The 521,875-nt window shown below is 38.3% G+C and overlaps 3 protein-coding genes and 1 non-coding gene across 10 annotated transcripts; 2 read left to right on the forward strand and 2 right to left on the reverse strand.

Annotated features, from left to right (window-relative positions):
* Window positions 1-7,302: 7,302 nt before the first annotated feature.
* Window positions 7,303-156,441, reverse strand: BARD1 (BRCA1 associated RING domain 1). Of its 5 annotated transcripts, XM_045806669.2 has the most exons (12): window positions 156,338-156,441; window positions 80,228-80,476; window positions 67,863-67,919; window positions 62,851-62,999; window positions 49,304-50,256; window positions 42,449-42,529; window positions 40,101-40,273; window positions 24,163-24,271; window positions 18,292-18,427; window positions 17,654-17,746; window positions 10,775-10,872; window positions 7,303-9,725 (listed from the first exon to the last, which is right to left on the reverse strand). In XM_045806669.2, exons 4-12 carry the CDS (start codon window positions 62,903-62,905, stop codon window positions 9,393-9,395), a joined length of 2,031 nt encoding a protein of 676 aa, XP_045662625.2. In that variant the 5' UTR covers window positions 62,906-62,999; window positions 67,863-67,919; window positions 80,228-80,476; window positions 156,338-156,441; the 3' UTR covers window positions 7,303-9,392. The 5 variants fall into 5 exon arrangements, with proteins under 5 accessions (XP_045662625.2, XP_045662622.2, XP_045662621.2 ...); XM_045806666.2 differs by lacking the exons at window positions 80,228-80,476; window positions 156,338-156,441 and adding an exon at window positions 78,805-79,300 and having other exon boundaries at window positions 18,292-18,424; XM_045806665.2 differs by lacking the exons at window positions 80,228-80,476; window positions 156,338-156,441 and adding an exon at window positions 78,805-79,299.
* On the forward strand, window positions 8,764-8,903 carry LOC123798326 (U4 spliceosomal RNA). Its single transcript, XR_006781249.1, has one exon. It is a non-coding gene; the product is annotated as a U4 spliceosomal RNA (small nuclear RNA).
* A 37,685-nt stretch (window positions 156,442-194,126) lies between the features above and the next one.
* On the reverse strand, window positions 194,127-412,788 carry ABCA12 (ATP binding cassette subfamily A member 12). Of its 3 annotated transcripts, XM_087866525.1 has the most exons (54): window positions 412,685-412,788; window positions 404,349-404,352; window positions 352,667-352,760; window positions 312,219-312,372; window positions 300,565-300,656; window positions 297,524-297,621; window positions 293,194-293,379; window positions 291,529-291,707; window positions 285,080-285,192; window positions 280,614-280,689; window positions 277,171-277,286; window positions 276,009-276,115; window positions 269,700-269,956; window positions 269,490-269,602; window positions 268,147-268,271; window positions 265,864-266,037; window positions 262,720-262,884; window positions 262,184-262,394; window positions 261,090-261,229; window positions 259,194-259,313; window positions 256,100-256,190; window positions 253,758-253,937; window positions 252,877-253,192; window positions 249,557-249,671; window positions 243,513-243,842; window positions 242,357-242,426; window positions 242,134-242,268; window positions 240,565-240,720; window positions 239,461-239,647; window positions 236,946-237,164; window positions 235,555-235,751; window positions 234,629-234,789; window positions 233,002-233,238; window positions 232,329-232,476; window positions 229,716-229,968; window positions 229,037-229,123; window positions 228,125-228,218; window positions 225,294-225,421; window positions 222,642-222,729; window positions 220,814-220,919; window positions 216,951-217,005; window positions 216,188-216,365; window positions 213,565-213,680; window positions 212,398-212,557; window positions 211,028-211,281; window positions 208,782-208,986; window positions 207,594-207,703; window positions 207,156-207,297; window positions 206,031-206,165; window positions 203,880-203,983; window positions 202,378-202,470; window positions 201,000-201,105; window positions 197,979-198,116; window positions 194,127-194,730 (listed from the first exon to the last, which is right to left on the reverse strand). In XM_087866525.1, the coding sequence occupies exons 1-54, from the start codon at window positions 412,786-412,788 to the stop codon at window positions 194,623-194,625; spliced, it is 7,830 nt and encodes a 2,609-aa protein (XP_087722651.1). In that variant the 3' UTR covers window positions 194,127-194,622. The 3 variants fall into 3 exon arrangements, with proteins under 3 accessions (XP_087722651.1, XP_045662098.2, XP_087722680.1); XM_045806142.2 differs by lacking the exons at window positions 404,349-404,352; window positions 412,685-412,788 and adding an exon at window positions 365,990-366,174 and having other exon boundaries at window positions 240,574-240,720; XM_087866554.1 differs by lacking the exons at window positions 404,349-404,352; window positions 412,685-412,788 and adding an exon at window positions 365,990-366,174.
* Window positions 412,789-487,691: 74,903 nt separating this feature from the next.
* On the forward strand, window positions 487,692-515,707 carry ATIC (5-aminoimidazole-4-carboxamide ribonucleotide formyltransferase/IMP cyclohydrolase). The gene is made up of 16 exons (XM_045806670.2): window positions 487,692-487,848; window positions 488,151-488,277; window positions 491,402-491,478; window positions 492,638-492,704; window positions 495,978-496,066; window positions 496,593-496,744; window positions 497,045-497,201; window positions 501,763-501,888; window positions 502,665-502,772; window positions 503,604-503,689; window positions 504,851-504,940; window positions 507,504-507,632; window positions 511,976-512,068; window positions 513,275-513,457; window positions 514,789-514,944; window positions 515,478-515,707. The coding sequence occupies exons 1-16, from the start codon at window positions 487,830-487,832 to the stop codon at window positions 515,595-515,597; spliced, it is 1,779 nt and encodes a 592-aa protein (XP_045662626.2). The 5' UTR covers window positions 487,692-487,829; the 3' UTR covers window positions 515,598-515,707.
* The last annotated feature ends 6,168 nt before the right edge of the window (window positions 515,708-521,875 follow it).

The following is a 521,875-nucleotide window of genomic DNA, read 5'->3' on the forward strand; positions in this document are numbered from 1 at the left end:
TGAAAGTGACTTCCTAGATGGGAGGAAGCTCAAACAAAGTGCCTGCAGATGGGCACAGACAAGAAGGGAGATGCTGATTCACTCTTTGAAACCCCACTCTGAGGGAAAACAACTGCCATCTAAGAATTATTTATCAAAGCAAAGTCACAGGTGATAGGATGAAAACATTTTTCAGCCAAAATACATACAAACTGTATTCTTTCTCATGAAGCTGCTAGAGAATATGCTTAATCACGACACAGGGGTAAAGCAGTAAATAGGGACTCCCCCTGCCCCCAATAGGGAAGAAAAGCAAAGGAGTTTCCTAAGATCTGAAAAAGCAGGAACTCAAAAGATAAAAGCTCTGCAGATTTCATTAGCAAGCAGACCACAATGGAAGAGAAGACAGAAGCCTTTAGGAGGAATGTCTCCAGGAAAAACAAACTAGTCTGTTACCTAGTTTTGTCTCAGACAAAAATAATATTGTGAGACTTTTTTCAAAGATGTCAGAAAGTATCTGAAGATATAGACACAGGTTCAAACCTTTAGACAGAGATTTTAAAACTAATAAAAATTTAAGGAAAACAGGGGCGCCTGGGTGGCACAGCGGTTAAGCGTCTGCCTTCGGCTCAGGGCGTGATCCCGGCGTTATGGGATTGAGCCCCACATCAGGCTCCTCTGCTATGAGCCTGCTTCTTCCTCTCCCACTCCCCCCTGCTTGTGTTCCCTCTCTCGCTGGCTGTCTCTATCTCTGTTGAATAAATAAATAAAATCTTTAAAAAAAAAAATTTAAGGAAAACAAAAAGGTCTATAAAAAGGAAATACAATCACTACGAAAAAAAAAAAGAACATGGAAGACCAGAGATATGTCCATACTCATCATTGTGAAAGCCCTGAGAAAAAATTTATCTGCTTGGAATAATTTAGAAAGGAAAGAAGGAATCTTGGAGTGGGGAAAAAAAAAAAAAAAAAAAAAAACCAGCTACCATAACAGGAAATCACAGATATCTAAAATAGGTTAATCAAAAGAACGCAGTACACCCATACTTACATATGTAGGAGGCAAATACCAATGTAAACTACTAAAAGAGTACAAAGCGATTGTTTCTGAACAGAAAGCGATTGTTTCTGAACAGAAACTGAGAAAGAGGTATAGGGGACTGATATCTTTTAGTCTAAATCTCTTAGCACTTTTTCACTTTTTAAACTATGCACACAAATTACTTTGCTATAAAATAGAAAATTTCAAAATGTCAACAATTCATTTAAAAAACATTTTTTACATTAAAAAAAGAAAACCTTCCTTCTAATGACTACATCTGAATTCATAGAAAACGAGCATGAATACTAAAATGATGCATTTTTTGAAAAAGGTAGATGAGATAAATCTGGATAGCTTTAACTACTGTTTAAATTATCTCGAGATTAAACTTGCTAACTTAGCAAATTAAACACTGATAGCAAAAACTCATTTCCTATTCATGGCTTCAGCAAGCTGCATTTCCTATTTCTGACTTGTCTTCCTAATTAAAAGAAAAAATTTAAAAAAAATAAAACTCTCTAATAAAATATTGATAAAATATCATTCTCTTCTGCAAAAGACAAGAAGTATCACTCAAGGGGAATCAAAAAATGCTTAGTGAATATCATGGTGAATATTAAGTCATCTGATCCTAAGAAGGAGTCCTAAGTATCCTTCCAAAAAATACTTGATTATGTCCAGAGCAAACACTGTTGCTTCTTCTGCCAAGCAGGCAAGGTAGACTTCTAGAAGTATGTCCTGACATGGAAAAGCCCATTAGCGTGCAGCTCGCCACCAACACATCCCTTCTGCACAGGTCACAGGGGTGTGCCTCACCAAGAACACTGTCTGTGCAAGCTTCACCTTCTACTTTACTTCTTCACTTGTTTGGCTCCCCTGGTAGAGAGCAAGCCCCTCGAGGGCTGTAGCCATGTCTTATTCACCTTAGTTGTTCCAAGTAAGCAACACAGCCTGATATCCAGTAGTTTCCCATAAAAATCCAACGAATCAATGTACAAATTTGTGAATGAATACACCAGTCTAGACTCTTTTTCAACCTCTTTTGAAAACGTAAAACCAGATACATTTTTAAAAAGACAAAACTCATCTGTGTAACTGCTAGTGAATCTTTGCATAGCACTTTCAAAAGAGGATACTTACTGGAAGTCCACTGCCTGCTCTTTGAGCTTCTGTCACGTATCTGCAAAAGAAAGGCCAATAGGCAAAAAAATCTTTAGATCTCGTTTACTTTTCAGAATGTAATAATTCCCTTTTAAAATAAACATCGCACTTGCTAATTGTTACTTCTACTGCCCAGAAAAATAATCTGAACTTACTACCAGGTATCAGAACTTTCGTGCTCACTGGATAAGGAAATGATGATTACAACGGGAATGGTGATGTTACGGCCCATGCATCACCATGGTCTACCTCAAATTCCACATGCCTCAGCTTCAAAAATGTAGGTCTTGGGGAATCAGACACATTACATACGTAATATATGTGAAATACAATTTCACAAGGAAATTTCCAACACTAAAGCAGTGCCAAGCAATGCCTTGCAACTGTGTTAAGTGCAGGCATAAAAATCACCTGGAAAGCTTTTTTAAATATATTTCTCCTTCCTACACTCTCCCTGTCTTGGAGGTTTTGCTTTTTGTTATTTTTGTTTTTGCTGTTGTTGTTTGGCCCCTTTAACTCCCAACTAGGAGGACCTGGCCTGCCAGCTGAGAATCATTTCCGAACTGAGCCACAGTTATTGACTAGAATATGTCCTATACTCCAGGCAGGCTGGGGGGACAGCAACAAATCTATAAAGATCACTTAAGTTTTTAAGATGTGGTTCAGTTTGGTGATGGTGAATACATTCTAGCTGATAAAACAACTCCACCAATTGGTGTGGTTGCCTGAGACAAAAGTCGAAAAAGATTTTAAGTCCCTTTTTGGTCTCAGAAACAGATGCAGGAATTAGGAATGTCTGCTGAGGTAGAAGTAGAGGCTACAGCACATTTGGGATGCCCCTTCTAGATGGCATAGGCCAGCCTAATAAGTTCATTCAAGTAAAAGATCAGAGGCTCCTGTAATAGCAAACACTTTGATTTACTTAAAGAAGTAATGTAGCTTGGGAGGCAGTATGGCAGGAAGAAAGGAACACACGTGCTTCATCTGGGCCCTGCCAACGAGATGTGTGATCTAGAGTTCTCTGGGCCTGTTTCCTCATCTTAACACAGGCAAGCTGATCTCTGAGGCCTCTACCAGAAGGCCTAAGATTCTTTTTTTTTCCCTTCCCTTTTCTGGTTAGTTTCTAACCCATAAGAGCTAGAGTGTTTGAACCTTACAAGCAAAGTCTCATCAATTCATGAAAATCATAGCAATCAATTAAGGCTCATTTTCTAATTTTTGTATTTTAAGCATAACTAGAGGTCTTAATTTAAATGTGTAGGGCATGCACTGCATTTTGCAGAGATGGTAATGACAAACGGTGACTTAGTTTGACACTTTAAAGAAAACCTCCTTCCCACAGGACCAAAATTTATCGTAACAATATTTATACAGATTTATCTATGACTGAAACAATCCAAATACAAAATAGCAGGGATTTAGTTTTTAAATTATCATACATCTTGTTGATAGGCTACCATACAAGTATTGGAAATTATGTACAAGAATATTTAATTACATGGGAAGATATGGGAAGTAAAAGTATATTCGGGGTTTAATCCCTTAATTATAAAAGCTACATGTGTGTGTGCTTGAAGAGAAAAAAAAAGAATGTTTTTCTGGGTTGTAGATCAGCTCTGTATGTCCAAAGCCCAAGGAAATGAATAAAGGGGTGTGTATCTCAAGTGTGGAGGCCTAAGCAGTCCTGGGATCCAAAATAAATGTATGCATGGGAATGAAGGCTAAACAAAATGTTAGCTGAATGGATAGGACAGGCCACACAAATGGAGACAATTCACTCAGAGATGGGGAGAGAAATCAGAGGTAAGAAATTAGTCAGACAGGCTGGGTCCTAGTTGTTGTTAAGACTAAACCCATCAGTAGAAGAGAAATAATAAAGATTAGAGCAGAAATCAAAGAAACAGAAATGAGAAGAACAGAACAGATCAAGGAAACCAGGAGCTGGTTCTTTGAAAGAATTAACAAGATGGATAACCCCCTGGCCAGACTTATCAAAAAGAAAAGAGAAAGGACCCAAATAAAATCATGAATGAAAGAGGAGAAATCACAACCAACACCAAAGAAATACAAACAATTATAAGAACATATTATGAGCACTACATGCAAACAAATTAGGCAATCTGAAGAAATGGATGCATTCCTAGAGATGTATAAACTACCAAAACTGAAACAAGAAGAAAGAGAAAACCTGAAAGACCCATAACCAGCAAGGAAATTATAGCAGAAATCAAAAATCTCCCAACAAGAGCCCAGGGCCGGATGGCTTCCCAGGGGAATTCTACCAAACATTTAAAGAAGAATTAATACCTATTCTTCTGAAGCTTTATCAAAAAATTGAAATGGAAGGAAAACTTCCCAACTTTTTCTATGGGAGAAGATATTTGCAAATATCGTATCACATAAAGGGCTAGTATCCAAAATTTATAAAGAACTTATCAAACTCAACATCCAAAGAAAGAAAATGCTCAACATCACTCAGCATCAGGGAAATACAAATCAAAACCACAGTGAGATACCATCTCACACCAGTCAGAACGGCTAAAATTAACAAGTCAGGAAATGACATGTTGGCGAGGATGGGGAGAAAGGGGAACCCTCCTACACTGTTGGTGGGAATGCAAACTGGTGCAGCCACTCTGGAAAACAGTATGGAGGTTCCTCAAAAAGTTGAAAATAGAGCTACCCTACAAGCCAGCAACTGCACTACTGGGTATTTACTACTTCGGATACAAATATAGTGATCCGAAGGGGCACCTGCACCCCAATGCTTATAGCAGCAATGTCCACAATTAGCCAAACTATGGAAAGAGCCCAGATGTCTATTGACAGGTAAAAGAAGATGCAGTGTGTATGTGTGTGTGTGTGTGTGTGTGTGTGTGCGTGTGTGTGTATAAAATGGAATATTACACAGCCATCAAAAAAATATGAAATCTTGCCATTTGCAATGACGTAGAGGGAACTAGAGTGTATTACACTAAGCGAAATAAGACAGAGAAAGGCAATTATCACATGATCTCACTGATATGTGGATTTAAGAAACAAAACAGAAGATCATAGCAGGAGAGAGGAAAAAAAACAAGACAAAACCAGAGAGGGAGACAAACCACAAGAGACTCTTAATCATAGGAAACAAACTGAGGGTTGCTGGAGAGGAGGGAGGTGGAGGGATGAGTTAACTGGGTGATGGACCTTTAGGAGGGGATGTGATGTAATGAGCACTGGGTATTGTATGAGGCTGGTGAATCAGACCTGTACCTCTAAAACCAGTAATACATTATAGGTTAAATGAATTTTTTAAAAAAGGAAAAAAAAAAAAAAAACTAAGCCAACAAAGTAAAGACAGGACAGCCCGTAGCTGAGCAGGGGTTGGGGACAACAGCCAGGACGATTCAGGACAGAAATGAGCTCACTACCACAAGTCACCTTTTAATGAGCTGCTTTTAGAAAGGTCTCTGATCCATATTGCTCACCAAGGTTTTGGAAGATAATCCTGTAAATGCCCAAACGAGGCTGTCAAAGCTTTTGTCCATCTTTATGCCCATGTTAGATGAAGAGTATTTCGACTCCCACTTTATAACTGCAGACACAGGTTAGCAAAACTAGTAGAGATGATAAACCCAGGTCCAACTGATCCAAAGCCTGCACAGAAGTCATGCCCCAGCCCCACCCCCATATCTATAATCCAATCTCCAAGCCTGACAGTAGACTTACTGACCTTCTGGAAGTGACCTACACAGGCCCACAGGAGCACTGGAGCCAAAGTCCTCTTCGGGTCTGGGGAGTTAGTCTTCAACCTTTTAAGCCAAGTCAGGGTCCAAAAGGTCTACTGCCTTCAACTTCCCCCACATTGCTCTTCTAGTAACAAAATGGTGTAGTATGCCTTAGAAAGCTACATAATCAACAGTCCTGAATTCATAAGATAGTATGTATTAGTTACATACATAATCGTATTAATTGACTGAAAAAAATTAGAACTGCTTAGTTTTCAATTATTAGGTGATCATACATTAAGTCCACAATTTGTAGTTCCAACAAAATAGTGGCTTACAGTTATTAAAATAAGCACAATTTCCTGCCATTTTGTGTTCTGGTTAGAGAACAGAATACACATTTGTGGCTGTGGTAAGGTCCACGAACCTTCAGATCACAACGGACTCTTTTTCTGCCCCAACCCAAGGAGGTAATTACAGCTAATGTGTAATGTGACTGCCCCTCCCTGCATCTTATTCCCACAAAAACATCAAACCTCCCAAAAGATAATCTTCACCTATACAGAGGTCACTTAACCACCAAATTCACAAAACAGGCTCAAAAGAAATCAAGACAGGTAGAATAAATGGTAAATCTTTTCTACAAAAATCTAAGTATCTGCTAGGTGAATCACCAAAATCCTCACACATTGCTTACTTATCCTCATTTCACTCATAATTCTAATATGGTTCCTGCCTGGTTTTCATTCCTTAGCAAGTCAAAAGAAAAATAATTGGATAGGGTAAAATATAAATGGAGATAGGTAAGTAGGGGGGTGCCTAGGTGGCTCAGTCAGTTAAGCGCCTGCCTTTGGCTCAGGTCATGATTTCAGGGTCCTGGGATCGAGCCCCACATCAGGCTTTCTGCTCAGCGGGGAGTCTGCTTCTCCCTCTCCCTCTGCTGCTTCCCCTGCTCATGCTCTCTCTCTCTCTCAAATAAATAAATAAAATCTTTAAAAAAAAAATTCTTTTTAAAAGGAAATAGAAAAGTAGCCACAAAGTAGTGGCTTCCAAGGGAAGAAGCTGCAAAATGCAGGCAGAAGCAGAAAGCAGCCGCGCGTGATACTGCGGACAAGCTGCCGATCCTCTGGCTTTAATGGAACCATGAAGGAATCACTGTGTGATCACTGACCCTCTTAATGATGATTCCAAAATATCAAGGTTACACCGTATTTTAACAGACAGAGGTATTTAAGGTAATAAGGTATCTAATACAGTTTAGAAATATTTCTATCCAAAATTAACCACAATGTGTTAAGTGTTCCAAAAGGTCAGCTTTTGTTAGCTAAAAGGTTTCCTCCCAGGACTTACTGAGTCTTACTCTTCAACAGCCCAGAATAAGTAAACTACTTCTATAGGAAGATACAGAAATACAGAAACACAAATAACTTTAATGATTTATAGTCAAGAAAAAGGAAGCATGACTCTGTGATTAAAAAATGAAAACAGTTACAAGTGTATCTACACAGAAATTACAAAGTTCAAGAGCTTAACATCAACCAACTGCCGTCAAAATAAATATTTAAAGGAACCAAAAATAAAACCGCTTAACAGTGGGGAACAAAATATGACAAAGAGGGAGGGGGGATAAACCAAGAAATGAATGAAGTTGAGTGGGCAGCAACCTCCGAAGTTGTTTTACAAACAGGGATTCAAATCAGAGGAACAGACACAAACCTGTCTAGGAATGTGACCGATGAGGCAATAGAAAGTGACCATAAGTCAGTTATAAATCAAAAATGACAACCAAAATCCCAGAGAGTCCTAAATTATTTAATCCAGACATTATCTAACCCCTCAGATTTGCTTGGTGCTATGGTGTTCATCATTCTCCATTAGAATGAAATGTGGGACAAACACATTACTGGTCGGAGAGGGCTGCAGAACTAATGCATCTGTGAAGGTCAGGGTTCGCAGGTTATCACTGCGTTTACACAATGTGTTTTTTGATACGGAAGTGACATGTCAAGGAAGGAATTACATTAAGATTCATTTTGAAATAATCAGCAGAATCTCAAACTTACAAATAAATTAATCTTACTATGTTCATTCACTTCAGACTCCCAGTATTCTCATCCAGTGCTTAACAAATCTCCACCCCATGAGGGACCAAACCTGGCAGGTCCCACAGTGTCTCCCTTCCCATGTCTTTCATATTAGGAGTATATTCAGTTTCTAGGAAGACTTATTAAAGAATTCTTCTTACAAATATTTTAAAATGATCTAATCTACCTTGTCGATTCATTCACAAACAGGAACACTCCCATCAGAGTAACCTCCCCAGGACTCCCAGGCTCAGGAGTCCTGTGTCCGACTCTGCAGCCTTGACTGTCGTGGTATGAGGAGTGAGCCCTTTCCACTCCTGCCTTTATAGACTTATTGTGATGGCCTTTTGTACCACCTGCACAAAATCTGTTCTAATCAGATAATCCCCAACTTCTGCCTCCACAGCCATCTAAAAATGGAATATTAAAAACTTGGCAAAAGAAGACCTTCAAAAACAATTATTTTAGCAATATGTAGCGAGGTCTACCGAAAAAAGGACTGGCCTCTAATTCAACCAACATCTGATTGACAACTTACTAATCTGGTGAGACCTTCTAAGGAATATTGATACTAAAATGTGTTAGAGAAAACGCTCTACGTATACATGCATATACTGCAGATAAACACGGTCACAAATTGATGGTTAACAATAAGCAAGTATATACAATAAAAATATGTACCATAAGTCCAATGCTGATTTTCACCACCAAAGAATAATGCTATGGTTTAAATCATGATTTCTTGATGAATACCTAAGATAAAAGAAGGGATAAAAACGAAGCAACCAGCTTTGCGCACTGGCAGTATCGTAGCCAATGAGTTTATCCGAGGTGCGATTATTGCTAATTGAAAAAACGAAGGAACTGACATTCACGTAAATTGTAAGAAACTAAATGCAACGTAAGATGAAGACAACTGTAGACAGAAGAATTTAACACCCCTGGTGGTACACTCAGACCAGGTACTCTATGACACTAAAGCCAGACTCACTTATTTGACAATATTCTGTTTACCAAGGATGGGAAGTACTTCTGCTGGTGCCCAGTGTGCATTGTCTTCATCAAAGAACATTAAAAGGCTGAGACAGAAACAACACGGCTTGTATATTTAGCCAATGGTTCTAGTACTCTCTCATTGATCTTTGGTAGCTGATAAATGAATAAAAAGACATGATGAATCCAAATATACACCAGTTTAAAAAGAAAAATCCTTCAAAGAATTTCAGCATCTAAATGGTAAACACAGAATGAATTCCAACTCTGGCATAAGTTTTGTTTTGTTTTGTTTTGAATTCAAGGAAAAAATATGTATGAACGAGTATACCTAGTCATAAAAATGTGAATGATCAAAACAGTGCAATGGCTGGGTTCTCACACCATGTGAGTTCAATCTGAAACGTTCATCTGTTGCAATATTCAGCTGTCAAGAGGGAGCAACTCAAAGGACATCACACAATCGATAAACCAGCTGGAAGGAGCCATCCAGACTTTGCCCTGCCGAACCCTCTCTGAGCGATGATTAGACAAATCTTCGTAGATGATATACTGTGTGCAGAAGCGCTGATCGGAATCGGGTCTTGCGTGGTACGCGACCGTATTGATGGTCTGAGTCACGTCACTGTCTGGCTTGGGCTTTCTACTGAGGACCTGGCCCCCAGCTGCAGCAACAAGCTTAATAAGGTTGTCCTTTGGATGGTGTTTGAAGGTTCCCCCAAGATAGAAGTAGCACCCATCAAACAGCTTTGGCAACTGAAATAACAAGAAAAGGCTCGTTAAAAGCAGATCAAAATATTTAAAAACACTGCATATGAATGAGGAAAATAAAGATAAATAGTCATGAGCTGTTAAGAAGCTGCTTAAATGAAGTGCTGGGCTAAGCTGTATTTCAAGTACATTATTTGGGTCAAGAAAAGTACTTATGTATTTATAGGTTTCCTAGTTATAATTTTTCTCCTAAAACTCAGTCACCATCTCAGGAACTTCACTCTCCTCAGATTTTAAGTGTTAGGTGTGCTGTGTGTGTTATGTTTCTGATATACTGCACATTTTAAAAAGCAAACAGAAATCAAACTTCCTTTATCAGATGCTATTCACATTTGGTGGGACATGAAGCCCCACGAACTCCTAGGGTATCTGAAATGTGGTTCAGGGATACCTGGCTACACTTAGTAAGATTGTATGAGGAACACCGTTTCTGTGGATCCTTACTCAGGTCCCTGTATGCGACCAACCTCCGGTCTCGAGGATAGCCCTGGTGGGAGTGTGGCCTCCAGGGTTCAAGATACATATTCCTTGCGGTACAATACATTATGAAGCCAGGGCTAGGTATCCAATTAGCTATGAAACACACCTCTTTGTGCTCTATGAAAAAAAAAATTCCACAATTGCCTTCTATGAAAATTTTTCTTCATCATTTCTAATATATATGTACACACAGGATGATGGAATATTAGCCATTAAAACTGCAATATGTGGCAATAAAGACATATGGGAACTAAATCCGAGCAGCAGCCATAAGTCTTCTTTCAAGTTACTCTTGTATCTGAGACTTACCGCAGATTCTGAAAGGTTTATGGGAATGTTCAAGATGCCAACAATCCATTAACAGTATGAAATCATCACCTTCTGGATTTTACTGCTCATTGTGATCATCTCTCAGAATCAAGTGGTTGAAACAAGCACAATTAAAATTTTAATCAGTCACCTGTACTTGTTGAAAGGGCAAGAGAAGTTTTTCCTGATGGTGATACTATTAAGTTATAATAAGACCAATGAAAGCAGTATCAAAAGACAAATACCAGCTGTTCCTTGTTGAGCCTGCTTCGCTGTGGTCCTTCAGGAATCTCGTACTTTTCCTCCTGTTCACATGCTTTTCTCTGTAGACATGCTTTCACCCCTAACAAAAAACAAGGGTAAAATGAGTACTTGTTTCTCACTGAAACAAGTAATTTACCTAGGTGGTTTTTCTTCTCCATGGTTGTTTTAACTATTGTTCTGAAACAGAAATAGAAACCTTACTCATGTTAAAACAAAATGTAATAAAAATGGTTTTCCATATAAAGAAAACGTAAGAAATCGTTCCTTCAGAGAACTGAGCACTGAAGTGTACTGAATACGAATTTTAGTTTCTTTTCTGAAAAACCTAAATCAATATGCTATTTCACATGCAATTACAAAAATCTAAATTTTTATTTGTAGCAATTACCAAAAGGAAGGTGGATAAAAAGTCCGTCATTTAGTTCAGCCCACAGTGATTTGAACTTGAGGGCTGATCTCCTGCACTGCTCGTTTCCACAGTCCTGTGTCTAACCTCCTGTGAGACTCTGACGTAGGAAAGGTGCTTCCGCCCACAGCACCTAGCTCAGATGGCCACCCAGCAGAGGCACGACAGCACCTGTTGAACAGTAAGCAGATCTGGGGACATGTCTGCAATCTGACAGGTACACAACTGAAGTCTCTAGTCTAGAGATGACTTGACGAATATTTCAAATGCTTTAGAGATGCTTCAATAGACACGTTCCAAGATACTGCTTAATATAGAAAAGTCAGAAGATCTGAACAACTGAATCCTCCATCTCTCCAAAAGCAGAGCTTGGTCAAGGGATTGAATTTTTTCTTAATGCATATACAAATTCAACGTTCAACCTTGGGATGGCTATAATTCCCTATCATGTGATTCTTAATTTTGCTTATGTTTTGGTGTCCCTTTCCTCCAATGTTTTTAATTCAAAAATCCTATTTAGCCAAGTTTGTTATGCTGAATTTCTGAATCTTACTATTCTCACCAACTTATCATAAATACAATTGTTCTATAAAAACTGTTGGGTTTCTACATGTAACAAAAACTGCATTTTAAAAATATAATTTTTAGTAATTGCCCACTGAATAAAAAACAGTCTAATGGAGCTAATATTAAAATATGTGTTATATATGGAAAATGAGTCTCAATATTTTTGAGTAGGTCAAAGTATCATACATACCAGAAACAATGCCTGTGTGCTTACATTGCATCATACACTGTATCTAATATTAAAAACCAACCTAAAAAACATTAGCAATCTAGCTCAATCATGGACTTACCTTAAACTCATTATTTTACATGTAAATTATTATTTTTACTCTATCACTTAAGCATGTAGTCCCCTTCCTAAATCTCCTTTCCTGATGACACTTGTAGAGCATTCATACCAGTATCTTTAGATGAATGAACAGGACAGCATATAAAGCCAAGGACCGAATACTCCTATGGTAACTACTGTAACAAGAAGAGCAAATGTCTTCATTACAGAAATACAGAAATGGGCTGTGCTTATGCTTGCTGCATATCCATTTTACAAATTCATTTGGTTGATTATATTTAAACTGTCAAAAAAGCATATTACGATGTATCTATTGACTGAGCCACCCAGGCGCTCCCAAATAATCCCCTTTTTAGAGCCGTGATTAAAGACTAAACTTTTTTTTTTTTTCAAACATCCAAAACTTTTTCTTAATAAAATAATCAAAAAAACTCATACTTGGTGTTCTTTAGTCATATATTTAAAGTTTAAATAAGTATGGAAGAATTTCTGTTTTGACTGGTAGGACAATCACACCACATCAGACTGCACTTGCTAGGTCTACAGAACTGGTATAAAAGATCTGGTGTATCTGACTGCAGCAACATACACACACACACAGGTGCTAATTTCCCTGATTAAGACTGAAGCCCTTACGTATCCAATTAATCTTCGGAAAGTTGAAAAAGAAAATGAACTTTCTAATTGTCATGAGAACTTGAGAAGCTGAATTTCTTCCTACAGCCTTGGATTTCATTTAAAAGATACACATTGGGTTTTTTTGTTTGTTTTTTGTTTTTCGGTGGGGGGGGGGAGCAGAAGGAGGGACAGAAAAAGAGAGCCAGAGAGAGAGAATCTCAAGCAGCCTCCACACTGGGCACAAAGCCTGAGGCATGAGCCGGGGCTCAACAGAAATCAACAGTCAGATGTTTAACAGACTGGAGACGTCCAGGTGCCCCAGACACACATTGTTTTTTAATACATCACAAACAGGTCTCTGCCTATCAATCCACCAATGTTTTCTCTTGACTGTCCTTCGCCTGTATGCATTCACATATTTACATGTTTTTTTGTTTTTGTTTTTAAGATTTTATTTATTTATCTGACAGAGATAGAGAGGGAACACAGGCAGGGGGAGTGCGAGAGGAAGAAGCAGGCTCATGGCAGAGGAGCCTGATGTGGGGCTCGATCCCATAACGCCGGGATCACGCCCTGAGCCGAAGGCAGACGCTTAACGACCGCGCCACCCAGGCGCCCCACACACATTTATATGTTAAAAGTAAATATATAATTGTTTTATGCTTTTTAAAAATTTCAACAATCCTGTTTTTTATAATACTTTTAGTCTTAATATTTGTCACATAAAAATATGAGTTTTTTCAGAGACTATATTTAAACTTTTCTTAATTATTTCCGATTTAAGGTTATTCCCCCTATGTCCTACTACTGGAAATAACAATGAAAGTAACTCTTTTCTTTCTTCTGTATTTCTTGCTTAGGACAAATCCTCAGAAGTGGGACTATTAGATCAAAAGATGTTATTTTTTTTTAAATAATTCTTACAGAATCTTTGAAGGATTTCAGTAAACATGAAGTTGCCTATCAATTTTAGTTGATAGAAATGCTTTGGTATATATTTTTTTAAATTAGCAAAGTTAAAATAGAACTGAATAGACTCTATTCTATTTTACTGAATAGAATAAATTCGAAGAAACGAATTTTAATAGAAAAGTGTAAGTCTGTTAACCTGATTGTGAGGTTATTTATAATATGATGGTATAATGATTGTCTTTTAGATTCCATCTTCCTCAACTAAAACAGAAACAAAAAAACACCCTACTTGGTGCTTCCTCACCTCACAGACACCAGTCCAGTGTAAAATGTCTGGCACATTCCCATGGCAATGACCTCAGGTGCTAAGGACTTTCAAAACTTCTCCAGCAGCTAAACTTAGAGGAGAATGGGGAAGAGGGAGAGATTATTAAAGAAAAGATGACAGCCATCTGCTCTCCTCTTCACATTGAGATGAGAAGTGAAGAGGCAGAATTAATTCTTTTTAAAAAAGGTCAGGCTAGAGGAAATTTTGAAAGCAGTGTACTAAAAGGATAGGTCAATGAAAGATATTTCCTCTTTTTGAAGGCGAGTTTACATCTTTAGGATGTAGCTCCACCATATTCACAGTGTAGAAAGTGAATAAAAATCACTTATTTATGCATCTTCTGTTTTTTCATTCTAGTCATGTCTTCAATTATCCAAATTCACCCTTGTACGATGATGGTTCTAAGTTGCATGTGAGGAATTAGCACCAGAACCAGGACTTAAGCAGGAGCTCAGCCATAAATTTAATCTTAAAGGAATCTTCCTATCTGTATCTCCCGTTTCTGTAAAATAGCTATAAAATAAATATGATGAACAAATGGCTGGCACAACAGTACAACTAAGCCTATTCTCAGAATCTCCACTGTGACGCTGTAATATACTCTACATATATAATGTGGGAAAATAAGAGGTGGTCACCAATTAAGACAAACGTGGTTAAACAGAAAATTTCCAATAGCTAAATTTAGACAGTTATAATTCTTTTTTGTTAATTTGTTTAAATTCGTTTAATTTGTTATATTATTTTGGTAATTATCTACAGAGAAAAGTTTAGATAGAATGTCTTCTTGAATCTACTTGGTTTATGGAAAATCCCATGAAAAGATAATATTGAAGTTTCCATATAGTTAAACAAGTAAAGATTTTGTCTACCAGCAAACCAATGGGTATCTTCAACCACACGACCCACTTTTAATAAGTCATAAATCTTTACAATTAATTTTGAAAGCTTTGTTCCATGTCATGTTTCTTCAATATACATGTTTGTTTCAGAGTTTTGATTAGATTTGAACATTTTAAAAAATAAAAATGACGTGTCTGACACAAAAAACAATGTAGTGAGAAATATGTACTCAGACAGAAGGTATTTGCAGTTTCTTGCCTTCTCTTGATAAACCCAGGGACTATTTACAGTAATTATCCCAAACCCTGACCCTATTTCTCTTTGGACTCTTTGTTAGAAAGTACAAGAATATGAACTTCAGTAAGAGACTCCATGCAACGAGGGCACTGGGTGGCTCAGTTGGTTAAGCATCTGCCTTTGGCTCAGGTCATGATCCCCACGGTCCTGGGATCAAGCCTATGTCAGGCTCCTGCTCAGCAGGGACCCTGCTTCTCCCTCCCTCTCCCCCTCCACTGTGCTCTCTCTCTCTCAAATAAATAAAATCCTAAATAAGGGATTCCATGCGGGGTGCCTGGGTGGCTCAGTCGGTTAAGCAGCTGCCTTCGGCTCAGGTCATGATCCCAGGGTCCTGGGATGGAGTCCCGCATCGGGCTCCCTGCTCCACGGGGAGCCTGCTTCTCCCTCTCCCTCTCTGCCGCTCCCCCTGCCTGTGCTCTCTCTCTCTAATAAATAAATAAATCTTTTAAAAAATTAAAAATTTACAAAGAGAGAGAGAGACATTCCACACATCCATTATCCTGCAGAACTACTGACACTGGAGAGTGTTACTCACCACTGTAAGAATCACCAAACTGCACACTACTGAGTCAGCCTGAGTCCTTCGTGATTCTATAAAAATGACATGGCCAAGCCATTAAGATGACAAAACTTCCATTTCTTAAAGAAGGCAGATTTTATGGAAATGAATCATGTAGCCTGTATATTTAACCAGATGCAAGTTGAACATATTCACAAGAACAAGACTTAAACTGGCAATGCCTTAACATTCAAAATCTCACATGGCTTCTTTACTGTTAAGGCCTTGTTATTACGGAAATCTGTTCCTTCCTATAACCACTGGCAAAGCTTCGGAGCAGCTTCAGTGAAACAGCATCTACAATCATGAAACCAATTGTTTTAAACACTGAGGCCCAATGAGACTTGCCACGGACTTAAAAGGGAAAAGAAGTTCAAAAATAAAAGTGAGGCAGAAAGGGAAACTTTTTTTTCTCTGTACATATTCAGTCAGTCCAACTGCTTATCATACTTCTTAAACTGGCCATAACCAAGACAGACTAATCACAGATATGGATGAGCAGAGACGAGTGATAGTGCTGGTCACAGCCTTAGCTGGATCTGACCCATCAGTGGAGACTGGCAACACAAGGACAGTGGTAGCCGCATTTGAAAAGGACATGAATACCAACTGCTAAAGGGAAACTGTTCTACAAACCAAATTAATTTCACAATTAATAACACAATTAAGATCTTGATAAATCAAGCATTTCTACCATAAAACCTTCAAAGCACAAAGCCATAAAGTTTTTTAAAACTAACTCGAGTCCATCCTCTGCTTCTTAAAAAGAAAGTTTCATTAAAAATACCTGCTATCCTTTTTTAACTTTTTAATCTGAAATAATTATAGATTCATAGGAGGATATGCAGAAATGTACAGGGAAGTCCCATGCGCCCTTCCTCCAGTGTCCAATCGAACGCCCTACACACATTTAGAGCTCAATATCAAAACCAAGAATTTGACATATGGATACAATCCATAGAGCTTATTCAGATTTCATCAGTTATACATGCACTCAGGTCTGTGTGTGTGCATATGCATGCAGATCTACAGAATTTAATCATGTGTGCAGCCCTGTGTAACGTAACCACCGCTAGGATCAAGGTAATCAGCCCCATCATCACGGGACCCCTGTGGACCCCTTTACAGCCATTATTCTCTTCTAAAAAAATTAGTTCACAAAACAGGTATACCCACTGTCCTATTTTAACTATCGTATGCAAAGCAGATAGTTTAGCTATTGAAGAATAGAAATAACCCTGTATGAGCTTTCTTTTTGTTTGAAGTCCTAAGTGAAGCCAAGGGTAAGAAAAGCAAACAAGTGAGAGCAGGGAGGGTGAAAGGCAGTTCTGAGAGTGGTGGTGCTTGACCACCAACAAGAAGCAGATAAGGACGAAACATCTTCAGCAGAGGTGTGGATAACAGCTGGTGTAATCACTCCAAATCAGGCAGTACCAAGGGAGTCTAAACTTCCAGCAGTTTCCTTAATTACACTGGATCAGCTAAGAAAGCATACACAGTTTTTAGAAATCATCAAGTGAGGGGTGCCTGGGTGGCTCAGTCAGTTAAGCGAAACTCTTGGTTTCGGTTCAGGTCATGATCTTAGGGTGGTGAGATTGAGCCCCAGGTTGGGCTCCGTGCTAGGCGTGGAGCGTGCTTAAGATTCTGTCTCTCCTTCTCTTCCTTCCCCACCCCTAAAAAAATGATAAATGAAAGCTATAAACTATTTCACATCATGGTAGTATATTTAAAACATGTGTTTATTAAGTTAAATATATCATAACACTCAAAGTCTACTATATAATCTATTCACTCTTTATTAAAATAGTTCATAGTGTAGAAAAAAAACTCTAAAAAAGACTAAAAAGCACTTCTATGGACACATCAAGAACATCTAATTGATAACATTAACATAAGCTTTTTCAAAATGCAGTGACTAACCAGAGGTTTAAAAAAAAATTAACATTAGGTTCCTTAAATAATTATTGGCAGTAGAGCAGCATAAAAAATGAAATTAGTCAACTTAAATTCATTTTGTAGTTCTCCCAAGTCCAGTACTTACATTCAAATTTTAAGATCCAGCATCCATTGAGAATCCCAAGCATACATTTTAGGGTACTTTGAACTGTATCCCCAGGAACAATGACATGAGTTACTGGAATACAAAAAAAGAAGAGAAACAGAGATACAAAACAAAATAATTCTTTAACTGTTATAACCAGTTGGTCTGAGCTTCATAATCTGAATTTTCTTCAAAAGCAACAATCTTTATACTTAGATATAAGACTTTTTAAATTTAGTATTATTCTCCATCCTGGCCAAGAACATGAAAAATAAGATCATAAACCATGTATCTTAAAGCCACATTAGGAAGTATATATTTTTCTTTTATTGTCAAATTATAACTAAAGAAATAAAGCATTACACTGTACACAATTTGTCACCAGTGAACTCGTAAGTTTGCCCTTTTGACACTGTTCTGTCCTAAAATCTGTGCAAAACTTTAAACTTCGTATTTCATAACTAAATTAGGCCTGTATGTGGTTTATAACTATAAACACATTTTCAATGTATTACAAGATTCAAAGTATACTGCCAATCCCCAATGGTTAAAACATATAAATTATTAAGGGAGGTCTACAAAGGGATTACCTATTTGAAAACTTTTTGACCCAACAATAAGTATATAAAACTCCTCACCTGTATTGTCAAATTCGGCACATTTTTTAGCCTTAAGAATTGCTGCCAGCTCACTGAGCATTTTTTGTTGTTCTGAAGAAAGCCCACTGCCTATAAGCACAAGAGGTCCATCCCTACGCTGACCAGTGCTCATCTGCTAAGAAAGGGGAGATACCACAGTGTTAAAATCATTTAAAGACTAGAGAAAGATATTAACTGACTTGCACTTGATAGAAGCTTGAGTCTCAGTACTTATCTTCCTCTATCTGGTAATTTCCCACAATTTCCACCAAATCGTCACTCAGAGCCTTAATGGTCAATACATTTTATTAGTCCTTTATTTTTCCCCAATAAAATGCTATTTGGAATAGCAATCTCAAACCAGGGCATCTTGTTTCCTTGATTCTAAATTGGATCTCCGCAGGATTTTACAACTTCATTTGGTCTCCAAGAAGCCTTTTTTTTCCTTAAGTAACCCAAAACACCACTTAAAATGATCAATTCCCTATCTCCCCTCCGCTAACTTAGTCCCCTAAAGTTAAAACTCAGTTCGGTGTTTTTATTTTAAACTGAGATTATGTGAAAAATCAAAGAACACTAAAGCTTCTAACAGCACTGAACTCAAAAATTGAAAACAAACTCTTAACATCAAAACAGCTACCTATCGAAACTGAGAAAATTAAAACAGACAAGAGAATACAAAAGTTAGATCAGATCCACCAACAGTAATAACTCAACGTAGCTCATGGAAAGGAAAGAATTGCTTTTATAACGACCAATATTTTCACTTGAAGAGAAAGACATAGAACTTACAGGAGACAAAAACAACAAAAATAAAGAGAAGACACCAATGGATAGCATTTGAGATTAGAAGTGAAAGATTCAAAGAAACAATGAGATAATGCCTCGAACAGCAGCCAACAGAACTTAACAAATGCAACTGGAATGAGAGTTAGCCACAAGCCACCCGATAAAAGACAATCAATGACCCAGCAAAGAAGAAAAGAAAAAGCAAATCAACACCACTGTATTAGAAGACAAAAAGCCAAACACAGTACTATAAAATTTTCAAATACAAGACATAGGGCCCTCTGACATGTGTGACTTTATATGCAGAGGATTTTTCTGGGTTCTCAAAAGCTCTGAAGAACACAAGTGAAACACTGAAGGACGATCACCAGTCCAGTCCAGCAACTAGATTCGAGGAAGTTAGTATTTAAATATTCACTTCACATATCAGAGTAGTGATAATCCAGTCTGATGCCCTACAATGCAACACCTAAGCCATTTAGCTACACCGAGCTCATTCATTCAAATCTATTGAATGGATTCCGCTACTAAACAAGCAAGTATGTACACAAGATTTTTTAAAAGATTTCTATAAAAGGTCTTTTTAATGGCAATATTTAGCACTTAAAGTTCAGTTTCCTGAATTACTTATTCATCTAAGGTTCAAGGGGCAAAGGTTTTACTGGACAAGTTCACATATATTTACATCCCATTTCTCTATACGTATCTTCCCCATTCACTAAGTTATAAGGTGGTGTAACCATGTCTAACCTAAACACTGTAAATATTCCTTAAGATGAAAACAGTGCAGTACACTTTATGGATCATTCAATTACTAAGTAGTAAAAAATAGTAACTCAAAAATTGTCAGTTATACAAATAAGTGCCACAAAAATAGCTCTAAATGCAACACATTACTTTCCAATTTATATAACTCCACTTCAGCTAAATGAGTTCTCTGCACAAAATACAAGAGTGAAAAGATATCAATTCTAAATATAGCATATGATACTATTTCCATCAACCCCAGAAAAGCACCAAAGTGGGTCAAGCGTTTTCCTATCATAGTTTCTACATTTGAATAAAAAAAAGAAACTGGCACTAATTTCTCATAGTTAAGGAATACTATTAAGAAAAAAAATAATGAAACAGCCACCAAAGCCACACATTTGATTTGGAACAGGAGGTGAGGGGTGGGCAAGGAATTTAGTTTGAAATAAACAGAGATCTTAGAACCATGAGGTTCAAAAGATGTTCAGAAAACACTCCAAGGGTTCAATACCCTGATTCTATAGATAATAGTTACTATGTACAATGACATTAAGCAAACTCTTTTTAAAAAAGATTTTATCTGAGAGAGAGCGAGTAAGAGAGCACAAGCAGGGAGAGGAGAAGAGGGAGAGGGAGAAGCAGACTCCCCACTAAGCAGGGAGCCCACCAAGGGAGAAGCAGACTCCCCACTAAGCAGGGATCCCACCTGGGATCATGACCTGAGCTGAAGGCAGACACTTAACTGACTGAGCCACCCAGGTGCCCCCTGTGTCTCCACCTTCACTCTCAAACTGAAGTGCCAACCTAGCAGAGATCACAGTAACCCCAAGTGCCTGGAACACTGACTGATATATGCAGACACCCAATAAATATTTGTCAGATATGTGAACACATTCGTCATCTTGCCTGTATTGCTGTTTCGCATAAAACAGATAAATATGTCTCAATACCCATGCCATTACCTTAAGGCCCTGAGATAAGGAGATACAATCTAAGAAATAAAAATTCAGAGTCTTGGGTCTGTTGGTATCTGGGTACTTGGCTATGGGCATGTAAGAACAACGGGGGTAAATCCAATAAAATAAAAATGTATTTTGCCAGATGATTAGTGGTACAGGAAAATGACGCCGGGTTGGGAGGATAGGAAGCGCTGGGAGGTTGCTGTGTGAGATACAGCAGTACAGAGCCCTCCCTGACAGGACTACACCAGAGTCGGCTGCCCTGTGTACATCCAGGTCCCCACAACCGTTCCTGGCAGAGGGGACAGCTAGTGCAGAGGACCGGAAATCGAGTGTGTTTGGTGGATTCAAGAAACAGTGAGGCAGCCCAACATGGCTGAAAAAGAGTGAGTGAAAGGGAGTCTGACAGCAGTTGGGGGAAGACACATTCCAGAAAAGACACAACCCTTTCAACTTAGGACTTCTACACATTAGCTTTTCCTTAGCCAAAAATTTACCAGTAAGATAGTAAATAATGATACTCTCGGGCCATGTCCATGTGACATGAGGAAAGTATAGGTTTCTTGCATTTAATAAAAACACAACAGTAACTGGACAGTAGAATTGAGAGGAGGATAACCAATTTCCTCTTCTTTGAAGGACAGTACCATTTTCACACCTCAAGAATACCATGACGACACCCTTATTTTTGACACATTTAAAACAATCCTCCAGCTTTTCATAAAAGCAACATTGGCAAATGACAACTTAGTTCTCAGTTCTATGTTCTGCGGGGAGAGTTCAAGTCCAAATGAATAAAATAAATGCTCATTTATTTTACCATATTAAGTATGGTGGCACTGAATGAGTACTGACCTAAGATAAAGAAATTCAAGTTCTAACTGATCCATTAAAAAAAAAAACAACCTTTTTTTTTTCTTTTTTTGTAATGGCTCCTTAACCATGAGCAAACCAGACTAGGTTTCAGCTTTCTCATTTGTAAACTAAGAAAATGAAACTGCTGGTTTCTACTTTCTCTCAGTTCATTATCAAAATTCCAGCTTGGTGCCCATTTGCACAGCTGATGTCCAGGAGAAGGCAGGAGATAGTTCTCAGAGTACAAAGCTAACTAGCCTGTGACAGCACCTATGATCTCCTCAAGTACCTTAGGTCACTTCCTCATCAACAATGGGATCAACCACTGTGCCACTGCCCTCACTAGACAAGCTCAGGACCTCTGGTCACAGACATCAACTCATCCCTTCCTCTCATCTCCCCCTATCTGGGCAGTTGCAATGTGCCCACCACACCCCTCTCCTTCCCTCCCTGCCCACATCACACCACCTTTTCTCATCAGAGCTCTGTCCACCACACAGCTTCCTGACCCGTCTTTGGTCTCAGCCCACTCCGAGCTGTCCCCTGCAGTAAAACGCACTGAGAGTGCCCCACTGAGTAGGGCAGTAATGTCTAAACTCCTCCTCAGGGGATCCAAGGCCTTTCACAATCTGATCCCAACCTCACTCTTGACCTCCGGTTCCTCTCTAATAATACACCTTGTGCTCCTCTCACACTAAATCTAGTTTCTCAGATTTCGAAGGTCCTTTACGCCTCCTTGTCTTCGAGCTGTTGTTCCTTAGATTTGGACTGCCATCCCCACTTTGAACGCCTGATCACAGAGGGGCGATGCCTCACTGGATCCATGCCTCACTTCCTCCACACTAACAGAACCCCAATTTTTACAGATGTCCACTCTTCAAGGACTGACCCTGTCTTCAACCACAAGGTATGTCAACACCAACTGTGTGGCCAGTTATGACCAATAAGACATTAAGGGGAAGTCCAGTGGAAGGCTTCTGGGAAAGGTTTTCGTCCTTCTTTTAACAATGGACACTGTCACATCTACAATTGTGGCAATCATCCTGTAACCACCGAGGGGAGATTAGTGAGGACAAAGCCATCAAGCTGAGGATGGCAATGCAGAAAGACAGAAAGAAGTTGGGTCTCTGGTGCAGCCATTTAACGGCTGAACTCACCAAGGAAAGCTCTCTTATACTGAGATTATCTTTATGTAAAGATAAGACACTGCCTTTAGGCATTTGGGTAAATGTTTTGTTATTTGCCGCCAAGCACATTCTATCAGACGCCTTGCTAAAGCTTTTACCTTTACGAGTTTACATGCCTTCTTTGTCACCTTCTCTGTGAAGTGCTTCTGATCCCTCCTGAAGTCAGCTTCTTCCTTCTCTATGAATCTACTATACATTTTTATGGCTTCTATTACAAATTTATTACAGTATGTAATGAACTTTTCTAACATCTCTATTCCCCCACTATATCATAAATTCCTAAGGAATAAGCATTCTTTCCACTTTCTCTAGCTTATAGCTCTTTCCCAAGCTACAGACTTACCTGCCTGTTCAACCTGACAGACACAAAATTGGCAGAGAATTACTGATTTCCTTCTCCACAGCAGGGAACAGCACCACCATCTACCACCCCACTGCTAAAGTCACACTAGGTCTATTTATTCACACTTCATATAAAATCCATCAGAAAGTTTGTTGCCAGTAACTCAAAAATATACACTAAACCTCATTACTTCTCACAGTCTCCACTGTCACTCCCTTAATCCAAGTGACCACACCCCTTCTTGTCACAGTGAAACAGTCCTCAGTAATCGCCCCGCTTCTGCCCTGTCTCTTTACTACGAAGCAGCCAGCGCGAACTTTCTAAAACATAAATCGAATCATGTCATTCCCTTGCTCTAAATCCTCCCAGTGGTTTCCATTACTCTTAGACACTGACTAGTCACCAGCAAGTATGACCTGCTCTCTAACCTTCAAACACGCCAAGCTCATCCACTGAGGGACCCTATACAACATTTGCTATAGGGAACACTTGTCGTCCAGACAGCTGTTCGCCTGGATAACTCCTCCTCCTCCTCATTCAGGGTTCAATTCAAACATCAGCCCTCTGGAGGACCTCCTCAATGACCCCAGCTAAAGCAGTGCCTTTTCTGGGGCCCTCAACCTCCATTCAGTTATACTCTACACACATTCACAAGTTCCTGAATTTATTTTATTTTTATTAGCTTACATATTTACAGTCTCTTTCCTATCTCTCATTACAATGTCAGCTCCTTGAGAATAAGAGCTCCATCTGTCACATTGGTTGCAGTATGACTGTCCCTAAAATATACAGGAGGGTCAAAAAAATAGTTGCTGTTAGACTTATTCTGATTCTAATAGTCTTTGAACTCACAATTCCTAATACAAAGGAAGTGTTCGATAATTGGTGATTGAAAGCAATTTACTAACTGAAAATTTTCCTACTACGTTCCTTTCACAACCAATTCCAATAAAAGACATAAATTTCCCAAAGCCTAATCCATACTTACTACTGAGCAATGGCGAGTTGATGATGATTCATTCTTCTCTGGTAGCAGCAATAGTGATTTCATATTTTCACCGTCTGCATAATCCACAGGCCGCAAACCAAATATGTTACTGGTAAAATAAGTGCAGATGGGTTTAAGTAAATAGAATGTGTGACTTGATTTTTAACTAAATGGATACACCAGGGGAAGAATTTTTTCAACTTCCTTAATAATATACAACTTTTACTAAAATAAATGACTCGGAATTCATATAAAGCATAAGGATCAAGTATCAAAAGCTGCTGAATTCAATGGAAAAAAGATGTGAAATTTCAATTTGACATCAGACCATTCTAGAGAGTATTTTTAATTGAATATGTTGTTACTTACACATGAATTTTTTCACAACTCTGTATTCTTCTGTATTCATATTCATATTTTTAATATAGCTTCATAATCATTAATCACCAAGGGCAAGATGCTTTCAAATGCAAATAAAAATAATTTACCATAGCTATTATAAGCTCTATATTCTATATAAACAAATACAGAAATTAGATAAATACACAGGACAGGCATGCAGATCTGCAGAAAGAAAACCACGCCACATGACAAACCAATGAATACAGCAGTGAGCAGGGCACTTCTAAAATTAACTTTAATATGTATGTACATTGTATAGTCATCACAGCCATCAAGAGAATCAACTGGTGGTTTAGGGAACAAGTTGACGCAGACTTTTCAGCACGTACTAATTCACAAGTCATAGAATATGCTAAGAACGATTTCACATTTGCAGCAACATGGACGGGACTGGAGGAGATAATGCTAAGTGAAATAAGTCAAGCAGAGAAAGACAATTATCATATGGTTTCACTCATTTATGGAACATAAGAAGTAGGAAGATCGGTAGGAGAAGAAAGGGAAGAAGGAAGAGGGGGTAAACAGAAGGGGGAATGAACCATGAGAGACTATGGACTCTGGAAAACAAACTGAGGGCTTCAGAGGGGAGGGGGGTGGGGGAATGGGATAGGCCGGTGATGGGTATTAAGGAGGGCACGTATTGCATGGTGCACTGGGTGTTATATGCAAGTAATGAATCATGGAACTTTACATCAAAAACTAGGGATGTACTGTATGGTGACTAACATAATAAAAAATTATTACAAAAAAAAAGAATATGTTACACTGAAAGAGAACTCAGAAATAGAAGAAATCTGCTATTTCATAGACAAGAAAACAGAAAGAACAAGGTTCCAGTGACTTGACTCAGGTTGTGTTTTTCTTGTTTATTCCAAATAATAGTCAATATTGTCCATCATTAGTTTTTTAATTATAAGTAAATTGTTAAAAATATACAACTTTTGTCTACTCTTCCACTCCCTTACATATGGTTTCAGAATAATTTTAATATATTTTATTATGACAAAAAAGTTTCCTAAAATGAGCATTTCTTTTAGATGCTTTTATGGTTTTTAAGATTATGGTATATCCATGTAATGGCCACTAAAGTGCATGTGAACATGCAACGTGTTCAATAGGACACAAAACGATAAACATGGTACAATACCAGTTTTTCAAATTGTACTGTACTGAATGTATAGAAAAAGATCTGGAAGGAAACAGTGGGAGGAAGGGGAGGGAGGAAGGTGTCAACTCTGATGCTATGTGAGGCGCACATAGATGAGGGATAGAAGAACCAATCTGGTTTGGAGGCAAGGTCATTAATGACCTTGGAGAAAGTGGTTCTGATGGCATAGTAGGAAGAGCTAGCTAGTGCATGAAGAAATGAACCACAGTAGCCGTTTCTCTAATGACTGCTACTCATGACTATCAGTTCACTCAATCTTCTTGGGATGTGTCCATAAACATTGATAAATTAGTACTCTCAGATTTCCCTTTAGGCCTAGGTTCAATAATTTGGAACCTTTCCCTGGCAACAGTCTTTCTCCAGCCAAGAACTATACTGTGTTTCTGCTTTCTGGTTTACAACGAAGTGACAAGCCACTGTGCTGGGTTTGGGGTCTTTCCAAATTCCCATACATTAGAGCAGACAATCTCAGTTTATTTCAAAAGGCAGCTGATTTCATCCACTATAGCTGATACTTCTTAATTTCATTCTCTTACATTACTGTGCTCACATGCCAAATAAACAATCCCCTCACACATATATTCTGTGAGTATGACAATCAAAATCAAAATCTGAGATAATGAACCAAAATTCTAGGTCTTAAACCACCAAGTACAAAAATGAACAAACAACAAAAAAAGATGTCACACTATATGTCATCAAAAAAAAAAAAAAAATCACCGTATACCAAAGGACTTTTTAAAATAGACAACAGTAAATTTCACACTTCAAAGAAAGAAAATGTAAGAGCCTAAGCAAGTATACTTTAATAAACAGTAACTGCAGTATACTTGTGTTACACAGATATGAATAACCACTATGATAACATAAAACAATGTTAATGAAAGTATTTCCTGAAAGTACCACCAGCAGCCAGTGGGCTTCAAACAAAAAGTACCCAGTAAAACAATGGTCTGAACAAGTGAGATGCTTGTACTGTCTAAAGTTCTCCTCCATAAAATGACTGGCAGGATTCTAACTTACATTTCAAGTCCTTACTACACAAAGCTCACTACCTCATATGATCTTAAACATGCACTTGGATTATGGACGCTTCTGCTTATACACAGCCCACTAAATCCTTAGCCCTCCTGTATCGCTAACGAACTGGAGAACAGCACATACAAATGCTACAGATTGAAAGACAATCGGTTAAACCTCAGTCCTGCATCACAGGAGACGGAGCCTATTAAATCCTGTCATGTTTCTGCTTTGTTGTGGACCACTGAAATTTGAAATTAGAATCAAGTTTTTCTGCGGCACCTTCAAAAACCCACACCAGGAGGAGACAGGGCACGTAAAATTTCTTCTTTATCGCATGGACACAAAAAAGTCATACAACTTTTTTCCCCAAAATGATATATTTGAATGAATGGACTAATAACACTTTCTTTAGACTTAGTGTAAAAAATAACTGGTTTTAAATGTACATAATTAGGGGTGCCTGGGTGGCTCAGTGAGTTAAGGGACTGCTTCGTGGTTTTGGCTCAGGTCATGAGCTCATGGGTCATGAGATCAAGCCCCATGTCTGGCTCCGTGCTTGGTGGAGAGTCTCTTTGGGATTCTCTACCTCCTCCCACTTGCGCTCGCTCTCCCCCCCACAATAAATAAATAAACTTTAAATAAATACATAAATAAATGTACATAATTAATTTATCTTATTTTTTGAAAAAAGGTAACACTTGGAAAGTCACATGCATAGAAGACTATCAATGTGACTGATAATTAATTGAAGACAGTGAGAATAACTTTCCTCACTAGGATTCTTTTTGATTACTAAGACTAATGAGAAGGAAGTTCTTATTAAAGAGCTGAACTGTTGTGTTTAACATTGCCCAAAGGCAAGAGTTCAGAATACAGTATAACCCTTTAGTGTCCTTTCCACTCAAGAAGATGGTAGAACCTGCCCATAGGTAGGCCCCAGAGAAGGCTCGCCACCCAAAAAAAAGGGAGGAGGAGATGGACAAATTCTAATATGCACTTACACATACAGATCATTCAGTCCCAAATGCTCATGCAAAAAGGCATTTTTACTCATACTAAACCTATCACTCATGACAGGCTGCCAAGAGAGTCCATGAATGAAATCCTTTATGAATCCTATAAAATTGCAAACACATAGATTTCAATTTTTCAAGTCACTTGGCTTGCTGTGAAGCAGGAAAGGCACAGAAAGAGCAACATTTCTTTTTCTTAAGCTACAAAACATAAATTATCTTTCTAGAAGATTAATTTTTTAAAAATTAACTAGGGCAGTGGGACAATTAATAGATCCAATGGTCCATGTAATATTTTCTAATTACGAATTCTACACCCTTGCAAAAAACACTGTTAGTGGCAGACCAAGTACCAAATCCTAAACTTTAAACATCTCTTAAAAAAAAAAAAAAGGCACATGTTATTCTCCATACACTCAAAGTGGTTCTGATGGGACGAAGAGCTTTTGTTTTAGGTTCACAGTGGATGATGCACTGAAGGCAGTGGGGAAGAAGAGCCACTGAGGTTTTGACCAATCATCAATATAAATATTCTCAGGCAACAATGAAGCAAAGAAGATATGAACCTTTTCATCTGAGGTTCAAACAGAAGTAATTTTCCCTCTTGGGTAACGGACTCTTATTTTAGTGCATAAGAGGTAAATTTCTCAGGTAAAACATAAGTAAAATCAAAGTTAAGTGAATTAATATACTGCATTTAAATGCAAAATGTATTTTAAAAAGTGGCAAAGTTTGCATAGCAAAAGCCCAAAAGCACATAAGAAAGTATTCTAAATGAAATGTGATTTAAAAAGCAGTAAGGTGTTAGATTAACATTAAATCTAAACAAAATATAAAGTCTGAAGTAGATATATATAACTTTCTACTATATACATATCCCTCCATAATCATAAAGACTTAGGATCCCAAAACTTTGTAGTAGGAAATTCATAGTTAAGGATCATAGCCTCCACAAGGAAATTCAGGACTGTGAGACTTCACTGGTGAACTTACCAAAATCCTTGTATTTTTTTAATTAAACTATGAACATGGAAGATAAAGAGTAAAAATGATAGTACTGTATGTAGTTAATTCTTAGTTACCTTTGTCTTGCCTTACTTACAAGGTTTCAAGATTTCCCTCCACCAGTATTCAATAAGATGCTTTTAAATTCATTTAGCTTTGCAATAAATCATATTCCATTCTTTCTTTTCCTATAACTGGTCTTCCATAGACATTCAAGGCCTAGTTATATTTCTGAATTGTTGACTCTCTCCACCTCTTAGACTACAAAAAGATTCTGTTATTTTCAAATTTTAAAAATATTACTAAAAAAATAGCTCTTGAGTCTTCTCTCCAAAATCTAAAGTCACATGGTCTTAGCACCATTTATGACAACCTAATACAAGAACGTATCAGAATACATAACTTTCTAACCTGGATCCCTCAGCCCTCATATACAAGCTTTGCTCCCTTCTAAGACATCCAAAAATAATTCTAAGGCTGGATTTTGTCTCTGGTTTTCTTCTCCCTACCAGGGCTAAGTTACAAAAATTTTTACTCCTCTCTACAAGTTTGCTTTACACACAACTGAAATAATTCAAGTTGAATTCTTATAGTAGCAGAAAAGGTATAAAGTCAATCCAAAAATATTAAACGTTGGGGCGCCTGACTGGCTCGGTCAGTAGTGCATGGGACTCTTGATCTGAGGTCTTGATCGTAAACCCCACGCTGGGTGCAGAGATTACTTTAAAATACACATATACCTCAAATGTTGAGTAAGAAGAACCTATATTTGGTGTAAGGACATATGTCTTCCATCAAACATGCTTTCTTTCTTTTTTTTTTTTTTTAAGATTTTATTTTTATTTATTTGAGAGACAGATAGAGACAGATAGTGACAAAGATAGCAAGAGAGAGCACAAGCGGGGAGAAAAGGCAGAAGCAGGCTTCCCGCTGAGCAGCAGGGAGACCAACGTGGGGCTCAATCCCAGGACCCCGGGATCATGACCTGAGCCAAAGGCAGACATTTAACCGACTAAGCCACCCAGGCGCCCCTCAAACATGCTTTCAATAGAAACTACATTAGCCATGACTTCCTTGCGTCTATAGTGCAATGAAAACCAATGGACTCGAGACAGGCTTATATGCCTCCTTCAGCTTACAGGGCCCTGAAGTATGTGGAAACAAAGACAGTATTTTTTGGCATTCAGTACTCAAGAACTATCACAACATTTAACTAAAATATATAAAGGCAGACCCAAAGCTTTATAGGTTTGAGATACTCTGCTATCCATACGAGAAATACAATAAGGACAGTATTTCCTCACAGACCCTGGCTCACTGGAGTGCCCTGTGCTAAGCATCAGTAAGATGATCTTCGTGGGCATCCTCTTACAAATCACAGCCTTAGATAAAAGTGCAAAATAGGTAAACTACAGGGACTACTTAAAGATAAATTTAATGAAATAACAAAAAGTCCATCTTCTCTTTAGTACCTGTATTCTACTATTAATATATTACTATTTGAGAGTGATAATTACTAGTAACATAATTAGAGAAATCTTCAAATATTATATACTATGCAAATTATAAAACTGACAATGATGTGCCAAATGGAGGCAGAGTTTATTTCTGTAAGATACTCCATTCATGTTCCAGTAACCAGAGAAGGTCAAAAGCATCCTTGATTATCTTTAAGAAGCTGAGTAGGAGAGGCTGGGAAGATGGTGGAGTAAGAGGACCCTAAGATCACCCTGTCTCATGGATACAACTAGATAACACTCCTGTCAGTGTAAATAACCCAGAAAACAACCCAAAGACTGGCAGAACAAACCCCACAATGAAAGACAGAAAAGAGGCCACACTGAAGAGGGTAGGAAGGGCAGAGACGTGGTGGGAAGCTAATCAGACCATGGCATCCCCAATAGGGAGGGAGCCGTGGGCACAGAGAAGGGAGAAAAAAACAGACTGTCACCAGGGAGCTCTCACAGGGAAGACAATTCCCCATAACATTTGGCTTTGAAAGTGAGAGGAGCCGAATTTCGTGAGTTCTTATAACCAGAGGGAGTTAAAGCCTTAAATTCTAAAAATCACCCAGCTGGGTTCTGGGAGAGCCCAGAGGGCATCAGGAAGCAGAGTTCCCACCCTTAAAGAAAGTTCAGCAAACAGCCAGGGGAGATGCAGCACAGAAAGAGCAGTTTAAAAAACGCTGAGTCATCTCAGAGTGAGGGGGAGGTTTCACAGGGAGACTCCACCAGGAACAAAGGAGCTGGCAGGTGCCATATCCCTCCCCCTGCGGCCAGGCACAAACAAACAGCCACGTTGGGGAAACAGCACAGCACCAACATTCACTAACTTGCTTATACCAAGCCCTGCTCCCTGCAGCCCATCTAGTCTCAGTCCCAGCCCCCGCCCCCGCCCCAGAAGACCTGTGTAAGCCTTGCCAACACCGGGTCTCCCTACCTGCACACACTGCAGGGCCTTGGTCTCAGCGGTGGCGGAGAGCCCCCATGGAATACCCTGTTAAAATTATGCACCTCACCCTAGCTAGGGACCCAACACTGCCCACAACTGGCAAAGGGAGTCACTGCAGATGACTAGATTGAGGGGGAAAAGTAGCCAGGACACAACAGCAGGGTTCATGCTACACACACAGGAGACACTCCTGACGTGCCAGGTTCTGGTGAACAGGGGACACTGCACTGCAGGGCACCACAGGACCTCTTCTTCATAAGGCCATTACTTTCAAGAGCAGGAGCTGTAGCTGACTTTCCGAACACACAAAAACAGACACAGAGAGTTAGACAAAATGAGGACACACAGAAATACGTCCCAAATGAAAAACAGGACAAAATCACAGCAAGAGACATAAGCAAAACTGATATAATATGCCCGATAGAGAATTTCAAGTAATGACCATAAAGATACTCACTGGACTTGAGAAAAGAGTGGAGGACCTCAGTGAGACCCTTAATAAAAAGGTAAAGAATCAATCAGAGAAGACTACAATAAATGAAATTAAAAATACACTAGGTGGAATAAGTAGCAAGCTAGAGGAAGCAGAAGAATGAATTAGCAACTGGGAGGACAGAGTAAAAGAAGTAATCAAGCTGAGCAGGTGAGAGAAAAAAATACAAATGATCTTAAGAGAATATTATAAAAAATTATATGCCAATAAATTGGACAACCTAGAAGAAATGAACAAATTCCTAGAAACATGTAACGTATAAAACTGAAGCAGGAGGAAATATAAAATCTGAACTTGGGGCACCTGGGTGGCTCAGTTGGTTAAGTGTCCCTGCCTTCAGCTCAGGTCATGATCCCAGGATCAAGCCCTGTGTCAGGCTCCCTGCTCAGTGGGGAGTCTGCTTCTCCCTCTTCTTCTACCCCTCCCCCAACCTCACTTGTGTGCTCTCTCAAATAAATTCTTAAAGGAAAAAAAATATAGATAGATTATATATATAAAATATAGATAGATATATATATATCCGAACAGACCAATTTCCCAGCAATGCAACTGAATCAGTAATCAAAAAACTCCCAGCAAACAAAAGTCCAGGACCAGTCAGTCAGCTTCACAGATGAATTCTACCAAACATTTAAAGAAGAGTTAATACCTATTCTTTTCAAACTTTTCCAAAAAATAAAACAGAAAGAAAAACTTCCATTTACATTCTATGAGGCCAGCATTACCTTGGTACCAAAACCAGATAAAAACACCACAAAAAGAAGAGAACTACATGCCAGTATCTCTTATGAACACAGATGCAAAAATCCTCAAACAAAATATTAGCAAACTGAATCCAACAATACATTAAAAAAATCATTTACCACAATCAAGTAGGATTATTGCCGGGATGCAAGGGTGGTTCAATATTCACCAATCAATCAATGTGATACATCACATCAAAAGAGAAAGGATAAAAACTAGATGATCATTTCAATAGACTCAGAAAAATCATGTGAAAAAGTATAACATCCGTTTATGATGAAAACCCTCAACGAAGTATAGTTAGAGGAAGCATACCTCAACATAATAAAGGCCTTATATGAAAAACCCACAGTGAACACCATATTCAATAGAGGAGAAACTGAGAGCTTTTCTCTGAAGGTCAGGAACGAGTCAAGGATGCCTACTCTCACCACTTCATTTGTATCCAACATAGTAATAGAAGTCCTAGCCACAGCAATCAGACAACAAAAAGAAATAAAAGGCATCCAAATTGGTAAGAAGGAGATGAAACTTTCACTCTTTGCAAACAACATGAGGTTATATATAGAAAACCCCAAAGACTCCACTGAAAAACTACTAGAACTGATAAATGAATTAAGATCACAGGATATAAAATCAATGTGCAGAAATCTGTTCCATTTCTATACACTAATAATGAAGCAGCAGAAAGAGAAATTAAGAAAACAATCCCATTTACAATTGCACCAAAAAAATAAGATACCTAAGAATAAACCTAACCAAAGAGGTGAACACATGTATGTACTCTGAAAACTATAAAATACTGATGAAAGAAAGTGAAGACGACACAAACGAAGAGAAAAGACATTCCACGCTCATGGATTGGAAGAACAAATATTCTTAAATTAAGATGTCTACACTAGCTACCCAAAGCAATCTACAGATTTAATGCAATCCCTATCAAAATACCAACAGCATTTTTCACAGAACTAGAACAAACAATCCTAAAATTTGTATGGGACCATAAAAGACCTAAATAGCCACAGCAAACTTGACAAGAAAAAACAAAGCAGGAGGCATCACAATTCCAGACTTCAAGTTATATTACAAAGCTGTAGTGATCAAAAGAGTATGGTACTGGCACAAAACAGACACATGGATCAATGGAACAAAACATACACCTCAGAAATAAACCTACCATCATATGGTCAATTACTCTTCAACAAAGAGAATGAGACAGTCTCTCTTACAATGAGAAAAAGACAGTCTCTTCAACAAATGGAATTGGGAAATCTGGACAGCAGCATGCAAAAGAAAGAAACTGGACCACTTTCTTACACCATACACAAAAATAAACTCAAAATGGATTAAAGACTTAATGTGAGATCTGAAACAATTAAAGTCCTCTAAGAGAGCACAGGCAGTAATGTCTGACATTGGCCATAGCAACATTTTTCTAGATAGGTCTCCTGAGGCAAGGGAAACAAAAGCAAAACTAAACTATTGGGACTACAGCAAAATAAAAAGTTTCTAACACAGTAACGGAAACAACCAATACAACTAAAAAACAACCTACTGAATGGGAGAAGATAATTTGCAAATAATATAGCCGATAAAGGGTTAGTATCCAAACTATATAAAGAACTTAATACAATTTAACACCAAACCCCCACCCCCAAATAATCCAATTAAAAATAGGTACAAGAATGGAGCGCTTAGGTGGCTCAGTCGTTAAGCGTCTGCCTTCAGCTCAGGGCGTGATACCGGTGTTCTGGGATCAAGCCCCACATCACGCTCTTCCGCTATGAGCCTGCTTCTTCCTCTCCCACTCCCCCTGCCTGTGTTCCCTCTCTCGCTGGCTGTCTCTGTCAAATAAATAAATAAAATCTTTAAAAAAAAAAAAATAGGTAGAAGACATGAACAGACATTCCTCCAAAGAAGACATCCAGATGGCCAACAGACACAGGAAGAGATGCTCAACATCACTCAGCATCAGAGAAATGCAAAGCAAAACCACAATGAGATACCACCTCGCACCTGTCAGAATGGCTAAAATCAAAAACACAAGAAACAAGTGCAGGAGAATGTGGAGAAAAAGGACCCCTCCTGCACTGTTGGGAATGCAAACTGGTGCAGCCACTATGGAAAACAGTATGGGGGTTCCTCAAAAAATTAAACATAGACAAAAAATTAAACCCTACAATCTAGTAATTGCACTCCTGGGTATTTACCCAAATTTACCCAAACAATACGAAAACACTAATTTGCAGGGAGACACGCACCCTTATGTTTACTGCAGCGGGACCTACAACAGCCAAACTATGGAAGCAGCCCAAGCGTGCACCAATAAATGAATGAAGAAAGAAGATGTGATGTGATATATATTTATACACACACATACATACAATAAAATATTCTTCAGTCCTAAAAAAAAGAATAAAATCTTACCATTTGCAAAGGACATGGATGGATCTAGAGTATCAAGTTATGCAAAAATAAGCCAGTCAGAGAAAGAAAAATACCATATGATTTTACTCATATGTAAAATTTAAGAAACAAAGCAAATGAACAAAGGAAAAAAGTAGAGAGAGACACAAACCAAAAAAATGTCTCTTAACTATAGGGAACAAACAGATGACCAGAGGGGAGGTGGGTGGGAGGATGCATGAAACAGGTTAAGGGGATTAAGAATATATTTACCTTGATGAGCACTGGGTAGTACATGGAATCGCTGAATCACTATATTGCACACGTGTACTCTATTGTACACCTGATACTATAACACTGTGTGCTAACTACACTGAAATTTTTAAAACGCCGCAAGTATAATTTTATTATCAAACTCTGAGGAAAAAAATTAAAAATAAAAACAGATCATTTCAACTTATAACTATAAAAGCAAAAATACTAAATAAAATACTAGCAAACTGATGTAAAGTATTTGTTTAAAGAATAGCACACTATATTAAATCAAGTTTACCACAGGAATACAACATGGTTTAATATTTTAAATGTATTAATGACATCAACAAGCAAAAGGTCCAGGATCATCTCAGTTTAAGCTAAAATTCATTTAATAAGGTACAGTCTTACTAAAAAATAGTAAAATAACTAGAAGATATTTATTTTTCATATTGATTTTAATACTGACTGAAACCTACAGTCAATATTTTTTAAAAATGAGAATAAAACATATATGCCCAACTATCACATTATTTTATAGGATTGTCCTAGAAACTCAGACAAATGTGGTAAGAATAAATGGTAATCCGATCCTTAGAATTAGGTGTTAGCTAGATGTAAGAGAAATGTACTAAAATGAACAGCTTTCCTATATACCGGAAATAACAAGTTCTATTTATTAACAGAACATCCAGTTCACCCGAGCAACACAAGAATCAAATACCTAGAAAATCTCAATCAATACTAAGTGCACCCATAAACATGCATATATATAAAATCATACATATATAAAATAGATGAAAAACTTTACTAAGAAGTGTAACAAAAGGCTTAAATAAATGGAAAAACATGCTATGTTCCTGAGTGAAAAATCAAGTTTATTAAATCTACTATAATCCATACCCTTACTCAATTTCAATTACAACCCTAATAAGATATTTCTTAACACAGTGTATCAGACTTCATGTGAAGGAAGAAGGAGATAAAAAGAGTGAACTCCTTCCCTCTGCCATAACTGTCCGTCCGCTTCACTACTTTAGCTCAGACTCACCCCCCTGGATTACCGGACACACCTCTCCACTGGGCGCCCAGCCCGTGTGCAGGAGGAAGTTTTCAATGTAAAATTTGAACCTCTGGCACACAAGCCTCTCTGCCTCTGTCACCTTCTCCAGCCTTTTAAGTGGTCATCCTCTTCCCTTTCATACGTCTTACCATCACTAACCAAAGCTGTTAGAACTGAATGAACAAGTGGCCCTGGCTACCGTGTAACTTAACACCCACCAACTCCTTCTGTAAAGCCCATCCTCCTATTCCTCTTCTTCAAAATTCAGTGGAAGTGCTCCTTCCTCTAGAAAGCCTTTTATGACTTCCTCTAGTCACATTTATAGCTCCTAATCTAGATTTTCACCATCTTGTGCACCGACCCACGAAAGCACTTGTCACACGGCTCTGTAATCAGTGTAATCTCTGTTGGTCCGCTCCACTAGAACACAAGGAGCAGATAAAACAACAGGGGATGAGGAAGTAATGGAGCAGCAGCAAAAGCATGAGAATACCCAACAGGATGTCACTGAAGACCCTGGAAATGAAGGCATCCAAGTAAGAACACTACTTCAACCTCAAAAGAATGAAGACGACTATCAAAATGTCTGTTATACAGCTGAAGATTGCCCTTCGGAAACTCAGAAAAAGCAGATAGACTCTACCCACCTACAGCTTCGATTAGTCAAAGTACCAAGCCATCAAGAGGAAAGGACAGAAAAACAGCCTTCACCCTTTCTGGTTCCAACCCTTCTTCCTTCTTCCAGGGATAGAAAGAGTCTAGTCCTGGTTATTGAAAGAAGAGTTCCATTAAGAGTAAAAAAGACATAAACAGAAATAAAAATATAAGAGAAATAAAAATATAAGCAGAGAAAATAAAAGTAATAAGCTTGCCAACTCAGATTCTAGAGTCAGAGATATGAATGGCTTGAAAGGAACAAGAGCTAGCTTCAGGCAAAAAAAAAAAAAGAGAGAGTAGTAAGAAGTTCATACAGCCCCCAGGTCTCCCTCGCCATGTTCTACTCTTAAACAGAGAAAGTCAAGGAATGAACTCCATCTATTGTCACTTGTCAGTACTTAAGTCAAAAGACAATATACAGAACACTGGCAGAAAGAAAAACAGATCTTAAAAATGTCAAGGCTATAGGAATGGAAGCCATGAACCCACAAAAGGTAACATACTATGGATGCCCAATGGACAAGAGACAAAGGATTCTGCCCAAGGAGCCCGCCATCATTTATTCTAACATCTACCAGGAACCAGTGCTACCACCCTAGAAAAGGTGCAACTTATGGAAACTTGGTTAGACTTTCACTCCACACTTACAGTGAATTGGGGAGCAGGGGGAGGCAATTCCTATTGTCATCAGATCTGACCCTTTTTCAAAAGAGAGGAAAAAATGTACCATGTTTTTATGCATTCAAATACTCACGAATTTCCACTACCAATGAATGTGGGTACAGACTATGTTAGGCACTTGGCAGGACCAGGAGAGCAGGCATGATCTGGAAAGGCTGGTATAAAAATGCTGAAGGGAAGGCGGCTGTGAGGGAGAGCAGCAAGATGAGGCTGGAGAAGGTAGTGGTGCCACACCATCCACGGCCTTATGAAACATGTTTTGAAGTTTATTTTAAAAACATTAAGAGGTGCCAGTGAAGGGTTTTAAGCAAGTAAGTGATTTAGCCACACTTCTACTTTTTAAGTTCTTGGGCTGCAGTGTGGAGAATGAACAAAGAAAAGTAATCTGAAAAGGAGGAGACCAGTTAGGAAACTGGTAAAGCCAATCAGGTGAACAACAACTACTATGAAATAAAACAGTGAAAAACACAGCAAATACCACAGTATGATGACCACCAGTCTGGAAAAGAAGGAATAACAATATTTAGAAACAGCCACCACACAGTCTTACCCCCTAGAGTAAATCTACCACTGTATTTGCACCCTACCTGCCCTACCAACATCTACCCAATACTATCCCCAACCTCTCACCAAATAAATGCTCTTTCCACACTATCCCAACTATATCAACCAGCTGTCCAATTCAGTAACCACTTGGCCCATACGGCTATTTAAATTAATTAAAATACATTTTCAAATTTAGTTCCTCAGTAGCAACAGCCACATTTCAAGTCTTCAACAGCAGCAGATGGCTAGTGGCTACTGAGTGCCCAGCGTTTCCATCACTGCAGAAAGATCTATTGGATGGTGCTGGGCTACAGATATACCTAAATCTGCCACTTTACTAGGTAAGCCTATTTAAAAACAACACATTTATCTGAAAGGCACCTGTGAAGGCAGACTCGGCTCACTGTCTCATGCCCAACACCTTGTATATTAATAAGCTTCACAGTGTAGTGAAGAATCATGGTGTACAAACCACCAGACAGGCCCTGCGTTTTGGCTCATTAATCCTCACTATGCTCTGAAGAAATAGAAAAGCAGCAGGCATCACCCATGTTTTATAGGTGAGGACACCAAGGCACAGAAATTAACCTGCCTGAGGCTATAAAGTCAATAATGGAGTCACAAATAAAAGCTGAATTCCCTAACGCCCTGACCAGTGCTCCATTCATTAAAGTAGTCATGGCTGATTTAAGAACCCAAGGACGGAAACTATTCAGTTTCACCTGACCCAAGCAACCATTTGCTTTATCAAATGGCTGGCTGTACCCACAGGAGGGTCATATCTGTTGGTCCACATGTACATATATGTCATGTGTGTGTGCACACACATGCACGCGCAAGCCAGGAAAATAAAAACACAGAAAAACAGGTACCCCTTGAGTTTGTCCCAGCTATCTCATCACATGTGAGAGAAAATAAAGATATTAGACACACTTACTGAAACTAACAGCACCAAGGTATGGTACACTCCTGCATTATTAGTTTTTCAATTATGCTATAAAAAATTACAACCTAGAAGCTCTGCATTTTGTAACTCTTGTCTGCCTCTGTAGTCAAAGTAAGCATGACTTTCGTGTGCTCTTTCCAAACCCATATAAGCAACGGGGACATGAAGAGACAGTTCTTCTATTTCCATTTCAACTCCCTCATTAACTGAAAAGAGTAAAATAATATATAGGGAGACATGCACAAAGTTCTAGATTAAAGATGTAAAATCCACATACGGCAACTGCTTGTGACGCTCCTGACAACACGACTCTAAACTGCAGCCGCCCGCGTTCACTAATGCATCTCCGTGCCTGACACCGCAAAACAATTTACCCCGAGTTTCATATGAATGGTGTGAAAAGTGTAAGAAATAACTCGATAGCACTCGCCCAACATCTGAATTCTTAACAGATTTTAACTAAATATGCAGAAAAAGCATAAAAGTAGGATTTTTAAAACAAATTCTGAAGTACTGGGAAGCATACAAAATAGTTATTTCTATGCTTCTAATTCTTTTCTTATTAATAAGTATGACTCGATCTACAGAATATAACGAAGTGAATTTATGCAGAAAAATCAAAGCTTCCAAAATTAATTTGACAATCTTTTCTAAAGTAAAGGAGCAAATCTCCCTCAAAAATGTAAGTATCCCAAAGGAAAAGGGCACAAATGCTGATTTATTTTTTTTTTTTAAGATTTTATTTATTTATTTGACAGAGATAGAGACAGCCAGCGAGAGAGGGAACACAAGCAGGGGGAGTGGGAGAGGAAGAAGCAGACTCATAGCGGAGGAGCCTGATGTGGGGCTCGATCCCATAACGGCGGGATCACGCCCTGAGCCGAAGGCAGACGCTCAACCGCTGTGCCACCCAGGTGCTGCCAAATGCTGATTTTAAATATAGAACATAATGGTCACATCTCATCTCAGTTGTGAAAGACAGGAAAGAGAGCCATCCACCTGGCTCATACAGGGTTTGTTCTGTCGGAGACCTGACTCAGGACTACAAGTCAACTAAACAACAGTGTTTAAGCTGAACGACTTACACGGCGTTCCTGGAGGCTCCGTAGGAAAGTAAGAGCTTGACTATATCCAAGTGCCCATTCTTGGCGGCATCATGAAGCGGCGAGTCGTTCTGATAGCCAGTGGTGTTCACCAACGCCTTGTGCTGCAGCAACAACTCCACCACCTTCACATGCCCATGATTGCAGGCTTCGTGCTAATTAAATAATAAGAAAAGAAGGGAGAAAAGTGATGAGGAAGAACGATGCATCGTATCATAATAAAATTGCACTTTTTTTTTAAAGATTTTATTTATTTATTTGACAGAGATAGAGACAGCCAGTGAGAAAGGGAACACAAGCAGGGGGAGTGGGAGAGGAAGAAGCAGGCCCATAGCGGAGGAGCCTGATGTGGGGCTCGATCCCATAACGCCGGGATCACGCCCTGAGCCGAAGGCAGACGCTTAACGACTGCGCCACCCAGGCGCCCCTAAAATTGCACTTTAGAAAAATAAATGTGAACTCAGTCAGTAAATTGGTTCTTACCTAAATACTTATACAGACTGTAAGTGTTGGCTCAGAGTAAGCCCTGTTAATAATCTTAATGATAAGATACACGATGATCAAGATCTGTGCAACTGATGGGAAAGGGGGTTATTTATCTGAGCCTTTGGTCAACAACTCTTTTTTTTTTTTAAAGAAGAAAACGCAGTTGACCAACTCTATATATGTATAAACCAACTCTAGTTCCTAAACTGCTCCATAGTAAAAAATTACAAACAACAAAAAACTTAGAAAGTATTTAACAACTAGATCATGAATAAAAAGTAAAATTCTCCATGGCTGAATAGAATTCACTGAATCAGGTACTTAGCCATATGCTGAGTGGTGCACCCACACATATACATAACCACCCCACAAAGTGAATATCCTGGAGAGAGTATTTACAAGACAACCTCTCCATTTGCTGAAGCTACAGATTACTGTATGGCTGGTGTCGATGGTAACAGAAATAACAGAGTAAGTGCTTAAAAAAGAATGAATGATGAAAAGGGTAACAATGCAATGTTCAAAGATGCCTCACGTGCAAATCTTTCCTTATGTCTAATGAACTGTAAATGATGCTACTATGTTGTCCTCCAATAAATTTCAGGCATTCTGTGTTTTTTTAAGTCCATCTATTCGATTCATAATAAGCACTACCACACAAAATGTCTGTACGTCTATTTCTAGGAGAAAGGAAGCCAAATTAGACATCAGGTCCTCTAATAAATCACTCACCAAACTTTACTACAATTTACCTTACTGGCTTAAAACAAAAACAAAAACAAAACAGACGGGAAAAAACAACAACAACAAAAAAAAACCTGACCTTTCTTTGAAAAGGTTAGCTAACCTGTGGAGTCAAAACAGCAGAGGGACTCCGACCCAGACTAAACCCTCCCAGCTTAGAAATCTGCTGGGAAGTTCCTATTCAAAACTGTAAAGCTTGTTTATACCTGGCCTCATGAAAATCTCCCAATTTCTGTGATAAATTTCCAGATCACAGGGTAAGGGCTTCCACCTCCTGTGTTGACAGCTCTACGGCCAGCTGTCTTCAAATTGCCCGCAATGAGCCCAGGTAGCACTTGTCCCCATGTACTGGTGCCATTCCTTTTCCAGACTGTACTTCACATTGCATTTTTAGTAATAATAAAGATTTTTTTAAATGTTTAATCCAAGCCAAGATGTTCTACTACTTCTATATGTTTGCAATTAGCTAGGATATCAATGAGGCTACAACGGATCCTCAGTAAGAATCACTGCCTTGTGATACCCTGTTCTGACCTCTCTTTGTTCCAAGAAATCTGGTTCTTTTTTTTTTTTTTTTAAAGATTTTATTTATTTATTTAGCGGAGAGAGAGACAGCCATCGAGAGAGGGAACACAGGCAGGGGGAGTGGGAGAGGAAGAAGCAGGCTCATAGCGGAGGAGCCTGATGTGGGGCTCGATCCCAGGACCCTGGGATCACGCCCTGAGCCGAAGGCAGACGCTTAATGACTGAGCCGCCCAAGCACCCCCCAAGAAATCTGCTTCTAATGACATGCAATGTGGCAAAAGGGAGTCTGCTGTCAGTTCTAGTAGTTACCTCCACATGTTAGCTGCATTCAGCATATAGTATAACCAGATTCCTAAATCTAAAGGTAGTCGGTGAAAAGGGAGCCGATTTCTTGCCTGTCACAACTGAAAAGCTCAATGAAAAATCATCATTTTCCATTAGTTGGTGAAAATATAAGTCCTTCAGATTAAAAAGAGGGTGAATACTGCAGAGGATAATATATAGACAACTACATAACTATAAAGTATAATAACTATAAAACATAAAATGAGAATAAAAAACAAATGGAAAACTACCAATGGTGTCCATCCAGCATGGTCTTTAACATTTGGGTCGCTTCCGTTTTGTAAGAGGTACTCAACAGAAGGTATGTCGCCCTAGTAGAAAAATGAAAAAATAAAAAGAAATTAAAATCATCAAGAAAAGAAGATATTGAGATTTGGGTTTGGTTTGGTTTGGTTTGAAGCTTCTGTCTTCTTAAAGATAGTATCAAACTTAAATCTTTTCTCTAATGCCTATTGCTCATGAATAATAAATAAGAGGTCATGTATGGACGAACTGTTCTGAGGTATCAAATCATGAAGTCATATAGTCCATCCTTGAATATCAAGTACAAAATCCCTGCGATTAGCAACCCTTATCAAAAGTCATTTCAAAATACCAAATAAAGGGCACTAGCCAAAAATCAACTGATGATAATGAAGTATTTAGTCATCACTTCATTTGTGAAAAACATCCTTTTTGAGCTTGCATTAAAATGATTCCCAAGTACTGTTTAAAGCAAAATTAAGACTGAGAAGGTTACTCAGTTACAACTGCCAGAAGTTGTTATCTTATTGACAGTTACAACATTTATCCCTAATACATCAATTTAGTTTACATTCACCTGATTTGCTCTAAGGTATTTTTCTAGGCAAAAGCCAGGCTTATTTTCTCCAAATACTACTGACACAGCTTACCCTGAAAAAGCCTGAATAAATAAAAGTTACATATGGCAAAAGTTACCTATGACAACGCTGTGTTAACTGGTTTTATAAAGAGCTTCTTTAGGGAGAAGGAAATCTCTCCCATTCCCACTCCCAGCCCCAATATTCTTCTGAAATGAGCTTCTCCCCTATTAGATTGATTATCTAGAAGTCATTAAGTCTCCTAAAAACAGTAACTTTTATTTGCTTGTTTTGGGATACCTCTCAAACACAGCAAATCTTAAATGATAGCTTACTTAGTTTTCTAAAAAAAAAATCCATTTGCAACATACATCTTTATGTTTCTAAATTAACAAAATGACCCTAAATACTCAATGGATCTAAAAACTAAACATTATATATGTTTCAAATCAACTGCTTCAATTTCAGTTAAAAAAACCGTTTTCCCATAGTTTCTTAGGGGTGCAAATTCTATACCTCTAGTACAAGTTAACATTTATTTAGCAACATTTGCTCTGTCTTCAATTCCCAATAAAACCAGGAACATCTGTCAAGATACAAATTTGAATTTTTTTAAACAATCCCATGAATATTGAGGCAGATGAACTGCCAGAACCACATACATTCATACATTCCCAACCTTCAACATGAAAGTACACACACACACACACACACACAAAGCCTTCTGAAAGATTTTCTCATTCTAATTCTACACAGTAGCCACAAAAACATATTAACCTAAAGAAGCCCATCAAATAATATAAACACAACTGTGGGATGAAGAATCACAGGGAACAGTCACACAGAAACAGACAATCGAAAGACTAAAAGCAGACTCTCTTGTAAGGTTGCTGGACAGTGGTGTTTTTCTTTCATGTCACCTCGTCATACTATCCAAGTGTCTTCTGTTAACGAACCATCCCTAGACTTCCCCAAACACATACCCAATTTGCAAACTGCTTGTTATTTATACCCAATCTGCTTTCTCCTCCCTAGTACTTAAAAGTTTGTCATAATTCATTGGTCTACTTTATGTAAATTTAATGTCATGCACATAAATAAAATTACAAAAATTAGGTAAGAGTCCACAGCAACTGAGTAAGCTTGAACCAGTATGAAGTTTCTGGGAAATAAATTAATTTCTGCTTCTGATTTCTTTAAATTACTGTCTTTGCTAACAGTATTTTCTGAGTAATAAGTAATCACTTTTAGACTCCCCACAACTTAAAAGAATAATTGAGATTTTCTTAAACCACAGCAAGAAAAAAAAATCATCTAAGAAAAGTTTTTGCCAATGCTTGTAAGAAATTTTAAATGGATTTGGTATTTTCAAGTAATACCTAAGAGGCTGAAAATAAAGGGAGATGTGTACCACAATCACTTTTCTTATTGCTAACCTTTAGTTCAAAAAGATTCTTCACACATCCATACATGTTACAGCAGTATAAATTAACTTTCCAAACACACACACTCGCACATTTTTCTTTATTATAAAGATTAGCTCTTCTAAAATACAATTAAGAATAAATATCTTGATAAAAATGGTACAGGACATTACAATAATGATGACTTACCCCAAATGGTTAAGCTTTTCCACATAAATGAACTAACCAGCTACATAAAACTTCTTCCTTTGGCAACTAGGTATTGTTAAAAAAAATTTTTTAGTCATCCAGAATGAAGCTCTAAAATATATTAAACAAATTTCTGGCTTCTCAGACTTTACTAAATAAAATATTTTCACAGATGATTCTGACAACCTAGCCCATGATGCTAAGTTCCTGATATTAAGGAGGTTCAGTTTTTAAAAGGGGTGGGTGACAGAGGGAAAAATGGATACTGAGTCTAAGAGATGTTCTAGAAATTAAAATCTTGAAAAGATCATAGATGCGAGTTTGCTTCTGAGTCCTTTGCTACTTTCTCAGGAAGGTAGCAGGAAGGACACGTAGGAACATGACTTTACGCACAACATGACTGCCTTAAAATGAATTACAAAGTCAAACCCTGAAGGAGACTCCTCACAAGGGATGTTCTCTCTACCCAGGAGATTCCCATCACCTTTATTATGTTAAGTATATCATGCCTTGTAAGTTGCCTTCAAAATATGATTCATTGTGTCCGCATTTAAAGTGTATCATGACATGCCAAGGTCAAGCCTTTCTTCTATTCCATGATACATTCAATGCTGTGGCATGAATTATGAGTGATCATTACCATTTTAAGAATCTGCTAGAAATTTGAGGATGTTTATTCCAGAAACTACAAATCTTCAAGCAAAGGTGACATAATAAGATAACAAATCAAAATTTTCTCTATGTCTGAAGAAATGTCAAATACTAAGTCTTTAAAAATTAAACCAGAAGAATAAATAATGAGTGCTTGTCTGAGTTTCTACTTAGGTGTAACACTTTCTCATAAAATCTCACATTTATAACATAATGTTCTCAGGAGCATTTTAGCCATAGGTAACATTCACATTCAAATACAAATAGAAACACGGGCAATAAAGAGAACCGACTGGATCCCAACGTTTGTCTGGTTAAATGAGAACATGCACAACATCCCAGACATCATATTAATGAATACTCTGCTTGAAATTCCACAGTGTAATAAAACAAAAGTATAAATAAGGAATTCAAGAATAATTCTGTGTGGGGTTTGCATTCAAATAGTGCTGAATGTCCAAAACCTAGATGGCTCACCTGTAAATCCATGATTCTGAGGGAAAAAGGATTTGAGAACTAATAATACAAACAGAATTTGCCAGCAGTGCAGTAGATGTCTAGGATCAGGCAGCCCGAACTTCAGCAGTCTGGGTATTTACTAAGACCCTTCTACTGCCAAGTAAGGAAGTTAGCAAGACAAATAAGGTAACAGATGCCTTAAGGTAACTCAGGAGTCCACTTCTAGGAATTTAACCTAAAGATACACCCACTTAAAAAATAAAAAAATTTTTTTTAAAGATTTTATTTATTTATTTGACAGAGAGAGAGACAGCCAGCGAGAGAGGGAACACAAGCAGGGGGAGTGGGAGAGGAAGAAGCAGGCTCCCAGCAGAGGAGCCTGACGTGGAGCTCGATCCCAGAATGCCGGGATCATGCCCTGAGCCGAAGGCGGATGCTCAACGACTGAGCCACCCAGGCACCCCAAAAAAATAAAATTTAAATTAAAAAAAAAGAAGAAGAAAAAGAAAAAACACGAGAATGGCCCTCAGCAGAAAGTCAGTAAGAAAACAGGATCTCAGTTCTCCAACCACAAGAAACTATCCAGTTCTGTGCAACATCCCAAATAACCAAGGAGCCTCTAGAATGTAACACCACTGACAAACTGATTTTAGCCCAGTGAGACCCATGCTGGCCTTCTAACCCTGTATACAGAACTGTAAATAAATAAATAAATAAATAAATAAATAAATAAATAAATAAATAAATTGCCTTGTTTTAAGTCACTCAGTTGTGTTAACTTGCTGTGACAGCAACAGGAAACTAACATGCAACGGTCAGGGCAAGAAAAAGTAAGTAACTCCCGCTAGGGTAGTAGCTGTGGAAAGGTTATGGCCAAGAAGGATCCAAGGGGTGGGTCCGTGGCAAGGTATTAAAGAACTTTATTAATAATGTTGCCAAGGTCACAGATGATCTGTAAAGGCATAACTGCAGCAAGAGAAGCTAACTAGCCCTACAGAACTTCAGGGGGGAGGGAGGTCTCGGTCTCTACCCTCAGTGCACACACACCAAGCATGTACCCTGCAACCGTGCACTTTTAAAAGCTGACCGGAACAACAGAAATGGCAAGTCTACGAAGACACTTTGAGGAAAAACAACAGGCACAACAACAACAACAAAAATCTACCTTTGACAGCCAAAAACCTGGTACTGCCCCTTATCTGCCTTGGCTGCCTGAACTGTTCTCAGGTCTACATTCCGTTCAACCACCGTAGCTCTTTCCTCTCTCCCTGCTCCTTGTTCCATTTTTAGTATGTGAACTTCAGAGTCACCTCAAATCTTTTTCTGAAGTAGGTGGGCACAAAACATAAAAGCAGAATCACAATATGTGGTTTTCTAGTACACACAGATCATTCATTCTTGGCAGCAAGTGAGAAAATTAGGGCAGAAAATGAAATGAATACTATTTATAAGAGAAAAAGCCTGATAAATCCACTGCTTTTTTTCCCCCCAAGTATTTGTTCTATAAAATCAGCCTGGGTGGGGCATTTACACTCAACTCACTAACAAATTTTTAAGAGTGTGTTTTTGTTAAACAGTGATTTAAAAAACAACCGAAATCAATTAGCTTTTCTTAAATGTACTGTATCAGTACAAATGTACTGTATCAACTAATGACAATAACAGTATTTGTTAAGTTCAAGAGAATCAAATGGGTAATTTTAATACTCGCAAGACTTCCTACGTAAACTAACAATCCGATAAAACTTGTATGAAGCAATCTTCAATGGAGAAAATTCACAAGATAGCATCATATTTTTTTCCTGGTCTTAAGAGTCTGTGTCTTTTTTCCATTGCTGAGGCCAAGGTTGGCAAACTATGGCCTACAGGCCAGACACATGATTTTATATGTCAAGTTTTACTGGCTTACATATTGTCTGTCTATGGCTGCTTTTGAACTGCGGGCAGACATGAATAGTTGGAGAGACTACAGGGCCTGCGAAGCTGAAAATATTTATTCTGCCCCTTTAAGAAAGAGTTTGTCAAACCACGGCCTAGCTCCTGGAGATCTTCATTAGTAAAGATAAATTATTACTATAGTTAAAAGAAAAATTTCTCTACCAATGTAAACAGAGGCTTGCCTGGTGGTCTGAAAATAATTACCAGAAAGTAAAATGTAGAAACTAAAGCAGTCTACATTCTTACGTATTAGTCAGAAAAATGAAAAAATTATTATTATGCTAGCAACTTATGTCTAATGAAGCATTTATAACATTATAAAGATCATAATAGCTTTATGTGCATATATATTAAATATATAACAAGTAGGACAAAAAATATAGTCTGATTTTTTAAATCAAGCTTTGCAAAAAATAAAATATAATCAGGACAAACTGAAAATTCAAGTTGTTCGAAGGATATGTACATAGAGACGAGCACGTAGTCATGCTGCAGTTTTCCTCCTCCCAGTATCAGAGACAGAGTATTCTACATTCATCATTTATTAGAAGATAAAGCAAGGGAAAAAAAGAAAAAGAAAACCCTAACAGATGGGGAAACTCCTTTTTGTGCTTTTCCCTTTCTCCATACAAAGTAGAGGAATGCCTGGACTCAATGTCTACTCCATGTTCTTCCCAGATGTTTCATGTTGCTGACCAGCCCTATGTTTGAGGGTCTCCAATGGCTTCCAGATCTCCCAAAGTTCTCTACCCATGCAAAAGGCCCAAGGATTTCCTGGTGAATTTACTAAAAGATCATAAAAGCTATCCTAATTCAGTACTAAGCTCTCCCATATTTTATTTTGATAACACTTGCATGAAATCACAAAGTCTATGAAGCTATGGTGCTAACTCTCCCCATATGTGCAGTTCTGGAGTCGGTTGCAAAGATGAACCCTTGCAAGTGTATCTCATGCCCGAAGAACAGGCTAGGTTCCCAAAAACTCACACGGCCACAGCTCCAGTGTTGAGGCAGTAAATAAAGAGAGGTAACTTTAATGAACAGGCTAGGAAAAGAAATGGCTGGCTGTGGGATACAGACAAACTCATTCACGGCCAACCATGGGAGCCATTTCTGAGAGTCACATATCCAGGTCATTGGAAAAATGTACAAACCACATCCTTCAACCTTGCAAATTCTGGCAGTGCCCACTATAAGCATCTGACATACAGAAGTTTGTCACTTGCCACACAGTCCCTAGTTCTTTGGCTAGGTAAAGACATGCTGCCAGCAGGAACCTGGCAATTATCTACATTCATACAGCAGGAGAACGTGGTAAAAACTGAACAAAACCATTATGGAATAGACCAATGAAAGCCCTTGGCAAAATAGAAGCTGAAATACTGAAATATTAGTTTTCTAATCATGCTCCTCAGGCCCAGGGGCCACTGCTCTAACAGGTGGGGATGCAGACCCTGTGAATTTTCTTCTCTGGTTCAAAGGAAGTGTCACGTGTGGTAGGCTAAGTATCCCAGTCATCTCACGTCATTGTTCATAGGCCCCACAGAAACTGTTTTATGGCTGGTCTCATTTCAAAATTGTTATTTCGGGGTAAGCATCCTACCTTAATTGAAGCAATATGAAGCAGAGTCTCTCCTCTATGATTTCTTTTCACAGCCATAAGGCTACTGGGTGACAGCTTCACGGCTGCGGGGCTAGACATCATCCGTCTGTAACTCGGGCTGTTCAGCGCAGAAGGCGGTGTACCTGGTGAGAGGCTCAGGGACTCGTCTGATACATTACTGTTTTTCCTCCTTAATGTGTCACCAACTTTGAGTTTGCCTGAGGGTGGTGAGGAGTGGCCAGGCAACTGTTTGTTTTCTGAAAGCACTATGTGCTGCCTACTGGTGCCAGGAAGGCTGCTTCTGCACCTCTTAGCAACGGGACTGGACCGTCTGCTGCGAAGCCCACGTCGCCCGTTGGGACCTGATGGCAAGGACGGCTCAGGTGGAAGAGGATTCCTGCGGACATTCTTCTGGGGAGTCACGTCTTCATTCCTGCCCTCCATTTCTGGAGACTCTATTTGCTCAGCTAATGGTAAAGAGACTTCAGCGAAGCTGCTAAAACACTGTGATTCCGTGACAGAGCCACTTGCTAGTAAGTCTATTTCACCATTTGTCTGAGGACCAGCAATAACAGACGGTTGGCTACAGAAAGACACCAGCTTTTCCTTAAATTCCTCTTTGGAGTCAAGTTCACCATCTTCTTTATCTGCCTCTAAGTTCCATTCTTGGTTGATTTCAGCTAAAGTTTTCTTTTTTTGTTTTTTTCCAGATTTTGTAGAAGCCTTTTTAGCCCTCTCAGAAACACCTGTTGGAGGACTTGTAGAAACAAATTCGTACATGGAAGCCTGCCGAGCATTCTCATCATTTATCACTTGAGGCTGAGTTTGCACTGAAATTTTACTCACAACATATCTGACCTTCTTACTTCGAGGACTAAACCACATTTTTATTGAATTCTTCTTACTTTCTGCGTCATTAAATAAATTTTCCCTAGATGCATCTTTTTTCAAATCTGATGATAAAAAAAAAAAGAAAAAGAAATCTGTTAAATGAACTTAACCTCCCCCATCCTGAGCTCACAAAGAATTGTGTTTCTAGTCCTCCTAAGTTGTATCACATTTCTGTACCTCTTTCTCCCCTCCTAGACTATGAACTCCTTGAAAGCGGATATTCACTTACTGAACAAATATTTACAGAACCTATTTTAATTCCAGACAACATTCTAGGGATTGGCGATACAACAGAACAAAACATGGAACTTAAATTCCACTGGGGATGGGCAGAATATACAAATAAATAAATGGAGCATACAGCATGCTGGCGGTAGTAAGAGCCATGGAGAAAAGATATACTAGATAGGTAGGCAGGCAGATATGGGATTTAATAAGCAGTAGTCAAAAAAATTAAGACTTGTTAAATGATGCTTAATTTTTTTAAAAGACTTATGGAAAACAATCAATACACTACAATAATCAATAATTCACTACAACAATCAATAATTCACTACATGGCCAAATTAAAGGAAAACCATATGATTTTTCTCAACAGATACGAGGGGGAAAAAAGGCAAAATCCAATATCCATTTATGATTTTAAAAAAGAATCAGCAAGTTAGGAATAGAAAGGAACTTCTTCAACCTGATGAAGGACATCTACAAAAATACACAGAGCTACTATCCTCCTTAACAGTAAAGGACTGAAACTACCATTTTGTTCCTACTATCAAGGAAAAGGCAAAGATGTCTGTTCTCATCACTTCTATTCAGCAACATACTGAAAGGTCTAGATAGCACATCAAAGTAAGAAAAAGATATAAAAGGCACATAGACTATACAGGAAGATACAAAATTTTATCTATTTACAACTGACTTGCATCACTACATAGAATATCCCAAAGAAAAAATTTTTTAAATTAATGAAACTAACAAGTAACTTTAACTTACCAAGGTCAGAGAATACAAAGTAAATATACCAAGTTCAACTATATTTCTATATAATAACAATGAACAATGATATTTTTTTTAAATGGTAGCATTTACAATAGTATGAAAAGAACAAAGTACTTAAGGTAAATCTAACAAAGTATGTACAAGTTATGAAAATTATAAAACACTGTTCATGAATAGTTAAGACTCAAAACTGCTAAGATGTCAATTCTCCCCAATAGATCTATAGACTATAATATAATCCAATGAAAATTCCAGGCTTTTTTTGTACGAATAGGCAAGCTGATTCTAGAATTTACATGAGAAAGCAAAGGAACTATAATACGGAAGGGCAAAGGCCTAGAATAGCCAAATCAACACTGAAGAACAAAATGGAGGACTCACACTGCCTGACTTCAGACAAAATGAATCTAGGGGATTAAAGACAACAGTCACAACTCTTTAGGTCCATCTAATATAACCTCAAGCTATGTAAACCAGAAACTCAAGGGAATGAATGAATACAACTACATACTCAAATATATTCTTGAGCAAAAGAAGCCAGATACAAAATACATAAAAACAGCTAAAATCAATCTGATATGTTAAGTCAAAATAGTGATTATCCAATAACTATGGGGAAAGGAGTTAGTGACTGAAAAGGGGCAACAAGAGAGGCTTCTGGAATACTGTTGATTCTTCTGGGTAAGTTCAGTTTGTGAAAATTCATGAAACTACACGGTTATAACGTGTATACTGTAAGAATTTTTTTAACTTTTTATTAATAATCAGATACTAAAACACAAAGATTCAGTAGAGTTTAAAAAAGAAAAGAATCACTGCCCCTAGTGCCCCAGGTGCCACATTTTGTGGGTGAGTATTCTTTTTTTTAATAAACTTTTTTTTTAAGATGTTATTTATTTATTTGACAGAGAGGGAGCACAAGCAGGGGGAGCAACAGGCAGAGGGAGGAGCATGTTCCCTACTGAGCAAGGAGCCTGATGTGGGGCTTGATCCCAGGACCCCGGGATCATGACCTGGGCCGAAGGCAGACACTTAACCGACTGAGCCACCCAGGCACCCCGCGGGCGAGTATTCTTGTACAAACACCTTGCTGTGTTAGCTAAGGTCGTCAAGGAAGGCCTCTCTATGAAGCTCACTTCCAAGCTAAGACCTCACGACAAATGACAAAAGGGAAGCAGCCACATAAGGATCTAGGAAAAGTGGTTCCCAAGTAGAAGGAAGAGCAAGTGCCAAGATCCTAAGTTGGAAAGGAGTTTAGCACATTCAGTGGACAGAAAGCCACTGTGGCTGGAGCTTGGAGAAGGAGCAGAAAATTGAGTCTGACAGGTAAGCAGAAGCATTCTATAAAGAGCTCAGCCTCAAGTTTTTCTGCTGGTGTTCTTCATTCCATCAACCTCTGAAGTGGGAGGGCTTGGGGCTTCTTCATCTGCAGTCACTCCCTTGGTAACCTTACATCTATCTACATCCATGAACAACTTCAAATGTGTACGTACAGCCCAGAGCTCTTCCATGAACTCCAGACTAGTATCGGACTGCCTACTAAACAGCTCTTACATGCAAGTCTACTCCTAATAAGTCGCTCACACTGAACGTGACCAAAACTGAGCTCCTGATCCAAGTCCTCCCAAACATGCTCTTCCTATAGTTGTCCCCATCTCAGGAAATGACATATCATCGATCCAGTAGCTCAGGACAAACACCTTAGAATCAAACTTGGCTCAATCTCTGTCATATCCTATATGCAAAATGCAAGTTCTATAGTTCTACCAAAATGCATTCAAAACATGACCACTTCTTACTGCCTCCATTCCTGCCAGCATGGTATAAGACACCATCACCTTGCACTAGATTATTCTAATAACCTCCTAAATAATTTCCCTGGTTATGTACTTGCTTCCCCCCTCACAAGTGTATTTCTTTCTTTTTTTTTTTTTTAAGATTTTATTTATTTATTTGACAGAGAGAGAGGCAGCGAGACAGGGAACACAAGCAGGGGGAGTGGGAGAGGGAAAAGCAGGCTCCCAGCGGAGTAGGGAGCCCGATGCAGGGCTCAGTTCCAGGACGCTGGGATCCTGACCTGAGCCAAAGGCAGACGCTTAACAACTTAGCCACCCAAGTGCCCTCCCCAAGTGTATTCTCAACACAGCAGTCAGTGATCCTCTTATAACTTGGTCATATCACGTCACTAAAACCCTCCAGACTTCCGCTCTGACTCTGAATAAAAGCCAAAATGTTCGTAGCCATCTAACAGGTCAGAAACAACCTGATCTTCCACTATCTTCCTGATCTCATCTCCTGTTCTCTCCTTACTCTATTCTAGCCACTGGACCTCCTTGCTGTTTCTCAAACCAATAAAATGTTTTATGTATGTCAGATAGCATGACTACATCTGTGTTTTACAAGCTCAGTCTTGACTGGCGAGAAAACAAATTGGAAGAAGGCAATGGGTAAGAGGCCAAAGTAGGAGTATAAGCAGAAGATAACAAACTGGGGAGGTGGTAGAAGGGGGGGGGGAGAACTCTTTGGAAAGTGTTTAGGAGATAAAATTTACAGAATTTGGTGATGAAGTGAATACAAGAAGGCGGCAGTGACAAAGATGATTCACGTTTCTGGCTTACACTACTGAAGGCCCCTACAAACACTGATGTGGGGGGCACAAGCTGCCAGGGATCCTGAGAAACCTGTATGTTTCTGCAGGATACGCCAAGAAGGCAAGGCCCTGGCTGCACTTTACCCAGACCACTTCTCAAGACTGTGCTCGCAGCAAGCCTCTCTGAGGGATGTGATAGCGTCTCCCTGTGGGGGAAAAAAAGCAGGCCTGTTTCTGTTTACTATGAAAAGTCAATTCCCCAAGGTTAGAGTTCATTTTCTGTATTGCAACCCACTGTGTGTGCAGGAATCGTGATGAGGCCTTTGCCAATTGTGATCAAAGATGCAAAATTCCTAAATAAAACATCAGCAAATCAAATCCAGGAATTTCAAAGGCAATATGGTAAGATATTTGCAAATTTTAAATCTATATACCTTTCCACAAAGCAATTTCACTTCTAGTCATCTTTCTTACCAAATATAGAAAACATCCATCTATGTACCTGCAAACATAAATGTGTTAACAATGTTAACTGCAGCAGTATTTGGAATAGCATAAATTAGGGAAAAAAATCAGTATTCATCAATCCCCAATCAGTTAACTATGGAGCATTCAGACTACAAAATCTTATGTGGTCACTATATATGTCAACGGACAACCCAAAGATCTTCAAGACACTTTTAAGTGTAGCGCAATCCCATTTATGTTCTAAAAGTTCTATTGCATTTATGTCCAAATATCTTCATAAATTTATAAAAGGGAAAGTAGAAAGTTAAACAATGAAAACAGTACTTCTGTAAAAGAAAGGGATTTTCTACTTTTCAGCTGAGGGAAAAGGGTAGAGGAGGACTTCCACACTTTATACACTTTCATATAGCTTGATGGGTTGTAAAAAAGAATGCTCTCTTATTTCTTATGTAAATTAAACAGAAAACTTGTTTAAGATTATAAAGTGGGTTGCTGACAGCTGGAATTTGAACTCTTACCTATTTTTACTAAATAAACATTAAAACTTTTCACTAAGTACACACTAAATGTGATACTGTAATTTATCGCAAGAAAATATATTTGGTCTTGGGGCGCCTGGGTGGCTCAGTCGTTAAGCATCTGCCTTTGGCTCAGGACATGATCCCAGGGTCCCGGAATGGAGCCCCGCAACGGGCTCCCTGCTCAGCGGGAAGCCTGCTTCTCCCTCTCCCACTCCCCCTGCTTGTGTTCCCTCTCTCACTGTCTCTCTCTCTCTGTCAAATAAATAAATAAAATGGAAGAAGAAGAAAGAAGAAGAAAGAAGAAAGAAGAAGAACGGCAAATATATTTGGTCTTCACCTATGGTTCCCAGTACAGAGGTCCAAAAAGCCATGTAATTTCCTAGAGAAACCACAAGGGCATCTGTTGTTCTAAGTATTTAGTCAGGTTTCCAGAATGATAAAGAGGAAATGGGTGTCTTCTGTTATTCATCGCATCTTCTTTCAACCACACCTAAGTTTATGTTAATGAAGTGACTTCTGGAGTCCCTCTAAGAATGGGGGGTGGATGCCAGGGAAACCAATCAAGATGAGAGTTACAACTTTCAGTCTCACCCCCCACCCCCGACCTTCAAGAGGGGAGAGGAGCTACCCATTGAATCAATCACCAATGGCCACAGATTTAATCAATTGTGTCTATGTAATGAAGCCTTTAAAAGAAAAGGCTTCCAAAAGGAAGGGTTTGGAGAACTTCCAAGTTGGTGAACAGGCGGAGATGCTGGGCGAGTGGCACACCCAGAGAGGGCACATAAGCTTCACACCCCTTCCCACACTCTTTGCCCCACTCAAATCTTCTCGCTTGCTGCTCCTGAGTTATACCCATTTATAATGAGCAGTAATCTAGTAAATAAAACATTTTCTTGAGTTCTGTGAGCCACTCTAGCAAATTAATCAAACCCAAGGAGGTCATGGGAACCTCCAACACGTAGTCAGCATCTAAAGGGGGGGGGAGCGGTCTTGTGCAACTAAGCTCTTAACCTGTGGCTCTGACATTATCTGCAGGCAGGCAGTGTCAGAATTGAGTGAAAGAAACTGTAGGACACCCAGTCAGTGTCACAGAATGGCTTAATGTGCAGAAAACCCACACATCTGGTGTCAGAGTGAAATAGGGGAAACACAGAGGCAAAGTGAGTTTTTTCCTCACACTATATATATTATAATCTCTATATGTATTGTATTTTTTTATACCTACCAATCTTGCCCATTAACAGATGCTTAAGAAATAGTCAGTGAATGAGTTGAATAGTGATCTACTTTCTGATTCTGCCAGTGACCCCCTTCAAGTTGTCTTATTTTGTTTTTGCCTTTAAGCCCATTCATTTTTCTTCAAAAAACATTCCCTAAACATTCCTTCCTCCCACCCCACACAGACAGGTAAAACCAACCCAGGTCAGCCTAGCACAGTGGTGAGCACAATCAACAATGCTCAAAAAATACTGATGAATAAATGATTTGATACCTGCTCTTAAACCCTGACAAGTATTTGTATGAGAGGATAGACTTAAAGGGCCAGAAGAAAACTTGAGAGTCATACATCCAATTCTCTCATGTACAGATGAGAAGTTAAAAAGAAAGGAGAGGGAGGTCAGTCACCCAATCCAGCACTCCCTCTGCCACACAGGAACTGAATTACCAAGAGACTGTTACAGGTAGAAGAGCGAGCACAGGAAAGGCAGGGGAACTGGAAAACCACCACCACCACCACCTGACAGGATTAACAATGCCTAACAAATAATTTCTTACTGCCTGAAACTCATTCTCCAAATTCACACAGACTTAATCTCCTTTGACCAAGGAGAGTACTTGGAATATGTTTTATTCCTCCTACCTAAAAAAAGAAGAAAAACGAAGCTATCTGATTCTGTTTTCCTCCTGAGAAATCACTCCTCATTCAAGATAAAGTGAACTCTTTATAAGCCTTCTCTTACAGTACAGAATCCAAAGCAAAGTTTTAACAAACTTAGTTCTAGAACTAAGTTACTTGAAGAAAACCAATGGCATCTTACTCCTAAGAACTGGTAACATCTGCTGTGTAGGAAATAAATGTGTCTGGTACTACTAAGGTGTTATATAGAATTGTCAAGTGTGCTTACTCCCGAAAAGTTTTAATACTTAAGAGATAAAATATAATTTTAGTTTCATTTTTGTTTCTGGGAACACATTTCTTCTCAACATCCTCATGTCTTAAAATATCAGCAAGAGAAAATTATGAAATATTATTTTTGAACTCCTTTTAGGTATTTTTTATTCACACAGAATGCTATTATTTTATCAGCTTAAAACTATCAATACACCAGAGGATTAGTAAACTACAATCTCTCAAATCTCTGAAGTTCAAAATTGATTCTTCTATTCCTGTCACCCCATATTGCTTGAGCATAAAACTCTTATCTTTATAATATAAACAGATCTGCCAAGTAAAAATAGCATTTTAGGGGCGCCTGGGTGGCACAGTGGTTAAGCGTCTGCCTTCGGCCCAGGGCGTGATCCCGGCGTTGTGGGATCGAGCCCCACGTCAGGCTCCTCTGCTATGAGCCTGCTTCCTCCTCTCCCACTCCCCCTGCTTGTGTTCCCTCTCTCGCTGGCTGTCTCTATCTCTGTCGAATAAATAAATAAAATCTTTTAAAAAAAAAATAGCATTTTAAACAGGTAAGAAAAATGAAAAATAGTGGATTATAAAAAACAAATAATTCATATTTAACTCTGTAGAAATTTCATAGAGTGGTTTTCTCAGAAATATTTACATTCAATACTCTGCCTTATACTTATACTCTGCCTCACAAAGGAATTCAGTCAAACTCCATTCTACTCCAAAGAAGCAAACGGAAGCATTACTGGGTAGACGGCGAGCCAACAAACCCAGCTGATAGCAGGAGTGTGTATTTGAGTAACGTCAGGCTCTGGGGCACCCTTCTTATGTCCTGGCTGAACATCGGGCGATCCGCAGTGTTATTAGGTCAAGATGATCTTGGAAATAAAAACAATTGGAATGAGGTATCCATTCATACGAAGACTTCATGTCTAATTTCTAACAAGGTCTTTTCTCTGCAGTGATTGGTCGATTTCAAAAGACAGTCATTTGTGATACAATCTCAAATCTAGAGGGAAGGTCAACATGAAATGAAACCAGGACTCGTTTTTTTAAGACTCGGGATTATAAAGACTGAAAGGTTAATCCCCTGGTAGTCTGTAAAAACATGTATTTGATGTTCTAAAACTTATTTTAAAGATAGATGATGACATTTGCAGTTAAACACAAGTCAAATGTTGAAGTCCTTAATACTTATAAAATTTACAAAATGTAGAATTAGGTACTTAAGGGAAAATTAAGGCTTGTAAGTAGCAGCAACATACTCGACTGACTAAAAAATCTAAATCCAAAATTTAGAACAACAATTTCATACTCAGGTGTACCTACCCCTTAACTTATAAAGAAGTGAATGAAAAGAGCATATGTTCATGTGAATTATATGTACACAATGATTTACTAATCACCCAGTAACAATGCATACACTCACGAAGATTTCATGTTGACCTCTCTAGATTTGAGAGTCTATCACAAATGACTTGCTTTTGAAATTATGCATCTTGTCCTAACTAAGCAAGGACCACAACAGCAAATGTGATTGTAAATCCTGGATTTTACACAGCAGATCTAAGTTAGGACTGTAAAAAGCAAAACCACCACCTCTGCTGGAACATAAATCATATTACTAACAGCTACAACAATTTTTATGAGTGAATGCTTTGAAGCACGATAAACTGTCATATTCATTTCATGAGGAAAAATACTGGTCCTTCCTCCACATAGTAAATTTCTTAATGATGACATTTTAAAATTCTATTCTCTGAATATAAATATTTCTGAGAAAACCACAAAATACCGAGGAGTAGAGACGCACAGGTTGCTAAGGAGCAGCTTAGCCAAGTTTTTTCTTAAAATTTAATAATAAACTACAGAAGAAGGAGGCAATTAGAAAATGTGATTTAGCTATCATTAATCTACATCAAAGGATTATAATGATGTACATTGTGTGCCTTTCAAATTATTCTCTATTATAGGTTTCACAACAGAAGTTGAGAAATCTCTTTGACAAACTAGTCCCTTATTAAAAATCAAAGGAAAGTACTTTGCTACCATCTGTGCAACATTAGCGCCTTCACTGAAGAATGATTATTTTGTAAGTTAAGAAGTATTCAGTTCCATTTAAAAAAAAACAACAGCAACACAGCTATTCAAATGTTCATCTTCATCTATTATAAAAAAGTCATAACATATATGAAACACTATGTAATTCACTCCAGAAAGACAAGCATCTCTCCGGAAACCAGAAAACAGAAAGGGAAATTGTGATCCAATGAAAGCAAAATCAAAGTGTTGGTTTTTGGGTTTTTTTTTTTTAACTGCTCCACCACCAACACATTCTTCACAGAGCCTGACCAGCACCTGCAAGGTCTGATTTAATATGATGGGAAGCAATATAAAATACAAACTTTTAAATTTAACTCCATTGGTAGAAAGCAGATTACATTATAAAGAATAAGGTAAAATTATCCATAAATGGTTGTCAGAAAAATTTGTGACAGACAATCTTTGCTCTTTACACTGAACTAAGGAAAATCTGTTCGAGTATTTAGAAGCTCTTTTTAAAGAGTATTACTATAAATCAGGCTTCTTTATCTCCAGTATACCATATACCATGTCCATGATTTGACAAGTTCTTCCTAATTACCCACCTTAATTATGGTAATTATATATTTTATAGTAAATGCAAGTAACAAGGTTCCTTTGAAAGATAAATTGTGAACTACAGGGTTTAAGAAAAAAATAGAGATATCCAACCATCCTGCTTAATTTATCATCCTCAACCCCCATTAACAGAACCATATGATTTTCAAGCTAGACCTTAGGGATCACTTAATTCAATACCCTTATTTTATGAGATCCATTTCCAATTTCCTTATTATAAAAAGGATAAACCATTATTTGTCCCCTACTGTTTGCTGCCTGTACCTATTCACCTGGTACACCTTATACTGCGTTAGTTTTAGAAGTACTTGCTACATAAACCAACATGAATTTCTACAGAAAATATTGAATACACTATAAAGAAACAAAGAGCAATAAATACTCTCATACTCAAATGCCCTTTGAGGCTAGTTTGTTTTGGGGCCCTCAGGAGGAAAAGTTGATGACAATGCAACTGATAAGTAGAAAAGGCTCTGCACCATGTAATTTACAGATCTGGACAATATGCTTATTCTCTAGATGTGTCATCTTCTATAAAAGGAGCAAAGGAGGAAGTTACCGTTATAAAATGAACTGATGAAACCAAAACCTAAGAATTTGTTTTAAAATTGCTTTAATTAAGTTTAGTCTTTGGGATATGAATTAAGCCTTAGCACTCCAATTCAACAAATATAATGAACACCTACACTCCTCACGAAAGCCTTGAGCTAAATGATAAAACTGTAAACAAGAAACTTACAGTGTCACCTCCCTGCATAACCTAAGTCCTCAATTTCCTCACCCACAGAATAAGGGATTCAAGATGACCTTACTGCTCCTAAAATTCTGATTATATGTTATCCAAACTGAAATTTCAATTCATCTTAAAATGAGTAATGTTGAAGCCAACACTGCTAAAGTCTGGTAAGGACAAAAATAGTTATTACTCACTATAATAAGGAAAATGAACACAAAATGGCTTTCGAAAAATTAATCACAATAATTCCCTCCCCAGACTCCACATCCATTTTTAGATGAGAAAGACTGCATGCTAAAAGGCCTCAGGCCCCATACAAAAACTGGTTCTAAACTCAATGATCTTCCTAAATTATCTTTAGCAATGATGAAATGTGGAGGCATTTCACAGAGTCCACAACATATGAAAACCATACTGAAGACTCAAACATCACCAACCACAGTAAAATTTCTGGAGACGTTCCCTAGCTTATTCTTCTCTGCACTCCAAAGTACCATACTACTACTCCATTATGCCGTAATTCACTACCCATCAAGAGTTACCCTACTCCCTTTTTATCAACATTAAAAATGTCACATTAAAAAAAAAAAGTCACATTACTTGTCACAGGTTAAAACCGTGTTCCTCACAAATTCATATATCCAAGTCCTACTCCCGGTACCTCAGGATGTGACCTTATTTTTGGAAACAGGGTCATTACAACGTAATCAGTAAAAATGAGTAGAGTGGGGCTCAACAATACAGTATGACTGATATCCTTATAAAAAGGGGAAATTTGACGCAAACACGCATACAGGCAGAATACCACATGGACATGAAGGCAAATCAAGCAGAGAGGCCCTTCCCTCACAGACAACTTTCCCTTACAGACCTTGAAAGCACCAATGGTACCAACACCTCCATGTAAAACTCCTAGGCTCCAGAACTGTGAGATAATAAATTCATATTTTTTAAGCAACGCAGTTCGTTACCGAAGCCGGAGCAAGCAGCTATATTACTATATAGCAACTGGAGAAGAATCAAATCAAAACATCCTGACAGACAGAATTCTCAGAGTAGCACCCCAAATGTCAATGCATGGTCAACATTCCTAATAGACCACACCTCTTTAAGAATCTGATGAAAGCCACTTTCATGCAGACATGAACATTTTTCCTATTGTACTTAAAGCAAGAGTTTAGGGACACCTCGCTGGCTCAGTTTGTGGAACATGTGACTCTTGATCTTGGGGTTGTAAGTTTGAACCCCACACTGGGTGTGAAAATTACCTAAAACTAAAAAGTCTTAAAAAAAAGAAAAAGAGTTTAATTCTACCCCCCTCTACCCCAAGCATGGCCAAAGATGCATGGACTCTCTTTAATCAATGCTATCTGTACCATTGTGGGGGGGGGGGCAGATGATATACTAACCTTTTTAATTAGAAAATAAACACTATCAGCCCTACCCCTGAGTAAGAAAGAAAAACAGATGAACTGATAATAAACCTTTTCCTCACTGTGCTCTTAAAAAGATTTACAACAGGTATTATTTTTTCAAAAAGGTAAGTACTTTTTGAACTGTGTATATGTGTATAATTACATTGGAAAATAAGTAAAACTTTATCACTATAGTACATTTTATCCTAAAAGAACAGAGTCTAATACAATGATCAGATGAAAAAAACTTTTCATAAGTAGACTATAATTTAAATTCTTCTTAAAAATATGGACCTGGTCAATAAGACTCAAAGTTTTGCCATGTTTCTTTCTTTTGTCTAATCAACTTCACCTTTAGCAGCTGACAATAATACATCACGTCAGAAATCTAAGATAAAAAGTTTTAAAAACAGAAATTCAAACATTTTACATAAACATTATCAATCATTCACAGCAACCTGCCAGTCAAGAAAAGGTTATCCTATAAACATAAGCAAATGACACGATCTGGTCAATAAAAAGATAATTCTAATATCTAATTATGAAGATTCAAAACCCTTTACTTTCTTTCCCCAGCTAATTAGTTCTCAGCAGAAAGCACAATGGGAAGATATATAATTAATACACACAGTCTAAGAACAATTTGAAAAACATTAACCCCCATTCAAATAGAAAAGAAAATGAGTATTAGATTTTTGCTCTTTCAAAATGTGCTCATCTAATTAATTCGGTCAGGAAAAGTGATGCGCAGAAGGTTGTATTCTCTCTTATAAAAGTGTATTTAAGTGAATTTAAGGACAAAACCTCTTTTCCATATATATTATACAGAAATTATTGTAACTGTAAAGCAGGCAGTGTAGGTGGTGAAGTGTCTGGACTGACACTCTGAAGAAATGGGCTCTATTTCTCCTGCTTCTGGTACTAACTACACATGTGACATTAGGCGAGATCATTTAACCTCTGTGGACCTTGGTTTCTCTAAGTTGTCTTAAGTCACCTCTCACTTCTCAAAATAATTGCAAACTGTAAATCTTAAAATCTGAAACAGGTCATCAGAATTCCTGATAGATGTTTACATATTTTATGTGATCAATATGACTTCATCAGGTTTTTAATGAAGAGAGTCAGCGATATTTCTCACCTGAAAGCTTATCACCATGTACCAAATTCCGAAGCTTACTACAAAGCTGGATCATGCTGTCCAACTGTCTATTTATCTTCACATCTTGTATCCAGGCTGGAGTATAACACACTGGACATCCGGTTCCAATGCAGTCACTTACACAATTACTTAAAAAAAGATTAAAAGAAAAAAATATATATATATATATCAATGTATTCAGCAGAATCTTAATTCCAAAATATAAATAGAGGTTGAACAGAAGTAAATGAAGTAAAGGTTATCTTAACAAGCAATGAGCAAACATAAAATATTTGTTAAAATAATGTTTCTGAAAGAGTATAATACACACACATAAAAATCTAAATCTAAAGTTGCTTAGGTAATTTGATATGAAGAGACTTTACTTAGCCAGACATTAGTCTGCATAACTTTTAATGCAAATAAATCTATAGCTTCTAAAGGGTAAGAGCACAGAGAGGGACATAAATAAACATATTTAGTACGAATGCATAACAGCCATGCATCTCAAACTTCTGTATCCTAAATCTTAAAATTGTGCTTCATGGAAAATTACTGCAAAGAGACTGGGAAAGGTATTTTTTGCTTTGTTGCCGACAAGTGTCTAAAGACTTTAATGTAGTTTCTGAGTAAAGACACTTGGTTCTTTCAGACACTTTTATAACCTATAGACTCAATTAAATAACCTCAAGTTATCTGTCTAGGAGTTAAAGTCTCATAGTTGGGGGGGAAGGGGTTCTTAATTTTAGCAGTTACAAATCCTTTGCAAATCTGATGAAGATATACATAAACTGTTGTAAAAAAAAGGGGGAGGGTTCATAATCCCCCCTCCAAAGCTTATCTGTGGATTCAGAAATAAGAAACCTAAAAATCCACTCCTTCCTTAGCCTCAGCGGAGGAACTCCAGCAAGACTGGTAACCCAATAGCAATGAAAGCCACATCTCCCCCAAACACCACATTCCTTTCCATGGGACCTACTCACTTGTAGGCACAGAGGATTCTTATAACAGTCTCCTTCCAAAAAAAGTCTGTGGCATTTCTATGCTATGCATCTTAGACTCTGGCATGATTCTGATGCAAAGTAACTCAATACATGTTATAAAACGAATCTGTAAACCATTGTAGAGCCAGGAGAGACTACTCAATAAATGTCAAATTTCTTTCTTCCTTTCTTTTTTTTTGGGGGGGGGGGGGGCTTGGGCAGAGGGAGAGAGAGAATCTTAAGCAGACTCCACGCTCAGCAAGGAGCCCAACATGGAGCTCAATCTCATGACCCTGATATCATGAAATGTCAAATTTCTGTAGCAAAGAAAGGAACTTCTTAGAGTTTCTTTGCTTGTAGTTACGAACTCTTAACTTAAAACCGCAAAACATAAAAAGGGGAAACTGATTCCACAAGGAATTTAAATCATCAATTATTGGGGGCGCCTGGGTAGCGCAGTCGTTAAGCATCTGCCTTCGGCTCAGGGCATGATCCCGGCATTCTGGGATCGAGCCCCACATCGGGCTCCTCTGCTGGGAGCCTGCTTCTTCCTCTCCCACTCCCCCTGCTTGTGTTCCCTCTCTGCTGGCTGTCTCTCTGTCAAACAAATAAATAAAATCTTAAAAAAAAAAATCATCAATTATTGTGTAATACTTAAGTAGTTGAGGAACACTAGTGACAGCAGTCAGAATCCACTCATCAAGATCATTACCTTATTTTCAGATGAAGAAAATGAGACTCAGCTGGGTAAAGACACTTACCTAGCACCACACTGTACCCAGATCAGTCTATTTTATACATTCTATAATGTTCATCTTGTAACTGTTCTCAAATTATTTTGTAAACATAAATCTAGATTACTGGGGACAGATGTCGTTTCTCAACAGATCTATGTAACTCAGTAAGTATTTCCCAAATGACCAAAGCATGACGTCAGAAAATCATGCTGGGAAAAAGATCCATTCAAAGCACAGGATAAACCAGAGAAATTTAATGTAACAGAATACCAAAAATTCATTGTTATCCTTTTAGATTCCACACCGTAACAGATCTAAAGAAACTAGCACTTGCCAAATAATGGTGTAATACCAAAGAATATCCACAATTACCTAAAAAGGCTATTTAAAAAGCCTTCCTTTTTCCAATTATACACATGTATAATACAAGATTTTCCTCACATGCCTCAATCAAAACAATATATCACAACAGACTGATTACATAAGCAGCTAGGAGAATCTACTGTCTTCTATTCAGTAAAACAACAGAGAGACTTGCATAAATATAACAGTGCACTCTTCTCACTAGTTTTTCTTTGGTTTATGGTTTTTTTTCCTTAAAAAAGTGTTAATGTTACTATGTAAAGAGTTTATTATTGTTATTTTTAACTGAAGAGTATTTTTTAAATGTCTAGGTTTTACATGGCAAATACACACACAAAACTGCTTTGGGGTCCTCAATTTTTAAGGGTGTAAAATGATCCAAAGCCAAAAAGTTTGCATATGTCTGCCATATGTTTTAAACGATTTCTATCTTAAAAAGAATACATGACTATTTTTATCAGGGATTGGCAAGAAAGTACCTGGAAATTACTACAACACTGTCAATGACATAAAAATCTGTCCCCTCCAACCCTCCCCCCCCCGCCCCACTTCTATGCTTCAGCTAGACTGGTATATATCAAACCGTCTTCTGAAACTGCATGATATTTACAGCACTGCTCAACAGTTTTACACAGCTTCAAATCTGCAAAGACTACAGTTACCCTAATTCTTGGCATCACATAATCAAAATGAACCAAAATTGCACTGAATCTATTCTTTCCTGTGTTCATGTCATATACAGATGACCACTTTCTCTTTAAAATGTTCTCATGCCCATCTTAATCTTTCATTGGCCATTTTAAGTCACAGACCCCTTTAGAACCCAATTAAAGGTATAGATCTCTCTCACTGACACTCAACACACTCACACATAAACACACAGACACACACTTTACCTACAATTTCATGGAGTTTGTTATGCTCCAGCAGATTTGTCACTGATATGTTATATACAGTGAGTCCATCAGCTGAAACAAAATAAATCTGCTTACTACCAAGAGAGGACAGGAAGTGGGCATCATTTTGTAAGGGGATCATGGGAGGCCTTTTGGAGGAGGTGACATGTGAGCTGAAATGTAACTGATGAAAAAGTCAGGCTCTCAAAAATTTGGCAGTACATTCTAGATGGAAGAAACAGCAAGTGCAAAAGTCCTGGGGCAGTACTAAATTTGGTGTGTTTAATGAACTAAAAGGAGGTGGTGGCTAGAACAAGGTGAGCTAGTGGGAAGTGTGGTTGGAGAGGCAGGTAGAAACTGGGTCCTGTACAAAGTCTTCTGAACCTTAGAGTGAAGAGTTTGGATTTTATTCTAACTGTAATAGAAGCTGCTAGAGGATTTAAAGGAAGGTAATAATATGGATGTGATTTACATTTTTAAAATATCTGGTAAGAATGCTGAAAATAGGGAAGGGGATCAGTTATGAACTTATGACAACAAACTGAGGAAAGATAACAGGAGAGTGGCCTGGACCAAAGTGTAAACAGTAGTAAATATAGAGAAAAGTAGGAAAATTCAAGATTCAAGGCACATTTTGAGGTGGAACTGACAGAACTTAATAATGTGGTAAGGAAGAACAGAGCAATCAGGTATTACTTGTGGTTTTTGCCTTGAGCAACTCTGCAGTCAGTGGTACCTTTTATGGCCGCAAAGATCATGGAGACAGGCACGGTGGAAGGGGAGAATGACCAACAGACATGCTCTGCACATGTCAAGTCTGAAATCCCCTGTCATCATCCAAATGGACTTATCACGTAGGCAACAGGTACTATTTCCTATCCCAACCTCCAACTGGGTATGTCCCATATATCAGTTCCATGTTTCCAGAAAGCAAACTGGGACCCCAAGCATAATTGCTTCCCACACACCCCCAGCCCGAAGCAGTCACACAGTACGTTATTTTCCGATGTGCTTAAACTTCACCCTGCAGTTGCTCATGCCAGTCACATGGTCGTAACTGAAACCTTGAAAAAACTACTCAAAGGAAGCTATATTAACCCTGTCTCACAGACAATTAAACAAAGACATTCAGTCCTTGAATTTATTTCTCCAAAATAAGAAATAGAATGAAATGAAAATCTAGTATTTGAATCTATAAGCCAGGGCTTTCCTACTATAAAAAGGATATAAATTCACAGTAACTGTTACGGCTTAAATTGTGACCCCCAAAAAGATGAAGTCTTAAAGCCCCGCACCTAAGAATGTGATCTTATTTGGAAATAGGATCTTTCTAGATGATCAAATTAACATGAAATCATTGAGGTGAGGCTTAATCCAATAAAACTAGTATTCTTACCAAAAGGGGAAGTTTGGACACAGAGACAAGTATGCACACAAGAGAGAATGTCACGTGAACATGAAAGTTAAAATCAGAGTGATATATCTACAAGCCAAAGACTGCCAAAGACTGCCAAAAGACAGATTCTCCACCAGAAGGTAGACGAAAATCACGGAACAGAGTCTTCCCTACAGCCCTGCTTGTCGCCTTGCTCTCAGACTTCTAGCTTCCCAAACTGTGAGAAAACGAATTTCTGTCATTCTCAAGCACCCAGTCTTTGGTACTTCATTACAGTAACCCTAGAAAACCAAACCAATAACTATAAGAACTAGACTTTCATAATTTGGAAAGTCTAGACTCAAAACTAACTGGAAGGAAAAAAAAGAGAGATATACTTCAAATACACAATAGATTTTTCTCCCCAAGCTTAGCCAAGCTACTCAGTAAGCTTTGCAATTTTGGAGAAGTCATCCCCTTTGAGCTTTGATGCTCCTATTTGTCAGTTAAGACAGTTACAAGAATCGAAATGAGAGAATGTACAGTTATCTGTAGTCTATGAGAGCTACACAAACATAACGTTATTATTAATATGATTACATGATGATGACCTAGTAAAAAATATAGTTACACTAAGTATCAAGCCATAATTACTTACCTACAGAAGATGTGCTCACACCCCCCTAAACACACAGGCTCCCTCAGAATATGAGTGCTGTTTGAAGAAAGGAAAACAATCAAGACTTAGGTCATTGTTAGATAAACATTTTACACCCAACATTTCATAAGTCCAATGACTTAGGTCATTGTTAGATAAACATTTTTTTTTTTAAAGATTTTATTTATTTACTCGACAGAGAGACAGCCAGCGAGAGAGGGAACACAAGCAAGGGGAGTGGGAGAGGAAGAAGCAGGCTCATAGCGGAGGAGCCTGATGTGGGGCTCGATCCCATAACGCCAGGATCACGCCCTGAGCCGAAGGCAGATGCCCAACTGCTATGCCACCCAGGCGCCCCTAGATAAACATTTTACACCCAACATTTTAAAAATCTGAGGCCTAACACTACCCTATTTCTCTTTCTCAAAGCAGAAGATACTAAGGATGCATTTATTTGAAAGGCTGTTACTACCTGATTAAATACTGTATCATCACACATCTGCTGTACTCAAACAGCTACTACCGAACTCAGTACAAACTGTAACGTTTTTTTATGGTGCAGGTACTGGGAAATCATAGAGGCAACTTTGTGCAAGCATCTCTATACCTCTTACAGGCAAAACCAACCACTGGCTGCTTCTTTCAACTACAAAGATACCTCTTCACCTAATGATTCAAAGTACAGACCATAAATTTCAAAATAAGAAATATTTTGAAATAAATCTAAAAATAGAATGACCACGTATGATCCATATGAGAACATTCCTGAGAGTGAAGGGTGTGATAACTGAATAGGACACTGGGACAGCAGGTATAAACCAGGGCTGACCCAGGAAAATCAGGACATCTGATCACTTTGACCCTAAGAATTCACGGTTTCCCATAGGAATACACTGGTTTCTGGCTATTGTTAAGGGGCCATTTACATTTCGCCAAAAATACAGCCATTCTTTCAGTTCACAATTAGTTGACTGGTCTGTACTTTAAGCAACTGCAAATAGGAATCATCAGGCTGACATTCTGCAGACTGAATGAGCTTCATGGCATTGGGGGAAGAGAGACAGAAACACAATTAGTGTCCATCAAAATACCTGAGACACTTGATAATCCTCAGACAGTAACAGTACTTATTATTAATAAACACATCAAGTCATTATTTTCAGAGGGTATAACGCAGTGAGAGCAAACAGGAGAACTAAAGCTTTCAAAGGATGAACATTTTTTGTGCTTGGTTTGTTACACTAACCTTAGGACCTTTAGGTATTTACACCATTATTATCCAATCACCTCTGTACACATTACCACATATCAATAAAAACAGTTTTCCACATTTCGTGAAAGATCAAAAGTATCACACTGCACATTTTAATAGATACAAACATTAAAGTGAAATTGAGCTTTCAGAAAGAATGCTAAAAACAGAGTATATACCTACAATGTTATCCTCAAGATACCAAAAATGGTGCTCACTGACATTATAAAACCCATTACTTTTTTAAAACTCACAATATCTGATTTTTCTATCACACTACACAGATCACAGAGATAAAAATATGACTCGTGACGTGCCAGCCACGTCTGCGATTCCAGCAATTAAGATCATCTCCGCTCCGGCGATCACGTTCCGCCTGCAATTTTTGTTCACGATTTCATCTACCAGACCTCCTCTCTTACCTCCTAATCGAGTGTGTTGAATTCTACTTCATTACAAGCTCTGCTCTAAGATCTCAGAAGTGGTGGTATTTCACCTCCCCCATCAGAATAATTCCCTATTCCATCACTCCGGCCAGACCTCCACCTTCAGGTCGCTCTTCACCTTGAGAGAACACCACTCCGTTCCTTAGCTCCTTGGATTCGCTAGGCACAGTTACTTCACAGCCACCTTCACCACCACCCTATTTCCACTGACCTCTTAGACACTCACGGAGGCCAACCCATAATGCAGATAGGCCCCGCAGTCCACTCCTTCCCCGCCTACTCTCAGGATGTGAATAACAATGACAAGAAGACAGAACGAGGATTTTCTAGATGGCTCAGTCAGTTAAGCGCTGGACTCGATCTCAGCTCAAGTCAAGATCTCAGGGTCATGAGAGGAGCTCTGCAGGTTGGGTTCAGTGCATAGTGGGCTTGGGATTCTCTCTTCCTCTGCCCCTCCCCCTGCTCTCTCTCTCTCTCTCTAAAAGAAAAAAAAAAGAGAGATATATAAAGGTGTCTCTATAAATTTAGGTGGTAGTTTCTTCACCTTTGTATCTCTACCAAAGTGGTGCATTATATTTTCGGTGAGTAAACAAATGAATTCACGCTATTTGAAACAATCTCCAGGCTCTGAAATCCCATTAACCTGACGAGATGAACAGTGTGAGCTTTTCACCACCTGAACCCATTCCGACCTCTTCCTCCATAATCCTATCCTTCCCTTAAGGCTCAGAGGAAAAGATCTCCAGCCGTCACTCCTCGTCCCTAAAATGTGCTGCTCTCTCTCTCCCCAGACCCCTTGTCCTCTCTGTCTCCTAAAGCGGTCTATTCTCATCATTATAGTCACCTTTCTTCTTCCACCTGCCTAAACATGCACAGGTAGGTAGGTACTCACTCCTCCAGCCTAAAAAAAAAGCACTTTCTTTAGATCCTGCCTCTCTGTTCAACCCTAGCGTTCACCCCATCTCCTTACCTCCCTAGCTTTAACTCCCACCACTGCTGAAACTGTTCCCCAAAAGCACTTTTAGGCCTCATTCTCCCTCCAATGATCTATGTCAAAGCCAGGCTTTCTGACAATGCCTAGAGCTTGGCTGAAAAGATACTGTGGAATGAAACAATTTCTATTACAACCAGACAACATCAAAATTTTAAATGCACCCACTTTTAATTCAACTATTCCCCTGCCAGGAATTTATCCTTTAGAGATACTCAGATGCCTGCAAAACCGAAACTTCAAAACACCAAATAATCTTAGATAGGATACCAAGAGATTCCAGAGATTAAGAAATAATTAAAATGTCATAAATATCTATATGTTTTTTAAAAGGATTGAGAATAGTATAAGACATCTCAAGGGTAACAAGGGAGGCCCGGTCTTCAAAATAATGATTGAAAATTATTGTGTACTTCAAATTCTATACCTAGTCATCTTCCATGGTAGAAAGTTAATAAATAATAAAGAAAACTCATCGTTTAGAGTAGGAAGTTAGAAAGTGAATAAATAAATGTCTAAAATGGAAAAATTCAAGAAATAGCAATAAAAACCTATCATTCGGAAATATAGACGTAAATCTTGAAGAGCTGAAAGAGATGAGAGAGGTTGTTATCTGGAGTATAGATGAAGCAAAAGAATGTTTTCATTATGTCTCTGCCTTCCTGACTTTGTTGACTATGCTCATGTATAATTTTAATAAAAAATTTTAAAACGTAAAGGCCAATGGACAAGAGGATATTCACTCCAGCACAGACTACAGCAAAAGACCAGAAACAATCTAAATTTTAACCAACAAGGAAATGGTTACATATATCATGATACATCTCCTGATGATGTATGGCATCTTCCCATCTGAGGCATATAAGGCTTACATAAATACAACCTCTTATTAAAAGATACACAAAAAACTGATCACAGTGGGTCTTTAAAGAAAAGGATTCAGGGGCGCCTGGGTGGCGCAGTCGTTAAGCGGCTGCCTTCGGCTCAGGGCGTGATCCCAGCGTTCTGGGATGGAGCCCCACATCAGGCTCCTACACTGGGAGCCTGCTTCTTCCTCTCCCACTCCCCCTGCTTGTATTCCCTCTCTCGCTGGCTGTCTCTCTCTGTCAAATAAATAAATAAAATCTTGAAAGAAAGAGAAAAGAAAAGAAAAGAAAAGAAAAGAAAAGAAAAGAAAAGAAAAGAAAAAGAAAAGGATTCAGGGGGCGCCTGGGTGGCGCGGGGGCGCCTGGGTGCCGCAGTCGTTAAGCATCTGCCTTCAGCCCAAGGCATGATCCCAGGGTCCTGGGATCCAGCCCTACATTGGGCTCCCTCCTCCACTAGGAGCCTGCTTCTTCCTCTCCCACTCCCCCTGCTTGTGTTCTCTCTCTCGCTGGCTGTCTCTCTGTCAAATAAATAAATAAACTCTTTAAAAAAAAAAAAAAAAGGATTCAGGCTCACCTGTCATTCACTTATAAAGGCCACATACCTTGATATTTGAATGCATGTATTACTTTCAATTTTTAAAAACTTAATATGCAGTTCTTCACAATCCGATAACTGCAAAGCAAGCAACCTCTTCTGATACTGCTCCTCCACAAAACTCTGCTCTCAACAGTCTGTAACATTTCTCCAATAATACCCAATGTCCAAAACCAAGCCCAGGACTGCTCAGACTGTTCTCCCCAGCCTAGAATGCCCTTCCTCCCTCCCACCCCCAAAACTATTCAAGCCCAACACATCCAAATACTATCCAGGATGATGTAAGAAAAACAACACTAAACAAAGCAGCACAGAAATTCTTGGATTTTAGTTTCCATACCATCACTTATGCAAAAATCTGTACCTTGTGCCAGAGACAGTAAGGACACAAGGTTGCCTGCAACGTAATCTATATACTAAGGGGCTTATAATTGAATGAGGTAATTTTATAAGCAAAATTAGTATATGACTTAAGAGAAGTACGAAACATTCTCAAGCTCCAGAGAGATGGCATCTAGTTGGAACTCTGGAAAGCACTGCTGAAGGCGAAATATTTTTTATTTTATCTGCTTGATTCCCTATTTTTCCCCCTGGTCTCCAAATAGATTGTAGCTCTACAAACAAGAGATCTTGACTTTTATTTTTCCTAAGCTCCCCAACACACTATTACTTCCCTAGCATGGTGCTATATGAACAGCAGATTTTCAATTAATCCTTAGTGAATGAAGCGAATGGAAAACTACATGCAAAAATGAATTTATATTAACAATTCTATTCTATCCTTACTCTATTCTTTGTTTGATATACATATATATTAGAAAGAAAAAAAATCCAGAAGAATAAGAAAAGACATTTGCATGGTAACAGGATTTCTGTACCTTGAAAATTCAGCTACTCTTTTTCCCATCTGCAGTCATATTTCTGTTACTTTACATGTAGCTGATTTGGAAAGATCGGCACAGCCAGAGGATTATAACTTAGGGAAGAACTAAATAGTGAGAACAAACAATTTTTTTTAAAAAAAAAGATCCTATTGAAATAAAAATTTCTTTGCAAAGAAGAAAAGGAAAGTAAATTCAGCTGAGATTACAATACTGAGGCAGGCCTATTTCTTAACAGAATGGCTCCCTAAGCTTCTATGAGATAAACTGCTATTTAACATTAGGCAAGATAGCTAGCTACCACAGTGCTCTTACATTTTAGAAAACCGCCAAGTTATTTTTAAGTGTGGACCAACACATTTGGTTAACAGGCTCTCCAAGCCAATTAAACAATTTCTTGCATTTATCTTTAGAATAAACAAAATTGTTGACAAGGGATATGAAAAGCATCTTATTCTGTGACTCTGTATAACAGAGTCAAGTAAATCACATGGGAAAAATTTTTTAAAAATCAAGTCTGTTTAGTGTTGATACTGAATAAATCAGTGACCCAATATAGCAAAAGCCAAATGGGCAATAGACTTCTATCTATTAATGATTAATTATAATAGGATCTACTGTTATGAGACAGATAAGCCACAGAGAGTATCAGGTCTATCTGACTCCTATAGTACTGGTTTACTCTGTCCTCTATTCCCTTTCTTCCAAAGCAAAATAGTACCTAAGTAACTGTCCTCAAAGCCTCACCTCTTCCACCAAATGTTCAAGGGCTGAGTTTCAAGGCTCAGACACAGCCGTTCATCTTTATATATTCACTTCCCTGCTCACTTCTAGGAGTATGCCTTAAATTACCATCTACACGCAGATACTGTCAAAAGCACACTCCCAGCCTGAAATCTCTCCTCTAAGTTCCACACCCATATAACAATAACTCCACTTTAAGACGATCCCCTATACTCTAGGAAACAGGTGCTCAAAGTCTCTGGTAAGTTTCTCTGGCAATCGCAAGCCCTATATAATGCCAGGTATGTGAAGGCCTGTAATGGGTCTGTGCAAGTCATGGTTCTGAGGCAAGTGAAATTAACCAGGTCCTTCTAGTATTTCTACCTGCAAAGGCTCCTCAAATATGATCCCAACTTAACCTAAATTCTTTTATGTATTCATTAATTTAACAAACACTAAGAAACTATGTGCTCAGCACTGCGGCTACAAATGTGAACCTGTCTTTATGAAATGTGTAGTATAACTGAAAGCAACAGGTATCAAAGAATCAAAATACCACATAAGCAAATAAATACCACAAGTAGAAGGGATATATGATACGCGTTGAACACCAATGATTTGTGCCCTTTTCTGGATGTATGTTAAACTTTAATAGAAAGTTTTAAACAACAACTTACATCCAATGGAAACTAATAATTATAGAATCTGCAAACTGGAGGGAGCCTTAGAAAGCATTTAGTCCATTTTCCTCGTTTTATAGATGAGTTACAGGAAAGTTACAGGAACTGCCTAGCCTTAGGAACTATGTGAACCAACTGAATAGTCTGTTGCTAAGCCACTGATCACCCTCCGCTCTGACCCTTTCTTAACTCTTCGTCCACCTGACTCACTTCCCCTTTACTCTATAGTACCTTTTAGCATATTGCGATTAGCGCATTCCACCTGTCTCCATCTATGAAAATCTTTCCAAGGCCCAACTCCAAAGCCATGAAGCTTTCCTCTACTGGCATCATCCAAGTACTCGTCTCTGCATCTCCTTGGCCCTCATCATAATTTTCCCTGAACTTTGTGCACATTTCATCCCTTACAGTTAAGCATTTGCTCCTTAAGGGTAGAAAAAGTCTCACCACAGCATCCCTAATGTAGTGCCTCACTGATCGCTTATGGTCCTAATGAAGAATCAGCACCACAGCAAGCCAAAGGAGTAATTATCCTGTTTAAGGATCATTGGCCTATTAAATGCTTCTGAACATTCAAAACTAATGAAGGCAAAAGCTTAACACTGGGGTCAGGAAATCTATCCTGTATTTTACAAACATTCATACAGCATTTAGAACATAACAGGCATTGCTCTAAGTATCTTATAAATATTAACTCATTTAATTCCCATAACAACCTTATAAGATACAAACCACTACTATTTCATTTTGCAAATGAGAAAAGCACACAAAGATAAAATAATTTACCCAAAATCGCTGAGCCATGATTTGAAGTCAGTGTTCAAAATCAATGCTCTTAACAACTAAGCTATGCAATAAGCGAAAACAATCCTGATCGCCTTTAAAATGACAAAAGATAATTTAGAGAAATAAAATCACCTACCCTAAAAAAATCACAAGATTACTCTTTTACTTTTTACTAAAAGTTGATTTAAAACATGCTAGAAATCCAAATTACATTGTAGTAGAGGTCAAAGCCCCCCCCCCCCCCGCCCCAAATGGCAAGAGGTACCTAATTATTTTTAATTCACAAAATAGTGTCATAGGACACCTGGGCTTTCATACTACAGCTCCTATCATTTTTTCCTACTTCCTTTAGGAACACATTATTACTATGCTTTCTGCCAGCTTCTCAAAGGATATGGTCTTCCTGTCTCATTTTTCCAAATCTTTAAATAGCTTCTATCTGGTTGTGAGGCTTGGACCTAAAACAAATGTCACATCTGGCCTCTTGAAAAATTTCATCCGCTTCACCTTGGAGCCACACTTATGTTAAAGGTCAAGAAAGGATGCCCTGTAATGTAGCCAATCCACCCTCACCCGCAAGTAATGCTTCCTGCAAAATAGATCCAATATGCTACACGAGACAGGTGACACCTGGGAACACAATATAGATGACAGCTGCAAGCTGAATGTGAGGGTAATCGGGGTAATCACTAGCCCACTGGGTAGAACTTTGAAACTCTGTAAAAGGGCATACTGACACACAATTTCAAATAATATGACACTGCTATGAATGGTGGGTAGCAAAAGCAAGAAGCAGACCATCCAGAGTTCTCCTTTCAAGCAATGATGTCAGGCAACTACTAGGAAAAGGCAGAGGTGGAAAGAATGGATTTGGTTCCCCAACCCCAAGAGTAAGGAGCAACCGGCCATGCTTTATTCATTACAGACAGTGCCAAAACATAAGGAGACACCGAGAAGAATGCAAAATCATTTCTAAAAATTAAACCTCATGTAAGATAAAATTTTACACTGAGAATGATCTTTAAACTTAAAGACAGTCTACTCATTAAAACAGTTTGGCAAACTATAGCCTATGCACCAAATCAAGTCAGTAGACTGTCTTTGTACATACAGCCTTGAGCTAAGAATGCTTTTTGGGTTTTGTTATTTTTGTTTAAAGATTTTATTTGAGAGAGAGGGAGAGGGAGAGAGTGCGAGCGCACCCTCGTGAAAGAACATGAGCAGGGGAGAGGGGCAGAGGGAGAGGGAGAAGCAGACTCTCCGTTGAGCAGGGAGCCCTATGGGGGGGCTTGATCCCAGGATGCTGGGATCACTACCTGAGCCGAAGGGTCTGAAGGCAGACCCTTAACCTACAGAGCCACCCCACCCAGGCACCCCTGCTTTGTAAAAAACAAAGAGATAAAGGGTTGTAAAAAAACAGAGAGATAAGAACAGAGACAGTGGTCGGCAAAGCCTAAAATAGTTACTATATAACTCTACAGAAAAAGTTTGCAGAGCCCTACGTTAAAAAATACAAAGAAACAGGTGCGTTTAGTTATTCCATCAGTGGTTCATACATAAATTTTTTAAGAAAAATCACTGGAGTTCACTATTATTCTCCAGCCAACAGAATGAACTGTATTAAAAGTCTGGACCTAGTTACTGATGTCCACTTTCAGTCCTTTGGCTCTTACCGTCTGCTCACTTCAGTGAGAAACTGGAAAAATATTTGGTAGGGGATAAAAAGTGAAATTGGCTGCATTAGATTTTAGGACAACCTATAGATTATTCTTATAAATCACCTACTTTGTCTTCCCCAAACCATTCAGCAAGCAGGCTATGCTTCTTTGTATTTTTATAAGACAGCTATTATTTATCACTTATCCTATGACAACCACCATACTCAACACTTTGCACGTATAATTTCATTTAGTTTCTTACCTCCCACAGAATCTTAGCATCAAAGGATTGAGGTTTTTGTCTGCTTTGTTCACTAACAAATCCCCAATGCCAAAAGAGCACTTTGCAGGTGCTCGATAATAATTTTCATTATTAATGAATCCTCACAGGGGGATGAGCTGAGCACTATTATCACTCAGATGGGGAAACCGAGGCAGAGAATCTGAATGGCCTGGGCCATAGCGTCAAAGCAGGAACCTGAACTCAGGCAGCCTGACTCTCCAAGTCTAAGTGAAGCACTATGCTGCTGCCGGCCCTAGCGCCTTCCATGCAGAAATGTCCCATCTGAACGTCTAACTTTTGTTGACCTATGAAGGTGTGATTATAATTGCTTCTATAATAGCAACTAGCAGAGCCAGTTTTAAATTTATTCTCAGATGGATGACCCCAGTGTTATGAAAAAACACACACAACTCAGAATGTCTTCATGTGTTCCAGCAAAAGTGCCACTTTTCTAAGGGATGCAATGATTTTTTAAAGTTTTTATAAAACAAATTCTAAGTGCAAAAGTCTGTGACAGGTAAGTCCATTTATTTTATTTTTTTTTTTTTGAGAATTTATTTGAGAGAAAGAAGAGAGAGAAAGAAAGGGAGAGCAGGGGGAGAGGCAGAAGGAAAGGGAAGGGAACTTCAAGCAGACTCCCCACCAGGGCTAGATCTCAGGACCCTGAGATCATTGATTCCAGCGGAAATCAAGAGTCCCATGCTTACCCTACTGAGCCACCCAGGCGCCCTACAGTTAAGTCCATTTCATTTTTAAAGAAAAAGCTGCGGTGTTACTTGTACTCCACGTACATCTAAGTTCTGCAGGTTGGAAATCAGAGGGAAAAAAACCAAATCAAAACAAAGTCCAAAAAGAAATACAGTCAGGACAGCTACAAGCAGAAAACCTGAGTGATACTGATGCAGAAATACTGAGCTGTACACACAGCAGGTGCTCAATCAATGCTTTTGGAAGAAATGAAAAGGGTGACAAGTCCTTCTTGCGTTTTATAAACCTCCTTGGTTTGTACAGTACAAAAAGCTACAGGAAAAGCAGCATGGAGTACCAGTCATGAAAATGATGTCTTCAAATATAATGAAAACCTGGAAGTGAGAAGACTCCCATGGTGCAATAGCATGAAAGAAAGCAAGGAACAAAAAATGATAATAAACAGCATCCTAAGAGCTGGAACCCCGAGTCGTACAGGTATTTACCTAAACCAAGGAAATGAGAAACTGAATGAGAAAAAGAATGGCGGCGTCCATCACACTGCTATCTTCAATCTACCTCCAACAAGGGCACCCAAAACTCTCCCCAGAAAGAGCGACTACGGAGAAACGGTCAAAGGGCCAGCTCAGCAATGAGTGACAGCTGCTTCTAACTTTACAGCTCTCTGTGATTACTTCAGCGACTAGGGATCGCGGCCCCGTTAAAAAGTGCAGAAGTCTTAGCCCCACCCCAGCCCTCCAAATTCAAAGTCTGGAGGCGGGGCCTGGGATCTGCATTTTTAACCACACCTCCAGCGGAGTCTTCGGCCCGCTAAAGTTCGAAAACAACCATCTTAGTTGGGTTTAGTGAAGAAATGGCAAGAAAGCCGCGCAGAAAGGCTGTGATTGGGGACCAGGGAGGGGAAAACTAACACCGGATCCCCGGGCAGGTACTAACTCTGCTCGCCGGCCCGACTGCAGGACGGCAATGGGAAGAGGGATCCGGGGGTGTGAAAAGATCCCCGCCCCCCCCCGAGATTGGGGCGACCCCTGCCCCCCTCCCTCGAGGCAACCCGCCCAAGGGTCCGTCTTTACCAACGTGAGCAGCGCAGCAGCTTCTCCAGCCGGTCGAGCGCGGCGCGGCTGTGGGCCCAGGCCCCGCGCCCCTCCGGCTCCATGGTGGGCGCGGGACGAGGCTCGTTTCCGGAGCGGACCCTCGGCTGCCGGTTGCCCGGCATCGCCCAGCCTTCCCGGGAGGGGCTCCTCCCAGAGCTGGAGCCGCGGCGGGCTCGGGCAACGACCGAGACGCCGCAGGCCTGAGACCCGACCCCGGCCCGAGCGGTCTCCGAGTCTGGCCCGGCGGGACGCTGGGGGGCGGGGCTGGAGGGGCGGGGCCGCGGAAACGCGCCAAAAGTCCGAGCGCGCGGGACCGGGAGGGTTGGGGCCTGCGGTTGGCTGGGAAAGGGGGCGGGGTCCAGACCGCCTGGAGGGGTGAAAACGAGAAAAAAGGCAAATCCTTGACTTTCCTGAACCGAGGCTCTAGGGTCCTTCGGCAGGGCTTAACGGCAGGAAAGTCACAGACCGAGGAACTTTTAGTTGAGAGTGATCTCTAAGGAGTGCTGTGTCGACTACCGTAAAGCTTGGAAAAGTTTTGATCATGACACTGAATGTGCCACCTTCTTTACTCCTAAAAAAGTATCTCTCTCCTCTCCTTCACCTTTTCCGGGTTTTTGTTTTGTTAAAGATGTGTCTGCCCTCCACATAAGAATCCTTTATTGATTACCATATTATATGGATAACAGCTACTGAGCCCGCTTCACCCTCCCTATCCAATCCACTGACGAATCTTTGCATTCCTCTCCCCCTCCCCCGACTTACTCTCAAATCTACCCACTTCTGTCTTCACTCCACTACAGGCCCTTCATCTCATTCTCAACTAGATTGTTCCCATAGCCTTCTGGTTGATAGCCCTGTGTCCACCCACGTCCCCTCCAATGCTTAGGCTACACTGTAGCCATCTAAAACATTTCCAAATAAATATACTTGGTTAGTAGAAGCAGAATGGGTAAAACTAAGATCTTATAGGGTATTTTAACTGACCTGTAATATAGTAAACTAACCAAATTTTTTTCTTAACTCACAGGTAATCAAGAAATTGATTATTAATCCTGTTAAGCCATTGCTTACTCTGCAGAGCCTCAGAAATCAAACTCTAGAAGACTTGAAATGTTAAACTTAAAGAGATGCTATGGTGTGTGTAATGGAGTAAATTGGGGATTTCAGGAGCCAGACAGTCCTACTTCTAATCCCACTTCCTCCACTAAATAATTATGTGATTTAAATCAAGTCTTAAGTCGTCTGAACATTAGTTTCCTATAAGGTGGGAATAATATTTATTCTGTAGCTCTGGAGGATTATTAAAGGAGATAAATGTGGAATCACCTGCATCATAAGTACTCAATCAATGGTAGCTAATATGAAGATGATTTATAACCAGTTCTGTTAATGCTTTACTTACCACAGAATAGCACTGAATATTTTTATCAGATGCTTTTTTAATTAGTCCATAATGTGGGACGCCTGGGTGACTCAGTCGGTTAAGCAGCTGCTTTCAGCTCAGGTCATGATCCCAGGGTCCCGGGATTGAGTCCCACACTGGGCTCCTTGTTCAGTAGGGATCCTGCTTCTCCCTCTGTCTGCCGCTTCCCCTGCTTGTACTCTGGCGTGCGCGCTCTCTCTCCTGTGCGCTCTCTCTGGCAAATAAAATCTTTTAAAAAAAAAAATTAAAAATAATTAGAACATATGTAACAGATGAGAGTAAATGCAAATTTAACATTTTGTTAAAATGCTGTAAGGACCAAACAGTTGTCACTGGCCTATTTGTAACAGTGCTGCTAAATGAATTGTGATACACGGGCAGTGAGATCTTCCTCCCATTAGTTTCCTTTTCCTTCCCTCTGCCATTGCCCCATTACCTTTTGCCAAATCTCATGAAATTCCCAGCAGCTGTTTGATGGTGGCCATAATAAACTCATCAAAAGAATAAGCAAGGTTACTCTCCCATCTGTAATTTTCCCTTCCACTTCCTTCCTTCCAGCCCTGCCTGTTACAGTGCAAGTGGCTGACACTTTACTTTTACTTGCTAAATTCCAGTATAATTAGCACAGTGTTATATTAGTTCCAGGTGTATAATATAGTGATCAGCAATTCTATACATTACTCGGTGCTCATCACAATTAGTGTACTCTTGGGGCACCTGGGTGGCTCAGTTAGTTAGTGTCTGCCTTCAGCTTAGGTCATGATCTCGGGGCCCTAGGATCGATCCCCATGATGGGCTCTCTGCTCAAGGAGTCTGCTTCTCGCTCTTCCTCTGCCTGCCTCCCTTACTCCCTCTCTGTCAAATGAATAAATAAAATTTTAAAAAATAAATTAGTGTACTCTTAATCTCCCTCATTTATTTCACCTATCTCCCCACCCATGTGCCCTCTAGTAACCACCAGTTCTCTGTATGTAAGAGTCTGTTCTTGGTTTGTCTTTTTTTTTTTCTGTGTTCATTTGTTTTCTTAAATTCCACGTAGGAGTGAAATCATACGGTATTTGTGTTTCTCTGACACGCTTATTTCACTTAGCATAATACCCTCTGGATCTATCCATGTTGCTGCAAATGGCAAGATTTCATTATTTTTATGGCTGAGTAATATTCCATTGTGTGTCTATGCGTGTGTGTGTGTGTGTGTGTGTGTATCTTTATACATTCATCTATGGATGGACACTTGGGTTGCTTCCATATTTGGCTATTGCAAACAATGCAGTAATCAACATAGGGTGCATGTATCTTTTCTAATTAGTGATTTTGTATTCCTTGGGTTAAATAGCCAGTTGTGGAATTACTGGATCATATGATAATTCTATTTTTAACATTGTGAGGAATCTTCATTCTGTTTTCCACAGTGGCTGCATTGCAGGACTGCAGGGTTCTTGTCTCACAGAGTCAAAGAATGAACCTCACACACACAAAAGGATGAAGCGAAGTAAAAGTTTATTAAGTGAAGGTCAGAGCCGAAAGGAAAGAAAAAAGCTCTCTAGAGTGAGAGGGGTCCCAAATGGGTTGCCACGTAGGGCTTTTAGTGGCAGACTCCTATTGAGAACTGACCGGGAAGCTTGTGGCCTTGAGATTCTCGTTCTGTCTTGGTCTGTTCCCTTACCTCTCATTCCGCTGTGTCTCAGCGTCTCCACCTGCCAGGAAGTTTCTGAGCCAAGGCAGGGGCCTCCTAAATCTCTCCCGCCTAGACCTTAACCACTTCCCTCCTCAAGGGACAGGACCTGTGGGCAGAAGAGCTATACTGGGATGCTTTCTAATTAGCGGGGGTTACGGATAGGGCCAGACTCCAAGGAATCCGGAAGCAAGGCTTTCAGGACCTTGAGGGGCCAGCTGCCGCCAAGGTAAGGTTACTTTTAAATATGAAGACACTGAGGCAGCCACGAACTCCTTGAGGAAGGTCACGCTCTGCATGTCTCAGGTATCTGTCAGTGGGCTGCCAGTTGTAAGGAGATTTTCATTTAAGCTACATTTCTTTTGCCTTTGTTTCCCACATCAGCTGCAACAGTTTGCATTCCCGCCAAAAGTGCATGAGTTTTTCTCCACATCCTTGCCAAATTTTGCTGTTTCTTGTGTTTCTGATTTTAGCCATTCTGACAGGTGTGAGGTGGTATGAGATTTGTGTTTTTGAATCAACCCTTACTCTCAGCCCTGGATCCTGAATTTCAAGAACAAGTTCTTTCTCCCATGTGCACTTATGAGTGTGCATAAAAGATGGGCAACCGATCCAGGATGAGGTACACCCAGAATGCTTCAGATCCTGAAACTCTGCTTCCAGACAGAAACTTCCCAGGAAAATCCAGTCCATCTATAGGGTGTTGGTAAAGCCTTAGCTTAGGGCATTCGCAACAGCTTGTCTTCTCTTTAAAAGGGACTAAATGTCTTAATTCCCTTTCTGTGCCACCACAAGGACCTCCCAACGACATCGGAGTTTAGATTTGTTGTTCCATTTTGCTCCTAGTCTGCTCTCTTCTAGCTCAGCAGTATTCCCCAGTACCTTCGGCTCTTCCAAAATTATTCGGCCTACCCAGTGTAAAACGGGTCCTACAGGCATTCTGAGGCAGATAAATTGGCTTGCTTGAGCCTGTTTACCGATCCTTCTCTCTCCATGCCCTTCCTCACTGCACTGGTTACCATCTGTGGTGCTACTGTACTCCAAAGGCATCTCGATCTGGTCTCTTTCCTGATCTGCAGGTTCAATATAACAGTTTGTTGAAAACAGTCTAAATGCTAATTTTTTTTCTTCTGTTGTGTTGTGAAGGATTTCACAAAGTAGTAAATCTTCCTCATATTCACTTGGATAAACATATTTAACGAGCAAAATGGGACAAACATAATACCAAGGCTCTCCAGTCACAGCATGGGAAGCTATCTCCCGAATTCAGCATGTACACAAATTCTTCTCTGGCTCTTAATTATGGTGTCAGGCAGTGGAATCAACCATTTTGACTCTTTTACATACATTCCGTGTGTCAGATATAAATATGGTTTGCAAGGACCTCTATGAAACCTAGACTCCCCCGAAAAACTGCAGTTTGAGAACAATTAATAAAGAACAATTGAATGTGACCCTTGAAGGCCTAGAACAAACCTCCAGGGCATCGAGGAGCATGTTCTGTGCTCTCTACATTTGCCTGAGCTAGCCTTCCTACGTGAAAATGCTCTTAACCTAAGTTGAAGTCATAAGGTGCATGCTATTTTTTTCTGGAACCCAGTGTGGCATAATGATGAAGTGCATAGAGCTCTGGGGTGCGGCAGAACTGGGTTACAGACCACGCCCTGCCATTTCCTAGGACGGTCCCCAGGGGCCCACTGTTTTAACCTATTTTGGAACTTAGTTTCATCTTTTGTAAATTTAGAATGAATGTATACCAACCTCGCACTCGTAGGGTTGCTGTGAGAAAGGAATTACAAATTGTGAAAAATGTTCTAAACCAGTAGCGCAGCACGACCAATGGACATCCCTTCACAATGGACTTGTACGGTGCTTTAATACCTATATTCGCAATAAGCTTAATTCACAACAAGCGCTCAGTACATTTTACCAATTTTAGGACTAGTTCTAGCATTTTTGAGCAGCACTAAGCCAGTTATCCTTGCTTGAAAATTCTCTTAAGAAAGAGTACATATTCTGAGTAAGAAAGAGCCACTCATTTCATGACTATCGGAGCAGAGACACTTGCCGTGGCAATTCCTTTGCAAATATGACACAGTAAATCTGAAAGGTGGCTTGAATTTTGTGTAATGACCATAATGTTTTTTTTAGTACCCTCTCAAAGGAATATCCACTGGATTCCTAACACCATCCATGGCATGGTGTTAGGACCAGGTGACAAAAAAATCTTTATGGTTTTTTTTCAATTAACTTGGAGATCTTTTATTGACAACATTCTGTTCACCCTTTAAGAGCAAAAAATCCTTGGCAATGAAAAGCAATGATTTTGTTCTGTGTACTATAGACAGCTTGTATGAACAAAAACAAACAAACTATGGCCCAAACTCATCAGTACCCACCACTCCAGACCAATGTGGATCTCTTCTTGATTGGTACAGTTGTGCATGTATCTAGTGGTCAAGGTATGGGCTGCAGTGGAGTATACGGAACTGTTTTGACATGCTGCTGTCTCTGACTTGCACATAAGGACACAGTCTCAATGTCACGTAGACCTTGCCATTTACTGAAAAATTACCCAAGTCCCCAGAAGCATCTAGATCTTTTGAAATGGTGTTTAAAAGAATGTTAGCTTCATTCTTGCAGGCATCTGCCACATTTCTGTCACAGGATCAAAAGTAACTAGTCTAAGGACACAGTTACATTAATACGTCCCTACTGCAGTGGTTTTAAAGGTTTGGGTGTCTTCGGTATTTCCCAATCATTTATCAAATACAGTCTGACACAGATATGTCACTGGTCATTGTTTTTGTTCAATAGACTTGAGAGTTCAGCCCATTCCACTGCCTTTTATTGCTTGCTATTTTTAAGGAGACACCTCAGTAGAAACCCCCTTTTTCTGTACAGTGTAATTACTGAAGCACATAAAGCGGTTATAGCAGGAATTTATCACTTTCAGGTGGAAATACTCCCAGCCAAATAAAAGATAGAGTAGGAATGCCAGAAGCAATTTATAACAGGCTCACTGACATTTTGTGTTGAGAAGCTCTACCACTGAATAAGCATCGAGTCATAAATCTCGGTAAACGTGATTAAAGCAAGCAAGTTTTTCTTTGAGGGGACACTATAATAAAAAAACGCTGTGATGCAAAGCAGGAAAATTCTGTTGACAAAAATCACCAAAAACAGCTGTCAGTAAAATTTACAAACAGCTTGTTTTAAATTCTGTTGAATTCCAGCAGCTGTTTGTTTGCACATAAAATGTTCATTTAGGAAATGAGCATTGGCCCTCATTTGGGTTCCATTGTGTTTCAAAATTTTGTAATCAGCTTAATCAAAATTCATACAATAACTTAAGTTCCTTTCAATGGACAAGTAAGAAGTTACTAGTAGATTTAAGTATGCCTTGTATACAGTATGTGTTCAATAAAAAGAAGAAGAAATGAGTGAATGACTATATACCATCATCCCTGAAAGCAGTGGTCATTACAAAACTTTTTTTTTCCATCTATATATACTGCTTTAGAAATTATGCCTTGTTCATACGGGATTCACTTTACTAGTATTGGTAATAACCCTTCATACCCCTTCAGCAATACATTCTAGAGTTTTAGAAAGCTGAATTAAAATTTAGTTACTGTTGTAAATTCACTTCGTTAAATCTCTCCTCGTATTTTTGCAAATGCCGTCATTTAGTTACTTTTTTCACTATCTCAAAAAATAGATGACATATTTTTTTCATTTGTGAAATGGGAATAATAGAAAATACTTCGTTGCTGTTGTCTGAATACAATAAGCAAATACACTCAGCAAAGTCCTTAGAACACAGGAAGTTCTTCATAAATGCTAGCACTTATTACCGTACCAAAAAAACCCCTCTAGGTTCAGGAATGATAAAATGACAAGAATTTTATTCTTAGGTAGTAAGAACCACAACATCCTAATGTACACTCGACTAGACAGGAATCCCAGGGTGTTTCAACTTTTAAACGTATCTGTGCCCCCCACCAACATCTATCTGTCTGTCTATTTATCCATTTATCTGTGCCATTTTTAGGTATCAGTTTGGAAGACTGGTAAGTTGAGTCAAACCAAAAAGCATTACCTAAAAAATAACTATAACAATACTTTTCATTCTTAAGCCAGACATAATACAATGATAATCTTACCTTTCCATGAATTATTCAAAACATTTTAAGTAGATTACATTCGCTTTAAATTTCCAGAGAAGAATCTATATAATCCAGATTTATCATACAACCCTAACATCACCCAAGGTGTTGACATCATTATCTCTCCATTTGACAGAGGGGGAAAAGGGGCTTCATGTTGTTAACTTCTCGTTTCTCCCTTCAGAGAATTGACTGTCTAGTTACAGAGAAGACTAATGCGAGAAACAATACAAATAATATGAGACAGATTATAATTGTGCTCAATTATGTGGTGTACATATAAGTATCACAAAAGGTCAGGAGAGACAACGCTTAAAATTGTTTAATGAAGATTCGAGTGATCAGGGCTACATTTGTGGGAGAGGTGAAAGTAGGAGTTAAGTCTTCGAAGATGAGAGGTTTGAAGTAGCAGAAGGGAGGAGAAAGATTATTTCAGATGCGAAAAATTGCATGAACACAGAGACACAAATGACAGAGGAACATCAGCACCAGTTTGACTAGAGCAAAGATAATTTGATTGAAGCATACGAAATTACTGTTTTTCTAGGTCAAAAATGTTGGATAACAGTGATTCTGTCTGGCTCAATCTAATACATATTAGATAGTAGTGATTATAGGTAATACATAGCTGAATGCAATAAAGAAATAGAATTTAGGGAGTCATCAGTGAATAGTCACCTTCTTGAGAGGAAAGCTAGCAGGAATCAACAACTAATGGCTGATACTATTATCTGCTCATTTATGTACCTAAGAGATTTGGATATCTGTTACTTAGATATTCAAAGAAAAGCCCCAGTCCAATCAAAGCAAACAGTAAAATTAAAGGACTAAAGCATTTTGTTTTTAAACTTGCCTTTTTGGGGCAATTTGGGTCTGAGAATAAAAATGAAGTCACATTACTAATAATAACCTATATTTATATAGCGCTGGTACTCACCAGTGGTGTGTGATAGCATACTTGTACTGACTCACAAGAGCCAGCATTAAATTTGCAGAAGTTTTACTAGCTGTTTGTTAAACATAGCCGGTATTAAAAACCATAATGTGTAAACTTAGAATTAAATACATTACTTCTTAAAGCAGAGGTAGTAAATATTAAAAATTCATCACTTCCTAAATATTTTACTACCTTTCTTATTATCTATCCTCTTGATGTGACTTGCATTATGGCGGAAATGCTGTAGTATATATGGGGGGGGGCACTCTTGCACATTTCTTGCCAACTCCGTCTTCCTTGGTGGCTGGAAGTCAACCACACTGAGAGTTTTGACAAGTATTTACACCATGGATATTGGCCAATGCTTCACATTAGGGTTCGATATATTGTTTCGCTGGTTGTTTCTTCTGTACTTAGATGAAGAAGAGGCTAAAAATGCAGATTAATAGGTCATGTCCGTAGCTCCTGCGCTGTGAAGAGGCCCACGAACTTGGATTCTTGCAATACTCAAAACTTACTCGGCAAACAGTCCACTCCCATCATTGACAAACCGGTTTCACTTCCATCTAACTCATGCATTTAACATGACTGTCAACCAACACGTGTGTCAGAACTACACTCAGAAAGCCAGCCGCTCCACAGACACCACAAGATCAGGGCATCGACCCACTGTGTCCGGGCTGCTGTCTCTCCGGCCCGCTCCCCTGTGGAGGTCTGCAGGCTGCGATTCCCATGTTGCTGACAAACCCAGTGCCATTGCCTCTGATGCGGCGTCCAGGCTCCGAGGCTGAGCCCACCGCGATTCCTGCTGCCTCGGCTCAGAAGCCTGGCATGCTCCCAAGTCTTAAGATCTTCGTGCCTTTGGGCCCCACAACCCTTCCAAGCCCCAACTGCTGCCTCTGGAAGGAACTCCATGTCAACACTGTTCTACTCAAACAGAATTCCTATTCCCCTATTTTGTTGTACTTATGCTGAGCTAATCGAGCGTTGCCTGGTGCCCTCAGCATCTCTCAGAATTAGTGTATGAAATTGGCTCTTTTTGTTTTGTTGTGCGTTTTACACCGACATCACTTTTTTACACTTTTTACGCTTTGTTGTGCGTTTTACAGTTACATCACAAACCCAGGAGGGGCTGATTTGGAAGAACACTTGCTACCCTGCTTTACCTCCTTTACGTCTTTCTAGCAGGTATCACTAGCTAACACATCATATATTTAACTGATTTAGCCAATTTATTATCTGTATTTCCTTATGGAATGCATGCTCCAAGAGATTATTTTCTATTTGTTGCTCTATTCCTAGTACCCAGAACAGCTCCTGGGCCATAGTCAGTACTCATAGGAAGGAATGAATGAATAAATGGGGACAAAATGAATGACTAGTGCTGTAGTCAGAATCAGCTTGGCCCTTTAATGAGGGGGGGCATTATTTCTGGACCAAACTTGCTCTACTTTCTCTGTGCTTAAGATAAGTTGTTTTCCCAGAGATCTCTAAATCAGTTGTGCCTCACAATTTGTCTATGACTGAATTCTTCTCTCCCCAGGGGGCCGAGATGTAGGGGGCAGTGCTGCTAGCTTAGATTCCCCTCCCCCACCATCCACCAACCACGACTACTGGTATGTCACTGGAACATTATAATAGAACTGTCTGAAGAAAAACAAAACCTCTGAGTGTGTAAAATCAGAGTATAAAAAATGCATTTTCAGACTAGATTTCGTCTGTGGAATGATTTGGGAAAATTCTTGATGAGATGCTTGGCTGAGGGGGTAGTAGCAGAAGCTAAAGTAGAAATGAACAATGTTTAAACTACTTTCCAGGGGACAAGGAAAGAAGAATTAGGTTTGAGGCCTGGGAAGGAGGAAGGGAGAAGAAAAGGTGAAGGAGTAGGGAGAGGAGCCAAGAACATTGTCACGAGATTAAACTTACAACAAGAAAAGGCAGCGGTGGGCGCCTGGGTGGCTCAGTCAGTTAAGCTTCTGCCAGAGGCTCAGGTCATGATCTTGGGGTCCTGGATGAGCCCAGCATTGTCAGGCTCCCTGCTCAATGGGGAGTCTGCTTCTCCCTCTCCTTCTGCCCACCCCCCCCCCAAATAAATAAATAAAGTCTTTAATAAAGAAAAGACAGCCAGTGGAAAGCCCAGGGGTTGGGTGTCTGAAAACTTTTAAAAAGAAGTATTTAACTCAGGAATGCTTTTAGCTGGGCATAGGATTGCCATGGAAACAAATCTGAAATCTATGGATTTATGGGGACTGGCTCCCTCGAAAATGCCATATAAGCAATGTAATTGAGTGTAAACGTGAAGATACTTCATGTCTAAACACGTAGGTCTCTTTTGTACGTGTGAAGTACCTATACACGTTATTGTTTACAGATCAGAGCCAGAGCACATCATTATGGGGCCCAAAAAAGAAAAGGTGTGTATGGGAGTGGGGGTTAGCAAACTCAGATCTTAAAACGATTGAGAAAGTATGAAATTATTAGCAACAATTTGTGAGAGTCTGGTATGAAATCTAATCTTTTGTTTTATTTTATTTCAGTAGGACTAGGTAAGAAAAGCTTCTGGGTTATTTGTTTGTCTTGTTTTGTTTTTTTTTTACATATGAGATAGTTCCTCCCCTCCAAGGGAAATATTTTTCTACAAGAGCAGAATGGGCAAAGGCTGTGGGGCTAGAAGGTGTTTCAGGTTTCTACTGTCTCAGTCTCAAAACTGTCCCAACAGCCCACAAAATGGAGGCTTTTCCTTCCAGAGTAAGAAATGACAGTTTTTGTGGGTAAAATATATTACCTGAAATTTTTTCTGATCATATTATCTTCTCAATAGAGTTCTATTTTCACACTCAGTGACTTGATGTCAAAGATTTTCACATCTTTCAGGCTTATTGCTTTCGGTGAACATGGATGCTGTGATAGCAGTAATTATCAAAACTGAGAAAGAACAGAAAAATAAAAAAATACCCTTTGTTTTCCAGCTATTTTTATTGGCTAAGAGTATTTAAAACTAAAGGAAGAAATGTGTGTGTGTGTGTGTGTGTGTGTGTGTGTGTACTTTGAAGATTTATTTATTATTTGAGAGAGAGAGCACACACGCACGCACAGTAGGGACGAACAGAGGGGGAGAGAAAAGCTCAAGCAGACTCCCCTCCGAGCGCAGAGCCCCATGTAGGGCTCCATCCCATCACCCCAAGATCATGACCTGAGCTGAAATCAAGAGTCAGACACTTAACCGACTGAGCCACCCAGGCGCCCTGAGAAGAAATATTTTTTTAATGTATACAGAATTTGAAAGAATTCACAAACATTATTTGGGAGGTGGGGAGCAGGAAGGAGAAAACAGGAGGGATGGGATAACTACTAATGAATAGCCAAACAAAAACAAAAACAAGAAAACAGGGCAGTGTTTTTGGAACTATAAGATATATATTCATGCCCTGGCCTCCCATTTACTAATTTTTTTTTTAACCTTAGTGAAGCCATTTAATGCATCCTTCCCATTCGTCTCATGCATCAAATAGTTCTTGAGAGCTTACTGTATGCCAGTCCCTATTTCAGGTGCTGGAAATACAGGGGCGAATGAGACCAACTGTCCTTGTCCTCATAGAGTTTACAATCTGTGCTTCCCTTTCATCAACCCTAAAATCAGGAAAATAATAATTGCCTTCTCTTTGTGTTGCTGTGAGGATCAAATGAGAATAGCTTATATTAAAGCAGTTTGTAAACCATCCATGTGAGAGCTTATTATTATACCTCTCTTTGTCCAAACTCAAATTAAGAGGTACTCAGCCAACCCCACATTTGTTAAAATTAAAACAAAACCATTAACTTCAATTGTCAGTGCATAATTGCCTCTGTAGAAGAAAATACCTTCTTTAAAAAAACCCATCAAGGTTTTGTCCAACTCCCATTATAATCGACAATGAAGCTTGCATTGGAATTTTCCTCTATATTTCATTTCCAAGTAGGAGTTAAATTTCGTTTCTTGAATTATAGGGTGCCAGAATAAATGGTTGAAACATTGGGTGAGAATCACAAAAAATCTAACTCATTCTGAATCTGAACCACAGACCAAAGAGAAAAAAAAACACAAAACCCAGCAATTCGAATAGAGATATTCTCAGACGACAGGTTATTTTTTATTATGCAGTACCAGTATAACATGGATAAAAAAAAAAAAAAACAACTAAAGATAATTTTTAAAATACTGGATTAACTAATCTGTTCACTCAGAGAATCAATTTAACATCAAATCAAACATAACGATAGCCCTATGTTCCCTTTTGTTCTCATTTCTATCTCTTTAAATAAAATTATAGCACTAACATGTTCACAGATCAAGCAATCTTGACAAGCTCAGCTTTGCTAAGTGTTTTATAATCATTCAAAAATCATTAAGTATTACTTGAAGTGAGTGTTTCTTGTATTTCAAGTATTATTTGTTGATGAGCATACCAGTTTTGAAGTTGTGGCTGCACCAATTTTAAACAGTGTTTGATCCATTAGTTTTCTAAATAAAGTCTCCATTAACTTTTGAAAACAAAGGATAGCAATATAGACCTCGTAAGACAATAAAATAGAAAAATTCATCATCTTCCCTTCCATAAACTGAAATATGTTTGCAGTCCTTGTCAATAAATCAGCATGTGTATGCATTTCTCTGTTGTGTTGTACTTAAATTTACAACCAAGTAAGCACAGAACAAACCTCTATACATTACAACTAAGAGCAAATGTATATGAATATGATAGCACATCCATACAAATATATTATTGTAGTAAGTTATAAGATTAAACTGGCTCATTCTTAAATTCATAAGGTAAAAGAGTTACAGATTCTAGAAATAGGGGAAAGAGTTTTTTCTGCAGTAAATTATTGCAGACAATTGGACATTGCGAAGTGCAAACAACTTGGTCCATGCAAGCGTGAAGAATAAACAGATCACTAAATTTGGTTTATGCTGTGCGTAAGCCCAGGCAAAGCAGTCTTTGTCTTTATAAGGCAAATGTATTTTAAAATCAATTTGTAATGTGACAGAAAGCCAGCAAAATAGTTTCAGTAGTAGTATGATATACTGTGATAGTTTAGTTCTATGCAAACATGAATCAAGACCTCCATATCCTGCCAAGGCAACAAAGAACCTAACCTTGCTAGGGGAGTACGATGAATTCCAAACAATGTGCTTCTTAAAGGAAAAACTTAAGGTGAAAAATGGCACCAAGCTTTTTGGAAGAGAAGTGCGATCATATTCCAAGTAGATGGTGTTGCACCCCCTAGATTTTAAAGTAACTTAACATAGCATCTCCTTCTTCGGGGACTACGTAGTACAGATGGTTTATTTATCAAGATGCCAAGAAGAAATTTCCAATCAAAATTTCCAATCATTATTTTGCAGGGTTTGGTATGTTTTTTTTTTTTTAATATAGTGAAAGTTAAAAATGTTCACGTTCGTGAAAATCAGTATTTTTACTCCCTGAAATAGAAGTACAGGAAGAACAACTTTAAAATCATGAATTTGCTTTTAGAATAATACAATTTTTTGTACTGGTTTCCAAAACAACTTTGGAGGAGATAACACCTCCTTGCTGCAATATATTACTCATAGTCTGTGTAAATGAAACAAAGAACATCATGAAACAATTTATAAAGTTTATAATCACAATCGATGAACCACATTTTACCTAATACCTACTTTTTAAGTGAAATATAATAAAATCCTGGATAAAGCATGTTCTTGTAAAGAATCATCATTTCACAATTTATATTGCAGCTTATCACTAAAGAGATTTTCTTTAAATAATCTATGGAGATCAATTGTAAGGTATCTGAAGGATATAATTTGCAACTATGGATAGCCTCTTAAAATTGGAACTCAACCTATAATGGATGCCTAATATTTCTATTACGCATCCATGCTAGGACTAGGGGTGACCAAAAGATCCCGTACTAATTACTTATGGTTCATTAGAATGCTCCAGGGGGGTAGGCACCAATATTTCTTATTCCTCACGGGTATGGATGGTCTCGGCTGAATCATAATGAGCAAGGCAGTCCAGTCCTATTTCCTTTTTCAATTACTGAAGCAGGGAAGAAGCTGAAATTTTATTCTGGTAATGGTATTCTCTGATACTTGCAATTAACGCAAAGAATATATTAAATAGGAAGAGTTTCGGTTTCAAATCCGGACCGAAGGGGAAGAACGTGAGAGGTTTGCTTCCGCACGCGGCAGGGTAGTGATACAAGGCCATCTCCTGGGAGACTGTACAGTATCCCTGTTCTGCTTGTTGAGGCCTGACTTTCGTGTAGAAAAAAAAATTATTTAGTTTTGGTCAGAAAGGTATTTGGAAAGATCCCTAAAACATTCCTGTTTACCAGGCGATAAACGAAGCAATTTAAAAACACAATCTCCTAATTTCCAAGACATTCAAGGGAAAGCACCGAGGAAAAGAGGGGCAAGCACCTTAAGGGAAGCAAGCCTACACTTAAGAGGCAGGACTAGCAAGAGGATTAAAAGAAAAAGAAAAAAAATAAGCCCTAAAGGGAACATAATCTGAGTTTGAAAAACCTTATCTCGAAGAGGTGTTTGGGAATCTAAGTGAATAAGGTGAGTACGAGGGGAAGACACTACAAACTGTAACTGATGACACTCTGCTTTTGGAAAGACTCCTCCAGCGCTGAGAGGTTAAGGCCTGAGAACCGGGGAAGGTCGCAGAATTAGAATATCTGCCCCCAAAAGATGATGGCTTTGCAGAACAAGTGTCATTACCGTATTCCTGTCTTTTTCAGTTGATTGAGATTTGAAATGGCCCAGGTCATTCCTTTCTCTGTTTCTGCCCAAAAGGTTCTCAACGATGTGATGCTATTTGATAGGAGGAAAAACCCGTAGACGGTGTATCGTCTTAACTCCGGGGCCAAAATTTCATAATAAATACTGAAGGAGGAGAAAGAAAAAAAGAGAAGAAAGAGGAGGAAGAGAAGGAAAAAGAGGAAGTGAAAGAGATTTGATGGATCTTTAGCTTGAAAAATGAAATAGAAATTGTGAAAATAATCATATTTAACAACATTTAGATTACAAGTCGTAATTGTGTCTTGATTTTTTAAATGAACAGAGAATGAGGCAAAAATTCATTGCTTTGAGGCGTGACATTGCAAACAAATGTTTTCCATAGAAAGACCTGACATCTTCAATTCAATCCACATTTCCCCACAAGTCTCCCTTAACCCCTACTGTTCAAACAATTTTCTTCTAAAGCTTCTATTCTGTCATCACTCCTGCTCCTTTTGCCTTCTCTGGTGGTTGAACGGTTACACTGGCATTTGCCTGTCATTCTAGCACCTCTCCGTTATCACTCTCAGTAACTTTATGAAAGTTTGAATCTTGTGGAATATTTGCATTTTCACTTTGCCTTGCGTTGTATTTTACATCAGACTGTCCAGATACTGATGCTTTAAGCCGTGGGGAGTATAAAAGCTAATGTTATGCATAGAAAATGCTGTGTTCTTTGGGGAAAATTTTATAAATGACCAGTTTTGTATTATGTATTTGTAAGTATTTTGTATTTTGCTTTCCTATACGATCTAACATAAATCCAGAAATTTGATTATGAAAACTCAGAAGAAAGACCTCTCTGATCTCTGAATAATCAAGAATGTCCTTTCTTTCCAAACATCCATAAATGACTAGATTTTTATACAAGGGAAACATACCCATTGAGAAACATGATTTTATTTCACCTTCAGAAATCTTGTTATGCTATCCCTAAGCCATAACAATATATTTTGGGAATATATCACTAGTCTTTAGCAAGTCAGTTGTTCATCTTAAAATTTAACTTAAAAAAAAAAAAAAATCAGTGCACCTGCCTGGCTCAGTTGGTAGAGCATGCAACTCTTGATCTCAGGAGCATGAGTTCGAGTCCCATGTTGGGTGTAGAGATTACCTAAAAAAAAACTTTAACTTAAAAAAAAGCAGGAAAAACAATTGCTTACCCACTGTCTGACTGGTGATCTGTTAACAAACAAAGAAAAGAGTCTCTATTTTAATTGCTTTTCTCTATGGCATTTTAAATTGGTAAAAATTATTAGTCAGTTTGTTAGTTTGACTTTAATTTTGTTAAGTTGTTTGAATATGTAGGAAAAAATACCTATACATTATGACAATTTGAAATGCAATTATAATCTTATGATACATGCATATGCACAGTCGGAAAAATATAAAATTACTATGAGACTTGCTGCTAGGAAATGAAGCTGTCTCTATCAATTTGTATTTCTGGAAATTTCTTATTGAAGGGATGTATTGATTCCCTTTGAAATGACCGTTTCTTCAGATTAATTTGAATTTTCAAATCAGGTTTACACAACGAATTAAGATGATAAAGAATATAAATCAAACTTCAGTCTATTCAATGCTTTAACAAAAAATAATTAAGGATGGATAATTTGGCAAAATCCCATTTATATTTTCAAATCTCCACATTCAATTTTTACTACTGGTATAGGGGTAAAACCATTATAATGTATTGTAAAATTCATTTGTTTGGCTTTGCAGAAAAGATTTGCTTTTGGAAGAATGATCTTCACTGCCTAAATTGCTTTGCACTTGGTTGCATTAGAAGCCAAGTCAATGTTGGCCAAAAGGCAATCAGTAAATGAAACGTTATAGATAGATATGCACCACCTTTGTGCTATCTTTAATGCTTTTCTATTCTAGTAATTTGGTCCATATTGTGCCCTTCCTGAAACATCCATTTTAATCATTTCTTTGTTTAGAATTCTATGAACCTTCTCATTGCTTTAAAGTAAGGGCCACTTCTGAAAACAGACGTTTTGACTTCACTTTCCCCTTATTGTTGGCCACAAACATGCTCTAGCAATTATGAGAAGGGGCTGACCAATTTCCCTAGGACAGTGGCCATAGAACTGTTTTAGATCTTGGTCTAAAGCAGGGACAAAAAACTCTATGTCTCATACACACTACTCTCACTTTCTAATTAATGAGTAATAAAGAAGTGTCATTGTATAAGGATACGTCAGGGAAATAATATAAACAATAATGTTGTCTTAAAATGATTCTCAACTATTGTCCATCTTGTTTTGAATTAAATTTTTCAATGAATCCTATTACATAGTAATTTTACTTCATGTCAATCAAAATTTGGCAAGTTTCTAGAAACTTAATAGTATGTAAAAATTATCAAATGATTTGTAATTTCCCAAGGAGGTTTTAAAAATTATATACTTCTGGGGCGCCTGGGTGGCTCAGTCCTTAAGCATCTGCCTTCGGCTCAGGGCGTGATCCCGGCGTTCTGGGATCGAGCCCCACGTTAGGCTCCTCCGCTGGGAGCCTGCTTCTTCCTCTCCCACTCCCCCTGCTTGTGTTCCCTCTCTCACTGGCTGTCTCTCTCTGTCAAATAAATAAATAAAATCTTTAAAAAAAATTATATACTTCTATAAGAAGTCCATGGGAGAAAAAAAAAGATTACAAAAAGGTTGGGCCATGGTAACTGCTGTTATCTTTCCTGCAAACAATCTGTGAAAACTGCAAACATTATCTGTCATTGTACCTATCTGAAGTTTTCAAACTCATGACAATATAAATGACAGAAATCAAAATATGGTAGAAAAACCTTGAATTATGAGCCTGGATGCCAGAGTTTTAGACTGGGCTCCTGCTCACTAAAAAATTCACAATACTCATAAATTTAACTTCCGATTGAATCCCCTCATCTACTTTTCTCCAACTTAATTTGTCTGCTTAAGGCAGACAAATTACTGCTTGGTCTTGCATATGTGATTCTCTCACTTTGACTTGCTTACGTGTTTACTTTTACCCCCAAAAGTGTTTTTCTGTTCCTTTCTTCCAAAGAGAAGAACCTTTTCTCATGCAAGAAATCAATAAAGATGTAAGAACTCATGGGCAATTTCCTCAAATTCAACCCACCTTTCTCTTTACCCTAAGCACTTAGCAATCCTTTTAGCTTTGTATACAGCTGTAACTGTTAGTGAAAAAGACTTAATGAATTTGAATAGTTCCCCTTGAATGTATCCTATCTCCACAATTATAGCTAGTTAGTGATTTTCATTATTCCATAGTTCATAGAATCATGGAATCTGTTCTCCTTTTACTAAAGAAATGATGCAGTTAAACCTGCAATTAGACTGCCCACCTTTGAGGAACTGCCTACCATGCCAAGATCCTCTTTTTGAGAGGAAGTTTCTATAGGAAGTGCCTTACGCATCATTGGACCTGCTGACGTTCATCTCATAACTGATTGACAAGGGCTGGGGAGCCTGCCATGAAAGCTCTGTCCAAAGGAGATGACCTCTAAGAATGCTTCAGGGTTGACCAATCAGATCCTTTCTGTGAGGGAAGCCAAAACTCAGGCTGGAAGGAGCTAAATCGCCATGATGATGGGACAAGTAGACCAGAGAGATACTGTGTGTTGAAAAATGTGATAGTCTGAGACAATCAACTGATACTTGCATGAATCACTGGGATGGCCTTCTAATAGCTGAACGCCATCATGCAATTTCATGCTTACATCTATACTGCATTCACATTTCACGTACTGAGTAAAGGCCTATTAAAGTAAATACCATTTTCTCAGTAATGGAACTTGAGAACAGTGTTGGGAATATTGAGTGATAACACAACGTACTGAAGTCAAGAAAAATCTTTGCACAGCAGTCAGTGCCAACATACTTGGTAGGCTACACTGGCCCCCAAGGATAGGCAGATCCTCATCCCCAGAACCTGTGAAAATTGTGCTACATAGCAAATGAGACTTTGCAGGTGTCATTAAGGTAAAGACTGTAAGATTGGGAGATTATCTGGATTACCTAAATGTAATCACAAGTGTCATGAGATGGAGACAAAAGAGAAGAAGGTGGTACATGATGATGAAGCAAAAAGAGATTTGAAAATGTAACATTGCTTGCTGGGGCACCTGGGTGGCTCAGATGGTTGAACATTCGACTCTTGAACTCAGCTCAGGTCTTCATCTCAGAATTGTGAGTTCAAGTCCCATGTGGGTCTCCACAGTGGGTGTGGAGCCAACTTAAAAAAAAAAAGTAACACTGCTGACCTTGAAGTTGGAGGAAGGGACCAAGAGCTGAGGAATGCATCTCTAGAAGCTGGAAAAGGCGAGGAAATAAATTTTCACCTAGAGCCTCTTGAGGGCCCTGCCAACACCTTTGTTTCAGTCCAATAAAACTGATTTTGGACTCTTGACTCCAAGAACTAACTGTAAGAGAATAAGTATGAATTGTTTTATGCCACCGAGTGTGTGATAAATTGGGCAGTAGGAAACTAACATCGAGGTTAATGTGTATATTCTATCTCCAAATGTAATAAATAGGAGATACACATTAAAGATTTTTTTCTTCTCCTCATCAGTGACTACATTTATGTACCTGTTTAATATAAAATTCAATAAATTGACAATCAAGCATTGTTCCTGGCCAAATTTTGATTAAGTATGACATCTGATTATTTTTACCTAGAAGATAAATTCTTGAAATTATTATTACTAATGTGAATTGGCACACTCTGCATTAGTATTGAGGTCAAAAAATGTATACAAAAATATAAAATCTGACTTGATACCTTTGAAATCTTTTTATTATTTAGTTTTACCAAAACTACCAAAGTAGTAGTACATATTATATTAAGTTAATGTTTTAATTTAAATTGCGTTAGTTTTATACTGTGATTTATGGTTAATTTGAAAAGTTGTTCATTTTCTATGTATATATTTATCTAAGTTTATAGGAGCTGTTAACCTGAGGAGGGTAAGTTTAGTCTTATCTTTGTATGTGTTTAAGTCAACATCAGAGTCTGAAACGTTTTTTAAGCTCCTATTTTAAAAGCTACTAGATTGTGAAACATTGTTCAAAATCTTTGTGAAGCTTAGTAGGCAACGGCTTTCTATTCTGCCACACCATTAAAAGGTAAACTGAGGGGCGCCTGGTTGGCTCAGTTGTTAAGGTCGTGTTCCAGGGTCCTGGAATCGAGCCCCACATGGGGCCCCTCTGCTGGGAGCCTGCCTCTTTCTCTCCCACTCCCCCTGATTGTGTTCCCTCTCTCACTGGCTGTCTCTCTCTCTCTCTGTCAAATAAATAAATAAAATCTTTAAAAATAAATAAATAAATAAATAAAAGGTAAACTGAGGCATATGAAAAATTTCTAGAGTTTATTTGAGCAAAAAGCGATTCCTTTCAATCAGGCAGAGCCAAACTGGAAGTGGTTAAGAGCCCTCTACATCCAGGAACCAGGAGAAAGACTTATATAAAGAAGGTGTGAAAGAAAAGAAAGGGAACTATTTGATTGGCTAGAACTCAATGCCTAGTTGTCTGCTTATGACTGGTTGTCCTTAGTGTTTTGATTTAATAATCTCGAGGCATTTATAGGCTTAGATTTTGGTTTGCTTGCATAGGCAATCCTGGCGTTAGAGCCACCTCAGTCTAATGCCTCCCTGTTTAATTAATTTAACAATACTTTCCAAATAAACTTCCAGTAATAGAATATGTCTCTTGAAGCCCAAGAAATCTCATAATGCCCCTACTTATGTACACCTTATTGTTAAAGGTATTCCCAGAGACCTCTGCTCTGGGATGTAATTTGACAAATGCAGTCTACAATAAATTCACCAGTTGGGTGAGTGAAGCATAGTTTTTAAAATAACCAATACCCACTCTGGTTAGAACACTTGTAGTTTGAAGGCACCTGGGTGGCTCAGTCAGTTAAGCATAGGACTATTGGTTTCAGCTCAGTCATGATCTCCAGGTGTGAGATAGAGCCCCAAGTTGGGCTCCCCTCTCAGTAGGGAGTCTGCTGAAGATTCTCTCTCCCTTTCCATCCCCCAACTCACACACACACTCTCTGTCTAAAATAAATAAATCGTAAAAAATTAAAAATAAAAAGGAACTCTTATAGTTTGAATACACAAAGTTTCAGTTAAGATGATATTAATCCTTGGGGCACCTGGGTGGCTCAGTTGGTTGGGCAACAGACTCTTGATTTCAGTTTAGGTCATGATCTCCGGGCTGTGGGATAGAGCCCCAAACCGGCCTCCACACTCAGTGTGGAGTATGCTTGAGATTCTCTCTCTCCCTCTCTCTCTGCCCCTCCCCCTGCACACACTCTCTTTCTCTCTCAAAATAAATAAATCTTTTTTAAAAAGACAATATTAATCCTCAGATCACAGTTTACACAATATAAATTCAATAAGTAAGAGACAATAGACAGTGAATGGATGGTGACTGAGGTTCCAAAGGTAAACCCCTTAAATCTTCCTCGGGATCTCTGAAAACTGCTTTCTCATTTCTTCCAGGAAGGCTTACTGGGCCCCCAGGGTCCATTAGTATGCATGATGCTCTTCCTTCATACTTTCAAGGTACCTATCCTTGCTGTGCTGTTCCCCCATTCAACAGTGGGGAAAAGGCAGGGGCAAGTGTTTGTTTTATTAATCACCATATCCCTACTGTGTCAAAGGCAGGAACTCCTTTTCCCTCATACCAGCTTACCTACTATATAGTGAACACCCAATTAATGTTTGTTCAATGAGCCTAGTTTCTACACGTGCTATGTTCTGGGAGGAGGAGCACTTTCTAAGGGCTACCCAGCAAATGTCAAGCCTTTTAAACTGTCGCCTAAAAAAATCTGACATTGGCAACATTAACCTTTAGAAGCCATCTTAGCATTTACTTAAAGGCTATGTTTTGCAATGACTAACAGCCTACATCTAAAGTCTGGTAATGTACTCCAATAACACAGATTTAATAAAAATGTAAAATGGATTGAGAAATTATTGAAAACCATAAACTCACAGCTTATTACTCTATAGCAAAGAACATATTCTCTGGTTAATCTTCCTCTATGTCCTAAAGATCTATGACCCCTTAATCAGCCTTCAAATCCAGTCAAATCAATTACCACATTAGTTCTTACAGCTTCCAAACAGGAATATCCTTCATCTGCCCAAATCCTCATGTTCCCTTGTGGATCTAGGTTTCATTGCATCACCAGGTGAAAGCTTATTTTAAAAATGACATGTGCTTTGAGAGATCTGCCCTGTTTGAAAAAAAGAAATGGAAAAATAGGGAGCTTTGAAATCATGAGCAGTACAGTTGAACTTAATCTGTGTCTACTAAGGCCTTATCTATGTTCACTACTCCGTTTAGTGCTGTGGGGTGTATAAAAGAGGCACAAACCATCAGACTTTATGCAGCCCTATGGCACAGTTGTGCGAAATATTTAATAATGTTAAAAAGCAAGAGTGTGATTAAGTATCAAAACGAGGTGTGCAGTCAGTAAGTGCCTTTGAAGTTCTGCTGAAAGACATCCATAGGGATGTCTAAGGGAGTTGGCCCAAGGCAGATTCAAGACAGAACCCTATGGAGGACCACAGAGTTGGGTAAGGGCAGCTGTAGAGCTCGCTGAGCAACCGTGATAGCATGAGCACAATCACAAGGAGAGGGAGGGAATAACCAACAAAGGAAAAACGAGAGGAGAAATGAAACAGAAGAAATTTAATATGGTCAAGACCAAGGAGAAAAATCAAACTGAAAAGTAGACATTATACAATTTTACAGTTAGATCTGGGTCTGAGTTGACAGTTGAAGAAGAGACGCCATTAAAACATTTTAATTTTTGCATTTGTTTAAGCCAGGGATTCTTTTTTTAAAAAATTTTTATTTAAATTCAGTTTAATTAACATATATGTACAGAATTACTAGTTTCGGAGGTAAAATTTAGTGACTCATCAGTTGCATACAACACCCAGTGCTCATTACTTCAAGTGCCCTCCTTAATACCCATCACCCAATTGCCCCATCCCCCCACTGACCTCCCCTCCAGCAACCCAGTTTGTTTCCTATATTAGAGGAGTCTCTTCTGATTTGCTTCCCTCTCTGTTTTCATCTTATTTTTTTTCCTTCCCTCCCCCTATGGTCATCTGTTTTGTTTCTTATATTCCACATATGAGTGAAATCATATGGTCTTTGTCTTTCTCTGACTGACTTATTTCACTTAGCCTAATACCCTCTAATTTCATCCACATAGTTGCAAATGGCAAGATTTCGTTCTTTTTGATGGATGAGTATTATTTCCATTATATACATATACCACCTCTTTTTTATCCATTCATCTGTCAGTGGACATCTGGGCTCTTTCCATAGTTTGGATATTGTGGACATGGCTGCTACAAACATTGGGGTGCAGGTGCCCCTTCGGATCACTACGTTTGTATCTTTGGGGTAAATACTCAGTAGTGCAATTTCTGGACCATAGGGTAGCTCTATTTTCAACTTTTTGAGGAACCTCCATACTGTTTTCCAGAGTGGCTGCACCAGTTTGCATTCCCACCAGCAGTGTAGGAGGGTTCCCCTTTCTCTGCATCCTTGCCAACATCTATTGTTTCCTGAGTTGTCCATTTTAGCCGTTCTGACCAGTGTGAGGTGGTATCTCACAGTGCTTTGATTAGTGTTTCCCTGATGCCAAGTGATGTGGAGCAGTTTTCATGTGTCTGTTGGCCATTTGGATGTCTTCTTTGGAGAAATGTCTGTTCATGTCTTCTGCCCATTTCTTGACTGGATTTTTTGTATTTTGGGTGTTGAGTTTGATAAGTTCTTTATAGATTTTGGATACTAGCCCTTTATCTGATAAGACATTTGCAAATATCTTCTCCCATTCTGTTGGTTTGGTTTTGTTGACCGTTTCCTTTGCTGTGCAGAAGCTTTTTATCTTGATGAAGATGCAATAGTTCCTTTTTGCTTTTGTTTCGCTTGCTTTTGAGACGTGTCTAGCCAGAAGTTGCTGCAGCCAAGGTTGAACAGGTTGCTACCTGTGTTCTCCCCTAGGATTTTGATGGATTCCTGTTTCACATTTACGTCTTTCATCCATTTTGAGTTTATTTTTGGATACGGTATAAGAAAGTTGTTCGGCTTCATTCTTCTGCACGTGCCTGTCCAATTTTCCCAGCACCATTTGTTGAAGAGACTATCTCTCTTCATTAGATATTCTTTCCTGCTTCGTCAAAGATTAGTTGACCGTATAATTGAGGGTCCATTTCTGGGTTCTCTATTCTGTTCCATTGATCTATGTGTCTGTTTTTGTACCAGTACCATACTGTCTAGATGATTATAGGTTTGTAATATAGCTTGACATCTGAAATTGGGATGTCTTCAGCTTTGGTTTTCTTTTTCAACATTCCTTTGGCTATTCGGGGTCTTTTACAGTTCCATACAGATTTTAGGATTATTTGTTCCAGCTCTGCAAAAAAAGTTGATGGTATTTTGATAGGGGTTGCATTGAATGTTAAGCCAGGGATTCTTAAACTGCATCTATGGAATCCTTAATAGTTTATGAACAACTTCCAGAGAGTCCACGAACATACTGACATTTTATGCAAAATATTATTCATACAGAGATTTTTCTGAGGAAAATATCCACAATTTCATCAGATTCTTTTTTTTTTAAGATTTTATTTACCTATTTGTCAGAGAGAGAGAGCGCTCACACAAGCAGGGGGAGCAACAGAAGGTGAGGTAGAAGCAAGCTCCCCACAGAGCAAGGAGCCTGATGCAGGGCTCGATCCCAGGACCCTGGGATCATGACCTGAGTTGAAGGCAGATGCTTAACTGACTGAGCCACCCACGCAACCCACTTTTTTTTTTTTAATTTCATCAGATTCATAAAGGAGTTTGTGACTAAAAATATTAAGAACCACTGAGAAAATTATATTAAGCTTACATGTCACTGTCACATAATTACATTATCTAAAGCCCACAATGATTAAGTCCAAGGTCAAAATTAAGATCCGAAGAGCTAAATTTGGCCTATTGATATGTTTTGTTTGGCTCCCATAGCATTTTCTTAAAAAAATGGAATTGCCAACATTTAGAAGTGTTGAAAAAGTGAAAAATCTGGCAAGATGAGACTCTCATTCCAGCACAGTATTAACCATCAGAGCTGAGAAAGGACTGTCTCTGGGAACCAAGCAAACACCCTCAAGTTTATCCTCTGGCCACCACTACTGATAGTTCTAGACCCCTTTTTGCTGCCTAGCTATTGTTGAAGTTTGTGTTTGAGAGTCCCAAATTAAATAATGTGTGCAGAAGCTGATAACTAGATCTAGTTTGGGCTGCAATTCAAAATGGAGTCTACTGTGCCAGTGGTTCTCAAACTAGATGCCTGTTGGAATCCTGCTGTGATGTGTTCACTTTGCTTTTTGCCAGTATTTGTCTAACAAGCAAGTGTCAACAAACACGTCTTGTTTATGATGCTTAGTTAGTGGCTTTTTTCATAAATACATGTACTTGTAATTCTTTTATATTGTTATATTTACATTCATCCAGCACATATTTCTTGAGCATATAATAATATATTATAGCATAGTATATTATTAAACTGTAGTAATAGTATAGTAGCATACCAAGCACTTTCAAGTTCTATTATATATATTATATATAATATATATATGTCTGCCAGTAAAGTGTTTCCTGACTTCTACAATGAAATTGAATATATCAATATTTTATAATGTTCTGTAAAAAGTGCAGTAAATCCGTGTGTTCTGCACCTCAACATGGTCACTGCCCTCCCCAAGTTACAGTGCATTAAACTGTTTGTGCATATTTTTTAGTCTTCTTCCATGAACAAAAAGGATAACTCTAGAAGAACGTGTTTCTTTCCTCCTTAACTGCAGTTTGGTAACACTGATTGACATAACCTGGTAAATACATTATTCTAGTATGTTACTTTCTCCTACCTGGATTTCATGCTCCTCATGGAACACTGCCAACAACAGAATGCATCATTTCAAAAATTTGGGAGACATTCTTGATTCCTCTCTTTCCCTCATTGCCTCCTCAGTATCTAATCTAATCAGCATTTCGCTAACTGTACCACTAATGTACACCTTCAAATGTGCCACAAACCCATTAACTCATCTCCGTCTTCTCTGCTCTTACCCTGGTCCTCACCATCTCTCACTTGGATCAGTGCCATGATCTCACTATACGTTTTTCCACTTCTATTTTTGTAATTTTATAATTCGGTCCCTGCATAGTAGCCAGGGCAGTGCTTTAAATGTAAAATAGACCCTGTCACTCCACTGCTTAAAACTCCCGTATGGCTTCTCCTTCCACTTGGAATAAAACTCAGCTCCCTTACTTTGGTCATCATGAGATTCATGATGTCGCCCCTACTTCCATCTCTAAGTTCACGTCCTACCATTCTGCCCTCTGCTCACTAAACTGCAGCCACACTGACTTCTTGCAGAAATACCGAGAAAGCCAAGTTTGTTCCTTCTTTAGGGACTTTGCATTTCTGCTCCCTGGGCCAGGAACATTCTCCCCCTAGTTCTTTGTAAGATTACTTCCCTCTTACTCTTCAGATCTTCAAACAAAGCTCATGTCCTCAGAAAGGGCTTCCTAGCCAGCCAATCTAAATGAGTTGCCCTCCCTTCCTATGCCAATCAGTCTCATTCATTAATCTGCTTCATGATATCATTTTACCTGCTTGCTTATTACCTGCTTCTACACACCTGATCATAATCTCCATGAAAGCAGGGGATCCTGTCTCTTTTATTCATCTGAATGCCTGGATTAGGCACTTGTTCACCGAAATGGGTACCTGACACATAGGTAGCCAAAAATATCTGTTGGATGAATGAGTGAATGAAGAGATGAGTGAAAATGGAGGAAAAAATGGCCAACACCCTCCGAGTGTAAAAGCACTCATGTGGGACACTGCAGTCCACTTTTCTGACATTCAGAACAATGTCCTTTATAAGTTGTCCCATGATGTAGGTAGATGGATGGATGGATGGATGGATGGATGGATGGATGGATGGATGGATTTATCCGTTTGGTTGGGTATTGTGTTTGAGTGCATTGGTGTGAGCAAAGCACAGTGACTCATTTGATTTTGGTTGAAAGGGCCTTCCCTCTCACCTAGGCACATAAACAGCCAAACTCTTACCTAGTACATATCACTTTAACAGAAAATAAGCAGACTCTTTTGTTTCTTTTTTCAAACTAGCATAATTCACTGCCTGCTTTCTGAAACCATTTATCTTCTGGCTTCAGAGAAAAACAGATTCACAGAGACCTCTTTAAACGAAGACCAATCTTTAAAAAAACGATTTTGATATGTGTAGACAAAAATCATTTTTAATCATGCAAATTCATAATATTTGATAAAATGAAAAATATAGTGCCTTAGTGATATGCAATAAATGTGAAATATGGGCGAATGTTCCAACTGCACACATTTGGTTTGGCAGAAAAAAGTAGCTTTATAAAAGATAAGCCTCAGGGTGCCTGGGTGTCTCCGTCGGTTAGACCTCTGACTCTTGATTTCAGCTCTGGTCCTGATCTCAGGGTCACGGGATCTAGCCCTGCCCCTGGCTCTGCACTCAGCAGGGAGTCTGCTTGGGATTCTCTTTCTCCCTCTCCCTCTCCCCCTCCGCCACATGTGGGAGCAAGCTCTCTCTCTCAAATAAATCAATCTTTATAAATAAATTAAATAGACAAAAAATAAACCTCTATAGACCTGTGTAATTCATTTATAAAACATAGTAAATAATTTCTTAAAAATTAATTAGGAGGTAAGGGAGGATCTAATCAATTTTTACTGAAAATGAAATGAGTTATTTTAATAAATATCAAAGTTCAGCTCTTGGGTCAGGCAGGAAAAAAAAATATTTCAAGTCACATAGGAAAATAAAATGTTCTTCTGGGACAAAAGTAAGGAAGGCTCAAAAGGTTCCCAATGAGGCAAAAGAGAAAATCAAAAAATATTTTTAAAAGATCATTACAAAACACATGCATCATTTTATTCTTAAAGAAAAATGCTTCCTTGCTTTATGAAAATATTCAGATCCTGTCCCTAAATCTACCTGGAACTCCAAGCTCTACTGAATGCAGAACAGAGTTTAGCAACTTTGAGAGATCTGGGACCTATGAATAAGGAATCTCCAGTTTTGCCTTGAATGCCAATGCATACTTAATTCGTAAAACTTACTAATAATGGCACTAACATTTGTGTAATACTTTATAGTTTATGGATACTTTGAGATACATTATCTCAGTTGGTTTTCAAAATAACCCTAGGGAAAACTGAAATACATTTAGTGTTATTTTACTGATAGAAGTTAGGGCAGGCCCAATGTCACTAGTTCTGTACTGAAATAAGGAAAATCTTCTCTGCTACTTAACACCACTCTCCTTGGGAACAAAGCCTCTCCTGGTGCGAGAGTACCTAGGTTTAATCAGCAAACGCCCTGGGAGATTGAACACATCAACTTACATTTCCACTTGTATGTAAAGGAGGGATTTCCAGATCCTTGGGAAGGGATGAAGGAAAGCTCCTTGGCGAGGGGGCTGTCCTTCAGTGGGGGAGGTCGCCGGTAGGAAGATGGGGCCCTTGAAGAGAAACCTGGCCTTATTCACAGGTCATCTGAGGCCACGCTGTCCTCACATTAAGCTATGCTAGTGAGCATCACGTATGAAAGTAGATGTATGGTCTGGAAATTTTCAATGTGTTGATTTTTAAAAATAACCAAGGCATAGTTTAAATTTGCTAAGTGTTGTTTTAACTAAGCAGCAAAGAGTGAGTAGGAGTTAGCCAGGTAAGGAGGAAGGGAAAACACACATATTCCAGGCAGAGAAAGCAACATGTATGAAGGCCAGGGGCAGGAGATGCTAGGCCCATTTTATGATGTGCTGGAATAATTCATTGAGATAAAAATTTGAGTTTTGTTTGTACAGTTGTAGATGGACCAGAAGCCTAAGAGCTATTTTCCTCCTTCCCAAACCTTTCTCAGTCACAGTTGGGTTTTTGGCGGAATGGGGACCTGGGGCTTGCCTTGCAGAGTTAAGAACATTTTGTTCTGTAAAGTCCAAGAAAGGGGATGGGGTCTGAAGCTCTGCAATCAGGAACCGGATGTGATAAAAACTGAAAGATGCTCTAAAGGTTGGTGGTCAGGGGTTCTGGAAGTAGAAGACTTGCTTTCCACCTCCTCATTGCACCCCAGGGCGGCATTAGGAACTCGAAGAAGAATGGCTGGACCCAATCACCAAAGCTCTCAGCCTCTGCAAGGATCTCAGTGCTCATGTTACATGCAAAGCCTCCTTAGAAAGAGACTTCAGCCTTAGATAGTAGCTGACCCATGTGAACCCAAGACAATCTGCTGAATCTGCGGGGTGGGGATGGCAGAAGGATGTGCATCTTACTTGTCTTAGAAGTATGCACTTGATGTAAATCCTCGTTTAGCATACGTCAATTGCTTCTCTTAGGCTCAGAGATCTTAAGATTCCAAGCTCTGATTCAGGCTTCTGGAACGGGAGTGGCTCATACTCATCTTTGTCTTCAGAACTTGTAGGGTTTCTGAAAGTTGCAGGATCATCATTTCCTGTACATTCATGCATTTTAGAATTAGAGGTATTCGTTCTCACAATGATTTGATAAGTTCTATCTTTTATAATCGGTCATGGTCACCTGTCCCAGAAATCCAAGTACCGGCAGGCAATGCAGAGATGGAAGCATTGCTCTATAGAGGTAAATATAAGAGGTAGCTCTCACACTTACAGCACAGGCTCTTTCCCAAGTACTGTTCTACGAGATTTACAGGTGCTATATGTAAGTTTCTACCCTATAGGTAGAAACTGTTTTTATCTCGAGTGCAACTACTGCTAAGAGAAGGATAGTGGATGGAGAAATGGAAACACGGTAGGCAGCATTTTCCATCAGGAGAGATGACACTGCACGCTGGTAACGTAAGCTACAGGTCATTCCTGGACCAAATTCAAATGCTATCACCAGAGAAAGAAAAATCCATCATTTGTACCAGAGTATAACTAGACACAGAACAACTTCTTGCCATGTAGAGAACGGATGAAATGATTACGTAGACTTATTTTGCCCCCTACTTTCTGAGAGTCGGTTGCTTTTTGTGTGTAAGTCTTTTAGCATTGTCCCTCCTGGATTCTCATTGAACAATTGAGGCTTACTGTCGGATGACTTCCAGCATTATTATCAGGGGGCTGTACTATCCTGAGTCAAGCCATCATTTCCAGGATATCTAGGGGCCTCCCACTGATTATAATAAGCTGAAAACACTCTGCAATTGGAAATTGTAGCTACTATTGTTCAGTAGAATCTACTACCCAATTTATTTTACAGCAAAATCTATCACGAAAGCATTCAGTAAATTAATCTAGCTTGACCGCCAGGAAATTCTAGTGTTATTGTATTTTCCCCACCCCCACCCCCCAGGGCACCCAGGGAATTTTGTTCATTTGCCATTCATATTATTCCCAATGTTTTATTGTCAATGACATGGCTGACCCTCAGCAAAATTGCAAAGTAGCCAAAATTCATTTTAAAAGTCCTTCCTTCTTTTCATAAATATCCTCCCCATTTTCTTGAGGAGGGCTGGATTGTATTCAGCCCCAGGAATGCTCCGATATCCACTGAAACTCATTTAATTCTTGAAAGGTTTTAGGTATCAAGACTTGTCGTCAGGCTCACTGATCTTCCTACCGCTAAACACTCGTAAATACTCGGTCCTTATTTGACCTGACTTACCAGCAGCATTTAATACAACTGGTCACTCCCTCCTCCTTAATATACTAATTTTTTTTTGTCTCATTGGCCTCCCGGACATCTCCTTTCCTGAGTTTTCTTTCTATGCCACTGGCAGCTTCTTTTCAATCTCCTTTGCCTATTTCTTCTCTTTTCTCTATAGCACAGCGGGGATCAGGGGCTTACACCTTGTTTCTCTACTCCTCTCTTTTGGTGATCCCACAGCTTGAAATAACATCCCTATACTAATGACTCTCATCATCTCTCTTCTGTGGGCCTTCCCCCTGACTTCTAGACTCATGTATCCAACCGCCTATTTGAAAGCGTCTCTTGAATATTTACTAGGTATCTCAATGTTAAGCTGACCAAAATTGAGTTCTGTAACTTCTCTAGAAAATCTGCTCCTCCTGAAGTCTTTTCTGTCTCACTTCAAAGAAACTCAATCATTCTAGTTAATCCAGGCAAAATCTCTGCAGACATCCTGGGCTCCTTCTTTACCTTGTAGCATACATCCAGCTTCACACATTGAACTTCAAAATACATCCAGAATTCAACCACTCCTGATCATATCCAATTACTTGCATGGCTATCTCTCTGATTGAACCATCATTATCTTCTGTCTGGATTACAATAACTTTGTAACTACTTTCCTCATTTCTACCCTTGTCTTGGTTTAGGTCCTTTCAATAGCACGTCCTACTACTGGGTGTAATTTATTGAGGAGGTAATGTTAGAAAGCGTTGTAGGGTAGGGTGCAGAGAGAAACGTAAAAAGCCAATAACAGATTGACTCTTGGGATGGCTGGGGCTCAACCCTGCTTGGGACCCTCCAAGAGACAGTGGAAAGTGGCTGAATTTTGCTACCAGGGAGCAAGGAATCTGAGCTAGTTAACCCAACTGATAGGATTATCTCCTAAATCCAAAGAAAGCTAAATGTTGTGCCTTTTTCTTCATTATAGAACAATGCTCTCGTATCCTTTAGCGCTGGAGGAATGTCCTGGCATTCCTCAAAACACTGGACCATAAAAATATCATTGATATGCCATGAATTTTTCTAAGGTTTATCTAATTTCCAATTCACATATGACTTCCCAGAGCAACCAGAGCGTTTGCCACTTCATGCTCCCTAGTTTGATTAATATGCTGCCCTTCGCCAGTGGACCAGCAGATGTTCTGTGGAGTGTCCCTTTAGAATCTATGGCATCGGAGACAGGAAGATTAACGAAGACCTAGGGCGAGACTTGGAATGTGCACTGCTCTCCATCCAGGCGAATGCAAAGTGTTTTTGGTCCTCTTTTCTGATATGATCTTAAAAAATCATTTTCCAGGTCAATAGCAGCTGTGTTGATTTGTTCTCGTAGCAACACCACATACAACATGGCAGCTATGAGTAAAGCTACCACCTTGGTCTCTGTTTTATGGTGGTCCACTGTCACTCGTTGGGATCAACCTGATTTTTGTAGGGGCCATGCCAGTGAATTAAATGAGAATATAATGGGGTCCCTCTTTTAAGACTCTGAGGATGGCACAAATTTCTGCCATTCCATCTGAGGTATGGACTGCTTTCAACTTGCTCTCTGGGGTTGTGTTACTGGACTCAGGTCCGTGGGCCCAGCAATAGTAGAAACAAGGATGGACCCCAAATTTAAAGGTGTAGCAAGGCTTCATTCAGGCAACACCTGCAGCTGAAGGGAGACATGGTCAGGACAAAGATGACAGACTAGTTCCCAGAACAACAGCCAGGGGAGGTTTAAAGGACCCAAGGTGGGAAAGGAGTGCTGGCTCAGGTAGGGGTGTGGAAATACAGGGAATTGGGCTCGGAGTGCAGTTGAGGAACCTTTTTTTCTTACATCCTATGTTTCATTTGCATAGTAAGTCTCCACCTCTGGGTGAAATTTTTAGCATAATAATGAGGGGGAAAGGTAGTAGAAGGTTAAACTTGGGGGCCGTAATTGTCTCAGCCTAGTTTGAATCCATCTCAGTCTAGTTTGCTCCCCGGTCTGTGCTCCACGCTGCCAGAAAAGCGCTAAGAGCCAGCAGGCAGTGCCCCGGGTACACAGGGGCTCCTTCCCAAGGTGTCCGTTGAATGCAGGGATAGTTTCCAAAACTTAAACTTGGCTTTTCCAGCCGCCATGGCTTAGGAGGTTCCAAAAGGCTCTTCCTAGAGATTTGTCACCACGGCTGTGATAAAGGTTGTAGAACTTAGAAAAGAGAAACAGTCTGTTCGTTCTTCTTGCCGCATGATCCTGACCTGTATTTTCCTAGGTGGCCGCCCTTGATGGCCAATCACTGGGTGAAGGAGGAGAGCATAGTTTCCTCCTCTGCATTCCAAGAACAGCAGCAACTTGTCCTACTCAGTCTCTATACAGAGAGAAATACCATAGCAAATGACTCTGCACAGGACTTCTTTTTTTGTTTTGGATGCTGAAAGTCATACGTTAGCAAGATAAACTTGCCAGAGGCATGATTAAGATCAGTGAATCTGTCCAAAGCAAAGCAAAAAAGGGTACAAGATTCCTCATCAAACGCTTTAAAAGAAGTCCTAGCTATAATTTGTTGCTCATCCTTGGATGTCCCTGAGACCTGCCTATTGTGTCCTTACTATAAAAGGCCCAGTGGGATGTGAGAGCCAACGTGAGCCCTGCTCTTGCTGATGGGGTGCACCTTTTCCCAGCTCTACACTCAGTGACGTCACCACCGGTAGTTTGAAATCAACCACAGGTGAAAAGTATTTACTATGTAGCCATAAAGCCTGGTCTTTTTTTCTCTCTTAGAGACCTAATTGTTAACATTCCCCAGCACACTACTGATACCTTTTGTTTAACAAGTACGAGGTTTTGACTCCTTGTAACCAAAAATTAATTGACAAGAATCCAAGTCCAAAGCCATGAAAAGACATGGGAGAATCTTAAATACTTATTACTACATAAAAGAAGCCAATCTGAAAAGGCTACATACTGTATGATTCTGATTATATGACATTCTGGAAAAGCCAAAACTACAGAGACAGTCAAAGCATCAGTGGTTGCTGGGTGTGGAGTGATTAGACGTGAGCAGGAGGGCACAGAGAATCTGTAGGGCAGTGAAAATACTCCGTATGATATATAACGATGGATACATGTCATTATACATTTGTCCAAACTCAGAATGTGCAACACCAGGCGTGAACCCTCATGTGAGCTATGGATTTTAAGCGATCCTGACTGTCAATGTACATTCATCGATTATTGAAAGAGGATTTCAACTACCTCCATTTTGACCTCAGTCTAATAGACTTCCTAACTGATTAAATTCTTCTTTCCAGTTTATCTCCTAACTCAGGCAAAAGACCCTGGGGCAGGTGGGCGAACAAAGCATTCCTAGATGGGAACCGAAACTGTCCCCTCCAGCAATAAGGACTACCCTGCGTCAGCAAGATCCTACCTGTGATTGACTCCAAGAGGATGATCGATACAACCTTCACTGCCTACCTGCTCTTACCCACCCACCTTTGCCCCACATTTTCCTTGCATAAACCTAAAGTATTTTTGGCATTTTGGAGAGACTTTTTAAGACACCTGCTGTCTTCCTGGTGCTGGCCTTAACGGAAATACATTCCTTTCTTGTTTCATGATCGCTGGTTTCTCTGCCTTTGGATTTCATCAGCAGTGAGTGGTGGAACCTGGTCTGTTTGCCCCCATAACAACCCCCCTCCCCACCGGCCTCCCCGGGAGCCAAGTGCTCTGCCTGCACCCAGGCTCTGTTGTGACAAATGTACCACTCTGGCAAGAGCTGTTGGTAATGGGAGAGATGTGCATATGTGGGGACAAGGGGTATATGGGAAATCTCTGTACCTTCCACTCAAGTCTGCCAGGAACCTACAACAATTCTAAAAAATAAAGTCGGTAAAAAAAATTCAGCAGATGCCTTCACTAAGAAAAAAAGAATCAAAGCTCCAGTTACTTTTCACTTGGCCGAGTTACTATCTCTGAAGCCCAGTTCCTCATCTGCAAAATGGAAAGTATGATACTGTCCTATTTACAGAAAATAATGATTTTTAGAGACCATTTTTATTTTTATTTTTTTTAATATTTTATTTATTTATTTGACAGAGACAGCCAGCGAGAGAGGGAACACAAGCAGGGGAAGTGGGAGAGGAAGAAGCAGGCTCCTAGCGGAGGAGCCTGATGTGGGGCTCGATCCCAGATCACCGGGATCACGCCCTGAGCCTGAGGCAGACGCCTAACCGCTGTGCCACCCAGGCGCCCCTAGAGAACATTTTTAAACTACAAGGTACTTTATAAGCACTTCAAGACAGGGATCGACAGCTGTATTCCTGGAGCATATTATTTTTCCTGGGGTAACTCCAGTGCCTGGCAGACAACTTATCCCTCTGAACTCCTCCCACAAAAACCCAAACCAAACCTCTGCAAAGGCATTAGCAAGAAATGTTAAGATTTACAAGTAATTTCACAGCAGAGGTGGAGGAATTTTACTTCGTATGTTACTTAGCCAAGGATTTGGTAATATTGCCCCCAAACCAATGTGTCGTCTTTTTTCTGGAAACATGCTGCTCCCAGGACCTATGCCTGCCCCTTTCCTCCTTTCCTATTATGTAAATTACTTCCCACTTCCTGCGTCTTGGGAGACAAACAGGAAGCTTTTTAGGACCCTGATGCTGGCATCTCTTTAACAGATCTGTCTTTTCCTACAAAGGAATTCTCCTGCAAGCTGCAAAGAAAAGAGCATTTTTTTTTCCAGGTACTATATATTCCCCCAAGAAAATATTTCTATCCTGACATTTATATAAACTCTGTCCCTTTAGGTTGAATGAATGAAAGAAAAACACAAGATTTATATGCGCTTCTCAAGCCTCAGGGCTCAGCCACTCCTGCTATAACTGGTGAGGGTGTGGGTACTGAAAATGTTTTCACCCCTTTCCTGAGGGCATCTTCCCCACCCTAGCCCACCTCCCAGGCTGGAGATTCTGTAGTTCTTGCAGAAGTGGGTAATTATAGGAGCCCAGGGACAAACAGGTGCCTGGGAGAGCAGGTGTAAAGCCCGGTCTGGATTCTCAACGACGTCAAGCCTGGACACTTAACTCTGTGCTCGGTTCCCTTAGCCCCACACTGTTGTCTCTGAGGGCTCTCTGGGCTTCTGTCAGCGCCTCCCTGAGGCTCCCTGCCTCCAGTGAGGGGACAGGGGGCTGCGGCGGCAGGTTACCTAACCCGCTGGAATACCCATGAGTACCTAACAAACCAGAGGAGCTTCCCGCCTTAGCTCTTGGTCTCAGTTTCCGAAAGACCAGGGCAGAATTTGCCTCGTTGACACACTCTATTTTGAGATACCTATCCTGCCCACGATAGGAAAAAAATGCTGATTGTTTCTCTCACCGGAGTCCTGGCATTCCTCGTTTTTTGGTCCTGTCCTCAGTGGGTGGAGTCTAACCGGGGCCTGAAGCTTTTTCTCTGCATCCTTCTGGAGGGCACTGGGTTTTCCTGTCTTGGGGAATTCTTCTTGTGGGGGAATGGGCCTGGAGCTGGGGGGCTGGACCATAAAACTGTAGTTCCCCAAGTCTGAAGCGGAATTTCTCTATGCAAACTCCCTTTTTGGTTTATTGGTAACCTCAAAGCAGCCAAATCTCTCCCGTCCTTCCTCATTCTAAATTATCTTTGCCAATCATAAAATGTTGGCAAATGTCTTATCCATCTCGCTTCCGTCTTTTAGCTATCTGAGCTTCTTCCAGAAAAATCTTACTGTAAATTGCTCCTGTAACTCTCCACCACAATTGGGATTATCTTCCTGACTTTGTCCCAGAACGTCATCTTGTTTGAATCCTTCTTGGCACAGTCTCTCCAGTTCTGGAACCTGGGCTGAGGCCTTGTCTCCCCTGTACCTATATGCTCAGAACGGATATGCTACCCCTGACAAATCCCTGTCTTTCTGGGTATCCATATTCCCAGGACTCGGTTGATGTCACAGGAGACATTTGAGGCCTGGAAACCTGGAATAATTCTGAATGCCAGGCCCTGAAATTTGTATTTTCAACCCAAAATCTTCCCCTCCAATCCTTACCACTGTGTGCCTTAAAAATGTTTATATTTTCTCAGGACGCCTGGCTGACTCAGTTGGTGGAATGTGCGACTCTTGATCTCGGGGTTATAAGTTTGAGACCCGTGTTGGGTGTGGGGATTACTTAAAAATAAAAAAAAAATTTTTTTTAATCTTTTAAAAAATGCTTCTATTTTCTAGTAATATGTAGCTTTCAGTTGGTAGGACTCTACTTCAGCTGCTGAGGGACAGAAAATGCCCTGATTTAACCTGTTCTTCTCTACCTTAGAACTCTGATCCTTCTTGAGGTACATGCCCCCCTTCCTAAAAAACATCCATGTGATGAGGGAGCAGAAGGCTGGCTGAAGACAAAGCATAAGCTGACACCTGGTGGCCTCTCCCCCCCTCCTGGGTGGGACACGTGTGATATTCTTCAGGAATCTCCAAACTACCTTAATGCTAATAATGCCTTGCTAGAGGGAAAAACAACCTTAACTTGACAATGGCAAGGCCTCCGGTATCCTGTGAGTCTTCTTCAACCTACTGAAGTACTTTCTCAACCTCCCTTTTTCCTTACCTCCCCCAACCCCATAGTATATAACCAGCCACCCCTCACAACCCCGGGGCAGCAGCTCTTTCTGCCAACAGGTCCTGTCCCCCTGCGTTAATAAGCCACCATTTTGCACCAAAGACGTCTCAATTCTCAAGAATTCTTTCTTGGTCGTCGGCTCCAGACTCCACCCCACTGAACCTCACCTGTGTTCCAAAACCACATCACACGAACACTGGGTTAAACATCAATTCTAGCCGCCTACTCCCTGAAGTGATTTCTTGGATTTAAGCTTGATCCATTCACCAGATGCTAAATTTATCTCATTCCCAGTGGAACAGGTATAAACGTGAACCTTCGTTCTTCCGCCTGAAGACTAGATTGTCCATCTCAATATAGTTTCCACATTCTCTTGTGGAATTTGGAAGGTTGTTCCAAGAACTGACAATCTCCTTGAACTCTGCATTGAAGAGCTCAGGGTTCAGCCCCGGGGGGGGGGGGGGGGGGAGGCATGCTTCTAGCTCAGTTCCTTGAAAATACCCAGACTCACGAAACAGAAAAGCAAAGAAATCCACGAGAGACACAAACACACTTAGTGCCAGGCTTTGCTTTATCACTAATTAAATGAGGTAACTAAAAACAAGTCACTTAACCTTTTGGTGCTTCATTTTCCTTATATATCAAAAGGGAAATAATAATAACTAGATTTGTTGTGAGACAAAATTCAATAATGGGAAAGTGCTTTGAAAAATATGAAACTGTACCGGGGTAAGGTAATTTTATTATTATATAGCCTAAGATGCTTTGGTCTTCCAATTTCAGTTGAAATTAAACAATTGAACATGAAACATCAATTTCATAAAGGGAATATAGCAGAATGAACAGTAGTAAAAAGATCAATTTAATCTAGACTTCATATTTTTATTATGTGAAATCATTTAAAAAGAAATGGTATTTTTACTCATAATTTTGGTTTAAGAAAGAAAATATATTGGAACAATTGCAAAGAATTGGCCCATTAATTTTATTAGATTTGACATTATTTAAATATGCTTCAAGTAAAGGTTATGTTTGTTTCATGCTACAGAAATGGTAAACTCAAATGATAACACCACACAAGCACAATCAAAAGGGCCTTTATCTTATGCATAAAAAAAGAGGGGGCCGTTTCATGGAAAATACTAGTAGAGTAAATAGATCTTAATAATTTTTGCCTGAGGGGCACCTGGGTGGCTCACTGGGGTAAGCATCTGCCTTCGGCTCGGGTCGTGATCTCAGGGTCCTGCCATCGAGTCCCACCTCCGGCTCCGTGCTCAGCGGGGAGTCTGCTTCTCCCCCTCTCCCTCTCCTCTGCTCATGCTCTCTCTCTCAAATAAATAAAATCTTTAAAAACAAATAATTTTTGCCTGAGGATTATTATAAGTCACAAGAACAGCAAGTGATTTCTTTCACCTAAAATTCATTATGATTCAAGATTTTAAATTCAACTTAAAATTTTTATCTTTAGAAATTTCGACAGCTTGTAACCTGTTGGCCCTCCTGCTTGTTGCTGCAGATGTGCAAGGTAGCACTCAAGGTGACTGCGCAAGTCCTCTGCTGGCTTCAAATGATTTGAATTCCATTCACAATCACGAGGGTGAACAATCACGGTACAAAGAAATCCCCAAACAATCTCATTTTCAGGCAGCCTTCCCATCTTAATGCCTCGTATCGCTGAATCAGAACACTGCCTTGGAGCAGACTGGGCATACTGTGTTCCACCTGGGCTTTTCTATCAGGCAGGTCTGCTGTTCCAAGGGGAATTTCAAGTTATTTCCAAATCTGGTGTCACGAGCACTTGTCGAAAACAAAAATTAACAAACAAAAGCACTGGTCTTTAGAGTGAGGTGAATAAAAAATATATGTGTATATATATATATATATATATATATATATATATATATATATATATACACACACACACACACACACATATTGTATGCATATCTATGGATGTTTCTATTTATATCTTAAAAATAAAAAAGAAATTAAGCTTTATTAGTAATAAAACACCATTTGACATTAGTGTCCTTATGTAATGCCCAGTATTAATAGTTCACATATACAGTTATAAACTAAAAACCTGACCCCCATACATGGGGGGCACCCAGGTGGCTTAGGCGGTTAAGCATCTAACTCTTGATTTCGGCTCAGGTCATGATCTCAGGGTCATGAGATTAAGCCCCACATCGGGCTCCACGCTTAGCCTGGAGTCTGCTTGACATTCTCTCTCTTCCTCTCCCTCTGCCCCTCCCCCTGCTCCCATACTCTCTCTCTCTCTCTAAAATAAATAAATAAAATATTTAAACACAGACACACATTATTGGAGTTCACTTGCTTAAAGCACCAGAAAACATTTCTGGGAGTAGATGGTGAAAGTACTTAAAAGTCTGCGGTATTTCTAATTTCTCCTCTTTTTCCTTCTTTGTCCTCCTGGTTCTCAAAATTCTGAACAATTCAACTCTGTGACATTCAGCAAAACAAAAACAAAAACAAAACAAAACTCCTGTAGCTAACTTAGTCTACCCACGTGAGGAAATAATACAGGGACCATCTCAGTCTTGCACCTTTGGAGTCTCATACTCAGCTCCAAATGGAGGGGCAAATTACATAGTCCCCTCTCGGGGTGATAGTAGGTAGGCATTTGGCACCCTATTGCTAATAAGATTTTTCCCCCCAGATGTTTACATTTGTAGTTATCCTGATTTATACACATGTGTTTAAATTTATACTCTTCTATTGTTAGGGAGGAAAAACTTTTCCTCTATATACTTAGATTCAGTACTGGGGGCCTGTGAATTTTACTGACCAAAGGTTAATAGGAGAAAAACAAATTTATTACTATTTTTACATGTGTGGGTGTTCACAGAAAAAAACAGTTAGACTGTTCAAAGAAGTAGTTCGACTTGGGAGCTTATATATTCTTCTCAACAAAAGAAGGAAGGCTTGGAAACAAAAAACAAAAAGGGCACCTGGCTGGCTCAGCCGGTAAAGCATGTGTGCAACTCTGGATCTCGGGGCTGTAAATTTGAGGCCCACGTTGGGTGTAGACATTACTTAAAAATCTTTTAAAAAAATTAATAAAAGGAGGAGGATTCGGGATTCCAGGATGATGAACTGTGGGGAAGTGAGTAGGAAATACAGGGTGAACCAGTGGAAGATAAGGGCTATTTTCAGAAGCTCCATTTGTGCAGACTCCTCTCCATGCTGGCTCTCCATCTCCGGTGATGAGTGTCCCTCTCCTCTCCTGGTCCAGGTCAGGGGGGAAATTTATGGCCTGCGTTCAGGCAAATAGGGAGAGGGCAGAAAACTCTTCCTATATCGATCCTTAATGGCCTTCCTTTTGAAATAATCCTTGCTCTAAGACTGCTTATTTTGGGGCGACATATCTGGATCCCGTTCACTGCCAACATCCATAGTGAATCAGCACCTTTAGCCTCTGTAGTGATGAGGGATAGTTGGAAGGCAGGCAGGCAGGGACAAGCCCCCACGCCCCCCAAGAGGAAACCACCCTTAAAAGGATTTCACACCACCCTGGAAGGGACCCTCCACCCTTTCCCATGTGACAAAAACCTGATTGGATGACAGGTTCAGGGAGGGTTAATCAGATTAAAACAGCCCACCAACAAGCCCATAAAAACCCTTGACTTAGAAACTCCAGTGGCAACCCTCTCAGGTCCCCTCCCTTCTCGGGAGCTTTGTACTATCACTTTGCAATTGCTCAATAAACCTTGCTTTGCTGCCCACCACTCTGTCTGGTCTACCTCTTCGTTCTTCAAAGCTGTGTGACCAAGAACCGTGGGCACCAACGAGAAAAAAGTCCTATAACAGTAGCAGACACACTGGTCAGATGACCCCTTGTGGTTCCCAAACCACTTCTCCCTTGCCTTCTTCTGTATGGGGTGGTAAAAGCTAAATACTCCAGGTTCCCTTCCAGCTGGGAGTGGTCACATGACACGATTCGTGGCCAACAAAGTTAACTAGAAATCATCTGACTTTCTTAAGAGGGACAGAAATAACTTGTCATGCGCCCTGCTTGTTGTTACCGCCAGTGTGGCTGTACCATTAGGAGCTACAGTAGGAATCTCGGCAGCCATGAGATGCTCAGCGTGAGAGAAAGGCTGAGAGAATCGTTGAGGCAACTCTCCTGATATATCATCAAACTTCTGGACCAATATTTAGCAGCTTCTTTTCTCCAGAATTGTTATGAGAAAAATATATTTCTGTAAGTTGGATTTCTCTATTACTTGAAGTCGAATGAATTTCTTTTTTTAAGATTTTATTTATTTGAGACAGATGCACATGCATGAGTGGGGGTGGAGGGGCAGAGGCAGAGGGAGAAGCAGACTCCCCACTGAGTAGGGAGCCCGATGTGGGCCTTGATCTCATGACTCTGAACGCATGCCCTGAGCCTGAGGCAGACGCTTACCTGACTGAGCCACCCAGGCAACGTGAGGCAAGGGCATTTCTTACTACCCAGCCCTTCCTTTGAGCAAGACAACAATTGTTTGCAGTTACACCCTACGGTCCTTTCTCAACATTTCCTCTGGTCAGATTAGCTTTAGTTAAATGTTGTACAACAAATCAGATGTCTTTGCTTCCTTCTGCTCATTGGATTTTTTCTCTTATTGGAGTTTATCTCTAGAAATTCTTCCAAAAAGGAATTATAGACCATAGTCATTGTAAGCCTCTTGTATGTCTGAAAAAATGTAATTATTTTGTTCTCACGCTAAATTGACTGGATCTACAATTTTTGAATTGAGCTAATTTTCTCTCAGGACTTGGAAATGGTTGCCCCACCATTTTCTAGCTTTATCATTAGCAGTGACAAGTCTGGCCAGGGCACGATGTGCCATCTATTTTTCAGTCTCATAGGATTGGCCCCTCAGGAGCACAGTGTGAGCTGGGTCTCCGGGGGATAGAAAACGTGGAGCCTTGAGTCCCACACCATTTTGATTTTCATTACTTCATGGTTACATGTTTGTTTTTTCCTTTCTGAAAGTCTTTAGACATTTGCTCTTTATTTTTCGGGCTCTGAACTATCTGTAGGATGTGTCTGTATGTGGGTCTTTTTACATCAGACCTCAGGCGGTGGTGGGCCTTTCAGCTCTGGTAAATGATCTTCTCCTGGACTCCTTCCCTCCCCCTCCTTACTTTTCTTCTTCTTTCCCTCTTCTTCCTCCTTCTCCCCTCTCCTTTTAACTATAATTTCCTCTGCTCTCTCTTTCTGGAATGTTGTGGGAACATGTGAATGTATTCTCTGGTGTTAACTTTTCTGTTGTACTTTCTTCCTCATTCTTCTCTTGAGCTACATTCTCAGAGAACCTCCTTAGCTCAGGGCCCCCTCACAAAGTCAGCCGTCAGTTGCTCCCAGACTGCCCATCTACTGAATCGCAGGGCTCAGAGTTTTCATTTCTGGAATTTCTACTCATTCCTCACATAGTCACCGACTCTTTTTTTTCCATTAACTGATTTCTTTGATGTGAGTTTTCTGTTGAGTTTGGTGCCTCTGTTTCATAGTTTTTCTGTGTTTGGCAATTTTGTTTTTTATGTTAATGTTTGAAAATCCTTACTTCTGTCCTGGTGACTCTAAGTTCTGTTTACAGCAGCTTACCCCCGGTGATGGTCAGAGGGGGTAGTGCATAAAGTCAGTCAGGGTGCGTGGGGACGGTTTGGGTCCTCCTTCCTCCTGGAGATACTAAGTTACCAGGCATTGGCCTCCCTCTCCACCTCCAGCTCCCTCTCCATGTGCCTCCTATAGGAGCATTTCTTTAGAAATACTTTAGAGAATAGTATTTATGGTCAGATTCTCTTGCCTTCTCTGTAGACTTGCTGTTCTTATGGAGGTCTGTACAGAACCCCAGAGCCTGCTCTGTTTCTCTCTCCCACCCTAGTGGTCGTACCAGGAGAACTTCTAGGCAGGCAGTGCCTCGGGATTTAGAAAGCAGTTATCAAAGTGTTACCAGGAGAGCCATATCCACTGTTTCCACTGCTATTCCAAACAATTAATTCATATCCTGATGATATTTCAATACCTGGCCGGCTCTTTGCATTTGTTCACGTTGAGTGTGTAACATCTCTGGACTTCCCTTACCCTTCCAGTCACTTCCTCGTGTGCATATTTTCTTTCAATTTTATTTTCTGTCTGTATGATCTCATCTGTTTTCTACTACTGGGGACTTTCTGTTCCACAGATGGCACCCTTGTTTTCTAGCATATGATGGAAATACTCTTTTAAAGATATATTTCCAGTTACCTAAAATAATTCTGGACAGGAAGGTGGGTTGATGCTATGATTGCTCTTTATTTTCATAGTAATGTTTTCTGGTTATTACTTACAAATTGGAAAATGCAATTTAAACCAAATGTAAAAATCACATAAGCACTCTATCCAGAGATAATCAGTATTAATATCTTGACATTTATCTTTTTTGGGTTTCCTTTTGATATTGGAGCAAAAATGGGATCATTGAAAATGGATTTATCTATATGTATAATGAACACCTAATAAGTAGCCAGGGCCACTATCTAAGGGCCACTATTTACATAGTGTTTGTTCCATTCATGTGGCATCCTACATTCATCATGTAAGACTAAGGAATCGGGGCACCTGGGTGGCTCTGCCGTTAGGCATCTGCCTTCGGCTCAGGTCATAATCCCAGAGTCCTGGGATCGAGCCCTGCATCGGGCTCCCTGCTCCACTGGGAGCCTGCTTCTTCCTCTCCCATTCCCCCTGCTTGTGTTCCCTCTCTTGCTGGCTGTCTCTTCGTCAAATAAATAAACAAAATTAAAAAAAAAAAAAAGACTAAGGAACCCATTTGATAACAAAGGAAACGTGGAAGTAAGTGCATGACCAAGGGACCCACTGAGCACATCATATTCTGTACCTCGCAGAAAGCTAACAACACAGCTAGAAAGCCAGCTCAGAGGCAATGTCTTGCGATGATGGAATATCATCTTCCAGTAAATACCCCCAGTATATACTTCAATCAGTGCTTCACAAGCAGGGGCGCTTTTGACCCTCTAGACATCTGGCAAAGAGACACTTTTGGTTGTCACAACTAGGGGGTTGCTGTTAGCATTTGTTAATGGAGGCCTGGGATACTGCTAAACATCTCATGTTACCCAGGACAGCCCCCACAACGAAGAATTATCCAGCCCAAAATGTCAATAGTACTAAGGTAAAGAAATCTTGCTTTAATTGATGACCTTTATTGATGGGTGCTATTTATCCATAGTTGAAATACAATGGCTTGGGACCCATCAGTTAGGAGCAGAACTGACCTACTACTGTCACTACCAGTTACCTACTTGGGGAGGATCTTCCATTTCCACAACTCTAGGCTTTATCATTTTAGGGGTCCTGGTTCCCAGGGAAAACTCTACTGTGAAGATATGCAAGAGTCCTATTAGACCAGAAGCTACAGCTGTTGCCTCTAGGCATTTTAGGCTCCTTCTACTAAGGAGGCAGCAGGCACAAAAAGGAGTCATTCTCTTGGCAGGGGTAACTGGCCCCAATAAAGAGAATGCAGGGCTGTTCTTACCTTACAGGGAAGAGTAGATTTGGCACCTAGTTATCCGCTTGAGCACCCTTGGGAACCCCTTCCCAGTTTTGATGTTGAAAGAGCAGTGCAACACTTGGGGCCTGAGAAAAACATGGTTGCCATAGTCTCACGTCTCTGAGAAGGAGGGTCTGGGTCACCCCAGCAGGAAAGACATGGAGGCTAACAGAAGTGCAGCTCAAGGTATGCATAATAGAGAAGAAAGGCATGGAGTGTCAGTTGTGCCTGGAGACCAGCTGCAGAGGTGAAGATTATGTTTTGTGCTACTAACTTTCCTCTTAAATGTTCCTTCAGGAAAATAGTCCCCATGGAATCCTGGAAGAAATGCTGCTAGAACTTATGTGAATAAGTGGATCAGAGCACCGCAAAGGATGGACTTTAGTGGATGCTGTGACATACCCCCCAAATCTCCCTTTAGAACTGAAAATTTTATTCTCCCACCGGGGAATGCTGCCAGCAGACAATCCTTAGACGCCAGACATCTTAGAAATTATTAAGCTGAAGAGTGGCCTCTCCCATGGCTACATTCTGTGTCCAGGCCATGTTCAATGACTGGTGCAGACGTCTGAAGGGCTCATGCTCTTCTCCCAACTTACTGTAACTGCAAATGGCCATCTCAGCTTTAAACTCCTCGTGGGTCTGCTGGAGCTTTTCCTGAGGACAACACAGCCCAGCTTTTCCCTCTGCTTAGTCTTGCTTTCTTTTTTTCTCTTAGACGTTGCAATGTCAAGACCACTCCCTACTCCATCTTTTGCGTGTCCCATCTATCTCAGACAGCTTCCTGGGGAGCCCTATCTGTAACAGTTTACAAACTGAGGTAAAGCAGTAACGATGGCAGTGGAGACTGCCTAGAAATTGTAGGATGTTTTAAGGAAAAATAGAGTTCATTATCATTTGGATGTAAAAGGAGAGGAAGATGGAAGACTTAATTATAACTTCCAGGTTTACTTGGACAACTGGCTAGTCAATGGTGCATTCATCAAGATGAGGAATATAGAAATAGGAGCAGAGTTTGAAGGAGAAAATGACCAATTTCTTCTTGTACATGTTCATCATGTGTATAAAAGAAAATGCAATAATGTAATATATAGAAAGTTATTAGGCTGAATCATATGAAATTGCCATTTTTATAGGTCAAAAACTGTCAAATGCTGGCAATTTCAAATGGATTAACCTAATTACATATTAGCTGCTACCCAAGAAAATTTACTATTTTTATTAAAACTTATGTAAGCCATGTAAGATTTTATAAAGGTAATATCTGTCAGATTCAAAAGATAATCTTTGGGATAATGATATATAATTTACATTTAAGCTTCCAAAGCAAGAATATAAGTCACATGTTATTGCTTTAAGGCACATTAGAGCATCTCAGTGAGATTGGGAACTCTGTTTTATATCACTTTCCTTGCAGAAGTTGAGATAAAATTGCCATAAATAGACCCAGGAAAGGTCACAGATAACTTAATTTCTATCTCGACGCTTTCACAAACATACTATCATCTGTCATGAGAAAAAAAAAAAAGAATCTACGACACACGTGGCCCACGTGGTAGTTCTTATCCATCAACAGGCTCACTTTCAGCACACAAATGCTGACAGTGCAGTTTTAGGTGAGGCCACAACTGTGAACTCACAGACAAGCCTCACAGCACCTTTATGGGTTGAAAAGTACACTCTTAATGTATCACGATCTACCAAGGCTCTAACAGGCAATACCAATGGAATATGGGTACCCAAATATTGTAGATATCACTGATTCAGAGTGGTCGTTGAGGGTATGCAGCCTGAGAATTTCATCTCCATTCTTTTAAATAGAGAAGCAATCCACTGAATCTGTACTAATCTGATCAAAGAAAGACAAATAATCATAACTGATATTACGTTAAACCACCGACCTGGAGAAAGAGAAAATTAGAATATGTACATGCAGATAGAAAAACAGCAACAAATTTCTTCTAAAATATAAGGTATAGATAGGTTCAAGGACAGAGGCAGACATCATTCCGACAGGTAGGTGAGAGAATGTAAGTGGGAGGTGTGGTAAGAACTCTCAATACCCATATCAATCTGCATGGGCTAAGTTATTCTGAAGTCAACAAAAACCCAAAACAAGCAAGCAAACAAAACACCCCGAAAATCTCAATGACTTGAAACCACTAAGTTTATTTCTGGCTCACATTATCCGTCCACGGCAAGTTGGCTCTGGGCTCTGCTGCCCGTTGCTCCTGACAGCAGGACTCAAGTTGGGACAGAAACCACTACCTGAACATTGCAAGTCACTCCAAGTGAACAGAGTGATGAATTGCATGCTGATTTTTAAAGCTTACGCCCAGTGTCACATACACCCCTTTTGTTTACTTTCCACTCCTACTTTATTGTCCGAAGCAAGTCCAAAGCCACAAATAACTTCAAGGGGGTTGAGAAAGAACAATAATGTAACATACCTGGGAGGGAAAAATGAAAATATTTGGTGAACAGTACTAATGACACGCTAAGATTGCCACTTTCCTAGACGGTTGTTCAGACCAAAGTCCTGCCATGTTGGGAGATGAAGCAGCGGACGTGCTAGGAGTCTTGGATAGGGCAGAGCTGGATAGGGCAGAGCGAGGGGACAGAGTAATCATAGAGGCCCGAGGCCAGAACACAGTGCACCCCACAGCCTTTGAAGTTTCCGATGCATGACCGCCTTCTCTGGAGACATGGGAGGAACTATTTCTCCCTTACAAGGGCTTAATTCCTAGATTTTGTTATCATCAGAGAGAAGAGAACATAATATAGGGCAATTAGAGGGTTAAAAGGAAAGCTGTGACCTGAAAACTGTGACTTATGGAATCCATTTCTCTGTTAATGACCTACAGCAGCTTACAGTAAGCCTGTTTCCATCCGTCTCCTACACCATGTGTTCAACTTCAAATCATTGCTCAAGGGCCACCTTATTAATTAAGACAGAAATTTTAAATAGTAAAAAAATTTTTTGCAAGTTTTAATTACCTACTAAAAGTGTTATTTCTGTATTAATTCCACATTTCTATTGGTTTTTCTAGAATTTCTACATTTGATATGATTTATTAAAATAATTATTCATTCAGCCAATTATCAGCCACTACATTAATTTTTATGGTTTTAATTTATAGGGGTAGTAACTGTAACTAAGAAACATGCATGGAAGCATTCAAGTGAGTATAGACAGATTTTGTGTGCAGTAGTTTCTTTTCATCCATGAGGGAAATATTCCAAGACCCCCAGTGGAAGCCTGAAGCTGCAGATGGTATTGAACCCTATATGTACTATTTTTCCCCCATACATACGTATCATGAAGTTTAATTTACAAATTAGGCATAGTAAGAGATTAATAATAGCTAATAATAAAATAGAACAATTATAACAATATACTGTAATAAAAAATTTCTCAAAGTGGTCTCTCTCAAAATATACTGTACTCACCCTTCTTGTGATGATGTGAGATGATAAAAAGCCTATGTGATGAGATGAAGTGAGGTCAATGATGTAGGCATTGTGACATGGCGTGGGGCTACTGTGACCTTCTGACAGTAAGTCAGAAGGAAGGTCGGGGCGCCTGGGTGGCACGGCGGTTAAGCGTCTGCCTTCGGCTCAGGGCATGATCCCGGCGTTCTGGGATCGAGCCCCACATCAGGCTCCTCCGCTATGAGCCTGCTTCTCCCTCTCCCACTCCCCCTGCTTGTGTTCCCTCTCTCACTGGCTGTCTCTATCGCTGTCGAATAAATAAAAATAAAATCTTTTAAAAAAAAAAAAAAAAGAAGGAAGGTCATCTGCATGTGGACCCCAGTTGACCGTGGACAACTGAAACCATGGAAAGTAAAACCACAGGTAAGGGTAACCACTGTAGAGTAAATAATTCTGAGCAAATGGCATCATTCTGCAGTTTATCAGCTGCTTCTCAGAAATGTTCACCAAAGAGTAGAAGAGTACTTTCTTTTTTTTTTTAGTTTTATTTTGGTTTTAGGAGGGGAATTTTTCCAAAAGCAAAATGATACGGTTATTAAATCTTACGCTATGAGGTTTAAGTATATCTGTAAGACAGAGTGTTAAAAATGTGGTTACTGATTATGTTGACCAAGACCCTGTCATAAAACTATAGTGAGAAAGTGAACGATGCGGTTCTTAAATTTTTAAATTGTATGGACCACTGTAATGCCTCCTTCAGAACTCAAACAGAATATCAACTCATCCATTTTATCATGCAGTTACAAAATCAAATAATGTCCATGAAGCAGATGGACAATAAAGCCATATTTTAACGTGAGTGGTTGCTTTCATTTTCACAGCTAGTATGGAGAATTTTCTTAATAAAAACAGGAAGGGCATGTGTGAGCGAGCAAGTGAGCAACGGTGGTGGGGGGGAGAGAGTGAGAGAGTAGCCTTATAGAGACTTTTAATTATTCCAGTATTTACAATAATGTTTTGTACAGATATTTTATTTATTTATTTGAGGGGCACCTGGGTGGCTCGTTGGTTGAGCATCTGCCTTCGGCTCAGGTCGTGATCCCAGGGTCCTGGGATTAAGCCCCATATCAAGCTCCCTGTTTAACAAGGAGTCTGCTTCTCCCTCTCTGTTCCTCCCCCACACGTGCTCTCTCTCACTCTCAAAATAAATAAATAAAATCTTAAAGAAAGAGAAATATATAATTCATTCGTTCATTATACGTTACAAGTATTCCCATTTTTCTGCAATTAAGAATAACGCTACTATAAACATTCATATCCATGTACCTTGGTGCAGCCACGCATACATTTCTGAAAGATATATACCTATCAGTGAACTTGTGAGTCATAAGTATGACTATGTTCAACTTCAGTAAATACTGATGAAAACTTTTCCAAGGTGATTGTATTAATTTTTGCCCCCATCAGTAGTATCTTAGAATTCCAGTTGCTCCAGGTTCTTGCCAGAACTTGGTATTGTCAGAATTTTAAATGTAGGCCTATAAATCCAATATCCATCTTTGAAAAAATAACTGTAGCCTCTAGTTTACACAATTCACCAAAACTTATTACAGATGGATTTTAGGCTGACGCACGCTTCAACAACCTTTACTGAGAAGGGACTTAAGGTCCACACCAGAATAAGTTATGCTTTCCCTTGTAATTCAGTAAATTATCTATCTATCTATTCAAATTTACAGCCACATTTATATGATTCTTACTTCTATCTATGTCTGAACATGAACTAGTGTCATTTTATGCTTTTTATTTGCTCCAAATTCCTTGTGATTGCAGGACTGAGGCTCTCAGCTCTTAGAGGACACCATTGGTTCTCTGTTATGTGGCCCTCTCCATGGGCAGTTCACATCATAACAGTTTCCTTGTCCAGGACCAGCAGAAGAGTCTCTTTTTTCAGTCTGCTAAGACGGAATCATATAAAGTAACATAATCATGGGAGTAAAATCCCATTACTTTTTCCATAAAATAAAACCAAATCACAGGAGTAACATCTATCATGTTTGCCGTATTTGATCGGAAGCAAGTCACAAGTTCCATTTGCACTCAAGGGGAGGGGATTATTCAAGTACATGATTCACTGAAGAATGTCCACGACAGTACAAATGTGCAATGTGTATATGACATGTCTGAAGGCCGTGGGGGATGAGCAGCCAAGGGCATTGCTAAGCTATAAAATTAATATAAATCAAGGATGGATGATCAGAGAATGAAGACAGCAACTTAGTAAAAAGTTTCAAATTCACATCCACTTTCTGTACCTGAGTCAGTTTCTGACCCTAAACTTATCAACTGAAGAAGGAGGGATCCTGTAACAGAATAACAAGTCATCCCTCAACAGGAATGATAGCCACTTACTTGCATAACAAAATTCTGGGGAGAGGGAAATACACAAACGTTTTGAGGAGTGTTAAATGTCAGGTCTGAGTTGATGTGGACAACCAGAGACACAGACCATCGTCATTAAGCCTACATTAAACTGAAGGCATATGGAGGCCAGATAGTTAATGGGATTCCAGCATAGGTCCAGTTCATAGTAGTTGGTTCACTGGGTTCACTGTTTCACAAAGTGATTGTTTTCTTGGTCCCAGGATATATCATTGGAAAGGAGATACATGGTTGTTAATGGTTCATTAGATTTCAGAATAAGAGTTATTCTGGGAAGGCCAAGTGGAAATTTCCAAAAATCTTCCCCCCCAACCCACCCACCTATGAAATATAGTAAGTTAAAAAAAAAATCACAGGGGAAGTGGTGGCAGTGGAAGACCTAAAAGGTGCAGAGGCCATGGTCCCATCATATCTCAATTTAATTCACTATTTTGGCTCCCTGAAAAACCCAGATGGATCCTGGAAGATGAAAGTAGACTACTATAGACCACACCAAGGGGTAGCACTAACTGCAGTTGCTATCCAGGAGAGCCATCTTTGTTAGAGCAGATTAACGTAGCTACAGGTACATGGCGTGTAGTCATTAATTTGGCTAATTTATCCTTTTATTCCCTTTTCTCTGTCAGAAGGGAGCGTCAGAAACAGTTTGTACTTATGTGGGACAAACACTTATGATCTTGCCCCATTACTAGGTTAATTTTCACACCCTCTGTCATGATACTGTCTGGAGGACCTGGACATGTCAGATATCTACATAACATCAGTTTGGTCCATTATATTGATGACATCATATTAATCGGCCAGATGAGCAAAAAGTGGCAAGGCAAGTACACTGGAAACCTAGGTGAGACATGTGCCCCGTAGGAGACAAGCACTATGGAGGTTCAGGGACCCGTCACATCAGTTACACGTTAGAAGTTCATTGGTTGGAGGCATCCTAAGACACCCTCTCCAAAAGGGATAAATTATTGTGTCTTCACATTTTCCATTACTAGAAGAAACACATGCCTGGTGGCTTTTGGGGACTCCTAAGTCAGTTTGTTGCAACTTGGGGATATTGCTCTGCCGGCTTAGAGGGGAAGCACAGCAGGTAAAGTCTGTGCAGTAGGTCCAGAAGCAGCAGCCCTGGGGTTCAGGGGCACCTGTGGTAGGGTGGTTGGAAGTTAATGACAATAGGAGAATCACAACTCATAAACTTGTGGTTTCACAAGTTCACAGGTATAAAGAAACTGTACTCCCGGAACTGGACTTAAGGAGTTACATTCAAGGAAACTCATCCACACTTGAACATGAGTTAGAGGAGGTGATACTAGATATTGATCTGGTGCTGCAGTACGTTGAGTTTTACAGGGACCTGAGAAATTATAAGTATAGTTTTGACATGGAAGGGATGAGAATAAATGGGGGCCAGAGGGACTATAGTGGCATAGTGAAAGGCCATTTGTAAAATGGCTCCTTGTCACCCCACCTTCTGGTATTCTGTCTCTTGTGTAATCCCTTCCCCTGGAGTATGGAATGGACCTAATCACTCACTTCTACAGAACAGGATATAGCAAAAATGTCACTTCTGAGATGACATTATAAAGACCATGACTTCCATCTTGCTTGTACTTTCTCTTTCCCTGCCTCTTATTGCTTGTACGCTCTGATAAAGCAAGTTGCCATGTCACGAGATGTCTTATCCAGAAGCTTACGTGAAAAGGGCCAAAAGCAGCCTTCAACCCATGGCCAGCAAGGATTCACTTGGCCCATGAAAACTTGAGTAGTGCCAATACTCATGTGAGTGAACTTGGAGAAAAACTCCCCAGATGACCTTGGGATAACTGCAAAACAGACACCTTTATTGTTGCCTCTGAGACATCAACAAAAAGTGCCTAGATTCTTGACTAATAGGAACTATGAAATAATAATTATTGTCTTAAGTCAGTAAATTTTGGAGTAATTTGTTACACAACAATAGATAACTAATACAATAGCATATCATTATGTAGCTGGAGAGTCATCTGTTCAAGACCCTCCTCATTTTACAGCAAAGAAAAATGACCACTGATCACATAAAATAGTTCTTTTTACATACCTTTTTTTAAAAATGGTTTTTATTTATTTATTCACGAGAGACAGAGAGAGAGAGAAAGGAAGAGGAAGAGGAGAAGCAGGCTCCCCGCAGAGAAGGTAGGCCAATGTGGGACTTGATCCCAGGACCCTGGGATCACGACCAGAGCTAAAGTTTGACACTCAACCGACTGAGCCACCCAGGTGCCGCCCTTAACATATCTTTTTAAAGGGGGCGCCTGGGTGGCTCAGCCATTAAGCGTTTGTGTTAGGCTCAAGTCATGATCCCAGGGTCCTGGGTTCGAGCCCCGCATCGAGCCCCTCATCGGGCTCCCTGCTCGGCAGGGAGCCTGCTTCTCCCTCTCCCACTCCCCCTGCTTGTGTTCCCTCTCTGGCTGTCTCTCTCTGTCAAATAAATAAATAAAATCTTTATAAAAAAATCTTTTTAAAGATAAAACTGTTTTGATCACAATGATATTTGCTTTATTTTTCTTTAAAATAGTGCCAAATCTTTCAAGGTGTTTAAGTAAACGAATTACTGAATTGCAGGATCATAAAGCTGGAAGGGAATTTAGAAATCAGCTAGTGGTATCCACTCATTTTACAAAGGAGGAGACTAAAAATCTACTTTAGAAAATTCCCTTTTGTAATTGCCTTCTTCAGTGGTTTATGAGCTATATGAGAAAACTAGGCTCATAACTTTAGCTCACCTTATTTTTGAAACCCCAAATACCATAATCCAATTTAACCAACTACTTTATTCACTAGTCTTGACTTTTGGCAATCTCTAAAAAATCAAATCCCCCGTCAAAGGATGAAGATTTGCCACTATTGAAGACAGTCAAGGAAATTAGCTTCAGGCTCTGAAAGCAATTTCAAGAGGAGCTCTAAAACTGTTCGAAGCAATGTTAGTTCCGCTGGACTAAGTGTACATCCTGTCAGGGTGGCCTCTTTGAATGGGCTAGAGTAATTTGGATCTGTAATTTCGGCTGTTTCTTGAAGAGCAGAAACATATATCAAGAGTGTGGAAAATAGTAGCCATCCATCCCATAACAACTACAATAACTGAGATTTGAGTAAGAGATTTAAAATCGTGCTTCAATCTTTGCTCAACAACGTATGCCTGAATGTGACCTCTTTGCATTTTGTAGTTCTCAGCTATTTGGGTTGATGGTAGCCTACCATGAGTTCTGTCATTAACTCTTGATTCCTTTAACATGTTCCTTCCATATCATATCTAATAGCAGGACTGGATTTACAACGATCTAGATTATCATCTCAGTTCCAATGTTTTCATCCTTCTGTTCAGCTCATACTTTCTCCATATTCACACATCTCGACTGCCACTTAAAACGTAACCATAGGAGTTTTATGACATAGTTCCTGATTATAAATAAGTTTTTATGTTGCTTGTTCACTTTATTGAGTTGTTTGTGGCCGCATGGAACACCAGTGTTGGGAAAGATTCTGTGGCTTCATTTGGTCTCGGTGGGAAGGAATTCCACATTTTGTTAAGGCTGCCATGATCAAAGAAACAAAGTAGCCACAAGTACATTGATGACCCTTCTTTGGATTACTGCTTTGATTCTCACTGCAAAAGAGAATATCTCTAGGGTAGATAGTGCTTTAATAGATTGTTAGCCAATTATACCATAGAAGGAATGGAAGGTTTCCATTGTATAGAATTAGACAGCCCACACAACTAGTAAGTCTCGGGAACACAGGATGTCACTACGAAGGAGAATGAAACAGAACTAGTGCAAAGACTCCCAGACCTCACAGTTTTATCCTGGTTCAGTTTTAATTGCTTTTAAGTGTTTCTTCCAATTTGGTGTAATTGCCTCCTTTCACCATTCAGAAATATTGCAGAAACCTGAAATATTCATATTATCACTTACGTTTCCAGGACATTGATTTAATCTCAGCTGCATTGTTCTAAGACAGGTTGACTTCCCAAGCTATCACTTGCCTGGAGGGAGGTCAGAATTTATCAAGGTCATAGCATATGCTGGACAGAACCTCGGTGGAGGTATTTGTGGTATTACTGGATGTTGAATCCGGAAGCAACTGTGTCATCTTCTACCTGACTCACATCTATGGTCAAAGCCCACAGTGTTAGATGCCCTGTCAATGCCAGCTGTTTGGACGCTACTCTCCTGTCACCTATGTCTGGGGTTCAGAGATCGTGAATTTGATAAGTCAAAATTCTTTTTTTTTTTTTTTTGGCCTACACTAATAACTAGGTACAAGAAGGTAAGCAATCAGTAAAGTTTGAGATCAGCTCTCACGGGTACACACTGACCCTAAAAACCTGAATCAGTTCACAATCCATGAGTGGTACCTGCTGTATAACCCTCAGAGCTTCTGCTGTTCCATATTTCACTCTGCTCTCCTCTCTCTGATCTTTCTCTCCCCAACCCCGCTGTTGATGTTTGCTTGCTTTTTCCTATTTTCTACCTCACTTTGCTGTAGTCATTCAGAACTAAATAGAGTGCCAACCTCTGAACCAATCTATAGTACATTGCTGTGACCTGAATCCCATTTTCTCAGTTACCGATAAATTGCAATTCATTCTTCACAGCTTCCTGACATAACCTCTGACTGGTTCACACTAAATCTTTACTATATCCCAGATATCTAACCTGATCTAGACTCTAGTTCACGTCTATGGTAACTCGATATGTCTTTCGAGGAAGAGAGTTATCCTAGTTAGCATGACCTAATATTTTCTTAAAGTTTGAGACAATATTCAAAAATTTGAGAGAAATTATATTAATTACGGACAAAGACTTAAAACAAATCTTCAATTTCTAATGTTATTCCAGCTTGAAAAAACATGACCCTTCATTACAGAATGCCTGAACTTTACTTTTTCTTTCCTTTTATTATGAAAAAAGTTGAAAAACACCAAAGTATGCATATTTTCTCAAGTCAAGACTTTCCTTTGGTAGGTTGGGAACTTTTCTGAACCCCTGCTATTAGAAGTAATTGGACATGTGCATAAGAGGAATTACACTTCAAGCCAGTCACCGCCGGCATACCAATTGGCTTCCATGAATATAGCAAACTCACTACTGGTAAATTCTCAAAACTCAGTTTGGCAAAGTGAGGTAGAAAAATACAACTTCTCACACCATCAGTTATTCAACATATACATTAATTTGTGTAACTAGGTATTTGTCAGTGACACAACTCTTATTTATGCTTTAACAGACTGAAGATCTCACACCATGGAAACACTACTGTTCTGCACCCCAACTGATGTGGTTTTGGAATATAGGTGAGGTTCAGTGGGGTGGAGTCCGGAGCCGATGACGAAGAAAGAATTCTTGAGATGTCTTTGGCGCAAAATGGTGGTTTATTAATGCATGGGGACAGGACCCGTGGGCAGAAAGAGCTGCTGCCCTGGGTTGTGAGGGGTCACTGATTATATACTATGGGGTTGGGGGAGGAAAGGAAAAAGGGAGGTTGAGAAAATACTATCACATGTTAAGGAAGACTCACAGGATACCAGAGGCCTTGCCATTGTCAAGTTCAGGTTGTTTTTCCCTCTAGTAAGGCATTCACATGAAGGTAGTTGGGAACTTCCTGGAGGAACAGAACACTGCCTGCTTCAAGTATCTGTCTATGGGCTGCAGGTTACAAAGACATTCAATTGTATTTACATTCCCTTCCGGAAGCTAGGTTATGGACAGAAATGCTTTGTTCTTGTAGATTGCTAAGACATTTGTAAACTGAGGGAGACTCAAGTCTTGCGGGATTGTGATCTCTATAGGTTAACTATTTCTTTTTCCTTTAGGGCAGCCAGGAGTGCCTGAGAAATCTCACGTACATCCCATGGGGGGGGGGGAAGTTGCGGGGTGTGAGTTTCTGCTTTGTCTTCAGCTTGCCTTCTGTTCCCGCATCGACTACCACAGCCCTGCCACTGCCATTACAAACAGACTACCGCGATATTCCTCTAAAATCCTTTCCAAACAGAGAGCTTACTCTTCATTTTATATAACAATCTCATCTCCGGTGTCTGATATGGATACCAGATCGAAGATATGCTGTGAATTATCTGAGTGGAGAAAGAAGAGAAAAACACACTGTGAACGGTTTACTCCTATAACATTGAAGGAGAATCTTTATCCCCTTATTAGAAGGAACGATGCTGGGGTATAGAGAAGTGGAACTGGTAGCTTTGCATCCCTATGCCACCGGCAAGAGGGTCTAAATGAGTTTACCTAACTCCCTGTTAGCCAGCTCTTTGTTTCTGCGGAGTCTCAATTAATACGCATTTCAAAATCATCTCATGGTCAATTTTAGGAAAAACTTTCAAAGACCTCTAAAATGGCTTTTTTGTTTGTTTAAAAGTAGAACTTCATTAATTTTTATGACTAAATAATATTTTATTTTATGGTTATACCATGTTTTGTTTATCTGTTCATTCATTGATGGACATTTGGGTTGTTTCTACATTTTGGCTCTTTTGAATAATGCTGGTATAAACACTGTGTACAGGTTTCTACGTGGACATATGTTTTCATTCCACAGGAGTGGAATTGCTGAGCCATATGGTAATTCTATATTTAAATTGTTTGAGGAACTGCAAGACTGTTTTCCAAAGCATCGGCACCATTTTACATTTCTTTGAGCAGTGTATGAGGGTTCCAGTATCTCTACATCCTTGCCAACGGTTGTTGTCATCTGACTTTGATACTAGCCATCCTAGTTGGTATGAAAGTGGTATCTCATTGTGGTTTTCATTTGCATTTCCCAGATGACTAATGATGTTGAGCATCTTTTCATGTGTTTATTGGCCATTTGCAAATCTCTGGAAAAAGATGTGTTCAGCCTGTTTTTAGCTGGGTTGTCTTTTTGTTTTGTTTTGTTTTTTAATTGTGTCATTAATTAATGAAGTACTACTGATACATCCCATAACATGAATGAAACTTGAAAATATCCAAACAGGAGGCACCTGGGTGGCCTAGTCAGTAAAGCATCTGACTCTTAGCTCAGCTTAGGTCTTGATCTCAGGATCATGAGTTCAAACCCCATTGTGGGGAAGACAGGAGAGAAAATATCCAAACAGAAAGAAGCCAGTACAGTGGCGCCTGGGTGGCTCAGTCGTTAAGCGTCTGCCTTCGGTTCAGGGCATGATCCCAGGGTCCTGAGATAGAGCCCTGCATCGGGCTCCCTGCTCCACTGGGAGCCTGCTTCTTCCTCTCCCACTCCCCCTGCTTGTGTTCCCTCTCTCACTGGCTGTTTCTCCGTCAAATAAATAAATAAAATCTTGAAAGGAAGGAAGAGAGGGAGGGAGGGAGGGAGGGAGGGAGGGAGGAAGGAAGGAAGGAAGGAAGGAAGGAAGGAAGGAAGGAAGAAGCCAGTACAAAAAAACTCATACTGTAGGATTTTATTCAGGTGAAAATCCAAAATGTAAAATCTATACAAACAAAAAGTACATTAATGGTTGCTTAGAGCAGTGGGAGAAGGAATAGGGAAATTCTAACTAAAGGGTACTGGCTTCTTTGTGAAGTGCTGAAAATGCTCTAAAATTGACTATGTTGATGGTTTGCACCTGTGAATATACTATAAAACCATAATTGTACACATTTCATGAGTGAATTGTACGGTATGTGACGTATCCTTCATAAAACTTTTTAAAAAGAAAAAAAAAAGTAGAATGTCATTGGCCAAAAGGATACTTTATTTTTTTTTTTAAGATTTTATTTATTTATTTGACAGAGACAGAGACAGCCAGCGAGAGAGGGAACACAAGCAGGGGGAGTGGGAGAGGAAGAAGCAGGCTCATAGCGGAGGAGCCTGATGTGGGGCTCGATCCCATAACGCCGGGATCACGCCCTGAGCCGAAGGCAGACGCTTAACCGCTGTGCCACCCAGGTGCCCCAAAAGGATACTTTAAAATGAATGACAAATAACACCGGGAAAAGGCAGGGCGAGGTGGAGAGAAAACAAGGTGTCTTTGAGCAAGTCTGCCTAGGACTGCCTCAGTGATCACATTTCCTATAGGGCATGTGAATAGCTCTTCCCATAATATCAAGAATTAGAACTATTGGAAGAAAACACGAAAGGTATAGCCTGAGGGCAAATGTCAGTGTAGAGGCCAAGGACAGACTGCTCCAAGCCTGCCACGTTAGCACACTGATTATTTTACGTCAAAGTTACTTAACAGAGCCTGTGCACCAAGGACACTCAGACCCTCCTCTATCCCCCTGAAAACAGGAAATAAACCGCCCATTTGAAAGGTACTCTCCCTGTACGAGAGGTAAAGAGACATCCATATAGCCAGAGAGGGGGATTTCATGCCCGGGGACTTTATAAACAACCCTTGTTACTTTGTACTAATTTACTACCCTGGCCCAAATTATGCGTAGAATTCCTTACTAATTGAAGCTCCCAGAGTTACATTTACTCTGTCCTGTTAATTTCTCACAGATGTATTGTCTCTTTGTCTAAAAAGTACAAACTCTGGCACCTTGCTCATTTCGTTGGGTCTCAATTTTATTTTTTAAAATCTTTTTAAAAGATTTCATTTATTTATTTGAGAGAGGAGAGGGCACGCTCATGCGCGCACGTGCAACAGTGAGGGGCGGGGGGCGGGGGCAGAAGAGAAGGGAGAGGGGCAAGCGGACTCTACTGAGCATGGTGCCCTACGTGGGTCTCAGTCTCCTGACCCTGAGATCATGACCTTGGCTGAATCAAGAGTCGAGGGTATAACTGACTGAGCCACCCGGGCACCCCTGGGGCTCAATTTTATTATTGGTTCTCCATGTACACATAACAAAACTTTGGGCTTTTTTCCCCCCTTCCTGTTACTCTGTCTCCTATCAGTTTAATTCCTAAACCAGCTAGAAGAACCCCAAGGGAGGGAGAGGAAAGAAATGTCTCCCTCCCCAGCCTCAGTAATAGGAGGGAAAGTCTCCAGGGAGAATCGGAAACACATGGAGGGTACGGATTACAGGAAAAAATAAAATAAAAACAAGCTTGAGTCACAGAAGTAAAAGGATTAAGGCCATAAATAGCATAAAAATTTAAAACAAGGATGGGAAACTGAAAGGTGAAGCAAACTTGTAAGGATTTTCACTAAAGGTAGCAAAGTTCTAGTAAAAATGGTTGTATCTAGAGATGCCTGGATGGAGCAGCTAGTTAAGGGTCCAACTCTTGGTTTCAGCTTGGGGCGCGATCTCAGGGTGGTGGGACCGAGCCCTGCCTCCAGGTCTGCCCTCAGCGCGGAGTCTGCTCGGGTTTCTCTCTCCCCTCTCCCTCTGCCCGCCGCCCCGCCCCCTCCCCCTCCCTGTGCGCGTGCACACACTCTCTAAAATAAATAAATCTTTAAAAAATGGTTATATCTAGACATTGAAATAGATATTCTGTCTTAATCACAATGGGAATACAAATACAGATAGAAGTTCTCCTGGAGATGACGGACGGCTCATGTGGTGGAATAAATTAGGATTTTGTGAGAGAAACAAAGAGAAAAGTTGATCCGGAAGACAGAAGAAAAAGACTTAACTGAGATCCTTGTGAAAATCTCCAACTGGAGTCTGAGAATCTTGTCACCAACATACGACACAAATTTTTTTCTTAAGAGAACAGATAAAGCAAACAGATATTCAACTGTGCTTACACGAGGAATGGCCTTTTGAAATGCGTGCTGAATCTTTGCCCCAAGGGAGCATGAGTAACACCCAGGACTCTCCTGCCTAACGGCTTTGCTGAGGGAGCCTCCGTGCTTATTCTCTTGATACGCAAGTCTCACCAGTGAAGAAGCAACATGTACCTTTTTATTCCCAAATAAGACAAAAGGCAGTTGCAAGTGGATCTTCTTAAACCCACATATTCTGTGTGGGGGAAAGTAGTAAATACGGGCCCCAACCCTCTTTGTGCTGGAAGCATCTCAGGAAATCTTGTGTAGAGGAGTGGCTGGAGCTCCTAGGAGATGCAGATTCGTTGTGAGAACAGGGATGTTCAAGCTTTGTGCCAGCTCACTGGTATGGGCCTCAAAGCAGAAGTTAGTGCTGTGGGTACGTGCAGATGTTTTTGCTACTGGTTTTTTTTTAAAATGTGAATAATGTCTGTTAATTTTAGCATTGTTCATCCCTTTGTTTCCTTTCCCATTATTTTTATCTGAAATTCTTTTAGTTCTTTAATATATAAATTTATGTATGACAAAGACAGTACCATTTATATTGTCCAAGTCAGTGTCAGTAATGTCTCTTTTGTTCCACTGAAACATTTAAAAAATGATTACAGGATGGGTCCCTGAACAACTGTCTCTCATAATTATTTTTATGTGTGGACTTTATTAAGTCCTAATGTAACCAGTCAGTACTTCCGGGGGCCCAGCCACCAACAACTTCCTGGCTCCCATTTCCTGCTTTTACCACTTGAGAGGGATTGAGAGATGGTTCCTCTTACCTTAGTTCTGGTTTTAAAGAAAATCTCAGGTGGGTGTAATGTCTGTTTTTTTACAGCATTTTGGATATAAGTTTATTTTGGTAATTTTGTGTTCTTTTTCTTAAGGAGAACTCTCAAACTGTATAAAGCTTCGGGACCATGAAGCCTGTTCGGCGTCTGACTGGGTCGAAGCTGTCACTGACCACTCTGAGGTGGTACGCAGCACTAGACTGGAGAGTTAGAGCAGTTCAAATGATTCAAAGGCCTGACTGATGTGGCAGTTCATAGGAAACATACATCGTTGTTGACTCACCCTTCCCATAAAGTTGTAATAAAAAGATTCGAAGTGCTATTTAGACTAGGATAGGAAATTTTCTCAAATATTGGCAGATCTTAGAACATTATGTCATCCCAGTGTAAAGAACTATTGCCCAGATAGTTTGGGGGAGGGTGGTGGGCACATGGGAAGAGATGGTAGAGATTCAGTGCATGATTTATTAACTTACAGAATAAAAATATAAGTTTTAATGTTTATTTTAATTCAATTAAGTAACATTTCCCATGAAAAATGCTCAAGTTTTTTTTTTCAAATAAATTAAAATTTTTAAACAGTTTTATTTATTTTAGAGAGAGTGAGCGAGAGAGTGAGAGAGAGAGAGCACAAGCACAGGAAGAGCAGAGGGGGAGGGAGAAGCTGACTCCCTGCTGAGCAGGGAGCCTGATGAAGGGCTCCATCCTGGATGCTGGGATCACAGCCTGAGCCAAAGGCAGACACTCAACCAACTGAGCCACCCAAGTGCCCCAATCATTTTTTCAAAAGTCTAATTTATTTAAGTAATCTCTACATCCAACATGGGGTTTGAGCTCACAATCCCAAGGTCAAGAGTTAGATGCTCTTGCAACTGAGCCAGCCAGATACTCCTATTTTGTTTAAAATCCCAATTTTAAGAGCCTTAACCAGGCATTGTTTGTAGCAGAAACACCTAATACAGGGACTAAGGACAACCTGGTTAATATAATATTACTTAAGAGAAAATGAAAGGAGGTAGAGTTTCAGAATTAACCTATCAATCGTGAAGGTCTCCTCGCTAAGCCTTTAAAACTGTTGTAGAGAAAAGAACTGGCAAACACTTCACTCCCCACACTAGAGAGAAATGGCTAAAGTTTAGGGATTAATCATACTTGGGAGACACACTGAAAAAAAACGAGTCAATATTAAAGGGTAATGTATGCCCAGAGTGCCTGGGTGGCGCAGGGAGTTGAGTATCCGACTCTTGATTTAGGCTCAGGGTGGTGAGATGGAGCTCCACGTCAGGCTCCGTCGTGCTCAGAGGGAGTCTGCTTGAGATTCTCTCGCTCCCTCTGCCTCTGCCTCTCCCCCCACTCACACTATCTCTAAAAATAAATAAATAAAATCTTTTAAAAAATTGGACATTTCACATGTAAATTCAGATCTCTGAAGAGAGAGATGACAAGACTGTATTCCTGCAAAACAGTTACTGTGCCCTTTGCAAAGGCATGCAAGCTCGTTCTACTTCACTATAATCTCCATTTTTAAAAAAGATATTATTTTTTTAAGTAACCTCTACACCCAACACGGGGCTGGAATTCACAACCCCGAGATTAAGAGTCCCACACTCCACTGACTGAGCCCGCCAGGTGCCCCTATAATCTCCATTTTTGTCCATTTGCATCACGCCCACTTCACTCATTCATATTACCTGCTTGCAGTCCAAACGCATCAATTCATGATCCTTGCTCCTCCGCAGCACAGACTGATAAAAATACTGGGGGAAATGCGACAAGGAGGCTCCAGCTTCAGCATGACCAACAGATCAGAGCCACTTCTCCCTCTTCTGTCCTTGAGACGTGGGTATCCACCTGCGTTGCTGATTATTTTGCAGAATGCTGGGGCTGCTACTGCATTTCAAGCATCAGCTGGAGGGTGTTTCTTTCAGGGGAGGCGGGGAATGGGATCAGGAGGAGGTGAGTAGGCATTCAGGCTGGTGCCTGGCAACTGGAGGTGTGTGCAGGAGGGGATGCTCCCTGGGGCCATGGGAGCTAAATGAGGTGTGGAGAAACCCATGAGGGGAACTCCTCGGCAGGATACAATGCTTGGGTGTGTTCCCTTTTAGTACTCAGGTATCCTCTTTCGTCATCCATATTATACTTCTCTTCTGAGACTGTGTTAGTCTTTTAGCAAAGAAATTTGCATTTGGCTAACCATCCAGTGTCTTAGTCTTTAAGAGATTAAGGTGATGAGTTAATAAAAGGAAAGGAGGCTTCCCTGTTCCACGAATCTCTGGTGCCAGGGAAGGGGTAGTTCTGATTACCGAGGGCTATGCAACAAGCCCCTTCAAAACTTAAGACATGAAGTAACCATATTATTTTACTTGCACATCTGCCAGTTGCGGCAGGATCTCCGTGGGGATATGCATGGGGCTGAGGGCTGGGGCAGCCGCCCACGTAGGTCCCTCTCCCCGTGCAGTGTCAGGGTCTCTCCACCTGGCCTTCCCAGGAAGTTTCTCTAGCTAGGCGGCCTCAGGGACGTCGGAGTCTTTATACACCCGCTGAGCACTTGAACGTGAATGTGATGCTTCTTATGTCCTCACCTTGGAAATTTTTAAATGTCACTTCTACAACATCCCTTGCATAGATAAATCTCTAGGACCAGCACAGACTTAAGAGCTGAGGAATTAGACTATTCCCCTCAATGGGAGAAGCGGCAAAGACTCTGTGAACATATTCGACCTGCCACCGCGGCTGTCTGAGCTGACTGGCTGCGCCACGACACAGATCTCAGCGGTCATTAGCGCCGCAGATGGGAAACTCCATGGCGGAGCTGGATCCCAACGGGGATGATCCTGTTCAACACAGGGGACTCTTCAGGGGGACCCACTCCAGCGGAGACCGCCGGGTCACACCCTTGGATTGCTCCTCAACAAAGACAGAACGCTGCCATTGCGAAGGCGAAGGGAGCGAGGCGGAGTGGGTTTTTGTGAGATTGTTGAATAGAAAGCAGTAAGTCGGCTGAAATAATGTCAACATCTCATGTATTTTGATGACACTTAACTCGTTATCTCAACATATGATGTAATGCTGAAGAAAACGGAAAAAGATTTCAGAGCAACCCAAGTCTAGATGTTAAAGTGTATTTACTTATTCATAAGAGGGCCATTCCAGGCTTGACTCAGAGAGCTCACTCTCTGTTACTTCACATGCAATCAGAATAAATGCAGTTTGTGGTATTTTAGCTGATAACACCTTCTAAGTGCTGGTAGATTGGTGGGGGGGGGGCGGGGATGGGAAATGCCGCTAGAGGTAAATTCACTGACAACAAGAGATAAGTCAGCTGTTAAGCCCGAATAGCTTCCAAACCCTGGCATCTTTCTCCTCTTTTCCACACTTTCTTCCTTACCTGGGGCCAGCTGGTCTTTCCCTACAGACTCACCTTCATTCCCACTTCCCAAGGTCAATAGAAACTTAAACTCCTGAATACGACTTTCTGAGGCTCAGCATTGAGTTATCTTTGTTGCGGAACTGATCCTGCAGTTTTGTCTCTGTTCTAATAACTGGGACCCCCTCCTTCCTGAGCCCCACACTTCTAATTCTCCTCCTGGGCTTTAGTCTAGACCCTGGTTTTCAGGGTGTTCTGTTGATATGTGATCTCCAAATCCCTCCTGGATTGGGGGTCCTGCCCTCCTAGAGCTACGCACAGTCCATGCGTCCCTGTTTAGTGGGTAGGACTTTTGCCCTCTGAAGACCACTTCCAATGCCAACATCCTGTCAGCTGGGCTACTAAGCATTCCCAGTCCAAGCCCAGAGTCAAGTCTTCCTCATGTTAGGATGCCCTGATGCTTCACTGTGAAACTCTGTTGCTGCCTGTACAGGCCACAGCTGAAGAATGGAGAGGAGGGGGGCACCTGGGTGGCACAGTCATTAAGCGTCTGCCTTCGGCTCAGGGCGTGATCCTGGCGTTATGGGATCGAGCCCCACATCAGGCTCCTCCGCTATGAGCCTGCTTCTTCCTCTCCCACTCCCCCTGCTTGTGTTCCCTCTCTCACTGGCTGTGTCTATCTCTGTCGAATAAATAAATAAAATCTTAAAAAAAAAAAAAAAAAGAATGGAGAGGAGGACCAAATCTTGACGCTCTGTTTGCCACTCTGTCTTGTCAGCACTGTCTACTGTCCGAGTGCACTCATCCCTCTCTAGCGGCAGGTCCAGGGCCAGATGGTGTAGATGATATTTGTCTCCCTACCTGCCCCCCCTGCTCTAAATGCTTGGCCGCTGGCCCCGCCCTCTTGATGCGCTAGATATGAGCTCCACACCCCCAAAATAAAGGGGCCAAAATAAAATAAATGTCTATAAAACAAATGCAAAATCAAAAAGAGTATGGACTTATTTTGTTAACAAACACCCCAAGAATGAGAAGACTAACTCACATTTATTGGGTCCTTCCTACGTGTCAGCCACTCTTCTAAGCCCTTTACATGTATGAACTCCTTTCCTCCTCACAACAACTTGGTCAAGTGGTGCTATTATTATTCTCCTTTTGTGGATGAGGACACTAAGGCACTAGCGTGTAAGTAACTACAGATGGTCTCTCATTTATGACGGTTGGACTTACAATTTTCCAACTGTATGGTACTGTAAAGGCTGTATGCATTCAGTAAAAGCTGTGCTTCAAATTTTGAATTGGGATCTTTTCTTGGACTAGTGATAAGCAGCACGATCCTCTTTTGTGATGCCGGGCAGGAGCCTTGAGCCGCAGCTCATAGGGTAAACAACCGATACACTTGCAACTCTATGTACCCACGCAGCTAGTTTGGTTTCCCCTTTCAGCACAGTATTCAATAAATTACATGAGATATTCAGCACTATATTATCAAACAGGCTTTGCATGAGATAATTTTGTCCAACTGTAGGCTAATATAGTCTTCTGAGCACACTGAAGGTAGGCTAGGCTAAGCTATGATGTTCTGTACGTTAAGTGTTTTAAATGCACTTTGACTTATGGCATTTTCAATTTACCGTGGTTTATCAGGATGTAACCCCAACGGAAATTGGGGAAGATCTGTAGTCCGGGTTGTATGGTTGGGTAAGTGGGAGGACTAAGTTTCAAACCTGATCAAACCTGATCTTGCCCCAGAATCCTCACTTTTACTCATTTTCGTAAGGTTTCAAAAGATGTAGTGTGTCCTAGCCGAATATGATAACCCAAACCCATAATAATTGTCCTGAGTCATCAAAAATATTCACTTCTACTCTAGAGAGTAGAAAATTGTGTAAGAGACTTCAAAGAATTATCTCAAAATTGATTTAAAAATGATGGTGCCCTACAAGGCGTCAGCTTCTTCTATCAGGAAAACTAAGTTATGGAGAACCATAACAATGAGTTGTTACTGTTTTATATCTATTCCTTTTTTCATCCGATTTATTTATTTATTTATTTTAAAGATGTAAAAAAATTTTTTTTTATTTATTAGAGAGAGAGAGAGAGAGTGCGAGAACACAAAGCAGGGGGGAGGGGTTAGAGGGAGGAAGGGCAGAGGGAAAGGGAGAAGCAGTTCTTCCTGCTGAGCAGGGAGCCTAACGCAGGGCTGGATCCCAGGACCCTGGGATCATGACCTGAGCTAAAGGCAGATGCTTAACTGATTAAGCCAGGCGCCCCTCCTTTCTCATCAGATTTATTTAATACTTGAAATATACCTCATCTTTAATTTAGACCTAAATCTTTACAGGATGTAGGTGCATATATTAATGTATTTCTGGAGTTACACCAGAAATGATTTTATTTATGGTGTAACATATTTTGATGCTAAGTAATTTTTGGATCGTATAGCTCTTTCCAGAGTTAAGATGGACAATAATCAAAAGTGGTGCATTAGAATCCCATTTGAAAGACAACAGACTTCAAACTGAAAATAATTGATCCTTTTCCCCTCTGTAATACATCCGTAGAACTTAGATAATAGCTATCAATTCCATTTTTCTAAAACTTTGGCCAGGTGACTAAATATACTTTACTCTTGACACTATATTTCTTTAAAAATGAATTCCAATTACGTCAAATTAAGGCACAGTTAGTTACAGGTCATGATTTAATTGCATCAATCTAAGTTTATTGCCAAATTATCTTGTTAGCATCCAGAGCCTTTAGGCCACTGAGAGTCTAAACAAAACATGCTGTCATAAATCTTTCCTGAGAAAGGGCAGATAGGGGTATTAAAAACACATAAAAATTAAAAAAAAAAAAAAAGAAGAAAGAAACTGTCTAGACTTTAACTTCTTCTTCTTAAGAAATACCCAACATTGGTCATGGTAGAAAGGCAAGGCATCGTATCCTGGCATCACTGGAGAATTGTAGTGAGACCTTTTTTTTTTCTCCCCGTTTTTTGTTTTTATTTTTTAAATTATGTTCAGTTAACCAACATATAATACATCATTAGCTTTTGATGTAGTGTTCAACGATTCATATTTTTTTAAAGATTTTTTTTATTTATTCATTTGAGAGAGAGAGAGAGCACAAGCAAGGGGACAGGCAGAGAGAAAGGGAAAAGTAGACTCCGCACTGAGCTGGGAGCCTGACATGGGGCTTGATCCCAGGACCTGGAGATCATGACCTGAGCCGAAGGCAGACACTGAACCATCTGAGCCACCCAGATGCCCCTGTAGTGTGACCTTCACCTGACAATGATTGTCAGGAGTTCAGGAAGTAGGTCCCAGATATTGATGTATTTAAAACTTCCCCAGTTAATTTTTTTTTTTTTGAGAGAGCGAGCAAGCGTGGGGATGCATAAGCCAGGTTGGGGGGCGGTGGGGATGGACAGAGTGAGGGGGAGAGAGAGAGAATCTTTTTTTTTTTTTTTTAAAGATTTTATTTATTTATTCGACAGAGATAGAGACAGCCAGCGAGAGAGGGAACACAAGCAGGGGGAGTGGGAGAGGAAGAAGCAGGCTCATAGCGGAGGAGCCTGATGTGGGGCTCGATCCCATAACGCTGGGATCACGCCCTGAGCCGAAGGCAGACGCCTAACCGCTGTGCCACCCAGGCACCCCAAGAGAGAGAGAATCTTAAGCAGGTTCCATGCCCAGTGCAGAGCCCCACACAGGGCTCAATCTCATAATCCTGAGATCATGACCAGAGCCAAAATCAAGAGTCAGACACTTAACTGACTGAGTCACCCAGGCAGGGTCTCCAGTTAATTCTAATGTGCAGCAAGCTCGAGAACACGGATCTAGGCTAAGGGCTGGTAAAGTGTGGCTGCTGGCCTGGCCAATTGTAAATACAGTTTTACTGGAACATAACTGCACCCATTCATAAATATATTGTCTATGACTGCTTTGGGCTACGAAGGCAGAAACGAGTAGTTGAGACAGACTATATACCCTTAAAAGCCTAAGATACTTACTATTTGGCTCTTTAAGAAAAATGTTGCCAACCTGTGCTGTATGTTAATGAAATACCATGGTATTTGTGAGATCCATTACAAAATGAAAATGTAAAACCCCTAATTCAAAAAGCAGGGACAGTAGCGCCATTAGATGTAATGAAATATAAAATTTTTTCCTTTATTCTGTGTCTTTCAACCTTTCAAGGTGTTTTTATTTGCTATTATTTTTTTTAAGATTTTATTTTTAAGTAATCTCTACACCCAATGCAGCGCTCGACCTCATAGCCCCAAGATCAAGAGTCGCATGTTCTGCTGGCTGAGCCGGCCAGGTGCCCCTGCTATTTAATGTTCTAAATAAAGAAAAGCCTAAATCACAAATTACTAGAAGAAATTTTACTGTTCACATTTCTATACTGCTATGACAGCTTTAAATGTAAAAATAAGAGTGAACTCAAACATAGAATTATCAAAATTACACAATTTGTATTTTATCGCTTGTCCATGCATAAGGAGAAATGTTGCACAGAATCAACTCAACTGTTTGTATTTCACTTCTTGACCTTTACCTGTCTCACCTTCAGTCTTGGCAAGACGCTCCTCCAACCTGCCGCAGAGCACCTTCCTCGTGGCACCTGTCACACAATGCTCTCGATGTTAACATGCTTTGTTTCTCCTTGCGCCTACACTGCAAGTTCTTTCAAGTCAATGAACCTGTTCTGCAGCTTGGTTTCACTAGTGCCTAGCAAATAGTAAATGTTCAATTCCTGTTTAGTGAGCGAGTATGTAAATGACTAAAATTAATGAATGTCAAACTGCATTTCTCAGTGACTAATTCCCAAATTCATCAGAATTATCAGTTATGTTTTTCGAAGATTCTCGAGGAGAGACAGTCTACAGCCATCTTCTGTAAATCCATTTCTTGTGCTTTCTCAACTTGACAGTTTTCTCTTACTGTCCAATGGTAAGGTTTTTTGTTTTTTTGTTTTTTTGTTTATTTGCTTATGACTCTTTCATGGGCACTGAACAGGACTTGTGTTGGCCGTGGTGGAGGGCAAAGATTCAGACAGACTTGGGGTCAAGCTTGTTTCTAGCAGTTACTTTTGTAAGAATGTTCTGGTGAGTGACTTAGTCTTGGATGAGCCACCTTCCTCAAAGAGTTATGGCAAGGATTATGTCAGACACATAATAACTAGGACAGTAGACTTTCAAAAAATGGTAGTCCATTCCTCTACCCTCCCCATTTAAATATCTTCTACTTATTCAGTAGAGCAATTGCCTTGTCTCTGAGATAAATAACTTTGTCATTATATCCTAACTCAAGAAAAGATCATTAATGGTCCAATTTAATTTGACCTATATCAAAGATCTTTTTTTCACTTTGTGTGTGGTCTTGCTTACATGGTTTAATATATTCCCCCATGACACCTAAATTATACACTTAAATATGTTGAATTTTATTTAACATAAATTTTACCTCAATGTTCCTGACAATAAAAATAATAAAGATATTCTAACGTCATGTCTGTTTCACTTCTGTTATCTACGTTTTTCTTCAGAGTCCCACACTTCTCCTCCCTCCTGGATCGCTTCATGTCAATCTCTGAAGTTCATATTCTCTGTATTAGTGTGCTAGGGCCACCATCACAAAATACCACAGATTAGGTGGTTTAAACAATAGAAATTTGTTTTCTCACAGTTCTGACGGCTTGAACTGTGAGATAAAGGCTAGGTTCCTCCCAAGGCCTCACTCCTTGGCTTGCAGATGGCCTCCTTGCGGTGTCCTGCATGGCCTTTTCTCTGTTCAGGCATCCCTGGTGGCTCTCCTCTTATAAGAACAACAGTCATATTGGATGTGGGCTGCACCTTCCTGTCCTCTAACTGAATCACTTCTTGGAACATGCTATCTCTAACGACAGTCACACGGATGAGGGACTACCCATATGACCTCATTTAAACTTATTACCTCTTTAAAGACCATATCTCCAAATATCTTCACATTCTGAAAAACTGGGGATTGAGACTTCCACATATGCACCTTTGGGGAAAACACAAGATAACCCATAACACTCTCCTCTTCACCAACTCCCCTAGTTAAAACTTCCTCCAGCAAAATACTTAGCATATTCTTTTCTTCCAAATGGGAAATATTTTATTATTTTCATTTAGTGAATTCTTATTTATCCTTTAGTCTCAACCTAAATATCCTAAATGTCATTTCCCTAGGGAGGCCACTCCTTAAACTCATGTTAGGTCTCCTCTTTCATGTTCACAATAGCATCCTATAATTCTTTTATCATGTGGAGGATTTTTTGATCAGCTTTACTGATGTATAGTTTATATACAATAAAGATCACTGATTTTAAGTGTACAATTCAATAAGTTTTGACAAACTATACAATAATATAACCACAATAATCTGAAATAAAATATTTGTATTATCCTAAAAACGTCCCTTAGGGCCATTTGTAATCAACTTCCCCTACCCACAAGCAATCACTCCTCTATTTTCCATCACTATAGTTTCTTTTTTCTAGAATTTCATATAGACAGAATCATATGGTAAGCAGTCTTTTAGGACTATTTTCTTTCATTCATAATGATTTTGAGATTAATGTATTAGGTACGTGTCACTAGTTCATTCCTTTTTGTTGATGAGTAGATTCTATCGTATGGACATACCACAACTGGTTTAATTCATTCAAGATTTGATGAACATTTGGGTTGTTTCCAGGTGTCAGCTATTGTAAACAAATATTATGAACATCCACATACAAGTCTTTATATGTTGACATGTTTTCATTTCCTTGGTTAATTATAACCAAGGTCAAGTTCATTCTGCTTGATGGACTAAGTCAAGAGGCAAGATGTTGGGGTAAAGAAAGCTATTTCATTTGAAAAGTCAGCAAACTGAGGACATGGAGGACTATTGTCCCAAAGAAACATCTCCCCTCAGCATGAAATTCAAGCTTCTTTTATGTTAGCAAAAGGGGGAAATATGAGGTGGTTGGAATCAGAAGGTGAATGATATCTGTAGACATCCAAGGAAGGTTGTATAATTCTTTTACTCTTGGTCAGTTGGTCTTTGCATACAGGAAGGTGGTCATGCTGTTACTGTAAATCTGAAATATAGCAGGTATTTCTGCACATGCTTCCTTCTCTCCTTGGGTCAGGTAGGTTTCAGGTAAAGAGCAGTTTTTTGCAAATCTTGGCTGTGACATGCTACGTGCAGGGTTAAGCAGCGGTTTCTAAACTATGGGTCACAGCAGCAAGGGCAATAGGAGCGATATGGAGTCAAACATGCTAAGTTTCCCTGTTACAATTCCCCACTGTCAAAGGTTCACTCCACAATCTTGTGAGATCAGGGACAATGAGACATCATCTATCATCAGACTACTTTCTGCTGGATGGGGTCAACAAGGGGCAACTTTGGAATGAAACAAGTTGACTTATGAAATATTCCTTAGTGCCTCTTTTTGGAATTGGGGTCTTAGAAGTAACCATAGGCATTTCTAAAACAAAAGAAAAACAGATTAATGGTTGGAACAAATTATAAATCCAGTGTCTGAGTCCCAAGTGCTGCCCATGAGAGAATTTTTTGATGTCAGGCTCGAAGCATCCTCAGATGGAGTGGGGACCGGCAGTGACAAGCTGATAGATTTCTCTGGTTTGTAGTTCAAATGTCTCTGGTGATCCTTTTGAGTGGCCCAAAGTGCAACAGGCACAGAGACCATCGTGATATGAGCTATCGTGGCAATTTCTCTAAAGTTTACCTCAAATTGTCTAGCTTCAGTTTGCAGAGCTTTAGGTAAGAGGGTGGTTGTAGTTCTCAATGATTTCAAGTCAAGAGAATGAGAGAAAACTGAAAACCTTAAATTGGAGAATTATAGCCAGATATTTGAGGAAACCACAAGAATTCAGGATTCAGCCAGTTTTATAGGCAAACAACAAACACTCAAAGACAATTAATCAGAACTAGAATCTAACATCCACAAGGATGTGTTTTTTTTAATTTATTTGAGAGATAGAGTGAAAGAGAGAGGGAGGGAGAGGGAGAGAGAGAGAACGCCCGCGAGCATGAGTGGGGGGAGGGGCAGAAGGAGAAGCAGACTCCCTGATGAGCAAGGAGCCTGATGTGGGGTTTGATCCTGGGATTTCAAGATCATAACCTGAGCCAAAGGCAGACGCTTAACCAACTGAGCCACCCAGTTGCCCCATAGGTGTGTTTTTGAAACATAATTTTTCTGTCTAAAATCACCCTCATTTTTATCAAATGTAGCCAAATTAAGACTAATTGTAAAGTAAGTCCAGTTTTAACAAACTTGGCCTAATTATTTACATAAGCACATCAGACTGGCAATTGACCATATAGGTTCTTTAAAATCTGCTTTGCTAGAACTTTTTATAAGAAATTTTAGATTGAACTTTTAATAGCCTCTCAAGTTCAAAGGCCAAGCCAAATACTTGCTATCATATTTGTCCGCAATACTTGTAGATTTGGGTGAATTCCTCCCTTATCAAGGTCCCCAAAATAACCTGAAGTTCCTGCACCTGCCAGGAAGTGACATTCTTGACTCACCTGATAAGGCTGCTGGGAATTTTGTAAGCAAGGTACCAGCCCAGCATTTCCAAGGGGCTCTACTAGCTCCAGAAAATCAACGTTAGCTCCTTAAAGCTGTCTGGTCATATCTGAGTCTATGCATGTCTCTCTCAAATATGACATTCCAGTCAAAGCCGTGGTAATACAACCAATGTCTCCAATGGTGTTCTGTTCTAAGGAGAACAGATTCCCATTGAACTTATCCCAATAACTATAACTGTCATGAAAAAAAGAAAATTCACGGAGAGTGTCTGAGTTTTGGAGGGTTCACACAGGGAGAAAAGAGAAATGTTTCAAACTGTTTACAAAGGAATATTTTATCAAATTTCTGCAATTCATAGATAACATTTAAAAAAAAAGATTTTATTTATTTATTTGAGAGAGAGCACACACAAGCAGGGGGAGGAGCAGAGGGAGAGGGAGAGAGAGAATCCCAAGCACACTCTGCACTGAACCCAACACAAAGCTCCATCTCATGACCCTGAGATCATGACCTGAGCCAAAATCAAAAGTCGGACGCTTAACTACCCAGACACTTCCTGTAAGTCATAAATATCTTAAGAGAGAACGTTTCCTTAAATCTGGAAGAATAAACAATAGAGAAACAGCCCTGTTTCAAAAAAGAGTCATAAAAACTATAATCATCTTTCTCAATTCATTTAGTCCCATGTTACTAATTTTTATCCTGTTTGAATGTACTTTTTCCATTTGTTCTGGAAATTCTTAGTTTAGTTTTATGATTTTAAAGATATCAGAAACCTATAATTGTCAAAAGTCCTTTCCATGAATCTCCTTGAAGCCAAAACACACTTGCAAGAGCATGGGAGTGAAAAAAAAAGCGTAAATGACAAGACTCAAAAGTGCCTGTGGTCAAAAATCTGATGAGAGTTCACTATGAGGCAGTTGTCAAGGAAATTTGGTTCTTTTTGTGACACACAACATTTCAACGATGAGAATCACACGTGATGACATTCCACCGGGACATATGAAAACTTTAGGAATTTTCCTATTTCTGGACAGTTATAGCATTTACTCACACAATATAACATAAGAAGGTTTATCATCATCTGTTTGGCAATGATTCCATGAAATTAACATACCAAATAAACAAGCCTAAATCATCAAAAAGACTTCGTTTAGAATGTGCATTTTGGGGAAGTTTCTAAAAACCTCAGACGGTTCTAAAGCACGTGACTAAATAGGATTACAATTATTATAAAACTGAATGTGTAATCAACTAACCACGGTGGCAATAAGAGTTTCTACAGAAGATTATACAGTTATTAGCAAAACTTAGCTCCTCTAATATTGAGAAGATTTAACTTTCTTAAGTAATCAAAGACCTGACAAAGACAAAACATAGAAGCTTTGTTTTTCTGGACAGATAAAAAAAAAAAAATCCTTTGTTTACAATTTCTTATCAAGAGCAGAACAACAATCCAAGAAAACTTTGTCTTTTTAACAAAGAGAAAACCCAAATTCCAATGTTATACCAATGTTTTTTTAAAACTCAGTCATTTCAGTCTTGGTCCTGACCATGCATAAAATTCTTTTCTAAAGATTCCTCTTCACAAACCTTCTAGAACTTTCTTTTTCACTTCTATTTTGTCCTAAGTTTTCCCTCTCTAAACAATCGGTCTCATTTAAGGACAAAATTACTTTCTTTTCCCCTCAACAAAAATATATTCCCATTCCTTATACCTCTCTTACACATCTCCTGCTTTCCCTACAGAGGCACTTTCCTTATTTCCAGCAGTCTCAATTACATTTACCAGACTGTAACTTTTAGAAACCTTAGTCTCCAGTGAAAACTAAGTGAACTATTACACCAGATTTCTTTAGATTGACCAATATATGAACTACTTCATAATTTCTAGAAACATGTTTTTTCAAAGTACAACTTTCAGTAAAGCATAAAACAGGTTTACTAGCAGACCCAAATTTATCTTTAGAATTGGAAGCCCAAAGCAGAAAAACCTATATTTAGTAATTAATGTTTCAGTATTTTATCTTATTTGGAAAAGACTTAGATATCCAGCGAATTCAACACAATTTATCATTTAACCTAGTTAAACTTCAGTTTTAGGTTACCAAACATTTTGCAAGCTACTTAAAAGTTTACCTATAAACCTTTTTTATTAAACTACTTGCTCTTAATGGTTATCCATGATAACTTCACAAGACAGACAAAATTAGCTATCATTTTAAGTCATCTTTGCTGACAAATTGCAATAGAGATAACATGAACTTATCTGACCTTCAGTAAACCTTGGTTGAATTAAAGTTTTACATGTAATGCTGATAACTTTAAAGATATGTCTACTTTGATTAAAACAACAACCTTGAATTAGCTTTAATATCGAGTATTTTTTCAGATCACGTTAGCTTGAAAAACATCTGGGTTAGTTTTCATCTCTCTGAGTTTCAGAATGCCCGGATTTTACAAGTTCTTGCCTTTAAACCAATTAAGCAGATACTCCTTTCCTGTAGAGCTATTTGCAGGCTTAAGGCTAGTTTCAGTGGGACCCTACTGTCCAATTGCCCTGGTGAAGAAGTCACTTGAGCATTTAATTTACAAAGGAGATCTTGGCTCAAAAGAGGGATGGGCATTCGGCCACATACAGGAAGGTATGTTTTAGCGTGAGTTCCCCAAATGACATTCCAAGGGCTGCAGGAATGAGGGATTAGTGCTTTTCCAGATACCCTGGTGACTGACGTAGCCTGAGAAGTTTTCTTTTTTCTTTCTTTTTTTTTTTAAAGATTTTATTTATTTATTCGACAGAGAGAGAGACAGTCAGCGAGAGAGGGAACACAAGCAGGGGGAGTGGGAGAGGAAGAAGCAGGCCCATAGCGGAGGAGCCTGATGTGGGGCTCGATCCCATAACGCTGGGATCACGCCCTGAGCCGAAGGCAGACGCTTAACCGCTGTGCCACCCAGGCGCCCCTATTTTATTTCCTTAAACTATCCTTTTTTTGAGAGAGAGAGAGAGAGAGAGAGAGAGAGAGAGAGAGAGAGAGAGAGAGCGCACATGCGCAGAGGCAGAGAGGGGGAGAGAGAAAATCTTAAGCAGGCTTCATGCTCAGAGTGGAGTCCAAGGCGGAGCTCAATCTCGCGACCTGAGCTGAAATCACAGGTCAGGTGCTTACCCAGCGGAGCCCCGCAGGTGCCTCACCTGGGGAGTCTGTTACGCCAGCTCAGCGTCTCCTACAAAATATGTTGCACCTGCGTCCACTAACAAGTCAATCAACCTGTTCCACTCCGTCAGTTTTATCTGGGGTTCCTGTGGGAATCTGAAGTGGGCCGTTTAAGTAAAGGGGGGGGGCTGGGCCCCTTCGTGTTGCCTTGGGAGGTGCTCTGGTTTGAACCTCCTAAGGAGGTGGCCCAGCAGCTTGGGGGGATTTCTTTTCCTAGAGAGTGAGGGTAGGAGCAGCAGGAGCCCATGGCCTTGGAGGCACTGAGGATGGGAGGGCCCAGAGCGGCCCGGCGGTGGCCGTGCAGGAGTGGCAGGGGGCGTGCAGGAGTGGCAGGGGGCGTGCAGGAGTGGCAGGGGGCGGGGGAGGCAGAGGCGCGGGAGCGCTGCCCGCAAGGCCAGAGGCAGGTTCAAAATTTGGACTAACACTCCTTTCTCTCCCTCTCCAATCTCTCCCTTCTGCGAAACAGTCATTTTCTCCGGTTGCCTTTCAGCCTTCCGCACCTTGTGTTCCAAAAATGTCCTAACGGGCCCTCTTGGGGAACAGAAGGAGTGTTCCCCACCTGCCGAGGCAACAACGCAGAAAGAACGCCAAAGAAACCATAGCAAAATGAAGTTCCGAGTACCTCCGTTAGCATGCCTTCCTCCCCAAGTCAGAGATTCACGGACTGACCAAACAGCTTCCAAGACAAACTAAGAACTAAACCCCAACCCCCCGTTTAGAGTCAACTGAATGGGAGGCAGAAAGCTGAGTCGCTAATACTTGTGGAGACAAATTAAAGGCCTACTTTTCAATGATCTTTTTGTTATAAAACAAATCCAACATAACCAGTTTTGTCCAAAGGTTGACTGAAAGCTGTAGCAACAAACCAACCAAAGGCGGACGAACCAGTTCACAAACAAATCGGGTAAAGTCCAACAAGTATTCCCTCTCCAACAGGGTACTGCAGACAAAGGGAAGCGAAGCGGCTTCCCCTCCCCCAAGGAAAAGCCCAAACGGAGGGAGTGGGAGTCCCGACCGCACACGCCGAAGCGCCTTACCCTACTTTGGAGTCCACAGAGCGGCAGAAGTTTGTCCAAGACTTGGCCCAACAGCCAGGGAAGCCCGTGGAACGCAGGTCCCGGTGAGTGCCGGGAACTCACCCGCAGAGTCCCGGGGGCAAGGGGGCTGGCCCGGAGCCCTTTCTCCCAAGCTCCTCTGCTCCCAGAACAATAGGCCAATGATTCAAGAGGCAAGATGTTAAAGAAAGCCACTTTATCTGGAAAGTCAGCAAACCAAGAACCTGGCAGACTATCGCCCCAAAGAAACATCCCCCCCCCTCCCCAGCATGAAATTCAAGCTGCTTTTAAGTTAGCAAAAGTGGGAAATGGGGCGGGGGGAGGGGGGGCAGCTTGAAGTCAAAAGGTTGACTGACCTCTGTATGACCTCTGTAGACATCCGAGGAAGGTCGTTTCACTTCTTTGTCTTCGCTCAGTAGGTCTTTGCGTATAGGAAGGTGGTCATGTCGTGCCTGTAAACCTGAAACATCATGGTCCTTTCTGTACATGCTTCCTTACCTCCTCAGGTGAGGTAGGTTTTGGGTAAAGATCAGTTTTTGCAAATCTTAGCTGTCACATGCCTACATGCAGGGCTAAGCAGAGGTTTCCAAGCTGTAGGTCACAGCAGCAAAGACAATAAAAGCAATATGGGGTCAGAAGTGCCAAGTTTTGTTCCTTGTTACCAGTTACCTAGGAATGGAATTCTGGGTCAGCAGAAGGTGTATGTTGAACTGCTTAATCAACTGCTGAATGATTTTCCAGTGTCCAATTTCTCAGTTCTACTTGAGATGTTTAAGAGTTAACATTTGTTGCCTCTTATCAATATTTAGTAGTTTCAGGTGTTGACTTAAGCCATTCTCATGGGTATTTCAGGTGTTGGCTTTAGCCATTCTTGTGGGTATTTAGTGGAATCCATTGTGATTTTAGTGTTTTTTTCTTAATGACTAATGATATTGAGTTTAGTTCTTTCTTAATACATTTAAGTACCTGCAGAGTGTTTATCTTCCCTCCCTGCTACATTGTCAACCCCATGACAACAGAAATGATAGTTTTTCTTATGTCTTCTTTTGGAAATTTTATGTTCTTTATTCCTTAAAAGGGTTTTAATGGAACATTTCAAAAAATACAGAAAAATAAGAAACTCTTGTGGATTCACCACGCATGTGTAAGAATCTTCAAGCCAAGTCCCTTGTGTGTCATCTTTTAACAGCAATGTATCCCCACGCCTCACATATGTGGCTGTATTTTAAGGCATCCCTGCGACTGTATCTTTCTTGTTCACAGATGTATCGCTAGTGTTTAGGACAATGCTCAAACATGGAAGGGGCTCAGTGTTTATTTGACTGACTAGATGTTATTTTTATACATAGCTTATTTTATCGCACGGTCTAACCTCAAAGACCGATCGTGCCTTCGAGTCAGCTAATTACTGGAGTTGAGTTTTTTTGGTAAACTTAAACAGAAGCATCTTCAGCCTCTTTTGAAAACTGCATCTACTCTCTGACTATTGTCAGAGGGATGGTGGAAGCTCAGAAATATTAACATTTTCTTTAAGCTCATCAACATCACTTGATCACTTGCCAGGATTTTTTTGGGTGTGACGCAGTGTCTCTGGATAAATCAGCCATGAAAATGAGCTGCAGCGATGGTAGATTTCGAGCTGTTTACTGAAGTCTGTATTAGGTTGAATACTGAATAGTTCATCATACCAATAATGGGGCTAGAAGAGAATAGCTTGACTCTGGTTCAATGCTGCTTTAATACATACATCGTAAAACTGGCTGTCAGGATGGAATAAACAATCATAATAGCCTGTAGCAGAAAGCCATTCCTAGGCTGATGATTGGGCCAAAGTAAAACAGATGTAAGTCAAATTTCTGGAGCCCACTTCTTTCTAAGGCATAATTCACAATGGAAAAGTCCTCCAGGAAACCTGGTTAAGAGATAAATAGGACTGCCTGAGAGGTAAGACAGGTAAATACATTTCCCATATTCCTCATTGGGTCTGACAATTAATCCTGAACTAAAATGCTTCCAAGTCCTCCAGTAGGTTTTGAAAAAAGCAGATGCCTAAAAGGAAGGATGGACTCTCAAAACCATGAGTTATGTGTGATCGCCGCAGCTTTGTTTTCCCAGAGAATAGCAATTGGATGACTCAAAAAGCTTAATTAAGAGGTGCTATTGCTTCGTGACTTCCAGTGTGTCTCTGTTTTTGCCTCTCTGCGGTGACTCAGCCAAGGTAGGGTGTGCGCATTAGTTGAACCAATCCTTTTCCACAGTTGGCTTTTCATGCCATGGGCTGTGGAATATGTGACACAAAAATATCACATTTTTAAAGCAGCAGTTTAACAATTTCTGTTAATCCTCATGTTGTGGTTAGATGCCAATAGCTCCATGAAGGCTACAGTTGAAAATAGCAATTATTTTAAAGTATGTCTCTTTTGTACACCACTAGTAAATTGGATTATGTTTTCTGAGCCTCCCGGGGGCATTAGCCAAAGCATATCTAAAGCTTTTCCAGTATTATAAATCATCTTTATAGGCTCACAGATATTTTATAATAAAGGTTGGGATTTCCCTAATCTTTTTAATGTGAAATTCATGTTTCCTTCTCTCCATTAATCCTTATCCCATTTCTGTGACTCCACTCACACATTACATTTATCTAGGCTATCGGCCAAAGTGGAGTGCTTGTTTACTTTCTTCCTGAAGCCCGTCTTCTCATCCAAATTACCCACGGTACATTAGAACTCTATTCTGACCTTGCTGCAAGAAATCCGGTAACTCCGCTATTCTGAACTATGAGTAGGTGGGAGGCTTATAAATTACCCACTTGTTCTGTTGGTATTAACTTAAAAGAGGCAGCTTTTCTTTTGAGAAGTGTGTTTAAGGTTGCAGGACAAATAGGAGAAGACCCCCTTTTGTGTACCCGAAAGGGATTCAGCCTTGTAACATTACGGCACATTTAAAACTGCTGATCATCGGCAACTTTCAGTTTGTGTTTGGATGTCTGTCTACACAATCACACGATACTTTAATTTAAAAAGCTGTCAGTCGACTTTAGTTCTGAGCTTTATTTGCCGTTGTAGAGATTCTCCTCCAACCCCATCCCGAAGTAAAGAACAGAATCAAAATCAAACAAATAAATAAAAGCCACTCGACAGCTCCAGCGAAATGATCAATAACAATATTTAAGGGGAGAAATGCCACTAGAATCTGAATCTATTTAGGTGCGGTTTTTCATACAGACTCAGAAAAGGAAGTATCATTGGAGAGGTTTGCTTTCGCTTCAGGAAGAGGATGTAGTAGACACTATTAAATCAATGGGATTCAGAATTTTAGGTAAATATTTCATATAGATATAGCTCTGCATTGCATAATAGAAATAAAATTTCCTATCAGTTAATGGGATTTTTTTTGTGTGTGTGTTCTTTTGACTTCAAGTAATAGAATATCCACCTTCCATGGCTTAGCAAAAGTAATATAATGATCTCATCAAAAAAGAATGCTGGGTGGATTCCGGATTGGTTCAACAGCTTAGCGCTATTATGAAGGAGTCAGGTCTTTCTGTGTGTGGTCTCTCCGTCCTCAGAGCTTTGTTTTGGAGCTTAGGTGTACTCACACCTCCTGGATGTAAGAGTATACCTATAGTTTAGGTATCACATATAGAGATGACAACATCTGCCCCCCCCCCAAATGTAGTTTCTTTCCACATACCTTTTTTAAAAAGAAGGAAAACCTTTTCCAGAAGCTTCTGAGAAAACTTCCCTTTGGATCCATTCTGCTGGGACTGGGTCTCATATCCATGACCTAGCTGCAAGGAAATTTAAGAAAACTGTGTGTGACATTTTGAGACCCTGTAGTTGAACGTCATCTGGGCCACTAAGGAAGAAGTGGGGCGAGGGGGGAATCTGCCAGCTGGGAAGACAAGAGTTGTCTATCTGGAAGTTTATATCACTTTTTGTTTTTAAGTAAAGTTACTAAGAATTAAGTGTAATTTTATTTAAAGTACATTTTTGTTTGTTTTGCTAAGGAATTTGTATCAATACGTTACAGATATTTCTGGAGAGATTCACAGGTTAATTCTAATTGAACTTCTTGGATTTCTTTCAAGTAAATTTTAGAAATCCCCCTTAAACATAGTCAGAAAAGGAAAAGAAACTTTATTATGATATTTCTGTTCCAAGTAATAAACAACAATAGGATGTGATGAGCTAAACCAAGTCACACTCTTTCAATGGAATGGGCAAAGACAAACTGACTAGTAAAACAATGAGGAAACAAGGCCCTCAACATGGACAAAGGCACACGGAAAATCAATCAGATTAAATAGACATCGATGCTATAATTATATGCCACAGCTGATGAAGAACCGAAAACACCAGGGCACCTGTTTTGTTCAAATCGAAGCTAGATTTTATAGACACAGTGTGAGAGGCAGAGGGCAACATTAAATCATCTCTCTTCATTTGGCTTGATTCACTGAGGAGACATCTAGATTTTCCAGGGGTGGGAAAATTCCATTTGGGGAAAAAAAGAGACAACTAAAAAGAATCAAACAACAAAACAAAGATGTTACCTTCTTCTGAATGTTCCAGAATAGAAATACTTTGAAAGCATATTTTTCTTTTCATAGTTCTCTACTTTAATCTAAAATGCATACGGGTCCTCTCCACAAAACAAACACACTTTAATGCAAAATATTGCTCAACAACACTGTGTAAGCAAGGATTTAGAAATCCTCACAATAACTTCCTTTATTGTTTTCTTCTTTTGGTAGAAAAGAAAACATCTCTGACAGTCACAAAGGGGACTTAGGAGGGCTTGTTTAGTAAGTTCCCAACTGAAGGAGCAGAGGCCTGCTCTGTTTCAACCAAAGACAAAGAAGACCTTCCAAGTTTCCACTAAGCACCAAAATAAATGCAATTGTGGCTGCATTTAATTGAGGATTAATAGAGAATACAGACATTACAGCACATTATTAAGGAGTTACTCCACCTTCTGAAAGATAACGTGCTTTTCTGGCAAAAACAAACACAGTACATTGAAATTTTCTTAAAAAAAAAACACAACAAAAAACCTCATCCTAATGAAATTAGAGAAATACCATTTTATTAATCTATTAATTTTTCAGGAATAAAGGCTTTTTATGTTCTTCATTATCCTAAAAGTCAAAATCTCCATTTCAATAGAGTGTTTTTAAGGGAAGGTGGAGGAAAGTTCTAATGAATATTTATGTCTAATTCTATCTGGATTTGCTTGGTGACAGGACGCAGAACCTTTTTATATTTTAAAAATGTGTATGGAACCTAACATGAAAAACAAGATTGACATCACATTCAAACTGCTAGAGCTGGAGGTACTGCAACGGGCCATTGCAAAGGTCTTAAAACAATCGTTATCTTTCATGGTAACAAATGGCTTTCCCTCCAAGACACAATACGGCAAAACCAGTAGTCATCTCATTGAAGCCTAATTGAGCTAAGACATTAGGTTTAAGGCCTGGAGTATTTCAACCAGCAGAAGCCATTAAGAACCCAGAATCTGATTATTTCTATCAGTTCACTAAGTCAGTAAATATTTATTGAACACCTAGTAGTATTCACTCTGATGGATTCTGGGGACAGTCAGTGAACAAATCATGGGTTCTGCCCTCAATTTCAGTCTTCTTTCTCATTTTTTGTTTTTTTCTTCAGGGTCTAAGAATTCTGAAGCCTGTTTTTGAGAGATTCTCCGGTAATGCTAATGGACCCAGAAACAGATAGACACCCATGTAGATGATACACTTACCCTTCAGAATCTAGTTGAAACATAGCTTTACACGCAGACATTTTCCACAAACCTCCTGCCTCCAAATAACACGTACCTTAATCAGTTAGGTTGGACTTTTATGAACACTATTATGTAAAAAAAAAAAATTTCCTTCCATTTATTTAAATTTAAACCAGAGGAGAGACAATGACTGCAAAATTAATATAGTTGGAAATACACCTGTAGTGATCCGTGACAAAATCTCGGAATGATCTTAATTGGCATGCTCATTACCATTGGTTTAGTGCCCATCGTTCTTACATGCACATAGCCAAGTGCCCAGACACCAACAGATATCAGCAGTCCCAAGACTCTGATTGCATTTTTATTTCTTAGACTGTATCTCCTTATCTCAGGGCCTTAAGATAATGGCATGGGTATTGAGAAATACTTATCTGCTCCATGAGAAACAGCAATGCAGGCATGATGATAAATGTGTTTGTTCACTTATCTGACAAATATTTATTGGGTGTCTGCATATATCAGTCAGTGTTCCAGGCACTTGGGGATAATGTGATATCTGCTAGGATGGCACTTCAATTCGAAAGTGAAGATGGAGACACATGGGGCACCTGGGTGGCTCAGTCAGTTAAGTGTCTGCCTTTAGCTCAGGTCATGATCCCAGGGTCCTGGGATTAAGCCCTGCGTTGGGCTCCCTGTTCAATGGGGAGTCTGCTTGTATCTTTCCCTCTGTCCCCCCTTCAGATCGTGCTCTCTAGCTCCTTCTCTCAAATGAATAAATAAAATCTTAAAAAAAAAAAAGATGGAGACACAGATAAGAAAGTAGGCAAGTGGGCAAGTAAGATTACGGCTGACACATGAACAACATGGGTTTGACCTGCAAAGGTCCACTTAGATGAGGAATTTTTCCATAAATACAGTACGGTACTATTAATATATTTTCCTTATGATTTCCTTAATAACATTCTTCTCTAGCTTACTCTATTATAAGAATACAGTATGTAATATATATGACATGCAAAATATGTGTTAATTGCCTATATTATCAGTAAGGCTTCAGGTCAATAGTTGGCTATTACTAGTAGTTAAGTTTTGGGGAAGTCAAAAGTTAGGTGCAGATTTTTGATTGCACGGGGTCAGCACCCCTAATCTTCACATTGTTCAAGGGTCAACTGCATTTCAGGAAACGGTTAAGTATAATCAAAAATAAAAGAGAAAAAGGGGAATAGAGAGTCACCAGGTTTAGTTCTTCAGTTAGAATGGTCAGAAGAGGCTTCTTGAAGGTATGGAACACCAGCCTCTGGGTTAGGAGAGACTCCAAGGTGAAAGCAACTGTGACAGACTGGAGATGTGCAGATCTCACCTGAAAGCAGCAGTGCCATTAAATTTCTGTAGACGATTTACACCTGGCAATAGGGGTCTGGGGCAGGTGGGGGAGACCATGGTGTGAGACACAGATTTTCAAGAGAAATTTAGATTTCAAAAGGAAATTGCCTTTTTAAATGTTGGCAAATAATTGCAACTTAAAATACGTTGCCTACCAACACTATGCCATTGGGAACCAAGTAGGTGGGAAGGCTGGATCAGGGTAGAGGGCTGCTGGTGCTCTGAATCTCCGCTCTAGGTCTTTCTTCTGCACTAGATGATCTAGGGCTAATCTAGTAAAATAATCTGACTAAAATGTTAATGACAGATGGTGACTTAATGTGTATATCGTCTAGAGATGATATTTACAGTTTAACGGGACTTGCTATGGAATGTTAATGATAATGCATCTTGGAAGGAGGGACTGCTCAGCCAGATCACGTGATCTGGCTCACTCTCCCTCAAGTCACAGCTATAGGTTTCCACCCAGTCTCCCCCCACTCATGGACACAAAGACAATGAGAACTGAACTGATGGTGATTGGCATAATGATTAAGATCTTTCAGAGATTTTATTATGGACTGCTATGGGTGTATTTCCAACTGTATGAATTTCCAAGTCATCTCCTCTCCCCTGGTAAATTAAAATAAATGGAAGGAAAGAAAATGAAAATTGGACACATAGGTTCTTTCATTTAATAAGGGAATAGCATGCAGATATTGTCAGTAATGCTTTATAAAATTAAATTAAAACATATGGGGCGCCTGGGTAGCGCAGTCAATAAAGCGTCTGCCTTTGGCTCAGGGCGTGATCCCGGCATACCCGGATCGAGTCCCACATCGGGCTTCTCCGCTATGAGCCTGCTTCTTCCTCCCCCACTCCCCCTGCTGTGTTCCCTCTCTCGCTGGCTGTCTCTCTGTCACATAAAAAAAAAAAAAATCTATATTAAAACATATGCTTTACAGTAAGAAGTGAATCCTATTTCACCATTGCATTTTGTTTTGCTTGTTTTTAGGTTTACTTGGAATGATTTTCCATTGCGTCTTCATCTAACTCCTTCATCATATCTCAGCAAAAATGTCAAACCTTGGCTATGATTCTTGGAAAAATCACACCACGTAGTGTTCATGCCTCACCATTTCTAAGTAGAGCCTTCTCCCCACCTCGAGGCACAAAAAGTATTGTAAGCAATTCTTTATTAGTTTTTTTTTTTAACTTTATCTTTTTAAAGCAGTTTTGGGCTTACAACAAAATCAAGAGGAACGTACAGAGATTTCTCATATATTCCTTTGTGTGCCATATGCATAGCCTCCCTTCTTATCAACATCACTGATTATAGTGTTATATTTTTTACTCGGGATGAACCTACATTGACAGTCATAATCACCCAAAGACCACACTTTAGCTTAAGGTTCACTGTTGGTACTGTACATCCTGTGGGTTTAGACAAAAGTATAATGACATGTGCCCATCACTATAATATCCAAAGAGTATTTTCCCTTTGCTAAAAATCCTCCGTGCTCTGCCTGTTCACCCTCCCCCCCGACCACTAACAACCACTGATCTTTGTACCATCTCCATACTTTTGCCTTTTCCAGAATGTCATATAAGCTGGAATCGTATAATATGTAACACTTTCAAACTGGCTTCTTTCACATCGTAATATGCTCTTAAATTTCCTTTGTGTCTTTTCATGGCTTGTTAACTCATTTCTTTTTAGTGCTAATATTCCATTGTCTGGCTATACCATGGTTTATTTATCAATTCACCTACAGAAGAAATCTTGGTTGATTGTATATTTTTGCAATTATGAATAAAGTTGCTATAAATATTCATGGGCAGGTTTTCGTGTGGACATAAGTTTTCAACTCCTTTGGGTAAATACCAAGGAGTATAGGTGCCTGGGTGGCTCAGTTGGTTAAGCTTCTGCCTTTGGCTCAGGTCATGATCCTGGAGTCCTGGGATCAAGTCCTGCATTGGGAACCTGCCACTCCCCCTGCTTGTGCTCTCTCTCTCTCTCTCTGTCAGATAAATAAATAAAATCTTAAAAAAAAAAATACCAAGGAGTATGATTGCTGGATCTTATGATGAGTATGTTTAGTTTTATATCTATTAGTTCTATAAGGAAAAGAATATCACAGTCCTCCATCTGTTTATATAATTAAGTGCAGATTTTCTTCCATCAGGTCTGTTTTACAGTCAGTTGATGATTTCTGAGACACTTGACCAAGTTTTATTTTTCTTTTAATTCTGAAAGATTTTGCACCTGCAAAAATGGATGAAAATTGGACCTTAGGAGACTGAAAACCGGTGCTTTGGAGCACGTGCATACCACACTGAAACAGGGAGCTCGGGAGCACGTGTGGGAACTGGAGACGGCTGGCGGTGTTAGAAGCACTAAGGACAGAGACATGCCAGCCCTGGAAGCGAGGGCTGGGAGAGTGGCTGTGGGCGCACAACCGAGGGTGCTGCAGGGTTTTTAGCAGCACCGACAGAAACAGAGTTAAAGAGGCCAAGAGAGCTCAGTGGAGAGCGGATTGCGATCTCTCTGTTCTGAGACAGAGGCTAGGATACGGCCACTGCTGCTCTGACTCTCAGAAGAGGCACAGAAAGCCGCCAGGGAAAGCTGCCAGAGAACAAAAGCCCAGAAATACCGGCTCTCATTGTGCCCATCCCCATCCCCCCTTGCAGGGGATGGGACAACTCTACCCAAACAGGGTTGCCTGAGTATCAGCACAGCAGGCCCCTCCCCCAGAAGGCAGGCTGAAAAATCAAGACGCCCACATCCTTAAGTTCCCTATAAAACAAGTGCACACTGCCTGGGTCCTGGTCAATAATTTGGGCTCTGGGCAACCCCGCAACCTCTCCTCATCAGAATGACGAGGAGAAGATCCCTCAGCAAAGAAAGGAGACAGAAACTGTGGCCTCTGCCACAGAAATGATGGATATGGATATAACCAAATTGTCAGAAATGGAGTTCAGAGTAACAACGGTCAAGATGATGTGTAGGCTTGAAAATTATATTTTCAAAAAATATTAACGAAAATATTAACGAGAATATAGAATCTCTAAGGGAAGAAATGAGAGCGAACCTGGCAGAAATTAAAAATACTATGAATCAATTGCAGTCTAAACTAGACGCTCTGACAGCCAGGGTAAATGAGGCAGAAGAACAAATTAGAGAATTAGAGGATGGGATGGTAGAAGAGAAAGTTAAAACAGAAACTGGGCTCAAAAAAATCCAATCTCAAGAATGTAGAATATGGGAGATTACTGACTTAATGAAACATTCCAATGTCAGAATCATTGGCATCCCCAAGGGGGTGGAGAAAGAAAAAGGTCTAGAAGAGATATTTGAACAAATTGTAGCTGAGAACTTCCCTAATCTGGCAAAGGAAACAAGCATTCTTGTCCAAGAGGCAGAGAGGACCCCTCCCAAAGTCAATGAGAGCAGACCTACACCACGTCACGTCATAGTGCAATTCGCAAATGTTAGGTCCAAGGATACAATATTGAAAGCGGCCAGGGGGAAGAGAATCCTTATGTACAGACATAAAATATCAGAATTATGTCAGACCTGTCTACAGAGAACTGGCAGGCTAGGAAGGGTTCGCAGGGTATTTTCAAAGCTCTCTCTGAGAAGAACATGCAGACAAGGATCCTTTATTCAGCAAGGCTGTCATTCAGAATTGATGGAGAGATAAGGACCTTCCAGGAACGGCAGAAACTGACTGAATTTGTAACCACCAAACCAGCCCTACAGGAGATATTAAGGGGGGTTCTATAAAAGTAAAAAGGTCCCAAGAGTGATACAGAACAGAAATTTACAATCTATAGAAACAAAGACTTTACAGGCAACATGACATCATTAAAATCATATCTCTCAAAAATCACTGTCAATGTGAGTGGCCTAAATGCTCCTATAAAATCCCACAGGGTTGCAGTTTGGATAAAAAGGCATGACCCATCTATTTGCTGTCTACAAGACACTCATCTTGAACCTAAAGATACATCCATACTGAAAGTGAAGGGATGGAAAACCACTTTTCATGCCAGTGGACCTCAAAAGAAAGCTGGGGGAGCAATTCTCATATCAGACAGATTAGATTTTAAACTAAAGACTGTAGTTAGAGATACAGAAGGACACGATATTATTCTTAAAGGATGTATCCAACAAGACTATCTAACAATTATAAATATCTATGCCCCCAACAGGGTAGCAGCTAGATACACAAGCCAACTCTTAACCAGAATAAAGAGACATATAGATAATAATACGTTAATAGTAGGGGACCTCACTACTCCACTCTTAGCAATAGACAGATCACCTAAGCAGAAAATCGACAAAGAAACAAGAGCTTTGAATGACATACTGGACCAGATGGACCTCACAGATACATACAGAACACTACACCCCAGAACAACAGAATACTCATTCTTTTCTAATGCACATGGAACTTTCTCCAGAATAGACCATATACTGGGTCACAAAACAGGTCTCAACCGATACCAAAACACTGAAATTATTCCCTGCATATTCTCAGACACAATGGTTTGAAATTGGAACTCAATCACAAGGAAAAATTTGGAAGAAACGCAAACACTTCGAAACTAAGAACCATCCTGCTCAAGAATGATTGGGTAAACCAGGAAATTAAAAATCAATTTAAACAATTTATGAAAACCAACAGCAAAGGCAGTCCTAACGGGAAAATACATAGCCATCCAAGCCTCACTCAAAAGAATAGAAAAATCTAAAATGCAGTTTTTATATTCTCACCTCAAGAAGCTAGAGCTGGAACAGAAGAACAGGCCTAACCCATGCATGAGAAAGCAGTTGATCAAGATCAGAGCAGAGATCAATGAATTAGAAACCAGGAGCACAGTAGAGAAGATGAACAGAACTAGAAGCTGGTTCTTTGAAAGAATAAATAAGATCAATAAGCCACTGGCCAGACTTATTCAAAAGATTAGAGAAAGGACAAAAATTAATAAAATTATGAATGAAAGGGGAGAGGTCACAACTGACACCAATGAAATAGGAAGGATCATTAGAAACTTTTATCAACAGCTTTATGCCAATAAATTAAACAACTTGGAAGAGATGGAGGCCTTCCTGGAAACCTATAAACTACCAAGACTGAAACAGGAAGAAATTGATTATTTAAACAGACTGATTAATTATGAAGAGATTGAAGCAGTGATGAAAAACCTCCCAAAAAATGAGAGTCCAGGGCCTGACGGATTCCCTGGGGAATTCTACCAAACATTCAAAGAAGAAATAATACCTATTCTCCAGAAGCTGTTTCAAAAAATAGAAACAGAAGGAAAACTACCAAATTCATTCTATGAGGCCAGTATTACCTTGATCCCCAAACCAGGCAAAGACCCCATCCAAAAGGAGAATTACAGAACGATATCCCTGATGAATATGGATGCCAAAATTCTCAACAAGATCCTAGCTAATAGGATCAGTACATTAAAAGGATTATACATCACGACCAAGTGGGATTCATCCCTGGGATGCAAGGGTTGTTTAACATTCACAAATCGATCCGTGTGATAGATCACATTAATAAGAGAAGAGACAAGAACCGTATGATCCTCTCACCTGATGAAAAAAAGCATTTGACAAAATACAGCATCCCTTCCTGATTAAAACCCTTCAGAGTGTAGGGATAGAGGGTACATTCCTCAATTTCATAAAAACCATCTATGAAAAGCCTACAGCGAATATCATTCTCAAAGGGGAAAAGCTGAAAGCCCTTCCCTTAAGATCAGGAACATGACAAGGATGCCCACTCTAGCCATTATTATTCAACATAGTACTAGAAGTCCTTGCAACAGCAATCAGACAACAAAAAGGGATAAAATGTGTCCAAATCGGCAAAGAAGAAGTCAAAATGTCTCTCTTCGCAGATGACATGATACTCTATATGGAAAATCCAAAAGATTCCACCCCTGAACTACTAGAAGTTATAAAATTCAGTAATGTGGCGGGATACAAAATCAATGCTCAGAAATCAGTTGCATTTCTATACATGAACAATGAGACTGAAGAAAGAGAAATTAGGGAATCCATTCCATTTACAATAGCACCAAAAATCATACGTTATCTCGAAATTAACCAGAGACGTAAAGGATCTATATTCTAGAAACTACATATCACTTTGAAAAACATTGAAGAAGATACAAAAAGATGGAAAAATATTCCATGCTCATGGATCAGAAGAATAAACATAGTTAAAATGTCTATGCTACCCAGAGCAATCTACACTTTCAATGCCATCGTGATCAAAATACCAATGATATTTTTCAAAGAACTGGAACAAATAGCCCTTAAATTTGTGTGGGACCAGAAAAGGCCCCGAATCGCCAAGGAATTGTTGAAAAGGAAAAACAAACCTGGGGGCATCATGTTGCCAGATTTCAGGCTATACCACAAAGCTGTGATCACAAAGACAGCATGGTACTGGCACAAAAACAGACACATTAGACCAATGGAACAGAATAGAGAACCCAGAAATGGACCCTCGGCTCTTTGGGCAACTAATCTTTGACAAAGCAGGAAAAAACATCCAGTGGAAAAAAGTCTCTTCAATAAATGGTGCTGGGAAAATTGGACAGCTATATGCAAAAGAATGAAACTTGACCACTCTCTCACACCATACACAAAGAAAACTCCAAATGGATGAAAGACCTCGATGTGAGACAGGAATCCATCAAAATCCTAGAGGAGAACATAGGCAGCAACGTCTCTGACATCAGCCACAGCAACGTTTTTCATGACACATCTCCAAAGGCAAGAGAAACAAAAGAAAAAATGAACTTGTGGGACTTCGTCAAGATAAAAAGCTTCTGCACAGCCAAGGAAACAGTCAAAAAAACTAAGAGGCAGCCCACGGAATGGGAGAAAATATTTGCAAATGACACTACAGATAAAAGATTAGTATCCAAGATCTACAAAGAACTTCTCAAACTCAATACAAGAGAAACAAATAATCAAATCAAAAAATGGGCAGAAGATACGAACAGATACTTTTCCAATGAAGACATACAAATGGCTAACAGACACATGAAAAAATGTTCAAAATCATTAGTCATCAGGAAAATTCAAATCAAAACCACATTGAGATATCACCTTACGCCAGTTAGAATAGCAATAATTGACAAGGCAAGAAACAACAAATGTTGGAGAGGATGTGGAGAAAGGGGATCCCTCTTACACTGTTGGTGGGAATGCAAGTTGGTACAGCCACTTTGGAAAACAGTGTGGAGGTCCCTTAAAAAGTTAAAAATTGAGCTACCCTATGATCCAGCCATTGCACTACTGGGTATTTACCCCAAAGATACAGACGTAGTGAAGAGAAGGGCCATATGCACCCCAACGTCCATAGCAGCATTGTCTGCAATAGCTAAATTGTGGAAGGAGCCAAGATGCCCTTCAACAGATGACTGGATTAAGACGATGTGTTCCATATATACAATGGAATATTACTCAGCCATCAAAAAGAACGATTTCACAACATTTGCAGCAACATGGACGGGATTGGGGGAGATAATGCTAAGTGAAATAAGTCAAGCAGAGAAAGACAATTATCATATGGTTTCACTCATTTTTGGAGCATAAGAAATAGGAAGATCGATAGGAGAAGAAAGGGAAGAATGAAGGGGGGGTAAACAGAAGGGGGAATGAACCATGAGAAACTATGGATTCTGGGAAACAAACTGAAGGCTTCAGAGTGGAGGGGGTGTGGGGGATTGGGATAGGCTGGTGATCGGTATTAAGGAGGGCACGTATTGCATGGTGCACTGGGTATTACATGCAAGTAATGAATCATGGGACATTACATCAAAAACTAGGGATGTACTGTATGGTGACTAACATAACATAATAAAAAATTATTATAAAAAAAGGAAAATTGGACCCTAGAATATATTAAATAATGAAAACTTTCTTTGAAAATAATTATTAAAGTAATTGAGTCAAAACTGTCTGAATAAACTCTTTTGGAAAACCAAGTATTTCCATTAGAAATATATTTTAGGGGAACCTGGGTGGCTCAGCTGTTAAGCATCTGCCTTCAGCTTAGGTCATGATCCCAGGGTCCTGGGATCGAGCCCTGTGTCGGGCTCCCTGCTCAGCCCTCTGCTTGTGTTTCCTCTCTCGCTGTGTCTCTCTCTGTCAAAAAAAATCTTAAAAAAAAAAAAAGAAATATATTTTAAAATTAAAATAACTACCCTATTCAGATTTTTATGGCAAAGAAGAAGAAGAAGAAGAAGAAGAAGAAGAAGAAGAAGAAGAAGAAAATGAAATGAAATAAAATAAGGTAAACCATTTTTTGAAGGAATCTTTCTTTACTTTTCAACAAGGACAGATGGTATCAGGAAGGGGCAGTGAGATCTTCCATCATGCTAATGACAGCAACAATTCTGAGGCTAAACTAAGGATAAAAATCTCCCATGTGGTTAGAAAGCTAACATTGGAACCAGTTCATTTTGAATAAAAACTAGGACCATGAACGGTGAGACAAACACTGTTATGAAAATCACACCTGACTCAAAGGCCTTCATTGTTTTTAGTTGTTTTTTTTTTCTAGTTCATTGTTTTTTATTTTTCTGTATGTTCATGGTCCTTCTTATGATCACTGGAGGAGCAGGCTGTTTCAGTTAGCAAATTTGCATGCAGCCACTTAGAAATTACCTGCAGTATATTTCTTTTTCTTTTGAAAGTCTTAGTGAATGTTATGTACTTTGAAGAGGATAAAACACATAATATCGATCCAGAGGAAAAGTATCCTCTGCATAGACTTTCCTTTCCAAGAAAATGAAGAAAACTGTTTGTTCTTAAAGAATGCCATTTGACCTCTCTGTTATGTTGTCTATTTGGGGGATATAATAGGCTACAAGCTGTTCTTTCTGAAAAATGAGCTTGTTTTGAAGTTGGATGGTGGTTCAAAAAGGGATTTTTGAACCTACGTTAATGCAGTTTATTAGTGCAATTACACACTACAAATTATAACATACATATAAAGTTGGGTTTTGATATCAATTTCAAATTTTAATTTGCTAAGGAACTGAGGGGGGGCTTCAGTTAAGGGTAAACAGGATAAAAGAAACCATTACATTTTTTGCATAACAATGATGCAACAACTCAGGGTTCATATTGATTCATTTATGGTTGTTTCTCTAATATTAGAAGTAGCATGGAGTCTACCTTCCAATTCCATTCAAATTTCATTACTGATTTGCCATGTAAATTTTTTCTTTACACATCTTAAAATTTTGTAATATAGAAATAACAACAGTACTAATTGTACCTTACATCTGAACAGTACTTAAGAATTTACGCTTTAAATAAAATATCTCATAAGACATCATAAAAGGAGGGCGAGATATTTGTTGACAATTTATTAATAACTACGTATATTGAACTGTGACCAGAAAATATGGCCTTCAATTACACTCAAAAAGGAATTTTGTGCAGACTCTTTAGAGAAGCTGGTATCCGGGTGAGGAGCCGTGAGTGTGGACTAGGCTGTGGGAAGACCTTGCCGGGCAGGTTTGGATCTTGTCTCTCAAAGCAGCTCTTTGAGAATCTGTTTTCTTTAGTTTGGCTGCTGAGGACGTAGTTTGATTATTATTAAGTTCCTTAAAGAAAGTAAGCAAATAGCTGAGTGAATAGCTCCCAGTTCCTATAAGCTCTCAGAACCCTCCGTTCAAATCCCCATCTTCAAACTACTTATCATTCCATCGGCAAAGAACTACTTACTCCATCTCCAGACCACATCCTCCAGCATAAAATAAAACCTGCCCTATAACCACAGCTGACGTGATGCACTCAATGATTAAAACACCCCCTGGAAGGAAATCCTGCTTCCTTCTTTATCCATACGTTCTAGTGTTAATAACCTTTTCTCTAGCAGCAAGTCCTTTATTCACAAACCTCATGCCTTCTGCCTAGTAGCTCTCAAAGGAAATAAACAATGATGTAATAACGAGCACAAAACCAACAGTCCTCAGCTACTGGGAAGTATGTAATTCCTGAAAGTATTTTGTTCATTCAAAATTAGGATGCATTTGATGAATGGTATTTGACAGAATTAATATTTAAATTATATGATATTTTATTGCCCTCTAAATAGTATAACCATTTTTAAATGTTTGATATAATTTATTTATTTATTTATTTATTTATTTATTTATTTATTTATTTAAAAGATCTTATTTATTTATTTATTTGACAGAGAGAGAGACAGCCAGCGAGAGAGAGAACACAAGCAGGGGGAGTGGGAGAGGAAGAAGCAGGCTCCTAGCGGAGGAGCCTGATGTGGGGCTCGATCCCAGAACGCCGGGATCATGCCCTGAGCCGAAGGCAGACGCTTAACCGCTGTGCCACCCAGGTGCCCCTGATATAATTTATTTATTATGTTATACAGTCCTCCCAATAAATGACTGATCATATAATAACACTTCGGAGCAGGTAAGGGAGCATTACGAGTATCTAAGCTTGGGCTACAGCTATAAAGCAGGACTGCCCTCTGCAACCAGGGTGCCCGTTCTCCCGACCTCTGATCATGTTCTCAAGCTGAGGGAGAGTTAAGGTTCCTCAGCCAAGCAGGCAACTTTCTCCCATTTATATTTAGAGTTCATATTTGTAAGCAAATGAAACCATCAATTCCCCTTTCCTATAAATAGGGAAACCTTGTCTGTTCAAATTTTCAACATCAATAACTTCTCCGATGCGCATGACACTATACACTACACCAGTCACCCACCAAAATTGGGGGATAATGTAGTGAGAATTTCTTGTTCCACTCTCTCAGCCACTCTTTACACTGTCCAAAAATATATCATTACACGTTTGTTTTCTGTCCCACGTCCCTCCTCAAGCACCATGTAAGCTCCACAGGGGTAAATACTATTATTGCTGTACCTTTGCTGCCCAGAACATAGTAGGTGCTCAATAAATGTTTGTTAAATGAATGAATGAATGAATGAATGTCGTTCATGTCCAATGAGCATTATTTGGTTAAAAACTAAAACGAAGCAGGCAGGAGGAGGGTAAACTTGGTGGGGAAGTTCTGTAGGGCCTCTTAGGGCAGGTACAGAATGGAATGGACATAGCCAGGGGCAATCCTAAGGTCTACATGGTGGGAGGGGTGGGCATTGTGCTCCACCAAAACCCGTATCTCTAGCTAATTGCTGTCACGCAAAGGTAGAGGGTCTTGTGATGTCAGACCTTGCAATTTTTCAAGACTAGATGCTTGAATTTCAAACCCAAACTTAGAATGTAACACGTTGGCTCTTTCTTCTTTTCCATAACGTGTAGTTTAAGTAAAACACGTCTTTGCACAGGATCTGGTTTTTGGATGGCCCATTTGTGACCTCTAGTCTTAAATCTTCTACCATTTGTAAATGATTTAGGATAAATTAACTCTTCTTTTTCTGATATAAATAATACCGAGACTATTAACCTTCTCCCTCATTCTCAATTTCAAAACTGTGTTTTTGTTACATCAACGCCTGGGAGCCATCAGCTTCAGAAAGTGGGAGATTTCGCTGTGGGTGAGCGGTGCTTGCCTAGCATATTTGACTTTGAGAGTGGACTTTCCTTTTAATATCTCCCTCCTCTATCTGACACAATTATTTTTAATAATTATCATGAAAAAAACTAATAGTCACCAGAAAAATAATCAAAACAGTGACGATTTCTTCTATTCACACACAGTCATGCCATTAAAAAAATACTAACATATTTAGAGAATAAAATAAACACTTTGTTCAACAAAGGAAAAATATGATGGATTGATTCCTTTTAATGATCTTAATTTTTTTGCTGTAAAAAGGGAAAAACAACATATCTACACAGTGATCTGTTGCTAAATGAATAATTACATTATGGTTTCATGTTCAAGCCTCACCTGCTGCAAATTTGTCAGTGGCTCCCGTAGAATACACTTTAGCATACTTGAGTTCACTAACAAGTGTGGCCAGATGGTTTCATCTATCTTTGCCCATCATCAATCCAAGAACGCTTTTAATTAATTTCAATTTTGAATATTACTCTCAAACCAACAATTGTACAAATAGGGTGAGTCTTAAGGAAAAGCTTGTCAAAAATTTATAAAACTCATTTCACAATAAATTCCAGCAATCCCAATACTCACCACATCTTTCTTTCTTTGGAATTGATTCTAGCAGCTTTCAAATGCCTGTGCAGTCAAAAATGTTTGAACATAAATAAAACTCAAAGTGGCTATATAAAAAAGCAGAATGCAAGTAACAAGTGCTGTTTCATCATTTTTACAATTACAGTACTATCATTGTTTATTTAAAACCTGTTTACATGCAGGAATACAAAGTTCCAGAGGGCTTGGGGGCAGAAATTCTACCCGCACAAGCTTGAAGTTTTCTGAATTGTTCTGGACTCATAACCAAGAATTCTCCAAATTTTCCTCCATAAAGAATACAATGGTTATCAAAGGATAAATCACCTCTCTCTCTCTTTTTTTTAAAAGATTTTATTTATTTATTTGACAGAGAGAGAGGCAGAGAGAGAGGGAACACAAGCAGGGGGAGCTGGAGAGGGAGAAGCAGGCTTCCCGCTGGGCAGGGAGCCCAATGGGGGCTCGATTCCAGAATGCTGGGATCATGACCTGAGCCGAAGGCAGCCGCTTAATGACTGCGCCACCTAGGTGACCCTCTCTCTCTTTTTTTTAAAGGATTTTATTTATTTATTTGAGAGAGAGAGAGAGAGAGCACAAACACAGAGGGAGAGGGAGAAACAGACTCCCTGCTGAGCAGAGACCTCAGGACCCTGAGATCAAGACCTGAGCCGAAGGCAGACGCTTAACCGCTGTGCCACCCAGGCGCCCCTACATATATATTTATTATTAAAGCTCAGTAGTAACCACCTCAGGTTTTAGCATTCATATCAACAGAAGATGTTTTCAGGCAGGAGTATTTTATTACTGACCTTCTTTGGAATTGCTGGAGCTAAGCGAAAATAAAAAACAATGTCTTATAGTTGGTTCTATTATTATTTTTAAATTCTCTACACACATAATACCCCAGTTTTGTCCGCACTGGCATGTACAGATCCCACAGCCACCCTTGAAAGGCTGTAGGAAAACAGTAGTAAATAGAAGGAGGAAAAGAAATGATGAGGAAGAATGTAACAGATGCGTGTGACCTTTCTCCACTTTCATGAAGATATTTGCAAATTGTCTTGTGTTTACCCTCGGAATCTGATTTTCTATATACGCTAAGGTAATCCATTGTTTGTCTTTGAGGATGAGGGATTACTGAGGGTGCTTAAGTAACTGAGCTATGGTACTCCTCAGCTCACCTGGGGTAACTTTAGTCCCCTTTATTCCCCTGGGGCTGAATGTGGGGCCATGATGACTGCCTGCTATTGGCTCTTATTTCAGCTGTTTATGGTCCATGGGTCTGTTTATCTTATTGTTGAGTCCAGTTAAGGTTTTGTGTTATCTATTACATTTCATCTACCATTATTCTGTTTTTACAGTAAAGGTGGGTCCAGAGCTTGGACTTAGAGCCAGCATCTCTATTTTCTATTGGCATGTACATATGCATCCTCATTTGTAAGTTTATTTAAAAGTCTAAAAAGTTCAGGAGTGCAACACAGTGGTGGTTATCTCTGGGGAGATAAAGATGGAGCCTAAATTGGGAGTGGTGTCAAATTATATGTAATTTTTTAAGTTTTGAGGGAGATTGTAGAAATATATTAAGTAATTTAAAATTCACATAAACATCTTAATGAAATAAAATAATGAAAATGAGGAATGAAAGTATTTTATAAATGCCTACTGCTTTATTTTTTTTAGTTTTTAACTGAGAAGCAAAATTTTACCTCTATTAAATCTTAATCTGTCTACTTATGTGATGTTACTTTAACGGAATTTTAAAAATATTAAAAAAATATATTACGTTGTTGCACTTCTTGTTTTTATTAAAAGATGTTTAAATTTTAAAAATTGACAAATTATTCACAATGTATAAAAAATGTAATTCACTAAAGTATTGTAATGAACCCTTTACTTTTCCAGTCTAAAATCTAGAGATAGAAGTATACTTCTGTCCCCATTTTTGTGAAAGTAATCAATTTACTAAGAAGACTCCACTTTCTGTGGTGGTTCTTACTCACTGACACGTAACATCATGCCTCAATACCTTAATTGGATTGTTAGGTAAGATTTAAATGATTCACATATGATGCTGAGACAAAGCCTTCTCTTTAAGAACAGCTCAACGTGATTCATATCCTGCACTATATTTTAAGAAAATGAGAAAGAATAGAGCAACAATTATAAAAGCAGATGGGACAAATACTTCAGAAGCTGTTTTGGTACCTGTAAGGTTTGTAGAACCACCTGGCTAAAGAAGCAAACGCGTGCTCATCGTGGTGATCTTACATAGCATAGCTGTTGGGAAGAGCTTCCTGGGGGGATATAATGACCCCAAAGAGATTCAGCTGTGTCTTTCTCTCGCATGTGGCAGTTGGTGCATATCCATTTTTTTAAAAGCCACATTAGTTTTTAAATATAAGTTTAAGAGGAAAAAGGCTACGGCATAAATTAATTTTCACATCATTTTATTTTATTTTTTAAAATATTTTTTTAAAAAGATTTTATTTATTTATTCATTTATTTATTTAGAGCATGAGTGAGCAGGGGGAGGGGCAGAGGGAGAGAGAGACTCTCTAGTCGACTCTGCGTTGAGTGTGAAGCCCTCTGGGGGCCCGATCCCACAACCCGGAGATCATGACCTGAGGTGAAATCAAGAGTTGGCTGCTCAACCAACTGAGCCACCCAGGCACCCCTTATGACTTTTATTTTTAAGTAATCTCTACACCCAACGTGGGGATCAAACTCGTGACCCCAAGATCAAGAGTCTCATGCTCTTCCAACTGAGCCAGACGGGCGCCCCCACATCATTTTAAACCAGTATCTGATGTCTCAAAAGGCTCTTCTTTCCAATTATAATTTTAATGGCATGACTATAATACAAGTTTTCAAGGGACATTAGTACCTGGGATTTATATTGAGGTAATACAATGTATAATTCTATCTATGGAACCAAAGACTAATATAAACTTGATAAGAGTATAAGGAGTTATATATTGTTTTTGAACTTTTTCAGTGAGGTATCAATTATCCACAGAAGATAGAACCATTGATCTCAACCATGACTGTACATTAGAAACACTTGGAGACCTCTTAAGACTCCCATTGGCCACACCATACCCTGATCAGTTATATTAGATTTTCCAGGGAAGGTGGAACTCTGGAATCGGTGTAATTTCCCCATGTAATTTCAATGGGCAGCTCAAATTGAGCATCACTGAGTTAGAAGCTACCATAATAAAGTATGCCAAAAGTAATTTTCTCTTAAAATGTTATTTTCTGAAGCTCACTCTTAGATTTTGTTGAGAAGAAAGTTGAAACAGGATTTTTAGGATTTATCACATTTATTCTTTCATTTATCCGTCCATGCATCCATTTATTCAACAAGCACTTATTGAATTCCAATATGTGCCAAACTGAGCTGAGTTTATCATCTTAAATTAGGGAAATTCTCTTTTTGAAGATAAAAAGATATACTTTTGATCCTTTCTTGTGAAAATGTAACCTGAAAAAAATGAAGCAAAGGAATAGTTTCGTAACAACTGCAGTTCAGACTAAGATGGAAATTATTTTGTCAACTAGAGGTCTTCTGTTGTAACTCTCTTCTGCATGAAAAGATACCTTAAGCAGAATGGGCTTAATGAAATTCAGTTAAGGGGATTCCTGGAATCAACAAATTGCATAGAGGTCATTATAGAACAGTTATGTTAAGCGTAAAGGGTCATCAGGTCAGCCATAGAAAATTTTGCTTTTATGATTTTTTCCTTTAGAAGACACACTATAAACAAAAAAATGTCTTTAAAGCTGCATTCATTACTGGTCTTGATAGCTGAAAACAAGCCGTGGAACCAAGATATTAATGAAAGTTATCATTTATGCCGAACTTACCATAGGGCCTCTCTTCTAAGCACTTTTGACATCCATGCAATCCTCATAACAATCCTGGGAGGTAGATACTAGCATTATCTTCACTCTTAAAACAAGGAAACTGAGTTACAGAAGGGCTAAGTAAAACGTCCAAGGTCACCCAGCTAGGGCAACTTGAAGTGAACCTCCAAACTGGGCAATGAACTTCAAAACCGGGAGTTGAACCAAGACAACTGGTTCTGAGGTCAACCTCTAGTCTCAAAGTGTGTCTGAGGAGCAGCACCAGTGGCATCCCTGTGATGCAGAAACCTGGGCTTCATACCTGCCCTGCCCATCAATATCTGTGTTTTAATAAGATTCCTGGGTAATTCATATATATACTTAAGTGTGGGAAGTAATTCTCTAATCCTTGTTTTAAGCTGTCTGTTAGATCCGATATGGTCAATTTTATGAGCTGCTTATGAAAGTGTAGACATATGGTGTTGTTGGTATAGGCTGGTATAATGAGGAGCCCAGTCAAGAACACAGAAATAAGGTGCGTTAGATTGTCTTGTATAACAATGGTTCTCCAGTTTCCCTGTGGATAAAAATCACATGGGTGTTTGTTAATAATACAGATTGTTCCCTGATGACTGACCTACTGAATCAGAATCTCCAGGGGAAGGCCTGAAAATCTATCTATCTATCTATCTATCTATCTATCTATCTATCTATCTATCTAGTCTATTTTATATATTTGTATATATATATTTTGTTAAAGATTTTATTTATTTGACAGAGAGAAAGAGCACAAGCAGGGGGAGTGGCAGACAGAGGGAGAGGGAGAAGCAGGCTCCCTGCTGAGCAGAGAGCCTGATGCGATGCGGGGCTCTATCCCAGACCCTGGGACCATGACCTCAGCCTTAGGCAGATGCTTAACCTACTGAGCCACCCAGGCACCTCTCTCTAAATATTTTTTAATGAAGGGCCCTAAGTGATTCTAATTATGAGGGAAGTTTGGGCACATTGCTCTGAGTTAAGCTTTACAATCAATAAATATTGAAGACATAAAATCACTACCTTTGAAGAACTATATCTAGATTGAAAGTGCTGTATTATCATGTCTAAAGAAATAAGTGTTCTTCAAAAAGGAACCTTGTTGGCCACAGAAGCACTGAAAGGAGCTTCTCAGAGACAAAAGATGGCAGGGCTCAGGGCTCACTTAGCTCTGACAAGGGCAGACATTTTCCAGAATGAAGGATGGGTCTTTGAAGGTATATCACACCATGGAGATGGAGGCTCCAGGCTTGAGGCCTGATGACATTAAATGTTGGAATCATATAATTAACTCAACTTGCCCTGAGTCTATTCTCAGCAAGCAACCTTCTGATGAAAGTCTGACTTCCCAGGCAGCATGCTTGCGGGGAGAGAAAATGCATCGGCTGGGTGGTAGGAATGTTCAGTTCAAGTTCTCATTGTAAATCAATAACCAGGCACTCGTGCTTTATCCATCAGTGTTCTGGACTATAATGTGAGTCCACCCATGGGAGATATGTCTCCTTAATGCTGTAAAGGTATGATTCTGAGCCTGCAGAGCTGAAGTGTAGTGACAGGTAACACAAGTCAGCTGGTGTGGAAAGATCTGTCTGGATAGACCTGCTCTAGCCCTTTCCTTTGGAGATTTTTCTCATTTGTCTTTCTGATTATCAAGCCGTTCCAAGGCATGTATCTGCTAGGGATGGGAGGATTATAGGGAAGGAAATTAGGGAATGGAAAAGTTCTAGGGAAAAAAATGTGGAGGAAAAAGCCAAGATACTCTTCAGTTTATAACAAACACAATAGGCATATGAGGCAGGACAGTGACTCTGAAGGACAGGGCAGTATTTTAAGAATGGACTTGCTATATTTCTTTGACTTTCCTTCCTCTGACCCATTTAAATTAATAAGCTAGCCTGGAAAACTAGAGAATGAGTTCAAGATCACAGGGTTTTCTTATGATGAAAAAATATGTTTTCTGTCTTAGGATTTGCTGTTCCTTTAAAAGGGGGATCAGACGTAGAGAAAGCTTGCCTGCTTTCTCTTTCGGGGAATTAAGTGCAAAAGGAAGAAAGAGAAGTTAAGAGGAGAGAAGAGTGACAATTTTCTACTCTCCCTTGACATGGGAGCGTGGGTGTCCTTGGGTGTTAAATATTCATTAAATGAACAATGTGGAAGGCGAGCTGCTGTCTATCACTCTGGGACAGGCCACATCAAAGTAAACTAGACTATGCAGGACAGTATGATAAAGGAGCATTGGGTCTCAGTGTAGCCACCTTCATTAGAGCGTGGCGTGGTCCCTGTCTTGAGAGCCATGTTCCTATCATAGTGTCCGTTCTGGAAGGACCAGTGACCTCTGAGCTAAGGGTGAACTGCACAGCCCAGGGGGAGGAAGGAGTCAGCCAGGAAGCACTACCAGACTCTGACCAAGCCAAGAAAGACCAGATTACATGTTATGTCAGCCCAAGCTTTACCCATTAGTCCTACGGGGAAAATAGTACCCAAGAAGCAGGTGGCATTGCCTACTCCAAAGACCATCAGAGGCAGAGGGCGCTACCACTGGCAAACTTGACCCTTTCCTGCCCCAATAAGAACATGTGAGATCCCTCTTCTGATGTAACTGGTAATTTCTCTCCCACTACCACTTATTTCTCTGTTCCCTTTCCTTTACTCTCTTGAAAAAGTTAACTAAATACTTCATGTCCAATTTCGCTATTTTTTATTGCACTCATTCCTGAGGCTTTCCTACTTATCATTTCACAGAAACTTCTCTTGTCAAGGTCACATATGAATATGATAGATCAAATGGCCAATTTTCAGTTCTTATTTTAATCTACTTAGCAGCTGCCTTGACAAGGTCAGTCCCTACTTTTTTATTTTTTTTTTTAAAGATTTATTTATTTATTTGGGGGAGAGAGAGAGAAAACAGGGGAGGGGCAGAAGAAGAGATAGAGGGAAGGTGAGGGAGAGAGAATTTCAAGCAGACTCCACACTGAGCCCTCAGCCCAAAGCAGGGCTTGATCTCAAGACCCTGAGATCATGAACTGAGCTGAAACCAAGCATCAGATGTTTAACCTGCTGAACCACCCAGGCACCCGAGTCACTCCCTACTTTTAAGAAACACTTTCTTGACTTACATGTTACAAATTATTTCTGGATGTTCCTTCTCTCCCTCAAAAATAGTGTAATGCCCCAGGATGCTCTCTTTAGATTGTCTTTCTGCTTTAGGCACACTCATCTCCCTGAATAATCCCATCCACAATTGTGCCTTGAATTTCCATCTATATACCAATGACTCACCCCCTTTTGTCCAGTACGGACCTTTACCTGAGCTGCAGATATACAGATCTATCAGCTCACTCAACATTTCCTCTAGAATGTCTAATAAGCATAACTTAATGTACCTTAACCCAGTTCTTGATTTTCCCTCCTAAACCTGCCTTTGCCTTTCCAGCTTCACTATTCTACAACAAATGACAATTTCATTTACACAGTTGCTCAGGTCAAACCCCTTGAATTAATCTTTGACTCCCTTTCTTCTGACACATTCCTCACTAATTTGGCAGCAAGTTATAACTTTGCCTTCAAAGTATATCCAGAATCTGACCATTTCTTATCATCTCTGCAACTACTGCCTAATTTTGCTGCACTAGTTTCCCAGATTGGCCTGACTTCTGCTTTGCCTCCCTACAGTGTGTCCTCCACAGATGCCAGAGTAGTCCTTCAGGCTTGGCTGGATTCTGTGGCTAAATAAATGTCAGCAGGACTTTGTCCACTATCCCTTTTGTCAGTTCTGCTTGTCTCTGCTTGATTTCATTAAGGATGAAAGCTCTTTCTATGTTACGGATAAGATGGGAACTGGGAGCCCTAGACTCATCTCTACCCAGTTTAGCAATCCCAGGAAAAGGAAACATCTCTCCCTCCCAAATTAAGTATTAATTTGAGAATGATTGACTAACTTCACTGGGTCATGTGTTAATATCTAAACTAATCAAAACAGTCAAGAGAAATCAGGTACTCCGGCCAACCTGGGTCAGGTGCCCACAGTAACCTGGGATGGTATGGGGCCACCATCATTGGCAGCCTCATGGAGATAACCTTGTATAGGAGCAAGAAAATCACAGAAATCAGAAGAGGGAAACTGGGAAAGAATTTAAGGCAGACACAAAATATAACTAGCACTGTAATTTAATACATGTGTTTGTTGCTTTACGTGAGTTATTAAATCAGTTTGATCCTGTTTATTTCATCTGGGGCAATAACACTTCGTGGGGTTGCTGTGAGGTCAGGTGATTTCATACATATAAAGTTGCTTTATAAAAAATGAAATTACATACCTTGTAATGTAACTGTTAGCTCTCATTGAGATTGGTCCATCAGTAGCTGATAAAATATGGCTAGGTCCAAAGGATGACCTTCTGTAACTTATAACAATGGTTTAGGTATGGACAAAAGTTATGCAAAGAGTTAATATCTTAAGCAGAGAGAGAGGAAGAAAAATCATCCTGAAGACCAGGGTGAATAGGATCGTTAATAGCATACTTAATGAGTAATGAGTAACTTTGAGAAGGATTATTTGAGGGAAGAATGTTATCAACAAGGCTGCAACCGAAGTGTTGACCAGCTGACCAGCGCTATTTTTCATCTGCATGCTTAATTGGAGAACAATCTGTCTCCAAACTCAGGTAATTGTTAGCAGCCTTTGCATCCTTGCAGTTCAAGGAACTGAGGGTCTCAGTTTCTTGCTAGCTGTCAGCTGGAGTCTGTCTTCAGTTCCTTATCAGTTGTGGGCCATAGGCTGCCTGCAATATCTTGCCAAGTGGGCCACAATCTGGCCTCTTACTTCATCAAAGCCGGGAAGAGAGAGAGGCTCCTAGCAAGGCAGTGTCATAGTCTGGTGTGACATAATCACCTTTGCCATATTCTGTTGGTTGGAAGCAAGTCACAGGTCTTATGCACACTCAAGAAAGAACTGATGGCCCATGCACATGAGAACGGTAGGTGAGGATGAATGGGGCCATCTCACAAGGTCCACTATGCTATGACAGCCTATTTTCTCTCCTTAGATTTGCAAAAGAATACTACTATTAATTAAAAAGTGCTTAACTCTCTGTACTCAATAGATAATATACTTTATACATGTAGGTCATATTATAGATCGTCTGTTCACAGAGGAATCTTGATATGCCTCACAGGTCATACTTGTTAAGAAAGGTTATAAGCTCCCTTTACGAAGATAAATTATTTAATAAGATGAGCCATACTTTAGTTTCATTATCAAGAAAGGGTTTTGGAAGACCTCTATGATGGGAGAACACTTCCGAAGTACCTAAAACGGGATCAGATAAGTTCTTAAAGCAGGTTAGTGTAAAAAGGAAAATTTTTAGCTTAGTTAAGGTGTGTTTGTGCTCTCACTAAAGAATCTGACAGAAATTTGTAGGATTTAAATCTGAAGTTATAGTGGAGGTTTTCCTTTGGTAGGACCTTCCGTTTATTTCATTCTTGAACTACCATGTGCGTTGGTTGGGGCACCTTGCTTCCAATTGTTTAGTCCTATGACATTTAATTAACAAATATCTTCATTTGCTGGCTGAATTGTTTCAGACAAAGGAAAGGAAAATGTCTCTGGTAGGACTAAATATTTCTTTTGGGCTGGTTATTGGAGCTTTTGTCTTTGAGGATTCTGAGTTGCCAAGAGTAGTAGTTTAAATGAGAGGTTTTCCTCTCTTCCTAGAGACTTCTCAATGGGCCTCAGGTAACAAGAATTGAAAATCTGTTTTATGGTGTCAAAAGAGACACTCTGGACATAAATTGTTTAGGGCATATACCATTTCATAGTGCTGGATTTCTTACACTGGGAGATTGTTCCCCTTTGAATGGAATAAGAAAACAGAAAAATGAAAAAGATATAAGATGGAGAAATAAATCAAATAACAAAATTATCTACTATATTGAAAACAACAGCAAAATCTCAGTAAGTACGAAGCAAACTCTTTTAAAATAAACGTAAATGATTAGTAAATCTTTGTATGTCTAGTTGACATGGTTGGATTTCTTCATGAGGAATTTCAGAGGAGGCAGAATTGAAGGGTAGGGTTTTTCCGGAGGGTTCCTGGGGGGAGAGGATAGTCAGGGACAGAGTCTTTTCATTCATGCCAGAGATCTGTGTTGCAGTAGTCAAGGGAGCAGTAACTAGGGCCCCCGGGACCAGCTCACTCACCAGGTCAACACAGACATAAATATAGCATACCTAAATTATCGGTGACCTTATGTATCTAAGTCAGCACACTCAATCTTTTTTCTTTTTTTTCCTTTGCTTTTTCCCCTCCCTCCCTCCCTCCCTTTTTCTTTTTCTTTCTTTCTTTCTTTCTTTCTTTCTTTCTTTCTTTCTTTCTTTCTTTCTTTCTCTCTTTCTTCTTTTTCTTTCTTTCTTTCCTTTTCTTTTTTTTCTTTTCTTGTCAGAATGTAGTCCCTGGAATCAAATTTACCTTGTTGCTGTATCATTCTGGAATAGATAATGACCTTTTCCCAATCTCCAGTGTCCTTGTCAATAGAAAGGGGCTAGTAAGTTGAAACTATGCTGTCAGAATTAACAAATACGGCACACTTGACCCAGTGTTTCACACATAACAATTGTTAGTAGTAGCTGCTGTTATTTTCATTGTATAATTTAGCTTGATTTTTTTAAAAAAGATTTTATTTATTTATTTGACAGAGATAGAGACAGCTAGCGAGAGAGGGAACACAAGCAGGGGGAGTGGGAGAGGAAGAAGCAGGCTCATAGCAGAGGAGCCTGATGTGGGGCTCAATCCCATAACGCCGGGATCACGCCCTAAGCCGAAGGCGGACGCCCAACCGCTGTGCCACCCAGGTGCCCCTAATTTAGCTTGATGTTAACACTTTGCAATGAGGGTGATTAAGCATCACTCTATCTGGGTGAAAGTATTTGATTTCATACAGTATTTTTATTTTAATATTATTGGGCAAATGCTGTATTAGGCAATACTGTTAATAAAATAATATGTCTAATGCTTGGCATTTTATTGAGATGTGTTTTATGTGGGATCAACATTTTAATTTAAAATATTAGCCATCTGCATAGTTTTCCCCAGCAGTTAATTTTAAATTTTCATGGCTACTCTTCTGAAGTTAAAAACAAACATAATTGCAAAAAAATTAGAACAAAAATTATGAAAATATTTGTAAATTGACATGGACTCCCTTGGTCTCTCAGATTTATTGACAACAGTATGTGGATATTATGCTGGATGTGGGCGATACAAGGATGAAGGAAAGGAGTTCACCATTCGAAGGAACATAGGGAGTAGTGGGAAGAGGAAGGCAACACAGGATTGCTTCCTGCAGAGCCCTGCACAAAATGCTTTTGTAACAGAAGATGGAACAACTAACTCTGCCTGAGGCTTTCTGGGCAGGTCTCCTTAAAAAGAAAACCCAGGAGAAGAGTGGTAACTAAGATGAAGAGAAGTGTCTCGATAAAAACTAAGTGGGGGCAGGGAAGAGGTCTTCCAAGAAGAAAGTAGTATGAGCAAAGCGCCATAGAACTGAGGAAAGGTCTAACATGATAGAAACGGCAAGAAATGCGTTGAAGTGGGAGCACAGACTACATGGAGAAGAGAAGTGGAAGCACTGGGAGCTGGATGATGAAATACTTTGAGGATTATTGGTTAGAGTCTGCATTTCATTTTACAGATTACAGAAAACCAGTCTGGCTTTATAAGCAAGGGAGGGATGGGATTAATTTCATAACAAATGATTTCAAAGGAAATAATATTCACTTTTAGCTTGCTATTATTGTATTTAAAAACTTCATTGAGAAGCTTACATTAATGAAGGCAGCAAGCTCCCAAGGCCCTGTGGGGGTAAGAGAACGCAAACCTGCTCTGTCCCCCCAACCCTCGCCCAGGAGGACACCTGCTGTTCGAGTATGGGATTATCTCCTAGGAGAATGGATCCATCATTCAGGCAGAGAGCATTGTTGGAGAAAGTAGTTGTACATATCATCTTTCTATTCTTCTGAGTTTGCACCAAATGTTTTAATATTATAAGAATCAGGTTTTATAGGTGAATTGAAGACTGCCACAATCCTCAGAAGTAATTCATATAACTCATATAAAAAAGTAGATGCTGTTCATGTTATCCAGAGTGGAGGCGGTCCTCCGAGAACTGGGAATTCTCAAAACATTTTCTCTATTGCAGAGCAATCCAAAGGTATGTGGGTTCAAATACTTTTTCATGTATGTTCCTTACTTATATGTAAAAATGTCATGAAACTCTTATGCGGTGCATCCTTACAGACAAAAAGACAAAGAAATAATGGGCAGAAATGTACAAAAGCAAAGCATTAGAATTCTGATTCCCAAGAAGATACCGAAATCCTCCCACGCTAGTGGATTCACTGTAATACCTAATCTGGAAGACAGCATACTTCCTTTTTCTTCTCCATGAATAAACTACCCCTTGGGAAACTTCACTGCATTTCAGAGATTTATACTGAAAAAGATGCTTCTTTTTCATACCAATCATGCCAGCTTCTTGTTTCTCATTCATTTATTCATTCATCCATTTAACCAACAAATACTTGTTGATTAACTTAACCAGAGACGTAAAGGACCTTTATTCTAGAAACTATAAATCACTCTTAAAAGACATTGAGGAAGACATAAAAAGATGGAAAGATATTCCATGCTCATGGATCGGAAGAATTAACATAGTTAAAATGTCCATGCTACCCAGAGCAATCTACACTTTCAATGCTATCCCGATCAAAATACCGAGAACGTTTTTCAAAGAACTGGAACAAATAGTCCTTAAATTTGTATGGAACCAGAAAAGACCCCGAATCTCCAAGGAACTGTTGAAAAGGAAAAACAAAGCTGGGGGCATCACAATGCCGGATTTCGAGCTGTACTACAAAGCTGTGATCACAAAGACAGCATGGTACTGGCACAAAAACAGACACATAGACCAATGGAACAGAATAGAGAGCCCAGAAATGGACCCTCAGCTCTTTGGGCAACTAATATTTGATAAAGCAGGAAAAAACATCCGGTGGGAAAAAGACAGTCTCTTCAATAAATGGTGCTGGGAAAATTGGACAGCTACATGCAAAAGAATGAAACTTGACCACTATCTCACACCATACACAAAAATAAACTCCAAATGGATGAAAGACCTCGATGTGAGACAGGAATCCATCAAAATTCTAGAGGAGAACATAGGCAGCAACCTCTATGACATCGGCCAAAGCAACCTTTTTCATGACACATCCCCAAAGGCAAGAGAAACAAAAGATAAAATGAATTTATGGGACTTCATCAAGATTAAAAGTTTCTGCACATCCAAGGAAACAGTCAGAAAAACTAAGAGGCAGCCCACGGAATGGGAGAATATATTTGCAAATGACACTACAGATAAAGGACTGGTATCCAAGATCTACAAAGAACTTCTCAAACTCAATACACGAGAAACAAATAAACAAATCAAAAAATGGGCAGAAGATATGAACAGACACTTTTCCAATGAAGACATACAAATGGCTAACAGACACATGAAAAAATGTTCAAAATCATTAGCCATCAAGGAAATTCAAATCAAAACCACACTGAGATACCACCTTACGCCAGTTAGAATGGCAAAAATAGACAAGGCAAGAAACAACAATTGTTGGAGAGGATGTGGAGAAAGGGGATCCCTCCTACATTGTTGGTGGGAATGCAAGTTGGTACAGCCACTCTGGAAAACCGTGTGGAGGTCCCTTAAAAAGTTAAAAATTGAGCTACCCTATGATCCAGCCATTGCACTACTGGGTGTTTACCCCAAAGATACAGACGTAGTGAAGAGAAGGGCCATATGCACCCCAATGTTCATAGCAGCAATGTCCACAATAGCTAAATCGTGGAAGGAGCCGAGATGCCCTTCAACAGATGACTGGATTAAGAAGTTGTGGTCCATATATACAATGGAATATTACTCAGCAATCAGAAAGAATGAGTTCTCAACATTTGCTACAACATGGACGGCACTGGAGGAGATAATGCTTAGTGAAATAAGTCAAGCAGAGAAAGACAACTATCATATGATTTCTCTCATCTATGGAACATAGGAACTAGAATGATCAGTAGGGGAAGAAAGGGATAAAGAAAGGGGGGGTGGTCAGAAGGGGGAATGAAACATGAGAGACTATGGACTATGAGAAACAAACTGAGGGCTACAGAGGGGAGGGGGGTGGGGGAATGGGATAGACTGGTGATGGGTAGTAAGGAGGGCACATATTGCATGGTGCACTGGGTGTTATACACAACTAATGAATCATCGAGCCTTGCATCGAAAACCGGGGATGTACTGTATGGTGACTAACATAATATAATAAAAAAAATCATTATTAAAAAAAAACCAAAAAAAGCCACAAATACTTGTTGAGTGCTACAAATACACATTGTGTGTGTAGGTGGGAAAATTAGGAAGATCAAAATAGATTTTCTGTCCTCACAGAGCTTCATGTCTAGTGAGGGAGAGAAATACTACACGAACATTCAAATAAGAGTGCAACGACTACAGTGCAGAGGCCAGCTTGGGCTTCCCTGTCTATGGAGGGATAGATAAAACTGGCCGGGACCCCCCAGATCCATCACTGGTGGGGTCAGAAGCTCCACTCTGCATATCCAGGCCTCTTGTTTCAGGGTCTCCTCTGCCTTTAGGCTTCTCTGTGGTGAAGCCGTCACTGTTTTGCACTTTTTAAAAAAAATTTAATTCCAATATAGTTAACATTCAGTGTTTTATTAGTTTCAGGAGGACAATATAGCGATTCAACACTTCCATACATCACCCAGTGCTCATCACAACCCGTGTGCTCTTTAATCCCCATCACCTATTTCACCCATCCCCCCACCCACCTCCCCTCTGGTAACCAGCAGCTTGTTCTCTATAGTTAAGGTTCTATTTCTTAGTTTGTCTTGCTTTTTTCCCCCTTTGCTCATTTGTTTCTTAAATTCCAGATGATTGAAATCATATGGTATTTGTCTTTCTCTACTTTTTTCACTTAACATTATACTCTCCAGATCTATCCATGTCATAGCAAATGGCAAGTTTCTTCTTTTTTATGGATGACTATTATTCCATTGCACATATGGAATATATATACCACAACTTCTTTTATCTATTCATCTATTGACGGACACTTGGGCTGCTTCCATAATTTGGCCATTGTAAATAATGCTGCTATACACCTAGGGGTGCATGTATCCTTTTGAATTAGTGTTTTTGTATTTTTTTTGGTAAATACCCACTAGTGTGTTTATTGGATTGTAGGGTAGTTCTATTTTTAACATTTGGAGGGATCTCCATACTGTTTTCCACAGTGGCTACACCAGCTTTCCACAGTGGTTCAACGGTTGTTTCTTGAGCTTTTGATTTTAGACATTCCGACAGGTGTGAGGTGATAGTTCAGTGTGGTTTTGATTTGAATTTCCTTGATGATCACTGATGTTGAGAATCTTTTCATGTATCTGTTGGCCATCTGGATGTCTTTTTGGAGAAATGTCTATTCATGTCTTCTGCCCATTTTTAAATTAGATTTTGTGTGTGTGTGTTGAGTTCTGTAAGTTCTTTATATATATTTTGGATACTCCCTTTATAGGATATGTCATTTGCAAGTATCTTTGCCCATTTAGTAGGCTGCCTTTTAATTTTATTGTTTCCTTTGCTGTGTAGAAGCTTTTTATTTTGATACAGTCCCAATAGTCTATTTTTGCTTTTATTTCCCTTGCCTCAGGAGACATATTTAGAGAAATGTTGCTATGGCCAATGTCAGAGACATTACTGCCTCTGCTCTCTTTTAGGACTTTTATGGTTTCAGGTCTCATATGAGTCTTTAATCCATTTTGGTTTATTTTTGTGTATGGTGTAAGGAAAATGGTCCAGTTTCATTCTTTTGCATGTAGCTGACTGGTTTTTCCAACACCATTTGCTGAAGAGACTATCTTTTTTCCACTGAATATTCTTTCCTGCTCTGTCAAAGATTGACCATGTAATTGTGGGCTTATTTCTGGGTTTTTGATTCCGTTCTATTGATCTGTGTGTCTATTTTTGTGACAAGACCACATTTTTGTGTCTGTTTTGATTACCACAAAACTTGAATTCTGAAATTATGATCCCTCCAGCTTCGCTTTTCTTTTTCAAAAGTGCTTTGACTATTCAGTCTTTTGTGGTTCCATATAAATTTTAGGATTGTTTGTTCCAGCTCTGTGAAGAATTTTGATAGGGATTCCATTGAATGTGTAAACTGCTTTAGGTGGTACACACATTTTAACAATATTTGTTCTTCCAATCCATGAGCATGGACTGTCTTTCCATTTGTTTGTGTTGTCTTCATTTTCTTTCATCAGTGTTTTATACATGTCTTTCATCTCTTTTATTCCTAGGTATCTATTATTTTGGTGCAATTGTAAATGGGATTGTTTTCTTAATTTCTCTTTCTGCTGCTTCATTATTAGTGTATAGAAACACAACAGATTTCTGCACATTGATTTTTGTATTCTATGACTTTACTGAATACATTTATCAGTTCTAATAGTTTTTTTGGTGGAGTCTTTCAGGTTTCCTGTATATATAGTATCATGTTGTCTGCAAATAGTGAGAGCTTTACTTCTTCCTTACCAATCTGGGTGCATTTTATTTCTTTTGTGCCTTTTGTTGTCTGATTGTTGAGGCTATGACTTCCAGTACTGTGTTGAATAAAAATGGTAGAGTGGACAATCTTGACTTGTTCTTGACCTTCAGGGGAAAGCTCTCAGTTTTTCCCCAATGAGTATGATGTTCACTGTGAGTTTTTCAAATATGGCTTTTAATATGTTGAGGTATATTACCTCTAAACCTACCTTGTTGAGAGCTTTTATCATGAAGGGATGTTGTACTTTGTCAAATGCTTTTTCTAAGTCTATTGAAATGAATCATATGGGTTTTATCCTTTTGTTTATTGATATATCATGTTGATTGATTTTTGAATATTAAACCACCCTTGCATCCCAGGAATAAATCCCATTTGATGGCGGTGAATGATTTTTTTAATGTATTGTTGGATTTTGTTCTTCATCTCCTTCAAAGAAGACAACCACCCATTCCTTCCTCAATTTTTACTCGACAGTCATTTGTAAGTGTGGCTGACTTTAATGAAGATTTAGAAGTCATGAGGACAGTTCATAGCACGGTTCCACAGTGAATGAATATGAAAATGCATTTGGATAGTCATGGTTTTGAAAGTCCACTCGAACACTCCACCTTCTCACTGGACTTTCATCTCTCTTTAATACTCAGCTTTCCCTGCTTTTTCCTTCCTCCACCTTTCTCCTTGCCCTTTGCCTCCCTTCCTACCATTGCTCAGAAACAAGCAGGCAACCAACCAACCACTCACTCTCACCACAATAAAACACAATGAACAATAAACAAATCCTTTTATTCTTTCATGGAGCCCGCCCACCTTTTTTGTCATTTGTCATTTGGGCTCCTGAAGACATCCATGCTCTCTGAGTTACAACTTCTACTCCGAAAGCCATATCTACATATTATATTCAATGTAGGCTTTTCTATTCTAAGCGGAATTCTGTTGCCATCTGTTAAGATGTGTATTTTTAGCCTGGATATATTACAAATTAGGATGCATGTTCTGACAGAAAAGTAGGAGGTACAATAAAGTATAGTATTAAAACAGAGGGACTGGACGTAAACTGAGGAAGTAGAAAAGGAAAGCTTCTGTGAGAAAGAGTAACACTTCTGAAGACTGTTAGCATAGTCTAGTGACAAAGAGGAAGGAAGAACATTTCAAGTAGTGGGTCTGGAGATGGGAAGGGGTTTGGTGCCCTGGAAAAACTGAAGAGAGGCCAGCATGGCTGTACCCTAAAGAGGAAGAAGAGAAAAAAAGGGATGAAGGTGGAGAGGTGAGCAGGGATCTGATCACGAGGGACCTGATCACGTGGGACCTTGTAGGTCACGTGACTCCAAATTTCAGGTTCCTGAATCTTCCCTAACAAATAAAATGACTTCATGAATTATTTTTTCTAAACTTCAAATTTATTGGTTTTTGAAACCGATACAATCATGCCAAAGTTGGCAAATGTGTACACACACATACACACACACACGCACACACACGTTACATAAAACACCTTCCCCGAGGGCCATATAATTTGGCATTATTATGAAGTCTAACCTATAGCCATGTGCATGATTCTGGGTCAGCCGGGTGGTTAGCTGAAATTTATCTCCATATTCATTTTCTCTCCACAGGAATTTTTCCTGCAGAGAGGCCCACAATATGAGGGTTTCTGTAAGATCTTAAAAAAATGTCGCCTGCCAGCAGCACATGCATTTTCTATCAGTTTTTAGTATTTGTTTCTGTTTGGCTGACACGCCCGTTTCACGTGAAGAACAAGTAGCTTCTTGCTCTGCTCAGTGCCTTACTACTATTAAGGCCTGGCAGGAGTAAATCTAAGTTCTGTTTACCACCAGGGTAAACTGCCCTACTATGGCATTCTTGTGGAAAGGCACTTTTTTGGGAATCAGCATACCCCACATATTTACAGGCACTGAAAGTGACATACCACGTACATTGCAGACACTGTGCTCACTGCTTCCTGCCACTGTTAATCTGTACCCAATGATGATGCTCATTCTGTTGTTTTTTTGAAATAAATTATTTTGTTTGTTCTCCCAATTCTATCTACCCCAAACTATCTTACTTTTCTTCTCCACTCTTGCTTTTCAGCTACTAATAACCATGCCTTTTAAGTTGTCTTTTTATTAAAAGTAATAAATTAAGACATTTATCTTCAAGTGGTTTCACCTTTGCATTGTAACCACCAACATATACATCAGCACACTCAGAGTATTGAGTTTACCAAAATTCATTTCAGTAGCAACAACATTCATTGACTTAGGAAAAAAACTTTCCACTTACGGTTAGTTACTTGCTAGTCTTACACAACTGTACCTTCCATATAGTATAATACTTTAAAATTAAGATAGTTTGAGGAAGCAATATCTTCTGTGGCTCTTCCTTAAAAGGAAGCCATTGGCCGTTTGCTGAGCTTGACTCTTCTGGTGGTACTATGATTCCATCTGGTCATCCTGTGAGTCAACACTTATGGTGGAACCTTGGCTACTGGTATCAGCAGTTTCATAGGACTTTTGATCTTTGGCAAAGTTGATGAAAACCTGATTTTTCAAGAGAAATAAACTCATTAGTACTTGGTAAGCCAAAGGAAGAAATAAGGTTAATTCATATACATACACATATACACACACAGTGAAAGAGAAAAAAAAAGAAAACTAGATATGATAGAGTTATATCCACAAAAAAATACACACTCTCACTAGTGTTCCTTTTACATATTCAAATTTAACTGGAGGGGGGCACTGCCTGGATGGCTCAGTTGGTTAAGTGTCACACTCTTGGTTTCAACTCAGGTTGTCATCTTGGGGTCGTGGGATTGAGCCCCATGTCAGACTCTGTGCTTGGTGCAGAGTCTGCTTGTCCCTCTCCCTCTGCTCTTCCCCCTACTCATGCTCTTTCTCGCTCTCTCAAAATTAAATAAATAAAATCTTTAAAAAATTTAACTGGGGTTTGAAAATAAAACCTATTCTATAACTATAATCATAATATAAATCTAAAGCTATAATTAAATCCCTAAAACCATATATCTGTATTTTTAAGATTCACATTAATATCTCTATCAAGTATAATCCAGGAACCCAAGCCAAGCCATTATCAAATGTTTATATGATGATGTTGAGAGAAATTTCACTAGTTTCAAGAGTTAATGTACCAAAATAAAATTTGTACAGAGAGCCCACATTACGTTCAGTAAGCCAACTATTTAACAGACAGAATTTTATTACTTGGTTTAAAATCATTAAGTCTATTAGTCACAGATTTCTCTAGAAACTGAGTCTATTTTGTGTCAGACACGGTCCTGTAGTTGATTGTAAGTCAAAGGCTAAATTTTCTGGGTCAGTAAAGCCGTAATTGCCTAAAGCCCCCATAAAAAATTGTCCATAAAATACAGTACTTAGAGGCCCCTGAGGCCTAACGTTTAGACCCGTCGTGATGATAGATGCTATTAAATGTTCTGTACATCAGGCTGGTTGAGCTGTACAAGATCAACACGTTGTGAAGATGATGAAGGATGACCTGTAAAGCCTCTAGTTATTGAATATAACGTAATTAAGACAGATGATGTGAGTGAAACAAAAAAATTCTCCATTTACCACTTTGGTTGCCTGAATCTAGCACATCTACAGGTCTGGCACTGAATTCTCTCTAGAAACCCCCAACCTACGCTAACCCAGGAAGCCAATCAATAATGTTTTTTAAGAAACCTACCAAGACACAAAAACAGACACATAGACCAATGGAACAGAATAGAGAACCCAGAAATGGACCCTTGGCTCTTTGGGCAACTAATATTTGATAAAGCAGGAAAAAACATCCGGTGGAAAAAAGACAGTCTCTTCAATAAATGGTGCTGGGAAAATTGGACAGCTACATGCAAAAGAATGAAACTTGACCACTCTCTCACACCATACACAAAAATAAACTCCAAATGGATGAAAGACCTTGATGTGAGACAGGAATCCATCAAAATTCTAGAGGAGAACATAGGCAGCAACCTCTATGACATCGGCCAAAGCAACCTTTTTCATGACACATCCCCAAAGGCAAGAGAAACAAAAGACAAAATGAACTTATGGGACTTCATCAAGATAAAAAGCTTCTGCACAGCCAAGGAAACAGTCAAAAAAACTAAGAGGCAGCCCACGGAATGGGAGAATATATTTGCAAATGACACTACAGATAAAGGACTGGTATCCAAGATCTACAAAGAACTTCTCAAACTCAATACACGAGAAACAAAGAAACAAATCAAAAAATGGGCAGAAGATATGAACAGACACTTTTCCAATGAAGACATATAAATGGCTAACAGACACATGAAAAAATGTTCAAAATCATTAGCCATCAGGGAAATTCAAATCAAAACCACACTGAGATACCACCTTACGCCAGTTAGAATGGCAAAAATAGACAAGGCAAGAAACAACAATTGTTGGAGAGGATGTGGAGAAAGGGGATCCCTCCTACATTGTTGGTGGGAATGCAAGTTGGTACAGCCACTCTGGAAAACCGTGTGGAGATCCCTTAAAAAGTTAAAAATTGAGCTACCCTATGATCCAGCCATTGCACTACTGGGTGTTCACCCCAAAGATACAGATGTAGTGAAGAGAAGGGCCATATGCACCCCAATGTTCATAGCAGCAATGTCCACAATAGCTAAATCGTGGAAGGAGCCGAGATGCCCTTCAACAGATGACTGGATTAAGAAGTTGTGGTCCATATATACAATGGAATATTACTCAGCTATCAGAAAGAACGAATTCTCAACATTTGCTGCAACATGGACGGCACTGGAGGAGATAATGCTAAGTGAAATAAGTCTAGCAGAGAAAGACAACTATCATATGATTTCTCTCATCTATGGAACATACGAACTAGGATGATCAGTAGGGGAAGAAAGGGATAAAGAAAGGGGGGGTAATCAGAAGGGGGAATGAAACATGAGAGACTATGGACTATGAGAAACAAACTGAGGGCCTCAGAAGGGAGGGGGGTGGTGGAATGGGATAGACCGGTGATGGGTAGTAAGGAGGTCACGTATTGCATGGTGCACTGGGAGTTATACGTAACTAATGAATCATCGAGCTTTACATCGGAAACCCAGGATGTACTGTATGGTGACTAACATAATATAATAAAAAATCATTAAAAAAAATAATAAATAAATAAATAAAATCTTAAAAAAAATAAAAATTAAAAAAAAAAAAAAGAAACCTACCAAGAGGGGGGAGGGGGGAAGAAACTTAACAAGGAGAAAGTGAGGAAAGTGTTAATATCTATTTGTTTAACAGGTGAAAATAACATTTTGTTGCTTTACATATTTATATAACCTAATGGATATAAATGTCTTATTTATTTATTTATTAAAACGATTTTATTTATTTATTTGACAGAGAGACAGCCAGTGAGAAAGGGAACACAGGCACGGGGAGTGGGAAAGGAAGAAGCAGGCTTCCAGCAGAGGAGCCCGATCTGGGGCTTGATCCCAGAACTCTGAGATCACGCCCTGAGCCAAAGGCAGACGCTTAATGACTGTGCCACCCAGGCACCCCTATAAATGTCTTATAGAAAGGAAAAATCTTCTTTTCTCCATTAAAAAAATAGTTAATGCTTTTCACACTTTTTTTGAACATCCCAAAATGCAGTTAAAAATAAAGTAAGTTTTTCAGGTGCAAGCTTAGAAACTGTTTCAATTACAAACAAATTGAATGTTATTAAAAAGAAATAACCAGAATGTGTAATAATTAATATGTGACATTATGTACATGGATCATGGTATCCAGCTTACCTCTTCCAGGGTAGTCTGACTCACTAAGAAATTTGTGATATTTAAAGCAGTCTTGTTGGTTTCTAGAAGATCAAAAATGTTTGCTACTCCTCCTGCCGTGACTGGCACATGATACTCCAGCATGCTGAGGTGCTGATCCTGCGGGGACAAAAGGGAGAAATTTACTCTGCACTGTCAGATAATATTGAGTTGACTAGACATAACTTCACCCAGAGCTAAGGAAAATACTGAAATTCATTGCATTAACCATGATGAGACAGTGTAAAGGATGGCTCGGTTTTGTAGCTAACCACCTGCAAAGATGAGATGAGAAGTTTTACAAATGTCAAAGAGAAAACAAATTAAAAACCTAATGAAAATTCCAAAGTAGTCTACATTCCTGTGCACTTATAAAGTCCTTACAGTCTTGCCTAGGAAAAAATATTGTGAAATGGTATTTTAGATGTCAGATTATGGTCAGCCCACATAAGGTTTTATTCAGAGATCACATTTAGAAAAAAAATTTTTTTTTGTTTTAATGTTAGAACTGTTCTAAAAAGCTAGGGATTAACTGTTCAATTTATATTGGCTAAAGAGACTAGATTTCAAAAGCACTGTGTAGGAAAAATCTCATTAAAATATGCCACATTCAGGGAGCCTGGGTGGCTCAGTCGGTTAAGCGTATGCCTTCAGCTTAGGTCATGATTTCAGAGTCCTGGGATCGAGCCCCACATTGGACTCCCTGCTCAGCAGGGATCTGCTTCTCCCTCTGCCTGCTGCTCTTCCCCACCACCTGCTCGTGCTCGCTCGTGTCAGCTTTCTCTCTCGAATGAAATCTTTAAAAAAATGCCACATTCTTTTTTAACTCACTCTAAAATTCTTTCCAATTTCTTTATTTAGTCCATAGCATCACCATCTACTTAGTAATCTATTCTTGTTTCCTTGAAACATCTTTAACATCCTGCTTTTCTACATATTTAATCAGTTACCATATCCTCTAACATGAGTCTCACATTTAAACCTTTCCTCTCTAGTTGCGCCATCGACGCTAATTCCAGTCTCACCACTCCGTACCTGAGTAACTGCCACAGCCTCTTCTGTGGCCGAGAACCTGCATACGTGCATACACTTCGGCACGAAGCAGCTAGAATCATCTTTCCTGAGCGCTATTTGATCAAGATACGTTCTTATGCCACCACCTACTCCTGCAACCTCTATGCCTCAGATCGAGATAGTGAATTGCACCTGGGATTCAAGACTTCCGCTACCGGAAACCCCTCCTGTTCTCACTCCCTTGCTGACTGCCTAACCCCTCTTATCCACCTGTGGATGCATCACACCTGTCACCACAATCAGGCTATCTTATTTTTATTCCCAAAATGTTGCTCTTGCTATTTCTCTTCTAGAGATCTAGAAACCATCACATACATGTAAAGAATGGTCTGTTTAGAAAGAAATGAGACTTTTACGATCACTGCATTTGCTTTGTATAGCCCTGGTCCCACAAGGAACAGACCAAGGTGAATGTAATCTCATCACTCAGTGAATAAACACAGATTTCAACCTGGAAATTCACCAAAAGAAAAAGCACTAGTGTGATTTGTGTAAAGCAAAGTGTCCTTTAATTTTTAAATTTGATTTTAATTAATACGGTAGAAAATGGACTTTGATAAGGATCGTAAAAGCTATTATTTCCTGGAGAAGTTAGCCAAGGTTTGGGAGGTCGAGGCAAAGGTATTTTATAAAGATAAAAGGATTGTTTTAAAAAATGCACTCTCTTTTGCTCTCTACAATCACGTCACATTAATACTGTCCCTTATAGTTTATGAAGTAGCTTTGTGGACATTTTATCATTTGTTTCTCACACCAATCTTGTGAAGTAGATGTCATTATTCCTATTTCACAAAGGAGAAAAAGAAGGTTCAGAGACTTTAAATGTCTTGCTGGAAATAACACAGGCAGAGCTGGATTTTGGCCCAAGCCTTTAACTTTCTTGCCACCATTCCTCACCTGATTTCTTTTATTTTTGTTCTATTTTATTAAAGATTTTACTTATTTACTTGAGAGAGAGAAAAGAGAAAACACAAGTAGGGGGAGGGGCAGAGGGAGAAGCAGCCTCCCCCGCCCCAACGTGGGGCTCAATCCCAGGACCCTGAGATCATGCCCTGAGCCAAAGTCAGATGCTTAACCCACTGAGCCACCCAGGCACCTCCGCACCTGATTTCTTTTAAAGACGTTCATTTGCTATAATCCTCTCGTACAAACTACCTGTACATCAAAGATGTTATAAAGATGGTTTTTTTGTCACATGCATTTATTTTAAGTATGTGCTATGTGAGATACGTACACGTATCTGTGCTTGTCCATCCTGTGGATATATATACACAAAATGAAATTAAGTGAACGATGTTTCAACTAGTGTGGGAATTAAGAACTTGATTTCCAAGCAGTTTTGTTCAAACTATTGTGGGCTTATCTTCCAAATGAGAGGAACAAGAAGGTAATCTTCTCTAGCTATGACAGTCTGAACTCTACACTTTTTTTTTGGTAAGAAGAAATGTCCTTGATCATATAATATCTGTCATCCCTCAGCTCCTTAACATATATAATTAGTAAACTAGTATGTACACAACTCAAAAACTAATAGTTTGGTCATAAAGTCTTTGTGAGGGAGAAATAAAGATATATAAAAGTACTACATTTTATGTATGCATGTATGTATGTATTTTAATGTAAGCCCTACACCCAACCTGGGGGTCGAACTCACAACCTGGAGATCAAGAGTCCCATGTTCTACAGACAGAGCCAGCCAGGTGCCCCAGGACTACATTACTTTTAAATAGCTATAAAATTATATGATTAATTTGAAGATTCTATTTGTTCATACTAAGTTTGTTTCAGAGTACCTTCTGTACCTTGAACTAATAAATATATTAAGATTAATAATAAAGCCACGCTCAACTTGAAAATGGCAAGCATCCATATTAGATTATGACTATCAAAACCAATCAAGACCAAAAGGCAGGATAGTTTCCTACTTACTTTTAAGTATGTTTTTGGAAAGTGCAGTTGCATAAACCTTGTGAGGGCCTCCATGCTCACTTTGGTATTCTTTAAGTGAACCTTGACAGTAAATCCTCGTCCAAACCTAGAAAGAAAAAGTGCAAAATGAGGTATGAGTTACATTTTGCTGAAATAACTCCCCCGGAATTCTAGGTAATGAGATAGGACCCAAGCTGACCATTATAGACCCTTTTCTTATAAGACTGCCATTTTGCCATAAAAGTTCAAGGTATGTTACGACTGGAAATAGTGCACTGCCATGATTTTTTATTTAGTTCTACGCTATACAAAGTCACACTGCTTGAACAAAAACTGCATTAGAAAGAAAACAAAAACCTGGCTTTCATTGACATCAATGAATTGGAAATTGATGTCAATATCTGGGGTTAAATACTTTCTAATTTAAAACAAACATGGTCTTAAAAGGCACGTCATTGGAGATTTGGTGTCCAAAGTGAAGATTAAAGTCACTAGGGTTTTAAAAATGAATACTAAATCAATATGCTAGCTGTTTGCCCAAGAATAGAGTTTGTAAAGAAGTCAGAACAGACTCTTTAAGAACAACGAATAACGTCTCTTTCATCCTTTTTTCTTACTTATCTTGGTTAATACTATTTTATAAGAAGCCAAGTTGTACAGATAAAGGCATAAAGTAACACCCTGAAGTTTGGAGATTAACATGGATATGTATAAGTGCATATGCACTCTTGCAAATATAAAATATTAATTCAATTTTAATTTGATATTATGATATTTGTGCACATTCCCCCAATGTATTCTTGATTAAAAGGTTTTGAATGCAGTAAAAATGTTGAACAGCTTACTAAAAGCCTGTGCAAATGGCACATGAACATGCTAAATAAAAATCTATGCCTTTATGTACTTGTCAAGGTCTAACTTGTTATTGAGTAAATTCTTGAAAACTACTTTCTGAGAGTATTTGTGTTGTGGATTTTTTTTAAAGACCTTTTAGTAAGATAATTTAACTTTAAGGTGAATCGAATCGAAGATCAACTTTTTCTTTCCAGTTTTACTTCTCATTACAGGACAAGCTATTGAATAATCCTTGAAGGTAAGTATAGTACTGTTAGACTGACTTCCTCACACCGTATGTTCAACAATGCAATTGTTCTTCACCTTTTTTTTTTTTAAGGTTTATTTATTTGAGAGAGAGAGAGCGTGTGTGAAGAGACAGCAAGCACTGTGGGGAGGGGCAGAGGGAGAGAAAATCTCAAGCAGACTCCCCGTTCAGCGCAGAGCCTGATGTGCGGCTCCAACTCATGACCCTGAGATCACAACCTGAGCTGAAAGCAAGATTCAGACGCTTAAAGGACTGAGCCACCCAGAAGACCCTCACCTGCTCTTTATATGCTGCAAAGACCCAATACACTGGAACCTTCCATTCACCATAATGGCCAGCCTGGTACAGAGAGCTTCACATTCTTCCATGCTGAAAGACAGAATCACATCAGAATTCTGGGCACAGAAAAGTTTCATTATGGCACCTTAGAAATACAATTTTAGTTCCTTAAAATGTCTTTTCCCTTGAAGGACACAACAAATACATTTTAAAATATAAATTAAATGTCTTCACATAGGGTTTATTACTCTTTATTCTCCAGCTTGAAGCCATCTCTCTCACCTGGAATGCCCTCTCATCAAACACAGTATTTCTTTCAACCTCTTTCAAGCTTAGGCTCAAGACCTACATTCCCTGAGCAATGTTTCCAAAATAATCCTGAACTTTTTTCATGATGCCTCATACTCCATATTCAGTTGGCTTTTATGTTTTGTTATTTATAACCAGTTAACCTGTACTTGATTATATAATTTCCCATTTCAAGAACTATGACAACTGGTAGAGATCCTCTCCACTTCATACAAAAGTGAATGGAAATTGGAAGATTGGCTTCAGAACCTATAGTGTGCCTGGCAAAGCTAGGATAGGAACACATCTCTTAATTATAAACAAATCTAGAACTTGTTCTACTGGATGATAATTGCAGGGAAGGGATGACTTTAATACAAGGCCAACCTTACAAGAAAGGCACAGATAAAATGCTTCAGTAGCTTTTTTACTGAATTGACTGAAAGGGTCTACTTTACGGAGGCAGGCTGGGAGATCAGAATTCGGATTTTGTGAAAAGACGGTTTTAGGTAAGACACAGGCAGAGGGAGGGGACAGTGATAGGAAGGGCAGTAAGTGTATGTGGAGCCACTAGTCATTCACGTTGACTGAATGGAGTGGGGGTGTCACAGGAAAAAAAGACTGGAAATTTAGACGAGGCCAGACAATAAAAGGCCTCTCATACCAAGGCTGAGGATGATGAACTTTACGGCAATAGGGAAGAAGCGTTAAATTAAGAGAGTCATAAGTGCCTCCTCATTTAAGAGAAGTTTGTTTTTACTTTCTGTGTTTAAATTTCTTTTTACAGATTTATTCATTTATTTTAGAGAGAAAGAGAGAGCGAGCATGTGCACACACACACACACACACACACACACACGTGGCAGGAGGAATAGAGGGAGAGAATCTGCAAGCAGACGCCGCCGGAGGGGGCTTGATCTCAAGAGCCATGAGATCATGACCTGAGCCGAAACCAAGAATGGGACATTCAACAGACTGAGCCACCCAGGTGCCCTAAGAGAAATTTATTTTAAAAAGATAGTTTAGGTCCTATCCTACCCACCACAGGACCTGCATTCTCACATGAAACCTGCCTGACTTGCTCCCACGGCTATGAACACAAAATACTTTAATCCAACTGTGGGTTCATTATCATACATACGTAGGATTCTCTCTTCCAGCTCTCTTCCTAAAATCCTGTCTGTGGCTTTCGAGTTCCCACACGAGTTTACCTGTGAGATGTGAGGATGACGGAGCATTTATTCTGCACTTCCTCTGAGATGATCTTCCAGAGGTGCCGTTTCGACTTCGGATCCATCCCAGAGCTCGGCTCATCCTTAATAGAAAGTTACAAGAAAAATTTATCAAATTAATTAATTTTTGATGAGGTTCTTTACATGAATCACTGCGTCTCACTTGCCGAGAACAGAAATCACTTTGCGAAGTCCTGTGACTAACTTGTTTTATACTTAATAGGCTTCTTTCTGCTGCTGTCAAAAAGCTCAAAATTAATCATTTAAAATTGTCAATCTGTTTAAAAAGTGTCTCAGTGAAGCTGACACCCTGTTACTTTACACTTGTCTCATATTTCTTTGGAAAAAAATCTGCATCAGTTACTGACAAAGTGGAGTTTCTGCATTTAATACTACATTGTCACAGATATTATCTGAAGCTACATCAACAAGATTGCTACCTTGCTCCTGATAGCAGAATTGTGGCTTTGAGTGATAATACAGCATGTGATGCCCACAGAACATAATTTGATTTTTCAGTTAATATGTTTGAGGTGTATTTTAAATTCTATGTCATTAATTGAAATTGAATCCTCTTGGAGGAATAAAAATAAGATCTGCAGAAACTGCCATGTAGAAAATATAAATTATATTTTAAAATAAATGATGGTTTGGAAAATTGTTCAGACACAAAATTCAAAATGTAAAAATGGATAATCTAAACAAACAACAATAGATTCTAAGAGATGATTAACAAATCGGAGGTCGAGATTAGGTCATCATTAAAGATATGTATTTGCAGTGGAGAGTATGTACGTAGGATTATCTGAGGCTTATCTTTACAGTAAGAGATTAAAGGAATGACTGTTGATTTGGGGAAACAGGAAAGGATAGCTTGTCACTGCTGCTGTTTTTGAAGACGAGAGCATATAGGGCAAATGCATATGGCAGAAAATATGATAGTACTCTCTCATAGCCTGTATTTCAGTTCTGCTCATTAATATGTAACATTTGCATAGCACTTCTAAACATTTTAAGTATTTTACTTCTATTATCTGAAAGGGGTGCTTAAGGATGGTTTTGTTCAAGTTAAGGGACACTTAGACAATAAAATTCCACCATAAGCATTGATGGGCAGGGATGTTGTGCATTGTAAGCTTCTGGTACTATGGAGAGATAGGCTGCACATCACGTAGATGGGTGGTTTAAATGATCTGGTCCTCTGTAGGACTTAATCCCTGGAATAACGTGGTGGTTTATAGCTGAATTTGTATTGCATACAGTTAAAACTCTTCTGAAGTTTGGAGTTCCTTGAATGAAGGAGATCTTCTAAAAAAAAGGGCAAGTTCATTTCTCGGAAATAAGCCCCTTCACAACGTTTGGCCTGAAGAGCAGGATGCCGTATCGATCGCCTCTATGGGTACTTTGTATTTCCAGGTGATAAGTTAAATTTTCCAGCTCTTAACCAAAGTATAAATGTGTAATGCATTTCTTGCATCAAAGAATTCAAATAAAATAGAGACTCATATTATCACATCACAAACTTAGGTAAGTAACAGGGAAATGAAAATTTAGCCCAACCCATCACCCTAAGCTGTGTCTTTCCATTTTAGGAGAAGTTGGAAAATATGTTGGTTCACCTGATGAGTTACTAACAACAGATTTCTCCAATAATGGGCAATCAAATTCTTCCGTATTCCATAACGTTACTTATTAGAACATCCTGAATTTGTTCTGGCTACTTCCTATTCCCGTAACAAGTGTTTCCTCTGAAATGGACTAGCCGTAGCTCTTTGCTGATATAAAATCCCTTAATGAGGGTGCCTGGGTGGCTCAGTTGGTTAAGCATCTGCCTGAGTCTCGGGTCATGATTCCAGGGTCCTGAGATCGAGTCCCACATTGGGTGTAGGGAGCCTGCTTCTCCCTCTGCCTGATGCTCCCCTGCTTGTGCTCTCTCTGACAAATAAACAAAATGTTCAAAACAAATAAATTCCCTTAATGAGGTGGTATATGTAAAATGTGTTGCAAAATAACCAGCACACAGCAAGACCTCAGGAAAGGTTTACGGCAATGATGACAATAAAATGTTACACACGCTATTGGGTATATGGGTCTAATTATGCAGTCCCCTTTCCACAATGATCCTCTTACCAGCAGGAGAATGGAAGGTTTCCCGATCAAGGCCAGTGCGGTGGATAATTTTCTTTTTGTGCCATAGCTGCACAAAGAGGTTGCTCTGTCCTTGTAGGGCATCAGGTGAAGTCTCCTAAGGAGTTTATGAACAGTCTGTGGGTGGAAAACAGGAGTTAGGTTGTTGACCTTCCCCCGTCAAAACCCTAACAGCACTACATGGAAAAAAGATCATTGTGAAAGAGAGTTCTATAATGAAGAAATACATACCTGAAAACAATTCAAATATTTAAACCCAACATATTTTATTTTTACTTTTAAAGGTCCACCTAAAAACTAATAATCACTTAAAGAGATAAAAGCAATTCTGTGGAGGCTCATTTTCAAATGGGATTTTTTTCCCCCCAAATGTGTGTGTGTTTACAATTGGATTGGACTTTCTGCAGGATTTCTTTATACAACTTAAAAGCGCTAAAACAGAATTCTACCCTCCACAAGGCAGGCTTCTCACTGTTTCATCTTTCTTCTTACGGAGGGGGCAAGTTGTCACAAAGGCTTTCTGTCTATTTAAAACTGACCCAGTACCAAAACTTCAGCACATTAACTTAGGAATCATGAGTTCTTGAGTCTATTTCTGTAGCTAAACAGCTCTGGCAAATAGTGGACTCCTAGGAGGATTTCAACAGGTCCTCAGGGTTGTAGAAATAGAGCTGCCCGAAGGGTTAGCCAGTCCATTAAAAAGGCAAATAGTGGCAGTGAAGTCCAAAACCACATTTAAAAAATCTAAATGGAAGCTATTAGATTTTATGTGGGCAGTTTGCAGGGAATTCCATGTTTCAGAACTTATTGAAACACTGGAGGATGTGCAGACATCACCGACCAATGCTTAGCCCTGAGCCTACGGCAAGTGTGATCCTTTATCAGACAGTTCTTAAAAGGCAACTGAGCAAACACAGGTAAAGGAGCTTCTGCAGCTGAGTTCACAGGCGTATATCTGATATTCACAATTGAGGTAAGACTGCCTCAGTGGTCACCGACAGGAAGAAAATGCCATAGTTTTCCAGATGTCAACTTAGTCGTGAGAGTGAGAAGGGAGCAGAAACAGTAATGGTTTTCAAATGAACAAGTTTTCACACTTATACTCACTTCTTTAATATCTTTTTCTGGAATTCCGTGTATCCTGGCATAGAAATACAGGTGTTCTTCCACAGACACCAGGTCATCTAAGGCATCTTCCTGAGGGCAGTATCCAACTAGTGAGCTGTGTGAGTCAGCATGACCCAGGGATCTGAGTTCAGAGAAGCAAAGACACAGATAAGTTTCAAAAGGTATGTGCCTTCTAGTCCCCAAATATGGGGAAGGCAACTATGTGTCAGTCATGGCAATTAGTGATTCTAATAAAAAAGGTAAAATATCCCACCATCATATCACACGTAGAGATTTAAAAATTTCCACCTCCTGGAATAGCTATTTTTTCCCTAAGGACTTAATAATACAACTACAAAATAACAAAGAGTTAATTTAAATTATTTTTTTCACGTCATTATGTTGTGCTTGATAAGCTGAAGCCATGGTTTTTCATACCCAGTTTTATTTCTTATCAGAATATTTCCACTTGAAGGAATTACGTCTCCTGTCAGCATCTTGAAGATAGTTGTCTTTCCTGCTCCATTCACCCCAAGAAGGCCAAAGCACTGGTTAGAGAGGGAAAAAAAAAAAGGTATAAATCTTAATCCAAACCAAAGGCATTATAACCTTTTCCTCTTTCTCCCTGGGTGAAATAAATTACAAAGAAAAAAAATCATTGGAATATTCATGGATATTGTAATGTTCTGTTGGCATTTGATAAAACTTTCTCTTTCTCTTTTTAACAAATGGTTACTTACACCTTTTTTTCCTTTAACCATCTGAACATTTGTATATATACATAGGACTTATCTTACATATTATCTTATATTACATTATCTGTGTGACATGACAAAACATCCCACAAGTAAGATATGCTAACTTGACAAAGTAATTATATTTATAGATTTCACATTATTCACACAAAATCACAACTTTACTGAATAAGCCACTGAAGCAATAATTTCTTTATGCTGCTGAATACATTCGATGCATTTGGTCTGCAGCTCTGCTCCAAAAACTAAGGGCAATGCTCACATTCTCCTTCTCCTTTCAAAGCTGCCTTAATAGTTTTTTTTTTTTGTCTTTAAAGATTTAGTTATTTATGAGCGAGTGAGTGAGTAAGCACACGAGGGGAGGGGCAAAGGGAGAGGGAGAGAGAATCTTAAGCGGACTCCATGCTAAGGAGGAGTCCAATGTGGGGCTCAGTCTCACGACCCTGAGATCATGACCTGAGCCAAAATTGAGTCAGATGCTTAACTGACTGAGCCACACAGGTGCTCCAGTACTTCTTCTATAAATACAGCAAGAATAAATATGGATGCAGTTTTAGGACCTCACTTCTGACCACTGGTCCTTTTATGCTATCTTTCACTAGCTTTCACTATGCTTGACTGAAAGTCCACCCCAGGGAGGACAGCAGCTTGGGATGGGGCTCAGGACTTGAGGTATGGTGAATCCTCCCTGTTAGAGGGGAGACTTAGAGGGTAAATAACAAATGGACATGTGTAAATTTTATATACAGAATCCATCAAGATATTCAGGGGTTGACTTCCATGTTTCTAGGAAAAAAACAGGAAAAGATAAAGATTTTTGTCACTTTATGCCAACATAAAGGACCGTTCGGAATGAAGCAGTGTTCCTCACCTCTCCAGCGGGTATCCCGATGCTGATGTTGTTTACAGCTATGATCTTTTTGTGGATCAGTTGGTAGGTCTTTGTGAGACGATGGAGCTGGACCAGGTCAAATTCACCTGCACCATTCTCCACTCTGAATCTCTCAGCCCGCACATCTTCATCTTCATCTATTGTCTCCATTACAGGTGAAGAATTAAATTTTCTGAAGAGGAGTCTAAAAAGTGGACCCAGTAATTCTGCATCAATGATTCTGAAATGGCACTACTCAATTCTGACATGTTTTAATGGAGTTTCACTTCACTAAAAGTGTGCGATCACACACTAGGTTTGTTTTAAATTTGTTATGCATTATGCTATTAAATAAAAGTTAAAAATTAGTACAGATGCCCTTCACCATATTCAATATAGTATTTGGAAAATAGCTTCTGCTTTCCATGCCTTAAATGCTTTCAGATCCACTGTTATAATTCAGAATCCTAATTTTAGTAATGAGGGTGTCCGTTTGGGTTTGAAAGTTACTTCCTAAAAGTTAGACTAGAGTCATTAGTAAGACCCAACACTTACAAGCCCACAATCAATTATCATCTTCTTAAAAAAAATCCTTTTTATTTCTTCTTTTATCAGTGACATGAATGTTCCTCTATGTTCTGTTTACTGTCAATGTCTTACCTAGGTGCTATAGCCAATATATTAAGGTTATCAGCCCTGAAAACTAAGTCTCAAACCCACCTCAGTATCTTGCTTAACATATAATAAAGCAAACCAAACAATACAAAATTTAAAAACTCAACAAATCAATTCAGGTTTTCCTCCCAATGTCCCTGTTTCTTTTCATGATATCCCCAGAGATTCCAACTGTGATGTTTTCTTTGAAATCTTCCCCATTCCAAAATCTACTCATGTCAGTCTCCTAGCACTGGAAATGCCTGGAACACCCAGTCATCAATCATGTTCTGTCTATTTCAATTACTGTCAGAGGCTTTCACTCTTTCTCACCTAAATTCTTCAGGAATCTCAAACTGCTCCAGTGTCTCTGACTCTTCCATTCTAATCTGTAGGACCTCCACAGAATCACATCTCCTAAACCACGATTTCATCAGGTTGCTTTCTGGTCAAAACCTTTATTGGACTACTATTTGTTTGTTGAATAAAGTCCAAATCATCTCTTTAACCAAGTATCCAATAGACTCCATAGGCTTCTGGCCATATGCTTGAGCTCCCACTATTTCATTGCATTTATTCTATGTCCTAATCCATTGTATTACTCATTTCTCAAATACAAGCCACGATTTTTTTGCTCGATCTTTGCTCGTCATTCTTTTCATTATTTTTAACTTAAGTTTTATTTTTCCTTAGGTGATGTGTGCACATCATGTATTAAAAAGGTACTGAAGAATATAGAGTGAGAAATAAGTTTCCTTCAACTCTGTACAGTTCTCTTCAGCAGGGCACCTATAATTAGAGATAGTCTATGCATATGTATGCATAAATTATAGTTCTTTTCTAACCCAAATGGTAATAAACATTACATAAAGTTCTGAACTTGCATTTTTTACTTAATATCAGCAGGAACCCCAAATACTACATACAGAACTGTGTTAGTATAATGACTGCATAGTGTTTCACTTATAAAAGACATATATAATTTATTGAACCAATCCTTACATGGAGGACATTTAGGTTGTTAATAGCACATTCTTTTGCTATTAAGAATGGTTGCTATGATGGATGATTTTATACATACATAATTATGCATGTGTGTGAGCATATCTGTAGGGAAAAAATCCTAGAAATGGAGTAGCTGGGTCAATGGTATGTGTACTTCTTTTTATTTATGATTCTGTTTTCTCTTTACTCAATCTTCTTCTCCCAAACCCACTGCTAATATGCTACTCACTCAGTCCTCTTTCCTCATTTCTACTTTCTATCCATCCTTTAAAACTTAACTCAAACACTACATCTTTTGTTTATGTATGTATTTTCTCTCCACCACTGAATCTTAGTCTCTTTAAGCCTAATAGTTGAGCTTCTTTAATTTTTTTTCTCTCACTCTACAACAATACTCGCAGATTTATAGTAAGGTTTGATAACTATTTACTGAATTATTGGATGGTGAATCACCTTACAGTTTTTTAAAGTTTTTTGAGCACAACATTTCCATTTTACTAATGGAAAGAGGACTATGGACCCCTTCCTAAATAATCTGAATTGAGTTCTATCACAGATGTCAGATACTATGTTTTCATTTTATTTACCTGAGTTTCTTTATTAGCCATTCATTGATTAAGAGCCGCAAGAAAAAGAACATGGTGCCCTGAGAAACCAGAGCCACAAACATTGCACCTAGTTTATCCATCTCAAAGGTTTCACTTGGATACTCCACTCCATATGCTTTTAAGAAGTCTAGGACCGACTGTTGTTGAGAAAGTTCAATCAAACCGTAGCCAAAGCAGAATTGTGGAAAAATCAGGAAAATGCGCTTGAGGGTTTCAGAAATAAGTTCTAAAGTCTGAAATGAGAGAAGAGAAAAAAAAATGAAGCTCAGGGTTAGACTTCTAACAAATTGACAAAAATGTAAAACTAGATGTGGACAAATACGAAAACTCGAGAAATTCATCTAGATTGGCAATTATTTCCTATGTATGCTGCATTTATATGCAAGTATTTATTACAAACAGTGGAGATTTATGACTAAAATACAAGCAGAAAAGGATTATTTTTTCCTTGAGATGATCTATGGTCAGGCCGAATCCTGGAGGTTGAATCACTTCCAGCCCTGCCTTATACCCTAGGAATGCAGAAATAGCCAAGGTGTTGGGGTCTGATACAGGATATTAGTTGTGCCTGAGTAAAGTTGGTATTTGGTAAGGTAAAGTTTTAGAACCTTAGGTAATTTGTACTTGAAGAGGGACTAAAATGGTGAAGTGAGAAAAGAGATGCATCTTATCTCGATGGGGAACAAATGGCTCATTTTCACATTATTCACACTTGGGCCAACCACTTACAACTCATGAACTGTCTTCTTCCTTCTGGAGTGTGCTTGTCTATTCCTCAGTTCACTTCATTTCCTCTCTATTCTTTCCCATTCGATCACCTAGCACTGTTAGTGCTTCCCTTCTCACTAATTATAATTGTCAGTTCTGAATGGAAAGTGATGCTTACAATGAAGTAGACTCCAATACATGATTGAAAAGGAACGAATAAGGTTTTTTCTCTATGAATGTTCAAAAAAATCTTAACCCACAGTCATAGAACGAAGACATTGTCCTTGCTACTACCATACCATACCAATTTGTTAATAAGTAAAAAGTGTAGCTGACCAATTGGTTGCATGATTTTTATAGTGTCATACAATATATTTGATTTCACCTCCATCACCCCACTCAAGCCCTATCAAATGTCAATAGTTTTGACACTGGGCAAGTATAATCATAGGCATTAACCTAGATGGAGCCTAAAAAGAATTTTAAAAGGCTGTAGTTTCTCCTCTACTAAATTTAATAGAATTAAATGAAATTCCTCTTTTGTATTAGATAATGGAAAACACAGAAAATCTTTCCACCTCGAACATGTTGAAACGTTTCATACGTTTATTGAAGTTTAGCGGACTAATAATGGACCTTACCGGATCATTAGGCTTTTCCTTGGAAAGAAAGTACACCACTGACAGGGAAACAATGGAATTGATGCCAAAGAAAAGGTTGATGCAGACATAAGTGATGAAAGCCATTCCTGTTTCATGGAAGAGCCCAGCCAGCAAGTACATCCAAGAAAATGTGGCATACCTGTATGTTAATAATATTAAGGATTAAAATTATGCCTTAACATTATCCTTTAAACAAAGAAACAAACAACACCTTTGATAGGGTTTTGAAAATAAACATTTGGGGTAAGTTGCTAGATCTCTTATAGTTAGATCTCTCTTTTATAACATTTTTTGACAAATTCTTTGGATTTTTTAAATTGGTGATAGTAAGAAGCTTCTGTTTTAAGGAAACCTGAGTAGTTCTAGACCATCACTACAGATTAAGTCCTGCCAGACATGGTGTCGTCCTACCCAGGGAAGTTTTTTGTTTGTTTGTTTTCTCAAAAATAAGAGTTTAATCAATATAAATCTTACAATTTAAAGCTAAGGAAAAATAATGATGTTATTGCAAGCTAGCTAAGCAGACAGGGAATGCTCAGAAGCTGGATGTCCTGCTTTGAGCAAATATTGGAGCAACCTTTCCAGTGACGAAGAAGAGCTAGAGACAAAGTAATCCTTCATCAGCTACATTGCGAAGTCAATCGATACTACCCATGCACTCAGGGCAGACAGAACGGCTATGCTCGCACTGATTACATCAACCTGTGCTACCTGTACTGCCCTAACACAGAAATAGTATTGTATGTGTCAGACATCTATAAAAACACATACATGAGTACACATACCTTATGATGTTATATGTTCATGACTTGTCAGTACATAAATCCACACATATGCACACATTTTTCTGAGCATTCTAAAGCATCCATTTTTATGTAAATTAAATTACATGTGTAGATTGCTAAGCATGACACTCAGTACCCGGTAAGTACTTGTTAATATTAGATATTACTGTTAATAACAATAACATTCATTTTCAGAAGTATTGTACTTTACAAACTGCGGACTAGCAACTGTAATGCATTGTTAGTCACCACTCATGGCTACTGAAACCCCAAGATAATTGTAAATTAGCTCATGAGATTTAGGCTCTGTTTGTGCCTAGGAACACTTGATTTTGTTCATTCTTCTTTCACTGCAGCTTACCCAAACAGCAGAAGTAGGAGAGATACGGCGCCTAGGTTGTTTCCACTGTAGAAGGCGGGTAACTTAAAAATCGCAATGACACCAACTGAAAATGCTACAGGCACCAAGTAGAAGGCCTGTGGGAATATGTAAAACAAGGCTTGATATACGGCAAATATTTTTCCAAAAACATCAATAGCCATCTAATTAAAACTGTAACAAGTTGACCTTGAAATAGGTGAAGGAATGAATTTTTATTTATGTTCCTGTTGCTTGCAATGTTCAGCTTATTTTAGATTGATTTCACTCTAGACTTCGCTTCCTGCAATAGAAGGTCAAGCCAGTCTCCATCTTTATAGAGGTACACGGAGTCCCCGGTGTTCCCGCCTCCAGGCTTGGAGACTTGGGATCATTCGGTGACAGGGGTTCAGTGAGAAAGATAAGACAGTCGGGTATCTTGGTATTAGATTCAGTCCTCAAAATAGTGATTTCATTTTGAATGCTGGAGCGCTGGCCGGTGGTTGATTTCTAAGGTTGGTTATCAGTGGGAGCCAGTCTGGGTAAAACTGCAGGGCGGCAGGTTCCACACATTCTTGGAATCACAGGTATATGAACAAAGAACTCAGTGTTTTATTGACAAACAGAAATATTAAATGCTGTGCAGGTTGCAGCAAGATGCACACTATGAAGGAGATGGTAATTTAATTTGCTGGGGGAGGGGAGGGAATCTCTGAAATCGGAATGAACACCAGGTATATGACAACAGAATCGGAATGAGCACCAGGTATATGACAACAGAATCTAAGTAGTAAGTAGCCCTTCACAGAAATGTGTACTTTAAGCCTTCTTGGCTTCAAAGCTCCTATTAAGTACAGAGGAGTCATTACGATTCTTTTTAGATTTGACTTCTTCAACAAACGCATTTCAGACCTCACTGGATACATTAACAAAGTGGATATGCAATTAATTACTCTCCAGCTCTTCAAGCCAATGATCTATATAGCAACTCAGACAATTTTGCCATAATCACCAGGCAAATGCATACCACCTCCTCGGCTTTTTGCCAACACTGGCACATTTGGAATCAAGAGAACCCATCTGAACTTTGGGACCATTTTATGCAAACGAGAGAGCTGTCAATGAAATTCATCCTTTATTGTCCCAACTAATCTTCTCTAGTATGTCATTCATCAGGGACCACTACTTCAAATTTTTTACTATTAGTTGATTAAATTTTTATAAGCTTGATTACTTGGTACCACTGGGCAAGGCTATTTTGCTAACTTCTATTGCTCCACAGCAGTGGCTCTCAAACTTTAGTATGCATAAAATAACTTAAAGGATTTTGCTAAAATGTCCACAATAGCTAAATTGTGGAAGGAGCCGAGATGCCCTTCAACAGATGACTGGATTAAGAAGTTGTGGTCCATATATACGATGGAATATTACTCAGCTATCAGAAAGAATGAGTTCTCAACATTTGCTACAACATGGACAGCACTGGAGGAGATAATGCTAAGTGAAATAAGTCAAGCAGAGAAAGACAACTATCATATGATTTCTCTCATCTATGGAACATAAGAACTAGGATGATCGGTAGGGGAAGAGAGGGATAAAGAAAGGGGGGGTAATCAGAAGGGGGAATGAAACATGAGAGACTATGGACTATGAGAAACAAACTGAGGACTTCAGAGGGGAGGGGGGCAGGGGAATGGGATAGACCGGTGATGGGTAGTAAGGAGGGCACATATTGCATGGTGCACTGGGTGTTATACACAACTAATGAATCATCGAGCCTTACATCGGAAACCGGGGATGTACTGTATGGTGACTAACATAATATAATAATAATAATAATAAAAAAATCATTAAAAAAAAATAAAGGATTTTGCTAAAAAAGCATATCCTGGTTCCACTCCCAAGATACAGAACTAGTAGGTCTGGACTGGGGCCCAGGAATCTGCATTTCAATCAATGTCCTGGGGAATCTGATATAGACAGTCCTCAGACCACGGAGATGAGGGGAGGTGGATCCTTCCTCTAACTATCAGATGACTGTAAGACTGAGGCAAATTATTTTTTTTTCTTGATTTACTGACTTGTAATAATCTGAACAAGGTAGGGTGAATAAAAATAATGCTGCCTTTTTTTTTTTTTAAGATTTATTTATTTGTTTTTAGGGGCGCCTGGGTGGCACAGTCGTTAAGCGTCTGCCTTCGGCTCAGGACGTGATCCCAGCGTTCTGGGATCGAGCCCCACATCAGGCTCCTCTGCTGGGAGCCTGCTTCTTCCTCTCCCACTCCCCCCGCTTGTGTTCCCTCTCTCGCTGGCTGTCTTTCTCTGTCAAATAAATAAATAAAATCTTTTTTTAAAAAAAAGATTTATTTATTTGTTTTTAGAAAGAGGGAGAGCATGTAAGCGAGTGTGATTCTGGGGAGGAGCAGAGGGAGAGGGAGAGGATCTCAAGCAGACTCCACTCAGAGTGGAGGCTGACATGGGGCTCAATCTCACGACCTTGAGATCATGACCTGAGCAGAAACTAAGGGTTGGACGCTCAACCGACTGAGCCACTCAGATGGCCCTAAAACTGATGTCTTCTACCCAAATCAATCCTGTCTTTCCTTCAATGACACAAGTTACTCACCATGTCATAAATGAAGTTTGTTACCCAGTAGCATGTCACACCGATGCCTGAAATGTGCTGCAGCTGCTTGGCTTTGGTCTGATGCTCCCTTACAACATAGGTGACAAAGCTGGCGGTGGTGACAGAGTAGCCCATCAGGATGGAGAGCGCCACTAAAATATCGATTAAGCTGCTCATTCTGTAGTGAGCAATAGGAAGAGGAAAGCATACATAAGTTTTTGGAACTCTTTTCTTTTCAGAAAGATTCATGACTGAAACCATCAACGAACAGTATGAGACTTGGCTGTGACACAAATAAGCCTTCCTGCAAGGCAGCCAGATAATATCTTCTACATGACTCGGCTATGACCCCGGATAATAGAGCTCTAGTGCATCCGAACTGATCAGGGATATTTGATAAAATAAATAAATAAATAAATAAACCTTGGTCTCCAAGAGTTACTGGGTGTATGCAAGGAATATTCAGTTCTTGAGCATAGAAATAGTACTTAAATGCTATGCAGGGCAATTGAAATGATGAAGCACTTACGCACTTGACTTATAAAAGCAGCAGATTCTGACTCTATGGTCAGCAAGCTCACTTGGCAACCTCACTATACAGACTTTCAGAAACTTCCTTTTATCCCAGTCAGTGACTTATATTAACAGCTCTTCTAGATTGACATTCATTCGGATACAACTGTGATTTCCAATTATAGTACTTTATACAGAGGCTTGACTATATGCCAAGGAGTGAGAAGTCATGCCAGCTATTTCTACTTACGTGGCCTGTTCTTGGTCTTGCACTCCTGGGTAGGGATGACTATACATGATGATGCCTTGAAGAAGAGACAGTTCTTTTCATTAGTAAATATTCAGAAATACCAATTTTTGGATGAATAATAGATAATACTTTCCTCCTTATGCTATAATTTTACTTTGGGGATACTATTTGGAAGGAAAATTATCTCTTCGCACCCAGTCTCATCGATGTCAGATAATTAATGGCACTCATATAAAAGGAAAAAAAAATGCTTTCACATTCTGTACAGAAGTTTGGGAGAGGGGGCAAGAATTTACATTTCTTTTCCTTTTTTTTTTTTTTTAAAGATTTTTATTTATTTATTTGACAGAGAGAGAGACAGCCAGCGAGAGAGGGAACACAAGCAGGGGGAGTGGGAGAGGAAGAAGCAGGCTCCCAGCGGAGGAGACCGATGTGGGGGTCGATCACAGCACCCTGGGATCACACCCTGAGCCGAAGGCAGACACTTAATGACTGAGGCACCCAGGCGCCCCAAGAATTTACATTTCTTATATAGCATTTCCCCTTTATTACATTTTTGTTTTCCATGTTATTCTCTCCATCTACTCACATATGTTTGTATTTCAGTAGCACTTATTGTATTGGTATTTAGACCAATTATATGAGGATCTCCTAAACAACACTGACCACCCCATTCCTGTTTATTGTCTTTTGCTGGGAAAATACTGTAGCCTGAGAAGATCCCTCCTCTTTTACTACTTCCAAGATAACTATTCTTCTAGAACTCTACCAGGGTAAGGCTTGGGGGTTTCAGCCATCCCTGAGGGATTTTCACTGAGACATAAAGTTCCAAGAGAATTCAGAGAACTAGCTGGCTCTGAAAAAGTAGTCACTTAAATCCAATACAATCCTAAATTATTGGGATGTCCCATAGTCAGTTATAGTTTTTGAGCTAGAAGAAAGGCTCTTTTCTCCTCTTATCAGAGCATGCTGATAGCTATAGTTAGCCATAGTCAAAATGGGCGGCTGGCAACAGTTTCTCAAGGGATTGCAGTGTGAAGGCGAAGTCTATACAGTCTGAGTAACTGGAAAAGAACGGCAGGGGATGGCAGTGAGGCTATTCCTTAAACACTCGTTTTTACAGAGTCCTAAGCTGAGCGAGGACTTTCTCACTTACTGCTCATATGGTGTATGTTTATTATATCAGAATATTAAGACCCTTTTACAGCAGCCAAATAAAAATTATTCTAAAGTTATATTCTCTCCATTAACTTAAATTTACAATTTTTCCTAAGTAGAATGTAACATATTTTGAGGTTGAATTCTGTAATAGTTACATGTTAAAAAATAAATCAAAGCAAAACAAAGAAACTAACAACAATCAATGCAGCCTATAACTATAATCACATTATAGCGGAATGCACTTTTCTTTTGTGTAAATTAATGGTCTCTCTCTCTTTTTTTTCTTTACTGAGATTGAGTTTTCCTTGGGGCCCTACTTAAACCTTATTGCTGAATTATAATATAGGCAGGGGGAAAACATTTCTTTTATTTCTGATTGGTATTTCAGAATCAAGAACTTACTCTATTTCACCAGAGGAATCTTTGCAAATGCATTTATTCCACTATGAAGAATGATGCTGAACCAATTGTTTTATACATATATACGTATTTTTAGCAGAAAGTAAATGCATTAGGGTTAAGGATGTATATGGAAATCTTCTCTGTGGATTTTACAGCATCCAGCATAATGTCTTGAGTACAGTGATCAATGAATACTTATTAAATCAAATTCAATTTCAAAATTTCAATGATTTCCCCCATATACAATATACGTTAAAAATAACACACTATCTGTTTCTGTTGTCTCTATAAGTTGTCAACCTAAAATGAGATGCTTGCCGTTCACCATTACTACTAATGCAATAAAGTGTCAGAATGAAAATGAGGGTGGAGGGAATAATGTGCCCGTATATTTGGAAAAGACCGTAGTTGCAGAACATTTGTTAGAGAAAACAAGCAAACCTATGTTGTTTGAGAAGAAAACAGAATTTTCATGTTAAACTAACCACTAGAGGGAACCCCATGAAAATAATAGATATTGACATCGCAAGGGAAAACTAATTAAAAGATATTTACTAGCATGTTAGAATTCAAAGAAAATCCACTTTATAGCTAAAGCAAAATCCCAGTTCATGCAGAATTCAACAAACATGCCTTAAAACAGCTGGTGTCGCTGGGGGAGGGAGATGGCAGGAGAGTAACTTGAGTTGATTTTTAAAGACAGTATTACCATGGCAGACCCCATACATGCATTACAAAACAATAGTAATATTTTAGGTGACATTTCTCCTTTGAAGAAAACCAAACTCCTTCCTGAGAGGGTGGAAAGCTACCACTTTCATGAGTCTACACAAGAAAAGTAAAAAAAAAAAAAAAAAAAAAAAAAAATACACACACACACACATGTATATATACATGCACCACACCACTACTAATTTCTACATAACTCAAACTAAGCCTTATTTTTAAACTTGAAATATAAATTTTCTTTTAGGGTCAATATAAAGTTTATGTTTCAGAATTCTTAATTCTTTAAATTCTGTAACTTGAAAAATGCAGTGGTAGGAACCACAACAAGTCTGCTGGAGTCCAGAGTGATCCACATTGCCTTGGTCTTGGCAAAGAATACTACTAATAAATGAAACTGAACACAGGTTTCAAAAGTCGACCCTTGGAAAGTGGCATTGGTCTCCTGTTCTCACCTACTTAGCATTTCTACAGCTCTTATACTTTAGTTATCTGTCACAGAAGCAAACATCCTTTGTTCTGATGAAGACATCCTACCAAAAGTCAAGTGTTTAATCATACTTCAAACCAGGTTATACCAAACCCATCCAGCTTTAGTCACCATTTAATTTAATTTGCCGCTTTTGACTATGCCCTTCATTATGCTCTAGAGCTAAGGGCTGTCTATCAGTCTTGTCATTTTCTTCATGGTTCCCCCAGCTAGGAAAATGCCAAAGCAGCTGGGGAAAAAAAAATACTGTTGTCTCTAAAATGAAGACTGAAAGATTCTCTTGCTAGAATGAGTATTTGACTCTGTAATTTACTTCTACAATCACCAGAATATCCAGCACACAATATTCCGCCCAACAGAAAGGAGATGAAAGAAGATGTTGGCATTTCTGGTTTGATGAACAGTAACTGAGTTAGAAAAAAGTAAATCAGTCTCTTTCAAATCCCAAACCCTGCTTTGAAAACTGTGTGGATGCCTCCTGGGAAATCCAACGGAAGGTAGACCTGGGTGAGTCCAGAGAAGTATTAGAAAAATGAAGAGGCAGGAGTCAGACAGACCTGGGTTCAAATCTCACTTCTGAGCCTTAGAGAAATAATAGCAGAGACTAATAATATTAATCCTGAAAGGCTGTTTATAAGGATTAGCAATATTTCATATAAAGCACATATCATATGGTAAGTGCTCAATGGTAACAGTTTAGGTCAGGTATAGAACTTTTTAGTTTAAAAGTTCTGGCTTCACATTTAGAATTATTAACATGTAAGTATTTTTAATTTCCTAGCCTATATACAAGTAAATAATAATATGTTTTCCTATGAGTTATAACTACTAGATGTGAGAGCAGCAATAAGGATGAAGTAAGCATTATTATCCTGACTTGATAAATGAGGAAACTAAATGAACCCGAAGTTAAGGAGATTATCCAGAAAGTTCCATCTGGTGGTAGTTACTACTTTCAGATTCCTTTTGAAGATCTGTGATTTAGATACCAGAAAATACCTGGAGGAAACAGGATCTAACATGCATTTTTATATGGAGAGAGGCAAATTTGCAATATAAGAAGCTTCTGTATAAGTAACTTTACCGTGTCGGGCAGCATCGTATTTTGACATGTTAACTCGCAGGAGGAAATTATTCAAGCTGTTGAGGTAAGCTGGAAGTGAGTGATAGCCTTCTGGATCATACCATACCTGTTAAATTCCAAAAGGAGGCAAGATCAGTATTGTGTTCAAATAAATTTGGCTGCCCTTACATCTGACAGCCCACAGAATTTATGTTTAAAAGAAGAGCACAAATTTCCCAATAACTTATTTTATCTTGGAAGATTAGAACCATTCCCCAAGAGTGTTGAACACACACATCCATGTCTCCAATTTAGAGACGGGCAGAGATTGGGAAAAACACTTTTTTTCTCCTGTGTGATAGCAGTAAATTATTAGTTATTCTGTACCTTCTCCATAGGCAAAACTTGAAATAAACTGGAGATATTGTTAATATCTCCATCTCTGTGGCTAGTGTTTAGGGAGTCTGGGACTGGGCTAAGGCATCCTCAATAATAATGATAGTAACAACAAATGGCATCTAGGCCAGGCTGTACAAAGAAATCAAATACATACACAAATATTGTGTCCTTAGCAACAAGATTGATAACCTGTAAATTACCACACTAATTTTCCATTCCCACCTATAACCCATATGGAAGTGAGTTACCTTACCTTCTCTGTCAAAAACAGAGGAATTTAAAATACTGCTGTGTTTCAATTCAAGAAACCCAGTTGATAGTTTAAAATTCAAGAGAGAAATTATTTAATATTAGAACTTTGTTTATGCAAGAATGTTTACTCTGTGTGTGAAGAGAGGAAGAAAAGGAACAAATGGTGGGAGGAGGGCATTCAAATCTCCAAATCTACTGTCTACTTTCTATATGACCTTATGAAAATTGGTTAAAATAGGCCCCATGATATCTATCTCATAGGAATGTTGTGAGGATGTAATTGGGCAGTTTGTGTAACAGGTGATACTAGAGCTTGGCTTATCACAGTTACTAAATAACTACGAGTTTCTCCACTTCCCCAAGTCTATATACGTCTCTTACTACCAAATGAGAAATATGTGAAGGACGGTTTAAAATTCCTGAGACTACTACGGATCATCTATGTGTGATTCTGTGACTCTAGCTTGTTTCAAAGCATAGGTATGATCTAGTTTAAAAAAAAAGGAAAAAAAAAAAAAAGAAAGCCAATAGGAGCATTTATCTCCATCAAATTCTGTTAAGTATCCATGCTCTGTAAGAAACAAGGATAACGATATATAACACATACATAAAGAAATATGCATAAAATATTAATGAATAGTTTAATAAAAAATTATAAAATGAGTATACCCATTGAACCATCACTCAAGTTAAGGAACAAAAATTGCCAGCATCTGGAACACCTTCTCCAGGATTCTCTGTGTCCCTCAACATCACAATACTCTCTCTAAACGATGTGGTAGAGTTTTGCTACTCTTAAAGTTTATGGTAAATGCAATCATAGTTAAGTGTGGGGTTTTTTTGTTGTTTTTTCTTTTGCTTATTAGTAATGTTTGGGTATTTACCTGCTTGCATGGAACTGAGCTCATTTCATTGCTGAAAGTTCTACTGAATGAATACACAACAATTCATTTATTCTACTGTATATGGACATTTGGGGTTGTGTGAATTTTTATATGTACCCCGGTGCTTGTGTATCCATGTTTCCCTGGGGTAAATACACAGGACTGGAACCCTAGTGCTACAAGGAAAGCATTATGCCGAACAGCTTCTCAACTTGATTGCACCCATGTTTTGTTTTTGCCTCATGAAAATGCTTGAGCATTTCAAGTTCACATTTTCATTTGTATGACATCCTAGAAGAAAGGTTATACTTTACCTTAGCAAGTGTTCTATTAACAGGAACTTCTGTTATATCAAAACGAAGGTCTTTAGTCAAAGGCAACCCAAAACTCCAACCTCCATACCTATTTAGAATAACAAAATTTATATTTCTTTTAATGGAGAAAATACTCACAAATGGATCTAAAATGTTTAACCAACGGCTCAATGTTTTCTTTCCATTAGGAACACATTTAAACTATGAAATAAATACTACCTGACAAATATTTTATATTTTTATTGATTTCTTTTACATTTTAATCTAAAGTGTACATTATAACTAGAAGTAAAAAGACCTTTTATTTTATTTTATTTTTTTTAAAGATTTTATTTATTTATTTGACAGAGATAGAGACAGCCAGCGAGAGAGGGAACACAAGCAGGGGGAGCGGGAGAGGAAGAAGCAGGCTCATAGCGGAGGAGCCTGATGTGGGGCTCGATCCCAGAACGCCAGAATCACGCCCTGAGCCGAAGGCAGACCCTTAACCGCTGTGCCACCCAGGCGCCCCTAAAAAGTCCTTTTAAACAATTACATATGTGGAATAATCATTCTGAAAATAAGTGATACGTAATCTAACTAATTCCTTCAACTTAACTGGATCATGCACCATGTCAAAAATTACAGTATTTTAGCCCTGAGAAATCCTTTTTTAAGAAATGATTTAATACCAAAGTGATAAAAGAGCAGTTCTCATCTTTTTTCAAATGGCTCTGTTTCTTCAATTCTCCAGACTTTTCCCCCTAGCTTGTCCCCTGGTGCTATACTTTTTCTCTTCCTGGGTATTTGAAGGTGAATTGTGCCATAGAATTCCCTGGTACTTGATAGTTCATAATTTCTTAAAAATAAAAAGTGGATTGAAAAAATCTGAACAGTAATTTTAAAAACAGATTCGTTTCGATGTCCCAAATTAGGTTTGGGTTGAATAAATAATGGTGCAGTCACAGTCGACTCATCTTCTTGTGACGATCACCCTAAATGTGATGGATGCTACAGAGCTGTATTTTTGACCTGCAAAGAACACGACAGTGTATTGTTTATTTCTTTAAAAGCAGGTTTTAGAAATGTTTGTTTATAATAAACCTCATTTTGTTGAATATATTTACATGTATCTGTGTCTAGAAAATTTCTGTAAGGATATACAATCAATAGTGGTTATATCTGGATAGAGAGAAATTTCTTTTTATTTCTGCTTACACGTAGTTTTAATTATGTTACAGTGAACATCAGGCATTTATGTACATTGAGAAATAAAAGAGGGAAGATATGGAGGAAAGGAGGAAACAGTAGTTATTGCAAAACGACGAACTCCCCTCCCCCCAGCCTTATCTGAGGTATAACTGACAAATAAAAATTGTAGATATTCAAGGTGTACAACCCAATGTTTTGATATATGTATATAGTGTGAAATAATCACAATCAAGCTAATTAAACATCCATCCCCTCATACAGTTACCGTTTTCTTTTTGTGAGCACATGCGTGTGTGTGCGTGTGTGGTGAGAACACTTAAGATCCATTCTCTTCAGCAAATTTCAAGTATACGATACAGTGTTGTTAACTATAGTCACATTGCTATAGATTAGCTCTCCAGAATCTATTCATCTTGCATAACTGAACCTTTGTAGCCCTCGACCAACATTTCCCCATTTCTCACGAGTCCCAGACCCTGGCAACCACCATTCTACTCTTTGCTTCCATGAATTTGACTATTTCAGATTCCACATATAAGTGGGATCATGCAGTGTTTTTCCTTTCTGTGTCTGGCTTATTTCACTCAGCATACAGAGTGTCCTCCAGGTCCATCCACGGTGTCCCCTATACAAGCCTACCACAGCCCTACATCCACAGCAAACGTTTAGGTGGCTTAGGTATGAGCCTGTGGCCTTGCTATATTTGGACATTTTATCCACACACAGAGATCATAATCTAAATTTGAGAGAGTCATATTGGAACCAAGGCCAACTGTCACCTAAAGCCATGCCTTAAAGTTCTCCAAATTGGGGGTGCCTGGGTGGCTCAGTCGGTTGAGTGTCTGCCTTCAGTTCAGGCCACGATCCCAGGGTCCTAGGATTAAGTTAAAAAAAAAAAAAGCCTCTCCAAATTGGCATAATCTAGTCAGTAACATTTTTGCTTCAAGAAGAAAAAAAATATATATGTGTATATATATATATGTTTAACAATACATTTTTGCAGCCTAAAAAACCCCCACTGCTTCTCAATTTTCTCGAATGAGTATTAATTTGAGGAGATTGACTTTTAAAAAAAAATTCATACAGAAGACTGTATGAAGATAAAATAGAGAATTTAACCACATAAATAATAGAACTTTTTATCTATTTTTAAAAAATAGATATTTATTTGAGAAAGAGAGAGAGAGAATGAGAGAAAGCATGAGCAGGGGGGAGGAGCAGAGGAAGAGGGAGAGGAAGAGAAGCAGACTCCCTGCCGACTGAGGAGCCTGATGCAGGGCTTGATCTTAAGACCCTCAGATCATGACCTGAGCCGAAACCAAGAGTCGGACACTTAACCGACTGAACAACCTAGATGCCCCAGAAATTTTCATCTATTGTCTCAAGTTCAGAAGGCAGGTGCCATTAAAATTTGAAAGCAAGATATGCTAAATTAATATATTATAAATAGAGTATTTTTACCTTTTTTGCATAAACTCATTAGCAGTTGATATAAGATAATTTTCCAAGCGGTGCCCAGTGAGGTTGTAAATTATTTGAGAAGAGTAAGTTCTTCTATGAGGTGGAGAATAGTTAAATTTAGGACACTCCTGAAAAATAAAGTTGAAAATTAAGTTCTTTCTGACCGATGCTTTGCAAATAGACGATGTCAAGAAGCCTCAGTCTCGTGACTCGTCTATTGGTCCAACAGGTAGGGTGTGATAAGACTGTCTTCTGACTCTGAAGAGCTTTGAAAAGGAACACATTTTCCTATTCCAAGAAATTAGAGTAGTTATTATTTATATAAACACTTACGTATGTTTAGGACTCACTTGAAGCCAAAAAGAATACAAGTAAACCAATGTGCAATTTTCTTTTCACTGTGCTAATAACAAGTTTGATATGCATGGAGAATAACATTAAACTCTAAGATAAATCAAAATTCCCTCAATAATTCACAGGAAAGAAAAAAATGTTTGCCCAGAATTGAAAAGATGACATTAAGGGACATAAGTTCTCAGGTGACAGCAATGGGGAAGTTTGTGTTGTATCATTTTTAAGGTACCAAACCTGAGTGTCAGAGCTCAAGTTCACATATATTGTAAATTTAATAGAGAGTCTCTGTATACCCTTCACCCAGTTGTCCCCATTGTTACCATCTTACATTACTGCCATTGCGTATTTGTCAAAATTAAATGCATTGGTACATTACTATTAACCAACCTCAGAGCTTAGTTTTAACCACTTATTTTTATACTCAAAAGTTTATGCACTTTCTGAGACCACTTACTTTTCACTGAAGCTTCCCATGCTTCTCTGACATGAAGTTTAGCTTGGAAGAAGCCTAGCTTTTTTCCAGTTTTTCCTTCCATCCCTTCACATGATGCCCCAGAGCCTGAGGGGAGCACCACATGTGTGCACTGAGACAAAGCTGCAGACTGCTCTAAAAAATGAATGCTGAATTTCACCTTACATCAAGTTGGGTCAACATTTAGATCACATTTATAGAATGCTACTGGTTCCAAAATTAGAGACACCTTTATGTATACAATGTAATTATTTAGCTTTAATCTTTTGTGGAAATACAGAAAAGCACATGTAAGTATGCTGCTTGATGCATTTTGACAAACTAAACACCCATGTAACCAGAAACCAGATTCCAATCACTACCATTCCCAAAGAATCCAGCACAGAATAGTTTTGCCTGTTTCTGTACTTTATATAAATGGAATTGTATTATGTATACTCTCTTGTATTTGGCTTTTTCCACTCATTATTCACTTGTGAGCTCCTCTGTAAGATGTGTGGAGTTTAGATCAAGCATTCCCATTTTGCTGTATGTAGAATTCCACTGTGAAAATATATTACATTTGATTTATCCACTCTACTGTTGGTGGGAATCTGAGTGGCTATTACAAATAGTATTGCTGTGAATATCTAGTATACGCCTCTCGGTGAACATATTCACACTTCTGATGGGAATATAATACAAATGGAATTGCTGATCCCATAGTTTATGTACATCTTCAGCATGAGTAGGTAGTCCAAAGTTTTATATACATATTTGGTGATCTATTTACATATTTTAAAAAAGTTTTATTTCCAGTTAGTTAGTATACAATGTTATATTAGTTTCAGGCCTACAATATAGTGATTCAACAGTTCCATACATCATGGTGTGTTCATCATAGCAAGTGCGATCCTTAATCCCCATCACCTATTTCACCCATCCCCCATTCCACCCCCTCTGGTAACCATCATTGTAACCATTGTTCTTTAATTAGAAAGTCTTTTTCTTGCTTTCACTCTCTCTCTCTCTCTCTCATTTTTTCCTTCAGTTAATGAAATTTATCTAGATTCCAACTTTAAATACTAGGTTAGTTGACTCTTACAGTGACCTACAGAAAATTCATGAAGAATTTCAGAAATAAACCAGATTAAATGAGGGATTAGAAAACTCTTTGAGTAGTGGGTAAGGCTGGTATTGAAAAAAGGCAAGGATTCCAGAAGATGGTTGTGGGATCTCAGCTTTCATTGTTAGTAACTGTCTTGCATGATAACATAAAAATGGGCCGCATTTACAGAACATTTTCATTCCAAAACATTGTACAAATAGTTCAAGGTTCAATGACACGACGCTATTAAGAAAACACCACTAGATTCCTCTTTTATGGGGAAGGAAGTTGACCACATAGTCACTCTCAGAAACTAACAGTGACCTCTTCTCTTCAACAATCTGTCATTTCCCCAGTGAATTTGGTTTTCTTAAAAGTATGTTGAATTGATAGGCCTAGAAAAGTAAGGTATGTATCTATAAAATACAGATGGCATAAGGGATGGTCGGATAATCTTTTCTGTTCCTATCAGGACGTGGATTTTTCTTGCATGCTAGAGGTGCTCCTTAGAGACAAATGGAGTTCTGTTCTGGACTTACACATTACTAACTTCATAGCTGACCACCAAATGGGCAGTCTCACTCTGTTTTCAAATATGACGGTTATGGTGGCTTTGTTGTCTGAAACATAGAGCTTTCTGGTTAGAACTGAACTGAGAGCAAAAATTCATTTTTAGTTGGTTTCCACAAAGACTGTCATAGAATTATCTGCCTTTGGAAATTTGTTCTGAGATGGATTTAAAACAGTGACCTGAAGTTCAAAGGCAATATTTTTGAGCTGCCCCGCTCCACATCTCTGAGCTACTAGCTTCCATAAAATGAAATTATATTGACTCTTTGGTAACCTGGATAGATCTTTCAAGTTTCAATATTTATTCCTTTCTTTCTCCTACTCCACGGAAATGGAACTCCATCTTACCTGGATATTTTCTGAGCAGGAGCAAACACCAAAATTAGTGACAGCCTCCCCACTGGTGTTCCATTTTCCCAGACTGTCTTCCTTTAAACACCTTCTGCAAGTAAAAATTATATTAAAGTGAGGTATGTGTGCATTCTCATGTTTATGTATGAGCATGTAAGCGAGTGTTTGGTATTAAATTCAGGTACACAGTCTTAGGTACAGTTTGCTGGTTTTTCATAACTCAAATATACATTACACTACCATTTTCAAATGGTTTGACATTTTACAGGGGATAAGAGAGCACTTATTGATAGAACAGTGTTGAAACCAAAGCTCACTGAACTGTTTTAATGTGGCAGAATGGGGCTTTTTGACCCCTTTCTTCTCTGCTCTTTCATCCTGTTCTCTGACAGGAAGGGGATACTTTAGCAAAATAATGCACCAATGTCAGGTTCACATGCACCATGTACCATCTTGAAAGGTCCAATAGGCAATCCTGCATAGCGCAAAGGGATTGGAGTCCAAAGACTTGTGTCTTAGTTTTAGCTGAACAACTTACAATCTAGATTGTTTTTTGGCAAGAATCTCAGTCCACATGAGTCTCAGTTTCTCCATCTTAAAAATGGGATTAATAATTCACAGGGTTGTTGTGACTGTTGAAGGGAAATATGCACATGAGAGAACTCTAAAATTATAAAGGCCCTGACATTTATTATTACAGCACAGCTTAGCCATGGAATGAACTAGAGGGGAGAGAGAAAATCTGTTCGATACAGATCTCTCTCAGGGGCGGCCCTTCTCCAGCCTGCAACACACACCCATTCATACACACACACACACACACACACACACGCACACACATGTACACAGATAAACTGGAATGTCAAAAACAAAGGAGAAACAAAACAAAAAATGCCAAGGACCACTTACGGATCACTGATGTTCAAACACATGTTGTCGATGCCAGGGAAGCTCCACATTGCTGAGACCAGGCCTTGTGTGCTTGGGTGAGAATTCCTACAATAGTAAGGGACAGAAATAAATTCTTGATTCTCCACTACTCTTCCATGTGAAAGTCATCCTTATGAGTAATTTGGAAAAATAAAATATGCTGTCTATGGGATAGTCTTCTTAAAAACCTGAGAAAGACTCAGTATCAGGAAAAAAAAGAAGTATCATGGAAAAAAATCAGCACATCTCTCTCCTTGGCTGCCTTGTTATTCTCCTAACCATCACATACATTTAGTGATCACCTATTATATGTACAGAATACATTATGCAGAATTCTGACCTAATTATCCAATATTTGTGAGGCCGATAAGAAGTTATTTGCTATATATTACAACAGATTGGGAAGTCACATCTAGCCTGGCTTTCTTGATTAAAGTCTAGTCATTAAAAATAAAGACGTATGATAAGTTTACTTTTAAGACAAACACAAAAACTCTTAAAAAGTTATTTGTTGGCAACAGAAGTGTCACATTGCAATAAATTAAAACTGTCCATTCCTTTGGCAGAATCAGGTACAGTGCCTCATAATTCTTTATTCTTCATCATTGCATGCAGTCATGGAGGTACTGGGGAGATGTTTTAAAGGAGAGAAACTTACGCATAGAAGGCTGTCTGTTCAGAGGTACCGTAAAGAGATGGGGAGATCTGGATCTCTGGATAACTGTTGCTAGAATTTCTCAGTGTGCCAAGGCCCATGGCAGTGGTGACAAAGACGATGGGAAGGATAACCTGAGCAATGAGACCTTTCCAGTTCCTGCGGGTGTGGTGGAATCTCTTAATGAGGATAGCCATGATCTTCTTCAGTAACAGATCAAAACCACCCAACCTGTCTCCCCTTGTCAGGATTTTGTCTGATTAAAAAAAGGGGGGGGGAGAAAAACAGAAAGAGAGGGAGAGATTTGATACGGTTCTGGAAAAGACTGATAAATCATGTGACAAGGTAACTTCAAAAACCATGGGTGGATGGTATAATGTAATGTGGTAGGAACAGCTTGTATTTTAAAGGCTCTGAAATGAGGTTCATCTCTTCCTTTTTTAACTTTGGGCCCGAGCCTTTCCATGTCATAGAATTGTATATAAAAGTGCTTTGTGAATTATAAATCACTATATATAAAACATTAGTAGTTATATACATAGTCATTTTACACATCAAAAGGAGAGATCCACAATTTGATAAATGAATATTGTCCCTGATCTCCAAAGTCTCAATGCCTACTTGGTATGTATTGCTAATTACAGATATTCGAGAGACAGCTTCTATCAAGAGACTGAATTCAAATAAGATAAACAGAAACTAATACCTGAAACTACTATGAAATAAACTAATACAAGGCATAACTTCAGTTAAAAAAAAAAAGATAAATGGCAACCATCTGCCTAGTCTAACTCATTCCTACTGTGGGTAACTTAGTGATTCTAAGTCTAATTGGCTCTCATCCTAATGTGAGGTTCAGTGAATTCACCTTACACTTGGGAAAAGGGAAATGCTCTCCTCCAAAGTGTGATTCTAGTTCAAACACTCATTCATTACATTCTCTTCAGACATTTGGACTGATTATATATGGCAGTTCAAAACTCCATTTTTACCACTAGAGTCACAAAAAAAGAACTCTTTGGAAACAAATGTCTACACTACCCCCACCCCCCGGAATGTTGTTCAGGTGTGGAGAAAAATTCCCTGGCTTCTGAACATAAGAGGAGCTGTGAAGGCCGTAAACTGTTGCTCCCTCAATGGTGTTCTTACAACTGATAATGCCATAGCCCTCCCTACAAATATAACATTCTCTCCGAGGGCCTGCGGCTGAGCACTTCTCTACATGTGATAAGATGACCGTCAACACTGTGGATATTTTTAATTCTCCATCACAAATTATGCAGCACAAAAAATCATGATCTTCATTTAGCTGATAAGGAAAAATACAAAGCTGCTTAATTTAAAATGAATTCCAATTAAACAGAGAGAACAAGTTTAAATGCAAACTCATATCTCTGCAAAGGGGAATTGTAGAAGGAGCTGAATATTTTAAGGTAATTAGTATGCTTTTCTGTTTCTTGAGAAATTACATGTGGATGACTTACAGGTGTATCAAATGGAGCAAATGTGCTTTCTAAAAGATAATGTCAATGAGGGAAACATTTTGACTGAAGAATAGTTTCAAATTATGAGACAAATGCAGAGGCAAATACATAACATTTACTTCCTGAAGCAGATGACCACTTTCTAATCAAAGTCCTCAATTCCATGGGCTCGACAATTATATTCCCCAAAAGATGATAAATGAGCAATATGGCAGAGGACAAATGAGACTCCCAAGTTCCAAAACTATGCAAACATCAGAGATGATCTTTTCTAAGTTTTAGAGCTAGGCAAATGTTTAATTAAAAGTTCTGTTCCTAGAGATTTTTTCCAAGTTAAGCAAACTGTTGAAATGCCTATTCCATAATTTATGTATCATTTTACTATATGCTTCCTTAAGTAAATAGTGTTTCCAAAGGCATAAATTAACTGTCAGAAAGAGAATAAGAGAGGATAAAAGTTATTTTCAAAGGAGCCCAATTCCTCAAAGTCATATCAAGCAGCACAATTTTTCAACGTATCTTGTGTGAAGAATTGGGTGGGGGGCAACCAATGTTACAGGTTCTTAGCCATGGAGTCTGACTTCATCAAATCTAAGACCCTCCCCCAAAAGCTTATTCTCAGAGCCTGAATATTCTCAGCACTTGAGTTATTCACAGAGGGGAAAGATTTTAGATATGTTTTCCAAGAGGCCCCCTTAAAGAGTGATGACTCCCTTCTTGTAACATTTTTCGGATGACTCCCCTGCTGAATATGGCTAATAGCAGTGAGTCAGCTACCTTCCAAGGTAACTTTGTCCATTGTTGGACAGTACCAATCACAGGAAGGATTTTAACCTGTTGAACACAAATCTGAAACGGTAGTAACTAACATCTTGAAAATGACTTCCGGTGGGTATAAGGAGTAGGCACCAGCACCCTAACAAGCAAGTTCTTTCACGTTCTTCAAAATATTTTTGAAATAGAGAATTTGATTTTGTTTAATTAATACTAGGCATATTAAAAAAAGAAAAGCTTATATTTCTTTCTTCTTTTTGAATTTAGAAAGAAAATGTGAAGCTGAATTTTTGCCCTGTGATTTTCTCATGTATGTCATTTATTGGAATTAAGCAAAATATGCACATTAGATTTATACCATCTCTGTCTGTGAAATTGCTGCTGCTCACAGACAAATCATCAGGAGTTGAGATGCCGTTGGTAGTGGAATTTCCAATTTTCTTTTGTGTTAAGTGCTCAAGACTCATACTATTTTTTTGTGACTCTTTAGTCAGGTTCAGAAAGACCTAGAAAGAGAAGCCAGAACACTTCATTAACATAAAACATGTTTGTCCTATCTACTTTTTAAGATCAATTTTGATTTTGAATTTTTATTACATTTATTGAGACAAATAGTGTGACTTTAAACAAATATTTTTGACAGTGACTTTGAGTGAACATTTTTTTTAACCATACAATTTTATTACAATATTATTGACTATATTCCCCATGCTGTACTTTTCACCTCTGTGACTTATTTATTTTTTATCTAGAAGTTTGGATCCCTTAAGCCCCTTCCCCTGTTTCAGTCATCCCCCCACCCCACCCAAGTAAACATTTTGGTATGTGAAGGATACGTGTTCTCTAACTGGATAAACATGTTTGTTTTCAGAAGTCAATCTTACATAAGAATGGTATTGAGGTAGTTTGAAGATTTTCTGATTTTGTGAAATATTTATTTAAAATATTTCTTTTCTCTTTTTAAAGAACTATGCATATTTATTCTCAGGGAACAGGAAGTTGTATCAGTTTGAAGAAAAGAGGAAACGCACCTCTTCCACGGTGGTGTCTGAAATGCCATAGCACCCGATATTGAGGTCACCCATGCCATTGTCCAGCGCCCTCAGGAGTGACAGGTAGGCCCCTGAGACTTTGGTGCTAAATGGAGGAAGCACATACACAAGCTCTCCCCCGATGTCCTCCTTGAGGTAGGCTTCAGGGAGGTGTGATCGGATCATTGCTGTCACGGCCGTCGTGTCGCATGTTGTATTTGCACTTAGATTTGGACTCTAGGGACAAACCAGAAGTCACCACTCCCTTGTCTTTACACTGTGCTGATGCCCAAGGGCCCTCATCAGAGGGTGGTGAGACTCTTTTGGGCCACCCAGCCCTGAGTCAAATGACACATCCCTCCTCCAATGGCTCCCTGTCCCACAGGGTCCCTAGAACTGTCTACAGTCACTGTTCTATTGGCTCCATTCACCCGCCTGCCCCATCCCTTTTCCAGCCTCACTGCCCACTACTCACTGCCCTCCTCCAGCCATAGCAGCCTCTTTGTGTTGTTGGGAGTTTTGAACTCAGGCACACCCTCCTCAGGGCCTTCTCAATTGTTTTTCCTTTGCCCCCAGATGGTGACATGGCTCCTTCTCTCCCAAGCCCCAACTCTTGTTCAACTGTCATCTTCTCAGAGATCCTTCTCTTCCCACCCTACTTAAAATGGCGCCACTCAGCATTCCCTATTCCCCCTCCTCTGCTTTATTTCTACCCATAGCATTTATCATCCACTAATATACTTAATAATACACGTAACAATGGTATTATCTGAATTCCCCACACTCTATCAGAATATAAACTCCATAAGGGTAGAGATTTTAATATCATCAGTTCACTGCTATATCCCCAGGATCTAGAACAGTGCTTTGGGCACACACTAAGGCATAACACATACATTTCTTAATGAATTAATGAATATAACAATAAACTACTTTTTATTAGGAAGTCATGTCAGGATGTTCAGATGTAAAATAAATTACTGTAGTCAAAGCCTACCTAATGGCATACACATCTTGCACAGTATTGATAATCATATGCTATTTTTAGGTGGTACAGGGGTCCTTAGTCAGCACTGTTGTTCTTCAAAGATGTCAAAGCACCACTGGCCTGAATTGGTCTTCACATTGTCACTTGAGGGGTACTGATCAGAAGGTGCATACACAACTACATAGTATTCTCTTTATTTGCTTTAATGCAAAAAATCTAATTTTTAGCATTATAGACTGACATGCTAGGGAAACTAGAAGGCTGATCCTCCACCAGTGACCTTAAGCTATAGATCCTTTTTTTAGAGGATCTATAGCCTAATGTAAAAACCTAGTGCACTGGTTCTCGTTGTTAGATCCCAGACCAGGAGCATCAGCATCACGCGGGCCCTTGTTAGAAATGTAGTCAGTTCTGGAGCCCCATCCCAGACCTACTGAATCAGACTTTTTGGGTGAGGCCAGAAATCTGGGTTTAACCAAGACCTCCAGGTGTTCTGATGCTCCCTCAAGTTTGCGAAACATGAAACTAACATATTAGTAATGAATTTTAGCAGTTAATAAAGTTGGAGAGATTCTGCCTCCATTTCACAGAAAATTAATTTATGACCCTATAATGAGGTATATTTTCTCGCTTACAAACCTTTTTCTTGGTGAGCGTGAGGTGATACCCATCACCAAATGCTTCCTTGAGGTAAAATGGCGACCCGCAGCAGCGCAGCCCGCCCTGCTCCAGGAAGGCGATGCGGTCACTCAGCACTTCGGCTTCGTCCAAGTGATGTGTCGACAGAATGATTGTTCTGGCTTGAAAATACAGAGGAAACAACCGAGAATGAAAAATGTAGACACTGTTCTCGAGATCTACAGAGTTAGCACAAGTAAATCCTGTGATTTATGAGGAGAAGAGGCACGTTTTATGAACTAACTGAAAAACTGACCAGAAGAAGCTTTCAAAATAAACAAAGAGGAATTCAGAAGAGGTGTTACTAAATATCTAGGGCTGTTTTCTTATATGTTGGCAGCGAATACGCATTTATGGTGCCGAAGGGCTAAACGTCCATCATTTAGAGTACGCGCGTTAGCAACTCCTTCTTTGCTCCCTTGTCTTCATTTTTCCTCTGTCTCTGTTTCTGTCTCTCTCCCCCACTTTCTTCACTATGAAGAAGCAATTTTAAACACTTTTTGAATATTCCTCTCTGATTAATCCACTCTACTCTGATTGCTTCTTTGCTTCACATCCTGTTAGCACTTGTTTAGCCTGTTTTCAGTTTATTTTCGTTTGTGTATGTTTGGTATCTCTAATTAGATTCTAAGCTCCTGGAGGCAGAATTTGGGACTTCTATCAGCTGTGCATGCTCTCAAAAAGGCCAGTGGAGTGCTCAACGACATGGATATTAACTGACCAACTCAGAAATTTAGTGGCAGGAAGAGAAGACTTTAGAAGAGGAAGACCTCATCTGAGACTCTTAATGGAGCTTCTAAATAGAAAAGGTGTAAACTTGGTTGTATGCATCCCAGAGGGCAAAATTATGACTGTTGGGTGCAGAAATTGTAAGAAGGTACTCATACCAGTTTTATTCTTGGATATAACATCCCATATACTTCGGCGAGAACATGGGTCAACTCCAGTGGATGGTTCATCCAAAATGACTACCCCTGATCCACCGATAAGAGCTATAGATATGGATAACTTCCTCTTCATTCCTCCTGACAATGTTCCAACTCTCTTATGACGATGGCTATACAGTCCAGTATCTTTTAGCGTCCTTCAAAAATAATGTATGGTGGTTACTTTTGACAGTTAAATATTTGAATATTGAAAAAATACAATAAGCACTTTAAGTAATAGGTCTTTACTGAACAACTATTAAAAATTCAGCAAAGTGCAATACACTGCTGAGGATTCATGATATAGTTTTTTAATTGTTTATCATCTAGTTGGAGGCACAAAGTTAATACCCAGAACATACAACAACAGAATATATATATGGCTCATTTTTTTACTTGTTTCTTTGAAAAATATTTATGGAGGGCCTGCCTGTTCTGTGCCAGACCATGTTTTAGCTGCTGGAGGAAATTAGTGTGAAGATAATATTCCTACCCATAAGGAGATTAGGTTCTAGTGTGTGTATGTATCAGGAGGGATGCAGATAAAATTCAGTCAAGAAACATAGTCCCAAGTAAGTTTATAATTTGCTAGGTGGCGACAAGTGCAATAAAAAAATACATAAAGCAGGGTACCTGAGACAAGGAGTTCCTGGGGCATGCTATTTTAAGCATCTATTTTATATATGGTCATCCCCTCAGAGAAGGTGACATTTGATCAGAGACCAGGAAAGTGGAGGAGTGAGTCAAGTGGCTGTCTGGGGAAGGCTGCTCTAGGTAGAAGAAACAGTAAGTGAGAAGCCCTGTTGGCTGGAACACAAGCCAGCCTGTGACTCGGCCAGTGTGCCCAGAGCACAGTGAACGGGAGGAGAGTAGATGGAAATGACATCAGAAGTGAGATATGGGCAGGTCATGTAAGGCCTCTTGGCCTTGACAAGGACATTACAGAGTTCCACACTGAGTGTGGTGGGAAGCCACAGAGGGCTTTGAACCCTGGAGTTATATGGTCTGATCTGCCATTTAAAAAGGTCACTCTAGCTGCTCTTTGAACAATAAACTGTATAAGGGAGAGGAGAAGCTGGGTGTCCAGTTAGGAGGCTTGGCCTGGTATAGCAGTCATTAGAAACAGAGGATTTAGGGCAATATGGTAGCCTGAGATGAAGAGAGTTATACAGTTTCAGTGTAATAATTGGCTGGTGAAGATAATGACATAAAATGTATACAATACCAGAAAAGGAGAAAAACTAAAAACCAATTGTTTTGTGACCAAATGTTCCTATTGGCATCATTACCAGAGCTTGACCTCTTTTTGAGAGGCGTTACCAATGCACATCCTGGTTGCTGCTATAACTGACCTTTTTACTTCCTCGTGTAGCTGCTTTTTAGTCCAGTGAGGAACTTTGATGGAGCCATATAAGAGCAGGTGTTCCTTGGTAGTGAGGTAACTAAACAAGACATCGTGCTGCATGCAGACCCCCATATTCTTCCTTACAGTGTGGAGGTCTGTTTTGAGATCTTTTCCATAAACAAAGATGGTACCTGCTGAGGCCCCAAACAGCCCAGTTAACATGGAGCTGAAAATGAAGAAATGATAAAATAGGTGTCAACCAAGCATTTAGGCTAGATTTTAGGGCTAAATGTATCTCAGTCATTAGCAAACAATATTACAGTGTATTTCCTCAGGCAAGCTCAAGCTACAAAATAAAATGGTATTAAATGGGAACAAATACGAAATTACCTTTAAGCTTTTAATTATTTAGAGCATTACATAAATACTACCCAGTGACAATGACGGGAATGGGGCTGTGGTAGCAATGACGGTCACGGCTGTGCACTTTAATTGCAAGTACGCTCTCTCCTTGAGAAAACTCACGCACTTGCCTGGCAGCAGATGGTATCTCTAGTCATGGATCTCAAACTTACAACTCTAGCCGAGACCTCATCACTCAGTTCCAGGCTTGCACCATACATCCAACAGACAGTGTCACTTCTCCATGAGACATCTTACAGGATCCTCAAACTCAACATGGTTAAAACTTAATTCAGGATCTTTGCCCTCAAACCTGTGTTCCCACTGATGTTCCTCTTTCACCATATGATTAACCTATATACCGGCTGCACAAGCCTGGAATCCAGAAGTTGTGTTTGTATCCTCCTTCTATCTTAGTTTTCTACCTCCACCATATGTCCCATGTTCCTAGCCACACCACAGCGCAAGCCACACTGCCACTTGCTCCTGATTACCATAGTCTCTCTCTTTTTTTCTTAAAGGATTTTATTTATATGACACAGAGAGAGAGCACACAAGCAGGGGGAGCAGCAGGCAGAGGGAGAGGGAGAAGCAGGCTCCCCACTGAGCAGGGAGCCCGATGCAGGCTTTGATCCTGGGATCATGACCTGAGCCGAAGGCAGACGCTTAACTAACTGAGCCACCCAGGTGCCCCCATCAGAGTCTCTTAACTCACCTTCCCATGTGAACATTGGTCACCTTCAGTCCCTTTCTCTACACTGTGATTATTCTCTATCTTATCAGACGGTTGCTCATCATCTTTCAGATGGTTAGTAAACTGGGCAACTATTTAATATCCCTCTTCTCCAGTAAAATGTGAGCTCCACAAATCTGGCAAAGGACCTATTTTTTCACCACTCTCTCTCTCAGTACTTAACTAGTACCTTGTTCCTTGTGCATAATAGACCTTAAATGACTACCATGGATTAAATAGGGCATCGATATTATATGCAATTCTTCCCATAAAAACACACTGAACTACAAACAATATACTTCATTCTTTATATTCAGAAGACTAAAATTGAGACTTTCTCAGCTAAAATTACAGCCTCTTCAAGAGCCTTCTCCATCTCTTTTCTTCATTGGTCTCTTATTGCCTATTAGAAATCCTGCTTTTAAGCACTGTATGCTCACTAGAAAGCCAACTTTGAATTTAAACAGGCCCTATAAATAAGAGCAACTGCACATTCACTCATTTCATGACCTTCCTTTGTCCCCTCTTATTTACAAAAGAAAAATTAATTTGAATATATTTTGGCAGTCACTGAGCTTACTTATGATGATATTAAATAGGATATCCAGCATCTGACACTTTTTCTCAAATAAGGACCAGGGCAGCAACAGCATCTTAGCACTAACTTCCGGCGAAGTCATGTGGAGCACTGGCAGTGAGTCACAAAAAAAATTCAAAAGAATGTCACTTTAAAAACATTTGAATCTCTTCTCCTTTTGGACACAGGAAAATGCTGGCTAAGTGAAGAATGAGAAAGAACAGCCGTGCACCGCTCCTAGCCTTTTTGATCTGTATCTGATGGCTGCTGATTCTTTTCTTTCTTCATGAATCAAGGCGAGGAGCAGCTGGGGCTGAGTGTGTTTATAGCAGAGTGTGTAAACTCAAAATTATACATAGGCCAGAATAGAAATGCAAATAAAGGGAACAGACTGGGCATATGAGACAGTGCAGATTTGTGGGAACAGGAATAAATCAGAAAGCAGATGTCCCCTTTAAGAGAACAGTCACCACTAAGCCCCAACCAACTGTCCTTACCTAGGACTGTGGACCCAATGTTGCCTGAACTTCCTATTATCCAAGAAATGTCAAGAACATTTCTTTTTATTGGGACATTTCTCCATTTTAAAATATTGGCACTGAACTAAAAATTTTAAGAAATACTGGGTGGGTCTCATCTGGCTTTTGAGCACACAGGTTGGGACCTATGATTTAGACTCCATTTTACAGTAAACAAATTGAACTATCTTAATACATCTGGGAGATGTAATAACATTATTCTTTATAAAAGAGGTGAGGAAATATTAAGTAATACGCTTCCATGACAGTAAGTGTTCAAAAAGTAACATACATTGTAGTAGTTTTCCCGGCTCCATTGGGCCCCAGCAATGAAGTAATGTGTCCTTCATAAAAGTTCAGATTGAGGTTATCAACAGCAATTTTCGAGCCATAGATCTTTGTGACCCCATGCAGCGCAACCCCAACTGTGAGATCTTTAGGTTCAGGCTCAATGTTGGAGGGAAAAATGTACTCAGGACCTGGAAGGAAATCAAGAAAAGAATTCTAAGCTCGCAAAGAAGGAAAAGGCAGCTAGAGCTAGACTTTTCCTTAATTAAAAATTGAAGACTATAACAATACAGCCCTCTAAGTAAAAAGAATTCTGGAAACAAATGATCTATTATCTTTAGCCTCCTTGTCATCTGGTTAAAGAATGAATGAGAGTGAGGAACCACGTTTTCTAAGGTTGGTATCACTCTTCTGTCAGAATAGGTAGTCCTAGAATACAGTATCATAATAATGAATTCTCCTTTATTCAAAGATCTCAAATATTAGTCTTTTTAAGTCTTGTTCCTCTCATCAGAAAAGATAATACCAACTTATGGAAAAAAATGTCTATAAGGTGTGATTTTATGGTGACAAGGCCAGCTCAGATCTGTGGCTTATAGATTCCAGTTGATTGATTACTATCTACATGTGCTTCAGGAATCACAAATAGACCATGGATATGGGTCATCCTTACTTTGTAAAGATGGCACTACTTACCCAATGTCAGTAAGTCATGAGCTTTCAATTGTTTGTGTCCAGTGTTGGTGATGGGTTATGATAAATTATCTGTACTTATAACTTGGTTACTCTATTTGACTAGTGACAGATGGCTGGAGTTAGGGGTGTAGTCTGTGGCCAAGGAACAAAATTTTTCTCTGTGTGTGTCTAACTGGACCACAAAGGGATCTACAATCTCGGCCTAATTAGCTCCATATGTTAACCAACTGAGCTAATGAGCCCAGAAAAAGCCACAATTTAATCTCCATAAGAGTCTAAACACATATGTGTAGACATATTCATCCATGACTAAAAGGATGATAATTTCACCATTTAGAAAAACCTAATTAAAATCACCAGTCATGTAAATTTTATATCACTTCTGTCATAATAATGCTTGTTGTTGACCTACTTGTCTTACTAGCAGATGGGTTGGTGTTCTGCATCATGATATTAGTAAACATAAGGCCATTGCTTTTCTCACGCTTCACGTCTGTACATCCCAATCGCTCCTTCCAATAGGAAGGAAGGACTAGAAAATACCACGGAGCTGCCACACCATATGTACCTGTAATGAAAATGTATTAGGAAGAGTAAATATTAGTTGATTGTTAACATGAAACATCAGAAACTAAACAACAGAACGTTATATATGGTTCAGAAAGTATTTTCATGTCTTTGATCTATAGCAAACTAAAGTGTAGTCTCAGTTTCCAAAGTAAAGCAAAAAAGGAAAGCTCTCTTTTATTCTTTTTTAAAAACAGCTTCATTAAGGTATAATTATATGGCATAAAATTTAGTCATCACAGTATAGGGGTAGATGATTTTTAGTAAATATAAAGTTGTGTAACCATCACCACCATCCATGCATTAGAACCACCACCCATGCATTATAGCTTCAAAAAGTTTTCTCATGACCATTTACAGATAACCCCTGCTTCTACCAAGTTCTAGACAATCACTGATTTGCTTTCTATCTCTATATTTGTCTTTTATAGGAATTTTATATAAATGGAACGATATTCTTTTACTCATTTAGAACATCAGGAAAATGTACAAACATCAATAAAACTGAATGGAAAAGCTCTCAAGTATGTTAAAAGTGGTGACTACTTGAGACCTAGGATGGGGGACTCAACTGGTGTTTTCCACTGGAATTTGGTAAATTCTCCTTAGAATTAAGAGACCTGGTTTTTGCTTTATCACATCTTAAAAGCCTATTTGAAAAGACTGGATTCCATGCTTCTTAATCCACTTCATCCTTTAAAGGAACATCAGATAACCAACAATAGCCAAACTATGGAGAGAGCCTAATTATCCATCGACTGATGAATGTATAAAGAAGATGTGGTATACATAGACAATGGAACATGACCCAGCCATCAAAAAGAATGAAATCTTGCTATTTGCAATGATTTGGCTAGAGCCAGAGTATATTATACTAGGTGAAGTCAGTCAGTCAGAGAAAGACAAAGACCATATGGTATCATTCATATTTGGAATTTAAGAAACAAAACAGATGAACATATGGGAAGGGGTAAAAAAAGTGAGAGAGGGAAGCAATTCGTGAGAGACTCTTGACAATAGAGAACAAACTTAGGGTGGATGGAGGGAGGTGGGTGGGGATGGACTAGATGGGTGATGGGTATTAAGGAGGGCACTTGTTGGGATGAGCACTTGGTGTTGTATGTAAGTGATCAATCACTGAATTCTACTCCTGAAACCAATATTGCACTGTATGTTAACTAATTAAAATTTAAATTATAATTATAATTAAAATAAAATAAAATAAAGGAACATTAGAGAAAGAAGTCACCAGTGTATTATCTCATCCTGGAAAATTATGGTTAATTCTGGGATCTAAGTTGTTTTTTTTTTTGAGACTGTATATAGCAAACCAAATATTAGAAAATCTACATTAGCTGATTTGTAATTATGAAAACTATACAGAAAAATATATCTGTAGGAAATATGTTCATACCTGGGAATACATTCCTGACATACCAAGCAATAAGGAAATAAATGAAAGAGTCAGCTAGGATTAGACAGCACAGCCAGCCAAATGAAGTGGTATCATCCTGAACTGGGGAACTGTACATATTTTCCCATTGAAGACCTAAAAAGTGAACACATATATTTATTCTTCTGTGAGACATACTGCAGTTGTGAACACTAAAATCCAGTTTTAAAGGAAGTGAGCCTACCAATGCCTTGCTCCTCATATCTTGCAATGTATTGACTTGCATAACTGAATGCTGTTGGGGACAGCAGACTCTGTGAAGAAAATAAACAGCAATGATAGTTCTTAAAGTTTTGTAAAAGAGGGATCTAAACATACTTAAAACTTTGGACACTTACATAGGAAAAATTGACACTAACTCCCTAAGTGCATTTAAAAATACAGAGGTCTCTTATCAAGCACGCTACCACTCTGAAGGAAGAGAGGAGGGAATAGCAGGAAACAAAAGCAGGAAAATTACAACTTGAAAAATATTTGTCAAAAATCCAAAACATATATCTATACTTAGTAAATGTTGCTTAGAAATTTATAAAATAGATAATTACAGGGTAATGCAATGTTAAGACTAAAATCAAATAAACCATTAGGAGCCAGAGGATGTTTTTACTTCATAAATTGATTATAGGTTAACAGAAGTACTATGAATTAAAATACACTAAAATACAAATCGATTGAATACTTATAATGCAACACATTAGAAATTTAATGTCCTTTTAATCCAAAGCAGTTAATATTAAATGAAAGTTATTCAACACTATTTCCATAAACACCAAAGTTTCAATACGACTCTCAGTGAGATTTATTTTTCTACTTTCCAAATTTCAAAGTATTCTTAAACGATTTCATTAAGTTTCTTAAATTAATTCAATACTTTTGAATTGAAACAGGCAGAAAAGAACTCAAAATTGATCATATACTGTCAGTGCATTTGTCTTTATGCCTATAAGTAATACTGTATGTTAGTTATGAAAACCATGAAAATTATTTATATAGGAGAATAACTCCAGTTATAAAGGTTTTAAGATATTTAAGGGATTGGACCAGAGAAGAAGTCAGAATTTTTGATGATCTTTAAAATGTAACACAGTACATTTTAACTATTCTTTCTTCAGAAATTATTTCTTAACAGAATTGCTGTTAAGAAAAGTCTCTTTTTCATTGTCTTATGCTTGTACAGTATACAGCAATATAGGAAAAACTATCATTAGGATAGTTAAGCTTATTTTGCAATCATAGAACCTTTCAATTAGATAAATGAACTTTCAGTTTAAGAGTCTAAAAACATAAGGAGAATCAATTCTTATCACACCCTGGCCATTCAGTTGTGACAGTTGACTCACCATGAATACTTTTATTACATAGCTCAACTCATCCTCAACTGTAATCAGAACAATAAATGGAAAAAAGGCAATGATGTAGATGAGGCTTCCAATCAGGGCTGCAATGTTGGTGTTATTGAAAAAGACACTGATAAGATAGCTCATGGCAATGACTGAGAAGCTATAGTCCGAAAAATACAGGAACAAAATGAACCCATTCGTTTTAGGAAGAATATTGCCAAACTTGAGTATAACGATGAGGATGACGATGGTCACCAGTAAAAATCCAATGCTCTCTATAAGCCAGGCAAAAAAGTGGCTGCAGGAGTTCACACCCATCATCTTCATGTACTGCAGAAAGGAAAAAGCGTTAGCCACTTTTGAGCCAACATTCTCTCAAATAGCAATTATTCCTGCACCGGGCCAAAATGCCCACGATACTCTTCATATATACGGAACCAGACATCTTAATGATTTTCATAAGTCAAGGATTTGTAAAATTAATATGACCATTTACATCAGCCCATTTTAAATTATATGCTTTCAGAGTGCCCCAGTGTAATGGATGATTTGGATGGTGAGGTTCTTTTTTTTTTCCAATTTCATTTTATAACTGGTATCTAACTGATGGATCCAGATTAAAGTAGTTTAGAATGGATTATCAAAATTTATGGTGTCTCCTGAAGAATTTTACAACATGAATTTGACATTTGTACAGTTATGAGTATTTCAAGCTCATAGAAAAACATGGTTGATTTCAAATTTGGTGTAGGGACTGAGATAATAAAACTCCATTTTTTAAAAAAAGATACATTAATGGACAACACAATCAGTACTCTTGTTCCTGAGAGAAAGAGAATAAACCTGACTCGTAAGAATTAAAACATGCAACTTTGAAGTGAGACTTTCTGTGTTTTGGCACAGTTTCCCCATCCTTAAGATCACTGGGTGTTTAGGGCAGGTCTGTCACCTATGTTTTCCAGAAAGACATTCATGCACCTGAAATGAACTCATGTATCTGAGATCATCTATACCTCTCTCTCAATTTATATTCTTTAATAACTCAGTGATATCCCTGGAGGCCGAGGCATTCCACTAAGGTAGAAAAACAGCCAGCATGATGCATTTGAGCATTAACTCAAAGAGATTCTGAAAGATGTAAATTCCCCTGGATCTTGGTTGCCTTGAATTTGGTCACATGTTGCACTTCGGGGGAACCTGGAGAGCCTCATTTCCAGTTTTAACAATACATGATTAACGCTAAGCTTATGGAACTAACAGTCCATTTTAAAAAAGAACAAAAGAAGTGCTCCACTAACAGCTTTATAATCCAGTGTTTTGGGTAAAAATCAAGGATTTTCAATGTCCTCCTCCTTTAAAACTAACTTGTCTGGGGGGGGGGGGAAGGAATGTGCCGAATCTTTTGCTCTACACGTGAAATAGTGAATTTTACTTTCTGCCTTTGCAACTTATCACATTTTGATAACTCTGCTGCTCCTCTTGTTGCCATGGAAACAGCTACCTGACTGCCAACAGTCTAAGCTGTGGGCCTTAAGCTAATCACCACTGAGAAAAAGCCTGTGACTTTTCCTCTTAACTTTGCCCTCTTCCTTACCCTCCTCCCTCCTTACTGCTTCTCTCCTCCCAGGCCCTCCCGCCCTTTGCAGTAAAGACTCAACTTATGTTTCCATAGGAATGGAAGGGTGGGTCAAAGTAAAAAAACCAGCATGGAGCAAAGACGCACTATGGAAGGTTTCCTCCAGTTGCTATGCATCTATCATTGAAAACGAAATTACATTTCGGTATGAGAAAATACCTCACAGGTCTTATTTGCGAAATTTTCTCTCTGCTCCCCAATCCATTTGAGAAAATTACCATGTCATGTTCGATGACTGCATTTTAGAGACACTCGCCTATTCAAATATGATCATGATATGTTAGCTTTTTTTATTGCCTTTCCTATTTGTGTTTTGAGATTTAACTGAGTTTATAATTAACTGGGGAGTTATGGGACCCATATAACTACTCCAAAGCTGATATTCACTACCTAATTTCATGTGGCTTATATGAAAAATATCTTCTCTCCAGCAGTGTCTGTCAGTAGGAGACAATGTCAAAACATTTCACAAGGTGGATGTAAAATGTCTAGGACACTATCAAGGACATGAGATACAGCTGACCAAACATGTCTTGCTTCCCCAAAAACTGATAGCTGCAGTATAAAACATTTATATATCCAGAAAATTCTCCATTCATAGCCTTATTAAAAGATAATCTGGCAAACCTGAAGGCCAGACTACAGGTGTTTATCACTGTAATTTTGAAATTTTCAAGACTCGAAATCAGATTCCTATTCCTGAGAGTCGGTAAAAGTTGGAGAATGATCACTGCTTCTTACTGAAATGGACTGAGTTAGGTGCTTCCGAAAGTGTTTACTATTTAACATTCTAGCATGAAATTTCAGTGTTAAACTTCACGATTTTATGCCATGAGGAGAACAGCTGTTATTCATAAAGAGAAAGAGCAATGAGAGCATGTAAGTTATCCATAAATTATCCAGATTCACTGCCAGCTTCGTTATAATAAATAAGACCAAAGTTGCTGATGGAAGATGGCCCACAGAGAACGTCTGGCTACGCTTTCCTGGATGTCGTTGGATGCTCCTCAGAGTGACATATGTCAGGTGCCAGCTTTCCAGTCAAAGAATCACTTGTCTCAAGCCTCCCAAACCTGCCTGAAGCAATTCATCAATATCTGATAACCTGTTGCTCAAGGAAAACCCTCTACAGTGGTCAGAGTTTGCTCCAGTTTATAGCAGAAAATAATGAGAAGGGATTCTGTAAGATTGCCACATTCAAGAGAAGTTTATAGCAGAAAATAATGAGAAGGGATTCTGTAAGATTGCCACATTCAAGAGAAGTTTATGCACAGGAATTGACATTAATGCTTTCAGGGAAAGAAATCACAAATATTCATATCTGTCAAGCACTAATTTGTAAGGAGTAATACCATTTTCTACCTCAACTAAAAATTTTCTTAACAGTAGATTTTTATATTATTGTTTTTTAGTGAGATATAAAGGATGTTGTGAGCACTGCCTGCAATGTTCCAAATCCCCACTCATATGATGGGTAGTGTCTATCAAGAAAGCTAAACACTGTCTAAAGTGAAGCACCAAAGAACTAAATCCCTTACATAATTCTTGGTAACATCTTTCCAGACCACAGATATTTTAGGTTATCTATCTGAACTGAGATAGAAGAACTCCAAATTTTGTCTCCAGCTGAATATAAGTACCGAAATCCCCATAAATGACTTATATTAGAAGCTAACTCATAAATCAAGAAAATAATGTGAGAAAGTATTTTTCCGTGTGTTGTAAATCAGTTTTTGTATAGCCTTAATTTTTTAATTGGTAAAAGAAAGGACCACAGAACAAAACCCAACTGAAAGCCATTTCAAAATAGTTTTCTTATCTTTTCTTTTTTAAACTACAGGCTTAATTTCATCGACAAACTTATTGGGCATTAATATTTGCGCTAATTCCTCAAGTTAAAGGAATTCACTGGAGTCATACTTTAACAAGGGCAAGGATTAAGGGCTTCATTGAAATAGCAACTACCTTGGTTTTCTTGCCCAGATTTAACAACAATTACAGAACGAAAAAGGTTTTTCTTTTTTTTTTTTTTACCTTTTTTATTTAATTGGAATGAGAAGGATGCAGGGAATTAAAAGCTTTAGAACTTAGTGGATAAAAATGATGGTATTAAAAAGTGATTTTGAGTCTCTGGTAACCTAAGAGATTTTCCATCATCATCTTCAAAAGCCTTTAAGGGTCTATGCCACGAAACTAAGACTGTGAGAAGAAAAGCAGCTATGCTGTGGAAAGGTTTGGTTGAAAGTCAAGACATTTTGAGTTCCAGACCTAGATCTACCACTAACTAGCTCCTCAGTTTTCACAAGCCACCTCTCACTCACTGGGCTTAGCTTTTTCACTTCTAAAAGGCAGGAGGTAAGATGAAAACCATGGGCAGTACAGGAAGGCTGAGCAGGAGGCATTGAGAATATTCCACTCATTCCACCCCTGGTTCCATCAATTCATCTCACAAATACAATGCATTCCTTTGAATTTAGGATGCTGCTGATTTTAAGACATGCCATTATTTGACATGGCAGCAAGAAAGAAAAATCACCACCAAATAAATGATGATACCTCATCAAATGCATCCCAATTTCAGAGGCTTTAAGAAGCAAGGAAAAAAATCTTGACCTTAGAATTGATAAAGTATGGATGATTGAATGCCTTTCTTGTTATGGCAGTGAGAGAGCCACATTCTGGAAATATATTGCTGAATTAAGTCTAGATGGTAAGACTTAGAAAGTTTAACGGATTGAGTCCAAGTGAACTGGAAGATTCAAAGCCTGATTCTCTGATTCCAAGTTCAGTGATCTTCCACTATATGACTTTGACGGCCAAGATCGGGTAGTTAAATTTTGTAGGTAGATGCATGCAAAATGAAGACACGAAGCTACCAAACAGAAACTGGTTCGTCATTACAAGTATGTCTTTCATGTCTTCAGTTAAGAAAGAACTCTTCATTATGCTTTGATTTTTTTGTGGCATCTACAGATGCACTCAAAGAGCATCATCGTCAGACACAAAATAATACAGTGTGCGTATGATATATACACAATAGAATACTTATATTTACTGGGTGTTTCTACCACAAATACTGCTTTTAAGATATTTACTTTGAAGTAGAAAAGAACTCAGTTTCTATCACAGTTTCCTACTTTAAAGTTTCCCTTTAGTCTGTGAAGAGTCACTTCTGAGTACCAGGAACCTGAAAGTGAAATATAAGGTAGGCGCTTGCAACCAAAATTCTGGTTTAGGGCATGGATTCAAGTTTCTAAATTGGAATTAAGAATGCATTGCACACAGTCCTGAACACAACAGAGCTCAAACCAGCTGATAACGAGTTTACCAAATTATAACTGAAATATAAAAATGCAGCTGTGAGGATCAGCCAGAATTCAAATACAAAAGGTAAGAAGTATAGGTTCAAACTCTAGGACACCCCTGGAAACCCGAGGCTGAGCTCACAGAAAACATGAAGCAGTAATTTGTACCTTATGAGGAGAAAGAATCAATAGCCTGGAAGCACTGGCAAAGTCGGTCTGGAAAGCGCAAGTGGGCTAACAGGTTACTCTAACCTCATTATGTCAGATTGTCAGCCAGGCCTTGCAAGAATTATTGTGCCCCAGTTTTGAAGTGTTTCTGCTTTCTTTTCGCTGCAGGAGTGAGCGTAAGAATGGACTCATTACAGGATGAGCAGATAACATAGTTCTTATTCCAACACAACCCCCAAATCACACAACGCTTTTTCATAAATTCTAAAAAGTAAGATACCTGGGATCTGGAGATAATGACGAGGAACATGCTCCAGAACAGATCATGCTTTACATCCCAGGTCCTGTCTTTCATCATTATACTATTAGCCTGGTCAGTAGCATAACATGAAATTCTTAGTTGCTATAAATCATGAGTCAGTGGAAGACAGAGAAGAAGAAAATTGAAGAAGACAAGGTATACCAGAAAGAGAATTTGCTTCATGGGAGCTGGAACAAGCCATCTGTTTGTCTATGGCTATGTGTCTATGTCCATATATCTGTATCTATTTTCATTTGGACTCATTTAGTTACCATGCCAACAGTCTTCCTGCCTTACTAGTTATTACTGTTATTATTTAAACTTCCTGAGTTAGATCCTAAGTCCTATAGGAACTTCTTGGACAAAATTACTGTTAGGATCATAAATTGTACTCAGATTTTACTCAGAATTATTTATATTTCATTTTTCAGAGGCACTTATAAAATGGCTTCTATGTAACTTTATAAGAAAAAAAATATTGCCGTATCAGCTGCCTTTGTGATTCATAAAATATTTCTTTTTAAATTCATGAGGAGCGGGTCAGGCTTTCTGAGTTTGTATAGCCATGATGAAAATCATAGTAATTATTACACAAACGGATCTTATTCATAATACGAGGAGAGTCTCGACATACCTCATGAAGCCGGAGATCTTTCTCATAAACAAGCTTTTTTACAAATGCAGCTATAAATACAACCCAGGCAACCATGAGCACAATTGGAAGAGAATAAGAGACACTGGTTAGGAAGCTGTAAGAAAAACAAAAACATAAAAACAAAAATTCAGCAACCCAAATGAGTACCATCTATGCAGATTGTAATATATAAAGAACACATGCCCTCTTACAGTGAAATTGTACTCCTGTTTTGAAATTGAGAATAGTCATTAATATCGCTCCCTTATTTATGAAGTGTGAAGCTGACTTAACAGTACGCCTATGATTTTCTTACTGTAATGTTGCAAAAGTGAAAAACAGCTCCGGACTGTTAGATAAAATTACCATATTGTTGAGAGCGTGTTTGAGTAGGTCCTGTCTAGGAAAATAATTATTACATAGATATAATTGCAAAGCTCAAAACCCTTCTGTCTAAACCAAATTCTTATCTAAAAGGCAGATATAAAATTAGATGATGATTAGTTTATCTAGCTAAAAGCTATATCTTCCCAAATTACTGTATTTATCTACTCTTTAGAAGCTCATAGTTATTATTAAACTAAATTCCCCAAATGAAATACAATAAAACTCAAAGCATTCAATTTAAAATGCAAACAAAGAACCCGGATTCCTCAAAATCATGCCCCAGGAGATGTTTCATACACAGTATAGCAATGTCTTTCCTGATAATGTGCTAAACTAGGCAGTCACTGGACGGCTGCATCGGGCTCCAAATATACTCCTGAGTGGTCTCCCATGACACCAGAAAGTTCCAATGCAGTGTTTCTCGAAGTTAACCATGCATCACAATCACCTGAAGGGCTTACTAAAACACAGATTTCAGAGCCTCACCCATGAGCTTCTGATTTATTTTATCTGCAGTGGGATAAAGAATTTGCATTTTAAACAATTTCCCAGGTGATGTCCATGTTGTTGGTCCAGGGACCATAGTTTGAGAACCATGGTTCTGACACTAGCCACCTTTCTATGGGGTAAGGCAAATGAATAGTTTTCAATGAGAGGAACTCTAAATTGACCTGTTTTCCATAGTAGTCTCCACTGACATTTTCACTTGGAGAACAGTACCAAGGCCATTTCCTTTTTAATCTGTAAGGCTAAGGAATTACCTTCAAGTTCCTCATGAAAAATGCAAATATTAATGGAACATGACATCACCATCATTCATTATAACTTTAACATCAGAAGTGTATCACCATCAAAGACATGAGGATTATTTGGGCTTTTTCTTTGGAAGAGGGAAGAGTGAGGGTTGGGGCCATATCCAATTTTTTTGGTTCCTGGGAAACTGCCTGGCATGGGGTAGGCACTTAAACAATATTTGTTGAATGAATTTTCTCTTGGTTCAGGTCCAGCCCTAATGGTGTTTCTGGCCGTAGAATTAGGCAAAGGCCCTCATTCGTTAATAACATATTCCCTGTAATGTTTCTTCCAAGTGATTGTGCATTTTAAGACTGGTTTGGTTTAGCTTTGGTTTAATATAAGGAGAAAATGCTGGTTTCCTAATTGAAGGGCCAGTAAGGTACTAGCTATACAACTTTGGACACGTTACTTAACCCTTTTGGATTTCAGTTTTTTCATCAGGAAAATATGCTTAATACCACCTGCCCCCTCTTACCTTACTGGGGTTGTTGGATAGAACAAAGGAAATAATATATGTGGGAGCATTTGTATGCAATAAAGAATTTATATGTATTTGGAAGATACTATGGTCATACTCTCCCATGAAGAAAGCAGAGTACAGTTACTTTTCTTCTTAAAAAAGAAAATCCAGGTACCCACCATCCTAGGTGCCAAAATTTACAAGGGGAAAAAGATGAGCAGGAAAATAAGATGAGAATTTTCTTTTAATTGAACCCACAGGTCTTTACTGTTCACGCAAGCCGTTGTGGTTCACACACAGTTCAGGCTGCAAGGAACTGACCGGCCTCCACAATAAGCAGCTAACCTTGGCAGCCCATGGATGGAATCCTCATCCGTCTCCCCGTATCACTGCTGCACAGAGGGTTACCTGACCTCATTTCATCTATAGCTCTTGAAGCAGCCAGAGGAGACAGACGCATCGATAGAAATAAAAATGAAAAAAAAAAAAAAAAAGCCCAGAACCATCCGAATTGTATATAAACTGCAGTAATTGGGCTGGATAGCAAATGCAATTTCTGTTAAGTGATATTCAGCCTCCAGCTTTTACGCAGGAGGATGAGCCTTACTATGATCAGAGTGGAGGAGCCAGTCACTGCTACTCGACTGGCAGAGTTTTTGACCATTCAAATTCAGTTGTCTAAACCATACTTTACACTTTTTGTCCATTTAGCAAACCATTTTCCTTACTTTTATTTTTCTTAAGATTTTATTTGAGACAGAGAGAGAAAGCAGGAGCAGGGGGAGAGGCTGAGGGAGTAGGGAGCTGAGCAGGGAGCCCCAGCTGGGGCTCGATCCCAGGACATTGGGATCATGACCTCAACTGAAGGCAGACGCTTAACCAACTGAGCCACCCAGGCACCCCAGCAAACCATTTTATTTATTTATTTATTTATTTATTTATTTATTTATTTATTTATTTATTTTTAAAAGATTTTATTTATTTATTCGACAGAGATAGAGACAGCCAGCGAGAGAGGGAACACAAGCAGGGGGAGTGGGAGAGGAAGAAGCAGGCTCATAGCAGAAGAGCCTGATGTGGGGCTCGATCCCATAACGCCGGGATCACGCCCTGAGCCGAAGGCAGACGCTTAACCGCTGTGCCACCCAGGCGCCCCCCAGCAAACCATTTTAGATGAAGATTCCTAGCACGTGGACTGGTAGTGCATAACATAGTTTCAGATGGCATAATATTTATCTTAAGAGATCCATAATGTGTTTTATCAAAATTCTTCCTTAAGACTGGCCATGCACTTGTAGATTTTTACTGAAATTTGAGAGTTGGAAGAGATGTTAAGATTGTCTTGCTTAGAGAAAGGGAAGACCACTAGAGAGTGGGTAGCATCCAAATCGTGCAGCGCTGCACTCAGGTCTGGAGTCCAATTCTCCTGCATCAAGTGCCACAGTACTTGGAAAGCTAAAGGTTATGATCGAGAAAACCTGAACCACTTGATAAGGACTTGACCATCATTCTGGTAACAACAGGCAGCCAGAGTGGAGCTGTGCCCTGTGGTGTGGACCCTTGCCTAGAAACAAGCATTTGACAAAAATTTCATGAAAGAGTCTTTCGCTTGATCCATGTGAATGAATACACAGAAATGAGTTCTCAGAAAAGTGGTTGGCTATTAAAAGGGACTTACTTGTCTTTCATGTAGCAGGGATATGGAATTGCCTGGACCTGGACTGCTACTTCCTGGGAGTTTCTTCCAGTCTGCAATTCAATGATTGCTCTCTCAATACTATCCTGTAAGTAAACAAAGGCCCTGCCATAGATCTGGTTATGGGATGGAGAATTGTGTGGCCCCGGAGCCCAAATCTTGGTCCTTATGCTTCTTGTGGTCTGTGCGGTCTTGAGACTCATGCGGATGGTATATTTTATGACAGGAGGAAGAGAGACATTTTCAGAGTCATAGCCTCTGTGCCAGCTTCTGTTAGAAGGAAGCTTAAAAATAACACCTAAAAATAAAATGGCAACAACAGCAGAAAGGTTATTTTATGGTTGACATTATTCATTGTTTGGAGGGTACACTTAGGGGGCAGCCAAACAGGCAACTGAGTTTGTAATGTGACAGTAAGTTCAGGCTCCTAATTTACAGAAAAGATGGCTAATTGGAAGTGACAACTTCAGAGATTCAAAGCAGGAGTTTGAGAATATAATTACAAACTAAGTGGCCAGATTAAATATATCACTCTAAGCCACTTACTAAAATTAAAAAAAAAACCACCACGATAAAATGAATAATCTTGACTGATTATGGACTCAACCTCACCCTGTAACTATGTAATCCATTTCAGTCTTCATTTTAACCATGCCAACAAAATCATACTTTTGTGGATGTCTTGTCAGACAATATAGTGGGTTAACTACATGAAAGGTTTTCATTTCTAAGGACATCAGAGGGGACAGTGACCGTCCCCCCCTCCAGACTACTTTCCTGAGTTCTTGATGAAAGGGGTGAGGGAAGAATTTGGCCAATTTTAGTACAAAGAGAAGCTCACACTCTAGTAGAATACCACTTACTTCCAAAGAGTTCATTGCTTTTGTAAAGCCTTTTGGCCTCTCTCTCCATTTCATCTATGCTTTTTGCTGCCTGAATACGGTCATATAATACACAGGAGGAAATATTTACTGTCAGGGAAGATAGCGTGTTGAGTTGATCAATGATCTCAATGCTGTTTTCTAATTTCAGCCTTAGAATATCTAAAGAAACAAAGCAAAACAGACAAAACATATATTATAATGTTGTACTGTAATATTGTTTCTAGTAGTAATGGGACAAAATACTGACTTTTTAGTCAGTACTTACTTAGATTATGAGTAATAGGAAGTTGTAGAATTTACTAGAATTTAAAATATTTGGTAATAAAAATATCTAGTAACACCTGGGAAAATGGGTCCAGATGTGCAAATATTCATTGAACAGAACATTGAGCTAGGATTGATAGAGTAGACCCAAGTTCAAAGAGTGATATGAGCCAACTTAAAAGTATATTCTGCTACAATTTGGTTAGCCAGTGACTAAAGGTGAATAATTTAAAAAATACATCCACATGGGAAGAAAACTAGAGATGGAAGTTTACAGTAAATGGACACACTCACTTTATTCAGATAATGTGAATGTAAGAACTTAAAGGAAAATCTACGTAGATTGTGTAGAACAAATAAACTATATTGTTCAATAAGGCATGCTACAGAATAGTTTCTTAGGAGACTGTGAGAATCTACGCCACATAGTGAACAACTTTCTCTAAAACTGTTTGATTTAAAACCTTATGTGAGTTCTCTCTATTGATATCTGTATTAATCTAGACAAAATGATCAAGATTTTATTTTAGGTAATTACTCTGGAAGAAAGAGGATTTAATTGCTCTTCAATTTCATGATTCCTTATGAGGAAATCAACCGAGACAAAGGGTAAATATGAAATTGCAAGTTAATAAATCACTTGGCCAATTAAATTTTCACTGACTTGATCGTCATGAATACCAAGAATGTTGTGAGTATCATAAATCCCTCCTCACAGAACCCAAACATGACTCTTCCACAGTCCAATGTAAGACTTAATTTCTCACAGAGGGCAGCTTATTAAATGCATTTCTCATTAGAATTTAAAGTGAAATGGTTTGTTTGATATAGACATTGGTGGGGGAGGGGCAAAACTGTGGTTGAACAGTGGCCTCCAGTGGCCATTGGAAATCAACACAACACCAAGGATTCCTTAGACATGCTGGCAGAGAGGATCAAAGAAGAGCAATGAGGGTCAGTGCTCCCTCAGTTCAAACTATATAAACTCTTAGATACTAAATTACATATACAATTATAGGAACATCAAGTCTCTGCTACATTCATTTTAGTCTAATTTTAAATTCTAGAACTCCCCTTCTATATTTAAAGTTAGGAAGATAAAACTTGTGAACTTTGTAGTATATTTTTGATATTTTTATCAAATGGTTTCTTACCCAAATGATACTTTCAGAGAATAAATCCACTAATATCTTTCTTCAGTCAAATTCAGGCAACTATCATGAAGTGCACACAACTATATACAAGACAAATGTAAGCATAATTCTTCCCTGCTGGTTTACAACCTATGTCACTTATGTCCCAGTAGCACCAGGGAGGAGGAGGGGCACTTGCTCTACTGCAGCCAAATTCAGATGCTCTCAATCCCTTCCTCATACTTGTGGTTGCATAGCAACAGCGAGTCAGACACAGACTGAATTAGATGTCTTGTATCCCTTAGGTTGAAGGTGGGGATGTGGCAGAGGGAATGCATAAGTTCAGACAGCTTCCTTTGATCCTCTTTGCCTGTTCCTTTTAAATGACCGTGAGAGGAGGATCCAACCTTGAATACTGATTGACGTTTATTTTCTTTTGAGTCTCTTCATTGCTTTGTTTTGCTTTTGCTAACTCAATAACTTCTTCCAGGTACATTCTGGGTTAGTCAAATTGATACTGAGGCCAGTGGAGATAAAATGTTAAATATAGCCAGGCATAAACCATTTCATTTTCCTTTGTCCTTAAGGACCTGCTTTTCATCAAGTTACCAAAAAAAAAAAAAAAAAAATGTCCTCTTATTTCTAGCAACCTACCAACCTACCAATGATTGCAGGAAAAGCTGCATTTACATGAAGTATATAATTGTTGAAACTAACTGCAGATACTGGGTATCCACATAGTTGTTACTACTTGTAATTATACAACTACCTGGGGAAAAGACGGATAGATATATCCAAGATTCTACTTAGAATAACTAGCTAAAAATAAAATACAGGAAAAAAACAAAACGTTTTCAAATGCAACCATGTTTTTCACATTTCTGACACGACTAGTGAACAGAAGTTTTGTGAATCTGGACTTACCGAGTTCATCTATCTGTTTCAATAGTTCAACAGCATCAAGTCCCACAGAGAATTTCACAAAAACTTGCACAAAGGGGTTCCTTAGAGTGTTCTAACAAATGATAATAGGGAATCAGTTTCAATACAAGAGGAAAACGTGTCTAATGATTGTCTCTCTAATAATACCTTCAGTGAAATGAAGTAACCCCCACTCTGTAGTACCAGTGCCTCACCTTGTGGTGCTCACATACAAGTCCTTGAGAAAGAAAAAGAAGGTACATGGCTGCTCATGACTAGAAAGGCTGGTTTTTTCCTTATCTATAGACAAACTGGTCAGCATGCTAAAGTAGCCAGATCTAATTATCAACAGTAAGAAATTATATTTACCCTAACAGTCAGTTTACCCATGGCTATTACATCATTTGTTTTTTGATATATGCTGTGCATAACTGCAGTGGCTGAATTTCATAGCTGCATTTTGTTCAACAGAAACAAACTAAAACAACTTCTAAAAATTGTGATGTCTATATGGAATTTCATATCACAGTTGACCGTGTATCCTACTTCTACTACTTCCTAGCTACTGGCTCTCAGCAAGCACTTGGCTTTTTCCAGCTTCGTGTTACTTTTCTGTAAAGCAGGTAGAAATGACTCATCTTATCAGGACAGTCAAATGTAAATTGCTACACTATCATTTTATATTGTAAAAGGCACAATTATGTGAACATAGAAAAATGAACTGATGATAAAACATTAAATTACTCTATATCCATGGAAAGACTGAAAATTTCATAAATGCTTTGACATATAAAGACTGTTATAGCTATCTTCTGAATGAGTAGACATAGCTTCTACCACTGTAGAAGTACAACTAGGTAACACTTACTGAGATGTTACTGTGTACTGGGCACTGTCTAATACAGTTTACCTTAATTTTCTCACACAGTTTTCCATAACACCTTGAGGTCCCTTGCGGACACAAAATCAGTAAGGGCCAAGGGGAAAGTTGAAGGCAGAGAATTCAACTTGATTAAAAAGATGTTTATCCTATGTGTTAATTCATTGCCTAGTTTTTATGTGAGCCAGGCTTAAGTTGGTTTTCCCTTTAGAGGACGAGTCAGTACTACTTACTATTCTGTCCTTCCTACCAAGATCTTCAGTTTTGTTATCATGGAGATATATGATTAAGAATAATATGTATTAACAGAGCATATATACAATAGAATTAATTTGCTAAATCCACAGGTGCTGAGGGATCCAAGAGTAGTTGGCAGCATGTAGACCAATGGCTATGATATACTCAGACTGCGCTAAGCCAAATCCTTTAAAGTCTCACTATCTACCAGGAAGTAATTTGTGCATCGGGGAAAAACTGAATCAGAGCATTAGTAATAAACAAGGCCCTGTGTTAGCTGCAATTCAGAGATGATCCACAGAGCCACATGGCCATTCTCCCACCACTCCTTTTGCAATCAGTCCTAGGATATATAAGTAATATTTTTACATGCTTCCACACATATGATCCTCACACATCTGTGTAGTGGCTATCAAGACACTCATTTTAGAGATTCATAAACTGTAGATCGAGTGTCTTACATCTTTTGTCTAGAGGTTCACATTGGCAAAGCCAGGTGTGACGCTAAAAGCTTTGAATTTCAAATTCTGTGTACATTTGTAGAAATAAGTTTGTCCTCAATAACTGAGAATAATGATTTGTTTTGGTCTAGAACAGAATAAAGTTGCTGCCATTAGATGATGGCCTCTTTATGGAGATGGTCACAGAGCTTCTCTACAGCAAATTACTGCATTTTGGAACTATGAGGCATAGATCGTGTCTTTTGTTCATTCACTGTTTTAGCCAACAAAACGTTCCTTAATGAAATAACATGTGTAGGGTTTTTTTCCTGCTCCACAGGAAAAAAGTTTTAGGAAAAAAGGAGCAATCTTCCATTTAGGAAAATACATATGTCAATAAAGTACTACTCAAGTGGTCTTTGTTACAAGATTCATCAAAAAAAAAAAGAGGGGGCCACTTAAAATGAACATACTTAAAATTAGGACCAAATTTAATAGTAAATTGTGGGGAAGGTGTTTAATCGAAGTTTACTTTTTAAATTAATTAACTTATTAAATATCTGTTTCAGAAATGTATTTTATTATTTATAATATTATAACATAAACTTTATATATTATTTATAATAAGAGCCAGATTGTAATTGTAACTATGTGCCAATTGTTAGTCAAAACAAAGACTGAGCAAAGCATCTTTGGGTGTAATTTTTCTGACAAAGTCGTGTGCTACAAATCTTTTATTCTATATTTAGCTTCTTGAGCATGATTATAAGAAGGCCTTTTGGGGAAGCAGTGGCAAATATATTTTAGCTCTCCATCAATCTTCCTTGGGCCTCTCTCAATACTTCGATATGCAAGCCATTCTCTCTTGAAGTTCCTATGTTGCCTTCCTTCCTGCCAGTTTTCTCTTCTCTAGCTGGTAACTGGTCTGATTCTGTTGCTCCATCGTTGGTTGTCGACATCTCTGTTTGTGATTGGACCATTTCCTCACATTATTTTTATCACCTTCAGAAAACCTTGTATCTTTTGCAAGAATTTCCAGTTACACTTTTTAACCATTGTGCATTGTATTTGAGTTGCACTGTCAAATCTTTAACCTAGAGTGTCGTATGTTTCAACCGAAGAACTCCCCAAATTTAATGTCCTTCTTCAGAATATTAATATTTTAGGAACTCTGGTTCTGTTAAGATAGCAAAAAAATAATTTAAAGTGGAGGAACAAATAAAATAAGCATATTTTAAAGTAGTTTTTACCGCATTTTAGTTTTGGAAAACAAGATTTATGTCAGTATTTATGAATCAAGTTCAACCTGTAAGATGGCTTATCTCTGAATTAGAGAGAAAGGATGCATCATGGGAGCTGAGGATGATTCTGAATGTGAGTGACAGATCTGTTATCCTGTCTCAGATTTTCTCTCTGGAGGACAGGCAATTTAATCTACTGAATATGGATTCTGAGTTACTATCTGCGAATTCCCATAATGAAAGTGATTAAAATCTCAAAGAATTATAATTCCTATGGAAGAGAAAGAGCCGTCTCCTACCTGGAGCATGGGAATTGTCTGGTTTAACAGGTGGAAAGAATTCATGAAAAGGGGGGAGTTATCCATCCACTCTTGAGATTTTTCCCTTAATTCGGCCAGCTGCCTCAGAGTTACATTAGACTAAAAGACAAAGAAAAACAGATCTGGTCCATTACTATTTTTCCTATATTTCAGGAAGGTATCTTATTTTGTTACACAGCTTTAAGAAACAGTTCTAAAAGGTGGAGCTAGTAAAAAAAAATAGTGTCAGAAATTTCCCACATGGTCAGAAGTTTTTAAATGGCAGCTTTTAATAGGGTCAAAATCACTTTTAACAATTCTGGAAAATGTAGGGTTTGCTTCACTATCCACAGTGAATTTACAGTCAAAATGAAGACATACCTTCTGGAGTTTCCAGAAGTTAGTCATTTTTTCCAATGATACATTTCACTTTACTACTACAGAAGCACCCTAGTTCAAGGATAGGGGAAGGATGCTTACATACACTACTGGTGGAAATGGATGTGTTACAGCCTTGTTGGGAAAGCAATTTGACAACAGTCATTAAATAAAATACATTATTCCTCAATCCCTCAATCCTAAACAATCATCTCAATGAAATAAAAATACCACTGTATAAATAATATGCATGAGAGTATTTGTTGTCACATTATTTACATTAGCAAAAAAATAAAAAGGAAACACTGGAAACAAAATGAATGCCCAACAATTGAGGATTGGCTGAGTAAATTCTATGGTATGAAAAAGTTTGCAATTTTCAAAAAGAATGAATTAAGCTATACCAATTGAGTTGGAAGAATTTCCACAAGGTATTGTTGTGTGAGTAAAGCAATATATAGAAAAGCATTCTAATGTAACCTCATTTTAATAATGCAAACAATGACAAAAAACTCTGCATATGAATGTGTGCATAGCATAATAACTTATAAAGAATTAGAGAAATGTGCATAAATTACAGAAAAACACATCCTTGAGTGCTAAAAATCACTAGTTACATAAAAGAAAAAGTAAGATCAAGAGGAGAGAAAAAGAGAACCAAACAAAAAGGAAAGACAAAAAAATGATTGCACTTAGGAAATAAGCAGGTAACCACTTCATTTATGCAAAAATTATACAGAAGTGTAGCCAATAAAGCAAATAAGGTATCAAAATGCAAACAACAAAAATAAAGAACATTCTAGAAACCAGTGATGAACTCATGTCCATTTTTATATAGATCTAAAATAACGTTATATTCACCAAAACTATGGTCTAATGACCAAGAAATGGTAAAGCAGAGATCTCCTTTTTTTTTTTACTTTCACTCTATCATTTTAAAAGTAGAAAGTTAATAATTCAAATCATTAAAGCTAACTTTAAAATTTGGGGAGAGAAATGTAATTATGGTTAAATTGGGTAGATGATAAGTATAGTTACTATTAATAATGTTGTCTTTCTCAATCGCTATCTTTTACATAAACATAACATGCTGAATTGTGCAACCTAATATGAAGCCAATAATTTATAATTTAGGGACTGTTTTTGTTCAAACTAGTTATATAATGCTCCAATGTTATTTTTTCTAGTGCCATTATTTTTACACACTTTGAAAATTAGACACAAGTTGTAGAAAAAATTTCTGCTTTTGGAGATAAGCTGAAAAATCTGAAGTCTTGCTTCGACTAACCTCATTCTCAAGTTTCAACACGATTCATGTCTCTTCAAAGGTCTACCAACCAGTCTATTTTGTTTATACATATACAGGGCAGAGTTTGAGAATTAAGAGTTTCAGAAAGTCAACAGTAATAGTAGGTAAGATATAAAGAAAGCTGAGTCAACTATAGTAAATTTGGAAGTTGATTACTTTAAAATCATCTTAGTACTCTAGACAGAAACTCTGAGTTATAATGGTCAAACCTTTTCCATTATTGCCTTTGTGACGGGGTTATATGGTGCATATAAAATTTTCCCCAACAACATAGGTTTCAAGAAAGCCCAAATCACAGGTCCAGCAGGCATATTAATGATGTCTTTATAAAGGGAGAAGCAAAATGGTGCTGGAAGGAAAAAGGGGAAAAAACCATTTAGTATGTGGATCTAAAATCTATTACATTATGGTAAACTGACACAGATTATTATCACACCCAAAGATACATCCCTTATTAACAATTGTGAGGCCTCTGGCATCAAAGTAAGAAAGTATAGTAACAAATCTTTTTTTTTTTTAGTTGTGAAAGTTTAACACAATAATCAAGCCTATAATAAGGGATGGCATTTGTCAAGAGGAGTTAGAAAGGTTGAAAATCACATTTCAGGATATCTTCCAACAGATTCACCTCACCAATGCTTAATTTCAGGAAATATACAAAAATCTGCTACTAGAATAGTAGTACCACATACATAAGAGTTGTCCATGAATGCTGAATGAGTAAAAAGATGAAGAAATGAGTCAATCCAATTGCTATAGTAAATATCTGTATATTATGTGGAAGAGCCCAGTTGCTGGAATTTCACATTCCAAGCATCGTGGGGTCGATGTGCCACTAAACATTTATAGTTCTGTTGCATTCAGAACTTTTCCATGTGTGGTACAACTTTCTAATTCTTGAAAGTTAAGAAAAATATTATCTAAGCAGATTTAAAGGATGTTTTTAGAAGTATTATTTACTAGCAAGGACGGTGATGTTGTGACGGATGAATTCTCAATGTTGTAATTAAGAGGCTAGAGTTTGCAGCAGACCGCTGAGTTCCGATCACGGCTCTGATGCATTCAGGTTGGGTGACCATGGCCAGTTCCTTGGTGTGTTTGTGCCTCATTTCCCCTTAGTAAGAACATCTCCCAGGCTTGCTGTAAAGCGTGAATCAGTGAATACGCAAACATGTCTGGTGTGTGGTAAGTGCTGTAGTAGTGTTGAGGAGAACTAATACTTCATTGATTATAAAAGGCTAAGCTACAGCAGACAATGCTGTCAGGAGATGACGTTACTACGTTGATTTTGAGGTATACTCACTGGTATGTGTGGGAATTCCATATTTGGAAGCAATCTGTTCTTTGCTTAATTTATAAGTCAAAAAATCCTTGGTGTGGTTGCCTTTTCGCCTTTGAGAAGAGGGCAGCAAGGCAGTTAAATATTCAGTGGTGATTCCCTGGGAACACAATGCTTGGGAGATGGTACTAAATGATCCTTGGGGTGTTTTCATCCGGTTGCTTCTGTACATTGCCTATGAGATAAAAATCCATGATTTATTAACATTAGAAAGCTATAAATGCTGCTGAGAACAATATAGACAAAAACCTGGTAATGCTTAGAGTAACCTTATAGCTTCCATAATTCCTTTAAAACATGTACCCCAAATGTAAATGCAGAATGCTGAGCTTCACTGACTTAAGTGGCAACAACTTTTGCCAGAGTAAAAGAGTTTTCCTGCAGGTGCTTTTTCCCAATGTACTATATTTGTAGCTGAATGTATTGTAACTAATCTCGAATAAAAGTTAATGTGACAAAAGGAATTTCCCAGTAAGCACATTACTGGGTGACTTTCCTACCTGTGTTAATGGGACACTTCTGGGCAGATGCATTTGTCTCAGGGATGTCATTTTATCCAGCAGCGGATGTGTGCCGGAAGCCATCTGATTGAGAATCTCTTTTAGCCTCATGAAGAGTTCTATCATCTTTTCTACCGGCTTTTGATCTTCCCTAGGAAAAAACACCTAACAGGAACAGAATAAAAATAAATGATGTATGTGGAGACATTGGAACCCGCACACACTGTTGGTAAGAATCTTAAGAGGCATAGTCACTTTGGGAAAAAAATGTGGAAGTTTATTAAATACTTAAATATAAGTTTACAATGCAACCCAGCAATTACATTCCTAAGTACTTATCCAAGTGAAATGAAAACATATGTCCACACCAAGATTTGAATGTGAAGGTCCACAGTGGCATCGTTCACAATAGCCAAAAAACTGGAAACGATCCAAATGAATGGACAAATGAAATGTACGTCCTTTAACCAGAATATGTTTGTTTGGTAATAAAAAAGATATGAAATAGGAAATACTGATGCATATTGCAATACGCAAGAAATTCAAAAACATTCTACTGAGTAAAAAAAGCCAAACGAAGACCATGTGTTGTATGATTCAATGTATATAAAATGTCTAAAGAAGGCAAATCTCTAGAGACAGAAAACAGATCAGGGGTCTCATGGGCTAGAGGTCAGAATGAGAAATAGCTGCATATAGACATAAGGTTTTTTTCTGGGACTGATGGAAATGTTTGAAAATTAGATTGTGGTAATAGTTGCACAACTTCATTCATTTACCAAAAGAATCATTGAATTAGACACTTTGAATAAGTGAATTTTACAGTACATAAATTATACCTCAATAAAGTTGCCAAAAATAAATGATTTTAAAAGTCAGAAGGGCAAATGTCAATTACATAACTCTTCATGGATATACTGTTGCTAAAAAATCACATAATATGATCCTTAAAATCAGAAAAGCTCTGTCAAAAAGCTCGTGTGATTCAAGTTTAATCATAATCCTACAATGCTTTTCTGCTGCATGAAGATACACTGGAAACATTTTAAAATTTTAAAGTAATTTCACTCTCTCTTTCATTTAATCACCAAGCATTAATTGAGTGCCTGCTATGTCCCCAGCATGGGTGAGGGGATGGGTATATGGTGTTACACCAAGAGATACCGTCCCTCCACTCAAGGAGCCTTGGTCTAATAGAAGGAACAGATTTCAAATAAAACAATAAAGAAAAGACTGGGGGAATACGAGGAGGTAGAGAGAGTTTAGCTAAGAATCAAGAAAGATCTCTCCCACATGGCACCCCAATGGAGAACAAAGCAGAGGAAGAATAAGCAGAGGGATGTTACAGGCAGGGCAGGAAAGATGTGTGAGGCCCATGAAGAGGGAAAGCTCTTAAGATATCCAGGAAAGTCAAAGACCACTATTATGAGCACAAGATGCAGTTGGAGAGATATTGTGAAGACACAATGACCTCACCAGCACAGATACTAATTTCAGTTATTTTTTTTTTCTAAATTACAATCAACATTTCAATTTTTTTTCCAGTTCTATCAAAATTCTGGGCATTCCTACACTGATGTGAAACAAATTGACTAATGATGAGAAATTTTTCATTATTTTTCTTTGCAATACCTAAAAGAAGTAGGAATGGTCTTCTGCTTGTCAAATGCTTGTATTTATATTTTTTTATTTTTTTAAAGATTTTATTTACTTATTCGACAGAGACCGAGACAGCCAGCGAGAGAGCGAACACAAGCAGGGGGAGTGGGAGAGGAAGAAGCAGGCTCATAGCGGAGGAGCCTGATGTGGGGCTCGATCCCAGAACACTGGGATCACGCCCTGAGCCGAAGGCAGACGCTTAACTGCTGTGCCACCCAGGCGCCCCAAATGCTTGTATTTAATTACTAGACTCAACAAAAAATATTTGGTTTGGTATCTGCTCCACAGAGTCATTATAAAATAAGGATTAACATTTTAGATGAACTAAATTGGTAATTTCACCTCATATGCATTTAAGTTTATAGTTTATGTAAAACAACCATTTGTCTAGTTAATGGGTATTTGATGAGGGCCTCTTTTGGCCTGGCACTATTCTTGGCATTTGAAATATTGAGTGGTTCCATGTAGCAGCCATGGGACCAAGGTGTCACCAATTTGGAAAGACAATTTTAGAGATGGGAAGGGTTTTGCAGATCATGGGGTTCCTGTAGGATCTGGGGGATATACTTAGACTGGGGAGCCACTGGAAGGTACTGAGCACAGGGTTGGCATAATGTGACTAAAGTTTTAAAAGGATCACTCTGGCTGCTTAGGGATGGTGGGGCAGGGTGGTGGTGGGGAGGTTGCAGGTGTGGAGGCAGGGAGGCCAATTAAGAGGCCATTACAGAAATACAGGTGTGAGAAAATGATGGCCCAGAATAGGATTATTGATAACTAGTCCTAAACATTTTCACCCCCTTTGCTATAACAACAAAAGTCAGCCATGTTGTTTCCAGTTCTTCTTACTTTAAAGGGAAAAACATTTTTTTCAGTGTTTGTAATAACATGTAAATAACTTTGATCTAGGTGGAAAGGGTGTTTAATTCTTCTATGTTTATATTTTTTGTTCAGTTTGTATTACACAAGTACTTATGAAGCATCTACTTATTGTTAGATGAAGTCATTAGCCTCTTTCTAAATTGATGGAAAAAACACACACACACAGATTTTTAACACCAAAAAAAAACCCCTACTTTCTTTTACAAAAAAAACCCTCAAACGACAACAACAAAACCCAACAACAAACTTTGCTCTAATCTTTATTATCCTATCAAATTAATGTTCATTCACTGTAAGAACACACACACACACACACACACAAAACATCTGTATTTCATACTTTAGTATTATATATATTAAATTTAATACGTGGCCTTGGATATACAAACAGAGTTAATCAGGCAATAATATTAATTTCCTATCTATAAAATGTGCAGATTTGCAGTATATGATCACTAAGGTCCTATTTAGCTCTAAAATACAGTTATAATTCCAAAAGCTGTATAAATGGATCTCATTTATTACAGTATCAGGGAACATACTCATGTAATCAAATATTTTTATACTAAACTGTGACTATGAAATATTTCAGCAACAGCAACTTGCCTTGTATGTAAAGTTGTATATGTCCAAGTAGTGCAGAAGGGTGAGTCCAATGAGGTAAGACTGCCGGGATCTTTCTGGAAGAGGCAGGCTGCAGAATTCCTTCATCGCATCCTCCATTTTAGAATAGGTGATATTAGCATCACAAGAATGCAACCAGAACACATGAGAAATAATCTGCAAGTTGGAGGAAGAAGAATATTTTAGTTGTGAATCCTTTGAGAGCTATCTCTCAAAAGAAAGGTTTTTCTTTATTCTTAGATTTCATTAAAAAATATGATAAATTATGCTCCAAGTCAACTTTTTCCCCCCATTTAAAGCACTAATCACAGGGTGCCTGGGTGGCTCAGTCAGTTAAGTGTCCAATAGTTACCTTCAGCTCAGGTCACAATCTCAGGTTCATGAGATCAAGCCCTACGTTGGGCTCCATGCTCAGCATGGAGTCTGCTTGAGATTCTCTCTCCCTCTCTCTCTCTGCCACTCCCCCCCACTTGTGCACACACGCACTCTCTCTCAAATAAATAAATAAATCTTTAAAACAAAAATAAAGCACTAACCACTATCAATAAAACTATAGAGAGCCCAGAGTTCACTGGAAAGCTTAAGAAACAAGATGGAGAAAAGGACGAAGAAGAGTCTGTGATGATTCTGAGATTTCTTGTTTGAATAACTGGGTGAGTGATGGCACCAAGAAAGAATTGATCTGGAGTTAAGTTTGGGAAAAATATTCATTTAAGATTCGTTTTCCCTTTAAAATTTTATTTAGTGTATTTAAATTGCATTTTGTTTTTAAAATCATTTGAGGGGCGCCTGGGTGGCACAGCGGTTAAGCGTCTGCCTTCAGCTCAGGGCGTGATCCTGGCATTATGGGATCGAGCCCCACATCAGGCTCCTCCGCTATGAGCCTGCTTCTTCCTCTCCCACTCCCCCTGCTTGTGTTCTCTCTCTCGCTGGCTGTCTCTATCTCTGTCGAATAAATAAATAAAATCTTAAAAAAAAAAATAAAATCATTTGAAGTTATAATCTTATACAGGAACCTTTAGGTATCTCTATGAAGAGATAAAGGGCAAAACCCAAAAAGCCCAGAATTATGTAATAATATGAATCAACCATCTTGGCCAGTGATGCCATCTGAAAAGTGAGGTGTGTATGTGAGAAGTAAGTAGTCTCTCTTGCCATTGAGTTGAAACCAAGAGAAAAGTTTAGGAAATTCAAGATTGTTGAAACTTTCCTCTTTCCTTCTGAAAATATTAAGAATGTACACTCCCCATTTACATGTTTTTATTTAGTAAAATGAACCTACTCTTCAGAAGCCAAGCACTTGATTATTAAATTCAGACCTTAGGATAAAATGAATAAAAGGTGAGATCAAAGGGAAAAGGACAATGACGACTACTTGCTAGAACAAGAAGAAAAAAGGGACGGCAAAGCACTTTTAGTTTTTATAGGAGGGAACCAATGAAGAGGACACAAGTAAACCTAAATATTTCCCAAAGGCAGTCTTCAAGGCTTTCAAAAAACTTTATCCAATATTGGAGAATAGCTGGGCTGTGGTTAGAAATGACACACTCTGTCACATTAAGTTTTGAACGGATGAGGCCTTAAGCTCTACAGTTCTTTTGGTAAATTTCTATGACATTTCCAGACAATGGACTTGGAAAAGGGATAAAAGAAGAGACATTTCGAGTGGAAAACCCTATTATCAGCCTATGAGGAACTGACTTATTAATTTTCACACCCAAACATGTTCACTATACCCACAAACTTGCCCAGAGTTCCCTGGATGCTATCTATTTTATATACTATGTCTTGTCTTGGGACTTTAGAAAAGCAAAACTGAGTATTCACTTCAACAAATTGTAAATGGTCTGTTGTTTTGTTTTGTTTTTTTCTCCCAATTAGATTACTGAAATCTTTGATGTCATCATAACAGATGTGTAAATTTGTCTCAGAAAATGTGATTGTGATTGTGCATATACAGAATTATTGATGGCACCAACTGATTTAAGAAAACCTTCTAGAGGTAAGGAAAAGGTGAGGACAAAGGAGGGAAGATGAAGGAGAAGGAAAACTAGAAGGAAAGGAAAAAATAGTGGTGACCGTCTTGCTTCAGGACTTTTCTTCTAACCCCACTAGGAATTCAGCCTCTAATTTTATCATTTGCATGCAAAATGCACCAGATCTGCAAGCAGCTTCTCAGTGTTTTACTGACAAGTGCTCAACAAACACTACACATGATTTAAACTTTTAGGATCTGGCTGTAAGTACAAATACATCTTGCCCCACCTCAGCTCTGTTATCGGGGATAGGAACGGCCAGCAGACTGTCGATACTCCTATTGGACATGCCTGTCGTTCTCCTCAGTTCTTCCTTCAGCTCTTCAACATTTCTAAACATTTCTATTAACTGACCTGCGAGAAAAGAAAGAAAGAAAACAAAACACGTGTTGGTTGCAGTGTAATTCTTCTTAAGTTGTCGTACTAACATTAGAGAAATCTTCTAGACTAAAACATACACTCCACATATATGTCTTGTGTGAGGAGCAGAGGTCTCTCAGTTTTGGTGAACTTTGCATCTTTAGGATCTATTTCTATATGATTTAGCCTTGTTCCAATTATGGTATCACTGACCCAAGGTAATAGATCGTTCTGGGTTACAAATTTTCCTTGGATGTCTACAACACAAGGTTGATTCAAAAAAAATATGGTTTCCTCACAGACTTTGATCACATAATGCACTAAATATATATCCCTCCATTTGATTTAAAACATCACAGAAATTCAAAATGCTTTTCAATCTTGGATCATATAATATTGTCAACTTAGGACAAGGTTTGCTAAATCCGCCACATAATGCTGCAAAGCACTTTTCCTTAACTTTGCCCAGCATGTTACAGTTTATAAAGGATTTTTAATAGTCACTACCTCACTTTTAAATGGAATGTATTTAACTTCCAACTTTTTTAGAACAGTGATTATAATTTTTTTGTATCTGGGTCACTTAATGCATAACAAACGATATTTTGACTTTATTTTAGCAGATTATAATCTCCATTCTGCAAATATCTTTTGATTTCTTCATGAGGTATTCCTTATGCAAATATACCCTCTTTATTTTTGGACTTCGTGCCCTTTGAATTTTTTGGCTGCCTGTTGTCCAAAATTCTGAATGCCTTTCTTTTCAGTATTGAGGTATTATGCAAAGAAGAAACATATTGCATGGGGCATGATGCTCAGAATACTAATACGAGGTTCTGAATTGAGATTTCTATAGACAGCAGTGCATCTTTTTTATTTTTTAAATCAGATTATTTTCATGGAAGTAAATAAATTCCAGCCTAGCTAATGTGCTTTAATATATCAGAGAAATAAAAGGTGAATGATCTAACTAGTTAAAATTTTGAAGGTCTTGTTGCTGTGAAATCAAATTTCCCTATTTCATCCTCTACTGGCTTTCTGTGTGTTTATTTTAGACAAGTAACCATATTTGAAAGCTTCAGATTTCTCACGTGTAAGGGCAGTTACAAAGTAGATTTGCTTGGGAACTTCGAAAAAGCCTCTCTTAAACTGTAGCATGAGAATCACACGTATTCTTATGAGACAGCACTTAAAATATGGATGGGGAAACACCTGGTTTTTCAGAAGGGTCTGCGCTGTTATTGACATGCAGCATGGCTTCTATGGACGGCATTAACCGTGTGATATTTTCCAAATAGTTCATCTGCAGTGCCTGTTCCAGAAACCTGAAACAAAACAGAAGAGAAGACCAAACAGAACTAAGCACCGGCATAATTATTTGACATGGGTTTCACCAAGGAAACAGGCAATGAAGACACTTACCAATCCATGTTTACATTCATTTTGCTTGGATCCCCGGTGAGCAAATCCCTCAGTTTTTTAGATATTATATTGTCCTGGTTCAGTAAGTTGGCTGCTATCTCAGTGCCATGCTCTGCTGCTTCGAGGAGCTGCACATGAAACGCACTTTCCTCACACAGGTTCCCAAAGCTCACGTCAGAAAGCTGGCACATTCTCTCTATTGAACTGAAAGTTTCAGGTTCGCAAAGAAGTTCGGTCAAGTTTCGAAGTTGAGACAGCTTTCCAGAAAGGGGAAGGAGTGGAAGTAGATTAATTACATTATTATAAATATTTGGTAATTGATAATAAGTAACCAAAATTGATTTACTTCAAAAAAAACCATTGTGCATATGTGTTTAATTAGTTGGCATTTGGTAAGTTTAACCGCAAAGCATTATTTTCTGTCACTTGAGTTTACTCCTTTCTTAAAAATTTCATAAAACTTTTGGACCTATTAGATCTGTATTTCCCAACTGGACTCAGATCTTGTAGATTCAAAGGTTAAAAAAGATGTGGTTTATTTTTATCCCATTTAAATCACAAATACTTAAACTACTTTATATTTTAGTTTGTATGTTAAATCATGTGGAAAGGCAGACAGCAAAGTGGGTTTGGGAAAAAAAAAGTCTTTTTCCTTCATACGCATTAGGACGGCTACTGCAAGTAAAAAAGAAGGAAGGAAAGAAAACAAGTGTTGGGAAGGACGTGGAGAAACTGGAACCCTTGTGCACTGCTGGTGGGGATGGAAAATTATGCAGCCACTGTGGAAAACAGTATGGAGTTTCCTCGGGAATAAAAACAGCATTACTGTATGATTCAGCAATCCCACTTCTGTGTAGATACCCAAAAGTATTGAAAGTTGGGTTTCAAATGAATATTTGTGCACCCAGGTCCATAGCAACATTATTCACAGTAACCAAGAGGCAGAAGCAACCCCAGTGTCCACTGACAGGTGAATGGATAAGCACAATGCAGTCACAGAGATACACAACGGGACATTATTCAGCCTTAAAATAAAAGAAATTCTGACACGTGCTACAACACGGATGAACCTGGAGGACTTTGTGCTGTGTGAAATAAGCCAATCACAAAAAGACAAATACTGGATGATTTCACTTAAATGAGGAGTGCAGAGTAGTCAAATTTGTAGTGACAGAAAGTGTAATTGTGGTTGCCAGGGGCTAGGGAGAGAGAGGAATAGGTGTTATTGTAATGGGTACAGGGATTCTGTTTTGCAAGATTGAGAGTTCCGGAGATTGGATGCACAACAATGTGGATGTATGTAGCAAGACGGAACTGTACGGTTAAAAATGCTTCAGGTCGGAGGTGCCTGGGTGGCTGTCAGTTAAGCGGCTGCCGTCAGCTCAGGTCATGGTCCCAGCGTCCTGGGATCCAGCCCCTCACCTGGCTCCTTGCTCAGCGGAACCTGCTCCTCCGTCTACCTGTTGTTCCCTCTGCTTGTGCTTTCTCTCTCTCTCTCTCTCTCTCTCTCTGTGTTTCTAAATAAATAAATAAATAAAATCTTTAAAAAATGTTTCAGGTGGTAAATTTTGCATTATGTATATTTTACCACAAAAAATTCATTGACAAGAAAAAAGCTTTTTTAAAATGCAGCATGTGAACCACATGCATTTTAATAAGACTGCATTTAAAATATGGTTGGGAATATACTTGGAATTTCAGAAGTGTCTCCACTGTCTTGGACATTATCTTCTACCCTCTTATCTATCGAGGGAAACTGGGTGCTTTTGTTCTCTGGAAGTGCTTGAAAGTTCTGTTGTGCTTGGAAGATATTCCTTTTAAGAAGTCAAATAATTTGGAGCACCTGGGTGGCTCAGTTGGTTAAGTGTCCGACTCGATTTCAGCTCAGGTCATGATCTCAGGGTCATGAGATCAAGCCTCACGCTGGGCTCCATACTGAGTGTAAAGGCTGCTTAAGATTCTCTCTCCCACTCCCTTTGCCCCTCCCCCTCCTCTGTCTCTAAAAAAAAAAAAGAGACATAGAGAGAGAGATGGAAGTCAAATAATTTGGAGCAACACCTAAGGAAGCAAATATATGTGTCAGTCATTGCAACTCAATTTCAATCAGAATTTGCATTTCAATAGAAATGAAATATTTTATGATACAGGCAAATGTTTAGGGATGTTTCTTTCCATATATCAAATGGGAAAGGCACAATTATGTGTCTTAGATGAAAGATTTATAATAACTACATGTAGACAGTAGCAATTAAACACTGATTATCTTAGAGAGTAAATATCATTGGTCTATTTTTAATATTCTAATTGACTTCTGGCTTTGAACTATCTAAAATAGCCTCATGCATATTAAAATTCTACTCACTAGTCTTACTTCTATGAGAAAATTTCCATTACAGGTCCAATTGTTTTACCAGCTGTAACTATGGGTTTGCCACTCTATTCCTTCCTTTGATTTTCCAAATAGTAGATATGATTAAATTTTAACGAATGGAGGGAAGCCTTTCTGCCACATCTTCCAGTGGCTTTTAGTGATTTCTTAAATAAAAGGATAAATACTGGTAGCCCAATAACTTTGTTTTAATCAAGCTTTGAGGGTATAGTAAATGTGAGACTTTTACTCAGCAGAGACATGTATATATGTGTGTATATATATACATACACGTATATATGTGTATATATATGTATATATTTTGACCCAAATATATTTTTTAATTGCAAGTTTGACATACATGTATGGGAAACCAGTAAAAGTCTATACAGTATAATCTTGGCTTGATAAGATAAAAGTTATTGAAGGAGAAATTGGAAATCTAGCCCTGCTACTGAAGTAGAATTGGTTCTCTGAAATAAGGGTTTAATTCAGGGTCAATAATGTGGAATGTATTGTGGGGCACATCTATCAAGGAGCAAGCTGATGGTCATTTAGTATTTGTCATTATTTACTACTGTCTTCTAAAAGCAATACATGCATTAAATTTTTAGAAGCTTCATGGATCATTATGAATCATAAATTCAGAGAATTAAAATTCTCTCTTCAAAAGTGTGTCAAATCCAGATTGTAGGTTTGTCAGAACCTCATGTGCAGTCCTTCTCTCCTTTATAATGACCCTAGTCCACATAATGAATAAGTGCTCAGGTCAATCTTGAACAATGACCCATACCTCACTCCACGTCTAGTTGTGACTGGATTCCCCAGTGCTCGTGGTCCTTGAGTGCATCTGAATCAGAAATGCAGTCACATTTAAATAAGAACTCAAAATATCGGGGCACCTGGGTAACTCAGTTGGTTGGGTATCCAACTCTTGATTTTGGCTCAGGTCATGATCTCAGGGCGGCGAGATCAAGCCCTGCACTGGGCTCAAGCTCAGCATGGAGCCTGCTTAAGATTCTCTCTCTACATCTCCCTCTGACCCCACCCCCCTCAAAAACAAAAACAAAAACAAAAACAAAAACAAAACAAACCCTCAAAATATCATAGGTATAAAAGTGATAAAACAGCAATGCACCTGGGCTCTTGGCAGGGGAAAGGAACCTATTTAAAAATTTGAAGGTGTTATAATAAAAATATTGTGTTACCCATATTTCTGCCCAATATGGGGAATATTCACTTTATGTGTAGTTCCCCAATCAGGAAGCCACCTCTCTCTCAATGAAGGAAGGAGAAAACACAAATGCTCGGGAAGAGTCCAATGTTAGGACTAGGAAAGAGGGGTAGGAACAGAAAGAGAGATCACCTTCGGATGACAAGCATTTGATATTTTGGAGGGTCTAAACCTTCTTAGAAATGCCACAAGTTTTAGAGTGGGTAGGCCCTAACTGACTGTCACAATTAAGACACTAATTACCAGAAAAGGCAAAGCAAGGAAGTTAAATCATCTCTTTCTGTAAAACTCTAAGAATTTATCTTCATTCTTTCAGTGACATGTACTGAATATTCTCCATGCGTCAGACTATACGCCTGGTGCTGAGAATATATTAGTAGAGGGACAGAATTAGCAACGTTCCTCACGGAGCTCACAGTCTTGGAATGTAGCGGTTCTGTCGATTGCAGATAGCAGCCATGCTTGCTGTAAATGACAACAGATTTTCTACCCAAGGGACAGGACTGCAGTTTATTTCCACTTCTGTGGCTTCTAGAACTTTTTTCATAGTGTAACCTCCAAGTGGAGCAGTATGTTAAACTTGGATGCTGTTTTAAATTATTCTTACATCTATTTCCCATTCCATGAGTGTAAATGATTGAGAACATATTGTTTCAATTTCCCTGGTGTATATTTTGTGCTGCCTGGTTTCTTCATAAGTTGAGAACTACAATGAATAATTGTCCAGGTGACACAACTACATCACTAGGGCTCTTTTTTAACACCCTCATTTGTTTACATATCCATGAGTTGTCTTAAGCTCCTACTATGTGCTAAATGTGGGGCCTTAGAGATACAGAAAGCAACATTTTATCTGAGTTTAGCCTTTAGGGAGGGAAACAGATCTTACTTATACAACAAGTTATAATGCTAAGTAATAAGTTCCAATAGCCAGAAATCTCACTGCTATCAGATCCCTGTTCCTTCTGCCCACTGGCTGCTGTGTTGTGTCACCTAACCTCCTACCCCATTCTTGAAACCAGCTCTTCCTTCTTTCTCTGCCATTGACAAAGGGCAGGGCTCACTTTTTGCTTAGGTTATTGAAAAAATTACCTACTTGGCTTTTCTCCAATCTGTACTCCATAGTTCTCCCAGATAGATCTATTTCTAAAATTAAAATTTTACTTTCTTCAAATGCACAACTTTCCAGACCAGACTCAAACTCTGTGACTAAGCAGAAAGGACTTTGGGATCTGGGCCCAGACTCTCTGCAGTCCCCTTTTCTGCCTCTCCCAAAGGCACCTTCTGCTCCCGATGAGCACATGACTACAGGTAACCTATATCTGTCCTACAGGTTCACACCTCTGTCTTAACAAATTCAGGTCTCTATGTGTGCAATGTAGGACTGTAACCTAATCCTACTCAGCCTGTAAGAGCAAGCATTATCTCCTCTATGAAATTTCTTCTCTTCACCTCCATCTCCTACAATCAGAGTTAAATCTCCCACCTCCATACACAGAATCCTGTCCATCCACATACCACAACACTTATCTCACTGTGTTATAATTATTGGCCTGCTTTTCCAAATGTTACAGTGGATTGCTATAAGGACTTTGGGGTTAGAGATTACATCTTTTAAAGAAATAGATTAGTGTTATGGGACCAGAGATGATGGATTGAATGAATGAATAGGTAAATATTATGTGCACACAAACTATTATCCTCGCTGGGAAACAGGGAGAAAGGCAATACTCTAATATTATAGAAGAGACATTTAAACTTGTCCTTGAAGGATGAATAGGAATTTTCCAGATGAATGCATAACTTCCTTTTAATTTGCACAAACAAATTAAGATACTGCTAAATTAGGTGCATTAGAAATTTTGATTTGTGTAGAAGACCAGGACAAAATGTAGGTAATCTCACTAGCATCACCTACTTATAATACATATGGACATACGTTTTGGACGCCTGCTTAATTAGACCATGTTGACTATACAGAAAGTCATCTTGCTTGCCCTGAATAAACCAGTTCTAATTTTGCTTTATCCCTGCCCACATAAATTCAATTAAACTGCTGTTCTTACTAGGAAAGCTGCTTTCAAATTTTAATAGGGTTATTTAAGAAATGAAATGAATTATCATGATAACCTGGATACTATATGCATGAGCTAAACAAAGAATAATAGATAAATGTGAACCAATTCAAACTTCAGAGTTTAAAACTTTTTCTGTTGCTTTCCCTCTTCTGTTTAATATCATACATCTTAATATGATTTATTAGTTTCTGCTTCTGATGACAATAAAAATAAGGTTAGTCAACTTCTGAGACTTTCGCACACTGTGAAGTCTAAACACCAGCTTTTAAGAACAACTTTTATAGTTTTAAAAGCTGAGGCCAACTTAAATTAGAAATCATATTATGAATACTATTCTGAAATTATGAAGCTTAACGAGATAACTAAATTATTAGCCATTCCTTTATGTATGTGAATACTGTAATTAGGCCTTTATGGGTCATATCATATAGAGATATCCACTAATTAAGAACAAAATGCCATTTTATAGCACAAGAACACTTTTGTCGCCCCTTTTCTGGCATTAATCTAGTCAAAATAGGACCAATATTTATGAACATACAGATTTAAAACAAACTGAACATACATTTTGCCGTAGTAGTACAGAAAACGTCAAGGTTTATTTATTTACTTTTTCTTTCATGACTTACTTTTGATTTCAGAACTTCAGGAACTGAAGAAAAGTGCTCCTCATAAAAACCATTTTGAAGAAAAGATTTTTTAAATGAAATTATGGACTGCAGGAGTCTTAAATTTTCTGTAAAGGGAGAGAGAAGAGTTACCTTATGTGAACCGCAAGGTCATTTAGGAAACCCATTTGAAAAACACCTTTATCCTAAATTATTGTTAAGTTTTTCCTAAGATAATGGCCTAGTTCAATCTAAATATAAGACAAGTGAAAATTTAACCTTTCCTTGAACCATGGAGACTACAGAGTTCATTATTTTTAAAATATTCATAATATTCTGCATAGAGACAAAAATATTTCTAGCAAAGGTGCTATGCATTTTTGGCTCTTTGTGAACTGAATCTGCTTTTATTTCTGACTTTTGGATATACCGTTAAGTTGAAGTGTTTGGGGGAGAATAGATTGCATAAACACTGTGACACATATATACCCTTCCAACCTTGATTAATTCATGCCTAGTAAACAGAGACCACGCTTAAATACTTGTGCTATTTGCTTGCCATTAAGTCTCAAGAAACTGTTTTGGTGTGTGAAAAGTGAATGTAGATCCCTTGGAAAAGGTGAGAAAAATTGGTATTTTCTCTTGAAAAAGGAAAAGAGACATTTGATTAAATGTCATCTTCATCGTTGTCCATGTAGGCAGAAAATTGAAAAGAAGGTGTAAGGGTGGGAAGTAAAAATAGTCTGCCACACAAAAATCCTTTGTTTGTATAATTTACACTTGCTTTGGGAAGTCTATATTATCATTCTTCATTATTTTTGATAACTAAGATTATTAAGGACACAGAAAATGTCATGAAGGGTTTTATGAACTACTAATTCCAGAAACTTGGCAAGTTTGTCTGGGTGGTCGTTATCATAGTCTCTGTTACATGGCCCTCATTCATTAAAGTTCGTCCAGGTGGCCAGTGGTACCAGCAGCAGGAACAGAAGTAATAATATAATCATACAATTAGATATTTCCCTCATATACCAAACTACCAAGCTGAAACTCATGATTATGGAAACTAAAACCTTTTAAAAACCTTTCTCTTGATTTTTTAAGTGAATGTCTTAAAAGACTTACTACTTTAAAACAGAATTACAACCCTAAGCAGCATTTTGACTACTAAGAAGAGTATTACCTGATCCCCTGGCCAAATCGTCAGTGACATTTCTCACACACGCCAAGTAAGGAATATAGGGACTATCTGCTGATATATTTAAGAGAGCATCTTCAAAGTTTTCCAGTATTAGGAGCCTATAAAATTAGAAAAGAATATATAAATTAAGTCATACAAAAAGAGAATAAAGCTATTTTGTTGAGATCATCTAAGTCCCTGGTTGTTTGGCATCAGTTGTCTTGGGCGTTGAACCTGTGACACAGAACATCTTCTTCCTTCTGGCCAAAGTGCACACTGGCTCTGTATCCTCTGAGCACTTACTTCTTCGTGGGCATTATATTTAGATTTACTTAAATATCCAGTCATAAGTGATCTTAAGATTATTTCTAGGCACATTCATACGAAAGAAAAAAAATTACAGGGCTAGGGTTGCCAGATGAAATAAAGGACTACCAGTTAAATCTGAATTTCAGATAAACAATGAATAATTTTTCTTTTTTCTTTTTTTAATAATGAATAATTTTTCAATATAAGTACAACCTATGAGTCCTCTATGTTTTCTTTTCTTTTCTCCTTTAAATCTGGCAAACCCCTCTGGGCCTCAGTTTCTTCCCTTGTCAAATGAGATGTAGGGGGCTGCATGATCTGCTAATCCCTTCCACCTACAACATTCTTCAAATAAATTTAAATTTATTTAATTGTGATTTTAAAAAAATAGTGGAATCTAACTGAATATAATTTCCTTCCTTTTCTTTAAACCACCAATTCAGTGTTTCCAAATTAACCACTTTCAGGTCTCCCTTCCACCTGGCCGGCATGTGAAAATACAGCCGAGGATTTCGGAGGCATCGGTAGGAGTGAGTACATACGTGTGTGTTGTGTGTGTCGTGTCACTTCAACTATAAGGTTGTATCTCTTTATTTTGTAACATCTTCCCTTAGTGTCTATGATTGAATTTCATGTACAGGAGAGATAGAATAAACATCAATAGCTGATTTGGGGACCATCTATTTCGAATTAAACCACACAATACACAAATTAACTAGTTCTGTCAGATGTTTAACCTAGATTTTATTCAAATCCTGAGGGAAGAGACTTATCCTGGCACAGCTAGTAAACATGTAGGAAAATGTTTGCATTAAGGTAAAAGCACTCTTAGGGTATTTAGATGTGGGTTAATACCACTGGATCCTTGAAGAACTTTAAAGAGAAAAAAAATCTATGGCAAGAGGGCAAGAGAATTCTCTAGCATGGCAGTCAGAGCACAGTTAATTGGTCAGATAGCTGACCTTCATTTCAATACAATTGATAGGGGCGCCTGCGTGGCTTAGTCAGTTAGGCTCAGGTCATGATCTCAGGGTCCTGGGATACAGCCTGGAGTGGGACTCCCTGCTCAGCAGGGAGTCTGCTTCTCCCTCTGCCACTCCCCCCACTTTGCTCTTCTCACTCTGCTCTCTCAGGTAAATAAAAGTTTAAAAAAAAATAAAAATAAGTACAACTGATAGCCTCCACACTGGGAAAAAAAAAAGTAACCATTTCCATGTGTTGTAGTTTTTATAGCATAGAGCCATTTGCATCCTGGTATAGTGCTCAATAGCAAAATATTCTTCCATGTGGAATGATACAAGGGATTCTCATGGTGAATTTTCAAGCTTAAAATAGAAGTAGAAGAATATTGCACTAACAGTGACCTTGAAATATTATCTAAGCCACTCTCTTAGTTTCAGGAAGAACATTTGATTGCCAAGATTTTGGCGATTACATTTAATATATTCTGAAAATTAAGATTCCATATATATGGGCACTGCTTTAGCATAAACATCTAATTATTCTTTTTAACCATTTAGTTTATGTGTCTTTTGTATATAATCCCACCTATTTTCCAAGAATGTTTGCAATGAAGGATGAACTTATGTGTGTGTGTATGCATGAGTGTGCACACACACACAAACAGAATAATACAAATGATAACCTTAGGACAAAAATAATGAGAGAGAAGAGTAATGAGGGAAAAATATTTTTAAGCAGCCTTCTTTAGAAAATTCTGGACCAAAAATATCTTTTATCTTATGCCAAACATTCCCACTCTGTGATAACTTTAAAATGGGAATGGAAAGGAAGTCCAAAGATAAAAAAAAAACCTTACTTTCATTAATCTCAACAAGAACCATCTTAAAAGTATTGAATTCTTCCTAATAAACTGTCAGCTAGCTGCTAGCAAATACACTGTTTGTGGAATTTGTGTTCTGAAGTGCTAGTATTATCAATGCTATGGATGCCTCAAGGCTCTGATAAAGGTGCCTGGTTTCAACAATAAGCATACATTTGTCTCAATACAAAAGTTTTTTTTTTAAAGTATTTTTGATGGCTCTATAAGGAATGTGTATAAAAGACCTGACTTTTTGGAACACAGCATCCTAACTAGGGGGAAATTGTCCACGGTTGCTTGATTGCTCTGGAAAGAGCACCTGGTTCAGCCACCTTAGGGGAGGAAAAATGTGGGAGCAGACATTGGAGGTGGTTGTTTACGGAATTCGCCTAGAACTTACCCAGAGTTGGAGAACTTCTCATTAAATAATAGGAAGTTTATAAACAACTGAATAGATACTATTTCAGAAAAAAAAATGGCTAAAAGTAAGTCCTGCCATTTGATTTTATTTGTACAAATTTCCATTAGCACAGAAATGTATCCTTTGGGACTAAAGTAAAAAAATTTCAACAGTATCATTTATCAGGCCCAAACAACGTTTACATAACAGGCCATCTAGTCTCTAAACTTGCCTTGAGCTATAGGAATTTACTTTAGTCAGCTTCTACAGGCGACCTCATGCATTCCCTACCATGATTATTACAGTTACTTCAGAGAACTGCTTACGTTAATGGTCTTTAGAAGCCAACGCTGCTGCTGTCATTTCCACTGCCTATTTCTGGGACAACATATTTACATGCCCCAATAAGAGTCCAAAATTAAATTATCTATAAACAGTTTTACCTAAGCGAATGCTACGGAAGCAAACAAATTTTGTATTGCCTTGACTGGCTTACAAAATATTGTGATTGTTAAAAACCAAAATAAATCGTAAAGTGAAAAACTGGATGCTTTTGCAACTTTCATAATGAAAGACCTTAAAGTTGAAAATTGGACCTCCACCTTGATTTTCCTCAGAGACATAAGGCAACCAATCCAGACAGGACACACTAGATCTAGTTATATATGATGATACAACTGAAAAAGAGATGCTCGTGTTGCAGTCTCCAAAAGTGTCACTGGATAACATGAAAAAATAAATTTCAACCTCACTACATTCAGCTATGTCCTTTCCTTCGTCAGCCAATAGTGGATTTTTCTATTTCAGTCTTACAAATTGATAAATCAATTACGTTTATAAATTGTGTTGATTGCTTATTCAGACAAGTTACCTACTAGTTTACAAAAACCAACAGACCAACAAAGACAGACTTACTGTGCAGCCAGGCTGCTTGGGGATAGTAACTGCCCATCTTCCTCATGCCACAGATGTGTCTCATTATCAGAGCCACCTACAGAAATGACATTTATATAAGTAAGTGCTTAACATACTTGCTTCAAGGATTTATTTTTCTTAGCAAAAATCATCACAGGTAAATAAATGGGAAGAAAATGCAGAAAAATCTACAGACTTCCTCTTCAAAGGATTTTACAAAAGATATCTATGCTCTTTTTGTTGGAAACATTCATGATATTTACAGCTAATATATGCCTCATTATCAGAATAACCCCAGTGGTCAAGCACATGCATTTCTAAGAAATTCTTTCTCTCTCAAAACGTTACATTATTTTATCCTAAGACCTGTATCCGCAGATGACTCTTGTTGAATACTATAATGCAGATTGTCTACCATGTGATTTGTTTAACAAATGAGGCCCAATTTCAGTCTTACAGGTCACTGGATTTTTTTGCCTTCAGTTGTCAAGAATGTAGCCTTAGGCAACATCTGCTATCACTATCTATATTTTCCATCTTTAAAAAGCAGCCACTGATTTCAACTGAATGCAGCTGTGAATGCAGATTTGCTCATATTAACAGAACCGTTCTGAGTGGTCTCAAATAATATGAAGGTTCAAAGTGTGGAAGGCAATCGCTAACTAAGAGAAACCGTAGGGAAAGGTCTAATTCAACACTGTGAATTGCCCCTCGAAGTTAAATACGTTGCTGATTCAGCTTCCCACATAACATTGCATCATAAAAGAGTAAGTGTGCAACAGTATTCACATGAAAAATTGAACATGAGAGTACTTTTAATGGCTACTGCATAAATAAAAATCATAAATCCAAACCTTTCATTCAGCCCCTTAGGGAAATGGGATCAATTCTTGTAGGCCTCTCTTGAGATACTACTTATTCCTTATAATCCGGTATATTTCAGTGCTGGTATTTTTAACACTGATCCAATTTCTTTCAATAGGATATTTTATTACTGGCATTAATAATTCCTCCATTGTCCCTGGTTAGTATGTTCTAAAGGCTTTCCATAAAGGTCCTATTGCAAAACTATGCAATCATCCATACTTTTCTGGTGCTGATCAATGAGTTTATTTAAATTAGTACGTGTGTAAAAAAGACTATCACTAAATGGAAGACCTCATTGTCCACCTCTTTATCAGTGATGTATGAGTAATATACCATTCCTAGTACCTGGCACAGGGCTTTTTCAGTTTTCCTGTTCAGCAGAGCAGAGTTTTCCTGTGCTCTGCTCAAGGTACAGCTGAATTTTATCACTCTAGAGATAGCAATGCATCAGTGAGTTAAAGAACCAAGAATGAAGATATCCAGAATAAATAAGACTAATTAATAATGGTAATACCTATTGTTTGTTGGCATGCATATATAGAAGAATCAAGGATAGGGCTCTGCTAAGATTTATACATTTGCAATGTAAAAGTATATAAACCATTTTTCCAAGATCAAATCTTGCTCAGTTTGAATTCTTATGTAATGCTGAGGAAGTTTATTGGCATTTGTATACTATATGGTTATGGAGTTTCTCTTCCTCATCAAGCTATTAAAATGAATAACTAATAGAAATTAACTTTGTACAGATCTTGACATTGATTGACTTGGCATTGTGTAGGGACCCTTCCCCGGCCACTTTTCCCTCTGGACTATAAAATACCTTGGAAGAAATCATGTACTAAACAGAGTGGAAATCTTTACAGATCTTTAAAAAGTAAGATTTTACTTCTTTTTTATTTGTAGGATTAGGCATAATTTAAAATGGCGCCCATAGACATAGAAATCTAGTGCACAGATAACCTCTTCATCAGTAAGGATGGCTTTCCATTTAAAGAAGTAATTTCATATATTTACTACTTTGCAAAAGAGCAAACTTCAATGAGTCACAAAGATAATCTCTGTTCTCAAAACTCAGTGTTTATAAATGGAAATACTAAAGCATATTAACTGGGGCAGAGCTGAGAATTAGATCCCTAAGACAGGACATTAGGAGACAATCTTCTTCCATATTGTCAGGGTTGCTGAGGAGTCTCCTAAAGAAACCTTAAAGAGTGTTGAATCTCAGACAGGGGATGGGAAAGGTTTGTAGGAATCAGAGCAGGAATGGGGGGATGGTTGTAGAAAAACCTATGTGGGAAGGAATCTGTCATGATGAGTCAAACTCTACAGTGGCTAAAAGTGGGAGCCATTCTGAGATCCGATGATGGCAGGTACTTGCGTGACCACAAGAAGTATCATGGAATCAGGTGTGTGTATGTCCCAGAAAGTAAATGTGAATAAGGCCACCTGGCAAAAGAGTTCAAGGCAACTGGCTTTGGGGACAGACAGATCCAGGTTCTAATCTCAGTTCCGTCACTTGCTAGGAGGTTAACACAGGCAAAGTGCCCAGCCTCCCTATGCCTCAGTTTCTTTGTTTGTAAAATAGAATAATAATTCTATCTCATAGATTCATTTTCATGAAGAAAGTGATTTAAAATAGTAGAGCACTTGGCATTGACACAAAAAGTACTACCTCTTATTTTCCTTCTTTGAAAGAGTGGTATGAGACTTTCGAAGCTACCTGAGCTCTGTCATATACAACAGATCGCCCAGGCAACTATGAGGGAGATACCACCCCACTCCTGTTTAACTGAGTACAAAGCAAAGGAGAAGTGTGCTGTTTTCACAAATACTGCTAAAAGCCATGAAGACTAAGCACCAGGTGGCCTTGCCAACATGGCAGGTATCTGTTCCTGGGGCTAGAAACCCCTGAGTTGTTGAACTAGGGTCACTGGTTGGGCCGTAAATGACAAGTTTTAATTCCCTGAGGAATTCCCAGAAATACCTAGAAGAATTTTTCAAAGACCAGAAAATTTCTGCTCAAGCAGGTAGGGATTTGGGGCTAATGACTTTCAGGAACTTACTTTAATGCTATTGTATTAATCTCCAGACTGATAAAGTCACAAGTGTAGGAAATTAAAAAAACAAACGAATGTAAGCACCTCAAATTTTATAAACAGCAACACATTTCTTTGAATGTATTTCCTGGTCAATCTGACCATCCAAAGACATGTTTTAATACATGACAAAATCATTAGCATGTGCATAGACATAAGACATGGCCATTCTTAAATACTGAAAACTGATCTGTACTGTTCACCTGGAAAAATGTTTTGATGCCTCAGTTAATTAGAAGTGCTGCTTACTTCTCTGGCTTCTAAGCAGACCACTGATGGGCTTTTGTCCTTTGTAAGAATTTTTTTAACTTTATCCCTTTATTTTATAAAATTATAAGGTATGAATCTGAAGATGAAAAGAAAAAGAATGGTAGGAAGAAACTCAAAGTTCTCAAGTCTTCAAAATGCAAATAAAAAAAATGTAGAGGAAATAATTAGTGTTTGTTAGCATACAGTCTGGTTTTCTGGCCTGGACTTTTTTTTAAAGAGCAAGCATTTTTTCCCAATGTTTGTCAAGACCATTAAATTCAATAACAATCAATCTTGCAAGCTAGTCATTAATTCTGTAATTGTAGATATAAAAAATTCTCTAGCCTAACAGAAATTGGTTTCCAATGGCATGTTAGATGATCCAATGAGAATTCTTCAAAGCCTGTCCAAACTTGCTATCCATATGAAAACTAACAGTTTAATGAGCAAGAGTATAATGAACAATCAGCTTGTGACCTGATGCTCTCAGGATACTTAATTTGTAATCCAAAGGTAAAATCCACATATTTGAAAACTGACAAATCAGCTGAGAAAACGTAATTCTAAACTCATTCGGAAGAGGTAAATGTTAACCATTTTATTTGGTAGTTGAAAGTAGAGATTTATTCTTTATGGCCCTCAGTTTTTGTCTCTATGTGTCTGTGTGTATACATCTGTGTATTTGCATGTATGTGGTATATAATGCTATTGTATATATGCAAAGGCAACATTGTATGACTCACTAGCAACATGCCATAGCATGTCTTACTGGGAATGACAGCAGATTTATATCAATCTATTCATATGCTGATGTTCATCATGTATTTTCAAGATGGCTCATTGAGGGACATATTTTTACCAATGAAAGATTCATCCCAATTAAAAAGCCAAAATTTGGAAATGAGGGTAAAAATACTGCAATTCAGTGTAGGCTTTTGTTCCAAAAAGTGGTAGAAATCTATTTGTTGAGGCTTGGTCCTCATATTTATTTTACATGCCAAGTATAAACATAGTTTTACAAGCTGAGAAAGATCATTTCCACCTAAATATAAAAATTCTAGAAAGTCACAGCCTCTTTTTCAGCCATTTCTCCCTCTCTTTGATTAGCTGGACATCCAGATTTAGTCGAGGCATATTTGCCTATTGAAGAATAGTATCATCTACAAATGATTACTTCAGTTGCACTCTGTTTTATATTTCTAAGAGGCTTCGTGTCCCGTAACTGAATACAGTTAGGTGGAAGTACAATACCTTGAGCTGGGGAGTCCAGAGTGTACAGCAGATGTTTAACAGATTTATGGAGAGTTTTGAAACCTTCGTTAGTTGTGACACGTGGATAAACCTTCTGTACGACCAGCAGCGCACTAACAAGTTGAAAAACAATTAAACCAGATCGCATTTCAGGGTTTGCAGACAAAAACGAAAGGTTAATTCAAGGAGAAAATGGCTACAGTATAAAAAATTATTCTTATAGCATAACAGACAAGATGCTGCTTTTGTCACTTAATTACTTGTTTGTCTGTTCATCCACAAAATCCCCCCCAAATGTTCTTGGACCAGACAGAGCGTTTTAAGATGTTTCCCAGATTCTAAAGACTCGGGAACTCAACAGCCTACAAGTAAGGGAGTAAAGTTCACATCAGTTGTTTCTGTTAAGACTAAAAGTGGTTAGGAATAGCATTTTTCCAATGCAAAGTTTCCTTTTTTTTCTTTTTAAGGGAAAAACTAAGTATTGGAAATTATTTTCATTAAAAATGATTTTCATTAAAAATCAACCCCAGAGAGAAAGGAACCTGTTTCAAGAATAAAAATTATTTAAGCATTTGATTAAAATTTATTTTTGCTGAACAAATGGTAATGTTCTCGAAAAAAAAAAATGGAGCTTGTCCTAATTATAGACAGCATTCTAATCTCTAAGTGTTCCATATGCACTACTCCAGGGGTAGCTCAAAAGTAATAGAGACTAACTGACATTATCTTCCTAGAATGTTTATGTTACAAGTAAGATCGGTAGTCTGCACTGTCCAAGGCCAATCATAAAATTCACTTATATTTGAGTTCATTCCATATTTTCAAAAATGAATTTGTTTCTTACGAAATCTTTTTTATCCATTTAAAAAAAGTTGTCACTGTACATCTGAATTCCCCAAATACTGTGATTTATATCAATAATCAAGGGGAATGCTTTAACTTATATGAGTAATAACTAGAACAACAGGCTTTGTTAACAATCTGCCATCATAGGGCTAAATGTACAAATTAGCTAAGTTTTTCCCTATGTATCCTCATCAACTAAAGGCTCACTCCAGCAATAGATATTGTATGTGCACATACTTTCATGGTTTTCTACAATATTTTTGAAATTTTTAATATTTAGATTAAGGTCATTTAATTTCAGTTCCCTAGCTATGAATAACAGCTGTATTTGGAAAAGTAAACTTTTTAAAAAGATTTTATTTATTTGTCAGAGAGAGAGCACAGCAGGGGCAGCAGCAGGCAGAAGGAGAAGCAGGCTCCTGCTGAGCAAGGAGCCTGAGGACACTGGGATCATGACCTGAGCCGAACGCAGATACTCAACTGACTGAGCAACCCAGGCGTCCCTGGAAAAGTAAACTCTGAGTGTCTTCTAGTTTCTAGTATAGTATGAGGTACACATATAGGTATGTGCATATGTGTAAATAAATGTATATATAATTTTATTTAGTCCTCTAATAATTCCATGAAGTCCACTTTATTTGCCCTGTTTTACAATCAGAAAGCTAAAGCTCAAAAAATTATACATAATGTAGACAAAGGTTACCCAGCTATTCTAAGTACAGCTGATTTTGTCTAATTTCAGAGTTTATGTTCTTTCCATTCTACATCTTGCCTCTGGCACAGAAACTTTGCCCCAACACTGCTGGGCGGGGAGAGGGCAGAACATTTCTGCACAGAGCCCACGGGCATTGTTAACTAGTTATTGTGTTTGGCCATAGAGGCACAGCTGTGTTTTTTTCATCTCTGCTCTATATACATAACAGTGGATACCTCAGGCATTTTTATATTTGCCCTAAGAACCTCCTGGTTCTCAGACTTTGGGTGCTTCTGAATCCTGGTGACTGTGGGGACCAGTTAGATGGTCTCAGGTTATAGATTTCTGCCAGCCTTCTCCCAAGCTGGCCCTCTGCCAGAATCACCTGCTCTGCTGTCTCATAGTAACACCTTCAAAGACTGAACAAGTGGCAATCTCATTAAAACTGTGAACATTATTGTTATTAATATCATTAATAAAATGTCAGTAGAGTTAATTCATCATTTTCTAACAAAACGTTTAACTTAAAAATAATGATACCCAGCCCTCATACTCTCTGAAATCCTTTGAACCATTTATTGATCAAAATGTTTTTATTTTATTTCATAGATTTTTCCCTGATCTTTATCGTATAAAAATGGAAGTTATCCAAAAAAGTCATCTTATAAGTAAAGATAATTTTATGAAAGAGTTCTCATGATTTGTATTTCTTCACAGCTTTCTATAAACGGTGACAAGCACATATAATTTTTCCATATATACTTCTTGAATTTTTTGAGATTGCTCATTTTTGCTAATTTCTGTCATGAGATTAACATTACGTAATCTGGTTTTGGTGATGGGTTAATAATGATGTATAACTTGGGGTGCCTGGGTGGCTCAGTCATTAAGCGTCTGCCTTCAGCCCAGGGCGTGATCCCAGGGTCCTGGGATCGGGCCCCTCATCGGGCTCCCTGCTCCACTGGGAGCCTGCTTCTTCCTTTCCCACTCCCCCTGCTTGTGTTCCCTCTCTCACTGGCTGTTTCTCTCTGTCAAATAAATAAATAAAATCTTAAAAAAAAAAAAACACATGATGTACAACTCAAAAAAATAAAAAGCTGTTGAAGAAAATGACTGAAGTTTTTGTGGGGTTCCTTTATCTCTATTACTTGATCAACAAGGGTAAGATAAACCAATGAGAACTTAATTTGGTATACAGTAATTTATGTGAGGAAATTATGGCTCTTAATAACACTAACAGTTTAATAATAATAAAGATTTATCTTTAAAAAATGGCTTAAAAAGGGCTCTCCAACAGAAATATAATGTAAGCCACATATTTAAATTTTATAGTAGTCATGTTAAAACAGTTAAAAGAAACAGATGAAATTAATTTTAATAAAATATCCTATTGACCCAATCCATCCAAAATATTATCACTTCAATAGCTAATCAATATCAAAATTATTTATGGAGCATCTCAACTCAGATGCTCAATATTCACTGAAAATATTTAATCTCAGGGAGTGTGGGTGGCTCGGTTGGTTAAGCAGTTGACTCTTGATTTCGGTTCAGGTCATGATCTCAGGGTCCTGGGAAGGACTGCTTGAGCCCTCAGAGGGGACTGAGGAACTCAGACGGGAGTCTGCTTGAGGATTGCTCCCCCTCTCCCCCTCTGCCCCTACCCCTGCTGGTGCATGTGCACGCTCTCTCTCTAAAAAACATAAGTCTTAAAAAAAAAAGAAAATATTTAATCTGTATTTAGATTTCATGTCCTGGGGAGGACTGCTTGAGCCCTCAGAGGGGACTGAGGAACTCAGAGGGGAGTCTGCTTGAGGATTGCTCCCCCTCTCTCCCTCTGCCCCTACCCCTGTTGGTGCATGTGCACGCTCTCTCTCTAAAAAATATAAGTCTTAAAAAAAAAAGAAAATATTTAATCTGTATTTAGATTTCATGTCCTGGGGAGGACTGCTTGAGCCCTCAGAGGGGACTGAGGAACTCAGAGGGGAGTCTGCTTGAGGATTGCTCCCCCTCTCCCCCTCTGCCCCTACCCCTGCTGGTGCATGTGCACGCTCTATCTCTAAAAAACATAAGTCTTAAAAAAAAAAGAAAATATTTAATCTGTATTTAGATTTCATTATAATGACAGATGAAAACCATTAACTGAATCAAATATAAGTGTTTAAAATTTAAATAAAGTTAAAAATTCAGTTTTAGTCAAAATCCACATTAGAAAGCCATATTAGATAGCCAAAGGCTACAGTATTAGAAAGAACAAGTGTATAAATTAGCAATAAAAAACTAAAAAACTAAATTATTTACAACTTAAAAAAAGAGTTGTTTAAAGTCAAATGTCATTTACCTTTTTTTTTTTTCCGGCGCGGGGAGGGGCAGAGGGCGAAGGAGAGAGAATCCCGAGCAGGCTCCAACACGGAGCCCTACACAGGGTTCAATCTCACAACCCTGAGATCATGAACTGAGCCAAAATCAAGAGTGGGATATTTAACCTACTGAGCCACCCAAGTGCCTGATATGTCATTTACTTTAAAATATTTGAAGCTATTTCTGTCTTCTTTTTCATTATTATGTAGACTGGTTTACGACATTTGTCATCATTACCAGACAGCATGCTCTATTGCATAATGCTATATAATATGTAATAATTTTATTTTAAATTTTAAGATAATTAAAATAACCACAAAAAATGACCATCCTCTATAATTTACTTCACTAAAATAATGCCTAAAATATTTTATTTACTTATTTATTTTTAACCCTAAATTATTTTTTGGATCTCCTATGTTCTATAGAATATTATTTAGTGGAATTTTTTTTATTTGTTGTTTCTTAACCAAATTTCATTGAGGTATAACTCACACACAATAATATGCACCTATTTTAGGTGATAATTCAGTGACTTTTAACAAATGTATATACTCTCATAGCCACCATGCTAATAATATATGAAGCACTTCAATAATCCCCAGAAAGTTTCCTTGTACTCCCACCAGTTGTTCTGGGATCCACTGATCAAAATTGTAACACTATAAATTATTAATTCTATCATTTGAGAACTTCATATAAATGGGGTAATATCTAGACATGCAGTAGGTATTATTTTTTGGGGGGGTGGAGTGTTTACATTCTTTTGCCAGCATAATATTCATAATATTTATTTACATTATTGTGTGATTTGGTAATCTGTTTTTCCTGTTGAGTAGTTTCAATGTATAAATGAACTATAATTCTTTTGCACTTCTATTTATGGATATTTGTTCTTTTCCCCCAATTTTTAGCTATTACAGATAAATCTGCTGTAAACATAGCACACAAGTCTTCATGTGGGCATATGTTTTCATTTTCTTGGGTAAATATCCAAGAGTAGAATGCTACATCATATGGGCCTACTGTCAACTTCATTAGAAGCTATCATATATTTTCCAGAGTTCTATTTGTTCTACGTTTTTTGCCAACAATTGGGGGTTGTCCATCTTTTAAAATTTTATCCATTCTAGTGAGTGTGTAGTGATATCTTACTGTGGTCGGATTATTACCTTGACTCTTTTTTATTGCTATGTTGTATGATTCAAATGATTCTCCTTTTGCTTTAACTGATTTACCTGTTTGCTTGTTAAGACAGAATATAAATATGAGCAAGAGGATGAAGCGCCAAAATTCTGGGTGAAAAAAATTACCCTATGTAATAAAATGAGGACCAGTCTAGAGAACCGAACTTCTTAATATCTTGTTTCTTTTGTAATTTACTTATGATGGGCTACTGTGGAAAGAGCATCGTGCTTGGATTCGGATTCCTTGACTTCAGGTCCTGTCTCTGACACTTACTAGTTCTTGAACCTTGGGCAAGTCATTGGAAAGGGTTTGTTTCCTCTTCTACAAAATGGGGATATCTGTTGTCTCAATTTCAAAGCATTGTTGTGGGATCAAATGAGATTAATGTACCAACATAAGGTCTTATTACAAGGTCTTTGAACAAACATAAGCTCTTGGAAGCTTTCCAAAGAATATGAGAACACTCTCTTCTGGTACCTCAGACATTAGGGACAGAATACATTGCACTATTAATGACACACCAGAGAGGCAGCCTGGATTCTGGAGTTAGAAAACCCAGGTTTAAACCCTCCTTGCTGTATAATCATCAAATACTTAATTTTCATGACCTTCTTATCACCTCATTGACAAAGTAACTAATAGTTTAGTTGTAGGATTTAATGTGGTATATATAAAGGGCTCAGTAAAGTGGTATGTAACAGACACAATAATTGATAGTTGTTGATGTCGTGTTGTTGTTGTTCTTTTTAATGCACATTTCCAAATTAACTAGACAGGAGTCAAAGTCGAAACCTAAGTACAAGTCCATTAAATTTTAAATGCTGGCTACAGTCTGAACTTTTTTATAAGGAAAGTAGCCTTTAAAGGGGGTTTCTCCTGCAAAAATAATTTCAAATATTTGGTCATATTATGTCAAATAAAGCCAACCCGATATGCAGGTTTAGAAAGAGCATTTATAGGTTGGCTGCACATGTGGGGAGCCAACCCCACTGAGGCAGCTCAGTTTAAAACTCCAACCCAAAGGTTGTTTTATACTGGATGGTATCAACTCAAACCCAATGGGACAGCTTATTCTTGGGCATTTTAAATGCTATATGCAGAGTTCTGGTTGTTCCTGAATGAGCCTGAGCCAATTTGTAATCTACTACTGGTCCCGTTACACACCTCGTTTTCAGAAGGTCTGCAATAACAACTGACAATAGATTTGTTAAGATTAGCGTCCCTCCTCACTTCCTCATATACTCTTGGATAACTCTGATGACTGCAGTGTGTGTTTCTTCTTTGCTTCACTAATGCCCTAAATAATAAAAAAATTTTAAAAAAGACCTATTTGTCCCACTTCATTCTTATATTTTCTTACCTGTTTGCATTTCGAAGAACATCAAGTAGACTGCTTAGTGTTGTATCATTCTGGAACACATTTGGAAAACTGGAAAGAAGCTGCCACACAGCGGTCTGCTCTTGGACTTGTGAGAAGAAGGACAGCATTTTGACTATTTCCTGAAATACTGTCTTCTGGTTGTTGGGATCACTTGATAGCTTACAAAATGACAGACAGGGCAAAATAGGAATGCAGTATTTGTAATCACATGGCGTACTGTTTTCAAAAGCATTAAAAATTTAGATTTTCACGTAATTCTGATTGTCATATAGTTTTAAGTCATTCTTTACTTGGAAAAATTATAACCATTTCTAATATCCTTAAACATAATTGGATTTTTTCCTATACCTCCAGAAATTTTGGTTAACAGAGCTGTATTTATACAAAATATTTTAAATTGCATTTTTGGAAATAAAATTGATTTCTTAAAATGAAATTAGCTTCTGAGTAATGTTTTTGCTTTTCCCTAGGATCTGGTTTAGGACTTCTAGACATATCTTCTCTGTATCTATTAGCAGACTTTATATTATTTATTATTTGGGTTCAGAACCCTTAAATCTACATATATTTGCTAATATAATTACACATACACACATACTTAATGGAAGAAAATATTTCCAAAGTTCTGCAGCCATACCAGGAACTTTAGTTATAATAAATGATTTATAGCAAGTGAACCTATGTAATAATCACATCTTACATTATTAGCAAACAAATAAAAACCGTGACTTCTGTTCCTGCTCTGGATCATAGGATCCAGCAAGTACTTTCAAAGTAAAGTATTTCTTCATTACATTCCCACCCAAAGTAATTTTCTTAATAAACTCATTCATACTGGTAAAGTCAGGCTTTTGCTCAGTTGTAATTCTAGTTCTTTCATGGCGAGAATGTGATTTTTGAACAATGTATTCTTAAGCATACATTCTACCCTACATGACTACTGAATTTGTTTAGAAAGCATTTTAAGTGCTCTGTGTTGAATTTGGGTTATTATAACAGTGTCTCTCATCTGGTGCATTAGAAAACTCAGATTACTAAAGGTAATTCAAGCATTCTGGTACTTAACAAAAATTACAATAAAATTCAGAGAATCAAGAGGATAAAATTTTGAGAAAATTCTCAGTGTTTTTGTGGTCTTTTATTGTGTGTGGGGTTTCATTAAATAAAGACTATGGGTGCCTTCTTTGCATATCGTAGTTTAAGAATAGCATATAAAAGTGGTCATTACTACTTTACAGTACAAAGTCCTTGTCCCTAATGTACAATGTTTTGAGGAGAGGGATATATTGTTTCATCAAAATTCAGCTTTTCAAAGTAGGTTTGAGGTTAGTGAGAAAAATTAAAAAGATAACCCATTATTCTAATTTCTGAGAGTTATATGGCTCCAATAGTTAAATTATTAAACTGACACTACCTTTAAATGGAAAGCAGACATGACTTAGAATTAGATATTGTGTGTGAATCTCTGTGTGAGGAATCCATGCCAAGGGTGAGCAAATATTCCAGTCAGCATTTCCCAGTCCATGTGGGCTATGGACTTAACTCCAACTTAAGATCAATCACTTTGTGGATACAAGAATGGAAACAATGCATTTCCTTTCATTGCTTAAGAGGTCTTGATCAAATTACAATATTTACACTCACCTGAGAGAATTGCTTTGTTAGTTCATGGAGAGAAGACTCTAAAAAGGTCATATTGGATAGGCAAAATTTGTTAAAAACGTTTTTCCCTAGAGTTGTCCAAGAGAAGGCGTAATGAGCGGTATAGTATGGATAGCTCTCACACAGTTCTCTTCGTATGTCTTCTGAAGTTGAATTTTGCTCTAACAGCTAAAAATATGTGTGAGAAGAGTGGGATAAGAATGTTAATAAATAGAGATACAAAGTAGTCTAGTCTTCAAGGAAACTGACTTGCCTTCACAATCGCCATTTTAAGGCCCTGCATTATATCTAGTATTAAAATAACACTAAAATACATTTGGTTTATTTATGAAAAGTTACAAAAGAATGTGTGAATGTGTTAATTCTTGTCATTCTTATGCTTTAAATGAGGCATATATGATTTGTTTAATTGAGCTAATTTCCTATCTCTGACCAGAGAAACTAAATGCACCAGATCTTTTCTAACAAAAATCTTCAGATTAAAAAATCTGAGTTTTTCCGGGGCATTTAGCAGCAAACTTGGGTGTCCTAACTCTTTGTGACAGTTCACGGGAAAACTGGCTGCCATCTTTGGAAGACTTCCGGAGAGGATGAGCTTTGGTATACAACACCCACAGTGTCTTTTTAGAGAGGTGGACCAACATGGATTATGTTTCATTTATAAAGCAAATATTCCATTTAGGAATTACACATATGAAGAGAAAAGGAAAACATATACATGAAGACACATAAAAGTATATAATTAACAACAGCAATAATTGAAAAGCATTTTCATAACGGAATCCTACATCCTCCATATATTTCACAGCACAGACCAGTCACAGACACCAGACACAGCACTAATTTCAGGTATAATAGTGATCACATTCACCATTTTAAGCTGTTTAGGTATTTACAGAGCCAATTAATATTTAGTTATAATGTTTAATGGATCCTTCCTAACAATTAATTCTTTTTTTTTTAGTAAAACATGTTTTATATTTTTATTCTTTTTTAATTATTTATTTTAATGTTTTTTTATTATATTATGTTAGTCACCATGCAGTACATCCCCGGTTTCCGATGTAAAGTTTGATGATTCATTAGTTGCGTATAACACCCAGTGCACCATGCAATACGTGCCCTCCTTACTACCCATCACCAGTCTATCCCATTCCCCCACCCCCCTCCCCTCTGAGGCCCTCAGTTTGTTTCTCATAGTCCATAGTCTCTCATGCTTCATTCCCCCTTCTGATTACCCCCCTTTTCTTTATCCCTTTCTTCCCCTACCGATCTTCCTAGTTCTTATGTTCCATAGATGAGAGAAATCATATGATAATTGTCTTTCTCTGCTTGACTTATTTCACTTAGCATTATCTCCTCCACTGCCGTCCATGTTGCAGCAAATGTTGAGAACTCGTTCTTTCTGATAGCTGAGTAATATTCCATTGTATATATGGGCCACAACTTCTTAATCCAGTCATCTGTTGAAGGGCATCTCAGTTCCTTCCACGATTTGGCTATTGTGGACAATGCTGCTATGAACATTGGGGTGCATATGGCCCTTCTCTTCACTACATCTGTATCTTTGGGGTAAATACCCAGTAGTGCAATTGCTGGGTCATAGGGTAGCTCAATTTTTAACTTTTTAAGGGACCTCTACACTGTTTTCCAGAGTGGCTGTACCAACTTGCATTCCCACCAACAATGTAGGAGAGATCCCCTTTCTCCACATCCTCTCCAGCAATTGTTGTTTCTTGCCTTGTCAATTTTTGCCATTCTAACTGGCGTAAGGTGGTATCTTAGTGTGATTTTGATTTGAATTTCCCTGATGGCTAATGATTTTGAACATTTTTTCATGTGTCTGTTAGCCATTTGTATGTCATCATTGGAAAAGTGTCTGTTCATATCTTCTGCCCATTTTATGATTTGATTATTTGTTTCTCGCATATTGACTTTGAGAAGTTCTTTGTAGATCTTGGATACCAGTCTTTTATCTGTAGCATCATTTGCAAATATATTCTCCCATTCCGTGGGCTGCCTCTTAGTTTTTTTGACTGTTTCCTTGGCTGTGCAGAAGCTTTTTATCTTGATGAAGTCCCACAAGTTCATTTTATCTTTTGTTTCTCTTGCCTTTGGAGATGTGTCATGAAAAAGGTTGCTTTGGCCGATGTTGTACAGGTTGCTGCCTATGTTCTCCTCTAGGATTTTGATGGATTCCTGTCTCACATCGAGGTCTTTCATCCATTTGGAGTTTATCTTTGTGTATGGTGTGAGAGAGTGGTCAAGTTTCATTCTTTTGCATGTAGCTGTCCAATTTTCCCAGCACCATTTATTGAAGAGACTGTCTTTTTTCCACCAGATGTTTTTTCCTGCTTTATCAAAGATTAGTTGCCTGAAGAGCCGAGGGTCCATTTCTGGGTTCTCTATTCTGTTCCATTGGTCTATGTGTCTGACAATTAATTCTTAACACCCTGTGAGGTGGGGGCCAATTAACTTTATATTCCCCTTTAAGATTGCGTCACAAAAGCTACACTCTGCCTTCCAGTGACACAACTTCTAAGTGAATGGAACCAGACGGGATCCACTTATTCTAGAATATACTCTAAGTGCCAAGTCTCCTAGTCATTCATCCATATCTCTTTCTTAACATTACACATACACTCACTCCTAAATGGTTTCTCTACTCGTTTTTGCAAAGGTTGCAAAAAGCAGTAGAGAAAGAAAGAGGAATCGGAGAGACTGCTGACACAGGCATCAATATGTCATCCTAATTTTTACATCCCTTCCCTGCTCCAACTACTCTAAAAATACGTATCTATACATAGAAAATTCATTTTTGACTTATCTCCACTGGATATATGACTCTGTGCTGCCTCACAAAATTCTGAAATTTCATTCCATATGAGAAAGGGAACTTGGGAGTTTCAATACAATGAAGCCGTATTTTTAAGAACAGTGTTGTTACTCTAGATATTAAAGAATTTAACTGATCCAATGAAGACTTTGTGCTTCTAGGAACTAATATGGAGGAACCAGAATGGAATAAAATAACTTTCTCCCATTTATATACTGGTCTGATTTAGGGAGCCTTTAAATTAGAATTAACTGAGCATATTGGGGGCTTCTTACGCCAAATAGGGAGTTTTAGGTATCTCAAATATTATTCTTGTTAGGACTAGACTTTCAACATCTACACTAAACTGAATGGGAAAGTCTTCTATTTCAACCGGCACTGGCAGAATTGCCTTGATGGGTAATAGTGCCTCTCCTGGGATCCCTTTTTGCCTTGTCCTTTGGCTTGCTTACACAAACCAGTTTACTGAGAAGCCTCACTTACACAGAATGTTAATTCAGAGGTAACAGAGACATATTAAGCAGCAGAGGTTATGATCACTGGAGTATGAACAGAAGTTAAAGCTATATTCTATATAATCTATGTTCCATCCAGATGGAAGAAATATCTACTGCATAAAACATGAATATATTATTTAATGTGCATATGTGTGCATGTGTGTACGACAGAGAGAGATAGTGAGTGAAAGAGAGAGAAAGTCTATTAGCAAATGTTGAAAAACGATCTCTCTTTAATTTCTGAAGAGCACATAAAGCAAAGGCCAGCCAAATAAATGTATGAATCTGGCTGGATGAAAGACAGTAAGGAAAAGGGGGGACTGTGGTCAATAGAAGGGTACCCATTCTGTCTAAAGGCATTCAAATTCAATTTCCTAAAATCCACCTGCCCCAACACATACACACATTTAACTCACAGGCTGCCAGTTTATGCCTCTGATAGAAATTATTATTATTATTATTATTATTATTATTATTATTATTATTTTGCAATCTGGAATCTTAAAATAAGAAGGATGTATGGGTAAGCTCTCTAAACTATGCCAAAAAGGATTTTACTACTTTAGGGAGATATTTTCCATAGCTTCAAATTTTCCAAAGGCATTATCAGTACGGATGGGGCAGCAAGTTTTGTATTAGAGCTTCATTTGCTGTCATATACCATTTTTCTTCCCTGTTTCAGAAAATTAGGAGGTCATATATAATGCTACCCTATTTCTTACTAAAGGAAAATCTTAAGTTTGATTAAGGCACTTAACAGGGAAATAAATAAATGTCCAAGACCTTAAAGAATTCAGAATGTCTGAGAATTAAGCTTTTTTATGGAAGAGCTCCTGAGAAAAGAATCTTCCTGAGATACTACTCCAAATGGGAGGGGGTCTCAAATCTCTTCCCATTTGGGAGGTCCTTTTATTAACCTCAGAGGCATTTGTTCAACTGCTATTTATTATCAGTCCATTACAAAACTGAGTGAAATTACCTTTTCCAAATTAAGGATCCGGGCAAGGACTTGACTACCATTGAAAGTATCCGTTCCAGTACTTTCCAAAACAGAACTTGGACTGGGAAATACTGTGGCTGTAATAGAAGAAAGAATAGATTAGCATTCTAAACAGAAACACAAAAATGGGCAGATTCACATAAGAATCCATAAATATCACTTGTGCCCTTACATCCCCCACAACAAGAATGTGCTCAAATACGCATCTTCCATGAAAGTTTTGTACTGGGAAAATGGCAAATCCCATCATTATTTCTTTTCACATAAAATTGTGATGGTTTTGGTCTGCTCTTGGGTTTTTTCCAATCATTTTAGATGTCATTTGCTTTCATTCCAGCTTACGTCATTAAACTTCATCACCAATATTATTGCCTAATAAAGTGAATCATTTCTGTGTAGGCCTAGAGGACTTGAGGTGCCTCTACAAGCTCCACCGATCCATCATATCTAACATCTGTTCAAAGGATCTGCCAATGCACATCTGGTGATAATGGTTTTCTTTTTAATTATTCAATCGGGAGGCTGAAATCTGCTTAGGATCATAAATTCTTTCCTCCCCAAAGTGTTTTCTTTTGAAAGATATTTCAGATCAAATAAATGGGATGAAGCAATTAGTCCACACTACAGCATACTCTAATTAAGTAATTCTCAAAGTAGCCTCGTCTAGTACTATTTATGATGTGGCAGGGTGTCCTGGGTTAGGAGCATTAGCTAGAAGATTATGTTCATACCTATACAGCAGGGATGTTCAGTAAGCTAGTATGTTACCTTTCATAAATTCTCGACAGAGACACTTTGTTATACTCACAGCAAAGAACCTTAGTATTCAAAGATACAGTGATCTATCATCAGGAGGGCCCACCTAGGTTTTGTTATAACGCCTGTGGGGCTGAAGAATTTACCAACCGATTCCTCTGGATCGGGCAATACATTTGTGAGATGAGCGGCCAGGGTAGAAACATAATCTGTGGCTACTGAGCAAAGCAAAGCTTACTGGACCACAACACTATGATCTTCTTCCTACTGTGCTTTAAGCTACCCAGCCAAATACCCTCAGATCATTCACAACACATTAACTCCTCAGAACCACTCACTACTGTATTCCTGCTACATTAATGCAGGACCTTAGTCATTTGGTCCATCAACTTGCACTGGAATGTTATTTAAAGTCATAGTTTTTTGTTTGTTTATTTGCCTATAGTTCACATACAAGGTTACATTAGTTCTGGTGTACAACATAGTGATTCAACTTCTCTATATGTTATGCTACGCTCTCTCATCTGTCACCATACAACAATACTACAATCTCATTGACTTTATTCCTTACTCTGTGACCTTTATTGCTGTGACTTATTTATTTCATAAATGGAAGCTTATATTTCCCACACCCCTTCACCTATTTTGTCTGTCCCCCCACGTCCTTCCCTCTGGCAGCCATCAGTTTATTCTGTGATTTATAGGGCTGATTCTTCTTGTTTGTTTATTCATCTATTTTGTTTTTTAGATTTCACTTCTGAATGAAATCATATGGTATTTGTCTCTCTGTGTGTGTGTGTGTGTGTATCACACCTTTATCCATTTATCTATCAGTGAACACAGGATGCTGCCATGTCTTGGCTACTTTAAATAATGCGGCAATAAACACAAAGGTGCATATATCTTTTCAAATTAGTATTTTATTTTATTTGAGTAAATATCCAGTAGTGAAATTATTGGATCATGCGGTATTTCTATTTTTAATTTTCTGAGGAACCTCCATACTGTTTTCCACAGTAGCCACCAACTTACACAACGTTACAGAATCTTACATATTCCATGGCATTTTAAAGAGTACTTCTTTTTTTCCAGAGCACCAATCATGTTCCAAACACACAGGAATCTTTGTTCCATTCACTAATAAATCCCCAGGACATAGACTGAGCTTACATGATAGTAAGCATCCAATAAATATTTGTCAAATGAATGTAAAACAGTCCTGTTGTTTTGAGAGTTTATTCTCAATTTATGGCTTCTAATGAGTGTCTCATGACCATTTGCATCAGAATTACTTGGGTGTAAGGCTCAGGCAGCTCAGCCGGAAGGTTTTCGGCACACTGAAGTGTGAAGGCCCCTGGCCTAGCTTTAAAGGAAGCACACAGTCCCACTGAGAGACTGTGATACTAAGCACTGAGGGGCAGGAACAAGGGTATAGTGGAAAGAGTACCAGCTTGGCTGCTGCTCTAGAATCAAGTCTGATGGAGAAGCATAGACAGGGCAGGTAACTCTGTTGGGCCTCAGAGTCCTCATTTCTAAAATGAAAAGTTTGGGTAAATCTCTGAGATTTCACCTAGTAACTTTTTTTTTTTTCTAATTGAAGTATAATTAACATACAGTGTTTTATTAGTTTCAGGTGTACAATATGGTGATTCAACAATTCTATACTCGGGGCTCATCAAGATGAGTGATCCCGTTTATTTCATCCCTCCTGCCCCACTCACCTCCCCTCTGGCAACCACCAGTTGGTTCTCTGTATTTAAGAATCTGTTTTTTAGTTTCCCTTTTTCCTTTGTTTGCTCATCTGTTTCTTAAATTCCATATAGGAGTGAAATCATATGGTATTTGTCTTTCTCTGACTTAGTTCACTTAATATTATACCCTTTAGGTCCATCCATATTGTTGCAAATGGTAATTTTTTTTATTACTGGGCTTTCTAACCATTCCAGCATCATCTAATTGCAGACAACTGGAGTCCCTAGCCAATTCTGGGAAACTGTGTAATTCTCAACATCATATTTAGTACCATCTAGGCTTTTGCTCCTAGAAAGTATTTTAGTAAGAACTTAATTTCCAATTATTCTCAAGAACTTTGCGTAATGGCACTGCCACACTCAGGCAACCTTAAGGAATATTTACATCTCTTGGGAATATTCTAGGTATTCCATCTCTGTTTGAAAAGTTAAAAGCATAACCCTTTCAAAGACTAGACCTTGCTGGCTCTTCCAAGAGGCCTGCCCTAAACTCAACAGAAGAGAATAGCTTACCCGGTGATGTGTGCCTTCTTTCTGGAACTTTGGTGCTCTGGAGTGATAAATTGCTGTCCTTCTCCAGGTTGGATGACTTTCTCAGAATTTCACTAGTGAAGAAAAAGCAAGAACTCTGTAACTTTACCCACATTAATTTCCATTAGTTACAGCAATGGATTATGTGGCATATTGCAGGGCTCTCCAAGGACTTACAAATTTTTAATCTACTTTCTAGGATTGTAATGGAAGAACTCACCTAACCATACACCAATGAATATATAAGGTGTCCTACAAGGTAAATTTTTATTCAGAGAAAATGGCCTAGATGAGGTTTAAAATAGTTATTTTTACTTTAATCTCATAAAAAGGAAATTATTTTAAAAAGACATTAGAGCTAAATATTGAAAGTAATCATGACACACACACACACACACACACACACATATATATATATTTCCTTTTAAACAGATGATGGACCCCAAATAGGTAAGAGCCCAACAGTGCTTCAGGGACTGAAACAAAGGTATGCTTATTTGTCAACCTTGAAAGAAAAACAAGTTTTATATGTTAAATTATAGATGGCATTTTTGAAGACTATCAAAACTGAATACTTATAAGACAGATTTAAGGAAGAAAGAAGGAACACACATTTACTTTGTATCTAGTCTGTGCCAAGTCCTGTAGCTGCTGTCATTACAGGTGGCACCAGGTGTTAAAGGAATGTATAATGATGTAAGTAGATCTTTTATTGTACTGCATGTATCAATGTGGTAATAATAGCACTGTGGTGCCTGGAATCCCCATACATCATGATCACACTAGCTTCTGGAAGAAAACATTACTGGACCTTTAGTAACCTTCTTTATAAAAATTCACTGTCTTTTGATTATCAAAATGGAAATAGTCATATTTTCTTGAAAACTTGATATGCCTAAAGTAAGTGCCTAAAATAAATGTATATATTTCAAGAGTGAAACCAGTCGAGATGCCTGGATGTGAATACTTTTTGGAATTCCTAAAAGTTGGTGAATTTTGTGTAGTTGTTTATAAAAAACCTTACTTAAGATATATAAGGACGGATATAAAAATACAATAGTGACAAAGCAAGAAGTTCTATTCACTGCTATGGTTCAATTTAACCTCCTTTTTAGAAGTAAGATCTGAATCATGGTTCCAGGGTACTTTGTGATTTATAATTGGGATTTTTTTCTTTTAGTCTGTCCTTTTAGTAAAAATGATAAGAAGAGGTGATATTTGTTTTCATTCCCTAGTGTTTTTCCAATATTCTCTGTAAAATGCACCGGTTGCTCCAAAAGTTCTGCATTCTTAATGTATATCTGAATTATTCATGACCATGACTGTATTCCCCTAAATCTTCTTACATTCCTTATGCTGACTATTTGGATGGGAAAGCTGCTCAGATAAAAATAAGAACTGACCTGTACATTTTCCCTTCTCTCAACAGAAGTTTTGGAAAGTTTGAGGAAGTCGGGTTCACTTTTCTTTTTCACAACATTTTTTTTTTTTTAGTTAGGCTTGAAATACTATGAATATCAACACATTTTGAAAATAAAGGGGAAAACTGCCTTCATAAAAATTTTAAGGAATAGGGACAGCACCAAAAACCAAAGGGAGAAAGACGAAGATCAACACGAGCAAAGGAGCAAGAGAAAACAGAGACTGAATAATAAATGGGAGTGGGAGGGAAAAATAGAAGAAGAGGTGATAGGAAACTAAGAAAATGTAAGTTTAGAGAAGCAAAAGCTGCGTCTACTAGACAGAGGACACCTTGCCCATCTTCCCACATTCAGAGCAGCACCCTAAAACTACTCCTTCAAATATTCTTTAAAGACCAAAGAAAGACAAGCTCCTCCCTTTCCCAGCACGCCACTGGCTCAGCAGGTCTCAATTTACTCAACAGTAAAATGGCTGCTTCCAGACAAGCAACCATGGAGGTCTCTCTTCTAATAGATCTGTCCTTGACCACGGGAAGTACCCATGGTTTCATGGTCACTCATGAATACATATTACAATAGTGGGGAGGTGATCACTCTCCTTGTATGTGGCCTTGCTGTGCGTTTTTGTTGGGGTGAGAGATGAGGATATTACGTGGGCTTTGCTGTTCAACTTCCTACAAATTCCCCCCAGTTTTATTTTGCATTTACAAAATGTGGTGTGACAGCATATGTCCACTGTCACTGCACAACAAAAACTATTGTCTTTAAACTCTCAAAATGGAAACTACAAAATAAATGTATAAGAGAGCACTTGGGTAAAAAGATGAATTAAGGTTATATACTGAAATGCAGTTTACTTCACCCAAGCAAAGTAATTAATTCTTTTAAGTCCCTATTAAATTACTAATGCACCAATGGAACAGAATAGAGGCTCCAGGAATGAAGCCTCGGCTCTATGGGCAACTAATCTTTGACAAAGCAGGAAAAAACAACCAGTGGAAAAAAGACAGTCTCTTCAATAAATGGTGCTGGGAAAATTGGACAGCTATATGCAAAAGAATGAAACTTGACCACTCTCTCACACCATACACAAAGATAAACCCAAATGGATGAAAGACCTTGATGTGAGACAGGAATCCATCAAAATCCTAGAGGAGAACATAGGCTGTAACCTCTTCAACATCGGCCACAGCAACTTCTTTCATGACACATCTCCAAAGGCAAGAGAAACAAAAGAAAAAATGAACTTGTGGGATTTCATCAAGATAAAAATTTTCTGCACAGCAAAGGAAACAGTCATCAAAACAAAGAGGCAACCCATGAAACGGGAGAAGATATTTGCAAATGACACTACAGGTAACAGACTAGTATCCAAGATCTACAAGGAACTTTTCAAACTCAATACACGAGAAACAAATAATCAAATCAAAAAATGGGCAGAAGATATGAACAGACACTTTTCCAAAGAAGACATACAAATGGCTAACAGACACATGAAAAAATTTTCAAAATCATTAGCCATCAGGGAAATTCAAATCAAAACCACCTTATGCCAGTTAGAATGGCAAAAATGGACAAGGCAAGAAACAACAAATGTTGGAGAGATTGTGGAGAAAGGGGATTCCTCTTACACTGTTGGTGGGAATGCAAGTTGGTACAGCCACTTTGGAAAACAGTGTGGAGGTCCCTCAAAAAATTAAAAATAGAGCTACCCTATGACCCAGCAATTGCACTACTGGGTATTTACCCCAAAGATACAGATGTAGTGAAGAGAAGAGCCATATGTACCCCAATGTTCATAGAAGCATTGTCCACAATAGCTAAATTGTGGAAGGAGCCGAGATGCCCTTCAAGAGATGAATGGATAAAGAAGATGTGGTCCATATATACAATTGAATATTATTCAGCCATCAAAAAGTACGATTTCACAACATTGGCAGCAACATGGACGGGACTGGAGGAGATTATGCTAAGTGAAATAAGTCAACCAGAGAAAGACAATTATATGGTTTCACTCATTTGTGGAACATAAGGAATAGCAGGGAGATCGGTAGGAGAAGGAAGGGAAGAATGAAGAGGGGGTAAACAGAAGGGGGAATGAACTACGAGAGACTATGGACTCTTGGAAACAAACTGAGGGCTTCAGAGGGGATGGGGTGAAGGATTGAGATAGGCCGGTGATGGGTATTAAGGAGGGCCCGTATTGCATGGAGCACTGGGTGTTACATGCAGACAATGAATCATGGAACACTACATTAAAAACTAATGATGTACTGTATGGTGACTAACATATCATAATAAAAATTTTTTAAAAAATTACTAATGCAGGGCAGGAAGGTAGCCAGTACTACTGAGTTAATGGTACTCTCTGAACTTTCTCATTAGCATGACCACACTTATAGACAGAACACTATAGCCGTGGAATGAGAGGTGAAAAACAGTACTCTTTCCATGCATACCGACTTTTAGTGCATTCTGTTTGTGTACCTATTCCTACCACTTCACCATTTTAGGCAGTGACGTCTTTGGAAGGAGGCACCAGGTGTCATTCATCTTCTTATTCCAAACACCTAACATAGTATTAGACCATAAGATCAGATGACTGATTAAATAAAAAGAGACAGTAATGCTGGGGTGTGGCAGAAAGTGCTCTGGAGTTAGAAGATACCTCTGGAATCCCCGCTCTGCCACTTCCTAAAACACTTCAGTCATTGCCTTCCTCATCTGCAAATTAGGAATGACAAACCTACCTTGCAAGAGTTGTGAGTACTACACAGATGTGCTTATCCAGTGCCTGTCTGGGTCCTGTCATTCTAGGCACTCAAAAATATTAACTGTCAAAAAATAATGGCACAGACACAGTCTTCAGGATGGAGCTGAGGTCCCATTCGTGTGCATCCGTGCTCCAGATATAATCCCTCTGGAATACTAGAAACTTCAAAATCTCCGGACACCAAATGGATGTGCCCTTATTATTCACAGATCTGGACCTGTAAGCATTGGCTAGTGAGTAGGACAAGGAAAAGGATCTCACCCAGGGTTTTGTAATCTCTTCTTCATTTTATTATTTATTTATAAGTTTACTTATGAAAGGAGTTTTTCATTTGTAGTGATGATTAGTTTTTCCATTCTGTTTTTTTTTTTAAGATTTTATTTATTTGACAGAGAGAGAGAGACAGCCAGCGAGAGAGGGAACACAAGCAGGGGGAGTGGGAGAGGAAGAAGCAGGCTCCCAGCAGAGGAACCCGATGTGGGGCTTGATCCCAGAACGCCAGGATCACGCCCTGAGTCGAAGGCAGACGCTTAACGACTGAGCCACCCAGGTGCCCCTTAGTTTTTCCGTTCTTAAGCTATATAATTCTTCAGAAAAGACTACAGTGTACTGCACTGGCAGATGGGAGGATGCCTAGCACGTGGCAATCACTGAATACCAGATAATAAGGAATAGCATTTGGAAGAACAGATAGCTAAGGAAGCATATATTTTTAATTACTTAGCCCGCCCTCCATTGTTGCATATCTTTTTCTGCAAAGGTCCTTAAAGAGAAAACACCCAGGAATGGCATGGCAGACAATAATGTATAATCATGCACTGTACCTACCATATTTATTGATTAACTCACCAACATTTATTAAATTCCCACTACATATATAACATAATGGAATAGTCAAATAAGGAGTTATTTGACTAATAATGATAGTTATTTGAGCTAATAATAATAGCTAAGTAAGGATATGCACAGGGGACAATGAGAACACATGACAGGGTCTGCTAAATCAGAGATCTAATTTGTGTTTCATATAGAGCAAGATTCTAGAATCACAACCTTAATTCAAAGCTCTTCCTACCTTAAACATTTTCCTTCACCTTTTCACTAGCAGAGTGGTTCTTGACTGGAGGCAATTTTGGCCCCCTGCCCAGCAGACATTTGGCAATGATTGGAGATGTGTTTTCTCCTTGTCACAACTGGGGGGGGGGTGCTACTGTGATCTAGGGGGTAAAGGACAGGGATGCTGCTGACCATCCTACAATGTGCAGCACAACAAAGAATTATCTGACCCCAAGTAGCAATAGTGCTGATGTTGAAAAACCCTGCAATAGACTATTACAGATAAGATTCTGTGATGACTCATCCCCATTCCCACTCCCTAGGATGAACTCTGGAGACTTAAAAATCCTATTCAAGGAGGGCATGTGATGTAATGAGCACTGGGTATTATACAAGACTATGAATCACAGACCTGTACCTCTCAAACCAATAATACATTATATGTTAATTAATTGACTTAAAATTTTAAAAATGCTTTTTCTTTAAAAAAAAAATCATTCCAACTTCCTAGAGGTTGCTTGGCTTAGAGATAATGAAAAAAACAAAACAAAACAAAAAAAAAACAACAACAACAACCAAAAATCCTATTCAAGAACTCCAAAAGCTCTGAGGAAGTCTCAGAGAATCTATCTCATACTGGGTATTTCTGGGAAGAATATTAAAGCAAATGCAAAACTTAGAAACCCCCTGAATCCAGCACACAGGCTCACATGAGTCCAGAAAATCCAACCCTCTAGGTGGGGCAAGAAAGCCTGAATTACATTTCCAAGTGGCCCATAGGATCAGTTAACTACCTTTTATGGGACCCAGACATTTATATAGGACCATGGAGATGTCTAAGGGATTCTCCTGTATGATGCTGAAGAAGTAGATTCTGCCTCAGTGGCATTTATAGGTCCCTATTTTGGAATGGAATTCAATGAAAGAAATAACTCAAATTCAAATGTTAAATTTAAGATACTGGAAGGGAAACTAGGCCCAGAGTAGATTTTACATCTTCTCAGACATGTCTACCAACAGCAACATTTGTGAAATGTCACATTTATAGATATCATTATAATGGTAGAATTTATGCACTCATACTGGATGTCTATTTCCTGTGAGTGGAAAAGATTACCTGTGTAGGTGGTATCCATGTGTGCCATGGTAAATTTTGTCTATAAAAAGAATTGCTTTCAGGGAAGACACATATGGCAAGTCCTAGAAAGAAAATTCTGACATTCTTTTTTGCCTCTAAGGGTTAGTTAAACTTTCTATAGTTTCCCCCCTTTTCCCCATAATAATTACACAGGTATATAATGGCACCTGGAAAGAAGACAGGAGATGTGCTCTAGGCCAGTTCTGATCTCAGCTTCAGACAACATTCCTTATTGACTTCTAGCTACAAATAAAGACGCCGTATGCCACTGAGGCCCCCTTACTGCGTTGATGCAGCTGTCCTTCTTGGCTACAACCAAGCAGATGCCATTCACAGGAAAATCTTAAGTTTTTTCATTGTTATCTTCTATTTCATCTTCATGTTCATTCTTTCAGAGTCATCTGTGCTTCAGATATAATCCCTGCTTGCCCACGTTTAAAATATGTCTTTTCTAGGTGGCCCACCAACCAATCCAAAAACCTTTATTAAGATGTTAAGTTTTAAAAATGTCTTAGTATGTTCCTCTGTCCTAGGATATTTTTTATATTCTTAGGAAGAACTTTGGAGATATGTATCTGAACTAATACCTTTGAAAAGTTTTTAAAGGTACTATGATGGACAGATGAGGAAATGTCTTAGGGGGTAGATGTGTGTCAGAAACAAATAGAATATGGGGGAGATAACATCACAGTATCTTTCAGGTGATACTACACAAAGTATGTTCTACCTAGTCCTAAAACAGGTTGATTAATCTGGCAACACTACAAGGGAATTTATAAATTTTTCCATCACTATTTGTCTATTCCTCCAAGCCATGCAAGGGCCTCTCTTTCTCACTTCCATTAAATTCTGGGATTCTTTCTCTGTGGCCTATGTCAAACACAGCTTCCTCTAGTCCATGATCTACCACCTTCTCTGTCCTTAATGATCACACACTTACAGGCCTCTGGAGAACTCTCCAGACATCGCTCCACCCAAACCTCTCTCCTTTCCAATAACATATCTCCCACCCTTTGTTGTCTCATGCTCTGGGCACAGTGAGACCTAAACAAATGCTCATCACATTTACCATGTTATATGGTAATTTACCTGCTTACCTGTCCATATGTCTCTTTCTCCCACTGGACTGTAAGTTTGCATAGAGCACAGGACACGCCTTATTCATCTTGGTATCTGCCCTGACTTGCAGAGTCTCCAGCACACGGTACACATTCAATACACTGTTACTCAGCGAATTAACAATTTTGCTTGCATGGCAGTTAATATCTCCCCACTTTGCTTTTTGATAGACAAAACTTTAGCCCTTAATTTTTACATGACTAAATGATTCTCAAATGGTTACAAAATGGTTATATATTACTCTGAGGTTAACACAGTATGAGACCTACACATCCTCGTCACCCTTATCTTCAAATGTGGACACACATCTGTTCCACTTCCATTTACCTTACATTCCTAATGGTATCTTTAGATCAGTTTCTAAACACAACCATAGTTTCCAGCACTAAACAAAAGCCTTGGCATTTTAAAATTATCCCTGGGGGCGCCTGGGTGGCTCAGTCAGTTAAGCATCTGACTCTTGATTTCAGCTCGGGTCATGATCTCAGGGTTGGGAGATGAAACCCCACGTCGGGCTCTGCGCTCGGTGCTGAGTCTGCTTGTCCCTCTCCCTCAGCTCCTCCCTGCACTCGCACACTCACTCTCTCTCTCTCAAATAAATAAAAAAAAAATGAAATCTTTAAACAATATAAACATAAAATTATCCCTGAATAACTTACGGTTAACTCTATTAAAAGTTCCGTGTAAGCCAATAGGAGCAGAGGCATGAGTTTGGAAAGCACAGGTCAGGATGTGTGTCGGCATGACAGAGACAGGGAGCGAATCCATAGAGGCAGTTCTCCCACGGGATTCTCAGGAATGCTGAACCACTTCTCCAAATAATGACCCTGTGAGCTCTGGAGGGTGACCTTCGCTGCTCACCAGCTGTGTGAAAGACGGCACAGCCAGGGGCTCCCACTGTTCTGATGTATTCTTAGAGGCAGTGCAGAGGGAGGAAGGACCGCAAGGGTAAGTCCTGTGATGTTGGATCATCAGTTGTATAAATGAGCAAGAAAACCATAAATGTAATGTTTCTTTTTCCAGCCAGGTAGTTAGAGTTGATGCTGAGTATGGTGTTGGATTTTTATTTCAAAGCACCTCATCCTGAAGCTAATGCCTAAAGAAGTATGAATTTAATAAGAGAAGGCTGGTGCCGATGCAAAAACATCAAAACACTTGGCGACTGGCCCGCAAGTAGTGGCAGCAGTGTGATCCCGTCTTCAAGAAGAGGAGTCTATTAAAATAAACATGGTGGGCTTCTTTTGATGAGGCCAAAGATGGCATTTTCTTCCCTGCACTTACAGAACAGAAAAAGAAGACTGTTTTGTTTCTTAATGAAGCTATGCTGGTGAATCTTCCTTTACCAAAGGGAAGCAATTTAGTGGAACCGCTTACCCAGTAGCCATGCCCCAGTTTCACTGCATGGCTGTATAAACCATAAAAGTTAATAGCATGGTGGGAAATATCATTAATGCAATTTTATTATTGAACATAATTTTCTAAATTAAGTTCCAATTACTTGGTAGTTTAGAGAAAATACTGAATATACAGCAATATACAGTTTGAGCTAGACAAACTACCTGGGGGTTAGAATAAAACAAAGAAAAGTGCACATGGTCATCCGCCTAGAGAATCATCAACGGAGGATAAAATAAAGCTGGACTTTAACTCTAGTTCCAAAACCAACTCAGTGGCTCATCTCAGGCAACTCTGTGACTGTGGTTCTCTATGATATCACACAGAAAAATACTCTTTTTGGGGAAGGTACATTTATAAGTCTTAGATATTGTTAACAATTTCCCTCGTTGTAACTTGGTCCTTCATGAAAAAAAAAAAAAAGATATAAAGTTGACAGCCCCAGAGAGAGCTGCAGTCCAATTTGCTAATAAGGAACATCAGTATTTCCAAGTCTGTTCTAACCCTTGGTTCATGAAACGTCTCTCTCAGGAACCACCCCCTCGTGAAGATCTACCTGATCACTCCACCTGAAAGCTCTCTGTGCTTCAAATATGGAAGGTGTCTTCCTTCATTACCTTTCTGGTACTCTTCATTGCACTCTCTTCCATGATGATGACTGGTTTAAAATACTCCCTTTTCTATTAGAACATAGGCACAGATCATACCTAATTCACCACTCACATGGGGCACGCAGACCATCTATGAATTAGTTGAACAACCAAGAGGTCATGCTTCCATTTTAGCTCTACTCTGATTACACAAGAGGGTACAGGCTCTCATTAGCTTTTGGTCCCCTTGCAGGGGTAATGCAGGTGTTAGTTGAGGTAATGCTTGTATGCACTTAGAACATGCTGGTTTCATACATAATATGTCATGTCATCTCCCTGCTTAACACTTTCCAATGGCTTCTCATTATACTAAAAATAAAAAGCAAATCCCTTCCCTTTTCCTGTATGTTTGATTCTGCATGCTCTCTGTCCTGTCTTTCTGTTTGACATATTCGCTACCCCTTGTATCATTTCTCACTAACATTAGCTAACTTTCTGTTCCTCTAAATGGTCAGGTTTATCACCCACCCCCTGAGCATGATTTGCTGCTGCTTTGCCTGGAACACTCTCTTCATATGATGTTGCTGGTCTCTTCCTGTCCTTGCTGGTCTCTACCCAAATGTCATCTGCTAGCAGAGGCCTTCTCTTGCCACCCTATTGACTTCCTAACTTTCAACATCTAGCCCATAACTTGCTTTCTTTTCTTGCTAGCACAATTGTTATTATCAGTAATTCTGTTATTTATTTATTTGGTTGCTCATTTTTTTGCTTGCTTTTCCTTAGAATGCAAGTAACAAGAGAGTAGAGGATTTGTCTGATTCACTTCTGTGTCATAGTGCCCAGAATGGTGCCTGGCACATAGAAATTTCTCAGTCATTATTTCTTGAATAAATTAATAAATGAATGAAAGAACATCAGAATGTTTTAAGCATGAAGACTCATTAACTTACTGAAACAACAAAACCAATGTGAATTAGCAACTAAACAATTGCGTTTTCTGAGCTACTGTCCATGACAATTCTTGATATGTTTATATTTTACACTAAACAGCTTGCTGTTGCTCTCTCTTATTAAAGTATCACCCATATTATTCGATGACCAAAATCATGATGATAATGTTAATAGAGAAATGGTGTAAATACCAACGAAGTTAAATTAAAATTTCAGAATCAAGTATCTCTGATTAGAGATAAATGTAATCTTTCCTTGAGAAACACTTAAAAAAAATCTCTAGCCAGAATTAGCTCATGGCTGACTCGGATAACAATACTGTTTTCAGTTCTACAGACAGGTGGGTTCCTGGAGTCTCTTTAGGTTTAGAATCCCAGGACAGAAAATTGAGATTATAGTCAGGTTGTAAGTGGTCTACGTTATCTTTATTCTTCAGTTGCCTCTTACACCACAAAATAGGATAGACATGAACCTCATTTAAAGGTTGTTATTTATTAAGTATACTTTCAATTTTATTGCTTTCATTTCTAGAACTTTATTCACTTATTTCTTAACGACTTTATTTATTCATTTGAGAGAGACAGAAAGAGCACGAGTGGGGGGAGGGGCAGCGAGAGAAGGAGGAGAACAGGCAGACTCCCCGCTGCATGCGGAGCCAGGTGCTCAGCTGGTCATGGGACCCCGAGATGGCAACCCAAGCAGAAGTCAGATGCCTAACTGACTAAGCACCCAGGCACCCTCGATTTCTAAAACTTTAATTTCCTTATTTGCATCTCCTGGTGTCTGTTACATCTGGAAGTACCATGTAGAGTAATATAAATATGTCAAGTTTCCAGGAGATAATACCCCTAACATTGCCCTGTATCTGAAGTTTGTGATCAAGCTTAGGACATGTGTCACTGACAATGTGAGGTAGAACCGAGAATCTCTGAGGAAGTTAAAGAGGAATGCCTTGGCCACAAGGCTTAAAAAGCAAGTTTGGGTAATCCATCCAAAATAGATTATGCTTACTCCCACATAAACATGGTAATTCCAGTGTGTACCCAAATTGTTCATTCATATTTACATCACCACATTTGCAGATATAGAAAATAAAGTCGTATATCTAACCCAGGAGGGCTTCCTGAATCTCTCATAAGGAAACAAGTTCTGATCTCTCAAAACAACTGAACACACTTGGAAAAGGCCCTTACCTGTCCTTAAATAGTGCGTCATCAATTCCTTTCCTACGAAGCAGATCTTTTGGCCCATAGGGTGTGTCTTTGCATTTAGAGTCTGTGTCACAGAGTAGGGTTTGCAGGAATGGGAAGAAGCCGGTACTAGGAAGGTTTCGAGGTGCAAGGTAACCTGAAATTAAAAAACAAAACAAAACAAAAAACAATAATTACATCACTATGGCATTTGCCTTGGAAGGGAAGGAAGTGTAGTAACTCTTGTCTTGTGAAATTACCTTCTGGATTATGACTATCTGGGTCCACTAATGTGTCAAAAAAATCTAAAAATGCCTGTTGCCCTACAAATCTCTTTTCCTGGAATTAGGTGCAAGAATGTCTGTGTTTTAAAAATAAATCACAGTATATCCATATGATAAAACACAATACGGCTAATAAAAATGTTGTCAAATAATATAGGAAATAGTTATAATATCTTGCCAATTAAAATGAGTAGATCACAAACAGCATGACCAGAATAGTTGTAATCTTTAAAAAATATATAAATGTAAGTATATTTAAAAATCTGGAACAGGGGCACCTGGGTGGCTCAGTGGGATTGAGCCCTGTATGGGGCCCCCTGCTTCTCCCTCTCCTCCCTGCTCATGTTCTCTCTCACTATCTCTGTCTCTCTATCTTGAAACAAAACAAAACAAGCAAACAAAAAAACCTGGAGGGATTTCCTCAGAGATATATTTCACATGATTTTTATTTTCATTTAACTATATAGTAACTATTTTTTTCCCACAATGTACATGTCTTCTTTTGTTATCAAAGTCATTATAAATGCAGCCAATCTTCCTGATACCAGGAAATATTTTTGGTCTCCTCAAAATTTAACATAACATAAATAAGATTAATTATCCTATACACACAATATTTTTTCCTATTTAAAAACCAATAATAATTGAATAAATAAATTCTCCCAATTAAGATCACAGAAAACAAGAGCTGCAAGAGTAAAGGGTTTTGTAACCTTCACTCTAACATTTGCTTTATAAAATATGATGATGGCATGTATGTGTCAAGAAACAGGACAACTGTAAAGCATTAACTTTTTTGCCATTAGGTCTAATATTAAAACACTATGTTCCTCTTTTTGGGATATATGGAGACAATGAGCTTTCAAAAAGGCAGGTTTAGAAACTATAAGAGTAATTCCAAACTGAAAACTAAAAAGCAAAACCTTAACTTCTACAGGAATCTGTCAAAAAGGGTGTCAGTACAAGTCTGTTTTCATTGCAAAAAGAAAGAGGAAAGGTTAAAAAAAAAGAAAATAGTGAGAGCAACACAGTTAAGTATGCATTAATATATTAGCAGAGAGAATAACAGATATAAATTTGATCTAAGTCACTTAAATACAGCTCTACATACAGACAATTGGAAATACAAAAGAAGGGGTAATAAGAAAGTTGGCCAGAAGCAAAGAGGGAAAAAAAAAGAGAGGTTGAAAGATAGTGTACCATTGACTTTGAAGATGGAGGAAGGAGCCAAAAACCAAGGAAAGCAGGCAAGCTCTATATGCTAGAAAAGGCAAGGACACAAATTCTCCTAGAGCCTCCAGAAGAAATGTAGCCCTGCTGACACATTAATTTTTAACCCACTAAGACTAAATTTTAGACTTCTCATCTCCAGAACTGTAAAATAATAAATTGGTGGGTTTTTTAAATATAAGCATAGTTGATATATACTACTAGATTAGATTCGGGTATACGACATAGTGATTTGACATTTATATACATTATGAAATGATCACCACAGTAAGTCTAGTTGCCCTCTGTCACCAAACAAAGTTGTTATAATATTATTGACTATATTCCCTATACTGTACTTTACATTCCCATGACTTATATATTTTATAACTGGAAGTTCTCACCTCTTAATCCCCTTTACCTATTTCACCCATCTCCCAACCCTGCTTCCAATAAGTTAGTGATTTTTTTTTAAAGCCACTAAGTTTGTGGTAATTTGTTAGAGTAGCCATAAGAAACTAATACATGAAATAAGACTGGTATGAATTAAAGTTTTAGAAATTCAGAAGAAATTGGAAAAACCTTAAATCCACCAAACTATTCACCACTACCTTCTAAGATGCATCTTTTTTTGACACTAGAAAGACCAGCGTCTCTCCTAACATTAAACCCAGTGAAAACTTCATTGGGAGGTGGACCTGCCCTGTTTTCACTGTAGTGCAATTCGCTGAATGAGCTGGAGAGTCAGTCAAATTGCCCGTTAACTTCTCACATCATCTGTCTATCAAAATTCTGCCACAGTGGACTGTAACAGCAAGACCTTTATAATTCTGCAGTGAAATTTCAGCCCTAATGGTGATCTACCCTACTGCACAGATCCCAACTGCAGCTGCTCTCCCAGAGTGGGGGTCTGCAAATGGTCTTATTCCTGTTTGATCTCAAACACATGCAGTGGGTCCTTTGAATGGAAAGCAGCGAGCAGGGCAACAGAAGCTGATGACTCCTTTGCCGTGTGCCATTTATCGAGGTGATGGAACAGCTGAGCCAGGCAGTGCTGAGAACAACAGCAACTCACGAGAAGCTGTATCACAACAGGAAGACAAGGAAAAAAAAGGGAAAAGACATCATGGGAAGAAGATTTGAAAAGAGATGGCACATGACATTCAATTTTAGCTCCTCTGGCATTGATTATAACTTTCAAATTATTAGAGAGGAACTTGGAAGCATTTAAACCCACAAGACTCCTCACTGTGATTACTATAGATATGACTTCTTTATAGGAAAATTCATCACAGGGTTGCTTTAAAAACTTTTTAAAAGTTCCTACAATGTTCAAAGTACAGACAGTTCATACTTCACACGAATTTTCTGACAACTGATATTTAACCTGTTACAATGGGTTCATGCAAATGAGGAATTGGTTTGGGTGTGAACATGTTATAGTAAACACAGTGCCATGCACAGAATGGAATGCCTGCATTATTTATTTCACCTTTTAACTAAGAACCACACACTCATTAAGATAAGGAAATCTGTTGCAACAACAATCACTGATTTAAGTGTTCACTCATTCACCATAGTATGGTAGACTAGTGACATACATTTATGTCACATCCTTCCTTGATACCCATAATATAGTTTCTCATACATAGAAACTGTTTCACGTAATCTGGAGATGCTCTAAAACTAACTACAATTCAACTTTATTTAGTGGTTTTTGAGGGAGGGGAATAGATTTTTTCCCCATCTTCTGCCCATCTCGGTTACGTGTGTGTCAGGAAGTAACCACTCAGAGCAATGGTGGAATCAAACCATCACACATTTTAAAGAGCTGCTAATTCTAAGTTGAACTCATTCTATTCTGAAGGTGTCTCTGGCACTTTCAGGTTCCCAAATCATGTTTCTCTTTATGTCCGTAAATGCTAGGATGCAGGAAAAAGAGAAACGTTTCTCGATCCCTCACAGGACTTCCGTGCAGCAAGCATGGAGCACGCAGAGTTAGAGCTAAAAACTGGTTGCCCACATTCACAGCCAGAGCACAAATTTAAGGACACACGTAGAGGAACACCATAACCATGCAAACCACAGCACTACTTGTAAGTAAAAAACAAAACAAAACAAAACAAAACAAAACAAAACAAAACAGCAAAACAAAACAAAAAAACCACACCATTTCTGGGGCTTCGGATGGAGGGTTAAGGCAAGATAAATTCCTTGGTATCATGATTCCCAGAGGTCTTACACTCAGAACAACATTCATGACTATCTCCAGCAGGAATAGTATCGAAGCCCTTGCAATTCCATGGGGAAATTGGAGCAGAAGACTATAGTATATTCTGAGAGTGAGGTGGGCGAGTAGTAAGCAAGATCCCAATTCACCTATGGTTTAGTTTCTCAGGGGCTCCAGGCAGAGTCAGTGAAGTGGTCTGAGCAAACACTCATGGGAGGGGAGAGGTTATTCTCATAAAATAGACACAGTCAATATTACCTACATAATAGTAACATTGACGGATTCCAACATTGTTTCAGGGAGTTGAATCAAATCAAACTATAAAATATTTTTAGGAATAAATCACTGATTAGCTAAGCTTTTAACTAATCAAATTCAGTTTTCATTGTTTTAAGAATGAAACTGGCATTATTAAAAGAGTCAGTTTAAGAATTAAAAAAAATACTCGTAAAGAATTGTGATATAAACCTATACATCTATGTTTACCTAAAAAGGGGATCAGGTTTGGTTTCCCTTTCCCTTTCTTCACAAAATTCTTTACTCAGTACAATACTTCTGTGACATAATGTAAAGATTAGAGCAGTGGTTCTCAAAGCACAGGTCCCGGACCAATAGCATCAGCACCACCTGGGAACGTACTAGGAATAAAAATTTGAGATCCCACTCTACTCAATCAGAAACTCTGGGATGGGGTTCAGCAATCTTTATTTTAACATGCCTTCTAGGTAATTCTGATGCACATTAAAGTTTACCAACAACAGGATTGAACTACAAACTTGCAGGAGAGTCAGACAGTGAATATTTTTTAGCTGTGAGACTCAACTGTCTCCATCACAATAACTAAACTCCGTCAATGCAGTATGGAAGCAGCCAGGGCCTGACTGTATTTCAATAAAACTTGATTTACAAAAAAAGGCAACAGACTGGATTTGGCCTACAGGCTCTCGTTTGCCAACCCCTGGGGGGATGACCTCTTATATTTGTCCCTCTCCCTCTCCTGCCTTGCTCCCTTCTTAAATTTTCACATCTTCCCCATCCTTCTTTCTCTCTTCCTTCATCTTACCTAATTTACTTAATATCCCTAATATCCTCTTTACTCTATTTCTCAGTCTTTTGTTCTTTCCTTTCCACTGACCACCCCCTCTTTTGACTCAATTTCCATTCTTTTCTTTCTCCTGCTACTCCCCCTTCACCAACTCCTGTATCTCTTTACTCACATTTCCCCCAATATCTTCCTTTACTTCTTTTCCTTTTTCATCTCCACAGGAGAATTTTGGCCCCCTTCCATAATAAATTCAGGAGCACATTGCTCATTGGCACTATCCACAAATGTGCTGTTTTCTATTTACTGTATTATTAAAGAAAGAAATGTCACAGTCTTTTCAATAATGAAGCTGCTTCCATTTGGCATCATTAGGCTTAGGAAGCATTCTGTAGGCTGCCTTGGTGACATTTGTAGATATTATAATAATGGTAGATATTGGAGAACTTCCACTGTGTTTCTTTGTGTTTTTCTCAAAGCTGGTCAGAACCCAACCTAGATGGTATTTCGTGTTTCCAGGTGAAAGGAATTTGGTCTTTACCCCAGTAAAGAAGTGAATGATGTACCCTGGAAGGAAATTCTGCCTTTTTAAAATACGAAGTTATTCATTTGGCATGTTATAGTTTTCTTAACTTTTTAGATACAGGGTCACATTAGCAGAATACATATCAGGCCTTCTGAGCAATTAAGTGGTAAGTCTCCTCATGAAACACCACAACAAATTTCTCATCATGACAAGAGTACAAAATGAGACAAGTGTATCTAGAAACATCACCTATAAACAAATAACCAGATAAGAATAAAGAAAATATGAGAAAGTAAATGAATCTCAGAAGGATATTTGTAATAATTTATTAAAGTAAGTCTTTTTATTCTTATAGTTTTCCGGCAAGTTTTGATCTCAACAACATTTTTAAGACATAATTAAAAATATAAATGACATAAACCTAGCCTTTTAAATTATTTTATGATGTCATATCAGGAACCCATTGGACTATTCTGGTTCTTCACAGGCCCTTTCCATTTGGAGGAGAGAGCTGATCCCTGAGGGGAAGTGTCCTGTTCCCCAACTCTTCACCAAGTAAACTCAAATACACTAGCTCTTCCTGATTCTAATCTCTCTGAATGAGGGCTTTTTTTTTTTTTTTTTTTTTTTAATCTTTGTGACCCAGAGAGACTTTAGCCTAGGGTTTAATACTGATTATGACTTTGAATCTTCAGGCAAAGTCACTAGCTCAATAAAATTGCAATTTTGAGAGACTAGATGAATAAGCTACTTGAAAGAAAGAAAAATCTTACATAGTTCTTAGCACAATGCTTGACACAGTGCAAACAATTATTAACTGTATGAATGAATGAATGAACGAACCCCTAAAGTCACAGGAAGACTACACGATCTAGGACTTTAACATAATATTCATCTTTATCTTTATTATATATAAGGCAAAATTTCAAATTTTATCCCATATTACCATAAGTTCAATAGATAACAATGGATACAGTAAGTTCAACTGATAGTAAGTACAATGGATAATACTGCATTATATTTATGTGCCTTATAAGAATGGATAAATCAATATTGATAAAACCAGTAATACTTATTACAGGCTATTTAGGTCTCAGTTTCTTTGAAAATCTAGCGAGTACACATTGACATCTATAATATCGACCACCGAAATTACTATCCACAGAGAGAATCCAGCCATCATCTATTCAGTGAGTATTTACCGAACAGACACTGTGTGTCTGGCCCTGAGTAAGGTGCTAAGTAAGGCTCATCCTTCTATTTTTTTAAAAATAAGAAATATTTCATTTAAACATTTTAAGAATGTATCTCTAGGTTGTGTGTGTGTGTGTGTGTGTGTGTGTGTGTGTATGTGTGTGTGTGAAAGACCACTTATTTTCAAAGCTCATCACAATTTCATTATATAAAATGCATATGGAGTCATTTGTTTTCCTAAATTGTCAGAAATATTATGTATACAAATAGCATATGTTTGAAAATAAAGAGTAAAACATTGGTAAGAAAAAAAACTTCCTGTTTTTTGGTGGAATTAAACAATGATCATTTCATACAAGCCCCATGACAGTCCTATAGGACAGGCAGGGCAAGGGTTATGACCATTTTGAAGATAACCTCGGAGAGATCAAGCAATCTGCTTAAGGTCACATGAAAAGTTAAGTGCCAGAGATGGATCCAGAATTACATGATATATGATATATGACATGATATAATGATATAATGAAAACAGCATTCTGTTCAGCCAAGTCTTAGTATATCTTGGAGTGAGCAGACTGAGAATTTGAAAAACAGGTACCACTTCTGGTTTTGATGCTGATTCATTAAATCACCAGGGGTCAATTAACCTCTCTGTGTCTCTATTTCCACATCTACCAAATGGAGGATAATGGGCCTTGCCACCTCACAGGGCACAAGGAAGATTAATCAGATAACTTGTGTAAGGCACTGTGAAGACTGGAGAGGGAAGGCCGCGTGGAATCTGGAGTCCCCACTGCCCGTCCGACTGCTGTTGCATCATGTGTGTCATTTACCACGCAGCGAGCGGGGCTGTGCTGCTCCGCCTAGCCTCCCATCTCAGTGCCTTGAACCAATGAATGGTCAGGAGTATTGCATGAGGTGTTTCTCTCCCTCGTAATTCATAATATGTACCCATATTACCTGGTACAGTGCTTCAACTACTGCGTGCTCCGTGGGTGTGGCACCATGATACATTCTTCCCAATTCTCCCCAGGCAAGTCTTGCTCCATCATACAGGTGCTTTTCCAAGTTCAAATCCTTTGGCAAAAAGTTAGACTGTTTCTGGCAGTGAGAGCTGAGGCAAGATGCTTAATCCTTAAAGCAGTGGGTAAGAAGGTCCTATGCTCAAAAGGATGGCATCTTTCTATGCCACAGAGACCAAGAAGAAACCTTGGGTCTTTTGAGATGGTGTCTGGGAGCTTTCCCACAAATTCTCAGAGCTGTCTCCAAGTACCACAACCAACAGGTTTTGAAATGTACACCCTGGCTATAAAATTGCAGGTGCTACAGGAGGTATGAAAAGATTCTTGCCCTTTTTATATATTTGGCTTATTATTATTTTTAGGATAAAGGGATATGGCAGTTTAGACTCAGGACCTTGCTATCTCTTTGGATGTTACCTCTTTGATCCTTAAGTGAACACTTGAACTGATGGTCAGCCCAAAGGGCTCCATAACCCATCTTTCTTTGTTTCCAGAAGAGATGTGCCTCCTTCCTTTCTGAAGGTTAAGGAGACCCTGTTGGGTGATGGTTTCCAAAGATCATGGCTTGATTTATTTAAACTGTAAACAAAATTATTTGATTCAAGGCTAGGAGAAATAATTGTAATCCATACATGCCAGATAATGAACTCCCACATGGATTGAATTTGGAGTTTAAAAATACTCACTGATACTATTAAAATCTGCACTTGGCAAGGAATCTTGAGCTCTACAACTCTTCTTGAGTGAGTGGGGTCCACTTGTCTTCTTAGACAGGACTAATAGTAACCAACTGAAGCTTGTCTTTCAGCAGTAACAAAGGTTCACAACTGCATTTTAAAAAATCTTCCTTGTCATGGCCATCTGCAAACAGAATCTTGGCAAGAGTTTTATTTCCTTCCAAATCTAACATTAAAAGAAAAATGAACCCTAGATTCTTGTTCCATTGTAGAACATTCCTCCTATAAAACTTAGTCTCCTAATTCTTCTTAGATACAGCTAACCAGGAAAGTGCCCCACAGCCTTTGGGCAGGGCTGATCTGAAGCTGGATCCACATTGGTGTATGGCTGGGTTGATTGCCAACATCAAGAAGACCTGGTACCAGTGGGTTGAGAGTCACTGTGCTGCACCCCATCAGCCACAGACTCCCCTGAGACACCGCCCCCTTCCACAGATCCAGTGACATCTGTTAGCATCAAGTAAAGGGTGGAGGTATTTCCTCCTGTGCCACTGCATTCCTTCGGATTTGTCAGGGAAGTGCTGCACTAATTATTACCCACAGTGATAGCACTCAGCAGTTTAGGGAGTTAACTCAAACCTGCCTGTGCATGGGGTGGGGGTGGGGGGGTCAGCAGGGATGAACTGCAGAACTGATTCTTCTCCCTCCACCATGGTGGTCTCCAGTGTGATGCTGCGGTTGTGGCTGGGGGAGTAGGGGGTGGGGGAGCATAAGCATTTCCATAAACCAAGCTCTGGGGCCAAATGAGTTTAGGAAACTAAGCTTCATCTCCTGTTCTGGGAAAGCCAGAATACATTTGCATATTAAAGATTCTGAGAAGTTTTTCAGTAAAAAACATGAATACCTTTAGTTAATTCCACATTTCCACAAACCTGAGTACAGAATATTAATTGTTTTTTTTTTTCTTTTTCTTCCTGCTTTTATATAAGATTCCTGGGAATGAACATTCCATAGGTCACACTTTGGAAAACAGTACCTTTACTCATGATCCCACATATTCCCAACTGAAAAGGAATCTGGAACTGGATATTTATTTATTCCTTCCCCTCCAGGAGGGAACTTTTAATGTAAGGAAATATCTTGGCTTTGAGTCTTGATGTACTAGAACTTACTTGTAAGCTGCCACCTCACTAACTTGGCTTAAATACAGTAAGTCAACAAGAACCTTGGTGTTTATTTGTGAAAGTCCATTACAACGGTGCCTGACTATTATTTGTGGGAGTCCTTCAGTAAAACTTGTCTAAGACATTGCTTGGGGGAGAGAATTTCATTCCAGAAGGATTTGGGGAAGCTTATAAAAGTACACACTCCATAATGGGAAAAAATAAGGTAATGAGGAATCAGAATGAGAGCAAACAAGCACAGAAAAGAATAAAGCCAGCACAATAATAAGGGCCAAAGGTATGTGTGTTATTAGAAGTTGGCTGCAAATTTGAATCTGAGTGACCTAAGGAACTACAGAAACAATCATTTAGAATGTCCCAGAATAAAATAGGACTAAATAAACGTATTAGGGGAGGTATAGCTTTTCCCATACTCAGAGAAATCATACCTTTTAGGCACCAAGAACTTCAGTGGGTCTTAGTGTATTTGCTTCCACCCAGAAAAGGAGCACCAATGAAAGTGACTCACCATCCCAGTGACCCATCCCTAATGGGTCCTGTCCCTAAGTTGTTTGGGAGTTAGCCAGGAAAAAGGTCCCTTTCAACTTGTTTCCCAAATAGTTGCCCTTCTGGTGTCTGGACTAAGTTATGAGTCATCGCCAGGAACTACATATTGGCAGAAATTTTAGGAATTACTCTTGTGAGTGAAGCACCAAGCAGGAGCAAGAGTTAAAAAAGCATCATTCTAATCCTATGCAAATGATTTATTATGCAACCACGACCCTCTACCTTGAGTCATTTCCTCACTTATGCAGGAAACATAAATCTGGACCACCCATCCATCAAACTATTACAAGTAGAAGCATCTCCTGTAAAAGGAGATTAGCCATGCTGAAGTATTAAGCACTTAACCTAAGATGAAAATTATGTTTGGAAATTAAAATGTGATCTCAGTAACCCATTAAGAGTAATGATATGGAGAAAAGAATTTCAGTAATTACCCTTATAAAGGTATGTTACTAAGAACTATTTTTTTCATTTGGAAATCTGACTCAGTTATCACAGAGAATTATATGTGTTATAGTGTAAAAATAAAAGCCAGTGAAGTACATTCTCAGGATCATTGCATAGAAAAAAAGAAAGTCCCGTAAACACAGAAGCTTAGTAACACCTCTAATTCAACAGATGGTCTATTCACTTGGGAAAAAAAGGGTCTGGTTTTGGATCCTATCACTTCTCAACAGCCTGTGTAATATTTATGTCTTTGGTATTCATATTCCGTCTATTTGCAAATGATACGTGTGACAACCTGCCAGTGGAAAATGTATGTCGCAACCTTTTCTTTCAAGCAGCACAGCTGGCAGGTAGCAATGTTATCTTCTTGTCAGTCTTGACTTTCTCCTAAACCAGAGATTCTCTTACCAAGACCTCTGCCAATCATAAAGAGACAATTTAAGTGACCTATGGCTTGCTTTGTAACCACAACATATTAAGGGCCTTCTCTCTCCTTCTATGTAGAATCGCTTTTCATCAAATCACTTTTCATCATTAGGAAAAAAAGAAAGAAGAGAAAAATCCCTAAGGGGCATTTTCCTAAGTTGTAGAGAAAAAAAATGCTAACATGGTAATTAGTATTTTCTGATTTTTTTTCTAAGAAAAAAAATTTTTTTTTCCTAAAAGGAAATAATTCAGAAAAATACAAATAGAAACCACAAGATTCCATTTACCTATCAGATTGGCAAAAATTTAAAAAGTCTGACAATATCAAGTGTTGGTGAGGATACACAGCAGTGGGAAGTCTCATCCCATGGTGGGGAAAAAGTTAATTAGTAAAGTCACCACGGAATGCATTTGACCACATTGAACAAAGTTTAAAATATGTACGGTTGTAGGAATATACCCCGGAGACATGTGCACACATGCACCAAGAGACATATTTAAAACATCCATCACAATACCATTGGAAATAACTGAAAAAATAAGCTAGGTGCTCATCAAAAGACCATGGATAAAAAGACTGTGATCTATCTATGCATGGGGCATACGTGGTCAAGATGAATTCACTAAAGCTGCATAAATCAATGGAGCTAAACATACAAAATGCCATGCTGAGCAATAACATAGTGTCCAGTCTAAAAAGTGTGGTGCAAAAGGATGCTAGGTTGGGGTACCATTTCTATGAAGTTTAAAAGCCTTGGTCAAAAGGTACAAATTTCCAGTTATAAGATATATAAGTCCTGGGCACTTAATATGTACCATGGTGACTCTGGTTAACAATACTGTATTATATATTTGAAAGTTGGTAAGTGAGTGGATCTTAAAAGTTCTCAACTCAGTGATGGGCAACAGGAGGGCACATGACGTGATGAGCATTGAGTGTTATACACAACTAATGAAACACTGAACACTATATCAAAAACTAATGGTATAGTATACATTGGCTAATTGAATCTAAATAAAAAAAGCTCTCAGCATGAGAAGAAAATTAGTAACCATGTGAAGTAATGGGTGTTAACTACACTTATTGTGAACCTTTCACAATATATACACATATCAAATCATTATGTTGTACATCTGAAACTAATATGCTATATGTCAACTATATTTCAATAAAGCTCGAAAAAACCCTTACAGTTATATTAGAAGACATATAAAAGGGGAAGAAGAGAAAGAACCACTTGATATACTACATAGCAAAGAAATTTTTATCAAAGACATCCTTCGGCAAAGAATCTTGGAATGATCCCTGGTTCTTCACAGCATCCATTTCAGAACAAAGCTCTGCTTCCTAGGACCCTCCTCAGTTGTCACCCGAAGTCCAACTCCTATGATAGGTTCCTTCTAGCACCCTCTTACTGAGTCACTCTACAGTTTCTCACCATGGGCACTCCTCCCTAGCTGCAACATAACTTATTCAACTTATTCAACAACAACAACAAAGTTAAATAAAACCCAGAAAGGACAGAATTTTTTATAAAACCTGCAAAGTAACATTATATAATGTAGTCAGGTATATAAATATATAGTAAAAAATATAAAACAAGCATGGGAATGCTATACACCAAATAAAATTGTAATGACATCCTTCAGGAAGGGAGGGAGGGATTCAGGCAGGCAGGAGAGAACTTAGAATCTGAGTGGTTTACCCAAGGGCTTCAATGGTAGCTTAATGTTTCATTTCTTTTAAACAAATGATCCTGAAAGAAATATGGCTAAAAATGTTAGGGTTTGATCAAGTTCGGAAGTTGATACATGAATGTTTGTGCTGCTTTTATGATTGCCAATGTGTTTGAAATAGCACACACTTTTCTTTTTAAAGATAATACAGATCTTCCTCTACTTATGGTGGCATTATATCCCCATAAGCCCATCGTAAGTTGAAAATGCCAGGGCGCCTGGGTAGCTCAGTCGGTTAAGCGTCTGCCTCTGCTCAGGTCATGATCCCAGGGTCCTGGGATTGAGCCCCATGTGGGGCTCCCTGTTCAGTGGGGAGTCTGCTTCTACTTCTCCCTCTGCCAGTCCCCCCAGCTTGTGCTCTCTGACTCTCTGTCAAATAAATAAATAAAATCTTAAAAAAAAAAAGAAAATGCTGTAGTCAAAAATCAAAAACGCATTTAATACAGCTAGCCTACTGAACATTATGGCCTAGTCTAGCCTACATTCAATGTGCTCAGAACACTCAGATTTAGCCTACAGTTGAGCAAAATGATTGAACACACAGCTGATTGCTGACTGGGAGCTACAGCTGGCTGCTGGCCCAGCATCATGAGAGAAGATCCTAAGGCATATCGCTAGCCCAGGAAAAAGATCCAAATTTAAAATTCGAAGTATGGTTTCTACGGAATGCATATTGCTTTCACACCATAGTAAAGGTGAAAAATCGTAAATTGAACCACCATAAGTTGGAAACTACCTGTATACTGGAATTACATTAAAATTTAGGAAGTTTTAGTTACTGAAATATCACAGAATGTTCATTATAATGCAATCTAACCTACAAGCCAGTTCAAGAATAGCTTTATAACAATGCTCTCTGGGTTGATAAATTCCATGCACTTTTTGTCAATGTTGTGAGTAACTCATTAATCTATTTTTTTTAATCCATTGTCCTCCTTGCCCTGTTTATTACGATATTAGCCGGGAGTCTCTCTTCCTGAGAGGCACGGCTAATTCAGAACTCATTAAATGCACGACTCCAAACTGTTCATTATATATTACCTCTATCCTCTCTCCACTGAGCATCATCTGCTATTGTGTTTACCCCATTACTGAGCTTAATTAAGTCCTTCAAGAGTTTCTTATAATCCTCCAAACTTGTTGTTGGCAAATAGGTACCATTTATTTGCATTGCTTCTGAATCATTAATAAATACATTTTAAAATTGTTTCTAGGCTTCTAAAAGTCATCACACTGTTCAAACTGATTGTCATGCTCTCACTTTACATATTTGCATATCTCAACTGGTTTTCAGAATTATCTGGGATCTAACCTTTTATCTATTATTAACTTGTTCCCCAACTTATTTAAAGGGCCCTTCATTCACAGTCCTGTGGGAAGATCACAACAAACTGCCAACTACTGGCTTATCTAACTGCAAATACTCAGTTAATTATTTCAAGGAGTTTCAGCAGGTTAAAAAGACATAACTGAATTTATTAAAACTATATCAAATGAACTGCTTGGGCAGTTTTTTTTTTTTTATCTTAAAGGAAAAATTGGCCCACACTTAATGTGAATTCCCAGGATCTCTTTTCTCACATTAAAACAAAACAAAACAAAACAGGTTAGCTATTAGCCAGCTGGCAGCTCTTTAAAGATACTCTCACAATTAATGGTGAATGATACAGATTTTCTAGTGGATCAGTTTCATTCTGCAGTTTCTTCACATTTTTAAAAATGATAACCAAGGGAAGCAATACCATGTCATTCTCAGGCTCCTTTAGCTTTCACTGCCAAACTCAGGTCAGTGGTTTCCATCATTGCGTGGATGAGAGTAACACAAGATCATGGGGCATTGTGTTTAGCCTCTGTCCTTCTTGCCTATCTGAGAGAATCTTGCTCTAATAGACTCCTCTGACTTTACCACATGCCTGCTATCCGAGAATTCTTGTTACTCTTTTGAGTTGGAAGCAATATTGCCTTCAGATCCCCTCTTAATTTTAAAAGTCTTAGTTTATGCAGCCCTGCTAATAAATTTTCCCTTTGTTATCCTTTCTGGGTAGATATTATTCTAATATGTGTTATCTACATTAGCAATGCAGCATCATTATTCATTCAATTCAATCCACGAATGGCCACTGAACACCTTTTACGGACAGAACATGGAAATGCTGTTGGTGGACCCGAGAACCATAACTACCTTCACTTTTAAGACTAATGAGGGGCAGGAGAAAACATGGGAGTTCACCATGTTAGTAAAACAAACCCCAGCCGCCCCATCTTTATTTTGGGGTCATTAACAACTGAGAATTATATGTAATTGACACAATAACCCCCAGGCACCCCCACCCCCCTTTTCCTATTTTGGAACTGCCCTTCCAGGATTAGACTTCTCTGGGCTAACAATGAAATTAAATCCTTCCCATACATCTAATAATTAAAATAAACTGGAATATGAATCAGCACATCAACTAGGTGAGTAGCTTAGTATATATAATTTTTTTCTTCCTTCTTGTCTCTTTTTACGCATATTTAGTGGACTTTGTAGCAGCCTCTTTTGTATCTGAGGCACGCAGATGCTTTTACTCTCTCAGCCTAATGATGTCGAGAAAAACAGAAGGATGCAAAAAGTCTCCAAGTGCTTCATCTTCAGAGATAACAGACACTGAAATTGCATTCCTCACACCAACCCCTCTTCCCAATTCGATACCTGAAAATGGTGAAAGAAGTACAAAGCTGTGCCATAAGACACAAGAAAACCCTTCTGTAGACACTGGTGGGTTTCTTTTTAGAAAAACATGAGCAACTACATGAAGCTAAAGGACTAAAACTTAGAAGTCACAACACTTTCTTTCTGGCTTTGAGACAATAAAGTGTCAATCAGGGGGTCTTACTAGCTATTCAATATCAAACCATGGAGGGCCAGTCCTGGAGAATACTGGTAAATAATAGAAATGAAACATGGAAGATATCTGAAAGTTCAAGCCAATCTTCAATTTTCAAATATCAAAATTGATGTGACTTCACTGACTGCTTACTATGCTCAAAGGAACAGTGGAGTCAGGGTAAATTCCATCAAACTCTTCCAATTCAATTTTATCTCTTCCTGATCATTGTCCCTCTTGTTTTGTATCATTCAAGTCAACAAAATGAGTTGCCAGCTTTTGCTTAATTGCTACTAGACAGGCACCGATTTCCCTCAAAGCACCAGACTCTTTTTAATTATTCCTTTTGGCAACACTGAACAGCTCTTACTCTGTGTTACTTAATAAAATGTTTAGAAAATAGTTAACAGACTTTAAATTCCAGGCCAATAACTTCTGATATTTAAAAAGGCTGATGAAATCAGGTGCAATATAGACAGTTGGGAAGAAATTAAAGTTAGACATAATAATAGGACTGATGTCAGAATACTGGCTGGGACTGGATGCCGCAAAGGATAAATGGGTAAATGGATGACTATAATTTATTGTATTTCTAATAATTATTCCTTTATGTGACATATATCATTTGTAATTCTTACAACAGCTCTTTAAAGTGATTTTCTTTTCTGTTACATATAGTAATTCAGAGTAACCTGCCTGTATTTGGAAGGTCTGTTTTGCATCTTCAGTCCCACATCATTTTTCTTGCTTGTTGACAGGGAAATAAGGTCTATTATTAATAACTACTAGTGTAGTTTCTTAAAATTCCTTAAAAAATATTAAGTGGATACTCTCCCCTTAAGATGCAGCTAAGAGTCAGAAATTTGCAATGGTTTATCATAAATTAAAACATTCCTGATTAAGTTTCAAAATGCTTTAAAAATAGATATTTAAAAATCTAAGAAACAACTGCTCTGGGAGATTTAAAAGAGAAAAGTTACTTTTTTAAATGATTTTATTTATTTATTTGAGAGAGAGATTGAGAGAAAGAGCATGAATGGGGAGGAGAGGGAGAAGCAGGCCTCCCACGAACAGGTTGCCCTACGCAGGGCTCGATCCCAGAACCCTAGGTTCATGACCTGAGTGGCAGGCAGACACTTAACTGACTGAGCCACCCAGGCGCCCCAAGAAAAGTTACTTATTTACACCTTATGGATTAGAAAAGAAAGACAGGGCAGGAGTGAATGATACACCGGAGGCAGCCCAGTCAGTGGCCATAAGTAACAACCATTCCTTCCCATGTCCAGTGGGATGCTCTGTTGGGAAGTCAAGATTGTTATCTTAAGTGCTATATTCCACTCAACTCCATTTTCTTGCTTACTGCGGTAACTGGGATTTCATACCGACAGGACTAGAATAACAAGGTAACTCTTTGAAGGAGGTGTAAGTTAAGCCTCTCTTTCCTTTCCTTTCAGAACTACCTTATTTTCAATCTTTCCTTGACTAATGCTAGGATGTTCCCCCATTAGTTGGTTGAGAATTAAGATTAGATGATCAAAGTTGAGAATCATTTGGTTTATCCTTAATTTGGTTCTACGGTGCCAATTTCTGGCCAAGAAAAGGAAGATACTAATTATCTCGTCAAATTCGATGTTGTACATATTTGTATTCAAAAGCTTCAGTTAAAATTAATCTTGATTGGCTCCCTTTAGTCTATCTACCTTCACTTCTTGACAAAACGAACAAGCAAAAATGCGAGGATTTACAATTAGTTTTCCCCTAAATAATGGTGAATTACTTTTAAACACTGGGATACCCCAATACACACTACTTACTTTATAATGCATCACAGAGATAACATTAAACATTGCACATTTAAGCATATTATATATATTTGTTATTGCATGGTATATGTTTTATATCTATTTGTGTACTCACACACACACACACACACACACACACACACACACACACACCCCTACATGTCTTTAAGAGAGCCGAAGAGAAGGCAAGAGAGGAAATTCAGACACGGAAAAAAAGGGTGTTCAGAAAGAAGAGATTCAGAATGGAGTTCTCTTCTACTATGAAATAAATAGAGGATTTTGCAATTTCTAACACAAAACCAACCTTAAAAAGGCGCTAGGTATTTTTTTGTTTCTAGACTATTGGAACTGTCCTCACCGAGAGTGTTATACAGTTACGTAAGCCTCAGCTGAAAGGACATGAGTGCCCAAACACAGACATGGAATGCCATCATAAGGTGTCAACGCTCTCTTTTCTGAGCAGCCTTCCCACCTTCAGGATCAAGTCCAAACCTTAGCGCTAGGTAGGGCTCCTCCCAGCCCCCATGCTCAACTCACTTCCAACAACAGGATGTCTCTCCCACCCACTAAAATGAATCATTTTGTTTATATTTTGCAATAAGACTTTTATAATTGTGCTACAGAGTTCACAGGAGTATAGGCCTGGGGCAATCTTCCTTATTCAAGCACTTGCCTTCTTTCACCTCAGTGCTTCCAGCCTGATGGTCTTCAGGCCTAACTGAGGGGCAAGAAGGATCAATGGCCTGTGAAGAGTCAATGAAGAGGCTGATGCATAAAACACCTGAGCCTGTGACCCACCATTCCAAAACAAACCCCTTGCTAACTGCCAGTCCTCTTGTAGCTCTTGGAATACATACAACTTGCTTGATCTTGAAGAGTTGGCTCAAGCGAGTGTCTTTTTCAATTACTATAATAATAACATACGTAACTATTATAATAACATACGTAACTATATGTAACTCTACCTTGTTTTAATGCTTTTCAGCTTTAAAAGGACTTTCATGAATAACATCACATTTGAGCCTCATTCACATAACCATGGGAGGTAAGCATCATTTCCTCTTTTATAGATTAGGTAATAAAATCTCAGTGACATTTGTAGGTAAACAAAATTGGAACTTTAAACTAGGCTTCAAATCCCATACTCTTTCCTCCATATCAGTCTGTTTATATTGTGTGATCTGAAAGCTGATGGAGGTCCAGGTGCCCTCCCACCTCTAAATATTCTTCTCTAATTTGGCAATATGATAGGTATTTCCATATAGTAATGGCTCTCTGGATATGTGCACTTTTATTTATTTGTTTGTTTGTTTGTTTATTTATTTTTAAAGATTTTATTTTTAAATAATCTCTACACCCAACGTGGGGCTCAAATTCACAACCTCAAGATCGAGAGTCACACGCACCACTGAGCAGGCCAGCGGCACCCCTGGATATGTATGGTTTTAAACCAGATTATGTTACCTGAAATATGTAAGGCTTTGGATATCTGATTTATTCACAGGGATTAGTGTTTATTAGTCATTAACATGTAGATTCACCTAGGAGAGAACAGGTGTGTGGGGCAATGAAGAGTGGAATGTGAAAGTTTGATTGAGAAAGAAGCTGGAAATTGTCCTGAGCATGCATGAAGCTGTCCCTGAGTAAGACATCAGAATGAGAGATCTAGACATCTGCATTCAGTACAAAAGTATCAGAGAGGACTGGATGCAACATAGGAACCAAAGAGAAAGGCTGGGAATACCCTGTGATCTAAAAACACTGGTTGATTTTGAGCATCTTAAGAGATTATCTGGCAAAGTCCCTTTACACTGAAAAACCAGAAAGAATTTGCAAGAAGGGAAAAAAAATCAACCACACTCAGTTGTCTTTTGGATTAGCATAATACCACTTTTCATTGTTTTTCTATGTCAATACTAACTGGAAGTTCTATATACTACCATCATGGTGCTCTCCTGGGGACAATGAGGTTGAAACCCGTAGTTCAGGTGGATGTGCTGAGGAAGAGTAGATCAGGTGGCATGTCAAGTGGCTTATAATGGGTATTCGGGGGAACCTGGGTGGCTCAGTTGGGCTTCCGTTTCTTCAATGTGGCTTGGGTTGTGATCTTGGGGTCGTGGGATTGGGTCCAGGTTGGGTTCCACACTCTGCACCAAGTCTGCTTGTCCCTCTCCCTCTGTTCCTCCCCTCGCCGTGCATGATCTCTCCCTCTCTCTCAATAAATAAATAAAATCTTTAAAAAAATAGTAATGGGCATTCAGTCCAATGACAAAGCTATGTGGTATGCCATGCTGAATGACTTAGCTTTAACTGCTGTGTATCTTATCCCCGTAAGCCACCATTTCAAAATGGAAATATTTTTATATTAATGTTATCATTATGGGTTTCTCTTTCCCCTTTTTCTTATAAAGAATATTTTCAAACTGCACCCAACATGTCAATATATAATTTACATGTGAATCACAACTTACACTTATAGACAGCATTATTTCAAGGAGCAAAAAAGCGTAGTGACCTTTTACTTATTAAATGTCAATCTGAGTAACAATAGTTGATTGTCTTATTACTCAAAGAAAATGTTTGCTTTTGTCTTTCTGTAGTTCTTTAAAGCCTAAGATTTAAAATTGGAGAAGGAAATACAAACGCTAAGATCAACGATAGTCTTCTACTGACCTGAAATGGCTGTAAGATTAAAGCCAAAATTTGCAGCGACTAAGACTAAAATCCTTCTCCCTCCAAAGAGGGAGTTGGGGCATAACTTTTATCCCAACTGCATAGAGATCAATATGCTCATTTGAACTTAGGAACCTATTAGTTACAAACTCTCCGTGAAGGTCAATTTGACTTGCCGGCAAGGGTTTATAATGCATATTATGCCATAGATAGAGCTGTCAAAATATGGTTGGAATGGGAGCTCAAACAATATTATTGATTGAACAAATGAACCAATGGTTTATGATACAGTGTATGGTGCTTGTGCAAGAAGCTAACGCTACAGCATCTAAATCTCAATTACAACGAGCTCCCTGTACTTCAGATGTATTAGATTTTGCTGTTGTAAGTATTAATTGAAATTAAGTGACCCAGATCAAGATTTCAAAATATTTTTGGCAATAGGTTATAAAAAGAATTTGTATGGTGATAGCCCAGGCCTGGAATTAAGAGCCTGGCTTTAGCTTCACCACTATGTGACTTGAAACAATTGATTTCACTTCCTCTTTTCTTCAGGACACAAAAGGCGATACCAGCATCTATCTCCAAGTGCTATGGTAAAGCTCAAATGAGATGTTATATGTAAAAGATTCACCATAGTCCTGGTACAATAAATATTAATTTCTCATGCACAAATAGTTTTATAATGGGATTTACTCCAACAAGAACTAGCCTAAATTAATTGGCTTCTGTATGCAGAAATTCCATCTCTTTCATGTTAGCATTATGCAGACAAGGATAAGTTTCTCCTTTCCATAACTTGGAATGTCACTCATTCATTCTATAGACATTCTAGCACTTTATATGTGCATGTAAAAGTGCTACAAAGAGTTACTGCCACAGGGAGGGAAAGTAAAAAGCAGGAGGAAGGGCAGAAATGTTTGACAAAGCATCAATATGCTTCCACAAGGATATTAAACATATAAGCGCTTGAAGAATCAAATGATACTATGTAATCGACAGACCTCAAATTTGAGTGAGAAGCCCATTCTATAATTTTAATATAAAACATAAAAAGTAATAATGGTGGTAGAAGAAGTCAGAACCCCCGGGTTGAAGACAGGACAATGAGAGAGCATTCACAACTTAAGGTGAACATAGGAGGGAGTAAGAAATGGGAAATGTTTTAGGTTGTGACAGGAAAGTATTTGCTCAGTTAACCAATCCTTCTGCCAAAATTCATTGCTGTCAGCAGCATTTATTGTGTGCCATCTTTAGGAGGGGGCTGGCAAAAATCAGTGCGATTGTCCATAAGATCTAAGAGGTAACTGAAGTTACATAGTTGATACTTTATTTAAAAATACATTAGGATACAGTGGGTTAAGTGTGTTCCTTAAATTTAACCTAGCAACTATCCATTAATTTTGAAGTTAATTCTAACCTAAAATCCAGAGACTATTAATTTTTGAAGTTCCCAAATCAGGGATACCCAGTCCAGGAGAAGTTAAATCTAAATGAGAAACTCTAGGAGGACCCAAGCTAGGATGACATTCTGCAAAGGCAATGCTTCTCCTGCTTTTATTTCAGGCAGCCCTGGAATGTGTTAAGAAGCATAAGAGGTGTTAGAGGTAAGTTTTCATTGGTGAAATGAATGGTGTTGAAGTTAATGTGGCTTGCCTAGAAAATATTATAAATGTACCTCCACCTTTGCATGAACAAGGTGTGAAGATCAGCAAACCCAGGGTCCTGATACCCTCAGGAGTGTATGTGTGGTCTAGGAGTCCCATTCAGTCCTGTGCTCTAGCAGTAACTAAGTGATTCTGGGCTAAAGCCCACTGCTATTAGACATATGGTTGCAGGTGTCTCCAATGCAACGTTCCAGGAAGGCCTTTGTTAAGAGTGCCTGCAAGGACAAGGAACTGGGACTCTATGGAACTTCATGAACAGGTTCATGTGACCTCTTTCGTGCATGCTTGCCAATAAATGTTTTTATGGATGGCAAACTGCAAGACTTGTCATTGCAAATGTTGCCAAAAAGATTGTGAGGGAGGAAACCCATAGGTTCACTTATCTCAAGTTATCAGACAATTATTGTCTATGAAGAAGAATCTAATGAGATCATGATTGGCCAAATTGGCTTAGGATATTTATATACATATATTTGGATAAGGAGTGGGGAGGGCCAAGGAGCAGAGAGGGAGGGAGAGAATTTTTTTTCTTTAAGATTTATTTATTTATGTATTTATTTAGAGAGAGAACACAAGCAGCGGGAGGGGGAAAGGGAAAGGGTGAGGAGAAGCAGACTCCCCACTGAATGCAGAGCCCTACTCGGGGTTTGATCCTACCACTCTGAGGCCATGACCTGAGCTGAAACCAAGAGCTGACACTCAACCAACTAAGCCACCTAGGTGCCCGGCTTAGGATATTTCTAACAGATTAGAAAGCACGAAGCAGCAAATATTTATTCAAATGGTTTACTGCAAATGCAGATCTTTAGCTTCTACTTAGATTATGAATTTATTCTTTGTGCTTGCCACTGGGCTGTGTGTTTAGAACAAATAGAGATATGAAAAATAAAATTCTTATCCTAAATGGTGTGTGCACATGCACGATGTGTGTGTGTGTGTGTGTGTGTGTGTGTGTGTGTGTGTGTCTGTGAGATGAGGGGTTTGGGAAGATAAAGGAAAAGAGACAAGCATGTGTCTAAACAATTATCATTGGCATGATACTTGCTATGTGACAGGGTCATGCACTGTGTTTGATACTAAAGTATGAACTTTGGACTTCTAATATAATTTGTGGCAGAAGGTAAAGTGGGCAGGTGGGGTAGAGAAGGCCATCTACCACGAGTTTTGAAGGACAACTTGGAGCTAATGGAGAGAATGACAGGGAAAGGAGAAAATAATATATGCAAAGGCATAAATGTAAGAAAGCCCTTGAGAAGGCTGAAGTACAATAAAACTCCACGATAATGCAAAAACTTGAATTCAGATATAAAGCAATTGGCTCACCAGGTCATTTCATTATCCTTGCAAAACAGGCTCCTGCATTTTACATGACTGGATGTTCTGGACCCCACGTATAACGTAATGGCAGCAATTTCCGTAGTCTGTTGAAAGTCGCTGGGGTGCGAAGTACATGGCTGTGACTGATAGGGAGGGAATTACGGCCAGAGAGGGTGCTAAAGAGTTAGGCGTGAACATGAACAGTTTTAGGTGCCATGTGATAAGAGTCTGGATTTTATCCCAAAAGTAATGTTGAGTCAGAATGATATTAAGCATGACAAGGGCATGGAAATATTTGTTTCAAAAAACAACTGGCATTAGGGGTGCCTGGTGGGCTCAGTCAGTGGAGCAGGCAACTTTGGATCTCAGGGTTGTAAGTTCAAGCCCCACATTGGGGGTAAAGATTACTTAAAAATTAAAAAAAAAAAATCCTAAAAAAAAAAAAAAAGGAAAAGAACTGGCGTCAGTATAAATGATAGACCAAAGGGAGCTAGATCAGGGGTGCAGAAACCAGATAAAAAGGTGCTGTAGTCCTAGCAAAGAGACAGGAGGAAGATCTAAACTAAGACAGTGGCAGTGGAGGTAAAGACAGAAGAGTTTCATTAAGAAGCAAGAACTGACTGGACTTGGTAACTGAGGGTGTGAAAGTGAAGGGAAAGGATGGTACCATTTTATTGCTATGGATCACTCGGAGGATGGGAGATCCATTCCCCACATTACGAAATGGCCAGTTTGGGAGAAAGGGAAGAAAAGGGGGTTATTAATAGATTTGTTGAACACTTCTAACAAACCCACAATTCCTTAATTATTTCTCTTTAGGTATTGCAATTGGGTTAGTCTACCATAATGAAAAGCCATTCGATTTCAGTAGCTTGAGCTGAGCTAGATTAGATACATCATGAGTTGACTGGGAGATTTGGAAACAAAGCTGTCAGAGGCTTAGTCTGGGGGTCTTTGTCATCAGTGCAAAACAAGGATTTTAATAAATGGGAGGAGATGAAATTTAAGAAAGGGAAAAGAGAATGAAGAAACCTATTCTTGGGCAAAGGCTTGTTAATCCCTAGATATGATCATGCACTGGTTATTAGTAATGCTGAATGATGTTGGTGATGTAACACAGTGGCTCCTCAAATGAGTTTTAGTAGTAAACAGGAAGTTGGTATTTTGGGGGAAACCTCTGTGATGCATTCATTTAGTCATTCCATAAAGCACTCCTATATCCATCCATCTAGTAGGCATCTTACTTACTTACTAGGCATCTACTAGGCATCTGCTAAGGTCCCTGCACACTGAAATAGCTGGGAGAGTTGAAACAAATTTAAAAAGGAAAAAAAAAAATCAAATCTTGGCCAGAACTCATTCAAAGAAGGTTTTGGTGCTTCAGACTTCTACTGTATAAATAAGGGTCCAGAGATATGACAGATATAACTAAAGTGAATGAATACCTACTCTGGATTGATTGGATTCTTTTTAACTGTAGCCCAAGTTGTTCTTTTTTCCCCTAAGCCTTACTTATGCTTAAATAGGTTCCTTATAAACTGTATAATCTTTTCTTGCTTATTGTTTTGTGATATCCATGTGCCTTCTCCTAAGAATGGGATGAGAACATCTCAATATGAGAAACGTGATTATTGATACTCTAAAACTATTAGGAACCCCCTTATGCAAGGCAATCGAAACAAATATTAGCAAGGATATGATAATAAAACAAGGGCTATCTTTTACAAATGAATGTGCAGGCCAGAAATCCTCTGAATTTCTGCTCTCAGAAAACATTTTCTCATCAATTTCCCCTTCCTGTGTGATTGCTGTCTGGGGCCTACTGGAGGGAGTAGAATTCTTTCAAATGTTGGTTCTATTAAAATGTACTTGGCTTCTCAACTATAAACAGTTGATGTAACATTTTTATTGCCTTCAGTTTTAAAGTGCAGCCTCACGAAGAGAAACAAGTTCCATTAACACTGGTTGTTGCTGAAGATTATAGGACTAATTTAGCATTAAGAGGATTTTTATCCAGTGTGCTTCTTGGCACAATTTCACATATATGATCAAGCACATAAGCATAGAAACCAAAGAGCAATTTACATCGCTTCCCAAATTTTAGGATAATTTAGATTGGCAGAACTAAGATGAGAACCACGGTTTTCTTTTTCTCTTCAATCATCGGATAAGTACTTTTTTTTTTTATTTTGTTATATTAGTCACCATACAGTACATCCCCAGTTTCTGATGCAACTTCTTAATGCATGGACTGCAATAAACAAGGGTTGTCCTTTGGCTACTAAGCAACTAATATTTTCACCACTCTATCCTTGTGTCTTATTTCCCCCCCCTAATATCAACAGATATGTATAATAAATACATCAAAAGGCCTGGGTTCAAGTCACAAGCTTTTCCACTTACAAGCTGTTTAATCTTTGATAAGCCATCTAATCAAAATCTTTCATTGAGAACTTACTATATACATCAGTAGACTATAGGTAAGCTCTTTGATATCACAGATTAATTTATTACATGCTATCTTATTAGATGTGTTATCTTATTTAACTCTCTCCAAAATGCTATGAGATAGGTAGTTTGATTATCCTCATTTTACAGATGAAAAAACCAAGGCTCAGAGAAGTCGAGTGACTTTGCAAGGTCACAAAGGTTGAACTGGGACTTAAACACCAGACCAAAGGCCCATGGGTTTGATCAGTAGGCTCAATTTGCCTAGAGTTTTGAGTTTCTCATGTGTAAAATGGAAATCAGAATAATGACTCTCTCAATCTCAAGATTTTTATAATAATTGAGACAATATTACATAAAGGGATCATTATTATTGTTATAGTTTTTGCTGCTCTATTTTCTCTTTATAGCAGATTAAAAACTATGAGAGCTCTCTCATTTCCAACTATTTCCTTATCCCCCAAAACCAATCTCCACCATCCCCTACTGACACTTCCCAATATCATTCATTCTTTCCCATTTGTTTCATCAGTTGTGTTAGTGACAGTGCCCACCACTTTTTGTAATTTCAATAAATGTGTAATTCTTTTTCTTGCTCCTGCCTTCTACTCACTCTGATATAATCTCCCATGCTATCTGATTAATATACACAAAATACAATGTTCCCATTACCATGTGATCTTTTTTATTGCTTATCAGGTAAGGGCATCCTAATGACATCACCCTGGTATTTGAGACTCTGGGTCTCTTGGACCTGTATCACCCATTCAAACTCATTTCTCAGTAGCATCTAATGGAATTGGGAGGAAAAACTTCTTTACTGGGTGTCTGTTAGTGGGAGGGACTGCTGATATTTGGTGGAGAAGACAAGCTTAGGCAGGGGCCTCATGAATTAGAGACCAGAGACACAAGCATCAAATAAATACATGCATTGTAGATCACAATTATATAGAGGAGGGGTGAGTGGAGGTGAAAACTAACCTAGGACAGAGGTTCAGGGAAGGTTGCCTGAGGTAAAGACCATTCACCTTACATCCCCAACACCATGAACTTCCTTCCCTTGAAAAATGTCCCATTTGGGGTGCCTGGGTGGCTCAGTCAGTTATGTGTCTGCCTTCGCCTCAGGTCATGATCCCAGGGTCCTGGGATCCAGTCCCGCATCGGGCTCCTTGCTCATCAGGGAGCCTGCTTCTCCCTCTGCCTGCCACTCCCCCTGCTTGTGCTCTCTCCCCCTCTCAAAAAATAAGTACAATCTTAAAAAAAAAAAAAAAGTCCCATTCTCCTCCACGCAAATCCAATTATCCTATTAGCCTTCCTCAGGATGCCGTTTAAGTCCTACTCACAATATGAAGCTTTGCTAACTTCTCTAGCCTGCAAGGACTGTATTTTTTTTTTAAAAATTAGTGCATCTGTTGTTCTTTGTTCCTTATCAAAGTTGACTATGTAATAGATTATGGGCTTTAGGGTCAGGTACGGTAAGTCTTGCCCTCACAACTTGATTATTGATAGTTTTATCTAAAAAGCCTGTGTTCTTCACCTTTAGATTCCACAGTGTTATGATAAATGGGTATTTGTTTAATGAAAAGCTGAGTGTTCAGTGGGTGTGTGCATCTAGATGTCTAGAAATCTAGGCTACAAAAGTAGGGATCAGGAACATGGCTCTAATACCTTAAGCAACCTTCATTGCTTAAGATTAACCTAATCCCACTCTTGTTCATTTGCTTTAGGTTTTATTTGAGCTAATATTTGATACTCTTTGAATTAACACTGCAGGAAAACGGACTGCTTATTGTTCTGGAGGTTTGGCTACATCACCTAATGTTACCACAGGATTCGTAATAACCCGAAACTGAGCTCGCCAATGAGATCCACTCATCCCTGTCATTTGCCTTCCAGATTATCTACTTAATGCCAAATTTCCACATAAAACTAAGGATAAATCAACAAAATAAAGACCTTAAATCTCAGCTCTTGGCATGCCTCCAAAAGAAATGTGATCTAAAACAAAGTTCTGTTACTTTGTTTTTGTTTCTAGTTTTCAGAGTTCTGCTTAGCATGCAATCTTAAAAGAGCTAATTAGAGCTAACAGGATTCAATGGAGGCAAGTGAAGTTTTCAAAGCAGATTAGGTTCAATTTGGTACAAAATCTGTCAGAGTAATAGCATTAGTAGTTGTGTAGAAAGGTGTGTGAGAGCTTAAGTTGTCATGCTCTACTCAAATGCATTTGTTTCCTTTTGTCTATGGGTTAAATGTCAAAGCATACTACTACTCATATGAGGGAAATTCTAGATGATTCACAGTTATTTCTACTCTATTCCACTCCCACTCTCAAAGAGACTATATTCAAAATAATGACGCAATGATATAAAGTTCATTCTCCATAGATTCCTTGTAGGTGGTCATCAGATCATAAGCTGCTCAAAACACAGAAACTCTACATTTTCTCTATTTTTAGTATCTCACTTCTATACTTTAAACACAGCATACTTTCAATGAATATGACAAAATGATAACCTGCTCAAGAGGCAAGCATTCTGGCCTGTATTTCACAGTCTTCCATTGACTTGTAAGTAAATTTGAACAGATTTCTTTGTATCTCTAGCCTTCAGGTATTGTACCAGATTTGTTCATTTGTTCAACAAATATTTGTTGGGTGACGACTAAGTACCAGGCGATATTTCGGAGAGTGGTTCTGGTAGCTATGCCAACAGCAAGGTGAGTGTTTCTAATAGAGATGAATGATTCTGCTTGACAGATAGCATTGGGAGTAGGAAGGGGATTTGAGTAGTAAGACCAAATTAAATCTTGGCTTCAACACTTACTTAGTGAGATCTGTCGCTACAACCTCTGAAAATAAGAATCTTCATCTATAAAACAGTAATAGTTAAAAAAATATGTAATGATGCCTCCACAAGCAGGCACTGTGCTAGGTGTGAGGAATGCAGTATGGCCTCGAGCAGATAGGAACTCGCCCATGGTGGGGCTGAATATTTCAAGCATGTTCAGCACATACTACTATTACATCACTGACTCTTGGTAGTCTGTGTGGTGGTTTTAAAATGTGTCTATAGTATCTCTGACACTTTTTCCTTCCAAAGGTAGAACGTAATTCTCTTGTCCTTGAATATGAGCGCGGGCTTAGTGACTTGTTTCTAATGAAGAGAATGTGGTTGGAGTCTTTCGAGGCTAGGTCATAAAAAGACTAGCATCTGCCTGACTGTCTCCTGGATTGCTTGGTCTGGGGAAGCTTGCTGCCCTGTCCTGAAAACACTAAAACAGCCTGTGGAGAGAAGCCACAACTTGGGACCTACAATTGGTACCAACCTGCTAAGCATGTCAGCCATCCACCTTTAAAACAGATCCGCCAGCCCTAGTCAAGCTATCCTAGGAAGCCAACTCCAGTAAAACTGCTGCAATCTCATGAGAGACCCTAAGGCAAAACCACACACTTAAGCCGCTCCCAAATTTTGGAGCCATGGGAACAGGAGGATAATAAATGTTCACTGTTGTTGCTGTTGAGTTCGGGGAGGCAATTTCTTACAGATAGATAACTGAGCCTATGATAGAAACATCTGGATGAAGATAAACAATTATGGTGGATGACCTTTTCAAGCTTCCCTTAGTTTATCTCCTGTGTTGGAAAAAGAAAAATTAAATAGTTCTTCACGGCCTTCTAGTGTTTCTTTTCCTATAAGGTGAAAATCCAAACTCTTCGGTCTAGTGTTGAAAGGCTCACATGATCAGAAGCAGCTTGGTCTCTCCTACTCTCCAGCACTGACACTCTCCATTGGCCGATCCAGTCTGCCTATCCTCAGTCAGTTTTTGATCATGACCTTCCTCAGTCTTGAAGGGCACATCTCTTCTTGTTGTGTATTCAGCACATTCATTTGTCTTCCTTTCAAGCTTAATTTAAGTCCTGGAGTCATTCTTGATGAAACTAGCGCACAATAATTTTAAAACTTTCAGTAGTTTTTATTGCCAATATGACTTATTAATACTTTTTTCCTAAGTATTTGGACTGTTACTACATGTTACTGTCAATTAATCACTAAATATTTGAGTTCCCACTATGTGCAAAGCACTGTACCCAGAGCTATATTTAACATTTACTTTAGTTACATTTAACTTTTTTTTTTAAAAGCTATTATGGCATATAACGTGTGTGTGTGTGTGTGTGTGTGTGTGTGTGTTTTCACTCCAGAGTTAGACTGTAAGCAACCTGAGGACTGAACACAGACCTATTCTTCATAGCCTACGCACACCTGGTACAGTATGAACCTCCACAAAAAAATTTTTGACATTATCTCATTCCCCTGGCATTTATGAAGCTAGAAGCAAGTGATACTATGTTAGCGTGTGAAGTACTTGTCAAAGTGGAACTAGATTCCCATGCAACTACATTTATGAAAGCATCTTTGACAAACCCATGTGCATACAAGTTCAGGAAATCATGAACACTCTCATCCTTAGTTATCAATCTAATCAGAGTGGAGGCATTCTCCTCAACTGCCCTGAAGATGTGATCTTCATAAGACATGAAAATGGTGTGTGACTTCTAGCATCCTGAGGACTACAGTGAGAGATCCAGTGCTAAAATGAAGCAGGGATTGCTGGCAAAGTTTTCCCCGAAACTATTCAAAGAATTAAATCCATTCCCTGGTTGACTTTCACAGTAGTGAGCTAGTAAAAAAGCAACGGATTTACAAGATAACTGAGAAGATAGCTGAAAAGAAAGGAAAAGGTAGCTCTCACACTTGAAGTTGCATCAGCATCACCTGGGGAGTTCTGTAGACTGTCTGGTCCTCATGGCCCCACTCACTACAGCACCTCACCTATTCATCATCCAGCTCGTCTCTGCCATCCCCTCCACCACCACCACCAGACGCCTGTTTAGAAAGCCCAGGGTAATCCACATCTTTCAACAGGTGTATTTATATGATTTGGATTAAGGTAGAGTGGTTGAGTTAATCCGTTTATACGTAGAAAACAGCTTGAGAAAACGTACATTGAAATGGTAACAACAGTTAAATCTTTAGAAGGCAAGATTATGCAGGACTTCTGCTTTTTACAATATGCATACTTATTTTATTTTTAAATAATAAGCATGTATATCCATGACCAGAAAAAATATAAATGTTATATTTTTACATTTAAAACAAAGCTAACTTACGAAAAAGTTCCAATGGCTTCTCATCCTCTCCAAAATAAAGTTCAATCTTCTCGATACTGACCAAATAGGCTCAGCTCCCTACCTGCAATAAAAATCCTCCTTTTCCAGACAAAACAAACTCCTAATTCCTGGCACATCTAACTCTGTCATGTCCTGTGGCCCCACTCATGTTGGTCGCTGTCTGTGAGGAATGCGGACACTGGTTGCCTAGCTGACAAACTCCTCCTCATTAAAACTCATGCTAAGACGTAGGACTTCTTGTGAAGACGTTCCTGATATCACAGGCACTGCTGTGCGAGTCATACTGGAGCCCAAGGCAAAAGAAGTCAGTAATACTGAGCCTGACTTTATCTGAAATGTTAATATTTTGTTCATCATAGAATTTTTTTTTAATTTATAATAATTTATTATTATGTTATGTTAGTCACCATACAGTACATCCTTAGTTTTTGATGTAGTGTTCCATGATTCATTATTTGTGTATAACACCCAATGCTTGATGCTATACGTGCCCTCCTTAATATCCATCAATGGCCTATCCCAATCCCCCCCCACCCCGAAGCCCTCAGTTTGTTTCCCAGAGTCCACAGTCTCTCATGGTTGTTCATCATAGAATTTTTAAATTAATTTTTATATTTTAGAATATTGCATTGAAATATGATTGACCTTGATTACTGAGATTTTGCTAACCACTCCAAGTCTGCTTGCACTAGTATCCCCATAGTCCCAGCCCTGATCTCAGGTAAGGTTGTCTGGACTCTCTCTCCTCTGCAGATTCGCTTTTGAGCCTACCTCCACTGTGGAATTTACCACATTGCGTATTTATTTATTACAGATTCTGACACACTTATTAACCTCCTATAGATCTGATTGTTCTGAGGGTTCATGGCTTTCTTGATCAGCGCAGACATAACAGGTACCCTTTAAATATGGGACAGAAGCAAGAATAAATGTGAAACTATAATCAAGTCCTAAATTTTCTGAGTCTCAGTTATCTTATCTGTCAAGTAATATGATGCTAGATTAGCTCAATGATAGTCAATGATTGATGTTATACCCTATATCTATATAATATTATAAATAATATAAATATAAAATATAAAATCCAACACAATTACAGCTCTTATTAAGTGCCAGACATTTATCTAAGTATTTAACAAATATTAACTCATTCAATTTTCACAGTAACTCTGTGAAGTGGGTGCTATTATTAGTTTCAATATCTAAATGTGGAAACTGAGGCTCAGAGCATCCAAGAGATTTACTTAAGGCTTGTGTTTGAATCCAGGCAGTATGAATCTTGAGTCTGTGCTCTAAGCCCTTATACTGCCTCTCACAATAATAATTTTACATATAAATATAAATATGTAAATATATAACCCAAACCAAAAGATTTTATTTTTAAATAACCACAGATTTTATTTTTCTTAATGTAAAAATATTATAAGTCATTCTAATTTGAATCCACAATGAAATTCTAACTGACTCAAGATCAGCAAATATCGTATGCTATGCCATTTCTTCCATGAGGGCTGCTCTATTCTAAAAATATACACTGGTTCATTTATCAAAGCAAAAGACACAATCTGACCTAATCAAAGAGCATGAGAAAAGTTGAATAGTGAGAGCAACATAAAATGACTAAGGTTTGCTGGGCCAGGTTTCCTTAGTAGGATACTTAGTAGAATGCTTAATAGTTACTTGGGAAAACACACCATCAGCCGACCACAGAGCCAGACCCTCACCTGGAGCCTGTGTCTGGGCTCTGTGCTCTTGGATAAGTGAAGGAGAATAGGTTGAACTTTGTTAAATCTGCCTCTTAGTTTCAGGAGTATATTGGAAACATCCACTGAGTGAGATGACTTACTAGTGAGACTTTTATAAATAACAAATTATGTATCTTTATCATATAGACTTGAGTATTAGAAGTCCCTACCTGAGAGTAACAGCAGCCCCTCTGCTCTTTATGAAGGGAAGGAGAGAGATAAGGAGTGAAAAAGAGAAGACATGTAGCCCCCAGAGACGATGCCAGTGCGGCTGTCACCTCCGGGAAGCTAGTAAGGTAAGTCATCAGAAGGAGGGATGATGCAGAAAGGATGGGCGAATAAAACCCAAAAGACAAGAAATCTTCCGCTGTATAATCAGCCGCTGCTATTTACTCTGTATTTTTCTACTTTTTTTTTCTTTTAAGATTTATTTGAGAGAGAAAGAACGAGGAGAGGAGTGGGTGGGCAAAGGGAGAGGGAAAGAGAATCTCAAGCAGACTCCTGGCTGAGCACGGAGCCTAACCTGGGGCTTGATTCCGAGATCCTGAGATCATGAACCAAGCCGAAACCAGGAGCCTAATGTTTGACTGAGCCACTCAGGTGCCCCTATTTTCCTACTTGTTAAATTAAGTTTTATTGTACTTCAAGATATTTCCGGCTCTCTGATGCAACTCTGTGTACCAAGCCAAACAGGGCATTAGTTGAGAAATCCTTTTGTCCTGTTATCTGGCATCAGGGTGTGCCCATCGGCATTGCGTGAGAGCACCGCAGAATTTCCCATAGGAGCAGGGGGAGAGGGACAGCCCCCAGCAGAAGCTGCAGGTGCCCCTATGCAGGAGTGTGCCCAGGCCATGTTCACATTGCCTCCCTCCTGCTGGGTTCCTCCAGCTCGGTGCGGAATGCAAGGGGACACAGTCATAGTCTCCATTTTTGAATTTCACAGAGTTTATCTCCATGGTGCCATCTAAAGGGTAATGTTTCCCTCCAAAATTGTTAACTACTGATTTGCTGATGAAAGAAGTAAATGATAGCGCTTTGGCTGGGAAATTCAAAAGTTGCTCTCACATTTTCTGAAACTTAAGCAAGAAGCAGACTATAAATCTCTCCCACACAAACAATCTTGCTACACATTCACACAAACTCTTAGGAATTTGTGAGGGAAATTCCCAAGTGGATCTACCTGGGGTGGAGTGAGGGAGCTTTATACCCCTTTTCTTGCCCCGATATTAATGTTAGAGATATTTTTGATAGGACAGTCAGATTTACCTGGATCGGAGAAGTAAAACCAAACCAAAAGCAAGCTAACTTCTTGCCCTTTACCTATCTCAGATTCACACTGAACTTTATTACTATGCATCTCTGGGTGAATTTTATAATCCAATCACCCGTATCTTTCAAACTGTACTAAATTCTGAATGATTTATTACATTCTTATTTTGTTCTCTCTGGTAGGAATCGTGTGGTATCTGATATCACCATGAGGCTGTGACATGATTTCTGCTCTTGATGTACTATCTGTCTAATGAGTGAGTCGAGATTAAAGCATAAAGCATTCAAAAACCACCATTAGCCTGTACATCCACAAGAGAGATATAAGGAGAAATAACTGGAGTTTTGAATGAGCAGGGAAGACAAAAGGGTAAGCCTTAGATGTGAGCTTGCCTTTTGATAGACGAGAAGGAAGAGACATGAGCATGCGTGTCCAAGTGGGAATGAACATGGGAATGAACACAGCCTCTTTAGGCAAAGGCCTCATACTGCAGAGCACAGCGAACAGAAGGGCGGGTGAATCCTGATTATGAAGGTCTTGAAAGTAGGACAAAGGGGAGTTGAAACTTAATAGACCCAAAGAAAATTTTAAGGGATTATCTGTGATACACCGTGGGAAGAATTAGAGGCTGGACTTCCAGAGTGCCCCCCCCCCAATAAAAAGCTACTGAAGAAACACAAGTGTAATACAATGAGACCTTGAAGCAAGGGACTGCAGGAAGGATGGAAAGGGAGGGGTAACTCCAGGACACATTTCACAAGATAGATTCTGTCTCGAAGGCTCGTAGTTATGGGAGGTGAAGGAACGGGAGGAGTCAGGGGATGACTCAGACGTTTCTAAGCTGGGAGACTGCCTGGTGTTGCTGGCACACGTGAGAATGGAGAAATCAGGTGGGGCAACACCTGGCAGGAGATAAATGATGATGAGTTCTGAGCTTCCCAGAACAAAACTTGCATTAACTTTGAGCCAATCAAAATAGAAAAGGAAAATATTTACTATGGGTGCCTCAACTATTACTGTTTAATCATGAGCATGCTGGAGAGCATGGTGTACCCCAGAATGGAATCCTGTCCTCATGCACTTGCCGTCCCTTCGCTGAAAACAGGCCACATGGAACGTCAGAAGCAAGAGCAGGGCCAGAAAAAGCCTGGCTCATCTGACTTTCACAACTCTCTCGAGTAATGACTCATCGGCTCTTTCAACATAAAACCACACAATAGCTTCCTCTTAACAATTCAGGACTGTAGGTACAGCAACACACAGGGATCCCACAAGCCACCAATTAATCAATAATTTCAATCTTCCTTCTCACATTTCTTCCTAGAGCTGCTGACAAGTAGAAAAGCCAATAGAGTTCAATTTTAAAGCCATGTTCCATCTATGGTAGTGCTAACAGTTGGCATGAGGAAGAAAAGGAGGTGCTGTAAATGGAAATGAGCCGGACCTTAGGATTGCCACTGCTGGCGATCACGACCTGAATACAACTACTGAATCTGCAGGTAAAACTCTGTTTAAAATCCAGGCTCGGGCACATAGTACCCGTGTGAATATGGATAGATTACTTAACATCTCTGTGCCTCAGTTTTGTCATCTCTAAAATTGGGACAATCATACTATGTAGTTTATAGAGACGATGTATCCACTAAGGAAATCTATGTGAAGGACTCAGCACGGTGTCTGACACGTACTAAGGTGTTCAATAAATTTGCACCCCATTATTACTTTTATTGCATCCCTGAAGACAAAAGTTATGCTCTGGAGGTCAAAAGACATGCTGGTCATGGTGATCGTGCATTTACCAAAGCTACAGTCACTCCCAGATGGGTAGTGTTCAGGGTAACCCTGTGCGGGCACACATTTGGATACAATTCAATTAGCGGTTGGATCCTGCCTTCCACCAGCAGCTCATTTTCAGATGTGAGATAGGCTGAATTTCTTCTCTTTGGGGGAGGCGAGGTATTAAAAGTGATGGCCTCGAGATAGAGTTTAATCCAGGCTATGTCACACTTACACAGTATAATTTCCATTGTGCTTTTAGTGGTATTTTTGACTACTTGAAAAATACTGTTTTTCATTAACTTCATAAAAATGCGACTCCTTATTTGGCAAGACTGCAATTTTTGGAGTCCACTTATCTCATGATGGCAGGGTTTTTTTTTTTGTTGTTGTTGTTGTTCTTGAAAAGTAGTGGGCTCCGCAGTAATTAGGAATTGCTGGCTGGCACTTCGTGGGTATGTGCGCGCTCAAAGGAGACAAAGATTACTCACTACATTAGAGCTGGGCTTAGTCTAAAGGCATTTGAGGGTTTGTTTTGTTTTGTTTATCTTTGCTCCTAAGCATGATGTTTCGGCTTTAAAGTTTGCCTCCTGACAAGTCACTGCATGTAAAGATTATAAGAGGTTGGAACTATTTCAAATGTGGTGCCTTAGCCCATTTCTTCTCTACGTGAACAAGAAGCATCCGGGCCCGTCTGCCAGGCTTGGGAAGCCTTCCTTTCCTGGGACTTATTATTTGCAGAAGCTAGTTACGAAGCTGTGTCTGGTGACACAGAAGGGCGTAAGTGAAGGCAGGCGGTGCCAGAAGTAAGTATCATGCACAGGACAGGTGCTCACCACGGCAGACACTGCAGCAGCTTCCTGGCTCACCAAACATCCACACTTCTCCAGACACCCATCAGTAAGAAAACTGTGGAGGGAGCCCTTTAAGTCACTAATTATATTTGTTCTAAATGATGTATCAGTCCTACACACCTGCCCAGCTATTCTGGGAGCATAATGTGCCCACAAGATAACTCCTTTCTCACCATAGCTGAGTTTCAGCTGGGATGTAGCCTGGAGTTTCTTCCTTTCTCTGTTGCCCAACTAGCACTGAAGCAGTCACGGTAGCCCAGAAAGGATTTTAACTCTGTTAAACGGGACCCGATTTCGATGCTATTACAACTACAATGATTCATGAAGAATTAGTCAGAGAAAGGCAGAATTCTCCACTGAATACTAATATTTAGGATAACTCTTTTTTTATTTTTTATAATAATATTTTTTATTATATTATGTTAGTCACCATACAGTACATCCCTGGTTTTTGATGTAAAGTTCGATGACTCATTAGTTGCATATAACACCCAGTGCACCATGCAATACGTGCCCTCCTTACTACCCATCACCATCCTATCCCATTCCCCCACCTCCCTCCCCTCTGAAGCCCTCAGTTTGTTTCTCAGAGTCCATAGTCTCTCATGCTTTATTCCCCCTTCTGATTACCCCCTTTCTTTATCCCTTTCTTCTCCTACCGATCTTCCTAGTTCTTATGTTCCATAGATGAGAGAAACCATATGACAATTGTCTTTCTCTGCTTGACTTATTTCACTTAGCATTATCTCCTCCAGTGCCGTCCATGTTGCAGCAAATGTTGAGAAATCATTCTTTTTGATGGCTGAGTAATATTCCATTGCATATATGGACCACATCTTCTTAATCCAGTCATCTGTTGAAGGGCTATTGTGGACAATGCTGCTATGAACATTGGGGTGCATATGGCCCTTCTCTTCACTGCGTCTGTATCTTTGGGGTAGATACCCATTAGTGCAATGGCTGGATCATAGGGTAGCTCAATTTTTAACTTTTTAAGGGACCTCCACACTGTTTTCCAGAGTGGCTGTACCAAATTGCATTCCCACCAACAATGTAGGAGGGATCCCCTTTCTCCACATCCTCTCCAACGATTGCTGCTTCTTGCCTTGTCAATTTTTGCCATTCTAACTGGCGTAAGGTGGTATCTTAGTGTGGTTTTGATTTGAATTTCCCTGATGGCTAATGATTTTGAAAATTTTTCATGTGTCTTTTAGCCATTTGTATGTCTTCATTAGACTCTTGATTCATACATTGTAATGTACCTTTCCTCCTATTTCTTGATTTCATGATAGAGACAGAGATGGGGTGTTTACGTTCCTAATCTCTAACTTTTAGTCTACTTTTCTGAAACCTAAATAATGCAACAAGAGAAATTAGTACTGACTCACAGATATAAGAAATGTGAATCCATAAGCTTAAAACGAGAGTCTAGAGTCAGACTGCCTGGGTTCAAATCCTGACAGCACCACTTATTAACTGTACAATCTTGGTCAAGTTACTTACTCTCTCCGTGCACTGGTTTTCTCCACTGTGAACTGAGTAACATGGCCATTACCATTCTAACCATCAGGCTCATATGAAATCAAGAAATATTTATTTTTATCATTGATTATTATGAACTCCCTTTAATCTTTCACTATAATAGATATGAGAAACAAAGAAAAACAACAATAATTAAAAAAAAAAAAGAATAAAAATCCCTGAATCCAAACTTTCATTTTGGAGTTATTCCCTCTCTACCACAACAGGGAGAAAAAGCAACTGCATCTATACCAGTTTCAGATTCTCTACTTTGCTCTACAGATAGCACCTTCAATTATAAAATTATATTTTATACTCGCCTGATTAGAGGATGAGTTGACATTTTGGACACAGTTTGTATTTTGGTTCTACGTATAAGAGGGTAAAATATGAGACAAATCTCAAGAACAAAGTAAAGATAGTTCCCAAAACCTTTCTCTCCTATCCCACATGACTGAATTTTGAAAAATTACATTCTCTTTGGGTCCCAGTGTTCTCCTCTGTAAAATGAGAGGGTACTTTCCCTCTAATAGTTCTCAAAAAGTTCTAATAAAAACAATAAACTATTTTTTAACTAAGTCTTATAAGGTCTGAGAAACTAGCAAAAATATTTCCAATGTTTGAACTTCCCTATAATTCTGTTCTTTCCTACCCACAAACATAAAGACAATCACCTCATAACTATTATTAGCATAAAATCATAAGTCCATAGTAAAAGGTGGTTATTCATCTCCTTCTGGATATTGTGTTTTTGAAGAACCTTTGAAAGATTAGGTCTTAAGCACTCATCACATGGTTTTTCCAATTTTTTCTTCATAATTTAGTGGAACTGTAAGTGCTCTCCATGGTTTCCTCCATGAATCTCTAAATTCCATCAGGTAGCGCCAATTAAGACTCACTCACACACCTTGTATTTCTGTCTTGTAAGTTTTTTAAGAGAAACTCGTTACATAACTGAAAAACTCCTTATAAACAAGAAACTGGCAGAAATAAGTTGTTGAAAGAAGCTAATAAACTCCTTTTGTCACTATTGTTAGTGACAAAATCTTAAACCAGTTCAAAGAGTGTTTATCCTTATGTGCTGAATGCATTATTTCTGAAGTCCATGCTACTTAAGGTAAGCAAGAATACATAAATTTCAACAATATACAATGGACTTAATCTGTTATAAAGAACTAATATACACACAGTATGAAGAGAACACAATTATGCTGCTTTTATAAACAATAAAATCTCATCAACAACTCTGCATAATAACTTGAGCAAAAGTCCTTTAGAAATGGAAAGGTACTTTTCAGATGTAAGGAATTATTCATTCTAGCACCAAGAGTTTAAATACTTTACACTAATTGAACTGATGTTCTCTTCCAAATTATTCTATTGTGTATGAATCAAGGTTCTGCCATGGCTGTCATCTTCTTAGGACTGGGTGATTGAAAACCCCTTTTTTTTTAAAGTCACTAGCTCATTATTCTCTTTACAAATAATTCAGTATAGTCTTCTTTTACATAGCAAATTACCATAATTTATCTGAAATACAATCTGATTTACAGAAATTTGGCCTACGAGAAGCTTTTCAGAAGATGACTGCTTTGTGAGACATCAAACATCTCACCTAACCTTCACTCCTCTACCAAGAAAACTGCTCCGGGGCGCCTGGGTGGCACAGCGGTTAAGCGTCTGCCTTCGGCTCAGGGCGTGATCCCGGCGTTCTGGGATAGAGTCCCACATCAGGCTCCTCCGCTATGAGCCTGCTGCTTCTTCTCCCACTCCCCCTGCTTGTGTTCCCTCTCTCGCTGGCTGTCTCTATCTCTGTCAAATAAATAAATAAAATCTTTAAAAAAAAAAAAAAAAAGAAAACTGCTCCAAAGTTTAAGAACAAAAGCAAAAAAGGCCACCGGTCAGATCACTGGGGTTAAAAAGCTCATCCCCCTCAGTTCTGAGGACTTCTCTGAGGTTTTCCAGCATCTCCATTCTGGATCCAAAAGGAAATAATGGCCTGAGTTGGCATGGTGCCCATTTTTCAACTAGGTAATGACAATAACGTAGCTAAAATAGCACCAACTGGAAAACAATGTTCTTTCAAACTAAATGTGTTGATATGTTTGCACCACTCATACCAGCCCTGAACAGAGAGAAGAGATTCGTACAGTACTCTGCATTTCATTTGGCCAGCTGATCAAATACCAGTCTATGGTTTCTGCTACAACATGAAAGTAAAGGATGATCTGGCTTGAGACTGCCACTTGTTTGTGTCGTACATACCATAATGAACTTTATGAGGTGAATAATAAATGAGTCAAAATTTTACAAAGATTAAAATATATTCTGGCTCCTACCTGCTTCATAATTTTTTAGATGAATCTTACAGGCTCACCTTTCTAACTAATTCAAAAAGCAGGAGAATAAAACAGACTAAGTATTTATACAAATACTTTCAAGTGGAAACACTATTTAAAAATTTAGAATAGAACACTAAGGAGGTATCAAAATAAATTTTAACTAGAATCCCAAAATTAGGGGCACCTGGGTGACGTAGTTGGTTAAGCGTCTGACTCTTGGTTTTGGCTCGTATCATGATCTCAAGGTCATGAGATTGAGTGCCGTGTCGGGCTCCACTCTAAGTGAGGAGTCTGCTTGGAATTCTCTCTCCTTCTCCCTCTGCCCCTCCCCAGTGTGCACAGACACACACACTCTTTCTTGCTCTCTCAAATTAAGTAAGTAAATCTTGAAAAAAAAAAAAAAAGAATCCCCAAATCCTAAAATTAGGGAAACAAACAAATCTCATTTACTTACAAGTTGATTTTGCTTTTGGAGGAAATTTGGTCCGGGTAATAGCCAAAATTATGAAAATAATGACTGGCCATAAAATCAAGACAAGGGTCCAAAGCTGCAAAATAATGACAGGAAAAAAAATGTTAATTATGTTGCTGAACTAAAAATTTCACAAAAAGTACAACACATAAAATTCCAACACAAACCAGATATTTGCTTGTAAACACTATTAATTAGAAACAAATGAGAGATTTTTAAAGCTACAAGAGAACTTGAAGTGAACACAAGAATGCTATCTTCCTTAAAATGAGCTTCAGAAGCCCCATTTAGAGTCACCTCTCATCCTCTGTCCCAAGAGTGATGATCTTAAAATTCAAATCTCATCAGTAATTTCCCTACTTAAAAATCTTTTAGTTCCTTGTTGGATAAGGTTCAACATTCTAAACAGGGCATACAAAACCCCAAAACAATCTCAACCTAGACCTATGTTACCACTTCCAATGTCAGCATTCTACAGTCAGCCATAAAGATCAGTGTGTGACATTGGATAATGGCTCAGTAAACATTGGTAAAGGAATGAATTAATGTGGGTCAATGAGTAGATGAGTAAACGGGAACTTAAAAAGTTCTATGCACCCCCCCATACCACTATAAATAGTATCTTGTGTCTGCTTTTATCATAGAACTTAAACTCTTATCATCTAACTATCTATATATTTTTTTCTTGGCTTACAACAAATTGGCAATTCTTTTAAGGCAGGAACAGTGTCTTCTTCATTTCTGAATTTCCACTCGTACAAAACAGATGCTCAATAAATTTACACTGCACCGAAGTTTCTGTTTGAGGATTTCACTAGAAGACACTTCAGGAGTGGCTTTTCTATCCACATAGACATGATTCTGTTCGTAAGACGTCAACTACTTAATATTTTACATACCTATAAAACTGGTTCCAGAGCAGTGAAAAACACATATTCACAAGATCAACTGTGATATGCAAACAGTTAACAGTGCTCAAACCAAACCCTACAGAACAAACACTGCCAATGAGTAAGGGACAAGCGGGGTTAGGTAGAGAGGGATAGGTAGGGGACTACATGACTAGGCTCACCAAAAATCCCTGAAATGCTGAGGCATAAACCAGGCCACCCTGCCTTGGTTGTCAGAGGTGGGTTCTTTTTATGGCAGACAAAAAAATGACTAGACCCCAAAGAAGTAAGCGATTAAAGATGGCTAGTCCTTACTCAAACCAAGACATCCCAAGAATGTTAAGGCCACAAGCTCTCTGGTCAGTTCTAAATAAAAGACTGTTGGTGGCGGCCCACATTGGCAACCTGGTTGGGACCCCTCTCACTCTTAAGAGCTTTTTCTGTATCCTTGATTAATAAAATCCTATTACTTTGCTCCTCCTCCTTTGTCCACAAGGTTCATTCTTCAACTCTGTGAGACAAGAACCACCCTCTTCTGCTTCGCCTATGCTTAATAAAGTTCAACTCGGACCTATGTTTCTATGCAGACTTGTTACCACTTCTCCCCCACACCCTACCACTTCAGAGACAATCTGCTTCTGACAAATCTCAAACTACTGCCTGGGGCTCTTGGCATCTTGCTCAATTATTGATCCTGAAGTAACTATGAAAATCTCAATTGGGTGTCTACAGCACTGTTGGCCTTGCTGAAAGGCCTGTAACCAACTTCTTGGACCGCAGGTTTAAGAGCAAATTTTTAGCAAATGGAAGAAGTTGACTGCAGATCTAAGCAATCCTAGGATACTTGGTTTGATCATAGCTAAAAAGCTCCCAGACAGGCTGAACAGCTTCATCCGTAGCAGTCTTCTCAAGCATTACTGTGCACACCACATCACCTATGCGTCTTGGAAACATGCAGATTCAGATCCAGTAGATCTGAGGTCGGGCAGACATTCTGCACTTCTAACAAGCTGCAGGTGGGTGACACTGTTGCCGCTGTCTGTGAACCACACTTGGAGCAGAGCAGTTCTAAATGTATGCCACCTTACCTAACTGGCAGGATCGTTTATAAAGTCCTAGAATGTTTTTGTAGGAAAGTTCCTTTAACTAATGGATAGAATTCATTCAGGGCACTTGTAAACTTGGAAAGGAAAAAAAAATTACACTTCTATTTTCTCTACCTTTTGATCAAAATCTAGCATTTCCATTAATGATGAATGTGGGCAACAAGCCACAATGTTCTTAGAAGTACTTGTGACTTTGTTACAAATAAAAATCACAGATATTTTCAAATCACACTAGTGTTGTTGCAGATACCTCAAAGGTCAGTTTCTACTCATGGTGACGTTACAAATTACAGTAGTTACGGGTTTACCATATTTGTTTATTTCTTTAGTGCTATAATAAAGACACACAAACTACCATATCATAAATTTGTGTTTTACTACTTTAATAACTGAATTTCAATATAATTGGTTTTATTTGTAATTCTATTTATTATATTGATTTCAAAGCACTATTCTTAGAAGGACCATAGGCTTTACCAGCCTGATAAAGACATCCATGACACAGTAGAGGCTAAGAAGCCTTGATCTGATCCAAATTTCTTTTTTAGTCTCTGTGGTGCAGGTTAGCACAGCTTTATCCATTCACTTACCCACAGTCACATACCCAGTTGGGAAGCAGAGAGGGGATGAAGATCTGAATATCAAGATACTTACACTAGATTTTTTAAAAAAATTATCCTACTCTGAGGAAAAAATAATGCCTTATAGAAAGTTTATCAGAAAAACGTAAGTGTTATAGAAATATGTGTTATTCTAGCCTAGTTTCTGATACAGTAGAAAATTAGAGTCTGTTCTTTGAAGATACAGGTACCATTATTATTCTATATGACTTATTTGAAATGTAGACTACAAAGAATTAGGGTTTAAAAATTTAATGTTTGTGGATTTCTTGGCTTTATATTTGAAGTCACAGTTATTCTTTAAAACAAAAATCATCTAGAAGGTTTAGTACCCCATAGTTACTTTCAGGAGCATCTATTCATTTTCTATAGCAATCTCCTGAGAATTCAGTGAGCAACAGAGACCAACTGTACCAACAAATACGTACATTCACATTAAAATAAGGGCATATGTCATGGGATTTCTTTAAATTGTCTTTCAATTGATCTAATTTGATGGTTCCATGAGGATGTTTTGATAAACATTGAAATTAATTTTAGACATGATTTAAGTCAGACAAAAATGCAATCTGTATCAGAATACTTTAAGAAATTTGGACTCTGTTATAGGTAAAAACTACAGCAAGCCTGTAAGCAATCTATTGTCAAAATATTTCCCCTGGGATTTTTAGGTCAGAGGGGTATGGAGAATATTTCTGCATACGGCATTTTAGAAGGATAATAAACACAAAGCCCTCCATACTATGATCTTGGGAATGCTAAGGTTGACAAGTTAATCACAAAAGAAAGAAATAAACAAAATTTAAATTTTCATAGCAGCAGGATTGCTCCCAACACCATTCTAAATATTATCATAAACAACCTAGAAGCAAATGCAGTGTCGGGTATCCAAATACTAAACCAATGAGCCATGACTCATTTTTGTTTGTTTGGAGAAAGGGCTGATATATTGATTTTACACATATAGATATTGGAGTTACTTGAAAACTAAGGGAAAAGCAGTTTTTAAAAGTTTCATATTTTTGTTAATATTTTAATTATCTCACATTCGCCTCTATATCTCATTTGTGTTCTACCCCCTACCCCGCACTCTTGACATCTAAAGGCATATGCACACTGAGTAGTGTAAAGTTCCTTAGTGGGCTATAGCATTTGTCTCTTATTTCTCCAGCGTTTATTTTCCATTGAGATGTCCCATTCTGTTCTCCTTCTCTTCCCTTTCCCTTCTGGAACAATTCAGCGCCTGAAAATCCTTTTTCAGAGGCCTAGAGAAAGGCTATTCCATACTAGGACAGAAGGCACCACAGTAACACAGAGAAGGTGGGTCCCTAACAAGGTGAAGAGGAAACACACAGTTCAGAAGTCAGACATGGGAGGTCAAAATCCAGGTGGGGTAAGGAGGGTGTCTATTCAGAGTGAGAAGCAGGGGATTGGTTTCAACACAGTGAGGTAGACCAAAAAAGTAAATACATTGTTCATAAGAGGAGCCAGGCTTCTCACTATCCATCAAGGGAATTATTAACATGAAAAACAGGAAAACAAGACTGCTATAGTGTTGGGTTAGAATTAAAGATATGGGTATGAATGCCTGGATTTCAAAATGCATAGAGAGACATGAAACTTAGCTATAAATGGGTGTGTATAACTTATTTATTTCCTTTTTTCTGGTTTCAGAAAAGTTGTTTCTGCCTCATCATGTATTTTCTCTGTCCCAACCCTGGAAATACCCACTTTTCCAAGAAACCCTAGCTTCTTTAAGTATACAGCTGAGAGCTAGGTGTGCTCATTGCTATTGGAGTCTCACTGTTTCCAAGCCCAGCCAAAGCTACAGAATATATGTACAGACATACAAAGAGAGAGAGAGAGAGAGAGAGAGAGAGAGAGAGAGAGAGAAGGGTGATAGATACACTGCTTAGAGAATGTCAGAAAATGATGCAGAGCGGAGCCTGGGTGGCTCAATTGGTTAAGTTTCTGCCTTCGGCTCAGGTCATGACCTCAGGGTCCTCGGATGGAGCCCCACATTGGGCTCCCTGCTCATCAGGGAGCCTGCTTCTCCCCCTCCCTTTGCCCCTCACTACTGCTCATGCTCTCTTTCTCTCAAATAAAAAATATAATCTTTAAAAAAAAGAAAAGAAAATGAGGGGGATGGCAATACGACACAGATACCAGCCTATCACAAACTCAAGCATCAAATTTGACCCACTGGCCAAATTTAAATATTTAAAAAATATATTAACACAATAAAAAATTACATTTAACTGAATAAACAAGGAATCCTGTAATCTATGTAGGTATAAATACATAAGCAAACAGATAAATTAGAAGTTTAATGAGGAAGGGATAGGTACACAGTCTCAAAATATTTTCCCCCCAAAATGGGACAAAGTGACATCATGTACCTCCTGATGTGAGGCAATGGTGCAAGAACATAGCACCGTTTCTGTAGTGCTCCTGCCAAAGATAAACAGCCAGAGTCTAAAAATAAGGAAACAACAGACACTCTACAAAACAACTAGTCTTAAAGGTTCAAAATGTGTGAGGGTCACAAAAGTCAAGGAAACACTAACCAATTGATACAGACTGAAGGAGACCAGAGACATGAAAACTAGATGCAGAACGTGATTCTGAACTGGAATCTTTTGTTATAAAAGATATGATTGGGACAAATAATGGAGCCTGAATTGTGTCTAAAGATCTGAAGGTGATATTGAGTTATGAAGGTGAATGTCCTTGTTTGTAAAATAGAGACACTAAAGTACCCAGGGTAATGGGGCATCAATCTCAACTGGCTCTACAAAGAAAGTTATTTGTACTGTTTTCTTTAACAGTACTTTTCTTTTCTTTGCAACTTTTCTTTAAATTTGAAACTGTTTCAAAATTTAAAATTTAGAAATTATTTTTAAATTAATTCTTTTTAAAAAATCCAGAGCCAGGGGCACCTGGGTGGCGCAGTCGTTAAGTGTCTGCCTTTGGCTCAGGGCGTGATCCCAGCGTTCTGGGATCAAGCCCCCACATCAGGTTCCTCCACTGGGAACCTGCTTCTTCCTCTCACACTCCCCCTGCTTGTGTTCCCTCTCTCACTGGCTGTCTCTCTCTATCAAATAAAGAAATAAAATCTTAAAAAAAAAAAATCCAGAGCCAATTTTCAAAAAACAGCAAAAGAGAAAAAATGAAGAGCCAAGAAAAGAGATAAAAAAACAAACATGTTTCATATTCGGGAATCCTATCCCACTGCACACAGGCGACAAGGTTTGGGAAATTAATGGTGATGGCAGGACACATTTCAATGACCTTGAAGTCAGCAAAGCCATCCACTCAAAATCTCAAATTTAAATCTTAAGAAATTCCTTGAGTAAACCAAATATAAATTCACTCCAAAATTTTCATTTAGAGCTGATCTGCAGTACCTATTAACTAATTTGAATTACCTAGTAACATCTGCCTCTGCATTTGCTAAGAACTATTATCTCAAATCTTTGAAAACCTCTCAAATCTAATTTTCTGAAAAATCTGAGCAAAGCACATAATTTCAGCTTTGGGGAATTCATACACCATTACTTTGTCAGAACCTTTTATTCTAATTACTGCTGGCCCATCTGATTCTATTCGTGTCCACCATTTTTATTATGCTTAAAAATCATTTTCACTGAAAGTAAATAAGAAAATAAGATACAGGTGAACTTTAAATTAATAAGGGTTACCATATATTTAAAACTTGGAGGAAACTACTACTATTTGAATGCTGTTAAATAGGGCATCCACGCTCTAGTCTTCATCATAAATGTCACCATTCTCTACTGCCTTGTGCTTGGCCCACCGCACATAGTCATGTTACTTCCTTTCCTGTACAGACATTTGAGTTTGTGTCCCTTGCACTAGGGTGGTTTGAAGTTGGTTGTGTCTGAAATGAATGATACTGAGTATCAGTATAATTTCCAAGATCCAATGGGGATTCTTTTGCCTAATTTGAAAATCAGCAAAAATAAAATGTTTCAGATGAAGATTCTCCATTCCTTCCTGGAATCATGGTCTTAGAGAGTCTTACATTCATAATACAATAAAAAAATTATTGAGCACCTACTGTATACCAGGTACTGAGGATAGAACAATTAAAAAATCCAGTCTTTTAAGGAAGGAAAACATTAAAATAATATAACCAAGTGTAATAGATGATGCTAAGACACAGGGCAGAGAGTGCAAAAGGAAGATAAAGGCAGGGGAACTGAGTCTAAAACCTAAAAGATTAAGAAGGGTCAGGCAGAAGAAAGGATGTATGTGCTGGATGGGATGTGAAAAAGAAGTGGGAGTCTTTCAAGCAGAGGAAACATATGGGTGAAGACCCACAGATGGGAAAGAGGGTGGAATATTCCAGGAAAAGAAGTAAGTCCAGAATGATTGGTATATCAAAAGTTAGGGAAAACAGCTTTGCCATATGGTTACTCAGCTTCTACTTGAATGCTTCTAGTGACTAGAAGTTCACTATTTCAAGAGACTCCATTGTTGGACAACTCACATTGTCTGAATTTTTCCCCCCTCATATCAAGGTGATATCTTCCTTCCTGAAACTAACACTTTCCTCTTAGTTTGGTCCCTTTTTCCACATGAGAATTCTGCAAATATTTGAAGAGAGACAGAGTCCCCTCTCCTCTGGGGTACCAATGCCAGTTCCTTCAACAATTCTCTGATAATATGATTTCAAAATATCTTCCCCAGGATGAATTCTTGTCAAGTGGTCTTATTATAATTCGTATCAATTCAATGTAATAGTCCAAATGCTAATAGCTAATATTTATTGATGGTTTAGAATGTGTGAGATGCTGGGGCACCTGGGTGGCTCAGTTGTTAAGTGTCTGCCTTCGGCTCAGGGCATGATCCCAGGGTCCTGGGATCGAGCCCCGCATCAGGCTCCCTGCTCCACTGGGAAGCCTGCTTCTTCCTCTCCCACTCCCCCTGCTTGTGTTCCCTCTCTCGCTGGCTGTCTCTCTCTCTCCCTCTAATAAATAAATAAATTAAAAAAAATGTGTGAGATGCTATGTTAAATACTAAACATGCATTTTTCTCATTTAATATAATCACCTCATTTCCTTCTGCAGGTGGGAAATCAGAATCTTAAAGAGATTAAATAAGCCTTCATTCCATAAGCCACTAAATGGCAGAGCTGGTATTTGAACCCCAGGAGTCTGGCTTCAGCAGCTGAACAGTTAATCATTAAGCTGTGTGGTCAAATCACTATAGGATATAGTACTAGCTCTATTTGATCACAATACTATACTTTTATTAGTTCAATGTATAAGAGCATTGAAAATCATTTAAAAGTTGCCCCTTAATCTAGAATGATAACTTTAAAAAAAATATTTATTTATTTATTTATTTATTTATTTATTTATTTATTTAAGCAAGAGAGCACGAATGGGAGGGGCAGACAGAAAGGGAGAAAGAATCCCAAGCAGACTCCTTGCTGAGAGTGGAGCCCAAGGTGGGGCTCATCCCAAGACCCTGAGACCCAAGACCCTAGATGAAACCAAGAGCCAGACGCTCAACTGACTATGCCACGGAGGGGCCCCTAGAATCATAACTTTTTATTACAAGCTTCAAAGTAAAAAAGGCCCAACTTTCCACATATACAGTACATTGTTTCTTCTTTCTTCTCCCGTTCTTTTCCTTTGCATTGTCCTATAAATCAAGAATGACTGTTTACTTGGTGGTAATAAGAAGATTCCCAGGTTCATGTTCTGAAGAAGGAGGTTGCTATTTTAGATCTGGAATAAACCTTAGTTCCACCCCCAAAACAAGCAAACAGAAGTGGCAGAGCTATCAGTTACTTGGGCTTTCTGCTACTGAACACTGCCATCCATAGAAACAACTCATCTAAAAACTGGGAGAGAGGACATTTTCTGAAATCTATACCTACAGATTACAATACATTTTGGATATTGGTAAATTTTCTTTCTTTCTTTTTTTTTAAGATTTATTTATTTATTTGAGAGAGAGCAAGAGTGGGGAGGAGGGAGAAGGCTCCCTGCTGATGCAGGGCTCAATCCCAGGACCCTGGGATCATGACCTAAGCAGAAGGCAGACACTTATTTGACTGAGCCACCCAGGCACCCCTTGAGATTGATAAAGTTTCTATGATGCATATATTAAAACAACGCCTTTTATTGGACTTTAAACGAATCTATTTTTCTATTGCTCTCATTCCTAAAACAACTTCATCTCACTTGCGTGGGGTGGGCAGTAGAGGGGCAGGGAGAGAGAATCGTAAGCAGGCTCCAAGCTCAGCGCAGAGCCCAACACAGGGCTTGATCTCACAACTGTGAGCCAAAATCAAGATGCTTAAGCAACTTAGCCACCTAGGCACCCCTCATTTGCTTTTTATCATTTGACTAAACTAACAAAACGTGCATGTCTGCTATGAGACAAGCACCAATATCAACAGGTAGATCTAAATTTTTTTTTCAACAATTAAAAGGATTAAGGGAATAAATGTTATAGATCTGGAAGAGGTAAATGGGCCTGGGACAGTTGATCAGGTATTTGCCTGAATTGTTCAGGACCTAGTTTATTTTAATCCAATTTATAATTAAATTTGAGATTACAGGTTAATCCTAAATTGCTTTAGTCAAAACATTACCTTAATGCATTGACCAACTTCTCCAAAATTTTGAAGCTAGCACGTCTTCTTTCTCTAGACACTGTGAGGGGATGTTATATGAGCAAGATGGGGATTGGGGAGGAAGTATCAAACTTTAGCCAAAGGGTTAGAAATCGGGCACCTGGGCGGCTCAGCTGGTTAAGTGCAGCTCAGGTCATTCAGGGTCATGAGCTTGATCCCCAAACAGGGCTCCGCACTCAGCATCAAGTCTGCTTCTCTTTCTCTCTCCCTTTGCCCTTCTCCCCACTCATGTGCGTGCTTGTTCTCTCTCTCTCTCTAATACATAAAGAAAATCTTAAAAAAACCCTAAGTGTTAGAAATCAGTCAAGTTGTGGGAATGTGATAGAAAAACTGGTTCTATTACCAACTGAGCTAAAGTGCGACCCCCTAGCCCAACAGTTAGATTAAAATAAATAGCTCAAGGTAATTTTTCTTCTTCTGTCGTAAGTCCGGAATTAGATTCCACTTCTATAGAGATCTGAAGTCAATCCTTGATATGCCTATTTAGAATTCATCTTCTTAATGAAAGATAAACTCTGATCTTGCACTATCTAGTCTTTCATCCTGCAGTCTCTGCTGTGCCAGGACTCAGTTTCCTATCATTAACTAGCATCTCATTAGGTGAGCCTCCCTGTTGCTAACCATCTCCAGTGGAATGTATCTTCATGTTTGTATTATTTCTAGAATTAAATTACAAGCCCAGTAGGGTAGCAACTGCATCTAATTGATTTTCTGTATTACCTAACATTTCTGTTGGTGCTTAATGTATTTTTTTCACACCCCTTTTTGCATTCATTTTTTTTTCTGCCATGTAATTGAGAATTGAAGTAACCACTAATACTAGAAAATCAGCAATATCTAAGGCCTCCTTAGCAAATATTATCTCTTCACTGGTTGACTGAACTCTGAGCAGGGATCCAAGAATGTTGGAAAAGGAAACTCAACTCAGTGGCAATAGGGAGGCAGCAGGAGGTAGTGAAAAGAATAAATCTTTTTTGGGGGGAAATCTGACTTTGAGTCCTTAAGCTCACTGTGTTACCTCAGACAAGTGCCTTGAGCTCTCTGGGGCCCTGTAGAATTAAGGCAGTTAGATAATCCCAAATATTCCAGAATTCTGATGTTTGATTTTATTAAAAAATTAAAGAGAAACATTTACTCTCAGAACAATTTTGAGGGATATCACCTCCAAAATTGAAAACCCTGCCTTCCTTTTTTTTGTAGCCAAACTCAACATCTAGCTTGTTCTAGTACCTTTCTATTTCTTAGACTATATAGGTGTTTGAAATTCTTTTTCTCACTTTCTATTCTAGTATATATTTTTATAATATATTCCCTCAGTAATCCCTGCTCTGATATTTTTCACTATACATTTGTTTTTCTTGTTTTTTTTTTTCTTGTATGTTATTTGTTTCTCCATTAGTAGATTCCTAACTTCTTCCTTTACAGACTATCCTTCCCACCATCTTGCTTTGTGACAGAATCTCTTAAAAACACAGTGGAGGAGGATGTCTTGGTAGTGATTATTCTTTAACGTTCACTAAAGACTATATATTTCCAGTGTCACACAGCTTCATTTCTATTTTCCTGAGTATCAAACTGCATTTTTAAAGTATCATATTCAGAAAGATTATGAGATAAATAAAAATACTTGCATTTTAAATAATTGCTTGGTGGATGACAAAAGTCCGGTCACTACATACAGACTACATCCTCTCCTCAAATTTATATACCTCTTCTTTTCACATTCTCTTTCAATTTGTTTATCGTTTCTCTTTTCACAATTTTTTTCATTCATCACATATATATCCTTTCCACCTGTGTCCTCACGTCCTCTCTCCAAGAGCAGGAAATAGGGCTGGCCCGAGGCAACCTATGAAGAAGGGATGTACCTTTCTTTGCCCTCTTGCCCTCCACCTAGAATTGTCTTTCCCTCTCCTTTGGGCACCACCATTTTCTAAAGGTCTCCTGTGTTCCTCTAGTTGGTCATAATGGAATCAACTGGGACTTCTGCATTTCCCCAAATTCAGAACTATTTCTGATTTCATTTCCTGCAACCAACATTTAACCCGTCCTGGGTCTCAAGGTAGCCTTAAGATCTGAACCCTCTGATATCCCCAAATGAACTAACAGATCATGTATTTTCTTTCTTTGGGCAAAAGTATAATTACCAGGGGCTTTTTGGGGATTTTGACTACATAAGAATAATACAAGGCATCATGGTGAAAATGTTTTAGCATGCCTGAGTTCCACCTCCTTTAAATATGCCATATACAACAGAAATTGACTAAAATGGAGAAAAACTCTAAAGTAGAAAATTGATATACAAGCTACTTTACAGATAAGGAAAGGACTTATTAAGGTTTCTAAAGATAAAATTTCTCAATGAAAAAAATGCATTCATCTGAGGGTTTTTTTTTTAATTTTTAGGTAAAATAGAGTTGTAAGGAAAATATACAACCTCAACATTCAGTTTATCAGCAATAACAGATATGTTTTCAGTTCCTCTCTGCTTTTATTTTTGACTAGTGAGTTTTCATCACTTAAGAACTGCACTATATATAAACTTCTTCCTCTCTCCCACACTCCCTTCTCCTGGATTTCCTTTCACCATTACTTTGAATAAAATACAACACACACATCACTCCAAATCCCTCTATAATCTATTTGCCAAGTGTCTCACCATTTGTAAAGCACTTTGAAATACACTGGCACATTTGGTTCTTACCACTCTATGAGACAGATATGGTAGGCCATGGACCCATTTTGCAAAGAGGAAAACCAGTACTCAGAGAACAGCTATACTACTCAGGTCATGCAGTTTTCGAGAAGCATAACCAAAAAACCAGCTCTCATCTTCTGACCACAACCACATATCCAGACTCTTTTCCTGCTGAATTCCACATGTAACCTACCATGGAATAATTATGGCAGGTTTTCTTTTGTGTTGTTTCCAACTGAAAAGGAACGCTAATGATTTAACTAAAAAATATTAAGGATTTAAAATTTTATGTCCAAACCCCACATCAGTACAATCACATAACATCTTTTGGTTTTTAAATCCTACCCACCACATTCACAGAGCTGAGTAACATTCCTTCTCTTTCTCAATATACACATCAGAACACTTAAGTAAGGTGTCAGGCACAGCGAGCAAACTCAGAGTGAGATTAGGTACACAGATGGTTTCTAGGACCTCATTATCTGCATGATATTTATATTATTCATTTGAGTCTGGGAACTGCCACTCTAAAGTGAAATATATGGCAAGCCTTTTTGAATTTCTCTGGTTTTCATACATTCTTCTGAATGTGTGATGACCCATAGAAGCCAATTCCTTTCTCAATCTCCCTACACCCTATCTGATGAGGATCTGATAGCTAGCTTTGTAATTTAAAAAGCAAACATGAATGTAAGAGCACAAAAAAGATGTTACAATAGAGTAGAGAGACTGTAGCCATAAAGTTAAGTGATTCAATAATACTCCTGAAGTATGGCACAGATATTGACTCTTGTTTGGCATTTCTAGTAAATAATTTTTAGGTACTGAAATTTTGTAGAAGCTTTTCTATCCCAACAGCCTTCAAACAATTTCCTTTCTATATCTTACTTTTCAAACAAGCTTTCCATCACTTTTGGTTTTCAAATGCATTTCTTCCCATTTATTATTCCTTTCATCTGATATTTTTCTTCATCTCATTTTTAGCTACATTTATTAAGAAAATTTCTGAAAGTATTTTGACCTGAAACCTAGAATTCAACACTAGTTCAAACTCAAACACAAAGTACATCCTTTTCTTTGCCCAGTGCATGTCCTGGTTTACCCTTTTAATTTACTGAAATCAAAAGGCAGCTTTGGGGGTATGTTTAGACTTGCCCCATTAGCTATAAGACAGATATAGGGATGTTTTCTAAATATCTTATTTCTGCTTTAGAAAATGGCTTAAAACTCTTCTCTTTTTACCTCTCATTAACATCACATTTTAGGATTGCCTGGAGTACTGTCCCTGGGCAGCCCCCCCTTCCCTTTTTCTACTCACCGGCTGCCTTTTGACACCTAGCCAATTTTTCCAGACCAGCACCCGAAGCTGATGAAACTGGGAAGCCATCCTTCAAACACCACGAACAAAAGAATTCCTCTCTTTTCCTCCAACCCACAGAAGAATTGGTACCCTGTCCAACTTGCTGTGTCAATGGGTCAAAGCCTTTTCACGGCATAGCTTTCCTGAGGGCTGGGGTAAGAAACCCACAGTTCTTCGGCTGCTGGATTTTTCCTTCGGTTTAATCCTTGACCAAGGAGCACTTCTCAACCAACTCTTCCCTCTGAAACAAGAACCCAGACCAGACCTGTCAGTGGCTTTGCTTATTTTAAAATAACATCCAGTTATTGCTTGTTGCATGAAGTCCAGCCTCAAGAGAGAATGAGTAAGTATCATTCAGATAATGCCCTACTGTAAAAAAAAAAAAAAAACTGAACCCACACCTCCTACCCTCCATGAAATTAACTGCCTATCCACACCTTCCAGAAGGTGTCACCTGCATTGGACACGTCATGAGGAATTAGGTGGGACTCTTGCCAGGCCAGTAGGACTTGTCCTACATTCTCTCGCCTTCTTTTCTACATAGTAGCAGAGGCAGGACACAGCATTTTACAGACTCTGGGCCCAGTGACTCATAATATTTAAATTGTCATTAAGAGTGGTTTAATTCAATAAGGCCAGAGCTCAGCTAAAACACTCTGAACCTCAACCATGGAGAAAGTCTCCCATCTTTAGCCTGAAGTTAAGTTGAATGATTTGATTTGGAGGGAAGTAACTATGTGTGTTGCCCAGGTTTCACCTTCTGTTACAATTTATTAGGTTAAACAAATTTCAGAAAATAAAAGGTAGTCTGTGGGTGGAATAAATGACATACAATGGATTCCCTCATTTGGGGGATGGGTTCATGTATCCATTGCAGGAAAGTCATGTTGTTTAAGGTTTTTATAATTAAAGATGACACAGGCTGACCCAGGACATTACTAACTTTATGATATAGCAGAGTTCTAGTGCACTTGAATATCCAAATCAGCAAAAGAAATCTATTGTAAATTAGGAGAAAAGAAAAAGGCTCTATGCTTAAATTATTCAAGGTACTTTCTAATTAAGTAATTTTAATTGTGATTTCAGGATACATGTGAAGGAGAACTCTGGCATAAAGGTTTCCAGGAGTAACCTTGCTTATACACCTTAATGACAAACTACTCCCTCTGATATCGGTGCCTTCACAACCTGGCTCCAGCCACTTTTTCAATAGTCGACTACGGTCTGACTGCTTGCCAAACTCATGCATATTACAATGTGCAAACATACTTCTGCTTTCTGGTCCTTGACTTGCTTATGCCATCTCCTCTAACCTGAGATAAACTCCTCCCTCTCTAAGATCCTACCTCTCAATATCATCCTCAGGTTGATGTCTTCTATGATGCCTTTTGAGAAATACCCTTCGGATATCCTCTCGCCTGCCTTTGAATCCAGCATATTTCTTTGTTTATATTTCTCTCAAGGACCCTGTGTTTCTTATTTTTTCCACTAGATTGTCAACTCTAAGATCATAAACTATTTTATATCAAAATACGTTAGAATGATCAATGCTCAATAACTGCTGTTGAATGTAATTGAATACTGAAGAGACTATTCGAGGCAAGGCTAGTGAAACCCTCCTTTCGTCCTCACACCTTTCTATGATCGATCAAGGTTCTATTTGTGAAATCAGTAAAAAGCAATGTGTCAGTTCTCCATTCAATGTTTGAGTTCAAATGCTGGTTCAGCTTCCTGGTCCTCATGCCAACTCTGCAATGTTGATGGCAGCCAGCCTGGAGCTGATTGGAGCCATGCTGGCACATGCCCATTACCTCAACTTTGGCTCTGTCCCTACTGTAATGAGTCTTTCCAAGCCTAATCCCCATTAGGCAGTCAGTCCTGAATATCAAGAATTTGGCTCTTGAATTTTTTTTTCTGAACAAGGTTAAAGACAAGGTGCTCTTCAGACACTGGGTGCCTCTGGAGGTAATACCCTCCTTCACCACTTCCAGGATTCAGTGTCCAAGATTCTTCCGGCTTTTTCAAGCTTTGCAGATGAATTGAGCTCCTGCTCCCTGCTTTCTTTCTCTGTCATCTGTCACAGTCTACAACTCACTAATGGTTTGGTTCACAAACCATTCACTTGTGCACTTGTGAAGTCAAGGTGGGATTTGGGGGTGTGACGCTACCTATCGAGGGATATTACAAGTGCTCAGAGTCACTTAATTCAGTCAGGTTACTTCAGCTTAAAAAGTACTGATTCACCACGTGACTGATGCAGGTCAGAGGTCAGCTTTAAAAGTATCAAATGGTTTCTCCTAGTAGCTGCCTGTCATCTTTCCAGTGTAATCACGGGAGTTGTTCTGTTGTTGGTTTAACTTTGTTTAAAGAGTCTCTCTCTCAGGCTGTTCTCTTGCCTGGACACCTTCATCAACTACCTCTAATTTTCTGATGATGATTATGTATTTTATTACAACCCATGACTTCCCAGAAGATTTACCTCTTCAACGTAATTTCAAAACTATGCATTAAGTGTTAATATATGTAAGGTTTTCCTTTATACTGGAAGGCATATAATGTCACAACTCTAAGTGTCACACACACTTACTTGGGGACTGGGGTATTCTTTCATAAGACATAATTCTAAGTAGTTTAAGGTGGGGTACATAGACAATGAGACCTCCAAATTTTGCCCCACTCTAAGTATCTATATTCTAGCATCTATGTTGGCCATATCTGCTTTACTCTCTCCTTTAAGGTTTTCAAATTTCTTTTAATATTTACTTTTGAAAGCATCTTTTATGATTTCATTTCAGAAAAGGCCTTAGCTAACATTAATCTTGGAAGCTATAGCTTATGTAAATCAGGAATCATAATCTCTGATCAGAATAGAACTTAAAGCAATTATTAGACAAACCAAAAGGAAATGGAAGAGAATGTGGAAGGAGATTAAAGATAGTGAAAATCTTTTCTATTTTGTTTAACACAGAGAAAGATACAGCTTTGTGCCCTACACCTGACTACAGATTGAGGTGCTTTTGGCAGATATTTTAGGAGTCCCCCTTGAGGGAAGAAAGAACAATTTAGCAACCAGAAATAAGTCATACCCAGGACACATAGTTGCTAAAAAAAAATGTTTTTTAAAAAGCAAAAAAACTAAACTGAAAAAAAAAAAAGCAAATAAACAGAGGCAAATTAGAATAACACACAATCCATGAATGAATACATTTACCAGTAAACTGTTGACAGATTTGATTCCCACAGTTGTACCAAGAAATTAAATTACTCAATTTGGCCGGACCACAGTGATCTGCTACGCTACTCAGTGTTCCAGTGCTTCTGCCAGAGGCCAGCAGACCCAGGTTGCATTTAGGATGACTTCCAAGTCTCGAACCATAATATCTGTCTCTCCTACCTTTCTTTGATGTTGGTGACTCTACTTCTTGGTTATCAACAGATGCATCCCTCTATCAAGCAAGGAGTCTACCAGAACTTAGGTAGTATTTGCTTTTGTGTGCTCACTTCACCAACAGTAAAATCAAAAAAATATAGATAGCTTTATCATGGAATAGCTTGCACAAAAATTAGCTAATCCTAGGATTCCAGCGTTGTGCTTTCCTGAATTCTAGTAATGACAAGTTTTGGAGAACTGTTCAAACAGCCCAAATCTGACTGAGCCATGTACAGAATTAGTTTTGAGCATGCATGGTTATCCTCCTAAGGTTGGACTTATCTAGGATCACCTCCAGAGTCACTTCACTTACTGAACCTACTTAGAATGGTGGTTCGGCCAAGGCTGCACAACTGTGTAATTGACAGGCATCATAAGCACTGGAATGGCAGCTCTTGGCAGTCAGTCATCATGTAGCACACTCCAGGAATAGGGCAAGAGAGAGTGGGCCCAACCATGAATATGGTATTGACATAGCTGAAACACATTAACTTGTTTTAATAAAAGATCTACATTAATAATAATAAATACTAGACTATAAAGCCTATTTTTGTTTATCTCATTACTGTATAATAGGATTTAACATAGAGCTTGCCTTATACTAGGCGTTCAATTAATGCTTATTGAATAACTGAGTTACAAACATTTGTTAAGCTCTTACTGAATCATCATAGGAGGGCTATCATGTACAAAGTGGCATTATCCCCATTTTCAGAGGAAGAAAGTGATATTCAGGGAGGATACAACTTGCCTCAGATCACCCAGTTAAAAATGGGGATGGTGAGAAGGGATCTCAACTCCTACATCAATACTTTTCATCTCTGTGTCACACTGCCTCCAATCCTGTATACTGTACTGTGTGGGAAGAACGGAGAGGAAAGAAAAGTACTTCGGGGTTTTCCCTGGTTTTCTAGGGGACCATAAATCACTTGTAGAGATTTATTGAAAATGAAAAATTATTGCCAAAATAAGTGCACAAAGAATTATTGCACCAGGAAGTCAGGAAAAATAAGGCTGCTCTTGGTAGAACAGCAAAGAAGTTCCCAGTGTGGCCCTTGCCAGCTCCATTAGATGTGTCTCTGCACTTTCAATCATCCCTGCTGCCATATGCTGTAATGCCTTGGATGAAGACTATTCACTTTCAGGCTCTGTCGTGCTGCTCCCTTGACCCAAAACGAAGTCGTGCTCATTCTTAAACAACTGACTCAAGTGTTGCTTCCTCTCTGAAACCTTTCTCAGCTCTTCCACCCACCATGCTCCCACTCCAGGATGAATTAATCACCTCTTCATCTCTTTACTATAGATCTCCGTTTATAAAGATAATCAACTCCTTATTACCCTCTGTCATAGTCAGTCTTGCTCCTCATCTACTCTGAGCCCCGAGGACAGAAACACTGGACTGAGGATTAAGTCTATATCTTTGGATAATGGTGAGAACTCTGACCTCACTAGATCTAAGAACTGGTTTGAAGTGGTAGCAGATAAAATTTGAAGAGTGAGGGACCTTAATGCTAAAGAACTCAGGATGCCATTTTGAGGATAGTTCCTGGCCAACTCTTCTAAAGAGAAAAAGTGAGATAAAACTGATGCTGTGGGAAGATAAAAATGTTAGTGGTTGGGGGGCACCTGGGTGGCTCAGTTGGTTAAGCATCTGACTCTTGATTTCAGCTCAGGTCATGATCACAGGGTCATGAGACTGAGCCCCATGTTGGCTCCATACTCAGCAGGAAATCTGCTGGAGATTCCCTCACTCTCCCTCTCCCTTTGGCCCTCCCCCCACTCTCTCTCTCTCAAATAAATAAATCAATCTTAAAAAAAAAAAAGAAAGAAAGAAAGGAAGGAAGAAAGAAAGAAAAGGAAACGTAAGTGGTTGAGACCTGAAACCTCTATTTTGAATGGGAAACAAATGTGGGATTGAGTCAATGATGAAGAGAAAGAGCTTAGAAATTTTAATGGTAACCAGATTCATTATTTTACTCCTTCACTTCCACCCTGGTTTTTATGCATAGCATCAGAGACAAATTCCTTGTTTACCTCGCACCATTAATTGATTTTTACATTAAGATGCTATGGAATGGGAATGTCTGGCTGGCTCAGTCAGCAGAATGTGACTCTTGATCTTGGGATCATGAGTTCAAGCCCCACACTGGGCACAAAGCTTATTTAAAAAAAAAAAAAAAGATGCTATAGGATGCTCATCACATATAGGATGTAACCTTTATAATAAACCTGTAGGGACAATTTTAGAATCTCCACTGTATAGAAGAGGAAACATAGGGTAAGTAGCTTTCCTAGGTCACACTGCTAATGAGTGTTCAAACAGTGACTTAAACCCAGGCCTCTGTGTCTGCAAAGCCTGTTCTCCAGTAGACCCTCATAAAGCAAGCATGAATAAGAAAACATGGCAAGTGTGTACATTTGACCCAGGTGGAAATGTGCAATACATTGAGAAACTCAAGCTAACTCCTGGCAAAAATAACAGCATCCTTCTTTTATGAGGAGGGTGGGGCTCCTTCAGAGGCTTAAGATAATGAGGCACCAATTGCTAATACCTCATTACCTAAGATACACCTTACCTGCGATGGAAGGTGGTGATATCTAGTGCTATGAAGCAGGTAGGTGTGAGGAAGGTGTCAGATTCAGGATTTTCAGGTGCTTTATCACCACTGAGGCACTTGAATGATGATGTGGATAGAAGGACAATGTCAGGAAGCAACTGGTAAAAATCTGATCCACAAAACTAGGAAGTAAGGCATATTTTAAGGGGGCTTAAAACAAGACTCACTGTCTCCAAGCTAGTTGTAAGGTAGCTTCTCTCTTCAAGATGGTACAATGATACAGAATGCCCCATCACAAATAACATGGTCTTGTTGGTAAAGCCAGTTTGATAAACTAACTGATTATCTTGCTTACCATTGAGCCATGTGACTCTGGGAATTTCAGGGTGATTTACAGTCTTGCAAAGAATTACTCACCTACTCACGCAGGATGAGTAATAATTTGCTTGGTTAGACTGGTAAAGTATGTTGAATTAAGTAATTTTACTACATGTGTTGCTATAATCCTATAGGGATAAGAAACAAGAAATAAGAAATAATTGGTCCTTTTTGGTCCAATCTATTAAAACTTAAGGAAAAATTTGAGGTAGAATATTAAGAAAGATCAGTCCTGGGACACCCAGGGGGCTCAGTTGGTTAAGCATCTGCCTTCAGCTCAGGTCATGATCTTAGGGTCCTGGGATGGAGCCCTGCATCGGGCTTCCTGCTCAGCAGGGAGTCTGCTTCTCCCTTTCCCTCTGCCCCTCTGCCCCTCCCCCTGACTCATGTGTGTGCTCTCTCTCTCTCAAATGAATAAATAAAAATCTTAAAAAAAAAAAAAAGATCAGTCTTCTTTTTGTGTGGAAGTTTTAATCAATTCTCCACTTAGGAGGAAAAAATGAAAATGAAAAATACTATTGTTTCCTTCTTTGCATCTTATGTCTTTCTCCTCCCATAAAACCTAAAGTGGCTTATAAGACAAATATATGTTTTTATCTAGTACCATTTATTGATTACAAGAAATTACAAGGAACCAATTTCAAGGTGTGTTTTAGTCTTTGGTGATTTGCCTGTTACCAGAGAAATTTAAAAGAGAGTATCACAAATACTAAAGATTTCTATATTCATGTGGCAACATGCATTCTCTTGAATAGAACAGAAACTATCTTAGAAAAATAGAATTTTCTTAAATAAACTGGAAATTTTTCATTCCTAGAATTTTAAAATTGAAACCTTCAGTATAGGAAAAACAAGTCACCCAGTTATCTGTCCTCTCAAACTTGAGCAACACACAATTTCCCTATATATTTCCTGTGTGTGTCACTACTAAACTTGTTTGAAAGAATGGGACTGGGGGACAAGGGATTGGTCAATGACCTCAATTCAAAGCAATAATAAAATATTTTAGGTGAAAAGTCTGATGATTCGAACACTAATTGGCCAGAGTACAGACAATTAAAAGTCTTTTATTTCGATGAGGAAGCAAAAATGGCAGAGGAGTAGGAGACCTTAATTTCGTCTGGCCCCAGGAATTCAGCTAGGTAGCTATCAAATCATTCTGAACACCTGTGAGCTCAACTGGAGATCTAAGAAAAGAAGAGCTGTACCTCTACGGATAGAAAAGCAACCACTTTCTGCCAGGTAGGAGCTGCGGAGCAGTGAATCCAAGGTGATATATGGGAAGATGGACTGCGGGGACTGGCATGGTATATTCAGGGTGCTAAATGAGAAAAATGCAGCCAAGAATACTTTATCCGGTTAGGATCTCATTCAAAATAGAAGGAGTGATGAAAAGCTTCCAGGACAAACAGAAACAAAAAGAATTTGTGATCACCAAACCAATCCCAAAAGAAATATTAAAGGGATCCTCTAAGCAAAGAGAGAGCCTAAAAGTAACATAGAACATAAAGGAACAAAGGCAATATATAGAGACAATATACAGTAACTTTATACAGTCAATACACACAATATACAGACAATATACAGACAATACAGACAATATACAGTCACTTTACCGGTAATACAATGGCACTACCTTCATATCTTTCAACAGTTATTCGGAATGTAAATGGGCTAAATGACTCAATCAAAAGACATAGGATATCAGACTGGAAAAAAAAAAGCAAAACCCATCAATATGCTGTCTGCAAGAGACTCATCTTAGACCCAAAGACACCTACAGATTGAAGGTGAGGGGGTGGAAAACCATTTATTATGCTAATGGACATCAAAAGGAACTGGGGTGGCAATCCTTACATCAGACAAATGAGATTTTAAACCACAGACTGTAATAAGAGATGAGGAAGGACACTATATCATAATTAAAGGGTCTATCCAACAAGATCATCTAACAATTGTAAATATTTATGCCCCTAACATGGGAGAAGGCAATTAAATAAGCCAATTAATAACAAAATCAAAGAAACACAACAATAATAATACAATAATAGTAGGGGACTTTTCATTCCCCCTCACTGCAATGGACTGAGCATCCAAGCAGAAGATCAACAAGGAAATAAGGGCTTCGAATGACACACTGGACCAGATGGACTTCACAGATATATTCAGAACATTCTATCCTAAAGCAACAGAATACACATTCTTCTCAAGTGCATATGAACATTCTCCAGAATAGATCACATACTGGGTCACAAATCAGGTCTCAAATGGTACCAAAAGACTGGGATCATTCCTTGCATATTTTTGGACCACACTGCTTTGAAAGTGGAACTCAATCACAAGAGGAAATTTGGAAAGAACTCAAATACATGGAGGGTAAAGAGCACCCTACTAGAGAATGAATGGGTCAACCAGGAAATTAAAGAAGAATTTTAAAAATTCATGGAAACAAATGAAAATAAAAACACAACTGTTCAAAACCTTTGGGATGCAGCAAAGTCAGTCCTAAGAGGGAAGTATATAGAAACACAAGCCTTTCTCAAGAAACAAGAAAGGTCTCAAATACACAACCTAACCTTACACCTAAAGGAGCTGGAGAAAGAACAGCAAATAAAGCCTAAACGCAGCAGGAGAAGAGAATGAATAAAGATTAAGGCAGGAATCAATGAAATAGAAACCAAAAGAACAGTAGAATAGCTCAATAAAATTAGGAGCTGGTTCTATGAAAGATTTAGTAAGATTGATAAACCCCTGGCCAGACTTATCAAAAAGAAAAGAGAAAGGAGCCAAGTAAATAAAATCATGAATGAAATAAGAGCAATCACAACCAACCACAAAGAAATACAATTACAAGAACATATTATGAGCAACTATATGTCAATAAATTAAGCAATCTGGAAGAAATGGATGCATTCCTAGAGATGTATAAACTACCAAAACTGAAACAGGAAGTAATAGAAAATCTGAATAGACCCATAACCAGCAAGGAAATTGAAGCAGGAATCAAGAATCTCCCAACAACAAACAAGAGCCCAAGGCCAGGTGCCTTACCAGGGGAATTCCACCAAACATTTAAAGAAGAATTAATACCGATTCTTGTGAAGCTGGTTTCAAAAAATAGAAATGGAAACAAAACTTCCAAACCCTTTCTATAAGGCCAGCATTACCTTGATCTCAAAATTAGACAAAGACCCCACCAAAAAGGAGAATTACAGACCAATATCCCTGATGAACATGGATGCACAAATTCTCACCAAAATACTAGCCACTAGGATCCAAAAGTACATTAAGAGGATTATTCACCACGACCAAGTGGGATTTATTCCTGGACTGAAAGGTAGTTCAACATCCCCAAATCAATCAATGCAATACACTACATTAATAGAAGAAGGAAAAAAATTGCTAGAACTCATATAGGAATTCAACAAGAGGCAGGATATAAAATCAATGCACAGAAATCAGTTGCATTCCTTTACACTAACAATGAGACAGAAAAAAGAGAAATTAAGGAGTCGATCTCATTTACAATTGCACCCAAAACCATAAGATACCTAGGAATGAATCTAACCAAAAGGCAAAAGATGTGTACTCAGAAAACTATAGAACAGTCATGAAAGAAATTTCCTCAGACACAAAAAAATGGGAAAACGTTCCATGCTCATGAATTAGAAGAACACACACTGTTATAATTTCTATGCTACCTAGAGCAATCTACACAGTCAGTGAAATCTTTATCAAAATACCACTCAGAGCTGGAACAAGTAATCCTAAAATTTGTATGGAACCAGAAAAGACCTCAAATAGCCAACGGAATGTTGAAAAAGAAAACCAGCAACATAACTGTTGACATCACAATTCCAGACTTCAAGCTCTATTAACAAAGCTGTAATCATCTAGACAGTATGGTACTGGCACAAAAACGGGCACATAGATCAATGGAACAGAATAGAGAACCCAGAAATGGACCCTCAACTCCATGCTCAACTAATCTTCAACAAAGCAGGAAAGAATATCCAATGGAAAAAAGACTGTCTCTTCAACAAATGGTGTTGGGAAAACTGGACAGCCACATGCAGAAGAATGAAACTGGACCATTTCCTTACACCATACACAAAAATAGACTCAAAATAGATGAAAGACGTACATGTGAGACAGGAATCCATCAAAATTCTAGAGGAGAACACAGGTAGCAACCTCTTCAACCTCGGCCGCACCAACTTCTTGCTAGACACGTCTCCAAAGGCAAGGGAAACAAAGGCAAAAATGAACTACTGAGACTTCATCAAGATATAAAGTTTCTGCACAGCAAAGGAAATAATCGACAAAACCAAAAGACAACCGACAGAATGGGAGAAGATATTTGAAAATGTCTTATCAGATAAAGGGCTTTTATCCAAGATCTATAAAGAATTTATCAAACTCAACACCCAAAGAACAAACAATCCAATCAAGAAATGAGTGGAAGACATGAACAGACATTTCTGCAAAGAAGACATGTGAATGGCCAACAGACACAAGAAAAAGTGCTCAACATCACTTGGCATCAGGGAAATACAAATCAAAACCACAATGAGATACCACCTCACACTGGTCAGAATGGCTAAAATGGACAACTCAGGAAACAACAGATGTTGGCGAGGATGGGGAGTAAAGGGAATCTTCTTACACTGTTGGTGGGAATGCAAGCTGGTGTAGCCACTCTGGACAACAGTATGGAAGTTCCTCAAAAAGTTGAAAATAGAGCTACCCTAGAACAAGCAATTGCACTTCTGGGTATTTGCCGCAAAGATACAAATGTAGTGATCTGAAGGGGCACCTGCACCCCAGTGTTTATAGCAGCAATGTCCACAATAGCCAAACTATGGGAAGACCTCAGATGTCCATCGACAGATGAATGGATAAAGAAGACTTGGTATATATCCACAATGGAATATTACACAGCCATCAAAAAATGAAATCTTGCCATTTGCAACAATGTGGATGGAACTAGAGGGTATTATGCTAAATGAAATAAGTCAATCAGAGAAAGACAATTATATGATCTCACTGATATGTGGAATTTAAGAAACAAAACAAAGGATCATAGGGTAAGAGAGGAAAAAATAAAACAAGATGAAACCAGAGAGGGAGACAAACCGTAGGAGACTTTCTTTCTTTCTTTCTTTCTTTCTTTCTTTCTTTCTTTCTTTCTTTCTTTCTTTCTTTCTTTCTTTTTCTTTCTTTCTTTCTTTTTCTTTCTTTCTTTTTCTTTCTTTCTTTTTCTTTCTTCCTTTCTTCCTTCCTTCCTTCCTTCCTTCCTTCCTTCCTTCCTTCCTTCCTTCCTTTCCTTTCCTTTCCTTTCCTTTCCTTTCCTTTCTTTCCTTTCTTTCCTTTCTTTTTTTTAATGTTCAGTTAGCCAACATATTATTACTTTTTGGTGTAGTGTTCAATGATTCATCAGTCTTTCATAACATCCAGTGCTCATCATATCACATGCCCTCCTTAATACCCATCACCCAGTTACCCCATACCCCTACTCCCCTCCCTTCTATAACCCTCAGTTTGTTTGCCAGAGTCCAGAGTCTCTCATGGTTTGTCTCCCTCTCTGAATTCTTCCATTCACTTTTCCCTCCCTTCCCCTATGGTCCTCTGCACTACTCCTTATATTCCACATATGAGTAAAACCATATGGTAATTGTCTTTTTCCGCTTGGCTTATTTTACTTAGCAGAATTCCCTCCAGTTCCATCCATGTCAATGCATATGGTAGGTATTCATCCTTTTTGATGGCTGACTAATATTCCATTCAATAAGAGACTCTTAATCCTAGGAAACCAACTGAGGGATGCTATAGGGGAGGGGGAGGGGGGTATGGGGCAACTGGGTGATGGACATTTAGGAGAGTATGTAATGTAATGAGCACTGGGTATTATGTAGGACTGATGAATCACAGACCTGTACCTCTGAAACCAGTAATATATTATATGTTAATTAACTGAATTTAAATTAAAAAATGTTTAAAAAGAAAAAAAGTTTTTGTTTTCTGCCCCTTTACATGCCTTCTTTTCATAGCATCTTCCTTCAATCAGACCTTCGCAAGCAATATTTTGGAAAAAAGGAGGAGGAAAATTACCAGGAAGAAATGGAAGGGAATAACCAATTGTCATGTATATTGGTATCAGTAGTTTGACTTTTGAACAAAAGAATGTATTTTTTTTTTAAAGATTTTATTTATTTATGTGACAGAGAGACAGCCAGCGAGAGAGGGAACACAGCAAGCGAGTGAGAGAGGAAGAAGCAGGCTCCCAGCAGAGGAGCCCGATGTGGGACTCGATCCCGGAACGCCGGGATCACGCCCTGAGCCGAAGGCAGACGCTTTAACGACTGCGCTACCCAGGCGCCCCAAAAGAATGTATTTTTTAAGTACGGTGGAATAAATTCAGAAGTCCATACTCAAAAATATCCATTTTTACATGTGTTTATATAGCATAAATATATACCAATATTTGCTTCTTTATGAACTAGAGATACAAAGCATATGCATATGTATGTAAAGAACCATTCACAAAAATTTAGCCTTTATATAAGCATACATGGATTGAAAATGTGAAGAAAATGGTATATAATAAAAATGAAACATCTGGTCCTCCAGATATGCATTTTAATGAGTGCTTTAATGATAGCATGTGACAAATGGAGCATATGGCCATGATATCACTAAAGTCTTTCTACAGAGAACTGGACAGATCTTTTGAACCAAACTTTGTAGTATATAGATACACCTATACAGTATTTTTCTAAACACACAAATTTAAAACCATTTTAAATTAAATAACTGCACATTCATTCATTGTTTTACTAAGTTCATGAACTAATCTCCTTCTTAGGAGGAAACACTCACATGGAACACAAAACAAATACATCTTAACCTAAAATCACTATCTGAATGACTGCAATGAAGCTAATCTTGCCCCTACTGCACCTGCTCCGGCTTTCTCTCTGGATCATGGAATTGTTTTGAAAGCTGGTTGTGATCTAGATATAGGCCATAACCAAGAAGAAACTTGTTCAAAACTCTCCAAGAGGCTTGCACAAACTTTCCCACCACTAGAGTGCTCTTATGGGAAACATAATCCCATTCTCACCTACAGCTTAACCCTCAAATCTTCAACCCTCTTTCAATAAAGAAAGTTCATTGCTTAGAGCAAACAACAAGCATTTAGTGTAGCACAAGGAGCCTATGAAATGGAGTTCTGTTGATGTACTGGTTCTGCAGACTCAGGAGGTCACTGGCAAGATGCAATTTTGATACAGCAACTTCATTCCCTAAACCAGAGACCATGCTGAAAGAGAAGGCATCAACTTCTGGGTGGGAGAGACACTACAAGAGCTTATTTAAAAATGACTTGTTTAGACTAACAAGGAAGCAGAATGTTTTGGGGGAAGAGCAGAGCAAATCTAGTGATGAGATGAATGTAGAGGCCATTCTGTCACTTCCCAACGAGGTCAATTTCTGAGGCAAAAATGCTCTACTTAGAAAGTGGGATTAGTCTAAAGATTTGCTTGGGAATTGAATTAAAGGATCAGACAAATGTCAACAACCTAGATGTTAGCTAAGGACTCTCTGCCCCCCCAATTCCCATGTCTATGCATGTGGCTTGAGTTAACACCCTATAAACCCCAGAGGAAAAACTCAACCCATGATGGTGTATACAGGAAAACAAAAACAAAGATGCACACGAAGTATTTGGTGATCTTAGTGCCCCTATTGGTGCCCTTAGTGGGGCCACAGGTTGGTAGAGTATGTGAACTCTCAATGTCACCGGCTTTCCCTCTTCTCTCTCCTTTTTCCATCTCCTTCTTCTCTTCATTATTCCTTCCCCATTCTGGAACAATTAAATTTCTCTCCTTTTCTTTTCCTGAGTAATCCTGCCTCCTTCTCTGAGGCTTGGCTACGTCCTGACCTCCAGACTCCAGAGGGATGCACTTACACCAAAGCTTATACGTAAGTCACTAGAGTAAGGGCTGTACTCGTTCCGTAAGAAACTCTGGTAGCAGCTGCTAAAGGAGTAAAATTTCACTAACTCCTTACAGTTAATTACTATTATTACTGGCTAAAATAAAGCTTGATCACTTGGAACCTGCAGAACAATGACAATCAGAGAAGATAATGAGATTAATTCCACAGCAATTATTTCACACTCAAAGAAATATTCAATTATATATCAGGGCTTATGAAATGTTGTCACTTTCTCTTTTTCCTATACCTAAGGCAGTTTGAGTAGAAGTGCAGACCCCTCCGTGATTTGTGACATACTCTCAGGGGCTTGGGCATTCTTTCTGAAGATTTAACATTTTGGGGCTTTCACATTTATGATCTGAGAAAAATTAAAGTAAGTATCTTCCACTTCATCTGGATGAATGCCTTATGAACAATTAAGTGTCAAGTGATCATCTGCGGTAGAAATGTTCAGTCTTTTAGTGAATTGATAAACTTATCTAATTGTCCCTTCCTAATATAAAAAATGATAATAGTTGTTACGTATCTGCTATTGGAACTCAAACTCAAAAGAACTATTACATTTCTTTACAAGTAGCAATTCTCTGTAAAAATGATTTTTCATAGCTGAAATTCTTATTTTTTCTGTATATTAAGGCTTTGATTTGACATCATTAACACTATATAGTGAAGCAAAGTAAATACTGTAATTGTAGTGGGTCAGAAAAAAAAAGAGGTAGACTTAATACAGAAATTATACATTCACAGTAGTGTAAAACAAATGCAAACACATGTTTTAGAAAAACAGTTTCAGCAGAAGGAAATTAGCAGTAAATGACTTGTTCATGGCATTTAAAAAACTAAGCATAAATCAAGATTTCTTGGTTACACTTTAAATTCAGAGGAGATTGGTCTTTGGAAGGTTCTGGGTAAATATAAAGTCTGAACTAGCAAAGATTTAAAGTAATTAATGACATTACATAAGACTTACACGAACACACACTTCCTACATTTAGAAAATACTGACTATAGTGACTCTTCTTTGTAGGTTAGAATCAATCCATTTAAATATCCAAAAATATCAGGTAAACATGCACACTGAATCCCTATGATTAAAGGGATGAAGGACAAAAATTAGATCATGAGCAACATCAAGAAATTCTGGGAACAAACACTTTGGGTCCTGAGATTGTCTAGATGCCTTACGTGGCTACGTTGAGTCCCCAGTTATTCAACCAAAAACTAATCTAGGTGTTGTAGTGAAAGTATTTCCTAAATGTGATTAAAGTCTATAATCGGTTCACTTTAAGTAAGAGAGATTACTCTAGATAAGCTGGATGACCCTTATTCAATGGTTGAAAGGCTTTAAGAGTGAGACTGAGGCTTCCCTGATTAAGAAGAGATTCACCCTGTGGATAGCACTTCAGCGCAGAGCTCTAGCCTGCCCTTCTTGACCTCCTGGGCCACAGATTTCAGACTTGCCTGACCACCCCCTCGTAATTGCATAAGCCAACCCCTTACAATAAATCTCTTAATATACATTTCCTGATGGTTCTACTTCTTTGGTGGAACCAACTGGATACAGGACCTTAATAACTTGAAGGCATGCAGATGTTCAGCAATTGTATGGAACTGATACCACATAAAAATTTAAATGCAGCAGAACTTTGTAGGTATTTGAAAACTAAACTCTCAATTTTTTTTACACTTTATTTTTTAAAAATTGCTGAAACTGTTATACCTATAAACAAATACTTGAAGGGAAAAAAGGGCATTTGCTTTCAATATTTTTTTAAAAATGTTCTCTACTTCTTATGAAAGAACATTATGAATCATAAAACTGGGAAAGTTTCAAACAATTGCTATAAACGTCACTGAATGAACAGGAAAGATATTGCCATGTAGGGAAACTCCAATACTAGACAAATAGTCTTGGGAAACGGCCAAGAGTGGTGGGAACCAGAGTGATGCGCCAAACCACCATAGAGAACCATCTCAGGGGTAACAAGTACAGAGAAAAAACAAGATCTGCCACTCTAGCAGAGACTGTGAGGGTCCAGAATGAATGTGGATTTGTGAGCCTCCCATTTCACAAACCTCATTGTCAACCTGGCTCCTGATACTTCCAGATCATGCAACAAGCCCTCAATAAATCCCATCATCATCCTGAAGAGGATCACACAGAGTGAGAAGAAATACAAAAGACTAAGGCTTTCTCCCCAACACACTGAGTCACCAGAAACAGGCTATGTAGACTGGAAAAGACTGTCAAACTCTGTATTATTAATTACCCAACTTGGAGAACTGTTTTTAACCTTGTGGTCATACATAAAAGTGTTCTGGGCTCTTTTACTGAAAGAACCGAAATCAAAGTACTAGTGGTGTCAAATGATTCACCAAAACCTGTTCCTTGGCTAGTGCCCAGGAATACACCTAGAGGTGTTCTGTTTGTTTGTCTTAGAACTATGAAAAGTGGGAGAATTTGAGGATGAATTAGAATAGAAAGATAATGGAAGGGAATGCATGGCATCTGTTCCTTTTCAAATCATCTGGACTAAATTTTAATCACTGAGGTTTTTAGGGTTGAGAGCCCAAAACTGATAGAAGTGTTCACAAAAGATCTTGTGAAACTGTGAGTAAAAGCAGAATTTCTTTGGTACCCAAGTGATAAAATGTAGCCTAACATTTAAAAAGTGAGATTGGTCTTCCTGGTAAAGGTTAAGAGCCATTTATAATCAGGAATTAAGGCTCTGATTTCCCTTCAGACCTCAAACCTTCTGGCGTAGAGCAAACTTGGAGGGAGGAAAAGGCAAAGGGGATCCCAACCAATCCAGACAGACCCGCTAAGACAACTGTAGTCCTACTAGCTCCTTAGTGAGGAGGAATATGGAGCTTTATATCAGAATTCCCACGGCTTTTTGTAGTGGAACTATCTTGAAGTTTCGCTTTAGCCTCATTATTTGACCAAAATCGGCCCTATGGCCTCAGGCATGGGAGGATGAAAAATCAAATACTTACGGGTTTGCCATTTCAGACAACCCTGATCCTGTGTGTGACTGGTAATTACGTCATCATACATGCTACCATTATACCCTGTCAGAATTTGAGTCATTAATATGAATAAGACATGTTCAGATTTATTATTATCTTAATTGTTCTTTTCAAATACCAAATATCTAGATATAATTTGGAATTAAAATTTGTTTACATGTTCGCCATACTGAAATTCTATGTCAACTGACATATAAACGTATATTCATTATAGCAAGATTAACACATTACTACAATGGTGTGCTTTCAAAGCTGTTAATTCATTGACAAAAAAATTAAGAACCTTAAAATTATTAAGTGAATAGGAAAATAGATTGACGGCTAATATGAATGCTAAGAGAGAACGCACATTCTACTTTTACAGAGAGTAGTATAGTAACAAGATGTCACCCAGTGATCCAATCTCCTCATCTCCTGGTATTCATGCCCTTTTGTAGTACCTTCCCCTACTAAATAAAACTGACCTCTGTAAATAATAATCACATAGTGTGATTTCTAGGGCTATGTCAAACTAGACATTGAGGCTGCTACCTTGCTCTCTCTTGAGCACCTGTTTTGGAGAAACCAGCCACCATGTTGTGAGGACACATAAACAGCCTGTGAAGAAGCACATGTAGGGAGAAATGAGGCTTCTAGCCAACAAGCAGCACCAGCCTGCCAGTCATTTGTGTGCGCCAACCTGGGGGCAGGTCCTCCAGCGCAGCTAAGGTTTCAGATGACTGCAACCCTGACCAACACCTGGACTGCAACCTCAAGACCCTGACCCAGAATGTCCAACACAAGATTCTTGAAGTCTCTCACCCACAGAAACTGAGGATAGTAAATGCTTATTGTTTTAAACCACTAAGCTTTGGGGTAACTTCTGATACAATAATACATAACTACTACAAATATAGTACTACCTAGCCTAAGAATTATTTTTAATTATAATAAAAAACAGAGTATTAGAGATTAGATTATACCATATTTCTCATCTTTGTAGAACTGCTTAACGTACTAGTATTTACCACAATAAGTAATATAGCTTTTAAGAACAATGATTTTCTATTAGTTACTTAATTACATTTAGGCATCAAATCAAGAAAAGGACTTAGTTTGCAATCTTCGTGTTCTGAGAGGAGAAACTGCAAACAAAATGGCAACTTTGCATCTTCAGAATTTCTGCAGAAGAAAAACCCTCAAAATTGTATATAAAAACATGCAGGATAAATTATCTTTGATTCATTCATAATGAAAACCATGAATAAAAAAATATATTAAGGAAAAATGATGTTTTTCATTTTTTCATTTGGCTCCCATTAATCACAGTGGTAATACTGCACAACACAAGGCTTCACTAAGATTTAAAAAAAAACAAAAGAAAAACAATTTTCTTATAGTTCCGAGTTTTAGAAAAGTTAAAAATGCAAACAAAAAGCTATCAACTGATGAACATTTTCCATGGTTGCAAATAAAGAATTTTTGAGATTTGACAAGGTATGAATCCTAGGTCCAAAGTTCTTTCTAGGAAACATGTTGCTGAATATCTTTTTCCTGAATTGTATCATATCATATCATATCATATCATATCATATCATATCATATCCATTATGTCATGTTATAATTGTTAATTTTATGAATACTATATGAATTAAATTGTTAGAACTATTGAATATGCTATGTGTATATGTATACTCAGAAATACACACAGAACTGATATATAATCGTGGAACAAAATAGTACAGCAAAATTACTAGCTGTAAAGAGAAAGACAATGGCCCCTCTAATTATTCTTCTACCACAAATACTCCATATGATATACAAGAAATTTGCGAACTGTTTTATCATTTCTTATATAAGATACTCTAGCAAAAAGAACAGCACTATTAGGTGTTACATATTATAAGTCAGCAAGAACAACAAAAGCCTTAACATTGTATTTTGCAGATAATATTATCCAAATAACAAGAATTATTAACAACCAATAGTTGTTTGCAAGGAAAGTACTTTGAAGACACCAGAACTTACTGAAGAAGTAAGCACCCAGGTGGATCGTGAGATGACAAGTATTTCTCACGTGATGCTTGCTCTAAAGATATTCTCATCATTCTTCTCCAGGGAAAATGCTGAAATTGGTTTGTATGCAAGGAAAATTGAGGTATAAATGGAAATCAAGAGAGTATTCTGTTATATTTAAAGGCTTCTTTACTATAAAGTTACTATTTTGGAAGAGATAATCATGGGACTATTCTGTTCCTCTTTAAACTTGCGCCCACTAATTGTAGCATCTATTGGTGGGTCTTGCCTGTAGCAATTATTACTGTGGTGCTATAATAGTGAATTTCTATTTCCTACCTTCCTGCAGCACTTATTAAATGAAATTCTTCTATAAAGAAGTGTTGTCCCTTCTATGCCATTTATATAGTTTTTCAAGTATTTATTTGTATCAATATGGACTCATGGATATTTATTTTTTTCTTTGGGTTAACTTCAGTTATGCTTAACTAACTTTTGTGGGTTTTATAAAGTTCAGAGTTAAAGGCACCTGGACTGGGAAGACCCAACACATTTGCTTAAGTCAAATTCTGAACCCAGTGTAGGCCCAACCATGTAACAGAATTCTTACAGAATTCTGCCTTAACGTGTGTTTGTGTGTTCTATACTAGATTTGCTTGTAGATGTTCAATAAGTGTCAAATAAATTAGTACCTGCTTAAACTGAATACTTGTTAAACGCTAAAGGTATAAGAGATAACTATGTTGAATAAAGATTATGTCCCTGCCTTATAAGAATTATGGAATTTATATTTTCACAGGCTTTTATTCCATCATGGTACATATGGTCAAAGAGCATGGAGTTTCTTTCCAGAGCACAGTTTTTTTTTTTTTAAGATTTTATTTATTTATGTGACAGAGAGACAGCCAGCAAGAGAGGGAACATAGCAGGAGAGTGGGAGAGGAAGAAGCAGGCTCCCAGCGGAGGAGCCCGATGTGGGACTCGATCCCGGAACGCCAGGATCACGCCCTGAGCCAAAAGCAGACGCTTAACGACTGCGCCACCCAGGCGCCACTGAGTCTGCTAAGTTTCTAAACTGTAAAGTTATTAACTAATTTGGGAGAGATACCTTAAGACCTGTCACTATCGTGTTCCTCCTTAAACGTTTATTTACTAATTTTACCCACTAAGTTCACTCATCCAGACTGCTACTTGGATCATTATGGGATCTAAAGAATTCAAAACACTTTGACTAAATAATGGCAAAATTAGAAATCTCTTCAGGAAAATGTACTAGCCTGACATGGTATAGAGGTTTAGATAAAAAAATCTCAAAAAAGCCCCAGGCTTTTCTCTCTTACTTGAGTATTACAGTTAAAAACAAATAAGTGGTTTTGCCTACATTATCCAGGAAATGACAGTTGAATGACCCAAATATAGTATTATATGCTTTGCCAACATCAAAGGTGAATTTCAGCATCTATTATGATATATTTTATGATATGAATACTTTCTTCTCTGATAATGCCATACTATGATAAATACTCAAACTATTTAAACTACTTTCTCTAATGCCATTTAAAAAGAGGTAATGAAAAGTCCTGAGTTCAGATTCTAAACCAAAATTATGCCTAAATTGGGAGGAGAAAGAAAGAAGGAACGTGCTCCCATTCACATTCTACAAGAATTGTTTTATAACACAAAATACATTTAAAGCTTCTTGGAAATGCTAGAACATGGGAAGTCAATATTACAAACCTAGGTCAAACGAGATACTAATTAAAATCAAACCTTATGGAAAGATATTAGTTATACTTTCATGTTTAAAATAATTAATAGACTTCATGTTTTATCACATAAGGAAAAAAAATGGACAAAGTTTGCATTAGAAGGCCAAAGTTTATGTACATCATTTTCCATGAGGTTAACTAACACACATCAACCCTTTGAAAACGTTCCTACTTGCACTGCATTGAACACACAGCTTTTGCTGGGTGCATATAGAGAAGGGGAGAACTTAACAAAATGTGTATGAGTTCATAAAACTATTGTTTATAAACCTGCTTTTGAAGGTTAATAAGTTACAAGGAGAGTTAGTGAAATTCAGTTAAAAAAAATGCACATAATGTGAATGTAAAAAGTAAAAACTGAGGTAGCATGGAGGGAGTAGCCTCATGCTTAGAGTAATTTTAGGGAGATGCTCCAAAAGTGAAAACATTATACTTGGCTTTGTCCAATTTTAAGTGGTCTGGGACATTTCTGGTGAAGTCATCTGGACAACTCTAAGAACCAGAAGGTTAGGAAGAAAGTCACCAATTAGCACTGCTACGAAATATTTTAAATGACCCAAGATACGACATTACTCACTGTGCCTAAATTCTTAAACTCCGCATCGGTAAAACTGAAATTATGATATCAACTTGCTTTTCAATACTATTGTGAAGGTTATCCAATAAGATGCACAGCATTTTAAAACACTGAAATGAGCTCCCCTGCAATAAAGTCAAACGTCAGTATCTGTTCCCGAGAGATATGGTAGATTTTCTCTTCTGGGAGACTTTATGAAGTCATTTGTCCTGAAAGTTTGTAACATCTGCTGGTCTGAAAGGAGAATATCAGATTAAATTTCCTGACATCCTTTTCAGCTTTATTCTCTTATAAATTACATGTTACTTTCATGTAACAGTTCTCAATAAGGTTTGATCAGTGATACATGCCCTATCATCCACTCTTGCCTCTCCAAATCATTTTTCAGACTGCAGCCGTAATGATCTTTTCAAAACACAGGTGTAAAGACATCATACACACCCCCTTTTAAAGCCCTTGAATGCCTTTCCTTTGTGTTTAGGACAAAGACAGAACACCTTAATGATCCACAAAGCCTATCACAGTGAAAAGCTGCTATGGTCTGACGCCAGTGTTCATACCATCCTCTTCCCAAATTCTCTCCACCTGCCTTTTGTCAGTGCCCCTCACCACCCTTCCTCCCACCCCAGGGCCAGGGCCTAACACACACTTCCCTCCTGTCCTCTCCTACCGACTCGCTCCTTTTTACTTGTTACTTCCTTAAAAATATCTAATCTAAAATCCATAGCACTGTGCTTATGGACTTGATAGCACTTATTACTGTTGCAATTTAGATTTTGGTGTGTGCTTACTTCATCGCTGGCTGTCTCTTCCACTGGATTGTATTATCTATCAAAATCCATGACATACTGGAATCATATTGTGTGAGGCCTACACAGTGCCTCACACAAGAAAGATTCTCAGCGAATTTTTTTGAGTAAATATTTGCCTAAGTCATTCCTATATTCCCTTTAAACTGAAGGCAGTCAAGTGCCACTGCCTGGGGAAGAAGCTCTCTTTCTGAATGACCTCTGTACACGTGACAAATAAGCAAAGCAACATATTGGTAATGATGCCAATAGCTATACAAGATCTTCCTTTCAATAAGCTAGTTTTTACAAAATCAACTTCTTTTCAAGTCGGGCATCTTTATTGAGAACATAAGCTGCCCTTGATCTCAGCAAGGAATAGAAATGCAGGGATGCTCAGCAGCCACTGTGGAAACGCATTAGTAGGTCTCAGAGTTCTCCCTCAAAGGACAACAGTCCAGCCTGCTAAAAGGACTAACCTAGTTTCCCATCATTTTATATTATGTGCTAATGCTTTCCTCTACTGTATTTAATCCTCTTGTGGGATAATGCTATTCATTTTAGCTTCCTATTGCTAAAGTCCTCTGGGCACCTTGTTTCTTTAAGGGTAACAGAAAACAGCTAAAATTCTTATCAAAAGTATTGAGTGGGGTATGCTTCCTGTTTCTATAAAAATAAAACCTGTCCTTAAATGTTAGCACATCTTTAAATATATAATCTATCAAGGAGAAAACAAACATCCGAGTGAGCCACCTCTCAGAGGAAATATTTGGGTTACATGAATTAAAGGAACCCAGAGCACCTCTCTGAAGTAGAATAAAAACCAAGCAAATGTGTATTGGTTGAAGCCCCAGACACCTGGCAGGAAGGAGTCCTTGATTCTTTCTGAGTGGAGAAAGGATTCATTCTACCTTTGAGCAAGGTGACTTCTTTGGGTCTCTGTTATTCTCTTGAGTAACATAGATATTCATTCTCTCACTCTCTGCTTTTCATCCTATGGGTGTTATCCCCAATTATTTATATTTCTCCTAGATCTATTGAGATATTATTAACATTTAACATATGTTAATTTTAAGTTGTACAATTCAGCGACTTAATACACATGTATATTGTGAAATGATTACTACAATTAGGGTAGTTAATACCTCCTTCCCCTTACGTACCTACCATTTTTGTACATGTAGTGAGAAAGAAGATTTAAGATCTACTCATCAACTTTCAAATATGTAACACAACATTGCTAACTGTAGTCATCGTGCTGCACATTAAATTCCCAAAACTTATTTATCTTGTAGCTAGAAGTCTGTACCCTGTGATGAACCACTTCCCATTTCTCCCTTTTCCCAGCCCTTGGCAACCACCATTCTACTATTTCTTTGAGTTCAACTTTTTTATATTCCACATGTGAGAACATACAGTATTTGTCTTTCTCTGACTTATGTCACTTAGCATAGTGCCCCCAAGTTATCACATGTGGCAGGAATTCCTTCCTTTTTATGGTAGAAGAATACTCTGTGTGTGTGTGTGTGTGTGTGTGTGTGTGTGTGTGTCACAGTTGCTTTATCCATGTATTTGTTGATGGGACAACTTAGGTTGTTCCCAGGTCATGGCTGTTATAAATAATGCTGCAGTAAACTAGGGGTGCACCTCTCTCCTAGAGGTAGTGATCCCATTTTCTTCAGATATATAACCAGAAGTGAGATTATTGGATGATGTGGTAGTTCTATTTTTAATTTTTTGAGGAACCTCCATATTGTTTTCCATAAACTGTACCAATTTATATTCCCAGCAATAGTGCATAAGAGTTCTTTCTTCTCCACATCCTTGTCAACACTTGTTCTATCTTGTCTTCTTGACAGTAGTCATTCTAATAGATTATGTGGTGATGTCTCATTGCGGTTTTGATTTGCATTTCCCTGATCATTAGTGATGTTGAGCATCTTTTCATGTATCCATTGGCCATTTCTATGTCTTTGGAAAAACGTCTATTCAGTTCCTCTGCCCATATTTTAATTAGAGTGTTTGGTTTTTTGCTCTTGAGTTATATAAGCTCTTCACATATGTTGGACATTAATTCCTTATCAGATAAATGGTTTGCAAATATTTGCTCCCATTTCATAAGTTGCCTTTTTATTTTGCTGATCATTTCTTTTGTTGTGCTAAAGCTTTTAGTTTGGTGTAATCCAACTATTCTTAATTTTTGCTTTTGTTGCTTACACATTTGATGTTATATCCAAAAAATTTTTGCAAAGGCCAATGTCCAGGCACTTTTTCCCCCATGTTTTCTTCTAGTTTTATAGTTTGGGGTCATGGATTTAAGACTTTAATCCATTTTAAGTTGATTTTTGTGACTGACACAATTTCTTTCTTTCTTTCTTTTTAGAAAGGGAGGTGGCAGGGGCAGAGAGAAAGGGAGAGCACAGAGCCCCATGCAGGGCTTGATCTCACAACCCTGAGATCATGACCTGAGCTGAAATCAAGAGGAGGACACTTGACTGAGCCACCCATGTACCCCCAATTTTATTTTTCTGCATGCAGTTATCCAGTTTTCCCTGCACCATTTATTGAAGAGAGTATCCACTTTCTATTGAAAAAAGACTATTTGAGACAGAGACAGAGCATGAGCATGAGCGGGGGGGGGGGGGGGGGAGAGGGGGAAGAAGCAGACTCCATGCTGAACAGAGAGCCCAAACTGGGGCTTGATCCCAGGACCCTGATATCATGTCCTGAGCTGAAGGCAGAGGCTTAACCAACTGAGCCACCCACGTGCCCCTCTATTGAGTCTTCTTGAGTCCCTTCTCAAATATTAGTTGACTATATGTATGTGTGTTTATTTCTGGGCTCTCAGTTCTGTTCTATTGGGCTATGTGTCTATATTCATGCTGGTACCATACTCTTTTGATTTATAGCTTTATAACAAAGTTTCAAACAGCAAGTGTGATGCCTCTAGCTTTGTTCTTCTTTCTCAAGATTACTTAGGCTCTTTGGGGTCTTTTGTGATTCCATATGAATTTTAGGATTTTTTTTTTCCTATTTCTGTTACAAATGTCATTGGAATTAATAGGCATTGCACTGAATCAAAAGATTGCTTTGGGTAATATGGACATTTTAAGAATATTAATTCTTCTGATCTATGAAGATGGGATATCTTTCCATTTATTTATGTATTCAATTTCTTTCATCAATGTCTTGCAATTTTTGGCATATAGCTCTTTTACCTCCTTGGCTACATTTATTCCTAAGGAATAAAATCCTAAGGATTTTATTATTTTCGATACTATTGCAAATCTATTTATTTAATTTACCAATATTTCTTGCGTCTCTCCTAGAATGTAAGATACTTGAGGGAAAAGTATTATTCAAATGTATACACACACACACACACACACACACACACATATGTAGGCTCAAAAGACATAAATAATTGATTTAAAATCATTGATTTATGAATCTAATAATAGTTCCTGTGCCAGGAACTAATTTAAATACTTTATACATGCTAACTACCTTATCTTCTGTCTTCTAGCTGGATACTCAACAATGTATTCACTATGATCCAAGAGCAGCCTTTCTCTACTGGTGAAGGCCATTCACCCTCTTTCAGTTCTTAAAGGGTCGCACATGGATATTCAAGCCTACACTCAAATCAACCTGGACAAATAAAAGCATGACAAATATCCCAGCCAAACTGCCCATGTGCCCCCATGTCACAACATATACGGGATCTAACTCAATGCCACAAAGAATACTAAAGTGAGTAAGATTTGGCTCATTCTCCAAAAAGCTCCTTTTAGAGGGCTGATAAAAATCTGCTGTTCCCCCTTCTCCACTCCTTTCACCAGCACCTTTTCCCTGCTAGACTCCTAATATGCTTTCAGTCAATTTTATATAATTAGGTAAGAAATTGGAGGCTTTCTTTCTGGGGAAACTGACCTACCCAAAAGAAAAGACTTCAGAAAGTACTTTGGGAGTGTCCTGGTGGGAGAGCCAGACTCTGCAACCAATCACCTTGTGGCAAGGTCCACAAACTGGCAAATGTGTTCCCAGAAACAGAGTTCCCAGTAACATTTTCTTTAAAACTAAGCAACCAGGAAAGGGAAGTTTCAGCATGGAAGGCAGAAATTGAACAAACAGAAGTAAAGAAACACAGAGAAAACAAAGATAAGGGAGGAAACAAAAGGAAACTCTAAAACATTTAAATTAATGTTGTTAAAAACATAAGAGCAGATGCTACAACAGTCTAAAAGAAGCTACAGCATACACGAAACAAGCAAAGGGTGTTTGCTACAAATGAAAGAAAGAAAATTAAAAGTATAATAAAAAATAAACCTTTCAACATGTAAAAGAGGCAAAACTTTTCCTCTACCCTCTTAGGGTCTGTCACTGGGACTGAGAATTAAGTTTGCATAAGAAAGATTAATAGGAAAAAAGTATACAAACTGTATTTTTCTCAAGACCCACAAAGTGGTTAGGGTTACGTGCTCACGTGCTAGGCTGCACCAAGAACAGTAATTGTGAAAAGAGTAACTAAAATATCCAGGATGGCTACAGGAAGGTAAGGGTTATTTTAACAAGATTTATTTGTCCAGATTCTTTTCAGCCTTGATTCCTGTCTCTGGTGATGAGAATGTTCAGGGAGAGTATCTTTCACATGGAAGTTTTATCTTCTCTTTTTAGGGAGAAAAAAGGGGAAGGGTCAGAGTGCCTTTCTTGCACCTGTCGTTTCCTAAGTTCCTTTTAACTCAAAAGGGTCAATATACCAAGTTGGCATATTTTGGGGTGGTGGGTTTTGAATCCTTTCAAGCAGGAACATTGAAAAATGAAGTACAAAGCAGAAATAAAATACAGAGATAATGAAAATACAAAGATAGTGAAATTTTGTTTATTGAAACAATTCAGGGAGTCCAGCATCTAAATAATAATAGTTCCAGGGGCACCTGGGTTGCTCACTCCATTAAATGTCTGCCTTCGGCTCAGGTCATGATCTCAGGGTCCTGGGATTGAGCCCCACATCAGGCTCCCTGCTCAGCAGGGATATTGCTTCTCCCTCTCCTTCTGCTCCTTCCCCCGCAACCCATGCTCTCTCTCTAGCTCTATCTCAAATAAATACATAACATCTTTAAAAATAAATAAATAAATAAATAATAGTTCCAGAAATTTAGAGTAAACGGAAGATACCAGAGTACCGAGAGATAAAACAAGAATATTTTCCCGAATTGAAACACATATATTTCTAGGTTTAAGGCACCCACAGATAAATCCTACATCAAACCACATCATACAAAATTCATGAATAATAGCTATAAAGGATTATTTTAAACAACAGGGAGTAAAGAAAGAAATCCTCATCTTTTATAAAGGATCAAGAATCAGTATAAAATGATCATTGGATAAAGCTGTTAATAAAAATAATGAAAAGATAATCAGTTACAGCATCAGACTTCCCAACCTCATCACTGGAAGTTGAAAATAACAGAACAATGCGTTCAAAATTTGAAAAAAGGAATTTCTACCCTAATACTTGAACCCAGTCATACTAGCAAGTGTGAAAATAGGACAAAGATATTTTAGGTCATAAAAAAAGTAAATAGAAGTACCTACCATGAGTCCTTTCCCAGAAATCTACTTAAGGATGTGCTGCCCGAAACAAAGGAGTAAATCAGGAAATAGAAAGGCATGCACTGCAGGAAACAGAGCCTCAAGGAGGAGAGAGGTGGACAGCCTTCTTTGTGATGGGGAGGGGAAGGGGATTCCTAGCCCGACAGCTTTGCCACCAGGCTTGGACCAACCAGTCCTCATTACAGCAGGAGCAAGGCCTCAGGAGACCTATCTCCAAGAAAAAATAAACATGATAAAGTTCTAATACGTTTGAAATTATTTAGAAGAGTTTGTGAAAAGCATAACAAAACCAGAACAGTATTAACTGTTGTGGAAATGAAGACCCAAACTCAGAATTTAGAAATAACCCTTGTCATTAAGAAGAAGAGCAGGCAAGAAAAGAAGAGAGATGTTCACCAGCCAGAGGCTGAAACTATCCCATCCCAAATTCTCAGCACAGCAGTGTGTGTGTGTTGTATGTTTCTTTGTTTGTTTCTTTGTTTGTTTTTTAGTGTACTTGAATAAAACCTAAGGTCTCTTCTAGGAATTGCCCCGGAATCAGCAGAATCTCCAGGTTGAGAGGAGATTTCAGAGCATAGGGCTTGTAGGTGTAAGTAAACAAATTTCAAAATGGGCATTTGAAGGGGGTGTGGACAGCGAACATTTTAAAAGGACCCCAGAGTCTGTTCCAGTAGAATATTTAGAGTACGTCATTTGCTGAGACTCTAGCACTTGTTAACTAGGTCATACAGCATGATCTCATACAGTGGCCCTTCCTCAATGTTAATTAGAAAAAAGAAAAAATTAATGCAAGAAAAGATGTACAATTATAATACTCAAATGAACAATGTCTCAGTTATGAGTAATGTTTACATAACCATTATAATCATTCAACTGTTCTCAACAAAAATTGCAATATAAGCATATGGGGGGTCTGTGTGTGTGTTGGCAGTAGGGATATGGATTAGTTGGTGTATAGGGTGGCAAAATCCTCTTCTTCTCTAGTATGATAAACAGAAAATGTCTAAACTTTAAAAACCAAGAAATCAATACAAGAAGCACGCAATTTAGAAATATGGAGGCAAACACCGGAAGAAATAGCTTAAAAAGTTGAATGTGGTTGTCCCTGAGCAGCAGGGGTTAGGAGTTTTTCATTATAAGCCAAGTATTATTTTTTATTTTTAAAATTATTCACTCATTACTTTAATAATCATTAAATTTAAATTTTAATGGCAATGCAGAAGTAGAGTAGTCAGGGAAAGAAGTTCACCCATTCTATCCAGAAAATCTCTTGGGTTACTAAATGTATAACCTTCAGCTTCTAGTTCTCAGCTTTGTGGGCTCAAAAATTTAATTTCATCTGCACCTAAAAAAACACCTCTGAGAGAAGCAGTGAAAGTCAATCACACGCATGAGATAAAGTATAATAATTAGGATGAGGCCCCACTATCCTGGTAATCAGCATCCTATGTCCGTAAAAATGGTTCATTCTTTTTCTATGGTAAAGCAACATGGTTAGGTAAATGAGAGTCTTTGGTTTCCACTAAGTAATGACTGAGAAGGTACAGAAGCCCATGTGCTTACCACAAAATCTCCCTCTAAGGAGAGATACCTAGGAAATTACATGGGTAGAAGGTTGCTTGGAACCAGAACTACACAAATGCAATGAACTGAATATTTAATGGCCTCATCCTAAATTGTCAGAATGATTCTGCAAGGCAGTGTTATTAACCATTGCCTTGAATATTCAGATTATTTTCTTATTCTAACAATAAGACATCAATCCTCAGAAAATTAAATACTTTACCTAAGGCCTCACAGCTAGCTGGTATTTGAATCTAGATTGGTCTGATTAATAATATTTCTGTTGTATCACATTTCTTTCCCAAAATAAACAATGAAATGGGTGATCCAAGGACTAACTCTTCTTAAGCATTTTTTTTTCCTTTTTGCTATGAATAGGACTTTTAAACAAACCCATCTTCTAAATACAGAGGGTTAAAAATGAAAGAAAACGGGGAGATTAATATTTAATGAATGCCTATTATGTAAGGCTTCGTGCTAGCAATTTTTCAATTCTTATCTACCTATTTTTAAAATAGTGTGTTTATTAAGTGCATTTATGAGTCTTTACCTATTTCTACATACTTTATTTATTACATGTAAACAGCAGTTATTTTGTGTTATTAAACCAGACTTGGAAATTTGCATTGCCATATTTCGAAATTTTGTTGGCATTTTTACTTCCGTGAAGTTAATTGCATAAAAACATGTCCAAAAGGTCTAATGTATTTCCAATGAGTAATGCCACAGTCATTTCAGAAAATGAAAATGGAAGTAATAACACATCATATTCTGTTACCACCACTGCTCTAAAGCCAGATTTTAATAAGCCCAACTCTATAATCTGCCTGAGCATTTATAGACCTCAGGAGGAGAACTCTACGGCTTCAGGCGAGAAGCAGCATCAGAGAATGTCTCTCACTAGTGCAAGAATGGTGCTGGGTATGACTGCTCTGCCGGCAAGCTCATCAAATATGCGACTTGCAGGGGGCACTGCCTGGGGCAGGAGTACGGCTGGCCAAGTTTGCCATTAGATATCAAGAGGTATGTAAAACCTATCCACTTTTCCCCATTTCGCTGTGAAGAAATGGAAAAGAATATAGTAGCCAGCAACTACACTGCCAGTACAGAACAGCAGCAACACATTTATAACATGTTTTTCTAGTGGAAATCCCACCATATACCTTGGGAAGGTAGGCAAAGGGTAGCAGGAAGGACAGAAAAAATAACAGTTAAGATGGTGCCAGAAAATCCACCTGCCATCTCTCGATATGCTGAAAGTATGCCCAAGATGAGTAAAAGTAGGAGACATGAATCTGTTCTCTCCAATTATCTCAGTTCCTCTGAGCTTCTCAAGTGTGAGAATCAGATGCACTAAATAGAATTCTGGTACTCAGACACGGAAGATAGTTTTCTTACAACATGGCCCCTAAACAGAAGCCAACTCCTTCATCTGGTGCTTAACAGAAGAAAAATACCTTGTTCCAAAGCTGGAGGAAAAACTGGCTGAGTTGAGTTCAGCTGTGAGATGCTGCGGTGGCCTCCAACCTGGCATCATCCTAAAGGGATTTTGGTAGTAACTGGGACTATAGGCAACTTTTCCTTTCTCCCTGACTTGAGAACCTAACTCCAATTTAAGATATAACCCAGCTGTACCAGGTTCTAAGCAGTCTCAAGATGGGGGAAGCCATGAGTATTAGGCTAATCTAGTAAATGAGGAAGTCAGTAAGATTTTCAGATGCTATTAGGACAAAAGTCATGGTAAGGATATCAGCTATTCTAATGCACACCTACAACATCATAAATCTGAGACTCACTCACTTAAGACCAGGAGTCCTATGCAGTCAGCAAACAGCAGGAGAGAAGTCAATTCCAAGAACGGATTCAGATGTAATTCCTATTAAATAAGACTAAAGGTGTCTTGTGTCTGACATTAAACCTGGCAGTTCTGTATTTTAACATGTGCTATAAAGCAAATGTCTCTTTCTTATTATTTTAAATATTCCCTAGTTGTATGGAAGTGTGATCTGATGAGTCTTTAGTTGTTTCTGAACACTTCATAGTAGGCTACAGGGGCAAGCGGGCTAGTCTAAAACTACACATTTGATTCCTATATAGCTCGGGATGTGTAGTTCACCATTATGGGAACCTGTCTCTGCTTGGGGATGCATCTCTTTTATACATCCTCTTGACTAACCAGAAGTGAGGCAAATGCCTACTCAGGGCCCTTGGGATTGCTCGAGATACTGGTGATTTAATACAAGTGCAAATACATTAAACTGGAATGTAAGTATTTTGTTTCACAATGTAAAAGACATTCTTGTGGTAAAAAAGGCACATTTCAGTACTCACCTATAAAACCAAGAATCCTGGCTATACCAAGTATCAGAGGAGTTTCTGCAACTCTCATACATTGCTGGTGGGCATGTAAAAATGGTATGGCCACTCTGTAAAACACTTTGGCAGTTTCTAATAAAATTAAACACATACTTACCATATAACCCAACAATTTCAGTAGGTATTTACCCAACAGAAGTTAAAACTTACATTCACATAGGAATTTGTACATGAATTTAGAGCAGCATTATTTGTAACTGCCAAAAAATGGAAACAACTCAAAACGTCCTTTCAGTGGCTTAATGAACTGTGGTATATCCATGTGGTGGACTACTACCCAGCAATCAGAAGGAATGAACTACCAGTACGCACACCAACAGAAATAAATCTCAAAGACATTATGCTAAGTGAAAGAAATCAGACTCAAAAGATCAAGACTGTATTATTCCAATTAGATGATATTCTGGAAAATGTAAAACTTTAGGGTCAGGAAACAAATCAGTAATTGACAAGGGTCGGGGTAGGGGAAGGGTTTGACTACACAGGTGCAGCTCAACAAAATTTTGGTGTAGGGTATTGTTCTATATCTTAATTGTGGTGCTGGTCATGTGACTATGCATTGGTCAGAAGTTACATAACTATACACAAAAAAAGTAAATTAAAATTTAAAAAAAAATGTATGTGTGTATACACACACACACACACACACACACACACACACACACACACAGCTCCATAAAGATTTGTTTAAAATGAAGAGACTGACAGATTCACCTAGCAGGTCAGCAGTCTGAATTTAGCTGAAAAGGTGGAAGTGGTTATGAGCAGAGGACTAGCAGACCCTAAGAAATATGGTGACAGGTGGGGGCCCAAGGAAAGGACTGTCAGAAGGAAATTATCTGTGACACAGTCTAGGTATGAGTACAGTCATGAAAACTGGAAGCATTTCTTTACTTGAGAATCAGCTCCAGTTTATTAAAAAAGAAAAATCATTTCAGAATTGCGCATTGATTTCTGTCTCTGGAATAGAGGCATGGAAAGAATCTCCCATGTTATAAATGTGTGGAGACAAGTGAGCAAAACAAAATGTGCTTGGAACTGATTTTAAGTGAACTTTTCATTTTCCACAGCATTTCCATACGGTTGTTCCATATGAAAATAATTTTTAATAAAAATATTATACAAACACAATATCTTCACAGAAAGAGGCCAATAATTAATTTAAAAAAATATGTTCTTCCCTTCCCTCACCCTTAGAGTGTTCTCTAATTCACTCGAGGACAACGGGCATAACTAATAAGAGAGGACAAGAAGGAAGCGAATTTCAGATGGGGACACAATCTGGGAGTCCAATACGACTACTGCAGGCTGATTATCCAAAGTAGGTGAATAATTAAGCTTGAAAGCCAGCTTAGAGATCATCTAAGGATCCCAATTGTTTTATAGATGAAAAAGACTGGCCCAGAAATATGAAGTGACTTGCCAAAGTCTCAGAATTCTTAAATTGTATAATTTAGTCTTCTGCCTCCAAGTCTAGTGTTTTTTATTTTTTGTTTTTTTCTTTTTTCTACAAAACTACAATTTGCTGTTCTTTCCAAAGAAGGGAGGATACAGCCCCAAATGTACAATTTAAACATTCTATGACACAGTGGGGGAAAATATGTATATTTGGAAATTTTATTAAAGTGGCAAAATACAATCCTTTTTAAACAGTGTCCTTTTACTAATAACTATAATTTTGCAATTTTCAGAACTCAGCCAAATGAAAAAAATCCATTATTAGTTCTCAGACAGCATGTCTCTCTCTCCCCCGCCTCTTATAGGTGGAAAGTTGTATCAGGACAGAAACCAGACCAGAGTCATGGGCTCTGTGTCACATCTGCATACAGAAATAGATAGCAGGTTCTTCATTTAAATAGGTTATTTCTTGGTTTATTCCTAAGAAGGTTGCTCTCTGACTTTAACCTCTTCAATTAACTGTGTAACCAAATCTCAATTCTCTGTATGCAGTGATTCATCCGTTTACCGCCCCCCCCCAAAAGTGTATTGTCCCTAAAAAAAAAGGCAGACAAAGATCCAAGAAATGGGGTAAGGGATTAAAGTCAGAGATGGCCCTGCCCTGTGGAAGCTGGCCTCCTGCCTTCAATTTGTGGTTCTTGGAGAGACTACTGAAGGAGAAAGAGAGAGGGAGAAAGAGAGACAGAGAGAAAGGGAGAGAGAGACTCAGTCCAACTAAAAGATAATGGATTTTTTTCACTTGGTTGAGTACCGAAAACTACAGTTATTAGTTACAGAACATCGTTCAGAGCAGTTTGCAATATATAATTTTGGTTCATTGACCAAATGAATACATTGCTAATCAATATATTTTTTGTTTGTTTGTTTATGGGCTTTTATACATGTTTCTCACAGTCCTCAGAAATCTGCAAGAAACTAGAGCATCATGAAAGGACTAGTGGCGTGATAATAAAATAACAGCATTATTTTTCCAGAATTATCCATTAACCATCCTTGAGGGAACACAGAGAAGTCAACCTGTTAGGTACTTATAAAAGAGTGACATCAGAAAAAAATTACACATTCTTTTTTGTTCCCTCCTTCCTCCTAACTCAACACATGCATGTTACAAAATTACTGTCAAAACTCTATGAAATAACCAGTAATAATTTAAAGTGATGGATGATGTTGTTTTTTGAAATTAATCATCAATGGTAGATTAATGGTGGAAGGGGGGAACTGAAGCTCAAGTTCTCAGATGTTCTTACACATCTGTTTGATTTATATTGTCTGTTTTGCCACAGCAGGATTTAAACTCTACATACACAGCAACCTTGACTGTCTTGTTCACTGCCATTTCTCTAGGGTCTAACAATAACCTACCTTTATTTATAGAATGAATCAATTAATCAACTAATAAGGCAGAAATCTTTGATCAAGGGAAACTTCAGGTGTTTAGTACGTCTACATAAAAGATAATAAAAGTAAAGAAAAGTTTGTAAGATTAATATACAAATGAAAAATATTTTTATTATTATAATGTCTGGTTAAGCATATTCACTTTGGGACACATTGTACCCCATTTGCTTGAAGATACTAGTGACAGTTGACTAGGCCAATAATTAATACTCATTACATCACTCCAAGTATTAGTAATTCTAAATATGAAATCTCATGACATTTTGAAAGAAGGCCACCTACAAATGTGTCTGAATTATACGTGCAAACAAACCTGAATTAATATCAAAGGCAAAGAAGATCTTTTTCTCAGAGGGCAAGGAGAGAATTCATACCAGTTTATCATTTAATACTTTGGCAAAGGTTTTTGCTGGAAGATTTTTAATGTTCTTTTCAGTATTCAATCAAACAACTGTCTGAAGAGGATGTTGTGATTTGGGTAATAATTTTCTCAAACACATTTACATCCCTAATTTCTTTTTGAACCAAGTCAATCAACATGCCATTTGGAATGCACCTGGAGGCAACTTGTTCGAGTTTTTTGGTTTTGTTTTTTTTTTTTCTGGAAAGTGAGAACTACTCAACATCCATTTGCACTTGAACTGCCTGTAAATACCTCCCAAAGTCCCTTAGCTGTATGCAGGAGAACAAAGGAAACAGCCATTTTCAGTCAGTGCTTTGTGATTTCTGTATTTCACAGCCTGGAGAATAGAATAGAGGATGCACTCCACTCTCTTTGGGGTCACTCTCTGGAATGGAGAGGAAGAGGTGGTTTTTTACATTTGCAAATGCCTTTCCTTTCAGTCTGCTGCACTTTGCCTGACAGCCCTGTCTGCATGCGTGCTGCCTTATCAGAGTTTCTCCTGGTTTTCCACTCAAGTGGCAAGTGAAAAGTGGGGTATATATCACACTCTCTAGGACTTCTTAAGTGTTTAGCCCCCAAAATCCTCCTTTTCAATTTTATTACCTCTCTCCCCATTTACAACCAGTGTTCCCAGACCTTCAGCCAGGCACTCATAACAACAGGCTACACTGAAAGACTTTGAGCTCGGGCAGGGCCTCTTTTAAGGAGAGGAGAGGGAGGCTAGGTGGCAGGGAAAGGTGGAAATAAAAATAGATACAATGCCTAAGCTGCTATGTTCAAACAATAGCTCCTCAACGACTGGGGAAAGAATGGGACTTTAGGTAGGGAAAGAATAGGGGCCCCAACAGGACTCTGAGGGTATTTCAGGTATATAGACACTGAGACAGAAAAAAACCAAAGACCAGGAAGAAAAATCAGACCACTCTGCCCCAACCGCTAGGGCTGAAATGTTTGATGATAATTACATTGCGACCACAGAAAACAGAAAATGACCACAAAGGAAAACGACCAGGCCTCAAAGGAGAAGTTAACCATTAAAGATGCTAACCATAAATCCTTCCTCAATAAAACATGTCACGGGAATTTTGAGGCCACAAGTTTCCTGATCATTTTTAAATAAAAGAGTTCCAGTAAAAGCCCTCATTGGCAACCCATTCAAGACACCTCTCACCCTGGAGAACTTTCTGGGTTTTTTTTTTTTTTTTCAGAGATAGAGACAGCCAGCGAGAGAGGGAACACAAGCAGGGGGAGTGGGAGAGGAAGAAGCAGGCTCATAGCAGAAGAGCCTGATGTGGGGCTCGATCCCAGACCACCGGGATCACGCCCTGAGCCGAAGGCAGACACTTAACCGCTGTGCCACCCAGGCACCCCGAGCTTTCTGTTTTTCTGTTCACACCTTCACTTAATGAACTATCACTTCACTCCTCCGTGTCCATGAGATTCATTCTTCAACTCCATGAGACAAGAACCCTGTAACATCATCACTCATCATTTCATTCAGGAATCTTAGCAGTGTGCACCATGCCCACCTTTCCATGTCCATCTCCCTCAGTCCTCAGACACTATTTTCCTGTTCAGCCAGCTCAGAACTTCTCTCCAATGAGTGTGCTCTGCACCTATCTCACGCCTGTGCTTTTGTTCACATTTGTCCCTCCCCCTGCTCACACCCAGTCTAGCTCAGTCTCCTCCAATCCTATTCATTCTGCAAAAGCCATTGCAAATCTACCCAAACCCTTTATTTCTGATCCCCCATCCAGATAAAACAAGATGTCACGGGGAATTTTTTTTATAGCTATGTGAGAAAATACTTGGCTAAACTTCTTGAGACATAGGGCATAATCCCAAGAAACAAAATGATGGTTACCCTATTCTTTCGAAGAAAGGAAAGAGAAAGATCTCTAGTAGGAGATAAGATAAAGACCTTGCCGGAAACTGCCAGTGGAATTACCAGGTGGTTGCATAGCCACAGATATTTCAGGAATGGAGAAACCAACTGCAGGTTAAAGTTGTTTACATGGTGTGAGAATTGGTTTTTATGGCAACTTGACTAAGCTCTAGTACCCCAGTTATTAATAACACTAGTCTAGGTGTTGCTGTGAAGGTATCTTGTAACTGTGGATAACATCTATAATCAGCTGACTTTAAATAAAGGTGATTACTTTTATTAGTGTGGTTGGGCTTTATCCTATCAGTTGAAGGCCTTAAGAACAAAAACAGGTTTCCTGGAAAAGAAATTCTGCCTCAAGATTGCAACATTAACTCCTGCCTGGGTTCTAGCTTGTATGCACGTGTGCGTGTGTATATGTATGTATGTATACATGTGTGTATATAGTATGCGTATATTAGACATTACACACACACTTCATGTACACATTATATACATATGTTATACATACATTATATATATATTTGTGTATATATATTTTGTATGTGTATGTGTGTGTGTATATCTATATCTATATCTGTATCTGTATCTATATCTATAAAACGTAGGGAACCTTAAAGGACTCCATTTTAGAAAGGCTCCATCTCTGCTGTTTTTCTGCTAGGCCCCATTTATTCACGTTCTGTTTTTTCCTCTGAATAAGCCAAAGAAGCTATTTTCTTACTTCAAGGGGGAAAACAAGGAAGTTAATTGTTCTCTGAGTTTTGTCCTAGACCCCAAACATCCAATAACACTTAAGAATGTTAGATGTCCCCGAACACATCCCAGGACTTTAGCTTTGAACAAACCTCAGTTGACACTGGCATCAATACCCCCTACCTTCCATGATTTATGGAATAACACCTACTGTTCCCCTGACACTCACCTTCATCAGACCCTACCCTGGATTCCTGAAGAACGCATACCCTGGGCCCCTTTACAATATAAATCCCTAACTCTAAGCAATGACAAGACTCATTCTTCTTTCCTTTCCAAGTCTCCCAGACTCTCCATCTGCTATTCTCTACCTGTCGCCCACGCTATTCAATAAACTTTGCTTTCACATTCTGTGGCTTGTGTTTGATTTCTATCCTGCGTGAAGCCAAGGACTCTCTTGGCCGGTCCTGTGGGACCCTCCTCCAGGTCGTGGGACCCAGACTACCTGCATCATATATAATGTATATATATTTATATATGTATAATTGTACACATATGTATATAGCATTTATACACATGCATGTGTAACATATACATATGCAACATACGCGTATGTGTGTGTATATATATATACATACATACAATACACACACAAAATATATGCAGTCAATCCTTATTATTGGTGGATTTTGTATTTGCTAATTTGCCTACTCATTAAGATTTATTAGTAACCCCCAAACCAATACTCAAGATGGTTTTGCAATCACTCACAGACATCGTGCACAGAGTAGCGAAAAGTCTAAGTTGCCCAATGCACATGTTTTCATCTGAGGTCAAACAGGCAAATCTCTACCTTCTTTCAGCTCTCACGACTGTAAACAAGTATCCTTTTCATGGTCTACTTAGTGCCATTTTTTGCATTTTTGTGCTTTTATTGATTTTGCTGTTTAAAATGGTCCCTCAGCATAGTGCTAACGTGCTGTCTTGTGTTTCTAAGTGCAGGGACACTAGGATATGCCTTGTGGAGAAAAGACGTGTTAGGCATGAGTTGAGTTCAGGGTTAATGAATCCAGTATATATATATATTAAATAAGATGTCTTTAAAATAGAAATACACATTAAACAAGGTTATGTGTTGATCAGTTGAGGAAAATGTTGCCAGTGTTGGCCCCAGGTACCAATCCTGTATTTCCTCTAGGACCAATGGTTCAGTATTTGCTAATTCAGTGTTTGTGGCAACTAACAGAACATAACTACTGTGCATTGTGAATAACGAGAATCAACGGCATGTATATATGCATAAATATGTAGCTATCTATCTCTTACGGGTTCTACTTCTCTGAAGAACCCTGGTTTATACACGTGGCTACCATCATCCATTGTCCCCAGTGCTCCCAGGAAAAACTGGTAGGGAATGGAGGACACAAGAGAGAGAATGGGATGCCAGTCACAGAAGCAATTTCAGAGGAAGTCTCCTCCCTCTGTCAGTGGCTATAGTCTCCCAGAGAGTACATAAATGTCCATGTACTATCCTCCCTGGTGGAATGCAGGGGAAAGCCTGCTGAGTGAAGTAGCCTCAAGCTAGAGGACAGAGAAGAAAGCCACTAATAGTTCCCAAGGGGGCACTGGAAAGAAGGGAATCACTCTATTTCTTTGTAAACCTCACCCTAGCACCTAGAAAAGTGCCCAGTGTAAATGCTAAATAATGTTGAACACATAAATGATCCATCCTGCCGCATTTCACGAAGATTCACATGAACAAACATGACAGAAAATCCACCATTCTCAGGAGTACTTTTTCATGCTTCTCTAGATCACAGCTGTTGAAAATATTTGTGAAAGGGAAGAGTTTTGGAAATGTCTTCATGGCTACTTGACAGATAATTTCTTTTATAGAACTATACGATAAAATTGAAGTTTTTAGTCTTTTGCCAGAAAATTTCTACAGCTTATCCTAACAAGACAGGGAAGAAGCCATACATGATCAATACGACTTAAGAGAAATACAAAATGTACATTGCCAAATCAAAAAACCCAATCTCTCACTTTGTCTTTCTTTTGCATTCGTGCACATGCATGCGTGTAAAAAGGCACCATTTTTATAAAAAACTTTCTAGTCACCATAATATTCAAATGTAAGTAAGTCAATAAATAAATATCAAGATATCAGGTTAATCTGATATTAAGTGCTATTAAGTGTAGTTTTCTACAAGGTATCTACAAAGTAGGGAAAGGTATTCGTATGTAAAATGTGATATCTGTAGGGATAATGTCTAGAATGATCCCTACATTTTGGAAGAGTCACACTGATAATATGTAACTTCCAGAGCACAGAAGTCCTGCTGATTCTTCAAATGCTATGAATACGTTTTGAGGCAGGCAAAAAGGGCTTGATTACTCTACCAGGCAGCTGAATTGCTCAACTATCAGGGATAGGTCCCTATTACCAATAGAATCAGGTCCCAATTCCTTAGCATAGCACGTAAGATCTTTCACCAGTGGTCCCCAACCTGTCTCTCCAGGCATATTTCCTGCCCCTCCCCCATTCAATAGAGCTTACAATGGGGCCACCCAAATTATTCATGCTTCCTCCAGTGGAATGTGCCATGCTCTGGCATGCCTGCGTATCTTCCTCCTTCATGTTTCTTCTGCCAGGCATATCCTTACCTTTACAGCAAACTCTTACTCACTCTTAAGCAACCACCTCAAATAAGCTGTGAAGCAACCCCTGATACTCTTACTTCAAAGTAGGTAAGTCAAGCCTACCTCCCAGAGTTCCTTGCATATCCCACCTGCTAGAACATTTATCCATATTTTATTTTAACTCTACGGTGTCTCAGCTAGCTACGGACAAGGAGTCTTATTTACTTATCCTTGTTTCCTACATGGACTGGCACATGACAAGTTTTCAATAAATTAATTATGGATAAATCTATTTTAGTTACAGTGATGATATGAAATCTTTGTGGACAACTGTACATAATAAGTGAATTATTTGTTATCTTAAAGATACTTAAAAGCACTACAAAGCAAATAAATAAAAATCAATCAATCAAAAAAGTCTCTCCTAGGAGGAAATAAGCATTAACAGATGAACTCCAAAAAGAGTGGAGAATGACACACTAAAAACGTTAATCTAGGTACTTAAATATATTAAAGGTTTTGTCAAAATGGGAATTTGGAATGAAGGCTTAACCTGAGCTTTGGACAAGAAATTACTTCCCAGAATTGAGCAGATACTAGAGGGTGAAGCCAGCATCCAGAAATGGAAAGAAGCATAACCTGACCTAGATTCTATATGGAGAAAACTGTATGGGGATGGGGGAGGATTCTAGCCAAGTGGTCTGTGCCTAGGAAGTTCAACATGGCATAAGGGGTAGGCATTCCAGTAGATAGGAGAAGCCTGGAAATGGGTGGTGTAGAGCAGATAAAACTTGGAGGTCAGCCAGTCAGGTGGCTGACAGACATCAGGAATCTCTGGAAACAGGGCCCCAGATCTGAGGCTACAAGTCAAGGGTAGGACTCTAGACCCTAATAAAGGCTGACATTGCAGTCTTAGTGAGACAGGAGTACCAAGCGTGCTATCAAAACAGAAACTGCATGGGGCACCTGGGTGGCTCCGTCCTTAAGCAGCTACCTTCTGCTCAGGTCATGATCCCAGCATTCTGGGATCAAGGCCCGCATCGGGCTCCCTGCTCAGCGTGAAACCTGCCTCTCCCTCTCCCACTCCCCCTGCCTGTGTTCCCTCTCTTGCTGCCTCTCTGTCAAATAAATAAATAAAATCTTTAAAAACAACAACAACAAAAAAAAAAACAAACTGCAGCAACAAGTAAGAAGACAAGAATATAAACTCTGGAATTAGAGTATATGATGGAAGCTATATCAAAGCACAAGCCTCAATATGATTGCCAACTCAGGGCACATTGCCAACTGAGAAATGGCATCAGGGTTAGTGAGATGCTTAGTCATTGGAGCTCCTCACCAAGGGTTCCTAGAGTTGCCCGAACCAAGCAAAGGACTGGCCCGAGAGCTGCAGCTCGACTAACCATGCTTTGGTGAATCAGGAATTTAGGTGAGGAGATAGAAAAGAGGCAGGGAGCCAGAAAGGTCAGCATAGATTTCAAAGAAAGGTGATAAGGGCGCTTGCAGGGAAGGCTGGTTGCTTTGTGCAACATACTAATGAATATTTTAAATATGCAAATGTAAACAAATTGACAAAGATGATGTGTGATGAAAGGAAGAAAGGAGGTCCAACCTCCCAGATGAAGTCAAGGGGTGGAAGAGCAAAGAGGCTTTGAGTTGTTGAGAAATGGGAGGGAGAAAGAAGTCCGTCAAAGAAAAGATGAGTTGATTCACAATTAAGCAGCTCTGAAATGATACATCAAAGACTCTAGAAAAGAGAAGAGGAGATGAGAAAAAAAAATCAAGGGCAGAACGTGTAGAAAAGGACCCTAGGACAAGGTAGTACAGCTTATTTTGATACCACTTTATGCCCCAGTAGATAATCTGATCCCATATAAGATATGTTAAGCAGGATTATACAAACATGATCAGCTTTCATCATGAAAATATTTTCTGGAGCTTATTTCATTAAGCCAGCTTGATTCCTTGATCAATTTTCTATACAGTGTAGTTAATTCTTTTTTTCCATTTTTATCTTTAATGTAACTGAAATTACTTTTATTGAAATTGATTTTTTTCCAACTTAAATATTACTCTCAAACTATGATTATTCTATTGGATTTCTTGAAAACTTCGTATTTTCCCAATTATAACTTCTGCTATTGCGATTTTTCTTTAGAAGCTCTTCTAACAAACTCAATTTTCCCAGGTCAAATTTGACATGTCTAAATTTTGTTAAGAATATTCTGATAGCAGATTTTATTCTGGTAACAGATTTTAGTGATTCATAAACCTTATTATGTGAAGTTTTTGCTTTTTTAGTTTTATTTTATGATCACTACCTATACTAACTCTGATTTTGTGTAATCTTTCCCAATGTGCTTCTTTCATAGATTTTTAATCTTTTAACAATTTTTATAATGTATAGTTTTTATCATTTGAAATTTTATTTTGTGATATTTTGACCAAAAATATTCATTACAATATTTACATAAGGGAGTACTCTGCAGAAACTAAAAGAACAAGGTCTCTATGAATGCTATTATTGTGAAAGAACAAAAGATGTATGTACTATGCTATCTTTTGCATAAGGAAAAAGGAATACCCATAATATACATAAGCACACACATGTTTACTATTTTTGGAAAAAGAAACACAGGGTAAATAAACCAGAAACTAATGGCAAAGGTTATCTACATGAATGTGTAAATGGGAGTGACACTTCTCTGAGTATACATTTTTTATATACTTTTCTGTTTTGCACCATATACACGTATTGCCTATTCAAAAACTAAAAGAAAAAGACTGGAAAAAAAAAAAAACTCATAATGAATCCCAACAGTAACAAATGAATCTAACAAATAATCACTCATAAAAATATTCATAAGTTTGTATTTAATTACAAGGTTATTTATTAGAAAATTAGGAGTCATTTTTTTTTTCAGATGGTCTACAAATACCTGGTGAATTCCGTTCTCCTGCACGCTTTTGTTCCCTTTGTGGGGCTATGTGCTAATTGTTTGTGCTACTGGTAGACAAGCAGAAGGGAGAATGTAAAAGTCCTTCAGCGACAGACAGACAGTTCAGCTCAGTAAATGTGTCTGAAAAGAATCTATGTCCTCATAATGGGGAGAATGAGTAGCCCAAGATTTCCCCCAAACAGAATAAAACGGCAGAGTGGCTGGGTTGGTGGGGGATTCACCTGGTACCCAGCCAGGAACAATCTCTGAAGTTTGAAGGATACATCAGCTTTGATCTTAGGCATAGCCAATGAAATCTATTAGCAACAAAAAGGAGCGGCATTATGAAACTTTTATAATAAAGACAAAAAAGTAAAGTAATTTTCATTTCAAGAAGAAAAAGGGAATAAAAGACAACACACTGACCTCAATAGCAAAGACCTTTTGAAGGGGCCTCCTGAGGACTTGGGGGAAGGAGTCGCAGTTGCTAGACGGGACTTTCTGGGGCTTTATGTCTAGTCCAGGCTGTACAACCTACTTACGATTGGAGATAAGCACACTTGTTCTCATAAAACCTCAAATACTTTGGTGGGGAAGGAAATCACAGTGAAGGAACAAAACGGGACTGCTCATCTCTGGATGGTCTCGGAGAGAGAAATCCCCCGCCTCTCACCAAGTGGTACCTGTGAAAGAGTAACTCTGACCAGCTGTGAGGATGAGCCCGGCCTGTGTTAATGGGTTACCAGGTGAGGGTTAGGTAAGAGGAAAGGTACATTCTCCTGTGAGAGGACCCCCAAATTTTGTTCAAGATCTAGGTTTCAAGAATCCTCTACACAGCCCCATTTTTTATACATTAGTCTTTATGTTAGCTTCATCTCTAAATGCAAAGTTTAGTGCAAACTTCCGTGTTTTAGGCATTTATTGTAGGACCTTTTACTACTAGCAATGCTTTCATGCAATGACCCTCTCTTGAACTTCGCATGTATTGATTTTAAATTTATTCCATAATAAAGCTCCTAACTGTAGAGGATCAACTACAATATTATTCCCGTTTTAATCGGAGGATTGCGTAAATAGTGCCTGGTTTGCACCGAAACATGGATTTCTGCTTTCTTCTGAAGTTTCAAACTACTAAATAGCCACACTCTCTGGATCCTTTATAATGGTTTCATCCATCAGGGCCACTTCTCCCTATAGCCTTTTACGTTCACAAGCTGGTTTTTGCTTTTGTTTTTAACACAATACTGGTGATTGGCTGTCTAGCAGGCAAAGTTATGTTCATGCTGTAAACGTTAATTTGGAAGCTCAGACAGAGCATATATATACCAAATTGCTGGAATAAAAAAAGTACTGGGCAGTGTAAAATGTCTCAGTATCTTTAATTAGCTTGCAGACATATTTCAGTGCACAGTTTATTATATATAACTGGATGCTCAACTCTTGTTCAAATTATTGCCTTTAATACCAGATACTTTAGGGATGGTTAACAAATTACATATTGAAGAAAACCACCTTGTGTGCCAGTCATTTCACCTTCTACTTCTTTAAGTGAAGAATTAAAACAATTATATTTAACCCTTGGGCAAACAATAAAATGCATTAGAGATTGTTGGAACGATATGTGCAATCAAGCTCAACTATTACATTTTACATGTAATTAGTGTACCACTTCAAAAATACCAAGAGCCAAAATGTAGTAAAAAATCATAAAGAGAGATATGGAGAGAGAATTCGGTTCTGGAAGATTTCACAATCAGTTTGGTTGATCCAAAATGAAATGTTCTTTTTATCCTAACTTTTAAAATTCTACTCCTACCATCTTAAAAAAAAAAAAGTATAATTAACATCTTAAAAAAAATTAACAACTTAAAGAAACCAGTATAATTAACAATAGCTCACGGGTTATCCAGACTTCTTTGGCTTTTCTTTTTTTAGCCTACTGCCGGTCTTTTATTGATATATGACTATTTGCTAACTTCCACTGAAAGTCATTTAAAAGCCATATCATGGAGAAGAGCCAGAAAGAAGAGCAATATTAATGTGAGCTGGGACCTTCCCCATGCAGATGACCCCCTGCCTCCTAGGAAGTCAAGAGATGTGGAGATGTGTGGGTGACCTGGAGCCAACAAAGAGGTACAAGAAAGCAAAGGTATAGAGAAAGAAGCAGGTGGCCATCCAGAAATGAGCAAGGAATGCTCCATGACGGGCATTGTGAGGAGAGTCCCTTCAAGTGCAAACCATACGGCCATTTACACACTATTTGATGGAAAAGGGCTCAGAAGTCATTACTGTGAAAAATTATGCAGTGATGTGAACCCTCAGGCTTGGCTGGTATATTGGAAGTCACGTCGAAAAAAAAAAGTATTTGAAGAGGTATTTCATATTGTCATCAACGTTCTAAGCATGGGAATTTTATTTCTGATGGCAAGTGTAAACAACCTGAGTAGGTGGCCTTTACAAATTCTTCGATGCTTTAGCTCTGCAGCAGTCCCCAAAGCAACAGGAAATTACTCTCGCCCCCAATTTTTTAAAAATGCAAACACTTCACCACATGCTCTATGACAATGTGTTCTTGTCCACTGGGTAGGCAGATATGAGTGTGAGAAAATTTTGAAATGAGACAAGTAACTAGCATGAGGATAAGGGATCCATCATAGTGTTTTATGGGTGCATGTTTCTTTTTACTTTGAGAATCCATTTTTGAGAAAGTAACAAGCAAATAACACTTTGAGTATAAATGGCCAGTCTGATCTATGCTTTTTAACTCTTCTGAACCTTTTTTCTACCCTAAAGTCTTGCCTCCAGATACCACATAGAGAATGTGTTTTTGCTCCAGACAGAGGAAGAGCCAATCTGTCAGTGAACCTGTCAACATCCCATCCAAGTAAGAGAGCATGCCCAGCATAAAGACAGATAAAACCCGGTGGGAATCCTAGATTTTGTTTACCATGAGTTCACACTGATGCCTTATACAACCAAAACAACAAACTGCCTTGTTTCAAAGTCTGGAATTCCAGGATGTACATGTCACTGTCTAATCTCACCTATGACTTCTCTTTGACTAGTTTATTTAGAAGAACTGGTCCTCCCTCTTATTGTAATAATGAATTTTTACTTAATGTTTCAGCTGACTTATTTCCCTTACCTTACTTTTGGGGGTTCTGATCTCTCTTCATCTTGACCAAGTACTGGCCTAAGGCAGAGTCTAGAGGATGGAAGCTCTCAGACAAATCAACAGACAGGTCAAAGGCCATCTCCAGCTTTCAAGTTTATGTAGTAAAAGAATGGCATCCTTTATTGTTTCTGCTTCCCTGAAAACCAAAATAAGTGGAGATGAAGAGGGGGAAAATGCAGTGAAAGAGAAGCAAAGGGCCAGAGTATACAAAGTAGGGGCTTTACTCAAGCCCTAGATCAGGAAGTAATTAGTCCAATACTCTTCAGTGGAGTCTATGGACATAATAGAATCTTTTCTTAGATCACTAAGTTTTGGGGCGGTTTGCTATACAATAACATTAACCATAACACCTTCCAAACCACTCCGGGTATTATTCAAGATATGTTCTAGTTCATGGAAAAGTCAGAAGAGCACCAACTGAGAGCAACCTACCTGTGGGAACTGTAATGGTACATACTGGCTGAAAATAGCCCAGGCCACCACACTTTCTTTCTAATTTTCATTATCCTGGAGGTTTTGGAATAATTTCCTTGACTTTTTTTTTTTAAGTGTCCTTACAAACCTTGAAGGCATCCTTTAACAAAATAGCTTACTTTTGTCTGTTGAAACTTTATGTAAATGGACTCATATTGTATGCGTTCTCTTGTGCCTTACTTCTTTTGCTCAATATGGGGTTTATTTAAGTAGCTAACTTCTTAAAAGGTCAGGTGAGATTTACCAAAGCAGAATAGTATAGAAAAACTGAGTCCAACTCAGTACCTCACAGGATATGTGATAGGGAAAAACTTCACAGTTTGTGCCTTCTGAAGGTTCGTTCATGCCTTCCTTCGTTCTAGTCTTCATTCTTTCAACACTATTTACTCAGTGGTTAACTTGAGCCAGGCTCTGCTGGGAGACAACCATGATAAAGTTCTGTGCTTTCATGGGGCTTACATTTTAGTAGAGGGAGATAGATAATAACCAGACAAACAAATTTATAGATGATGGAGTATAACTGCTAAAAAGAGGAAGAGGGGGAGAAAAGGAGGAGAAAGAAAAATCAGAGTAAGATTTTATGCTTATAGAGTGATGGAGAAGGAGGCTGCCCCTCTCGTTCCCAGCCATGGTTTATCTTCTACATGCCTCTGAACATCACCTCATAATCCCTTTTTAATCTCAATTCTCCACACATGGAATTCCAAACTCTTTCATCTCAAAGGTTCACCCCCTTCTCATTAAAAAAAGAAAGCTACTTTCCTTTTTTAATTTTGCCAGCATTGGTGCCTTGATCTTCAACCAAATACTAAGGCAGTCTTTTCTTTCTTAGAGTTTTCAGGCTCTGAGGAAGGGTAAGTGGGTTCTCCTCCCTTGAGATGCAGAAGACACTGAACCATCAAAGGTCACAGCTGGGTTCCTCCCTAGTTTACTCCAAGGCAAACACATCTCACTAGAGCAAACATTAATTTTCTTCTAAACACAACAGTTTAGTCTTCTATGAGGAAATCATGTTTCTCTTTGTAACATGGCCTTGATGGCCCTGCTTGTGAAATAACAACCCAGGACTCATTATGGTAAGAAGCATGTGACTACTTCTTGGGACTTTTTGAATTCCAGCCTTACTTGAGAATGGATGGAAAAATCTCCAAGTACTTTTTGATAGCCCCTGGGAAGAGAGGTCTCAATTTACCTCCCCACAATCTTAGGTGAGAAATTTGGGCATAATTCCAAATGTGAAAGAGATGAAAGGATTGTTTTTAAAAATCAGGAGACAGGAATCATCATAGCTTAACTGTGGGATGACTCTTAGAACAATAAGATGTGATAACAATAATAGTACTAACAAGAACAACAATAATAATAATGGAGTAGAGAAAACCAGTCAGAAAATGACTTTAGGTTTCTAGATGGGAAGCAATGAGCTCTGAACTGAAGTAGTGGGAATTAGGTAGGAAAAATCAGAGACAGATTCAAGGCACACTGCAGGAAAAAGTCAAAGAGCTTGGCAACAAATTGAATAGTAGGGCACCGAGAGAGGCTCATTTTTCATGTTTGGGACCATATGAAAAGGAATAAGACGAATAAGAGGAGGATGATTAGGCCCAGGGTGGTGGGATAGGAGAGGAAAGTCGGCTGCGAACGTGAAGGCTCAGATATTCACAGAGATCCTACACCGTGTCAAAGTTCCTCAATCCCTGAGTCAAGGAAGACTTCTCAGAAGCGGTGTGGAAAGAAGTTAAGAACGTGCGCCCAGGAATTAGGCAGATGTTGGTTTGAATCCTGTCCCCGCTCCTTGCAGCTTGTGTGCCTCTTGGCAAGTTACTTTCTCTACTCAGCATCTTCATCTGTAAAATGAAATTAATATACCTCCCTCATAGGTTTAAGTGGGAGGATTAAATGAGAAAATTTAAGTAGACCACTTTTAATATTTCTTGGCATATAGTAAATGGTATATACAATTTATAAATCTTACTCTTTATTCACTGCTTTATTCAACCTTACTTAAAATAAGGACCCATATAAAAACTCTACATTATTCTTATGGAACACAGGATCACTTCCTCTTTGTTCTCAAGATTGGATTTAAGCTTGGTGGTGGGTGACAGCTTGCCAACTCTTTCCTATAGTGATGAGACAACTTAAGAGTGTTCGGCAAAACTCTTTACCTATAGAGGTCAGGAGAATTTTGTAACATTTTGCACTTTGAAATCATGATGAGAATTATGCGTCGATTCATCACACTTTTATTTTTTTATTTTTTTTATTTTTTTTTTTTAAAGATTTTATTTATTTATTCGACAGAGAGAGACAGCCAGCGAGAGAGGGAACACAAGCAGGGGGAGTGGGAGAGGAAGAAGCAGGCTCATAGCGGAAGAGCCTGATGTGGGGCTCGATCCCGCAATGCCAGGATCACGCCCTGAGCCGAAGGCAGACGCTTAATCGCTGTGCCACCCAGGCGCCCCCTGTGCCACCCAGGCGCCCCCATCACACTTTTATATTCTAAACCTTACTCAAGATGATTTCAGTTGAACCCGTGCTTATCAACGTGATGATCTAAAAAGAAGTTATCTTATGTGTGTGAATAAGGAGTCCCCTCCCTGGTGGGTGCACAATAGCAAATCAACGTATTGTGTGGAGGTGTGAACAAACAAGGTCTATCAGAACCACTGAAACACTCCCAAACCTTATGAATGAATGTAATACCCAGACATTTGCTTTTGTGCTACTACAAATAAAATGTCTACTTTAGAACACAGTATTAATTCCTTAAAGTATAAATGTCTCCTTAGATCCTTAAAATTACATGCATACTGGGCAACTGTCACGTCGTTCATAAAGACTTTAAAAAGAACATTCATTCATTCAACATCTGTTGAGTACAGATCCCATGGAAGAAAGGAAACAGACCTAGGGGAATCTGACAAAGCTCACCTTGAAATTTGGCTCTGCCACTTCCTAGTTAGATTCCCATATTTCTCTGATTCTAGTTCTCCCCTTTACAATGGAGATAATAAATCCACCTTGTTAAGCAGGTGTGAGCATCAAATACTTAAATGTGTTCCAAGGCCTAGAGCCATGCCTACATTAAATAGAATTTATTAAGTTAATTGATATTTTGGTATTATTAAATTAATATAATTACTGACCATTAAATAATGTTCAATAAATGGAAATTGCAGCTACCATTATTACATGTTAAGTACTATACTACATAAGAGACAAGTACACTGTCTCTGCCCTTCTGTGGCTCAAATCTTACAGAGAAATGCGTAACCCTCTCCATGATAATATAAGGTTGGTCCCAAGCACTGAAAATTAAGAAAGTCAAGTAGAGTGCATTTCACAGACTTTAATCTAAAACATATGAGCTTCTTGAGACTGAGCTTGTCCTAGAATTCAAATTATGTTTAAGAAACTCAGGTCTATCAAAGAATGATTGATTTATAAATACCAAATTGGAAATAGTTTCAGCCTTCAACAAGTACTACCCACAAAGGATTTCCTAGCTAAGATCTTACTGAATAATGACATCTGCCTGTGGTTTAGACAAGGAGAGGGTCTGTTACAATGCCTACTGGTGGGATCATGTAATTCCATCTCTCTTCCAAAAAAACTCCTCTATGTTTTAGCCATTTCACTTTTTTCTTCCTGCACGTTTGACCCTGCAGTAGTGTAAACATAACTATACAAGTCCTATGTACATGTAACAAAGCTATAAAAGTTTGAGCATTGCTTTTTTATATATTACAAGCCCAACATTTAATTAGATGTGCAATAGAGTACTAAGTAAATACTAAATACTAATTCTCGTATTTATCATTAAGCCTCTTTTCATTTTTTTATTTTTTTTAAAGATTTATTTGACAGAGAGAGACAGCCAGCGAGAGAGGGAACACAAGCAGGGGGAGTGGGAGAGGAAGAAGCAGGCTCATAGCGGAGGAGCCTGACATGGGGCTCGATCCCATAACGCCGGATCATGCCCTGAGCCGAAGGCAGACGCTTAACCGCTGTGCCACCCAGGCGCCCCATTAAGCTCCCTTTTAATGGAAAAAAGGGAAATTATTCACCAAAAAACCATAATATAGCTCATGTTCCATTCTCTATATAAGGAAGCAAAGTAATAACTCATGGTGTTAATATGACATTAAAAGTTATCATTCCTCTTTGAAAACATGTTGATAGCTCCAGTGTAAATACGCTGAAACTTTTTTCAGAAAGTATATCTTATAAATAATTAAGAAGTAATGGCTATTTGCTCCATTTCAAAAGAACTGGGAAGTGTTTTGTCATTACCAACCACCTCTACTACGGCAAGTAGAGGCCTTAATTCTAGGAGAGCACTACATTCATCTTATCTATTAATCGTCAAATACGTGTCAAGGACTGCTCTAGGCCTTAGAGGTTAAAACAGTTGAATGATATTTGATTATCCAAGGACTTCTGTAGCATGTAAGGAGACAGACATGCTCAGGGGTAATTTTCATACAAGGCTGACTGTGTCCTTCGTGTCCATATAGATGAGTATTCACTTGAAATAAATCCACTCATTTTGGATGACACCTTTGTAGCTATTATTGGTCTACATGTTAATGAAAGAAAGCTTTCTACCCATTTTTACATAGGGTGAGACATTTTAGAAATGAACACTCATTTACGTTTTTAGTGATTCAAACTGAATTATCTATTCTCTTTAGATTTTTTGTGCTTATCTACAGCATTATATTATCAAGTATTCTACCATTCACCCCACTACTATACGTAAGAAGGAAAAAAACTACCTGACTTAACATTAAGTTTCCTGAAAAAGTCTCAAGATGCTTTATAGCATCATTGGGCTGAATGCTAAGCTTTTTGTCATTATACTTTGAGTACCTGAGGAAAATGTGTAGACTGAGAAAAGGAGAGTGGAAAAGATTGGGAGGGATTATAGACTCCCCAGGGAGTTAGAAAATCTTGTTGTATTCCTGTTTCAGACACCAGTTTGCTGTGTGATGTTGAATCCTTTGGCTTTTGTGCTTCTGTGGAAAAATGAGGAAAGGAGGGTGGCTCTTTGGCTTCTGCAATTCTGTGATTCCAAGCATCTTAATGAGAGAAATGATTCCAAGGATCTTAATGAGAGAAATGAGAGAAAGCCCCTTCTATCACCTCAAGGCTTTCTTCAGGTCCTATTGGAAAGTTGTGCCCCAAGAGGATGATGGAAAGTGACAGACACTTTGACTTCTTGATAATTTTCTTAAAGTACTTCTCAAGTGAGAAAAATAGAGGAAAGATAACTTCTGGATATTGGTAGCTGGATATTGTTATTTGTTAACAAAACAAGTAACTACTTAATTATATATCTCAGAATCGAAAACAAAAGATGCCAGCATCATAGGAGTGGTAGTGCCCAGATGAAAGTCTCCCTCACAATCCTTTATTAAAAAGCCTAGACAACAGGAGTGCAGTCTGGAATTGAAAGCTTCCAATGATGGTTAGTTTTAGGCCACAGTAACCACTTATTCGATCAAACACTAATCTAGTTGCTGCTATAAAGGTATTCTGCAGATGTGGTTAACATCTACACTCAGTTTTCTTTTTTTTTCCAAGATTTTATTTATTTATTGGACACAGAGAGAGCGAACGCACAAGCAGGAGGAGCAATAGAGGGAGAGGGAGAAGGAGGCTCCCTGCTTAGTGGAGAGCCCAATTTGGGGCTCGAATCCAGGACCCTGGCATCATGACCTGAGCCCAAGGAAGATGCTTACCCAGCTGAGCCACCCAGGCGCCCCTACACTCAGTTGATTTTAAGGAGATTCTCCTCAATAATATGGGTGGGCCTCATCTAATCAGTTGAAGGGCCTTAAGAGCAAAACTGAGGTTTCTCTGAGAAAGAAGAAATTCTGCCTGTGCTCTGCAGTATTGGCTGCTACCCAAGAGGTTCCAGCTTGTTGGGCCTGCCCTATGGATATCAGACTTGTCCAGACAGACCTCACAATTGCGGAAGCCAATTCCTTGAAATCAATCTCTCTCTCTCTGTATATACATGTATACACACAATATATAAAATATGTGCTACATAAATGTTTTCTCTTTATGTGTAATATATAATATGTGTGTGTTTGTATCTTATCTGTTCTATTTCTCTGGTAGAATTCTGATCCATACACCTCTGATAAATATATACACACACACACATATACATATATAATACATATTATATATATATCATATACGTACATGTACACACATATATATCATGTATGTTCATGTGTATATACATATAGGTGTGTATATATGTATATACATATATATGTATATATGTACATACATATAGGTGTACATACATATGTATATTTGAACATATCTGAAGGTATATTACTCATGGAAACAGTTTTCAACCTTGATCTTCTGAGATAAAACCATTAACTTAGAACAAAAGCTAACACACATATAGTAATTAATATGTGTCAAGTTTATTTTACACAAATTGATTTATTTAATGCTCTTTTCAACTCTATGAAAATGGTATGTCTGTTATCCTGTTTTACAATTAGGGAAACTAAGCCAGAAAGAAGTCAGGTGACTCACCAGAGGTATGCGACTGGTAAGAGGTAGAATCATGATTCAAACTCAAGGAATACGGCTATAGAACCAGAACTCTTAACCACACTGTTATGCTGCCTCTAGGAACCAGTCCTGAATTTCTCCCACAGATTACAAAATGGCACTGTAGAATTAAGAAGTCTAGAACAGCCAACTTCAGATTTTGATTTGGTTGTTGGAACCAAATCCAGCTAGGTCTCTTATCTCTCTGGTTAACTCCAAACTTATCAAACAGTGATCTGCAATCTCTGCTAGGAGTAGGGATGCACAAAATAGATGAGAAGAATCCTCAGCCACTAGGAGTGGGTGCACTTCAAAAGCCATTGCTGATAAAAGCACATCTCTGTTTATCTACCCATGATTTTTGTTAATATTAGCTACCAAATCAGGAGCAACTATGGTCTTTAAGGATGTTTAGACTGGCTTTTGAAAAAGCAATGTTAATTGCTGCTATGTTTGAAGAGGTTACCATTACTTAATAGGCTTTAGAATTTTTTATTTTCCAAAACTTCCCCACAGAAGTTGAAGGAAGTTAACTCTCACAATTAAGTATCATTTTATGAAAAGTACAGCCAAGAGGTCAGCTGTGGTTGGGGTTTCCTTGTCAATTAAAATCCAGATGAGAATGGCTGGCCCCCAGTTTACATCTCATAAGCAGTCCAAATTCCTCCTCCAAGACTTCCCAGACAGTCTCTGTTCTTAGGATCACCTAAGAACTCCAGTTGGAACTCCAGTTTCTACTTTTTTAGATTAGCGCATAGACTCTCACACCATTCTGCCCATGCTATTTTGTTTCCTTAACACAATCAACTCAAACAAGTATTTCAATCCTCCACCATAATTTTCATACGACTTGGTGGGTGCTACTTGTCCTCTCCGCCAAGAAAAACTGCCTATGACTTCAAAATGAGCAACAGAAAATACTGAGAATACTGTGTGTCCTTTCAGTGAAGGCCTAGGCACGGTCTAGTGGACCTCTAGGGATTATCTGATTTTATCCAGGTATGCACCTCTGATTATCTTTCTATTAACTAGGCTGTTTTACAACTCCCTTAAGGTTGTAAAAAACTGATAGTAATGCAAATGATTCTTGTCCAAAGCGGTGGGAATGAATTGTGCCCAGTAAAGATACAATTCATTTCTGCTTTATAGAAAAGATCAATCCCAAACACACGATGTTATTGCTCTGTAAGAAATTAACCAGTTTTATATCTATTAGCAAGTTCATTATGGCATTCCTGATTTCATTATTTATCACCGTTCTTCACATTCTCAATTGAACTAGTCTTAATTCATAGTTTCCTGCATTAATTAATGAGTTGAATAAAATCCTTGACATACGTTCATTTTATATTTGCATGAGAGCCGTATTATTAACTTTTGAAAATTACACTAGACCATTCTGACCATTTGGGAATTTACATTGAAGAAACATAAAAGATTTTAAATTGAATATTAAGCATCTTCCTTAAAATCTCCTCTGGCTATTTCCATCAACTCAGGTTCCAACTTCCAACCATGTTGTTAGACTCCTGTTTTTTCTGCTTCCCTCCATCTCTACACAAGGCACTTTCCAATATGTAGTCTGCTCCCCATTAGCAAAGAAACTTCAGGAATTATTCTTCAAAACACAGATCTTTCGTCGATAAGAATACTGGTACCAACTTTATCTTGGAAGATATATTGGTAAGCAAGACTGGAGACGATCAAAAAGGAAAACAAACCAGAACATCAACTTGTTTTTTATAGATGAAAAATCTGAGGCCCAGAAATAATTTGTTCACATATATTAATTAATTCATTAAAGAAAATATGTTTTTTCTGTAATATGTGAAATTATTTTACACTAAATTAGAAAATTCAAATTAAATATTAAAAAGGACTTATTTTAGTCTCATTAAAACTTTTCTAATAGGATGAGGGGGGAGTTTTAATCAAATAAAGTGCAAATTAAATTCAGGGATCTATAGTGATAGTTGATCCAATTGTAAATCGGTTTTTCAGAACTGAGAAAGTATCTTCTTAGGGAGGAAAATGTCATTAAGTGTTCATGTTAGTAGATTAAATGAATAATTTAAATATTGTGAATTTACCATAAAATATTGTATAAAACACCACTGTTACAATATTACTGGGGGGGGGGAGAGGAGATATCCAAACTGGGAGAAACTTCCAAAATTTCCCTTGAATGTAGTTTCTTTAGAAAAAGAATAGGCTTATTTTCAGTTGATGGAGAAAATATGAACAGTTGTAGTGATTTTAAAAGGAACTTTTAGGGGTGCCTGGCTGGCTCAGTTAGTAGAGCATGCAACTCTTGATCTCAAGGTTGTAAGTTTGAGCCCCATGTTGAGTGTAGAGATTACTTAAAAATAAAATTAAAACAAAACAAAACAAAAACTTCTAGAAATTTTCAAAGTCCTTACAATTAAAATAAATTTCTAGAATATATAGCTGATAAAGATAATTAGAATAAAGTACAAATAAAATAGCTAATATTTATTCGATTTCACAAATAGTTGAATGACTTTCTTTCTTAAGACTTGACTCAAATGTGTCTTTCTTATAGGGAGGCCATTTTTGACCAATACTAACAAATTTTCCTCTAGCACTTCTGACCCTTTTCCTGCTTTATTTTCCCCCCTACCTTTTTATTATTATTACATATCCTGTATGTTCCACTTTTTAATGTTTAATTAATTTTTAATTTAATTCCTCCCCCTAGATACACTCTTCAAAAAAGCAGGAATTTTTGTCCCTTTATTTAATGCTGTATCTATATCAACTAAAACAATGCTTGGCACATAGTAGACCCTCAATAAATTCTGTTGACAGAATGAATATTGCATTTGGCAACTGCAAAATATCATTTTTTAAACATACATAAAAACTACACAAAAATTGACCATGGGCTAAGCCATAAAGCTAACCTCAAGAAATTTCAAAGATATCAAACATGTCACACTTTCTGACTACAGAGGAATTAAGTTAAAATTATCCACTAAAAGTTGACTAGAGATGGCCTACATCATGTGTCATAAGGGAAATGCAAATTACAACAATTAATTATCACTAACCCTTTTCCAATGGCCCAGATCCAGAGCACTGACCACACCAAAAGCTGCAAGGATGTGAGGCAACAGGAATGCTCATTCACTGGTGGAGTGCAAAATGGGACAGCCATTTTGGAAGCCTGTTTGGCAGTTCTTTACAAAACTAAGCCTATTCTTAGGGTATGCTCTAGCAATCACATTTCTTGGTATTTACCCAAAAGAGGTGAAAACATATGTCCATACAAACACCTGCACATGATGTTTCTAGCAGCTTTATCCTTAACTGCCAAAACTTAGAAGCAGCCTCTTACGATGTCCTTCACTAGGTAAATGGATAAATAAAACTGTGGTACATCCAGACAATGGAATATTATTTCAAGCTAAAAAGAAATGAGCTACCAAGCTATCAAAGGCATGGATGGGCCATAAGTGTATATTACTACATGAAAGAAGTCAGTCTGAAAATGTTCCATACAATATGATTCCAATTTTATGACATTCCAGAAAAGACAAAACCACGGAAAAAAGTAAAAAGATCAGTGGTTGCCGGAGTGGGAGGAGAGGGATAAGTAGGTGGAGCACAGAGGACCTTTAGGGCACTGAAAATATTCCGTGGGATGCTATAATGACGCTACATGTTATTTTACATTTGTCTAAACCCACAAAATATACAACACTAAGAGTAAACCCTAATGTAAACTAAGGACTTGGGTGATTATGATGTGTCAGTGTAGGTTTATCAGTTATAACAAATGTACCACTTTGGTGAGTGATATTGGTAATGGAGGAGGCCATATATACAGAGGGGCACGGGGTATATGAAAAATCTCTCTACCTTCCCTTCAATTTTGCTATGAACCTAAAATTGTTCTTTAAAAAAAAGTCTTTTTTTACATTACTTTTATGTTTTTTACATTAAAGAGAAACAACAACAACAACACAGAGATAGGAAGAAGCTGAAGCCCTTAGTGATGCAGCTGGCCCACAAAAGAACCTACAGTCAAAGAACCAAGTGAACTCTGACACCTCTTCTTTCTCCCTCTGCACTTCTTCTACCTCTAGCAATCTCCAGTGACTGAACCCAAGAAGCAAATGGAAGCCAAGAAAAGCCATTGAAGTGGCCCATATAGGTCAGTCACCCAGGGCACTCAGCTGGTGGGGAAAGTGGAAAGTAACCTAGAGGGATAATGGAAGACATACAGCACAAAGTGATGTCTATAAGCAAGAAAACTAAGTACACACAGCACTTAGTGATAAATAGTTGTGAAGATATTCTTAAGATCAGGAACAAAACAAAATGCCTGCTATCATCACTTCCTTTCCAAGTATTCTTGAGACCTTCTCCAGGATACTACAATAAGGAAATGAAAAAGTATAAAAATTGGAAAGGAAGAAAAACAATGTCATCATTTATAAATCACATGACATTTTCAGTATAAAACTCAAATGATTTACAATAAGACTATTAGACTGAAAAGGAAGTTGTACATACAAGATACGTATTTTAAAATACAACACATTTTTACATAACAAATGTATAATAACAAACATAACATACTAATAAATAAATTCAATAAGTGGAAAGATCTCTCTGGAGAAATTTATAAAACATATTAAGAGACACTGAAGTAGACCTAAATAAAATGGAGAGTTAGACCATTTTCCTGGTTAGGAAAACTTTCTGTCCCAAAAAGATCACTACTTCCCACATTGTTCTAGAGATTCAAAGCAATTCTGATCAAAATCTCAAAGTTATTTTGGGGAAATTGTCATTCTAAAAATTTATATAGGAGACCTTAGGACCAAGGTCAAGTTAACTGAAGAAAAACAGCAAGCTAAAGAAACTGACCCTACCAGATAAAGTCTTATTACAAAGCTATGTAATTAAGACAGTATAGTATTGGTACAGAGACAAATAGACCAATGGAATAGAGTCTAGAAACAGACCCACACAGAATAATACAGTTGGCACTGCAAACGTAAAGAAAAGGTACTGCAAGAAAGAATTCTGAATAATTTAGTGTATCCATTGGGAAAAAAATGAAATTTGTCTATTTCACACCATATAAAAAATCAATTTCAGATTGGTTAAAGATTTGTAAGGCAAAGTATAAAACTTTCAAAAGATTACATAACAGAATACCTTCATGACTTCAAGGTAAAAAGGGATTTCTGAAGCAAAAATCAACAACTTTAGGGAAGATTTAAAAATTAAGAACTTTTGCTCATCAAATGACACCATTAAAGGAGTGAAAAAAATGAGCTACAAATTGGCCAAGATATTTGCAATATATTTAACTGATGATGAATTTGCATCCAAATCACGTAAAGTATACCTTATGAATCAATAAGAAAAAGGCAAGCAGACCAACTGAAAAATAGTCAAAGAATTGAAAGAATGAATGAGGAAATGAAGAAGGAACCACAAAAGGTCACTGGGAAAGGGTTTGGCATCATCTAATACAATTGGACATGTGTATATGTCATAACACAATACTTCCACTCCCACATATGTATTCAAAGTCTGTGTGTTTCAAACTGCACATTATGACACACTCAATTAAAAATAGAATTAAATAGAAATATCAGAATGCACTGCAGTTAGTAAGTATTGTTTTGTGAAATTGTTTTCTTTACACAGCATGTATGTGTACTAACTGAATTGTGAAGAAAAATACATTTTTTTCTGTGTATCTCAGGCAAAAGTTTGAATGCCACTGTCTACAGAAAGTCTTACATGTATGTACTAGAAGACAGTAGAAAAATGTTTATGACAGCACCACTATGTTAGGTTAGTACTCATTACCAGTAGGATGGATCAATACAATGTGGTATGTTCATGTAATGCAGGACATAGGTAAAAATGAACACTCTACTACAAAATAAACATGCATGAATCTCAAAAACAGCAAGTCCCAGCCGCATCTATACTGTTATGATACCCCTTCTACGTGATTCAAAAATAAGGAGAAGTAAATATATTGCTTAGGAGCACATACCTAGGTACTCCTACAACAAAAACTAGGTGGCTAAACTATTAAGAAAATGACAGGAATTATAAAGACAAAATTCAATAGTGGTAACCGGGGGTGGGATGGGGAAGGAGGAGATGTGATCAAGGCAGAGCACGAGAGGTCTTCTAAAGCCCTAACCAAGTTTTATTTCCTAACTTGAGTGGTGAGGATGTATTAATTTTACTATGATTCTTTACTTAGTACGTATATGGTATATGCAGCTATACATAGCAGCAACCGCACCTGCCACATATGTACGGTAATGCATCTGTCTCAATTAAAATTTGAAAATTTATAATACATGCCAGCTGTTGTTATTTTATTTAATTCTATACCTCACTCTAATAAAAGTTTAATATTAGAAGAAAACACAGCACTACTCTTGATGCATAGAAGGTTTACATGAATATATAAAAATCCTTCAAAACTTAACACAAAGTTAGAGATAATCAGTACTGCTTAAACAATCAAATCTTTGCTACCTTTATCAGGTCAACTCGTGTCTCTCAGAACTCAGCAATTAGACCATGCCAGGCTTACCTCAGTATTTAATTAATACCAAGCCACTGGTATCCAGGCTCACCACCCCTCTAAAATTTGTTCTAAAATTTGATACTTGGAGGGGCGCCTGGGTGGCTCAGTCGGTTAAGCTTCTGCCCTTAGTCAGGTCATGATCCCAGGGTCCTGGGATTGAGCCTCACGTCGGGAGCTGGCTTCTCCTGCTCCCTCTGCAGCTCCCCCCTGCTGGTACTCTCTTTCTCTCTGTCAAATATATAAATAAAATCTTAAAAAATAAAATAAAATTTGATACTTGGAGACTAAAAAAAAATCAGTTGAATGAGTAATTGTATAAACAGGAAAAAATGGAGATGGGGTACAACCTCAATATAGGACTGCCTTTGTAAATAATTATACACAGAATCTGGAATACTCTGCAACCAGGTAGTGTGGGCTGGCATGAAAAGATGCTCCTGATATTTCGTTAAAGTAAGGTAAATTGCAAAGAAGTTTTTATGTTCTGATACCATTTGTATATAAATCTACCAACTGTTAAATAAGGAAAATAATAATAATTAATCCATTTCCTAAATATGAAATAACACGAAAATCAAATGGTAGAAGACCAGTTTTGTAATAATCATGACCAACTCACAAGGTACTTTCTGATCATTAAAGAACTGGTACTAGTCTGTGAAGAAATAGTTGTTTGTTTTGCCAGGCTTGCAAATGCTGACCCACATATTTTTCAAAAATAGCAACAGAGACACTGCCTACCATCTTGGCATTCCTTATTGGTAGATAATGCATTGTCCCTCCGTCTTGCCTTCACACAGAGTAGATGCCCTTTCTACATTATTATGTTGACACTTGAATGAACTCTGATTTGATTGGTTTGCTCCAAAGTACCTCTGGTGAGTTTATAGTCCTGAGAATATCAATGAAAAAAGTTTTTACTGCCCCCTCCCCATGTGTGCTTTCAATTTAACTCACATTGGTTATAATAATTTATTTGAATATAAAATGTAACACAGTAAATTATTAAAGCTTTTTCTCTCCTTCCTTATGCATTCAGCTTTAGGAATCAAAAGGTAACTTATCAGATAGAATCAAGTCTATGGATATGCAATAAAGTTACAGCATAAGAAAAAATGAAAAAAATAAAATTTCTGTAAGTAAGGTATTTGATGACTAGTCTCAAAAGCCATAGGAGCCAAGATTATGTTTGGGATGAGAAGGTTGTCTATCCCTAAATCTCAGATTGCTCCCCTATAAATAAATATAGGAGAACAGAAAGTTTAAACATTAACTCTAAATCCCAGTGGCTTGTTTCTAAATCTAAAAAAAACACATTCCAAGGACTTCTGAAAAAAGTCACCCTGCAAAGGCATTCTGTTCTAATTTCAGGGCAGAGGAAAATAGGAAACATAGCCATGAACTACAGTTGCCATAAATAGCTCCACTGAGCCATTTCCTATTATTTTTCTTGTTCTCGCCCTATTATCCAATAGTGTTTCTTCTCAGCTATTTCTTCTCTGAGGTGGGTAAATAAGCACAGCTCAGAAAATACCTGAGTAATGGATCGAATCTATTCAAATTTATTTCTTGTGCTATGGTTCTTTCCACCAAAGCTGTGAATAATCCCTGCATTCTATTCACGCCTTGCAATCCCCATGAGTTATTTTTCTAGATAGGCATACCATTGGGGAAGTACTAATTTCATGTGCATAAGGTCTATGGTGCTATTAGCTCACACCCTATGGAGTGGGGGGCTGCGAAATGATTCCAATGGAGACCAAGAAACTGAGGCAGAGTAGAGTATTGATGACTTATCCAGACTGCAAGGCTGGGGGTGGCTCATTTGGTTGAGCTTCTGACCGTTGGTTTCAGCTCAGGTTGTGATCTCAGAGCTGTGAGATCGGCCCCTGGTTGGGTTCTGGGCTCCGGCCTCAGCGTGGAGTCAGCTTGAGATTCTCTCTATTCCTCTCCCTCTGTCCCTCTTTAAAAAAAAAAAAAAAAAGACTGCAAGGCTGGATGACAACATGGAGGCATCATTCTTTCATAGCCCCTTTTCATCTGCAAGGAGTTGTAGCATAGATAATACCCATAATCTTGGTGACAATGGCTGGAATCTGTAGTAATAGATGCATTAAAGACTGAGGGGATAAGATCAGCAAACATGTCTCTTATTCAATCCCACAGGCTGGACTAGACAGATAAGAAGTCAAAATGTTTTGAGAATATTAAGAAACATCTGCCTCTGTCTATGAATCCACTAATAAGATATATTTCTGATTCTAATGACATCATTATTGAACTGCATTTCACTGATCTGTGATAAAGATGTTAGATCTCAAATTTTTCTAGTTTTGTATTCCCGTTTATTTTGTCAGTTGCATTCATTTTTCTCTGCGATTTTCTGATAATAAAAAGAATAGGAGAGCTGGTTTGATTGACAGCTATCCTTGGTGCAGGATTTCCTCTTGACTGTTAAGTATGCACCTCACTCTTTACAATGCATCTCTAGGACACAGCAGTCAGAAAGCCAGAAGATAGCGTTCATCATTAGTGAACTTGCTGGAAGCTTTATTAGCAGGACGATACAGAGTAAAAGGGGTCATAAATATTGAACCTAACTTTTTAACTGGGAAAATTTAAAATGTAATATAGTTTACTACACAGCTTACATTAGGGTACTAGGTAGAAAGTAATCTAAGAGTACAATGCAAAATGGATGCGTATTTAATGTCTGCAAGTTTGTTTTAACCAAGCGAAAATTAATTGCTTTCAAACATGTTATTTATGGAAACAAGGCATAAAGAAGCCACTTCTTTTTGTTTTTCCACAAACTCACTTTACTATTATGTAACTGCTCTCTTCTTAATTATGTGGAAGTTCACTGAATTGTCCAAAAGAACAAGTTTCATTGTTGTATTGAGTTGAAAAGTCTGATGTTAAATATGCCCACTGGAAACATTTATCGGTACTTCAAAGTATTATACAAAATTGATACCATGTTTTTAAATCTTTGCTTCTCATATTGAACAGGTATTATATGTACTTTTTTGGATTAAAACTAGGGAAATTTGGACAGATTAAATCAATAGTAGTATCCATAATGTAACTCAGTATTTCTCTTAATCAATTTAAAATATTTTCAAATTTTTTAGAAGGAATGTGTATATGCATGTCTATGTACATAGATATACACACATTTATACATTTTTTGCTAGTGGTGACATTTTACCACTCTAGCCAATACAGAGTCTGAGAAATATTGCTCTGTAGCCGCCTTCTTCCTCTGAAGTTCATTTATTGTGTTTTCACACTTTTTTGTGGTAGTGCGATCTTGTCTGAGCAGCAGTATTGGACCACATGTTCTTTTTTTTTTTTTAAAGATTTTATTTATTTATTTGACAGAGATAGAGACAGCCAGCGAGAGAGAGAACACAAGCAGGGGGAGTGGGAGAGGAAGAAGCAGGCTCATAGCGGAGGAGCCTGATGTGGGGCTCGATCCCATAACGCCAGGATCATGCCCTGAGCCGAAGGCAGACGCCCAACCGCTGTGCCACCCAGGCGCCCCTGGACCACATGTTCTTGAGAGCTCTGATGTTCACATTCATCTCCATGTTCCCTACGATACCTAGAACACAGATTTACACTTAGAATGGTCTCCATGGATGCTAGCTGAATCTAGCTAAGTTTGCGTGTAGAATCATTGTGATGATTTTTGAAAGGAAAAACATAGTCTCACAATTTTAGTAGAATGTCCTGTGAAGGAAAACGCATGGGAGGAATCTGTCCTGGTTCCTCTGTTAACCACTGAAATTAGGTTTCAAATTATACTGATGGCCACAGACGAATGCTGTTACTAAGATTTGCAATATCTAAAATTGTTCTTTCTCATTTGTGTATGACACATTTTTTGAATAACAAGTATCAACAGATGGCGTGGAGCTCTAATAACTTTTTTTTAAAAGTTTTCTTTATTTACTTGACAGAGAGAGAGACAGCCAGTGAGAGAGGGAACACAAGCAGGGGGAGTGGGAGAAGAAGAAGCAGGCTCCCAGCAGAGCAGGGAGCCCGATGCGGGGCTCAATCCCAGGACCCCAGGATCACGCCCTAAGCCAAAGGCAGACGCTTCATGACTGAGCCACCCAGGCGCCCCTGATAACTTTTTTTTTTTACCGTGAAAGAATTCAAATTTATAGAAAAACTGCATAAATAGCACAATAAACTTTTCTATAAATTTAAAATTTACAGAAATCTTGCAAGAATAGAGTCAGCAATTTCTAACATTTTGTCACGTTTGCTTTGTCTGTGTCTGTGTGTGTAATTATATACATAGACACATACTACTTTTGTTGAATCACCTGAAAGTAAACTGCAGCTTTGAGATCCTTTACTCCTGAATAGTTTTACATGTATCTCCTAAGAACAGGGACGTTTTCTTATATAATCCTAGAAGTAAAATCTAATCCAGGAAATTTAACACTATTGCAAGACTGTTAGTGTTGAATATACAGTACATATTCAAATTTCATCAATTGCCCCAATAATGTCTTTTTTTTTTTTCCTTTTGGATTCAAGATCCAATTCAATACCACACATTGCATTTAGTTATGTGTTGGTTTAGTCGCCTTTGATCTGAAGCAGTGCCTCTGCCTTTCTTTTTCTTTCATGACATGGATTTCTAAGAGTATAGGCCAATTCAATTCGGGCTTGTCTGATTGTTTACTCATAACTGAATTCAGATTATGAATTGTTGGCAGAACATCTAGAGAAGTTCTGCTGGTCCTTCTGAGATAATTCCATTAGGAGACACAGGATGTCAGTCAGTTCATCCTATTACTAAAGATGCTAACTTGCATTACTTGGTTAAGATGGTGTCTTCCAGTTCCTGGTAACTTCATACATATTTTGGAATCAGTAAGCAGAACTTCAGACTAAGCCTCCTCTACCCCTCAATAGAAATTAGTCTGTTTGATGCAATTTGCTATTTTCTAGAACATACCCTTCAATTCACTTCAATCTATCAACTGCCCCTACACTACCCCAAAACTGCCTTGTCCAATGCCAGCAGTGACTGTCCTCTAGCTCTTTTTTTTCAATCCTTCTCACCAGTTCTCAGCAGCATTCCACACCATTGATCATTCCACTCTTCTAGAAACAGCTCCTCCTTTGATGGCTCCTGCTTCTCTGCTACTCTTACCTGTCTCCTCTGAAGGCTCTGCTCCTTCTATGCAGTCATTGAACACTGAAATTCCTCAGGGTTCATCACAAAGCCTGTACCCCTCTCACTCTATAATCTCTATACAAACTCATCCATGCACATGGCTTCTTCCATTACCAACTAAATCCCAAGTAGCAATTGCCTCCTTCATAACTCTACTTGAAAAATCACAAAGCTACCTCAAATTCAAAACACTTAAAGCCAAACTCCAAAACCTCCCACTTCCCCCACCCTTCTTTATATCAATGGAGGACATATAAAATGAAAACCCATGAGTTGTCCTTAATACTGCTTTTTTAAATCACCTGTCCCCCAAATCCAATCCAGTAACAAATTGTATTGATTTAACAAGCAAATCCATCAACTTCTCCCTAACGCCACAGCTACCACTTTAATTCCTTAGTCTAAGACATCATTGTTTCTTTCCTGGATGACTATATTAGCCACCCATTTCCCTGCATTCACTCTTGCCCCTGCACCCCCTATTCCATTCTTTAAACTGGGGCCAGAATTCTTTTCAATTAGTATCTCTCTCTCTCACTCTCTCTCTCACTCTCTTTTTGTCTTTATCTCTCTCCTCTCACACTCATGCTTGTATATTTGCATACAATCTGTACTTAAAACCTCTGATGTCCTTCACTGATTTGGGAATGAAGATCTACATCCTTTTCTTTATTATTATTATTTTTTTAGTAATAATTTTTTATTATGTTATGTTAGTCACCATACAGTACATCCTTAGTTTCTGATGTAGTGTTCCATGATTCATTGTTTGTGTATAACACCCAGTGCTCCATGCAATATGTGCCTCCTTAATACCCATCACCTTTCCTTAGCATGATTTAAAAGATTTGCAGAAAGTAACACCTACCTACCTTCCAACTTTACTATAAGCACCTGTAGGCCTCATACTCTAATTTGCATTAGTTAACAAACCTGCTCTCATTTTCAGAAAGGTGACATTTTTATTCCTTACCCAGAGAATTAACACATGCTCTTTCCTTGGCCTAGTTAATTTCTTTCCATGACTCAGAACTTAGTTCAAACATTACTTCCTCTATGAAACCTCCTTGACTCATCAGACTACATCATATGCACTCACTGCACCAAATACTTTTTTATTACAAATAATTATATCTTTATTTATGTGATTATCTGAGTGTCTTACTTTTAGACTCTAAGTTCCATGGAGACAAGGGTCTTTTCCTTTTGGCCCATCATTTAACCCCAGCACTTTGCTCAGTGCCTGCCATATGGTAGGTGTTCAATAATTAATACAGGTGCATATTTTTGTTGAATTCATTTTCTTATCAAACACTTGTACTGTGTTTACTACATGCCATCCTAAGAATTTTTTAAATGTTAAATTATATGTTAACTCCCTTTTAAAGTGCTTTCGGCATCCTGTTTTAGACTGCACTGTAATCAACGCTATTTCATAAATTATTTCAATATTTCATAATTTCAATATTATTGAATAATATTGAATATAATATTCAATCATTTCAACATTATTTCATAAATTATTCAAATTTATGATATAAAGCACACATTTTAAATGGACAGAATATTTTTCTGGGCCTTATAAAGGTGTACTTTCAAAAGGTTTTCTTGTGAACTCTGCACGCTATCCTAAAATGTATCACCCAATACCCAAATCATAGTGTGGACGGAGAGGACATAGCTCTGTGATTTAATGGCATTGCCTTCACCTTGATGGGGACCTATCTGTGAAATATTCCTGTTCTGATAATATCTGATAATTCTGGGAGAAGTATGCTTCGATTATTTCACATATTTATTAAGTGAATACTTAATAGAGGAGCAAACAAAAAGACCTTCAGTAATTCTTATGAACCTAGAGACCCTTGTGGTAAATCTTAGCACAGAGTTGGGTTCAACAAAGCATCATACAGCCTCCAGAAGGAATTTGGAAAGTATTCTAAAATTATTAACTCGAAATTCTTGAAGAATTATAAAGTTAATCCAATATCCTCATCTTTCCTCTTAAAACAAATTCTGAAGACTCAACTTCCTGAAGATTTTCACTTCTTAAACATTATCACATACTCATTATTTCCTACTCTCAACTCTGTGCCATGTCATCTTGCTCCCCATGGTATGCACCATGCTGGACACTGTAATTTGTCTCAATTATCATTGTCTTTTGTTTTGTTTTGTTTTAGAGAATCATGTGTCTTTTTCATACTCCTCTCCAATTATTTTAATGGTGGAATAAGGAGAAATTTGGATACTCACATGGGAATATGTTTTTACATTTATGAGGCATCTCAAAGTACCATGTACAAAAGAATCATCTGGAGAGCTTGTTAAAACAAATGCCTGAGCTCCACCAACAGAGGTTATCATTCAGTAGGTGTGGAGTCAGGTCTATAATATTGCATTTCTTTCGTAGTTTGTGTGTTCTTGAAGCAATCTTTGGCTAACCCAATGTCACAATGATTATTCTATGTTTATTTGTCTTATCTTTTCTTCTAGAAGTCTGATAGCTTTAGCTCTCACTTTCAAGCTCCATTTCAAGTTGATGTGGGGTACGGTATTAAGAATAGGAGTTCATACCCCCCCCCCAGATGCATATCCAATTGTTTCAGCACCATTAAATTACTCTAGCATATCTGTGAAAATCAACAGGACCATGTATGTGTGGTTATCACTCCGGATTCTCCATCTACTCCATAGTGGGATGAATATGGTAGCTTTACAGTAAGCCTTCAAAAATCAGGTACTTAGTCCTCTAAACTTGTTCTTCTTTTTTCAGAATTGTTTTGGCTATTCTGGGTTCCTGGAACTTCCATATAGATTTTAAAATAAACTTGCCAGGATTTTGATTGGTACTGCCTTGGTTCAATATGAGGAGAACTGCCATCCTAGTCCTGGGACTTCCAATTTATGCATGGCAAATATCTCCCTTTGTTTAGGTCTTCTTTAATTCCCTAAAGTTTTGTAGCTTTTAGTATATAGTTTTTACACATTTATTCTCTATGGTTATATAGCCATTCAAGTTTTTTATTTCTTCTTTGGTTCATTTGGAAATTGTTATCTTTTCAAGGAATTTTTCATTTCAAAGAGAATTTGCCTTTATAAAAAGCTCCCAGATACTGAAATGGTATTATACAAGGATAGCACTTTGATACCATTGTGCTATATCACCACAAACTGTCAGGGGCATAACAGATTTCTGTTAGGTACTTACCCTTTTATTTGCTATAATTTACAGAGAAAACCTCTCAGGATATAAATCCCAGGTAATGGAGTGACATCAAATTCTTAAATATTATCCCAAATAGACATGTAAGTCACAATATGATCAAGTTTTAGAATGGAAGTCATATTCAACTGTCAGTAATAATTGTGAGTGACTTTTAGCATCTATTCTTATCCAACTTAAAAAATAATATAAACAGGATCACATTCTTATACTCAGAGGATCTTGTCTCAAGGTAGAAATAAAATGGCAAGCTATAACTGGGAACTATTTTTGTGGATTTGAGTAAACGTTGCCCTGTTTTTGCCTATCTCAGAATACTGCAGCAGCAGCGAAGCAGTGATTTCTAAGAAATACGAAATTACCACAGGCTGACATATATATGAGTGAAGAATATAACAAATTAAGTCAAAAGTTAATGGATGATTAATGGCTAAATATTAGCATAGTGGGAATCACTGATCTTTCCCTGCACGAGAGATCTGCTTTGAGTCTTTGGTAGGTTATACTTTACATAACTCTGATTCTGCTACTATTTTAGCTATTTCCTGAGACAAATACCATAAAGGTATTAGGTTTGTGGCTTGAAACAAGTAGTTGGATTGGTAACACTTAAGAACCATGGCTGGCTCAATGTAAACTTGAAATAATTTTCTTGATCAGTGACAATTTAACAAGTATTACGCAGGATCCCAGGTCAACTAATCACAAGCTGGTAACAGATCTTCTCTCGTATTTCTCTATATTCTTCCTTCTCTTGATGCTTCCTGAGTCTTTGTCAAAAAGGAGTAAGGACTGGGAACAGAAATGCAGTACAGTGCTTGAGTGACGTTTATATGGCAGGAAGTACAGAACAACTGCTGAGAGAACACTGACCTCCTCAATTAGTTTCAGAGATAAAAAATTCCTATAGAATTTAGGGATTGACAGCGAGGCAATATGTCAGATCCTGGGCATCATGACAGGCCATAAACAGGTGTGTGGTAACTAAAATTAGCTTGCAAGGCTCGTATCACTTTATTTTGGTCAATTATGGACCTCAGGAAATTCAACTCCATATTGTAGTAGCCAATGAATAATAAACGATAAGAATAAGTGGCTAAAGGGGCAACTTATAAATTATCTCTGAAGGAACAACCGCCAGTGGCCACCAGTATATTCAGAAGTAAATACTAAGAAGAAAAATACTAGAGATACAATGTAAGATGAATGACTAGAAAGCATTTTGTGCATACCTCTCTCAGGATACTTATTTGTTTTAGAGTCACTTGTTGACAGGTTAGATTCCTAAGTAGATTACAAATTTCCTGAGATCTACAAACTTATTCTAATCATCTTTGTTTCTGTAGCACTTGGTGCAAGGTCTGGGGCTGTAACAGGCACGCCACAGATGGTTAAAAATGAATGAGTGACCAAAGATGATATACACATGGCCAACAAGCATATGAAAAGATGCTCAACATCAGTAATCATTCAGGAAACTCAAACTCAAGCCATGTTAAGGTGATACTTCATACCCATTAGGATGGTTACTATCACAAAAACAGGAAACAAGTGCTGGCAAGGATGCGGAGAAACTGGAACCCTTGTGCACTGTTGGTGGGAATGGAAAGTGGTGCAGCTACAGTGGAGAATAGTACGGTGGTTCCTCAAAAAATTAAAAAATAATTACCATATGATTCAGCAATTCCACTTCTCAGGTGTATACCCAAAAGAACTGAGAGCAGAACCCCGAAGAAGTATTTGCATAACCATGTTCATAGCAGCATTATCTACAATAGCCAAGAGATGGAAGCAACCTAAGTGTCTACTGGGAGATGAACAGATAAACAAAATGTGGTATATACATATAATGGTGTATTTTTTAGCCTTAAAAAGTAAGGAAATTCTGACACATGTTACAACATGGATGAACCTTGAGGACATTATGCTCAGTGAAATAAACCAATCACAGAGGCAAATATTTTAAGTTCCCACTCACACACAGTATCTAGAGTAGTCAAATTCATAGAAACAAAGTAAAACAGTGGTTGCCAGAGATGGGGGACAGGGGCATGGGGAGTCATTGTTCAATGAGTATACAATTTCAGTTTTGCAAGATGAAAATGTCCTGGAGATAGTTGCACAAGAATGTTAATATGCTTAACACTACTGAACTGTATATTTAAAAATGGTTAAGATGGTAAATTTGATGTTATGTAGTTTTTACTATAACAAAAAAAATTTTAATGAATGGAAGTATGAATGTAGGGCTAAATGAATTAATGAGTAAACAATAAACATTTATAATAGTAAAGAGAAAATATAGTTATATATGACATAAGTGATTTATGATATATTTAGGATATATCATATTTTAACTGGTTGGTTAAAAAATAATAAGTCTACTTGGTATTTGTTTGACTTATCAGAATATAGTATTGTGTTTGGAACTCTGTAGTTTGAAGAACTGTGAAAAAAGCAAAAAATTTCCAATAAAAGAACAAAATACTCGAAGACAAGACAGAAAAAAACAGAAAACATGTAAAACATTCTTATTTCAAGGAAGAGAAAGCCAAGAGTCTTCTGAGTCTTCACATGCAGGGTGGATTATTATAGCAGACAAATTTTAACTTCACAGGTGAAACTAGCTTAAATTGCAGTAAGAGAGATTTAAAAGGATCCACAAAAGACACCAATGAACATTTTAGATTTTTCTAATAAAATTAAAGAATACAAATCAGAAGGTCTGACTTGGAATTTTAAGGGAAATATAACTTTGAGGCAAAAAGGAAAATTATCTAAAATATGGACAAAGGATGGTGCCTGTTCTTGCAATGTAATAGTAAGTAATGTGTAACTGACCCACACAAGGATTACTTCAATTTCTAGGAGAAATGTACCTTTGTTTGATTTACTGTTTTATATCAGTTAGTGCCTAGTCTCTGTGAAATTAGATGTTAATTTTCGGATTTCTGTTCATAGAGAAGATAATACAAATGGTTACAGTTTTATTGCTATGTACCACATTAACCAGTTTAGTATTTAACTGTGCAATCTTATTTCAGCATTCTGTTTTCATTTGTGTAAGTAATCAGATTCTCAAATGCCCCCTTTAATCAGATTTATCATCCTATTGGTCCCTTTGTTATTGTGTTAAATAATTATTTAATACACATTCACTGTGGCTATATGAGTCATGTTTTTAACTTTTTAAATATTATACTTTTACCTAATGCTGCTATTTGATTTCATTAAGATGGCACCTTTGTTATTCAGACAGCAAATGAATATAACCAAAGAAAACTCTCATAGATCTATTTATCACTGAATGGAAAGAAAGGGAGAATATAAAGACAAAGTTCAAAAGGAGCTCTCACTGGAGTGCCTGGGTGGCTCAGTAGGTTAAGCTTCTGACTCTAGATTTCGGTTCCGGTCATGATCTCAGGGTTATGAGATCAAGCCCCACATCAGGCTATGTACTGGGCATGGAGCCTGCTTAAGATTCTCTCTCTTCCTCTGCCCCTGCCCCACTCCAAAAAAAAAAAAAAAAAAAGGAGCTCTCAATGACCAGTCTTGGATGATTTGTGCCTCAATTTAAATAATGAAAGAAGTAGCATGTAATCCAAATAATTAAAGTAAGAACCTAAGAATCCAGGCTGATATAAGTAAATGAGTAAATGAATGAAGGAGAAAGAAAGGTCTTCCCTACACAATAATGTAAAAGGAATAAATGATACAGAAAATAACCTTTTAAACAACTGATTATTAATCAATAAATAATTGATTCAGGCAAAAGTCATCAATGGATGCTAAAACTAGTGGATGAAGGTTTCATGAAGAACAGGATAGTTATATAATCTCAAATTATCTCCCCACAAACTAGTTATAAATCACAGTGATATAAATTACAAAGATATGAGAAGAAATGTGCCCTGAGAAGGACACAATTTCCCTTCATTGGTATTCCTCCCCCAAAATGCATAACCTAAATCACGAGGAAATCTCAAACCAGGGATAAACCTATGAACATTCTGCAAAAGAACTAGTGTTCCTCAAAAATATTTATGCCTAAAATTTTATGGGGAAAAAGGCACCCTTGTGTACTGTTGGTGGGAAACTGGTTTAGCCACTATGAAAAAAATTATGGAAGCTCCTCAAAAATTTAAAAATAAAACTACCATATGATCCAGCAATCTCACTTCTGGGTATATATCCAAGGGAAATAAAAATAGGCTATCAATGAGAACAACATTATTGACAATGTGGCGTATAGAAACATACCTCGTTTGGACATTTATATGTGTACCTTCCAAAGTGTTCATCAATGGATCAATGGACAAAGAAGATGTGATATGTGCATATAATGGAATATTATTCAGCCATGCAAAAAAAGAAAATCCTGCCATTTGCAACAACATGAACGGACCTCCAAGGCATTATGCTAAGGGAATAAGCCAAGCAAAGACAAATACTGCATCATCTCACTTACATGTGGAATCTAAAAACAAAAACAAAATAAAAACCAAAAAATAAATTCATAGAAACAGAGAAGAGACTGGTGGTTACCAGGGGTAGCAGAAAGAGGAAGAGAGGCTCATAAAAGAATACAAATTTCAAGTTATGAGATAAGTAAGGTCTGCGGATCTAATGCATAATAAGGTGACAACTGATAACACTGTATTATATACTTGAAATTTGCTGAGAGAGTAGAACTTAAATGTTCTCATGGACACAGGGGCGCCTGGGTGGCTCAGTCGGTTAAGCACCCCATTCTTGGGATCGGCTCCAGTCATGGTCTCAGAGTCCTGAGATCAGGCTCAGTGCGGAGTCTGCTTGTCCCTTTCCCTCTGCTACTCCCCCCTGCCCGCTGCCACTCTCTCGCTCTCACTCACTCAGAGAATCTTTACCGTTCTCACACACACAAAAAGACTTAAAAAACCCTATTAACGTCATTTTAGACAAAGAAAGGCTAAGGTATTGTTCCAGATGAAGGAAACTAAAGAGATAAAACAACGGAACGTAATGTAATGTGGTTTCTGGATTGAATCCTGGACTAGGAGGAAAATATATAAAGAATGTTATCAAAATAGTGAAATTGCAACACTTAAAAATGTTTTGTAGATTAGATAATGATATGAGATCCCTGTTGAATTTCCTGATTTTGGTCACTGTACTGTGGTTATGTAAGGTAAAGGCCTATTCTTATGACAAGCACACTGAGCTATTTAAGGGTAAAGGAGCATGAGGCCTACAACTTGCTCTACAAAAATGGCTCATGAAAGGGATGCCTGGGTGGCTCAGTCAGTTACGTGTCTGACTCTTGATTTCTGCTCAGGTCATGTTCTCAGGCTCATGGGATTGAGCCCCACGACAGGCTCTGCACTCAGCATGGACTTTTCTTGTCCCTCTCCCTCTGCTCCTCCCCCCACGCACACTCTTTCTCTTCTTTCTAATAAATAAATAAAATCTTTTTGAAAAATGGCTCATGAAAATAATCATATCTCTATTTAATAAACGTCTATATCTCTACCTATCTAGAGATATACATACATATATACATATGCACACACACAAATATATGTATACACATAAATTATACATATATTTACAGAGTGGGAGACCAAGTGCACTAAGAAATGATGAAGTAAGTGTTGTAAATCGTAAACAAATAATGAATCTAGGTAAAAGGTATAGAGAGGTCACCATACTATTCTTGTAAATTTTTAGTGAGATTGCAATAATTTCAAAATAAATTTTTTAAAAAATTTTATTTGAGAGACAGCAAGAGAAGCACACGTGGGGAGAGGGAAAGGGAGAAGCAGACTCCCCACTGAGCAGGGAGCCTGATGTGGGGCTTGATGCCAGGACCCTAGGATCATGACCTGAGCCAAAGGCAGACGCTTAATCCACTGAGCCATCAAGGTGCCCCTTCAAAACAAAATTTTGAAAAACCAAGGTTAGATATCAGTGACTAAGACATCTAAAAGAAATAGATAGTAAATAATAATTTCCCATGATATATAGTAAGAGGTAGAAATGTAGTTTTAGGGGTGCCCGGGTGGCTCCGTCGGTTAAGTGACCGACTCTCTTGATTCTGGCTCAGGTCATGATCTCAGGGTTGTGGGATCAGCCCCCATGTAGGGCTCCGCAGGGAGCCTGCTTCTCTCCTCCCTTTCCCTCTCCTTCTTCCCCTGCTTACGTACTCTCTCTCCCCCTCTCTCTAATAAATAAATAAATCTTTAAAAATATATATATGTTTTCTTTAAAAAAATGTTTATATATATATATAAATGTATATATATATTTAAATCTAGTGGTACCTATTAGATAATATTTTAGCACTTATATTCATGAGTATACACAAAAGTTTAAACATTCAAATGATTAATGTTTCCATTGTATTTTGAAAATATAAGCACTTAATGGTTAATGAGCAATTATACAAGAAATTTAATTTCTGGGAAAACTGAAAGGAAGGATGACCTCAGTAGGACTTTTGTGTATCAACTATTGTCACAAAGTAAGAATTATCACCACTGACAATTATAAAACATCAGAAAACTGATGGCAGTTCAAAAATTTGTAGGGAAATAAATGAACTTTTTCAGATACTACACTTCCCTTAAAACATTGCAAACCTATTGATACTTGAAAATTCTGAAACAGTTATGGTCTAAGATGGCTGAGAAAAAAGCAAAATGTTTTCATTTAAAAGAACATAACAATGGACAATTTCAAAGTAAAATAAGAATTATTAAAAGAATAGGAGTTGTTATTTGTTTTTGTTTTATAAGCAGGTTAGGGAAGATGTTCATTTCTAATATGCTCTGCACACATTGGCAGGCCTGACAAGAATCCTAAATTACAAAGGGAATTTGTTAATGAATTCACCATAGCCTGAATTATTTTTGTAAGGTCTTCAAGAACTGAGAAGTTGCTAGGGAACTGAAAGAAAACAAATGTAATTGTATCTTTTAAAGAAGTGATTGAAGCAATTAACATCAAATAAGTCACAAAAAATAGCTTGCAATGTGGTGGAAAACAATGGAAGAACACTGTATACAAATGGATAATAGGCAACATGTCTCTATGAAGGGAAGTTCATGAGTCATAAAACAGGTTAGATTTGCAAAGGGGAGATCATCAGCTGCCCCACAACTGGGAGCTCCTTGGAAACAAGGGGATATCTACTCAACTCTGAATAAAACACTGTAGATATTTAGCAAATATATGGGTGTAAAGCAGGAAAGGAAATAAAGGAAAGGAGGGACAGAGAATGGATTAGTGGGGGAAATGGAATATATTAACTGAACATTAATGTGTTACAGTTTGACTTATACAATAAACTCAATTTAATGCCTCACGAATGTCTACAAATTTTATTCAACCTGAAAATATTATAAAAAGCATAATGGTGACTAACAACAACTAAAGTATGATATTGAATAAATTCGTTCTGTACTGTAATGTTCAATAAACCAGGGAAGTTCAGAGAAAAGAGATGCTATTTTGTTTGTTCTGTTTCAAACAGAAAATTCAAACTACTAGAAAACATAATTCAATTAGTGGTTTTGAAGGTGATGACAGAACGGGTTATTTACCCACTCTGATCAATTATAAAAAGTATGTATTTTTATTCAATACAAGTATTGGCTCCTTGTCAAGAATTTTACAAAAGCTGTAGCTAATAATCCCCATGACATCTTTAGGACTAAGGAATACGAACAGGTGAACTGGTACAAGAAATACAAGCTAGGAGAGTTTAATATTCAAGTTGACTTCCCCAAACAAGTAAGTTCTCCATAAAATGGAAGGATGCAAATAATTTACCTTTACCCTTCCTGAGTGTTTAAAGAAATACACTTAAGTCTAAAAGGCAAAAATGCCAACATTCTGAATTTAAGAGCTCATTTCTGGCATAATCTTCAAATAATTTTTATAAAGTCTTCACATCTATGAGATGTATTATATCCCTCACTCATCTCTGGTAAAAACTTATCTAAGGTACTGATAGCTTATTTTACACTTGCTACTGAAGGATCTAGGGGGGAAAATGTGCCTTTTAAGGTGTCTGCATGGCACCAAGTATACTCTGGAAAAAAATAAAGCATTATGATTCTTAAATCCCAAGGGTAAATAATCAAGATGTCAAGACTATGCCACATGCTGCTAGTAAAACATCCTACAAATCTATTAATGGCCTGACTGAAAATAATCAAAATAATCAGACCAACTTATTCCACAGCCCGTGTAGGATTATTTTGGATAGACAGACAAAATAAGTAGCATAAAAACTGAGAGGGGCGCCTGGGTGGCGCAGTGGTTAAGCGTCTGCCTTCGGCTCAGGGTGTGATCCCGGCGTTATGGGATCGAGCCCCACATCGGGCTCTTCTGCTATGAGCCTGCTTCTTCCTCTCCCACTCCCCCTGCTTGTGTTCCCTCTCTCGCTGGCTGTCTCTATCTCTGTCGAATAAATAAATAAAATCTTTAAAAAAAAAAAAAAAACTGAGAAAACATTTCTACTGTTGCCCCACTATTCTTTTCTAGCAAAACATTTTTAAAAATTCATTTGTTTATAGAATTTTAGAGCAAAGCATCTTTCAGTTGCTACTTAAGATACAACAGAATTTTGATGGGAGTCCTATTTCCATCTAGAGAAGACCCCCAAAATATCCTTCCAACTGGAACATTGACAATTTACAGTAAGTCTTCCTGACTTTGCACTCCCTCATCTAGATTTCTTAAATTTATTGTCAAGTTCATGCTTCTTGATTGGTTCTGTCGTTGAAAACTCTGACAGATGAATAGAGAAAGCAGAGAGGAAATGGGAAGAGGAAACTGGAGACAGGAAGTGAATACTTATATCATTGTTCTTTGGCTCCTGCCAAAGATCTGAGACATCTTTCTCTCATTGACAAGGATGAAGGACCTCAGCAGGCAGATGGCTGGCTGTTACACCTGCATTTGGGTGTAGTTTGAAATTACTGAATAATTCAGTAATGGCTCACTGCAAGGCTTAAAACTCTTTGCTCTTCAACCTCAAATGACAAGGCAATGACTTTAAATCTATGGGCAGTCAGTCCTTATAAAAAAGGAGAGAGACTGATTGATATCAAAAGGAAAATTTTGCTGAGATACCAAAATACATTTCTCCCTGTCAGCTCACTAATCAAACCTGAAGGGACTCTCTCCTCCCTGCAATTTTGCATCTTTTAGCATAGCCTTCCTTCTTCTAGTTTGAAAACAGTGTTCCTTAGGTTTTTATTTACATTAATTCTAGGAAGGGAATTGGCTGCCTCCCTATGATATTGATGGTTTCTTTGTCTAATTGGGTGGGTCAAGGCACTAATTTGATTCACAGCTGTGGCATGTTTTTATAGACTTTGGTGAACTTTAATTGCTTATAAATATTGTTGTAAGACCACAAGCCTTCAGCAGAACCCTGTTCAGCCCCATATGCTTTCAAACTTGACAATATGTTGTCCATTTCCTAAGAATCCTTCCTTCCAAATGGCCCTGAGGGTAAAAAAGAAAGGAATAACACATATGGCTCACATAGCAAAGTCCATTAAGATTTTTGCTCTTGACAGCACCTAGTGAATTATTGTCAGGAAAAAATATTGTCAATAAGCCCTTTCTTTCATAATAGCAAAATTGAAATACAAAGACAGCACAGCTCAATGCCCTGTAGTCTTATTACATCAAAGTTAGATGATATTTAAATGATGTTCATGACTCCACAGCCAGCCCTACAGTAAGTGTAAATGGAAACTCAGGCAGGGCAGCAGATTGGAGTGGTTACGGCTCAAGCTGATCTCCTGAACTGTGTGATAAAAGACCGAACTGGCCTCAGGAAGAAGCCAGTCATAGCTCGGTGACCAGCCTACCTCTCCAGGAGTCTGTCCTGCACTGCCAGTGCTTTTGAATGGAGGACTGTCATTCTCCTTTGCACTCCTCCAGCACCATCCCCAGGATGCAGGGAAGGGGGGTGTCAGGCCTCTGGGGTCTGGCTGAAACTATGAAGAATAGTCAGAGCAGGGGAGAAAACCACACTTTTGCTGCCCGACTAGTGCACGGGCTCTGGAAGCCACTCATCACCACCACCCCCAAACAGGCAATCAGATCCCCCCAGCAACGACCATGATTGTTGTGAAAATGCAAAGGTCCCCCTCGTCCCACTCCCACCAAAGCCATCCTGGAATCTATAAAGGCCAACACCAGGTCAGATCAATGAGATTCTGATTCCTTCTGGGTGCTCAGGCCACTACTCTTAACACAAAGTCAGTTCTGTTCGAGAGTCAAGCATAGATTCTCTGGTCACAAAGGCATGAACTCAAACCCTACCTCTGCCACTTGAGACTGCTGGCTGCATACCAAATCGAATTTTATTAAAAGCAAGGGACACATGTCCATTTGAAATTGTACTTTTAAAATGAGTTCTTTTGATACATGTTTTGTAACTAAATACTGACATTTGAACGACTTGATAGCAAAAGGTTTGACTCCTCGTATGTTCAAGTAATTTTTTTCTTCTTTTTGGTGCTTGGTACCTGTAAATATTACATTTTAATTTTTGTAATGGCTCTGGTTACTGTGTGGGATGAACAGGAGGACAATTATGAGGCTGCTGCAGTCATCCAGGAAAGAGACACCTGTGTCTGAGATGAGTCTGGTAGATGGAGATGGACAGAACAGTATTATCCAGGGTTCAGAACCTTTTTTTTTTTGCTGAAGCTAGCAAGACTTGATGGAACAGAAGTGAGGACGACAACAAGGCATCCTAAAAGAGCCCTCTAAAGGAAGGAATAGCTCTGAGGCCCACATGGCAGCAGACAGCAACCTCAGCAGCCGGAGGGCTTGTTAAGAGCAGAGCAACTCTGAAAAAGCAAGCAGCAGGAAAGCCCCTGCCAGGAGAATGTATGCACTCGCACTTGGGGCTTCCTGGAAAGATGGAGGGGTAGCAGGGTGGAATAGGAGGGCCTGGTGTTTTTTACAGTAAGTGGAATGGGGGCTTAATTCATGTCAATTGGACCCAGTAGTGTGCTGGAGCTGGTGCACACTGGCTCACACAGGGGATTGTTAAATACTTGGGAATTTTACGAGTCCCACTGGCAGCTTGAAATTGCCTACAGTTGGGAATATTCACACCACAGAAATTGGCAAATAGTACAACCCCACCGTCTCTTTCCCCCTCTTCCTCACCAATGCTGGTTGTGAAATACTTGCCAGCACAATACTGAATGGACTCCACAAGGCTGGAAGCCCTGAGAACGCTGGCACATTACCTAAGTTCCACAAGCAACTGACCCTGTCCCCCCCCCGCCCCCCCCCCGCTCCTGTGAAGCAAAGAATGCTTCTGATACTCCAAAATTTAGGTGTCGGAAAATTCTTTGAAATGTAATGTATTTGTCCTACCAACCTAACTTCCTAATTCCTAGCTATGTTTTTCCAAAGCTAATACGAAAATCATCTTTTATTTGGGGGCACGTATTGCATAGGAAATCTTTTGCATCACAGGGAAAAAGCTGGTCCAGAATTTAAACCATTGCAAAGAACTAAACTATTAAAAAATATGCTCAGTCTCTTGAGTAATCAAGAGTTGCCTTTATTTTAATTTATTCTTCTGATATTTTTTAATAGTTATGTGACCCGATCCTATTCTGATTGAATCATTATCAATAGCAGTATATCACTGATAATATAAAAATGAATATAATTAGGGGCGCCTGGGTGGCACAGCGGTTAAGCGTCTGCCTTTGGCTCAGGGCGTGATCCCGGCGTTATGGGATCGAGCCCCACATCGGGCTCTTCCGCTAGGAAGAGCTTCTTTCTCTCCCACTCCCCCTGCTTGTGTTCCCTCTCTCACTGGCTGTCTCTATCTCTGTCAAATGAATAAATAAAATTTAAAAAAAATGAATATAATTAAGTGCTTTATCCTTATTTCATCAAACCTATATTTCTCTTGGCAACAAAGAACTATGATCTTGGGACACCTGGGTGGCTCAGTCAGTTAAGCATCTGTCTTCAACTCAGGTCATGATCCCAGGGTCCTGGGATTGAGCCTCACATCAGCTGTGAGCCTGCTTTTCCCTCTCCCCCACCCCACCCCCTGCTCATCTTCTCTCTCTCTCAAATAAATAAAATCTTAAAAAAAAAAAAAAAGAACTATGATCTTACAGAGAAGCAAAGAGAAGAAAATTAAATCAAGAATTATAACTCCTAGAGACAATCACTGTTTACAATTATAGAACAGTGGTCAGCAAACTACCATACCCCATGGCCTGGCAAACTAACCCAGGGGCTGAATTCAGCTATGCCCATTTATGTACATATTGTGGATGACTGTTTTTGCCACAACACCCAAGCTGAGTAGTTACAACAGAAAGCATGTGGCCCACAGAACCTAAAATATTTACTATCTGGCCTTTACATAAAAACTAGCTGACCTCCAGTGTTTCTCTCTACACACAGAATCTGCAGTAAAAAGAGAATTCTACCATACATATTGCTTAATCACCTGCTTTCTTCTCCCACTTATACTACGTACTGGACGTTGTGCCACGTCCTCAAATGTTATATTGCGTTATTTTTTACAGTTGTGTAGTGTTCCGTCATATTGACAAAACAAAATTTATTTAGGTTGTTTCTAACTGTCTTCTTAGGTAATAAATATTCTTTGGTCTAATCCTTTCTTCTTACCTCTATTTTTTTTTCAAGATTTTATTTACTTATTTGAGAGAGAGCACGTGTGCACGCACACATGCACGAGCAGAGGGAGGAGCAGAGGAAGAGGGTAATAATCTCCATTAGACTCCGCACTGAGCACAGAGCCCAACTTGGGACTGGATCCCAGGACCCTGAGATCATCACTTGAGCTGAAATCAAGAGCCAGACACTTAACCAACTGAGCCACCCAAGAGCCCCTTCTTATCTCTGTTTTCTTAGGGCAAATTTCTAATTGCAGAATTGCTAGTTCAAAACTGGACATTCTGAAGTTTTAAGATTTAGTAAATATTGCAAACCTGCCCGGTGAAGACATTTTCCCAATTCATATCAAATCCACCTTGCTAGGAATTTTAAGTGCAAAAAAGACTGCATATTTTCTGGGTGAAAATTTCCCAAAGGTTCTTTCAGAATGTTAGGAATAAATATTCTTTAATATATGTCTTTATAAAATACCCTTATGAGAGAAAGGCAGATAAAATTGATATTCTTCTTTTAGACATGTTATACTTCAAATTTTAGTCACAGACACACATTTGAAAAGTATATGCTTTGTGGAAATCTGTAATACTGGCTATGTCAAGAGGTAGTCATGGTAACTTTTAAAGCCTCAGTTCTTGCACCTGTAAAATAGGACAGTACAAGCTCCTCCAATCTGAGAGATTATTGAACTAATCAAAATAGTCAACACATGCATAAGAAGTAATAAAAGAATATAGAATATAGATTTCTGTGAAATACAGAGTTATTATCAGAAGTAAGACGTGGTAGTTTAAATTATTTCAACAAGTTTCTATTTATTGCATTTTATTCTTAGATAGTAAAATTCAATCCATACTAATATTTTCTTTTTAAAAAATAAATGTGTAACTAATGGGGGTAGGGGAACACTAGGAATGACATAAATTCCCTCTCCTGTGTTTTCCTTTAGAGGAAAATTTCCATGCTGCAAGGCTACCTGATAATTTTTCCAGGTAGGAAAATGCAGGAGGGTTACAGGATGTGGATGAAGTTCAATGGGCATCTGTAGCCTCTCCTTCCCGTGTCCGTTTCTTTTTTCAGGAGGACACAACACTTACTTGATTGTCCTGCTAACTCTCCACCCACTCCTTTTCTGTCTCCTTTGTTGGGTCTTCCTCTCATCCTCTTAACATTGGGGTGCCCAGAAATAGGTCCTTGGTGCTTTATTTCCCCCAATAGTATCCAGCCACACGCCTGTAACACTGATAATCTTACACCTCGTGCAGGTCTGACTTCTCCCCTGAAGAAGTTCAGATTCCCATATCGTGCCACCTAATCAACGCTCCATGTCTAATGACACCTGAAAGCTAGTAATTCCGATCTGAATTCCTGATCTGTCCCCTCAGCCCCCCAGCATACGCCATTCACAGCTTTTATTCACCCTCTCAGTTGATGGCCCTCCATCTGTCCAGTTGCTTGGGCGAAAAACTTGGAGCCATTCTTACCTCTTCTCTATCTATCGCATCCTACTTTCAGTCATCAGGAAATGCAGACCGCCTCTCACCCCTCCAGCCCCATTGCCTTGCTCCATTTGCTCTGGATTGATGTAGTTATCACCTATTTGTTTTGTTTTTTACACTTAGCTCTCCCCCCCCCACCACAGACATAGTCTATTCTCCAGCCAGAGTGGTCCTGTTTAAAATATTTGCTCTGATTCTAGCTTTCCACTCCACAGCCACCGATTTCACTCAATCAATACCCAAGTCCTTACACGAAGTCTTCCCATGAGCTACTGCACAGCACACTTCAACTGCCTCCCTTTGTGTGTTCCCCTCCATTCACTCCACCCCAACCATGCCAGTCCCCTCTTCTGTAACCCTCAACAAGCCAGGTACTCTCTGGCCTGAAGGCTTGCTTCTCACCAGTTCTGTCTGCCTTCTTCCAGCTATTCAGAGGACTAGCTCCCCCACCTCCTCCTCAGGAAGTCCCTACTTAAAACGTCAAGCCCAACCCTGATTCTCCATGGTCCTTATTCTGCTCTGTTGATCATTTTTCTATAGCATGTAGCACCTTCTAACATATGATGTAATTTACTTATTATGTTTTTATTTATGATGGGTCCTCCCCTCTCTAGAAGGTAAGCTCCATTTGGAAGGGATCTTTGCTTTGTTCAATAGAGTAAATAATTAATAGCTACCTACTTACTAGATAATCCTGAGACTGTATCAAAATAACAGTTAAAGTAACAGTTAAAACAAAGATTTGGGGGGAAATGTAGAACAAAATAAGGAAATTGGCTTAAATAACACTAATTTTTTAAAAAGACTCCATGCTATAGATTAATTAAACGTCAAAAAGAAATGTATTCAAAACAAATAAGGAAAGGAATGGATCAGTAAGTAGGTAAGACTTCTGACTAGAAATGAGGAAACCTCCAGAGAGGTCTTCACTCTGCCACTTGTTAAGAAGGGGCAACCAAGGTCGTGAACAGTCCACCGCACGGACTATTTCAGGGGCATCAGTTTCCTGATCCATAAACGGGAAGAGCCATTTATTAATTTCTTATCTCAATGAATTATTGTCAGGCAAATACTTCTTGTGAATCGTAAAGTTATTTTAATGTTCTTGTGTTAAAATACTTGCTTGGGTTGCCTTTTCTTGGCTCTTAATTGACAAGTGGCAGTTAGCACACAGAAAGCCCTCAAGTAGTTCTCATTTAGGAGAAGGGAAGTTGATCCCTGTCTACCTTAGCTCTCTCAGTACACACACAGAGAAAAGCAGATGGGTGATGGGCAGGATCTCTGGCGAAATAACTGCTTGCTTCCAGAGTCCCAGAGCACAGCCCTCAGGATGCAAAATGCCCACAGCCTTCTTCTTTGGCGAAAGGAAGATATGGAGTGATCCCAAGGAGTGGCTATGTAACAAGGTATGTCCAAATGACAAAGCATTTTTAGGAAAGTCTTAGTTGAGGAGGTTGCTTTCTCTATGTAAACTCCTAAGTTATGTTATTTAATTCTTATTGATAAAGATATCAATTAATTGACCAGTAATGGGTATCTTAAAAATTCAGCAATGACTAGATAATTAGCCGGAATCAAGCTGTAATGTTCTTCATTTATCTAAGGTCTCTCTTTCATGCCTGCTCTAAATTTGCTTTATGAGACTGATAACATTAAAATAGCTTGAACATGAAAAGTTTTAGAACATATTAGAAGCTCGACGTAGGGATCCGTAAACAGAGATAAATATGTGAGGATCTTGTAAGCAACTCCTCTGGCATTTTTATTTCTAGACTCCAGAAGAGACACCTTCTCCATTTTTAATTGTGCTAGTGCCCTCTAGCGGATGGAGCGGCACCTGCAGTTTTACTAAGTCTCCCAGCCTTCAAAATTGGGGTCACTTACCTCCCAAAAGAAAAAAGAAAGAAAGAAACCCTATCCATAGAATCATCTTTATTTTGTTAAGATTTATTTATTTATTTGAGAGAGAGAGAGAGAGCATGCATGTGTACCCAAGGAGGGGGAGGGGCAGGAGAGGGGGAGAGAGAATCCTCAAGCTGACTCCTTGCACCTAGCCCGATGCAACTGGATCCGAGGACCCTGAGGTCGTGACCTGAGCCAAAACCAAGAGTTGGCCGCCACCCAGGTGCCTTGGAATCGTCTTTTTAAAAAAAAAATGCTTCACCCAGAACAGAAGAACATATAGAAAAAAATAAAGAAAATGAATTATACGTCATGATTAGAAAAAAAATCTTTGTACACTAATGGAGTCTTGAAATTTTGAAGATGACTCCTGAGGTCAAAAATAAAGTTGAGAATTTTGAGAAAGCTATAGACCTACTTCTCAGAAAATTATGCATGTGCCTCTACTTTCAAGATTTCAGGTAGCACCAATTCAAAGGCTTGGGGTTTATCTCTGGCTGTATACATGTCCCAGCTTCCCCAGGTCAAAAATCCTCTGAAATGTTGAATTTGGAAATCAAGTTGGAGAAAGATATCTATATTATGATGGTATGCAAAATAAGACTGTGTAGTTCCTAAGTATACAGAGTAAAAATACACAAACCATGGGAATGACGCACATTGATTTCATAATAGTGGTTATCTCTCGGAGCGAGGGAGGGTAACGGGATGCGGAAAATTAAAGGTGGCCACTGTTACATCTGTAGTATATCATTTCTTCAGAACCTAGTCAGGTATAAAGGGCATGATACTATTTTACTGAAGCTTAGTAGTAGATATATAAACAATGAACTTCTACAATTTTGTTTCCCATTCTTCTCCATATATTTGATGGATTTCCCAATTCTAAAAAATTACATTTAAAAATATATATTATTATTATATTTTAATAATATATGATCTAATTTCATATTGATGGGGTTCAGGGCAGGCCACTCCAAAATATGCAACTTTAACATACTGATTATCTTGAATTAAAATCACTTAAGAAACAGCTCATGCAAGAAAGACACTCTGTTTTCTATCCCTCTAAAGGCAGGAAATAAATTCCCCTGTAAAGAGTATCCACCCTGCACCTGGTAGGTAGAAGGCATGCTTACTGACAGAGATAAGACATTCAGAGCCAAGAAAGCTATATAAACAAACCTTGCTAATTCTTTATTAAATTGCCCAAACCCCTTTGTCAAAATAATTCACAAATAATTGTTTATTTGTTTAAAAGGTATAAAAGGTACAAAAGCCGCCTGCTTTGGTCACTCCTTTGAATCTCATATTTCTATGAGCTCCATTACAAAAAAAATTGTTTTCCTCCTATTAACTTATCTATGTCAATCTAATTATTAGGCCAGCCAAAGAATCTAGAAGGGAAGAGGAGAAACGTTTTCCTCCCCTACAGTTTTTATATAAAAATAGGTTAGTTTTCAAAAACATCCAAATGTAGTTCATGTTCTGAAAAACAAATTTAATTCTACATTATATAAGTCACCCAAGCTTATTTTAAAATGTAAGCTAAAATATTAATATTATAAAGAGAACCACTGTTCTCTTCACAGAGTCCTTAAGTAAAAAGCTTTTATTTTTACGGTTATAATTTGGTTTCTTGATAGAGAAAGAGGAAAAGGGTGAAATTCTTCTGAAACTAATGGTAGATTAGAGCAAAATTTATTATTGATCCATATTCATTCTACTATAAAATATAATGAAAGTTTAGATAAGGTATTATTCTCTTTGGGGATTTCATAGATAACAAAGTCAGCGTGAAGCTGACTCTGCCATGGCCTGAGAGGGTGAACCTAAGAGCCGCTTAATTGATTCATGCTTGTTGCTGCTCGGCAGCACAGCATCCCGGGGCGTTCAGAGGCTGTGATCAGATACAGCTCATCACAATGCAAAGCAGCAGGGTCTTGCGCCTCCCTGATTTAAATGGAATGTGGAAGGAATGAGGCAGCACACACAATACAGAAGACTGGTAGGGAAGAGGCATAAGCTTCTGGTTCACCTCTCCATTTACACAGCTGGCAGACCCCCAGACATGGCTGGGGAGGTAAATCATGACCACAGCACTCACCGTCTGTTGGACAATATACATTGTTGACTTCTGGGGGTCAGGATCAGGGTTGCAGTCTTCCCCGCCCTCTACCCTTAAGGAGAAGCAACGTTAATTTCTGAGGTCCTTTGCTGGGCCATAGTGTTGGGGCAGAGGGGAGAACTTTCAATGTTATTACAGTAAGGAAATGGCATAAAACCTTTCACTTCTCTGTCTGTGTTCTCCAGCTGGATTTGGGTTCTTAGAGGGCCTGTCCTTTCTGACATGTCTCATTAAGATGACTTCCCCACCAGCTGCAGCTCTAGCAAGAGACCAGGCCCTGTTTTCCACCCACTAATTAAATCCTTCCTACTACCTCCTCTCACCACCCTCCCAGACCACACTTCCACTCTTGCAAAAGGAAGGCTCAAAATGGGGTAGAGCATTAGACCACTTCATTGTAGGTCTTAGGGGGGAAAAATCATCCCGCCTTTTTTTTTTTTTTTTTTTTTTTGCCACCAGGGTAAGAAGACCTGGAGGAATTCCTTTTAGTTAGGTCTTTGACAAAAGACACATAGTTAATGGTTTCAGCCCAATGTAAGCCCAGCACAATCCATCAGGTCTAAGAATTCTACACAGGGTATTGGCACCAAGCCCATTAAGTAGTAACAGTATTCATGGGCCTCGACTCATCCTCAGTGCGCGTATTTCCCATAGCGAATCCAGAAGTAGCTGGGCACAAGTGGCTATTTTGAATTTGGTGCTCTTGAGTGAGTCCTGGCCTAATATCAACTCAGAAATGACCAACATATGGTCTTGAAACAATCTGGAATGGAATGGGGGGAAAACTAAAAATTAAGGCAAAATGAATCTATCCTGTATGCAACCATCATCTTAAGACATGGACCCATCGATGTGGCTTCCCCAAATACATATTTCTGAGCACCTAAATTATATCTCTGAATATTTGGATATTTTGAGCTATTTTTTTAAATCTTGTTTACATTTAAGCTACCTCCTCAAGCAAGTTCCATCCATTCTAAATGACTTCCTTTAAAACCAATCTGTCCTGGGGCACCTAGATGGCTCAGTGGGAAGAGCATGTAACTCTTGATATCCAGGTCATGAGTTTGAGCCCCATGTTTGCATGGAGAGATTTCTTACATAAACAAAACTTAAATTTTATTTTTAAAAAAACCATTCTGTCTTTAAAATACTCCTACAGATCAACCGATGATGAATATCAATATAATAGGTAAATATTCAGCATTAGACTACAATCAGCATCTTTTACCACCAACAAAAAGGGCAAGTAATCTTATCTTACCCAAGTTGAATGAGAATTCACTCTAGAATTTCTTTCTCATGAGGCATGAGATAAATGTTCAGAGGTAAATGTTCAGAGGTAAATGAACATGCTGCAGTTAATTTGGGAGTTAATTCCTAGTTAGGAATAAATGGAGTAATGTGGGGGAAAATAACTCCTAATTGGAATACACTGAGTGGCTATAAAGTTACTCAAAGTGCTATGCATACCAAGTAGACTCTTAGTAGACAAGTAAAGAAGGTAAAAGGATCAATGTGACATCGGGACCTTAACCATGTTAATGATCTATGGCAACATGGACCAGGCACTGGATTTCTAGAACTGTCCTTAAAGAAATTCAAAAGTGCCCAGCACTTTTTGCTCATCAAATATAAGTCTATTTAGTATCATTTCTTTTGCCTGGTTCAATGCTTTCTAGGCTTCCATGAAGCAACACTCTTAATCAAATACCAATGGCACACTTGTTCCATGTGATGCTACGTTACAGAGGCAATAATAAAAATGTTATCAAAAGTCAAGAGAAACGACTCTAGTCTAGATAAAGGAAACACAATTTAATTGAGAATATGGATCAGAAGACTTGATTTTTTCAAAAGCAATTTTCTCCTTTGGGTTTGTCCTAGCTTTATAGTTCTATGCAAATTTTTAACATCCAGTACAGATCTCGTAGTGTTATTACTGAAGCTCACAGCTGAAAATGCTCGTTTACAAATGTTTATCTTACCAAACACATAAACATTAAGGTGCTCTGTAATGGGTTTTTGTTTTGAGTTTATCCATTGATTTGTAAAATTCAGAGTGCGCAGATCCCTGTGTTAGGTTTTTAAATTTGCAAGCACTGGAGTTCAATCAATTCCAATTGTTGGAGTGGGACCAACATCCTTAGGTGAAAGAAAACATTACTTGATAACTCCTTTTATCTTCTTTAAGCTGAGAAAAGCAGCAGTCTCATTCAAATGCCAACTTCCCAATGAGAAACATACACTTTCTGCTTTATCTCCAACATAAGGCAGAAAGAAAAAGAATACAGCAAGCAGGAGAATATTACATTGTCTCTGAACATCTGATAGGCCCACACATCAGAAACAGATCTAATTGAATGACTTGTACCTTTTAATGGATCCAGCAGCTATTAAATAGACTCATTCCTTTAATCATAGAAACCAAGTCCTCATATTTCCTCTCTCATCCAGTAAGTATTAAAAATTGTTATTACTTTTTTCCTGATTGTAAGAGTAATACATGTTCATTATAGAAATGCATAATAAGAAAGCAAAAATCATCCATAGTCTTATCACATTTAGAGATAAACATCATTAACGTTTGTATATACTACTTCTCTTTTCTTTTTCCTGTAGATATTCATATCTAGTTTTCTATATAGCTGAGATTATAATGTGAATATCATATATCAGTGTGTATCTTATTCATTTACTATTAAACTATAAATATTTTTCAAACCCAATAAATATTATTTGAGTACCTAATTTCTAGCAACTGGATAATATTATATTGTACTGAAGTTACAATGCACGTGAGCATCCTCCTACTGTTGAACATTTAACTTTTTAAAGAGGTTAAGAAGATGTTTTCAGAATCAATGACTTGGTTCAATTCCTGGCTGGCTCTGCCACTTCTCAGCTATGTGACTTTAGTCAAGTTCTTTTTTTTTTTTTTTTTTAAAGATTTTATTTATTTATTCAACAGGATAGAGACAGCCAGTGAGAGAGGGAACACAAGCAGGGGGAGTGGGAGAGGAAGAAGCAGGCTCATAGCGGAAGAGCCTGATGTGGGGCTCGATCCCATAACGCCAGGATCACGCCCTGAGCCGAAGGCAGACGCTTAACCGCTGTGCCACCCAGGCGCCCCTTTAGTCAAGTTCTTAATCTCTCTAAACTGTAATTCTCTCATCTATAAAATTAGGATAATAATGCCAGCTACTTTATGGGGTTGCCATAGTAAACAAGATGATGCATGCAAAAGAGCTAAGCACAGTGTCTGCCTTTTCTCATTACATGTTAATTATTTTGATGCTACGATAAACATCTTAGGTCAGACAGCTTTGGTCTAGTTTCTTATTTAATTTAGACATAAGCCAAGAAGATTAGAAATAGAACAGGAGAGTATATTTTAAAAAGTAGTTTTCAGCTTTGAGTACAACCAAGAGAAACTGTTGAACAGAGACTAGACTTTGTCTTAGTATGTTAGATTACTTACGGTAAGCAAACTAGCATGACAACATGGGAAAGTTAATGGATTTAAATGTTTCAGGAACAAAAACATTCTGTGAATGCCACTTTCCTTGGAATTATTCATTCATTTCTCAGATGAGTGTTAAAAATAGAAAGATGACTGGTCCACTCAGTAAAAGATGTTAGAAATAGATGATAGGTAGGCAGACAGACAGACAGGAGACATACAATATTTTGCACATATCTTAGAAGAAATAAAACCTTTACTATGCAGTAACTCTGACCTGCCCAGGCTTGCCATCTGTCTGAGCATTCTCTTCTTTCCTTTTGTTCATCTCTTTACCCCACAGCTAATCTAGAAAAGTAGCTGCTAATTGCTGATCTTCTGTACAGATGCTGACTTCACTGAAAAATACTTTCATACACACAAAAATCTGTTTACTCCGTAACTCACCAAATACGAGAAAGAGAAAAAGAAAGGAGTAAAAGGAACTTAAAAATACCCAAACTCATTTACTCTCACAAATCTCTGAAACACTTGTAAGAAATAGAAGTTAGTTACCCTAAAAATCAATGTATTGCATTGTCATATGAATACACATGTATTAAGTAGGTAATTTTTTTCTCTTATCTACATTAAAAAAAAAAAAAAAAACCAAAAAAAACAAAACAAAAAAAACCCACAAAACTTGGGCAATTCAGTTTAAAGAACTGTGGCAGCCAAGCTCTAGGATGTCTCTTGCTTAGTCACATCAAATATGGTTCATATGTATAGCCAACAGGGTACCTTGGAAATAATGGAGTGTGATTTCAGGGGCCAGGTCATCAAATACACTGTAGCTTCCACCTTGCTCTCTCCTGGATCACTCACTCTGGTGAAGCCAACCACCATGCTGGACACTTAAGCAGCCATATGAGGGCGGCCATGTTGTGAGGAGCTGAGGCCTCCCACCTCTAGCCAGCACCAACTTGCCAGCCTTATGAGTGAGCCAACATGAAGCAAGACCTCCAGCCTCTGGTGAGATGTTCTAGCTGACATCTTGACTGCAACCCTGTAATCCCTCAGACCCTGAGCTAGAATCACTTAACTAATCTAGTTTGAGTACCACCAAATTCTTATCTACAGGAAACTTATGACATAATAAATGTTTATCATTGTTTTAAGGAAGCAAGTTCTGAAGTAATTTGGTATGTATGCAATGATATATACATAATACAACTAAAGTTGGTGTTCTTACAACATTATTGTTATTAGAGTATTCATTTAATTCACATTAACCAAGCAAAACTTTCCTTCATGATGTGTAAAAGGAATACAGAATAACAACTAAAAAAAAAAATTAACTTTGGGGTCAGGTAGATAGGATACTCAAGTTTTCCGTAAGTATGTGAAAAAAACACTCAACCTCATTAGTTATCGGAGAGATTCAAATTAAAACCATAATAAGATACAACTATACACGCACTACAAGGACCAGAATTAAAAAGAAAGCTAATACTAATGTTGATAAGGATATGAAGCACCTGGAATTCTCACATACCACTGAAGATTGTACAATCACTTTGGTAAACTATTTCATAGTACAGCATGTACTAAAACTAAACTTATCCATGCCCTACGACCTAACCATTGCGCTCCTAGTAATAAACCCAACAGAAATGTAAACATATGGGCACCAAACAATGTGTACAAAAATGTTTATAGTCAAACACTGGGAATAATCTACATGTCCCATAGCAGTAGAATGGACAAATTGAGATGTAGTCGTGCAATGAAGTACCATACAGCAATAACAAATAAATTACAGACTTAATAAGAATGAACTTCACATACTGAGTGAAAGAAGCCAGTCTTTTAAAGCAAAAGAAAAAAAAAAAGAATGCAGTAATGTAATTCTGTTTATATAAAGTTCAAAACCAGTCAAAACTAATCTATGTTGATAGAAGCCAGGATAACGTTATCTTTGGGGAGGAGGAGGTAGAAGAGGAAGAAGTGACTGGGAAGGGACAGGGTGGGGAGATATTGGGTGATGATAATGATCTATTTCCTGATCTTCCTGGTGGTTACTTCAGCGTGAACCCTTGGTGGATATTCATTAAGCTGTGTATCTATGATTTCTGTACTTTCTTGTATGTAGGTTTTCTTTGATAAAAAATTTCATGTAAAAAATATTCAATATGCTAAGTATCAACCTTAATTTCATTATTTTCATGGTTGAGCTTTCATTAGATGGAAGAGAATTCGTGTTTTTAGGAACCACATATTGAAGTATTAAGGGAGAAGAGGGCACATGTCTAATTCTCAAGTGGCTTAGGAAAAAACTTAAATATATAAATTACATATATAATTATATTTTATATATTTTTCTCATCACTGGGTTTCTCCCTCTTTTAAATATAAATTATATTATAATATATATTATATATAAATATTTTATATTATATATAATTACACAGAAAGAGAGAGAGAAACCCAGTAATGCAAAAAACGTGTAAAAAAAAGTTAACAGCTGGGGAGTCGGCCAAAGTATGTGAGAGTTCTTTGTGTTCATCTTAACAGGTTATCTTACAGTTTTTCTATGAATTTGAAATTATTTCAAAATAAAAAGTTAAAAAGCATGTTATAATACATCCAACAGTTCCACTTACTGGCTGCATTTCCATGAGTTTATAGTCAAATTTATAGGTAAATTTCTCTACGCCTTAGAAAGCACAGAAATAGGGATATCAACATTTACCTTTCAAAGCTATTATAACAATGTGAGAAAATAAGAGAAATAATAGGTAACAGTTATAGAACTTACCCTACGTCATATACCTAGTAACTGTGAGCCAAGAATCTACACTGTCATCTAGCATACAAATCAGTCAGCCAAATTGCCGGGAATGGCCAGCAATCCTTATACCAAGGGATGATTACTCCAAACTTTGCTATAAAAGAAAGGAGAAGGCAAGGGGGTCAATGTTTAGAGGCGAAGACCTTTGCTTTTCTTTGCTCCCGCTTTTATTGGTCCTTCAAGATAATCACAAATCCTTAGCACATGATATGTGACAAGGGGTCTTACTGAAATTGGGAGGATTTGTTTACAGGAAAGATACAATATGCTAATTTGTGTGTTCTTTGAGTTCTGCTACACACAGCCTAAGGGACAATGCCTACACCTCTTAGATCACAAGGTGACTGTTTGGGCTAGGAAAGTTTCTGAAAGGCAACTCCCCACAGCATTCCAACGGCAGAGTGGTCACGCAGACCTCCGTATTCCAAAGGCTTATGCCCTTCTCCGAAAATTTCCCTGCCCTCAGCGGCCTCTGTTACACTTTAGCAAGCCAGGTATTACGGCTGATTTCATGCTCTACATTAACCCCAACATCTCCCCCTTTTTGTTTCTTTAAAGCCGTAGCAAGCAGTCCTTGAGAGAGTTACACTGTGTAGATATGCTTCACATCTCTGGGGGTGGACAGGAAATTTATTCCAATTTTGCTAACTATGGTGAAAAGAAAAACAGTAATTATTATTAAAATGGCAACTCCTAAGAATCCCCATTTTGTGGAAGAGAACCATGTAGCCGGGTTAAGCCACTGCAGATTGTTAGAAAGAGATTGGCAAGCGTCTGCCTTCGGCTCAGGTCTTGATCCCAGTGTTCTGGGATGGAGCCCCACATCCTGCTCAGCGGGAAGCCAGCTTCTTCCTCTCCCGCTTCCCCTGCTTGTGTTCCCTCTCTCGCTGCCTCTCCATCAAATAAATAAATAAACGCTTAAAAAAAAAAGAGAGAGATTGCCAAGCTTCTGTATGAAGCTTATGATTTTCCACCGCCCTTAATGAGACGAGGATCTGATCCTTTACCTGCTAAATGTCACAAGTTAAATTATCATGGAATGATCCAGGCATTTGTTTCTTTATCTTTTCTCAGTCATGTATGGGCTGGTTCCAGGGCATGGGGGTAACACAGATGGCCATCTGTAAGCCCAGTCACATAAGAGGCCTTGCTGATAAGCAGGCTAAGGCTTCTTGTTTTTCCCCAAGATATTCAATAGCAGCCTCCATTAGTTGAAGACATCCTAGTATTTTTTGATTGATTGTTAGTTTGTAGAAGTTGAAATTCCCTTGTGTTGAAGTTGAAATTCCCTATTAATAGCCAGCTGGTCCACAAAGGCAACAGTCTAAACCTAGTAAGAAAGAGAGGCACCTGCCACACTAGTGACAGGAATCACTGAGAGAGCCGTGGTAATGCGGGCCATGAGCAGGCCACGAGCAGGCCACGAGCAGGCCCAGGAAGCGCTTGGGTCGTCTAATGTCAGATAATGCCTGACTCAGAATGATAATGGATTTGGAGTCTTCCCAACCTCTGGTAAGATTAACAGGGATAAAGGAATAGGCCTGCCCCCTTAGTACGAAGGCAGGCAGCATAGAAAGCACAGGTGGGGCAATAAGTAGAGATAACAAAATGATTTGTCTTTATACAAGGACAGGTTACTGAAAACTAAGACATATGGGTGAGGAACACATAAGATAATTTGCATAATTGGAGGTGTTGTTTTTGTAAACATCATGCCAAACTGTGAAGGGGAAAAATAAATGTTCTAGTCTTCATAAGGAAGACTGTATGAGATGCGAGGAAGAGGCACTAAGCCCGCTTCCTCGCCATTTTACGGGATAAGAACTGCAGAAGGTCCAAGAATGGTCAGAGGACCAGTTGTGAAGAGAGATACTACAAGACACATTACAGGAAAGGACCCGACAGGTCCCCAGTTGGCAATGCTGTATGGTCCTAGCCATGAGACACGGGGAACCTGCCCCCTTCAAGACTCTCATATAATTTGACCACCGGATGGGATCCATTTGCTATTTTGTTTACAGGGGGGCAGGCTGGAATGACTCAAATCAGTGGTGTTATCACTGTGAGATATACTTCCCATACAGAGGTAGGTTAAATTAGCCCTTTGGTTGTCATGAGGAGGCATGCAATGTAAAAAATTCTGAATCATAGGTCTAGTACAGAGGATATTAGTAGTGGAGACACGTAAGGGTAGAATGGAGGAATAAACTGTAAAGTTAGGTGAGACTGAGGTCCAAAAAGTGCCACTGACATGAGGGGTGTCAAAGGGCATGGGAATTCCTCCCACCAGATTAGCGGCACTGTTGAAAATACGAACAATCTTTTAGTTCATTTAGTCCCATGTTACTAATTCTTGTTTAATTTGAATGCAGCTTTAGTTAGTTCTGCAAGTTTTTACCCATTTCAGTCTTTTTAGGTTTTTAAAGATATCAAAAACCTGTATTTGTCCTAAGTCCTTTATATGAATTTTCTTGAAGATGAACCTCACTTTGTAAAAGAATAACAATTATAAATGACAAACTCAGACATTGTTAATGATCTGAGAATTCTTTATGATGCAATTGACAAGGAAACTGTGACACATGAAACACTTCAATAGCCAGAATATCGAGTGTTCTGATGACCTTATACCAAAAGGTAACATACCAAACAAACCTGATTAGTTAATGAGACTTTGTTCATGGTTTAAATCTTGAGAAGTTTGTTAAAACCTTGGAAAGGTTTAAAGCACATGCCTAAATAGGATTAGGGATCGTCACAAAGACTTGATAAAGGTAAAACACAGGAACTGGTTTCTGCACAGACTAAAGAGAAAAAACTTTGTTTACATTTTCTTATCAAGAGCAGACCAACGATTCAAGAAAACTTTGTCTTCTGAACAGAGAATTTCAATCTTGTACCACTGTACCTTTAAAATCCCTTTATTTTCATCTTAGTCTGTCCTGACCACACCTGAAATTCCCTTCCAAAGATTTTCCTTCACAAACCTACAACTTTCTTTTGCATTCATATTTTGTCCCAAGCCATTTTTCTCCAAATAACCATCTTATTTGGGTCACAATTACCTTCTTTTACCTTTAACAAGAATGAAATTCCCATTCCTTCGATATTTCTTACATATCTTCTACTTTTCCACATACAGAGTTGCCGAATTTTGCACTCTTAGAAATCTTAGTCTCCAATGAAGACTAAGTAGTAACCAATTGTGAACTGTTAAACCAGAATTCTTTTGATGGCAAATTTATAAACCATCTTTTTGCTAACAAATTCCAAGAGAGATAACAGGAACTTATTTGACCTTTAGTAAATCTCGATATAATAAGTTTTACATTTAATGCTGATAACCTTAAAGACAGGTCTATCTTAATTAAATTGCTAGACTTAACTTAGTGAAAATACTGAATGATGTTCCACCTGGATCCTCTTTTTTAAAAAGTCTGTTTGCTCGCCCATTGTCAGTTTTTACCTGAAACACTAGTGAGGAAATCTACAGTGGGTGGTGTTAGGTCCACGGGGTGCTCATTTTGCTCCTTGATGGTAAGGGTAGGAGCAGCCATGGTTCCTGAGGCACAGAAGATGATCTGGAAGACAGTTATGCACACCGCACCCAAGGTGGTGCAGAAAGAGAAGGGAAAAACAGAAAAGGCAAACTGGTGCCAGAAGGCAGAGAAAAGGTTCCTGGTTCTAGAGTTCATCAGCTCCAAAACAGGAGCTGACGCCATATTTTCCCACCAACAAGGGAGAGGGATAGGTAGTCCATGTCGGGCCAAAGAAGACAGGGAATTTCCCCAAAACAAACGGAGTTTTGGCAGCTGCTTGGGAATATTCCTTAATGTCCCAGTCCCGAGGTACACTAACCACAGCTGGCTCCAGTTATAGCCATTAACCCGGGAAATGAGTGAGGGAGAAGCCTCCACTTCTATCAGAAAGAACAGTGAGAGAGAAAGAGCCACTCAAGAGTCCCCTTTGTCTGGGATGGCCTGTGTTTCCTCCAGTAACCTGAGTTTACTCGCAGGGGGCCTATTTAGATGATTATCCAATATGTCAGGAGAGAGTTTACTAGCCAAACGCATTTGGGCAAACCAATTCTGCAAGGCCCTTAGATTGAGGTTTTGGTGTAGAGCAATGAAGGCCTAAATAGGAGCAATGGGTAACCTAGGTCCATTTATCTTTTCCTACTGCAGAGATTTAACTGATAGAACCCACTGAGACCATGCAGCATTTCAGGAGATCAATCTTTTCCTAAATTTTGCAATCTGAATTATTTCCAGTGGGTTAAAAAGCACCCCAAGGGAGAGTCCTCGGGAACTGAAGAAAAGAGAAGGTCCATTACCTAGAAAATCCTCCTAACTCCCGGGTGGCGTCCCATGCAGGGAATGTCAAAGGTTCCTGGTGTCAAAGCAGCCCGAGGCATCCACCAAACAAAATTGCTATGATCACCGCCACTGATATAGGCCCCTGTAGAAGGGAGGCCAGCCCTCCTCTCTGCTTCCCCATCGCATTCTAGACTACGATGGGTGCTGGTGCATGAACCGAAATACCATGCCTTGAAGGTTGTGCCGTGAAGGTCACATCTTATTTTACCTTGCCTTGAAGAACCCACCACTTTTAACCCATGGAAAACACTAGAAGTTTTACAAGGAGAAATTATCCAATTTTGTAGCTTAAGTAGTTAGTAGAGGACTTGACAGAAAACAGTAAAGATAGAAACCCATCATGATCTAAGCAGCATTCCAACACATGTAGTCTTTACAGCCTACTCCCCTAGGAAACGTTCCCCTGTAAGCATTGCTTCCCAGATGTAGCCCCCAGTAAGGATCGACTAAGTGGGGGCAGAGGGGAGAAGGTGGTGGAATGTCCTAGTCAGGGGGAGGAGGGAGCTCCTCCTCTTTGTTGGGTCTAACTTGAGAAGCTGAAGAGCTAATTTTGGGAGCTGAAGGAGTCATAGGTTCCCCTTCTTTTTCTTTAAAGACATTTGAGGTGTCCTCAGTATGTAAAGGGGCCAGGGCCGACCTAACTAGACCCCACATAGTTAAGGGAAGCAAGGGACACCTTTTTACCTTGTTTATGGCAACATTTCAAGTTCTTTCCAATTCTCTCCCATACTTCTAAGGTTCCTTGGTGAGGGAACAATGGGTTCTGTTCAATAACAACGTCTAACAAACCCTGAAGTTGGTCCTCCGTTGCAGAAGCCCCACTCACCTCAAGGAGCAGTTTGTCATTTAGAGTAGCAATGCTAGCCTTTAAGAGTTGCTTTAAAACCTTAATACATTGTCTCTGTTTGAGAGAGAGTTCTTATCTGGAGTTCTTAGAGAACTTTTAATTCCGTAAAAATACCCAAGCCTGAAACTTCCCCGAACTTGGCTTTGAGCTGATGCCAACTTACTTTGTGCAGACTTTTTGTTTTCGGGGGTCCGTATGATGTCCGTTGCAAGATGGTCACGTTGGGGTCACCACTTGCCAGGAATGGCCAGCAATCCCTGTACCGACGGATGAAAGATTACTCCAAACTTTGCCGTAAAAGAGAGGAGAAGGCAAAGGAGTCAAAGCTCAGAGGCGAAGACCCTTTGCTCTTCTTTGCTCCCGCATTTATTGGTATTCAGGATAATTACAAATCCTTATCGCTGTTTCTCAAGCACCTGTGTGTGACAAGGGGTCTTACTGAAATTGGGAGGATTTGTTTACAGGAAAGATACAATATGCTAATTTGTGTGTTCTATGAGTTCTGCTACACACAGCCTAAGGGACAATGCTACACCTCTTAGATCACAAGGTGACTGTTGGGGCTAGGGAAGTTTCAGAAAGGCAACTCCCCGCAGCATTCCAACAGCAGGGTGGTCACGCAGACCTCCGCATTCCAAAGGCTTATGCCCTTCTCTGAAACCTTCCCTGCCCTCAGCGGCCTCTGTGTTACACTTTAGCAAGCCAGGTATTATGGCTGATTTCGTGCTCTACATTAACCCCAACACCAAATGACACAGTGAATGTCACATAGCAGATGTCATTAACAGTATCTGTGATGATGATAATGATACTTATACTATTAGTTTGCTATGTTTGCCGTAACAAAGTACTACAAATTGAGAGGTGTGAAATGATAGAAATTTATTCCTGCATAATTCCGGAGGCTAGAAGTCCAAAATCGAGGTGTTGGCAGGCCATGATCCCTCCAAAGCCTCCAGGGGAAGATCCTTCCTTCTTCTCATCTATTGTAAGGACACTGTTCGTATTGGATAAGCGCCCTCCCTAATTCAGTATGACCTCATCTTAACTTGATCAAATCTGCAAAGACCCTATTTCAAAATACAGTCACATTCACAGGTACTGGGGGTTAGGACCTCAACCTCTATTTTGAGGATACACAATTCAGCCCATAAAAAATGCTAAAGAACTTTGTCATGTTTTTGCCAACCAGAATAAGTTTAACTGAAATAACTCCCCTGCTGATTTCCGGGAAGAGAGAAAATGATACTTGGGCAAGAGGAAAAGAAATCCTCTTTTTTTTTTTTTTTAAAGATTTTATTTATTTATTCGACAGAGATAGAGACAGTCAGCGAGAGAGGGAACACAAGCAGGGGGAGTGGGAGAGGAAGAAGCAGGCTCATAGCGGAAGAGCCTGATGTGGGGCTCGATCCTGTAACGCCAGGATCACGCCCTGAGCCGAAGGCAGACGCTTAACCGCTGTGCCACCCAGGCGCCCCGGAAAAGAAATCCTCTTATGGCTCTTCTTCTGCTTAAAAAAAGTGAAATGGAGATGCTCCATTTTGCCTTCAGAAACGCAGTCATTTCAAAGTTTATGCAGTTCCTTCTGTGTTAAAAGTTACAAAACAAGGGAAAATGGCTCTAGAATACTTTAAAAAAAAAAGGCATAGTTTTGAGGAAACTTCATTAAAGGGTACCTCAGGATAATTAATGTAAATAAAGTATAAATATACGTGAGCAGTGACCCTGGCAAATTGTTGTATTTAGGTAAAGGTTTCTCTTCCTCTCTGAGAAGTACCTTTATCCCTGGGAAATATGTGTGTCTGTGTGTGTATTAAATTCGGTAATTGGAGACTTCCACTGAGACAGTATGTATCTATTTAACATTGGAGGAGGAATGGGAAAGAGAAAATGGAGAAAGAGGTTTGACTTAAATCTAGCACCCACCTTCGTCTAGCATGGTGAAGCCCCCAGGGATGATATTCTAGCTTGAATAACTCAGATATTTAGAAATATCATGCCCTGATTATTTCTAGAGATTGCATGGTTGAGGAAGATCAGACACATCCCTGCGAATCGAGAAGTGGGTTTCCCAAAAGGGGATTAGAGGTTCATAAAGTGTAGGCATGAATAAGAAAGCAATTGCTGAGAAATGTGGTGTAGAGGGCGAGAGATCAAGGAGGAAACTGAGTTGTGTTCACGAAGGAAATCCCCCACGAAGTTATAGCCTTTGGGAACCTTTCCCTTGGGCAGTGAGAATAATGACAGGTAGCATACAGTTTAAAATTTTTCTGTGTCATAATTCTCTTTACTCCCAACACAATATGTGAATCAGATATATCTGTACAGCCTGGTGAGTGAGGTATGGAATTAAGGGGTAGAGTAATAAAGGTAAGTGTAGCCAGTTGTTCATCTATCCCTCTGCAACTAATCAAGGGAGGCCTGTTTTCCAGAAAATTTAAGCATTGTTAGCATCAAAAAAGAGTAGTGATCAGTCCCAAAGCAGAACTGCATGAGGTGGGGAAGATCAGAAAGCCAAGAAAGGCAACAGTCCAGTGGACTATTCAGGAGTTGGTGTAAGATAAACAAAATTTCCTTAAAAAAATCGATCTTGGGAGATCTATGAATAGAGAAAGGGAGTGTGTGATATTACACAGTCACTGAGAAGCTCTCCCACAAAACCCCACCACTCATCATTTACTCTTGTATTATATGTTCATTTATTATAACTTGTATTAACAAAAGTTACCAGAAATTTGGAGAAAAGATGATGCTGTTATCTTTTAATATCACATAAATAAGACCACCTAAGGACCACCTAATCAGAGAATGTAACTTTCTTTGATTTACTTACTATTCATTACTCATTAGGGTCTGATGTCTCCGAAGTTAGGTGTTTAACTTGTAGAAACTGATCAATTGCAAATGTGTCTGTCCTAAAGAGAAGCCAACCCTGAAAGTTATGGTTTACTGCCATGTTGGACATTAACTAGATTTGCATGTAATTTAGCAACTGAAATTAAGGACTCCTTTTTATTTATATTTTTTACTTGTCATATGTAACAGTCTCATATTCTTGTCTGTACTGGTTTTGTTAACCTACTCATTAAATAACAGTTTGATCTGTGCTATCTACTCATACACAAATTACATTTATATTTTGAAATTACATTAACACCTGGATACATTTATAGCATATCCTATCAAAAGACAAATACTTTGGGGGTTCTTGGGTGGCTTAGTTGGTTGGGCCTCCAACTCTTAATTCTGGCTTGGGTCATGATCTCAGGGTTGTGGAATCGAGCCCCACATTGTGCTCCATGCTGGGAATGAAGCTTGCTTGGGATCCTCTCTCTCCCTCTGCCCCCACCTTAAAAAAAAAAAAAAAAAGACAGGGCACCTGGGTGGCTCAGTCAGTGAAGCGTCTGCCTTCGGCTCAGATCATGATCCTGGGGTGCTGGGATCGAGCCCTGCATTGGGCTCTCTGCTCAGCGGGGAGCCTGCTTCTCCCTCTGCTTGTGCTCTCTCTCTGTCAAATAAATAAATAAAATCTTAAAAAAAAAAAAGACATATACTTTCAATTTTGAGCCTGACTGGTTAGAGACAGAACAGACAGAAGGGGGAAGAGCAAAAAAGAACATATTGGATATTTCAGGAAGTACATTTGTTGTTTGTAAAAGCAAAAAATATGATATTTTATATTTGACTACAATAAAGTTTCAAAATTGATTTTGGCTGGTGGGAACATGTGGATGACAACAATAATTTTCAGATGGACCATGATAGTTTTAAGTTTATTAGAAAAGGGGGATTATGGTCAAAAGAATTCCAAAATGTTCTTTTGGGAAATTGTTCAGTATTGTAAACCTCATGCCTGGAAGTTATGATATACTATTCTGTTTATTATTGCTCTTATTTTTAAATCATATAAGTAAACCAAAATGCTGTGCTTGTCACAAATATACTTCAAGACTTTATCTTTGGTGTTTCATAAATAATCATTTGGTAAGTTACTGTGGTGTGTGACCAATTAGCTTAGCTTGTTAGTTACTGTGTTAATGAGGCCAAGGCCTCAGATCTGATCCCCAAACCATCAAGCTAGTCTCACAAACTCATGCTGTATCATTAGTCACAAGAGGGATCTAACATTTGGTAAGAATGTGGATGAAGTAGCACAAATCCATTAAGCCCAAAATAACCTCAACTGTCCCCCCCAAATTTCATAGGCTGATAGCATTCTTTATTATACTGCATAGTCTATAGAAACCTATCAAACCTGGAGCTGACTACAGCCAATGACTTCTTTTTTCAAACTAATGAAAAATATAAAGAATGTTGACCATAAAATTTCACAGAATGCTTTAGTTTTAATAATCCATTCACCAATATTAATAGTTAGGGTTTCTCTTATACTGAGAAATTGATTTTGCTCTGTCCATCAGTTATTATGAATTTGAGCTCCATCTGATGCTGACCTACCCTCGGCTTCTATTTAACTCACTCTGACTTACTTTATCCAGGGATTGTGGATTCTGTCATCAAATGAGTTTTAAGACTGTTAAAACCCCGGCAGCCCTTCTTCCTTTGCCACAGGCTTTCAGTGGCTTTAAGAAAATGTACTCCCCCTCAGGATCTAAGGACTCAAGTTTTAGTTGGTCTCTTTACATAAGGAAGAATTTTGTTTTTCTGTTCCATATGACAAAAGCAAAGAGAGAGAGAGAGAATCCTTTTCTGAGTATCATGACACAATCTTACCATCTATCAGATATTTTTTATTGCTTGATTTCCTACACCAAGTCCAACAGGATTCCATATCAAAAGCAGCAGATTCCCTAAAAAATGTGTTTGGTACTTAGTTTTTGCAACGCTATTCTCTACTAAAGAGATCACATTTTTTCAAACAACATTTTACATGCATTTAAATGAGAAAGGCTCCTTCCGGAGGTTTCTCAGAGGCTAATTTTATTCCATTATTTCATTATGGAACATAAAGTAAGTTAATAAAATCATCTTCTCATTTATATATGAAATTTACAGTATATGAGATGGTGATAAGGCTCTATGTAGAGGAAATTGTGCAAGAAATGGGGGAGAAAGTATAGGAGGATGTGAAGGGGATTTGCAAACACCTGAGTAGCTCTCTTTCTTCTCCCTCCAGTCTTTCCTCTTAGTGAGGACTGCCCTGGTCATTGCACTTGTATCACTTTGATCTTCTATCATGCGTTCTGCTTTCGTGGATAAAGGACTTAAGGTCAAATTTATGTCTTTATTATGTGCATTCCTTATCAGCTGCCTCCCCTTACTCCATGAAGCAAGAATTTTCATCCATTTAATTCACTATTGTATCTCAAGGTTCTAGAGCATGACATAACACACAGAAAGGACTCAATACATCTATATATACAGAACGAATGGAAGGTATAGTCAGGGATGGCTTCTCTGGAAAGCTAACAATGAAAAGAGATGTGAAGTTGGTGAGAGAATGACCCTTGAAGGTGGACGCATGCCTGGAAAGTTGAAGAAGCAGCGGAGACTCCTCTGTAGTTGCAGAGGAACAAGAGGGGGAATGGTGGAAGATGACAGGGAAGTAAAGGGCCAGATGCACAATGTCTGTAGGTCATTATAAGTGCTTTGCCTTTTACTTGGAGTGAGAAGGGAAGCCATTGGCAGTTAGATCCATGTTAAATCAGGATTATATATGCTTTCATTTTTTTAAATTTATTTATTTGAGAGAGAGAGAGCATGCACGAGTAGGGAGGGGCAGAGAGAAAGAATCCTCAAGCAGACTCCCCATTGAGGGTGGAGCCTGATGTAGGACTTGATCCCAGGACTCTGAGACTGTGACCTGAGCTGAAATCAAGAGTCAGACACTTAACCGACAGAGCCACTCAGGCACCCCAGGATTGTATATGCTTTTAAAAGGATTACTCTTTTTGGCTACTCTGTTGAGAATAGACTGCAGGGGGTAGACGTGAGAAAAACAGTTAGAAGATGGCTGCAATAATCCAGGAGGGAGATGATAATTATTTCTGTTAGTAGAGAGTGGTCAGATTCTATATACATTTTGAAGATGTAGTTGATGGGATTTATTGACAGATTGGCTGTGGGGTAGGAGAATACGAAAGAAACTCAGGGTGACTTCAAAATGTTTGACCTAAGCAAGTGGTTGGATATAGATGCCACTGACTAAGATATAAAGACTATGGAAGACATTCTTGAGGAGAATGAAAAAAGGTGTTGAAAATCAATATTTTTCTGTTAAATGTTGATTTTGCTGGTCAAAACAGTCTGAATTTCTTGTCTTATTTTCTCAAGCCACCCAGCGGTTTATGCTGTGAACTTACCTCCAGGCTTTGTGAGTTCCCTTAATGGCTGCCACCCATTGCAGATTCCCAGTTTAAGTACCGTGGAACCTTTCTAGGATTCCAGAACCTTTCTGGGAACATATATATACATATATATATAACGACCATTTGCATCAGAGAGCTGCACGCAAGGGAGCAGAGCTCAAATCTAAGAGTGACTCACCCATGGCTCTTCTGTAAGGAAGAGAGGAACAGTGAACCTCGAGGGTTCAGTGGGAATTTTGCCTGTATGTTTCATCCCATAGGCCAGTAGCAATCAGCTTTGGATCTCGTTCTTTGTCATGTAAAGCTGTTTAAAAAATGATTAAGGAAGGCAATTTAGGTAATACAAATAAACTTTATTTAACACTTCATGAAGTAGACAGTCTCTTTCTGGAGAACTGCAAAATAGGGCAGAAGGCAGGAAGCTTGTATAGAATAAGGTACACGGAAAACACAAACAGAAAGCATCTGATTGGCTGAGGAGGCCACATAGTCAACCTTGTTTAGAATGAGAAGAAACAAGGGGTGCCTGGGTGGCACAGCGGTTAAGCGTCTGCCTTCAGCTCAGGGCGTGATCCCGGCGTTGTGGGATCGAGCCCCACATCAGGCTTCTCTGCTATGAGCCTGCTTCTTCCTCTCCCACTCCCCCTGCTTGTGTTCCCTCTCTCACTGGCTGTCTCTATCTCTGTCAAATAAATAAATAAATAAATCTTAAAAAAAAAAAAAAAAAGAATGAGAAGAAACAAGGAAGTAAGTACGGAGCCCAGAGTTAGCTTTGTGGATTGGCGAACTGGTTAAAACTGTGTTTTAGTTAAGTGGAATCTTTCCAGGCACACAGAAGTTATCTAACTTTTGGTTTGCTGATGTGGCACCCCAGGCAGGAGCAGCTCCATGTTGGGCCTAGAAAGTTACTTCAACACTGTGTAACGAATTACCCCAACATTTGGCAGCTTAAAACAACAAACATTTTTAACCTTGTAGTTCCTCTGAGTCTGAAATCCAGCAGTGGCTTAGCTGGGTGGTTCTGGCTCAGGGTCTCTCACAAGGGTGTGGTCAAACTGCCCGCCCAGGCTGCAGTCCTTGGAAGGCCTGACTGCAACTGGACAAGGAGAACTCATGTCAACTCCTCACCACTTGGGCCTCTAAATACGGCTGCTCATAACACGGCTGATAACCTCACCCAAGGGAGTGATCCAAGACAGAGAAAGAATGAGGGAATCCCAGATGGAAGCTTCCCCGTCGCTTCTGCAGTATGTTATTGGTCATACAGATCAACCCTGCTTCAGGGTGGGATGGGAGCCACAAAGATGAGAAGACCAGAAGATGGGCATCATTGGGGACTATTTTGGAGGCTGACTACACAAATCCAGTTTTATCAATTTCCATGTTTTTCTGCATAATAACTGTGTATCATCGAGATAATGCAGTATTTGTTAAACAGCATTTCACTATTATTCCCTTACTTAAGAAAGCTGGGAAGAAGGATCTTCTACCAAGCTACCGACACCCAGTTTGGAATAACACTGGCACTGTCTTGATCTTACCATGTGACATTGAAAAGTTTGTTGGTTTTTCTTTTTTTTTTGCTTGAAAATTATTTCTTAATCTTAATGTTCCTAATGCCAACCTAGTATAAGACCCGTAGTAGGTGTTCTATGAATGTGTATTGAATGTATAAATCTTTCAAATGATCTCATCTAATTCCTTCATTTCTTTAGCCCATGGTTTCTCAGCCCTTTAAAAACCCTGAGTGTCAGAGCAATCATATTTCCTGCATGCTAAACATCGTCTGGTCACCACTGGCAGATGGAAATACATGTAAAGCAAAAAAGGGGTGGTCTTTCATAAGGATACAAAGTAAGGGTGAAGAATGTATCTTCATAGTGTAGGTGCTGCAAAGTCCACCGCCAGCAAAATATCTTGTATTTTGCCACCAACCACTGCTATTACCTAACCTGAAATTGAACTTTGCTATTTTAAAGGAATAAATGCTTTAGAGAAGGAAAGAATATCCTTCCCTAACTTTATTAGTAAATCAGGAATCATCTGGTAAAGATCACGTCGAAATTTCAAGTGAGAATTGGCCCTAAGGTGATATACAAGATAAACACACTTTAGTACAAAACAAGAAGAGGGAGAATTAGAAAGACAAGCCCAAAAATGAGAGTACAGTTCCACTATCATTTTCTTTAAAAGGTTATCAACACGTACACACACAAATATGAACACACACACATATATAAACTTGAACTATTTATATATACTATTTCTGTAAGTTTACAACATACTTTCTTTTTCTGTATTTTAATCTTCTGAAACTAAAATGCAACTTAAAATTAATGTGGAGTGTTACACTTTTCTTCCTACCTAGCAACAAAAACCTGATATAAAATCGACGGTGTACCTTAGAATTGAAACATTCATTGATTGTCCCTTTCTAGGCTGAAATTTATGCTCCCAGGAGGGTGCCTTTTATCACATGCTCATGATTCCCTATTGATACCAGCACAGATTTTGGGGTAGGAAAAGGCAGTTTCAACTCTACTACTTCCTGGCACTGTGACCTTGCGCTTCTATAAGACTTTCCTTTCTGCATCCGAAAAATGGGTAAGGATAGGATATCCCTGACTGTGTTATAATGGAAATGAATGATAAGAACACTTCGTTGACTGGAAAGCATTGCGCAAATGCAGTTGGCTATTTTTGACTGAGATTCTGAGTTGATGCTGATGACCCAGGGAACAACCTCTATTGCTCCCTAGTGGTGGTATGTTCTTCTGGAAGCGCTGGTCTAGAAATAAATCATCTTCGCTTTCATTACTCTTTGAGGAAATGCTTTTCTTTTGATATGCTGAATACTGTGTGTAGAACTGCATGAACTCATTGCATGAATATGTAGAGAACAATCTAAGTGGAAATGGTTTATGTATTCTGCTGTGACTGCGCTTTCTTGAACATCCCCATTTCTCTGCCCTCGTTAAGCTTAAATGACCTAAATCGCCTCCTTTTATCCATTCCAATCTCCTTGCCCTTAACTTCCTAGTGAGCATGAATTTTTGGTGATTACACATTTATGTTGTGTGGCCCCTTTTTAGTTTGCATTATCCTCTGGCCCCTTTCTAGTTTGCATTATCCTTAAAAATTAAAACTAATAATTTCATTTAAATACAGCTTTTCTAGCTTCCTTTCACTCTTAACCAGAACAAGTTAAAAGTTTTTCCTAAAAGCCAAAATCATGTTTATTCTTTATTATGTTATTTAAAGGAACTAGTCATTGCCCTGTACTCTCCTGCTATCATACACATGTTGAATCACTATCCTCTCAAAAAACGAATGAAGGAGACACATTCTTAAATGCTTTTTGAAAACTTGGTATCAAGGAACCCAAACATATTACATTTGGGTTTCACAAAACTTACATGTAAAAATCATCCCTTTGCATTTAATGACCAAAAAAAGTAATAATAAATTATACTGATGCTATTCTGAAATAATTCTTCTGCTTGGAAGTTTTTTTGACATCCAGGTTCAACGATAAATTGATGCTGCATGTGTTCTCTGGGTTTGATATTTAATCTTAATCCTAAACTAGATTCTTTGCAGGGAAAGGAGACATATGACAGATGACAATCGTATTTCGTCTGTAATTGCACATATGGAGTCTTTTCTCTACTCTTGAAGGGTTACATGTTTTTTTTTTTCCTGCAAGAAAAGCAACCAAGTATGTTAATATGCTCTTATTATTTCTAGTGATCCAAAATATTTTTCTTTTGCTATTGATTTTTATATGGAACTTTTCCAGGTGTTAGATTGAAGATTTTACTTTAACCTTGCAAACTGACCTTTTCTCTTCAAACACTAAGGATATTGGTTTTTGGTGCTAAAAATATGATGTAATATTAAAGATTTGATTTTTATGAATAAATTCTGAGAAATACAGCTGATTAAATGAATTGATCTATATGAAGTATAGAGAGCAGTGTGCAGCATGTAGTATGTAACATGATTATTAGCTATCTATTTATAATGACACGTAAACATTGCTATGGCTATACTTTTGTAATGGGGATATATACAAATATATTGCTAAAAATCAGTATAACATATTTTGCTGAAAGAAGTTATATAAAATTAATATAAATCCATAGAAATTATTTTTTTTAAAAATCAGTGCAAACAAGAGTTTTATAAAAACCTTAAAATACAGAAATTTACTTTCCTATGTATTCAGTCAAAATGTACACTTTAAGATCTATGTACGTATTCAACAATTTTATTTCTAAATTTAAAAACTGACATATTGGCAAGCAACCCTGAAATAAAACAAAACTTGTACATGGTGATTACATTGCTTTTCAGCATGAGGGAAAGGTCAAGGTTCACCCACTTCCTTGGAGTCTTATATAGGAACATAAGGAGAGTCTATATCAGGCTGTGTTCTATTTCTATTTTTTTAATGATATTTTTTAAATCAAGTTTTAATTTAGCTTTTCTTGATAGAAACATACCCTATGATAGAACCCAAAATCCAGGGTTTTAGGGTTAGAGGAACATACATTTCTGATCTAAAGAACTGATCCCTGTATATTATTTTGTATTTGTCCCTGTATATTATTAAGTATCTCAGAGACAGGAGGAAGATATGAAGAATACATCTGTAGGATATGGTACCCAAATCTTGAATGTACATAAACTAGGCTCTATATAATCAATCCTAAGTGGAACTTTTAAGAACTCAGGCAAAACCAAATGTACCACTTTCCTCACTTTAGAAAATTTCTAAATTTGCAATTTATATTTGAATCTTGCTATATAAATAGTATTTGCAAAGTGTCAAATATAAAGCATGTCAAAGAATTCTGTGCCTTACCTCAGTTGACAAATGATATGACAGTTCTTGAATTCTGTCTAGATTAGTGCTGTCCAATAAAAATAAAGTGGGAAGTACATATCTTTAAATTTCCTAGTAGTTCCGTTAAAAACAGTAAAAAGAAAAAAGTGAAAGTAATTTTAAGAATGTATTTTATTTAACCCAGTATGTCATAAATATTGTCATTTCAACATGTAATCAATTAAAATTATTAAAAATACCTTATATTTTTATTATTTTTGTTATAAGACTTTAAAACATGATGTTTATTTTATACTTACTGAACTCTCAGTTCAGATTGGGCACTTTTCAAGTGCTCAACAGTCACATATGACTAGTGGTTACCATATTGGACAGCAAAGGATGGCACAGTTAAATAATCAACAATACACTCTATGAAGTGGGGATGTCTTTGCTAGTCTTTTTCTGAAACAATTTTTTTTGCTAGTCTTTTTCTGAAACAATTTTTTTTTAAATTTTTAGGATGTGTTAAGCTACTTGTATAGGAGACAAAATCCCAACAGGCTTAAACAACAAAAAGAAATTAATTACTCAAATACCAAGAATTTGAAAGTGGGTGGCTCAAGATTTGGCTAATTCAGAGGCTTCAAAATGGTATCAAAAACTCAGATTCTTCTCATTTTCTTTAGCCTCAAAGTAGAACTTGTAGTTAGAAGAGATAGTTAAAAGATGGTTGCCACAGTTTTAAGAATCATATCCAACAGAAATGGGGTTGCTTTTTCCATGACCCTCTTTTTAATACATAAGAAGAGTTTTCCAGAGGCCCTACCATAGACCTTCTTCTACTATGTCTCATTATCTAAAAAATGGTCATATGTGCACCCATATACCTATCATTGCCAAGGAAAACAATATTACAACAAACAGCTTCTTTTGTAAGTATTTCTGGTCCTCTGAAAGGGGTAAATTGGAATAAAATTGGAGATTTGCCAGCAATAAGTAAGGTGGGGGAATAAAATTTTGCATAGGCAATTAAGCGTCTGCCACACATTGTCTTTAAACAAACTTTCTAATGGGGTTTTAAAAATTTTCTCCAATAGAAAGTATCAAGGTCCTTATATCAAGTCAAGCTCCTAAACTTATGTCTTCCTTTCTGAAAAAAGAATTTATGTGTCTCAAAAATGCATCATTTCCAGATATAGAAATTTAGAAAGAAACATGGAGTCTTAATTTGTTAAGTTTTTAAGGTGTCACATTACATTCTGTTAAGTATAACCATACATCCCAATTTTACCAGAACCATGAAATTTCATGCATTTTGTCTGACTGTAATTATTAAATAACAATAATGTTCACTCTCAAGTGTCCTACTTCTTTAAAAAAAAAGTTGGTAAAAATTGCCTTTTACATAAGCTCAAGTTTTGAATTTAGCAGACAAAACTTCAAAGTAGTTACTATAAATATGTTCACAGAACTAAAGGAAATCATAGTTAAACAATTAAAGGAAAGTACAATGACAACAATGTGTTGAATTAAGAATATCAATAAAAGATATAGATTATTAAAAAACAATTAGCTGAAACTCTAGAATTAAAAAATATAATAAAGGAAATGAAATATTCACTAGAGGGGGTCAAGAGTAGATTTGACATGACAGAGAAAGAATGTGTGAACTTGAAGATAGATTCTGACAGATTAAACAATTTCAAGAGTAGAAAGAAAAGAGAATGAAGGAAAATGAAGAGTCTCAGAAAAATATGGGATACCAGTAAGTACACCAACATAAGCATAATGGGACTACTGGAAGGGGAAGAAAGAGAAAGAAGGATAGAAACAAATATTTGAAGAAACAATGTTTGAAAACTTCCCAAATTTGATTTTTAAAAAATTAATTTACAAATCTAAGAAGTTCGATAAACTCTAGGTAGGATAAAACCAAAGACATCCACAACAAGGCATATTGTAGTAAAATGTTAAAATCCAAAGCAAAGAGAAAATCTTGAAAGCAGTAAAAGAAAATAATTCATCATGTACAAGGGAATTCAATAATATTCATAGCTGACTTCTAATAAAAAAAAATGGAAACCAGAAGGCAGTGTGATGACATAGTCAAACTACTTAAAGGAAAAAGAAAAAGAAAAAAAAGCTGTCAAGCAAGAATCCTACATGTAGCAAACCATCTTGAAAACTAAGGCAGAAAGCAAGATATTTCCAGATAAACAAAGACTGAAAAAATTTGCTGCTAGCAGACCTATCTTGCAAGAAAGACTAACTGAAGTTCTTCAAACAGAAAGGAAGTGACATTAGACTGTAATGTGAATCTACGTGAAAAAACAGTGCCAATAAAGACAATTAGATAGCAACTACAGAAGACAGCATAATTTCATGTCTTCTCTTTTTCCCTCTTAATTGATTTTTAAAAACAATAGCACAAAATAATACCTATAAAATTGAATATGGGGATTTATAGCTTATATAAGTTTATATAAATATGAATTTAGGGGATTATAGCATATAGACATATATTTAACAATAGCAGCACACAATGGAAAGAAGGAAACTAGAGTGGAGCAAGGAAATGACATTATACAGTGACTCAAACCCACAAGAAGACATGAAGAGTATGGGAATTGGTTAAGAATGTTAACATAAAAACTTGGTTAATATATTTTTTCTTTTCTTGATTTTTTCAAAAGACATATGATTATATAAAACAATAATTATAACTCTGTACTGTTGGATTTGTAACAAGAAATGGAACTACAGTGGAGCAAGTTTTCTGTATCACACTGGAATTAAGTTAGTATAAATCTCAAATATATTCTGATAAATTAAGATATATATTGTAATTCTTAGAGCAACTACTAAGAAATATAACTCAAAAATATAGTTAAAAATCAATAAAGGAATTAAAATGGTAGGTTAGAAAATACCCAGTTAATCCCAAAGAAGACATTTAAAAAGAACAAAACAACCAAGATACTAGCTAATAGGATCCAACAGCACATTAAAAGGATTATTCATTACGACCAAGTGGGATTTATTCCTGGGTTACAAGGGTGGTTCAACACCTGCAAATCAATCAATGTGATAGACTACCTAAATAAAAGGAAGGACAAGAACCATACGATCCTCTCAACAGATGCAGAAAAAGCATTTGACAAAGTATAGCATCCTTGATTAAAATTCTTTACAGTGCAGGGAGGGAATATACCTCAATATTATAAAAGCATATATGAAAAGCCCACAGCGAATATCATTCTCAAGGGGGCAAAACTGACAGCTTTTCCCCTAAGGTCAGGAAAAGGGTAGGGATGTCCACTATCACCACTGTTATTTAACATAGTACTGGAAATCCTAGCCTCAGCAATCAGACAACAAAAAGAAATAAAAGGCATCCAAATCAGCAAGGAGGAAGTCAAACTTTCACTATTTGCAGATGACATGATACTCTACATAGAAAACCTAAAAGGCTCCATGAAAAATCGCTAGAACTGATACAAGAATTCAGCAAATTCATAGGATACCACCACTGTTTTTAAACATAGTACTAGAAGTCCTAGCCTCAGCAATCAGACAACAAAAAGAAATAAAAGGTATCGGAATTGGCAAAGAAGAAGTTAAACTCTCACTCTCTGCAGATGACATGATACTCTATGTGGAAAACCTAAAAGACTCCACTCCAAAATGGTTAGAACTCATACAGGAACTCGGCAAAGTGGCAGGATATAAAAATCAATGCAGAGAAATCAGTTGCATTTCTATACACTAACAACGAGACAGAAGAAACAGAAATTAAGGAGTCAATCCCATTTACAATTGCACCCAAAACCATAAGATACCTAGGAATAAATCTAACCAAAGAGGCAAAAGAGTTTTCTGTACTCAGAAAACTATAGAACATATAGAACACTCAAGAAAGAAATTGAGGAAGACACACACAAAAAAAGGAAAACCTTCCATGCTCATGGATTAGAAGGACAAATATTGTTAAAATACCTATGGTACCTAGAGCAATCTACACATTCAACTCAATCCCTATCAAAATACCATCAACTCTTTTCACAGAGCTGGAACAAATAATCCTAAAATTTGTGTGGAACCAGAAAAGACCCCAATTAGCCAAAGGAATGATGAAAAAGAAAACCAACATCATAATTGTTGGCATCACAATTCTGGACTTCAAGCTCTATTACAAACCTGTAATCATCAAGACAGTATGGTATTGGCACAAAAACAGACACTTAGATCAATGGAACAGAATAGAGAACCCAGAAATGGACCCTCAGCTCTATGCTCAACTAATCTTAGACAAAGCAGGAAAGAATATCCAATGCAAAAAAGATAGTCTCTTCAACAAATGGTGTTGGGAAAATTGGACAGCCACATGCAGAAGAATGAAACTGGACCATTTTCTTATACCATATGCAGAAAATAAACTCAAAATGGATGAAAGACCTAAATGTGAGACAAGAATCCATCAAAATCCTAGAGGAGAACACAGGCAGCAACCTCTGTGACCTCGTCCGTGGCAGCTTCTTGCTAGACAAGTCTCCAAAGGCAAGGAAAACAAAGGCAAAAATGAACTATTGCGACTTCATCAAGATAAAAAGCTTTTGCACAGCAAAGGAAATAGTCAACAAAACCAAAAGACAACCGACAGAACAGGAGAAGATATTTGCAAATATCTTATCCGATAAAGGGCTAGTATCCAAAATCTATAAAGAACTTATCGAACCCAACACCTTAAGAACAAACAATCCAATCAAGAAATGAGCAGAAGACATGAACAGACATTTCTCCAAAGAAGACATCCAAATGGCCCAACAGACACATGAAAAAATGCTCAACATCCCTAGCCACCAGGGAAATACAGATCAAAACCACAATGAGATACCACCTCACACCACTCAGATTGGCTAAAATTAAATCAGGAAACAGCAGATATTGGTGAAGATGCAGAGAAAGCGGAACCCTCTTACACTGTTGGTGGGAATGCAAGTTGGTGCAGCCCCTCTAGACAATAGCACAGCGGTTCCTCAAAAAGTTGAAAATAGAGCACTGGGTGTTATACCTAACTAATAAATTGTTAAATACTACATCAAAAACTAATGATGTACTATATGTTGGCTAATTGAACGTAAAAAAAAAAAAAAAAGAAAAGTTAAAAATACAACCCAGCAATTACACTACTAGGGATTTACCCCAAAGATACAAATGTAATGATCCAAAGGGGCACCTGCACCCCAGTGTTTATAGCATCAATGTCCACAATAGCCAAACTTTGGAAAGAGCTCAAATGTCCATCGAAAGATGAATGGATTAAAAAAATGTGGTATATATATATATATATATATATATATATATATAATGGAATACTACTTAGCCATCAAAAAAAAAACCAAAATAAAATCATGCCATTTGCAACGATGCGAATGGAACTACAGGATATTATGCTAAGCAAAATAAGTCAATCGAAGAAAGACAATTATCATATGATCTCATTCATGTGGAATTTAAGAAACAAAACAAAGGAACATAGGGAAATAGAGGGGAAAAGTAAAACAAGAAGAGAGAGAGACAAACCATAAGAGACTCTTAATCATAGGAAACAAACTGAGGGTTGCTGGAGCAGAAGGGGGTGAAGGGATGGGGTTACTGGGTGATGGACATTAAGGAGGGTACGTGATGTAATAAGCACTAGGTATTATGTAAGACTGATGAATCACTGAACTCTACCTCTGAAACTAATAATAGATTACATGTTAGTTAATTGAATTTAAATTTAAAATTTTTAAATTTAAAAAATTAAAAAGAACAAAACAAAAAGGGACACAAGACTAGAAAACAGTAAAGCTGCAGACACAAATTCAAATATATTAGCAATAATGTTAAATGTATATGGGATAAACAACCAACTCAAAAGGCAAAGATTGTCAGGTCTGACTTTGGACAATAAATTTTGATCGATCTAAATATAATGTTATTATTAAGTAAAATTCATATTGGAATACCAGTTCTAATAATATGTTAGTAGGAGTTTCTCAAGGACAATTCTAAGGAAATTTGCCACAGATTGGTACCAATTTAAAGTTTTTGAGATTTTTTTTTTTTTACACATGGAGTTGAGCAAGTGAAAGACCACAGTATTAAATGGGTCACTGATGGGGACAGTGATGTTACCAAAATAATCATAGAGGTTGAGGTGGAAGGGAATACTGTGAGCCTGGTGCCAAAATCTCTGTAAGGATGGCGTTTATGAATTTGAGGTGACAAGGACTGAAAGAAAGTAGTAGAGCCAGATATTTTGAGCCTCTAAAGTTAATGTCTGTTATCTACTAGTTATCATATTAGGCATTCAGCTAAATACAGAAAAATAAAACATAGTCTCTGCCCATAAAATATAACGACATAGACAGCTTTATAAACATAAATACAGTACAATGTAAAGGTGTTATCATTAAAGTAAGCTCTGGGATTAGAGGAAGGGAAAGAATCATTGATCTGGGGACACAGTGATAAAGAAAGCCTTTAGTAGTGAAGAGCTATCTTTTTCTATCTTGGGATTAATTTATTATGACATTTTATCATTTGAAGTAGGGTAGCAGGGGTCCAGTTGCTGAGAAAGCTCTAAAAACTACAAAATACTGATGTGGTTATTTAGTCAAGGGTGAAATATAACGGAGGCTGGGGCTAAGTAGTAATCTCCAAACCTAGTTCTGACAAATGGGGACATAAGTGATCTAATATAAGTGGCAGAGGAATTCAACAGTTGGGCAACGCTGGCCAGAAAGACCAAGATATTAGCAAATATTTGAAAATCCAGGCAGTTATGCCTAGGAAGAATAGGATAGGGGCACTGACAAGGAAGATCCCTAATCCCAGCTGGAGACTGATCTAATTGGTAGATGACTGGAAAAGGAACCTCAGAATAAAAACCAAAGCAAAAGGCCTTTTTTGTAAATCTTTGCCCAGAATGTTCATTATCTGCACGGTAGCTGGAGCCCCATTTTCGGTTTCAGCATCCATTGATGATTCTAGTCTAAATTCTTAACTATAAGAATTGCAAAATTGTGATAATTTGGCTTTAATTTCAAGTACCTTAAATACCCAGGGGAGCCAAAGTTATTGCCAAAATGAAAAAGATACCTATGTTAAATGTAATAGGAATTTGTGAATTTATAATTTACCTTTATACCTCCATTATAATTACCTTTAATAAATTCATATTTAAATATATTAAAATTGATATTCTTTTTTAAAAGATTTATTTTATTTTGAGAGAGAGAAAGAGAGAGCAGTGCAAGAGCATGAATGAGTGCGTGGTGGGGAGGGGCAGAGGGAGAGGGAGAGAGAGTCTCCAACAGACTCTCCCCTCAGAGCCTGATGTGGGGCTTGATTTCATGACCTGAGCTGAAACAAAGAGTTGGACGCTTAACTGACTGCACCACCCAGGCGCCCCTAAAATTGATATTCTATGCTGAGTTCTATTTTATACAAATAATATCAAAATTATAAAAATTCCATTTGGACCACATAATTTCTTTTCCAAATCAAAATACTTTAGAAGGTAGAAGTTAACACTATTTACAAGTACCAAAGAAAAACAGACAAAAACTGGCAAAGTCCTGGGCACCCGAATTAGCTTCTCTCTATACTCTACTCAACTTCCCACTCGTATGACCACACTCTGAATATGGTCAACAACCAAAACTGCTCCGCCCTTAAAAACCCATTCTCTAAAACAGTGCTTCCTTCCATCCTTCCAGCTTGCCACAACTAATAACTATTCTTCATCTGCACATTTGACCTGCTAAAGCCTTCCTCTTTTCTTTACTTCTCCCCCTGACCAGCTTAGATTTCACAGCCTATCAAGTAAATCACACTTGCCAAAATACCAAAGTCCCCTGACTCTTGTTCTTTTCTCACCCTCCTGGCAAAACCCCAATCCTGGATGAACTGAACCATCTAACTTCTTTGTGTCTGCATAAAGACTTCCAAGCTGCTGGAGAAAAATCATACATTTCAACAGTCTCCATAAATTCATGATCACCAATTTCAAATGGCTTTCAACACTGCCTGGCAATCTTCCTTCACCCTGGCTTCTGCTGTCACCACTCTACTGAAGCTGGTCTTACCAACATCACCATTAACCTTGCTAATGACAACACTGCTAGTCATAATGATCACCTTTTAGTCTATTTATTGCCTTCCAACAATATTTAAAATAGTTGACAGCTTTTTTTGACTCGATCCTTGGTTTTCATGACATCTTGAGCTACTTCTCCTTGAAGACTTAGTCCAAAATGCTCTTCTCATTCTGCTTTTTTCCCCCTGAAGTATCTTTGTATCTAGCACCCTATAAATTTTATGTATCTGTTTTGTTATTAACTGTCTTCTCCTCTGAGAACATAAACTCCATGACGGCAGGGATTTTTCTTTTTGGTCTGTTTGGCTTACCTTTGCAATCTCATGGCCCTCTAGCCTGTGCACACTAGGGCCTCAGTCAATATTTTTTTAGTGAATCTATAAGTGAATAGGATCGTTGATAAATATTCATCAGATGAACATTTGCTATAATAGCATTTTTTATTACACTATCAGCTACTGCATTAATTATATGAAGGCTAAGCAGTTAAAATCCACAAGTACTCCTAGTGCATTAAATGCTTGCTTGAGCAAATTTCCTTTCTTTGGCCTTCTGACTTAGTCTGTTTGCTGGGCCTAATTAAGCAAGGGTGGCTTCTTTCAGGCTTAAACTACTACTTCAGTGTCATTCCAAATTTGTTTATCTTTAACCTCACATCTATTCTTTATTTGTATTTCCAAAAACTTACTGTATTATTTTCATTTTGATGTCCATCATTATTTATATTTCAAACTCAACATTTAGAAACTCAAATTTATCTACCCAAACTCTCATACTGACCTCAAATAAATAGAGACACATGCTGAAACTGTTTTTCTCTCATTTTTTTAATGTTAATTATTTGTTTCACTGGCTACTCAAATGACCAAGCTAGAAACAATGGAGTCTCCCTTATTTCTTTCCATTTCATATTTCCTTTATGTAATTGTGCTCCATGTGATGCTGATTTTAACTGATTTTGTCTCACACAAATCTCTCCTTTTCCATGCTTTCAGGTCTTTGGTCAGGAGTTTGTTAATGCAAAACCTTCCTAATTGCTTTTCCTGCTTCCAGATAATCAATTCGTTCTTTGTATCATTGCCAACTTTACAATTCCAAACAGCTCCATACCCTTCAAGGAAAATTTTCAAATTTCTTAATACATCATAAAATACTTTAACCTTTAGATTACAGAGGGAGTTTGTAGACAATACTTAATCCTATTATCCAAAATCCTGGGAATCGCTTCACATGGCAAACTACACCCACATGAGTAGATAAACCCTTGGAATAAGTTAGCCCAAAAAGGAGCAGTTTTACTAATCATTAGAGGTTGGTAGGAAATCCCAGATTTAGTAATGAGATGGAGGCTTTTTGGAGAAAGGGATAAGTTTACCCAAAGAACAAATAACATCTAGGCCAAACAGATTATAGCACACTTGAGGAACTGAAATCACTTATAAATATATTAAATATTTTTCGATACAGTAGTCCCGTCTTATTCCAAGGGGAAACGTTCCAAGACACCTGGTGGATGCCTGAAACCACAGATAGTACCGAACCCTGTATATAACATGTTTTTTCCTCTACATAAGAATGATAATAATGTTAAATTTATAAATTAGTCACAGTCAGAGATTAGCAACAATAATAATAGAATAGAACAATTATAACAATATACTGCTATAATAGTTATATAAATCACAATCTTTCAAAATATCTTACTATACTCACCCTCGTGATGATGCGAGATGATAAAATGCCTACGTGAGGACATGCTGACGATGAGGTAGCAACCGTGACGTAGAGTTAGTCTACTATTGACCTTCCGCTGATTCGTCATGAGGAGGATCATCAGCTTCCCTGCAGCAGTTGACCACAGATAACTGAAACTGAGGAAAGTGAATCCACAGATAAGGGGGAACTACTGTATAAAAAGATGATCTCTCTTCAAGTTTCCTTTGGGAGGGGTGTGAATTAAGAAGAGAAGAAATGAAAATGTAATCACTATAGTGCATGCATGTTCTTTTCTATCTGAAACAGTAATCCTAGTGATAAACCCTTGGGGGATAAATTCATCATGTCTTTGTGGGAGCTTCTTCCATTTCTAATACACTAACTTCTGATGACAAGCATTTTTAAGGAGGATACACTCTGAAGCCCAGAGAGATACACATTTATTCAACTATATCAGGGGAATGAACCATGAAGGAAATTACAGGTTCTTTATTACCCTTACCAGTCACTTTACAGTTTGTACTTTCAACAGATTAATTTACTTCTTACAATCTGAAGAAGCCTGCAGAACAAACATTATGTCCGTATTACAGACAAGGCAACTACAGTCCCTAAAGTTGAAGTGATGTGGCCAAGATCACAAAGCTAGCCAAAAATTCATTTACTCATCTTGCCATTAACAACGTAGTTTTCAGGTCTGAACTTTAAAACTATGGAGGGATTCGTCAAAATTCAATTTAGTAAACATCTTTATATGAAAAACTTGTGTCTTGGTCTGGAACCCACAGTTCATTCTTTCTTAGTACATATGATAGCATTCTGAAAGACCACTATAAAAATCGGCTTAATATCATATTTTTTATATCAATATTTTCTCATTGTACCTATGTTTCTATACTTTCCATCGTGAGCCCCTTAAGGACAGTGAATAGGTAATATTCCTCTATTTCTTTCTGACACTGTATTTCTGCCATTTAGGCAGAAAGGGCTCAATAAATATTTATTAAATTAAATATTTGAAATTCACGTGCAGGAAAAATATCCAATGCCCCAATACTATTTTCCTCTTATCACTATTCTCAGCATTATATTCTCCTTTCTCTGCTTTCTATTTTCCATAAAAACCTAATGGTGACTGGGCAGGGAAAATCAAAGTTGGCAAACACAACCTGAAGACACTGTGTTAACCTTAATATTTCTTTTAGAAATGTGAGAAATATTCAGAGCAAGAAGTTCACATATTCAGAGGTTATAAAACAAAGCTCTTGATTCTAGCCAATAAGTATTCATTTGGGGGAGTAAAGAAGAGACTGTAAGAATTACAGAGGGTAACAGGAAAAACGCAAATAAATAACACACAGGTAATAAGAAAATAGACTCCTTTCTGCAGCTGCGAGCCCCAGACTAAGAATAAAAGATAGAAGTACAATTTTGTAATATAATTCTAATAAGGAACATTTTTAAAAATGTCCGTAAACAGCAATATGTATTTATTTTGTGGCAAAGTGTTTTTTTCAAAAGAAACAAGTGTGCAGTTTTGCTTTTCCTATTTTTAATGAATTGAGAAAGGTGTTCTCTCCTCCCCCTTAACCATTATCATTCCTCTCACCAGGCTTGAGTCAAATATTATTTACTGATGCAAGATACCATCTTTAAGCAGATTTCGGGCTATTCCATAATGTGGAATCAAAAACTTAAATGAATGTCAGTTTCACTTTGTTTTGCCTCTATTACCTGAACTGTGGGCTTAATCTTTAATTATCAGGTCTTCGTTTTATTTATTTATTTTTTTAGTCTATTAAAATGGCAGTGATGATTGCCAAGATGCTTTCTACCTTCTCCGCTGTACAAACTGTTCCTGGTGTTGCTCTTGTTTTCTATACCAGTATTTTGACACTTGTTAGCTGCATTCCAGCCTCTGGGGACAAGCTGCCCTGGGCAACAGAAATTTGCCCCTGAGGTCCTGCGGCCGCCTCACCTTTGCGAAAAGGGACAAGTCACGCTCAGAACGTGAGACTGGGGCGGCGATCCCTTCAAGTTCCGGGCCTAGGAAAGCCAGCGGTAACCTCACTCCCGCCAACCCTTCCGCCCGGACGTTCGAGTTCCAAGCCAAAAATTGAACAGGGCGGGGCTCCGGGTGGGGCGACTGGGTCACGTGACAGGTCAGGTGACCGCCCCGCGCGCCCCGCTGTCTGCCCGCGCGCGCGCCCTGGCCACTCGGCGCCCCTCCGCACGTGGCGTCGCCGCTACTGCCCACGCTCGGCCCAGACCCCGCCGCCCGCAGCCATGGCACCCAGCCAGCTCGGTGAGCCCCTCACGCGCCCTCCCGGAACCCCGCCCGCGGCCCCCTGCCCCGCGGCGTCCCGAGTTCGCAATGGCGGCGCCCGGCTGCGCGGCGTGACTGCGAGCCCCACGGCCTGTTGGCGGTAGAGCGGCTCGCGGGTGTCTGACCCCGAGAGGCCCCGGGCTGGGCCTGGCTACTGTGGGCCGCCGTGATGGCCTCGAGATTCGTGACTGCCCTACCAGCCGATCCCCTGCCCCCCCAAGGCCTTGAAGGACTTAATGTCTTGTACTGCTAGTGATGAGGAAAAACGTCTTCTGTTTCAGCCTTATTTAGTGTCTCTGACAAAACGGGCCTTGTGGAATTTGCCAGAAACCTAACTGCTGTTGGTTTGGATCTGATCGCCTCCGGAGGGACTGCAAAGGCTCTCAGGGATGCGGGGCTGGCAGTCAGGTAAGGCACAACTGAGTTCTTAAGCTCAGTACAACCGGAACGTAGTGTGATCCGGTTCACTGGAAAGTCATGCACCCCGGGCACAGTGAGTAAAAAGACGTCATTTCCCCCTTCCAACACCACTTACCCCGTTACAGAAGAGGAAAGTGAGGCTCAGAGAGATGTAGTAACTTGTGCTCAAGTTTACAGAGTTAAGTGAGGAGTTCAGGGTTGGAACCCCAGGAGTCCCCATTTCAGAGCCCTCTTTCTTACACTTCTATGGCACATTAATTTAGGCGGGCCATTTGTTATTAAAGAAAAACTCAAATTAATATGAGTCACATGATCTGTTTTGATTGGGTCATTAGTGAAGCTGTTGACAGCGTTAGGATTCAAGTCTACCTGTGTTCCCTTTCCATCTCTGTTAATTATTTGAAGGCACAAATCTGTCATTCGTTGCCTTATCCACAAGCTGTTCATTACCTGGCTAAGTGATGGGAAGAAGGAATGAGCAAAAGATAAATGAGGCTGCCATTCCTGACCTCAAGGAGGTGGCATTCTGGTTGGAGAGGGAGTAACTACTGAGGAGTAGAAAATGGAAAAGGCTATAGGACAGCTCTAATGAATGGCAGTGAGACTTTGGTGGAAGGACATACCCACTCCTGAAATATGTTTCAGAAAAGGAGTGAAAGATCTGTCTGCTTTTATTGCCATGTCAAAAATTCTGCTGCTTGCCCAGTGGGTCAGATTTTTACCTTTTTAATCGTATAGTTTTGCCTTCTATGGGCAGTAGACAGCTTTCCTAAATTTGACAAGTTCAAAAGGCAAGAATGCCTTACTTTATTTATTAAATAAATGATTTATATTTTCCAAAGTCTTTTTGCATCATAGTTTTGATGTTCTCCTAAGACCCCTGTAAGAATCATAAAAGACAGTTCAGCCTTTTCTGAAGAGCAGCAGGGTGAGAATCCAAAATGTAGACTGTTCTTTCTTTTGGAGCATGTTGGATGCTGTTGTAGTTGGACCTTTCAAATTAAGCAAACTCCTATAGCCTTTTTTCCTCCACCAAACTGTATTATGGAGCTATTTCAGACATAATCTTAAGTAGAAGAATATAATTAGCCGTCCTGTTGTGTATCCATTCCTGTTTAAAAACTTATCAACTGTTTAGTCTTGTTTGATCTGCACCTCTACCCACTCCTCACTTACCCATTGTAGCTATGTATTTCTTTCCTTTTTTTTTTTTTTAAAGGTTTTATTTATTTAGTTGACAGAAGCAGACAGCCAGCGAGAGAGGGAACACAAGCAGGGGGAGTGGGAGAAGAAGAAGCAGGCTCCCAGCGGAGCCGGGAGCCCGATGCAGGTCTCGATCCCAGGACTCTGGGCTCACGCCCTGAGCCGAAGGCAGACGCTTAACGACTGAGCCACCCAGGCGCCCATTTAGCTATGTATTTCTTAAAAATTGGGAATGTAAATGTATTTCTCTCCCATTAAAACTGTTCACACATATTATGCACACACACTCATGTAATCCTTACAACAACTTTTTGGTTCAGGTAGTATTATCTCCCTTTAATAAATAAGGAAACTGAGGCACAAAGAAATTAGATGACTTGCCCAAGTTCATACAGCTAACACAGCTAATAAAATGCAGAGCCAAGATTTTATCCCAGGAAGTTAACCTGGAGGTGTAACGTAAGCTGATGGGATTTTAATTGGTGACTATACAGCAGTGAGCATGCAGAGAATTATTTGAAGACTGCCCCTGTTGCATGCAAATTCTGAAATCTAAAGGAACAACAAGCTTTTTAATTCCACCACATGGTTTATCATGCTAAGAGTACATCTCCCTTCTTTGTTTTTAGCAGTCATCCTCTGTTGGAGAAACTAGATTGTATTTCCTGAATGCCAGGAAAGGGAATTTTGAATTAGATACCATGATGTCACCAGTTTTCAGTTTATTGGAAATATGTGAGCCTTTGGTCAGATACCAGTCATCTGCCAATGACCCTTAAAAGGAGACTCCACCCAGGAAATTCTATATCCTATTGGAATTTGCTGCTTTAAAATATTTATTATTTTTTTGTACTGCAAAGGCAATGTATGTTGGTTGTAGAAAATGTGAAAAATATAGGGGTACCTGGGTGGCTCAGCCATTAAGCGTCTGCCTTTGGCTCAGGTCATGATCCCAGGGTCCTGTGATCGAGCCCCACATCAGGCTCCCTGCTCCGCTGGGAGCCTGCTTCTTCCTCTCCCACTCCCCATGCTTGTGTTCCCTCTCTCGCTGGCTGTCTCCCTCTGTCAACTAAATAAATAAAATCTTTAAAAAAAAAAGTGAAAAATGTAGAAAATAATAAAGAAGGTAGTAAATAGCTTATAATTCTGTTTAACATGTTGACGTGCTTCCTTCCAGTCTTTTTATAAACATATTTCATAGCTTATACAGAAGGTAATTTTGCTTCTTGATTTTGTTCACCTAACATTGTTGGCATTTTTTCCCTCTCATTAAAATTTGCTTGTAAATCAGGCTGGGGGCAGGGGAGTTCATGCCAGTTTGGTGATCAGAATCGATATTTAAGTATTGCCTTGCATTTGACCCTTTGTCATATTTTGCAATTATTTTTTCCAGTTTAATTTTTTTTTTCTGTGTAAAACTTTTAACATTTTACATAGACACATCTGTTGATCTTTTGTTTAATGCTTTGAGCACATTCCTCGTATATTGAATTTTGGTAGTTCTGTGATTTTTTTTAAATGCTCAAGCCTTTGATTCATGGGGAATTTATTTTTATACGGGCTAAACCAGTATTATTCCAATACTAACACCACCTTACTAAAACACAATCTTTATTTCCCCACTCATTTGATTTGCCATCTTTAACGTTTGTTTAATCATAAAGCTAAATGTTTGTTTTTACTTTAGTCCGTTTCTGAGATAAAGATATTTTTAGTGCTTTTTGTATATACTGCTAAATTATTTCTCAATTTAATATATGGTATATGATTCAGTTTCTGAATTCTGAACATTCAGGCTCTGGAAAATGCCCCCAAATGAGGACAGTAGATGTAATGTTGGAAGATGCTTTAGAATAGTGTAAAATGACAGTTCAGCAGAAACAGCAATATGCTTTTCATCTATTTTCAGAGATGTCTCTGAGCTGACGGGGTTTCCTGAAATGTTAGGGGGGCGTGTGAAAACCTTGCATCCTGCAGTCCATGCTGGTAAGTGGTTGGTACTTTCCATTTAAAACAATCAGTGGTCTTCAGGGATATTTTGGTTGATTACTATGTAGAATAAATGAGGAAAAAGGCAGGTCATAAGCTCAGAAAATTATCTGTGAGTCTATATTGGTTTTGTCACATTTGCTGCTAAAGTTCATAATACGTTAGAACCTATTTAAAATCTGGTTTGCTTTATTTGATGGATTCATATTGTTTTCCTCTGCTCACTATTAGTCCTGACCTGAGAACTAATTTAGAGTGATATTTTCTGTTGGAGTGAATAAAAATGTTTCCGTTTCATGTGTGAAAAGACTTTTATTACAATCCAAACTTAGAATGAAGTATCACAGTGTAACTGACTTTTTTTTTTTTTTAAAGATTTATTTATTTATTTGAGAGAGAGAACAGGCACATGTGTGCTTGAGTGTGGGGAGGGGCAGAGGGAGGGAGAGAATTCCCAAGCCAACTGCCCGAGGAGCCTGAGCCAGACAAGGAGCTCAGTTCCAGGACCCTGAGATCATAACCTGAGCTGAAATCACAAGTCGGACTTTCAACCGACTGAGCTACCCAGGTGCCCTTGTAACTGACTTTTAAAAGAATTCTTTTTCAAAGTGCTTTAGTTTGCTCATCTGAGACTGCAAATTATGTATCAACCAAAAATGGTAAGAAACAGATATATTGCTAATTTACCAGTTAAAGTAAAATTCAGCAGAATAAAAGGCTGTTAGGCTGAGGAGGATCGTCAGATAAGCCATTTACTTATGGGAGTACATAGATTAATGGAACTGGTAGCAGTTATGTGAAAATTCTTTTACATTTTGTTGCTTAAGAAAGGGTGAGTAAGGGGGGCACCTGGCTGACTTGGTGGAGTGTATGGCTCTTGATCTTGGAGTTGTGAGTTCAAGACCCATGTTGGGTATAGAGATTACTTGAAAATAAAAAATTTTAAAAAAAGAGAGAAAGAAAGGGGTGATGAGGAACTGGTACAAGAGCTTTTTAAATATACTCTAAATTTTTAACTCTCTATTTTGTCTTCTTGATTAGGCAGTATTAGAGGCTTTAATTTGATTGGTGGGACCATATTGGAAAGAAGTATCTTATTCTGATGTGTTTTTTGAACCTTTACTTTGTTAAACTTACTTTAACTTTGTTAAATTAGGAATCTTGGCTCGTAATATCCCAGAAGATAATGCTGACATGGCCAGACTTGATTTCAGTCTTATAAGGTAAAATTTGGGTGTTAAAATTTTAATACATTAAGGATCAAAGAATAAGTATGCCACACCTGGTGCCCTCCCTTTAAGACCAAGATTAACATTAGGTTTAGTTTCCTATTCACTCACTATAAACATTTATTGAATACCTTCTGTGTGACATTTTACATACATAAGCATATTTAATTTTGCCAAGTTTATATTACCAAAATTCATACTTAAACTAAAAAAAAAAAACAACTTTATTTTTTAAGGAAGTTGTGACCTAAATGTTGGTACATGTTAGCAGTGTAATTATTTGCATAAGAATACGCACTATTTCTTTTCAATGTATGTAACTCCATTGAGATATAACCCATATACCATATAATTTCCCAAATTAAAATCTACAATTCAGTAATATTTAGTATATTCAGAATTGTGCAGCCATCTCCACAGTTAATATTAGAATATATTCTTCATCCCCCCCAAAAAAACCCATACCCATTAGCATTCATTCTTCATTTCCCCTAAAACCTCTAGCCCTATGCAACCGTAGTCTTTTCTGTCTTTATGGATTTAGGTATACACAGCATTTCATACGAATAGAATCATATAATGTGTGGTCCTTTGTGACTGACTTCTTAACATGTTCTCAAGTTTCATCCATGTTCTAGTATGTCTCAGCACTTCGTTTTTTTTTATTATTATTACTGAAAAATAACCCATTGTATGGATATATCCCATTTTATTTATCAGTTCATCAGCTGATGGGCATTTGGATTGTTTCCACATTTTGGATCCTAGGAACAGTGCAACCATGAGCATTCATGTACGAGTTTTTGTGTAGACCTATATTTTCATTTTTCTTGGTTATATATCTAGGACTGGATTTCATTGGTCATCTGGTTAAGTATGTTTAACGTTTCCAGAAGCTGCCAGACTATTTCCCAAAGTGCTGCATCATTTTACATTCCCTGCAGGAGTGTAGGAAGTTTCTCCACATCCCCACCAACATCTTTTACCCATGATGGCTGGCATGTCATTGTGATACTACTGACATTTCCTAGTGATGTTGAGCATCCTATCATATGCTCATTGGCCGATTATATACCTTTGGAGAAATGTGTGTTCTAATCCTTTGCCCATTTTTTTATTGTTAGTTCTCATTTTATTATTGTAAGAGTTCATTTTGTCCCATTCTATGGATTGTCTTTACTTTCTTTATGGTGTCCTTTGACCATCATAAAACCTTTAAATTTTGGTAATGTCCATTTTATCTATTTTTCTTTGTTGCCTATGCTGTTGGTGTTATATCTAAGAAGCATAATCCAAGATGGTAAAGATGTAAGAGTTTTTTAGTTGTAGCTCTTTTGCTTAGGTCTTTGATTTTTTTAAGTTACTTTTTATACATGGGTGTGAGTTCGGTGTCCGACTTCATTCTTCTGAATGTGGCTGTCCAGTTGTCCCAGCATCATTTGTTGAAAAAACTTCTTTCACCCATTGAATGGTCTTGGCACATTCAGTAATATTTATATCATTATTATATCTTTGTGGCAAATACTGAAATTGGGAAATGTGAGTCCTCCAACTTCTTTTTCAAAATTGTTTTGGGTATTCAGGGTGCTTTGCATTTCTGTGTGAATTTTAGGATCAGCTTGCCCATTTCTGCAAAAAACAGAGTTGGAGTTTCCTAAGGATTGTGTTGAATCTGTATATCAATTTTGGGGGGGGGTTGGTTTGCCATCCTAATATTAAGTCTTCTAGTCCATAAACTGGGATGCCTTTCCATTTGTTTAGATTTTCTTTAATTTATTCTTCTAGCAGTGTTTTGTACTTTTTAATATACATGTCTTATGCTTTTGTTAAATTTATTCTTAAACATTTTTTTGTTGTTTTTGATGCCACTGTTAGTAAAATTGTTTTCTTGATTTCCCTTCGGGTTGTTCGTTGCTATTGTATGTAAATTAAAATTATACGTTCTATAACCTTGCTGAACTCAGTGCTAATAGTTTTTTTTGTTAAATCCCTTAGGATTTTCTATATACAAGATCATGTCATCTGCTAATAGAGATAGTTTTACTTTTTCCTTTCCAATCTTGATGCTTTTTATTTAATTTTCTTTGTTAATTGACCTGTCTAGAACTTCTAGTACAGTGGTAAGAGTAGACATTCTTGTCTTGCTCCTGATCTTAGGGGAAAGCGTTTAGTCTTTCACCTTTAAATAAATATAATGTTAGCTGTGGGTTTGGGGTTTTTCTTAAATACCTTTTATCATGTTGAGCAAGTTCTCTTCTATTAATTTGTTGAGTGTTTTTGTCATGAGTGGATGTTCAGTTTTGTCAGATGTTTTTTGTGCGTCTGTTAAGGCGCTCAGGTGGTTTTTGTCCTTTGTGTTATTGAAATGGGCTCTTACATTAACTGGTTTTTAGATGTTAAACCAACCTTACATTCCTAGGGTAAACCATATAGTGTATGCCTCTTTTTATATTTGTTGGTTTCCGTTTGCAAGTATTTTGTTGAGGATTTTTGTGTCGGTATTCATAAGATACTGGTCTAAATTTTTCTTGTGACATTTTGGTTTTGGTATCAGGGTTATAGGCATTGGGAAGTGTTCACCCTCTTCTGTTTTTCTTTTTTAATTAGTTTTTACCAGTTGTGCTTATTTCACTGGGTGTGAACCTGCCCACAGAGCTCTTCACATTGCAGGCTTAGGTGTGGAACTCTACTGGTTGTTAATTTCAGATTAGTTCTCTATTTTAAATTATTCTTTCGGACTTCCTATTAACATCATTGTATACGATCTCTCTGAAGACAAAACAAGCGAAGAAACAAATATTTCACCCTTAGAATGGTCTGTCATTTTTCATCATTGTACATGACCCATTGGAAATAGAATCTAAAATTGAGTGTTATAGATAAAACTGATTATATTCCAAAATGAAGATGTTATCTGTAGCCTTATATTTTGCATTTCTATTAAAATTTTTTTAAAATGTGTTTTTTTGATGGCCAGATTATATAATGGGTAGTTAAGTTTACCCAGGCAGCAACATTGCAGTATGATTTGGAGGAAATAATGTTTTGAGAGCACCTACTGACCAAAGCCACTTTTATTTACGATGTTATGCAACAGTGGGAGCTCCTGACATTTCAATATATTTTTTAGAATTCTAAAATGCTAGGATTATAGTTTATATTTTAGATCGTTAGACTCTTTGATCATGTTAAAGCTAGTGACTGACTTATATGTAAACCCCATAAAGTTTGTGTTTCTAACAATAGCTAAATTCCTTTTTGGTTTAGAGTTGTCGTCTGTAATCTGTATCCCTTTGTGAAGACAGTGGCTTCTCCAGATGTAACTGTTGAACAGGCTGTTGAGCAGATTGATATTGGTAAGTTAGCAAAACCATATTTGAAGACTGATAAGGGAGGATTACTTACATTTTATTTATTTATTTATTTTTGGACTATTTACTTTTTTTTTTTTCTTAAAGATTTTATGTATTTATATGAGAGAGAGAGAGTGAGTGAGCAGCAGACCCCACGCTGAGCCCAGAGCCTGACATGGGGCTTGATCTCACAACCCTGAGATCATGACCTGAGCCATAAGAGTTGGATGCTTAACCAAGTGAGCCACACCCACACTCCAAACACTGTTTATATTTTAAAATAGATTTTGTTTTGATGTTCACCGAGAATCAGAACATTGAGGGAGCAGAAAATCATTACTGCTCCCAGACTGTGTTCTGGGGTGATTGTAATTCCCCTATATTTTCTAAGCTATTTCTTGGTATAGAGATTCATCTGGGGTATGTTTTTTTACTTTTTAAGTCAAAAATTAGAAGTATGAGTACAGTGACTTTATTTGAAGGAGGTTAAACTTACATGGAAATACAAATTGTCTTTTGTTCTCTCAAGGTGGAGTAACCCTACTGAGAGCAGCAGCCAAAAACCATGCTCGAGTGACAGTAGTGTGTGAACCCGAGGACTACGCGGCTGTGTCCACAGAGATGAAGAGCTCCGACAGCAAAGACACCTCCTTGGAGACTAGACGCCAGTTAGCCTTGAAGGTAGGGATGTGCTTTTATCCAGTGCAGTGTTTGCCAAACCAAATGGTATTCAATTTTCACTAGGTCTCCTTGGAGCTGCTATCCTTTTCCTGTAAATGAAGAGACCCAAGTATTACAGAGGTCAAAAAGATTGAAAGAGACCCGGAAAGAGAATGATTCATTGTGTTTTTAGTGTTACTGGGTGTTTTTCCTGCAGTTGTGTGTGGGCAAGGAGTGTAGTTTGTTGTGTGCTACCTAAAACCCTCTTGTTCCCACTTTTGTTAGTGCTGCTGGTGTTTCACAAAACTTACACTTTTGTAGGCTTTCACTCATACGGCACAATATGATGAAGCAATTTCAGATTACTTCAGGAGACAGTATAGTAAAGGAATATCTCAGATGCCTTTGAGGTATGGAATGAACCCTCATCAAACTCCTGCCCAGTTATACACGCTGAAGCCCAAGCTTCCCATCACAGGTAAAGGCTGTGTGTTATGTGTCAGTTTGCTGTGTCTGGGGGTGTGTGTGTCTTTCTCTTTATTGTATCTGATTTGCTTCAACATTGAGAAGATAAAGTAAATTACATAATGCCTTTCATAGCCACCTGAAGTTTGAGGTGCCAGGTGGACTTGTGAGCAAAAACTGTTGAGATAATTAGGGTTTCCGGAGAGAGGTCAGGTTGGAGATACAGTTTGGAATGTCTTTGGCATATAGATGATTTTGGAGATGTAGAACAGGCAGGATGAATTTCGCAGAAGAGGTTAAGCAGTGGAGGAACCAGGAGAGGAAAACAAGGCTGGAAAACCTGCAGGGTTTCAATGCTGCTGAGAACAGAAAAGCAACTGTTTGAAAAATTTTTGCAAGAACAATTTCCTTGGAATGATGGATCTGGAAGCCCCACTAAAGTGGGCCAAATTAGGAATGTGAGGTTAGGAAATAACAATAAAGATAATTCTTTGAACAGGAAAGTTAATTAGGACTTCCATGTATCTGTAGAATTAAAAAAGACTTTTCACTCTTTTGTTCCATTTTACTCTTGAGGAGGGCATTAGAACATGTCCTACTGTCTGGGAGGGGGTAGATGGGGGCAGATGGCAGGGGAGAGAGTTGTGGGTATGAAGGCCTTGAAGTCCCAAGCATCGGTAGGAGGTCTGGCCTTTGGTGACAGCATGGACAGCTTTCTTCATGTATTGGGAAGGCAAACACAGAGCACATTGATTGGTACATTTGGTGGTAGGAAGATGCAGGTACTCCTGTCTCTTCTACTTTTGGCAACTGAGGGAGAGGAGGAGCAGGGAGCAGTGTCAGAGATTTGAGAAGAATCTGAAATACTCCTTTCTTTCCCCTTCTCATTCATTGGATCAAGTTCTGTTATTACTCTACTTCAGACATATTTTGGATCTTTTCTAACACTATGAAGCCCCCACAGTGACCCCAAAAGTCTCCCAGACTGCAGTAATCTGTTTTTTTAAGATTTTATGTATTTGACACAGAGCGGGAGTACAAGCAAGAGGAACGGCAGGGAGTGGCAGGCAGAGGGAGAGGCAGGCTCCCACTGAGCAAGGAGCCCCATTCGGGGCTCAATCCCGGGAACGTGAGATCAGGACCTGAACCCAAGGCAGACACTCAGCCAACTGAGCCACCCAGGCACTCCAGTCTGCAGTAATCTTACTGCTCTCTGCTTTGTCTGTCTTTTCTATTCACAGCAGAGTAGTCGTAAGCATGTAAATCAGATGATGTTACGCCCTATTTGAGACCATTCATTGGCTTTCCCTCCCACTTATATGTCTGTGCATGCCCTGCAGACCCTGTTATCTGACTGGTCTACTTCTTTGATAACCATCTGCTATCTGCTACTCCCCAGGGCCTGTTTTCCTTTTGGTCAGCAGGCCCAGTGTCTGTGGCCTTTGCTCTGGTCTTCAAGGTCTCACTCGCTTGTGATTCAGATCTCACCTTAAAGTCACCTCCTCAGGGAAGCTTTCTCTGATCACCCAGACTGAGGTAGCTGCCTGTCACACTTTTATCACAGCACTATTTTCCTGCATTTATTTATGTTTTAGTCATCTCTCATTTAGTCATCTTCCCCTGAGAGCAGAAACCTTGTCAGTCTTTGTCCATTGCTTCTTGTTTGTTCATTGCTGCATTCTCAGTACTTAGAATATAGCTTGGCGTGTTCCCTAAGTATTTATTGAATGAATAGTTAGAAACTTGACATTTTGCATGAATTTTTACTTTTAGAATTTCTTAAAACAGGAAATTTTACTGTTTTATCATGTTATTTCCTCCTTATAATGTTTCCCATTTAGATTCAAGAAATACTTCCATGTACTTTCAGTTCCCATATTTTTCATTTTCAAAGCTCTTTCATTGGTGTTGGTCAAAGGAACTGTTTCTTAGGTACTTTTTTTTTTTTTTTAAGACTTACTCAGTTTTTTTAGAAAGAGAAAGGGCACGCAAGTTGCAGGGAGGGGCAGAGAGAGAGAGAGAAGCAGATTCCCCGCTGAATGCGGAGCCCGACCCAGGGCTCAATCCCATGACCCTGAGATCATGACCTGAGCTGAAATCATGAGTTAGACACTATATACACACAATGGAATATTACTCAGTCATAAAAGGAACGAAATCTTGCCATTTTCAACGACATGGATGGAACTGGAGGGTATTATGCTAAACAAAATAAGTCAGCTAGAGAAAGACAAATACCATATGACTTTATTCATGTGGAATTTAAGAAACAAAACAGATGAACATAGAGGAAGGGAAGGAAAAATAAAATAAGACAAAAACAGAGAGGCAAACTGTAAGAGACTCAACTATAGGAAACAGGATTACTGAAGGGGAGGTGGGCTAGGGGGATGGGATAACTGGGTGATGGGCATTAAGGAGGGCACTCGAAGTAATGAGTACTGGGTTTCTATGCACCCGATGAATCACTAAATTCTGTCTCTGAAAATAATACAGTATATGTTAATTAAATTGAATTTAAGTAAAAAATTTAAAAAGAAGAGTTGGACATTTAACTGACTGAGCCACCTAGGCACCCCCTTGTTTTTTTATAATAGACTTTATTTTATAAAGTAGTTTTTTTTTTTAAGTTTTTTTTTTTTTTTTTTTTTTTTTTTTGACAGAGACAGCCAGCGAGAGAGGGAACACAAGCAGGGGGAATGGGAGAGGAAGAAGCAGGCTCCTAGCACAGGAGCCTGATGTGGGGCTCAATCCCAGAACGCTGGGATCACGCCCTGAGCCAAAGGCAGATGCTCAATGACTGCGCCACCCAGGCGCCCCTATTTTATAAAGTAGTTTTAGATTTACAGAAAAATTTCTTAGAAAGTACAGTGAGTTTCTAGACATTCCCTCCCTCTGGATCTCCTCTTCCCAATTTCCGCTTTTAATATCTTGCATTAGTATGGTACATTAATTAAAATTGATGAACCAGTAGTGACTCATTAACTAAAGTCCATTGTTTACATTAGGACTCACTCTTTGTGTTGTATATTCTTCGGGATTTGACATGTGTAATGTCATGTATCCATTTTGACTGTATTGTGCAGAATAGCTTCACCACTTAAAAGTTCCCTGCATTCTACCTCCCTGATTTCTGCAGCCACTTATATTTTTACGGTTTCCATAGCGTCATAAGTTTGGAATCATACAGTATATAGCCTTTTCACGCTGGCTTGTTTCATTTAGCAATATGCATTTAAGGTTCCTCCATGGTTTTGATAGCTTGAGAGCTCTTTTCTTTTTGCTGTTTAATAATAATCCATTGTGTATGGATATACCCTAGTTAGTTTATCCATTCACCTCTTGAAGGACATCAGAAATAGACGGTTTTGACAGTTAAGAATAAAGCTCCTGGGGCGCCTGGGTGGCACAGCGGTTAAGCGTCTGCCTTCAGCTCAGGGCGTGATCCCGGCGTTCTGGGATTGAGCCCCACATCAGGCTCCTCTGCTATGAGCCTGCTTCTTCCTCTCCCACTCCCCTGCTTGTGTTCCCTCTCTCGCTGGCTGTCTCTATCTCTGTTAAATAAATAAATAAAATCTTTAAAAAAAAAAAAAAGCTGCTAAAAACATTTAAGTACAGATTTTTCTGTGGACATGTTTTCAACTCATTTGTATAAGTACCTAATATTTTTTCTTATTGTTTACTATTAATTGCCTATTTTGTTTCTTCTATGTCTCCCCTGTAAGCTCTATGTGGGAGGGACCGGTTTGTTCATTGATAATATCCCCAGTACCTAGAATAGTGCCTAACATTGTGGTGGGCACTCCGTAGATATTTGTCGAAGTTTATTTTTAAAAGTATGTACCACCCAAGATAACACAAAGGAAATGCAATTATAAATTTGTTTTTAATTAATAGCCCCCATTTTTTGTGTCTGTGGAGTTTATAATTTATTCACAAGAGATAGTAGCTCCTAAAAAAATCCTGCCATTGTTAAGAAAATAGGCAATGAGAAACTTGGAAGTTGAAATCTTTTTAACTGTGTTTCAGCTTTAGACAGCCTACTGAGTCTGGTATAAAAGATGAAAAATCCAACTCATTTTTTTCCCCTTATTTTCTCCCAGCGACTGCTCTTGCATTGGTTTATAATAATATTCTTATATTGGCAAGGTTTATAATGTAGATTTTCTACCAGTAGTCTCTGTAATTGCCATGATTGTGTTATCTTAGTTCTATGCTGCGTTGGATCCCTGACGATCACTGGTCTTGTCATTCTTTCACCCGTTACTGAATTCTGTGTTGGTTTATTTCTAGATTGGCTGGAGTTGGTTTCTCCAGTAGCATATGTATGTGAGAGAGAGTGTGTGTGTTTTTGTATGGTTTTTTGTTTTTGGTGAGGCAGTCTTAGGCTCTAGTGTTTTATTCTTTTTTCATCAAGTTCTTTTATGTTTGTGTATATGTATTTGCCTCTTAATTATACTTTTCTGAAAACATATTTGTGCAGCCTTGACATATGTTATTTTTTCAGAAATGTACATATATCTGATTTTATTGATCCTGCTTGAATAATATGTTATATATGTTTCTATATGTAGTTCTAAATGGAGCCCCTGGATTTATAAACTTGTGTGATGCTTTGAATGCCTGGCAGCTGGTGAAGGAACTCAAAGAAGCTTTAGGCATTCCTGCCGCTTCCTCTTTCAAACATGTCAGCCCGGCAGGTAAAGCGCTATTGTCTGGAATGCTCTGAATCTGTTCAAAATGCCTTCTTTTTGATTTTAGAAAGAATTGATATGTTCTAATGTGAATATAGACATTATTTCTAAAGTCTCAGACCACTTTTGTGGAGTCTGTTAATAATTTCAGTATAGTAATGTTACAAAATCTTGTAATAACACTATGTTATTTACGTATATGTAATTGTATAACATTACTGTGAGATAGGATCAGGGAATCACTTTTTTGCAGTGGAAATGTGTAAAAAATAAAATGGCTTAATGCCATTTGACTAAATATTTTTCCACATGGTTGAAAATGGAGCTGAGTAGACATAAAGAAGTTCTTGACACCTTATGTGTAACTTCTTATAATCATTGTATGAGATACCTTTTTGCTTCTATGTCTAAGTCAACTCTAATACATAGTTCTTTGATGTTTATTTGATATTAAATTGATGTAAACAGGGAAGAAATAAATGGTATGTGGTATCCGGCAGGGTGGAGAGAGAGTCCTTAATGAAGTAAACTAGCTTTGTACACATGCATGGTACTGGCAGACTCAGACAGTAGTTGCTTCCAGAAGCTCCCCCCCCCCCCGACCTCCCCTGCAACTGTATTTTTTGGTGTTTAATTATCTGGCCAGATGTTTATTTAATTTGGCGCAGGCACTAGAAATTATGCTGCATAGACTAGATGTTAAGAAAAATGTGGTCTTGATTTAGGAGCGGATAAGTAGTAACTTGAGATTTGGAGGTTTATTTTATGGTTTTCTGTACCAGGTGCTGCTGTTGGAATTCCACTCAGTGAAGATGAGGCCAAAGTCTGCATGGTCTATGATCTGTATAAAACCCTTACACCCGTATCAACTGCATATGCAAGAGCAAGAGGTCAGAACAGTAGTAGGGTTCTTGTTTATTTGTTTGTTTGTTCTTAAAAGAGAAAAAATATTTTATCCTAAGTAGTAATATCCTTTGTTTCAGATTTCAAATTATCTTTAATTTGTTTTTTATTAATACTTAAGAATGACTATATGAATGCCTTGGAATAAATTTGTTTATTAAAGTGTGTGTTCCTATTTTCATGTAATAAATGGAAACACAATGTAATTTGGTGCATCTAATTTCACATTAGGCTATTGAATGCATTTATATTGTTTGATATATGACTAAAATTATATGGTTATTTTAACTATACTGAATATGGTTAGAGTTGTATTTTATATATGTCTAATGAATAATTCATAAAGTTAATAACTTGTGAATATTATTGTAACATTTTCAGAAGATCATCGAAAAACTTGATGGCACAACTGACCTTCTGCCGTAGGGGTTAGCATACTAGGGCATGTGCTAAATAAATCCAGCCTGCCACCTGTTTTTGTAAATATAGTTTGATTGGAACAGGGCCATGTCCCTTTGTTCATGTGGCTGATTTCTACAACTGCAGAGCTGAGTAGGTATAACAGACCATGTGCCTGCAAAACTTAAAAAAATATTTGCTATCAGGCCCTTTTAGAAGTTTGTCTAGAGGGTGAAATTAAAGAATACTTTGTTATGATTATTTCAATTAAATGACTTATTAATCTTTTATTTAGATCTTACAAAAACAATAAAGTTCTGTTTAGAGAAGTGGATTTTATGTGATCACGTTGGGTTTTTTTAAACATCTTTTTCTGCGTAGGGATATTTGTGGTACCTCATTTTAATTTTTATTTATAGGGGCTGATAGGATGTCTTCATTTGGTGATTTTGTTGCATTATCTGATGTCTGTGATGTCCCTACTGCCAAAATTATCTCCAGAGAGGTTAGTGAACATTATCTTCTCGAGTATTGATCCGTTCATAACTGAGGAAAGCTCTATTTATTCCTAGTATTCATTCATTGAAAGCATAACTTATAATATTAACACCATCTGTAAATTAGTTATGTTTATCATTTAGAATGTTTATATTTTATGTGGAACATGAATCCTTGACTGAATTGTAATTTTGGGATTTAGTGAATGTTTCAAATGCATATTTTGCTGTTATGTTTTAATTTATACATTTAGTCTTTTTTTATTCTCTAGTAGTCATTATCTTAATGCCAAAATTATTGTTTCTAAAGAGCAGGGGTTGCTGTCTTGGAAATGTAATAATGAACCTTACTGTAAACCTTCGTAGGTCTGTAATAAGAGATGTTTAGGGGAAGATTATAAACTACTCTGAAAAACTAACCCCATCAGTTGAAAACCAAGCAAGCACTCCAGAAAGGTGGCATTTGGGGGTGGGGAGACAGAAAGAAAAAAGCAGGTAGATTAGCTTGGAGGGAAAACAAATAGGTAGGAATGAAGGCTACATGGGCTTGATGATAATTTAGTTGCTTTAGGGATTCTTCCCATGACCCCTACCATCCCCACCCACAGTGGAGCTGACCTGCTGCAGTTTTATGTTGTAGCACAAGGCTTTGTAGTATGAACTATGACTTTTCTATCTTTCAGAGATGTTAAATCTGATCCCTTTGACTTGGTGTTGAGGTACTTGCCTTGCCTAAGGTTATTAGCAGAGATGTAATCTGATCCCCGTGTCTTGCTCTTGTGGAACTTGCTTTGCCTAAGGTCATTTTGCCTGAAAATGGCGGAGTAGGCAGTAGAACATGCTTTTTCTGGTGCAAACACTACTCCATGAACAGAATAGTGAGAAATGTTTCTTCCTAAGGTACATATATTAGAGTGAATTGTTTGTATATTCTTAGTTAAAACTGAAACAACCAGAAACCCTGGAAGGATAGCAAATGAAATAAGGTTAGCTATACAAAGCTGTATTCTAACATAGGCTTAACTCTTCCGAGTATAGGTATTAGCATTATCTGTTGGAGGTAGAAACGAGAAAATGCTGCTGCATTAAGATGGATACTTGTGTTTAGATCGGTTAAGAAGTGTTCCCTAATTTTTGAAAGTAGAAATTAATGTTTAATATATTTATAGGTATCTGATGGTATTGTTGCCCCAGGATATGAAGATGAAGCTTTGAAAATACTTTCTAAAAAGAAAAATGGGAGCTACTGTGTTCTTCAGGTTAGTTTAATTCATGTTTAAAACAGTAATTTACTCTTTTATTTTGTGTTTCTATTTTCCCATATTTAGTCTTTCCTTTATGATGACAACCTTTTAATTTATCTTTTTTTACTGAGGTTTCTTTAATTCTTAATCCTACAGTTTTCTTTTTCTTAACTGTTAATTTTGGGGTTTTAGATGAGGAGAGCTTCTTTACTCTTAAATTTTAAATTTTTAAGAAAGTAGTTAATATATACACATGGTTTCCTATTAAAAAAGTATTGGTATTTGATGAAAAGTCTCCCTATCCTTCCCTTTTGCTACTCTGTTATGTCTTTAAAAGTAACTAATATTTTAAATTTCTTGCTCATCCTTCCTGAAATAGTTGATACTTTTCAGCAAATATTTGTATTTTTCTTTTTTTGTTGTTTTTTTTTCCCACTCATACAAAGGCACATAGTTTCACCGTCTTGAAAGTTTGCCCCATGTCTACATAGCTTATGTAACCAGTCACCAATCTTTAGCTACTGCAGACACCCTGCAGTGAATTAGGACTGGGTCGCAACCGGTGTATATTGGTAGTTTTGATAGGTCCTGCTCATCTTTGAGGTTGTTCCAACAAATTTTATGTCTTATTGGGAATATGAAGTGTGCTGATTTCCTAATACCTTTGCCATCATTGTGTTCTTTAACTTTTTCATCTTAACAGTATGATAGATAAAAATGGCATCTCATTACAGCTTAATTTCCCATTATGTATGGAGTGAACATTTTTTCATAGTTAAAAGTATTTTTAACTCCTTTTTATGAAGTCTCTGACCGTATTCTTTGTCTCTTTTTCTAATTGTTGAGATTTATCCGTACTCATTTTTACAAGTTCTTATCTATTAGGAAAACTAGCTCATAGTCTAAGATTGTACATGGATAAAGCAAAGAGTTATTTGAATTAAAATAAAAATTCATAATGTTGTTTTACAGAAAGCACTGATGTCAAAAAATTTGTGGAATCCTAACTCCATACAATGGAAGTTCTAAGTGTATAGCCTTCATTGTAAGATACCATTAATTATATGATACACCACAGATTCCATGCCAGCTTTTCAAGGAAAGAAGAAAAAAATATTACATTAAATATACATACTTTTTCATTAAGGCCCTTCATTGTACGTTCAGCCGTTCAGTCAGCTGGTGCTGTATTCTTCAGTTTCTTAATCTAGTGCTCTTTTTTAAGGGTATTAAGTACTTATGGCTCTATTTAATAGTTTTGTGTATCGTCATGGAGAATGTTTTCCAAACCTTGAACTCATCATCGTGACCTCTTCAGCACCTCACAGCGTCACAGTTGAAGATGTCAAAAGACTACATCGGGACTTCCCCAAAATGAGAGTTTAGCCGAGTTTGCACATGGACACATAATTATAACTATGAAACAACTTTATTCTTCTATCTGGCTAGTGACAAGTTTCTTTGGACATCATTTAATAGGGAGGGCACATCCCAATTTTAGAAATTTGATAATACAGAGGAAAAAGGAACATTTTGGAATTCAAGAACGTACAATTTAGGAAGAATTAATATGAGGACTTGCTTGTAAGTTATAGATACCAGTGCTTTCTAAGTCAAAGATTATTCGAAGGATAAATGAAGAGATACTGTCAAGTCTAGGAAAATAGGGAGAGAGTGGTTTGTTTTTGTTTTTGTTTTTTATAATATTTTAAAGTTGTTTTTTTTTTTTAGATTTTGTTTATTTGTCAGAGGGAGAGAGAGCACAAGTAGAGGGAGAAGCAGACTCCCCACTGAGCAGTCCAATGTGGGACTCGATCCCAGGACCCTGGGATCATGACCTGAGCTGAAGGCAGACACTTAACCGACTGAGCCACCCAGGCGTCCCGGGAGAGAGTGGTCTTATGCAGATTATTCTCATGTCATAATATCTTTTCAGTTCAAAATTTGTGAGCAGAAGATAGCAACAAATGACATATATTCCCAGGATGCCTGCCTGGCTCAGTTAGTAGAGCAGGTGACTCTTGATCTCAGGTTGTGAATTCAAGCCCCACACTGGGCCATAGAGATTACTTAAAAAAAAAAAAAAAAAAGTATGTCAAATAACAAAGACCTAGACTCCAAATGTTGCTTCCCCCCTTTTAAATATTTAATTCAAGTGTTAGCTCTGTATTTTGTAATAGATTATTAGAAAGAAGGGAAAAGTAGAATTTATTTTTTATGCCACTACCTGTTTTTTGTTGTTTTTTTTTTTTAGCAAATCTGTTTTTATCTGCTATCTTCCAAAAGAAAGAAACAGACAGTGCTTTCAGTTATTATAACCAAAAATGCTGTCACCGGAATCATTGGTTTTAATATGTTTGTTATGAAACACCACAGGGTTGTAAACCTATAAAATTATTTTTTAGAACAAAATATTAGTGCTTGGCCATTCTATTATACCTTTATTGAAGTGATCTTACACATGCTTAAGTTAGAAAAAGTTCATATAACCTTGCTATGATTTTTTTTGTATGTGAATTACGTGAAAAACGTTGAAGGTTGTAGATATATTACTTTTGACTCTTAATTTCTATTTTAGATGGATCAGTCTTACAATCCAGATGAAAATGAAGTACGAACTCTCTTTGGTCTTCGTTTAAGTCAGAAGAGAAATAATGGTGTCATTGACAGGACATTATTTAGCAACATTGTGACCAAGAATAAAGATGTAAGTTTGAAAATATCTGAACTGTGAATGCTAGTAGTTCAGTAAGTCTGTTTTTAATATTTATAAGCTTATGCATTTATTAAGGCCCATATTTAAAACTGGTTGATCTGCAAATGTCTAGCTCATCTTTGAGTTATCAAATAAGTATTAGAAGCTTCTGTGTGTATGTACATACTTAGAGGTATTTATCTTTAATTATGCCTAAGTGGGATCATGTCTTTCACAATTCTGTTCTATAACTTGCCTTTTTTCCATGCACTAAGCTACAAATATGTTTCTATATCAACAAATAATCTCTACCTTCATCTGAAAGGCCACATGGCAATCCATGTATAGATATACTCTGATAGATATTTTGTTTCCATTTTCAGTGCTGTGATCAGCATTTTCATGTGGTCAGGTTTTTGCTCTTGGGCTGTTTGTCATTTTTAGGAAGGACATATTCCTAGGATGATAGTGTGACTTTTTTTTCACATATTTACATGTATTCTGTCATTTAAAATGCATAGCACTCTATGTGGGGACTTGGGGATGGCAGACTACTATCATCTCTGTTGTAAAGATCACAAAATTGTGACATATGGCAAAGAAATTTACCCAAGGTTACGTAATATGGAAATGGATGAGCTAGTATTTCTTTTCTGAAATCTCTTCATTGACCTTCAGTTTTGAAGGATTTTTTGCTGGTTCTAACATTGGCTCCCCCCCTCCCCCCAGTACTACAGATGTATAGCTACATTGTTTTGTGGTCTTTTCTGCTGGTATGTCTGGTATTTTTGATTGAATGCCGGGCATTGAATGTGAGAAAACTAGAGGTATTTTGAGTGTCTGGATGGTGTTTTCTTTTTTTTCTCCAGAAATGGTTGACTTCTACTCTTGGTAGGCAGATTAGGCGGCAGTCAGATCATCTTTATCTGGCAGGAATTAAGCTGATTTGAATTTGGGCTTAAGTCTTTGTGAGGACTGGTCTGTTTATGGTTCACCCCTTTTTTTTTTTTTTTTTTGAAGATTTTATTTATTTATTTGACAGAGATAGAGACAGCCAGCGAGAGAGGGAACACAAGCAGGGGGAGTGGGAGAGGAAGAAGCAGACTGCCAGTGGAGGAGCCTGATGCGGGGCTCGAGCCCAGAACGCCAGGATCACGCCCTGAGCCGAAGGCCCATGCTTAACGACTGAGCCACCCAGGCGCCCCTGGTTCACCCCTATTCTGCTGAAAGCACCAGTGTCTGTTAGTGTCACTTTCCCCTGATGTACTCTGAACTCCATTTTTGCCACTTAGGCCTCTAACACCTCCAGGAGTGGTGCTCAGTTCCTTTACCATTTAGCTTATTGTCTTGCAGCTTGGAAAATGCCTTGCGTCGAAAAGCATAGATGGTGACACTCATTTCTTCCTGCTTCCTTTATCATTGGGGTCTTTGTGTCTCGTTACTTGCTATTTTACTACCTTGGCGTTGAGCTTTTCTCTTTGTTCCTAGAAAAGGTTTAGTCTCTTAACAAGTCATTCCTGTAACAGAAATAGAAAATGAGGAGGTGCAGTTGAAGTAAATAAACATGGTAGGCATCATGTGTAGAAATACCTTTAAATTCGTTGCAGTCTGGGGCGCCTGGGTGGCTCAGTCGTTAAGCGTCTGCCTTTGGCTCAGGAAGTGATCCCAGCGTTCTGGGATCGAGCCCTGTATCAGGCTCCTCTGCTGGGAGCCTGCTTCTTCCTCTCCCACTGCCCCTGCTTGTGTTCCCTCTCACACTGGCTGTCTGTCAAATAAATAAATAAAATCTTTAAAAAAAAAAATTTGTTGCAGTCTACTCCTTTGGTCAAGCTGTAAGGTACTGTGATTTCCAGATGGAAGCAGTGTTTTGTACCAACGTTACTTACTGTATATAAGCTCACAGTAATATGAGGCCCCCCTTTTTTTTTTGAACACTTTATTAATCTGGCTGGTTAGTGGATCTTTTAAAATACTGAAACAGTATTGACCTAGATTACATGGTACCTATGTTGACAGCTCTGCCTAACTATTGAGGCTCTTACTTTTGTAAGTTTTCCTTGTAGGTTTATAGGTATTGGACTGATTAATAATTTAGCAGTATTTGATAAGTTTTGTGCGCCTAGCTGTGCTAACTTGGATGTTTTTTACAAGGAGTGAGGTATGTTTTTAATTCATCTTTTATCTAAATTCTTCTCTACTTGTTTCATATGTATTTTTAATTAGAAATTTGGAAGCTCAAGCGTAAGACTGATGGTTTTATCTTTTAGATTCCCTTCTTTTAAAGCAGTGTTTTGTTAACATGTCAAGCTCAAAATCCTTTTAGGTCTTAGAACAGTGGGAGAAGCAGAAGGAGTATGTATTAAGCATTAGTGAACATGCTTGAGTTATTTCCTCTTCCATTTTTCTTAAATAATGCTTTAATTTGTTTTAACTATTTGTGTCCCTTACTCCAACCCCCACCCCATCCCCCACTTGAAGTGTCTTGAATTCCTCCATCCTAACTCAGAATACCAGGGTTGCATTTCAAGGCAGACCTGTAGGAAAGCTGGTTTATGTTATTAATTTTTCTTAGAACTAAAAGAATAAAATGTACAGTTAGTGTCTCAAACAGCAGATACAGATAAGGATATACTACATTAATACTATCTTAGAATAATAAATTCTTAAGAAATTCTAACAATGTTTTTTAATTGAGCCTTTAATTTTGAGATAAAAATGAAAATTGCAGGTTCACATGCACTGTTAAGAATTCTCGTGTACCGGATGTGAGGGCGTTCTGGCTGCGACATCTGTCACCCCATTGATCGCCAGGGTTGATTCGGCTGATCTGGCTGGCTAGGCAGGTGTCCCCTTCCTCCCTCACTGCTCCATGTGCGTCCCTCCCGAAGCTGTGCGCTCAGTTGAAGAGGACAATCTTACCCGACAGAGGGGAGAAAAAAGAATTCTCGTGTACCCTTTGCCCCATTTCCCCGGTGGTAATGTCTTGCAAAACTATAGTACAGTATCATGACCATGATAATGATAGTCCAGGCACAGAACATTTCCATGACCATGAGGATCCTTCGTGTTGCCCTCTTACAGTCACACTCATTTCCTTCGTCCCTCCATTCCCTCCTTAATCCTTGGGTAACATCTAATTTGTTCCCTCTTTTATAATTTTCATTCAGTGTACTTTCATGAATGGGTTTTTATGTGAATATAAGCTTTCATTTCTCTCTTACAGAGACCCAGGAGTGTAATTGATGGCTGCTGGGTAGCATCATAGTTGCATATTTTGTTTTTTAAACTGCCAAACTGTTTTCCAGAGAGCCTGTGCCATTTTACATTTTACGCCAGCAACAGATGGGTGATCCAGGTCTCTGCGTCCTTACTAGCTGTTAGTGTTGTCACTTTTCTTTAGTTAGGTATGTGGCAGTATCTCGTGATTTTAGTTAGCATTTTCTAAAGGCTAATGATGGGTATTTTTTTCATATTTATTTGCCATCTGTATATCCTTTTTAGTGATATGTCTCTTCATGTGTTTTGCCCATTTTCTAATTAGATTGCTTTTGTCACTGAGTTTTGAGAGGTCTTTACATATTTTAGATACTAGTTCTTTTTTGGATATGTGGTTTGCAGATATTTTCTCCCAGTCTGTAGCTTATCTTTTTATCCTCTTAATACAGGGTCTTTTGAAGAACAGAAGTTTTAATTTTGATGAAGTTTAATTTATCAGGTTGTCACTTCGCTAATTGATCAGTTAGCTGCTGCTTTTATAGCCTTTGTCCACTTAGCATAGCTATATAGATTATCCTTCTTTTCAGTTTGTATTTGTTTTATTCTGTTTGGACTGGTAGTTCACAGTATTTTTGAATAGTTTCTACGTAGAATTTCTAGACAGAGCAGAAAATGATCCTAATTTGTTTTTTCCTGAACAGCCTTGGCAGTGTATGGACATCACAATTGTTTGTAATGCCTGCGAAAATTATTTTGTGTTTTTTCTGAACATAAATTTTATCGTGTTTCCATATATGTTTCTTGGTTCTGTGGTTGAGAAGGTATTATTTGTCAGTTTGGGGCGGATATGGTATTTTGTAACTAGTGTGATGTGTACATGGGCTTAAGCCTGAGTCGCTGCAAATGGCATTAGTCTGAGTCTGTGATGCATTAGGCACTGCTGAGTTCCACAGCAAGTATGTTGAATGTTGATTGTTTTTTTCAGTAAAGCACAGTTTCCAAAGAACAGTTCATTTCATTCTGTCCTTTGAGAGATACAACTACATTACAGGTCTGTTAAGATAAATAACATGTAAGATGCTTAAAGTTAAACGGAGTTACAAAAGTCTGATGCAATTGACCATTCTGTGTTTTTTCAGTTGCCAGAGTCTGCGCTCAGAGACCTCATTGTAGCCACCATTGCTGTGAAGTACACGCAGTCTAACTCCGTGTGCTATGCCAAGAATGGTCAGGTAACCAAGCTCTCAGACCCACTCGGGGCAGAGTGTTTTACAAAATGATACTCATCTCTCAGGTCCTATACTGCTTGGAAAAGAAAATCTGCCCAGTTTTTCTCTTCTGGGTTTGTCAGTATTTACTCAGTAACATAGGGGACTGTTAAAGCTAATGATAATAACAAACTATCTTTGGACCAATATATTAAAATTGGTCGTATTGCTTCTTGCTCAGACTGAGTTGACACATTTGGATTAGTGGGACTCTAATAGCTGCTATAACACTAGTTTATTCTAACTCTCTTCCTCCTGATTGGTGTCCAGTGAAGAGAGAGTAAAGAATGGTACTGCCACCCATTTTTCCACGTTTTTGCAGCTTGTTGGGTATTTTCACATGTATTTCTAAGGTTACTTCACCGAGAATCTGTAGACCGCAACTTAATGTGATCTTTTAAAATCTAGTTTACTGAGACATAATTTATATGCAATAAAATTCACTCTTTTTAAGTGTCGAGTTTTGAACAGTTTTCCCAAATTATGTAGTTACGTGACCACTACCATAATCAAGATATTGAACATTTGTTGCTGACGTTAATTAAGCAAGATATTTAACTTGTTTCCTAGTGCACTGAGCCATAGAATGCAGAACCGAGCCAGCTCATCACTGGGGCCTCTCCTAACCTGGACTGACCTGGTTCTGGCTTTGCCATAGCTTTCAGCAGCATTGGGAGCCTTTTTCACAGTGTCTTGAGCTCTTCTCTTAGCATTTGTTAAATTATTTGGCCCGTAAGTGGGGGAGGGAAAGTGTGGATATTAATTAGCATGTGACCTGGAAGACTCTTTGAAATTCAGAATTTTAGCTGATTGTCAATTGTTAAAAGATTGCTTGTCTCTAATAATGAAAACTTGGGAGATTGTGGCTACTGGTCTCCTTTGACTCAGGTTCTAAGAAGTTCGAGTAAAATTGTGCTTCACTACTGATGTCCACGAGTTCTAGAAACTTCAGAGTATTAGTAGCCATACTTCAAATGTCACTGAAGAGAAAAAAATGTATAAATAGTAGTTATAAACTTCTGCCTTTACTTTTTAATGACTTAAAAATTTTTTGTAATTTGGCTGATATTTTTTCCACAAAATTGATGGATTTTAGGGACTGTACACAAAAGATCTGTTAAGAAAAACATGTTGTTGGAAGAGATTGATCTTAATGTTCATGTTCTTCAGGTTATCGGCATTGGAGCAGGACAGCAGTCTCGAATACACTGCACCCGCCTTGCAGGGGATAAGGCAAACTATTGGTGGCTTAGACATCATCCACAGGTTCTTTCAATGAAGTTTAAAACTGGAGTGAAGAGAGCAGAAATCTCCAATGCCATTGATCAGTATGTTACTGGAACCATTGGCGAGGTAAAAGTCTTGTCATTGGGTTTCTGGGTAGAGTATACTGGTATACTCACTTTTTTCTGTAATGGACTACCTTCATCACTGCTGAGAGAAAATGGTATTTTTCTTGAAGTTTTATGTTGTCTAAAATTGTAATTCTGAATTTCTTAACAGTTCTTCATTGTCTTGACTTGAACTTTGTTCACAGTTCTTCATCCCTTTCTGACACCACAGACCTTCTCTGTCTTTAAATTATAACCATTGGTTTAGTTTTATTTGTTTGTACTTCCCCTGTTGATTTTAAGCTTTTGATGGCAGGGACTCTTTTGTCACCTATCCTGAGGTTTCTGTCACAGTGCCAAGCATGATGCTTGCTACGTGATACGTGTGTATTCAACATGAAATACAAATTATCTGGTAGCGGGTAATCACGGTCTTCTCCTCCAACATTTTCTACCAGTGCCTTTAACAACTCTGTATATTTTTGTTACTTTTCGTATTCTTTAATGTCTTCAATTTTAAAGAAGGCATATGAGAGCAATAAAATTACAGCTAACAAGTAGCCTGCCAAAAATACAGAATTTAGCCCCATTTTTGGACATAGCAAGTGCTTGATCCTGTATGGAAAACAAAAGAGAGAAGTCTGGTAATCAGACTCTCGATGGTCTTCTGAGGGGGTGAGTTGACCACACTGTCTTGTCTACAAATTCAGGGACAGGAATCCATGACATAATAAGTATCATTGAAGAGTGTGCCTTGTAACCATAAAGTACTTAACTCATAAGCCTTTCTTTTTTTACTTTAATGTTTGTATTTAACTGTTTGATATTATCTAGCAAAATCCAGCTCATAGTTCTGGGAGAAGCTTTATATGTGTGTGAACAAGAGGTTAAAAGTACCTTGTTTAAGCCAAAAAATCATCCAAAATGGAAGCACCTTTTTTGAAATATGAATACCATGAATCATACCTTGATTCATCTGTTAAGACTGACTGTAGACTTAAGGCTGTGTAAATACAGTTCTATAACATCCATCATCATCCATTTGCTTGCTTTTGACACAGGGATATAAAGTAGATCTCACTTAGGCAGAGATTAAAAAACAAAATATATTTAAAATAAACTGATTTACAAAGTAAATGGTATAATCTTTATTTGGTACACTTAGAATTACTTTTCTTAATGAAATGTTAAAAGCATTAAAAAAAAAAGATTCTAGAGATGTAAACTGGAATGAGCCATTGTAATTAAATCCTGGGAGAAATGCCCAAGTGCTTTCTGGCATTCTGATTTGCATCAGAAAGTACTAAAGATCATGTCCAAAACCTTTCTCCTCTCTCCACCCTCTACTCTTAGGATGAAGATTTGATAAAGTGGAAGGCATTGTTTGAGGAAGTGCCTGAATTATTAACTGAAACAGAGAAGAAGGAATGGGTTGACAAACTTAGTGAAGTTTCTGTCAGCTCTGATGCCTTTTTTCCTTTTAGGGATAATGTAGACAGAGCTAAAAGGGTAAGTATGGAATTGATGTGTATTTGCATAGAATTGATAATTATGTAAAAACTATTTCAGGGATGCCTGGGTTGCTCAGTTGGTTAAGCTTCTGCCTTTGGCTCAGGTCATGATCCCAGGACCATGGAATCCAGCCCCACATCAGGCTTCTTGCTTAGCAGGGGGTCTGCTTCTCCCTCTCCCTCTGCCCCTCCTCCCTTCTTGTGTGTTCCCTCTCTCCCTCTTTCTCTCCCTCTCTCTCTCTCAGACAAATAAATATTAAAAAAAAAAAAATACTTCAGAAATCCTACTTCTGTTTAGTTTCTGTGAATTCTATATCCAAGTTATGGCAGTGTGGTATATCAGTGATATTTAATTATTTTACTTTTCCATTTGATGTATGAATAACCCAAATCGTATTACTTTCCTGTTTTGACTGAGTGCATCAGTCTGCATTGTGAATCATTAGCTTATGCTTTCTAGAGGGGATTTTGATTTTTGCATGTCTTCACCTAAAATTGTGTTTTGAAAGTCAATATCTCTTCTTCCCTCAGAGTGGTGTGGCCTACATTGCTGCTCCTTCTGGTTCTGCTGCTGACAAAGTTGTGATTGAGGCTTGCGATGAACTGGGAATAATCCTTGCTCATACGAATCTTCGGCTCTTTCATCACTGATTTCATTGCACAGTATTTTATGGTTTGCTTATGTGTAGTGAAAAATCACATGTGACATTCTGACAATATCTTTTTTTAAAAATAAAACATTAAGTTGTAGTCATCTTGGATCCATAGCTTTTGGTTGTATTTAATTTCTTAAAGTTACAGGCTCTCTAGCATGACAAACATTACCCACAAATATTTGTGTGTAAGAAATACAGGAACATGCCTGCCTCCTGGAGCTCAACTCATCCCAAAACATTGCCTGTGTGAAACATCTAAAAATCATCAAACAAGCCAGAGAAACTGAGCAGACCCTAGAGTTAGATAGCATAAGCATCCTGCAGGCTCACTGGTTTTCTCACAGGGGATTCCGCTCATGTAGCTTTTCTTTTAGTCAGAGTTCTAAAAAGGTTGTCTCCTTTCTAAGCAAAATTTTGAGATCTGTTTGAATTTTAGCGTGATGTATGGGTCAAGTTTTACTTTTCTTGCCATATATTTATCCCAGTGTTTCACCATCATTTGAAAAAACTGTTGGATTGCCTGTTCACTCAGTTAACCATTACTTGCGACAGGTCTGTTTCTGGACTCTTCCGTTCGTAGTTATGTTTGTCCTGAAGCCAATACCATGCTGTCTTGAAAATTGTAGCTTTTTATGAAATCAGATAACGGGAGTCCTTCATCTTTGTCCCTTATAAAACTTGTTTGGCTATTCCAGGGCTTTGGCATTTCCATATAAACTTTAGAACTAACTAGTCTATTTCTACAAAAAAAAAATTGTTGGGGTGTTGATTGGAATTGCATTGAATCCATAGATCAATTTGTGGAGATTTTACATCTCTCCTTTCCCTTTGAAGGTTGATTCTGTCTGGTTTCCACCACCTTTTGTTGCTCTCCAGTGGTTTCACATAGATTTTGTAACATTTTTGTCCCATGTTCATAACTGTCTGTAGGAGGGTTAATCCAATACAATCTGCTCTATCCTTAAGAGAATCAGGAATACATAGGAATATCATAGGGAAATTTCTAGTCACTGTTTCCATTTCTTTTCTAAGTCAATTCTAGCAAAGTATATTTTTTTCTCCTAGGAAATTTTACCATTTTGTCTAAGTTTTCAAGGTTGTTGGCACGTAGTAATATTTTTCTGAATTTTTAAAGGGTATTTTTAATGGAAGTTTTGGGATGGAGACAATTAAATTAGTTAAACTGTACCTGTCATCCAAGTACAATTCATGATCACTAGTTTTATCTACCGTTTCCCCACTTACCCCTCCTCAACACTGATTATTGTGAAGCACGATATGGGTATTTCCTCTAAATATTTCAGTTAAAGTAACTCTCAAAGAAATTTTTGAAGTAATATATTTACTCTTTAAAATATATAATAATACCTATCTGCTGAAAGAGCCGAGAAATAATGATACCCCGGTAGCAATGAGCATACCTAGTGCCAAGTTCTTGGTTTCTAATGCCACTCCAATAAAAGGATTCAGGACTCCTTGGAGGAATAGCTGACTTTAGGACTGGGGCAGGAAATAATATAAGATGAGATGCCTGGAGCACCTTACAGTGCCGGAAGGTAAGGAAGTACTTTAAAAGCAAACATGATGATGGGAGTATGTCAAAGGATAGGAGCCAACTAAAAGAATTCCCAATAGCCAAAGCTGGAATCATTTGAGCAATGAAGTAATGTAGTGTTGGCTTATAACCCAATATATGAACTATCTGAGTTCATGGCTGACCTAATGAATGATTGAATAAATAAATGGAGAATAAATCTGTGCAGAATTTTAAGTAATTTATATGGGTATTCCACTTTTCAAGAAGATGAGCATAACTCCCCACCCCTTAAGTGTGGGCTGCGCATAGTGACTTCTTTCCAAAGTGTGTGGCATGGAAAGGGGGATAAAGGATAACTACAGTGGAGAGACCTGACCTACAGCACCTTAGCCACGTGATGAGGGTTAAACAAGCATGTCACATTGATGTCTGTAACTCCAAATGGGAATAGCACTTTACCTCTGTGGTCTTCTTTCCAAAAATCTACAACCCCAGTTTAGTCGTAGGAGAAACATCAGGCAACTCCCAATTTAAGGACATTCTACAAAATACTGGGACTAAAAACTGTCAAGATCATGAAAAACAAGGGAAATCTGAAAACCTCAGTCTAGAGGAGACTAAAGAGACCTGTTGACTAATGTAATGTCTCCAGGATAGACCGCTTGAAGAGAGAAAGGACACCAAGTAAAAAAGCCCCAGTGAAGTTCAGTTATTATGGATCAATGTTGATTCATTAGTTGTAACAAATGATAAAAGGAGAAACTTGGTGTAGGGCACATGGGAACTCTGTACCACCTTCGCAATTTCTTCTGTAAATCCAAGTATTAGAAAAAAAAAGTTTGTTAAAAAAATATGTAACCATACTTCAAGTATCACACTGAAAGGCATAACGGTTATTAATATCAAATACCCAGTTACTCTCCAGATCTTCCACATTGGCTTTTTCCCCCCTGAGTTTGTTGGTAATAAGAGCCAAGCCTGAGACACACATTGCATTTGGCTCATCTCAAGTCACTTAGTTGAGTGGTTCCTCCTTTTTTATTTTTATTTTTTTGCAGTCAATTATTGAAGATACCAGGTTTTTGGTTCCATAGAGTTTCCAATATTCTGAATTTTGTTACTGGATTCCTGTAATGGCATTTTATTTCATTTGTGTCTCTGTTCCTTTATTTCTTGTAAACTGATAGTTGTAGTTTAATGATTTTATTTTTAAGTTTGATCTATCAACAGTAGAGAAAGATGGATCGAAACCTCCCTCTGCGAAGATGAGTTTACCAGTTTCTCTCTGCAGATTTATCAATGTGCTTCATGCATATTTGAAGCTAAAAAAGTGCTTGCATGCATTAAGGTACTATTTTTCATAGTGATTTTATGTACTAACTCCAATCCTACTAACAATTTTTGTCTTGGATAAAATAAGTTATTTTATCTAATATGAACATAGCTAGACTGGCTCTTCTTTGGTTTATGTATGTCTAATACTTTTCACTCTTTGGTGCTCTTATGCTTTAGGTGCAGATATATCTGGAATCTGTTTTTGTTTTAATGCAGTTTGCCAACCAAAATGCAAAAGCATTCAGGTCATTTATATTCATTTCAATTACTGATATATTTGGACCCTATTTCTACCGTCCTTTTAAGTTTGAACCATTTTTATTCCGTTTGTACTATTGCTTTAAATTGTTAGCTATATTTCTCCCGTAATAAGAACTTCTACCTGTTTAATGAACATTTCCCCATTCCCACCCACCCAAACTCCCATAATGTCAATTCCTAGACTTTTCAATTCTGGGATAGAGACATTTTCTCTTAGGTTTTGTTGTTGTCGTTGTTGTTGTTTTTTAAGACAAGCTTTCCAAGGTTTCTGTTAACCTTTACTTCACATACCTCTTGGCATTTCTCCTGAGTTTCTCTCTCCTCAGATATAAACTGTATGCAATGTGGTCTGCTAGGCACAAATTCATTTTTAAAAAGAAATTATAATAAATCATGCCTGTGGAAAGTGCATAAAACACCTACAGTTTAAAGAATGATTTGTAAACAAACACCTATGTCGCCACTAGCCAGGTCAAGAAAAATAATTTTGCCGGCAGCTCCCGTACCCACTGATATGCCTCTTCTGGATTATGTTTTCCCATTTTTCCCTCCAGAAAACTACCTTGTGCCTTTTATGATAATCACTAACTTGTTTTGCCTCTCACCAGTTGGGTGATCTCGGGCATGTCATTTGACCTCTTGCAGTTTGTTTCCTCAGCTGTAAAATAGGGATGGATTTGCTCCTGGAGAGGGTGAGTAGCTCTCAGTTAAAAGCACTTCCGGTTAAAACCACATGAAACTAGTTTGTCAGGTTCAAGTCTCCGCTCTGCTACTTAGGAGCTGTGTGATGTCAGGCTGTTCACCCAGCCTCTCCCTCACTTTCTGTTTGTAAGCTGATGCTGATAACAGTACCCACCTTGTAGGGTTGTGACGAGTAGATGAGACAACGTGTGTTAGAACACTTAGAACACCATCCGGAACATATAAAAAATACCATTTGTAAAAAATGCTAGGGTTGCCTGTCTGGCACAGATAGGTTGGGCGTCTGACTCGATTTTGGCTCAGGTCATGATCTCATGGTTGTGAGATCGAAGCCCGTGTCAGGGTTCATGCTCTCTCCCTCTCCCTTCCCCTTCTGCTTGTGCTCTCTTTCAAATAAATAAATCTTTAAAATCAATGCTAGTTATTCATAATGCTTTTGTGTATATGGAAGCATGGAAGGTAGTGGAGGATGATATTAATGTGCAGAAATTGCTTAAGTAAAGTTATGTTTATGGAAGATTTTTTTCAGTTTCTGAATAGGTAGCCAGAAGATTTCTGAGTTCTTTCAACCCTTCATCTACTGTTTCCCCACACCTCACTTACCATTAAACAAAAGGATATTACAGAGACTTTCTGTAAGTAAAGTGGCATTTTCTTCTTTTTATTGAAATAAGATTCACATACATAAAATTTACCATTTTAACAATTTCAAAGTTACAAGTCAGTGATTTTTTAAGAGGTGTATATTCACAAATTTTTATCACCATCACCACTGCCTAATTCTGGAACATTTTCATCACCCCAAAACGAAGCCCATCCCCATGAGCAGTTATTCTCTGTTCCTTCCCCCTGCCCTTCGTAACCATTAATCTACTTTCTCTGTTGGTTTGCCTATTCTGGACACTTCATATAAATGGACTCATATGATAATGTGGCCTTTTGTGCCCGACTTCTTTCACTTACCATAGTGTTTTTAAGGTTCATGTTGTAGTGTGTTTCAAGAACTTCATTCCTTTAAACAGTCAAATAGTATTCCATTGTATGGATATATCACATTTTGTTTAGTCATCAGTTAAACATTTGGGTTGTTTCCACCTTTTGGCTATTACGAATAATGGTGTGATGAACGTGTGTGTACAAGTTTTTATGTAAACATATGTTTTCAGTTCTCTCGCGCATATACCTAGGAGTGGAATTGCTGGGTCCTATGGCAGTTCTGGGGCTAACTTTTTGGAGAACCACCAAACTGTTTTCCACAGCAGCTGGACCATTTTACTTTTCCACCAGCAATGTATGAGGGTTTCAATTTCTCCACCAAAGTGGCATGTTTTTGAGTCAAATACAGCTTTCAGTGCTTGGCTCAGAATCTTAGAACTAATGCTGAATTACACAGATCAGTAGATTTCATTGTAAAGTCCTGTCCAGTGGTTTGCTGACAGAGGCCATGTTTCCTTCTGGAACAAAATGGATGGCAGTTTCCAAAGTACCGTAATGCAAAAAGAGAAAAGAAGGCCAAGGGAGAATCCTTGGCCTTTGTTGTATTTTATGTACGAGGGGCCCACTGTGGTGGGCAGCATGCAGGACGTGGGATTCCAGCACCAGTGCGCCCAGGGTGCTGCCGATCCACCACGCGCTGCCTCCCGCAGCCTCCAAGCAGTATTAATTGTGAGTCTTCGGGGGCTCCACACCAGAGCTATTTTACAGACAAATTTGGCTCCTAAGATTGTTGAAACCCACATGTCTCTAAAGAGTAAGTAAAAATGAATTCAAGGAAATGTAAAACATGCTTTAATATCTCATACCTGACTCTACTGAGGAATGTTAAAAAAGGAATTTCCGTTTTTGGCTTTCAGCTGAAGCACCATTTCTCTGCTCTTTTATTGCTGTATTTTCTTTCCTTCCTTTTTGTTTGCAATTCAAATTAATCTTTTATTTTAATGAAGATACTGAGTGAGACAATGTGGCAATCACAGTAACTCTCATTTCAAATATGAGCACCATATACTCTTTTACAAGAATTTTCTTAGTCTGAAAAAGCCACGACAGTGCCTGGTCATCTTTGTGCTGCTCGTGCTTATCAGCCTTTATGGTTGTCTTTAAATGCTCCCAAACATGAGAAGTCCCAAGAGTGGTCTTCTTCTCCTTTTTCTTTTTTTTTTTTTAATGGTTGAAAGGTATCTCCTGAAAATGGGATTTTTTAATTGTAGCCTGCCACTTTCCCTACCCCAGTAATGGGAATTTACTGAATAGGATGCAATTTCAGCATTTAAATGTGCTGATGTGATGTTTCTTAATCACTTTAATGAGTTTCATGCAACTAGAAATGGAATAGAAATTTCAATGGAAATAGATTTAAATAGAAAAGTCATTTCCTATACTCGTAATTTCCACCTGATCATTTCTTCATTCACCACCTTAGAAAGTGTGCCTCACAGACT

The sequence above is a fragment of the Ursus americanus genome, chromosome 1, assembly GCF_024610735.1.
Source record: "Ursus americanus isolate L20-20 chromosome 1, mUrsAme1.1.p, whole genome shotgun sequence".
Lineage (NCBI taxonomy): Eukaryota > Metazoa > Chordata > Mammalia > Carnivora > Ursidae > Ursus > Ursus americanus.

Coding starts and splice junctions, on each gene's coding strand:
- BARD1 (XM_045806665.2), bottom strand. CDS start 78,947: ATGCCGGGCAACCGGCAGCCGAGGGTCCGCTCCGGAAACGAGCCTCGT. Junction 63,000..67,862: donor TGTGAGCACATCTTCTGTAG/GTAAGTAATTAT, acceptor TCTTTTTTTAAG/TAATTGTGTAAGTGACTGCA. Junction 50,257..62,850: donor ACATGGTGATAAGCTTTCAG/GTGAGAAATATC, acceptor TTTTATCATCAG/ATTTGAAAAAAGATGCATCT.
- ABCA12 (XM_087866525.1), bottom strand. CDS start 412,788: ATGGCCTTTGACCTGTCTGTTGATTTGTCTGAGAGCTTCCATCCTCTA. Junction 277,287..280,613: donor CCAAGCAGCCTGGCTGCACA/GTAAGTCTGTCT, acceptor CTAATTTTATAG/GCTCCTAATACTGGAAAACT. Junction 243,843..249,556: donor AAGATCTCCGGCTTCATGAG/GTATGTCGAGAC, acceptor TCCTTTCTGCAG/TACATGAAGATGATGGGTGT.
- ATIC (XM_045806670.2), top strand. Junction 492,705..495,977: donor CTTGATTTCAGTCTTATAAG/GTAAAATTTGGG, acceptor TTTTTGGTTTAG/AGTTGTCGTCTGTAATCTGT. Junction 504,941..507,503: donor GGAGCTACTGTGTTCTTCAG/GTTAGTTTAATT, acceptor TTTCTATTTTAG/ATGGATCAGTCTTACAATCC.